General features: G+C 47.8%; 7 protein-coding genes across 7 annotated transcripts; 4 read left to right on the top strand and 3 right to left on the bottom strand.

Annotated features, from left to right (window-relative positions):
* Positions 1–71,043: 71,043 nt before the first annotated feature.
* On the bottom strand, positions 71,044–76,938 carry Mrpl15 (mitochondrial ribosomal protein L15). The gene is made up of 2 exons (XM_077708086.1): positions 76,412–76,938; positions 71,044–71,684 (listed from the first exon to the last, which is right to left on the bottom strand). The coding sequence occupies exons 1-2, from the start codon at positions 76,850–76,852 to the stop codon at positions 71,247–71,249; spliced, it is 879 nt and encodes a 292-aa protein (XP_077564212.1). The 5' UTR covers positions 76,853–76,938; the 3' UTR covers positions 71,044–71,246.
* Positions 76,939–89,072: 12,134 nt separating this feature from the next.
* On the top strand, positions 89,073–93,779 carry LOC144178080 (uncharacterized). The gene is made up of 2 exons (XM_077705607.1): positions 89,073–89,483; positions 92,820–93,779. The coding sequence occupies exons 1-2, from the start codon at positions 89,273–89,275 to the stop codon at positions 93,743–93,745; spliced, it is 1,137 nt and encodes a 378-aa protein (XP_077561733.1). The 5' UTR covers positions 89,073–89,272; the 3' UTR covers positions 93,746–93,779.
* Positions 93,780–103,190: 9,411 nt separating this feature from the next.
* On the bottom strand, positions 103,191–122,849 carry LOC144179648 (uncharacterized). Its single transcript, XM_077708085.1, has 4 exons — positions 122,623–122,849; positions 119,422–119,573; positions 115,533–115,734; positions 103,191–105,526 (listed from the first exon to the last, which is right to left on the bottom strand). Exons 1-3 carry the CDS (start codon positions 122,777–122,779, stop codon positions 115,573–115,575), a joined length of 471 nt encoding a protein of 156 aa, XP_077564211.1. The 5' UTR covers positions 122,780–122,849; the 3' UTR covers positions 103,191–105,526; positions 115,533–115,572.
* A 17,524-nt stretch (positions 122,850–140,373) lies between these two features.
* Positions 140,374–190,449, top strand: LOC144180227 (uncharacterized). The gene is made up of 11 exons (XM_077708607.1): positions 140,374–140,508; positions 155,439–155,657; positions 161,882–162,176; positions 167,357–167,448; positions 169,653–169,825; positions 171,289–171,441; positions 174,399–174,461; positions 179,241–179,311; positions 183,813–183,880; positions 185,763–185,994; positions 190,328–190,449. Exons 1-11 carry the CDS (start codon positions 140,374–140,376, stop codon positions 190,426–190,428), a joined length of 1,602 nt encoding a protein of 533 aa, XP_077564733.1. The 3' UTR covers positions 190,429–190,449.
* A 3,593-nt stretch (positions 190,450–194,042) lies between these two features.
* Positions 194,043–273,934, top strand: LOC144180226 (serine/threonine-protein kinase haspin homolog). Its single transcript, XM_077708606.1, has 7 exons — positions 194,043–194,191; positions 245,057–245,209; positions 252,165–252,235; positions 259,596–259,663; positions 261,793–262,024; positions 264,528–264,624; positions 273,718–273,934. The coding sequence occupies exons 1-7, from the start codon at positions 194,043–194,045 to the stop codon at positions 273,932–273,934; spliced, it is 987 nt and encodes a 328-aa protein (XP_077564732.1).
* A 13,594-nt stretch (positions 273,935–287,528) lies between these two features.
* On the top strand, positions 287,529–364,587 carry LOC144178079 (ATP-binding cassette subfamily G member 4-like). The gene is made up of 14 exons (XM_077705606.1): positions 287,529–287,858; positions 291,670–291,720; positions 292,898–293,074; positions 297,008–297,167; positions 302,066–302,255; positions 307,513–307,658; positions 311,023–311,146; positions 321,747–321,861; positions 328,746–329,011; positions 334,172–334,249; positions 336,169–336,337; positions 349,123–349,223; positions 354,310–354,465; positions 363,707–364,587. Exons 1-14 carry the CDS (start codon positions 287,840–287,842, stop codon positions 364,058–364,060), a joined length of 2,106 nt encoding a protein of 701 aa, XP_077561732.1. The 5' UTR covers positions 287,529–287,839; the 3' UTR covers positions 364,061–364,587.
* A 103,623-nt stretch (positions 364,588–468,210) lies between these two features.
* On the bottom strand, positions 468,211–550,766 carry LOC144179647 (ATP-binding cassette sub-family G member 1-like). The gene is made up of 13 exons (XM_077708084.1): positions 550,062–550,766; positions 520,673–520,939; positions 517,656–517,773; positions 515,096–515,282; positions 514,017–514,162; positions 506,254–506,377; positions 499,936–500,050; positions 496,378–496,523; positions 491,868–491,969; positions 489,401–489,569; positions 485,241–485,341; positions 482,738–482,893; positions 468,211–478,695 (listed from the first exon to the last, which is right to left on the bottom strand). Exons 1-13 carry the CDS (start codon positions 550,213–550,215, stop codon positions 478,348–478,350), a joined length of 2,133 nt encoding a protein of 710 aa, XP_077564210.1. The 5' UTR covers positions 550,216–550,766; the 3' UTR covers positions 468,211–478,347.
* Positions 550,767–554,733: the final 3,967 nt, after the last annotated feature.

Raw genomic sequence — 554,733 nt, 5'->3', positions numbered from 1 at the left:
GCAAAATACAACAGCTGAAATACGTGCGTGGATGCCGCCAGCGGCCAGCAAAAATCGGCGATTTTGAAACCGAAACCGGTGAGAGCGCGGCCATTGTAGTGACGTTGCAGCCGTCCAGCGAGTGGTCGGACGGTCACCAGCTCGGGAGAAAGTATGCGCACAAGCTCTAAGGGGCAGCACATGGGTGAAGCGTGCGCAGCAGAGCTCGTCTGGTTCTCAAGCTGCGTGGCTGGCCAGAGGAAGAAGCCCCCGTCGGCTGTAACGTCACAGGCGCGTCATGGCTATTTACGCGATCAGCCGGCACGTGCAGCGTGCTCTGCGGCGGAGCTTTTTTAAACGCTTCTGACTAATCAACGCGGCGTTTCACGGGGCTGCCACTCGTGTCCCAGCTGATTTGGGGGGTACTTACTGCACATTAAAAATAAATTTGGTCGAGGTGAAATTTGAGTGCAGTTGGCCTTTAAACCACAAAAGCTTATTTTTAAAGTTGTGATTATGAAAATTAAACGGCACATGTAGTTTTTTGTTCTGATTGTAGATTGAAATTTGTTTTTGTGTAAAACGACTATACTCAAATTTATGTGTATTTTTACATTCGATGTTTTGACTGCCTTTGTACAAGAACTGCTGGAGGGATGCAGCTGAACTAGGTACCAGTGAACTGTGCGCAAATCAAGGAGTGCAACAAGACTAGCATTATCATTCTATCTGCTCTGTGGCAGAAGTTATGACAGTTTGAAGTTTGGGCCTGGAAGGCAAAACTGGTTTTTGTGGTTTCCACCTTTCAAGCCCAAACTTTAAACGGTCGTAACTTCTGCCACAAAATGATAATGTTAGTCTTGTTGCATTCCTTGATTTATGCACTTCCATCGCTAAGTAATATGTGGACACTTTCCTGCATCTATAAGATTGCTGCGAGCTAAGCCAACTTTTCCAAGCACCTGAATTGTAGATTTTAGCTGGGTGAAGGGGTCATTGATTCAGCGCATTATATTCTTTGTGCAGTGGAGCAGTGGAACGGAAGATGGTAGGTGTAACGTTAAGGGACAAGAAGAGAGTGGGGTGGGTCAGGGAACAGATGCTTGTTAAGAACATATTAGTAGAATTTAAGAAGAAGAAATAGACGTGGGCAGGGCATGTAATGCAAAGGTAAGATAACTGTTGGTCATTAAGGGTAACAGAGGGGATGCCCAGAGAAGGCAAGCGTGGCAGGGGGCGGCAGAAAGTTAGATGAGCAGATGAGATCAAGAAGTTTGCAGGTATAAATTGGTCGCAGTTAGCACAGGACCGGGGTAGTTGGAGATCCATGGGAGAGGCCTTTGCCCTGCAGTGGGTGTTAAATAGGCTGATCATGGTGATGGTGGTGGTGGTGGTGGTGGTGGTGATGATGATCATGGTGATGGTGATTCTTTGTGCAAGTCTGGATGGTAATAAGTTTTTGCTGCTGTTACTTTGTAGAACTGCGGAAGAAACTCAATGCGGCTGTAAGAAATCTCCTCAAGACCAACGGCAACGAAAAAGAACAAGGACAGACAGCCAAGCTCCCCGAGAAAGCCGATACCCGAGACGCACCACGAAGCACCGGCGGGGTCAGACCCAGACCGAGAGCGAGAGCCTCACCCTTACCCGTGAAGAGAAGTCTTGGGTGGGACTCTGCATTGCGACTTCGACCAAAGAAGATGTGTTGTTTCTGTGCGAGTGAAATTAATACAGTTTCTCCATTATATTCAACCCCCTACTCTCGTGTCGACCTAATTGTTTATGTAATTCAGTTTTTTGAGAAACAGATAACATAATGGTGCCGAAACCCGGGAGTAAGGACTAAAGTTGAGGTAAACAAAGGTTGAGAGTAGGGATAAAGACAGTGGGCGATGGAGAAGCTGAAAGTAAAGTGATGCAATCGGCGGCGACAAAACGCCATCATTATCAACGAGGCGACATCGGCGCTGCAAGACGCAGGTGTGGAACAATTAAGTGCCCTTTTGCAGCGATTGGAGGTAAACAACGGTGAACTTCGGAAAATCAACGAACAGATTGAGAATGGCCTGCCGGAGGATGCCTTTGAGGGAGATTACGAGGAGACAGTCCAGTATGACGATCGGGCAAATCAAGCCATTGGCCTCCTCAAAGCGAAGGTCGCGGCACTGCAGGCGAGTACCATCACCGCAAACGGCGTCACAACACCACAGCCTCAGCTGCCTGCCCAGCCTCGACAACAAGGACTAAAGCTGCCCAAGCTGCGCTTGGAACCTTTCAGCGGTGAGCTGTCAGCATGGCAAGCTTTTTGGGAATGTTTCTAAAAGGCAGTGCACGACAACAAAGAGCTCTCAAAGGCAGAGAAGTTCCAGTATTTAAGATTGCTGCTTACGGGAACAGCTATGACAGCAGTAAGAGGGCTTCAGGCGACAGAGGCATGCTTTGAAGATGCTGTAGAGATACTGCAGCGAAGATTTGGCGACAAAGAAAGAATTGAACAAGAACATATGGCCAAATTGAGAACCCTTCCCAGCGTAGCTTCGTCCGAAGACGCACGCTGGCTGCGCCGATTGTATGACCATGTGCACACCCACATTCGTGGACTTAATTAAAGGACTCGGCTTGAGCATGTCTTCCTACTCGGCAATGCTTAGCGGCGTCATACTTTCGGAGCTCTCAAAAGAAATGGTCGTAGACTTCCCTAGGAAATTGAGCTGAGCCAACAGAGCCAAAACTCCCACCAATCAGTCGCCGCACGAGTCGGCCGCCTCTTCGGCATCGGGCTTCGACAGCAGGCTGTCGGACATACTTGAATTTCTTCTCGTCAAGATGGTAAGCAGGGAAAGATGCATTGAAGGCGCCCATGCCGCAAAGCCACCCAAAGTTCCACATGGCGGTGCGAAAAGTAAACAGCAACGCGCGCCAAGCGCCGGGGTACTTAATAGGCAGACCGAGCAGGCGAGGAGGTGTTTCCTCAGCGCCTCGATGAAACGCGAGACCCAGTCCTGCCCGTCTCCCTTCCCGCCAGAAGAAAAGATGAAGAAATTCGCCAAAGCAGGGTGCTGCTCTCGTTGTACATCGCGGGGGCACCAGTCAAAAAGGTGTAAAAGTAAAGTTACGTGTTTCCACTGCAGTAGACGCCATGCCTCTTCGGTGTGCAACCCCGACTGGGGGAAAGGGGAAAGGGACCTTCAGAAAGAAACTGCTCTGAAAGAAGTGTCCACAACCAACGTACATGCAGCTACTAAAAGAGAAACGAACGATGAAGTGGCTCTGCAGACGTTCTACACTTGGGCCGTCGGAGAAAACGAATGCGGCTACATCCGTGGTGTACTGGACGACGGAAGCCAAAAGACCTTCATTCGGGAAGATGTTTCTAAATCTCTTAACCTGCGGGTTTCAGGACGGAAGGACTTTCACCTAAACACACTTCGGATGACGGCTGCAAAGACTGAAAGTTTCCACATTGTAGAACTGCACTTAAGGAGCCAGTACAGCGACACCGAAACGATCCTAGAGGTCATGGAGGTACCATTCATTTGCAAAGACGTTGTACCGGTTCCTGTTGACCACGCGTTCGTGCAGGAAAGTAAGGTTAAGGGAGGACTTGTCGCCGATAAGCTAATCTACCCAGGAATGCCAGCTGTACAGGGAATTGCACTTCTGATTTTTTTTTTCTTTTTCTTTTTATCATGGAATGTATTTTGTCTTGTTTCCGTGTCACATGCAAACCGATTGTATACCGTTGTCTGGTGTACCGGTTCCTCGGGCTTTGTCAAGCTGCAAAAGTGGCTTTTACCCGAGGAACCATCGACTTGTGGAAAATAAACTGAAACTGAAACTGAACTGATTGGAGCCGGTCATCTTTGGAAATTTCTGTCAGGTCAAGTCCTGCGCTCCACAGAGAACAACGGCTTGACATCTATAGAGACGAAGTTTGGATGGACATTCCAAGGTCCCCTCAGCATTGACAGCTTTCTGACCATGGTGACAAACGTCTGCATTTCAAAGATTAGTTTGGAAAACGACATCAGACAACAAGCAATTTTGGAAAAGTTTTGGGAGCTGGACGCCATTGGAGTCACCAGTGAAGAGGGCATGAAACAAGAAGAGAGCTCATTCACCCTTGCAAGCATCGAAAGAAAGGGGGACCGCTATGAGGTGTCCCTTCCGTGGAAGGAACCCGCTACCGAACTGGCAGACAACGAAGAAATGGCTGTGAAACAGCTGAAGAGTCTTGCAAAGAGGTTGTGTTGCAGCAAAGAACTTGCGGAAAAATACGACACCGTTATCAGATCCCATATGACCGAAGGACATGGGGAAAGAGTGGAAAATGAAACAGCTTCTCAGCATGTGTACTACATGCCTCACCAGCCGGTCATTCGAACGCAGTCAAAAACAACGAAACTTCACAAAGTGTTCGACGCCTCTTCCCATGCACCGGAAGAGTCGTCATTAAATGAGCAGTAAGGACCACAGCTCATCAGCGACATGGTACACATTCTGCTGTGCTTTCGCTTGCACCCCGTCGCTCTCGTCGCGGACATCGAGAAAGCCGTCCTGCAGATTGGCGTGCGACCACAGGACAGGGATGCCCCAAGGTTTCTGTGGTACAGCAAAAGACCCCTTAACTAGGACACCCTTCCAAATATCAAAGAATGGAGAATGCAAAGAGTACCATTTGAAACTACAGGGACTCCGTACTTGCTAAACGGGGTCCTCCTTCGCCAGTTCGGAAACCGGGGCGTCGGACCTCAGAAAACTGCGGCTGTGCTCAGGGGCTCTTTCTACGTCGACGACTTGGTTGCGGGAGCTAGCACTGTGAACGGGGCTTTAAAGATAGCTGCGGAAGCGCATAACATAATGACTGATGCAGGAATGCGCCTGAGAAAATGGTCATCCAATTCAGAGAAAGTTAGGATGGCACCCAGCTGTCAAAGAAGTAGCGTTCCGGAAGAGCCGCAAAAAGTGCTGGGCCATTTGTGGACGCCGTCCACAGACAAGATGTCCATTTCAACAGCTGCCGTTCTAATCAGCGCATGCACAGGAGTCAGCACTAAACGCGCAGTGCTACAGGCTTAAGCGAGGATCTTTGACCCTTTGGGATTAGCGGCACCTTTTGTGGTATGAGCTTTTGTGGTAAGTGCTTTTTCAGCGCCTATGGGAGACAGGAGTTGGCTGGGATGAGCAACTGCCAGATGATATCGAAGCGGGATGGCAAAGCTGGTGCACAGATCTCACTAACCTCAAACAGCTCTGCTTCCCACGTTGCACACTGCCTAACGGCGAGGCAACTTGGCAGCTGCACATATTTTGTGATGCAAGCCCGAAATATTACGGCGCCTGTGCGTACCTACGGACGCAAGTTGACAATGAAGTGGCTATCGCCAACCTTATCTTCGCGAAGCCTCAGAGCAACTAAGAAACCAGTTGAAGACCTTGGCAGAGTAGTTGCAGAGCATAAGGATGAAATTGCGATTCTGGCAAAAGAATTCAAGGATTTGCAGGTTCAGAATTTTCACTTTGAAGACAGAGGTCGGGGACAAAACCTTTACTTTTACGCAGTAAAGCAGAAACATATGGGACCAATCAAAGGGTTGTATAAGAAAATAATGCTTGACAAGTTGTGAATAGAAGTTACATCATTACCAAGGACACGTACATGGAATTGGTGTTTTCCAAGAACAATGAAGGAGGCTGGTTAAAGAAAAACCAAAATATTGTCCAATGGAAAGAAATTTAGTAGCATTGCTCAGGATTGTGTGCCAGCTACTCGGGAAGGCTGAAAACGACTGTGGGGATATGGTAAAGTGCACAAAGGTGAAAAAAACTGAGGTAACACTGAATTTCGGCCCGATGCGCTACCACCGTACTATTTTTGCAAGTTGCCGGCAGTAGAATAAAATTTGGCTGACAATTGCGATACTCCCTAATGCGATATTTGTGCGCAGCAGCAGTGCGCTGAGGCTGCACTCACTTGTGGGTTCTCTCGACAGCAGCGATGACGAGCCTCTGCAGCGGCGGCGCGAAGTGCGTCTCAGAAAGGGTCCGCGACCCGCGTGTTAAATGAACGAACATCATAGTCATGCGCACGCCACCCTCATGTTTTCGCCAAGTGTCGCACAGACGAGTGCCTCATGCAGGCACAGCATACTGCCCCCTCTCCTCCCCCACCGCACAGTTTCGGAGAGCACGGCGAACCGCCCTCGCCTCTTAATTTCGCGACACTCTCCTCTTTGCTTTCTTTCATCATTCGTTTTTATATTTCACTCGTCGGTCTTCCCATCGTTCGCTCGGTCATGACGACGGCGACGCGGCTCAGCCCAGAGACGGTCGCTAAAGGGCTGCGCCCTAAAAGAGCAAAAGTTGTTATTCCTTTGCTTTGCAAACCCTTTCCACTACTCACACACCACTTCCATCATACACGGGAAAACCCAACCCAGACATGGATTCACCTTTTACCATGGTTGTAATTGAAGTGGCCAGTCCTTAACTAACCCGCAATACAGTGACAATTCCCCAACCAACCCACAATGATGACCTCACCTCACCGGCTGCACCGGCACCCAACAGTACGCACTCCAGGAAGCCATACACGTCACCCAAACACACCTCCAAGCTCGTGGACTACAAAGCGCCCCCGAAAAAGCTGCCCTCCTCACGCTCTGGGCCCGCACTTACAAAAAACGAACACACCCAGTCCCCGTTCGGGAGTTAACAATCAACAACCAACCAGTAACCAACGTCTTCCACCTCCACACACCCGGCCTCAGCATCCCCAAAAAATGAACGGGCTCTCAAACCCTACCTGCATTGCAACACATCCTCACACAATTCAAGCACCTCCTGCGATGCATCGCCGCTACAGCCTTCAGGATATTGATCAGTAATCTAAACTACGGCACACCATACCGGGCTCTCAAACCCACCGAAGAAAAAAAAAAACGTAATAAGTTCATCCACCAAGCCTACAAACTCGCCCTAGACCTACCCCCGTCAATATCCCCAAGCAAGTTGCTCCAACTAGGAGTGCACAACACCTTGAAAGAATCGCAATGAACTCGTCTTTGCTCCCAAACCACCCGCCTCAAGCTTACACTTACTGGACAACACACCCTTACACGCCTCGGATACCCAGTGCCACCCTAAGAAGACCAGCCACAATGTGTCCCCCTCCACATCCTCCAACGCATTCGTGTAGCTCCCAAACTGCGAAATATGTGCCCGCCTTACACCAAAGCATGCCGCAAAGCACGGGTTGATGCGGTTACTAAGAAGCACCCACGAAACCGTACGACGTGCTACATGGACACCGCACGCTACACCCGCAAACCTGCCCATGCAGTCACATTGATGGACAACCAGGGGACCCAGCTCACGGTCGCCACTATATGCCCCACCTCTATAAATGCTGCTGAGGATATTGGATATTGCCATCGCCCTAGCAACCACAACAAACAGTGTTATAGTCATCACCATCAGACAGTTAAGTCATCACAGACTCGCAAGTAGCATGCCATAGGTACCAGCTTGGCCGCATATCAATAATCTTTCCCTCAAGATTAAGACCTTCCCGCAGCTTCCTGACATGTATATTTATTTATTTATTCAGGTTACCCCTTAAGGCAACAAAAAAGCAGTACAACAAGATACAATACAACCTGACAACCACAACAAAACGCAAACCATGAATATACAATAGTTAAAAACGAGAAACAAAAAACAAAGCAACAAAAGAAAAAAAATTTAGTTAGTCACCATAGTGTGCATGAGCTCTAAAAACTTAGCTGAGTCTTTCTCAGTGGCAATGTGTGCGGGCAAACTGTTCCACTTAATAATAGTGCGCCGGATGAAGGACTGCGCGAAACGAAGTGAGCGAGATAGCGGGCGCTTAACTTTGTTAGGATGATCACGGCGTTGGAAAGATAGAACAGGGGGGTTCAAAAAAACTGTCATGGGTGATTAAAGTTTGTGGAAAAGTGATAAGCGCGCATATTTCCGATGGAGGGCCAAATTCTCTAGCTCAGCACGGTTTTTTTAAGTTAGTGATGCTGGAATAGGAAGAATAATCTGAGTAAATGAAACAAGCAGCACGGTTTTGCAAGGATTCGATATTTGATACGATGTAGGCTTGATGAGGGTCCCAAATGGCACTGGCGTGTTCTATTTTAGGGCGATTAAAGTGGTAAAAGCAAGCCTTTTACCACTTTCGAACTTTAAAAACAAGTCCTTAAACGGAAATGAGGCGGAACATGGCACTGCCCAAGTAAACACCCTCCGGCTGGGCTATCTCCGAAACGAGTCAAGACCAGGAGAAGACCCCCTACACACTCAATTGCCTGGCGGTTATCCTCTCACACTTCAGACATGAACAGCAGCAGTTCCTGTCACCCCACTCCCACGTTTTCCGGGCCGAAGCGACCACACTCTGCCAACTCCAGACCAACTTTTACCCCTGCCCAACCCTTTTACCCCTACCCAACCCTCCCCCACCATATGTACGCCAGTAACGCCACCCAGTATTACAGCAGCTGCAACTTTTGCCCCCAGCCCGGCACCCATATCTCATTTGGAAGTGCCAACAATCCCTGTCCCTGACACCAAATCCTCATCCCACAAACGAGCAGCCCAGCTCAGACCTCTCGACCCAGCGCATGCTGATAGAGATGGCACGAGCACCCAGCAAGGACCAGGACATCCCGGTTTAGTGGACGCCCCACACAGACAGGCCTGTGCTCTTACCATCTTGCACCATATCGAGCTCAAAATTAAAGATGTTTATTCTCTCTCCGTTGTTCCTTTCTTTCCGGCACATACTCACTTGCTAGATTCGCCAGGATTCAGGAGCTTTGAGGGGCTAATGTGCCCATTTCACAAAATTTTTAAGACTATCAACTGGAAACGTATAGACGTGTGTGCTGCGTGACACAACGTGATGCCACATGGGTAGAAGGATGAAGCCGGTCAAAGTGAATTGCGTGAAAAGGCAAAAAAAAAAAATATAGGCAAGAGAGAGAAATATGATTGCGATGATATTGGCATCATTGTTATCGGGACTAAGCAGTCTTTCTAATAAACCCAACTTGTATTTTCTCTTCATGGCTCCTTTAAAAGCACATATGCCCAGGGGAATTTTCCGTCAAATGAATGCTCATACGTTAAAAACAACCAAATCATTTCTGTCAAATGTTAACGAGCAGTGCCAATTGTGCAGGCTTCACAGCTGACATAAATGCATTAAATTAGAGGACGTGAATTAAATGTGCATGACAACTTCAAGGAACAACTTCAGCAGGTGTATGTACGTGAAATCATGAATCTCTTGGGGGGCTTTTGCAGGCAAATCACAAGTTTGGTTTATTTGAAAGATTGCTTCTTTAGAATCATATTAACAACACTTTTAACGTAAACTTCGCTCAAATAATCTGTATAATTAGGAAAAAAGGAATGGCCATACGACCCACTAGCTTATTTCCCGCCACAGAACCTATGATGTCATATGCCCCGCTGGTGCGATTGGCTGAGGCCGTCAAAAGCAAACGCAAGTTAGGGAGGGCTTATAAGCTTGCATTATGAGTTATTTGACTGTGAAAATTAGTGGACATTCTTATTATAACACTAAGAACGGTGGAGTAAGCAGTTGAAGTTCCGAACGAACACAAACATGCACGCAAATGCGTACGAAACTACCGCTGACCGATGCTGCACATCTCACCGGTGCGCAAACATGGGGGCCAACGAACCGCTCTGGATCGCGCAGCCGCGACCTTGCTTGGTGTTTTAACCCGTACCGTTGACAGGAAGAGGGAAGTAAAGAACGTCAGGCAGCGGCGAGATTGTGCTAATTGTGCCCCTCAGAAGTTGTCGCAGAAGTTGTCGTGTTAATTTGCTGCGGCCCTTACGAGCTCGTTTCGAGTTTGTTCGAGTGCTTCACAATGAAATTTCGTTGCAGCGTGCTGAAGTGTCCAAGTTTTAAGCACAGGTCGCCGACGGAGTCCGACATCCCCGCCAGTGAAGAGATCTCCTTTCACACGCTGCCCCATGACGAACCTCGGCGAAGCAAGTGGCTACGTTTTGTGGACTTTGCCAACGGAGGAGAAAGGGAGCAAAAGGTAGTGCGGGTGTGCTCGCTCCATTTCCGACGAAGCGATTATGGCAGGGACCCTTACGTTAGCTCCCTCCTGGGACATTCCGCCGCTCGTCGCCGACTTATGTACACCGCCGTCCCATCTGTGGTGCCCCCTGGTCAGCCCGAGTATTCGGAGCCAAGCGAGATTCACTCGGTAAGTATACTTGTCAAAACCGTTGTGATAGGGCAGGAGGTATCGTTCGTCCAGCTTGTGCCAATTATCGTTGGACAGTTGTCGAGATTTCGTGCATGCGTCATTTTCGATTTGTGCCTTTAGAACAGCTATTCGTTGATCGCGTTCATTCTAAACCGCCCGATTCCGAGTTCACGCAGTAGCGATTGAAAGTGCCACAAGCGGGAACAACGTAGCTCATGCCCGCGCACGTCGACTGGTACCGCCTCCGGTTCGCGGCGCTGGACGAAAACATTTGTCACGTCCATTACGACTCCTTTGCAGTCCTCTGAGGCCCCGACTACATTCTACGACCCCAAAGGCACTGAGCATGAGTTATAGTGGTTATAGACCGCACAATTCCCTGTGGCACGTATAGGTGGCGCTTCTTATTTTTTTTAAAGACGATTGTCTTTCTTGGACGACTTAAACACAGAAATTTTAGTCTGTGGAAAGAGAATATATTACAAACCACATATCAGGGCGCAGCGACTAATGGTAACAGCGCTGCCCTAAAAAACAGAAAAAAAAAGAACCCAGTCAGTTTCCAAGTGCTCCGGGCATTCAACAACTCTTTACAACAAATGTCTGTGGTGGTGAAACAAGCTGCTGCAAAATTAATCCACAGAAAGTTCACAGGTGTTCACAGAGAGAGTTCAGTAACTAGCTGAAACTCAATGCTCTACAATAGTTATGTTCAGGATGTTGGATCGACTGCTATGAAGCACATGAACCAGTGTAACAGAAAGGCTTCGGCTAGAGCTGCCAACTCAATTTTTAAGTGGGTCAGAATGATCGACCGTACACGCCACAGCAGTAAAAAGAGCCTGTTGCGGTCAGGCGCGAAGACACGCAGTAGCACGATTTCGCCACAATACAAAAGCACCAGCACACATCGGGAAGTTCACCAACACGTCGTTTGAACGTGTGCTCATTTGAAGTGTGAGAACAAACAACCTGCTTAACACAGTCCAAAACGTTGCTGCTACGCGACACTAGAACAAGGCATGTTCCAATTTCTCACTGCGCCCGCAGTGCGGGCACCGTGAGGAACGCACAACGCCGAATCTCGCTAGACGGTCACTTGTCGGGAGAACTTCTCAGCCATGCAACCATCCGAAATCCCGAACATCAGATGGAAGCTCCGCCGTAGTCCGCTGATGCCAACGGATGCTGCATGGTCTTGCTATCTGGTGATTGTATAACTGGTTTATTGCCAATTTTTCACACAATTTGCTTGCCGTACTTTCCCTAAAATTTAGGCTTGGCAAGGTAGACTGGACATTTTTCAGTGTTTTGACAACGTAGGCATAAAATGGTGGCGACTGCTCGGCAGACGGACCGGCAATGCGTTCGTCATAGTATAACATTGAGCGGGAAGTTCCCAGGAAGTATTGCAGCAGCACCCTCCCTGGGTACTCAGTTGAGCCTACAAGGTTGAACACTGCGCGTACAGCCAGCACGCTACACATGGCTTGCAAGCAAGGCAGACTGAAACACCGATTGTCTTGGGCAGTCTCAATGGCGCATGCGACACTGTTTCTGTCTTGCCGGCCCAAAAGAACGACCCAAACTTCGTGGCGAGCTGACGGGTGAAATGGCGCGGCAATTTCGCTGTGCGTGCCAATTAAAAAAGCGCCACTGAGATGGACGACTTAATTTTGTACCTTCGCTCTGTGAGGGAAAGTCTGAACTTTGCTGCAACCGCAAGACCCTGCTCCGCTGTCTCGAGGAGGTGCTTCCACGTACTACGCGCCACTTCATCCGAGGAATGGAAAACCACACCACGTACTCGAACACCCATAACCCATTCTGCGTCACCCGCCATGCCAGACGCAAATGTGCTGAAGCGTGCCACCACACTTTTGTCCCTGTTCAGTCGAGCTCCAGACAGCTGACCGTACTCATTAAACAGCCGCATAAATGCTTGATAGTTGCCCACGTCCCAAATGAACAGGGATACATCATCCACATACGCGGACACCTTGTCTTGGCCTATGCCTGGCAACGGGAAGCCGCGGATGGCAGTGTTTGCATCAATACGGCGGAGCAGCGGGTCGAGCAAATGACGAAGAGCAGAGGCGACAAGGGGCAGCCCTGCCTTACCCCACGGGTGACAGAGAACGTACTACTTAATAGTCCGTTGATGAGGAGTCTAACGCTCATGTTCAACTACAGCAGCTCGAGCACTGTTACAAAGTCTGGCAGAAAGCCGTATTGACGCAGAACACCTGCCAGGTATCTATGTTCCACTCTGTCGAAGGCTTTCGCTTGATCTAGGGAGATGAAGCATTTACAGGTGCCAATCTTTGTTGCATAGCTGAACAAATCCCCCGTCAATTCCAGGGACGAGAAAATCGTGTGACCTGGCACGCTGCACGTTTGTGCTTGGCTGATATAATCGGGCAAAACGGCACTAGTGCGTCTGGCCAAAATGGATGCTACGATCTTGTAGTCAGTGTTGAGGAGTGTGATCGGTCGATGCACCCGGGGCTGCATAGGATCCCCGTCTGGCTTCACAATCAAGATTATGCGACCCTCACGGAAGGATTGCGGCCTTACTCCGTGGAGAAGAAAGCCGTTCACCATGTCGAAGAGCGCACCCTGAATGGGTGGGAAAAACCTGTTGTTAAACCCAGCAGGAATCCCGCAAGGCCCAGGTGCCCATGCACCATTCAATTTTTCAGCACACACAGAGCTCGTCAGCATTCACCAGAGCACACAGCGAATCAACAAGGTTATCTGGCACACACGGCACCACCCCGCGAAACACGCTAAGCTTGTCCTCAAAATCCTCTGCATCCCATAACGTGTTCTTGGTCGAGAAAAGGGTGGCGAAATGTCCCACGAAGACCTCGGCTATATCTTCAGCCCTCGTGCTAACCGACCCGTCAGCGAGTGTAACCCCTGGAATAGTAGCTAACCCACCCTTGTCAAGCGAGCCAGCCCTTAATATGCCCAAGTACGGAGGGGTTCGAGACGGGCCTGCTCAAAGTTTGCGCATGGCTCACCGCTTGTGATGACTGCCGTAAGGGTGGGGTAAAGAGAATTTATTATAACCCACATATCGGGGTGCAGCGACTAGTGGTGACAGCGCTGCCCTAGGAACAGAAAATTATCCAATGAGTTTTCGTGTAACATGGCCATTCCACACACTGCACAGGAATTGTTTGGGGTGGGCAACAAGCTACTGCAAATCAAGTCGCACAAAGTTCACCAGTGTTCAAAGAAAGAGTTCATAAACAATACTGAACTTAGTACGGCACTAGAGAAACGCTCAGGATGTTGCTCCTGACCACGGTGTAAGATGTACTATTAGGTGAGGACACAGATTGCAAAACAAACGTGTACTCGTCGTTTTAATAAAGTCACCAAACTGACGCCGCTGAGACCATTGACGGCAGCGCCCTCAAGAGGCAGAGAAAAGAAGCTGCCCGAGCGCCGGCTACTCGGAGGTGTTTGGATCTTTTCGGCTCCTTGTCTGGCCTTCTTGGCAGCTTCCGTAACCGGTCGTCTGCTCGATGTCTACTCACCGCGGCTTGGCCGACTCCACCGGCCAGTGGTGCAGACGATAATTGGAAGAAAGCCGTGCGAAAGCCTCTGCGCTCTCGCCAGTGTTTCAACGTGTTCTAGGCATGTGTTTTAAGTCGGTAACAATCAAAAGAAGGTATAAAACACTAAACCGAACGGAATGTGTGCTGCGGTAGTCGTTGAGCACTCACACAACTGATATTTATTCTTGCGCAAGGAAAAACGGGTGTAAATGCTTTATTGAGTACGTACTAAAATGGCTGGCAAGAAAACGTGATATTATTTAACGTTCCCTGCGATCCTAAATGAATGAATGCGGGCTCTGCAGCTGTCCCCAGCAGAAAATTATATGCTACTTGCAGTCAGCATTTCTCCGAGAGTGCGGTTGCACGAAAGGGTACTTTTGGGAGCTTCGAGGGGAAGTACTACTGAATGTCGAAGAGGTGTGTGCTCACAAATGATGTAGTGCTACCGATTTTACCGTTGGCTACAGCCCCCAGCTACTCAGTACAAGCAGCGGGAAAAAGAAAGCATCCCATGCCGGAACAACGCCCAGACATACAAGGAAAGTAGCCCAGTTTCTGAAATGGATTAAACTAGCAGTGAGTACGCTGATGTTTCTTCGTCGTAAATGATGTTGCACAACTGGGGTAAGTTCAGGCACGAAACAGCGGAGATGAATGGATGTCAAACTCACTGCCGGTGTACAATGTTCAGAGGAGCGGTGCGCGCGTCAAAATGAACTTAGGAAGCCCAAACTCTCGCGGCTGTTTTAAACAATCGAATAAATTACGCGTTACGATCGCATTGTGTCAGCTGACACGGCGAGCTCACAAAAACAATGTTGTTTAACACGCATGCCGCTGGTGCCTGTAAATTACCTTGCTTCAGACAGTCGTTGGTCAAGTCACTTAAAGCTTAGGATGCTGCGAAGCTTAGGATGCTGCGAAGCTTAGTTAGGAGTTCTGCCACCAGATGTCCTTTCAGTCAAAGGTCTACGTGCGGCACCATGGTGCCACCAACTCTATTTGACACATTTTGAGGCTGCTGTGTCCACACCTAAAAGTGTATCTTACACCGTGCTCCTGACCACTATAAAGCGCATAGACTAGTGCAAAAGGATAGCTTCTTCGCCCAGAGCTGCCAACTCGTGCTCCAAATGACTCATCAGAATCGACCGGACACGCCATAGCAGTGTGAACATCGCCTATTGTGGCCGGGGCTCGAAGACATGCGGCACCGCGATTTCTCCACAAAAAAAAAAAAAAAAGCACCAGCACACATCAGAAAGTTCACCAACACATCATTTGAACGTGTGTTCATTTGAAGCGTGAGTCAGAACAGCCTGCTTAATACAGTCCAAAACGTTACTTGTACATGATTCAGCCACCCAGCTAAAGTGAAGCAGAAGCTGTTCAATATGTTTAAATACACACAGCCAAACGTAAACATCCAAGTCCGGTGTTAATGTTCATACTTGTCAACATCGTTGAACAAGAACAAGACATTACGCAAATATTAGACAGAAAATCAATACATGAGTGATATTTCCAGTGTTTCTGTATTAAAAAATTCACAGTTGCTCGGTTCTTGTGATAGCAAATAAAATACCACATCAACTGCAGAAAACCGTTGCCTGCTCTTGCCCGCACTACTATAGCTCCTGCCGGAATTTAAGAAATCAAACGGCTACTGTAACGAAAGGTTACACTAGATAGGTTCCACGTTCCGCTTGGAGTGCTCGTGGAGTAGGCCAACACGTTTCTATAAATGTTGGTGCCTCGATTCACGCGCGTCTTTGCCGTACGGCAGCGCTGGCATCAAGGCACCCGACCAGGAGCAGTGGAACGCGGTAAATTTAAATTGAATTGAGCAAGCCTGTAGAGCATTTATCGTGAGAGGAACAGCATGAGAGGTGAGCGGGAGAGAGAAGGGAGGCATTTACTTGGCAGGGGCGCCAGCCGACTATCGTCTTTTGTCGGCATTTGCAGCGAAAGGAGTGCATACGTGGCGATTTTTTTTTTAGGACCCCCGCCCTCCCCTACAAATGCGAATAACTTCAGTGCTGTGACAAAGTCCTACAAAAATGTCTTTGACATTCTAACAGGCACATTTTATTTTTTTTTAAAGAAAAACAAATATGACAAATTCAAATTGCTGCAATTCTTGACAGTGTCAAACAGAATTTTTTACCCTGTATTAGATAAACCACACATGATATGTAATTCAGTTCTCGTTTGCACTTGCAGGCTGCTTATACTGGCGTTCCAAGCCAGGAGCAACCTGACGGGCAAGGACGCTTCTGTGTGGGTACCCAAACGGGCCACGATGTGGGCAACAACAAAGGAGTCCAAGCTTTCATCCCTGGGAGAAACAAGCGTGAGTCCAAGAATCTGTGTGCAGACTTGCATACACATTACGGTTTTCCATTTTGTTTTTGCAATGTTTCTGTGTAACCAAGCTGGCACGACGGGCTTACGGAAATATTCACAAGATACAGTAAAGTCCGCTTATATCGAACACGGATATATTGAATTATTGCCTATATCAAACCCTTGCATAATTCTGGTAAAAATTACATGCATTTAAAACTTTCTATATCTAACGCGATTTTACTCACAATGGATATATCGAACTTTCCCGCGGGGGATTTTTCAATCTCCTTAGGCATGTGGCAGGCTTTCCCGCAATACATCGGCGCGCAGCGGTGGCGCGGGTGTCACTTGCGACTCCCGCGCGAGCTCGGGCACATCCAAGCCGGGCATGGCAGTGGACCAGCTCCACGCATGCATGCTGTTGGAGCCAAAAGCGCCACATTGGGCGCTGCGGGCTGCGGTGTCACCGAACTTCAAGTCCGCGCCACTCACTGCGCGCACTTGCTTGGTTTGCTGGGTTCGCCGTTATTCGCTTGTATCCATGCTTGTCTCCACTCTGTCGAAGACACTGAGGACTCTGTACCGCTTCCGAGCACGAGCGAAGCCATCGCTGCCGTGGCCCTGCTACGGCAATACTGCAGTGCCATTGAGGGCAGTGGTCTTGTGCTTGTCGACTGTTTAGATACCGTGGAGCAAGCAGTCACCAGCAACACGCTGTGCTCCAAGAAGCAGGCTACACTCACATAGTTCTTCTGCCCCAATAAATTAATGTTTTCTTTCCGAGAAAGTGTATCAATAGTGAACTGCAGGGTGGTAAGAGCTCAGCGTTAGCTCGTGACTCCATCGGCAAGATTGCTCTAATATAGGGTGTATTCACAGGGCCTTGGACCGCGTGGCAGCGCTACCTGTGCGGCGGCGGTGACGCCATATTTGAGGTTGCACTCCGCTGCGCGGGCAGTGCGTTTCCCGACGCAAAACGTTGTTTGCGGGGTGGTGCTGGCAAGAACGTTGGTGTGGACGGTGTTTTTCTCTGCGTGATTCGTGTGTTTGAGAATGCCTGGTCGTAACGAGTAGCCAGCATTGTTTTCACTGCGAAATTCCGGGTGCGTTGTTCCCGTCTCCTACAACCGCAGACCCGAAGCAGGCTGAACGATGAAAGCAAGGGCGCTGTTTTTTTTTGTTGTTGTTGTTGTTGTTTCGAAGCGAAGGCCAGGGCAGTGCTTGAAGTCGGTATGATTTCGTGCGACGAATGCAACTGTCCGATGGTTTGACAGGCGCTGCCAGCGGTGCGCATAACCCGCTCCGCTTTGGCGATTTCGCGCTATCTCAGCGTCATGCCCGTGCGCTGATTTCGTTAGTTCCTCTGTTGCTTGAAGCGACCGTGGCGCGAGTTGAGAAAATTTCTTCACCCAAGGCTGCGAGGATGTCTGATGTGGTGGTGGTGTGTGAGATGAGGAGCTGGTTTTATCGTGCCACCCAGGCATGTTGTGCGCTTCTTGAGGAGTATAGGAGACCGTGGGGTTCTCTGGCGACAGTGTTCTGTGTGTTGAACGCACGAAGGTCGTCCATTTGAGCTCCTAATGAAGCGGAACAATTACGCACAGGGTCTGGGTGGAAACCATCATGAGGTAAGTACGTGATAAAATTAGGTATGGTGGTGACGACAAAGATCCCACTGATGATTTTCAAGTCTTTTCCTTTCGGTAAATACGAAGTGGAAATTATAAGCAGAACAAGATTATGGAACACGTACGCTTTGGCTACTTCGAAAGCAGCGCAGAGACAAGTGACAAAGGCTGCTCTGTTTGTGCCTGCATACGTTACGTTTTAGTCTCTGCGCTGTTTTTGAAGTAGTCCAACTGTGTACCCAGCGTCAAGCTTTAGTGTCTGATCACGTAACACGCTTCGTAATTAGAGAACAGTCGAAGGCGACAAAGAAGAATTGGATCTACCAGTGTGGCAAACTGGGCAAGTTGGTGGATCTTCATGGTGAAAAACAGCGCATCCAAGAAGAAGACAGAGAAGCGCCGTGTTTGTGTTTTCCCTTCTCTGTCTTCGTCTTGGATGCGCTGTTTTTCACCATGAAGAATTGCATCAATTTGGATGCCCGCAATTACCTGGGAAGTGATATTGCATGTACGCGTGCGTTCACCTCAACACTCGAAGTAGCCAATGTTGAGGCTGGGAGGCCAGTATAGTTCGTCTCATCCATAAACTACGCTGGCTACCTTAATTTGTGAACATTTTAAGTGTGCGAATGTTCCAAACATGTGACGAGGTGCGAGGTGAAAGCTCCGACGCCCATCGTCCCGGGGCCCACCTGGATGAAACGGGTTCCAACAGATTCGATGCTGATTAGCCATATTATCGATAACTTCTTTGGGAATTCGTCGAATTAAGACAGACAGCCTTCAAGAACTGCCCTAACCGTCACTTCGAAACAGCGAAAGGAAAAAAAAAATACACGGCGCGCTTTTTTTATTTTGTTGTGCGGCCTGCTTCGAGTCTGCGGTTGTAGAAGACCAGCGCAGTCAGGATTTTCAAAGCGAGAACAATGCTAGCTACTCGGTAGGACGAGGCATTCACAAACCCACGAATCACGCAGAAAAAACATCGTCCACACAAACGTTCTTGCCAGCAGCACGCTGCAAACCACGTTTCGCGTAGGGAAATGTGCTGCCCGCGTGGCGCAGTGCAACCTCAAATATGGCGTCGTCGCCGCCCCACAGGGCTTTGGGGCACGACCCAAAGCCCTGTGAATACACCCTATAAGTTTTTTTTTTTTGCTTCACTTTCTATTTCGAATTTTTGCTATATTGAACTATTTTACAATCCTCGCGCTGTTCGATATAAGCGGGCTCTACTATATGAGCATATCAGCATAGTCAATAATTTTCCAACTTTTTTGTATACATAACGTGTACTATGACTGAATGGAAAAAATTGTGGGGAGGCACCAGTGTCCTTGATCAGTTTGTATACATACTTCAGCACCAACTGAATGTGTTTGTGAATCGGCATCTCCAAGATGCACAGCATACCACCAATTTTGCTACAACCCAAGGTGGGGAACACTAGCTGATTGGTGAAGGAGTTCCTAATCATAACCGATCATTGGGCTCTCAAACTGGTCTTCAGTCTGGTTTGTCAGTTTCCTTGCGACACCCATAGCTTTGTTGTTACGGACCCTGTTTTGAATTTCCGATTAATTTTCTCTCATTTACACTTGGCACGAAGTCATTACAATGCGTGGGGCCACCTTTGATTTCTTATCTATGAAAGAAGTAATCAAATGCTGCGGTTGGTTAAGTGAACTATTAAAGACCAAGGGATGCTGTGAGGCTGCTAGAGAAATGGATATGCACATGCATAGCTTCTGCATTGGTGCTATAAGTGAATCACTGTTCTTTCCTCAGCACCTTCACTCCTGTAGGCAGAAAACTTGTCTCGCTCTTTGCCGGATCTCAAGCCTAAATATATTCATTGTGGTTGAAAAATGCATATTGGCCAGAATTATGCAGATAAATTGTGAACACGTTTCGAGTAAACACCTGGAACTGATGCATCTTCTTTTGTTTCATATTTTTGTGGCAGGTGTCCAGACTTGCATCACGGTGAAGGAAGCCTGTGATAAAGCAGTGCGAGTTGAAAGGCGGGATGTTCGACCTGCTATATTAACATCAGTCAAACGTCGACACCCAGAAGCTCACCTACCATCCACTGGTGTCCAGACTTGCATCACGGTGAAGGAAGCCTGTGATAAAGCAGTGCGAGTTGAAAGGCGGGATGTTCGACCTGCTATATTAACATCAGTCAAACGTCGACACCCAGAAGCTCACCTACCATCCACTGGTGTCCAGACTTGCATCACGGTGAAGGAAGCCTGTGATAAAGCAGTGCGAGTTGAAAGGCGGGATGTTCGACCTGCTATATTAACATCAGTCAAACGTCGACACCCAGAAGCTCACCTACCATCCACTGGTGTCCAGACTTGCATCACGGTGAAGGAAGCCTGTGATAAAGCAGTGCGAGTTGAAAGGCGGGATGTTCGACCTGCTATATTAACATCAGTCAAACGTCGACACCCAGAAGCTCACCTACCATCCACTGGTGTCCAGACTAACATCACGATGAAGGAAGCTTGTGATAAAACAGTGCGAGTTGAAAGTCGGGATGTTCGACCTGCTAAATCAACATCAGTCCAGTGTCAATACCCAGAAGCTCACCTACCATCACCTGGTGTCCAGACTAACATCACAATGAAGGAAGCTTGTGATAAAACAGTGCGAGTTGAAAGTCAGGATGTTCGACCTGCTAAATCAACATCAGTCCAGTGTCAATACCCAGAAGCTCACCTACCACCACCTGATGTCTCGACAGCTAGGGCCAAAAACAATGCCTCTGGCACAGTGTATAAACGTTCCTTGTTTTATGGTTTTGTGGAAGGTGTCCAGGTTAGCATCATGGTCAAGGAAGCCTGTTATAAAGCAGTGCAAGGTGGAAGTCGGGATGTTCGACCTGCTAAATCAACACCAGTCAAACGTTGCCACCCAGAAGCTCATTTACCATCACCCGATGTCTTACCTCCACGGGGCAAAGACAATGACTCAGACACAGTCTCTGAACGAGGCAAAACGACACTGGCGTCGGAAAGCACTCTTGGCAAAGAGTAGGTGGAAATGCTTTCTCCCAAACATTTTATTTATTTCTAGGTCTCATGAATTTTGTTAGCCTTCCTTAAAAGGACATTATGGTAAAGACAAAACCTGTAGCATTGTTGTACCAAGGGGTAGAAACCAAAAAGACAAAAAGTGAGGAAGCGTTAGAGTGAAAAAGTCTTCGACAATGGCTTAACAAAAGGGAAATATGATTTTTAATGAGAGGAGGCGAAAATTTACTATCTGTTTAGACAAGCATGCACACCCACTGATTTCAGTTAAACGTTGGGTGCACCCCAAGATAGTTGCAGTCTCCAGGACTGTGACTCAACGATGTTGACAAACTATCCCTATGTGTAATTTTGTTTTCTGTATTGCTGACAGTGTGTGACAACTTTGATGGGTGTTCCTGACCTTGTTCCAGAAAGCAGAAAATTTAAAGTTGATTTGTTTGCTTTTTCTGATTTGTTTGCTTTTTCTTAGAAGTACCGTATTTTCGCACGTATAACCCACACCAGAAGTGTGAAAATTTCAGTGGCAAAGTAAGGGTGCAGAAATATGTGGGGTTTCTCTTTTAGTGCAGCTTCACAGCAATGTGCATTGTGCCATGAAGCTGCACTGCGTGTTGTGCCGTGAAGATGACCTTGTGTACAACTGTGAGGACTGCGGCTCAAGTGATAGCTCTCGCGAGAGCAGTGACACTGAGTGAATTTTGACTTTCGCCTTGCAGTCAGTGTATTCTACTTGCTAAAATATACGCTTCTTCTGTCTACATAGTATGTGGTGTGTTGCTCGAGCAGTAGCTTTGGTGCAGCCTCTCCTGTATCAAATGTGCGGGCAATACGCGAGGATTTTTTTCTTCTTATTTGGCGGGTTGAAAGTGGGGGTGCAGACTATATGCAGGGGTGTGTTATACGCGCATAAATATGGTAGTGCACTGCACCAAAAATGGCTGGGAGTTGAAGGGAGAAAACAAGTCGAAATTGAAAAAGGAAAACATCCCTCCTTGTTCTACTACCTGAATACAGATGTAATGATGAAATGCAGTCAAACCTCATGTCATGCTGAACTGCTGCAGGCAATCAGTTCAGTGAATAGGCACGCAGCTGTTACAAGTGAATTTCAACTGGCCATGAAGACAGAGTGCAAGTTTGTTGAGTATGAAAGAACTGGTTTTTGCTATCCCGCTCAGCTGTATTCCAGCCCGGAACGACATTTTAACAGTAAAGCTGTTTAGCAAATCGTAATTTTTCGTGTCCACAGTTAAAAATACCGAGAAATTCCCGCACATGCGCACATGACCGCGGGCCTCGCGGTGATCGCCCGGCAGTTAACAAAACCAAGAAAATGTCTATCGCTCGTGTGTGCGTGCCTAGTGATGACCGCCCAGCGTCCTCTACGCACGTTTGTCAAGCCAAGCATACCTACTTAGGGAAATTGACCAAGATTGGCAGAAAAAAAGAAAACTCCAGCGTTCGCCGTAATCGTGGCAACACTTGCTCGTGACGAGAAAGACACGTCATAGTGTATGCCCCTCCAAGGTGACGTCCAATAATTATCGTAGTGGTGAAACAGCGCGCAAAAAACAAGGACAGAAGGAAGAAGACAACAACGTGAGTGCTGACTAACAACTGAAATGTTTATTACACCATGAAAAGTGTATAAGAGCGTGTGTGATCATAACAATCTTGACGTATGTCTCACATGTGCACAGAACAGCCACTCTTCAACAACGGTCTAGATAGGGTACTTCGAAATCCAGTAGCGATATGGACAGGCAACTATGGACTGTGCACATGTGAGACATACGTCAAGATTGTTATGATCACACACGCTCTCATATACTTTTTCATGGTGTAATAAACATTTCAGTTGTTAGTCAGCGCTTGTGTTGTTGCCTTTTTCCTTCTGTCCTCGTTTTTTGCTCGCTGTTTCACCACTATGAATCTGTACCAACTGGCCCAGTTTGCGACAATTTTGAACAATGATTATCGCTTCCAAAAAATGAAAGAAGAAGCACACTTATAGCAACAGTGATGGAGTAAAGGTCATTCCAGCAGCGAAAAGGAATCAAATCGGCTGCAATCGTGGACCTAAACTGTCGTGATGGGCGGGGAATTAGTCTACAGCTTTGCTACCTTCAAGTCTTATGCGTTAGTGTGAGCTTCATTCATTTTGTTTTTTTTATTGAAAAAGGCATGCTGAATATCGATAAACTTTCTAATTTTGTGCTACAGTGGTGAAATATGGGCAGGACTCGGGAGTGACATAACAGGGGCCAGCCCAGCTCAAAAAACATTGTCATCAGAGTGTTGACTGCACCTAACTATTCAAGTGATGCCATCAAGCAGAACTAGGACCCTCACTGCAATTTCCCTGTCATGTTTCTTGGTGGCAGCTTAGGTCATCGGTGGCTGCCAATCTCACCGTGAAGATTTTGCGACATCGTACAGAAATCGCTGTTAGTGGGCTGGGGAGTCGCCACTGTTAACTTCTGCGTTCCTCGATAACTCCGTTGTGTGGTTTACATTTGCACTAAAATTGCGAGCATTGTTATCACGAAAAAGCAGTCTATTTAATACCTGTATTTTGTTTTCACGGTCCCTTCAATGAGGATGTTTTTACAGACACCGTTATGGGCGACTTGAACTCAAACATAATTCTGTGCCATTTTGGTAATGAAAACACCCTGAAACACCAGTACCGTATTTATTATAAGGCGGGGTATGACTTTGAGACTATGTACAGATTTTGGAAAGAAACCTTGCCTTATGTGCGAATGAATGCGGTAGTACCGAAGCGAGCAGTGTGTTGAGTGGATGTTTGAACAGCACAGAGCATTGATTGATGATTGATTGATTGTAGGGTTTTAACGCGCCGACGCAACGCAGGCGATGAGGCGCGCCGTAGTGGAGGGCTCTGGATTAATTTTGACCACCTGGGGATCTTTAACGTGCGCCGAAATCTCGTACACACGGGCGTTTTTGCTTTTCGCCTCCATCAGAAAAGCGGCCGCCGTGGCCGGGAATCGAACCCGCGACCTCGTGCTCAGCAGCACAACGCCTTAGCCACTGAGCCACCGCGGCGGGTGAACAGCACAGAGCATCCATGTGCTTGGTGTCAGCTTGTGTCTGCAGGTGTTGTGGCAACGATTTGCCGCGCACATTCTAAGGGCTAGATGCACTGCTTTCTGTTGTGGCATTTCTTGTTTGACACAGCCATTTTAGCGTGTCAGCCTCCTGACTCTGCATACAGGCTTGAATTTTCAAAGGTGCCTGTGCCGCCTGGGAAGCGCTTAGGGACAAAGCATGATTGGAGTTTTTCTGCTCTCTGACCAGGCCACAGGCCACAAACAGCTACCTAGACTGGGGGCAGAGGAGGAAAGCTCAGTGAGCATGCCGAGCTTTCTAAAGTGACGTGTGCAAGAATGTCGGCCTTTGCAGTGGTGAGTGTTCCCTTGGAATGACTACTTGAATATGTTATCCCAAAAGTGTAATCTTGAGTGGATCAGAACACTGGTTTCAAGAATTTCACTGTCTCTTATTAATCGATACTTTCACCTGGCACTGGATGTTTGACTGTTTTTGGGATGGGCCATAGATGTCTTTGTTTTCTTCAGAATGTCTCGATGAACATTTCTGTGTGGCAAATTGGATGCCACAGAAAATTCCGTAGCATGCAGATTGTCCTGGTTCACTAGCAAGAGAGAGAATAAACTTTAATTAAATCAAAGAAATGCTTCAGAAAGGTGTCCTTATTCCAGGATGCCTTGAGCTAGGGCCATGTCGACTGCCCTTTTGATCAAGCGCAGCTGATCTTTGAGGCCGGGGCTGGCCAAGGCTCTATCCCAAAGCTCCGTGCAGGGGTGATCCAGCTGCGCCATTTGCACCATTTTGCTACAATTGTACTCTCCTGCGCCCTGCTGCGCCCAGTGGTGTTTTACTTGCGCCAAATGCTCCGAACCGCTTGAACCCGGTCTTTCGGCCGAGAGTTGTCCCCTCAAACGAGCTGAAGCGAGAGACGATCATTCTCCCGCTAACCAGCACGATGGTTCCTAGGTTGGCAACTTAAAAGAAGCGGTGCGCTCGATTATTCGGTTGCCCCAGCCGAGTTTCGCTCATGGTGCAGCCACAATGTAGCAAAAGGGCAGCCACGGTGCCGCTTCGGAGCAGAGAAGTGGTGATTCGGCAATGTTTGGCAAGTCGGCATGCATACAGACCGATGGCGTGAACCGCAATGGAGTGGTTTTCCGCGCTGCTGCAAACAAGCATAATGGCATTACTTCATGTGTATCGCTTGTAGAAAACTAGCGATTGACGTTCGGCCACTCGTGACAAGATGCACAAACGAGAGTCTATTCTTTTCCGCGCTCGCGGCGAATCGTTTTATTACTGTGCGGCCTTATATTAAGGGCTAGTGCAGCGGAGTAGCGCTAGCCAAAACTGCATCAGCGTAAGTTTAAACAACTTGCCGTTTGGAATTTTCGCAGCAAGTTTCTCTTTTTTTTTTTCATTTCGCGTGACGGTATTGAAAATAAAGCCCCTTCATATTGCTCTTATCCGCCTGAGTGGTCGGGAATGTGGTGCTGATGTTGGCAATGAAAAGCGGCTCAGGTGGAATTTGGAAGAAAAGGGGATCTCATGCCGTGCACTGCTGAAAAGGGCTGAAGACATTATTTCATCAGAGTAGGCTTTATTAGCAGAAGGCAACTCTGCCTTGAGCCACACCCTCTCCGAGCTAAATGAACTTAATAAAAAGGCAAGCAATAATCAATAGTATGGTGTGATGTGTGTGAAGTGCAATATTTTCTGTCTAAATATTGTCGAGCCGGACCCTCCGAGCTGGATGAACTGAACGAAACGGCAAGTAAGGAGCAACAAATCAGTGCAATATGTTTGAGATAGTGAAATATTTTTATTGTAAATAAAGTGGGCACCCCTTCGGTATCAGTAAGTTTTTGTAATGATTACTGGGTGTTTATTTTAAATTAAAGAAACGCTTGTCATCTGCTTCACTTGCAGCGGTGTCTAAAGGCTGTGGGGGCACACATTTTTGGTGCTTTAGTTACCAGCTTCAGAGTCTACAACTGTGGGGAAGTAATTAGCGTTGCCTGAATGGTTGCCAGCCTTCTTTATCTCCAGATAAATGAAGATGCAACATAAGTTTTGTGCTGCTCCCAAGCTGCTCCAAAATCAAGCTTTGATACAATAGTGCTCCAAAATAACATTTTTTCCGCTCCAAAAATTGCTCCAATAGTTCGAATGGCTGGATCACCCCTGTCCGTGGAAAGGTGGATGTTGGGGGTGGGTCTAGAGGAGATTTGTCGCAGCTGCCCACTATGTGTCTGAGAGTCCCAGGCTCTTTACAGAAGCAGCAAAGTGGAGAAAAGTGTGTCCGGGCAAAAAGGTGAAGTCTGGTGGGATGTGGGAAGGTGTTGACCTGCAGAGCACGCAGTAATCTTTCCTGATCCCTCGGTAGCGATTTGTGTGGTGAAAGGTAGGTCTTACGGGACAGCCTATAGTGCTGCGTAATTTCCTGGTATGTGACAACAGGATGCACGCGCTCGGGCTTGGCGTGTCAAATCTCGAGCCACGACGTTGGCGATCTCGTTGCCAGGGATGCCGCTGTGAGCTGGTGCTCATACAATCCTGACTCGTCTCGTTGGTGATCTCTGACGGATTAGTCGAAGTGTTGTGACGTGCGGCACGCCTTCTGGGAGTCTGTGATTATAACTTTGGTGTCCCTTGGGCTAAGTGCAAGTGCGATCACCGCTTCCTTAGCTTGGAAAGGGCTGTGTCCGGGGATTGAGATGCTGCACCTGTGTTGCTTATTCAAGATGGTGGCTGCCATGGCTGCTCTTAAAGTAACAGGCTGCGCCTGTGTCGGCTGTAGATGATGCATCTCCGTACAATCTAGATATTGCCCGGGCTCGGGCTTCTCTGCGATCTTCATGATGCACAAGGTGCACATTGCATGGTAAGACGGGCACAATTAAGTGTTTTCTAATGGAGTGGGGTGCGTTTCCAGTAAGAAGAGCTGGGTGGCTGAGTGGGGCCGGCAGCGCCAGGCGTGAGAGGATGAACCTTAACCTCCCCGTTTCAGTCGCTCCTAACCTTAATCTTTGGCTGGACAGGTGTGCCTTTTTTAACTCCTCGTCATGCCCAGGATCTTCACGCTTGGAGATGGCGCAACGATATAGCCCTCTAGGCGTAGGGTGATAGTGGGTGAACCTGGAGGGTGTGTTTTGTGCGGTGAAACCAGGAGTAGCTCAGTCTTCTAGGGGGCGCAGCTTAGACCAGATGACTTGGCATAAGCAGCCACCACATCCGCTGCATTCTTGTAGGTGGCTCTCTAACTCTCCGATTGACCCTGTGGACAACCAGATTGTTATGTCGCCAGCATGTAGGCCGTGGCGGATCCCCGGGATATTGTCGGAGTGGCGGAAGGCCTAGCAGGGCAGTATTGAAAAGGATAGGAGACAGTACAGCCCCTTGTGGTGTTCCGCGCCCACCCAATAAGAAGGGGTCCGTAGCTTTTCCCGAACTTTTAAGGCAGCTTACCTTCCAGAGGGAAAATCTCTGATGTAGTTGTAGACCCTGGCTCCACATCCCAGTGTGTTCAACCTGTGCACAATTGCTGTGTGCTTGACGTTATCAAACACCCCTTTGAGGCCCAATGCGAGGATGGCAGTGGGGGAGGCACGAGTTGCAGGGTCCAGCCATCACTTCCTCTTTAAGTTGGAGTGGGATATCCGGCATTGACAGTTGCGGACGAAATCCCACCATCGTTGGCGGGATTTTACCAGAGTCTTCCAGGTACGGTTGCAGTCTGTTGAGAAGCACGTGCTCTAGGAGTTTTCCCACACACAAAATAAGAGAGGTAGGTCTCAAGTTTTCAAAGGCTGGTGGTTTGCCTGGTTTTGGTATGAGGCGGACCTCTGCTGTTTTCCAATCCTCGAGTAGGATGCCATCCTTCCAAATTTTGTTGAGGTGGGCGGTAAGTTCTAGCAGCGAAGGGTCGTCGAGATTGATGAGTGCTTTGTTAGTAATTTGGTCAATTCCTAAAGTTGTGTGGCACCTCAGACTTTGAATGGCCGCGGTAACTTTGTGAAGATGGATATCCTCGTCGAGAAGCTCGTTTGTGCTTCCGCTGTATGGGGGCAGTGGCTCCACTGACGGTTGCATGGGGAAGTACCGGGCTTTGAGGGCGAAAAGGAGATCCGCTTCACTGCCTGGGAATTGGTGAATGACTCTGGCCATGTTGCGGTGGAATTCCGTCATACTTCCTTTCGGACTGATCAAATACCGGAGCAGTCTCAAAGTTTTGGAGGTGCTTAGTGTGCCTCGAAGGCCATAACAAAGGATCAGCCAATTTTCCCTTGCTAACTTGTTTGCGTATTCTACCGCCTTGGCAGTGAGTAGAGCAATACGCTTCTTGAGCTTGCGGTTTATGCGCTGCTTTTTCCACCTGTACAGCAGGCTTCGTCGGGCTTCCCTTATGTGAAGGAGGCAGGTGTTGATGCAAGGAGTGGCAGTGCAAGTCTAATGTTTTCGTATGGGCCTTCACATCCCGGGATAATTGCGCGATCCATTCTTGGATGGTCAAGAAATTGTCTTTCTGCTTGTGTTTCTCTTAGCTTCGTCCAGTCCGAAAGACGAGCGAAGCCAGTACTGGCCTTGTATTCCAACCCACGTAGTTGCTGTGCCGCTGTTCGTAAGGCCAGGAAGACAAAATACAAGTTTGCTGTACTCGAAAGATTCGGTGTTTTATAGTACCCTCAATGCTTGCCCGGCAGCAAACGGCAGTTTATTCACTGAAAGATTAAACAATTTAAGCCAAACTTTAAATTCCCTCGCTAAATTGCCTGTTCCATGATGCCAAAAATGGCGTAGCCAGAGCACATTTATAAAACAAAAGTTAGTCTGGCGACTAAGGCTGCTGCCAACAGCAAAAACACGTTTTAAGAGCGAAGCTCTTCAGGAAATCGTAATTGGTTATGTCTGCAGTTAAAAATACCAAGAAATTGCTGAGCGCGCGCACATGAACACGGTCCTCATGATGATTGCCATGCAGTTAGTAACGAAACCAACAAAATGCCTAGCACTCGTGTCTGCATGCCTTGCGACTGCCGAGTGTTCCCTGCGCACGTTTGTCAAGCCCACTGTACCCACCTAGGGAGATGGGCCCAGATTGCGGCAACTGCCCAGCAGTCAACAAAACCAAGAAAATGCCTAGCGCACGTTTATCAAGCTAAGCGTACCCACTTAGGGTGATTGGCCAAAAAACTCCAGCGTTCGCCATAATCGGGGCAACACTTGCGCGGAACGAAACAGACTCTGCATAGTGTGCGCCCCTCCAATGTGATGTCCAATGATTATCACTTCCAAAAAAATGAAGGAAGCTCACACTTATAGCAACAATGATGGAGTAAAGGTTGTTGCTGCAGCGAAGAAGGAAATAAGCTGCTATCGTAGACTGAAACCGTCAGGATGGCCGTGAAGGTTGCGCACAGCTTCGCTGCCTTCAAGTCTGAGCTTCCTTATTCTTTTTTTCTTTTTTTTTTTTGTTAGCCAGGTTATTGTCTCCCTTCGTAAATGGCATAACAATGCCATCGAAGAACCACTGTCTTCACATGGTTTTTTTTTTTCTGACTGGGCTTGTACCTGGCATTTGTTACGCTTGATAGCAATCGTGTTGTGAAAGACTGTGTATGACTCTACAGGAAGGGTTACTCAAGTGGCAGTGTTGCTTATGCCAATTGGTCAGTGTCGTGTCAGGCAAGCCCAACACGCTCAATGGCTGTGCAGCGTTCGCTAGCATAGTGCGCGCTATAAGCTCTTGTGCTTCTATAATTGCGGGTTTGTTTACCAATTCTACTGCGTAGCCCAACATTCTTGCTGGTATAAAAAGAATGTGCAACAAATTTCGGCACAAATGGCTCGTTCTGCAAGCTCATAATCCCTGCTCAACCTGTTTAATTTGCATTGGGTTTTGCTGGCCTCTGCCAATCGCAACAAGCTGCCTGTAATACCTCCAAGTTTCAATGCGAAAAATAGCTTGGGTGTTGCATACACATTGCGTTTTCCTCATTGCGCAGCTTATTTAGTGGACTTTGTATTAAAAGGAATGCCAGATTCTGTCAAGGGAACCTTTCGAACAAACCAAACTTTCATTTTGTCTTCATGGCCCATGTAATGCCCACAAATTGCCTAGCAGTGCGAGCTTTTTTTTTTAAAATTTTTATTTCAGAGGAACATGCTCTAGAATTCATCAGAGTCGATGAAAATTTGGGCCACACTTATGGGGCGGTGGCTTATTCGCCCATTTAGGTGCAATTGCATTGGGTGCCGTCAATGTGCTCTTTCAAAAGGGGGAAAGAGCATGCCATAAAACCATCATGCTGCAAATTTCAAACTATGCCTTTTCTTTATTTATGTTACAAAAGTACGTTGGAAGGAGGGCCGAGCGAAAGCCCGATCTATTACCTTGTCTTCCACTCTTTCTTAATGGCGCTTCTGCAGGTCTGCTTGATATGCCTTTCTCGCTCCTGTGAAGTGCCATAAAAGGGACCCTGCAACACTCTTTGAGCAGGGCAAGTAAATCTGCACTACGTTTAGATTACACTGCCAGGAATATCCGAGCCAAATATTACACGTGCATGTGAAGTGGTGAGTGCGCAAACCGCTTTAAAAGACGCGGGAAAAACCAACCGTGCAATTTTTCTCGTTATACACCCCTGGCATAACCTAAACGATGTCATTGCGGCCATGGCTGTCCTATCGGCTCTCACTGGTTAACTTCACGGCTTAGTTTTCGCATTTCCTGTGACGATTCGTTGGTGCTGTGTGCCAACCTCTTCAATGCGTGAACCTGTACGCACAGTTTTGGTGTTTCTTTTGTGCTTTGAGTGTGTGCGGTCTTCAACGAGGCCACTCTACAACAAATGTTTATTGCTTCAAAAACACCCTACCAGCCTGAGCGTGCGCTTGCGAGCAGGCAGCCATGCCTGCATTTTTGTGGCACCTAACTGGGAATCGACCCCTCACGTTGCGGAGAAACGGAGAAAACTCCCTGGCCTGTGATATATTAAAGGCTACCGAAGAGAACGCTGCGAGCGACTCCCCTCAACGGAAGAGAGTGCGCAGCTTTCGCCATGTTGTCCGCAGTCGAGTTGAGAGGGAACAATTACGCGCGATTTCTCATCGTGCCTAGTTTCGGTGATTGTGAACGGATTTTCGTAATTCTTGCGGGAGGAGATTGCTGGGACAATTGGCTTTACCTCAAAATACACCGTGTAGTCGATGGTAAGTGCTGCAGGGTCCCTTAAAGTTTGAACGTTACCAGTGTTATGGCAACAACTGCATGTCGAAACAATGCGTGCTCCAAGCGGGAGCAGCAAGTTTGGACGAGCCAGCCGACAGTTGACCGGAAACCAAAGGGCAATGTTGATTTGGACGCTGCAATTCTTTTCACAGGTGCAAGTCCGGCCACAACATTGAAGCTGCTGAAAATGATGGAAGTGCACACGATTGCAGACCCTGCCTTTTATGAGTACAAAGCATTATACCTCCTCCCAACTGCCACAATGGCTGGTATACCCTTCTCTTCTTTGCGTGAACCATAACTGCATGCTTAGCACTCGTTAAAAAATGCTGTTTGCAATAATTATGCCGAAAATTAAAATTTTGCAGACGACAGGAGATGACTAGCACTTGCAGCAGTGGGTTTAAGGGGGCAGTTGGGTCTTTGGGGCCGAAAAACGGTCAAAAAAGGCGTTTCCTGAAAAATGGCATTTTCGGCCTCTACGGCCATTTTTCTATCAGTCTGTAAATTTCCTTATCAAAAGGCATGATATTTTGTTGTTATTATATTATAATAGCGTTTTAAAGTGCACTGTACAGCTCAGTTAGCACAGAATTCGATGGTGAAACAGCACTTTTCTTGCAATGCAAAGCTAGCATTTCGTCCTCAGATATCTCGGCACCCAGAGCAGGTACAACTGTAATTCTTTTTGCTTCTGATAGCGAAATGTGTGGAGAATACAATGTGGGAAACAAATTTTTGAAATGGAGGCTTTGGAAAATTATTATTGTGTTCAATTGGCACCACCTGCGAGCCATTTCTGGCAGAGTGCGGGAGAAGTGAAGTTCATTGTGTTGTAAAATGACCAAAAATAGCTGAATCAAAAAAGTTCTTCCTATGTTGTATTCTTTAGTCATTTGTCTGCCTAGCCACGTGGTAATTGCCATTCTGTATGGAGTGATTATTTAGTAACTGACCCAAAATAATGGCAATTAATCATTAACTCAAAATATAATTAACTTACAAAAAATCTAATGTCAGATTTGAAACCAGCACAAAAAACTCTATAATGCAGTGTAGTTTTACTAAAATTGGTTGGTAAATAAAAAAAATAGCTCTCAAGACCAGTCTGCCCCCTTAAGGGGGACACTGCTCTTCAAACAGCTTCCTTTAATTGTTAATAAACTCTGTGAAACTTTTCAGTCTTGCTGCTTTTTTCCACTGGTTTCCCAAGTGCAATTATGTTTTGAGTGAGTCAATTAGTTACCAAGATAATTAGATATAATTAGTCAGTTTTTGGAGGAACAATAGACAAAACAGTGTTAGTCATAAAACTGTAATCTTTATAGTTTCCAATACTATGAACCCGGGTGAGTGCATAAGAGAATTGGTTTTTTGGTGCACCGCTTGGAACTAATTTCACAGCTCATTACACCTTGGTGGCACCAATGGCAAGAAAACATTTTGAAGGCCCATTTTAAACACCAAAGTTTAATTTGCTGTAAAATTAGTTCCAAGCAGTGAATCAAAAAACAGATTCTTTTGTTGCACTCATTAGGGTTCACAGTTTTGGGAAATATAAAGATTAAAGTTTAATCACTAACACTGTTTTGTTGATTGTTCCTCCAAAAATGACTAATTATCTCTAATTATCTTGGTAACTAATTGACTCACTCAAAAAATAATGGCACATTTGAAGTCAGTGGAAAAAAAGGAGCAATACTGATAAGTTTCGCAGAATTTACTTAAAAATTAAAATGAGCTGTATTAAGAGCAGTGTCCTCCCTTAAATGGCATCACCTGCAGGGCCCTAAATGATTCACATTTTTTTTTGTGATTGGTAAATGTACTGCATTAGAGCTAATTGGTATCTCATTTACGTGGTAGTCAAAGTCTGGTTTGTGACAAGAGACAAACCATTTTCCAAAAACATTTTCTTTCACACTGGCCTGTGTAACACATGAAAGCTGTACCGGTAAAACTATTTCACTGCACTTGTTGTACAGAAAATGCTTCCGAAGATTTCATGCCTATGTGTACTATTTTGCAACCGATGCTAAACCACCGTGCAATGTAGCCATTGGAGGAATAATGAAATCTAAAATGACAAGTTAAATTTCTCAACCTTGCAGAGAGCAAATCCAAGTTGGCGAGGTAATTTCAAGGAAGGCATTATGTTCGACCAGCAAAAGAGTTACTCTTATTGCAGTTGAACCTCGTTATAAGAGACATGGATGTAAGAGACAAATGGGTATAAGAGACACTATTCACACACATGGTTGGCTGCCCTATCTTTCCCATTAAATTGACCTCTTTTATAACAGACACCGGATAAAGAAGACAGTTGGTTATAAGGGACAAGGCATCCGTGAACTTCAAACAATAATCTCGCTTGTAACAGACATTTTAACTTCAGATGGAGTGCCACCAGTCACTAATTGCAGTTGCTTCCATTGTGGAAACACAGGTGAACGACAGACACCTGCTGTCGCTCTTTATTATAACTTCAGCAAACACACAGTGGTTCAGTCAGCTATGAAATGACAATGAGAAGCCCTGCCAATGGAAATGCAACTTGCAGAAGTAGCTGAAGCTTACTGCCATCCATTGGAGCGCAACCGCACATGCAGGCTCTCCCACTCGAGTAGCTCCCAATCAAAAAGCATCGCAGATGTTGAGTCCTGCAAGCGTAATGAATAGCCTGAGCACGCAGCGGAAGAAGCCGTGCGCTCTGGCTATTCATCAAGCTTGTGAACTCAATATCTACGATTTATCTTCCACAAACAGTGAAAGGAAAAAAAGCTTGTAGAATCGGTTGTAAAAAACAGTGTAAATACAGTCATGAAGCAAACAAAGATTCACAACTGTTTCATAAATTCTGGGGGCCAAACATAAATTATAATGAATCTTTTGCAACATGCTGTAGCGTTCTTTTGAGCTTGCTTTAGTCATACGGTGCCCACATCGAATTAGGGTCTGATTAGTAAGTGAAAACATCGTGCCCTGCTTAGAAGAGACATCTCGTATAAGAGACAGAAACTGCTCCCTGGTACGTGTCTCTTATAAAGGGGTTCAACTGTAGTACCACAATTTTTGGCGTATTGTTTTACACGACGTCAACCTACGATTTACATCAAAGTTCATCATTGCCATCTCTGATCTGCTGTATATGGCATAAATATTACGCCACTATCTAACTACTGAATGTCTTTTTGTTTCTTTTTCAGAGTAAAGATTTCAAAGCCAGCTACAACATGAAAAAAAAAAAAGGCTTGATCAAAGGACTTCAGTTTCTCAATCTTCAGGCATCGCTGTCAAATCCCTCACCACTGACAGGCACTCGGGCATCACAAAACACATGAGAGAAAAAGAACCTGAAATCCTGCACTGCTTTGATGTCTGGCATGTAGCAAAAGGTACTGTAATGTTGATACAGCTATACCATTTTAAACTGACCTCTGTTTACCGTTTTATTGCTGCAAAGTTGAGAAAACTTAGATCTTGCTTCGAGAAGCCATGAAAACAAACTACAAGTTTGTTTCATTAGAAAGTGCTGCTTTGTTCTGATTTGAATGACGCTATTGCTAATAGAGAGGGAGAGAGAGAGAAAATACTAACGAAATCTGAAACGGTCAGCCCCACTAAGAGGGGGAGGGGGGCACGTTACACCAGATGGGTGGAAAAACACTGAAATGAAAGCAACGAAATAAAAAAAGGGGGGAGCGAAAGTAAAATATCCTGATAGTATATATATGGGATGACATATGGCAATATACGTGGTGATATGTCAATTTTAAATATGGCCAGACAAAACTGAAAACCAGTGAAGCAGTTTCTGCTGTTTTCTTTATGCCGCAGAATTTTGTTTGTCAAGAAGCATGACTGGGCTGTTGTGGTGGGGCCCAGAGTTCTAGCTGACAGTATCACTTGAATGTTTACGTGCTGTACAGTTAACACACATCGTTCATGGCCATATTGCATCACTGTAGCTCAAAATTTGAAAGTTTACCTGTTTTTCCGTGTTGGAAGAACACTCCTAGTCGCAGAAATAGAGCTGAGTGAGTTGCTAACGGTTAGGTCTTTGTAAAGTTGTATTTTGTCCTCATGGCCCCTTTCAGAACAGGGCGATTGACAGCGGATAGCATGAAGCGGAGACTGCCTACCAAACGAATTTTTTGTTCGTCACTACTCCATCTGTCGTCCCTGTTTATTCCGATGTTTTGCTCAAACTGTTCTCGCAGAGGACAATTCACCAACTGGCCCACATTTGGTGCCGGTTTAAGGGGGCACACTGGTCTTAAAACAAAAAAGTTAATTTTTATGGTTGTAATGACGAAAATTGGGGGACGCATGTAGTTTTTCAGTCGGATTGTAGATTAAAATTTGTTTTTATGTAAAATGACTACTACATTCATATTTATTCGGATTTTTATACTTAATTTCTTGACAGACTTTGTACAAAAACTGCTGGAGGGATGCAGCTGAACTAGGTACCAGTGAACTGCACACAAATCAAGGAGTGCAACAAGACTAACAATATCTGATCAAATATAAATCTTTATATAAATAAAATATAAAGAAATCAAATATAAAAATCCGAATGAATTTGAATGTAGTAATTTTACACAAAAAACAAATTTTAATCTACAATCAGAATGAAAACCTACATGCGTCCCCCAATTTTCATCATTACAACCATAAAAATAAACTTTTTCGGTTTAAGGCTGGCGGTGTGCCCCTTCAAGAGAACCAGGTATAAACTCACAATGAAAGAAATTTGCCTACAATCGATCGATGTTCCTTGTGTGGCAACAAACTTGCGATTCCCGCCTTTACAGTGCGTGGTCTCCCGCCTTTTTTGCCAACTGCATTTTGTCCCTACACATTCTCAGTAAAGAACCACAGGCTTCCAATAGCAGCAGTAAGTGAAAAAAAAAAAAAGACAGAGCATTCATAATTTGGCCAAGTGATGCCTTTTAGCAAAGCTCTGGAACCAAATAATGGTATTTGTTTTCTTTATTTTATATTATGCCTAAAAAACGGCACTATTTTTCCCTTCCCAACCCTCATCTTTTCTATAACCCTTTATGGGACAGTGGGACATTTACAACCCACTTTTTGACTGCAGTTTAAAAGCCGCGCCACACCAAAACCACCGCCGCTGTTTAGCTGAGACTGCTGTCGCCATCTGGTGAGTGTCTAACCTAACGTTTTTAAACATTATTTTCTACGAAACACTAGGGGGCAGCACAGTATAACGTTTCATTCGAAGCGTTCCGAATTCGTTTACCGCGCTCAGTTTCGCAGGTATTTTGAGTCGACGTGCACTAAATACACAATGACAAGTAAGTGTGAAAGTTTTATTTCTCGTGTGGGTTTCTATATAGAATCACTGTGTTATGTTTTCTGATTTTATTGTCGTACTGGCTACCCGGAAAGTTGTGCAACATGAGTGACGCAACTCAGAGCTGGCGAAATTTCCTAGGCCTAATTTTCGTCTCGCTTACGTCGGAAGTTTAGCGCGCTATTCCATTCTCTTTTCATTCCAGGGAGGTCGCTATCAGTTGAAGAAGCGGTTGAGCTTCTGTTCAGGCTTCCAGATGATCCTCGAGAAAGCGACATCGAGAGTGAACTTGCAGACAGTGAGAATGAAGTTGTGCCCGCGCTGGCTCCGGTCGAGGAAAGTGACTCAGGTGACAACGCGCTTGATCAGCCATCCACAAGCACAGGAAAAAGGAGGCGATCATCGTACGTCAGGAAGAAGCCCAAAAAAAGGAAAAGACGCCCGAGAAGTCCTGAGCCAGTCCAATCGGATAACTCTGACAGCCGAGATGTTGCCTCGGAAGGAACCGCTTTGTGGTCTACAGCTCTTCCGGTTCTCAACAATCGCTCTGTGAGTAGCCTGGAACCGCAGTATTCAAGCAAGTTGTCCTCATCTTGTACACCATCCGAGTCATTCAGCCTGTACTTCAATGATGATGTACTTGAAATGATCGTGCTTGAAACAAACCGCTATGCCAGGCAGGAGGCTCGAAGAGGGTGGCACGATCTAACAAAAGGTGAACTGAAAGCCTATTTGGGCATTCTTATTTTGATGAGCGTAAATCCTGCGCACCATCTGTACCTCTACTGGAGTAGCGACAGCTTTTTCAATGTGAAGGAGATATCCAGTGTGATGACATTCAAGAGGTTTCAGGCCATTATGAACTCACTGCACTTTTACGACAATGAGAAGATAAAAAGTAAAGGTGAAGAGGGTTTTGATAGACTGGCCAAAATACGACCTCTTGTGGACACCTTGAACAAAAAGTTTCTTCAAGAGTACAAGCCTTCTGGCCACCAGGCAATTGACGAAAGTATGGTGCGTTTCAAAGGACGATCGGCTTTGAAACAGTATGCCCCCATGAAACCAATCAAACGCGGGTACAAGGTATGGTGTAGAGCGGACTCTGTGACTGGCTACCTCTGCGAGTTTCAAATATATGAAGGGAAGTCTGCAGAAAGAGAGGCTGGACGTACACTTGGAGAACATGTCGTTCTTTCTCTTTGCAACAATGTTGACGAAGACAGTACGCTCTACTTTGATAACTTCTTCACTACGACCAAGCTCATGGAAGAGCTTTCAGAAAAACAAATTATGGCAGCAGGCACGGTTAGAACAAATAGGAAGGATTTACCTCATGAAATCAAAGTGGACCAGAAATTGAAGAGAGGGGACTATGTTTGGCGATCAAAGGGCCAATTGACGGCGTACCAGTGACGTGACAACCGAAATGTGACGATGCTGTCAAACTTCCATGATCCATCTGAGGTGGTTGAAGTGAACCGGACGCTTTCTAATGGAGCCAAGGTGGGCGTGACATGCCCCAAAGTAGTCTCTGACTACAATAAGTTCATGGGGGGGTGTCGACCGATTCGACCAAAAGCGTAACGCATATATGTGCGACCATAGGTCGAAAAAGGGTTGGTACAGACTCTTCTATTACCTCTTAGATGCAGCTGTAGTCAACGCTTTCATTCAGCATTGCCACTTCACACCAAACGAATACTTGTGGTTTCGTCTTGCCCTTGGAAGGGAGCTTATCAGCGGTCAGAGCTTCAGGAAAAAGACGGCCATTCCCGCTTTTCAGCACAAGAAGCGTGGACGTCAGTCTGGACAGAAGATGGTGGGCGTTCCTGGAGAAATCAGATTTCACAAAGGTGACCACCACCCTGTGAAGACAACCGGACGTAAACGGTGCAGGTGGTGTTCTACCAAGGCGAAGGAAATTAGGACGGCACTTGTATGCAAAATCTGCAACGTGCCGTTGTGTGCTACATGTTTCTTGCCTTTTCATAACGGAAAGTGAAGGTTTTCATACAGCCAGACGTTGCTGTTTGCAAGAGTGCAATTTTGAATAAATTTAGTACCCACATTTTTTTTATTGCCAACAGCCCTGTCGAATGTGGTTACTGGGACCATATTGTCCCACATTCTCTGGTTGTCTGAACAACCAGTGGGACATATGCGTCCCACTTTTTTTGAGTCCCCCTTTGCACTGACGAAACTAAAATTTCATATGTCACATAGTGATGTAGTAACCATCAGTTTTATACAGACAAAATGAATTGATCGTGTTTTTTCTCATTGTGTCCCAATTTGGCCAAGTGATGCCTTTTAGCAAAGCTCTGGAACCAAATAATGGTATTTGTTTTCTTTATTTTATATTATGCCTAAAAAACGGCACTATTTTTCCCTTCCCAACCCTCATCTTTTCTATAAAATAGGATTTCCTTTCACCTCCATCGCCAAGGAATATGTGGACAAACTTTCCTGCATCTATAAGATTGCTGCGAGCTAAGCCAACTTTTCCAAGCACCTGAATTGTAGATTTTAGCTGGGTGAAGGGGTCATTGATTCAGCGCATTGTATTCTTTGTGCAGTGGAGCAGTGGAACGGAAGATGGTAGGTGTAACGTTAAGGGACAAGACGAGAGTGGAGTGGGTCAGGGAACAAACGCGTGTTAAGAACATATTAGTAGAAATTAAGAAGAAGAAATGGACGTGGGCAGGGCATGTAATGCGAAGGCAAGATAACCGTTGATCATTAAGGGTAACAGAGAGGATCCCCAGAGAAGGCAAACGTGGCAGGGGGCGGCAGAAAATTAGATGGGCAGATGAGATCAAGAAGTTTGGGGGATAAATTGGTTACAGTTAGCACAGGACCGGGATAATTCGAGGTCCATGGGAGAGGGCTTTGCAGTGCCGTGGGTGTTAGATAGGCTGATCATGGTGATGGTGGTGGTGGTGGTGGTGATGATGAGGATTCTTTGTGCAAGTCAGGATGGTAATAAGTTTTTGCTGCTGTTACTTTGTAGAACTGCGGAAGAAACTCGACGCGGCTGTAAGAAATCACCTCAAGACCAACGGCAATGAAAATGAAAAAGAACAAGCTCCTCGAGACGCACCACGAAGCGCCGGCAGGGTCGGACCCAGACCGAGAGAGAGAGCCTCGCCCTCACCCGTGAAGAGAAGTTTTGGGTGGGACTCTGCATTGTGACTTCGACCAAAAAAGAAGACGTGTTGTTTCTGTGCGAGTGAAATTAACACAGTTTTTCCATTATATTTAACCCCCCTACTCTCATGTCGACCTCATTGTTTATGTAATTCAGTTTTTTGAGAAGCAGATAACATAATGGTGCTGAAACCTGGGAGTGTAAGGACTAAAGTTGAGGTAAACAAAGGTCGAGAGTAGGGATAAAGACAAAGGCGATGGAGAAGCTGAAAGGAAAGCGACGCACTCGACGAAGACAACACTGTCATCATCAACGAGGCGACAACGGCGCTGCAAGACGCAGGTGTGGAACAATTAAGTGCCCTTTTGCAGTGACTGGAGGTAAACAACGCTGAACTTGGGAAAATCAACGAACAGATCGAGGGTGGCCTGGCAGAGGACGCCTTCGAGGAAGATTACGAGGAGGCAATCCAGTACGACGATCAGGCAAATCAAGCGATCGGCCTCCTCAAAGCAAAGATCGTGGCACTGCATGCGAGTACCAACACCGCAAACAGCGTCACAACACCACAGCCTCAGCTGCCTGCCCAGCCTCGACAACAAGGACTAAAGCGGCCCAAGCTGCGCTTGGAACCTTTCAGCGGTGAGCTGTCAGCATGGCAAGCTTTTTGGGAATGTTTCTAAAAGGCAGTGCACGACAACAAAGAGCTCTCAAAGGCAGAGAAGTTCCAGTATTTAAGATTGCTGCTTACGGGAACAGCTATGACAGCAGTAAGAGGGCTTCAGGCGACAGAGGCATGCTATGAAGATGCTGTAGAGATACTGCAGCGAAGATTTGGCGACAAGGAAACAATTGAACAAGAACATATGGCCAAATTGAGAACCCTTCCCAGCGTAGCTTCGTCTGAAGACGTACGCTGGCTGCGCCGATTGTATGATCACGTGCAAGCCCACATTTGTGGACTTAAAGGACACGGCATGAGCATGTCTTCCTACTCGGTAATGCTTAGCGGTGTCATACTCTCGGAGCTTCCAAAAGAAATGGTTGTAGACTTCCAAAGGGAATTGAGCTGAGCCAGCAGAGCCAAAACTCCCACCAATCAGTCGCCGCATGAGTCGGCCGCCTCTTCGGCGTCGGGCGCAGACAGCAGGCTGTCGGACATACTTGAATTTTTTCTCGTCGAGATAGAAAGCAGGGAAAGATGCAAAGAAGGCGCCTGTGCCCCAAAGCCACCCAAAGTTCTACATGGTGGTGTGAAAAGTAAACAGCAATGCGCGCCGAGCGCCGCAGTACTTAACACGCAGACCAAGCAGGCGAAGAGGTGTTTCTTCTGCGTTTCAACGAAACACGAGACACAGTTCTGCCCGTCGCCCCTCCCGCCAGAAGAAAAGACGAAGAAATTGGCCAAAGCAGGGCGCTGCTTTCGTTGTACATCGTGGGGGCACCAGTCGAAAAGATGTAAAAGTAAAGTTAGGTGCCTTCACTGCAGTAGATGCCATGCCTCTTCGGTGTAGGGTAGGGACGTTCAGGAAAAAACTGCTCCGAAAGAAGTCGCCATAAGCAATGTACATGCAGCCACTAAAAGAGAAACGAATGATGAAGTGGCTCTGCAGGCGTTCCGCAGTTGGGCCGTCGCAGAAAACAAATGCGGCTACGTCCGTGGTGTACTAGACGGCGGAAGCCAAAAGACCTTCATTCGGGAATATGTTTCTAAAACTCTTAACTTGCGGGTTTTAGGATGGAAGGACTTTCACCTGAACACCTTTGGGATGACAGCTGCAAAGACTGAAAGTTTCTGCATTGTAGAACTGCGCTTAAGGAGCCAGTACAGCGACAACGAAACGATCATAGAGGCTGTGGAGGTACCATTCATTTGCAAAGACGTTGTACCGGTTCCTGTTGACCACGTGTTCGTGCAGGAAATTGAGGTTGAGGGAGGCCTTATCACCGATAAGCTAATCTGCCCAGGAATGCCAGCTGTTCAGAGAGTCACACTTCTGATTGGAGCCGATCATCTTTGGAAATTTCTGTCACGTCAAGTCCTGCGCTCCACAGAGAACAATGGCTTGGCAGCTGTAGAGAGAAAGTTTGGATGGACATTACATGGTCCCCTCAACATTGACAGCTCTCTGACCATGGCGACAAACGTCTGCATGTTAAAGATTGGTTTGGAAAGCGACATCAAACAGCAAGCAATTTTGGAAAAGTTTTGGGAGCTGGACGCCATTGACGTCGCCAATGAAGAGGGCATGAAACAAGAAGAGAGCTCATTCACGCTTGCAAGCATCGAAGGAAAGGGGGACCGCTATGAAGTGTCCCTGCCATGGAAGGAACCCGCTACCGAACTGGCAGACAACAAAGAAATGGCTGTGAAACGGCTAAAGAGTCTCACAAACAGGTTGTGCCGCAGCAAAGAACTTGCGGACGAACACGACACCGCCATCAGATCCCACACGAACGAAGGACATGCGGAAAGAGTGGAAAATGAAACAGCTTCTCAGCATGTGTACTACATGCCTCACCAGCTGGTCATTCAAACGCAGTCAAAAACAACGAAACTTAGCGTAGTGTTCGACGCCTCTTCCCATGCACCGGAACAGTCGTCGTTAAATGAGCACCTAGAGAAAGGACCAAAGCTTATCAGCGACATGGTATGCATTCTGCTGCGTTTTCGCTTGCACCTGTCGCTCTCGTCGCGGACATCGAGAAAGCCGTCCTGCATATCAGCGTGCAACCACAGGACAGGGATGCCCCAAGGTTTCTGTGGTACAGCAAAAGACCCCTTAACTAGGACGCCCTTCCAAATATCGAGGAAGGGAGAATGCAAAGAGTACCATTTGAAACTACAGGTACTCCGTACTTGCTAAACGGGGTCCTCCTTCGCCAGTTCGGAAACCAGGGCGTCGGGCTTTAGAAAACTGCGGCTGTGCTCAGGAGCTCTTTCTACGTTGACGACGTGGTCACGGGAGCTAGCACTGCGGACGAGGCTTTAAAGATAGCCTCGGAAGCGCAAAAGATAATTACTGATGCACGAATGCGCCTGAGAAAAAGGTCATCCAATTCAGAGAAAGTTAGGATGGCACCCAGCGGTCAAAGAAGTAGCGTTCCGGAAGAGCTGCAAAAAGTGCTGGGCCTTTTGTGGACGCCCTCCACCGACGAGGTGTCCATTTCAACAGCTGCCGTTCTAATCAGCGCATGCACAGGAGTCGGCACTAAACGTGCGGTGCTACAGGCTTCAGCGAGGATCTTTGACTCTTTGGAATTAGCGGCGCCTTTGTGGTACGAGCTAAAGTGCTTTTTCAGTGCCTATGGGAGAGAGGAGTTCGCTGGGATGAGCAACTGCGAGATGATCTCGAAGCGGAATGGCAAAGCTGGTGCTCAGTTCTCACTAACCTCAAACAGCTCTCTTTCCACATTGCACACTGCCTAACGGCGAGGCAACTTGGCAGCTGCGCATATTTTGTGATGCAAGTCCGAAAGCTTACGGCGCCTGTGCGTACCTACGGACGCAAGTTGACAACGAAGTGGGTAGCGCCAACCTTATCTCTGCGAAGTCCCGAGTAGCGCCATTGAAAGCGATGTCTCTGCCTCGATTAGTGCTGATGGCTGCCCCGATCGGAGCACGAATGGCTAAATACCTGCATGCTGCCCTGAATTAAACAATCACAGTGTATTTCTGGTCCGACTCCACAATCACCCTCTGTTGTGTCAAAAGCACGGCCAAGAAATGGAAGCCATTTGTTGCAAATAGGGGGACAGAGGTACAGAGCTTAATTAAGCAGCCCAGAAAGTTGGAGGCATTGCCCAGGCACCAATAACCCCGCTGACTGCCTGACGCGCGGGGTGACGGCTGAATCCCTCACAGCGAATGCACTTTGGTGGAAAGGCCCAAGTTGGCTGCAACAGAACTCTCAATTCTGGCCAGCAAAAGAAGGCAACAGTACGCGTCACAGCAACGAAGTAGACGACGAAAAGCGGAAGCGCACAACCCAGCTTCTTACGGGCACTACCGATACGACCCCTTTGGTACAAGCAAAAAAGTTTAGCAGTTACACACACGTTTGATAAGAGTGACTGTGTGGGTCTTGCGGTTTGTGAGAAACTGGCGCAAATGCAGCGAGGGTGCTCCAATGTATCTCACAGTCGATGAAATTCAAGAGGCCAGTAACACCTGGATTGGACATGCTCAATGCAACGACTACGAGCATGAGATTGGAGCAATTTCTCGGGGACAAAGCCTGCCGGTGGACTCGCCTATCGCACAGTTTCAGCCTTTTCTTGATGAGCAAGGATTGCTGCGTGTGAAAGGTCGTCTTCAGTTTTCAAAAGTATCCGAAGAGGTAAAGCACCCCATCCTTCTTCCGAAAGATCATGTGATAACCAGACTTATTGTAAGTGCTGCTCCTCTGCAAACCCTTCACGGAGGTGTTCTGAACACGACAGAACTGTGAGAAATTTTCTGGATTCCGTGCTGTCGGTAGCTGGTAAAGAAAGTAATCTCGCGATGCTCCGTGTATGCCAAGCACAGACTCAGACCAGCTGCTGCTCGAACGGCACCCCTTCTCAGTGAAAGAGTGAATCGCAGCGAGGCCTTTCAAGTTGTAGGCATCGACTTCACGGGCCCTCTCTTTATCAAGGTCAAAACTTCCAGTGAAAATAGCTACATCGCCCTATTCACGTGCGCAACGACCTAGAGCAGTTCACTTGGAGTTGGTTTCCAGCCTTACGACTGAATGTTTTCTGCTGGCCCTTCGACGCTTTGTGGCGCGCAGGGGTCTGCCGGAAACTATTTACACCGATAATGCCTTGACGTTCAAAAGGGCATCGAAGAACGTACGAAGTCTCTGGAAAATCTTTAGCAGCCGTGACGCTCAAGACTACTGCAGCTGTCAGTGCATCGCGTGGAAGTTCATCATAGAGAAGGCTGCCTGGTGGGGTGGCTCGTGGGAGTGAATGGTCGAGGCCATAAAAGTTTCCCTGCAGAAAGTTCTCGGACGTCAAAGCCTGTCCTTTGAGGAGCTAACCACGGTCCTTGCCGATGTCGAAGCAACGATCAACCCGCGCCTACTTACCTACGCTTTAGAGGAGCCAGGGGAGGTACCAGTGCTGGCACCATCCCATCTGTTGACGGGAAAAAGACTGATAGCATTACCTGCTTCCAGACAAACGTCGGTTCCTTCTTCTACAGCAGCGGACATCAACCGGCGCTGGAAATACCAAAGGTCACTTGTCAACGCCTCTTGGAACCGATGGCAGAAGGAATACCTGCTACAGTTGAGGTCGGCGCACCTGATACATACCCTCACGGGAGGATAACTTCCTTTCGGTGTACGACATTGTGATTGTGCACGATGACCATGCAAAGCCACACATGTGGAAAACAGGAAGAATCGTTGAAGTTTTCAAAGGACGTGACGGAGCAGTTTGGTCTTGTGCCGTAAAGTTGTCCACTGGGACCACTTTGCGACGCCCTGTGCAGCTTCTGTACCCTTTGGAAACAGAAGTAAAATGAGCGATGCTCATTTTGGGGGGGAGGATGTAAGAAATCACCTCAAGACCAACGGCTACGAAAAAGAACAAGAATGGACAGCCAAGCTCCCCGAGAAAGCCGATACCGAGAGACGCACCACGGAGCGCCGGCGGGGTCGGACCCAGACCGAGAGAGAGAGCTTCGCCCTCGCCCGTGAAGAGAAGTATTGAGTGGTACTCCGCATTGTGACTTCAACCAAAGAAGACGTGTTGTTTCTGTATAAGTGAAATTAATACAGTTTTTCCGTTATAATTAACCCCCTATTCTCGTGTCGACTTAATTGGTTATGTACAGTTTTTTGAGAAACAGATAACAGCGACAGAGCAGGCTGCATGATGCTAAGCAAGTGAACACAAGCCATCGTCAACCACATGTACTGATGCGCATCTTCTAGTAAAGGAAAAGGCGACGTGATTGTTACAGTGTACCAGAGCTTGCTGGACCACCTAATAGGCCTGCAATGCCTCTGAAAACATGCAAAGTGTAGTGAAAACGATGATAAAACTGTTTATAATTGTGGGTAGGTAACTACACATGCACAGCAGTGGAAAGCTAAATGAGGCTCATTTTGTTTTCCTACTTATTTCGCAGGATTTTTGCATCAACATTTTTCATCTGAAAATCATCCGTGATAAGAGCAGGTCAAGCTAGCCGCTAACAAAAAGCTTTCAACTTTCACTGCATCCCAAAAAGACATATTTTAATCATTTGAATCTTATACTAAAAGAATGGATTATTGTAAGCAATTCATGAAAGGTCTATCACAGGAGAAAACATTTGCGCTGCAGTCAAGCGAGTGAATTGACTAGCAGTTCGTAATAGTAGACGACCTGCATCAATATGCTCGTTAAGGGGGCAAGTTGGTCTTGATCAAAAAATGGTTATTTTTACTGTTATGATGATAAAACTTGGATGACATATGTAGTTTTTCATCCTGATTGTAGATATAAAATTTTTGTGTAAAACGACTACATTCAAATTTATTCAGATTTTTATATTTAATTTTTTGACAGCTTTTGTAAAGGAACTGCTGTAGTGATGCAGCTGAATCCTGAGACCAGAATGCCGTGGCATGCAGCAGCTGTCTCACTGTTTTTTCACATCTGCAAAAGGTAGCACTGGGTGCCGCCCTGTTTACTGCCTGGTAGCTGTGGTGCCTCCATTGCCTCTCCATTGCGTGAGGTGCAGCAATTTAATGAAAAATGTCGTGGCAGAATGTCAAATGTCCAAGCTTTCCTCCTCTTTTAGATATTCAATACCTGTAAAGGTTCCCGGAATGCACTGATGTTGTGGGGTTTTACCTTGAAAGGAAATGACAGATGCGAATTGTCTTGGGTTGCGGAATATAGGTTGAAAATACTATCAAATTGCTCTTTGATCTACCACCATGTCTCCTTTTCTTCCCTGCAATAATCTTGGCAGGCAGCTTTGCCAGAGTGTATGACTACGCCCTCCCGTGTGACTGCATGTGCCTACGCATAATGCACGTTGCTTTCTTCTCCTTCAGACTGTGGTGCTTACGAGCAAATTAAGGGCATTGCTAGTGCAGCACCACTCCTCACAAGAGATGTACCATATTTTCCTGTCTATAAATCGCGCTTTCGTCGCACTCCCCTCAAAGTCGCATTCTTTCCGAAAAAAAAAGTATACAAGTCGCACCAGTGTATAAGACGCACCAGTGTACAAAACGCGCTTGTTAATTAGGTGAACTCACAGAGGATCAGTTTGTTAGAAAGTGCGGCGAACGTACGTTGTTGCGGTGGATAGGACGCACCAATGAAAATTTCAGAAAAAAACCGCGACTTATACACCGGAAAGTACGGTGCGTCAACTGGCACCGAATGCTCAAACCTACACACTGGAATCTTTCCATAGTGAGCTAAATTGTTTTGCACCAAAATCGGCCGCTTTCACATACAAGGGCATGAAGGCGCGGTGAGTCGAACTCCCAAAAAATTTTATCAGCTGCTGCCTAGGTGTTTATTGTAGGTAGAGATAAACAAGGTAGTACCACATTTTTTTGTGGTGTGAAGTGGCGCACTGCAAATTTATTTTAAAAACACGAAACATGATAGAATTCCACTACATCACTGGTGGAAGAAGTATAAGCAGAAAATTGTGTTTGTGGCCAATAAATATTATTTCATACAAGTAACACTGGTTCCAATTTCATTTAAAGGGAACATAGAGACAACACACCATTGTACTAATCAAAAAGAGTGCTTCATAGAAATAACACAAACTTGTCAAATACAGTCGAGCCTCGTTACAGCAAAGTGGTATCAGGACAGTGATTTAGTTCGTGATATCTGATATTCATTTTAACAGTAGAGCTAAAAAACGGCTCAAACCAACTAGTAATCTGGCTCTCGCAAAAATCCTTGCTACAAAAACGCATTATTTTAATCTTCAAACCTACTATAAGCAAGGTAACCCTGATCTTCTCCTTGTGGTATTTCAAGCGCAATGAACCAGAACATGAAACAGGAAATTAACAGGAAATTGCAACAGAACAAAGTTAATTTGACAGAACAGGCCTGCGTTCTTATTTTTTTGAGGAAGTATGTGATCTTTGTCTGGTGGCTGCTCACAGCACGGAAGAGGATACAGTTTTCCACAGTGTCCACGAACAAAAAGACCTCTTCTACTTCTGCAGTTTTGGTCGCTGGGAGTTTTTCCAAGTAGTAGCTTCACGGCCTACTGCTCAAATATTTCTTCGTTATATTCGATAGTGCGCGCGCCTTCCAGCTTCTTTTTCGTTATAAAAAGAATAAGTGTAATTGCAATGAAGCATCACCGACCGAAGTTTGTATTCAGTTCGCTATAGCCGGTAATTCGCTATACTATCAGTGTTGGTTATAACGAGTTTCATCTGTACTGAAGAAAACAGAAAAAAGGGTGATGACCCGCCAGCTACTTTCCCGCACTTGGCTTAAGAATAGCAGTGTCTAACTAGTGTGACTGGCTGATGCCGACTAAACTAAATGCCTATTCAAATAGTTCTGCAGAAGTGCAGCTGGAACTTATAGTATCTTGAAGTCTTGAATTAAAAGAAAGAAATACTATCGTGTACCAATAAATCTAGTAACAAGTGGCCGCAGTAAAATAATGCAGAATAAATCAGTATGACCGTAGAAGTCTGGAGAACTACTAACAGATCATGCCATTTTTTGCTTACCTGGCCATGAAGGTTCAAACGAGCTCGAGTACAATTCCAGTGGCTTTCATTGCAAACAGCGTGGGGGTTATTGTACTGTGGAACGTCCTGCTACGTCTTACTATGCTAGGTCAAGTATTACAGAATTCTGGCATCATCACAGTGCATTGAGTCAATGTTCCAACTGCCTGTTCTTGGCTGCCGCAAGTACGTTGCCAGGGTTTTATTGTCACACCTAGGTAGCTTCTCCTGTCAGGTTGAAAACGACAGGAGTCAGATTGCAGCTAAAAAGCAGTGCAAACAGCTTTGGGGGGGCCAAGCCATTTTGTGAAAAGGATTTCATACCTCCTGTTCAGAGCACAGTGTTAGCGACAGCGGCTCAAAATGTGCCGCGTCTTTTGTATTTCGTTCCTTGACATTTTGCTTTTGCAATGGCAAACTTCCCAAATTTGACAAGGCAGTCAAACACACCTTCCAATGTGCTACACCTTTTGAGGTATATGCATTACGGTCAAAGTACAGCTTTCTTTTCATAGCAAGAGCAACATAATCAAATATCTACATCTCTAAAACACGTGTAGAACAAACAAAAGCACGTTTTCTGACGAGACGAAAAATGGAGACAATCCCGAGTGTGGGTTCATTTGTCAATCTCCACGGTGGCTTGAATAAATTGCTAGCTTGCCACTACAAACTTCCTCGTAGCCAAGGCTTATATTTGCAGCGTAACTCCTCGAGTTTAAATAATTAATCAGGGGTGAAATGCTTGAAACTAGGGAGAATTTGGTTAGATTGTGTGGCCTTAAAGGGGCCATGCAGACAAAATACAAGTTTGTTTTATTGGAAAGATTTCGTGTTTTATAGTCCCCCAGCCCTTGTTCAGCAGCAAACGATGCCGTGTTCACTGAGAAATTAATCAGTTTAGGTTAAAATTTATTCGACTCTGCAGCCTTGCTTGCCGTCAGTCCTCCCAGATGGCGCTACCAAACTCAGCCGTGAACCGTTGTCCACCGGTTCTTTGTTTTTGACTGTGTCTGCACCTGGCTTGTTTTGTTACAGTATAAAGTAATCGTTTCCTAAAATATGGGGTATGCTCGACAAACAGGGTCACGTAAGACCACGTCGCTTACGCCAATCGGCCAGTGTTGTGTAAGACAACTCCAAAATGGCGGGCTGCTGTGCAGCTAAAAAAAAGCATAGTGTTCTTAGTACCAACAGCAGTGTGCATCGGTACTTCTATGTTCACGTGTATTTTCGTAGCTTTCATTGTTTACCCCACCATTCTTACTGCTGTAAAAGGAATATGCATTACATTTAAGCGCGAATAGCCCCTTCGGCAAGCTTATAAGCCCTACCTAATTTGCGTTTGCCTTTGCCGGCCTCAGCCAATCACACCAGCGGGGCATATGACAACGTAGGCTCTGTGGTGAAAAATGAGCTAGTGGGTCGCATGGCCATTCCCTTTTTTCCCCATTATACCGCTTCTTTGAGCGAAGTGTGTGTTAAAAGTGGTGTCAGTATGGTTATAACGAGGCAATCTCTTGAATTAACCAAACTTGTGCTTTGTCTGCACGGTCTCTTTAAATATCTCGTGGTTTTAATATTACCAGTCGTGAAGTCGAATCTTTGGCTGGAACGGACCTATATCCACCAGACAGTCAGTTTTACGTTGAAATTCCTCAATTGCCAGTCTTCCCAGGGAAAAAAAAAAGAGAAAAGAAGAATGACGAGGAGGAGAGGGCTAATTTGTTTTTTCCTTTAAAACAACAGGGGAAGGGATGGAGAGTGTTGCATACGGGGGGGGGGGGGGGGGGGGGGCGTACCCGAGCCGAGCTCCGTCGCCTCCAACATGCGTGTGGTAGCGTGGTGAAGCGAGCGGCCAGCCAATGTTGCTGCCTTGAAGAGGACCAGAAGCCGAAGGCAAACCTAACTTGTTTACTTCATGGCAAGAGATGGGCTGAAGCCAAAGAACAATGCCCTGACGGGCAGGCTTACAGTACAGGACTCGAGCAGAGTGACAGCATTGATTCACTGCTCCAACAGGAATGAACTACAGTGCTTTGGGGGGTCTTATTTATACCCAAAGCGCTAACGATCAAACAAGCGTTCCCTCTAAATTGTGCACACGACACGAACGGCACTGACACTCACAACACTCTTTCCAGAGTTCGTGAGCGGTCGGTAGTAGCAGCGCACGCTGAGTCCGAGAGAAGGGAGAGAAGTTTCCGCAGTGGCTTCAGTGTCCTTCGGCCAAGTCTCTGCGTGGTACGTCGGCCTGCAACCAAAGTTTGAATCATGCCGATAGCGAGGCGCCAGCGATCCAGACATGTAGCAACGCGTTTGAATCCGTCGGCTGCAAGCGCGAGTCACCGACAGGGGGCCTGCTTAAAAGGCGCACGTGGTGGTGGCTTCGCCACGCAGTCTAGGAGTGTTGCACAAAGCACTGCGGCGGGCTGATTCGTAACACGAGCCATACCCCCCCCTGAAAAAATTTCTAGTTCCCAGATTGTTCCCAGATGAAAGTGAAAGGCGTCGCAAACTTACGAAGGAGTTACCTAAGCACTGCACGTATGGCATGGAAAATAATACACCACCATGGTCCACCGTATTTTTCTAGGACCCTTCCGAAAGCAAGCTGAGACAGCCAGTGGTGACCCGATGTGGCGCTTGAGAGCATCAAAGGCTGGGCCCGGGACAGTGACGCCTAGTGAATGGAAAACTCCTGCAACATTTGGTAGGTTCAATTTATTTGGCACACGCGATATCTCAGTTTTGTGGCAAACTTATAGCTGTTAACCTCGCAACAGCAATCTCAAAGGAGCCATGAAGACAAAATGCAAGTTTGGTTCGTTCAAAAGATTTTCTCGTGAGAATAACACCGGCGCACCACTTTTTAACTATTAACTTCGCTCATGTAAGTTGTAAAACTGGGAAACTAGAGAATGGTCATGTGACACCGTAGCTCATTCTCCCCACTAGAACCTGTGACATACTATGCACAGCTGTGCGATTGGCTGAGGCTGTCAAAAGCAAATGCAAGGTAGGGAGGAACGAGCTTAAATGTAAGCCATGTTCTTTTTATAGCTCCAAGAATAACGGGCTAAACAATGGAAGCCAAGTACACATAAAAACCAGTGCTTCGGACCAGTGCATACTGCGTGCACTATGCTTTTTTAAAGCTGCACAGCTGTCCAGCACTTTGAGGTTGTCTCACATGACACTGGCCAACTGGCGTAAGCAACGCGGCCTTACGTGACCCTGTTTGTCGAGCATACCCAGTGGTTTATGAAACAATTGCCATCAAAAAAAAAAAATACGCCATGCACAAATACGGGCAAAAACAAAGCGAGTGCGGACAGCACCATCTAGGAGTACTGATGGTAAGCAAGGTGTTTTCCCGTACGCTACAACCCTAGTCAGCCTACTAAGGTTCGCATAAGTACCTGCCCTGGATAAGTCATTGTTGAGATCACGAATCACATGATGCAGTGGGAGAATCAGCATCTTGTTTTAATTAAATTGTTTGATTTCTGAGCGGATAAAGCATCGTTTGCTGGTGGAAAAGTCCTGGGGGCACTATAAGACACCGACTCTTTTGAATTCAACAAACTTGAATAGTGTCTTCATGGCCCCTCTAATAAAACCTTCAAAAATCATGGGGAGGGGAAAAAAAGATTACTCGTCACCTCTCCCAATCTCATACCCATGGCCTGAACTGTGACACAAGAAAGGGACAAGATGCCATGCGATAGGAAGTTCCTGTTTCTAAGAAAGTTCACTCACTCAAGGGAGAGATTAGAGAATTTGCAGTCAGTCATTCCAATTCCAATGTATGTGTACTCTAGCCTTCTCTGGTCTACTGGCAAATGAACTGGTTCACTCAAACACCCCAGCTATCGGCAACCGAGCTGTGTTGCCAAAGACACCACCACTACCACCATCTCCACATCAGATAGCGCAGGAAGACCAAGAATGGGCACGCAGATTACTTGTTTGCACAAAAAAAGAGGCTAGTCATGTACAGATGTTACAGGTCGATATTAGGGACGACTGAAAATTCAGGGGCAGAAGTGGTTGGAAGTCTTTCAAAAGACGCCTTCACCCTGTAGAGGACACAATTAGGCTAATGATGATGATGACGGCGGCACATTAGCCAAGTGTAGAAATCCACAGGCCCACCACACCCTTACCACTTTGGCTACACTGCAAGATTTTAAGCAATTGCTTTAGTGGCAAACCTGAAATGCTTTAGCCAACTCTTTGCTCAGTACCTGCGATATGCACTAGGATTTGTCAGGAGTCTGATTGCACAGCAGCGTGACGGCAGGGAACTATTGTCGCCACATACCGTATTTTCGTACGTATAACCCGCCCCTGCATATAACCCCGCAGCCCCACTTTTTGTTGACGAATAAAAAAAGATATTTCCCCGCATATTGCCCGCATATTTTTTACATGAAAGGATGGATCAAATCTACTACTCCAGCAACATTACACATTTGTTTATGCAAAAGAACTTACCTAGCTGACTACATAACTAGACTTGCCGCATACATTTTTTTTTTCAGATTGGTATATTGATGAGCTGTGTGTGTGAAATAAGCACTTTCAATGGGATAACAGTGGCTTAGTCGCTATTACTGCTCTAGGGGCATCACGGCCCAATGCGCATTGTGGTGAAGCTGCACCAAAGGAAATACTTCGCATGTAATCCTCACCTCTACTTCACCCCTGAAATTTTCGCATTTTTGGTGCGGGTTATACACGCAAAAATACGGTAGTACACGCACGTGACATCCTGTCACGCGCAGGCACTTGAGGTGGGCAAAAGTGAAGGCCCTCCTGAAGCCAGTGATGCTGTGTAGAGGGTGAGCGTGCAGCAGGAGCGATTCCAAGGCTAGGGCTGCTGGGGGCGATGCATTCGGCGATCCTGGGGAGGCAAGGTGCAAAGCAGTTAACCCACTTTCTTGCTAGGTGCGGCTGTATGTAGCACACCAAATCCTTGGGAAGCATGAGAAAAACTCCTTAACACCTAGCTATTTCCACTCCTGGTACAGCAGTAACAAATGGAGCATAAAAATAAACAATTCCAAGGGGAAAAAAAAAGAGGAGGCTAACACTAAACCATAAGACTTTAAGGTAGCGAAGCTGTACAGAACTTTCACAACCATCACGAAGGGTTAAGTCCACGATTGCAGTTGATTTACTTCTTCTTCCCTGCCGCGATGACCTTACTCCATCATTGTTGCTATAACAGTGAGCTTCTTTCATTTTTTGGGGAGTGATAAACATTGGATATCACCCTGGAGAGGTGTACGCTATGACGTGTCTGTCTCGTTCCGAGCAAAAGTTCACACAACTACGGCGAACGCTGGACTCTTTCGTATTACAAGCAAGTGTTGCCACGATTACAGCAAACGGTGGAGTTTTTTTCTGCCGAATCTTGGCCAATCCCCCTAAGTGGGTGTGCTCGGTTTGCAAACGTGCGCAGGGGACGCCAGGTGGTCGTTGTGAGGCACGCAATCACGTGCGGGCGCTTGGCAATTTTTTGGTGTTTTTATTGCGGACATAAAAAATTACGATTTGCTAAACAGCTCCGCTGTTAAAAAATGAGCATTCCGAGGTGTCACTTCGCTTGCACCACCCTTTCTGCTGATTTGGTGGAGGCTGTCAGGGCACACCCACAAGTCTGTGGGGATAGGTTCAGTGAATTGCTAGCTTGTTTAACGGTACAGCTTGTGTGTAAAGAAACCAAACATAAATGTTACGGATCTGAGGTGGGAGTCAATATCAAAATTTTTAAAACTGACATCACATGAAGATACACTGGATACCAGTTTGACGTAAAAAAAAAGAAAAACGTCATTGCGGTAGTCGGCAAGGTGGCTGCAAATTGCGGAATTGCTGCCCGTCACCTACATAGGTGAGCCGGGCTAAATAATAAAATAATGGGTTGTATGAGCTGCCCTAAATAAAATTTAACTAACAAATTATTCAACATCACTGCCCTTAAAGGAGCACTGACAAAATTTTCGGCCTTAATATTCTTGCACAGTCCGCTTCCTTCACTCAACAGAATACCCTGGCTGAAATATGAGCGGCCTGCGACGCGAAGAACATAGTTCAATTGGATCTCATTTATCGTGCCGACGGAGCAGCGCGCGGAGCGGCACTCAGTAAATGGACATCAGCGTGACATCACTCCAGGAGAGGAAAAAAAAGTGACGTGACAGCACTCGTCGAAAACTCGTGACGTCACTTCACGCGCGCGGCCCCACGAGTGGCGAGCGGGCGCAGCACCCTCTCAAGCGGGCGCCGGTGACGTCCGCACAAGGCGGTGAGGCCAGGCCGGGATTCTGTCGTATGCGCCGTTCGGGATGAAAGCGCGGGAATTTGAAACAAACGATTTTCAGGCCGTTCAATGTAATTAACTATCACGCGCTGAAGTATTTGAAGTGCTGTTTCAGGTTCGCCAGACCATTAAGCAACGATAAAAGCAATAAAAGTGCAACATAAAATTTTCGTGTCAGTGCTCCTTTAAGCCACCAGATTTAAGTATAGTACAAATAAGAGTACAGCAAATTATTTGAATGTAATGATGGTAGGGCAAAACATTTTACAGGAATGGCTCATTATTTCAAAGATTTTACCTGGGGTACAACTTCCCAAAAGGTTCAGACCTTCACCCCATCGTGAAGCAGGCCAGAAATGCCGACATCTCTTTCCAAGACAGACTGGTTATTTTTCATTTGACTTCTTTTTTTCCAAGACAATGTTACCTTTAACACTCATAATTTTTTCAGGAAACGTTCGAAATTTGAGATAAAATTGCTATCATTGTTATTGGGACAAAGCAGTCTTTCTAATGAACAAAACTTGTATTTCCTCTTCATGGCCCCTTGAAAGAACATATGTGCTTCTCATTTCAGGTTACGTGCGGGAGCTTCATAACGCTGTCATGCAGCTCAATGCTCTTCAAGGCAAACATTTCAAGAAGCCAAAAAAAGCGTTCCAGCCAAAGCCCCACCTAGCTGCTTTCTCCGAGTCTGCCCAGAAAAAAAAAGCACAGCTCGCACAGCAGTAGAATGTAGAAAGCAGTTCAAGAAGCCAACATTGCATCCAGAGTGATGCAGCAACAGATTTCTCTTTAGGCTGCAAGATCCCTGTACTGTAGTGTCGTGGCCAATTCGCTGAGCAGATGGCAGAGTGCTTGCGGAAAAGAAAGAGGCCGCTTGGAAGACGAAGAGACAGAAGAAGCAGTTAGGAAGCGGTCGGCCAAGACGGCAGTGAGACGGTGCCCTCACGGTGTAGGCCAAAGGTCCGTCGCCGGCGCTGCCGTCCAAGTAACCAACCATCCGTCACAGTGTAGGCCCGACGACAGCCCTGGACGCCGCCGGGAGGAGCCGGTAGCGCGGGCAGCGAGGCCTTGTTTCGGGCCAAAGCTCTCTCCTCCCGCTGCTAGTCATCGACACCGCCATGTCCTTCGCGGTGGGACTATAACGCCGGTTTGGAGCTCCTCGGCACACACAGCTCGCCAGATCTGCGGACAGACTGTCACTTGCCCGCAACTCGCCAAAGTCACCAGCCCGTCGCCGCTCCATCCACCTTGCCAGCCCCAGCGGACTGAAGTATGCTAGTTCTTCACTAGTCCTCTCCCAGTCTTGTAAATATTGTTTTCCCGCTTTCCGTACCTGCCTGTGTGGATTGTCTTTTGAATAGAATGCGTGTGTTCGTTTAGAAACATTAGCCCGGCTCATGGCTCTCCGCGCGATCCTGCCCATTCCTTAATAACAATCCCTTCCCTCAGGTTTCCACATTATTCCTAGCGGCCAACTCCTCAATGTTTCAATATTTCAAGGTACATTTACTGCGCTTGTTTAAAGCCAGAGCTGGTGTTTTGTGAAGGTTGTTGATCATGATTCCACCTACTATTTTTTTATTTTCAAAACGCAGCACCAGGCTTCTGCTGTGAAAGTTTGCAACTTATTTGTGTTTCTGTTTATGAAGTTCTTTTTTGTGCATGTTTTTAAACCCCAGTATCACTGTTCTGCTCTCCAAGTTTGTTCTCCACTTAGGTACAAAAGTAACCGTTAATTTTTGAAACGTGTGGCATCACTTTTTCTGTCTTGGAAAAAAATGAATGCGCCTTTTTTTTTTTTGTTAAGTGCAGCATCACACATTTGTTGTGAAATGGTTATCCAGGCACAGTCCAATGATTACACGCTTTTGTGACCCTTTTTTTTTTCTGTGCTCAGCAACATTTCAGTCACAAATGTTTGCTATTAATCTAGTGCTCCGGAGAAACTGTTTTTTGTTTTTTGAGCGCCACATTACTCTTCTCTTTTTGAAGCTTGTCGTCTCCACAAGTGAATGCACATGTGATGGCTGAAAAATTGCAAGTTTCTGTGCTTCCTTGTTTTAGGGGTACCATCTTACTTCTGTATGAAAGTCTTTTGTTGTGATAATGGTCGTTGGCTTTTAGGTACCGTGGAGACCGAAATCAATTTCAGTGGGCTGCTTTCTCCCAGTAAAATGATGGCCGCTCTAACACACATCATCAGCCGCTTTCTCGTTGGTTTCTTATCAAGTCGCAGAGACTCGTTCATGCGACTGACTCAAGTCGCTGTCCAGAAACGAAACTGTGCAACTGCAGTGGTGCCTGTAGTTTTGTCTGGCCATACCACTTGAATGCTAATGTGGAGTTCACACAGTGATCACTGTTTTTCTATTTTCTCTTTTGCACGACTGCTGTCATTGTGTAGCCTGAAATTTGAAAGCTCTCCAATATTTGTCATCTGTTTTGTCTAAAGACATCTTTGGAGGCTGAAGTAGCCTTAATAAGTGGGCTGCCAAAGACTAGTTTTTTTTTCAATTTACACCAGATTGTGTTTTATAGTGCAGCATTACGCCTCTGCTGCAGAAGTTCTTTATCCGTCTAAGAGAGAATGTAGCTATGATGGCAAAAACATTACACGTTACTGCGACTTTTATTAGGGGCGTCATCTCTGCTGTTACGGAAGTTTGCTATTTATCTACTGTGTCTATGAAAATAGTCACTTTATTTTACGTGCAGCATTTCCACCTGTGAAGGTTCATACATTACCGAGTTTCTGTGATTATTTTTTAGGTGTGCCATGACTTTTTATGTTCTGATAGTTCATTTCATTCATCTGGTATGAATGAATGTAAGTGAAGGTTTCTATGTCTCACTGATGGCATATGTCACGTCAAAAAGGCACTGCAGGAAAGCCAGCTTTCTCTTACAACAGGGATGTTTGTGAGTGAAGTGACAGAAAAAAACGCCTCCCTTGTCCGGAATCGAATTTGGGTCCTTTGCGTTATGAAGTTGACATGTCATTTCGCAATCCTAACACAGGCAAAGCAGTTTGGATTTGGAGAAGGGTGCATGGGCGTGCACAATTATAAAGAAAAATCATCCACCCCTCCGCTCTGCGTAACGGCAACGATGGTTGAACAAGAAGCGTTCTTCGTGTGAAATCAAATGGCAATGGTTTGAGGTCAAAGCTCAACGAGTCACAGTCCCAACTCAGATGACAACCGATTACTCACAAGAAAGCTTAGCGTTCAACCATCGTCGTCAGACGGAGGGGTGCATGACTTTTTAAGCAAAGTTGAGACAGTGAGATGACGTTCAAAAAGAGCTCCCTGCAGCACCAGAAGCAGTGTTTGTGGACCACATCAAAACTTGCGGGTTATTCTTGAACGTCATTGATGGTGGGCAGCACGCAGCCGGTGGAGGGCTAACTGACTAGAAGATAAGAGAAAGCTTGAGTGAAATGCTTTACCATCAAAAACTTGTTTCTAAATACTCCGGGCAGAGTGAGGTGGAAGGGGGCGTAAAGCAAGGTGTATATGGCCATTGGAGCATAAATAAACCAATATTTTTGCTCCTTGGTTTCAAACAGCTGGAAATATAATGATTGGCCATAACACAAATGTTCTCCCTTTTTGCTTTCCCCGCATGAATCTCTTGATTCACTTTGAGTGTGTGGGCGATCAAAAAGAACCTGTGCAAAGAGGAATGCAAGCGCAGTTACTGACCTGCAGCGTGATTTTATTAAACCTATGTTTTGTGTGCCCTTATGTCGGCAAAGTTTTCATATCGTGGTATTAACAAAAATTACAGGCGCGCAAAAGAGGTTTGACACATAGTACCTGCCTCGATTTCTAACCCCGAGTTAACTCTGAAGTTGTAAAATCCACTGAAAATTTCGAGATACTAGTAGGAGTTTCAAGTTGTGCGAATTGCCGAAAATTTGTGGCCAGGTCACTGAAACTAGAGCTAGTGCTGGTAACAAAAGCTCCTTTGCACAGGGGCACTTTTGTAATAACGGCAAAATAATTTGCAGGAAGAACAATTTTTTACTAAGTAGTATTGTGGAAGAGCTGCATGATGCCCGCCTGTTTCGTGTTCGCATCTCGTCCCAAAAAAGCATTCTAGAGCTGCTCCATGCCGAATCGATTGTTGGTTGCCAACGCTATATTCTACCTTGCTGTGAAGCAGAAGCAGCATGTTTCTTGTTTCTGCCATTGTAGGCACTTCTTGAGCCTCCGCATGATCAGCTACGTCGTCCACAGCTATCTCAATGATGTAGGTGTCGGACAGCATTCCGGTAATGGGAGCACCGGCCTCACACAGCGAATACTCTGCATAAATTTGTCATTTGTGATGGTGTTCGGCGCGTAGTGGGAGCCAAGCGTTAAGGAGGCCTTATCAGCTGTCTGCAGTGGATGCTGCCTTGTGTCCTCTTTTTCAACATTTCAAGACGTCCGTGGTCCCACGAAAAACGTTCCGAGATAAAGGCTGGCAATTGCATAGCGTCTAAATATATGCACATGCGGCAAAAAAACGTTTCGACTTATTTGCTATTTCGAGATATCCGAGTCCGAGTTAAAGAGGGATCACTGTATCTGTTGACTAAAACCATTGCACACTTCGTATGGATGTGCACATGTAATTTTTTTTTATTCGCCACTTACATTTAACAGATTCCCAAATGACTGTGCGTAACTGAGGGGGTGCAAGGACATGCACGATTAACGGTGCGAACGGTCAGAAGGCACCGGTTCAAGCTCCAAAGAAATTTATTTACACACACATACAGGGGCAATGTGTTGGTAAATTCGCAAACAGAGAAAAGTCGGGACTGTGCCAAAGAGCCACACAAGGAAGCAAAGCGCCCACACACCACACACACGTTGACGTATCCATGGCAGTTACAATGGCCCGGTAACTGCGCGATATTCCCCTGTGCGATATTCCCCAGCTGGAAAAAGTGCTGTGCCGACAGTACTGTTCCCTCCCGAAGCCCCCGAGGTTGTGTCGAAACCTGTTGCTCGGAAGAGGAAAAAGCGCAGCGAAACGATTCCATACTTTTTATAAGGCTCGATCGATCGTTCATAATACCCGTACTCATATCACTTTATGCTTCCGGCAAAACTCTTCGTATTCGTAGGAACGCATTTACTTGGCAAATCTGGTTTGTCGACAAACAGAGAGGGTACGAAAACGGTCAGTTAAAATGGGCTGAACCCACCCAGAACTAGGGAGCGGTACACTGAGGCTCCGTACCCAGAACTACGAAGGCAGCGCGGCAGAGCGCTGTCCGGCCGAACGCGCTTTGATTGCTCGCACCACCGCCGCTGCATGCATCACAGAGAAGCCCCCTTTGTGGCCGGCGGACGGCAGACTAGCAAATCTTTCTCGGGACCATACCTGGGTGTTCTGCTGTTGTGGGTATCGTAAAATGATCGCTTTCCGGTCCATCCTCGTATCCCACAACTCCGGCCGCTCGTGCACTTAGCAGCATGGAGCGTTCAAGTGGGGTGAGGTTGTTAAATGAAAGCCCAAGCTCCTTAGTGAGAGCTCTGTTGTTTGGATCAGGTGATTCCATGACTAAGGGCTGTGGGTGTACTAGATTTTACTAGTATTTTTAAAATGGGCGCCGTCTCAGTTTTGGCATGAGTTCCAGTTCCTGTTTGATTGCCGCGTGTGGGTGCTATATTGAGTGGACATACTAATACTGTTTCGTGTACCGGTTCATACGACGCCATTGTTGACATCACAAAATATACAATTTAGCGAGAGATTTAAAAAATTGGCTTAAATTGCCTATTTTCTCAGCGAATAAAGCATCGTTGGCTTCCCAGGAAGTGCCAGGGGCACTATAAAACACCAAATCTCTCGAATAAAACGAACTTGTATGTTGTCTGTATGGCCCCTTTAAAGACTAGTGCAAGGTGACTTACTAGGCAACAAAATCACCCAGTAAGTTACAACAAAAACCCCTGGACAACAACTGCTAACACATGCAGTAATTACAAGTGCAGCTGTACTCTCTTGATGTGCACTCGCACAGAAAAAGAGCTGCCTGACCCAGTGGTGCCAATGATTGGGTTACCAAAAGGTTGTTTTTGAACGTCACTGGTGTGAAGGCTTGCAGGAATCACTGAGCAGTGGTAGAGCACTGCATGGGCCCAGGCTGACCCGAAAGCCTGGCCTGCTGAGCTTGACCCGGGCTCAATGTTAATGCCGTGAACCTGCACCGGGTTTGGGCTTGAAGCCTTGAGCCTTGGTCATTATTATCTCCGACGTAAGGTGTGGAAAAGATCATTAAAAGTATGCCCCGAATTTACTTCAACACGCTTGTTGACGTTAGTTTATAAATGCTTGCTTTTTGAAGACATTTTTGCTAGGTCTGATAGTCCCCGTACTCTTATGTTAATGGAATTTCATGTACTGCACCAAGATTTTATATTTTGAGGTGTCGCGTACCAAAGATACGATGACAAGGAACACCGTAGCGGGGAACGGATTAAGACAACCTGGGGCTCTGCACCTAGATCATGTACACGCGTTTTTGCATGTCGCACCCACCGAAATGCGGCTGCCATGGCAGGGTACCGAACTCGTGTGCTAGAAAAACAGCACCGCTGAGCAACCACTGCGGGTAAAACATTTCAATGCGCGTATAGAAACACGGTATGGAAACTGTCAGCATACCAACTTGTGCCCGAGACAACCACATGATGTCGCCAAGAATCCGGTCAACACTGGCGATGGTGGCTCTGATGTAGAATATGATCTATTATTACTCCGTGATGTGAACTGAAGACGGTGGAAGCTAATGCACGTGCACTACTTAACCCTAAATTTTCGCATTTCAATCCATGAGTACTGTACACACCAGACGCTTCATCTGATTGCCCGCAACAAAGGCGCTCAACCAAATATATAATAAACAAATTTCAATCGGCATCTATGCCCGTGTCTGTCTGGCCACGCACGCAGAGCAGAGCGCACCCCCTGGTCTTAGAAATTTTTATGTAATTATTTCACACACCCTCAAACACCAAGGCGTACAGGGGAGTGGGTAAAATATTACATTGTAGGTTGAAATGTAATGGCAAAAAAAACAAAAGCGAGGGTAGTTTCACACATTGTGCGGGACTACTCTCACTTTACCGGCTGTCGCCAACAAGCCTTCAAAAACGTAGGATTGTCAAGCCCATCAAGTCTTAATGATTAGCTTTACCCGGGTATTGTTTATTCAAGCAAAGAAGCAAAGAACGCTGTCTGCTCACCGCTCTACAGAACTTGCTCCAGACATCCGGCCTCCAATTTCCTTTAGTTTCATACCCCATCAGATCTATTAAACCCTTTCCCAATTCCTATAACCTACCCCCTCTCCCCTAGACACCGAAATTTGGTAAAGCGTAACACGTCGTCTTTGCATTCTTTGTAAACAACAACAACAAATAAACGTGTTATCACCACCACCGACCTTGATTAAAGTAATTTTTTACGAGCATAAAGACACCAGAAAGTTACAAAAAACATATCTTGCGGTTGTTCGCGCTTATGCTGTGGCAGGTATTTGACTTATAGTACTAAAGTGTAAAGCAATAACACACCTGGCTCGACGCTCACCTGTTTTTGGCGGAAAGATGCAGTGAGTGATCCGTGCTCCATTTCTGGCCAAAGAGTATCAACGGCTTCATTTCTGTTTACTAGGCAGCAGCACCCAAAACAGCTCTTTGCACCCTCTTCTGTGATTCCGTTTTGAGCATAGCCTCGACGTGTTCCTCTCGTGGGGAAAAAAGAGCATGCACGGCCTTTGGTTGTGGCAAAAACAACTCCTAAGGTGTTTCATTTCATTGCATCCCATCAAGTCACGATTGTAGCAAAAAGTGGTTGCATGCGCTTAGCCTTCTGAGCGAACTGTGTCGCGAAGAGTTTCCATTAACGGCTGAAAATGAAAGGACATGTCTTAGCACTCCATCTGCGGATCCTGCATTCCAGCTTACGGGCTGCCACATAGCTAGTCATTCCAACTTTATCCCAGCTGGGCTAAACTGGATCTTGCTTGTTCTCTCTTACGTGTTGGCATGTCCAGCACACTCGTGCATACAACACATTGGAAGGCGGCAGAGTATGCTTACAGATTTCGTGTGGTTGGCGGCCCTCCTAGTGCTTGCACACTCTAAAATCTTCCCAGCTCTATTATCCACCATGCCGGTTATGTGTAGGCTCTATCGATTGCAGCCATCCAGACTTGCAGGCCTTCGTGCTTCCCTGATGCTGGCCATCTTAGTAACACTGCGTCTGCCAATGATGGAGATGATTTCCTGCTCTACAGGAAGAACCAGGCCCGTAAGGTATCCTTGCTGCCTCTGAACGAGTTTCCGTTCAGGGGAGCTCCAGTCAAGGAAGGGCAATGGTACTGCGAGAAAATCCCGGGCCATCTCCACAAACATGAAACCTGGGGCAAAGCATGAAGTGTATGAGTGTATTCAAGGATTGCAAGTGTCTCTCTTGCCACATGGCGCATGCTGATTGGGCAATGGAGACGTGCCAGTGGGAGGAGCAATCGCGCACTTGCAGAGGCAGTGGCACCCTCTCTTGCGTTGAACCGGATTTAAAGGAGCACTGACACAAAAATTTTATGTTACACTTTTATTGCTTTTATCGATGCTTAAAGGGGTCCTGAAATACCTTCCGCCGATGCGTGGATGTACATGTAACCAAATAAAGCAATGTATTAGCAATCTCCTCCTGCAAGAATTTTGTTAAAGCGATGAGTATTAGCTGAGAAATCGTAAATCAAAAACCGCGCATTATCGCCGAGCCGCGTTTCCTCCTCGTTTCAACGTACTCTCCGCTGTTGACGGCGCGCGAGGCTTCCCTCCCATGATGCTGCGCTCCTCGGCGGTGACGTACTTCCGCTATTGCGCTGCTCACACTGCAAGCCGTCTGCTACGGGCAAGCTTTGTTGACACCATGAATCCCGCACTACGCTAAAGGCTGGAAAAGCGAACGAAAAATCTGGCCGCATGTGTGCGGCGGCCTGGCCTTGCCCTTTCGCGGTGTACGTTGCTGCAGAACTTTGCTATCGGCGGCACGTGACTTTTTATCGGCGGCGAACTCGCAGCCGCACGGGGGGATCGTGCGCTCGCTTCCTTGGATGCACAGCGCACTGTTTATCCAAAAAACGTCGTATCAGATGTGGCCCCGCTGGTGCCGGGTCTTATTTTGTGGCGGCGGTAATTCCTCACGGCGGCATGTGAAAAAGACATTTTAAACCGATACAGAACCCGTGCACAAAACGCCAGTTCAGCTTGGGGCGACGCGTGGTGGAGAGCGGCAACGTTGGCAAAACATGCTCTGCCGCGGCTCTGAGCTTTTTAGCGCTGGAGCGAGCGCCATTTCTTTGACACTATCAAACATCGGTTGCCCTGGCAACAAGGCACAAACCGCTCTAGAAGTCAGTTACGGTTGCGTGATCCCGGTTCAGCTTGGGGCACCACCTCGCGGCATATGGGCACTGCAGGCATACTACTCACTCTCATTTGGAAGTGCGAGATGCGTTTGGCATTACAGGAGGCGATGGTGTGTGTGTTGTGGACGCCTTTGTTTCGCGATGAAATGCGACGTTGTGCTTCTGCGGATGGATAGTGCTTCCCATGGTTTGGATTATCTTTCTCGAGCGGCGTACGACTCAACCTCGCATGGGGTATGTGCAGTGTGCTTGGCTAAAAGCCATCTCGGCTTGCGCGCCAGAGTTAAGTGACTTGCTGTTCGTCCCCGCAAACCGCGCGCGAGGTGAGTGCCGAATTTACGACGAGCAGGAGGAGGCAACCTATCGTCTGTCAATCGCGGTTCAGACTTGCAACGCATGTTGTGACGTTGTGTTCGTTCGAAACACATCTCTGGATTGTTTTGAAGTGGAATAAAATATATTCGTCAAACCCGGGCATTCGGCTCAGGGCGTTCTCTGCGATTGCACGAAAGAAGTGCCACGGGGCTTCAACGCTTTCTTTACGGAACGTACTCAGGTAAGAGAATATCCATGTCGTGTTATGGCCGTGTTGCATTCAATACGAACGGTTAAGCGTTTGTTCACACTTGTTTGTTTCGTTTGTCGTAAAATGCCCAAGCACTCAGACACTCCGCTGGCAGATCAGCCGGCGAGCCGACGCTGAGCAGACGACTCATCTCTTTGCCGGAAGTGCGTGAAAAAGCCGCCCAATAGCAGGATGTCTAGCTCATGACGAACTCATGACTGGGAATCGATGATGTAGACATGTGAAGATGGCGGCGTCCAAAAACACGAAGGAAAGGGTGAGAAAAAAGCGACAAACTTTGCAACGAAAGTGTGAGCTTTCCGCTGCGCGTAAAAGAGTAATACTTGGCCCAGATGACCTTGACGACCCAATCTAACGATTGCGCTACTTCATTTAGTGTGCTCAAAATGCCTTTCAGGGCCCCTTTAATGGTCTGGCCAACCTGAAACAGCACTTCAAATACCTCAGCTCGCGATAGTTAATTACATTGAATGGCCTGAAAATCGTTTGTTTCGAATTCCCGCGCTTCATCCTGAACGGCGCATACGACTGACTCCCTGGCTGACCTCACCGCTTTGTGTGGACGTCACCAGCGCCCGCTTGAGAAGGTGTTGCGCCCGCTCGCCGCTCGTGGGGCCGCGCGCGTGAAGTGACGTCGCGAGTTTTTGACGAGCGCTGGCGCGTCACTTTTTTTTCCTCTCCTGGAGTGATGTCACGCTGATGTCCATTTGCTGAGTGCCGCTCCGCGCGCTGCTCCGTCGGCGCGATAAATGAGATCCAGTTGAACTATGTCCTTCGCGTCGCAGGCCGCTCATAATTCAGCCAGCGTATTCTGTTGAGTGAAGGAAGTGAACTGTGCAATAATATTAACGCCGCAAATTGGTGTCAGTGCTCCTTTAAGCAATTAAATGAGAGACAGACTGGTGTTAAGTAGCGTCACTAAATAAAAGCTTTTAGAGTATCGGCACTCTCTTCTCTCATTGTTATGTGCCGCCAGGATTTTCATTGGTCGGTAGGCACCACATGATATTTGTTGACATATGGGCGCAGCCATTTTGTTTCTGGGCGCCTCTCCTCTCTCTTTCTGCTGCGTGGACGCTAGAGTGGCCGGTCGCACTCTGCCCATTACAACCGGCAGCGGTTTCGTTGCGAGAGATGGCAACACTGCAAGCCAGAAACAAAATGGCCCCCAGACGCTTCCGGGTGCACGAAGTGGCAGCACTTTTAAGCGTAGCTTATTCAGTGACGCTAGTGTTAAGTTGTCTTTGTGTCACACGCCGCAGCAAGCTACGAAATATGCTAAGAAGTAGTGCGAGGTGTTGGAAAACGGGTGCCCCGGGGTGTTCTTTTAGTATTGGTTCTTCCCACGGAGATAAAACGTTCTAGCACGGTGAGTTGTAAAATGAGTGTCCTGGTGTTTTAGTACCGTGACTACCACATGAGACGACGACGACATGAGACGCCGACAGCCCAAGCCCCTAGGGTGCTTCACCCCTAAAAACTGGGATAGCAGTAGATGTGCTTGGGTGATAGCGTTGAAACACCTCACACTGCAGCAGCAGCAGCACTTACTCGAGGTTGCCACTGGAGGGCACCGCACAGCAACTAACCTGCCCCACACAGGGCCCCGCTGAGAAACTACGACACAGTGTAGACCATTTACAACATAACTGCGTATAGTGAGGGACTGGATATAACGCGGGTTTTTGCGACTACCGGTTTGCCTCCTATAGAACTCAATGTATAAGCATACCGCTTAAAATGCGGTTGGTCGAAGCAGAATACCGTCTATGGTGCGGTTTTTCGGCGGGTCTGCTGATTGACCGGCACAGCTGGGGCATCGTTTCAGGGTAGAAAAAAAAAAAAAAAATACAGGATGAAATCGGTCATCTGACGCAGTGTGCACCCCTTGCTCTCCTGTAACTTCAACACACAAGAAAAATATAGGCAATCGATAACCTAAGCAAAACTCAGCCCAGCACCATCCTCGCTCTTGACGTCCAAGGGGCCTTTGATAACATCACGCATGAGGCCATCTTGCGAGGCCTTCAAACAGCGAACTGTGGAGCGGCTATTTATAACTTCGTCTGAGCCTTTCTGAGAGATTGGACAGCCACAATATGCCTGGGAACCATACAATCTGACCCTTTTCCCACGCCGGCAAAAGGCACACCTCAAGGATCTGTCATTGCCCCCTTACTTTTCAATATCGCCCTCCTCCAACCTCCGGTCAAACTCCACAATCCCCAACCTCCACCATGCATTCTACAACAATCTGGACCAACACCGGATCGGCGGGACAACAGCAAGACAATATACAGCAAGCCATCAACTACACACTTGAATATCTAGTGCTGAGGCTTCACCTGTGCACCCCAAAAATCTGCATTACTTGTTCTCCATGCACGCACACGCGGCCGTCCTCCACAACCAATCCCTGACCCATCCGTCACCATATCCTCCCTTCCCGTCCCGCAAGTGACCACTCTTCGAATTCTCGGCGTTCCCTTGCAAGCCGGTGGTTCGGGAGTCGCTCTTCTTCCGCAACTCCATCTAACCGTCACGCAGTTTACGCACCTCATCCGAATAGTCAGCACCCAGCACCACAGCCTCCGAGAAAAAGACACCTGCCAACTTATTCATGCAGTCCTGATAAGTTGCGCGGCTGGGATCCCGCGTGTTAAAAGATCCGCTGGATTTTCCTTCCCCGGACAATGTATCCATATGCACTTGTCCGTGAGGTGTTGAATTTCGGTGACTCTGTTGCATACGAACTGCTGCCAGCGGTCGGAATTTCCATGGATCCAGTGGAGCGCGATTGTTGAATCCGACCACAGGTAGATGTTGGAAGGCTGTTCCTAGAGGGTTTTCAAAATGTAGCGACACAATCGAGCGGCAAGCAGGCATGCCATTAGTTCAAGTCTCGCCAGTGTAATTTCTTTGACTGGCGCCACCCTTGACTTGCTTATCAGGATTGTCGAGCTTGTACCGTTTTCAACCTCGACGGTGAGGTAGGCGACCGCTCCGTATGCCAGCGGACTGGCATCGGCGAAAATGTGAAGGCAGTCTGTCCTCCCTCCGTTTGCTTGCGACCCGTAGTACCGTGGTACTTGAACCTCGGAAAGATGTTGGAGTCCGTCTAGCCACTCCGTCCAGGCCGCCGCGATGTCGTCAGGTAACGTGTCGTCCCAGTCTATGTTTCTCTGCCACAGCTGTTGGAATAGGATCTTGGCCCGCACGATGAAAGGAGAAAGCCACCCCAGTGGGTCATATATCCGCGCCATTTTTTGCAGCATGGACCGTTTTGTGGGTGGTTCTACGTCGCGAAGGCGATCCGTGCATGGAGAGAACGTTAACTGGTCAGCACAGGGGTCCCACATAAGTCCCAAAACCTTCAGTACTCCTGACAGATAGCCGAGATGAATGGCGGACCGGGAGTCACGCTGGAATTGCTGGCGTAGCATTTCGCTGTTAGACGACCATTTGTGCAAATTCATTTACGCCGCTTCAAACATTTCTGTCGCATCATTGTAGAGCGTTATTGTAGAGCGTTAATAGGATTCGCACCAGAGCTCTGGAAGCCTCTCCGCAACACCAAGCTGTCGCAGTTTGGAGCAAAACCGTCGGTTTGGTGAAGGTTCTGTGACAGCAGCCTCAAGAGCCACATGCGCATTTGCTATGGGGTTGCTCGCTTCTCCTGCATTCGCCCTAGCATACGTCGGATCGCACATAGAGCCAGCACGTCTCTTCTCACACTTGGTACAGCGAACGTTTGCCCTGCATGCGCGGGCCTGATGACTTTTCTTCGTGCACCTGAAGCACCTTCCCTCGGACAGCAAAAGCCTTTTCTTTTCTTCAATTGTTTTTGTACCTCCACAGTGTTGGGTCGTATGGCCGTTAGTTTTACAGAAGAAGCAATATTCTTGCGTTGCATTTTGGTGTAGCATTGCAGCTGATGAAGCATGCTTTTGTTGGTCTTTTGCGTGCGATTTGAAGCCTCCTTTGGCGTTGTGCCTCGTGGGCGGGTTCACGTCTATGCATTGCAGTGCAGCAAGGTTTTCGCGGCTTTCTACTTCAACTCCAAGGAATGATAAGAGCCTTGAAAACGTGCAAACGGTACCTTTCTTTTCTCCACCCGTCGTTGTTGGTGAACCGTCTGGGTTTGTCTGTGGTTCGGAAGTAGGGCTGCGCGTTTCCAGTACTCCCCTGCGGCTGAAGTCCAGCAAAATGTCTATCGGAATCGCTCTCTGCAAGACGGGAAGCAACATACAGTCGAAGGTGTCGAGTTTTCGGCCAAATATGCGCTGTCCCCTAATATGCACTGACACAGTGTCGTACAGACGACGAAGTCCACGCACATCGTCTGAGGCGCGCACAGGCTGTATGTCGATGAGCTTCTTCATGTGCTCCCGAATTAGGAGCTCTTAGTTGCCGAAGCGTTGTTTAGAAGCTGCGTCGCATCAGTGTAGCAACGGGACGTCGCCAGCAGACCAGTCAGCACGGCAGCTGCGTAACCTGTTAGGGATGCTTTCAGGTAGTGGAACTTATCCAGCGTGGAGAGATGTTCGTTTTTGTCCACCATCTGCTCGAACAGCTTCCAGAAGGACTGCCACTCATGCCGCCGTCTGCTGAACTTGCCCAGCTTGATTCTTGGTAATTTTGCGTTAATCCGTGGTGATGTCGTTGGTTGAGATCCGTCATCGTTCGTTGGTACGGTTGTTTGAGTTGTCGTTGCTTGATGTGGAGAGTCTTGCCTTGGATTGCCGTTAGTATGCTGCTCCAGCCGTGCCAAGCATTGGACGATGCGGTCCTTGCATTCCAATACTTGGCTGTATTCTTCCTCCAGGTCGTCCTCGGAAATGAGGGGCACGATCTCCTTGTTGACAGTGTCGAGCTCCCTTTGAATAGATGTCAAGCGTGCATGTAGCACTCTCGCCTCGTTCTGTGCGAGGCTACCTTGCAGGCCTTGCTGACATTCGTTGATGAGGCGTGTGGCCTGCGACTGGAGAACAGTGCGTTTCTTGCGCCCGCGTTCCATCTTCACCAAAAGAGCACCGCAGTTCCTTGATCAGCTCACCCGAAGCACATCACACGGTCGTTATAGAAACGTTAGGGCGTGGTTTCGTTGATGTAAAGTCCACAGCACGATCAGTCCCGGGTTTCGGCACCAGAGTGTTGTCCGTGACGATGAAGTTAAGAAAAAACACCAAAATATGCACTTTTGGTGAGCTAAACAACTTATTTAATTTAAGGAACGGAACATTGTACAGATGGTGCTTCTTCGTTGGGGCTTGGATGGCGACTGCTCGCCCGCCTCTCCCGCTGTCTCGCCGCTCACGCGGCCGGGGCAAAGTCCGTTTCGCGAGTCCGCCACGCGGCGAGCATCTTCCTGCCCGCATTCGGCGAAACGTAAACGCACCACGCGCTTGAGCGCCGGGGGCCACAGCCAAAGCATAAACACACCCCGCAGTTGGGAGAGCCGGGAGCCGTATATGTAGTTTCGTCTGGCGTTCCATGCGCGACACACGCTTTAGAACGTTCAGCGATAAACCCCCCGAAGCCCCCCCACTGTTTCCCTTTCTGAACATCTGCAGATAGCAAGCCGCACGAAGCCGAAGATCTCCACCATGTTACGTTGATAAGCAGCCACCTTCGGCCTCGTGAACACAAGGTGGGGTTTAAAAAAAAAAAAAAAACGCTGGCATTCTTATCACATTACTCCGCGGCCATTATAACATCAGCGCAGCCATGGTCCTTCAAAACGCAAACACACGGACGTTAAAGCCGTGCTCGCTGTTTGTAGGACCGAACTTGCAATGTGAGACCTTGCAGCAGCGGCTCATGTGAAAAAAAAAAAGAAAGACCGTGCCTTTGGTTTTAAGTGCTGTGCGTTTGAGTGAGGATAAATATAGGATGACTCAAGAGGTAGGTTACGATGTAGTTGGACTTGCGCATGTTTTGGTTATAGTGCAGCACTGCTATAGTGTGGATCTTTACGGCTCCTACGACACGTCATAAGCGGTCTACACTGTATTCGATAGGCATGGGTTGGAACCGTACCAGCAACTGTGCCCCTGCTCACACAGAAGCGCAACAGCGTAAAATTTGTTTCCAGAGCATAACTTTTTAATACACCGTGAGCCTATCAGCTGGCCAATGTAGCTCAAAGTGGCCAAACCACTTTTAGGCACATTACAGCGGCTTTGGTCATTTGGGCACCCACCACTGCCCTGCCACCATCTGTTTCATTTTGGTATGGCAAGTCGAAGGCACGGTGCCCAAAATGACGGCACTTTTGCAGTGCACAATCGACTGCCATGTTCAGTGAAGCACGAGTGAACAGCGATGACAAGTAACAGCGCTAACAAATTGTTTTTCTATTTCCAAAGGGCTTTGAAAGCTCCCATTCAGACACAAAAACTACGAATAGGCAGCACCTAAATGCCACTGTGGAATTGCCTACACTCATCTGGCCAGTCCCGACGTTTTGCTGGCAAAAAAGTTCGTCTGTCCTCGTCAGAGTCCACACGAGTGCTTGCGTGCTGCCCATCCATCATCAGCACTCGTAGTACTCCCTGTAGGCCGGGTCGGTCGGCCGGAGGATGACCTTGTCGCGGAGGTTGACCACCCAGCCGGGAGCCAGGCCGTAGAAGACCTGCCGGGGGTCCTTGCGCTCGCGCAGCATGGCCTCGTCGGGGTCCGCCTCCAGGTCGGGGAGCGTGTAGCCATACTTCTGGGCCAGCAGGTGCCGGTGCCGGGCCACCTCCCTGGGGTCGGCCAGGTACCCCCGGAAGGCCGGGTCGCTGTAGTACCGGATGGCGTCCTCGGGGGGCAGCCCCCGCTTGGGGATGGGCCGCCCCAGCCGGAAGAAGGCCTCGGGGTCCCGCAGGGCGCTCACGCTCGCCATGTCGAAGTAGGCCGTCGTGATGGTGCCGCCGTTGCGCTCGATGGCCGCAATCACGGGCTCCCGGGCGTGCTGCACCTCGATGTTCACCTGCGATTGCACGGTTGGGGTGAACCTTTTCAAGGGCAAAAGATACGACCACAAAACAACTCATTCACTCACTCAATTTGCAAAGTCACTGCACCCAGCAAGGGGATGCTCAAGAGCTCCGCCAAAAAAACAAATCAGCCTGCAACGCACGAAAACAAGACACAGCAGGATATGTCAACCTTCAAAGAAAACCACTCTCGTGCAGCACCACTGTGAGCACACTTCATTTTCTCATAATCTGCACATGAAACAAACCTTGTCAAAACCTTATCTCTTTCACAAGAGTACACGCCTCAATGACGAAACAGAACACCAGTTTCTGAAAGAGAGAAAACAGCACTCCGCCCATTCTTGTTTTGGCATACAACGACAAAAGAAACCAGTCTCAAAATTCTACAGTTGATGGAATATCAGTTGTGATTCAAGCTAGGGCAGCTGCTGCTCCAGCAGGTGAGCTAAGCTGAGGAGCCAACCATAGTGCGACAGCAAGGAAAATACCAACTGCCTTGGATGTTCAAATTTCTCGGGTTTTCACATGCCAAAGCTACCCCGGAGCTATGAAGAGTGCCATAGTGGAGGGCTGCACATTATTTCTGACCACCTGGGAATTTTCATCCCACAACACAGGCGTTTCATTTTCCCCGTCTGACAGAAAAACAATTGTCAAGGCTGGGATACAAGCCGCCCGGCTAAAACTTCATTTTTAGGTGAAACTTCACCAAGACATGTGCATGTACACACTAGGTACTGATCATTCTGTGGTAAAATCCCGGGCCATCTCCAGTAATGTACAACCTGGGGAGGGGCGAAGCATGCAGTGTACAAGTGTATTTTTGGCGCCTTGGCGTTTTTGCCCACGGAGATGAAACCGTTAGAGGGTAGATTCACGCAGCTTTGCTGTAAAAGTCTCTTGTCTTTGAAGCACGAGGCTTTCCAGCACAAGGTGTACACGAGTTTCCCGGTGTTTTACTACCGTGACTACATGAGACGACGATCACAACGACGACAACAGGAGACGCCAACAGCCCCAACCCTTAGGGGGCTTCGCCCCGAAAAGACGGGAACTGCGCTCGAGCCTAAACCGCCGTCCTCTGTGAGAGACACGTTGGTGAATATTTGGAGAAACTAGGTAGGCAAGCTGGATGAGCTGCTAATACTTGAGTGCAAACAGCATGCACAAATGGCACACAAAGAGGATGTCAGCACTGGGGGCATTTAAAAAGCAGTCAGCATAAGCTTACACCCAACGAAGCACGTCCGTCCAGGAAAAGCCATCTCCAGTAAGGCACAAAGGACGCCAAAATAAATTCATGTTCAATTTTCTTTGCAACCAAATCAGTAAGATTATCAGAAAATGATGACAGGTGACTATAAATATGATGACGGGGCCTGTTCAGTCTACACCTACTGATACCCTCTTCCGCATACTTAGAGTAAGAGCAAAAATTGCACTTTCTCTGAACACAAACGCAAAACTCAAGACTGATTTCATAGACTGGGATCATAGCACGAGCACGCGTGAACTAGCCGTTGAGATCTGAGTGTGAAAAGGAGTGGGCTTTTACACGTGGAAGCCTAAGTAGGCTCATTTTCACAATTCTGGCGCGGCCGCTAACTATGCCCGAAACTGCAATTTTGACATCTAACTGAAAAACTGGCTGCGTATTTGCTCACTTCATGGCAAACGTTTACGAAAAACTATAGTCGACTGGCGCCCCAGCCATGCAAATGCCCCCCTTCTCTTACCCGCTCACCTCTCATGCTGTTCCTCTCCAAACTCATTCCTCCCAAGATAAACACGCTAGCGGTTTTGCTCAAATAAATTTAAATTTACCACGTTCCACTACTCTATGCCGAATGCCTCGATGCCAGCGCTGCTGTACGGCGGAGGCGCGCTTTAATCGAGGCACCCTACTTACACCCCGTGCGTTCCATGCGAAACGTGGCAACTGTCAAGTGGAACTTTCGCTACTGTTGCCGTTTGATTTTCTTAAAATGCTGCTAGGGAAACCACTAGCAGGGGCTTTTGTGTTTTTCTGGTCGCATCTCTCATTAATTCAAGCATCTGTGTATTTTTAATAAAGAAAACACTGTGAATATCACCTATGTATTGATGTCTTGCCCCAGATATGCGTAATATATTGATTTGCCTCAACCATGTTGAGAAGTATGAGCCTTGCCACCGGACTTAGACGTTAGATTTGGCTGCGGGTATATAAACCTATTGTGCAGCATCTGTTTCACTTTGGCCTGGTGGCCGAATAGAGGGACAGACAGAGACAGACAGACCAAAATTTTCCCGTTCAAGTAGTGCAAGAAAGGCCATCGTCTTTAAAAAGATGTGGCAAGGACAGGAATCAAATTCAGAGGCACACGATAAAGGCAAGTGGCTCACCTGCCAGTCTGCACCAACAACATGCATAACCCTACCTTTCACGAGCTTTAATTACGAGTGAAAAGGTGCCAAGAGAAGAAATGAAACACAAAGGAAGAGAAGACATGAATGAATAAATGAATTCTTTATTTCCACTTAAGCACACACACATTTTATATATATATATATATATATATATATATATATATAAGGTTAGTAGAGACAGAGACACACGAGAAAGACGTAGAAAATAGAAATAAGTTTACTGACGTTTCAGGAAGAGGACTTCCTTTCTTCAGTACTCTGAAGACTTCCTTTCTTGGTACTCTGAAGAAATTTCTATTTTCTACTTCTTTCTCGTGTGTCTCTGTCTCTACTAACCTTATTTTTTCGCGCTCTGTGTGAGTTTTTATCTTTCAGACTAATATATATATATATATATATATATATATATATATAGATATATATATATATATATATATAGGGAGTAGTAGAACTTTGAAGATGGTAGAGAACACAAGAGAAGAAAAACTTCGAACAAGGTAAAAGCACGATTGTGGCCTACGTTTCAGCAAAGAGAACTTGCTTTCCTCAGGGCGCAAGTTCTCTTTGCTGAAACGTAGGCCACAATCGTGCTTTTACCTTGTTCGAAGTTTTTCTTCTCTTATATATATATATATATATATATATATATATATATATATACACACAGATATTTTCGTCTAAAGTGGCGGGGCCAAGGAAAAAAGCTGTACTAGACAGCTTGACTAGCCCTTGGCCCCATCAGGTACAAAGCAAAGACAAGGTGGTCTCTCTATGCCTCTGGTTTCAACCTGAGGCATAGAAACATGGCTCTGCACAAATGGGTAGGCACTGTTTACAGTTGTGCAGTGTTTCAATCATCACGGAATGCATGTGGCTTAAGGCCTGTCCAAACTTGCGACGAAGCGATTTCTGTCGCTGCGACAAAAATTGGTCGAGACCAAACGACAAAAGTGATCGCTGGGCGACGAAGGGATTTTTAAGTGCTCATGGGCCTTTAATGTAACACATGTTAGCTCACTGAGCAGCTGTTTGGCCCTTCTACTTTTATAACAATTTTTAAAACACAACTTCAAAGGGGCTATGGAAGTACAGCCTCTCCCCCTTGCGTTTCTTTTTCTCTCTGGTGCAACATTCCCAGGCGATCAAATTTTGGTCAATGAAACGTTCCCTGCAGAAGTTGCAGTGTACCTAATGACTGAAGTCCTTGCGGTCACGACCGCCTCAGATCTTCGCAACGTGATTTCTTACGGATCTTCTTGCATTGGCTGCTGACTTCCTTCGGTATGCAAAAGAACGTAGTTATGCCGGCATTCTCGTCTCCAGGTTTATATTTATATATATATCTATATATATATGTATGTATGTATGTATGTATGTATGTATGTATGGCCGTAGAAGCCGTAAACAACGCCGTTAACCATTTCCAACCGCGTCCTAGGCGACCGAGGCCGGCACCACAAACCGTGCAATCTTCGACCGTTCACAGAACACACACTTACCTCAGTAACGGTCTAATTAGTGTCGCATAATGGCGGCGATGGGAGCAGTCATAGTTGATTTTACCCAACCGGCCGAACTGCTTCCGCTCACTGACTAGCCAGAGTCACTGTAATTATTAATGACTCTGGCTAGTCAGTGAGCGGAAGCGGTTTGTCCGGTTGGGTAAAATCAAGACAGACTGATCCGTTTGCAGTTGCGAAACGACAGCAGCGAGGATTGCTGTACTGGATGGGAGCAGTCTGGCTTGATTTTTACCCAACCGGCCAAACCGCTTCCAATCACTGACTAGCCAGAGTCATTATTAAAAATTACAGCCACTCTGGCTAGTCAGTGAGCGGAAGCAGTTCGGCCGGTTGGGTAAAAATTAACTATACTCAGGAACAGGTTAAGAAGGGCAATAGCTCATGCCCGGTATCACCCCGCTTAAGCGACGGACCCGGGTGTCAACGGGCGCGCGCGTTTTGAAAGGACATTGCTATGAATGTATGATATCGTCTGCCTTTTCTCAAGTAGTTTGTTTGTCGTCACTGAAGTAGTTTATAAGCATATTAAGTCCTTAAAATCAAGGAAACAGCTCGTGCCATGTTCAAAATATTCCCAGTAACGCACTACTTGCACCGCGCGGAGTAACATCCGTCTGCGGTGATGAGGCAAAGCGGCAACTTTTGGTGCCGTTCTGAAGTTAACCGAGTATACGACTCCCATCGCCGCCATCATGCGACACTAATTAGAACCGTTGCCCTTACCTCCGCTTTGCAGACAACCCATCCGGCTTCGTGGACAAGTTGAAAGAGCGCGCGGTAAATACCTTTGCCCTGAAGAGGTCTATGCCGTCGGCGGTGAGGTGGACGCCGAAGTGTCGATCCATGGGCTCGAGGAAGTACAGCCGGGTGTTGCACAGCGCGGCCAGGTCGATGGGCCGCTTGGGGTCCAGGCGGCCGGTGTCGATCATGAGCTGCAGCTGGTGCAGGGAGAGCGGCGGGTACTGGCGGCGCGCGAAGTGCCGCTCGTTGTAGTTCTCCATGGGGATCTTGAGGTAGAAGGGCGTCTGGCCGCCCTCGTAACCCAGCCGGGGCCAGCCCATGTGCTGCTTGCGTCCGTCGCGCTTCCACATCACGCGCAGTCGGGGACCGCTGGTCAGCATGTCCTTGGTCACGTAGTTGCTGCCAGGCGTGTCGCGCAGGTTGGAGATCTTGACGCGCGGAAGGTGCCGCAGCACCTGCAGCGCCTTCTCTGTCGTCGACGACATGCTCTTCTTCTTCTTGGTCGGCACGCCGTTCACTCTAGCACGCTGCCATTTTTTCGCATGCTTACAATCTTGGCTAGGCTAGTCTTAGGCTTGGGTTCCTCTTGGATTGTGTTGACAGAAATAAAACCCTCAATAGGAGCATCAAAAAATGCTATTTCTTTGTACCGTATCTTATACGATATATTTTGTGGCGGTAAAAAGGCGTGATATTGCTTTAAAACTTACAAGTTTTACTTTATTTTGTGGTTTTACTTTTCTGCGCAGGTATTTCGAAGTAATTTTTTGAGCGCGTAGTTCAAACTGTCTTTGGTGCAGTGTGTTCGTTGCAGTGTGCTGTGTACATGAGAAAAAGCGGACGGAACACAAATCAGAAAAAGTTAAGAGCGGAGATAAACTATCTCTTGTGGCAACAGTTCCACCGATGGCCTGCTGCCACATACGCCTGTGCCCTCGAGCGCAACAATCACTTCAGCGATCTCGCGTGTTCGTTGGTCACTCTAGCGCTCTCCCATGTGACGGGCTAGCCCACCAAAAGGCATCGCATTTTGTGCCCTGGCTACATTTTACTGTTATGTCTTATGCGTCTAATCCTGTTATGCGTCCACCATAAGGTACATTCGTTTTTTTCTCATTGGTGAATTTTGAATGGTCTTAAGTCTAGCCACATATCAACGGAAGGGCGTTGGCCAATGCAGACGAAACGTGCCGTCATACCAACATTCCGATGATTCATAATCAGTGCAGCACTGGCACTTGCGGTGCAATGCAAAACTATTCAGTCGTGGCCGCACGCTTCTTTTTACGCTTAAACTGGCATAGGAAATATTAAGCCACCCATTATCTACGAAAAAAAAAATTGTTGATGTGATAGCTGAGAGCACTTCTAAAAATATTGAAAACTAGATAAAGAAGTATTCCACTGGGGATCAAACACAGAGCGCAAGCATTAGGTAGCCGGAAAGCAATCTCGTTTCAGCAGTTGATCAAGAAATTTGAGGCAGTGTTCAAAGCTGACGACTAGATTGCGCTGGGTGCAACGTTCGACCAGCCTCCACTGACTTGGTAATGCAATGTCGCGCCGTCATAAATCCACCGACAACTCACTGGGCTTCGGCTGGGAGGTCAAAACACCCTCCCGCAATTTCCGCATAACCACAATAGGGAATGAATGATCAGTGAAAATGGCCGCTGCTATGGGGCTACCGGCCAATTCGATCATTCTGGTTAACACATTTATTTCGCACTCAAATCAGGTAAGCAGACCTCAGTGGCCCCAGCGCACGACGACTGCTCAGACGCGTACCAGCACTCTTCTGTAAAAACTGAATTATCATTTGCCATTGCGAACGAACGTACGTCTTTGAGCAATTATAGCATCTAAGAGAGATCAGCGTGCATCACTAGGTTACTGATCACGAGATTCCCTTCCCTTGCTGGTTCAGCAAAATTGACGATAAAAACGTTTATTTACATAAACAGGCTATAAAAACCAGACGTGGAAGCCCGATAGGTAGTGACCCGCCGCGGTGGCTCTGTGGCTAAGGCGTCGCGCTGCTGAGCACGACGTCGCGGGTTCGATTCCCGGCCGCGGCGGCCGCTTTTCTGATGGAGGCGAAAAACAAGAACGGCCGTGTGTACGAGGTTTCGGCGCACGTCAAAGATCCCCAGGTGGTCGAAATCAATCCGGAGCCCTTCACTGCGGTACGCCTCATCGCCTGCGTTACGTTGACACGTTAAATCCTACAATCAAAATCAATAGGTACTGTTTTTTTTTTTTATTGAGCTGGAGGTTTAGGAGAACATTATCGCCTGCGATCGTGTGCGATCCAGACGGGCCAAGCTCAGTACCCACGAAGACACATTTTAATTCTTTCATTATTATTTTAAGAAAATAAATAATCATAACAGCCCGTAAATGTGTGCCTACGACAAACCATGCGCGCTGTGATAAACCACAAAAACGCAGTTCACTTTGAAGCGTTGGCCAGGATGGGATGACCGCAGTGGAGATGTTTTGTCGTGGCATACAACGTTTACGGACTGTTCACATAATTATTCTTTTAAAATACACAAATATCAAAGTCCCCATTTTAAGAGAAAGATGGTTAAAACGTGAAGATTTCTCCCATGCCAAATGAGTCAAAGTCCAATATCCAAACTGCTTCGACCGCGTAAGTAATGAGCAATCGGATATCCCTCGGCTTTATAACGGGAGGGACCGAGGTTCGAATTAGACCGCTCGAATGTTTTTTTTTTTTTTTTTTTCATGAGTGGCTTGATGTGCCTTCGCTTATTATCACCACCGTTTTGCGAAATTAACCCATTGTGTAAAGTTGGCTTGCCTGCAGCGCGTCCTTGCGCGACATCGAACGCCATCATTGAGGCATAGAAATCTTTGCTTTAGTAATAAAGCAATCAGATGTGTCTTCGTGGGGTATTGCGAAAGTTCGTGTAACAGCTAGCTCGGCCCGTCATAATCGGGGATAATCGCAGAAAATAATCTTCAACTAAACCTCCACAGACAAAAACAAACACAAAACAGGAAGAAAGTGCCCCTCATTTTCCACCTACGGCGTGTTTTAGGGGCGAGGCACCTTAGGACCCCGCTTTGTCCGTGGCTTGTCCCTTGGCGTCTGTGCACACAGGGCTGCGCATGCGTGAAGAACATTGGATTGAGTTCGATTTGGGTTGGATTGGAATGGATTGGATTGAATTAAATTGAATTCTGTCGGACTGGATTGGATTAGAATTGTATACACTTACACACGCGTTGTCACTCATTTACATGCGCGAGTGGGCAATGCCATGGGTGCTTTAAGATAAGAACGATCCCCAGTGCTTCACCCACTCGTCATGATTCACTTCGTGGAGATGCGTGAATTTTTCATTCGATTTATTGATTGTAGGGTTTAGCGCGCCGACGCAACGCAGGCGATGAGGCGTGCCGTAGTGGAGGGCTCCGGATTAATTTTGACCACCTGAGGATCTTTAACGTGCGCCGAAATCTCGTACACACGGGCGTTTTTGCTTTTCGCCTCCATCATAAAAGCGACCGCCTCGGCCGGGAATCGAGCCCGCGACCTCATGCTCAGCAGCACAACGCCTTAGCCACTGAACCACCGCGGCGGGTGAATTTTTCATTCGCGATGTATGTCAAACTACACTTTTACTGTTGATTTTAATGCACCTATCAGGTTCTCGCATTCGCTAAAACGTTACAAAGCCAAGCGGGAAGCTGTACTCTTCTCCTATTTGGAATGGTGACAGGCGGTTTCAGCGTTACTTCCCCCTATAGTGTAACCAACTCTACGGACCACACCCTTCGTCTTTCATGGGGATGCCGTTTTAGGTCGATGAACCTTTAAGTATTTTTTAAGGATCACAAGAACTTAATACATGGCGATATTTTCACCCTGGATAAACATTTCTCCTCTTCGTCTTTGCGATATTTTCTTTTAATAGACATTTTGAATTTAAATTCAACTGTAACTACGCTAAAAGTTTTCGTGCCAAAAAAAAAACTCTTTACAGTAAAATAATTGCCAATATCGAGCACGAACTTTGCTTTGTTATCGAGTGCTTTGTTACGAACAGAGTCACAAGGAAATGAAGAAGCCCAGAAATTGTTTAATGGTGCGCCACTTCGCAGTATGCACATTTATCATATTTTATGGATATTTTTTTTCGTCCAGCGGTCAAAAGCGAAGTGATATATTGTCGGTTGCGATATTGCAAAATTGGTTAGAAGCCTTGCATGAGCGAGATCATGCTCTCGAACTTTCAACGAAGAAGAAGAAGCTGTGGACTGAGAGAGGCTGCTGACATGGGCCCCAAAACTAAAGGTCGTCGACGTCGCAAGTCGAAGGATTTAAGCCAAGGCCCCGATCCGCAGCATGCTCCGCGGCCGCTCACGGTGCAGGAACGGGCAGACCTTCGCGCCCAGAATCTCACGCCAACCGAAATATACTGGGATCCGCGCTACAACAACTACTTCTACTCGGGTCTCATGCAGTCGGAAGGTGGCACAGTGGCTGATGTCATCGTGCCAGTTGTTGAAATTCCACCTTCACCGGAGGGCGCAGACCAGGCTGGACCTGGGAAACCCAAGAGGCGCCCCATCCTATTGCAAGGGTATTATTTTACATTGCATGGACGTCATTGCTGTGCGTTCAGTATCCATGGCATGTTTCTAGGAATGGGCCAAATTGTTCCAACTTGGCGAACGTACGGATCAATGATGAATATTCAAGGACACAAGAGCTGTGCACGAAATGTATTTGGAGGTGCTCATTTCCAGAGCTGGTTCCTTTAGTAGGAAGCGACGTGTCCAGCGCCAGGGCGCACCGGCTAGCTGAGCAACCCAAATTTACGAACAAAAAAAAAAGCGTAAACGCAGCTTACCAACTACTCTCGAACGAACCCGCCGCGGTGGCTCAGTGGCTAAGGCGTTGTGCAGCTGAGCACGAGGTCGCGGGTTCGATTCCCGGCCGCGGCGGCCGCTTTTATGATGGAGGCGAAAAGCAAAAACGTCCGTGTGTACGAGATTTCGGCGCACGTTAAAGATCCCCAGGTGGTCAAAATTAATCCGGAGCCCTCCACTACGGCGCGCCCCATCGCCTGCGTTGCGTCGGCGCGTTAAACCCTGCAATCAATCAATCAATCAATCAATCAACTCTCGAACGTGTTAGAGTTGACGACAAATTGACATGCTTAGCGTATTTTGAGGCAAATGGCCATGAGGCGTCATTAACATTAGAGAGATGTGGTCGATTGGACAAATTACGCACGGAGACGCACAGGCAGTATTTTATTCACTGACAAATCAAAATCTTGACAATACTTAATTTAAACCTTTTCGGATTTCTTTTTTTTTCTAAAGTAGAAAAGCACCCTCTTAACCGCTGTTTGCAGTGACAGGCGCAAGGAGTGTTTAAAGATATTACTTAAAATTTTTTGGCGGAACCACATGCTTTAGAAAACAATGGTTTCGGTTCCACAAAACTTGCTTTTAGGCCTCGAGTTGTGTTGGTGTGTCTGGTACTTGTAATGATGTTTTTTTTTGAACGGGCGGGGATCATTTCACGATAGTGAGTATCACTGTATTGTAGAGACTATATGCTACTGCGGCTATTGAACACCCCATTGAGTTGACTTGCGATTTCGAGCTGCAGTCACAGTTGCGTCCGTTTTTGACAGTGAAAAATGTGTGTCTCAGTGAACGAGGCAACGCCCTTTTCATGGTAGTCTATGTGACAATCCTTTGGGGAAGATAATAATAAAAAATCGGTGCCCTTCTACTCTGAAAAGGTTGACCAGCGAAGATTGCACGTGTGTACGAACGAGTGCACGAATTAAAACACGTTAGTTTGCAATTTGCGATTAAGCATACTTTGTAGCCAATTATCTGAATGAAACTTGGAGGAACTCAACCTTACTCCTAGCGGACAAACGCGGGGCTGTCTGTTTTTTCCGCATCGTAGGCATCTCACTGTCTGCGTAACACATGAAACCAAAGTGCTCCACCACGGAAGACGACAGCCAGGTTGCATTGGGCCGTGAGACGTTAACTTTTAAATCGCCCGCCAGAAGAAAGGGCATGTTATCGGTGAGGGCGGCGCATACTCTGCCCCCACCCTCGTGCACTCATAGACCGGCAACCGGTGATGTGCTCGTGTTTGGACGCGAAAGACACTGGGGAAAATTTCGCACCGCAAGGCCTTCAAGCCGAACAAGGATTAAAGGGGCACTGACACAAAATTTTGAAGGCGAGATAACTTCGGATATAGATTGGTGTGAACACATATACATCATCTGCAAAATATCAGCGGCGAATACAGGCTAGAACATATTTAAAATCAATTTTAAAGTGTGCGAAACGCAACCGAGCAGCCAGCAGAGGACCACGCGCAATCGACATCCCGAGGATATTGTGTAAATAAACAACATCCAAACACGTCACGAGTTTGTGTTTGCCGCTTCCGCACTGCCGGCGTCATGGAGGAAAGAAAAGCTTAGGAGAGGCCCTGACGTCACACCCAGCGCAGCCGGAAACGCCATTTCTGTAAGTCGAATGGCGGACCATTGGCCCTCCATGCCATTGGCGGACTCTTTTTGCCTCTCTCTCTCTCGGTGCACCTTCTCCGCCTCCTCCGTCCTGTATCGCCTCTCTTGTCGTCTGCATCTGCCAGCGCCGAGCCGGCGGAAATCAGCTGATAGGCAGGTAGAAGGCCGTTTTGCAGCGTGTGACCGTGAACCTAAACGCGCGGTTACACTGTTACACGTCTTCAGTGTGGCCGCAGCAGGTTTGCGAAGCGGCTCGCTCTAACAATGCCGCAATGCTCGGTGCCAGGCTGCAAGTCGCGATCGGTACCCAAGGAATTGGGCGTCACTTTCCACCGGTTAGTGCATCATTCCGCTGACAAGTATTGCTGTACATTGGTGTGCATTCATCCTTTGTTTGCAATCGCCGCCGTTTATAGGTGCCCAAGCGATGGAGAACGCCGCAAACAGTGGGCGAACGCCATGCGGCTACCGGACTGGAAAGTGCCCAAGTTTGCGTTGCAGTTTCACTGGCAATCCCAGAGATGACTAGTCAATTAAACGGCCGTTCTATATATATAGGTAAGCAGTACTTCATGCAGATTTCACGCTAAAAAATTGTGGAATGTTTTTACCGTTGTTCGCGTGCCTTCGATAGAATTTTTTGCGAAGGAGGAGGAGGAGGAGCAGGAGGAGGAGGCAAAACATTTTATTGAGTAAAAAAAAAATGAGAGGGTGGGTGGCGTCAATAAACTTTTTTTCGCCAAGTTTCAACTTGTCTCTGTGACAATAAATTCAAGGTGATATCAGTTGAAAACGTTCATACACTAACCTCGCAGTATGAAGCGTTGAAAATCGAAATCCAGAGCGAGACCACAAAAAGATCCAGATTCCAGATCCAGCACTCTTCCAGTCAACAGACGGACACCTACTAAGGTAATAGGACGATGGAATTATATCAACTGGGAATCTACCTTGTAACAGTTGCAAAAGCACTGCCGCGCATTGCCGGCCTAGCAAACTATATATTGCGGCGGCGATAACCAAAAAATTGAGTTGCGAATCGTTCGGTTGCAAGTCGCCTACGTACTGCACACGTGTATCACTTCCCGAAAATCTACCAGACGGGTGTCCGCGCGTACGACGGGACGGCGCGTTCACGATATCTGCACTTCAATAGGCGCGTCGTGATCGCGACCGGAGCAATAGCTTGACGCGGTACAAGGTGCACTTGCAAGTAGAAATTAAATGACATATTCCCATCGGCGCAGCTGTCGCAACTCGCAGCATCCTTTTCGAGTTCCGCAAGACCACAGCGCAGCAAAGCGAAGCAGCAATCTTCGCAATCGGACGACAAGGCAGGCGCTGCCTTTCCTCCATGACTGGCGAACGGCGGGCGGGCTGTTGCTAGGACGCCGTTGCTAACGCTACTTACAATGGCCGCCGAAAACACGTGACTTCCTCCACACTTTTGCCAATGCGCGGGGATAGCTGGGGGCCTCTCCTAAGCTTTTTTTTCCTCCATGGCCGGCGTTTTTCACCGGCTCGCCCTGCTCGCCGCTACAATCGGAGGGCCGGAGGGCGGAGCTTCTGCTCTCGAGAACTAACGACCCGATCGTTGGCGGCGGAGGCGCCGTGATTTCATCAGCTCATCGGGCAGCTGACCGCGACCAAAGTTCTACAGCGATTCCAGGCACTCTGTTTCTATTACTTTTTATTACCATTGGATGCGAAAACGCGCCGGAGCCACGAAAAGCCCACTGAGCTAGCCGCACGGTAGCTGTGCAGGCGGCGGCCACGGCCGCGAAGTGGCCCAGGCCGGCGCAGGTAGCTCGAGTGATAGCTTGTTACCGCTGCACAAAATTGTCCCCAAGACCCGACCATGGTGGCTTACATGAGAAAGGAGTTAATGATGTGATGGCGGGTTGTATTAAAATTGTCATCTGCACCGCTTGCGAGAGCGGCACTCGAATAGCCGCCGCAGTGCTAAGCCGAACACATCTGTAGGTTGACCTGTAAGCAGACCGGCCGGCTTCTCCGGCTGCTTTTAAAGACGATAGTCTTTCTTGGGCTCCTTAAACCCAGAAATTTTGGTCTGTCTGTATGTTTGTCCGTCTGTCTGTCTGTGACTCGATTCAGCCACCCGGCCAAAGCAAAGCAATGCCTGCCCATTAGTCTTATATAGTCACAGCTAAATCTACCCGTCTATGTCCGGTGTAAGGTTCATACTTGTCAACATTGTTGAAGAAGAACAAGCCATTACGCAAATATGAGACAGCAAATCAATACAGAAGTGATATTTGCAGTGTTCCTTTATAAAAAATCAAACATGCTTGCTTTTGCGAAATTAAATACTTCATCAACTGCAGAAAAAGAATTCACTTCGCCGTCGCCTACTGTCGCCCGCGCCACTATAGCTTCTTGCGCCATTTTAAGAAATCAACCGGCAACAGTTACGCAAGGTTCCACTAGATAGGTTCCACGTTCTGCTTGCAACGCACGTGGAGTAGGGAAACGCGGTTCTATAAACGTTGAAGTATATATAGGGCGCCTCGATTAACGCGCGTCTCCGCCGTACAGCAGCGTTCGCATCGAGACACCCGGTGTGGAGCAGTGGAACGCGGGAAATTTAAAATGATTTAAGCAAACCTTTGGCGTCTTTACCTTGGGAGGAGCGCGACGCAAGAGGAACAACATGAGAGGTGAGCGGCAAAGCGAAGGGAGGCATTTACTTCGAAATAGCCGATAAAGACTATCGTCTTTTGACGACATTTGCAACGAAAGGAGCAGATACGCGGCCAATTTTTTTAATTAAGGCCTCAGGAGATCAGTACATGGGGGCATTCGCAGAAACTGCCGTCGATGCGGATTCGACAGTGCTACGGCGGCTCTGCTCTGTAATATCCCTCCGACGGTCACGTGGTCAGCTTTGTTCACACAAAATCCATCGTTTCGCGGCACCCGCTGAAACCGAAACTGCTACTGGCCGCATTGAAAATGCCTCTAATTAAACAACCGTCGCACGCTGAAGCAAATGAGGTTTCTACAGGTTATAAGTAGGTCACTAGCTACTTATCGCAACAAAAAAACAAGATGCAAAATTTTTGTGTCAGTGCCCCTAAGGCTTACGTTGCCGTTCTAAGCTGGCAAGTTGGTCTTCTTCAGTGAGGGATTCGAAGCTACTCAACGAGTTGGAACCTGAGGCGGGAGCGGCGGCGGCTGCCCCTCTGCAGCAGCGGCTTTCCGTTGTTTCCGTGCTCGTACGCCGACGCTCCTTCGATTCCTGATCTTGTTCCTCTGAGCGAAGGACATGCGTCTGTACCATAGCAAGCTCGAAGATCAACTGCTGCTAACGGTGCTAGCACCGTTATTCTGCTATTGCGCAATTCCTGAAAGAGTCATCTGGAGTATCGAGGGGTATCAAAAGGGGTGAAAGGGGTGATGGCGTAGCGAGGATGAGCAAAGACGCGGTGCCGGCCAAAGCGCCTTCACCGGTATGAGTGTTTGGGCAGGGTTCCCAAATACAGCGTCAGTGTAAAATATGCAACTTATACGCCGCCCTTACAAAACTAAAGCATGGGAAGACAAACCAGAACAGGAATACAAAAAGAAAACGCACCAACCATGTAATGTCCTTCATATGAAGGAAATGCACGATTGCTAAAGTTACCACTGTCGTTTTAGCTTGTTTAATAGGTGGGTGCTCGTTTCGTGTCGTCGCTGGTTGAAGTTCTAGCTGTCCAACATTTTGGTCTGATGAAGGCGCTAGCGGCGTCAGCAGCAGTGGCACTTTTAACTCTCCATGGGACGGAGGCGTGTCGTTCGTCCGGAGAAATAGGAGCAGGAATTGAAAAAGCGTCGGCACACACCGGGGCATGAATGGGCGCGGAAACAACGGAAAGCCGCTGCAGCAGAATACCGTTGGCGCCTCCAAGTCCAACCGCTGAATAGCTCTGAATCAGTCGCGATGAAGAGAAACGTCTTCGCTTAGAACGCAGACGGGGCCAATAATTATTGTTGAGCTTAAAGGGCTTTCGGAGCGACATTTTTGCCGGTGTCTTTCTCGTCTAAGCACGCCCATCACCGGTTGCCGGTTTATGCGAGCATGGGTGGACTGAAGGGAGGGGGGCTTAAACGTGTGGGAAAATTAAACGTGGGCTTGTCACAGCCCGATTTCAGTAATCTGCTGTACCTCAGTGGATAAGGAGTTTTGACTGGTGTGTCACAAAAACAAGAAGATACCTATGACTTAGGAGGAAAACGAACGGCCCCATGTTTGTCCACTAAAATAAAGCTGGAGTCCTGTTAAGTCTTGACTCGCTGTGGGACGGGCGGTGGTCTGCCGCTCCGAGGAAGAATACCGGAAATTAAAGGAGCGCCGGCGCGAACAAAAGCGCGAATGGGTGCGAAAAGAACGGAAAGCCGTGCCGCAGAACGTGCAGCCACCGCTGTTGGCGCCTCATGTTCCAGCTCTTCGGGTGGCTGCGAATCCCTCCATGATGAAGAGCAACTTGTCCGCTTCGAGCGCTCGCGTGATCCAAAATTTTTTGTTCAGGTTGAAGGGGCTTTCGGATCGATATTTTCTCCAGTGTCTTTCTCGTCTACTAAGCCTGAGAACATCACCGGCTGCCGGTCTATGAAATGCACGAGCGGGTCCGGGGTTCGTGCCGCTAAGTTGCATGGCCCGTTTTGCTGGCGGGAGATTTAAACGCGGCAGTCTCCCGGCCCAATGCGGCCTGGCGGCTGTCCTCGGATGGTCGAGCGTATTGGTTTGGAATGTTACACATACGAGAAGGGAGGGAAACAGACAGTTCCATGTTTGTCTGCTAAAATTAAGTTCTAGTCCTTCTAAGTATCATTACGCTAATTGACTAGAAAGTACATCCAATAGCAAAATACAAACTACCGTGCTTTTTTCTCGTGCACTCCTTGGACAGCACTCAGCTTCGCTGGTGATTCTTCTTTACAGAGTGGAACGGCACTGAATTTTCTAGGTAGCTCGCAAAACGCACGGATAAAACAGATTTACAACTTTTGCCCTTGAAAGCGGCTGAGCTGGGGTACTGGCTGTTCCTGGTTCCACCGGATAAATCACTGGCATTCTCTTCCCTACCAGAGTCGCTCAGTTCAATGCAATTTCCAACGCGTAGCCGCCCGTGCGCTGTACAGCTCCGGTGGCGAGAGAAGGGCTTCGACTGCATTGATGATGGTGCCGACGCCGTTCCCGAGAGCACCTTACAATAAATACCGCCCATTTGTTCGTGAGCTGTTTCCACAACCGCCGGCTGCCCAAATATTTCAGGAACGTAGGGCCACGCAGGGTCGACGGCGGGCCGAGCCGCCTCGTGCGGCACATCTGATGATGGTAACCGCCATCGAGCCGCAGGGCTAAATATGTCAGAATTGTTGGAAATGAAGTATGTATAGGGCAAATCCGGTAGAAACTACAGGAAATTCGGCATACGGCATACATCACGCAAATAAACATGGTCATAAAAAAAACACCTATATATTTCAAGAAATAAGTACGTCGTGGCAGTCGTTCTCCTACCTTGAATGATAGACGTGAGCATTTTTTTGCGAATGTAAATAAAAACTCGGTGGCTTGGGGAATTAAAGGCTGTCTAAGCTGTTCGAACGAAGAGCAATGGAAAGAAAACATTTTACCTGTTGTCACGTGAGCACTACCAGCGCGGGAAAATTGAATCAAACGGAAACGACTATCGTTGTATCTATTAAGGCAAGAGGGAGGGGAAAAAGACCAGAATGAGGGAGAGAGGAGAGGGTGACACGAGGCAACAGAGCAGACTATTGTGCTTTGATGAGGTTTGCAGCGAAGCAAGCAAGTATGCATTTGTTATAATTTTTATGTATTCTCCACTGCTGTAAGAGTGGATTCTTTTTCATCCTCCTCTACTGTAATAGGTGGTTTATTCGATTCAGGTGCCGCCAAGCACAGAAAACCGAAGACTACGTCAAAAATATTTTCCAAAGATGAGATTAGCATACGATGATGATCAGATTTCTCCATAAATGGAGTTCAAAAGAAAAGAAATGTTAGCTCGTTTCTCCTTTGACCTCGCATGCCAATGTGTGGGCGTTGTAGTGCTGACATATTCCAAATTGGATTTTAAAGCCGCCTTGAGCTCTGTGCGTGTATTCTAACTTCGCAGTCCAGTGCAACGCCCTGCAGGCCGCAGCATCTCGTGGACTGAGGAACCACCACTCGTGAAAGTGTTCGGCCTCACGCATTGGACCTCACCAACGGCGAACACACCTGGTGCTGGCCCCGTCGTCTTGGCGGAACCCCATATTGTCAACGAAGAACCGGCCGGCCGGTCGAGTGGCCAGTCCCTCTGCGTGGCCGTCTGTCTTTCGTCCATGGTGTTGGTGCTAACCATACTACTAACGCTTTGGGTCTGGGTCTTCTTGAGCAAATACGACAACTCCACGCAAGAAGAGTCTGAAAGTGTCACGGACCCCGACCGGCGCGGTTGGTTACGCCAGGCCACGACCGAAAGAGTTCCCCTCCGGCGCCACCTCGGCGACCAGAAGCCGGTTTCCACAATTCCGGAAAACACGGAACCCAATGGTAGGACTCACAAAGAGGCCCACTTTCGGCATTTTAATTCTTTTCGCAGCACCGGTTTGCATGTCTGGATGGAACTGCTGTGTTTTTTTATGCATGGCGGTGGCCTACGTCGAGTTCTTGTAGGTTCCGCTTAAGTAGGTCCCAGTAGATTTATTCGCAGGCATGCAAAGCGTAGCAATACCATCAGGAAGTCACGAGTCAAGGTCGGATAAAGAAATATGTCAAAGGAAATGTTTGACAATAAGTATCAATCGACCGTTTTTTCCCTCAAAATAACCTTTATAAACAAACGCTACCAAGATAGTTTCACCTCGTAAAGAATATAGCACACCCTGCTGCTATCATTCATAAACATGCCAAGCATAGTTGCACATTAGCGCAGGAAGAAGACGGCAATCCTGGTAAAAGCAATGATTAAATGCTGTCGGTAAAATAACCCGACAAGGTCAATAGAACGACTAGAAGGAGGGGAACAGCGCAAATTTGACAGACACGAGAAGAAGGAGACGACACGCACAGCGCTGACTTACAACAGTTTATTCTTTACCGCTCGGGCACATATATACCACTACGGTTAAAAATACAAGGAAAAGCAAGACTAACACGATAGTGTCTCTTATCACCATTACTCGTCACACATCACCATTCGCTGTGCGCCACAAAAACACGTGCTGCACTAACCTGGGGTCAAAAAATCTAATTTTTTTTGGGAGAGGGTAAGAGAAGGCATGCTTACGCATTTATCTTTTAGGCGGGCGATTTCGGCAGCATCAATTATTTCTCTGGTGGTTTTATGCTTATTTTTTGCGATGACCTTTGTTTCAGAAATAAATAGGGCTGCATCCGCTAACGCTACAGTCCCTACAGTGGAGGCCCAGGTGGCCACTGATTGCCTTGGTTACTTTGTAGTGGTGCTCTTTCAGCGTTTCATTTAAGCACCTTCCTGTTTGCCCTATATATTGTTTACCACAGGAGAGCGGAACTGAGTATACCAGACCTTCTATGCAGTCTACAAACCGATTTTCATGCTTTGTTGAGCAAGACAGCATTGTTCTTGCTGTTTTGTTGACTCTTGAGCACATGGCTGGCAATTTATTGCGGGCGGAAAATACTACTTGCACGTTAGCGCGTTTGCCTATTTTTTTCAAGTTATGTGCAATTCGATGCAAGTAGGGAATCACAGTTATCTTTTTGCTTCTGTTTTGATCTGATACTGGTAGGCTGTCCTGCGTGTTTCTTTTTAATTTTTGTAGAAACGCTTCCGCTACGGTTGATAGCAACTGTTTTGGGTACCCCGCTATCTGAAGTCTCCCCATCTGCCTAATAAAACTGGCAGGCATACAGTGAATACATGATTTCTTTAAGGCGTTTTTTAAGCACGCGGTAACTATCGACCTTTTTACCAGCTTGGAATGGGATGACTGAAACGGAAGAAGTGGCTTGCTGGCGCGTGGATCATACGCCCAGCAGATGTGGTTTGGCGAAAACCGAAGCTTGAGGTCTAAAAACCTGATTGTTTTTTCCACTGGTAATTCAAAGGTTAAAACAAGAGGCTTAAAAATTCACGAAACTGGTGTAAAACCTGAAACATTAACGGTTCGAGACCCACCTCGTCAGTATTAAGAATGACTAAAAAATCATCTACATATCGGAAGGCGGAAAGCTATATGGCTTGTTCCTTTGATATTAAGGACCTGTATTACTCTCTGCCACATCGGGAACTTTTGATCTGTGTTGAGGATTGTATAGACAATTACGGTTCCGTTGCCTTTCAAAAATAACACAGGCTTGTCAGTTCAAGGTTTTTTAGAACTTTTAAAGATGTACCTAACCTCGACTTTTACGACATGGGATGATAAACTTTATATCCAAACTAATGGGATTTGCATTGGGTCTTGCATAGCACCAATTCTGAGCGATCTTTTCTTAGCCCACCTAGATAATCTGCTGCATGATCAACTACAGAGTTCAAGTGTAACCAGAATCTTCCGATATGTAGATGATTTTTTAGTAATTCTTAATACTGACGAGGTGGGTCTCGAACCGTTAATGTTTCAGGTTTTACACCAGTTTCGTGAATGTTTTACACGACTTTGGAGCTGGACTCGAAACTCTACTCCAATAGGGGAGCTATATCCGGGGACTGAAGTCCATTAGGTGCCGCTAATATTTTTTCTTGCCGTTGCAGCCACAAAGCTTCGGAGACTGTGTTAGTTTTCATTGTGAATTTGTATGGTTGCTCTCCGAGCCTGCCCCATTGGGGGTTGCCCACAATATATATATATACTTGCTCTGCGGCTTCCTAAAGGTTTAGAAATTCCGAATTGGTTATCACAGCCACGATACTAGACCCGCGCAAAGTACAGGAAATGTGCGGAGGATTTCACAGAGTTCGAAGTAAATTGCATTTCGCAGCACAGAATATACATCCCCGCCGCGGTGGCTGAGTGGCTAAGGCGTTGCGCTGCTGAGCACGAGGTCGCGGGCTCGATTCTCGGCCGCGGCGGCCGCTTTTCTGATGGAGGCGAAAAGCAAAAACACCCGTACGTACGAGATTTCGGCGCACGTTAAAGATCCCCAGGTGGTCAAAATTAATCCGGAGCCCTCCACTACGGCGTGCCTCATCGCCTGCTTTTTGTCGGCGCGTTAAACGCTACAATCAATCAACCAATCAGAATATACATCTACTCAAAATATTTTGTAGAGAATAGTGAAACGGCTGATAGCAGGTAATATTACCAGAGTAAAAAAAATGAATTGGAGAAGAAAATTGGGTGTAGTTAAAGCAAAACTACATTTACAATAAATTAGGAACAGGCAAGCGTTTGTGTGGAAATACGCAATGATGTATTTTGAATACAAGCGCAGCAATATGGTGACAGAAACGTACTGAAAAATTTGTAGAAAAATGTCACTCTATTCTTGTCTGCTCGCCAGGTTTCATTTGTCTGCGGATGTGTATTGGTAGCTTTTTATTCTAGCCGAATTATGAGTAAGTTACTGAATTTTACTAAATACATTGGTCCTGGACACCATCTACGCTGCGAGTTTAGACAAACGTTACCTTCAGCTGCGTGACCTCGTCTGGTTAGGTAAGTAGGTGGGGCCGCTTTAGTAGACAAGCGACAGCATACTGTGACCACATTTGAACAAGAAGGACACATTCGTGCTTATGTGCGGAACATAAGCATGGACATACTATCTTGTAAGATTGGTCTGCAAACTAGAGCAGCATATAATTTCATTACGCCGTGAATTACCTTAATCAGCGCTTTTGTCATTCAGACTTCATATATTCGTATTTGCTGACCAGCAGCATACGTTTTTCTGATGCAGACAATGACCCCGGCTCTGAGACAAACGCTACCGACCCTGACTTTGTGCCCTTTCCCACCGTACAAGATCCTCTGGGCAAGTCCCTACTTAGCAGCAGCCATCGTCCACAACTGAGCAACGTCTGCCTGCACACCCATCGCGGCGAAAAGGACACCAGCAATGCCACTGGCCCAAACCACGCTTCACCCGAACAGCGCCACGACAACGGCTGTGACATCTTAATTGAATGCTGCGCCTTCCTTGGTGATGACATGAGGCTGACCCTGGAAGGCACGCTGCTCCACAGCGACGACAAAACGATGCCGCTAGAACTCCTAAAGAAATGTAGCGCCTCAAAGTACCGCTCGAGCACATCGCTCCTGACGGTTCGTTCGAGGTACCTGACGTTCCGAAGACTTCTTGAACATGGCACCAGAACCAGGAGTGTATTCGTTCAGGATGCATTGCGCACTGTACGAGCCAACCACTACGCAGGCATCCGTTTCTGGTTCCACGATTTCGAGAGCGAGGTACTCTCCCGCTCTTTCATTAGCGGTGCTCGAAAACTTGCAGCAAGGTTACGGACAGAGAACTGTACTCTGGGATTCTTTCTCGCTAATGCAGAAGCGACGCGGTCGGAGTATATGAAGACGCTGCGGCTTCTAGAGCAAGTTTTGAGGGCTCCACAATCCCTACTCTTGTACCCGTCCGGTGATGTGTTCCGGAACAAGAACACTTTGCTGACACCGAAGCTCATTGCGTCCCTGGCGCGACCAGCGTTCAAGTCCGAGTCGGTTTGCTACCTGTTAAACGCGAGAACGGCCAAGAGGCTTCTCAGCCAAACCGGCTCTTTTTGTTTTGGAACTTTTCACAGCGCCCATAAACTTTCAAGGGCGTGTTATAAACTTGCATGGTTATTTCAAGGCTCGAAAAAGATTGTTCAATAAACTGTAGAAATGAATGGCTGGAAACAAAGCAGAGCTCCCCTAGCGTTCTACATACCTTATTACCGCTTATTTAGCGAGGAAAAGCTACTTTCTAGTTCTCTTAGCCGAAATAGTATATAGCGGTTCTCCTTCAAGAACAGTTGTTTTGATTATGTGTGTCAAATGTATCCTCGTCATTTCTCTGAAAAATGTTGACCTTTTTTAGGACAATGCTTACAGGGACCTATTTTAGACTACCTATAGATTTCTTTTTGTTACGGTAAAGTTTATCTCTGAGGATGCATTGTACGAATTGTTTACTGTCAATCATTACCTCCCATTTCGCTTCAGAATTATACATAAATCCGACAATACAGCTAATACAGTCTTGTGGTGGCAGTCATTTCTAATAGCTTGGTGATGATGTAGAGGCTTTTCACTTGTGATCTTTATAAGTTAGGCCCAAACATTTTTTCCAAATTATGAGATTCCCTCGCTCTAAACATTGTGTATGTGACCCATGTTAAAGCGAAAATATTTATTTTGGCAACTGTGTTTTGTGAAAAACTGTTAAAGATTATCTACGTAGAGGTGCTCACTATAGAAAATTCAGTACCAACGCTGATGCGACAATGACATCATCATCATCGTTTCCAATCATCACGCCGGCGGCTCGTCGGAGATGCTTCATCCTTCTCTTAGTTAAAGCTTGCGATCTACATGGTCGCCCTTCTCTACACGATGGTTTTTGTCCATGGAGCCTAGATTCCCACACAGATGAAATAATTTTATGGTTTCAGTGATTTTAGCTCGCTGGTGACGTTACAGCGGATCCAGTTGTCCCGTTTCAAAAGTTATTTCAATACTTCAGACGCTGGCTCCTGATAATGAAGGTCTGTAGACGTCTGCGTTTGGTATCTCAATACTTTTACACCGTTGTGATATCACAGAAACTCGAAAATAAATATTTCGACAACTTTGGGTTTTGTAAAAATCAGAGTTTGCCGGTATATATTCGCACACTAGAATGATATGTTCTAGAACGCGACGTAGTACCAAAAAAGTTGGCGCAGCTTGCACAGTGGTGCAAGGCTTGAGAAACAGCTGAGCTAGTGGCCTCTCCCTTTCCGTCGAACACCCGGCTGTTGCACCTCACATAGATTTCTGGAGTTGCCGCTGAAAGTTCTCTCTGACTGTTAGGCCCAGATCGTTTTGTCCGCAGGCTTTCACACCTCGGGCACAATCCCGACGACGCACCCTGAGGTGGCGGAAGAAGCGGCTGTTGCGCTTGCAATAGCTAGCACAGAAGCCAAAATTATTGTGTCTGACTCCAAGACGGCAATAAGAAACTTCCTGGCGGGATGAATATCCCTGCCAGCGGCCAAAATCCTTTCGACGTTTATTGGCGACAGATGCAGGCATGTCGCCTTGTATGGACACCAGCACACTCGTCCCTGCCGAGGAATGAACCGGCTCATGAGGCAGCCCGAGATTTCGGCAACCAGGCTGACCTCGACGGAGACATCGGGCCTACGTTCATGGGGAGCAGAGACAGGCTGGCCACGTACAGGGAGACTACGCACCACTACAGGTTGAGCCGCCTCAAGTACCCTGCACCACACTCTTCCCTCAACAGATGGCAGTCGGTTGTGTGGAGACGACTACACTCAAACAACTTCCCCAACCCAGTTCTTTACAATCGATATTACCCAGACACTTACTCCGACAGATGCAAGTGGTGTGCAGGCAAAGCCACACTAAAACACATCATATGGGCATGCCCACAGAAACCTTGTTCACCTAATCGAGCATTAAACATCACGACTCAAGAGCAATGGAAGGCTGCCTGACTCAGCTCTCACCCCGACTCACAACTACTCGTCCAGTTGGCGGAAGATGCCGCTAGGGCACAGGAGCTCATGGCCGCCATCAAACGGGGAAGGCCAGGTGACGTGCTCCCTGTCACCCCCTTCCTTTTACCAGTTTGGGCTAAAAAAAAGTCCCTTTTCTCTCTCTCTCTCTCTCTCTCTCTCTCTTTCTCTCTCTCTCGAAGTGGACCGTGTTAGCACGCGCTAGTACCGGCGGCAACCGGCTTTGCGAAGTCCTCGTCTGTAGCGCTAACTCGGCGGCTGTACTTCCCACCTCAGGCGCGAACACGCTACAGACTACGACTTCGCGAAGCCGGTCGCCGCCGGTACTAGCGCGGCTTAGAAGGACTCAGAGACAAACGGCAATTCAAAGAACCCTATCCCGGAATCCCAATTATCCGTATGCTCAAAAGCTCAAGGAGGGGTTGAGAAACTTGCTGGTTATGTTGCTGAGCATCCGGTTTTCTTTCGACAAAATATGTTTTATGGCGTGTGCCACATTTTGATGAATCGAAGCGGCAGAGTTATGCAGATTAACAAGTACGTGAACTGTTACATTGAATGCAAAGTCTGCGTTGTGTACAATATCAAAATTTTCGTGCAGCTGGTATTACATTAGACAAGCAGGACAGTGATTCAACAATGACCGTATAGAGAAAACGTGTTCTGCTTGAAACTTGGCAGTAGTACCTATTGTTGCTTTCCTAAAAAGGCAGCAATGGCTCGCCAACTTGTATCATAATTTTTATTGTCGGACTATGCCAAGGTGATGTGCACAAGAGATTCCTTAGGTTTTAGTCTTTCACCTAAGGGAAAAAATATGTACGGTTGCCATCGTTGCATTTATTGGAAATACACATTATGTATCTGAACCCACAATTCTTTGGGTTTGCATTGTATTTTCTTTTTTCCGGTTTTGTTCTTTGCTCGGAAATTGTTCTATCTAGGCTGAAGGCATTCATACCATATTTCCGCTATAAACTTTCGGTTCGCAGTCAGCATTTAATGCTGTCCTATTTTCTTTTTCTTCCCCTTTTGTTCCGTTTTCTATCTACGAAATCTGGTCTGGTTACATAAGGTCAATCAAGCCCTTTTGAAAACGGAAGATTGTGCGAGTTGGTATATCATTAAAGGGATAACCAGCGCAAAACTACGGCACACAGTTGAAAGTAACAAACAGCCAGTGCGGAACTTACAACTTAATCTTTCAGCTGAATGCACTGCCTTTTCATGGAACCCATCCAGTGAAAAGACAAGAAAACACTGGTCGTGGAGGGAGAGAGAGAGATGAAACGTTTATTATTAGGTGATTGCACACAATGTGAACAGCAGAATATAGGAACTGTGCCGGTCAAAGGACAACATAAATTTCCGAAGAGGGCAGCATGACCCACGCAAGCATTTTTTTGCCGCCTAAGATAACCTCTAACATTGATCTAGTAGCGGAAGTGCTTAAAAATGCGCAAGAATGCAACGCGGGAAATTGAAAGCTAGAGGAGCTAAGCTGGAAGAAACGCACTTCCTTTTTTGAAATGGAGAGCAATGGCCTTCTTACACAATCGTTGACAGGTGTAAATTTCTGCAGCCTCCAAGTCTTCTTGCACCAATTGGTCGCCATACCTGCTAATAACTGAACGCCTTTAAAAAGTGGAGTGCAGCTGCAACCATGTCAACGCATGGCCAGATTGCTGCACGCTGCCGTCGGCAAGTTTTTCTGGTACTCCTTGAGTCGAACGTTGAGGCATCTGCCGTTTACCCTACGCAGTGTTTCTGCAAGACAGCGGTGCGGAGTACAGCACTCCATGCGCACATGTCGCAAACGGGTGGCAATGCTCTGCGTAACATTCGGCAGCTTCTTTAGGGCAAAGGTTCATTACTATGCATAGCTTGGAAAGTATATCAGTGGCTGAGAAGACCAACTTGACATTGCAGCGGTGTGTGATGTTTTTGAGGTTGCGAAGTAGCCGATGCATATATGGCGCAACTACTTGTTATTTTTCTATTGGTAGGTGTCTGTTCGTTAACTTCTTTGGCAGCTGTTTACCTCGGAGCACACACTCCACCACGGCTGATTGCACGTGCGACAGGTACCCTGAAAAATCCAACCACTCTGTGTGGTCTTAATTTTCAAACTTGTGACAGTGCAATGAAAGCAGAACTTGTGCAGTGCATTTCTGAAGCATGCCCTCACCAAAGCCCTCTTTACAAGCTTTGAGGGCGCTGAGTCATACAGCAGCAACGTTTTTTCCGTGCGTGGTTCATATGACAGGCATACATGTCCCGGCACCAAGGTTAGCTTGAAATCTAGATACCAGATGCATGGTTCTTCTGGCACCTCACGAGTTACAACCAGGTGTACCAAACGTTCCTGAAAAAAATTGAGCCCCTCCGTGTGCACTACATCAACTATTGAGCAGTATATGGTTGTAATCCAAATACCCAAATATTCTGGCCACCTGGATATCTCGCAGCTGTGCAAAATATTACCCAGGATAGATAAGAACAAGTCACGGAGTACAGCGTCTACCGAGGACCCTATACATACACCAGTATTCTGCAAGAACCGGCTGCCTACTTTATTAGAAAAAGTAGACCTTAAGTAAAAGTCTAGCAACCCTAAAAAACCAGCAGTAGAAGCATCCGCGTCATTTTGAAAGGAAACGGCGCCATCGCCATCAATGCTATTCTCAATACAGCAGAGCAGTTGGTCACGAGGCGGGGAATATTAAAAAACCTTCATATCAAATGAACATGCCAGGTATCCTTTCTTGCTGTTTTCTTTCGAAAAGCCTCTAACCTGTACATTTTTTACTACAACAGGATAATCTACTTCCAAAAGATTTACCTTAACCTGCAAAAATTTTGATATCTTTTTCTGCCAAGTTGTGCTTTCATTTACAATCAGGTTCAGAGGTCTTCGCGCTGGAAAATGTTTCCAAGCTTAAGCCCTTCTTCGAATTTACTGACATGTAGCCAATCGAGGTTTAACTTTCTTCAGTTCTTTCGCTTTTGCTTTAACCTTTTTTAAAATTTATGTTCTTTACGCTTGAAGGTTAAACCCAAAGCATCGCTTGCTTTTTCTTTGTGTAACCGATTCAATAGCACCGAAAACCCCCCTCGTTTCCAGCCGGTTACAACGCCAGTTAATGGCTCTTAAGATAAGACACAGCTGCACTTACAGGAACTTTCTTGGCGGAACTTACAGGAACTTTCTACTAAGTCCCCAACACTTCTACTAAGGCCCAACAAGCCAACACAGCTGATTGTGTGGCTTGTGCATCTATTTTAAGCGGCTTGTGCATCCATTTGGAGAGTCCACTACACGTTCTCTGCGACTAAAAATGAACACTTCGTAGAACCCACGCGGCGAAGGACGCGGGGATTGGTGCTTTTCCCGCCATTCATTCCGACTTGTTTATCGCGCGTATTTCAACTTACCTTGTAATTTTACAAAGACTGGGCCGGACGTCGTCGCAGTGTAAACATGCCCATTTAATCACGAAGTGTAATCAAAGCTTAACTACGCATTCAGAAACACACCGTACCAAGGCCAAGTTAAACTACGTGCTCAAAAATGGTTTCTTAGCAATACTCTCACAGAAAAGTAAAACCACAAAAAATAAAGTGAACCTATAATTTATTAAACAATAAGGTGCCCTATTGCGGCCTCGCAAAACATCATATAAGGTAAGGTAGGAAAAAAAAATAATTTTTAGATGCAGCTGTTGAGGGTTTTGTTTCTGTCAACCCAGTCCAAGACTAACCTAAGCCTAAGACTAGCCTAGCCAAGAATGTAAACATGCAAAAAAATGGCGAGCCTAAAGGCCTGCTGACCAAGAAAAAAAAGGGCCCATCTCCCCGCGAGGGGGACTCGAGTAAATGCGTCGCATAGGGGGTGGGTGTATTGCGTTAACGTTTAGTGTTTGGGGAGTTGGTGGTAGTGAATGCGTTGTATCAGCGGCTTCTTGACGTAGTTTGAATGAGTCAAGGATATAAGGTGCGTTCGTAGCCTTTGATTCTGTGTCGGTTTTGTGGCGCAGTGGGAAGAGCACCATGTACCTCGCGTTCCGCCCGCAGGGTCGTGGGATCGAAACCAGGTGCCGGTAAGTATTATTTTTTTATATAGTGTAGGGGGAGGGGTGCGGACCTGTTGTTGAGAGCGAGGAGGGTAGCGTGATGCGGGAGGGGAGGAGTGGGGGAGAGGGCGTACCTGGAACGGCTGTTGCGGACGCCGAGGCACGCCGACAACGCCGGGTGACATCGTGAGTTAAAGAAATGCTCTGCATTGAAAAGAGTAGAACTCGCCACCGTGCCTGTATGTCAGCTTGCCGAAGGACATCTAGACGACAGGTACGAAGGCTGGCTACGGGTTTACACTGATGGTTTGGTAGGCCCAGTGCTGCGGATGGAGGCAGCAGCAGAAGTGACAGGCAGCGAGGAATAAAGTGCAGTACAACGCCTTCCGATTTATTCTTCTTCAATAACTGCTGAGCTGGCGGAACTCAGCCTCGGCATGGGTCTGCTTGAACGGCGCGCAGTTTACCCAGAGAGGGTCGTCTTCCTATGCAAGTCAAAGGCCGCACCGGGCCACCTGCGGAACCCAGATCGAGCACTCGGGCTCGCTAAGAGCTCAGTGGCAGGAGCAGGCCAACTACGGCGGCTAGGCTGGGACCTCGCATACCAATGGCTGCCCGCACACTGCAGCATATTGGGAAATGAAACGGTGGACAGAATGGCAGCTGCAGCTCTGGAAGACGCAGGCAGCCAAAACCCCACTGTGCTGCCCTTAGAAGACGAGCGCCTCCTGATCCGTGTGCAGTCGCCCTAAAACATCCCGAACAGGAAATAGGAGCCCTCCAGGTCCGGGTTCCGGACGGCATATCCAAGCAAGCCGCCGCCGTCCTGCACCGTCTCAGAACTGGCAGCGCCCGGACACCGCCAGCCCGAGCCCAACGGCAGCAAGGCAAGACCGGCAATTTCAGAAGTTGTAACGTTTCGGAAGACGCCGAGCACCTGCTGCTGCACTGTGCCGACTATAAAGAAGAACGAAGAACTCTACAAGAGAGCTACCCCCGTTTAAGCGGCGACTCTGGGGCATTGCAGCCGCTACTGCGCCCAGTGCTGCCGTGGTACTGTGCGGACAGGGCCCTGAGGGCACTGGCCTCGTTCGTAATCCATACGGGCCTGTGCGACAGCATATGAACATTTGCCCGAGAAACGACCGTGTACAGCCATCGTCTTCTTTAACTCTCCTCCTTCTCTCTCCACCATCTTTTCCACGCTTCCTCAACCCACATCATAACGGTGACTTGTGGGCCGACAGCCGCGCACCCTGTCGTTGTGCTTCCAAAATATATACAAAAAAACCTTCTCTCTTTCTCTCGCTCTCTTTCTTTTTTAAACGGCGGAGAAGGCACTGTATGTGTTGCGGCACCTTCCGCGAGTCAAGATCTCCAACCTGTGCGGACCCCTAAGACACCAACTACATGACCATGCACATGCTGACGAGCGGTCCGTGGCAGCGCGTGATGTGGAAGCGCGATGACCGCAAGCAGCACATAGGCTAGCCCCGGCTGGACTACGACGGCAGCCAGAGGTTGTTTCTACCTCAAATACCCATGGAGAACTACCACAAGAGGCACTTCGCGCGCCAAGGAGCTTCTGCATGCTGACAATATTTTATCCAGTTGTGTGTTTCGGACCCTTCCTTTAAAGCGTCGTGCGTACGAGATTCTCAAAATGAGATCGTGGCTATGCGCCTGCACTAGAAATAGTGACACATTGACAGCACCGGTGATGACATTGTTCAACATTCAAGGCTGTGCACTGTGATGTTCAACGGAATATCAAATGCCTTTACCCAATTTCTGAACCCGTTTCAGTTTCCCACCAAAGCAGCATAATGTCATACACTATCCCGCACAGCACAAACCGCACTGAATTAATGTGTCGATGCGAGCTAGTTGGTACTTCATCATGGGAATAGGCGCCCCTTTCCTTTCTGTTTTTCCTTCCTCCAGTAGTGCCTGGCGCTTAACCTGTTCCCATGACAAACCTCACAAAGTGGCGTTTCGCAATTGTCAAAATGAGAACTCGCGCAACACAGTCACGACGAAGTGCTCCAGTGCTTCATTTTGTATTGCAAAGCGGCGGCGCGAAGTAGGGACACCACAAGTGGCCAATGCACTCGGATTAGATTTATCCGATATTTTCTTGCGCTTTTCAACGATTGGTTACACTTCTGCATCGTTTTACATAACAAGACTGGTTTTAAAGGGACCCTGCAACACTTTTTTACACTTCTTTTGAAATCTTAAATGCTTGCAGAACGTAGTCCCTCAACACACCCAGTAGTTAGATTAGGGATTCGCAAAGTAACTCAGCCAAAATTACTGCTCTATACTTGTAAACTCGCTCAAAAGCTTTTGTTTCTTTTTCGGTCTGGACGTTCTTCGACGGCTCGAATTACGTCACTCAGGCCATGTAGCGGCTGGTGGCCGGTTTTTCTTAAGTTGCAGCAATAAACGCTTTTTGATGGCAACTTAAAAAAACCGTAAAAAACAAATCAGGAATGGAAGGCGTGTCTGGTGCGACAAGCAAATCACGCAGTGCCGCTCCGTGCTGGCGATAATTGTAGCTTTCGCAGTGGTTCCAGACGCGGAGAAAAGAGTAAAAGCACTTGTAGAAAGTGTTACAGGGTCCCTTTAAAGCTACCATTGAGTGGTGCTGCCTTTCTGATTGCACTACCTATTTGTGCTGTCCATGTTCAAAACAATGAGCTCGGTAGCATTTCCTGTGCTCTACAGATGTGTGCGAGCTCTGGATAGGATACCACATTGGTTGGAAATGTCGTCAGGATGAAGGAATAAGAGCAGGGAGCAGATGCAGGAAACAATAATTTATTAGCATATAATAGTAATAACAGTTCTCTACAAGTCACCTAAACAGCACAGCATCAAACGTTATCACATGAGAAAATTCAATAATACTATGCTGCCCAATAAGCGAGAGTGATGGGAAGTTCTAGGACAACACTAGACTGCGGGGCCTTACTCACTTACCACCTGTATTGCGGAAGAGAAATAACTACCTCGCTCTTTCAAATGCAAGCAACAACTTATAAAGTTACTCTACAATGCTAGCTGCAACAAGTGCGTAGAACTTCAAGGTACTATGAAATGGAAGATGATCGCGCCTCTGTTTAAGCTATAGAATCTTTTCTACTGGCATTGTGGCTTAGAACGAAGGTCACGCAGTTTTTATTTTCATTAAAACGGCTGAACCCAGGTGCAGTCGAGCAGCAGTGTATTGGAAAGAGAACTTGTTAGATTTCAAGTAAATTTACTGTCTTCGCTTTTGCTTTCAAAGTGGCTGGTTTCTCGGAACGTGGGAATCCTTATGCAAAATTAAATTCTCATTTACGGGAATTCAGCATTTAAGCAATGACATTCTTCATGTAACAAATAGCAATAGGTTCTGTACTGTGCCGATATCCCACCAGCTCTGATAACGTGAGGTGTGCAGGGTCTACCAACACTTCATGCACAGGATAGGCTGAACATAAAAATGAGTATTGCTACTGATATTGGTGTTCATGGGCAGATTCTGGATTTTAAGTTGTTTTCGTTGCTTTAACCAGAGTCCTTAAAAAGTATTAGGGACTGCTTTAACCTATGCTCTTGAAATTTTTGACTGAGTGCGATTTGAAGTTCGTAATTAGTTGCGCATAGCACACTGCCCACAATTTCCATCCTGTATGCTTTCAATTCCAACTTACATTACACTTCCTGGTGTATTGTAAGAACCAGAGAGTATAAATTCAGTTTGTCCTTGAATAAAATAAGACTGCATAAAATGGTAACATATGAAATGAAACATGGCTGCCATCCAAAGGTTCAATAAAAACAAATGCTTCGGCTTTTATATGGGAAGAAGCCTTGTTCACGGATGCCTTGTACCCCCCCCCCCCCCGATTTTTTACCCGACAAGGTGAGATTTTATCAAATCCTAGATTTTACGCCGAATCATAACAACTTAAATCTAAAACCAATCAATGAAGGTTCTTTGCAACAATTTCTCAAGCCTACTTAAACAAATCATTGTGAACAAGGCTGGAAGAAAAACATGAAGAACAAAATTTTTGGACTGGTCGGCATCTTGTTTTTACTTAAACCGAACTGTTGAACTAAAATGAAACGAAATGGAGTGAAATGTTGATTTATAGCGCGTTTTCTATGGCCCCTCAGCCGCACGACGGCGCTACCTACGCGGCGGCGCCGACTCCATTTGTGCTGTTACAAGCTGCCGCGCGGACGTTGCGTTTTACGACGCGAAATGTTTGGGGCATGGTTTCGGCAAAAACTCTTGTGCAAACGGTGTTTTCTTTGCTTGAATATTAAGTTTGCGAGTGCCTTGTCATAAAAAGTAGCCAGCATTGTCTGTTTTCGCTTCAGAATGCAGGACTGCGTTGTTCATACTTCCTGCAACTGCGGAACACCAACAGGACACAATGAAAGCAAGCGCGTCGGGCTTTTTGTTTCGAGGCAAATGGAAGGGCAGTGAGCGAAAACGATCTGTCTACATGCAACGATTTTATAGAGAAGTGTTGATGATGGAGCGAACCAGTACCGAGTCGGTGGCGCAGATTTTATTGTAGGTCAGGGCGATGCGTTACCAAATATTTCGTATCATGCCTCGTCACAGCCTTGAAACAATACGTAGGGCTTCAAACTTTCACTGTTGAGGCCATCAAGCATACTTTAGAAACCCGACTACACGCCTAACCTCAACCTGGGCTATTTCAAGTTTTTTGAAGTGAACGCGCTGCAGACAAGGTCAGTCGTCAGGTAATTGCGGGTTGTGAACTAGTCCTGCGACATCGACTGCTTTTACGTTTTGCGTACACTAAAAAATGAACACATCTGTAAACCATTGGTGGAGCCGTCATCGCCCAAAGTAAGCGGATCGTCGCCGCCACACCTAATTGTAAACACGTTCATACCTCGCGATACTTCCACCCACACAGTTTGCGTTGTCGCTCCGCTTTATTGAGAGCCCACGTTGATGATGTTCATGTGTTCAACCCATCAAAACATTTGCCGGAGCACCTCACAGGCTTTCAATTTCGCTTACCGATTTATCTCAAAAATGCCTGTTAGGAAGCACAGCAGCCTTTAAGCGAAAAAAATCGAGTGACTACTTTTTGGTGCAGCTGCCGATCCCGCAGTGTGTTGTCGCTATCATTGCCTTGTGTTTTTACGCTGGTAACTCCGTACAAGTTTTTCACATGCCAGAAGAAGCACGCAGCCGGAATGGGTGGCACGGTCACCAGTACCTCGTCTCATGCGCCATAAAACAAAATATAGTCGCAGGCTAGGGTGGAGAAAATTTTGTAACTTTGTAACTCCAGCAGCGGTCGTTTGAAGCAACGCAAGTAATAAGAAAATTAGCGCACAGGGATGACAACGTGCTAGCGCGAACCGTGTTATTCGCGCAGCTGTCCGCGCGCCTGTCCAACCGTACAAATGGAGTCTGCGCCACCGCGCAGGTAGCGCCATCGTGCGGTAGAGTGTCTAGTGCATGATGTTCCCTGTGAATGAACGGAAATTAAGCGCAATTGGACCAAGAATAACGTAGGTGCTTAGGGCGAACACGTGCACTTCTGGACACAACCTGCCAATGCGGTTGGCAGAGGCCCTTGCGTGGCCTCGGGTGACGTCACGTGGCCGCGCTCAGCAGCAGCAGGAAGCGCACCAGCGCAGCGTGGCGAGGAAGCAGCAGGCAGCGGTGGCAGTGCCTGATGGTGTCCACCAAGAAGCGCCAGCAGGCGGCAAGGAACGAGTCGTCCACGCTGCTGAGCTCCGCCCGGGCGCCTGCGGAAGCTCCGACGCCCGCCCTAGCTGCTGCGCTGTGATGCGTGGCGACGAGAATGGAGCTGCAAATGGAGAATTAGCGAGAGTAAGCTCCATGTGAGCGGGGAATGAGCAGCTCCAAGCTTCAGCGCCTGTCCTGCTATTGGAGCTGCCAACCACGCGCCTATACGCCTCGAGCTTCGCGATCGCTGCGCCGCCTGCCGCCGCTTCTCCGCGGCGTTGACGGGATGTGCGCTGCGTGGCTGATAGGGGCTCGTGCAGTGTTTTGGTTCTGTTTCGCTTCTTTTCGCCTTTCGGCGCCCTAAAAAAAACTTGCTATGGTGACGTCTATAAGCAAAGAGTACGTTTAGGTCACTTAAAAAGCAGCTGCGTCTTCGTAGAGAACGCGATCGCCTGCAAGAGCTACCCGGGGACGCGGTTCTGCGCACATGGTCGCCGCTCTTCAGGCCGTCGGCGACGGTAGCAGCATATCACCCCTGTCACCTCCAAATACATCAGGCACAAATGAATTTTACTGTCGCCTCGTTTAGAACTGATACTGGCACAGTGAGAGGTTGTCTTCATTTTGCAGCGTGGACAACGAATGCGGCTTCGTTTCGAATATATACGTCGCAGAAAAATGTGTTTCGGGGATGTGATTAGCCAATCCCGGACAATAACTTATGCATTTTATAAGAATATAAGCCATGCAAAAGTGTTAAGTATATTTCAAGCTTGTACGTCGTTAAATATGTGCCCACACATGCCTTATAGCAAAGAACCAAGGCAATCGCATATGAAACTACAGAAAAATACATGCTGTGCAAGTGCGGAAGAAACATAAGCTCTAACAGAAATGAAAAAAAAAATACAGTTCAGGTTCTGACATGCTACAGACGTTCGTCGAAACTTAAGCCAGGTAGGGCTCACCATAAACTAACTATACGAAATTCACCGCTATTTCGTGAGACATATAGGTGGGGGGTAGGGGAGGAGGACGCTGTGTACAAATGCGGAGCGGAATCAAGCAAAGAACGTTTTGGTAATCACACACGCAAATCTCGCGTTCACTGTCGTTTTGTTTTTCGACTTCAACGAACACCTGATCGTTCGGCGGACGCATTTTTGGAAGTATACAGGGTAGGCAGTTCACAAGCGATGAAAGAGTGTGGTATATGATAAGGCCATCTGATTTCAGTTTCTCCTTTATTCTGCAGGCTCCCTGTGCCATATGACGATATTTCGAAGAAGCGTTAAGTCGCGGACGCCGATTATATTCTAAGCCCGTCTGCGCGCTGCTCGCAGAGGAGATACGTAGCAGATAAATGTTTGCGGGCGCTCACCTCACGACAAGACGACTCTTTGTCGTGTGGTGATCCCCGAGTATAATCCTGCATTATCCGTCATATTTACGTTTTATATTCCCGAAATTAACACACACTGGCTTGTAAATGGTGGTGATCAATATATGAGGTATGATATTGGCAAACGTAACTGGCGTGCTGTCAGGTAGAGTGTTCCGCTGAATATGTAAGCTCACAAAACTGATTTACATCGTAGTGTACAACCGTAGTATGAACATCTGAGGAACAGGTTGTTACGGAGACGGTGGTAGTAAATTCAGGGTAGTGTATCTGCAATCAGGTCCATGCATACGCCGGTTCCGCGACGCTGGCCTGTGACACGCACCTGGCGCTTATAGAGACCGAATATACCACACTAAGATCGCGTCAGAAACATTTACACTCTCGTAAATACACCCCATTTGCGAACAGAGTGACTGCTCCACATAAACATGGATTTCCAACGCCCGCAAACGCTAAATTTCAGTCGTGAACATGCCGCAAAAGCAGCGGCGACATTGGGGAGCGGGACGGCGACTCCCGCGCCTGCTTTCGAAACGGGCCGCTAGGAGGATTTCAGTGGCGCCCCTACAGGCCGCGCTCGAGGCGTATAGCAATGCCCAACGGTTCTGATAAGGGAGGGGGTGCTAATCGCACGCGAATGCGTTCCCTCCTCAACACACGTTCACCAATTGCGACCGCGGAATATAGTTTGCACTTTCGACCTGAGTGTTGAGGATTCACGTTCCCCTTGTCAGCTTCAGTGCCGTAGTAGGCACGGATCTACTTTGGCAGGGGTTCGCCCACCCCAAGCGAACACCCCACAGGCCTCCTGCGCTGGAGGTTGCCGGACATGTAGCGCCCTCTCGTTCCCTGTCTTCCACAAGCTTAGCTCTAACATCAGATTTGACTTTAGCGGGAAATATCCAAAAACGTCCTACGAGAAACTGCTCAAAATAATGTGGAGGACTTCTAACTTTAAAGAAATACAGCAGTCGTGACTAAATTACCTTACACAAATGCAAGATGAGAGGATAAGTGGGTAGAGCATTGCTTTAGCTAAGGCCTATGACAACTGTACAAGAGCAGACCCCCACCTTGTTTGCACTGACTAGCAAACGGGAGGTGGAATCTTATTGATTTATAACGGAGCTTATATCACGGCAGTTGGCGTATCTGGTCAAACAACACCAAACAGATGCGGATTTTTCTCTCACCTGAACAGCGCAGCGAGGACACCGGAGCACGCCTCCCTCCCGGCACAGTTTACCGCCACCCCCAGCATTATTTTCCATGCGTTCTCGTCGAGGGTGGACGACTCGGGCATACTCCATTTCGTTCAACCCATTCCCTCTTCTTACACCAGAATTTGAAACCGATTCCATATATCTTCCAACTCAACTGTCTTCAAACAGTCACAACGCCGGCTTTAGGCGTAGGCCACAAGCGAGGACCTGCTTCTACACCAGCATTTATTGCCACATCTTTCCAAGCAAGCACCCCTTAAGTGCCCCTCTTGTGAAGCTCGCTGCACCCTTTACCGCGTGGTGTAGGAATGTCCGTACCACCAACTTCCTCCCTTCCCCATCCCTGAAAGCTGTGTGAGTGTCGGATGGCCAGCTCGCAGCCTGAAAGTCAAGAAAATTTGGCTGCACGAGCTCGAACAGCGATAGCTCACGGCTTACTGAATTGAGAAAATTCCGCCCGCCTTTCCTTTTTTGTTTAGTTTTCTCGGCTAAAACACGTACTTTTCTGACTCATCTAAGTGTACTGCCTCAAAATCAAGGATTCCGGCGTGATGACGATCCACAGATACCATCATGAAGAAAATATTTGGAAGATCTGACGAAAGACGGCCAAAACGGGACAGGTGTTTTGCCTTTCAACCAAGACCTTCATGAATTTGAGATGTGTCTGGAAAGGGCTCGCATTTAACTTTCTACCAAATTGTCAAAAATTAGAAGTCTGAAGGAAGTAGACATACCGCTTTATCAATCTCCAGAGAGCTGCTTCTTTATTTTTACGCAGACATAAAATCACATAAGCACATTATGACGACTGTATACTTGTAAGTGGAGTGCACAAGCATTCAAGAATTTTGAAACGGACGGCTTGAGAATACAAAATTCACAGGTACGCCGTGCTCCCTTGATTTCGCAAGTTCTCACCGGTAAAACCACATCTTTACCGAAAGGGCACGGTTGATCGTATTTTTCCTGCTAATGAACGGGAAGTTGGCGAAAAAAGGGAATGGCGAAATACATGTTGCCCGCGTTGTGGTGTTCATCTAGGAAAAAAAATATTAGTATTTTCCATGGCGAATACAGAATAAAGTAAGGTCCAGACCACAATGCCCCCAATAAAACAATTAATGCACTGCCTCTTTTTCAGATCGTTGTGAAGACGTCGCATGGTTTCTTGATCTTTGGTGATTTTGTCTGAGTTTGAGACAGGAACCTGCATTCCTAAAGCCACGAACGTATTCAGGGAATGACTTCAGTCCTGAATACTCGATGATCGAAAACACTCAAGCTGAAAGAAATGCTTTGAACAGGTGTTTGCCGGAAAGCAAAGTTGTGCTATGTGACATTCACAGGGATCAAACTTTGGGCCAATGGCTTGAGAGGATGGACAGATATGTGCCGTCGAAGGATGCTGTACTTAGATGGCTTAAAATATCGAAAATTTATATTATTCAGGTATTGGAATCGCATATATGACTCTAAATGATTGCAACGTACATTGGAGGAAAAGCAAGCCTAGGTCTTACATAGAATGCCAATAGCTGCCCGTCAAAGAAATGTGGGTGAAAGCATACAGGCCTGACTTCAATTTAGTCATTTCCACAAATAATGGTACAGAGTATCAAAGCAAAGTTTTGATTAACAAACACCTGAACAACCACCAAGAGAAACAAAAACCACTTACTTAGTTCTCTATTCTTATATAGGCATTTCTGCTAGGGAGGCAACAAGATTACAGCAGGAGTGTGATGCGATAATCATCACCTTCGAGAGCATATAGTGGCTATACGCCAGTCTACTCGCACGACAGGCCAGCTGCCTTAATTAAGCCCATGTTTCAGAGATCGAACACTGCACTGGAGTACAAGAAGGGCCAGAGGGATGCCACAGGTTGAGCTGGAAAGTACCAAGTGTGCGCACAATCATCTGGCTGCAATACGGTGGATATGTTGCAGCAAGAATGCCTGCGCATGGAATTCAAAGGAATGAAAATTCTCTGTAAACATTTTCTTTCAGTATTTAGGCTCAGTGACACCATTTCTACAGCTTCTTGCAAGTTACTTCAATGGGGCTGTAGCGCCCTCTGGTTGGCGCTCTTAGCCGGCGCCAAGGCGCCGGCTAGAAAAGACGAGAATAAAGAGACGAGCGGCGCGTGCTTGGTGCGCCAGCACGGCACGGGCAGTTCGATTCCGAAAGCCTGCCACGCTGGTACTTTCTCTCTTGCGCTGCGCTGCGACCCCGCAGTTCCCGACAGTGGTGACCCGGACTAAGACATGACCGACCCCAGCAACCTCGCGCCCTCGGGCCCTCTTTTGCCTGACGTTTCCTCGCGGCCGCCGGACGTCGCAGTCATACAGCTCCGTCTGCCCACCTTCGTGCGCAAGAACCCACACGTCTGGTTCGCCCAGGTCGAAGCCGTCTTCGATCTGCACCGCGTCACCTCGGAGACTACTCGTTTTCGCCACTTGCTTTGCAACCTGCCTCCGGAGGTGGCTGATGAAGTGGCAGACGTCATCGGTGCACCTTTTAACGATGCTCCGTACCAGCGGCTCAAGCAGAGTATTCTGGACCGAACCACGGCGTCTGAAAGCGCGCGCCTCCAGCACCTGCTCAACCACGAAGAGCTTGGAGATCGCCGCCCTTCCCAGCTGCTCAACCCCATGCGACAGCTTGTGGGCGCGAGCAACGTGGACTCCAACGGTGCACTTTTAAAAGAACTCTTTCTGCAGCGCTTGCCACAGTCCACTCGCATCGTTTTAGCTGCTACAGGGGACTTGACCCTCGACCGCGCCGCCGAGCTTGCTGATAAAGTTCACGACGCGACTTCTCCCTCAGTCACCCCCCTCGCTTCGACGGCAGAGTTATCGGCCGTTTCCCGCTTAGAGACTCGGATCGATCAACTCGCCGCTTCCATTGAAGCGCTTCGGACGTCCTCTGATCGCCGATGCGGCTCCTCCCCACGTCCTAGCCGCCGTTCGTCTTCCCCGGGTGGTTCTTGTTCGCGCAGCCCTCGAAGCTCGGCTATCTGCTGGTACCATCGCACTTTCCAGCACCGCGCCCGTCACTGCACTTCCCCATGCAGCTGGTCGGGAAACGCGCCGCGAGATCACTAATGGCGGCAAGTGGCCTCGCCTTACAACCTGGCCGCCTTTTCCTGGTCATGGATCGCATTTCTGGTTTGCGCTTCCTTGTAGACACGGGTGCTGAAGTCAGTGTACTACCAGCCACCAAGGATGAGCGTACTTCTAAGTCACCTGGACCTACACTGCGTGCAGCGAACTCTACCTCTATCGCCACGTATGGTCTGCGGTCCCTCACCCTCGACCTTGGTTTGCGACGCGCCTTCCGGTGGGTCTTCGTAGTAGCCGACGTCAATCAGCCCATCCTCGGCTCCGATTTCCTCACCCACTTTGACCTAGATGTCAGCATGCGTCACCATCGCCTGATTGACAGCAAGACGCGCCTTTCCATCCTGGGCATACTGTCTACTGTCGCTCCAACTGGCATCCGCACGCTGCTTCCCTCATGCCCGTACGCAAGAATCCTCGAAGACTTCCCTGAGGTCACGAGACCCTGCAACGTAAAGCAGCCGCCAAAGCATAGCGTTACCCACCACATCGTCACGCGTGGTCCACCAGTCGCAGCTCGGCCGCGCCGCCTCTTCGGTGAGCGTCTGGCGACTGCTAAACGTGAATTCGAGCACATGCTGGAACTCGGTATTATCCGCCCATCGTCCAGCAACCACGCGTCTCCACTGCATATGGTTCCTAAGAAAAGTGGAGACTGGCGTCCGTGCGGTGATTACCGAGCGCTCAACGCTCAGACTGTCCACGACAGCTATCCCCTACCCCACATCCAGGATTTCACAAGCCACTTGGAAGGGTGCACAATCTTTAGCAAAGTGGACCTTGTCAAAGCGTATCACCAAATCCCCGTCGAGCCTGCCGATATCCCGAAGACGGCCATCACTACACCCTTCGGCTTGTTTGAGTATGTGCGCATGCCCTTTGGGCTACGCAATGCAGCTCAAACATTTCAAAGGTTCATTGCCGAGGTGACGCGCGGCCTTCCGGCTGTATTTGCGTACATCGACGACATCCTAGTCGCGAGTCCTACTCCACAAGATCACGAGCGTCACCTCCGAGAACTCTTTGAACGCCTTCAACAATTTGGCCTGGTTGTCAACGCCCAGAAATGCGTCTTCGGGACGTCCGAGCTCGAGTTCCTGGGCCATCACATCTCGGCGCAGGGAATTCGTCCTTTACCCTCTCACGTTCAAGCCGTGAAGGACTTCCCCGAACCTACCAGCCTCCGCCAGCTTCGTGAGTTCCTGGGCCTGGTGAATTTCTCGCGACGCTTTATACCCCACTGCGCCGAGCTTCTGCATCCACTGACTGAGCTTCTTCGCACAACCAAGAGCTCCTCATCCGCGATTTCCTGGTCTCCCGAAGCTCAAGCCGCTTTCAACGCTGCTAAACAAGCCGTCGCCGACTCGGTGCTTCTCATCCACCCGAGAACCGACGTGCCCACTCGCATCATGGTAGATGCATCCAGCGTTGCAATAGGCGCTGTTCTCCAGCAGAGAATCGACTCCGAGTGGCACCCGCTGGGTTTCTTCTCTCGGAAGCTCCAACCTGCCGAGACGCGCTACAGCGTTTTTGGTCGTGAGCTGCTCGCCATTTACGCCACCATCCAGCACTTCCGGCACTTTTTGGAGGGCCAGTCCTTTCACGTTCTTACGGACCATAAACCTCTGGTGTACGTTTTCCGTACGAACTCCTCCAAGTACGTTGCACGGGAACTCCGTCAGCTCGCCTATATATCGGAATTCACGACGGACATTCGGCACATCAAAGGCACCGACAACGAGGCGGCTGACGCGCTTTCACGCATTACCTCCATCGGCAGTGCTGCATCTGCTGTGGACTGGGAACGCCTAGCTCAGGCGCAGATTCAAGACCCTGAGCTGCAAGCACTGCGGGACCACCCGGGTTCCCTTCGTCTACAACTTGTGCCTCATCCGTTCGTGCCTGGCTCACTGTGGTGTGACATGTCAGCGGCGGCGCCTCGACCCTTCGTTCCGGCTGCCTTTCGTCGTGCTGTGTTTCACTCGCTCCACGACATCTGCCACCCCAGCATCCGAGCCACGCAGCGCCTCATCACACAGCGGTACGTCTGGCCGAGCATCAACGCTGATGTCCGCCAGTGGGCCCGTTCGTGCCTCGCTTGTCAGACAGCCAAGGTGACCCGCCACACGAAGACCCCAACGCAGCCTTTTTTGCCACCTAGCTGTCGCTTTGACCACGTCCATCTTGATTTGGTCGGACCATTTCCTCCCTCCCGTGACTGCCGGTACATTCTCACAATGATTGACCGCTTCACCCGTTGGCCCGAAGCCGTACCAATTCCGGACATCACGGCAGAAACGGTCGCAAAAGCCTTCGTTTCGACATGGGTTTGCCGTTTCGGCTGCCCCGGCATTGTTACCACGGATCGAGGCAGGCAGTTTGAATGCACCCTGTTCACTTCCCTCAGCCGCTTGCTTGGCACTAAACACTGCCGCACCACAGCATACCATCCCTGTGCCAACGGCATCGTTGAGCGGCTCCATCGCCAGCTAAAAAGTGCTCTCACTGCGCGCTTGGATAGAGAGCACTGGGTTGATCACCTGCCTGTAGTGCTTCTTGGCCTGCGTGCCGTCCTTCGTCGCGACCTCGGCTGTTCAACTGCTGAACTTGTCTACGGCGCACCCCTGCGGCTTCCTGGCGATTTGTTCGTCCCTACGGCCTCCTCGCCCCAGCCGCTTGAGTACCTCCAATGCCTGCAGGACTGCATGCAGCACCTGCGACCGGTCCCACCTCGGTCTTCAGACCACCGCATCTTTGTGCATCCCGACCTGGCGTCTTCGACACACGTTTTCCTCAGGCGGGACGCCGTAAAGGCGCCTCTTACCCCCTCTTACGATGGGCCGTACCGTGTCCTTAACAAGACCCACAAGTCCGCCACCATCCTCTTGAATGGCCGCGAAGAAGTCGTCTCGTTGGACCGCCTCAAACCGGCCTACCTCGAGACGCCACCCAACGAACTCCGCGCAGACATCGCAGGCCTAAACACTCCACTGCTCGCCCCCAAAACCAACGCCCGCCAGCCTCGCCGTCGCGTCACGTTCGACATTCCGTCTGGGCGGGGGGCCCTGTAGCGCCCTCTGGTTGGCGCTCTTAGCCGGCGCCTTGGCGCCGGCTAGAAAAGACGAGAATAAAGAGACGAGCGGCGCGTGCTTGGTGCGCCAGCACGGCACGGGCAGTTCGATTCCGAAAGCCTGCCACGCTGGTACTTTATCTCTTGCGCTGCGCTGCGACCCCGCGGTTCCCGACAGGGCTTTTGTACCTGCGAGAGCCACGCCCAGCACTTAGTCCCGCGCATTGAGACTAAGCCACATTGAAGCACAACCAGACCTCACATAGTAACAACTACACTAGGGATACCTCATAGCTTTGATGGCCTCACGTGGAAATTTCTGCAAAATTTCAGCAATATTAATTTGTAACCAAAACAATGCTGACAGGCTTTGTGATTCAAAAATGCAGTATTATCTTAATGTTCTAGAAAATAAGTAAAAAAGTTTTGTTGCTGTCATTTAAATAAAAGTTGTCTAAAAATTACCAAACATCTGCAATTTTGCTCAGGTTCCCGGTGCTAAATAGGGTGGAAAAGCGCTTAGCTCGGCATCAGTTTTTATGGAAGCGTAGTCTGTAAACATACCTACTTACATGCTCACCCAAGCTATCGTGACAAGTAATGGATCCTTAGCAGAAAAATTCAAAAGGTATCACTTTTTATGTCTTTTGCAGATTTTAGAGGACACTGTAATGACGACCCCCCCCCCCCCCCCCCCACCAAAAAAAAATTACCGAGTACCACTTGTGACTCCACATTGCTAATATAAATTTTTGAAGCATATCCGCAATATTCATAACTGCCGGGTCTCCTTTGGCGTGGAATCACCCACATACTTCACCATCATGCCTCACAATGTTCAGGAGAGCTTCGTTGCTCAGTTTGCAGACGGTTGTCCGCCCTTTAGCGGTCTTGGCAGCGGTGGCCCAGTCGCTGTTTCGGAAGCTGGAGTGCAGTGTTGGCCGTACGAAATCTGCCCCTAGGCGCTTCCGTGGTTGTCACCTACGTGCACAGGGTGGCACACAATCTGATAAGGTGTAGCCAGCTGGCACGGTACGTGTTGCAGTAGTGCCACCCCAAGATCCCAACCAGACCAATCAAGACCCTCAAGCCTGCCGAAATAAGAAGTTTGTGGATTACGCAGCCGTACCTTGATTGCGCCCACACGCTGGAAGCTATACATTGACCACCTGGGACACGATTTCAAAAACAAAACATACTGTGATCATCATCTTTCACGGTAATTTCAAGTGTGCCGTTATGACAAACCTAGGTAAATACTCACCTCAGTGAGTGATCAGTTCAATCGTGCACACTCTACTGACCTGCAGTGGCGGTTGCCTGTGCAGCTTGGGACGGGGGGCGTCATGGCTTGCGCTTCTCTCCACAGGACGGGTTGCGGCGGCAGCAGTAGGTGCACTGCTCCCTGAGCATACCGAATCCCTTTTCGTAGCAATTCGGGGAACATTTGTCAGCACACCGCCGCGAGAACGACACCAGCACGCCGTTCAGCCGGCTCACCTCCACCTGAAGGGCACACGACCACGCCGACATCTTTCAAGGCAACTCTAGTGCCCAAGAGAATCGATGCACACATATTTTGAGAAATACACGTACGGAGCACGGGCTATCATTAAAAAACCTTACTTATGCATTGAACCAACGGCGTAAAAAAGAAGCTCAAGTTCCAAGTTCTTAAGCTCGCCGATTCGGTATGCATGATGGAGACAAACTCACGTGGCCATTAGAACATGGGCGTTGCATCCGTGTGATGAGCTGTTTTTCTTTTCTCCCTGCCTCTTAAGGGCTTGAAAAAGCAAAGCGAACAAGCTAGCCGTGTTCTTCAAACTGCGCGCCATTCTTGTCCCAGGCTGGCCTGCAGCGCACTACTGTACAACGGCGGAGGTGACTTTCAAGGGGACGAAGACATTGTTGTTGCCAGGGCAGAGATACCAGATAGACGAATTGTTGCGCTCCCAAATAATGACTAGCAGCACAAAACAGACTAAGTGGCCGGCACGGCTTGTTTTGCCGGTTGATTGCCAGGTGCGATTCATAATCGAATATCATTAGATTTTTCTGAGCGCTGGTTTAGAGTTTAAAACATCCCACAAACACGCGTATTATACCAAGAAAACAACCATTGACATTATTTTATTACATCGCTCGACGCGGGCTGTGTACCGGAAGACTGGAAATGCGCCTTTGTTAAATCCATATTCAAATCCAGCGAGAAGTCATGTTCCAATAACTACTGTCCTATCTCTCTAACCGGTATTTCTTGCAAGCTAGTACAGCAAAAACGGTTACCTACCCAAGCCCGCAACCTGCAGCTTGATAAGATAACCACCAAATAGATTCAGGAGTTCCTCTGTAACCTATTGCAGTCAGTCAAACTCAACCGCACAAATCCAAGTGCGTGGTAAAGTCCGGTGTCCCCCAGGGCTCGTAGCTCTGTTCGTTACTATTCTTGGTCTACATCAATGACATTGGATTCAATATAGTTTCTTCATGCGCCTATTTGCAGACGATTGCGTCATATATAAGGATATAGCCGAACCGACGCACATTACAACCGTAGTTAGATTTGGTAAAAGTGGTGAGATTTGTAGCAGATGGACATCAATGCCCTCAAAATCAAACACGTTAGATTTATTTCCATAACTAACAACAGCCCCGGAAGATATATAGTTAACAACACCGTAGCTGAGGCCGTTTCATTGGCAAAACACATCGGCGTTTTCTTTCTCCTAGAACAGTCATGTCGAGTATATCAGTAGCAAATCGTTGAAAAAGCTGTCTTTTGAAACGCCTCCTGAGGAGCGCTAACTCAGTTCGCGCATAAAAGGCTGTAATCAGGCATTCACTGGAGTGTGCGTCAACGATCTGGCATCCACACATTGCTATTATATCTGATGTTGCCAAATCTGTGCTAAATAAAGCAGTCTGGTATATATCCTCCTTTTATTATCGCAACAAAAGTGTATCGTTGCTTAAGCATAGTCTGAACGTAATTTAATCACTCGCCGCGTCTAGAAAGTTGTCCCACCTTTCTGTGTTCCAGAGCTTTTATCATAGCAACACAACATTTTCTGGAATGTTCGTTCACCCGGCTCCCTACGTGTCTGCTCGAGTTGACCATGCGCATAAGGTGGATGCAATACACGCACGCATCAAGAAATACCAATTTCTCCTACTTTTATAGTCAATAAACTAGCGGAACGCTCTACTCTCAAACATCGTCACCATTACAGATCCCTACCGTTTCCAATCCGCCTTACTAACTGATTTAGAAGTAGACAAGGATTTGTGGCCGCTGTTGGCATTTAAAGTGTATTATATGCATCGAGAATGTTCATTGCTATTTTTGTAAATATTTGCCCTGATGCCGCTGACTGTTTTTTGTGTTAATAGTCACTGCTTTATTGTTGCTTGTTATTGTTAAGTATTGTTGCTTGTGTTATTGTCCGCTTTGTTATTAGTATTGCTCCCTGCATGCTGCTTTACTGTTACTTTTGTAACCTAATATATATATCCCCGTTATACAGTCAAACCCGTTTATAGCGAACTGCAATATGCACTGCGATTAGTTCGATATATCCAATAGTTCGATATAGCCGAACCCGCTTATAACGAACCTATTGTTACGAGTTCGCAATCCGCGGGAGCCACTCCCCTTCCCAACTCCGCCATCCCCGCATGCAGAAACGAACACAGTAAATTAGCCATTACCAAACACAAAATCATCCATTTATTGCAAATAATAAAGCTACTTTCCGCTTTAACTGCCTATTTTGCAAAAAAGCGGTGATTTTTGTTTTCACCTTCGTTTTGGCGGCTGCAACTAGCATAGCATTCTCTACACGAAACAATGTTTGTACCAGTTCGAGTCCGTGACCTCCAAAATCTCAAAAAGCATTGGCAGAGCACATCGACTGCCGAAAGCGCTTCATTGTAAGCGTCGGACGGCTTTCACTCGCGACATCATCGGGGACGCTGGCGAGCTCTTCCCACAGTTCACCGATGCTGCTGTCTTGGTGCAGACTCGCGGAATTAGCGGGTTCCATCGTGAGTCCCGCGCGTTGGAAACAGTTACGGAAAGTGTCGGGCATCACGTCACTCCATGCGAGGTGCAATGTTTCAGTCGCGGCTCTTGCTCCGTGGTCGTGGCCAATCCAAATCTCAATCGCCGCTTCGAGACTATGCATTTCGGCAGCCATTCTAGGCGCGCAGAGTTCGATATATCGGATGTGAACTTCGTTATAAGGAATATTTTCCCCATGTATTTCTGTAACTGAAATATTTTTGTTTGATATATAGCATAATTCGCTCTATCCGGGTTCGCTATAGCCGGGGTTGACTGTATAACGTCCTCTGGACTCTGAGAGTATTAAATAGATAAATAAAAAGTAACATATGATTCACACAAGTCGAAAGCTCCAATTATAGAGTGAGCTGAAACGATCACTCAGTGATGACAATTAAAATTTTGCGTTGCTCTGGTCGCGCGCTGCTGCATTACATACGTTTCCTCGATACAGCACCGCTTAGGTCTCCCGCCGACGATGACGACTACGTGTTTGTCGTCAGTATCACCTGAAAAGTCAAAGGTCACCTAGATTTTGCTCTTGTACGAGCGACAGGATTACACATCTGCCAGGGAGCACCACGCGCTTTGGTGCTGTGACCAGGCACTCCTTGGCATTAGGTGAGATGGAAAGGAAATGCCGACGGCAGTGTTTCTGCTCATTTTTTTTTGCTTAATAAGTTCACGCATCAGCTTGCTTCTTCATCCGTATTCTGTACTCCAACACTCATTCAACAAGTTCCGCGGTGTGAGTGATATTTTGCTTTTCTTTTCGCATATGAGGCGTCAGCCCAGTGATGCTTGCGGCATTAACGGTGCCCATCCAGCAGTGCTCTCACGAAATACAAGCCGCAGTTACATGGCTACGCTAGCGGCACTCCGCAATGGATTAGCGCAGGGGCAACTAAGGGACCGCATCAAAGGCCTGCTGGTGTGGTGGCTTTGCTGCGCCCTCCCAGAAAATCCTGGTTCCTTTTACACGGCGTGGGCGCACTGGAAGCCTCCACGTACGCGTTGAATCTATCGAAGCGGGGCCATCAGTCGTTCCACAGTCCCCCTGAGTGAGCAAGTGATGCAGTGTATATATTTACACGGGGTCTACGCGAAGACAGAGAGAGAGCGGGCACCTTGCAGAAGTTGGAGTTGACGCTACAGTAGGCCACGTCCCTCTCCCGCTGGCCCACCAGGCAGGGGTGATCGACCGAGAACTTCTCGATGGTGAAGTCTGCGTCGCACGTGTGGCAGCGGACCCGGGTGCCGAAGTAGAAGTCCGTGTCTCCTGCGCATGCGCCCCAAAAGGCTCGTTGTCATCATGCTTACCCCTTGCACGCCACCGCTGTCGTTATCATCACCTTCAGTGTTGTTGTTGTGGAACTCCTCTCCTGTGCCGTCTAAATTCTGCTTTCCCAGAATTAGGGAGGTTGATGTTCACTGAGCCCTCAAGCGCCGGAAACTATCATTTTCTTGCAACTCTGACGGTATGCCTTCTGAAATAATGAAAGCTTACGGCCAGCTATTGAATGCTATATGAATCGCCACTAAACGAATGTTTTGATTTGCAATTACTCCAGTAATACTCATCGCTCACTGCTCCACGAGCGAGTTGGCCGGATGCGTGCAGACTGACACTAACGCGCTGGTGAGTTGTCGTTGGCGTGGGGGCATAAGCACCATCTGCTTGCGGGAATGGTGCCGAATCAGCCAATTCTCGGCCTGGTTCGAGCACGCCTCTTACGACACAGGGACCAGCCAAGAAAACTGTAAAGTTGGGGAGGAACGCCTCGCAGTTGGGAGACTTTGATGACACAAAACGCGTTCAGCCATTGCGAACGCCTCGGATACCGAACGTTACGATTCTAAGCAGTACTGGCACGCTTATCTGACGTACTTTCAGAGGAAGTACGTCAAATGAAGTACGTCAGCAGACAATAAGGCAGACGCTCGGTATGCCGATCCGAGATATTGAGAATGTCCAGCCAATGATAAGGGCGGATGCCAAGCGTGTTATTGCACAGAGCAAAAACCGAAAGTAGTTCTAATTCCAATTTCGGACATTGTCCAATCACATTGCATCCCCAATAAGCGTCACTGCTGTTAGGTGTTGCAGCCTCCGCAAATGTCGCATAATATATTTTCTTCTTTCAGGCTTTGACAATAAATACTGCTTTATCGACTGGATAAACGATGAAAACCGAGTTTATTTGAACCAGTCTGTATGCGATGCAAAAAAAAAACAGAAATTCTACAAGTTCACTTCAGTGTCCCTTTAGGACCTATAAAGCGGGTTCATGCCCGGCCGTGGTGGTTGCTTCTTTGGTGGAAGCGTAAAGCGAAAACTCCCGTGTGTCGAGGGTTCGGCGCACGTTAAGTTTTTCTAGGTGGTCAAAATAATCCGGCCGGAGCCCTCCACTGTGGCGCCCCTCATAGCGCAGGAGTCACTTCGGCACGTTAAACACCACGATCGATCAATCAATCAATCAATCAATCAATCAATCAATCAATCAATCAATCAATCAATCAATCAATCAATCAATCAATCAATCAATCAATCAATCAATCAATCAATCAATCAATCAATCAATCAATCAATCAATCAATCAATCAATCAATCAATCAATCAATCAATCAATCAATCAATCAATCAATCAGCCATTTTCAGCTTACTGAACCACTTACTGAACCATTAATTATTGCAGGGAAGCAATCGAACTGTGTGATGGTGAATCTCCACAACGCGCAGTGTCGCTGTTTCTCGTTCTATATTGCTACGCTTGCGCAAGTAAAACACTGGCTGATTTTGACATCCTAATAACCGACAGTCCTTTGATATACAGTAAATGCTATACAGTATACAGTATATGATATACAAAATGATATACAGTATACAGTATATACATCCTAATGCAGTAAATTCCCGTCTAAGCTATTGATCATTGATATTGCAAGGCCAAGAAGTTCACGTTCGGTTCCCTCAAATTAGAGTCGACGTGCGTTAAACATCGGCAGGCTTCAGCGAGAGAATATCGGCTAGTGTAAACGACAGTTCAGACTGGAACGAAACATCGAAAACAGTTTACAAATACCCATTTCACGTTAGGCGTGGTTACTTCTGCCGGCGCGGCTCACCCGGGCACGAAAGAATTGTTTACTGGGAGTTCGGCCATGCTTATTAGTCGTATCAGGGGTTAGGTATCGTTCGTTCAGTTCCGCGTGAATCTGTTCACGGCGACAATGTTGTTGCAGTAGGTGACCCTTTGCTAGCACGTTCTCCGCCTACGGGCTGTCCACAGGGTAAGGAGCTATGGTTGACTTCTTAACATGACGTCATTTCACGACTTGAGGTGGAAAGCCCCGGAAAAACAGTAACTGCATTATTTTTCCCATTTGCCGATACCGTGCAACAAAAATGGCTATGCATAGTATGCATGTCAAAGGTCCACAGTTATAAATATTCAAACAACATAATTTCTTTTAAAAATCTCACGACCCCTTGAATGATTCGCCCCTTTTGCCGCTTTGTAGAAATGCGGATCGGCGTTTTTTTTTACGAAAGTGAAAAGAAGCAGTAAATGGAAAGGATGGTTCGCTTTTCCAACTGCATGATTCAGTTGAGAAAAATCGACTCGCCCAATAAGAGCCGCCAGCAAGCTCTGCTCGAAAATGCTCCAAGCATAACGGGATATAGATCATCGATGCGAAGCTTACTTACCGTAAACTTTAGATTATAACAGCTAAGTCAGGTGGTAAGTCGGTTAGGCAGAAGTACGTCATTACTAGAGTTGAGAACTAAGTTAAGAATGCATCACCGGACGCTCAGAATAAGCAGGTACTCAAACAACATTCAGTTATAAATTGTGCAGTGCTCACTTCATTTGTACCCGCATTATCTTCTCGGTATTCGTATTGGGCGAACAATTAGGACGAAATCGTACAAATGCAAACAAAGGTCTTCAAGCACTCTGCGAATAGCGGATCAAACGTCCAGCCGTGCGAGCAAAAATCATTTACCATCTCCCTCTCACCTTAGGGTAGCAGTTGAATTCATGTTCGCTGACACTTGAGTTATTTTTAGAAGTCGCGAAAAACTTCCCGACATCGGAAGCTTATGTGAGCGAGTCCGACCCATCTACGTTAGTTCAGATTACGGCCAGTGTCGCGCATACCATAAGACTAGTGCAAAACCGCTTTAGCGAGAAACTACAGGAAATCGTTTTTTACGCGCATTTCTGACCCAATGAAAATAGCGGGAGATTCCTTTCCGGACGACTGAAAGCCCAGGTCCCAAGTAGTGGCGACGCAAGGAACAAGGCTGCCGGGCGTATACTCACTCTGCGCGCGGACGCCCAGCAGGAGGCAAGCGGAGACGAGGAGGCAGGCCCGCTCCATGTCCCAACACAAACTGGCTGGTGGGTGGCATGGGCAACGCTTTGCCTTTCTTATTTTCCACCAAAGGGCTGTAATTGCAGGCCTGCCAATCGCGGGCATACGTGATCAGCACAGCTAGGGCGAGGCAGCAGAGCCTCGGGGGACCTCGCAATGCGGGCAGCTGGGTGGAGTTCTTGGACGTGACCGCTGCTGCCTACTGTCAAGCGGGCGGCGGCAGCGCTTCGGACACACTGCCCCGGTGGCCGGACCAGTGGCCCGCCCCGCTCGATGGGACGTCACGGGGGCCGACAACGATCACTGCTTCTGTGCAGTGGGGGAAAGGCGCTCGCTCTCTGTTTACCGCAGCGGTGACCCAGTGGGTGACATGGAGTCAGTCACAGGTGAATTCCAGACAGCGGAGGAAAACGAAGTCGCCAACATTGCCAAATCTTTCGCCGTATTTCCGCACTCTTGTTTGCACCCTGCCTGCGCGGTGCACCGATATTAGTTGGACTCATTTCGAGGTTATCGATGCAAGGCTCGGTATTCACCTGCTCCCGCCTGTATTTCTGTCTTTGTCTTGCCCTAAACAACACTACGAAATGGAGCTACCCGCCCATACAGCGACAAACTCTAGTCCACATGTGCTGTTGACCCGTGACTTCATTCGAACTGATATTTGCACAAAACGCGTAAGCTAGAATGACACCTAATCTGTGCGAGGTGATACATAATCGGGTGAGAATCGGCTGGAATCCAGAACAACACCCACCCCCCCTCCGTAGAAAAACAAAACACGACACAAAAGGCGACACAGCTTTGTGTCGTGTATTTCCTGTCTTTAAGGTGTTCGTCTAAATCCAAGCTGATTCCCATCCGCATAATCTAAGTTCATTTCAAAGGATCGATCGGCAGATTTCCTGTTTTATTTGGCCCCTCTAGCGCATCAGTCGAGGGGATGAAAAGTTGTTTTGGTCGATACTTGCTAGTGCTCTGCCAATATGGCCCACGCTTCCGGCTACAAAGAAACAATGGACAACAAAAATTTTGACTTCTGTTCGATTGGCTCGCGGGGTTCAATTACCGCAATGAAGGGTGGTCATTGCACTAGGTGAATATACTGATTTTTTTTTTCTGTGAGAGGTCTCTATTGCTTTTCACGTTTTCATTGGTTCATGGTTGTTTGCATCAGCCTGAGCGCAATGTGCAAATCTGCTTTCTTGGTCACACCACTTCACTCGTCTATATCATCCGCCATGACTACTCCGCGTAAATCCCCCATTTCTTACATCTTCACCCCTGATATATAACCACTGATTTGGCGCTGTTTTCCCCAGTTGGCCTCGTGCCATAAAAATATAACCATCAACGTCATCATCAGGTCCCCAATTTCATGCACGCACTATTCCCCCGACAACTCTGTAGTGACTCCATAATCAGATTCCAGAATGCTTACTGCCCACGTGCTTTCGAAGCTCGATCAAACCATGCGATCACAGGAAGAGCTCAGCAAAGGAATTGAATACCTGCAAACACAACGAAACACGCAAACTCCTTCTATCAATCACAGTGAACTAAGTCAGCGCTTGCAACATGTACGGCCTGTGGAAGGGGAATTCATTATCATTGCAGTTCTAAAAGTGTGAGCATTCGGGGTGGTCGCCAACTGTTTATTTTTCCTTGAATGTAGAGAAAGCTAAGTACCGCATATGCCCTACACCGGCGCCACAACTATTGCTGTCTTAAGTGTGCCCGTTGTAAGGATTTATAATTCATTGGCTCGATTTTCACTCGGCCCGCCAGCTATTTCATTTTTTTGAAAATTAGAAATTAGGGTGAGAGAAAAACGCAAAATGGAGAAAAATCCTGGACGGAGAAAATGAGCCGTACCTCAAACATTTGTCCCCCCCCTTTCTCTCTCTCTCTCTCTCTCTCTCTCTCTCTCTCTCTCTCTCTCTCTCTCTCTCTATCGCTTGCTAGCTCGCTCTATTTCTCCTTCTATCGCTTGCTCGCTCGCTCGCTCTGTATCGCACTCTTTCTCTCTCTATCGCTTGCTCGCTCGCTCTCTTTCATTTTCTCTCTCTCTCTCTCTCTCTCTATCACTTGCTCGCTCGCTCTCTTTCGCCCCCTCTCTCTCTTCTCGCTCTCTCACTCTCTGCCGTTCAAACGAAGCATGGCCTAAGCACCCACCGTGGCTGTGTTCCCCTTCGTCGGCGCTGCAGATAACTACATGGAACGTGAGCGCCGTACTAGTTTGGCGATGGCTTTCGATAAGCGCACTCACGGTTGAAAGAGAAACACTGCGGGGGATTTCGCTCGCCAGTGTCACCACGGAGGCAGTGACGTGTCCACTTCGCGGGTCGATTCCGAGCCCGGCCTAGAAGAACGGCGCGCGTGCCAACCGCTCTCCCCTCCCGGACTTCAGCGACGAGCCGAATGAACTTTTCAACACGATGGGCAGCTGCTCTCGGCCAGTCAAGTTCCTTGTCCATCGGATCGCAGTATTGCTACACACGCCAAGTTTGTAGTGCCGTACCTCTTGCCAGGATCTTCATAATTTCCCAGTACAATTTCCGCACAAGTGTTACTACTATAAAACTATCACTGTCCCTCAACTCCCTGGATCTTAGACGGAAAATAGCACGCCTCTGCTTGTTTCACAAACTGTATTTCAATTTTGCTAACTTACATGGCTCTCGGCTTCTTCCACCAATTCGAACTTCGCGCCGTCTTTTAAATTCATTGAGTGTTCAAAATTCAAAATGTTCCATTAACGCCTTCAACAAACCTCTTCTTCCGTTAACGATTGAGGACCGGAATCGGCTTCCAAATGCAATAGTCAATGAGCGTAATCCTCTAGAGTCTGAAGCATTTCTCGAAACGCATTTGACAACCATACCGTCGTAATGTGTGTGTATTAGTTGTGTAACCAGTTGTTTCTTTATTTTACACTTTTATGCTACTTTGAATTGTGCTATTAGTTGTCTAAAGCGTTTTATTATTATTACTGCAGTGTAATATCAATTTTTCAATTGTATCCTGGTTTATGTTCTTGGTGCGCAATTGCCTTTCTGTATGCTTGTTTGACCGCCCCCCCCCCCCTTATGTAATACCCCATCAGGGACCTTTAAGGGTAAAAAAATAAATGACGATGATGATAATCACACTTCGCAGCATTTCCACCAGTGCCTTTGTGACCTCAGCTAACAAGCCCTTGTTCGAAGTTCGTTCTGGCATGCGGCCAATAAAGCATGTAGCCCTGAATTTCACGCGGAAACCGTATGGCGGACCGACAGCAAGCTTCTATAAGTGAATAATAAATGCCAGTAAACACGTCGCGCACACCAGAGATGACAAGTGATTCTGAGAACCGGGAATGCGTAGTTCAGCTGGGTTCGCGTATTAAATTCAATTTCTGTTAGTAGCGCCTTCGCGGAAGGCTACCAGTCTTTGACGTTTGTACAATCCCGACACACGGGCGTTTTCCGCGTCCATCTGAAATTATGTCGGAGCCGAACGCGCGTCGTCGTGCTCTGCACCGCCGTGGCCGGCGCAGTACACGACCGGTGACGTGCACATTGCGGTCACGTTAGCAACTATATTGCATGTTATTATAACAGTGCCATTATAACGGTGTGAATATACCATAAACGACAGTATTGCATAATGGCGGCAGCGATGAGATTACGATATTCATTATTAAAGCAGTCGACTCTCGATAATTCAAAGTCGCTTACTTGGAATTTCGTTTAATTGGAAGTGATGTGCTGGTCCCGACAATGTTACATGCGATTCAAGGGGAAAACTGTTCGATAATTAGAAGCTAAAGAACATTACATCGGTTAATTGGGAGTTATTTGCTAGAAAAAGCATCGAGGTGACCCTCCTTTCTCCATAAGATTCTAAACTTTCAAGCGTCAAAACAGCGCCGTGTTCTGTACTACTGTCGACGCCATTGCAACTGGTAGCGTAAATCAAGCGACAGGCCAGTTGAGAGTCGAGCCAGTGCATGCATCTGTCTCTCTATAAAGTTTTCAACTTTTAAAGACGATAGTCTTTCGTGGGCTACTTAAACCCAGAAATTTTGGTCTGTCTGCCCGTCTGTCTCTCTGTGACTCGATTCAGCCACCCGGCCAAAGTAAAATTGATATTGCGCAATAGCCTTATATACTCAGAGCCACATGTAGACGAGTAAGCCCGGTTTATATGTTCATACTTGTCAACTTTCTTGAACAAGAACAAGACATTTCGCAAATATAAGACAGGAAATTAGTACACAAGGGATATTTACAGTGTCCTTTTATTAAAAAAATTATGGATGCTTGGTTTTTCGATAGCAAATGATATTCTAAAACTACTGCAGAAAACCGCCGCCTCCTGGCGGCATGTGAAAAATCACGCGGCAAGAGCAACAAAAGGTTCCACTAGCTGGGTTCCACGTTCTGCTTGGAACGCACGTGAAGCACGGCCACGCGGCTCTACAAACCTTCTAGTCGGCCGCCTCCATTCACGCGCGTCTCCGGCGTACTGCAGCGCTGGCATCGAGGAACCCGGCCTGTAGCAGTTGAACGCGGTAAATTCAAATCGCCTTGCGCAAACGTTTAGTGTGTTTACCTTGCAATGAGCGCGACGGTACAGGAACAGTATGAGAGGTGAGCGGGAAAGCAAAGGGGGGCATTTCCTTGGCAAATGTCTGCAAAGGCTATCGTCTTTTGACGAGATTTGCAACGAAAGGAGCCGATACGTGGCCAATTTTTTGTTGGGGTGCCAGCGCCGTGTGAGCAGTTTGTGCCGGGGACACTTCAGACTTCGATTTGAGGGATAGACCTCGCGTATCATTCAACCCGTGTCGAACGCTCGACTTGATGGCGGAGGTCGAGATTATGAACGGAATCAAGAAGGGAGACGTGTTGGGGACTGATAACATCGCTGCTATTTTGACCTTTCTTTATTTGGAAGGACAGTTAATTCGAAGTTTTTGTGGTCCCCGTGAACTTCGTATTAACGGGAGTCCACTATAATACGTAACCGCCCCATGCATGCATCACTTGTACCCTTGAGCGCAGGGCAATAAGACGTCAAATCATCGACCTCTGGGTACATAATGACGCAGAAATGGTGATAGAATAATGGTGGACAGCCCAGCATCTTATCAACACCTATCATCACGAAACAAATATAATTATTTGAATCTTGCCCTCGTGATGCTGGGACTGTGGTCAAAAGCCAAAACCGACTTTCTCTTGGCCAGGAAGTTGCGAAAACGCACGAGGAGGTCTGGCAATGCGCCCGCACAAGAATAAGACGTGCACACGAAACAACGGCAGCGCGCGTGCGTAGCGCCTCACCCGGTTTCTGGATATCGAGAAAATGAAGTAGGCCTTCTGCGGAATTAATATGTGCAGCGCCACTACTAGGCAGATGTGGCAGGCCCAATACATCCAACCGATGATCTAACTGACCGTAATGTGAAAACAAAACCTCGACCTATCTTCATCTGTGCAATTTCCTTTTCTTCTCGAAGGTCGGCAGTTTTTGTTTCGCTTTCACTGCAGGATGGTTGGTGTGGATGGGGCCTGGAAGCGCGCCTTACTGCAACCAATCCGAGCTGGTCGATCACGGCCTCGACGAGCTGTACTTCGCCAGGCAGGGCACACACGCTCTGCTGAAATCACCTGCGAATGTTCCACGGGCTCCCAGAACGGGCCCTTTGACGAGCTCGGGGGCGTCATGTAAATAGCACAAAGCGCGTTCGCAACCGAAACTACATTCATCATTAGCGTGAGCAATCGAGTTAGTTGGTTTTGCATTATTGTAGACTGCGCTGAGTAGAGTGGATTACACGCTTTGGGTTTCGCAACAGGGGTGCAATGCTTTAGGCATGTCGACGACCCAGTGTGTTTATGCCAGCAGTGCAACGCTGCTGAAGTAGAGATGATACTAGAAATTTTCAGGAACGCGTACGAAGGCTTAGAATTCACATGCGAAATCTCTTACAAAAACACTCTGCAGTACTATACTTCAGCATACAGATATGGAAAAAAGCCATGCTTGTTACATGTGCCGAACCAGGGGAGAAAAGGGGCTTGTTTTCCACGATCCCGCGCACACAAACTTACTGAGGAAGGTTATCCCTAATGCGAGCATGGCGCAAGAAAACAGGCGGTCGTGTGCCTAAAAGTGTGAGGCATGCTTTAAACTACAGGTAGAATGTCTTCAAGCCAGGAGATACTCAGACAGCACGCTAGTCTTCAAAGCCGCGAAAACTTTGAACAACATGAAAGAAGCAACCACAACCTAGAGCACAACACGTCGTAGTCCTATACATGCATACTCACAGAAATTAAAGAAGACGGGAGCCCGGAATGATGTTAATGTTGTTTTCTGCTCCAGTAATACCGGAACGGATGTGCCAAAAAAGTGAAAGCTGAGCGGGAAGCCACGAAACATGACGGCAAGACAGGGCATGCAAATAATTACGTTAAATGTGAAGTAGGCGTCGTGTACCATGCTGCAAAGCATACTCCGGTCAGGCAGGAAGATGCCATAATGACAGGCTTGAAGAACAGCGCTACGCATGACAGCAGGCGTCCCTCTCAGGCAATATGGCGCTGCACTGAAAAAATTGTGAGCGCAGCCCAGTGATCAAAAATCCTTCAGTTTAGTCAAAAGCACAGAACGAAACCACATGCGGAATCAGGGAGCAACGCACATGTGTGAGCTTATGCCCAGTCATGCCCACCTCGCGTAATATAGACTTTATTAAAAGCAGATAATCGCAAGTCGGCAAAAAAAAAAAGTGTTACGCAATGAATACAGTGCTACTCAAAAAAGAAACAAAATCACGCAGCACTACAGGCTGTCCCGTAAAACCTACTTTTCACCCCATAAATCGCTACCGAGGGATCCAGAAAGATTATTGCGTGCCCTGTAGGTCAACACCTTCCCACATCCCACCAGACCATTTCTTTGACCGGACACACTTTTCTCCGCTTCGACGCTTCTGTGGAGAGCCTGGGACTCTCAGACACATAGTGGGTGGCTGCGATAAGTCTAGCCTAGACCCTAAATGTTTCACTGATTGCTTTATCCAATACGTTTTTGCTAATAAATTTTACTAATGCAAATACACAAAACTAATTTTAAGAATTTCGTCCTTCGACGCCTGTAAAATGGCCAGAATAATTTTTCTAAATGACCCGCCGGTGGAACTGAAAATGCCTAACAGGTGATATTAACTCCTAGCGACACTGCTCAATGAAAATGTTTTACATTTCATGAGCACATTCTGATTATAGGGTAGGAGCTGAATTTTGCTCAAAATTTAAAACACCCCAAAGAGAGAGTGAAGAGCACTAAAAAAGTTCTTCATATATTTATTTTTTTATCGCAGGCAATTTGAGTTATGGAACTGGTTTTTGTTGATATAGGTAACCTATACAGGTATCTAAGCACTGTTTAGAAGATTTTTCTGCAACATCCATCTAATATGGACAATGAGGATTTTGGGGAAATTACGTGTTTCAACAAATTACTCAGTAACTAAAAAGCCCATTGGTATATACAATTCGTTTTTGCTTGCAAATGCTGTCCATATAGTTCTCCAGAAACAAATTGCAGGATTTTGCCCTGACCGTTGTACAAAGATGCGAGCGGGATTTTAGATGCGACGCATCTCTTGCTCTCGGCCTTGTCCCTCCTGCGTCGTCGTCGCGGCGTCCGTCCGCATCCCTCCTCCGTTCTTCTCTCCCACTGCTGTGTGCAACACTCTCACTCTGGCTCATTAGCATACCACAGCTGGCGCGCTTGTTTGGCGCGCGCTTCGCTGCGTTAACAACTGCTCCGGTGCGCGCAAGTGCGCGCATGCGCGACTCTCCTCCGTTGTCTCCTCTCCTTCAATCGCTGTTGTCTCCTCTCCTTCAAAGCGGGTATCGCGCCGCGGCGGTTCAGTCAAGCGCTCGCTCTCGCACTGACGTGACCTTGCTTTGACTACTTCGTGCTTGACTTGATTCTTCCGATGAAGACGTGATTGAAGCGACGGTCCTTTCAGTGAGTGCTGTGACAGAACAATTACGCCCATTCTCCCACGTATAGGAACACCCGCATGTGATGGAAATGCATCATACGCGTTCACAACACGTTTCACGCGATTTAGAGAATCAACCCAACGGAAACACCAATTGAACACCCTGATGCGTCGCATCACACCAGGGTTCCCTAGCGGGAAGTTGGGCGTAATTTTTAACTGACACCTATCTGGGCCTAGAATTGAGTTCATTTTTCCCGCTTTCGCACAGCTCTCGCCATCTGTTCGGAGTTTCTGCAACCACGCGCCTCCCTGTACCAGCCCATGTTTTAAAGACGAAAATTTTTTTTAGGCTACTTAAACCCAGAAATTTTGGTCTGTCTGCCTGTCTGTCTGTCTGTCTTTGACTTGATTAAGCCACCCGGCCAACGTGAAACGAAGTCTGCGCAATAGTCTTATATACTCACAGCCAATTCTAAACGTTTAAGTACGGTTTATATGTTCATACTTGTCAACATTGTTGAACAAGGACAAGACATTATGCATATATAAGGCAGAAAATTTATACACAAGGGATATTTACAGTGTTACTTTATAAAAAAAATTCATAGATCCTTGATATTTGCGAAATGAAATACTACATCCACCGGTGAAAAAAAAATCACACTGTCGCCTGCTGTCGCCCGCGCCACTATTGCTTCTGGCGGCATCTTGAGAAATCAAGCGGCAACAGTTACAAAAGGTTCCACTAGATAGGTTCCACGTTCCGCTTGGAACATACGTGGACTAGGGAAACGCGGTTCTATAAATGTTGAAGTAGGGCGCCTCGATTCACGTTCATCTCCGCCGTACGGCAGCGCTGGCGTCGGGGCACCCGGCCTGGAGCAGTGTGGAACGCGGTAAATTTAAATTGACTTGAGCAAACCTTTATCGTGTTTACCTTGGGTAGAGTGCGACGCAAGAGGAACAGCATGAGAGGTGACCGGGAAAGCGAAGGGAAGCATTTACTTGGCAAATGTCGACAAAGACTATCGTCTTTTGTCGACATTTGCAACGACTAAGTGGCTAAGGCGTTGCGCTGCTGAGCACGAGGTCACGGGTTCGATTCCCGGCTGTGGCGGCCTCTTTTCTGATGGAGGCGAAAAGCAAAAACGCCCGTGTGTAGGAGATTTCGGCGCACGTTAAAGATCCCCAGGCGGTCAAAATTATTCCTTAGCCCTCCATTACGGCGTGCCTCATCTCCTGCGTTGCGTCGGCGCGTGAAGCCCTACAATCAATCAATCAAGACATTTGCAACGAAAGGGTCAGATACGCTTCTAAGCGAACTAAAGGTGCTTCATCACTGTAATTCTATAAATTTACATCATTCGCGAAATGAACAAACAAAAGCAATGAACAAAACTAAAAGCGATTAAAATATACGAACGCCTTCCGCTACACATACACATATTTGGCCCCGAAGAACTCACACTCTACACAAGTGGCATAGGAATAGTACGCATCAGTGGACAGTTCTGTCAATTTTTGCAGATTTTTTGCTGGCAATAATCAGTTTTGCATGAACTCAGTCGGTGTTCAACACTGAGCATTTGCTTTTGTTAATGTTCATGGGTTTCAAAAAAAAAAAAAAACATCACATAAACCGGGAATCGAACCCGGGAACAACGAGTGGCAGACGGTGACTGTATCCAGGACACTACGTCCCTACTAGTATTCGACGGCAGCGCCCTTGCGGATTTCCGGTTTTCTGGCTTCACTGCCTCCCATTGAAAATGCGCTTGCTTTTGCCACTAATACAACCCTGCAGTTCTGTTTCTACCGACTCTGCTGCGTTCCTTCATCCGGGTACAATTAAGGACGCCTACGCCGCGAATCCCGGGTAATGGCGCCCAGAGGGCTGCGCCCTAAAAGCTGGAGTGTACGATTTCAATGTACAGAAAAGCACCCATGAAGAAAAGCCGAGAAAAATGCGCAAGCCAGAGAACGATACTGTGTTTGATACAGCGTACAGTCGTTGTAGGCTGTACGCGTGGCCGGGGGCGCAATGGCCATTTTTCTTCAGCTCTAGGAAAAAAGAAGAAGACGTCGGCTTGAACAGCCAAGTCTGCGATGCTCTGCTAAAACCGACCTTCCAGAAGTGCGCTACTTCAATACTTCCTTGCGAAAGCATAAGGACGTTGTGCGTGAAGTCATCAGGACCCTGTGCATACCAAAGGTTTGCCCGTTAGCGCACCACTTCGTTTTTCATGGCCGGTTTTCTTTCTGAGGCGGCGGCGCCGCGCTGGGCCTAACGTTTGGCCTAGTACAAGTACGCACTCAGCGGCGATGGCGAGCTCGGCCATGGCCTCGACTGAACCTCTCAGCAAGCAGCACGACGATACCCAAGATGAAGACCACATGCAATGCTGTTCAAATGAAGAGGAGCCGATCGAAAGCAATCCAGACGAAGGCTGGATATTGAATGTAAGTAGGGCCCAAAGACGGAAAGCCAAGGTGAGCGACACTAAGAACCAGAACCTTACCCCTGCGCGGCCGATACTTCGACCGAGCATTCATAACGCGAAGCCTAAGCCCCCGCCGCTGCCGAAAGACGACTACAAGCTTGTCATCAGGCCGAAAGAAGGCCTAGCCCTCGCCAAGCTTAGCCCTGCCCAGCTCTCCGAAGCGCTTCTGCAAGAAGCAAAACTTGCGTGGCGTGAAGCCGACTTGCGCATTCGTGTGGATGAGACCCAGAATGTCTTGACTGTGAGCACGCCTCATCAGCAAGCTGCCAGGACTCTCAATCAAATCCGACAATTGAACATTGGTGGCCGAATCTACCCTATTAATCTCTACGGGCTCGCTCCCTCCGAGTCGGCAAAGGGTGTCATCCATGACGTTCCAAACCACTATACTATGGAGCAAATTCTAGACGACCTGTACTTGCCGGGGTATGAGTTTCTCTCGTGTCGACGCCTCGGCACTACAGGAACGGTTGTGATCACATTCCTTGGGCATAAAGTGCCGTTCTACGTGTATTACAAAGGGGTTGAAGTCAGGTGTTACATCTATACGAAAACTATGCCGTACTGCAGCAGCTGCAACACCACGGGTCACCGCTCTGATGTATGCCCAAACCCGAACGTGCGAACCTGCGAGCTCTGTGGACTGCGGAATCCTGAGTCGGGACACGACTGCAAGCCCTACTGTGCCCTGTGTAAGGGAAACCATCTGACGGCCAGCAAGGGATGTCCCAAGCGATTCTGCGAGCCCTACATCTTGCGGCGTAAGGCTCTGGATCGGGAGCGTGGAATCGAGCGGAAAGCTCCGGCGGCCCAGTCGAGATCTTCACGAAGCACGTCTCGGCGACGGTCCAGCAGCTCAAGGTCGACGGCTCCTATCCCGACAACTACCACATCGAGGAGCTCCCAGTCTACATCCAGATCCAGATCTCGGAGAAGGAAGAGCAGCTCCCATCCACAACCAGAGAATGAAAAGGTGAGCTGGGCTGAAGTTCTTTCTCTCACTGCTCACGCCCCCAACTCCGCGTGTACGAAATGTAACCAGATAAAAGCTGAAAATGATAGGATTAAAGCTGAGTGCTCTAAGCTGGAAGCCGAACTTCAGAACTTAAAAAAAGAATCTGTGCCCTTAAAGACTTCAGTAACCCAGTCTGCAGAAACTCAAAACCACTTGGGTGCGCCTGAGAAACGCCGCAAAGTGGATGAGAACAAAGGACACGTTCAAAACTCACCAGAAATTCAGCAGCTAAAATCAGACATGAGAGACGAAATTAAGCAATCCTCAGAGGCAATCACCAAAATGGTTGGCGAAATGATAAAAGAACAAGTAGCTAACCTCACAGCGGAGGTTTCGGCGCAGATAAGAGCACTGACACAACAGGTGGCCGCCCTAGCGGCTACCGCAGCCTAGCTTCAACAGTCAAACGCCGCTATAACCAGTCGCGTAGAAGCCTTAGAAAGCCCAGGTGTGCAGTCTTTGATCAGACATTCGCGTCGAGATAAACCGTACGCGCGACCATCACTGCAAGAAACTCAGGACAACTCCGACATCGCCAACCATGGCAAATGAACGCAAGAAGAGGGAGGAGCTAATACTATGGCAGTGGAACTGCAGGAGCATAAAACCCAAAATCGCTTCTCTAATGCAGTACATGGGGTCCGGCTGCGGAATGTCTGATGTCATTGCACTTCAAGAGACAAACGCGCCAGCAAAGCTACCGGGCTATGTTACACACGGGGACACCGAAAGACATAATTCAAGCACCCTCATACGGAAAAGCATAACTGCGATTCAACACTCCTTAATTCAGCAAGAGCAAGTAGGAATCTTGTCAGAACTGATACCGAGAAACGCGGGGAAGGCCAACAGTCTTTTCATACTAAACATGTACTGCAGACCAAAGCACAGGACGTCTGAAATCCATTCTAATATTAAACAGGCGGTCACCAAATCGGCAGGTAACCCGCTCATTGTGGTCGGGGACTTTAATGCCGCACACCCCCTGTGGGGTTATGGCTACACGAATGGCAGGGGTACAGAACTCAATCTCGCCATCGAAGAGGCGGATCTCACGCTAGTGACAGACCCGTCGGTACCTACGAGAACGGGCAACAGCGTGACCAGAGATACGTGCCCCGACCTCACGCTCATTCGAAACATTAACCAAGTTCGATGGTGTAACACTGGAGAGAACCTGGGCAGTGACCACGACATAATCTCCACCGTAATCCTTGCGGACAATTACAGTGCTTATGTCGGGGAAGCGAAACTCACAGACTGGAGCAAATTTCGAGAGCGTCGAGAGACTCAGTCTCCGAAAGAAATTGAAAGTATAGAGGAATGGGCCAGCGAAGTCAGGGCGGACATTAAAGCCACGACGAAGAAGGTTCACCTCACGACGCAAATACCGCACGTCGATCCCAGGCTACTCCACATGTGGGAGGCCCGGAGGAGTCTCATTCGTCGTTGGAAGCGACAGCGACATAACCGGAAGTTAAAGAGACGCATTGCCTTGCTTACTGAAGAAGCGGCCCGGTACGCAGAGCAGCTCAGTCGAGAAAATTGGCTCTCACTCTGTGACGAGTTAAGGAAGACTCTCAGTACCTCCAAGACATGGAGGTTGTTGAGGTACCTTATAGACCCGACAAAAAGCAAGGGTGAGTCCGCCAGAGTAATGGCCACTGTTATGCACTCGTTCCCCGGTACGCAGGACGACCTCCTTCAAGAACTTCAAACAAGATATACACCAAAATCTTCCACTCCACCCTTCCCGAACTACACAGGACAGCCCAACCCCAATTTGGACAACGACATTCAAATCTTCGAGGTCAAGGCAGCACTTGCAAAAATTCGCAGGAACACCACTCCCGGACCAGATCAAATAACAAACAAGGCATTGGCGAATCTTGATACGTCCTCGGTGATTGCGCTAACCGCATTTATGAATACTTGTTGGAGGGACGGTACGCTTCCCGCGGAGTGGAAGACGGCCGAGGTCCATTTAATTCCGAAAACGGGGAAAAAACCAGATATCGAAAACCTCCGCCCGATCTCCCTCACCTCTTGTGTGGGGAAGCTACTCGAGCATATCATCCTCGAAAGACTTCAATCCTACCTGGAAGAAACAAACAAGATGCCATCAACCATGTTTGGTTTCCGCCGTCACCTTTCAACCCAGGACATCCTCCTGCAGATAAAAGAAGATGTAATGGGCCAAGCCAACCGCCACACTCCGAAAGCCATCCTGGCCTTGGACCTGAAAGGGGCTTTCGATAACGTCACTCACCAAGCGATTCTGACCAACCTGAACAGCCTTGACTGCGGAACACGGACTTACAATTACGTCCGAGATTTCTTATCAAATAGAAAAGCCATCCTCAGGCTTGGTGACTTGTCCTCCGGTCCCATTGACGTGGGTAGCAGAGGCACACCACAAGGAACGGTTTTATCTCCCCTACTTTTTAACATAGCCCTTATAGGCCTACCTACCATCCTGGGGGCCTTCCCGGATCTGCACCACGGCTTATATGCCGATGATATTACAGTGTGGACAGGCGAGGGTTCGGTAGGCGAGATGCAGGACCGTCTCCAGCTGGCCGCTGATGCTGTGAGTGACTACGCAAGGACGTGCGGGCTTTCCTGCTCACCACACAAGACCGAACTTCTTATGGTCGGGAAGAGAAGAAGGAAAAAAGTCCAAGATCCCGGCATCCAGATCACCCTGGACGGCCATACCATCCTACCGTCACCTCACATCAAAGTCCTCGGAATGACTTTTCAAGAGGACTGCTCAAACACCATTCTTCTTAACCGGCTCAATCACACAACGGGACAAATTACCCACATGCTCCGAAGAATAACCACCAAAGCGAGGGGAATGAAGGAGGCGGACACCCTTCGTCTGGTAGAGGCCTTCGTCATCTCACGCATTACCTACGCCATTCCCTATGCTATATTAAGCAAGGGCGACTTGGCCAAGATTGACACCATGATCCGGATAGCCTATAAGCATGCTCTGAGGCTCCCTATTAGTACCTCGACCGACAGGCTTCTGAAATTGGGCCTACATAACACGGCCGCCGAACTAGTCGAGGCCCACCTCGCCAGCCAGCGTCTGCGACTAAGCACGACGCCATGCGGGAGGAGTCTCCTCACCAGACTGGGAATGGCGTCCCCCGAAGAAAGATCCCAGCAAGTACGCGACGTACCTCCAAAAATAAGAATAAACATTGACGTTGCACCTATACCCCGCAAAATGGACCCTACTCACCACGCCGGGAGAAGAGAATCAAGAGCGCGCACTCTCGACAAACGACACAGGGACCGAGACCGCACGGTTTACACCGACGCCGCCGACTACGCCAGAAGGGGAGCCATGACCGCCGTGGTTACTTCAACAGAGAACCACCTCACCAGCATCACCTTGCCCTTCACAACCACTACCCAGGCAGAGGAAGCGGCCATTGCTCTGGCCATCTCCCAGACAAATGCAGATACCGTTATTACGGACTCGCAACAGGCTTGCCGAAACTTCCTTCGTGGTAGAATTTCCAAAACGGCTCTGAACATCCTGCTGCAAAAGCCACCCGAAAGAAAAGTGAAGATTATTTGGACGCCAGCCCACTCAACTCTCAAGGGCAACACGACCGCCCATGACATCGCCCGAGATCTATCCCGCCAGGCGACACGAGGGTGTAGGTTAGAGACTGCGTGTCCTTTGGTTACGTATCAGGACATAACGGGGTACTATAAGTGCCAAAGAATGATATATCCCCCCGGTCATGCATCCCTAACCAAGGAGCAGGAACACTGCCTCCGGCTCCTCCAAACAAATACGTTTCCTCATCCGTCAAAAGTTCACTTGCTCCATCCCACTCAGTACTTCCAGCTGTGCAAATTTTGCGCTTCCCCGGGCACCCTGTACCATATGGTACGGGAGTGTTCGGCAAACCCCAAAATTCCAAGAATCGCGCACCCTTCCCGTGAGCAGTGGGAGAAGGAGCTGTCCAGCTCCGGTCTCGATTCCCAGCTTAGGCTGGTGGAAAGGGCCGTAGCGGCAGGGGTCTCCAATGGAGTCCTGGAATGAGGGCCCCACACCACATTACGATGCTCCCAATAAAGTTTATCCTCCTCCTCCTCCTCCTCTTCAGTTCTACTTCCATTTCTTACTTTCTCAAATAATGCCCAGGCTTCCGTACTTCGCCACACATGACAGCTTAGTCACTGTTACGGCTGCGTACCTCAGACTGGACGTGTCCGAATATTTGCAGGCGCATAACCAGTTAACCAGAGGCCGCTTCTAGTCTTTCTGTGTAGCCTGTGAAATGGAAACGGAGCACGGCAGCTACTGGCTTGCGAATTTCAACGATAACTCTGGTTAAGCGATTTTTCGTTTTAATCCACCTCAAGATAACTAGATAAGTGCACGCACATCACCTCCGATCGCAAACAGGTTTTTCGTCACTCTAGGCTATTTCATGCTATTTGCGAGCTTGCTGTTCTCCGGGTTATTGATAACGGAGATTGCATTGCATTTCCTGCTCCTGCAGGAGCGCAGTGTAGTGAACAGTTGTACATCATACCACGGCATGAATTCCACGCCTCTAGAAGTTTCGCTTGCCGTTCACAAATCGGGATATACACGTAAGACCTCAGCGTCCGTGAAGCTTCATCGTCACATTATATAGTCGCCGCCTCAGGAGGAGCACGGATGCATAGTACACGGGCTGCTGTTCACATTTTTTTGTAGTCTACAATGGCTCCGGTTCGGTCACATGAGCTGATTTATTTTCCTCGCAGCCTTTATTCGTTCCTGGCAACCTTCACGCAGTTGCTGCCTTTATTGGGCCACGTGTAGAAGAGGCTACCATGGTAATGTTCCGTCTTCCAGGTTCGCTTGTGGAATTCTGAAAAAAAAGTCATTGTACGGTAAACTTTGTTTTAAAAGTTAATGACAGCTTAGGCTCCGCACTACCCGACCAAGCGCGTTTTATAACAGAATTCAGCACACTTCCGGCAGCACCAATAAACGTTGGTAAATGCGTACTCGGCCGAATTCACCGTGTTACAGGGGAAAGCAGATAACTCCGGGGAAAATGATGGATTTATTTAGTCGTTATTCTCTCTTGCTAAAGAAAAAGCAAAAAAGAAAAGTCAGATCAGAAAAATATAAGCGCTCCGGCACCACGGATATGAAAACGTTGTGAATGAGAGCTAAGTGACCGTAAAAGCAACGCAGCAGCACTGTTTTTTAAAGAAAAAGATAGCCTTTGGAAGGTCTAAAGGGACCCTGCAATACTTTTTTCAACTTTTTTTGAAAACCTACATGGTTGCAGAACGTAGTCACCCAACACACCCAGTATTTCGATTAGGGGGTCGCAAAGTACCTCAGCTAAAAATTACTGCTCCATGCTCATGAGATAACTGAAAGCTCGCTGCTCAAAAGATTTTTCTCTCTTTCCCGGTCTTGACGTTCTTCGGCGGCCCGAATTACGTCACTGAGGCCATGTAGGGGCTGTTGGCCGGTTTTCCTTCAGTTGCAGCAATGAACGCTTTTCGATAGAAACATTAACAATAAAGCCACAAAAACAAAGCGGAAGGCGTATCTGGTGCTACGAGCAAACCACGCAGTGCCGCTCAGTGCTGGCGGTAATTGTAGCTTTCGCAGTGCTCGTCGACGCGAAGGAAAGAGTAAAAGCGCTTATCCGAAGTGTTGCAGGGTCCCTTTAAAGATTCCCACTGTGTCTGCTGGTACTATACTTGGTCAGTTTTTATAACGAAAAGTTGAACCACGCCTGACGTTGGCTTCTGAGTCCAAGGACGCCGGGTCGATACCGGCCGCGGCGGGTACTTTTCAGATGGAGGTGAATAGCGATTGCGCCCTTGTGTCCAGATTTCGGCGGACGTTGAAGATAACCAGGCGGCCATAATTAATTCGGAGCCCTCCGCTATGGCGTGCCTCATAGCTCGCGTGTCGCCTTTGTGCGCACGCCCCCTCGAAATTTTCTTCTCTGGTATGACGTGCAGACATTCAGTGGCGTACGTACCTTTGGACTTGCGGCTGGGCCGTGAGTAGAAGAGCCACTTAATTGTGGAAGAGGTTTTCTTCCCATTCTCCCTCGTCGAAGTCCGAACGCGGCCGCTGGCGCTGGAACGTGCCGCGACCTCAGGGACGCCGCTGCTCACGATGCGACCACGACCGGTGGCCTCGTCCAGCGCGTCGCCTGGATACGCTGCGCCCAACCGCTTGCCGAAGTCCGGCGTACATGGCCGTGGACGGTGTGACTTCATCGTCACCGTCCTCGCCGAAAGGCCTGCGCGAGTGAGACGGCATATTACCGCCAAAGAACACGACTGGGTGAGGTTAAATTAACTTGTTTCGGCTACCTTAAATTTGGTCGTCTAAGTCATCCCAGGAACAAAACTTCGAATTAAAAAAAATGTTTAACTTTTGGTACAATCTTCGATAGCTGTAAGCACGTAAAATTGGAACAAGAAAATATCTTATTGGTCTTCCCCCACGCCCGCGTCCGGCTGTCCATTAAACAAAACGATAGACTGCGCGGAAAAAGGGGCACACGGCACGAGTTGCGGGACAAGATAGGCTGATTTGAGTGACCGAAGCTGTTACATGTCTGGTACGCGCCAGTTAATCTGAGGAAAATAAAAAAAAAAATATATATAGGCATTCAGCCTTTCCCTATGGACGTTTCCGAGAAATTTCGGAAGTTATGGTATAGTTATTCCTCCAGGGTTATATGATTCCCAAACAATGCATATGTCACGTCTTCGGTAACGGCATCAGGCTCTGAAGGCGCAGCAGTTTCTAAAGGGCAGGTTCGGTATAGTGGGTACCTCTTGGAAGTGTCTTGCAGGCGGCGGAGTAGGGCTTCGCCCGTGGACGCACCGGACCAGTCAGCGAAGCCGAGCGCCCCACAGGCACAGCGGCGACGTCACCAGGGTGGCTGGTCGGAAAACAACCGGGAGTTGGTCCTGGGGGGCCGCGGTCCGCTTTCGGCCTGAGTAAGATGAAGTATCCAACGAGATGGAAGTTCCACTCGGCCGGCTGATTAGCCCGGAAGAATGTTCAAGGTGCCATTGAGCCTGAATAGCCCATGCCTGAATGCCAGAAATTCTTGTCCTACCAACTGAACTAGAAAAGCAGCAAGTATATATAACAAATGCGCTGTTCTCTCTCCGCTGCCTCTCCTCTCTATCGATCTGTTATCCCTTCCCCCACACGCAGGTGCTCCGGTTCCCGCCCCTATAGGAGTCAAATTACGCCTGCTGGTGTACTTTCCTTTCAATTCTCTTCACCATAAATTGCTTCATTCATTCATCATAACACAAACAAAATGTAGGACCAGCACAGGAAAGGGCATCTAAAAGTTACTTCTGTGGTTTTATTTTACCATTGTCCGTGCCATAGTAAATTAACCCTCTTAATGGTTACAAGATGAACTATGCGTCAGCTTGGGCTTTCCCGCTAGGAGCAAAACTGGAGTTTTAACTATTCGTGGTTAGAGCGCTCTCCGTAACACCGGCCCCATTGATGAAGTGCAATAAAGATGCACGAAGAAGCAATTATTGTTTGAAAATGATTTCGGAACGGTGAACTTCCAGTACAATAGTTCGCGCGGCGGTTTATGTGCATTCGCAACAGAAGTGGGGGTACAGGTGCCGTCAGAAGTAATTGGAACACGAGAGCTGTGGCCGAAGCGCATAGGAGCGCCGTGTAGGTGCACAGGCGATAAATGAAAGGAGCAGAACACGCATGCGCGCCTACCGACGATGAAAGCCTATCGAACTTCTCAACCCACTTGTTTTAACGCGGTTTCGAGCATTACTCGCAGCATACTGGTCTCAGCGATGGCGCTGATAGCAGAGGCCGTATCTGGCAGCGTCGCTCACACGTTTACAGCGCACGCGAGCTGCTGGAGAAGCGTCGCGATCGGAGGGATGTGAAGTGACAATTTTTTTTTCTAATATTTTTAGCTTGGTCTGCTATGAGCGCCATCGCCGAGACCAGTGTGCAGCGAACCCTCGAAGCCGCGTTAAAGTGGGTTAAATAGTAAACAGGGTCCATCGGCGTCGGCAGGCGGGCATGCGTGTTCTGCTCTTTACGTTTATTGATTGTAGGGTTTAACGCGCCGACGCAACGCTGGCGATGAGGCGCGCCGTATATAGTGGAGGGCTCCGGATTAATTTTGACCACCCGGGGATCTTTAACGTGCGCCGAAATCTCGAACACACGGGCGTTTTTGCTTTTCGCCTCCATCAGAAAAGCGACCGCCGCGGCCGGGAATCGAACCCGCGACCTCGTGCTCAGCAGCATAACGCCTTAGCCACTGAGCCACCGCGGCGGGTGCTCTTTACGTTTAACGCCGGTGCAGCTGCACGGCGCTCCTATGCGGTTCGGCCACAGCTCCCGTGCTCCAATTTCGTCTGACGGCACCTGTACATTTCAGGGCACGCTGACAATACTGGCCACGAGGAAATACTTTGGTGACCTGTGTCTTAAACGCCAGGATGCCAGGTAATGCCGTCGGCCAGCTCACGATATTCCCTCCGCTTGTGCGACCTTGTTCTCGGGGTTATGTCCTGGAGTGCTGCATGAGTGATTTTAATGCACACGACACAAGAGAGTAAGTAGCCTGCTAACCACGTCATTGTATTGTTACGTAGCCAACAGCGAGGGGAGCTTCTTGCAGTAGCCAAGTTTATTTTTAGCGATTTCGTGCTCCGCGATAAACTATAGACGAACAGTCTAAACGTCGAAGCAGCCAACTAAGTGACGTGCACAGTCGAGGGTCGGGGAATCGAATGCCGTAGCGTTTGCTGTGTATGCATTTATCTCAGAACGCTATTCTGTCCAAATATACCAGAACAGTGTCGATCAAATAGAAATACCGTATTTACCCGATTGTAACGCGCACTTTTTTTCCAGAAAAATAGGCCGAAAAATCACATGCGCGCTAGAATCGGATACGAAACCGAAACTGCCGAAACAGCGAAAATTTCGGCCCACCCATCGCCATCGCCATCTCAAGATGGCGCCAAAGCTCTTGGCAACGATTTTTCGGACGCAGGAAGCCTAGGCGATAAGGCTTTTCTATCGGCGTTCACAAAAATGGTCAAATCGTTTCACTTGCGTGCTTGATAACACCAATGACAGCAGCGGCTCCCACGCGTTCAAAACGAGCGGTCGGCTGAAGCGTGCACCTCCGGAGAAGCTCGCGGGATGGGCGTGCGAGGCGTGGGCCACGATCTCATCGACCATGATTGAACGTTCGTTCAGAAGTGTGGCATCGCGAACACACTTGTCGGCACCGAGGACGAGATGTGGTCAGCGGAGAGCGACGAGGAGTGAGATGAGTGAGATTATTTCGGGAAATAAGTTGCCCGTTTCTCTCGCATTCGTTTGTCTGGGTCACAAAGTCCCGTGCGCGTTACAATCAGAGGTGCAAGTGTTCCCGGTTTTTTTTGACAGCAAAATCGGGTGCGCGTTAGAATCGGGGGCGCGTTAGAATCGGGTAAATACGGTAGTCCAATTTAGTGACGGCGTGGTCACACCCTTTCCTTATGAAACCAGATTGCCTGGCACGGCATGTGGCACAGCAAACGCGCGCTCCGTTTGAAACACACGGTAAGAGTAACCACGAACGCGCGCACGCTGGTCACAGAACACAAAGAAAGAAGTCCCAAGGTCTCGGCAATATCTATCAGGCAAATAAGCAACGTCTGGGAGCCAACGACGACAGCACGGCGTCCGAGTTTCTACCTTGTGACTCGCAGTGGGCGATTAAACTGCTCTGGATAAAGGCACGCTGTTAACTCCGCTAACCTTGGAACTGTGTATCAAACTGGGCTCTTGTATGTAGCGCTCTGAACGGAGCACTTTTAAAGCAAGGATGGAAGTGGGCCATTTGATTCAAACTTCACGCACATGCATGTGGCAAACACGTGGAAGGAATGAGTGGAGTGCTTCTCAAGTGCACGAGCGGTATACGTGTAGTGTAGAAAGTAACAAACACATAAAACCGGTGAACGTACTGCATCTATGGCGTACCTCTAGTGCTATTATAATTGCAGAGCACTTTGTGGGCTTGAATTGCCGTCGTAGCTCGCTAAGAGTCGATGCGACTGCCGGAATCAGGCGGCGCAGCGAGATAACGGACCCAAGTGAAGCCTTCTGTACCTGCGTCAGAGAGTCACGCTGAGGCTTCGAAAAACCACGCGGTTTCGATAGTAACAACCGCTCGAACCTCGTGAACCGCTGGCGCTTGTCATACATCTCCTCGTTGTTTAGCGCAAAGAAAACTGCAGGTACATTTCAGGCAAAATCTGCGTTCATTTAGTTAGGAACGCTCGTTGTGTTGGTTTTTATGATAGCAAGCGAAAAAAGCGGCCACGCAAGAAAAAAATGGCGCGTCCGAAATGACGCAGAAAGAAAGGCTCCCGCCGCGCAAGAAAAAAAAAATTACGCGTTCGAAATGACACAAAACAGCTCCAGCATACGAAATTAAAGCAAGCATAAAAAGAACAGAACTCCCTCTGGCGCAGTTTCAGGCAGGGGGCGCGCGAGCACTGCGAAGGCGGGAAATTTGAAATGCATTGGGTGGCAACAGTGAGCGCATAACAGCGCTGAAGCCTATTATGGCGAATCACTGCTCTGCACTTCCGACAGCTTTCACATTGTATGGAACGGCTTTAATTTTTTTTAAAGATGCACTGACGCGGTTAGACGTTGATTTGAACAAATGTCGGTAACGTACGGGCAACGTTCGGTTTCAATGTCCTCGAGGTGCTTTTGACATGGTAAAATGCTTATGTTTCGTTGCGACGATGTCGTGCGCTACCCGACCCCGGATGTTCTTTTCTTCACTGTTTTTTGTTTGCACATATATTGTTCTTCTAGTGTTCGTCAAAGAAACATTTGAGAAAATATTTCCGGCAGCTGAATGTACGCTGTCCCTAACTAAAGCACCCTGGCTCAGCAAGCACCCAATTCCCGAACCCCCCCCCCCCCCCCAAAAAAAAAAAAAAAAAAAAAAAATCCCACAAGACAAATGTAGTCCTTTACCCGCAGTGATTATAGTGCTATCCTTGTCCCCAACACACAACCCGAACAGCTGCTCACAGTTTCAACAGCGCTTCCGGTGTTTCAGTCAGCCTGCGCTTTCACAATTCAATTAATTTATTGTTAAAAATGTTAGTTATTCCTAGAATTGCAGCGCCTGTATTTACCCTAGTCGCGACCAATGTCCATGCTACGCCCACCAAACAAATACCGCATGCACCGAGTATCCTTTAGGTTGTTCTGGTTGTACCCTGAAGTCCTGTAATAGCCACGGCACACCAACCCCTGCTAAGCCACTTTAGTATTCAGCACAGCGCGCGCCATTCAGCGATGGCAGAAAGGCGCAAACACCGACCCTACGCGTTCGACACGGTGCGTACCAAGGCGCAAATTTTACGAAACTGCGATTTCGTGACTGATGCAAAACTGCGAGGTAGCTGGGGTCCACAATCAGCACCACGTCCAGGCGCGGACGCAAAGCCACCAGAGCGTTGCCGGACCACAGTCTAGCTACTTCCACGGCGCAGAACGCATCATGTCCCACCTCGCGCGTTCTGGAGCCGGGGTGTGCCGACGTTGCCGTCGATGTCTGCGCGCCGAGGGGTCGGGATATGGAAGGCTGCACTTCCGCTTGCCCGGCGTCGCCGGGAAGCACGTCAAAGCTACGTCGGACAATAAACTCTCCTTCAGATGCCACCTAGTGCATGGATTCGTTAAGGTCACATCTGAATAAACTGAAGCAAAATGGAGAGACGAGCTAGTTGGTTCGCAATTTCCATGAGTGAAACCTAAGCGCAAAAATTTTTCACAGGGACGAGAAAGCCTAGCGCCTGTGTCGTTCCCTTTCTCGTCCCTGTGAAAAATTTTTGCGCTTAAGTTTCACACATCTGAATAATCGTTCATTTCCACAACGCCATCGAGCCTGGTGTCAAGCTGCCCGACATCCCGAGTTTCGGGTAGCGGCAAACGTAGCTAACACCTTCAGCGGGAGGCGAAGAAAAGGCCCACCTGGTTCTATCGCTGTCCACCGTAGGGGCGGAGCTCAATGGTATCACGATGCTGTCCGGCGAACTACCTATGATGCTGAGGATGATCCACAAAAGAACGCCTTATAGCTCGCGGGTGGTGGTGGTGGTGGTGGCCCGAAAAATGGCGCATACCCGCTTAGGGGGATTGGCCAAGAAGAGTTATGTTTTCATTACAAACAATCATGCGAGGCAAAATAATGGAGCAGAAGAAAGAATTTGGTCTAGGTTAATGAGAGAGAGGGAGGAAACACGGGGCTCGGCATAGCGTGACCATTTCCGCTTCGTCCTCTTCTATCGTGGCGTGCCGAACGCAGCTGGCAACGATGCTGATAAGTTTTTTGCGCAGACCAGAAATGCAGACGGGCTCGTTTTAGGCATAGGCCAGTTTGAATATCGAATTGAGTTGGCTCCATTCTGCCATTTCGAACTGCATGGACGTAAACATCCCTGATAAAGATGATTATTGTTATTATCAGGATGAAACACACCCACATAGGGTGACTGGCAAGGACTTATAATAGTAACAAATAAGACAAATAATTAGGAACGTAACTGCTTCGCCATCCAAAAAAAAAAAAAACTAGAGAGCCTCATACGACGATGTCTGGGAGAATACATTTCCCTTTATCACATCATCATACCTGATTACTTGCTCGTTGCACGTTCACTGGGCGTAGTTTATGGTGCCGCCATATTTTTTCCTCGCTAGCTCAAAGGGGCCCTGCAACGGTCCTAATATTGCAACACTTTTCGTGTCTGAAACCACTTTGAAAGCTGCTCTTTTCGCCTGCCCAGAGCGGCAACGCGTGATTTGCTGGACGCAGCCGACATTTTTAGTGCGCAAGCACTCCTTGCCTTCCAACCTTGGTTTTGCCCCTGTTTGTTTGTTACAGGAGGTGAACTTTCCCTAAGGAAAGGCTCGCGGACTCGCAGCACATACTAGACCGCTATCTATGGATTTTGTTTGGTTTTGTCCTTTACGCTTGTCCCTGTCTCTCGTCCAAATATGCAGCGCGCATTAGTATTGAATTCAATGGAGAATTTTGCCATCAGTCTGAGAATAGAGACGTCAACAGTAAGAGGGCATAATAGAGACGTATTCAGGACAACTTGAGTCATTTGACTATGCTATCTGCAAATGTTGCAATTTCGAAATTCTGTTTCCAAGTCACTGATGTTCGGGGACTTATTGCTACACCTAGCACCACCTAGTGATTATCTTAATTGTAACACTATTACAGTCTTCTCAATCAACTGCTAAAACGCGCATGCTGTTCGGCCCCTGTAGCCTTACGGGTAGCGTCGCGACTTTCAACGTTTATGTGCTGGGTTCGAGCCCCGGCATGTTCGAGCCCCGGAAATGCCCCGGCATTTCCGAAAAAATTCAAGCGAAGCTTGTATTAGCTGACATCCGCAGTCGGTGGTGGCATACACCGAAAAGCTTTGCGGCTAAGGCAACTCCACTCACGCGCTCTTCGGGCTGCAGCTCTTGCTCGCCGTTCGCAGCTGGCGCGCGCACACAAGTGTCGCTCGTCGCTGTCATCACGCCGCATAGCAGTTGCGGTCGCTCGCACTCGTCAGGAAGTTTACCTTCTAGTGCGCCATGGGTATGCCACACGTGGTTCGCTCTGCGGAAAAGGGAACAGCCATTGAAGGACGTACAAGTTCCCGATAGTCGAAGAATGATCTGCAATAACGTATACCAAACATTTGCAACCCGGTAAAGATCAGGGAAATGAAAGGGTTTCGTTTTAGTCGATCGATGGTTTTGCGATTTCATTGCGTTTCGGTTGTGGTCGTTCTCGTGGTTGAGCTTCGCCTTCACCCCTATTTCTGGAGGGAAGGGGTATCTTAATTTTTTTGTTAGTTATGCCAATTACGTCCGCCTCCCCGCACACAGCCTGGTGATCATTTTTTGAAACGTATATAGAACACACGCGAACCGACGCGCAGGGTACCATTACGGAGAAATCCCATTCAGGGCCAATAAGAAGTCTTCAAAGAGTGTGTATGCGAGGGACATAAGTTAAGCACCACAAAACGTCAAAGTACGATGCTTCTTGGCGTCAATAACCTCAGGGTACGGTGTGAGGGATGAGGTCGGTGGGGAATGACTAAATGCGCACGACTTACGGTGAGAAGAAATTTTCATTGGTGCAGTCATACAACTTCTGTGAAAGAAAGACTCCCCGATGCAATATTTTCTTTCCATTAAGAAGGGTGGGTGGGATCCCTTGCGAAACTGAATACGTTGCGCAGCTGTCATCCATTAAGCTGATACGGACCACGAAACGTCAAAACAGCAGTAAATTATAGTCTTCTGAAAGAGTTCATCTAAATTAGCGTCTTTCGTGAGGAAACAGTAAGCGGACTCTGGAAAACGGTGGGAATATCTTTGTTATGTTATGCGGTACAAAATGAACCGCAACCAGTTATACAAAAAAAAAAAAATTCCCGCATCTCCACGGAGTAAATAATAACGAGTGGGCGAAGCACTTGGGATCGTTCTTACCCTAAATCACCTGTGGCATTGCCCACTCGCGCATGTAAATAAGTTAGAACGCGTGTGTACATTATATACAATTCTAATGCAATCCAATACGATACAATTCAGTTTAATCCAATCCAGTCCAATCCGATCCATTTCAATCCAATCCAATCCAATCCAGATTCAATCCATTTCAATCCAATTCAATCCAATACAATGCTCTTCGCGCATGCGCAACACTGTGTACACGGACGTTAAGCCCCGGACAGAGCGAGGCCCCAAGGTGCTTCGCCCCGAAAACACGCTTCGTGCTTTAAGGACAGTACATTTCCAAAGGTCAGTGGGTCACCAACTCGTTATCGCTTCGTGCTTACGAGCGGCACACCTGACCACGTGCACTTCACGGAGGTGTGCCGCCTGATGTGCCACCCAGAGCCCCCCCCCCCCCCCCCAGGTCATCGAGCCATCATCTATGATGCGCTGGAATCTTGGGAGGATGCCTTCCAGCGCTTCCGCTGCATCAAGATGGAAAAGGACGACATGTACCGCGGGGCGTCCTCACTGAGGCACATATTTGGGAGAGAGATCTTGTATAGGCAAACCGAGGAACTCTATCGGCAGAGAGTGGGTCCTGCCACATAACCAGTGAGCGGCCGTTGCAAGCGTTCTCAACGCCTACGCGCGATGAGCTGTTCGGCGGTGGTGTGAATGGTGGATGGGGTTGTTGGGACCCGATAGCAGCAGTGGTGAACACAGTCGGCGGCGATCGCATCCCCTCGAGTGGTGCTACGGCGGGAACCAAGTTTACTGCCGTTAGGCACTGTCGATGAAAGGCGATCCTGGAAGGTCTTGCTCCGCCGCCGGTGCTACGCTTCCCTGCCTGGTGGCCAGTCTGCTTCTGGAGCACCCTGCTCTGCTAGAATGGCGAATGGGAAAGCCGAAACACGAAATTGGTCCAGGAAGTAGGCGCCGGCGTGTCCTGTAGTGACGGTGCTCCACCAGCCCCCGGTATGCAGCGAGGGTCTTCGGAGCCGACACCACCACCCCGACTCGGTTCACTCCGGAAACCGGCCCACTCACATATGTGGCCGTAGTCAGTGGCCGGAGCAAGCAGCCGGTCTAGGATCGCGTTACGCCGACCATGGGCGCTGGTCGTTTGGCGGTGACGTGTGTGGTGGTATTGAGCACGGGTAGTGTCGTACACGTTATAGTAAGGAAGCATAGTTGGCTGTTCTGGACAGTTGGTGCTGGCCCGGACTTTTGGGACCGCCAACTGCGTGGTAAAGCAAAGTCAAGAAGACGCCTGCAACATGCGTATGTGTTTTCGAGTCGCTGAGCACATCTGCCGTGTGAAAATGAAGGGAACCAAGGCAGGGTGTTCTGAGACTGCTTTCCCAGTCTGTCTCTGCCCAGATTCAATCATCGGCTTAAAGGGGCACTGACACAAAATTTTGAAGGCGAGATAACTTCGGAGATAGATTGGTGGGAACACATATACATCATCTGCAAAATATCAGCGGCGAATACAGCCTAGAACATATTTAAAATCAATTTTAAAGTGTGCGAAACGCAACCGAGCAGCAAGCAGAGGACCACGCGCAATCGACATCCCGAGGTTATTGTGTAAATAAACAACATCGAACACGTCACGAGTTTGTGTTTGCCGCTTCCGCACTGCCGGCGTTTTTCGTCGGCTTGCCCGGCTCGCCGCTCCAATCGGAGGGCCGGAGGGCGGAGCTTCTGCTCTCGAGAACGAACGACCCGATCGTTGGCGGCGGAGGCGCCGTGATTTCGTCAGCTAATCGGGCAGCTGGCCGCGACCAAAGTTCTACAGCGATTCCAGGCACTCTGTTTCTATTACTGCTTATTACCATTGGATGCGAAAACGCGCCGGAGCCATGAAAAGCCCACTGAGCTAGCCGCACGGTCGCTGTGCAGGCGGCGGCCACGGCCGCGAAGTGGCCCAGGCCGGCGCAGGTAGCTCGAGTGATAGCTTGTTACCGCTGCACGAAATTGTCCCCAAGTCCCGACCATGGTGGCTTACATGAGAAAGGAGTTAATGATGCGATGGCGGGTTGCATTAAAAATTGTCATCTGCACTGCTTACGAGAGCGGCACTCGAATATCCGCTGCAGTGCTAAGCCGAACACATCTGTAGGCGGACCTGTAGGCAGACCGGCCGGCTGCTCCCAGCGCGCGTCTTGCCACCCACCGTCTCGAGCGTCGCGCGTCGTTCTTTAGCCGTGGTAGCATTTGCACTCGCAGCGCCTGCGTCACATCCACGGTCGCTTTTTAATTAAGCGCCTCACGAGGTAAGTACGTGGGTGCATTCGCAGAAACTGCCGTCGATGCGGATTCGACAGTGCTACGGCGGCTCTGCTCTGTGATATCCCTCCGACGGTCACGTGCACCTTTGTTCACACAAAATCCACAAAATCCATCGTTTCGCGGCACTCGCTGAAACCGAAACTGCGACTGGCCGCATTGAAAATGCCTCTAATTAAACAACCGTCGCACGCTGAAGCAAATGAGGTTTCTACAGGTTATAAATAGGTCACTAGCTACTTATAGCAACAAGAAAAACAAGATACAAAATTTTTGTGTCAGTGCCCCTTTAAGTCGAAGTTCGTGATGCGGTAAGAATTTTCAGATAAATAATTCGAACAATTTATTTTTGCCATTCACTTATAAAGGCTTTCTAGTAAAACGTTTAAGAATCACAAATAAGCATTTCCCTCTTCCGACATTTCTTTCAACTCATAGCTGGTACGGCCGATTTTTTTAAGTACTGATTTTGCTTTCAATTTAATTAGCGTACGAATGCAAAGGATAAAATCCTCGGTGAACAAAAAGTTTCTGTCGATATTCCCACTTTTGTTATGATCCCTAAATTCTAGATTCCGGGAAGCGCACAGTAATAGAATTTGCATGATTCTCGACCTTTAGCTGAGATGCCAGCGCATACAAGAATCGACCAGACGGCACGGTGTTGTGAAGGAGTGGTTTTCAGATAGACCTATTCATATCTATGAGTGTGCCTGGGGCACAGGGTTCGGAGTACTTGTTCCAAGGCACGGTGCTTGTATTTAAAGCACAGGACGCGCATGCAATAAATCCGGTGTGTCATACCATTTGAAGACGGCGGAGCCGATCGAGATCGAAGGCGACACTACTGCCACTACTAAGACACGAAAGGCCCAGAAAAGTAACCGCCAGAAGTAATTCGCTGCTTGCAAAAGAAAGCATGAGAGTTCGTTTACGTCTCCAAGGCCAGCAGCCATCTAGTACATTTCGGACGCAAAATTTCGGTTATTAAGACCTGGCTCTCTAAGGCCTCTGACACCATTGCGACACTACAATCCACACGTAACAACAACATTGCTTTGTGTGCGACGTTACCTAGAATAAGGCACTCGGCCTTATCACACGCGTTTCCTGTGTTAGTTGCCAGTGGCCTCTTTCATAGTTACCTCGTGGACTGGCTCAGAAAGCGGTTATTTCGTTCAATTTTAATTATTAACATTTATAATATACAATCGCATGCTTACAATTTTACACCTGCATCTGCATGTTTATACGTCTGCACATAGTCTTAAGTCCTATGAACAGACACCTTTAAAACATGCTCTCAGTTGGTTGCTCGAACGGACAGCGTGCGATGACCAAATAACTTAATCTTAGTTCTGTTTTTCCAAAGTTTGTAAGCTGCATATCTGGAATGCGTAACAAATCGCTGTTGTGTAAGGGTTGCACTTTCATTCTGCAAAGGACATTGCGATTGAATATGTTGGGGCGACTTTGGGAATAGCGGTCTTGAGGCTGCTTGTGTACGTGGGGCGGCTTTAGGGAAGATGTCGTCGACAGGACGGTTCCATTGCTATGTTCGCCGACAAATTACTTATAATAACTTATATTTGCTTTACCCTTAAATGTCACTTTCGTTTCATTTACCTTTCCATTTATTTTTTATTTACCTTCTGGGTAGAGAACCGTTGCTTATCTTTTGCTTCGTAATTCACTAAACATTTTGGCAAGTCCGGGTAATATCAGTATCATAACCTCGTCTATCACCTTTAGGGAACTAAGCCCCAGCAAGTACGCCGAGGTATGCCAGAAGGCCCACGTTTTTATTGATTGAATCCAGCTGGAACAGTTCGTCCGCCCGCTCTGGGCATGCTGACTACGAATTTCCACTCAATATGGCAGGCGGACATGGGCCGCGTCCATTTTTAAAGTCTTTCTTAGGTACTTAAACGCAGAAAGTCTGGTCTGTCTGCCTATGACTCAATTCAGCCACCCTGCCAAAGTGAAACAGAAGCTGCGCAATAGTCTTATATACCCACTACTAAATCTAAACGTCTAGGGTTAAATTTCCGAAAACAGAGCGAACCCTGCACAATTATTCCTTCATACGGCAGAGCCCATAAAAATTTGTGTGTATTCGTCTTGAAAAAAAAAAAAAAAAAGCGCGTGCCGGCTATGTGATGTCAGAAGAGCGCCGTAGTCTGAATACGCGTGTGTGCTGAGCCACCATTGCCACGAAAAAAGCCTGGGCGGCCCAAGTTTCTTTCCCCTCCACTTCCTTTTTGCTTCAATGCAAGAACGAAGGCATGTTGGGAATGCCACAGAAAATGTAGGCAATCCCGAATGAAAGCTTGTCAGACGAGTACTTCTACGCATTTTCTCCCGAGCCCAACTTTGAGAAGTGGAAGCAATTTCTCTCCCAAATAGGCGCCTTTGGTAGGGGAAGAGAGGAATTGGCAATTGGGGAAAGCTTACAACCGTCATTTCTGCTTTATTCCTTGTTATACTCAGGGGTACTCAGCAAGGAATATTATTCCTTGCTGAGTACCCCGCTGCCAAGACCATGCAGCACCCTGCATATCCACAAAAATAGAGATGTGGCAAAAAACAAATAGCGTCAATCGTTACAATAGCGTAAATGTGGAGAATTGTTCGGACAGCATTTGTAAAAACAAAAAATAACGCAAATAAAAATAAAATTCTCACGAAAATATACTCAGAAAATCAAAAATATGCATCTTATACATCTTACCGAGCATCTTATACATCTTACCGAGTGCCCGGCCTTACCGAGCACATGCGCTAGCCGTGACGTCACAGCCGCCGTGTGACGTAACCAGGGAGAGGTCCATTCGGCGGAAACGTATAAAATGCTGAAAAGTTTGGTCGTGCTGGACACGCCTGCCGAAAAAAACATTTTCCAGGCTGAAACAGCTCTTTAACCCTTTTACCCCATATTTCTTTCTTCAAGTAAAAAAAATGTTTTCTCTGTGTTCTACTAAATTTTAAGACTGCCACAAGCCTACAGACAAAAAGACCTGCTAGTGCAAGTATTAACTGATTTGTTATTGAGGCAGTTAATTAGGACATTGGGCAATTAAACATGTTATGTTGAGCGGAAAAAGTTCTTAATTTTTTCGTAAATTTTATGAACACATAAGCCTACCGACGAATAATGAGCTCTGTAGCGTAGATATTTGTAGATGCAAAGACCTGGGAGAAACACAAAACCCTGCTATTTTTTTCCCTCAAAGTCGTTATATTGTATTCGCTCCAGCGTCCAGCTCCGCTAAAACGCAACAATGGTTATGTCGTACAGTTATGTAGGACAGTTCTCCAGAAGTCTGGTTGCGTTCTCTATGATCTGCAGTGACTTTTATGTGGTGGCGCCAACCGACACCACCAGGGCCGACAGTGTTAAGGGTGATTACAGTTCTTCAAGTTCAGTGGTAGCTCAACGGCGCAAATTAAACACGGGTGTTCAACATGAGCAAGAATGTGCCAAAGAACCAGCTTTTATTCTGCGCTGGACAACTTATATATATGAATGGGCGGTGCGACGTCACCAGCCGCCCAAGATAACAGCCTACGCGGCTACACACACAGGGAGGCAACAGCGGTCGGCACTAACACCGCTCGTCGGTTGGCTTTATCACGTTACCAACGTTACCACACTGGGGCCCGTTCATTTCACTAGATACGAAACCCGTCGGGCTATCGCTGTTGTATGAACGCCACGTTTCTTACCTTACCGTGGACAAAGCTACCAAAATTACTGATTATGAGTCAGCATCGCTGTTGGCTGTTGACGATTTTTTCACACTTGAATATCCACATTTCCCTTGAATCTTAAGGAACTAGACTGTTTTTCATCTTGCAGAAGTATATTCGGCTAAAGGATGAACCTTTCGTCAGTTTTGCTGTCATGCATGCTACAATCTATCAGGTCACGTTAAAGAAACCATAATTCCAATCGCCGATCTCAATTTACGCATGTCAAGAAAATTACAGGGGCGTAGTAGCCACCGTCACAAATAAGCCTCTCTTCTAGCCTCCTCATTCTACTTTTCTCCACTTTTCTTTAAGCCCAGCCCGAAATGGTAATCCGCTGTTTTTGTTTTCTAGCGAGCAGCTTTTTTCGCCCTCTTTTTTACGTATACTTTTTTTCGGCTTGATGATTTAAGCATTTTGACTCGGCAAACCCCTCAAGGAAGGTAGGTGCCCTTCCTCCTTAGCATCTATGCCACCATGCAGCCATTACGCATAATTAAAAGAAAAAGAAGAAGAATCAGTCAGAACATCGTCAGCTAGCTTGAGTAACATCCTTACCACAATTACTGTTACGGCTTCAGGCGTCGCTGCTGGAATTCCTGGCCTCTTCTTACGGCTACTGCGCTGCCATGCCAGTGCTCCTTCTAGCTGGCGTTGGAGTCGCACTTGTCGCCCTCGCCTTTGTGATGTACAAGTGGCCTAATTCTGTTCCCCTCGTCACGGGCAGGCTGATTCCCAAGATGCTCGACAGAAAAGAGCCCGAGACTCTCAGGCCCACGTCTCTCGTCCAACATTGCAAGGTAGGCGCCTGTAAATTTAAGCTGTACTAGATATGCATCTGTATATTGTAAGAGGCGTGTTGCACGGGATAATACGAGTGACATGACGTTCGCTTCGTTTTCCCGACTTTGGACGTCCCCCGAACTTCTACTTCCAAAGCTTCCCACAAACCCCTTTCCATTATAGCTGAGGAAACTCCAGTAATATCTCTGGTGGCTGACAATAACCAGATCACCTACCGGAGAGCAGTTCACCTACTGACCCTAGCAACCTCCGTAGGTGCCTTAGCACAGTGATCTAGGATAACATTAATCGCGAGACACATTTTATTGTCTTGTCGTCGCTGACCCTTTCGAAAAAACAAAGGGTCAGAGTCATTGTGTTGGTCTTTGTTGTCATAATGTTGACACGGAATCCTGCGCAGAGCCCTGGATCGCAAATTTTCAACTGTTTGTATCATGAGTCACCAGATTATTTTATGTGATTTATTTTGTTGACGCGTTTGTACTTCATTCTGTTTAGTTCAAATTATATTTGTTGCAGTTGTGTGTCCTCTGGTTGAAACTGTGGAGTAGTCACAACCAAATTGCAAGTACTCCCGATCGACCTGAAATAACCCAGTGCCGGAAACAAATTCCATACTCAGGCCTCAAAGAGGGAGCTAGGACACGTTCCTCCAAATCTTTGGATAATTTTTTTTCTGGAAGAGGATGTCTGCAGTTCTAAGATGCCAAGAACTGCAAATGTGTGAAGGGAGTTTTGGCCGAAAGTATTTCTGAAATACTTTTCGACCAGAAAAGCATTCTTAAATCTCACTTAAAGCAAATGTCCTCCGTACCGTTAAATCTAGGAGCAATTACCAAACAAGAGGTTTGCTTAAGCCTGCTAGCGTCCTCATAAAACAACGTCAGTCAGCTCCCCCAGTGGCCTGTGGGCATATTTTTAATGATAGCACCAATGCTTCGCCTAAAAAGTAAAACTGAATTTTTGTTCGGCGACATTTGTCTGTGTACTAAGATATTCTGTACTCTTCTCCGCTAGCAAAAAAAGCGTAGTTGAACACTACCGTAATTTTGTAAAAAAGGACAAAATTCGCCCGCACCTTCACCTTGGAAATTTTTCATAACCCTGCGCGCCCCCCAAAATGATACGCGAAAATGAAGGTTTTGAACATCATGTTCTCAAGGTTTTTAAGGCAACACAGACAATGAACTCATAACCGCTTGCAGATTTTGTCACAATTGAAAGTGGCCATGGCAATACCACATGCCGTTGCAGTTTCAGACCTGTACCCACGAACACAACACTCCCCTCCAGCCAAGGAATTGAAAAATGAAACAGTCCCTTACTGGCCTCGCTTGATGGTGATCTGCGTCTCTCCGCTACCTACATGCGCCAAAACTGCAAATTCCTGTGCTCGTTTATTATTCAGCGAAAGTTTTCTAATTTGGACTGAAGGCGTTCTGTTAAAAAACTTTTGCATTTTTGTTAGTACGATTGGTCGACCGAAAAGTTCTGATAAGATCTCCAAGAACATGGCGTGTGCGTGAAGCGGACTTCAAATTTGTTGAAATGGTTACTATAAAATCGCGAAAAAGGTACGGTTCCAGGTAACACAATACACGCATCAATCATAGAGGAGTGAAGTATAATGCCTTTATATAATAAAAACGTATCGGTATACATTTAGATCGTTCGTACATGCAGTTACATAACGCACAAAAAATGGTCGCCGGGTTTAATTGACGATTAGGGTATTTGAAGGTTCAGCGATCGATGGGGAACCTCCAGCGAAGGTTGGGCGCACTTTGTCTTTCGGGTTTCTCTCAACTTTCTTTAGGAAGCGATGATCATTTTCTTATTTAAAAGTGTGAACTTACAGGCGTAGCGTATGATGTATTGCGCTTTCAGCGTGATCCCGATTGCGGCTCTCAAAACGGGCGCGTTTTACTTCGTATCATGTGGCCGCAAAATTGCCGAACTCATTTAGGTGTACTGTCTAGATTGTCCCTTAGTATTCTGACCATTATTTCACAACCTTGAAACAGTAACCGGTTGGCCGTTTTCTGCCGTCGCCTCTGTACGGCGCACGTGCACCTGTTCTACTTGCACGCCACCACGTTCAGGTGTCACGTGCCACGCCCTATCCTCTAACCTTAACGTTTCAAATGTAAGGTATGGTGTATTCTGCAAAGCGGACACATTGCCAGCCACGGCTCCAGGTTTCTGGCCCATCACGCAAGTGCGTGTATTCCTCGAACACACAAGCAGCAACAACTCGTTTACGCTGCAACGTGGGGAGATTTCGCAGTTGGCGTTATTCAAAATAGATAGTAGATTTTCCCCCCAGTTAAACATTACATGATGTCAAGACGCCGATATTTAAAGCAAGTTGTACAATCGAAACAATTTTGGTGTGCATGGTTTTCAATGAAGAACTTCACAATTTTGGTGTGCATGGTTTTCAATGAAGAACTTCACGTCAGTGTCGAAGAAAATTATGTAAAACGACATTGCTGAAAGATGTTTTCCAGTTCCGTTATATGGACCCAGGCTTCGAATAGGCCCCGGACCGAACGTTTTGTAACGCGTCAAAGCAATGGCTGATTCCACTGGTGTTGACATATTTTTCTGTGAACTGCAGGCTGCAGTGCGACTACTTAAGACATAAATATTTGAGATGGGACTGTTCCTTCATTGAGGCATTGACTATTCTTTGTACAGCAGACCCGAGATGGTGAAACACGTTTTTTACACTGCTTGGATGGTGCATTCTTGTGGTAGTTTCTTCGGACAACGTTTAAAAGTGAGTTAGCGTTGCATCCTTATGGCATCCGATCTTTAGCGGTGGAAAAACATATTGAAGAGCCTTATGTCATTGGTGCCCTACGAAAAGTGGAGGTCTCGAATTTCGGCTAGTCATTTAGGAGTTCAGGATAGTCCTCCAAAACAGTATTTTTCTGAGAGGGAACGTGCTATTGTAGACCTGCGGAAGATTAAGCAATGTACTCCTCAATGGGGGCATGAATTTTAAAAGGCATTACCCATGACCCGTTTGTAGTAATGTTACGCTGGATTACGTAAAGGCAGCGTGTTTGTTAAAGATACCGGTACGTGTGGGGGATGTATAAAACCGGCAATAAAAATGGCGCGTTTGCTAGAGCACTGGGCTGCTACAGTGCGGGCCAGGGTTCAAATCCTATTGAATCACACAAGTTCTTTTAGTTAGTTATTCTCTACTGCGCTTCCGTTTTCTTGCCCGGTCTACTACAACAGCAACAGAGCTTTTCACCGAACCGGGCACTTACGTCTTTCAGTTTAAAACACGCCTCCACTGTGGTTACCGAGCCCATGCGTTTGGAATACATGTCGGGTGCCCTACCAATTCGTCTATCAGGGCGACCGTACTCTCCGTCATTTTCTGGGGTGCATACATTTAGTACAACTGTACCTAACGCCTGAGGGTAGTAGCCAGCGCCACTGCGAGAACGAAGGGAATTTCTTTATAACCCCCAGGCCATGTCTCGAGCGCCCACACACAGTCCAAAGCAGTCGACTAACAGGAAATTGTGTCGAATGAGATAGCAATACGAACAAAACACAGGCTAACATAGCCCGTTGATTTGCATTGCGCATTCAAGGTCTTGACATTTTTTATAACAAGGAACGTATATGACACGCCGGCAGTCAGACTCAATTGGCTACTGACAGGAAGGCACCTGCAAATTACAGAACCCAGAGCAGCTGTCAGCCATACACTCATGTGTACTCAATATAAGTAAAATATATTCATGTACCCAAACTTTTGACAACCTGAAACAATTGTTAGTCCTCATTAGAGGCACTGTTCCGTAGTATCACTCGATTTACTTAATTTTATATAGGAATTCAAACACGGCGCTTCTTACAAACAACAACAAAAAAACTTTATTCTATTGCATCTTAATTGGCGTCGTCATGGGGGGTTGTTGCCATTACTACACCAGGGTGGCCAAAACTGCTCTGGTGAGGGAGCGCGTTACCGGCAATAGTCGCCGGGATCAGGTCGCACCCCGAGCCTCCTTCTGCAATTCCATCAACACGCAAATATTTTTTCAATCTGGTGGGAATTCTGCAGCACTGGAATTCGAACCCCGGTTCTTCGGCACACGAGCCGAATGATGTACCGCTACGCCACCGCTAAGAGGCGTGTAAGTATAGGGAAAATTCAGATGTATGCACTTAAAAACAAGTAAGGCAATGTGGTCACAAATAGGGATAAGGCAAGGCGTTCTATAGAGATCTCTGCAATAGCCGTGACATCCAGAATAATACCGAAAGAGAATGTAGTTCAGAAGAGATAGACATCCCACCGGTAACGAAGTAAAGAAGGCATTGAATGAAATGCAAGAGGGCAAAGCACCTGGTGAGGATCATATAACACCAGACCTCATGAAGGATGACGGGCAAATTTCGCTAGATCAACTGGCAAACCTGCATGTCTAATGACTACAATGTCTAATGACTACGAGTGTACCGGAATCTTGGAAGAACGTCACCATCACACTAATCCATGAGAAAGGGGACATGAAGAACTTGGAAAATTACAGGCCGATCATCTTACTGTCAGTCGTATACAAGGTACTTACCAAGGTAATCGCAAAGAGAATATCTGCCAACATAGATTTTAGTCAGCGTAACGAACAAGCACAGTTTCGTAAAGGCTATGTAACCTTGGTCCGTATTCACACGACGAATCAGGTGATAGAGAGTGCGCAGAGTCTTCATCAACCGCCTTCATCGATTATGCCAAAGAATTCGACTCAGTCGAAACCTCAGCAGTCATTCAGGCATTGCGGAATCAGGGTGTATACAAGCATTACGTAAGAATACTAGAATACAATGTGTTTACAGCTACCATCGTACTCTATAAGAAGAGCAGTAAACTCCCTATAAGGAAGGGCGTCAGACAAGGGGACAGAATCTCTCCGATGTCATTCACAGCATGTGTACAAGAAGTATTCAGAACATTAGATTGGGAACAGGTGGGAGTAAGGGTTAATGGAGAATACCTCAGTAACCTAAGATTTGCTGATGACGTTGCCTTGCTAAGTAACTCGGAGGACGAATTGCAAAGCATGCTTACCTCACTGGACAAGCATAACAGAAACATGGGCCTGAAAATCAATATGGAGAAAACTAATGTAATGCTTAATAACCTCGGGGGAGCACATTGGTTTGTTATAGGTGGCGAGGCTGTGGAAGTGGCAAGGGACTATATTTACTTAAGCCAAGAAGTGACCCCGGACCCAACCATGACGCACAGATAATTAGAAGGATCAGAAGGTGGTTGAGTGCATTCTGCAGGCCTTCTCAGATAATGAATGGCAGCCTTCCAATGTCCCTGAAGCCGAAAGTGTATGACAGCTACATCTTACCGGTAGTTACCTACCGGACAGAAACTTGGAGACTCACTAAAAGGGTTCAAGTTAAATTGAGGACGACTCAACAAGCAATGGAACGGAAGGTGATATGTGTAACATTAAGTGATGTTGCGACGTTGTCATCCCACCGCTGACAAGCCGTTGCCGCATACGGGAAGGCGTACCCGAGCCGAGCGCTGTCGCCTCGGACATGCGTGTGGTATCGTGGTGAAGCGAGCGGCCAGCTAATGTTGCTGCCACGAAGAAGAACAGAAGCCGAAGGCAAATTTAACTTGTTTACTTGATGGCGAGAGATGGCCGAAGCCAGACAAGAACAATGCCCCGACGGCCGAGGTTACAGAACGTGGAGTGGGTCAGGTAATAAACGCGTGTTAAGGACAGGTCAGTAGAAATTAAGAAGTGGGTGTTTGCAGGGCATATACTGCGCAGGCAAGGTGACTGTTGGTCATTAAGGGTAACAGAGTGGATCCCTAGAGAAAGCAAGCGTGGGAGGGAGCGACAGAAAGTAATATGGGCAGAGGCAGATGAGAGCAAGAAGTTTGCCGAGATAAATTGGTCTCAGTTAAAATAGGACTCGGATAATTGCACGTCTATGGGAGAGGCCTTCGCCCTGCAGTGGGCGTAGATATGGTGATGATGATAGTGCCAGTGCAACGCAGGACGGCAGTATCCTCTGACACTTTTACTTCACAGTTATTTCGCCTTTCTTGCTTTTGCTTTCGGGTTTTGGTGACACGCAAGAGGCTTCATTTCTATTGGCCCGCTTATTCAATAGAGTGGGTCCTGCTAATTTCGGAAGTACAATGTGTTCGTTCTTTCAGGATTACGCTCATGAGATCCATCCGTCAGTGCCCATTATCTTATCTGCGGCCGTCATCGTGGTCACCGTATGCATCTGGTACCGACGTACGCTGCAAGGATATTTTTTCGGAAAGTGTAATGGCAGCAGCCCTCCAAGTCCCTGCGATGCGGGGAAAGCCAGAACGACTGCGCCGACTTTACAAGACATCTCCGAATCAACTCATCGCAGTGAGAGCACGAACGGAGCATCGAGAGCAGCTTCGACTTCCGGCTCCGAGGACGCACGCACTGCCCAGGAAGCGGAGACACTTTCAGGTAAGAAGTGAGGTGTCAGCAGCGAAGTTATATCGTTACGTAGGAATAAATTTGGGTTAACTTGCTTTGCGCTTGCGTCAAGTCAGGGTGTTTAGCCTTTTATGATACGAAAAAAATTCTGACCGTGAGGGATAATTTGGAGGCCATGGGGCAGCTTTTGTTTTTAAATTAGCAAAGTTGCAGGACTGGTCGACATCTTATAGGCTAAGTGTTTAGATCCTTCCACGGGTGACCCGTTACATGTGCGTAGCAAACGATAAAGCCACTGTCAAGGATTCTTTGTTTTCTCGTTTTCTATGTTAAACCATTGTATTTAGTACATCCCAAAATCATGACGGGATAATGTGCGAGACGACTTCTTTAAACTTCAGGCATTGAGCAATCTTGTTTCATGAAGTCAGCAAGAAAGTGGGTGATGTGCTCGAGCGTTACCACATAAGATGAAGCAAGGAAAAATCATCTTAACGAAACAAGACGGGTGTCTCAATTATCAGTTTGTAAGACATAACCTCGTTAGAGTCACAAGTTAACATTACAGTCGACTCTCGATAAACGGAACTTCAAGGGACCCAAAAAATTAGTTCCGTTTAACAGGAGTTCCGTTTACTGAGATATCTGTCTGAAAGTGCGAAATTTATTTGCGTACACAGTCTTGATACCATTTCATGGAACTTTAAGCACTAGAAGGTGAATGTAGCTGATAGTTGTTTCCAGAAAGCAAGAAGAATACAAGAGAATTGGGCACAGCACTCGCAAAGTTGATTTGGTAACAATGATACGCTGTGCTCTACAAAATGCATCAATTATTTTTGTTTGAGAACTTGCAACTGCGTATTCACGGAGGCTACAGGCGTCAACTTCGCGAGTGCTTACGAGAAACCGAATTTGGAAGACGGCAACGCGGTAATGAAGCGCGAATAGCACCAGGATGGCACGAACGAGGCGGCAGGAGCTGAGCCCTGTAACCTCGGTGTCTTGAATCGAGACCGAACGACTAAGAATTGCGATGTTGCATTCGTCGCGCTAATATCGCTGGCCAATCACGAGACGAGCCTTACGAGGCCAACGAGGCTAAAAAAAAAACAGGAAGAAGAAAAAGCAGAAACGAAAAAGCCGGAACCGTGAAAAACTTCACGTTCTGTTCCGTTCGGTTCCACGTTCTGTATGCAGCGCACATGGAGTAGGGAAACGCGGTTCTATAAACGTTGAAGTAGGGTGCCTCGATTCACGCGCGTCTTCGCCGTACGGCAGCGTTGGCATCGAGACACCCGGCCTGGAGCAGTGGAACGCGGTAAATTTGAAATGATTTAAGCAAACCTTTGGCGCCTTTACCTTGGGAGGAGCGCGACGCAAGAGGAACAACTTGAGAGGTGAGCGGGAAAGCGAAGGGAGGTATTTACTTGGTAAAAGTCGATAAAGACTATCGTCTTTTGTCGACATTTGCAACGAAAGGAGCAGATACACGGCCACCTTTTTGTGTTTGTTATCATTCTGCACGTGCCGGCGCCTTATTGCGCAGTTTGGAAAGCGTCGTTCTTGGCGGCTGCTTGTTTCGCTTACTATCGTAAAAATTAACGATATTGCCTATAAAATGTACCGGCAATAGTCTTGGCGCTAAACAACGGGGAGCGTATGACACGCACCAGCGGTACAGGAGTTTAGAATGGTTATGACTGTATAACCGCTTGTTTTTAGAATCCTCTGTTTGGGTTCGTTACGCGGTGACGCCGCGGGGCTCTACTTCGGTCCGGTATCTCGCTGCTGCGCCCGATTCCGGCAGTCGCTAGACATTGTGACAGCGAACGAGCTCCGACGACATGGCGAGCCCCGTAAGTGGAATGCGCTTTAAAAATAAACCTGGCGAGGACCCCGAGGAGCGCCTCGCTCTGCCTAGCAAGGAACACCCCATGGCTGGCACAACACCTGCTCCACAAACCCACGACGCGACTCCAGAGAAGCCTCGCAAGCGTCGTGCGCGCACGTGCCGTCGCTGCGCCCCAGCTGTCGTCACGCGCTACCGCGCATGTAAGGCTTGACATAAGGAACATGGCAATATCGATGCATATAACGATGCTACCACTAGCACACTGCAAAGCGACGATGGAACAAGTAAATTAACAATTTCAATTTTGTATAAATGGGTAGTGGTGTGTATTTCAGTGCTCACGCAGAAAGAAATCCTGCAGTTCGCTATTGTTCAAGCCTTGCGCAACTTAGTGCAAGTTTGGCCAGTTTTTTTCATGCGTAGCCCTACTTGGGCAAAACTGGGCGCCACATCACTCACACTCACACAGGAAAATATATTTTTACTCACGGACTCACTCATACTCATGCTCACCAAGTAGCCCTCACCACTCGCACACACCCGCACTCACGCTCCCTACGTTCACTCCATCACTCACACCCACTCGCGCTCACGCTCACCACTCGTCGTGACCACTCGCGCTCACTTGCACTCACGCTCACCGCTTGCCTTCACCACTCGCACTCCCTCGCGCTCAGGCTCACCACTCGCCGTCACCACTCGCACTCACCACTCGTCTTCCCTCGCGCGGGAGTGTGTGCAGGAGACCATCCATGAGTCATGAAACCGAAAAGTATTAGTGCATTACGGCGTCAGGAGGCCATTCAAATCACATTCCTAAATCAACACGCCACCACAGAGTTTATACTAGGGTGCCCCATAGCAGGAGCTCAGTGACGACATATTTCCGAAGCTGAAAGCAATCTCGCCATTAAAAACCACCACAGCGAGCGCCTCCTGCGACGAATGGCCAACAGCGAGTACAAGCGCAATAGTGGCGATCACAACGGTAAGCTCCGCAAATGGCGCGAGTAGCGCGAGTGCACTCGCGAGTGGTGACCGGGGTCTCTCCGCGAGCGGCGCTCGCACTCGCGACTGGTGAGCGGGGCTCACTGCGCATGGGTTCCGCACTCACTCGCACTCACACTCGCCAGTTCAAACCGATGGTGAGGCTCTCTCGCCACTGACTAAAGAGTGGTGCACTTGCGACTGAGCCTGCCTACCTATGTGCGTAGCATTCTCTGCAGGGTACCCCCACAGCGAAGACCGTGTTACGCCGTGGATTTCCACAAAAATGCAGATATCCCGGAAGTTGCACCTGTAATCGTATAGTACCGAAAATGGCGATAACTGGATGCACGAAATTAAAGAAAAAAAATCCCTCGCACTTCCCCGAGGGGGAGAGTGTGTAAGTGCGAATGCACGGTTGTTGATTGCGCGATTACGGTGGATATCGTGATCTTGGAGTGGAGAGGAGGCGCACAACACCCGCAGTCACTGAGCGGAGAGAGGAGGAGGAGAGTAGCGCCCGCCGTTACGGCGAGGGCTACACGAGCGCCCTCACGCGTCGGAATGCGGAGCGCCCGCTACGCGAGCGAGAGCTCTCCCGCCCGAAGTGGAGAGGAGGCGCCCAACACCCGCAGTCACTGAGCGGAGAGAGGAGGAGGAGAGTAGCGCGCGCCCATCTCCCCTCGTTGCTAGGGAAGACGAGGAGGAAGACGAGGAGCGCGCGCACCCGCAGCTGTTGCTATGCGGACGACGGCGGCGGACGATTCAGGCTCGCTTAAGAAGTGCATTCGCACTTAAAATAAAAAATACAAAAATACAAAAAATACGATAGAAGGCGCAACGGGTAATACCGTGCATTTCCACTATAGTGCATATTTCGTGAAAGTTCCCCCTGTAATCGTTATAATAGCGTAAATGGAGATAAATGGTGGAAATAAATTTTGAGAAATTATAAAAATAAGAAAAATAAAGAAATAAATAGTGAATCTGGCGAACCGTGTACGCCCTGCTTTTCCACAATAACACAGATTTCAGGAAAGTTCCCAATGTAAACAATATAACAACGTAAATGGAGAAGATAACTGGTAGTAGAAAATTTTGAAAAACTAAAAAATAAAAAAATATATTAAAAAAGCATGCAGAATAGCAAAACGTCTAACGCATGGCAGTTCCACAATAATTCAGATTTCGCGAAAGCTCCACCTGCAATCGTTACAATACCGTAAATAGAGATAGTTGGTGGAACAAAATTTTGAAAATTAAAAATAAGAAAACTATAAAATGATTACAGAAAATGGCGAACCGTGTAACTCTGTGCATCTCCACAATAATGCAGATTTCGCGAAAGTTCTAAATGAAATCGTTATGATCGAGTAAATCGAGATAACTGGACGGACGAAATATTGAAAAACTAAAAAGTAAAAACAATATAAAAAATACGGAAACGTATAACGCATGTAATTTCCACAATAATGCCGATTTCGCTAATGTTGCACTCCTAATCGTTATAATAGCGTAAAGTTTGAAGTACAGGATTTATATAATCCAAATACTCTGGCTTTAACAAAGCCACACTCAAGACAAGCGGCATAAGAATGCAACGCATTAGTCGATTATAATCTGAATTTCTGCAGATTTTTTTGCTGCGTTCCTGTGAATCAGGAACATTCTTAGTTTTGTGCACGCAAATGTGATTCCGTATCTGCGCACTCACGTACCGGTTCAGCTGGTGCTCTGTTCGAAGTGAGATTTTTCCTATCGCTGATCTAGAGAAAAACCGTTAGGACAAACAGAGCTCACCCACTTCAGAAAATTTTTAATAGGCTGTAATTGAGCTCCAATTTTTATTCTTCAAGCTATATTCTTCGCCTTTCGTCCTTTCATGAATAGTGCGGCAGAGAAGAAGTTATCATATATTGTAGAAAATGCCAGTCTTCTACAGAAGGCAGTGCTCTTTATAATTTTCTTTTCCTAGTTGGCCCACACCATAGCCAGATAAAAGTAAGATTATTGTGCCGCAAAACATAAAGCCGAAGGCATACTTGAGTCGTCTAACAAGGTGTTAGCACTGTAATGATGGTAACAAATACTCAACATACGTTAAGTACGTTTGATAAGCCTGGGATTTTATCCGAATGCAAGGAAGGCTATGTTCTAGACTTTGAAAGCGCAAAGGATCGCGGGAGACCCATTCAGCACCACAGAATTGTCGATGGCGTCCTGCTTGTAGAGACACTTATTCACGCGTTTTAGTATACTTCAAATGGATAAGCTAGACCTTTCCTAGAAGCCTGTGTCCTTTTAATAAAAACCATGAAGCCTGAACTGCACTATGCTTTGTGTTTACTTTATGTGTTTTTATCTCTAGGCGAGGAGCCTTTCCAGAAGGTCCAGGCAGCGGTTGGGGCCAGCCGGAGCTTGACACACAGCAAAAAAGAGCAGACGACGTCGGCGCCATCGGTGAGTCCAAAGGATCAGTGTTTTAAATAGTAGAAAAATTCAAATACTCAAAGCATCTAGACAAAAAGGCAAAAGTTTCAGTATACACGCAAGCGTTTATGGCCTAGAGGAACCGCAAGGAAGTTACGCTTTATTATTATAAGGCCCGGACAAATTCATTCTTCGAAGGTCTGAGTGGGGCACGGGTGTCATTGTCTGACGCTTGCTTTTAGACGGGATAGGGTGAAAAACATCGTTTCTACGTTTTTAAGAGAGATCGTATTTTTACACCGCATTTTCTATCGCGCATAGTTGCAACAAGGTATTGTAGGCATGACCGAATGGTGAGAAACCTCTCAGCCAAGGTACGTCCGCAAACAAGAGCGAATTAACTGTACGGGGTGGTTCCACAGTTAGTTGGACTATACGCAAACGTGACATCGTAAGAAACACACAGTGTAGTATTACGGGTTGGGCACATTTTCTCGGCCAGTTTCTGTGTGGGACAAGAGTTGGGCTGTCTTGCGTTTGCTTTTGTTGACCGTCGTGTGGAAGGGTTAGAAAAATTAACTTCGTTGTAATGTTTATGAAACGCTTATAATTTACTCTAGCAAAACGCCCCAGTTCTAAAGACGTCTACTGATTGATATCTATCAAACATGCACATGGAGCCTAGATAAATGGCCAAAAAAGCACTACGCACTACATATGTCACCTCGTCGAGGTGTTTGGCCAGAACGTCGCTTTGACATTCATGAAAGTAAACACATGGATAGGCGACCACCCGCAATCCTTGTCTTAGCTATCTTCCCGTAGCGATACTGTCGCCACATTGACACCGTTTTTCCCTTCTCTAGGGAGGGATCAGACCCCGATCATCATTCTACTATATGAAAGTCTTAAATCCTTCAAAAAGAGAATTATCGTAGTGCGAAACAAGAACAGTAATGCGTGACCCAAATTGTCAATCTGCTCGCCTACAGGTGAGAGCGACTAATCAGTGGTGCCATCGCGCCTCCGCATCTCGTCTCTTTCTAACATAGGGAGGAACAGGATTAACACGCCTGCGTCATCTCATCAAAGAGGTCAGCAACAGCTCAAAATTTGCATATTGACATGGATAAGAGCGCATCCACCCCGGTTACTGAAGATGACTTCGTGTAGGCTAACGCGATTTGTCTTGACGCCCGTCCGCATGTGTATATTTGGCCTTAGATGGGGGCATACGATATGATATTAGATGAAGTATCTCCAGCATCGGTGGTATTCTCAGTGGCATAAGAAAGGCTTACAAGGACTTTCTTGTATGCACCCACTTAGGTCCGTGAAACTGTAGTGAAGGATGCACAACACGTTCCAGGGTCTGTACTTACAAACTTGCTACATGTCGCAAAAAGAAAGAAATAGAAATAATTATACATTACATGCAGAGAAGCACTCACTCAAGGTATATAACACAGTACTATAACAATCCCAGACAATTTGACGGCTCCCGTTAACTTTAAAACACAGAAAACCGAAGCTGCATCTTTATGAAAAAAAAAAAACAACTTGTATGCAACCAATGCGTGCTTCCGAAAATGAAGTGCGAGAAGAAAATTGGTGGCCCATTGAATTACCCCGAAGAACACTCAGTTTGGCACAACAAGCGATGGAAAGAAAAATTTTAGAATAAACACTTCCTGCAAAAGACAGCTGTAAGAAGTAACAAAAACACGTGTATAAGACATTCTCACCCATAGTAAGGAAAAGAAGCAAGGCTGAGCAGGCGATATAATGCAGCGAGTGGCAATAGCACGAAAATCTGCCCGGCAGATCAACATAAAAACCGGGGGGCTGAGAACGAATTCGGAAAACTCCGTATAGAAAGAATTATATGTCCCTGGTAGGGGTCTTCACCCTGCAGGAAGGAACTATAGGCTGTTTTTAGTGTGTCGTTGATTGTAATTGTTAATGCATGATGATTAGGACGTAGGATGAAATTTTGGTAGCGCAACTTCATCACCTGTGTATGGAGAAGTTCACACACGATTATTCACTGCGAAACGTCGTCACTTCTGTTTAGAAACGTGTACAGATAGTTATTCACTTTAACCAGGCATAAATCACGTAACACTGTAAAGTGTTGTGTATAAACTAAGTTCAAGCACTTTATGCACATTTTTCGACATTTCCGCTCTTCAATAAACATGGATCACGATGATGTACGCATTTCTACTGCGCAGAAGCCTCGAAGCACAAGCCTGGAGCTCCTGCGTGCATCCAGTGGGTCCCGAATGGGAGTCCTCTTCAGATCTCCACATTCAACCTCTGCTGTTGAAGAATCCATGTTGGGTGGCCTACTCAATGCTTGCAACCAGCGCGAGCCAAGCACCTTCGCCGACATCTTCAAAGCCATGTACGACGAAGTTAGGACGCATTTCTTTGTACAATTAAGTAAACCTTTGGAAAAAGCCGCGTTCAGCGTGATGACGATCGTAAAAAAGGAGGAGAAGATTGCAATGCAGATACCGCAGACTTGACCGTCTGCGGTATCTTGTGGACGCCGTAATATGCTCTTCTCACTCAAAAAATAGCAAGGGCGATATTATGTTTAGGGTCCATTGGAAGCACCTACCCTGGCATACTAGGAGGAAAATGCCCAACCGCATGTAATAGAAACCTGAAAAAATAGATATAGGGTCGACACATTGCTTGGGTCTCTTTCTGAATGTCAGCCGGTTACCCTTTCACCAGAAATATAACACGTCATTTAGGACCCCAAGGCTGTCCACGGTGTCCTGTAAATTAAACTACTAACAATGTGAAACGCAACCTTATTTAAGCTGTTGAAAAGGAAAAGAAGAACCTTTGCCTGTTCTACATGTTATGAACATCTGCAAAATAAACATGAATACTTCACCTAGTCTCAATTCATCTCGCTTTCTAATCCTAGCACTCTCCAGCCGCTTTTCTGTAGCCTTCACCCAGCTCGAAGTTTGGATAAAGGCTGGAGCATTGTCGTGGGTGTACTGGAAGAGCTTTGTAAAAGTGAGATGCCCGCGGCAGGGGGAGCTTGCGTGCTCAAGACGGCCTAAGCAGTTTGAAAGGCTTAAAATACTATCAGATACAGATGAAAGTACAGGGTATTCCTGTTTAAAAATGCGTGCTGCGGTCTTCCTTACCTATCATCGGCATTCACATTTGTACCGGACCAATCAGGCGAGGTAGAAAAATCTGTGTTTGAAGAAACAAAGAGCAGTTACCACGTCGTTAACATGCTCGAAAAAAGCGGAAAAGTAGAGTCCAGTAGAACAACGGTGTTGATAGAGCTGCCCTCCTAACACTCTTACTACTCTTCATATTACTTATCCCTACTTGTCAGCCGTAAAAGGTTGTAGATTTCCATCCTCGGAGAATAGCACTGCGCACGGGAAACGCAAGAAATCAGACCCACGAGTTGCTTCCTTAACGGACACACCGCAGCTAAACTAAAAACTGTAATCATGAGTAGAGCGCCAGCAAGGTACAATGACGGCAAACAAAAGCGAGCACCGTGCCATTATCGATTTGTTCTCGGGTTTAACGCACCGCAGCTACGCTTGGGCTATGAGACATGCCAAAGTGAAGGTCCCTGAATTCATTTTGACTACCTGGGGTGACGTGCTCCGAAATCTGCACACATTGTCGTTCGGGCACTTCGCTTCAATTATGAAAAGCCGCCACGGCGGACGTGTTCGAACCCGCATTTCTTGGCTTAGCTGCACAACACCTTACCCCTCAGCCACGGCACCTGGACGTCTGCCAGGCTCCATGTGTGAAATGAAATTATATACAAATGACTTTGATTTTCTGCTCTCCGATCCTGGTGCTCCTTTTCAGGGACGCTGACAAGTTCACAATGATGTCTGAAAGCAGGCACGCGGAAGTGTACCGCGTTCACAGCTACAAGGGCGACAGTGTGCTCAAGCTTGTAAAGCTCGACCTCGCGCTCAAGTTGTGGAATCGACTCATCTCGGAGGTCCTGATAACCAAGTGAGTGCGTTAGCCAGTACCATCATATGTGTGCCGAAAGCTTAAAAAAATGTGGTTGTTCTCTCTTTCACAGGAACCGGTAAAACACGAAAGTGAAATGTGCCTTCACAGGAGCAGTTGAATGTTTATTGTGCATCGGTATGAACTTGCACATCGCTATTTATATTTCGTCGGTATGGCACCGTTATACTCATCAACATTAGACACTGGATTGCAAGCGCCGGAGCATTGCGTAATCCTATTGAAACCACGGGTACTCGCAAACCGTCCTTGGGAACGAAACCAAACGGGTTGTCAGCGAATCGGTTGGTGAACACATGGTCTGCTGCAGCGAATGGAGCAGCGGACCATGTCACGAGCTCGACATCCGCAAGTCGGCTTCTCCGCAGCTAACGCTGCGCGTTTCTCGTCGTACACGTAGGCCCTGGCATCGAGGCGCCAACTGTCGGCGCTCATTACCGTCATAATGCACTACTTCGCTTCGCCTCTCCTAGACAGCAGCACAATCTAAAAGGAAAGATATAAGGCGCGTTCGTCGTCCTATTCACGTGTCTGTGTATTGCGCAGTCGGGAGCACGTTTCGTACCCTCATAGCGGCGAAAGCGTTCATGGCTCGAATCCTGGCGCAGCCCCGTCAATCAAAGTTTTTGTGGTGATGACATTTCCCTGACGGATATGACGTCCGTTAGATCTTGGTGGACCCCGGCATGAAACACTTTCGTCTTAAAAAACCCAAACATAGAAACACGTTCTGTAGCCAAAGTATTCGAAACATCAAACATATTTAGACAGCCTTGCACGGCGAAATGACCTACCGTCACCCAAGAAATTTGCTCAAGTAGTCGTTGAACATTGTTCTGCAATACTCAATTTGTAGCCAAAGTTCATCAAGGAGATTGTTATTTGCCAAATACATTTACACGTTTAAGGAGTCGTTCTCGAGTTGTTAACACAAAAAATTCACTGACGATTACTCTACTTCCTAATGCGAAATTTATGCGCAGCGTGAAATGCAGTCCTCTCAGTCACGGCGCTTATCTGCTGCCGCTCAGGAAGTGCTCAATGATCAGCGAACGCATGGCGGAGCGCGGCACTCTACTGTTACCTTTCATCGCGTCGCCGCCGCCGGCGACCATTTTGTTGCAAATCGTTGTTGAACCTCCCGCGCAAATATAACGTGGTGTGAAACGTCTAGTGCACACTAGCAGCCACAGGCGAAAGTGAAGGGGGAGGCAGTGAGACAAATGACGCCATAGCAGCGTGTGCTGCCCTCCCCCTCACAGCGTCGCCATAGTTTTCTCCACCGTTTTCGTTTTGTCTTCGGTCGCTCGGTTACAACGTCGTCGCCATCGCCATCGCTGCCGCCAAACCACAGTAGCGCCCGAACTAAAAAGTGATGCGTCTGGAGGGTTTACGTTGTAAGAAATGAGACAGTATGTCAAAGATTTCAGCGGATGGTGGTGCAGCTACAAAAAATCAGCTATCCATGTGTCCAAAGGACAACGATGCAGAAACAGGAATCTTGCCGAAATCAACTCCAACACCAAACGAACGAACCCGGAAGCGAGCGGACCCTTATATTAGTATCGTGGTCGTCTTCGTTAGATGGATGGGTGCGTTTTAGAACATAGCAAGTCCATGCACCCTCCTCTGAATCCGAAATTCTTCGGCCGTCAGGATTGGCGCAATCGGATAGATGTAGGGTTTATAATGCGAGGGACCAGGGGTTCGATGCCGACCTCACGAGGCGTACTAATTTTTCTTTGCTTCCCCCATGTCACCCTCATCGTCACAGAAATTTGGATTTCCTGCAGTACGGTTTGGGTTAACTGCAGATGACATAAGTCAGACGCTGGAAGCTTGGCTTTAATACTAGCCCCTAGCCCCGCTCCTGATTGCCTAAGTAGAATGCACAACAGTATACCTTTTTTCAGCCGCCCCTAACACCTAAGTCCTCCTGCTGTCCCCTTTCTCACGCGCGTCCGCCCCTTTCACCACATCGCATATATATATATATATATATATATATATATATCTCTTATCCATTTCCGCTGTGACTCCTTCCTGCCTTCACAACTTCACAACGTCTGAATTGATCCCCCAGCCCCGTCCGCATCTCTTCGGCTCTCATTCCCTTCAATTCCCTCGTAAGCTTTCCCTCCTCTTCACTACTCCTATTCTAATACCCCTCCATCTATTTCTCACCTCTCAAACATCTCCTTCCCTATCTATATGGTAATTTATATCCCCCTTTTGATCCACCGTTATTCTTTTCCTTGTTAAAAAGAAAGCTTTAATTGTTTCATTGTCGCCTCGTTAAGTACCGCCGTTGTTCGTTTTGCAAGAAAAATGGGCACCGCTGTAAACAGTAAATGAAAAGTACATGTGTGATTCGATGGGATCCGAACCCCCGTCATCTAAGTAGCAGCTCGATGCGGTAATCGTGCATAATCTCCGCAAGCTTCACGTGGGAGAAAAAAAGTTGGTCGTGTTTCTATCTTCGTGGAGCATACCAACCAAAGCGTTTGTTTGGGCAGGGATCGGTATCTATCAGGGGGTGATGTGTCACACTCACAAAATGCTCAAAACTATGAATTATAAACGTAAGAGTCCTAGTATAGAGCGTGTAGCTTGACAGCTGATCGTTCCATTTGCTCTACCAAAGTGCACAACGCGACAACATAGGCTTGTAGGCGACTTAGCTCGAAGCATCCGTCGTGTGGGGCAGTGCGACAGAACTTCGCCCCCGCGGCGGCATTAGACATACATTGCGAAGGCCGGTTATCATTTGACGCTGCTTAGATCGACAGGCACACCCTAGACCTGTACATCCAGTAGGCGTGCCTACCCAGAATGATGTGGATTGTCGTTTTTGGCACGCCTTTGTTATGCTTCTTCCACTACGCTGTTTTGCTTACAATATCCTCTCTTATTGGGGACGCCACATGTTGGTGCAGGAAGCTTTGCGAGCTGAGGAAGTCATCGGAATTCTTTACGACTGGATTCATCGACGTGAGGAGGTAAGATGGCGTTGTTGTCGGGAAGAGGAACGTGAGGTTAGTTCCTTCGTTGATCGTGCAGCCGGTAACTACTGTTTCAGAAAAAAAAACGCTGCGTGTTTCTTTTAATTGCCCACAGTGAAGGAAACAATCATTTTGGGATACGATGAATGTAGTGTACTGCCGTTGCATATAACGCCCAAACCCAAAGAATAGGTTAGCGGAGTTTGGAAAATCGCCTAACACAATTGAAATAGCACAACTAGGTAGAAAACAGTGCCGAAACATCCACAGAACAGGCGCTGTCTTCGCGTACTCCTGTTTGGTTCACCGCTAAGTCGTGTGGTAACTATTACTTCCCAACGTATTAGTTTCGCTTCCTCTGTGTGCTTTGAGGTAGTTGCGTTTCGAGAACGCGCCGCAGCCCGCTGCTATTCTTTGCCCTTCCTAAGGGAGTGGTGATACACATAGCGAAATACGCCCGCTGCTACACTGAAATGCTTCGTCAAAGGAGTGAATAACTCAGTCTGAAATGCCTGCAATATGCAGAGGGTATTTCTTTAAGGCGATATCCTTAAGGACTTCTGCGAAAAATGTGTTTGAAACGGCCGCAACTGTATAGGGTAAAACCCTTTCTAAAAATGACGGAACATTTTACGCATATGTGTATGTGGGTTAATTTCGATAAATAATTTGTTTTTAAACATTAATTCGGGACATCAGAATTCAAATGTGAACCAACCCGGGTCTCTAAGGCAGGGACCAATGGCGTTACAATCACACTCATCACACGTTTCCAGCGGCGGAACAACCCTCAGCCTAGCGGGAGCGGCGCTAACATCAGATCGCGTGACAAGTGCAAGTGACTGCACGAGCATGTTACAACACCTCAGGAGAACTGCAGTGCAGCCATTGAGAACCCTGATTCTGGTAAAGTAATGCTTGCATTACAAAAAATTGGCCTCAATCCACGCTTTGAAAGTGGTTGGAAAGCAAAGCTTTAAACGACACCTACAATTGCCCATGCGACGTCACTTGAATTCACACACGTGGCTCTACAAAAAGTAAAACCAGAGATTCTGCCAGCCGTTACCTGGAATTCGCGGGGGCAGCGTCCCGGACGCAGCAGCAGCGTCGTCCATGGCCAGGCTAGAGCGGCGGACGACGCCGCCGCTGTAGGCCGGCAGTGAGACGGAAGTAAGCAAAACAGGAGAGGACGCTGGTGATACAGCGATACCTAGCCATCCTGATGTGCTAGCTTCGGGCTACACCACCGCGCGACACAAGCACGGACACCGAAACAATTGCGTATGGGAGCTTGTGATTCCCATTTATACCGATTTGAACTAGTTAGTTTAGTAGGTTTGAGAATGGCGAGAAAGCTGAGGGAACATTTATAATCGCCATTTATGAGGACCAGTTGCTACTTTCGCCTTTCTTAATACCTCATAAAAAATTCAACCGAAATGGTAATCACCAATTTAGCAAACGGACTTTGATTCGCGGCACGCAGTGCGCAAAAGGTGGCGTTTCTCTAGCGGCCAGATGTCTGTATGTGGTTTGTATATTTTCTTTTCCCACCCTTCAAACCAATCCTGGCGTACGACCACTTGATTCCTTCCGGTGCGGGTTACACTGGAAGTGCTGTCGAACAATTAAATCAAGCCGTGCGAAGGCAGCGTGCAGTGGACGCGAAGCTGCACCAAAACAGGCCCAAAACAACCGCGCTAAAGCAGACGACGCCATCGCCGTACCGCCGACGCCACCGCCGGCGAGCAGGCACGTCCGCGCAAGGAACGCTGGGTAATTCGCCGAGCCATCTCTAGTTTGCTCCGTGGCTGGTAGTGCTAGAAAGCTTTGCTTTAAAACAATCAACTTACTCTGGCCGTGTCAATATGCTTGAAGCGCACATGTTAGTGTGTGTAACGTAGATTATAGCATCTACTTCACCAAAACCCACGAAATGCTTTTGCGTTCTCAAATGTAGGCCATCTTAAGTATTTTCTGGTATTTTCTGAAGAAGCAACGCACGTCCAAGTCAGTACGCAGCCACTAAACGCAAAGGGAGCGCTAACGCCGCACCAGCTGCACAGCGTCCAAGCAAGAAACTGGCTATACGACCCTGGCCAATATTACAGACTGGCTAAATGAGCCTGAACATATCACAATCACAAACATCATCGATTCAAAGCAAGCTTGTGTATTCGTGGGGGAGAACAGCACCCATCCTAGCGCATTACTCCTTCTTTCTCAATGAACGCTCCACTCCCATAGCACTGCATCTAGGACACGCTGGTATGTATTAAAATAAAGAATAAAGAAACCTGGTCTTGCATAACCAATACATAGCGGGTGCGCGACGTCACTGAAAAAGTCCGCAAACACTGATAATTCTGCCTCACACAAAATGCCTATTTATGTGACGCCATCACATGACCCGAAGCTGACTCGGCAGGCACAAGAAATTCACCGACAAGCCCAGGTGAATATCGTGGTCACACAAGGTCAGCTTTCAATACAGGATAAATAAGGACAATCGTGCCACAAACAGTGCATTCTGTGCCGAACCGCTGGATCAATCACATGTCCTGGACGTCCGTACGCAACCCATTCCTGCAGAGCACAGAGCACTAGAGATTGTAGGAATACTGTATTACAGCTTCAGGAGGAGCGGCAGAGACGGCTCGCGAACTTAAACATAAATACCACCAGAAGCAGATGCTAATTGGTCCCCCCGTGCCACAGAATTTCCTTTTTCTTCCCTTTTCAATTGTAATAGAGTATTAAAGCAAAGCTTTCTAACTCTACCAGCCAACGGTTCTTTCGTGGCGTGCGGGACAATAACTCCCGTCGCGCCGGAGGCGGCGGCGAGGGGAGGGAGATGGCGGAAGGTGTCACTCACGGAGCAAAGTAGAGATGGCTCGGCGAATTACCCAGCGTTGCCTGCGCGGAAGTGCCTGCCCGCCGGCGGCGGCATCGGCGGTACGGCTTTGTCGTCTGCGTTAGCGCGGTTGGTTTGGGCTTGTTTTGGTGCAGCTTTGCGATTGCGCGCTTCCTTCGCACTGCTTGATTAACTTGTTCGACAGCACTTCCAGGATAACCCGCACCCGAAAGAATTAAGTGGTCGTACGGCAAACATACGTTAGGGATTGGTTTGCAGGTCGGGAAAAGAAAATGTACAAACCACATACAGACATCTGGCTGGTAGAGAAACGCCACCTCTTGCGCACTGCTGGCCACGAATGAAACTCCATTTCCTAAATCGGTGATTACCAATTCGGTTGGGCTTTGAGACGTATTACAAAAAGTGAAAGTAGTAACTGGTTCTGATAAATGGCGAATATAAAAGTTCCCTCCGCCTTCTCGCAATTCTCAAACTTACTATAACTACAGGTAAACCTGGATTTAGCGAAGTTGACAAAAATTCAAAAAATTGGCATTTTTTTGTTACATGCTTGTTTCGAGTTAAGGCGCACGTGAATGAAGCAGAAACAAAACCAAAATGCAAGACATCACTGACCGTGAAACCACCCTTGACATATTTATTTGACAGTGAAAAATGGCGTGCTTTCCGCCTGCTGCTTTCCCATGACGTTAGCCACATCACGGCCCTCCAAATAGTCACTATCGCTTACCCCCATATTAACAGCCGTAACTTAAGTACCACTTTGTCTTTTGACACGGTTCGTTGCGCTAACCCGTTTTCAGGACTAAACGTATGCCGAAAGGACACCTTTTCGTGAAGTTGACGCTTTTTTTCCGCACTTAAAATCGGTGAGAGCGTGCTAGCGGGGATAGTGTACCGGGCGGTGACGACAGAGACGGCATTTAAAATTGCCAGCTTTTCTTGAAGAGACAAATATGTTTTCATTTTCAGGCTGCAGAACTGATTACCCACGAACCCATATCACAGATAGCAGTGAGAGACGCGCGACTACACGCCGACGTGCAGACGCAGCACCTCACCGACACCGCAATCACCCGGAAGTTCGCCCGTAAGTTTGCGTGGCGGGCGAACTAAATAGGTTAATTTCTGGAGCCGATTTTTTCGGGAAAAGGGCAAAACCAATGACTTTTAGCATAGCGAATTTGTTACATCAAGGTTAACCGTCGCAACGCCTTCGTTTCATAGAGGTCGCAAACACATTGGCTTCAATGGGGGTGACAATGGGGAATTGAAAAACTTCGTTAAATCCAGGAATTACTTTCGTACAGGTTCGTTACATCCCGGTTTAACTTAGTTTCAATCGGTATAATTGGGAATCACTAAGCCCCCATGCCTTCGGTGCCTGCGCTTGTGTCGCGCGGTGGTGTAGCCCCAGGCTAGCACATCAGGATGGCTAGGTTCCGCTGTCTCACCCTTCGGAAGACGCTCCTCTCCGTTTTCTCTCACTTCCGACTCACGGCCGGCCTACAGCAGTGGCGTAGTGCGCCGCTCTAGCCCGGCCGTGGCCGACACTGCTGCTGCAATCGGGATGCCGCCCCCGCGAATTCCAGGTAACGGCTGGCAGAATCTCTGGTTTCACTCTTTGTAGAGCCACGGGTGTAAATTCAAGGAACATCGCATGGGCAATTGTTGTCGGTATCGTTTACAGCCTTACTGTGCAACCACCTACACAGCAGGGATTGGAGCCAGTTTTTTTTTTGTTCCCTCTTCCTACGCTGTCTACGGAGGGAACCAAGTCCTTTCGGCTGCTTTTTGAAAGTGGTTGCGCGGATTCTCAGGAGAGTCTGGAGATGTACTATAACGTGTTGTATGTAACAAAGCTACGAGTTAGTCTACCCTCACTTTTGTTGCAGCGTCACTTGTGTGCTCGACGACTACCCTGATGAACTCCAGATGCTAAAGAAAATTGCTGCCACGGACACAGGTTAGACATTGTGCCGTGTACTCGCGGTATATTCTTTCAAGTAAGGCATCCGTGCCTTCTAACAATAATAATCAAGGGTTCTTTTTTAAAACAACGTAAAACACGCGAATGCTGATGGTTAACGCGCAATGCACAACAACTGAGACGTAGCTTCATCGAATGCACATTACAAGTACATCTATGTTTAATGTTGCTTCCAATTATAAAACCTATATTTTTTATATTAATATTTATATTTCATTTGAATTATATTGAAATGTTTAACATTGCTTCGACACACGTGCCGTTCATTTTTTTTTCTTATTATCTTTTTTTCTATGTTTTTCTTATTATATTACGCGAGCAAACCCAAGCCTGTATAACTGCCTGCTCTTCCGCAAAACGAATCACCTGTGCCCAACCCATAGGCCTGTGAATCTGAATTCAGGTTGCCATCATCATCATCATCATCAAAGCTCGTTAATGTGCGCTTTACTCGGTGGCGTTTAGGATACATACATTGTACAATCAAGTTGGATAAATACCAGCGTACCCCTTTGGGTCTTACTGAATACACTGATACCTGATCTCCATCAGTGCTTCGTGCGCATGGCTGTGGTGGCCGTGAAGACCAGAGGAGTATTCCAGGTGCTTCCTTTGTTGTGGTACATCGGAATCGGACTGGCTATACGCTGGTCAGAAAGAGAAAAGGGAATGGCATAAACTGCGAGGTTGCGAGTATCCTTTCCGTGATTCAGTCTGTGGGGCAATTATCCTTACCACCCTACACGCCCTTTGGATCAGTCATCAAGTGAAACAAGCGCTTGTAGGAAGTTTTCGATGTGAGACATTTCAAACATTATACGCATGTTAGGTACTGAAAGCAGATAATGGCAAAAAAACAGTGCTCTAGCACTTGTTATTACGCTCCATATGTTATTACGCTCTATATTACGCTCCATACGCTCATGCGAAGATATAAAGCTGTTGATATAATCCTTTTAATAGCATGGCTAAGCTAACTCCTAAACAGATAATCAGAAATATGAAACTTCTGAAAATACTTAATGCTAAACCGCAAAGTTGCCGTAGGTGCCTGATCATGGCGCGTTTTATTGTTTCGAGGTAATTATATGCCCAAACACCGTGTAGCCCACAGCCGTTTGAAAGGCTACACGTTTTTAAGTGAAGCTCTTATTGGCTGACTGGTGTCACCACCGGTTTGCCGGCGCCGTACGCCAAAACACTCCCCCCCCCCCCCCCCCCCCCCCCCCCGCAGCTGGCGACCGCTCCCACAAGTGGCGCGCCGGATCACTCCATGCTTGCAGTTATCACAGGCGCTCTCTCCATCCTTAGAAGAAAAAGAAATGTTAGCTCGCTTCGCCCGCACCGTTTCTTGCCAGTTCAAGTCCGGCTGCGTAATGTGTAGGCCGCGCTTCAGCCGCACCCCCGGAGAGAAACCCAGGACAAAAATCATGCACCCATCCTATAACGACGACGATGGGTGAACGTGAATCGTTCTAATGATGAATTTTCTGGTTGGCTAATCCCACATTACGAGCATGTGCTATATTAGAGGTACAGGAGGGATTAAAAGGAATACGAACCACAGAGTGCGCAGCCTCCGACGCATACCGCACCATCTGGCTGCCCTGTCAGTAAAGTGCGCGCATGCGAAGTTCTGTCAGAGCGTTTGAGAGCGTGGCCTACTGTTAGGGGAAATACTGGATAAAGAAGCGACGCCGGTCATTTATTTTGAGACGTCTTTTTACACTCTGTCGCCACTGAGCATCTGTTAGTTACTAAATTTGGGAGCCAAGCGCGCAGCAGTCCGTTTGCAGCTAGCATTATTCCCTTTAACGATCATACACTGAGCAGCGTCCTCCGGCGTCGCCAGCGTCGCCACGGAACAGGTTGCTCAGTAGCGACGCAGCGTGAAAAGGCGCCTCGAAGTAAACGACCGATGTCGCTTCTCGATCAAGCATTTCCCACAAATGTAGGCAACACTCTCAAACTCTCTCGAAGAAGTGCGCGTGCGCGCCGTTTACCGATTTTTCAGCCAGATGGTGCAGCATGAGTCGGAGGCTGTGCGCTCCGTTGTTCGCATTTCTTTTTATCCCCCCTGTACGCACCAATTTTCTAGAATAAACTCTCGACTGTGCACTCGGTAGTCCTAACATTAGGTTTGGGGTGTGCGGCACGAATCGGTGCCTGCTGCTTTGTGTTCAGTGAGCAATTTTTTGAGTGGGCGCCGGCTTCTGGTTTTTAACCCTAAGATGTGACGTTAAGCTTAATGTCCTCAACTTCAAATGGGGAAGTTAGGCCAAAAGTCTTGTAGCTCACAGCCCCATGGCACGCAGAGCAACGCCATTCTTTTTGTGACAGATTCTTTGGTTGTCGTCTAAGTGTTCCAAACCGCTTCGACCATGTCGGAATTAGGAAATCGGATAGACACACGCTTCATGGCGCGAGGGACCAAGGTTCGATTCCAGCCAAAGAAAGCGTCTTTTTCTTTCAATTCACCCCCTTTCACTCGTCATCATCGTCAGAGAAAGATGGCTTTCCTGCAGGGCGTATTGGCGTACAACGGCGTCAATGAGAACAATACAGCTTCACTTTAATAACGCAAACTGAAACACAAACGCGGGTCACTTGCCGTCGGGTCTTGCTCAGAGGAAGAACAAAGGTTGGGTTGGGGTTGATCATGTGTTCGGATTTGGGTTGGGCTGTGGTTTGTCAAAAGCTACGCATTTGGCTTGACAGGGATTCCATAAAGGACGAGTTTACGGTTCTGGAGTTGGAAAAGCTGGGCGCGCACCCACGTTCTTGGAAGATGTGGGTTTGGCTAGTGTTTTTTTTTTATATTTCGGTCCGATATAAACAATGCCCTCCGACACTGACAAACAAAAATATTTAGGGATGAAACAAAATTTCGTTTTCCCGTAGGCTTAGCCACCTGGGCCTTGGGCATCATAATGATATTTTAGGCCCCAAACGCCGTACATAGTGTGTCCAGCGCTCTTTTGGATGCGCAAGCACATGCATAATAATTGTTATTTTTTCGACAATTTAATGTCGAAAATTTCGGGATTCAGTCCCTGCATGGGTACGGCCATCATGTGCGTCCCTGCTGTGCGCTGTTACGTTAATTAACGTGACCTGCCGCGGTGGCTCAGTGGCTAAGGCGTTGCACTACTGAGCACGAGGTCCGGGGTTCGATTCCCGTTGGCGGTGGAGGCCGCTTTTCTGATGGAGACGAAAAGCAAAAACGCCCATGTGTACGAGATTTCGGTGCACGTTAAAGATCCCCAGGTGTTCAAAATTAATCTAGAGCCCTCCACTACGGTGCGCCTGATTGCCTGCGTTGCGTCGGCGCGCTAAACCCTACAATCAATCAATCAAATCACATTATAATGGGACCAATTCAACATAAATATTCGATACTTGGCGTGGCTTCGCTTGCCTCCTTGTGTGGCCGTTATGAAAATGCCCGCGTTTTTTGCAGCGGATATGTATTTACAGGATGAATAATATTTCTAAATACACATAAGTCTTGAAGACATGGTCTTCTGTTTGTTTCTACACCTTCCCGCGATTTGTCTCGTATCAACAGGTACTGCAGTATTTGAGAGGCATTGGGGATAGCTACATTATATGTGTCATTTGGGGAAGCACATGATGTAACATAAAGGTACACTATATCAATCGTTAGGCGACAGAAAAGGTTAAGAAATATGCTTGGTGGGTCACCAGAAAATAACACGACAGGTCTTGTCATTACCTAATTTGGATATAACCTCACTTCAGCCCGCTGTCTATCTGCAGTTTTAATGTTAGCATTTATGGTGCTGGGAAATCTGAATGGTTCTCAAACTCTCTAAAACGATGGTTCAGAGACGAAATTATTTTCGGTTCACGCGCAACCTCAGGAGAACAGGCCATGCAACGCTTCGTGCACGAGGAGCTGCTGGTAGTTCATTTTAACAAATTTTTCCGCACACGGCGTTGTTTTTCTATTTCCTGTGAATTTTATTCAATGATATATCTCAGGTACAGAACATGTCTTCCCTGTTTTACCTCCAAAAGAAGAAAAAAATTTGTAACGCAAAATATCCACAGTTCAAACCACGGTGCGTAATTATCGCATACTTTACTCCGTGCACAGATGTTAAGAATTTATTGTAGCAACGCCATATTATTATACCTACAAAACATTTATTAAAAATAATCAATTATTTCACCTCCTTTATGGGTGCTTGCAGCTCTACCTTTACAGTAATAATTATATCGTACTTTCAGACTTAAATTTTCGTGCAACTTTACAGCTTTCCTGAAAAGCGCACTGCTATTCTATATATACTAGCACTCCAAAATAAATGCAAGGATAAAGATAGGACACAGTTGCAACATATAATCCTATCTTGAACACTCAGTCCCATGGGCTAGGATGAGTCAGCTAAATGTCGTCCACGCCGTGGCATCTTGTTACACTCACGACCAACTCTTGTTTGCTTTCTCACAGAGAACGTGAAAAGGGCGTACCTTGCATGGCACATGACCAACGCTGGTGTGCCCCTGGACAAGTTCAAGGTTTGTATCGTGCTCTAGCTTACGAAAGAAGTATCAATGAGGGATGTCAATTCTGACTGATTGCCACCGCTGAAGCTATTAACCATACCTACACAGAGATGTGGGCGTATCCACTGATAGAAGTCGTCCTCAGTTTGTACCTTCACGCGCGGAGGGTCAGTTATAAGTTCAAAATGCTTCTCAACATTGTATGGCATATGACCAACGCTGGTGTGCCCCTGGAAAAGTTCAATGTTTGTATGGTGCTCTAGCTTACGAAAGGAGCATCAATGAGAGATTTCAATTCTCACTGATTGCCACCGCTTAAGCTTAACCGTAGCTGCACAGAGATGTGGGCGTATCCATTCACAGACGTCGGCCTCAATTTGTGCCTTAAGGCACGGAGGCTCCGCTATAAATCCAAAAGGCTTCGCAATAAACAGGCAGATCTAATAGTGGCATTGATGCGATTCTCAATTTGACTAGGGAGAATTAGTGCTCAGTGTAGGAATAAAGCATTACTGTTTGCCAAACCAGAAACAAACGTTGTTAGGTCACGGGACTGAGTTTGGTAAAAATCAAAGCCAGTTTCTGAGGATTAACATTGTTAAAATGCGAAGCTTTCTTCTATGCGACACGATTAAAAATTAAAGCACAATATGCAAATTTCTCCAACCATGTTGGATTGGCGCACTCAAAAATACGCTGGCTTGATAACGTTAGGCCCAGTTCGATTCCGACCACGGGAAGAGTTCTTTTCTTCAGGCTCTGGATGTGCCTTCGCTTATCACCGACATAATTTTGTAAAACCTATTATGTAAAGTTAGCTGTCCCGCAGCGCGTTTGGTCGCAACATTGTACGCATCATTGAGGCATACAACGCTGTACCGTTTGCAGTTAAGGTGCACTGCAGGACAAGTTATTGCATTAAGCGTCGCGCATAATGTCACGGTGCTGTATCTCCTTATGTGTTTTCTGTGGTACTCAGCGGGCTACTGTCTCATGCAGTAACGACCAGGTGGACCTGGTTAACTACAAGCCACAAAATGTAATGTTACTACCAAGATCCGGTAATAAAAAAAATTTGGCATGCTAAAGCCTTCCTGCACATTATTCACAAAAGGAAATTGTATGCTACAAACACGAGTTGTTAATGTTTTCTCTAATATTTCTGTTACGACCGCTTAGTTAGATCCATCTTGTACTTTGAGTATTCTTATAATTGTGTAACGGTGGCCATTTTCCCTTTTAGGCAATCCACCTGGAAAGCACTCTTGCAGAAAATAGCCGTAATGGGTTTATTGACTTTTTCAACTGTGGCAAAATAGCTGCACACTCATACAGTTTACAGCTACGCCCAGACAGTCATACACTTTGGAGCTACATTTTCGGATTCTAGGCACTATCGCGTTTGTTTGTAGCTTATGTAATTGCTTTTTAAAACTACAAACCTCTGGAAGTACTGCTCAAAAAGAAGGAAAAGATCCAAGAGCCATGGAATTCTTCCGTGAAGCTAAATAATGCTAACAATTGTGCGATACCTATGGTAACAAAAAGTAAATTTCCTGTAAAAAGTTTTTGCCCCAGACATAAAGTATAGGACAGGGGCTCTGAGGACGCGACGGAAATGATATTTCGCCAGACTTTTGCATGTTGCACATTACGTAAAGTTTGGGAACGGCTAGAGTATAATTTTCGAATGGACTCCTCAGGACTTCCTACCTTTTTTGGCGTGGCATGGATTGCAAAGATGTGTGCGTGTGTACGATGCCTCAACTTCTATGTACTAACATAGAGAATGGTTATTTCTGGTGGAGGCTTCGCTAATAATAATCCCACTAAGGAGTGCACTAGCTGTCGCAAAGACGACTAGAATATATTCTTACCATCGTAACCCTTCCAGTTTACCGACGTGCTTCAACTGTGGAGCATCCTGCAGCAGATAGCGCTGACCCTGGCCGTAGCCGAAGAGGCCCTGCAGTTCGAGCACCGTGACCTGAGGCTTGACAGGGTGCTTGTTGGCGCGACACGCGAAAAGACGGCCAAGTTCATCATCCGCGGCCGAAACCTCGTTGTCAAAACGAGGGGTGTCGAGGCACGCATCACAGGATTCGCGTCGTCCCGACTCAATGATGGTGCGTCCGGTATTTCCATACTGTTCACAGGGTAGCTTTGACCCGAAACGCACGCCTTCCAGTTCTCAATCCAAGTGTTGGGAGCAAAGGAAAGGCGTTTGGAACTCACATGCCCAGATTTACAGCTTATGATGGCCCAACATCCCAACTTAAAATAGTAAAGTTTTATTGTTATGTATTTTATTACATGTGCTATTTTACATTCCATATCAACATTTTCCCAGTGTCGCTGCACGCTTTTCTCATGTCGGCCTTGCGCCATAAAATATTCAGTCATCATCATAACACAGGGTTTTTCTTTTTGGCTCAACGAATGGTGTATTTTTGAATCTTCTGAGGCAGAAACCACAGAAGTCTGTTTTTTCCTTAGTGATGCTTGCCGTCTAAAAACTTCATGTTCGTCATGACACTTTTTGATTGGCCGCCTGGCTGCTCCAAACTTTGAGTCATACTGAGCAGGATTGCCAAGACCGTATCCTCTTTTACCGTCGCTGTGCAGAGCGCCGTTATTGAGACATACATGGCCATTTAAACTGCATCTATACAACAATAATATGTCAATAAAGGCGTTGTAGCTTTGCGCACATTTACAAACTGTTCCATCCAACCCAGCAAGATGATCAGAGACATAAAGCATAACAGCGCAGCGCCTCAACAACTATGCCACCATTGCAGCTAACAGCGAGGAAAGAAGCAGGTTTCTTGCACCGAAAATCCACACAGATTTGTGCCATCTGTCACTGGTGTCTTAAAGCGGAGCTACTAATTTTTTTCTGTGACCTGTGCAGAAATTTTAAGAAAAACGCCCCCCATGGAACATAAGGGGAACCATATAAATTTTGACACGTAGCGCTAATGCGAGGTCAGAAAGACTACGGGCGTCTAAGGATATTCCCCTTGCTCTTCACATAGAAAAACATTGCATGCCATTCTTACGTGGTCCCAGAATGCTTGATAATCTTGAGAAATGGCACGCAGAACGTGAAGCTGCCGCAACGAACCCTGATTTTAAGCGCTACGCCCGGATGAGTAGCTAAACACCCACTCCGTGAAAAATTTGTGTTCATGATTGGATGGAGCGTTTAAGCTGAAAACTAGGTGCTAATACGTTTTTTCACAAATAGCTTATATGGCCTGGAAGTTAAAAATACAATGCAGAAATCAAGTACTGCAAAGAAATTTCGACGATCTTATTAGCCCCACGCCCACATTAGAACTCTGGCACACATCAGGTTCCAGTCTCAAGAAGAACGGAGTCTTTTTCGGTGCTTCTGGCACATCAGCAACCCATGGTTGCCAGTTCCGCGTCGAACAAAGTTTCAAAAGATAGAAAGCACCGCGAGAAATCGTACCAATTCAAGCGCCAACTGAGCCAGAAGATAATGACCACCACTTTATGTTCCCGGACGATCTTCATCCGAATTGGTATAGGGAAGCAGATCAGATCGCCTAAATTAGCTTTCCCACTGTGACGAATGGCCACGAGAGTGATTGGCCATGCGAGTGAGCCAGGCAGAACGACAATGACGATGACAAAGAAGAGGAGCCGCGCGTAAGTGATCGCGGAGGCTGGAACGGCAACGGCTGGAAGCGAAGCGGCGGAACAGGGCGCAGTCCGTGGGAACTACCCCGTGAGACGCCTGGGCCACCCCAGACGGGACCGCGCTACCCTCCGCCAAGACTCGAGAGCTCGTCTGGGCGCCGTCATCGAGGTGCTGGTGCGCCGACTGCTGACGCGCCATTCCGGCTGTTGGGCGCTGCCGTTCCTGCTGTTGGAGCGCCTAGAAACGCCTCATGATCAACTGAGAGTGAGCTGACTGGCCTATTAGGCATTGCTCTCGGACCTTGTGAACCCCGAGGTTACTTTATGTATCTTTGAACTGTAGACTGTTTGTACGTGTGACCGAAACCCATCTTCTCTGTTACATCCCGACCTCTACTATGCTCACGTCCTGTGCTTGTCCTCCGTCCTCTTTAATATATTCTTCGACGTGTTAAACAGTGTTCGTCTACTGCCTGCCTGCGTGGTCCTTGGCCCATTCATAACACCCACATTCCACTTCTACTGCTGAGTGCCATAATCCGACGGTAAACAAGCGACAAGTGACGAAATTTTATTTGTGCTTGTCGACGTGAGTGCGTCATGGTAGCTATCAGACATACTCAGCGCCCTTAAGGAAAAATTGCGTGATCCTTCACCGCCTCTGCGAAAAAACAAAAAAACACACATCGGTGTTGGAGGCTTTTCCTTTAGATGTCGGCGTGTTCCGTGCTCCTTCTGAGGGTTCCAGGCCCGCAAGAAGTGGGGATAGCAGGCAGGATTCTTTGAAGTCAATAGCGGGGACGAGGAGTGCAAGACAGACAAGGGGACAGCCACGTGGGGCTAATCCTCTTGGAGAGCGCCCTCGCTTCGCTGTAGGCCTTCACTTTTTTGTCAGCTCGTCCGGTGGCTGTCTCAACGTGTGGATCACGAATACATGGCTTGCAGATTCGTCGTCATCGTCTTCGGCGCGGCAGACCCATGGCGCGCGCAAGAAAATCAGAAAGTGGCGGTTTCCATTAACACCGTGGAAAGTGTTACTTGAATTCTCCATTACTTGCATTCTTCTCGAAATCAGGGTAGCGGAGACAGACTAAATATCCTCATCGTGTTACAACGTCCTGATGTTTACGTCACCTTCCCAAAGCTCCGTGTAAATTTTCTTTGCCATGCGCTCGCTTTTCCTCTCTCTTTATCTCTACTTCATTTACAGTCGTTACTGCCTCTTCCCATCCTCGCCGATGAACATGCACGTTACAGCTTGCCGGCAAACCTCTTTGTTTTCCTTTAATAAAGAGCCATCTCTCTTTGTTCCTCTCTCTCTCGCTTAATTTCTGCAGCTTTTCAGCGATATCCTAAATAGACAGGTGTAGAAGAGCTCCAAATGTCTGCTTAAGTACATTACGCAAGACCATCGACTAGTGTGGTCTAGGAGCAAAGACTTGAAAGAGTTAAAAAGCCCATTATGTCTTTAGAATTTGTTGTTTTGAAAAGAGCCACAGTTTTAAACTTTATTTAGGTGTGGCCATTCGCATTTACTCGCGAAGTTTTCTGATAGAAGAAGAAGATGAGCAAAGTACTTTATTTATTCGAAAAACACCACAAAAACATGTTGATGAGGAACCTGGACACATAGCCTGTACGGCTAGTATTGGATCCACTACAGAAATATTTTCAAAAACGCAATCCTGGGCAAAAATGGTTGATTGTCGCACACAAGTAAACATAATTGGCAGGAAGTTACACTGTTTATTAAGTTTTCACAGTAGTGATTCTTACATTCAAATTAACGGTTCTGGTTTATTGTACTTGAATTTTGAAGGACTGTTTTATAGCCCGCAACATATTTGGTATTGTTTTGATGAAGTTTGATGTGTTATTCCATATTTTTGCTTCAATAAAGTATAAGAGGCGCTGACCATAAACATTATGTACTATTGGCAGGTTAAGATTTTTGTGATCAGCGTGCCTTGTATCTCGCTTGGCTGTAATTAGCGTTGACGAGTAGTACGGGTTTTTTATGGTGAGTATTTTGTGGATAATTACAGCAGTATTACAGTCCCTAACTCTATCAAACGGCAATCTGTTAAATTCGGTGAAGAGCATAGCTGATGGCTGATTCCTCGCCGCTCCGGCCAATATTCAAATGGCTCTTTTTTTGGATTGCACAGAGTACCTGTACGTGACGCGTACGTGAACCCCGATGACCTAATGCAATAGGTCATGTGGCTGTGAAGCACGGCAAAGTAAATTAGGCGTAAAACATGCGGAGAAAAAATGTTCGCCTACGTTTGGCAGTGCGAAACAGCCAAATAATAATTTCTTTGTTAGTTGTTCTATATGAGGGGTCCAGTGCAAAAACTAATCTAAATTTATACCTAAGTATTTATGAATGGTAACCCATTCTATTGTGCTTTCTCTGAGGTTCAAGCTGCATAGGCTGGGCTGTACTTTTCGGTTCGACGCGAGAAGTACAGCCGGGTGCTTTAAGATGGTGTAGTGACCTCATCCTGCAGCCTGCCTATTTTAGTCGAAACCAATTTGCAGGCGAAGTGGTATAAAAATTACATGACTAGATCTTGTTTTATGCCACCAGTCGTTTATAATTTATTAAAACGCGATCAGTTATCTTATTGGTGTCCAACTATAATGAAAGGTAAACTACACGCATAGCACGGTTTTATAGAAAACATTTTGCTTACATCAGCACGCACGTATTTTAAACAATAAAGCATGCTTCTATGTACTCGCTCACTTTGCTTATACTTCACCGTGCTTTTTTGTTGTTTTCAGGGGACACCCCTATCTTCACTGAGCTTGACGACCTGTTTGAGCGCCCTACTAACCATGAGGTTCAGTTTGTGTATAAGCACATGACAAGTATTATAAGGTAGGCATACATCTGTTAAATATTTAGAAAGGGGAGGTACCAAACAGCTAGGTCGACCTAGAGCAACTAAAATATATTGTGGCGCTTCTTTTCCAAATAGTCGGGAGTAACTAAATATGTCACGTAAACAATACCCGTCAGAAAATTGCAGTTCCCAATGATACATCCTCTCTGACGTCTAAAAAACACGAATTAGGTTGCCCTTGTAGCCTGAGTCCACGCTATCAGTGAGTACTTTCATTTTGAAATCGCGGGGTTGAAATGGGAGACATTATGGTGTGTGTTCAAATCAGATTTAAACGGCTTAAATAACAGAAATAATGATGATAAACGGACTGCTTAAAATATGAAGAGGCAGGGACATTTATTTGCAAGATACTTCGGAGAAAAACTGAGAACATTTATGGAGGTGATTGCTTCTTTGTTATTTCCTTCTCCCCGCACAGCTTTCAGAGTTGCAAAGGAGTGTTCGGACATGATGTGCAAATGTTTAGGCAGAATCAATAAATTCGATAGCTGTGGGCGGGTATTCTGCACAAATGACGTGGAAATGTCACACCAAAACAAAAATAAACAAATTAAGATATTTTTTTATTTGACCGAAGAACGATACTGACATGGAAAAACCAAGGAGAACCTGTTTCACTGATGCGGTGCGAAGGACGAATAGGCATGGATAACGGAGAGCCGGCGAAGGCAGTGACGGTAAATGTGCCGGGCTACGACGAAGAGGTAGAAGACCCAGCGCTGGTCAGACGTTCGCCACATGGCAATCTTTTTGTGCGGGTAGGTTGATTCGCGAGAGTTCGTTGCTATAAATAAGTCATATATAAATACCAAACAATTACCAAGCAGCAGACCTTAAAAGGGACAAAACAAACTTCTTACCTTTTTTTGCGCAGGCTTTTGGCAGTATTCATGACACAACGACTCTATTTATCTAGCATCACGGCACAGGCGGACTTGTAACGAATGTTTGCTTTCGCTGACGGCTGTTGGGAACACAAAGTATTCATACTTTAGCCATTCATACCATCCAATACCAGAACTGGCCTCCTAGTTACACCTTGTATTATGTTTAGCATAAGTCAGGATACCCCTAAAGAACGCAGGTAGATCAAACATTATACAAGACCAATTGTGAGCGCTTCTTCGCACATTTTTCGCGCCGAAGTTCTCACTATACGTCCGGAATCCACCATAAAATGTTTTGCGATTTACCTCTCCTGGTGATCCTGATAATCTCAAATGTATCCGTTCTGCCCATGAGCTGCTTCAATCGTAAAATTTTACCAGCCGGGCTGTTTAAACTTGCGCTTGCTCCGTTGCCGTTCGCAATAAAAAATACCAAGAAAAAAGTCCTCCGGTGCGAGGCGCTCGGCGCTACCTTCGCCCATCCGCGTAGGCGGAGCCAAACCTCGCCTAGCCAGGACAACATCGGGCGTGCCGGCACCACTAGACCTGCGACAACACTCTGCCAACCGTTCCTAGCGTACTCTCTCGCGTGCTCTTCCCTTCGCCAGTTCACGTGCGTTCGCGCTGAAGTGGGACACACAGGACAGCACGCGCTACAGACGCCGACTTCGCGAAGCCATTTGCCCCCGGTCCTATCGCGTGCTAACGCGGTTCACTTTGGGAGAGATCTGAAAGCCTGCGGACAAAACGATAAAATGATCCAGGCCTGCCAGTCGTGAAGAACTTTCAAGGGCAAGTTAGGAAACCCATGTGATGTGCAACAGCCGCGTCTCCGAGAAAGGGAGAGTGGCCGAAAGCTCTGGTGTTTCGCCATCCTTGCCCCACTAGTACAAGCTGCGCCACCTTTTTAGGGCTGAGCCCTTTGGTTGCCGTCTTTGGTTGAGCCTGTAGGTAGTCGGGGTAACCGAGGGAACGATGGTCTGGACCGACGAGTAAAAGAAAAAGCGAACGACGAAAGAAAGCAAAGCAGGAGAGCGTCGCAAAATTGAGAGGGGAGGGCGGTTCGCCGTGGCCGCGCGAGCCAGCGCTCTCCAAAAGTATGCGGTGGTGAGGAGGGGGAGTGGGCTGTGCCCGCACGAGGCGCTCGACGGCGCAACGTTCGGGTGAAAACGTGAGGGGGGCGTGCCCGTACTATAATGTGCGTTCGCTTCCTAAGACGCAGTTCGCGGTGCCTTCATGGAACGCACTTCGCGCCGCCACCGCAGAGGCTCACCGTAGCTGCCGACGAGAGAACCCACGAGAGAGTGCTGCCTCAGTGCACTGCTGCTGCGCCCAAATATCGCAATAGGGAGTATCACATTCGCTAGTTCCTGTTTTATAAAAGATGCAAGTAAGTTTAGTAAACTTTTGGGGGGCACTGTGGTCGTGAGGCTATGTTGTGGGCGGACAAAAAATGACTGCCATTAGAGAATATAAGACGGTTTCCAGATAGATTTGGCGTAGCACAGAAAAGGAACTTTTTGCGAGGCCATGTTGTGGCCGCGCAAAAATGAATCTCGTTGTAGGATATTGGAAGGGCCGAAGATGGAACGGCGTAATGGAGAATTTGGCATGTAACGCTTGTGAGAGGCACAGGTCTGTAATGAAATGAGAACAGCTTGGTGCGTCATTAGTAGAGTATGACAGCCGCCAAGTTATTTAAACTGACAAGCAGTGTACGCGTATTAGGTTTCGATTGAAAGGCTATTATATTATGATGTAAGAGTTATACTAGCACACGTCGAAAGCTTAACGTGACTGTTGCAAGCACGTGTGACGGATCACTTCAATACTTTATTAAGTTTTTCGCTACATTGGGTTTTCTATCGGTCGGAATAATCGAAGGATTATTTAAATAATGGAATCCTGACTTCAACACGCGCACGGTTCTCAATATTATTTACAAAGAGGTTAAAAGCGGTGACCAAATGGTGAGAAGGTAAGCGAAACTAAGGAACACTAGACCCGAAATTGACAATCTACAGTGATTGTTAGAGAAGGTAACAAGAAACCGCAATAAAACTTGAGCTCCTGAAGCTTTTAATTTATTCCTAAATAAATATTCTACAGAGCAGCATGCTATTATGTCTGCGGTATTATTTGAAACATTTCAGAAATGTAGAGCTCTTGAGAGGCTGGTTTCAAATCTGAATGAAATGTATAGCAAAACGAAACTGCGCCTATGAGGTCTCAGTAGCCGCCGAAGTTAAGGAAACATTGGTGCAATACTTGTGTAGATATGAAAGAGTAAAACACGTAATTAAATCCCAAGAACAAACTCCATTTCTACTGGTTGCATCAAGTTACAAAATGCTGTGTGGGATGGCCCAGACAATAAATTTAGAAGGGTGCTTTTCACACATTGAGTAAAATTCCACAGAAATACAAAAAACGCCGGAAATAAAAAGGAGGGTGGCTTATTAGGCCTCCCTTATTCTTTAAAATCACAGAATGAAGCTTCACAGCCAGAACTCAAAGAAACATATTACGGTGCTTGATTTATGTTAAGTGATATAAACTTACCTTGGTTCGAACGATTGTTTAATTTCTCAGCGCCTTCTCTGGTTGTAATCAATTGTACTCTCCAATGCGTTTAACAGAAACGACTGGCCCCACTTCCACCCCCTGACAAACTTGCTATTCCTGCTTTACGTCACGAAGGAGATGTATCAGCGGCACAAGCCGCAGTTCCGTGATTTAAAGGACCGCCATCAGGCGCTGGTCTGGTCGGAGATCGCCTACCTGAGGAACACCCTGCTGGACCACCGGTCTGTTGGCCACTTCATCGAAGTCAATTTCAAGTCGGACGAAGTGTAGGAACATATTATCTCACCAAAAAATTGTAGAAAATAACACAGTGCAGGCTATGATGATAAACGATAAAAACAAAACACAATATATACATAAATATTGACTGACTATGGGTAATAGGGCCTGGTATGATATAAAAATTCACTCTGGGTGTTTCTAGTTTTTTTTATTTGCTGAATACGGACTTTATAAGGTTGTTTGGCGTAAAGTTTGTCTTACTGCGAGCACAGTCAGCAAAAGATAGTGCGTTAGGTATTTCGTGGACCACTTAACGGCTTGAGCTACGTGGTGATAGCGCTGAACTCGAGGAGTTTAGCTGGACAATTGGGGTGTTTCTACAACTGCCTAACAAAGCCAGCATGCGCTGCCAATTGGCTGTTTAGATACTGAGAGGGGATTTTGTGGCCAAACAATGTTACTTATTGCCTTCGCAGGATTAAACGTCATGCAAGAAGATTTGATCGAACAAGCCATCATCTTGCTATTGCCTTACAAGAAGTGAGGTACACTGTGGTTTTTACTGAATAAACAAGACATCTATATTGAGACATATGTACTATACGGGGCGACATATGTACTATACGGGGAATTGACAAAATGTAACCCTGTCCCCTAAAATATAATCTTTCAATAACAGGCTTGCTAAAACCACCAGTACAAAAAAGTCAGCTGCGGGCTCATTTTTGAATAAGTTGTGTCTTGCAGTGGTATGGCAGCTTATAGTCATCATGGTGCCAGCGACAGATGACAGTTTGAAGAGCTCATTTTGAGGCAAACGGTTACGCTATAAAACAGTCTCTGAAAAAGTGAATTAAAACTTAGTGTTATTGTACAGCGCATGCCCTAAACAAGTGTTATGTTTTCATGAAACGGGTTTTCTGAATCCATAATTTGGCTCACCTCAACGTTCGTGCAGTGAAGTCTCCTAATACACATGGGCCTGAGAACGAATGATATCAGCAAGTATCGGTGTCTTAGTTCACCTCCATTTAGGGAGCTTCTACCCGACGAGTTCGAAGGGGAAAAAATGACCTAGAGCATGACTACGAGGACGCTATTGCCAAAGCACGTGCTGAGCGACATGCAGCGCTTCGACTTCGTCTATCCGAAGAGGATTACTCCATCCCATCCGGTTATAACCGGTGGGCAACGGCCATACTTCGACGTATTCGGACGAACACTGCCGTAACGCCGCACACCATGCACGCTTTCGTCTAAACCTCGGCGGCGGTACCTGCAAACAGTGCGGATCACCTCAAAGTCGCTGATTTTATACCATCTGCTATGGAGCTGCCCTGCCTTGAAGGACCAGAGAACCCACGCACATGCTCTCATTCCTCTTCAAGTCAGGCCACAAACGCTGTGGGAGTGGACCCATCCCGAAGGGTCCACAGAACACAGGAAAATTTTCCTAGACTCTCTTCTCGTATAGGTTCGAGAAGCCGCAATACAGGACCACATTTACTCGGGGCACTCACTGACCCACAGATTCCCCAACTCCCTTCCCACATCTCCCTCTCCGGCGGTGACATAGGTCAAGACACGGAGTGTAAATAAGATTAAGAAATGGCAGCATCTCCACTCCGTGGATGATAGCGAGGGTGTGGAGTACGGGCACTAAAAATGACATCCAACTTGCGCCCCGAGTGACATCCGATTTGCGCCCCGACAGACATTCAATTTGAGCCGTGAGTTGACCTTTATTATTCCCTAAATAAAATTGCAGCTCACGGCTCAAAACGAATTTCGCTTGATTTTCGCTTGATGGTGGCGTGCGCACGGATGGACGCGGACGGAGATTGGGAGGTCCTAAGGTAATCCGCACCGTTACAGGCGAGGGAGTAAGCCGTTTGACTCTCGGGTTCTGAGTCACGGTTGTAGCCCAATGGCACAACGGGTGAAGACGTGCTAAGGAGGGTGAAAGAAATGCCAGTAATACCATCAGTTAAGTCGTTCTTTTTTAAGCTACACACGAACACACCAGCAGTAAAAACGTGGCTGCATAATAAAGGTCTGTTTGTACTATGGGACACTGATTGTCGTCTTTGCAAAACACCATGAAATTTTAGAGCATGTGTTTATTAATTGTTGGGACGCTCTGTTTCACTGGGATGATCTGAAAAGAACCCTCAAAAAAGAACTGCCGATCAGCTCACACGGTATGCGCTACTTGCCCGTTGTAAATGATGGAGGAATTCCGTACGACATGATAATGTTGTTGAGCCTGCACGCGTTGTGGAAAACTAGAAAATCTGTCGACAGTGCAGATTCGCATGCCCGCTCGGTAATGGAAAATTTCATTGAAAGTGTTTTCTACATACGCGATGTGTATCAAGCCCAGCATGACCCGCCGGAGTGGACAAGCGTGCTTGATATTCTGGCATGTTTAAAGAAATTCTAGGCACAGTACACAACAAATGAGTTGGTGAGGCGTCGTGTGTGTGTTTTGTTTTGTATAGTTAACAGGCAATAAAGGAAGAAACGGTTGTAGCCCAATGGGTACGACGACTGACACTAACTCTGTCTGGTCTACCAGACGCAGGCTCGAATCCTGCCGATGCCTGTGTGATTTTTTTGTGGTTGTAAATGCTATGCGCACGAACGCGGACCGACATTGTGTGGTAGTAAGGTACTCCGCACCTAATGAATACATATTACAACCGGAATGTTCTGGCTGAGGGCACAGACACTAAAGACGTCTTACACAGTAATACTCTAAGCAAAAGTCATTGTTAGTACTGTGGTGGTGCAAGGACGATAGCGCCACTTGTATTAAAGCGGCAACGCAGATATTGAGCGTTTCACAATAATTCCCGGCCACGAAATGGTGGTGATCAACTTAGGACCTTGGGTTTTGTAGAGTTCTCAAAGGGTGTGAAATTGGTGTTGGAAGTGCGGGGCGTGGAGGATAAAAAGTTGATGAACATGCTGACTTCGATATGGTTCTCTTGTTATACCTTGTAGCAAACCTAGTGCCAAAAAGTTTCATTTTTAACCAGCTTACCGCCTCCACATATCCTTTTCGTCGACTGGTTATGAAAGCGAAGGGACCAGCTACCCTCCTTTGCAACGAACAACGTACTTGTCGTCGGTGTTTACTTCTGAGTACTGAGTTGCGCTACTGGACATAATGGTGGTTGGGCCACACTCGGAAATTAAACATCGAAACCTCTTTCCGCACGCATCCTTTGTCGCAGAAACAATTTTAGGACACCTAAGAAGTACTCAATATAGTGAACGCTGAAGAGTTAGAGTTAAATTGTGGAGCGAATACGTCGCTATTGGGTTCGTCGCCATGCTTCACAGCGGCTGTTGATGCAGATGGTACAGAGCCCGTCACTGCATACACCAGATCAAAGAAATCTGTAGAACAAGGGCGTGGAAAGCACAGCGTTCATTTTATGCCCGCTAACGGCGTGGTTTCTATTGCTGCACGTGTCCATGGGTGCGCATATGCATTATCTCCTTAATTTTTTCTTGGTGTTGTTTTCTTGTTTCTGCTACTATCGCAGCCTTGTATTTATAGGACAGCCTGGCAAACAGCCTAGGAAGCGGTTTAATTAGGCGTCTAAGGCAACAAGAATTGGAATAGCACGGGAACACCACCGCGAAAAAAAAACATCGTACCAGACATACTAACGAACTCAAGCCGCAGTTTGGGAAAGGGCAAATCTAATATTGTAGAAGCATTACGTAATCTAAAAAAACATCTTCAGAGGAAGTAAACTGTGCGAAATGTTAAAATGAAAGAACAAGTTAGTTTTCCACAACATAATTACGCAAAGATGTGGCGCAGGCATCATTTTTCAGTTTATAAAGGAAGTTAGCCTGCATGGTTGTCGATTTTCTTCCCCCACTCGCAATTGGCGAGAGGTTTTGTCACTTCCATGTACACCTAGATAATGAGAGGAAGTAGCGCTACACTAGCATTTTTGTTCCATAATTGTGAGGTGAATTACATTTGCACTAATTTACGTGCACCGTAAATTGTTTTTTCAAAATGTATTATGGTTGGCTCCCCGGAATGAAGCCAAAATGTTCTAAAAAACACTTCACTTAGCTATTTATGTGCGCATCATTTTTTTCGTTTCCTTTTCTTTCTCGTGGCTGCTAGCGGGGGAAGCGTAAGCGTAACTTTTCCCGTTAAGGCACAGAGAAGAAAGAGGGAAGCAGTTCCATTGAGAATGTGGGACCGCAGGAGAGGAGGAGTAGAAGGAGGCGCAAGCCGAGTACCTAGGTCTCCGTCGTCAAAAGATCCTGGCTGTAGCGTGTTTAGAGAAAAGAGGCTTGTTTCGTGCTTGTCATGCTACAGTATTGCTACTTCTTGCCTGAAATGGGTATGAAGGAAAACAACCTGGTTAAATTTCAAAGGAGCTAGCTTTTGGCAGATCCCTCAGCTGTATTCCTGCCACTAAATGCGTTTTTGTTCGAAAGACCAAAAATAGCACAAACATTCGAAGTTCGCGCCCCAAGGCGCCAGCAGGAATGCGAATGACGCAGCAGTGATAGAATCAAAAAATAAAGTTCAAATATATTTCTCAGTGTTCTAACTGCACGTTATTATTCATCTGATACAATGAAACTACAGTAGTGGCTACACATACTGCTAATGCCACTTTGCATTCGTCGAAGGGGTGTCTTCCTAATACGAATAACGAAAGTGCAAAGAGGTAACCGTAGGATTTGATTTTGTTGCAATTTGGGCGTGCCGCGGCGCGCAGTACAGTGATCTACACCCCTAAGGTTGACCTTTGTCTATAAATAACACGCTTAACGCCTAGCAAAACACAATAAAAGTACCCTATTAAGATCGTTACAATGTTACAAATGACAAAAAAAAACCCATGCAAAAAGGGTGTTTTCTTGGACTTTACTAGGGTGTAAGCTTGTTATAGACAAAAATTAGTGTGAGGTTTTTTTAAAGAAACATCAACAAAATTGTTAGTTACAGGCAATGAAAATTACCCTTAAAGGTGTGGAACGTTTTGCAGTGAGCAGCAATCACGCACTCATGTTACCAGGCGATGTCATTGTTAGTGGCCACGAAACGCACAAACAAGATTTCCGGATGGAATAAAGACCTTGCTAGAGTGTGGTTATGGAGTCGCCTCTGCTTCATCTGTTCTCATAATTATATCCAGTATTGATTTTGTTCGCGAAAGAATTACATGCTTGTTATCCCTACCAAGAAATCTTTTCTTGAACAAAACTTGTGCATGACTTTATTGCGCTTTGGAGCATCAAGAGGCGAGCGCGCCATAAAGTGGTTGGGGCGCTACAAGATTGAGTGGCAGATACTTTAATACTCTATTTCAACCAACGAGAGACTCAGGATTACTGATGTAGGAAGTCTAGCGGGCCTGGCTAGCGGCCCTGCGTTGAAGCCATGGGTACTTTTGCAGATGCTCACGCTTGTTAAATTTAACAAATAAGCAGGTCGCGCAAAGTCCAGCGTGAAGAGTAATTGTGTTTTGGGAGGAGGTAAGCTTTCCTACCCGGTAAAGGAACTATGGAATGGACAACGGTATGGGCGTAACAAACGTGGTCATCAGCGTCCGTAACACCACCAATGAGTGGTTCTATTAGCGGAGTATTCTTGGTCTCACTAGTATCCCACGTTATACCATGGAAGGTAACTGATGATGATGTAGTTTATGATGATTATGATAATGATGATGTTAAATGAGAAAAAGAACGTTCTGTGGTCGGAATCGAAGCTGGGTACCTAGCGTTATGAAGCCGACGCTTTATAGCATCGCTTGTATCCGATCGCGCCGTCATTGTATTCTGGTCGCTCAGCATTTGCTTTGGGTTTCGCTTTAGAGTTTGGATGAGCTGAAGTGAACTTGTACGCGTAAAGTTTATAAAAAGAGCAGATAGTACTTGAAGGCAATAAAGTTGAGTTTATTTAATACCCATTGCCTCTTCATTCAAGCTGCGCCGTTCAAATTCAAACTACACCTTCATTCAAACTACACCTTTATCGCTTTCTCTTCAAAGAAATTTCAGATCCCACCGCCTAACAATGAAGATAGTTTAACTAAGACTCTGTGAGCTTGGTAATGAGCGCCTAGAGGCTAGAAGTGCGTTGGTCTTGCGCATCGAGGCGCGTTTGCTGGATCTCGACTAGCGATGTAAGGGCAACTACGCGTGACGTAAGCTCGGTAAGTCGTTGCTCGAGCTGGTCGATCTTACAAGAAGTGGGAGAACTTTGGGAGGTGAGTCTGGGTGGAATCGGCGGCCCTACCTGAATTCCAACATGCGGTGGCGTGAGCAGGTCTGGATTCACTGGCACAGTCTTCGTTTGTGCACTGAGTGCGGGTTGAGATGCAGGAGTTAATGATGAAGGGGGTAGATTAGGTCGCTGGCCTCCCCAGGTGGCAGTCGGCGGCAGAGGCATATTCGAAGTGGGTGGCTTGGACGATGCAGGAGGTGGTAGCTTCACTGGTGGTGGCGTGGTGTGAAGGCCCTTCTGTTGCTGTCTTAGCCGTAGGAGCTGCTTCTTTGCCTCTTTGGAACAGGCCTCATCCCGGGTCTTGTGGATATTGCATACTTCAGCGAAGGGTGCGTGGTGGCCTTCACAATGGAGACACCAGGGTGTGCAGGGATGCGGTTCGTTGGGCTGGGTAATGACGGTGGAGCAAATGGGGCACCGCTGCTGATTGCCGGGACACGCCAGCGTGCGGTGCCCATATTGCAGACAGGTTGTACAATGGTGGGCACGTGGCTTGTGTGGGCGGCACCGAAATTCGATTCGTTGGTAGTACACGTAAAAAGGGACGTGTGTGCCAGAGAACGTGAGAATGGCCGAGTTCGTACTACCCATGCGGCGGGCAGAGAGGATGTCAGACTGGTAGCAGTCCAAATCACGTATAATGTCGTCAGGCGTTGCATCGGGGGTGATTCCGTGTATTACTCCGCGGCACGAGTTCGTGGGGGCCATTAGGTAAGGGGCTACTTGATGGGTGCATCCGGCCAGCGTAACACTTTGGACGCGGAGGAGGCGGTTGACGACTTCGACGTGGTGCGTTTTAACAACTGCGAGGCGGTCGCGATGGCGTAAGTGAAGCGAAATATCGGCACCAGTATGCGCCAGTAGCTTCGCCGCTCGGATGAGGGCTGGAAGAATACCAAGCCGCTCCGCGGAAGCGCCGGATTGTATGGGTGGTAGATGTAGTCTGACGGCATGTAGGTCGAAGCTTGGGCGGGCGGTGAGTCTGGGCTTGCGGGGTTTTCCGGGGGTTATCCAGTCTCTTTCTTGGTCATCTGGCTCTACAGGGGAGTCCTGTTCGTGAATAGAGGTGGTAGCAGACCCTAGTGTGCGGAGTTGAAGCGAGTGTGGTTCGGGACGCTGCATGGTAGTGCCTGGCGAAATGGTCTGCGTCTGCAGTACCGGCGGCGCAGACGCTCCCGAAGAATGCATGGCCAGGTCGGTAGTCATGGCAACGGCGCCCGGTGATGTCATGCCACGTGCAGGTGGCTCGAGCAAACCCAGCGCCGGCGCCCGTCCGGCGCGAACGCGAAGGTAGGCTTAGCTTGCCACGTTGTGCGGTGGAAATTTCACACGGCTTGTTTGCGACTCCTGGCCACTGAACGCCGAAATCCGATGGTCAAGGGAGTCCTGGTAGGCTTGCTCACCAGGCGTGAGGTAGAGGCGGCAGCTGGACGCACAAAACCGAAGAAATCCGGCGAATTTGCGGGAGCTGACGTCGCCGTGTCTCTCTCATCCCCAAACCTGGTAAGCCCGCCACCCTCCCAAACCGTCGCCCCATCTCTCTGACTTCTTGTGTAGGGAAGACGATGGAGCGTATGGTTCTCGCGCGTCTCACAGACCTACTCGATAGTACCAACTTCCTTCCACACAATCAGATCGGTTTCCGCCCACATATATCCACTCAAGACCTCTTTCTCCTCCTTCAGCAAACTTTCCTTCAGCCCTCAGGGCACCAAGTTCATGGGCTCGTGACGGTGGACGTTCGCAAGGCTTTCGATACCCTCCTTCACGACGCTATCCTGTCCCCCCTCCAAGACACTAATTGTGGCTCCCATCTCTACTCTTACGTTCGTTCTTTCCTTCGCTCCCGAACGGCTCGATTCCGGCTGGGGAACACACTATCACCACCGATCAACCTCACTCGCGGCACTCCTCAAGGAGCTGTATTATCGCCTACACTCTTTAACCTCGGCCTTTCCCCTCTTGCCAGAGTATTGTCCTAGATCCCGAACCTTCACTCAATAATTCTCTACGCCGATGATATTACACTGTGGTGCACTCATGGGTCTCCTGGGGAGGTGGAACTCACTTTGCAATCAGGCCTTGACCTCATTTCTCGATTTTTTGCCCGCACAGGCCTGCAAGCAGCTCCAGAAAAGTCTGAGCTGCTCTTGCTTCCGGGCTCTAAATACCAACGATCTGTGAACCCGCTCTTGTCGCTTACCCTTGATGGTACCCCCGTCCCCCGTGCTTCCTCCTGCCGTGTTCTGGGCTTTCCCCTCCAAGACCATTCCTTCACCCATGTCATGAAATCCACGATCACCATGCCAACAAGTTACTCACTTGGTCCGACGGGTTGTCAAGCGGCGTGGTGGTCTCGATGAACGCAGAGCCAGTCAGCTGGTAACAGCCTTCGCCCTCAACAAAATCTTGCACTGTCTCCTATATTGCACATTAGCCCAGACACAATTGCGAAGGGTTCAATCTGCCCTTAACACACTTTACAAAGCTGCCCTGCATCTCCCAATGCACGCATCTACAGAGAAATTATACGCCACAGGTCTCTCCCTTCCTCTTCCCGATCTTTTGCGCCTCCACAGGGATCGACAGCTGGGCCGTCTGTCTGGTTCTAAGCAGGGCCATTGGCTGTTGCAGCAGGCGGGCATTCGGCCAATTGAGTTTCCTCTGCACAAGCCCCAACGGCCCCTTCCCGGTAACCTCCGCTGTGCCCCCATTCCGTCCAACATGACCCCACGCCCTCACGAGGGACGACGACAAGCTCGTGCCCACCACCACGAACCGTTCTCTCCAGACACTGTCACATGCTATGTTGACGCCGCATATAACCCTACTCGGGGCTCCACTGCTTGTGTCATTATGGCTAGCCCCGATGGCCCCCCAATCACCTCCACAGCAGGCCCTTTCTCCCATCCTACTTCACCCTTAGCCCTCGAACTGGCGGCGATCGTCCACGCAGCTAGAGAACTCACTTTGCAACCCCGTTCTCCCCGCTATCGCATTTGCTCTGACTCTTTGGCGGCGATTCGAGCTCTTCGCGACAACCGACTTCCCGAAGATCTCCATGATGACATACCTGAATCTCTTTCGCTCCCCTGCCTCGGTTGCTGTGGTGTGGGTGCCAGGCCATTCAGGGATCACCGGCAATCAGCTGGCTCACCAGCTGGCTCGCGAGATTACTAGCCGGGCGCTGGTGATCCCTTGGCCTTCCCCGCCCATAGCGGACGAGGCATATTTCTACAAGAAAACCCTCAAACAACACGACAAGCATCTCCGACACTCACTTCAGACCCTTCCGTCACCCCACACTTCCTTATCTACTGCACAAGTACACACCCTTCGGGCAATTTAGCTGAACATTCTAATCACTCCGGCACGCCTTTACCTCTATCGTCGTCGCTCAGACCCATCCTGTCCCAACTGCGCCTGTACGTACGCAAATGTTGAGCACATCATCTTCTCCGGTCCAGCCGCCCAGCAGTCCCCTCATTACCCTAACCCTCCTCTTCCCAACTGGCGGGTGTGGTTGGCGTTGGCGGCCCTCGACGACCAGCTCAGCATGGTTCTTCTGGCTGAAGAACACCAATAGGTCTTAGTCTGACCGGAAATAAAGTATTTTCTCTCTCTCTCTCTCTTAACTAAGACGAATGGGGGGGGGGGGGGGGAAGGGGGCAAGAGGGGGCACTCAGCTTTCGCCTGGAGAATTAGTTTTCGATTATCTGAGTTTGGACTTTATCGCTCAGGGGGCTTTCACTTTGATCGTTGTATCTTGGTCTATGATTGCAGCTTCTTTGACTTTGGCTCGTCGTCTTTTAATTTCACACGCACGAAAGCAGGCTTGACGCGGTACCTCACCCGCAGAGAGGTATTCTTAAAGGGACCCTGCAACACTCTTTGGGCAGTGGGAGTAAACCTGCGCGACGTTTAGATTAGACTTCCAGGAACAGCCGAACCAAATATTACACGTGCACGTGAAGCGGAAAGCGGGCAAATCGCCGTGAAAGACGCGGAAAAACCACCAACCGCGCTCTCTTGTTTATTATGCACCCCGGCATGTCCTCTGCGACGTCAATCGGGCCATGGCAGTCCTGGCTGTCCTGGCTGTCGTTGGTCAACTTCGCGGTTAAATTCTGGCATTTCCTGTGACGATCAGCCGTCGTCGACGCTGTGTATGAACCTCTTCTATGTCTGAACCTGTCCGCATGCTTTTGGTGTTTCTTTTGTTTTGAGTGCGCGCGGAGTTTGAGTGACGAACTAAATATCCCACTTTCGACGAGCCCACTCGACAATAAACGTTTACTGCTCCAAAAACGCCCTACCAGACTGAGCGCTTGCTTGCGAGCAGGCCACCATGCCTGCTTTTTTGTGGCACCAGACTTGAAATGGTCCCGTCCACGTTGCGGGAAAAAGGACGAAACTCCCCTGCCTGTGACATATCGAAGAACAGAGCGTCGCGAACAGAACAGAACGTCGCGCGCCGCTCCCCTCTCCGGGAGAGAGCGCGCATCTTTCGTCGCGTTGTCCGCGGTTGAGTTGAGAGGGAACATTTATGCGATATTTTTCATCGCGCGTAGTTTCGGTGATAGTGAACGGATTTTCATAATTCTTGCGGGAGGAGATTGCTGGGACAATAGACTTTACCCCCAAAATACATTCCGCGTAGTCGATGGTAAGTGTTGCAGGGTCCCTTTATGGGAGCGGTCCTCTCTCCAACATTATTTAACCTGTCCATGCGCTGTATCCACCGCGCTCTAGATTCTTTCCTCAAAGTTGAGCACTCTCGGTATGCCGGCAATAGTACTATTTGGATCAATCACGGCAGTCCGGGATTCACTCAAGACGCCCTTCAATCGTCCCTCAGAACTTTTGATCGAGCAGCTCACACTATCGGACTAGCTTTCTCGGCTTAGAAAGCTTCATTGCTCCTTGCGCACTCCCGTCAGTAGAACCCACCTCAAGTTGTCCATCATCACGACAATCCCATTCACCCACAAAAAACTTTGCAAGTTCTCGTCCTTCACATGCAATGTGATGGTGGAGGAGGTTCGGCCGTACAACACACCGTCAGGCCGAACCCATCCTTAATATGATGCGCCGTGTCACTACGTGCTCCAGGGGACTCAAAGAACAGGACATTCTTCAGCACCGCGATTGTCTTATCATCTCCCGCATTCGCTATCAAGCGCCGTACGTCTGCCTAACGCGCACCTTGGAAGGGAAGGTTGACGCTCTTATCCGAAAAGTGACAAAAATATCTCCCAGTCTTTCGGTCACCACTACCACAACTTACGTGCGCAACTTGATGTTATCCGGACGGTTTCTGATATAATTGACATTCATCGCAGCCACTAGCATCAACGGCTCTCCGAAACTGCAACAGGTCGTCATATATTACGCACATTAGGATACCCGTCCCGTCCCCTCCGACCTCAAACGACTCCTCTAGACGCCAAAATACACCAGAATATGACCGTTGCACCCATTCCCCGCCATATGGACAAGGAACGCAATTCCAAACGCCGTCTTATTTGTGCCGCTTACTACACCAAGAAAATAAACCGTGATACCGACAGGCGCCACGTATTCACAGATGCGGCGTTTGAACATAACCTCGATGCGGTCGGTCTCATCACTTCAGGGCGCACTCACTACTCCGTCACTTGATGCTGAACCTCCCGACAAGAAGCCGAACTTCTTTCCATCGCTTTTACCGCTGCTGACAACACATCCCCCGTCCACACGACCAACATCACCGATTCCAGGTCAGCATACTACCACCTGGCTCCGGGTCTCGCTTTCCCCTCCTCACTGTCCCTCTTCAACAACGTGAAACGGCCTTTTCACGTGCACTGGATCCCAGGTCACGCAGGCGTTGCAGGGAATGAACGCGCTCATCAGAGTGCCCGCGAAGCTCTCCTCTGGGCCCCAGTCGACGCCCGCGACACGAATCCTTGTCCTTCCCCTCAGCTCCCCATCTTATCAGACGTTCTAAGCATACGCCGCACGTTCCCTCCCCTCAACTCCGGTCTTATAACCCGTCGCGAGAAATTAGTCATTCGACAGGCGCAAACATATACACTGCACACAACCATTCGGCTCCATCTACCTATTCCAACGCACGCCAGACACCCCTGTCCCCCTCTGTCCCCACTGCCTTATTCCCCCTACGCAGGAACACATTCTGTGGAAGTGCCTATCAAACCCTACACAATTACACAATTACACTAGAGTGTGGCTGGCTGTTGCGGCGAGTCTCTAATGGCAACGGGAACTGGGGCCCACATCATTAGGGCCCTTAGCGGCTTTTTGGATTGAAGCGGCTGATTTATCCCCACCACCCCATGAACAATAAAGTTTCTATCTATCTATCTATCTATCTATCTATCTATCTATCTATCTATCTATCTATCTATCTATCTATCTATCTATCTATCTATCTATCTATCTATCTATCTATCTATCTATCTATCTATCTATCTGTCTGTCTGTCTGTCTGTCTGTCTGTCTGTCTGTCTGTCTGTAAGTCCGTCTGTCCGTCCATTCATATATCCCTCCAACGCACCATGCTTGGACAGTATACGTACGTGGCGGCCCATGGCGCAAGGGGGATCAAGTGCAATGTTGCGCTGACAAAACGGACTTTCTGCACTTTTATTACAGGGTTCCTTTAAACGGCTGGTTCCTTTTAAGGCTTCAGTGCGATGACTAGGATAATGGGTCAGCCGGAACGGACCTGCTTGATTGAGGGCGTCAAGCCCTTAATATCGTTCGATACTCAACTGTTCCTGTATTTACCCAAGGAAAACTTTCAGATAGGTTTCGCAAAACCATGTAGTCGTAACTTGTATTCATTGCGTGCAGAGAGGGTGCTGGTGGGACATTCCCTAGAGATTTATTACTCATCTTTTAATGGTAGTACCTTCCTTGGGGCCTTTATCATGTTCATCTAAACATTTTGGCCTTTCGTGATCTGTCTATACGTATGTTAACTTTGCACTTTCTTTTTACCTGCCTAAAAAAATTTAGTAGTCCTCACTCTGTGCCCCAGGGCTGAACTTTGTATCAGTCAAATTGATTACCGCATACTTAAACCATTATCCCACTTGTTAGTCCTGTATCCCGCTTGTGGTGATGCTTAATATACTCGGTGTGCTTTACGGAGAAAGCCTTAGGTGTCCCATTCTAGAAAAAGTGCCGTTGTTGTTATTGTTGCGGTTGTGCTGTCAAAAAATGACCGCTGGTGTGAGGAGCAAAGGAAAAGAAGTCATGCACCCCTCCGTCTAGCGACGACGATGGTTGAACGTGAAGCTTTCTGGTGATGGTATCTTTGGTATGCCAATACCCTACTGCGGGTATGTCTAACTCAGGAAACACGCACCATTTGTTTGGAATCAACACCCCTATTCTTCCTCATATATCCCCCACTACATACCCTTACAACTGCCCTACCTGCCATACTCCCAATACCAAGTACCATCTTGTATGGGCATGCGCCGACCACCCGAACCCACTCCCTTCCCCCGCCCCGGAGCAGTGGGAGTGCGGGCTGACCAGCTCTTAGCTCGGGACTCAGGAACACCTGATCTCCCGGGCTAGAGAAGCAGCAGTCGCTCGCGGCTTTCTGAACTGAGAAGAGCACAGCCACCTTTTTTTCTTTTCTTTTTTGTCGGATCAAATAAAAACGTTTTTCCACCACCACCAACCACCCCTAGCAGCTCTAGGGTGTGCACTCCGTAGGCCTAATGTTTCGGTTTGGGGTGTACAAGGCAAATCAGTACGTGGCGTTCGCTTCGGCCATGTCGAAATGGAGCAATCGGATACACGCCGGCTTCATAACGCGGGGACGCAGGGTCGATTCCGGCCACGGGAGGCATTTTTCTCTTTCGCATCACCCATGATCATTCATCATCATAGTCAGAAAAAGTTGGATTTCCTGCAAGGCGTTTTCGCGTTATGAACGCCATCAGTGAGCGCACTAAAGTTTCACTTAAAAACACACGTGTAGTCCGCTGTGATTTTAACATGGTTCTGAAGAGAAGCACGCCAGTGCTGTCGCAGCTGTTCCACATACGGACGTTTTCAGCATAGGAGAAAAGTAGTGAGAAACTCTATGGAGAAAAGTGTTCGTTGCCGTTCATTTCTTCGCGGTCTATACGCACTTGGGGCATTTGCCAGGAAAAGTGAGCTTTGAGGGGCAGTGTGCCCGCTTTGCAAAATTCGCAAGAACTATTGATTGGAACCACAATTTTTTAAAGTAGAGCGTGCCGAATGGTACCTGAACATGACGACACGTGATTAGAACAGATGCATGCCGGCCACGCAGAACCCTGATTCTAAGAAAGCTGTGGTATGCGGCACTATGTTTGTTAGCGTAATTCGTGCAGTAAAAAAATGAAGGAAGCTCACGCTAATGCGTAAGACTTGAAGGTAGCGAAGCTGTACGCAACAGCAGCGTTTTTCTTTTTTTTCGCCTCACGGCTTTTTTTAAGCCTCGCCGCTGTACGAGGGACCACAGCTTTTTTTTTCTTTTTTTTAATTGTGATAGTATTCCCTTTGGCATAAGGTCCTCCAGGTACAAGTTGACACCCGTTTCCTGGAGGAAGTCCAGAAGACAGCGGTGGTGGGGCCCACAGCCATCGCTGGAGATCGGGGGGTCTCCAGGGATGCAGGTTTGTGCGGCGAAGGTGTCGGGATCTCGCTTCACTCAGGGAAGGGCACGTCCAGAGCAGGTGGTTGGTGTCGGCGTCTTCGGCAGGAGCCGTGTAGAAGGGGCACCATGCCCCGTGGTAAACGGGGCATGGTATCGCGGTGGCCACGCCCGGGTTACCGCAGGAGAGAGGGCCACCCCAACTCGAATTCTACGGAGCAGAAACTCCTCGCAGCGAGCGAGCCCACTGGGAAGGTCTGTTCCACACGGTGGGATGAGAGCGCGTGTGGTGCGACGCAGATCTTCCTTGAGCTGGACTAATTGTTCATGTGGGTCCGTTGACAGCAAGCGCAGCGGTCGTGGAACACACGCAAGATGAGGGGAACTATCCGCCGCAATATGAGCGGTGATAGTATTACGCCGGATCCACGACAGTCGGAGAGGGCAGTGGTGCGTATCCAGTAGCTTATGAATGTTTCTTGAGACAGACGAGTTGGAGGCTACACGGCGGAAATCCCTTACGGCCGCCGTTGAGTCCGTGTACATCGGTGCAGTAAAACTTCCAGGGGCTTGAAGTGCAAACAGTAGCGCTAGCAGTCCGTCCCGGATGGCTGTGAGCTCCGGGAGCATAGAAGGCCAGGTGCGGAGTGTTTCATAAGCGCAGTTATGGTTCACTTCTGAATGAGATGGACATTCGATCGCCATAATTAAAACTCCGTCTTGGGCCCCATCGTCTACAAATGACTCTACAACCTGGGGCTGGTTCAGCTGGATGTTCGTCTTCCACTATCGCACATGGCTCTGCGCCGCACGTGGCCTCGTGGCCTTGCTTCGTGGCGCGCGCTTATCGCCGCGGCGGCGGCCCCCTCTCCTTCGCGGGCCACGTCCAGCGCACGTGTCTCGCGCACGTCTGCTTTCCCTCCTCGCGTATCTCTCTCCTGCGGCCTATCTCTCCCCGTTATCTCTCCCCTTCCACGCGCGGCGCGCTAATGGAAGGGGGTGTGCTTTGACCTCTAGTGCTCAATGGCAAAACGGGTCACCCCGTGAAGACTGCCCGAGGTGGCATTGTGTAGCTTTCGCTACAAAAACAAAAGCAGGGGCGGAGACCCTTACACGGTGTAGCATTCAAGAAGCCGGTAAAAATTGATTGATTGGGGGATTTAACGCGCCAAGTCTACTCGTTATCTGTGAGGAGTGCATTATTGGAGGGCTCCTCATTAATTTTAACTATCAGGGAATCCTTAACGTCTACCGAAAAATTGACACAACCGCATTTTAGATTTGCCTCCGTCAGAAAAGTAGCCGCACGGATGCGATCGTACCGTCGATCTTTTTTTCTCAGCAGCACAACGCATTAGCTTGTAAGCAACCCCGGCGGATGATGTCTATATAAATTATTCGCGCCAAAAAATGAACAAATTCAAGGGAAAAAAAGATATGCAAAGTACAGCACTAAACGTCGCAAACTTCGCCCGCATATCAGAGCCATTCACGCGCTTGACGAAGGATAGCACCCCTTTCAGCAGGGACCAATCCCAAGAAAAAGCAATCGGCACGTTGCAACAACGCCTGCAAAACCCGCCCGTGCTCGCTCATTTTGATGAAAACGCCGAAACAGAAATGCACATGAACGCCAGTGCCGTACGTGGCTTGTGTGCAGTCCTTGTCCAAGAACAAAGCGATTGCGAGAGAGTAATCGCCTGTGCCCGCGGTCGTCTGTCGAAGGAGGAGAAAAACTAAACTACTCAGCCTCTGAGAAGAGTGACTCACTATTATACGGGCCATTTCGAAATTTTGCCCATACGTGTATGGTAGACCATTCAAAGTTGTGAGAAACCACCATGCGCTGTGGTGGCTCGCCAGTTTGAAGGACCCCTCTGGATCTTTTGGGCGGAGGAGCTTGCGCCTGGAAGAGTTCGACATTACAATAGTCTATAAATCGGGCAGGAAACACTCCGACGACAACTGCCTGTACGCGCCACCGTCGCCCCACCACCACGACTCCAAAGAACACAGCGCGTTCTTCGGAGTCGTGACGGAGAGCGACCTAGCCGCCCAGCAGGGTGCCGACCCCGACGTATACGCGTCATGATCCACTACCTCCGACGACGCATCGTTGCCGTGCCCAGGGCCTTCAAATGCAACTTACCAGCATTTAGCACGAAAAACTCCGTCCTCGCGAAGAAGGCTTTCATCCCCGAAACGAGAATGAATTATCTTCTTGTAATCCCGGCATTTCTTCTTGATGAAATTTTTGAAGCGTGCCACGACGACCCATCTTCCGTACATCTCGGCACAGCTCGCACAATTGGAAAAATCAAGGCGAGGTACCACTGGCCCTGCCTTACATACGACGTCACTCACTACGTCTGGAGCTTCCGTGACTGCCAGCGATGAAAAATGCCGCCGACGAGAACCGCCGGACTTCTGCAGCCGATCGCCGTCCCATGGAGGGCCTTCCAGCTGATTGGAATGGACCTTCTGGGGCCGTTCCCTACTTCACGATACGAGAATAAGTGGATTGTCGTAGCAACAGACTACATGACACGCTACGCAAAGACCGCCGCTATTCCGGTGGGGCCTGCACATGAAGTCGCAAAGTTCTTCATAAGCCAAGTTGTGCTGCGACATGGAGCCCCTGAAATCCTAATCACAGACCGCGGAACGGCCTTTACTGTGAAGCTTATGCAAGTAATCTTACTCTACAGCAACACAGATCACCGCAGCACGACGGCGTACCAGCCCCAAACAAACGGGCTAACGTAAAGTCTGAACAAGACTATCGTGGATATGCTGTCTGTACGTCGAAGTTGAACATCAGACATGGGACGAAATCCTTCCATATATCACGTTTCTGTACAGCCCGGCTATCCAGGAAACTACGCAGACGACACCGTTCGAACTTGTCTACGGAAGACGGCGACTACGATGCTTGACGCCATGCTTCCGCACGTAGAAAACGACAACCTCAACGCCTACGTCCAAGGATACCTTCAGCGTGCGGAGGAGGCCCGCCAGCTGGCTCGAGTTCGTACAACGGACCAGCAGCTGGTGGATGCCGGCCGCTACAACCTCCGACACCGAGACGCCGAGTACCGCCCAGGGGATCGTGTGTGGGTTTGGACTACCATCCGACATTGTGAACCCAGTGAAAAGCTTCAGCGACGGCATTTCGGACCCTACCGGATTCTACAACGTCTTGCCCAACTTACCTACGAGGTGATCCCCGATGGTGATTCCGGAACATTACGACGACGCACGTGGAGCTCAGCCTTCCACGTGGTTCGCCTAAAGCCTTACTACGCCAGATGTGAAACTTTCTTTTTGTTTGTTCCGACTGTCGTTTTATTTAAGCATCGGGTCAATGCACTCCTAGAGGGGGGTAATGCTGCGAACTATGCGCTAGATTTGTTTATTTATGTTTTTGCTTTTATAGCCCGGCTGCACCGAGGCTGTGTTATCTGTGCCTCGAGTGAGGCGCATGTTCTATTCTTTTTTTCCCATGCTGCATTTCATTTGGTAGGGAAAACGTTGCGCCCTAACGCCACTGGCCTAGAATAGTCTTCCTTAATTTAGAGTGTTCTCGATGTAATTCGATGGTTCGAGAAAGGCCCGCTCCCGAAGATAAACGCCCGTTGAGCAGACGCCGCGGCATTCGCCTCGCCGACGCTCGCCTACGCAAGTCACTTTGTTGACCACTACTTCGCCGCCTGTTTATTCTTTGAATTGTTAAGGGAGCACAAGTTCGCTCCAGTAAATTTGTATTCCTTGAAGACAACTACGTCGTCCTTGGCTTCGTGACAATATGAGCGGTGTGACGTCACCAGCCGCAGCAGATAACAGCCTACGCGGCTACACACACAGGGAGCCAACAGCGGCCGGCACTATCACCGCTCGTCGGCTGGCTTTATAACGTTACCACACTTAGCCTCGTCCAGTCCCCTAGATAGAAAACTCGTAGGACTATCTCTCTTGTATGACCGCCATATTTCTCACCTGATCGTAGACAAACCTACCGAAATTACTGATTAGGAGTTAGCATCACTGTCGGCCGTTGACGATTTTTTCACACTTTAATGCCCAGATTTCTTTTCGACTAGTGTTGTGGCGTTCACTCGCGTGCTTAGTGAATTGTGATGCTGTCGTTGTTTAAATGTTACTTTGTTGTGTGCTCCCTTTTAGCTATTATGTATTGACAAAACAGTGACTGTGCTAGTGGCTTTATTGGCATTTGTACTTTGAAACCCACTTCCCTGCTAAAATGCCTGGGCGCTGAAGTGTGCTCTGTAAATAAATAAATAAATAAATTTCCCTTTAACCAACCTTCAGGAACGAGGCTGTTTCTCATCTGGCAGGGGTATATTGCGCTAAAGGATGCACCTTTGGTCAGTTTTGCGGTCGCGCATGCTACAATCCCTGAGGTCACGTTAAATAAGTCATAATATGTATCGTTGAACTCAATTTATGTGTGTCACGAAAATTACAGGGGCGTGGTAGACACACACACAAGTAAGCCTCTCTTCCTGCCTCCTCATTTTTCCTCTCCCCAATTTTTTCAAGCCCAGCCCGAAATGCTAATCCGCAGTTTTCGTTTTCAGCAGGCTGCTTTGTTCGCCCTTTTTGTATTTTTTCCAGCCTGAGGATTTCAGCGTTTTATACCGGCAAACCCCTCTAAGAGGTTGTGTTTATTCTCCTCAGCATATATGCCCTAAAACAGCCATTACGTATGAATAAAATAAGAAGACCCAGTCAGGAACATCGCTTTGTTTGTGCTCCCAATTTTCCCCGGACGTAATTTTGCTACAGGTAACCTGGCTTGGTAGCAACCAAGAATTTAGTCTTCATAATTACCACACCTTTAAACTAAACAGGCCAACGTGAGGTTGCGGTCTGTTAAGTTTGCACAGAACGCGAAAGGGTCCTTCCAACCTCAACGCCCACACTGTGAAATTTTAGTCCTGGAAATAAAGCTACGAGGTTGCCTCCCCTTCCCATAGGCCAACGTTTACATTCCTAGTGGTGTCCTTGATTTCGAACCACTTGATTTGGCTATTGCTTCGGCTGTACCTCCCATTATCTTTGTGGGAGACTAATTCCCACCACGTCACTTGGGACTTCCGCATGGATTCTTGCGGCGATCGCTTGTTGGATTGGATTACAGATAACAACTTAACATGCATAAATTCGGATTCTCCAACCTATCTAAGGGACAAACGCAATCGGTTCAGGATTTAACAATATCTTCTCGAGGTGTTTCGGTGCCTTCTTGGTCGACCGTTGATGGCGGGTCGAGTAGTAACCACATCCCAATAGTTTTTGACGTCGGGTGTCCCATCCGTTTAATTAAACGCCAGAGCCGATCTTTTGTTAACTACAAAAGGTTTCAAATCTCTCTGAAGGAGTCCCTGTCCTCTCTGGTCACACAAAACGAAGCTGAATGTGCGACAGGTCTTTGTTCCGCCATTTCCACTTCAGCTCAGTCGTCACTATTTGAAGTGATATCGAAGAAGTCAGTATCGCCTAGTCCCTGGTGGGACGAAGAATGTTCGCGCAGCTTTAGACGTAGAAAGGCGGCCTGAAAGAAACTTTGCCAGAACCTATCCCTGCTTAACTGGTGCAACTACAAATATTTTTCAGCGGTCTTCAAACGCACTGTTGCTAATGCTAAAGAGACTTATGACACAGATCGATCTTCGTGTCTCTCCAAGCCTAACAAGCGTGCGCTTTTTCGATTTCTTCGATCGCGGAAAGCAGTACCCTCTCCAGGTAATAGACTCATTGGTGCTTTCTTCGGGTGAACTCTTAGAGTCCCTAGAGTCGATTGCTGATGGGCTTCAAGCTCGTTTTCGATCTTCTTTAGCGATGCCCTTTACTTCGCCAGACTTGGTAGACGACTTTATAGAGGTAACGCTCTCAAAGCTCGCTGGCATCACGACTAAATTTACTACTGCAGCTCCTGGCCCAGATGGCATCAGTAATGAAATGCTGAAACTATTATTTGATGAGGCTCCTAATCGTTTACTTAAAATGATCAATTATTCTATTAGGCATGCATGTATATATGATGTCTGGCGTCCCGCCAAAATACTTCCTGTACTCAAAAGTGCTGGTCAAGGCCTCTTGATCGAAAATGTAAGGCCTATCGCGTTGACATCGAACGTGGTTAAATTAATCGAGCGGATCTTGCAGCAGCGCATAATGCAATTGGTGTCAAGTTCTAGAATCTTTAGACCGAGACAAATTGGCTTCCGCCCTGGGTGTTTGATTTGGAGTGCACATATCGACCTTGTAGGTCGGATTAAACTAGCCTGTCGCACTGACCAGTTTGTGGCTCTAGTTACCCTAGATGTAGCAAAAGCTTTTGATAGCGTAGAATACCCAGTGTTGTTGTCCCGGTTACAAGTCTTTAACTTCCCAAGGTACATTATGGCTGGGATTTGCGAATTTCTGAGAGACAGGCAGTTTAGTTCCGTAAAATTTAATGTTACTTCCTCACAGCGGCCACAGTCTAGGGGTGTACCGCAAGGGGCGGTCCTGTCCCTTGCTTTTTTAACATCCTTGTAAGCGCTAGGCAGGTGGTTTCTGGTGTCTCTACATATGTCTATGCGGACGATATTGCGTTTTTTGCATCAGCCCCTGACATTCAAGCACTCTACGCATTAATACAGTCATATCTGCACATTATTGCTTCCTGGTTGGAGAGTACTATTTGTCTTTGTATGAATGTCAACAAATGTTTCTTATTGGTTTTTCTGATCTCAATCCCTGTTAACATTACTCTCAGTTACCGACAGTGCATAGTAACTCAGATTCCTTCTTTAAAGTATCTTGGGATAATATACAGCATTGAGTTTCACTGTACCCCACATATAGCCCTCATAGAGGCCAGAGTTACACGGGCTGTTGGTATGTTGAGGTGACTCTGTGATAAAAAGAAGGGTATGCGCAGAGAGACCCTCTTTATAATATACAGAATGTACGTTCGCTCCATTTTAGAGTTCGGGTGTGTGCTATTTGCTGGGTCCACGGCGTATAAGCTACATCGTCTGGTTCTTCTGGAACGCCAGGCTCTTCGCTGCTGCTTAGGGTTACCTTAGAATGAAGCTCATGCAGTAGTTTACTTGGAAGCGCGCGTTCCTCCTCTGCTCAATAGGTTCCGGATACTCATTGCGGGAACTTTTCTGAGGGCTTATATATAGCTCTGGAGTGAACAGGGAGCAGTTTATCTTTATTGCTGAACCAGGTGTGTTTCTGGTGCACCAATGGCCCAGATCCTTATGTCCGCCAATCACTTTGGTACAGAGCTTCCTTTCTCCATTGAGCGGAGCAATAAATCAGGGTAATCCATATACTGACAGGAGTTCTCTTTCTGTCAATTTCCACAACATTTTCCCCAAAAATGCTAAACTTTTACCAGCCCGACTCCTCGATCGTCTTCTCGAAGATTCTTTGGTCTCCATGCAGCCACGTTCTGTTATACAGATGCCTCTCAGCGAGAAGAAAAATCCGGTATAGGTATATTTGCCTTTTCGTTAACTGGTCCTTTTCGGTTCGTCTGGTTGATTTTATCCCCATATTCTACGCGGAATTTCTGGCAATTGTCCTGGCACTACGAAAGCTGGATGCATCAATTACATCTCCAAATATAATTTCAGATTCTTCTTCTCTATATTTAGCCCTTTCTTCCCCTAAAGACACTCCCCTTCTGCGGACATTTCGATCACTCCTGCCACCTCGCCTCACTGAAATTAACCTTCTTTGGTTTCTTGGTCATGCGGGGATCACACTCAACGAGACCGCCGAATCTCTAGCAAGGGTCGCACTATCTGGGCCTGTTGTAGACGTCGCTGAGCTGACACCTTTAATAATCGCTGCTAGGCACCGTAGGATGCTGGAACTCCAAGAACAGCAAGAATCAGTTTTATTGTCGTTAAGCCATTTTCATCATCTGAAATTCTCATGAAAACCTGAATGGTGCCCTTCGCGCAACTTAGAGGTGAATATTACAGCCCTGCGTTGTCGAGTACCCCAGTTAAGTAGGTACTTACACAGGTCACGTCTGGTGCCAACAGCTCTGTGTAGCTATTGTAACGAAGACGAGTCTGTGGAACACTACCTCTTGACATGTCGACGTTTTTCACGTCTCAGACGTCAGACCCTGGAGGTGCCGCTTTGCAGTCGGAGGTTATCCCTAACAGTGCCGGCTTCACTATCATTCGGGGCATCCGAAATGGGGTTCTGCCGCCGGGATGTAAGCTCTGCCCTCCTGCGCTTCATTGGAAATTCCAATAGATTTCTTTATGATTGCGATTAGTCACCCTCGCCTTCATTTTCAAGTTTTTTCTGTCGTTTATGGAGCCAAAACTCATTCCAACCGGTCTACATTATCATATTTTAGCCTCTCGTAATTAGATAAGAATTCCATTTATTTTAACCGTCTCATGTTGATTGGCCGATCCCCTGACTGGGTATGTGCCATAACTACAGGCGTAACAACCACAACAACAACATCGTCAGCCTGAGTAACATCATCGCCGCCATTACAGTTATGGCTTCAGGTGGCCTTGGTAGAATTCTTGGCCCTCTCATTGGGGGTTTTTCACTGCCATGACCTGGTTATTGCTTCTTGCAGCAGGCGTTTTATTCGAACTTCTCGGCATCGCCCTAGATCTCAATAAGTGGCTTAAATATGTTGCCCTCAACAGATGCGACATATTTCCCGAGCTGCTTGACTGCGAGGAGCCCGAGACTCTCAGCCCTACGTTTCTCATCGAACATTGCAAGGTAGGCGCCTGTAAATTTAAGCTGTACGAGATATGCGTCTGTATATTGTAAGCGCGTGTTGCACTAGCTAATGACTGACTTTATACGCACGACGTCGTGGGGTCTGGCGGGAGCCATTATACGCACGACGCGACTGAGGCGCCAACGCGGCAGTTGCTCAAAGCGCCCTCGTCATACGGGTTGGCGGGTTCCCCAAGCCCCTAGGCGGCTTGGGGTACCCGCCCTGTTCTGTGCTTCGACGGAGGCGGCATGGCGTCCGTAGTTGGAGCACGATTTAGTTGCTTAGCACGATTTCGATCGCGCCTTTAGAGAATTTCAGCTCCAGAACAACGCAACGCCCTTTTCGTAGTTAAAGGTACAAAAACAGTGTACGTCGTCAATTCCCGGCTAAGTGTACGACTTGAACGACTGCAAAAGAAACTGAAGTACGCAAACGCGACAACAGAATCGGCCAATAGACTCGGACATCGCTGTGAGTGTTAATGAAAGCGCCCCATTATTTTCTGCACGATCGGTGCAGTTCGTTGTTGAGTGTCGCGGTTGCTCGCATGACTTACCGTTCACGCTGATGCTTCTACGCATGCCGTTGGTTTATTTTCGGGAATAAACTGGTTATTTCTGTTTATGGCCTGTCGCCGTCATTTCGTCGAGGGGGGTCAGGCTCGTGAACCCTTCGCACATGAAGGACGTTCCTTCACGACGTATGCATAAACCATGCTTCTTGGAACGTCCTGTGGACATTTGGTTTCTAACTTTTAAAAGTGTACGTGAATGGCTTATGCCCAAAGCAAACATGAAAGCTGTTATCATTGTTCAACACGTGTGGATGTGCTTGAAATTACATGTCGTGGGTATTCATTTAGAAATGGTGAAAATTGTCTTGCATGTGGCCACCGAAATACGTTTAAGAATAACCCGCCGCGGTGGCTTAGTGGCTAAGGCGTTGCGCTGCTGAGCACGAGGTCGCGGGTTCGATTACCGGCCGCGGTGGCCGCTTTTCTGATGGGGGCGAAAGGCATAAAACACCCGTGTGTACGATATTTCAGCGCACGTTAAAGGTCTCCAGGTGGTCAAAATTAATCCGGAGCCCTTCACTAGGCGCGCCTCATCGCCTGCATAGCGTCGGCGCGTTAAGCCCTACGATCAACCAACGTTTAAGAATAAAATGAAAGAGGGGTGCATCTCACTTGTTTTTTTTTTTTTAATTTGTTGCAACTGAACTTGAACCTGTAACTTAACACGCATGAGTAGAACAATTTGCCGCATTGTTTAGGCTATCGGTCAACGTAATCAACGTGTTTGACGAAAAGCCATTTCGAGGAGCGTTGTACGGCTTTCATTTGAACCATTGGCTTCGCGCACCGTGGTATGGTGGCTCATAGCCGTGGTGCGACGGAAAACGGCGATACAGCGGCTTGGGAAGTCGGCAAAACGCTCTGTCAGGGCGATTGGTACAGCCGGAGCAACGGCGCGGCACCGGTTGCTACGGCTGCAGCGTTCACGCGCCGTTCACGTCGTGCATATAGTGGCTTCCGCCAGACTTCACGACGTCGTGCGTATAAAGTCACTCCTAGCTAATACGAGTAACATGGCGTTCGCCTAGTTCTTCCCGATCCTGGACTTCCAACTAACTTCTACCTCCAAAGCTAGTCGCAACAAACCCCTTTCCATTGTAGCTAAGGAAACTCAAGTAATTTCTCTGGTGGATAACTAACCAGATCACCTTCCGGACAGGAGATCACCTACTGACCCTAGAAACCTCTGTAGGTGACTGGGTCCAGTCATCTAGGATAATAATTATTGCCAGACATATTTTTTTTTGTATTGTCCTTGCTGACCGATTCCAGAAAAAAGGTCATAGTTATTGTGATTTTCGTTTTCGTCATAATGCTGATACGAAGTTTGGGCAGAGCCCTGGATCGTGGATTTTGAAGTGTTTCTATCATGGGTAACTAGAATTCATTTTATGTTGAAGTTTTTTTTTGTTTTGAAGCGTTTTTACTTCATTCGATTCAGTCCGAATGATATTGTCACTTAGCCAAAGACGAAGCAGCTGTCTTGAATAAACAACAAGTTGATTGGAGCGAACTTGTGCTCCCCTAACAACTCAAAAGAATACAGAGGCGGCGAAGCAGCTGTCAACAAAGTGACTTGCGCGGGCGAGTGTCGTCGAATGCAGTGCCGCGGCGTCTCCTCTGCAGGCTTTTATCTTTTGGCGCGAGTGTTTCTGGAAACGTCGATTCACATCCAGAACATTGTAGATCACAGAAAATTATTCTGGGCTAACGACGTTAGGGCGAAATAGTCTGCTTATCTGAATGTGATAGCCCGTGCGGCATAAAAATAAAGAATGGAAGACGCGCTTTGATAAACGCAGATAACATAGCCGGGCATGGCCTGGCAGTAAAAACAAATAATAAATAAGTAAACCCATCCATGGTTCGCGGCATTACCCCCCCGCCCCCTCTAAGAGTGCATCGACCCGATGCTAAAATAAAAGACAGTCCGAAGAAACAACAAAACAAGTCCGTCATCTTGCACAGTAAGGTTTCAAGCGAATCACGTGGACGACTTCGGGCCGCGTGCGTCGTCGTGATGTTCCGGAATCACCATCGGGGTCACCTCGTAGGTACGTTGGCCGACACGTCGTAGAATCTGGTACGGTCGCAGAAGCTTCTCACTGAGTCCGCGTCGTCGGATGGGAGTCCAAGCCCAAACACGGTCCCCTGGATGGTACTCAACGTCTCAGCGTCGGAGGTTGTAGCGCCCGGCAACCACCGGCGGCTGGTCCGTTGTACGAACTCGAGCAAGCTGGCGGGCCTCTTTCGCACGCTGAAGGTATCCTTGGAATTCGGTGTTGAGGTCGTCGTCTTCTACATGCAGAAGCATGGCGTCAAGCATCGTAGTCGATATTCGTCCGTACACAAGCTCGAACAGCGTCATTTGCGTAGTTTCCTGGATAGCCGTGTTGTACGCAAGCGTGACATACGGGAGCACTTCGTCCCAAGTCTTATGTTCAATGTCGACGTACATTGACAGCGTATCCGCGATTGTCTTGTTCAGACGTTGTTAGTCCGTTCGTTTGGGGGTGGTACGCCGTCGTTCTTCGGTGATCCGTGTTGCTGTAGCGTAATATTCCTTGCATCAGCTCCGCAGTAAAGGCCGTTCCGCGGTCCGGGGCTCCATGTCGCAGCACAACTTGGCTTATGAAGAATTTAGCGACTTCTTGTGCAGTCCCCCTCGGAAGAGCGGCGGTCCCTGCGTAGCGTGTCATGTAGTCTGTCGCTATGACAATCGACTTGTTCTCGGATCGGGATGTAGGGAACGGGCCCAGAAGATCCATTCCAATCTGTTGGAAGGGCTTAGATGGGACGGCGATCGGCTGCAGAAGTCCGGCGGGTCTCGTCGGTGGCGTTTTTTGTCGCTGGCAGTCACGGCAGCTCCTGACGTAGTGGGTGACGTCGGATGCAAGGCGGGGCCAGTAGTACTTCATCTTGATTTTCCCAATTGTGCGAGCTGTGCCGAGATGTCCAGAAGACGGGTCGTCGTGGCACACTTCCAAAATTTCGTCACGAAGATCTGCCGGTATGACAAGAAGATAATTTGCTCTCGTTCCGGGTTTGAAATTCTTTTTCACGAGGGCGGCGTTTTTCAGGCTGAATGCAGGTAAGTTGCATTTGAAGGCCCTGGGAACGGCGACGTTGCATCCTTGGAGGTAGTAGATCATGACGCGGAGATCGGAGTCGGCACGCTGCTGGGCGTCCAGGTCGCTCTCAGTCACGACTCCGAAGAACGCGTAGTCTTCATCGGAGTCTTGTGGTGGTGGGTCGACGGGGGCGCGGGACAGGCAGTCGGCGTCGGAGTGTTTCCTCGCGGAGTTATAGACTACTGCAACGTCGAATTCTTGGAAGCGCAAGCTCCACCTACCAAGACGGCCAGAAGGGTCCTTGAAATTTGCGAGCCAACACAGTGCATGGCGGTCTGTCACAACCTTGAATGGTCTTCCATACACGTATGGGGGAAATTTCCAAATGGCCCTTATAATCGCGAGGCACTCTTTCTCAGAGGCTGAGTAGTTTCGTTCTTCCTTGGACAGACCCCGGCTGGCATAGGCGGTTACTTTTTCGCACCCGCTTTGCTTTTTTACGAGGACAACACCCAAGCCTATATCACTGGCGTCCGTGTGCATTTCCGTTTCGGCGTTTTCGTCGAAATGCGCGAGCACGGGCGGGCTTTGGAGGCGTTTTTGCAGCTCGCAGAATAATTTTTCCTGGTAGTTTTCCAACTAAAAGCGGTGATATCTTTCGTCAAGCGTGTGAGTGGCTCTGCAACGCGGGCGAAGTTTGCGACGAAGCACTGGTAGCATGCGCATAGTCCGAGCAAACTCCGTACGGCGTTCTTATCATTCGGTCTTGGGAAATTCGCTATGGCGGAAGGGGAGGTGGTAGTCAGGCCTGACTACCACGGCGTTGACGCCATGGCCCAAAAACTTCAGTTCCTCGTACGCGAAGCGGCACTTTTCAGACTTCAGCGTTAACCCCGACGTATGGACGGCCTCGAGTACAGACTGCAACCTTGCAAGGTGTTCGTCGAAAGTCCGGGAGAATACCACATCGTCGAGGTATACGAGGCAGGTGTGCCACTTCAGGCCAGCTAGCACCGTGTCCATGACTCGTTGAAACGTTGCTGGCACCGTGCACAACCCAAAACGGCATCACCTTGAACCCGTATAGGCCGTCCGGGGTTATAAATGCAGTCTTCTCTCGGTCTCTCTCGTCTACTTCAATTTGCCAGTAGCTGGTCTTAAGATCCATCGATGAGAAGTACTTCGCGTGACAGAGGTGGTCGAGGGCGTCGTCGATTCGAGGGAGGTGGTACACGTCCTTTTTGGTGATTTTGTTCCGTCGCAGGTAGTCAACGAAAAACCTTAATGTGCAGCTTTTTATCTTCACCAGAACGACCGGCGCAGCCCAGGGACTTTTCGATGGTTGTATAATGCCGTCACTGAGCATGTCATCGACTTGAGTCCGGTTGGCTTCCCGCTCGTGTGCAGAGACGCTGTACGGTGACTGTCGTGTAGGTCGGGCTTCATCTTCGGTTATTAGATGCAGAGCATCTGATTCACTCGCCTTGTCCCTCCGGCGTCGTCGTCGTCGTCGTCGTCGGCGTTGTCCGCCGCTCCCCCATTCTCCTCGCCGCGCCAGCTGCGCTCTCCGCCGCTCACCCCCTCTCCTCTCCGATAGCGAACACTCTCTCGCGAGGGGCATTGGATTGGATTCGATTGGATTGGCTTGGCTTGGATTGGATTTGGATTGTATTGGATTGTGTTGCGTCATAGCCGCGGCACGTTGCGTCATAGCCGTGGCCGACGCGCTGGGGCCGGCGCATGTGCAGTACTCTCTCTTCCGCGGTTTCCTCTCCTTCGGGCACGCTGCGCATATAACCGGTGTGCCGTTCTCCGGCGAAGCAACATCCACGCTTGGCTCAAACACCTAGAGTCCACGCCGCTTTACAGGTACGCCAACGTCGTCATCGACTGGGACCGGCTTACGCAGTCCCCTCAACGTTATGCGCGCTATAAAACGCGGTCCCTTCGCCGCTCCGCCTATGCGCCGGATCTACACAGGGGTTCCCGCGAGGGGAGGTGGAAGTTTTCATTCGGTGCTTGGCTAAAAGTGTCTGGCGTAGTTTTGAGTTCGACGAAAAAACCTCTGTAGCGACGCAGCAAATCCAACAATTTCTTCCGTTCTTCTTGCGGTAATGCCGGATTCACGTCGAAAGGATTCGGAAGCTTGAAGGCATCTTCGGGTGCGCGTTCCAAGTCGGCAACCGCGATCACGTCACTTGCTTCTTGCGTTTCTTTGAGGAACGCAATTGCAGCGCCCCTATTTAAATGCTGGTATTCCTCGCCGAAATTAGTGACGAAAACTTGGGATTGGCATTGCATAAAGCGCGCAATGCCTAATGCGACGGAGACACCGCGGTCGAGGAGCAACCTTTGGTCACTCTTTACGAGAGCGTCGACGTCAGGAACAGCATCTTCACGGTAGACGGTGATCAAGCTTGCGCGGGGTGGCAAGGTGACATGATCATCGGCGATCCTTAAAGGGGCACTGACACAAAATTTTGAAGGCGAGATAACTTCGGAGATAGATTGGTGGGAACACATATACATCATCTGCAAAATATCAGCGGTGAATACAGCCTAGAACATATTTAAAATCAATTTTGAAGTGTGCGAAACGCAACCGAGCGGCCAGCAGAGGACAACGCGCAAGTGTAAATAAACAACATCCAAACACGTCACGAGTTTGTGTTTGCCGCTTCCGCACTGCCGGCTCGCCGCTCCAATCGGAGGGCCGGAGGGCGGAGCTTCTGCTCTCGAGAACGAACGACCCGATCGTTGGTGGCGGAGGCGCCAGAGGCGCCGTGATTTCGTCAGCTCATCGGGCAGCTGGCCGCGACCAAAGTTCTACAGCCATTCCAGGCACTCTGTTTCTATTACTGTTTATTACCATTGGATGCGGAAACGCGCCGGAGGCACGAAAAGCCCACTGAGCAAGCCGCACGGTCGTTGTGCAGGCGGCGGCCACGGCCGCGATAGTGGCCCACGCCGGCGCAAGTAGCTCGAGTGATAGCTTGTTACCGCTGCACGAAATTGTCCCCAAGTCCTGACCATGGTGGCTTACATGAGAAAGGAGTTAATGATGCCATGGCGGGTTGCATTAAAAATTGTCATCAGCACCGCTTACGAGAGCGGCACTCGAATATCCGCCGCAGTGCTAAGCCGAACACATCTGTAGGCGGACCTGTAGGCAGACCGGCCGGCTGCTCCCAGCGCGCGTCTTGCCACCCACCTTCTCGATCGTCGCGCGTCGTTCGTTAGCCGCGAGCGGTAGCATTTGCACTCGCAGCGCCTGCGTCACATCCACACGGTCGCTTTTTAATTAGGCGCCTCACGAGATCAGTACGGGGGGGGGGGGGGGGGGGGGGGCATTCGCAGAAACTGCCGTCGATGCGGATTCGACAGTGCTACGGCGGCTCTGCTCTGTAACTGTGATATCCCTCCGACGGTCACGTGGTCAGCTTTGTTCACACAAAATCCACAAAATCCATCGTTTCGCGGCACTCGCTGAAACCGAAACTGCGACTGGCCGCATTGAAAATGCCTCTAATTAAACAACCGTCGCACGCTGAAGCAAATGAGGTTTCTACAGGTTATAAGTAGGTCACTAGCTACTTATCGCAACAAAAAAAACAAGATGCAAAATTTTTGTGTCAGTGCCCCTTTAAAGCAGCACCGAGTTCGGGGTTCGGTTCCGGCGTCATGGAGTGATCGGATGAAAAAGTTATGGACTTGGTCTGTAGATCAATAATTGCACCTTGTCCGACAAAAAGTTAATTCCAAGAATTACTTCGCGGGAGCAGTTAGGCAAAATGACGAACGCCGCAGGGTACGTTGTGCCGGCTATGGTGACGCGCGATGTGCAGGTTCGACTTGGCGTCACGAGGTGGCCTCCTTCTGTGCGTGTGTGCGGACCGTCCCATCTGGTCATAACTTTCTTCAGCTTAGACGCAAATGGCCTGCTCATGACGAGTAGTCGGCTCCCGTGTCTGTGAGGGCGACTACTTCGAAGCCGTCGACGGACAGCTGAACGGTGGACGCTGCCTTCTTCGAGTTCCGGGTGCGTCGTGGCGTCCTAGCTCGGTTTCTGCGTGTTGACGCTCGGGCACTGTGCGTCGCGGTCGCCGTCTTCTCAGTGACTTTCTCGGTCATGTCGGGTACGCGTCGCGCCGTGTCTGTGGTTGTCGTAGTGTTCAGGGGTCACGTCCGGGTTAGATCGGATCGTCGGGCTGAGGGCATGTCGGGTATCATCGTCTTCCGGGAATCGCTGCGTCGTTGGAGGGTTTTCATTTCTCCGCGGTCGTGCAACTTTACCTCCAGAAGTTACTGCCTTTAATTTACCCCGCGTGTGCTGGGGGACCTTCCACGTGAGAATTCAGCATTGCTACGGCGGTTGGACGACTGGTAGGGGTACGGCGACGGCGATCGGTTGAAACGGGCTGGTCCACGGCTTGTGTTGGACAGGTATTCTTCGATCTCCAATGGGCACTGGCCGGGTCGGGGGCAGAGTGCGTGGACGGAGAACCCTCGCAAACCGAGCTTCTTGTAGGGGCAGCGACGGTAGATGTGGTCGGCCTCTCCGCAGTCGTAGCACAGCGGACGATTATCAGGGGTTCGCCAGACGTCCATCTTCCTCGGGTTCTGGTTTTGGGCTGCAGGGGGTCGTGCGGGCGATAGTGGATGGTGGTACGGCGGGGCTTCTTGACGACTGGTTGGATCGTGGCCGGGTAGAGGAACAGCCGCGGAAGAGGTCATGGCTTGTGGTTTCCGGAGTGCTTCCGACGGCGTAGAAGTTCCCAGTGCGTTTTGGACTTCTTCTCGTATTACGTCGGTTAGGGAAGCCACTTGAGGGTGCAGCGTCGTTGGAAAAAGCTTCCGAAGCTCCTCCCTGACATACTGCTCGGATGGTCTCGCGCAATGTAGCGGAGCTTCCAGTTGCGGCACCACTGGTCTCAGAAAACAGCGCGTTGACAGGGCGATCGTACTGCCTCGTTCGATTTTCTAGCGTCTTCTCCATCGCGGCAGCTTCAAACGCGAATTGGGCCACCGTTTTAGGGGGGTTGCGGACAAGGCAAGCAAACAGTTTTTGCTTTACTCCTCGCATCAGAAACCTTAGTTTCTTTTCCTCCTTCATTTCGGGGTCCGCACGGCGAAGAAGTCGCTTCATCTCCTCGACGAAGATCATGACCCCTTCGTTTGGCCTGCTGCGTTCGAGTTTCAAGCAAAAGTGCTGCGCATTCTTTTCTGACCACGGTAGTAAAGGTCTTAAGGAACTCGCTTTTGAAGTGAGCCCAGTTGGTCAAGGAGCTCTCGTGATTCTCGAACCAAGTGCGAGCTGAATCTTCCAAGTAAAAGAAAACATGCCGGAACGTTTCTGCGTCGTCCCACCTGTTGAAGATCTGGACGCGCTCCAGTTTCTCCAACCATGCTTGTGGGTCTTCTGCGGAGGCTCCTCGGAATGATGGCGGTTCCCGTGGCTGCTGGAAGACGATTGGTGATGTTGCTTCTTGCACCATGGTGGTTGTCGCAGCGGTCGTTCTTTTGGGTCCGTCTGGCAGGAGACCAAACTCGGGCGGGAGGCCTTGCAGTCGGCGGCTGGCTCTAGTTGGACTGGTTTGGTGGCTTCCAGAGGTTGTTGGTAGCATAAAGGGTGCGTACCCCACACCTTCACCAGATGTCACATAGCCAAAGACGAAGCAGCGGCCTTGAAGAAACAACAAGTTTATTGGAGCGAAATTGTGCTCCCCTAAAAATTCAAAAGAATACAGAGGCGGCGAAGCAGCGGTCAACAAAGTGACTTGCGCAGGCGAGTGTCGTCGAATGGAATGCCGCGGCGTCTGCTCTACAGGGTTTTATCTTTCGGCGCGAGTGTTTCTGGAATCGTCTATTCACATCCAGAACGTTGTAGATCATCGAAGATTATTCTGGCCTAGCGACGTTAGGGCGAAACAGTCTGCTTATCTGAATGTGATAGCCCGTGCGGCATAAAAATAAAGAATAAGAGACGCGCTTTGCTTGGAACGCTGATAACACAGCCGGGCGTGGGCCGGCAGTAAAAACAAACAATAAATAAGCGAATATATCCATGGTTCGCGGCAATATTTGTTGCGGATGTGTGTCATCTGGTTAACACTGTGAAACAGTCACAACAACAATGCAAGTACTCCCGATTGACCTGAAATAACCCAGTGCCCGAAACAGTCATGGTTATCGCAACAATAAATGTAAGTACTCCCGACTGACTTGAAAGTACCCTGCGTCCGGAACAAAGTCCATACTGATGTCTGAAAGAGGGAGCTAGGACAAGTTCGTGCAAATTTTTACATTTTTTCTGGGTGATTATCTCTACGGCTTTAAGATCCCCAGAACTGCGCATGTGTGAAGGGAGGTTTGGCCGAAAGCATCCCTGAAACACTTTCCACCAGAAAAGCATTCCAAAATCGTAACTAGAGCAAAAACCCTCCGTACGGTCAACTTTGGGAGCAACCTCCAAACAAGATGTTTGTCTAAGCCTGCTAACGTCCTTATAAAACAACGTCAGTCAGCGCCCGCAGTGGCCTGCGGGCATATTTTTAATTGGTAGGCCACCAATGCTGCGCCTACCACGAAAAACAAGTTTTGCTCGACGGCATTTGTTTGAAGGACACTGAGTACTACCTGTGTACAAAGATATTTTGGACTTTGCGCTGCTAGCACGAAAAACATAGTTGAATGCTGTACCGTAATTTTGTAAAGAAGTACAAGCTTCGCCCACTCCTTAAGCTCGGGAATTTTTCAAAACCTGGAGTACCCCCGAATGGACTCGTGGAAATGAAGGGTTTGAACATATGTTACAGAGGCAATGAACTGATAACCACTTGGTGATTTTGTCACAACTGAAACTGGCAATGGCAATACCACATGCCGTTGCAGTTCCAGAGCTGTACCCACGAACACAACACTCTCCTCCAGCCAAGGGATTGAGGAATGAAACAGTCCCATACTGGCATCGCTTGATGGTGATCTGCGTCCCTTCGCCACCCACATATACCCAAACTGCAAATTCCTATGCTAGTTTGTTTTAAACGAAAATTTTCTAATTTGGGCTGAAGGCGTTCTGTTAACAGACTTCTCCATTTTTAAATGCAGAGCATTTCAGTTACTCACGATGTCACCCGCGTTGACGTCCGTAGTCCGCACCGCACCCCTCCCTACTACCGTAATTACCCGATTCTAACGCACCCCCGATTCTAACGCGCACCCGATTTTCCAGGCAAAGAAACCGAAAAAACTTGCACCTCCGTTTGTAACGCGCAAGGAACTTCGTGAGCAAGAAAAACGAATGCGAAAGTAATCTCACTCATTTCACTCCTCGTCGCTCTCTGCTGACCACAACATCTCGTCATTGGTGCCGTCAAGCGCGTTCGGGAATCGCGATGCCACACTTCTGAACGAACGTTCAACCATGTTCGATGGGATCGTGGCCCACGCCTCGCATGCCCATCCCGCGAGCTTCTCCAGAGGCATACGCTTCAGCCAACCGCTCGTTGTGAACGCGTGGGAGCCGCTCGTAAGCCGCGGAAGCGGCGCATCTTCGTTGCCGCTGCTGCCATTGCTGTTATCAAGCACGCAAGTGGAATAATTCGACGATTTGTGTGAACGCCGAAAAAAAAGCCTAGACGCCTAGATCTGAAAAATTGTTGATGGGGGGAACAAAATTTCAGCTGTTTCGGCAGTTTCGGTATCGTATCCGATTCTAACGTGCATGCAATTCTTCGGCCTATTTTTGCGGAAAAAAGGTGCGCGTTAGAATAGGGTAAGTACGGTATATAAAAAAAATACTATCGGGCGCCCGGTTTCGATCCTTCGACCCTGCGGGCGGAGCGAAATGTACATGGTGCTCTACCCACTGCGCCACAAAGCCGACACAGAATGGGACGCTACGAACGCGCCTTATATCGTTGACTCATTCAAATTACTGCTGACGAGCGCTCTCTCGTCAGCAGTTGCCACAAGTGCAACAACATTAACGTAACGCAAACTACTTAACGTCGTGCGCCCCCGGAAATTCTCTGCATTTGATCGTGCCCCTCGCGAGGGGGATGTTTCACTGCATCTTCTCTCGGTCGCGGGACCCGTGGCGCCATCTGGCAGAGGCGCGGCACAACTTGTAGCACTTTCTTTGAAAAAGCGCCTCGAAAGCGCGGCAAATATGAAATAGGGATGACGCGCTTTCGAGGCAATCTTTCAGTTAACCGCGCCAGGGGATTTATTGTTAGCCTGATTGGTCAACCGAAAAGCTCTGATAGAATTTTTTAACGAAACAGCGTGATGCACGGGACAAAGGGATGAAAAGGCGACACAAGCGCTGAATAACAACTGTTGACTAACGACGCTAACAAGTACTGACTAACAACAGTTGTTAGTCAGCGCTTGTGTCGTCTTTTGTTGCTTTGTCCCGTGCATCGCGCCGCTGCCCTAAATGATCTGCCAACTTGCCCAACTACAAACTCTGCTCTGATAAGATCTCTAAATACACGGCGCTTGCATTCAACAGGACGTCAATTTTGTCAGAACGGTTACTAAAAATCGCGAGAAAGGAATGGTTCTAGGTTACACAATACACGCATCACTCATGAAGTGGGAGTACTGTAGTATACCTTTGTATAATAAAAACGTATCGGTATACATTTAAGTCGTTTGTAGCGACGTTTACATAATGCGCGAGAAATCGTCACGTTGGTTTATTTTTCACTTGCGATTAGGGTATTTGAAAGTTTGACGTTGGATAGAACCAACCTCAAGCGAAGGTTGGACTCATTTCAGCTTTCGGGCTTCTCTCGACTTTCTTAAGGAAGCGATGCTAATTTTTTATAATTTAAAAACGCGGACTTACAGGTGGACCTTTAGATTTATTGCGCTTGCCGATCAACTTAATCATCATTGCGGCACGCAAAACGGGCTCGCTGTAACGCGTATCATGTTGCCGCGACACATGCAGAACTCATTTTGCCGAACTGTTGTCTAGATTGCCCCAAAGTGTTCTGACAATAATCTCACCACCGTGAAACAGCAATATTGCCTTTGTCTAACAACTGGTCTGCCGCTTTCTGCCGTATTCTCTGTGCGTCGCATGGGAATACGTTCTAGTCGCGTGCCATCACGTTCATGTGTCATGCGCCACACCCTTTTCTCTAACTTTTACTTTTCAAACATAAGGTGTTGAATATTTCTTAAAGCGGGCACATTGCCCCCGTGGATCCAGGTTCCTGGCCCACCCCCCAAGTGTTGCGTGTGTTCCTCAAACATAGAAGCAGCAACAACTCTTCTACGCCGGCAACGTGGAGAGTTATTGCAGTTGGTGTTATTCAAAATAGATTAATTATATGTTTGCACCAGTTAAACATCAAGTCATCTGAAATATGCAACGTATGGCACACGGATATATAAAGGAAGTTGTACAAACAACCAATTTTGGTGTGCACTGTTTTCAATAGAGTACTTCCGGTAAGTGTACAAGAAACGTTGTACAAGGACATTGCTTGAACAAGTTGCTCCGTTCCGTTACACCTAATCAGGTTACTAAATGGGCCTCTTACCGAACCTTTTTAAACTCGTTAAAGCAATGGCCTATCCCGCTGGTGTTAAAATATTCTTCTTCGAACTGAACGCTGTAGTGCGACAAGTTAAACCACGAATATTAGAGAAGGGTCTTTTCGTGAATTGGGGAGTGGACTGTTCTTTGTGCAGGGAACCCGAGATTGTGGAACTTGTTTTTTAAATTGTTGCGTTGTTCGTTTTTCTGGTAGTTTTTTCGGACAACGTTTAAAAAGGAGTTAGCGTTGGATCCTCATGGCATCCGATTTCTAGTGGTGCAAAACAGTAGAGCCTTATGATATTACTGAAAGTGGCGGTCTCGAATTTCGGCTAGTCACTCAGGCGTTCAGGAAAGGCTGGCAAGGCAGTAGTTCTCTCAGAGGGAACATGGCATTGTCGACATGTGGAAGATTGAGCAATGTACTCCCGAATGGGGACATGAATTTGAAAACGCATTACCCATGCCCCTTTTTTAGTAATGTTACGCTGGGTTAGGTGAAGCCAGCGTGTTTGCTAAAGATACCGACACCTCGGAATGATGCATAAAACCGGTAATAAAAATAGCGCATTTGCTAGACCTCTCGGCTGCTACGGTGAGGGCCTACTGAATCACACATCCTACTGAATCACACATGCTCTTTATTTAGTTATTCTCTACTGCAGTGCCATTTTCTTGCCCGGTCAACTACAACAGTAACAGAGCGTTTAACAGAATAAGGCACTTACATCTTTCACCTTAAAACACGTGTCCACTGTGGGTACCGAGCCCATGCGTTTTGAATACATGTAGGATGCCCTACCACTTTGTCTATCGGGGGGACCATGCTCCCCGCCATTTTCTGGGGTACTTACATATATTACAACTGTACATAACGCCGGAGGGGGGCAGCCAGAGCCACTGCGGGAACACTGAATGCAGGGAAGTTTAGTTTAAACCCCAGGCCATGTCTCGAGCGCCCACAGACCGTCAAAAGCGGTCGACCAACAAGAAATCATGGCAGGTCAGACACCGGGTACGGCATAAAAAAGGTGGGAGGACGGCACCTGCAAAAAACAGAACCCAGAGTGGCTGTAACCCATGCACGCATGTAAGCTCGATATAAGCAAGATATAGTTACGTACCTGTAATGAATGTTAGTGTTCAGAAGATTCAATGGAAGATACTACCCCTCATTTTATTTACCTTAAACTAGAAATTCAAACAGGGCGCTTCTTAAAAACAAACAAAAAAGTAAAACGTAGTGCCAGTGCAAGGCAGGGCGAATGTGTCATCTGACAATTTTAGTTCACAATTATTTCGCGTTTTTTCTCTTGCTTTAGGGTCTTGGTGACACGCGAGGGGCTTCATTTTTATCTTTCCGCTGATGCAATAGAGTGGGTCCTGCGAATTTTGGAGGTACAATGTGTTTGTTCTTACAGAATTGCGGGAATGAGATCCATCCGGCAGGCCCCATTCTCTTAGCTGCGACCATCCTCGTGGTCACCGTATGCATCTGGCGCCGACGTACCCTAGGAGGATTTCTTTTCGGAAAGCGCAATGGCACCAGCCCTCCCAGAACCTATTATGCGGGAGACGCCATCACAACTGCGCCGAATTCCCAAGACGTGCCCGAATCCTCTCGTCGGAATCCGAGCACGGACGGAGCATCGAGAGCGTCTTCAACGTCTGGCTACGAGGACGCACTAACTGCTCGGGAAGCGCCGACACCTTTCGGTAAGAACTGCGGTATCAGCGGCGACGTTATAGCGTTACGTAGGAAAAAATTTCTGTTAACTTGCTTTCAGCTTGCGTGAACAAAGTAAGGCTGTCTAGCCTTCTATGAGACGAATAAGATATGACCACCTGGTATAATTTGGAAGTCATGCGGAAGCTTTTGTTTTTAAATTCAGCAAATATACAGGGCTGGTAGGCATCTTATGGGCTACGTGTTAAGGCCTTTGCATGGGTAACCCGATACATGTGCGTGGCATATGATCATGGCACTGTCCAGGATTCTGTTTTCCCGTGTTCTATGTTAAACAATTGTATTTATTATATCCCACAATCGCGAGCGGATACTGTGCCAAACGGTTTCTTTAAACAACACGCATTGTCCAATCTTTTTTTCGTAAAGTAAGAGAAATAGTGAGTCGTGTGGTCGAGTGCTATTACAGAAGCTGAAGCAAAGAAAAATCCCCTTAATGAAACAAGACGGGCGTCTCAATTTTCTGTTTGGTAATACATAGCTTCGTGAGAGTTACAGGCTAGCTTTATTTTGTGGCTGACCTATCAGCGTCTGAACTGTAAATGCTGGTGCATCGGTGGTCCTCAGAGGAAAGAAACAAACTTTTGCCATTTTATGGGAAAGCCGAAGCAATAGCACATTTTAATTTAGCTGCTCATTATGAGCGCGTGGATTATTATTGATTCACAAACTTGCGCGGGTGGAGAACAGTTTTGTCCTAAAGAAATTGATGAGCAAACAGCATACCGTGACTAACGTACGTTACACAGGCTAGATTCTCCAACTATATTGCTCCAGCGCTTCTGCCTGTCTGTATTTGGTTTTGTATTTTTTTGTGGGCGAAAGAACGTCAGTTTTAAATACTAATACACCCAAATAAGTCCTTCTAATTTTACGTTTTACGCCACAAACGAGCAAGAACAGAAGCCAGGCTGCTTGTGCGCAATTAAAAATTTGTGCGTTGAATGAACTTTGCATCTCGTGCTGCTGAGATGAAATCAAAAGGCCCCTGGCGTTTGCGCCTTTTGTAGAGCGCTGAATCATTCAGCTTTAATTTACAGGTTTAACGCGCCGACGCTTTAACAGGTTTAACGACGCCGACGCTCCGAATTAATTTTGACCACCTTTGGATATTTAACGTGCGCCGAAATCTCGTGCACACGGGCGTTTTTGTTTTTCGCCTCCGTCAAAAAAGCGGCCGCCGCTTAAGTGAATCTAAACTGCGTTCTTAGGCTCAGCATCGGAATTCCATAGCCAGTGAACCACCGCGGCTGGTTTAAATCATTGAGCTCTTTTTTAAAGACGATAGTCTTTCTTGAGCTACCTAAATGCAGAAATTTTGGTTTGTATGTAGGTTTGTCTGTCTGTGTGTCTTTCTGTCTGCCTGTCTGGACCCTATTCAGCCACTCGGCCAAAGTGAAACAGGATCTGCACAACAGTCTTATCAACCCACAGCCAAACCTAAATGTCTAAGTCCGGTGGCAATCTCCATATTGGTACGCATTGTCGAACAAGAACAAAACATTACGCAAATGGGGAGGCAGAAAATCAACACATAAGTGACATGTGCAGAGTTTCTTTATTGAAAAGTTCATAGATTCTTGGTTTTTGCGATATCAAATTAATACTACATCAACTGCAGAAAATCGTCGCCAGCTTTTGCTCGCGCCACTACAGCTTCAGCCACAATGTTAAGAAACCAAACGGCCACAGTAACAAGAAGTTCCACTAGGCAGGTTCGACGTTCCGCTTGGAACGCCTGTGGTGTATGGCAACGATGTTCTATAAACATTGTAGTGGGGTGCCTCTAATCACGCGCGTCTGCACCATATGGCAGCGCTGTCATCGACGCACCCTGCCTGGAATAGTAGAGCGCGGTAAATTTAAATTGCGTTGAGCAATGCTTTACCTGATATCTTGGGAGGAACGAGGTGGGCTAGGAACAGCTAGAGGAACCCAACGGGCGTCCTTAACTAAATAGACGCGAGGGCTGCCGTTTATATACACAGATTTTGCCTCAAATGTACCTGCAGTAAGCAAGGCTAAAACAGGGGCTAGTTGGTTATACATCTTCTTGAACCGCGTTGTACGAAAACTTCGACAGACAAGGGAAGAGCAAACAAGAACGGGACGAAGGGCGAACTATCAACTGATTTATTTTCCACAGCACACACACATATATATAAATATACACTTGTGCTAATCAAGGTTATAAATTGATAACAAGAAAATGCCAACCCGTCAAAAACACCCCTCTCGCATCAGCGCTTACTGTGCGCATGTGTAAGCAATTCCACCTAGCTATCTGTGAGGGTGACTGATGGCGCGCTTATGCAAGCGTCTATTTTCATGATGACGAAGGCTTCTACAATCATCCTTTCTATCTTCTCTCTGCCTCGGCCGATAAACACTTGTCGTGGTGAAATCTTGAACGCTGGCGCACTGGCAGCAATGATGACAAGGATCGGCAAGCCTCCCTGGGTGAGTGAGCTGCTGGCAGTTGTTCCTATGCTCTCTGAGCCTGGTATTGGCGCAGCGGCCCAACTGTCCAACGTAGCACTTTCCCCATGATAATGGTAGATGATAAACAATATCTTTTTTTGCATTCTACAAACTTGTGCTCGTGCTTGGTGGAGCAGGCGTCGCGTCTCGGGGTTTCTGCGCACTGTTGACCTTTTTGCAAAGACCTATCAATTTTCTCGCGCTGTGAAAACAACTGGGAGGTCATGTCTTGCAGTCATATTTTTTTACCCCCTGCGCCACTTTATGGATATATGGTAGTTCGACTGACCGCGTTTTCTTCTTTGATTGTTCCCCTTCCACTGTCGTTTCCTTTTTCATTACTGTCTTTAGCGCTTTTTCAGCCACTGCCGCTAACACGCCAGGAAACCAGCTTGCCCTTAGCCTGTCTACTTGAACCCTGAGGCTCTGCTCCATCTTGTGCGCGCAAAACATCCTGAGACTCCGAATCATGGCAGAATACCCAACCCTTCCCCTCACCAGTTTCAATTGGCCCGAATCTTACCCATCAGGTCCTTGTCCTTTCTAGTCATGTATCCCCAGCACGTGACGCTAGCACCTTCCAGTATCTGGGAGTCAAAGGAGCTGACCATCGACTGTTCTGGTAATCCGAATGTAAATTCGACCCCCTGAAACACCTTTCTAAACTGTGAAACATTTTTTTCCTGTACCGACACTGGCCCCTTTGTGAAATGGAAAGCACTGGAGGAAATCGTCGACATAGCGGAAGGCAGCCAACACGCCTAGTTTTTCCAGCTGTGGTTCTAAGGAACAGATCCCCTGTGCCATAAAGAGATTGGAAAGGGCCGGCGCAAGGCATGATCCAATGCAAATCCCTTCGGTTTGGCTGTAAAATCTTCCCGCAAACTGAAAGTGCAGTAACTGCAGGTACAACCGCACCAATTCCAGAAAACCGCTGACACTCCTGCCGCATTCCTTCTGGAATCTAAAGCTTCCAAACCTATCAATGCTATCTTGTACTGTCGTCAAGGCTGCTTCCTGCGGAATATTGCGATACATGTCCTTCACGTCCACCGACACGCACTTACCGGTTAATTTTTCTTCAGGAATGCAATCACCTCTTCCCATCGTTGAATCGTGTACGGGTCTTGAATCGGTAATTTTGCAAGATGGAGCTGCAGGTATCGCGTCAACCTGTCGGGAAGCGTGCTACCAGACATGGTAAAGGCTACCCTCGACAGAGGCCCCAAGTTTGCAGTGTAACCTTCTTCAACACCCGTTCAGCTGCTCGGCATGGTCCACGCGGTAGCCGACCGAGTTCCTGACCAGCAGAAGGTGTCTTGCGTTTTGGAAGGAGTACAATGCGTTAGGCAATACTCAAAGGCAAAAGTGAAAGGCCACGATCCAGAGAATACGGTGGAATACTTTCTAGACCACGGCCTGACGTTGCAGACGTCCGACAAACAGGGAGGTTTGTTGTCATCGCGAAGGAAGAGCAAGAGAAGAAAGCGAAAGAAGCGCTTCAAAAGAGCTTCCACAAGATGTGCTATGATGACAAACGGCTGAAGTTGACAAAAAAAGAAAGCTGCGAACCTGTCCGGACGATTGGACTTTGGGAAGCTCGAGAAGAGCGTTAAACACAGTAAAGAATTATGCCTGACACATTTTTCTCTGTGAAGACGCATAAGCCTGAAATGCCGTTTAGAGTGATTATGGAAGACCAGGGCACACTGCAGAGGCATGTTGCGAAATACCTGCAGCTCCATCTTGCAAAATGAATGGTTTAAGACCCGTTGATGATTCAAGGATCAGAAGAGGTGATTGTGTTCCTGACGGAAACTTAATCGGTAACGTGCGTGTCGGTCGACGTGAAAGACAGGTATTGCAATATTCCGCAGGGAGCAGCCTTGTAGATAGTACAAGATAGCATTGATAGGTTCGGAATCATTAGGTTCCAGAACGAATGCGGCACGAGTGTCAGTGGTTTTTTGGAATTGGTGCGGTTCTACCGGCAGTCATTGTACGTTCAGTTCGCGGGAACATTGTACAGCCAGCGCGAAGGGATTTGCATTTGCTCATGCCTTGTGGCGGACCTTTACAATCTCTCTATGGCACAGGGGAACCGTTCATTAGCACCACAGCTGGAAAAACTAGGCGTGTTGGCTGCCTTCCGCTATGTAGACAATTTCCTCCAGTGCTTCCCATTTCAGAAAGGGGCCAGTGTCGATACAGGAAGAATTGTTTGAATATTCAGAAAGGCGTTTCAGGGGCTCCAATTTACATTATAATTGCCAGAACAGTCGATCATCAGCTTCTTGGACTTGCAGATACTGGAAGGTGCTAGCGACACGTGCTGGAGATACCTGACTAGAGGGGACAAGCAGCTGATGAGAAAGATTCGGGCCACTCGAAACTGGCGAGGAGAAACGTTGCGTATTCTGCCATGATTCGGAGTCTCAGGAAGTCTTGCGCGCACAAGATGGAGTAGAGCCTCAGGGTTCAAGTAGACAGGCTAAGGGCAAGCAGGTTTCTTGCCGGGTTAGCGGCAGTGGCTGAAAAAGCGCTAAAGACAGTAATGAAAAAGGAAACGACAGTGGAAGGGGAACAATCAAAGACGAAAACGCGGTCAGTCGAACTACCATGTATCCATAAAGTGGCGCATGGGCTAAAAAAGATTACTGCAAGACATGACCTCCTGGTTGTTTTCACAGTGCGAGATAATTGATAGGTCTTTGCAAAAACGTCACCAGTGCGCAGAAACCCCGAGACGCCTGCTCCACCAAGCACGAGCACAAGTTTGTAGAATGCAAAAAAAAAAGATATTGTTTATCATCTACCATTACCCTGCGGAAAGTGCTACGTTGGACAGTTGGGCCGCTGTGTCAATACGAGGCTCACAGAGCATAGGAACTACTGCCAGCAGATTACTCACCCGGGGAGGCTTGCTGATCATTGCCATTATTGCCGCCAACGCCCCAGCGTTCCAGATTTCACCACAACAAGTGTCTATCGGCCGATGCAGAGAGAAGATAGAAATGGGGATTCTAGAAGCCTTCGCCATCATGGAAACAGACGCTTGTATAAGAATGCCGTCAGTCACCCTCACAGATAGCGAGGTAGAATTGCTCACACATGCGCAGAAGGCACTGAGACGAGAGGGGTGTTTTTGACGGGTTGGCATTTTCTTGTTATCTATTCATTAGCTTGATTCGCACCAGTGTCTTTTTATGTGTGTCTGTGTGTGTTCGGGAAAATAAACCACTTGCTAGTTCATGCTTCGTCCCGTCTTTGTGTGCTCTTCCCTTGTCTGTTGAAGTTTTAATACAGCGCGGTTCAAGATGTACCTGCAGTAGTCTTCTCGCTAAACAACGGGGAGCGTATGACAAGCGCCAGCGGTTCAGGAGTTCAGAATGGTTATGACTACATACACCGCTTGTTTTTGAAGCTTCTGTGGGGTTCATGACGCCATAATGACGTGGGTCTCTACTTGTGTCCGTCATCTCGCTGCGCCGCCTGATTCTAGTCGTTGCTAGATATTCTGACAGTGAAAGAGCTACGACTAGTGTCGCTAAATAAGTTATAAGAGTACCGCCACTGAAGCACGCAAGTGAGCAACAAAGGCCATTTTGGTGTTTATGAGTGTTGCGCGATTACCGCCTCTACGGTCTCGCCGCTAAATTTGGCCGGGTTGTTTGTTAACAACACCGACAAATATACAGGAAAACGGCATCTTCGGGCACACTTCTGCTGCTGATACGCTGTTACAGGCGTTATCTTTGATTCGCGTTCCGATCAACGCCAGTCACGCGCAGCCATAGAGAAGTGAAGACAGGGTAAACCCGATTGATTGTCGGGCTTAACGCGCCGACGCAACGCAGGCGATGAGGTGCGCCGTAATGGAGGGCTCCAGATTAATTTTGACCATCTGGGGGGTCTTTAACGTGCGCCGAAATATCGTGCACACGGGCGTTGTTGCTTTTTGCCTCCATCAGAAAAGCGGCCGCCGCGGCTGGGAATCGAACCCACGACCCCGTGCTCAGCAGCGCAACGCCGTAGCCACTGAGCCACCGCGGCGGGTGACAAGGTAAATGTACCAGGGTTGACCGTCTAAACCGCATAGACAGCAAAATGCCGGAGTATATGAACCATCGCTGTGTAAACAAATGTCACGTGGTGCGAACTAATCAATGATCATGGCGGCGGCTGGGAACAATAGGAGAAAAGAGTGCCGATACTTTGGAACCCTATCTAGTGACACGACCTCCGACGACATGGCGAGCCCCTTAAGTGTTCTGCACTTATTTAAAACCTGGCGAAGATTCCGCATAGGGCGGCGGGTTGCCTAGCTACCAACAACGACACAGCTGGAACGAGACCTCGACGGGACTCCACGAGACCTCGACGGGACTCCTGAAACGCTACGCGTGCGTCGTGCACGTACGCGACGCCGCGGCACCCCAGCTGTCAAGCGCTACCTCGCATGTAATTGTTGGCATAGGGAACACGAAGATATCGATGCATATGACGATGCTACTACTACCACAGTGCAACGCGATGACAGAACGTCTAAATAAAGAATTGTAAACTTGTACAAAAAAGTGGTGATGAGCGTTTCAGTGTTCACGTAGAAAGAATTCCTGCAGATTCGCTATGATTAAAACCTTGCGCGATAGAGTGCGAACTCCGCCAGTTTTTCTTCTGTGCATTCCTGCGAACCAGGAACATTGTTGGTCTTATGCACGTAAATGTTATTCTGTATCGCCGCCCTCACTTACCGGCTTTTAGCAGATGCTCCGTTCAAAGTGAGCTCTTCGTAGCATTGATCTAGTGAAAAACCGTTGGGACAAACATAGCTCACCCACTGTAGCAAATTCTTTAAAGGCTGCAGCTGATCTCCAACTTTACTAGCTGTTTCGAATTTTCTTTTTCTAGTTCGTCTACGCCATAGACAGATGAATTTGAGATTCTTGTGCGGCAAAAAATGAAGCCGAAGCCATACTTGAGCCCTCGAACAAGGTTTTGGCAGTGCAATTATACTAAGAAATGCGCAACGTACGTTAGGTACGTTTGATAAGCTTAGGATTTGTCAGAATCCAAAGAAGCCTATGTTCTAGGCTTCGGAAACGCGAAGAATCGGGGGAGACTCATTCAGCACCGTAGAAGAATCGATGGTGTCCTGTTTGTAGAGACACTTATTCACGCGTTTTAGTATACTTCAAATTAATAAGCTAGACCTTTCCTAAGAGCCTGTTTTCTTTTAATAAAAACCGTGATGCCAGAGCGGCTCTACGCTCGGTCTTTACTTTGTTTGTTTTTATCTCTAGGCGAGGAACCTTTCCAGAAGGTCCAGACAGCGGTTGTGGCCAGCAGGAGCTCGACACACAGCAAAAAGGAGCAGACGACCCCGCCGTCGTCGGTGAGTCCAAATGAAAAAAATTTTAAATAGTGGAAAAAAACAAATGCTATAAACATCTCGACTAAAAGGCAAGGCAAACATTTGAGTATACATGCAAGCGTATTTGGCCTAGTGGAACCGCAAGAAAAATACACTTCATTATTATACGGCCGCGACAAATTCATTCTTGGAATATCTGCGTGGGACACGGGTTTCATTGTCTGACGCTTGCTTTTATTGAGAACCGTGTAGATTAGATTGGGCGAAAAACAGCATTTTTACGTTTTTAGGAGAGATCGTATTTTCACGCCGCATTGTATATCGCGCATAGTTACAACCAGGCGTGGTTGCTACGGCCGAAATGTGAGAAACATGAGCTAACGAACTGTACGGGGTTGTTCCTTATATAGTTGGATTATACGCAAACGTGACATCGTAAGAAATATACAGTTTAGTATTACGGCGTGGGCAAATTTGTTCGGCGATTTTCTGTGTGGGACAAAAGTTGGGCTGTCTCGCAAAACAAATGACGTTCGTTGTACTGTTTATAAAACGCTTATAATTTAATCTAGTAAAAGCTTCCATTTGTAAAGACATATACGCATTGATATCTATCAAACATGCTCATGGAGCCTCGTTAAATGGAAAAATAAGCACTGAGTATTACATATGTCACCTTGTCAAGGTGTTTGGCCCGAGCGAAGTCTTTACGTGCAAAGTGCAAAAAAATTCCGCCACCTTTCCACGAGGGGAACCCTAACCCTGGGGTGATGCAAGGCATCTCGCGGGGTTCAATTCGCGTTTCCGTTATGTTGGTTACCCAAATGTGGTTGAAGTGTAGTAAACCTTAAATGATGCTCAATCACACGTAGAGTTACAAGTACGTAACGACCGTCTTCATCGGAAGGTTCAACGGAGTCGTCGTCGTCAAGCGAAGCACGAGCAAAGTCAAGCGGAGTCGAGCAACTGTGTCGAGCGAAAGCGCGCGCTTGACTGAACGGGCGCCGAGCGCTCACCGCTTTATATGCGCGCTTGAAGGAGAGGAGACGGCGGAGGAAAGTTGCGCATGCGCACACATGCGCGCACAAGCGCGCCGGAGCACATGCGAACGTAGGCGAAGCGCGCCAGCTGTTGTTATGATAATGAGCCGGAGAGAGCGCATAACGCACAGCTGTCGGAGAGAAGAACGGAGACGAATTTGCGCATGAGTAATGAGGAGTGCGGACTACGCCGGTCAACGCGGGACAGGCCGAGTGTTAGAGATGGCATCTAAAACGCAAACACGTCTTCCTGTAGCGCTACTCTGGCTACAGTGACACCCTTTTACCCTTCTCTAAGGAGGGATAAGACCCCGACCATCAATCTAATACATGTAAGTTTGAAATGCTTCCAAAAGAAGAAATATCGTAATGCGCAAGAGGTACAGCAATGCGCAATTGAAATGGCCAGTCTGGGGAGCTACAGGTGAAAGCGCCTGATGAGTAGTGCCATTTTGCCGCCGCATCTCGTCTCTTTCTAATGTAGGGAGGAACAGGAGTACGACGCCTGCCTCATCACACCAAAGACGTTCGGAAAAGCTTAAAATTTGCACATTGACATCAATAAGAGCGCATCCTCCCCGGTTACTGAGGATGACTTCGTGTAGGCTAACAGGATTTGTCCTAACGCACATCCGAACGTGTATATTTGTCCTTAGATGTGTGCATACGATATGGTGTAAAATGAAGTACCTCCGGTATCGGAGGTATTCGCAGCGCCATCAGAAAGACTTACAAGGACTTTCTTGAATGCATCCACATGGTTACTTTAGAGTATAGTAAAGGCTGCATCACATGTTTCACTATCTGTACTTACAAACTTGCTACCTATTCTAAAAACAACGAAATAAATGTAAACAGTTACAAATGAACATGCAGAAAAGCACTCGTCCCATGTAGATAACACAGTACTGACACTAGGTTAATATAAGAATCCCCGAAACATCAGCCTAGGCTTTACTGCATGCCGTAAGCATTCTTAAATAATAAGCACAAAGCTGTGTCTCTCCAAGAAAAAAAAAACAATTTGTACACAACCAATGCGTAATTCCGATAATTATTTATAGAGAGAAAACTGATGGGCCATTTAATTACCCCGAAGAACACTCAGTTTCGCACAACAAGCGATGGAAAGGAAAATTCTAGACTAAACACTTCCTGGAAAGACAGCGTTAAGAAGTACGAAAGAACGCGTACAAGGCATTCCCGCTTATACTAAGGGAAATAAGCGGAGCTGAGCAGGCCATATAATGCAGCGAGGGATAATCAGACAATCTGAATGGCATATCAGTGTTAATGAACGTTTATTACACCGACACGGAGTCCTCCATAGAGAACTAAAATAAAAATCGGGGGGCTGAGAACGGATTCGGAGAACTCCGAATAGAAAGAGTTGTAAGTCCCTGGGAGGGGTCTTCGTCCTACAGGGGTGATATATAGGCTGTTTTTAGTGTGTCGTTGATTATATCTTCTAATAATGGTGATGATAACGTAGAATAAAATTACAGTACCGCAACTTCATCGCCTGTGTATGGACAGGTGCACAGATGATTATTAGCTGCGGAACTTGGTCACTTGTGTATAGACAAGTGTGCAGACGATTATTCCCTTTAACAATGCATAAATCACGTCACGCTGAAACATCGTGTATGACATCAATTCGAGCATTTTATGCACCTGTTTCGACTTTTCCAGGCTTGTTCTATGAACACAGATTACGATGCTGTACACATTTCTACTGCGCAGAGGCCTCAAAGCACAAGCCTCAAGCTCGTGCGTGCAGCCAGTGGGTGCCGAATGGGAGTCCTCTTCAGATCTCCGCATTCAACCTCTGCTGTGAAAGAATCCACGTTGGGCAGCCTACTCAAGGCTTGCAACCAGCGCGAGCCGAGCACGTTTTCCGACATGTTCAAAGCCATGTACGCACAAGTTAAGACTCAGTTCCTTGTACAATCAAGTGAACCTTTGGAAAAAGCCACGTTCAGGGTGATGTCAATCGTAAACGGGTAGAAGCAGATTGCAGAGCAGATACCGCAGACGGTAGAAGTAACCTTGTGGGCGCCGTAATGTGCTCTTCTCGCTCAAAAAAATAGCAAGGGAGATATAATGTTTAGGGTTCATTGAAACACTTACCCTGGCATACTAGGAGGAAAATGCCCAACCGTATGTAATACAAACCTGAACAAATAGATATAGGGTGCTCATCAGTGCCATCCACGTTATTGAGTTAGACAAATTGTTTAGATCAATTTCGGAATGTATGCCGCTTAGACTTTTAACAGAAATTACGCCCGTTATTCAGGACCCCACAGGCTGTCGAAGGCGACGTGTGAACCACACTACTAACCATGTCAAACATCCACCTATTGGGAAGCTAGTGAACAGGGAAAGGAAAACCTTTGCCCGTTCTACACGTTATGAACATCTGCAAAATAAACTTGAAGAATCCATCCAGTCTCAATCCACCTCGCTTTATAATCCTAGCACTCTCCAGCCGCGTTTCTGTAGCCCTCACCCAGCTCGAAGTTTGGATAAAGGAAGTAGAGTTGTCGTGGGTGTACTGGCAGAAATTTTCAAAAGTGAAATGCCCCCGGCAGGGAGGGCTCGCATGCCCAGGATGGTCGATGCAGTTCTAAAGGTTTAAAATGCTATCAGGTAGAGATGAAACTACAGGGTATTCCTGTTTAAAAACGTGTGTTGCGTCCTCCTTACCTATCACCCGCATTCACATTTCTACCTGACCAATCAGGTAAGGTAGAGAAGTCGGTATGTTTTAGAAAAAAACAAAGAGCAGTTACCACGTCGTTCACAACCTCGATAAAAGCGGAAAAGTAGAGTCCGGCAGAAAACCGGTGTTGCTAGAGCTGCCCTTCTATCACTCTTACTACTCTTCAGATTACTTACCCCTAATTGGCTGCCGTAAAATTACTAGATATCCTCGAACAATAGCGACCCCGCACGAGAAACGCAAGAAAGCAGCCTTACCACCTCCTTTCTCAACGGACACCCCGCAGCTTAAGAGACATTTTTAAGCACTATTAGAGCGCCACTAAGGTAAGATGATGGGAAACAAAAGCGGGCACCGTGCCATTTTCGATTTTGTCTCGGGTTTGACGCAACAACTTGGGCTGTGAGGCGTGCCACGGTGATGGGCCCTGAACACATTCAGACCATCCGGGATAAGGTGCGCCGAAATGTCGACACATTTTCAATCTGGCACGTCGCTTCTACCTGAAGAGCAGTCACTGCGGTCGGGATGGAACCCGCGTTTTTGGCTTAGTTGCACCATCCCTTACCACTGAGTCTGAATGCGTGGAATTCTATTGTGCCGTGATTTTATATTTCTTATTTTGTGCTCCTTTTCAGGGACGCTGACAAGTTCACAATGATGTCTGACAGCAGGTACGCGGAAGTGTACCGCGTCCAGAGCTACAAGGGCGACAGTGTGCTCAAGCTTGTCAAGCTCGACAATGTGCTGAAGTTCTGGAATCGTCTCATTTCGGAGGTCCTGATATCCAAGTGAGTGCGTCCGCCAGTACAATCAGGTGCGTGATGACAGCTACCGAAAAAAACAAAACATGTTCTGTAGCCAAAGTATTGGGAAATTCAAACATGTTTGAGGGAGCCTAGCACGCCGAAATGGTCTACCAGCACCCTAGACATTTGCGCAAGCAGTCGTTGAATCTTATGTAATATTCTTTTTGTAGCGAAAGTTCATCTAGAAGACTGTTATTTGTCAAAAACATTTAGATGTTTAGGGAGTCGTTCTTGAGTTGTTAAGAGGAAAAATGCACTCACGATTACTGTACTTCCTAATGCGAAATTTATGCGCAGCGCGAACTGCAGTCCTCTCGGTCACGGCGCATATCTGCTGCGTCTCAGGAAGTGGTCATGTGATCAGCCATCGCCTTCTGTATTTTTACAATGCCAAACGCATCAGCCCGGACCGGCCAACCAAGCCCTCTCCTTCTACTCCGGCCACTCTCCCTCAATCTATAGCCTTCCCAGCGCTTTAGTCACGCGACCGGGGGTCCTATTCTCGACTGCACAAATTGCCGGCATTTCGCCCATGTTTTTTTGCGTAAGCACGACGTAAGCAATCAGTGCGTGCTGCACCTATAGCTATGACGACATGCAGTGTAATTTGACGAGTCACTCATAACGATCGCTACTAAGGTATCAAATATTGTGCAAGAAAGATATAAAAACACTTGGCATGTACTATAAAAATTAAGACGGTAGCTGAGGCTGACAAGAAAAACACATTTCTGGAGGTCAGACTTGGCGCCAACACCACAAGGCGATCGAGTAACGTTGATCCAAAAGCGAGCGAAAGGCGGATGTCGAGCTAAAGAACATCGCACAATTTTTTTACCGTATCTATTTATTTCTTTCAATCGCTTTTATTAACATAGCTGGGCTCTCTGCTTCAATGCAAGCTTTGTTGCGTTATCACCTTCCCTGCCGCCACCGCCGCCACGCCATCGTCTGCTGCTATGTTACAAGTTTATGGCGTGATCACAGAAAAAGACGGCCGCGACTATCGCTTCTATGACACATAAGAGCAGCGAAGCGCTACGCCTGATAACCGCGGAGCACACCGATGTCACCGATTCACTCATTCGTCAAGCTCGACTGCAATCAGCGCTGTAATGAACTAAATAGTCACTTTTAGTTGTTATTTTTCTCTTGAGTTCGATCATGTGACCCAACAGCTTACTAGGACAAGTATGGACAAATGCCATGCATTGGGTTCTCTTTGTCATGGAGAGGCTTGTACTGCCCTCTTATGTTGCGGTTACGCCAAACAAATATTTTTTATTTCATTGCCAAACATAAAAGCAAAATACTACATGTTATTTGCATGTCGCATGATCGCTGACTTGGAAGCAGTTGAAACTATAATTTGTTTCGGTAGGAAACATGCTTTAAACAGCGCGCATGCGAAACTGCGCCTGCTGCAAATTGCCGCACATGTCGCGGCGCCGTAAGCCGGGGCAATATTGTGCCCTATTTTGCTTGTATTTTGCGACAAAAACAACCGCCATTTTCATGCTGTTACGTAGCATTACGTCACTTTTACGCAGGCTGAAGTTGCCAATGCATGACGTAATCGTTCCCGCCAACTGTTTAAATTACGTCACGCCTTCTTAGCCAATCACAGAGGGGGTGTATATTACAAGCAGTATTGTTGTTGAATAGCAAAGACAGGCTTACGTTGTCATGTCCGCCGCATTTTGTCTGGTTTTTCATTGCCGGCCAAGAATTATGCGCCTTTAGTAACGAGAAATAAGGCAAACTTTAGAACTGGTGTCCGTTGACGACATGAAACGTCAAAATGACGACACCACACACAACCGCTTTGTCAGCCGGAAGCACGTGACCAAAATTGAAAGCCAATCAGAAAAGACTTCCGGAAAATTGCCTAAATTGCCGGCAATTTGTGCAGTCGAGAATAGGGCCCCGGTTCATCCCTGCGCCACGCGTGGTGGAAAGCGGCAACGTTGGCAAAACGTGCTCCGCCGCGAGGCCGAGTGTTCTGACGCTGGCAGGAGCGCCCCCTCCTTTGGTGATCTCAAACATAGGTTGCCTTGGCAACCAGGCACAAGCCACTCTCGAAATTAGTTACGGTTGCCTGATACTGGTTCAGCTCGGGGCCCCACCTTGCGAAATCTAGGCACTGCAGGCGTACCAGTCAATCCCATTCGGAAGCGCGCGATACATTTGGCATTGTAAAAATACAGGAGGCGATGGATCAGCAAAAGCACGGTTGCGCTATCTACTGTACTGTTATCTCTCAGCGCGTCGCCGCTGCCGGAGAGCATTTTGTTGCAAATAGTTGCTGAACTTGCAGCGCAAATGTCACGTGGTTTGAAACTTCTAGTACACACTAGCAGTCGCTGGCGAAAGTGTGAGGGGGTGGCAGCGAGATAAATGACGCCATAGCAGCGTGTGATGCCCTCCCCCTCACAGTTCCGCCGTAGTTTCCTTGATTGATTGATTGATTGTGGGGTTTAACGCGCCGACGCAACGCAGGCGATGAGGTGCGCCGTAGTGGAGGGCTCCGGATTAATTTTGACCACCTGGGGATCTTTATCGTGCGCCGAAATCTCGTACACACGGGCGTTTTTGCTTTTCGCCTCCATCAGAAAAGCGGCCGCCGCGGCCGCCGTAGTTTCCTCCACTGTTTTGTTTCTGTCTTCGCTCTTTCGGTGGCACATTGTCGTCACCGTCACCATCGTCTTCGCCGCTGCCAAATCACAGTAGCGGCCAATAAAGAGCTTGCGTACAAGAAAAATTGTCGATATGGAGGGTTTACGCTCTAAGAAACGAGTTCTACTAAGATCTCAGCGGATGTTTGTGCAGCTACAACAACTCAGCCACCCCATGTCAAAACAACAATGATGCGGGTACACGAATCTTTCTGAAATCATCTCCAACACCAAACGAACCAAGCCGGTAGCGAGCGGACCTTATCTATGATTATTAGTACGGTAATCGTCTTCGTTAAAAGGGTGGGTTCGTTTGCTCATTTTGCAAGACCATGTGGCCCTCTCTGAATAAAGTATTCTTCGGCCGAGCAGAATTGACGCAATCGGATAGACGTTCGGTTCATAACGCAAGGGACCGAGGTAAGGTTGCGACCGGGGCGACAGTTTTTATTTTTGCCTTCAACCATCATCATCATCATCATCGTTAGAGAAAGTTTGCTTTCCTGCAATGCGTTTTGGGTGGACTACAGACGACATAAGTCACAGGCTGAAAGCGTCGCTTTAATACTGGCCCCGTTTCTGGTTGCTTACTTAGCAATGATTGCGAAACACTATAGCTTTTCAGCAGCCAATAACACCTAATCCCTTCTGCTTTCCCCTTTCTCACGCGCGTCATCCCCTTTCACCACCTCCTATAGATCTCCCTCTTTTCCGCCTTTCGTCTTGCCTGAATTGATCTCCCGCCTCGTCCTCATTTCTTCTCTCTCCTTCCCTCATATCCTCGCCTCCTAATCTTCCCCTCCTCTAGTCTACTGTATTCTAATTACCCTCCATCTTTTCTCCCCTCTCTCCTTTTCTGTCTTCTTTTTCTATATTTCCCTCCATTTTTTACCTATCCTGTCCAGTTTTCTTTCCGTAACAACATGAACCTTGATATCCTCCTTGATCCATCGTTTTGATTTTTCTTTTTAAGGGGAAAGCCTCGTCTCGTTCTTCTCGTTAAGTGTCCCGTTCTGCCGTCGTTAAGAATCGCCCTTCATTCTACAAAAATAAGGCCGCCGCTATAACCAGTAAGTGAAAAACACATGTGAGATCCGGTGGGACCCGAACCCGCGTCTCCTAAGTGTCTATAGCAGCCCGATGCGCTTTTCATGCATAATCTCTACAAGTTGCAAGCGGGAGAACAAAAGTTGTCGTTCATGTTCCTATCTTCGTGGAACATAGCAACCAAAGCGTTTCTTTGGACAGAGATCGGGATCTTCCAGAGGCTGATGTGTCAAATTTACAAAATGCTCAAAACTGAATTTTAAATCTAAGAGTCCTAGCGCGTGCGGAATGACACCTGAACGTGCCGTCCGCTTTGCCAAAGCACACAAGGCGACAACATAGCCTTATCCTTGATTTAGCTCAGAGCATTCGTCATGGACGAAGTCCCAAAGACGTCTTGCACGTGCGGCGGCATTAGACATACATTGCGATTGCAGGTTGTCACTTGTGGCTGCTGAGACGGACAGGCGCACCATAGACCTGCCCATCTAGTGGGTGTGGCTACTCAGTATGATGCGGATTGTCTTTTTTTGGAACGCTTTTGTTCTTTTTTACTTTAATGTGCTGTTTTGTTTATAATAACCTTTCTTGTTGGGGATGCACGTTTTGGTGCAGAAAGCTTGGCGAGTTGAGGAAGTCATCCGAATGCTTTACGACTGGATTCATCGACGTGCGGAGGTAAGACGGTGTTGTTGTCGGACTAAGGACTGTGAGGTTAGTTCTTTCGTGGATCCTAGCAGCACGTAATTACTGGTCTAGAAAAAATACGCTGCGTGTTTATTTCAAATGGCCACAGTGAAGGAGATAACTATTCTTGGATACGACGAGCCTCCTGTAATCCCTTGCATATTACGCCCCAGATCTAAAGTTATGAAGAATAGGTCGTGAAGGTTTGGACAATCGCCAAGCACAATTGCAAGAGATGACCGGGCAGAAAACAGCGCCGAAGTATCCACAGAACAGGAGCTTTCTTCGGGTACTTCTGTTTGGTTCTCCGTCTAGTCGTGTTGTCACTATTTAGTTTACGACACATTGTTGTGCTGCCACCATGTACTTGCAGGTAGTTGCGTTTCAGGAAAGCGCCATCGCACGGTGGTTATCTCTGCCTTTCCTAGAAGAGTGGCGACACTCCTTCGGAAATACGACCGCTGCCACACTAAAACGTTTCGCAAAGCAGGAAGTAACTTTGTCTGAACAAGCTGCAAAATACTGATGGCGTTTTTTTTAAGGCGAAATTCTTAAGTACCGCATTGTGCGAAAAAGGCGCTTTAAACGGCGGTGACTGTAAAAAGTAAAAATATCTCTAACAATGTCAAAATTCTTACATGTATACGTGTGTGGGTTAATTTCCAAAAAAATGTGTTTTTTAACACACATTTGGGTCATAAATGCTCCTATGTGTATCAAACCCAGGTCTCTAATGCACGAACCGAGGGCGTTACAACCAGGCTCATCAGCACGTTTCCAGCGGCAGAACAACACAGCCTAGTGGTAGTGGTGGTGACTTCATGCGACAAGTGCAAGCTATGGTAGAGCACGTTGTAACATGTCAGGAAAACAGCTGAACTAAAGCCATTCAGAACGCTTAATCTGCATTAAAAACAATCATAAACCCCTGCCCCATCAATCTGCTTCAAGCGCGCATGTGAGTTTTTGTTACGTACGTTACATTGTCTACTTCAGCAAAACCCCCGAAATGATTTCACGTTTCCAAATGTAAACAGCCCTAAGTATCTTATGGAATTTTTTCATTGAGGCTGTAACGAGAAGCAACACACTTAAAATTCCTCACACAGCCACTAAACGCAATAAGAGCACTAACCTTGCATTAGGCACACAGTGTGCAAGCCAGAAACTGGCTGTAGACCTCACGGATGCTTATGAACTTGAATATATCACAATCACAAACTTCATCATTTCAAAGCAAACTTGTATGTTCTTAGGCGGAAATAGCCCCCATCCAAGCGCATTACCCCTTTTTTCTCAATGAACGCTCCAGTTTCGTTGCACTGCATTTGGGACTCACTGGTATATCTTGAAATAAACAATAAAGAAACGCGGTCTTGCTTACCAAATCCGTAGCGGGTGCCTGACGTCACTGACGAAGTCCACAAACACTGATAAATTTACCCCACACAGAATGCCTATTTATGTGACAGCAGCTTCTGCCATCACTTGACCCGATACTGACTCGGCAGGAACAAGAAGTTCATCGACAAGCACACGGTCAATAGCCTGGTCACACCAGGTCGACATTTACACACAGGATTAAAATTGCCTTCATCTCCCCGCGAGGGAACCCTGGTGTGATGCGCGAAATGAGAGAGTACACGCGTTTTAGCGACCACCACCCAGCTCTTTATTACATTTAAGACTGATGACTTTATGGTCAGTAAAGTGCTCAGTGAGCGATTGCCGCAGCAGTGGTCGAATCTTGGTTTCATCGTCGATGTTCGAGAAAAACGAGAGCTAGCGCTGACTGAACCGCCGCGGAGCGATACCCGCTTTATATTCACAGCGCTTGAAGGAGAGGAGACCACGGGAGAGAATCGCGCATGCGCGCACATGCGCACCGGAGCACCTGTTAACGCAGCGTTAACGCAGCGAAGCGCGCGCCAACAAAGCGCGCCAGCTGTCGTTATGCTAATGCGCCGGAGTGAGAGTGTTGCGCACAGCTGTGGGAGAGACGAACAGAGGAGAGTCGCACATGCGCAGTTGGCGTACGGACGGACGCCGACGACGCAGGAGGGACATGCCTCAGAGCAAGAGATGCGCCGCATCTAATAATGACGATGCTACCGCAAACAGTGCATCTTCTGCCGATCCTCTGGATCAATCCGGCGTCCTGCAATACTGTACGCACACACATCCCTGTGTAGCACACAGCACTAGATATTGTAGGAATACTGTATCACAGCTTCAGGAGGAGTGGCAGAAACGGCTCGCGAACTTTATCGTCAAGACCACTGGAAGCCGATGGTAATTGGGCTCCCCTGCCACACTCTTTCCTTCATCCTTCTTCATTTGTAACACAGTATTTTTCGTACCCTTTCCTTACGCTGTCAACGCTGCGGTCTTCGCAGGGAACCAAGCCCAGTAGATTTTCCGCTGCTTTTTGCATTTGGTTGCGCGGATTCTCAAGACAATCTGGAAATGTATTACAACGTGTTGTATGTCACAAGGCTAGCAGTTGATTTATTCTCACTTTTTTGCAGCATCACGTGCGTGCTCGACAACGACCCTGATGAGCTCCGCAAGCCAAAGAATATTGCTGCCACTGACAAAGGTTAGACATTCTGCCGTCTACTCGCGACGTATTCTTTCAAGTAAGGCATCCGTGCCGTGTAACAATAATAGTCAAGCGCCCATTTTTTAAACAACAAAAAACACGCGAACATTGATGGTAAACGCGCGGTGCAGAACGACAACTGAGGCGTAGCTTCATCCAACTCACTTTACAAGTACATCTATGTTTAATGTTGCTTCTAATTATAAAACCAATATTTCTCAATTGATATTTATTATGTTCTTTTCTACTAATTTTATTTTACATATTAAAGTTGCTTCCTAGTACCTTTCTATATTCGTTTTTAGTTTTCATAATATTTTTATTATTTTACGCAAACAAATGCGTGCCTAAATATATCCGCCTGCTCTTCGGCTAAACGAATCACCCGTGGCTACCGATAGGCCCGCGAAAGTGAAATGAGGTTACCATCATCAACATCATCATCATCATCAAAGCTCCTTAACGTTCGCTTTACTGTATGGCGTTTATCATACACACATGGTACAATCAATTTGAATAAATACCTACGTACCACTTTCGGTCTTACTGATTACACTGATACCCGATGACTGTCTCTGCTTTGCATGCATGGCTGTGGTTGCCATGAAAACCAGTGGAGGATTCGGGGTGGTTCATTTGTTGTGGTACATCAGAATAGGGCTGGCTATACGCTGGTCAGGAAGAGAAAAGGGAAGGGCATAAACTGCGAGGTTGTGAGTGCGCTTATTCGTGATGCATCCTGTGGGGCAATTGCCCTTCCACCTTCTACGTCCTTTGGATCAGTCATTGAGTAAAACAAGTAGTTGCTGGAACTTTTCGATATGAGACATTTCAAACACTATATGCACATTGGTTGTGGAGAGCAGAAAATCGTACAATGTTGTAGCACTTGTTATTACGCTGCATAAAGACAGTAGCTCATGCCGTGATATATAAAGGGTGGCATATTTCTTTTTTATGACATGGCTAAGCGAACTCCTCAACAGAAAAGCAAAAATATGAAACTTTTGAAAATAATAATTCTCAACTACGAAGTTACTGTAGCTGCCTAATATGGCGCACTTTCTTTCGAGGTGATTATATAGCCGAAAACCGTGTAGCCACAGCCGTTCGAACGGCTACACGTTTTCAAGGGACGCTTTTATTGGCTGACTCGTGTCGTAATCGGTCTGCCGCTGCTGTACGCCAAAACCCTCCTCACCCGCAGCTGGCGACCGCTGCCACAGGTGGCGCGCCGGATCACGCCACACTCGCAGTTCATCACAGGCGCTTAGCTCGCTCTGCCTGCGCCGTTTCTCACCAGTTGAAATGCAGCTGCGCCATGGGTAGACCACGCTTCTTCCGCTCTCCGGGAGAGAAACCCAGGACATACAAAAAGGAAGCATGCCTCCGTCTAACGACGACGATGCTTTAACGCTCGGCTTTCGCATGATGGATCCCTTGGTTGGCTAATCCCACACTGCAAGTACGTGCTGCTGTGGAGATACGCACCACTTTTCTATAATAATAACATAAACTTTAAATTGGCCACTTCGTAGTCCGAACGTTTGGTATTTGGGTGTGCAGCGCGAATCGGTACCTGCTGCTTTTTTCTGAGTGTGCGCCGGTTTGAGGTGTTAAACCCCAAGTTGCGATCTTAGGCATATAAAGTCCTTAACCTCAAAATGGGACGTTAGGCCCAACATGGTGAGGGTAACAGCCTCACGGCAGGCAGAGCAACGCGGTTCTGCTTGTCTTAGGACGGATTTTATGGTTGTCGTCTGTTTTGAATAGCGATTAAGCCATGTCGAAATTTAGCATTTGGAGAGACGCCGGCTTCATAACGCCAGCGACCTAGGTTCGATTCCGGCCACGGGAAAGGATTTCTTCTTTCACTTCCCCCTGGATCGTTTACCGTCATCATCAGAGAAAGTTGGTGTTTCGTGCTTGGCGTACAACGGCATCAGTGAGGACAATAAAGCTTCGCAGTAAAGAAGCCATGCAGATAAAATAGAAGTTTGTTTTATTCGAAAGACTGCGTGTGTTATAGTGCCCCCGGCGCTTCTCCGGATGCAACCCATGCTTTTTTTAATAAAAAGTTAATCAATGTAAGTTAAAATGTTGATTTTCCCGCCAAATTGCATGTTTTTGTGACGTCTGCAATGACGTCACAATAACAGCTCTTCAAGCTAAGTTTAGTGTGGTACAGAGGCTTCTTCACCGTTAGTCAACCTAGATGGCGCCACCATACCGCGGCAGGCCATTTTCTGCCTTTGCTTTGTTTTTGACCGCAGTTTTACCTGGCTTCTTTTGTTAAAGTATAAAATAATCGTTTCGTGAAACATGGTGCTCGCTCGACAAATATGGTAACATAGTACACCACCGCTTACGCCATTCCGCCAGTGTCGTCTTAGACAACACGAAAGCGCCGCAATGCTGCGCACCTAAAACAAGCAAAGTGTGCGCAGTAGCAACAGGGGGGCCCATCGGTACTTCTATGTTTACGTGTACTGTCGTAGTTCCACTGTTTATTCCACCATTCTTACTGCTATAAAAAGAATGTGCCCTAAACTTAAGCGCCAATAGCTCGTTCAGGAAGCTTGGAAACCCTGCCTAATTTGCGTTTGCAAAAGCCGGCCCAAGTCAATCGCTGAGCTGGCACTTATGACACGATAGGTTCTGCTGCGGTAAATGAGATAGTGGGTCGTGTGAACAACCCCCTTTTTTTCCTAATTATATAGCTTTCGTAGCGGAGTTTACGTTAAAAGTGCTGTCACTATGAACATTCCAACAAGGCAATCTTTCGAATGAACAAAACTTGTGTTTAGTCTTCATGACCCCTTTAAAGCGCATACTGAAACACAACGGTAGGAACTTGCGCTCGGATGAAGCTCAGAGGAAGAACAAAGGTTGGGTTGGGATTAATCGACGGTTGTGTTGTGGCTGGTCAAAGGATACAGATTTGACTTGACATATATTCTATAATGAATGCGTTTACGGTTTGAAAGGGTTGGACAAGCTCCGTGAGCACCCATGTTCGCCGTAGAAGGGGGTTTGGCTAGTGTTTTTCTACATTTCGGGGCAACATAAAGAATGTCCTCCGACGAAGAGAGAAACAAAATTATCTTCGACAGAAACAAAATTTCATTTTTCTATAGGCTTAGCCAATCGGTCCCCATTGGCGTTATATTTATATTAGGCCCTGAACCCCGTATGTAGCGTGTCCAGCGCTACCTTGGATGCGCAAGCACACAAATAATTGCGTTATTTTGTAGACAATTTGATACCAAAATGGCCGTGGTTCATTCACAGCATGGGTGCGGCCATCACGGGCATCTATGCTGTGGGTTGTTGCGTTAATTTATCTGAACGAACCAAAAGAAATATTCGATACATGGCGGAGCTTCGCTCCCGTGCTTGTGCGGCCGTTATGAAAATAACCGAGGGCTTTGTAGGGGGTACAAGGTAAATATAACTGGTAGCGAAGCTTCCATAGAAGCCCATACGTTCAGAAAATGGCGGCTCTTAAGCTGCTCATGGGGCTTAGCGCCATCTGTGTGAGGAGGGAACACTTCCGGCGGGACAAAAAATAAACAGGATGTGACGCAAGATTCGGTCAGAAAGTGACGTCATGCTGGTGGCATTAGCGGGAAAATTTGACTTCAAAATAGCCTTAGCACGCCCCTGATCGCTGAGGGCTCATGTCATTGCCATCTGACGCAAGTTGGCGAGCCCTTGGCGTGTGTGCTTCAAGTCAACGCCAGCTTATACTCGGGACTAGAGAAACGCACTTTAGCATACTGTCGTTTGATTCGCCTCGGTGTTTATAAAAGCATCTTGCATCTTCCTTGAACCTTTATTCTGTATCCATGCCTTCCACTGCTGCATAAAAGCAATCAGTTGTTTATTTTGATTGCAGCGGGTGGCAAACGTACACCCCCCCCCCCCCCCCCCACACGACCGGAATTTTTTTTCTGCCTTCGGATACAGAGCCCAAAATGACACTTGACCACTCTCCCCGGCCCCCCTTTTATATAAAAAACGTGCCCACTCCTTATTCCGATACCAATTTCTACCAACGCCACTGCTAAGTTTAATTTCGTCGCACATACGCAGGTAGGTGTGCGTGCCTTACGTATAGATCAAGGTTATATAATGCTTGCTCAGTTTGTGTACTTCTGTTCTAAGAGAAGAAATAACGCAAAGTCATGCTATAATCAAGACATTTGAATTTTATTCCAGGATGAACATAAAACAAATTTACCACACTGCACAAAATGAGCACGTATACAATAAGTACAAAATGTTCGTGGGCACTACATGCATTATGATTTTCCTTACGCGCCGAAAAATTGACTTTACCCGTAACACATAGCATTATGAGCAATGAAAGCGTCAACAGCAGAACTACTTCCAACAAGAGAAAGAACTAGGCACTGCATCTATATGCAGAAAACCGGGCCGCAGGAATGCCGATTCACGAAAGTGCAGCGAGCACCCTGCAGCTGTCCCGGCGTCTTATCAAGTAGACAAGGGTTTCTACAGAAGTTCACTCAGCATTCACGCCTGCAATTTCCTGGTTGCATTATTAGGCAAGTGTCGCAACAGATAAGTAAAAAGAGGAAAAATGGATCAATGCAAACCAAAGCGACGGCAGTATGTAAAAGCACATAGCAGGAAAGATCTGGCAGCAGCGCAGCACGGAGCAGCACAACACAGTACTGCGATGGAAATAATGCTTGCGCATACAAGTGCCGGAAGCAAGGAGCACTACAAGCGTTGTAATGCCATAGAGAAGACACTGAGATAGACAATTAAAGCGACTCGTTTAAATTCGAGTGGTACTACGCTGAGAAGTCCTAGAGTAATTGACACAACTTGCTCTGAGCCAGCCTGCTCTGAGCCAGCCTGAATCAAGAGATAACTGTGACATAACAAAGCTTTACACCCATTTTTTTCGAAGCACCACCACGTCCCCTTACACAACCCCCGTGCACATATTAACAGTACAATAGTTTCGCGTTACCTGTGGAAATGAGAGGAAAATGGTGCAGAAAAACGCCAGGTGTACGGGAGTTGCTGTTGCAACTTGTACAGCACATCGTTTCTGTAGGTACCGACGAAAGCGCTCCGCTCCAACCGTTGGCAGCATCGTCCCGTAGTTCACCGTGCCTGCCGGGCACGGTACTAAACGTGTTCACCGATGATACAACGCACCTCGCAAGTCCACGCACAACAAAAATTAAGTTCACACCAAATTAACAAGGAAAAACGAATGCAAATGCGCACCAACAAAACACACGAGGGGCGTTTCCTAGCAGACAAACTTTAGGAGCGCCTTTCCGATCACTACAAGGACTGCATCACAAAGCAATGACATGTGCCATTCTTCAGAGGGCGCTACAAAAAAGGTTTTTGAGAATGAACGGCATTTTCATAAATTATTTATACACTGTGCCTAAATAAATGTGATTCGAAAATAAATATAGTTCGTAAAATATAATTGTTGTTTTATTGTTGAACAAAACTTGGTTTTTTGTTACTAGTGTTTGTTCCCTCCTCACCTAGTCGCGCTTCAATCGCCACTCCCATAAGCCCCCATGCTGATGTCGCTGGCAATAGGTTCTGAACCGCTTTTTGCCCGAACCTTCGCTACCATTTATATTTACCTTGGGGGGTATCTCAAAGCAGCATGAATAATATTTCTAAATGCACATAAATCTTCAAGACATTGTCATCTGTATTTTTTTTTTGCACCTTCCCGCAATATGTGTCATATGAACAGGTACTGCAGTATTTGAAAGGTTTTAGAGATAGCTAAGTTATATGTAGAACCCCGTAATCATCACAGATTCTCAAGCAGCCTGCAGAAGCTTTCTAGCCGGAAGGGTGGCCCACTCAACCTTAAAACTACTGTCTTTGCATCAACCCTGCCGGAAAGTCACCCTCGTTTGGACTCCTTGCCATTCCTCACTGACGGGCAATAACTTTGCTCACCAGCAAGCCTGCGCCCTGTCCCTCCAGGCTACTGAGGATACCGAACCGTCCGTCCCTCTACTGACTTTTCAGGACATCACTCAATATTACCGGTTCGAGCGACAGCACTTCCCTCCTCCGCATCCTAAACTCTCAAAAGAAGAAGAATCCCTACTTCGCCGACTGCAAAGCAATACCTTCCCTCACCCAGTCCGCCTCCATCGCATGTTTCCCACGCAATTCCCGGCCACATGCAAGTTCTGCTTACAACCCGGTACTCTTCCCCACATCATATTAGAGTGCAAGCACAACCCCAACCTCCCCCCTCTTCCATCCCCCCTTCCCACCCCTGAGCTGTGGGAGAACCTTGTGACCAGCAGCGATCTGGACGTCCAGACACGTTTGGCCTCCAGAGCGAAGGCTGCCGGCTCATCGCATGGCTTCCTGGAATAAGGAACCACTCCCACTTCACCGGCTCAATAAAATGTTTCTCTCTCTCTCTCTCTCTCTCTCATTTGGGGAAGTAAAAGTTGTAACATAGACGCACAGCAGACAAATCGTTAGCTAACACAAAATGCTAGAAAAGATGCTTGTTGCATTACTTGAAAATAAAACGACAAGCATTGGCATTAATAAATTTGGTGTATATAACTTTACTTCAGCCAGTTCTCAACCTTCAGTTTGAATAATAGCATTTCTGGGGCTGGGAAATGTGAAAGGTTCTCAAACTTTGTAACACGATGGTCCTGAAACGAAATTAATGTTTTTTGAAGCCTAACCTCAGAAGAACATTTCATGCAACGTTTCGTGGGCGTGGGGGTGCTGATAGCGCATTTTAACCGTTTTTTTCCGCACGCGGTGTTCTTTTTTCTATTCGCCGTGAGTTTAACGGTACAGGTCAGATACTAAACAAGCATTTGCTGCTTTATCTCCAAATGTAGGAAAATTTGTAACGCAAAATGTCCACCGTTTAAACGGCGGTGCGTATTTATCACATCGTTTAATCCGTGCACGGGTGTTCAGAATTTATTCTAGCAACACCATATTTGGATACCTGCAAAACATTTGTTAAAAATAATTATTATCGGAATTTATGGTTGCTTGTCGGGATAACTTTACAGTGATATTTATATCGTCCTTTTTGCCTTGATTGCTTGTCGGGATAACTATACAGTGATATTTATATCGTCTTTTTGCCTTGAAATATTGTGGAGCTTTACAGCTTTACTGAAAAGCGAACTGCTGCTCTATATATACTGGCACCCAAAGTTAAGCCGCAACAAATACCCCCATCCTGAACACTCAGTCCCATGGGCTAGGATGTGGCAGCAGTTAGCTAAATGTCGATCACACCGTAGGATCCTGTTACACTCACGACGAACTCTTAATTGCTTCCTCACAGAGCACGTGCAAAGGGCGTACCTTGCATGGCACATGACCAGCGCTGGTGTGCCCCTGGACAAGTTCAAGGTTTGTGTGGTGCTCTAGCTTCTACGTTACGGAAGAAGTATCAGTGACAGATTTCAATTGTCCCTGACCTGTTGTCGCGGAAAATATTAACAATACCGGCAGTTAGATTTAGGCTTATTGTTTGATAGAAATCGGCCTCACTTTCTATCTTAACACGCGGAGGCTCAGTTTTCAATTCAAAATGCTTCTCAGTGAAGATGTAGAACTAATATTGGCATTGATGCGGTCTTTTATTTGACAACGGAGAATTCAGGCTCAGCGGAGGAATAAAGCATTACTGTGGACCAAGGGAAAACGAACGTTGTTGGGTAAGGGGGCTGAATTTATTTGAAAAAAAAAAGCAAATCCATTTTTTGAAGATAAACATTGTTAAAACGCCAATATTTCTCCCACGCGACATGAGTCAAAGTAAAAGTCCAAAATCCAAATCCCTTCAGCCGTGTCAGATTGGCGCACTCGAAAATAAGGCCGCCTAATAAAGCGAGGGACCCCAATTCGATTCCCACCAGGGGAAGTGTTCTTTTCTTGAGTCGCTGGGCGGGCCTTCGCTTCTCACCGACATAATTTTGTAAAACCTATTATGTAAATGTGGCTTTCCTGCAGTGCATTCTGCAGCAACATTGTAAACATCAGTGAGGCACAGAAAGTTTCGCTTTAAAAATACATGCATAACATTTGCAGTTAAGGTGCACTGCAGGACAAGACTCCCATTACGAATCGCGTACTACGTTACGCTGCTGCATCTACTTATGTGTTTGCTATAGTAGTCAACGGACTACTGTATCATGCATTAACGACCAGGTGAACCCGATTAACTAAACGCCACAAAATTTAAAAAATTTAGAAATAAAAAAATTTGGTTCTATATAACGCCTTCCTCCAAATTAATCGTAGCAGAGAAATCTATACAAAGGAAGAAACAGCGCACATTTTAACGAAGGACAGACAGATTTACACACCACAAGCGCTGTTGTGTACAGCGCTTGGGGTGTGTAAATCTATCTATCCTTCGTTAACATGTGCGCTGTTCCTTTTTTGGTATCTGACCAACAACCAGCCCAACATGGTACCCATTAGGGAAATGAAATCTATGTTACACACACACGTTTGAATGCTTCCTCAAACACTTACTTCTGTTACAGCCGCTTAGTTAGATGCATCTCGTATTTTGAGTATTCTTATAATTGCTGAACAATTGTCATTTAATATTTTACGCAAGCCACCTATAAAGCACTCTCGCAGAAAAGAACTGTAATGTGTTTATAGACTTTTTCAACAATTGCAAAATACTGCACACTCGTACACTTTATAGCAACGCTGACAGTCATACCCTTAGGAGCTACGCTTTTGGATACTCAGCACTATCGCTTTTTCTGTAGCTTATGGAATCCGCTGAAAGTACTGCTCGAAACAGAAGAAAAACATCCCAGAGGTCTGAATCCTTCCGCATAGCTAAATATGGCTAACAATTGTGCAATACCTCCGGTAACAAAAAGTTAATAGCCTGTAAAAGTATTTGCTCCAAACATAAAGTATAGGACTGGGGATCCGAAGACGCGACGGAAATGCTATTTAGCCGGATCTTTCTTGTCATACATTGCGTAATGTTTGGTGACGGCAAGCGTATAATTTTCGAATGAACTTCTCAGCACTTCCTACTGTTGGCGTCATCTGTCGGCGCGAGAGGATGTTTGAACTTCCTCTTCTGCTCTGTAGGAAACGACGCTGCATCATCATCAGTTTCATGTGACAGCGAAGTGGTGGCACGCGCTCGCGCTGCATCCTCGCGCTGCACCCGCAGCAAGTTCGATTAAAGCCCTCATTCTTGCTAGACGTGTGCTTACCGCTCTTTCACGACGGTTTGTCAGCCGGAGGGCCTCGAGGTTCATTACACCTTTTTGGCGTACTGTGGCTTGCAAAGATGGTTCGGTGCGTACGATGCCTCAACTTCTACCTACTAAGATAAAGAATGTCTATTTCTGGTGGAGGCTTCGCTAACAATAAACCCACTAAGGAGGACAGTAGCGGTCGCGACAATGTCGTTTTGTGTTATTCTGATGCTGGCCTTTAGTTATTGCACTCTAAGAAACGTGGGCTAGCATATTTTCTCACCATCGTAACCCTTCCAGTTTACCAACGTGCTTCAACTGTGGAGCATCCTGCAGCAGATAGCGCTGACCCTGGCCGTAGCCGAGGAGGCCCTGCAGTTCGAGCACCGTGACCTGAGGCTTGACAGGGTGCTTGTTGGCGCGACACGCGAAGAGAAGGCCAAGTTCATTATCTTCGGCCGAAACCTCACTGTCAAAACGAGGGGCGTCGAGGCACGCATCACAGGATTTGCGTCGTCCCGCATCACTGATGGTGCGTCCGATCTTTTCGTGCAGTTAGCCGGGTAGCTTTGAACCGAAGCGCATGCCTTCCAGTTCTCCAGCCCAGTGTTTTAAGCAAACGAAAGGCGTTTTAAACTCACATGCCTAAACTGACTGCTTATGATCGCCGTACACCCCAAACTCAATGTTAATTATTATTTTTGTGCATTTTAGTGCAATATCCTTTTTACCATTCCATCTTAACATCTTCCCATTGTCGCTGCAAGCTTTTTCCTGGTAGGCCTAGCGCCATAAACCAGAGTCATCATCATAGCAATCGGTTTTTCACTCAACGAATGGTGTATTTTGGAATCCCAGGAGGAACAAACAGCCAAAGTGTGTTTTTTTATTTATTCTTGTCGTCTAAAAACTTCGTGTTCGTCATGACACTTTTTGATTGGCCGCCTGGCTGCGCCAAACTTTGAGTTATATTGAGCAGGATTGCCAATACCAAATCCTCCTTTACCGTCGCTGAGCAGAGCGCCGTGTTTGAGACATACCCATTCAAACTACATCCGTAGGGAAATCGTATGCAAACAAAGGCGTTGTAGCATTGCGCGCGTTTACGTTTCATAAGCTGCTAGATCCACCCAAGCAAGCTGATCAGAGACAAAGCATAACAGCGCACCGACTTAACAACTATGCCACCATTTCGGGTAACTGCGAGGAAAGTAGTAGGATTCTTACACCGACATTCCCCACAGATTTGGGCCGTCTTTTTCTGGTGTTTTAAAGCGGAGCTACTAAAGTGATTACTGAGAACTACGTAGAAATGTCAAGAAAAACTCCCTCACCTCCCCCCTGGCACATGAGGGGAGCCACATACAATTTGACACGTAGCCCTAATGCGAGTTCCGAGAGAGTACGGGCGTCTAAGAATATTCACTTTGCTCTTCCTGTAGAAAAACAGTGCTCGGCATTCTCACGTGTTCTCAAAATACCTGAGAGTCTTGAGAAATGGCCCGAAAACGTGAAGTTGCCCCAACAGACCCTGATTTAAACCGATACGTCCGGACGTTTAGCTAAACACCCACTGCTTGGAGAATTTGTGTTCAGGATACGCTCAAGCGTCTAGGCTGAAAACTAGATGGTAATATTTTTTTCACATATAGTTTATATGACCTGCGAGTTAAAATGCAAAACAGAAATCAAGTTATGAAAAAAGTTTGACCATATTCTTAGTAACACGCCCACATTAGAACCATGGTACACGTCACGTTCCACTGTCAAGGAGGACGGAGTCCGTTTCGGTGCTTCTGGAGCATCCCCAACCCATGATTGCCGATTCTGCGTCACACGAAGTTAAAAAAGATGGAAAACACCCCGAAAAATCGTGCCAACTCTAGCGCATACTGAGCCCAAGATAATTCTCACCTTTAACCACGATTTGATGTTCCAGGATAATCTTTGCCCAAATTGGTAAAAGTGCGCAGGTCAGAGGTCGTAAGCAGTTTTCCCACATTGGACTTCAACTGCTGACTGCGAAAATCCGCCGTGAAAACAAGCGACAAGTGAAGAAGTTATCTTGGCGCTTCTCAATATGAGCGCGGCATGGTATCTTTCATCCGTACCCACCGCCCTTCAGGAAATATTGTGGGATACCTCACGCTGGCAACGAAAAAAAAACGAACTCAACAGAATCAGAAAGTGCCCGTTCCCATCAACTCTATGGAAAGCGTTAAATGCATTACTTGAATTCTCTAAATCAGGGTAGCGGCGAGAGATTACATATCCTGATGCTATGACAAAACACGGACGTTTAGTTTACCAACTCAAAGCTGCCCGTCAATTTTCTTTGCACCTCTCCCCCTTTTCCTCTCCCTTTAACCCTACTTCATTTATGGTATTTATTCTCTCCTCCTATCACCGCAGATTAGCATGCAGTTGACAGCATGCCGGCAAACCTTTTGGCTTTCCGCCTTTAAAGAGGCCTCGTTCTCTCTCTCTTTCCTTCTCTTTCTCTCTCTTTCTGGAGCTTGTCAAAGGTCCCCTAATAAAAAGGGGTAGAAGAGCTTTACATTTCTGCTTCGATAGCATAGTCCTAGGAACAAGGTCTTGAAGGAGTTGAAAAGTTCGTTAATGTCTTTACAATTTTGTTGTTTTGTGAAGAGCCACTTGTGTAAAATTTGGTGTGGACATTCGCATTTATCCGGAGATGTTTCGCAGTACAAGGTGCAGTGACCTCATGCTGCGTCCTTCCTATTTTAGCTGAAGCCAATTTCCAGGCGAAGTGATACAAATATTACATGACGACATCTTGTTTTGTGCCATCAGTCGTTTAAAATTTAAACGCGACCAATTATCTTGTTTGTGTCCAACGATAATAAAAAATAATAAAAGGTAAATAAAGGCAACGATAATAGAACTACGTGCATATAAGAACTTTAGAGGAAACGTTTTGCTTACATCACTACGCATGGATTCCGAATAATAAAGCATGCTTTGGTGTATTCGCTCACGACTTATACTTCAACATGCTCTCTTGCTGCTTTCAGGGGACACCCCTATCTTCACTGAGCTCGACGACCTGTTTGAGCGCCCTACTGGCCACAAGGTTCAGTTTGCGTATAAGCACATGACAAGTATTATAAGGTAGGCATAAATCTGTTCAATATTTTTAAACTGGAGGTACCGAACAGCTAGGTCGCGCTAGAGTTACTAAAATATGGTGCGTTTTTTGCCAAGTATTCGGGTGCAACCAAATATTTCGCGTAAAGAACACCCGTCGGGAAAATAGAGTTCCCAGTGCTACATCGCCTGCAACGTTTAAGTAACAGAAATTACGTTGCCCATGTAGCCAGAGTGGACGATAGCAGTGCGTACTTTCATTTTAGATGCGACGCATCTCTTTCACTCGCCTTGTCCCTCCGGCGGCGTCCGGCGTAGTCCGCATCCCTCCCCCATTCTCCTCGCCGCGCCAGCTGCGCGCTAGCGCCGCTCTCACCACAGCGCCATCTGCGTGTTAGCGCTCGCCGGCGCTCGCTCCGTCGCCGTGCCAGCTGTGCGTGGGGGCGGGTTAGCGCGCAGCTTGCGCTCGGTTAACACATGCGCATGCGCTGCTACGCGCTGCTCTCTCTCATTCCGCTGCATATAAACGCGGTAACTGCGCCGCTACGCTCAGTCGTTCCGCCGCCGCTCCGCCGATGACATCCTCCGATGACCACCGATGATTTGAATGGAGACTAACAGGCCTGCTATCGCGATGGATGGCACAACCGTAACAAGCACCGGCCACTCTGATAAAATTTACACCATCTTCCCGCGAGGGGAACCATGGGGTAGATGCGACGCATCGGGGGTGAACATGCTGCGTAAAATATGGACACACAACAACAATGGACACGCTAACATAACGGAAACGCAACGGAAACCCCCGATGCGTCGCATCAACCCCATGGTTCCCCTCGCGGGAAGATGGTGTAAATTTTTTTTGGCCCTACGGGGTAGAAATGTGAGGCACTATGGTGTGTTCGAATCAGATTTAAACGTCTTAAATAACAAACAAATGTGATGGGTGGACTCCTTAAATATAAAGGGGTAAGAAGAGTTACTGGCAATATACGTCGCAGGAAAATTGAGAAAATTTAGGGACTTGTTTGCTTGTGTGGTATTTTTTGTCGCCGCACATCTTTCAAAGTTACACAGGAAGGCTTGTATGCTGTAATGCACTTCCAGGTCCTTCGGCTGCCGTCGTCAAAGAACGGAAAGTACACGTCAGGTTCGAATGAGGGCTTTAATCGAACTCGCTGCGCGTGCAGCGCGAGAGTGCAGCGTGAGCGCGTGCCACCACTCAGTCGGTGCTGATGAGACTGATGATAATAAGTGTCATCTGCTACAGCGCAGAAGAGAAAGAAGTTCCAACTCTCTCCCCCGCCGACAGATGACGTAAGTGGGTCAGAGTTGAACGGTCTTTGTAGAGTCGAGGCGCTTCTTGCACTAAGGGCAGTAAATCCTTGTCGGGTCTTTTTATTAACTACTTGCCGGGTGCGTGTCGTTCGAGACTTGCGGTTAGCATGGGCCAAGAAGTCTGGTACTCCTCCATGTCGAATCTGTTCGTGGGCGTGCTGGGTCGCAATTGTTGCAAATTCCGCGTTCTTCGCAATAGAAATGTGGGGAACAGTCATCCATATGTGTCGTTGCTGAAGGTCTTTCCCCGAACTCGCAATAAATCGTCGCCGTCGACAAAGAGTCACAACTTCTCGATTGGCGTATGCGAGAATAGATGCTTCTTACTAATACCAGAGTCCTTCAATGCTTTACTGGTCACGAAACTGCTCCGTAACTCAATGGGAGAGCTTCATATGCTGCGTTTGGCCGCCGCGTGGTGGCGCCACCCTCTCGCTGAGGTCACTCCGCGGGCGGCGTTGCGCTGGCTCGAACGGCGGAGCCGCGGCGAGTTCTGTTTGTTTTGTGCGGGAAAAAATTGTAACGTGCATATCGCGCTCTTGTGATGCGGCTTAAGTAGTCCAACGACGATGCCGAACATGTGTTGCGTCCCGGGATGTCGTTCCTTGTACAACGATACCACAGAAAATGTTTCCTTGTTCTGTTGACCGAGCGACGGGCGGCTGCGTGAGAATTGGAGGCGCGCCATTCCAAGGCAAGCAACGGGAGATTTAGGCTTCGATTATAAGTGTGCGACAGTGTGTGGAAATGCACGGTGTGTGAGAATGGAAAAAGCAATGTACCATTTTGAGAGCATCGTGGACCTAGAATTGTACAAGGCTATCAGTCAGGTTGTAGCCGTGCTTCATTACCTGTTTGCAAACTTGTATTACCTTGCGCTCAGGCTCGCTGTAAAAAAGCTTTGGGACGTCCTTGTGCATTTACGTTTCATATTTCCGCGATTATCCCTTAGGGTTCGTTTTGTTTGTTTTGCAACCGCGCGTGGCCGATTCCGGTTTCTTATCTGGCGTTTCAACCGGAGCGCCCATTTGCTCTGTTTGTCGTACGTCCCGTCAGGCAATATTGTTTGATATGGAAAGAGTGCCACCTTGTCGTTAACTTGATTTTTTGTTTCTTCGACAATGTTCTCGATCCTATTTCCATGGATCTGAAATTAATAACGTCCCGAGAGTAATTCATGCATAGCAAACGCCCCGCAACTTACTTTATCGATGTTCATCTGTGCACGTCGCACTGCGGACTGCTTCTTCGACGTTTGTGTTTCATTCTAGTCTTTTGTAGTGCAGGAGATCGCTAGCTCGCTGCGTTCAGAAAAGCTTTGCTTCGTTCTTGGCTACGTGGAAATATTCTGTTTTCTCCGTGTGCTGCACATCGCAGCGCGAAAAAATAAATTTTTGTACGCTGGACCCCGCTATTTTGTCTCCCTTCGTAACATTGGAATTTTTATTGCGTGTGATAAAATCAGTTTTATTGTTCTTTTTTCGCTTCCTGCTTTTTGAAGTATTGCAAAGCGTGGATGCAGAAAGACACATGGTGCAACATATATCTCTTCATCTTTTGATCCTTCGCGTTTCTGCAGCGTTTTTAGATGTTCTCAAGTATGTAACAACTCATCGAAACGACAATACTATTGGGATATCTCTTTTAGCGTTCTGTGCATTCCAGAGCAATCAACGGATTCATTAAGCGTAGTCTGAACGACGCGTACTTGGTTTCTTTCAGTTTTTTTATTGTATTATCGATAGGCCCGCAGCAGTCCGTGACTACCCAGCTACCGTATATGTGGTAATTACAACTTTGCTTTACGAAAAGAAGCAATATAGATTTAAAAAACACGACGGCGTAGCGCTTGTGCCAGAGCACACAGAAGCCGTTCGCGGCCGAAGTCAACGGTAATTTACTTCGAAAAATAAAACCCCATTGAAAGCAGGTGATATACACAATGACTTGACTATTCATCGCTAACTACTACGAAAAAAAACACTTAATCAGCGCGCAGACACCAAAAGCAGCAAGCGTTTGCACACCAAGAGCTGGCCAATACGCCGCACGCGCGGCAGCTGGATGACCTTCATGCGGCGGTGGCGCCTGTAGTGACGCGCGCGGTCCCTATATGAAACGAGCGCCGAAGTTTCGTGACCAGTAAAACATTGAAGGACTCTGCTAATACACTTCGCCTTGACGTCAAAGTGATCTTCTTCCACGCCAACTAGATAATGCTCTGCGCACTGTACTTCGGTGGTTCTTTCATCCAGATATGTTAGCATCGTTTCTTTATCATTCTTTGTGAGCTTGGTATCCTTGCTTCGATGATTTGTTAGGCTCTGGAGCCCCATCTTCGTAACGCCAAGGCGATCCACAAGGTAAACCCCTGCTTTCCGCAAGAGCTCAATCTCATGTCATTCGTGCATATTTGGGAGTTGTTGTTTTTTAAAACCATGTCAATGCCAGTTCGATGTCCGAGCTTTGTTTGTCTTTACAATTGACGCCTATGCCTTCAACTTACGACTAACGGTTCAGAAGTTTCAACACCTCGTTGGTTCCCACGCACGCAGGGATCACAATAACGTTAGCGCAGTGCGTGATATTGGCCATGTACAGTCCAGCCCAGCAATGTTTCAACTGTTTTGAGCGTCGCGGTCAGTGGTTTTTTTCATTGCCGGTTAATAGATCACAGTAGCGCACCAATCAGGATCGATATTTTGATTCACTGAATCGCTGTGCTTCGAGTGCACGTGTGTCCATTTGGATTTTTTTCTTTCATATGCTCGCTGCATAGTGTGTCAATTTCGAGCGCGCCAATCTGTACCGTCCTCTCTGTACTTTCGGCAGCAACGAACACGTGTACTTTTCGTAGGGTTCTCGTCTCCTTTTTACCTTCAAAGATACCAACAGTCAAGGTCTCGTCTTCTAACAATTGGGATCCTAATATCTTGGGCACATCTGCAGGGATAAAACTGAGTTGGCTTCCGCCGTCAAAAAATTCGGTAGCGTCCCGAGAATGCGGAGCCTCCGACTGTCGCGGTCAAAGTTTGAAGCAGTACCGTAGGGCCAGTTTGTCGGGAAAACAGGCTGCGGGGTGTCGCGGTCACAGTGTCGCAGATCTGGGCGTCTGACGTTACATAGTCGTTGCGTGATTTCATGCCCTCTTGTGGCACCGCAGTCCATCTCGGCATTCCTTCGCCAAATGACCTTGCTTGAGACATCTAAAAGATCGGCCTGCCCTGACTTCTTCCGTGTAGGGCTCCATTCTTCGCAGTCACAGGCCTCTGAACGATGCGTCGTGGTCTGGCAGAACAAGCACCGTTGAGGGGTGGTCACTGAGGTTTGCAGAGACGGCACAGTGTGTGTGTTCCGAGGTCGTTGTCTACGTTGCTCTTCTTGGTTGACAACGACGACCGGCGGTCTTGCTCCTGTATGTTGCTCCACTGCTTCTCGACACTGTACATGTTGGTCGATGAACTCGAGAAGCTTCTGAAGATCTTGTTTGGGCTCTGTCGTGTGGTGTTGTGGATCACCTACGCCTTGAGGTGAGATAGATAACATTGCCGAAGGCGGGGATTGGTATATGCTTTCGCGAAACGCCCTCACGATGTCGGGCGGCAGCACCCTGAACAGGATCTCCCGAAATATGGAACAATAACTGGTAGGATTAGTGCCACGTGCCTTCAGGCTTCGCACATGCACCTGGACCTCATCGTAAAGTCGTCAAATATGGTGTACACTTGAAGAAGACAAAACCTATTTCAAATTCAAAATGCTTCGGAGGGGATACTGAATTATAATTCTCTCGTCAACGAAGCGCTTCTTTAGGATGTCGATGGCGTCTCTGTAACACTCCTCGCTGGCCTGAAGTCCAGAGATGGCCGATGCGGCAGCTCCGGTCAGGAGGGTGTTCAGATAGTTAAATTTCTCTGCTATGCTGAAGTCGTCGTTGTTGTGTGCAGCCGACGCAAGCCGCATCCAGAAACGCTGCTAATTCTTACGTATTCTCTCAAACTTTATGAGGTAAAGCTGAGGCAACTTAGCCTTGCTGGTTGTCGGAGTCTGAAAACTCGGCGGTCGTGTAGGTCTGGATGCGAGCGCGTCTTGCAACCTGAAGCGCAGGGCCGGTGCCGTGTTCCCAACCTTGACCCCATGTTTGCCCGCGGGCGTCTGAGGTCTCACTGTCGACCAGGTCATCTGGCATCTGATTAAATATCTTGTCGTCAAGAGTCTTCATCTGTGGGTTATGCGCCTCGATTCTTTCAAGCAGGACGCTCACCTTGGACGCCGAATGTCCTGGTTGCCCTCGCAGTGCCCCTTCCTCTTCGATTATTATGCCGTCCAGTTGTGAGCGGAGGCTCTGGCGACGTCGGAGTAGCCATTACATGGCCGTCAGCTGGCGGCCGGGGATTCTGGGGCCATGGTCCCAGGTGTGGTGCCGGTTCACAGGCTTGCGCGGCTCCGCGCGCCGATAAGGTTGGCCTTGTCTTGATATCCCTGGTTTCGGCACGATGTAATAGACCTCGAGGTCCTTCGGCTGCCAAGCCATCCTGAAAGAACGAAAAGTAGACGTCAACTCAGGATGAGAGCTTTAATCGAACTCGTTGCGGGTGCAGCGCGAGTGTGCAGAGGGAGCGCGTGCCACCGCTTGGTCGGTGCTGATGAGACTGATGATGATGGTGTCATCTGCTGCAGCGCCGAAGAGAAAGATGTTCCAACAGATAAGTTGTACAAATGGTTAAGCAAAATCAAATAATTCGGTAGCTATGGGTGGGTATTATGAACAAATGACATGTGGCAATGTCACACCACGCAAAACAACACATTAGGAATATTTTTTTCATTTGATAGATGAACAATAGTTGCATAAAAAATCCAACGAGATCCTGTTTCGCCGATGTGATGTGAAGGACGGGTATAGCCGCATTCCTAAGAGCCGGGCAGTGACGGTAAACGTGGCCGGCTACTACAAAGAGGTGAAAGGCCGAGTGATGATCTAAAGTTCGCCACATGGCGTTACTTGTGCGCAGGTAGATTGATACACGAGGGTTGGTTGCTATAAATAGGTAATATAATGTATATAACACAACACAAGGTACTAACCACTATACGATCACGGTGTAGGGATCCCTAGAGAAAAGGTAAGCGCTGCAGGGGGTGGCAGAAAGTTAGATGGGCAGATGAGATCAAGATTTTTTGCGGGGATAACTTGGTTCCAGTTAACACAGGACCGGGGTAATTGAAGATCTATGGGAGAGGCCTTTGCCCTGCAGTGGGCGTAGATAGGGAGGTGGTGGTGGTGATAATGATGATGATGCTGGTGATATAAAACAAACAATAACCGACACTCACCTAAGCCTAAAGACTATAACAGGAGACCAAATAAGAAATAATAAACAATAACCGGCACTCACCTAAGCAAGGACAATAGCAGGAGGCCAAATTTTTATAGGTACATAAAAACAACACTCTATACTTTTTTGTTGGCACAGGCTGTTTGCACTAGTTATGTCACGGCGACTCTATTTATCTGGTATCGCTACACAGGCGGACTCGTAACCAACGTTACTTTCGTACTTTCGCTGACGGCTGTTGGGAACACAAAATATTGATGCTTTCAGTGGAGTCGTAATATTCACTTCATCCATCCAGGCCTGGACTCGCTCTCCTTGGTACACCATGTATTGTATTTATCATGACTCGGGCTACCCTTAGAGAACGCAGCGAGTTCAGAAATCATACAAAACAAATAGTGAGCATTTCATGGGGTATTTCTTGGCCCGAAGTTCTGACTATACGCTCAGAAGCCGCGATAGAAAATTGTTATAAACACACCTATCAGGTGATACCGATAACCTGAAGTGTATCCCTACTGCCCATGAGTCACTTCAACCGTAAAATTCGAACAGCAGGACGTTTTAAGCATGAACTTGGTGGTCCGTGGACGATCGCCAAAAAATAGCACGAAAAAAAACCCTCCGGGCAAGGCGTCCGGCCCGACCTCACCCAGCCGCGTAGGCGGAGCCAAGCCTCGCCTAGCTAGGACAACCTCTCGCGTGCCGGCACCGCTCGACCTTCGAGAACACTCTGCCCACCGTTGGCGGCGTAATCGCTCGCGTGCTCTTCTCCTAGCCTGTTCACGTGCGTGCCTAGCCTGTTCACGTGGAAGCACAGAACAGCACGCGCTACAGACGCCGACTTCGCCAGGCCATTTGCCACCGGATCTAGATCGCGCTAACGTGGTCTATTTTGGGAGAGATGTGAAAGCCCGCGGACAAAACGAAGAACGAATCGGGCCTGCCAGTTATGAAGAACTTTCAGTGGCAAGTTAGGAAACCCATGTGATGCGCAATGGCCAGGTCTGCGACGAAGGGAGAGGGGCCGCCAGCCATGCTGTTTATCCAACCTTGCTCCACTAGTGCAAGCCGCGACAACTTATTTGTGAAAGATGCAAGTAAACTTTACTAAACATTTATAACAGACTGTGGTCGTGAGGCTATGTTTTGGCCACGTGAAAAATGACCGCCATTGGAAAATATGGGAACGTTTCAAGATGGAATGGGCGTTATATAGAAAAGAGACTGTTTTTGCCAGGCCATGTTGTGGCCACGTAAAAATTACTCTAATTGTAGAATATGGGGATTGTTGATGGGAAGATAAAAGGCGCTAATATAGAATTTGGGGTGTAACACTTGTGAGAGGCACAAGTCTGTAGTGAAATGGGAACAGCTTGTGACGTCATAAGTAGGCTGGTACAGCCGCCAAGTTATTTAAATCGACAAGCAGTGTACACGTATTAGGTCTTTATTGAAAAACTATTATATTATGACTTAGGGTTATACTAGCGCACGTCCGAAACTTGACAAGACTATATTGCACGAAGGTGTGACAGGTCATTTCAATACTAAGCTGTTTACTCCATTTGGGTTTCCATTGGTCAGAATCATCAAAAGATGATTTAAGTCATGCAATTTTGACTTTCCCGCAGGCCTATTGTCTCAGTATTATCTAGAAAAATATTAAGAACGCCGACCAAATGGTGAGAAGGAAAGCGAAACTTAGAAACACTAGCACCGAAATTGAAAACCTACAGGGATTATTACAGAAGGTAACCGCTAATCACAAATTGTTTTTGAATAATATTCCCAGCACTGGTTCTAGATTGTCTAAGATTGCTCTCTGCTTTCGATAAATCAGAATAAACAGCAATAAAACTTTCGTTCCTCAAGTTTTTTATTTCTTCCTAAATAGATATACATTAGAGCGTGCTGTCCTCTCTGGGCGGTACTTTGAAACTTTCAAAAAATTTAGAGCGCTAGAACGGTGGTTTTAAGTCTGAATAAAATGTAGAGCCCAAAGCAACTGCGCCTGTGAGGTCTCAGTAGCCACCGAAGTTTGTAGGGAACACTGGTGTTACGCTTGTGTAAATATGAAACAGTAAAAAAGGCTAATTAACACCCAAAAACAAACTCCTTCATTTGTACTGGTTGTATCAAGTTCCAAAATGCTGTCTGGTATCGTCCAGATAATAATTTAAAAGGGTGCTTTTGACACAGTGAGTAAAATACCAAAGAAACACACGAAAAAAGGCGGAAATGTAAGGCAGGATGGCTTATTCGTTCTCCCTTATTCTTTAGAACCACAGAAGGAAGCCTTAGGGCCAGAACTTAATCAAGGATTTACTCTGCGTTATTTGTGCTAAGAGGTATAAACTTACCTTGGTTCGAACGATTGTTTAATTTCTTAGCGTCTTCTCTGGTTGTAATCAATTGTACTCTCCAATGCATTTAACAGAAACGAATGGCACCACTTCCACCCGCTGACCAACCTGCTGTTCCTGCTTTACATCACGAAGGAGATGTACCGGCGGTACACGCCCAACTTCCGTGATGTAAAAGACCGCTATCATGCGCTGGCCTGGTCCGAGATCGCCTGCATGCGGAACACCCTGCTGGACTATCGGTCTGTTGGCCACTTCATCGAAGTCGCTTTCAAGTCAGACTGGGAGTAGGAACATTCCAGCTCACCAAAAAATTCATAAAATAAAACATTGTTGGATCTGATAATAAACGAGAAAAGAAAACACTATATATGCATAAATACTGGCTGAATCACGTTTAATCGGACTTGGTGGCATATTAAAATCGACTTGTGCATTTCTGGTTACTTTCTTGATTTGCTGAGTGCGGAGTTTGTCAGGTACGGTGCCTATAATGTAGCGCACGCTTGGTGTAGAAACAGCTTGTCTTACTGCGAGCATGCTTAACACTACATAACGCTTTTGGTATTTGGAAGGCCACTTAACGGCTTGCACCACGTGACGAGGCGCGAAACTTGAGGAGTTCAGCTGGGCAACTGGGGTGTTCCTAGAACTGCCTAACAAAGCCAGTATGCGCTGCCAATTGGCAGTTTTCATACTGAAAGCGGAATTTCGTGGCCAAACAAAATTAGCTATTGGCGAAATCGCGCCTTCGCATGATTACATGCCCCGCAAGAATATTTGATTGAACAAGCTATCTTCTTGCTAATGGCCTACACGCAGTGATGTACACAGTGCTTTTTACTCAATAGACATGACACCTATATTGTTCTACACACAAGTTGCGAATGAGCGATGGTAGAATTTGAGGCATGCGTATTGTTTGGCGGAATTGGCAAAATGTAACCGAGTCCTCCCAAATATACTCTTACAACAATAGGAAAATCGCGCCCCAAGGCTCCAGCAAGGGGGAGGCGAATGAGAGAGCAGTGGCACAATAGACAAACACTAAAACACAGTTGTGAGTGTGCCACCTGCACGTTAGTATTCATCTGATGCAATGAAACTAATGTAGTGGCCACACATACTGCTAATTAGACTTGTCAGTCATCGAAGGGGTCTCTTCCTGACACGCATAACGAGAGTACTACAAGGTAACCGCAGGACATAGAGATGATGCAGTTTAGGCATGCCGTGGCACGCAGTACAGTGATCCGCACCTTTAAGGGTGACCCTTGTCTGTAATTAACACGCTTAGAGCCTAGCAAAACACAAGAAAATACCCTACAATGGGTCTTACAAACGACCGAAAACACCATGTAAAAGGGTGTTTTCTTGTGTTTTGCTAGGGTGTAAGGTTGGGTAGAAAAATTAGTGTGAGGTTTTGTTTTAAGGAAACCATATTGAAATTGTTAGTTACAGACAATTACAATTACCGTTAAGGGTGTCAAACATTTCACAGTGAGCTGCAATCGCGCACTTGTTACCTGGCGATGTCATTGTTGCGAACCACGAAACGCACAAACACGGTACTATTGGGATGTAATAAAGACCTCGCCCGAGAGTGGTCGGGCAGTCGCTGCTCCTACATCTATCCTCATTATTAGATCGCGTATTTATTTCGTTTGCGAAAAAATTACATGCTTGTTATTGGGAGAAAGCAGTCTTTTTATGAACAAAACTTGTGCATGTCTTTATCGCGCTTCAGAGCATCCAGAGGCACTTGCGCGATAAAGCGGTTGTGGCGCTACAAGATTGAGCGGCAGATACTTTACTTCTTTATTCCAGTGTCACGACTGCACTCTAGCGCAGCGCTAGAGGCATTGGAAAAGTGCCGTCGGACGACATTCGAACATTTAGAACTAAGGTAACACCGCCACAGGCGTCTGGCGTCCTTTTGTAAGCATTCCGCCATAACTTCTTGATGCCAGGGATGGTGGTTCCAGAGCGGCTCTTGCGTTGATAACTGTATTTCACATTTGACTTTAAATATAATTTTCATGGCTTAGGTTGAGTTTTGTGTTTGAAGTAATTGCTTTGATTTCGTTCGGTCATCTTATGTTGGTTTTAGGTTTGGGTACCTTACTTTATGTTAGAAATATCGATGTAGTGCCAGGCGCAGCAGTTTTTTTACAAAACGGTCGCGGACGTCGATATAGTAGAGCGTTTGTAGTACCGTCGTACAGCACTATAAGCACAGCCTACTTTACTTCAAGCAACGAAGGTCTCAGGATTATCGATGTCGGAAAGTCTAGTGGTCCTGGCTACTGGTCCTGGCTAGCTGCACTGGGTACTCTTAAAGATGTTCACCGCTCTTAACCTTAGTGATAAGCAGGTAGTGCGAAGTCCAGAGTGCAGAGTGATTGTTTTTCGGGAGCAGGTCAGCTCTCATTTCCGGTAAAGGAACTATGGAATGGAAAACGGTATGGGCGTAACAAACGTGGTCATCAGCGTCTGTAATACCACCAATGAGTGGTTTTACTAAAGCAAAGGTTTCTTGGTCTCACTGGTATCCAACTTTATACCATGGAAGGTACATGATTATGATGTTGTTTATGATGATTATTTTTATGTTACTGATGTTAAAAGAGAAACAACACGTTCCCTGCTGGGAACCGAACCTGGGTCCTTCGCTTTATGAAGCCGACGCTTCTATCTGATCGCGCCATCATGGTTGTCTGGTCCCTCAGCATTTGCTTTGAGTTCGTTGTGCGGTAGTCGGCTTTCAAGTTTAGCTGAGTAGAAGTGGGCGTGCACGCGTGACGTTTACAAGACCAAACAGTACATGAAAGCAATAAAATTCAGGTTATTTAATACCTATTGCCGCTTCATTCAAGCACTCTCTTGGAAGAAATTTGATATCCCTCCGCCTAGTAATGAATATGCTCTGACGACGACGATTGTGGGGTGCTAAGTTTCCTGTCTTCCGTGTTGGGACTTCATCTCTCAGCCCGTTTTCACTTTGATCGTCGCCTCTTTGTCTTTGATTGCAGCTGCTTTGACTTTGGCACTTCGTAGTTTGATTTCCACATGCACGAAAGTTTCGTGTTCCAACCGTTGTCGTAGTTAGACGCAGTAGATTTCGGGACGCAGCGGTCCGATGAAGTCATTTTCTTTGGTCTTCAGAGCCATGTCGCAAAGCCGAAGAAGAGGCAGCCACGAGAGGGTCAAGAGACAACCGTTTATCAACGCAAATCTCAAGACGTGTACAGTTTTCCAATAGAACGCACGTCGACTGCGCTCAAATCTCGCCGACTTTCCACAACTAGTTCGTACATATCAATTTCCGTTTATCGTAATAAACGAATCTCGCGTTGAAGATGACTTTAGCTTAAACAAATTACACCATCTTCCCGTAGGAGAACCCTGAGTAGCATGCGGAGCAGCCATGGGGTCGACTGAAGTTTCCATTAGTTTTCAGTTCGTCGTTTCCGGTGACGTTCAGCTTCGCGTGCCTTCGTTGTAACAGTAGCTTCTTGACGTAGTTTGAATGAGTGAAGGACATAAGGCGCGTTCGTGGCACGTGCTCCCGTCTCGGTTTGTAGCGCAGTTGGAAAAGCGCCACGTACCTCCCGTTGCGGCCAGAGAGTCGTGGGATCGAAAACGGGCGCCACCTAACTATTTCTTTTTATAGTGGACTGCTGACATCAGCCCAAACGCTGACGAGGCTGAAGAGACGCGCATGCGCAGTATAGTGCGGATGGCGGACAAGGGAGTGAGGGACACAGCCCCGAGTATGAGATGCCCCGCATCTAAAATGGCTTACCTCATTCCCCTTTCGATCACTATCAGGCTCGCCTAACGGCCAGACGCAAGCATCCACCAGTGTTCATGGTAAGTTTTCAGATTATTGTACGCGACGGGCACAGTATTGAATGTGTAAGCGCCCTTTGAAAAAACGAAACGGTACTATACGCCTCGAGCGCGGCCTGTAGGGGCGCCACTGAAATCCCCCTAGCGGCCCGTTTCGAAAGCAGGCGCGGGAGTCCCCGGCCCGTTCCGCCCTGTCGCCGTTGCTTTTTGGCTCGTTCAAGACAGCGATTTACCGTTTGTCCGCGTTCGAAATACCGAATAACGTGGAGCAGGCACTCTGTTTGCAAGCGTGGTGTGTTCACGAGAGTATAAACGTTTATGACGCGAACTTAGTGAGATCTATATGAGCGCCGGGCGTGTGCCTCAGGCCGGCGTACCGAAGCCAGCATTTGCATGCACCTGATTGCAATTCCGCTGCCCTGAAATTTAGTGGCAGTGTCTCCGTATGCGGCCGTATACACACTATGATGTAAATCGACTTTGTGCACTTACAAAATCCAGCGGAGCACTCATACCTGACAGCACGTAAGTTACGCCTGCCAATATCACATATCAGATATTGATCAGTACCATGAACAAGCCAATGCGGCATAAATTTCACAAACACAGTACCAAAGAAGTACGATGGATAATGCAAAATTACACCCCGGAGTCAGCACACGACGACAAATTTAATGATGGGTCGTCTTGCCCGGTGTGAGCGCTCGCAAAGATTCATCTGTTACATTTATCCTCCATGAGAAGCGCGAAGATGGGCTTATAGAGTAATCCGCGTCCGTGACCAAACTCTTCTTCGAAACATCGTCATATGACACAGGGAGACTGCAGAATCTAGCTTAAACCGAAATCAGAGACCCTTATCAGATACGACACTCTTCCAACGAGCCCGTGTGTACGAGATTTCGGCGCACGTTAACGATCTCCAGGTGGTCAAAATTAATCCGGAGCCCTCCACTACGGCGTGCTTCATCGCCTCCGTTGCGTCAGCGCGTTAAACCCTGCAATCAATCAATCAACTCTTCCAACGACACCTCGTATCGCTTGTGAACTGCCTACCATGTATTCTTCAAAAAATGCGTTCGCCGAGTGATCAGCCGTTCGTTAAAGGCAAAAAACAAACGAAAAGTGAACACGCAGCTTGTGTGTGTGATTACTAAAACGTTCAGTCGTTAATTTCGCTCCGCATTTGTAAACAAGGATAGTTGAGCGTCCTCCTCCTCCCCCCCCCCCCCCCCCCCCCCCCCCATGTCTAGCAAAATATTAGTGCATTTCGCATCTAGTTGGTCTGGTGAATACTACCTTGCTCAAACAAACGTCTTTAGCATTTCAGAAGCTGCACTCGGTTTTTTTTTTTTTTCATTCCCGTACGACTATTATATTTATTCCTGACTTGCCGACCATTCATTTTCCCGTGGTTTCATTAACATATACCGTACCTTGGTTCTTACTATAAGGCATGAGTGGGCACATATCTGACAATGCACAGCCTTTGAGTGTACTTAACATTTTCGCGTGGCTTATATTCCCATAAAAGGCACAAGTTTTTGTACGCTATTGGGTTATCACATCCCCGAAACATATTTTTCTACGACGTACATATTCGAAGCAAAGCCGCATTTGTTGTCTGCGCTGCAAAACGAACCAACCTCTTACAGTGCCAATATCAGGACTAAACGAGGCGACAATAAATAGAATTCACTTGTGCTCACGTGTTCGCAGGTGACAGCGGTGATATGCTGCTGCCGTCGCCGACGCCCGCAAGAGCGGCCAAGACGCGCGCAGAACCGCCTCCCCGGGTAGCTTTTGTTGGCGTTAGAGCGCTCTACCAAGACGCAGCTGTTTTTTTTTTAAGTGCCCTAAACATGCAGTTAGCTTACAGAGGTGACCATAACAAGTTGTTTAGTGCGCGGAAAGGCAAAGAGAAGCGAAAGAGAACCAAAACACTGCATGACCACCTATCAGCCACGCAGCGCTAATCCCGCTAACGCCGCGGAGAAGCGGCGGCAGGCGGCGCAGCGATCGCGAATCTCGAGGCGTATACCAAAAAATTGCTGCCTACATAGAGGCAGGCAGCGGCTCTGATGCCTCAAGGCTAGAAAATATTATCACCAGCACGGTCCCGCCTTAGCTTATCAGCGGCGACTTCAATGCGCTCCATGAGATCTGGGGTAGCACACATATAAGTTCCCGCGGAATGAAATTATCTGACCTAATGATAAAATACTATATCCAGCCCCTTAACAATGGGAGCATCATATACATAAAAAATATGGCAGTCAGAAGCTGTATAGACGTTTCTTTTGTATCAAGTCACAGCGCTCAAACGTTTTCATGGTGCACAGACCTGGAAACTAGTGGCAGTGATCACTACCCGATTCTACTATCTTACCTCGGTAAATATGCGCCCCTACTGGAATGTAAGGTGAAGGGCAATAATTGGTACACCTATAAAAACAGTGGAGGTAAGATTATTACTGCTGCAACTACAGATGATGACCTAATTCCAACCATAGTTCGCTGCCTCAAGGGATTATCTTGTGTGATGCGAAGGCGCTGAAACATCAAAACGAGTCAGGTATACTGGAGATTACGAGAGATCCGCAGGCGCACAGAGCGTAATGCGCGAGGCACCAGAGCTTTAAAACACCTGCAAGAAGCTCGCAAGGCACATAGACATTAGAGATGACATTTGAAAAAGTTACGCAGGCAGCGATGGCAAGCAAGACTTCTACTCAAATCTAGATGTGTATAAACCGTCGACGCACATCTCGCGCGTTGTGAAGGGCATGCGCAACAATACCTCTAAGCTACGCCAAATTAGCGCGCTATCGCTGCACGAAAACATTCCCCAGACGGAGGCAGCTGAACAGTACTGCAAGCTACTATCTCTAACTTCGTCTACGTAGATGCGCTTACACTCCAACGACATCGTTCCACCGCCATCTGCTGCACCCGCCTTGGACCTCCCATTCTCAATATAAGAATTTAACGCCACAATTTCGGACGTCAAAAGCGCTCCTCTCCTGGCTATGACGCAATACCTTACGACGCTATTTCTCAGCACTCTCGTCTATGTCTTCCAGAATATTATAATACAGCGTGGCTACAGGGTATCGTCCCCCCTGATTGCAAACTCGCAAAATTACCGGTCCCTTAAAACCTGGAAAAGCGGCGACACGTTACGACTGCTTTCATCCGATAGCCCTTCTTAGTAGCGGTGAGAAATTAATTAAAACATGGTTTTTAAAGGGGTCACTTGGTACATGGAAACCAAAAAACTCTATCCACCTCAAATGAATGAATTTCGGCAAAACCGATCGGGTATTGACATCATTGCCATTCTATCGTCCGTAGAAGAAGAAATACAATCTGGTGATGTACCAATTTTAGTGTCTGTCGACGTCAAATCAGCATTCGACCCAGTTTATCACGCTGCAATCCTAGCATCCATTATTGCACTGGGACTCGCATAAGATTGTACTCATGGATCTCAAACTATCTTAAAGGACAAAAACTCTTCATGTGCACGGCAGAAGGTTCAACATCATATTATAAAATAAAATGAGTGCCTCAAGGATGTGCATTAAGCCCTTTACTGTTTAATTTCACGCTCATGCACCTTAAGCGCATACTCCCCTCTAACGTCAAACCAATAATGTCGCATTGGGATGTGTTTGTAAGTGTTATGATCTGACCCCAATTTCTCGCGTTGCGGTTCAGGAAATAGGACCTATAGCCAGGTAATCTGAATACTTACTCTTCACTGCAATACCAAGTTTCGGTGATAAGAATTACGGCAAAGCGAAATTTGAAACCAGTAAAAAAGGCAATTAATTAATCTTCCTTGTTGCGGTCACATTGCGCGTTAATATGAAAACAAAAAAATGGTTTTTATTGCATACTAGGTAGTTTAAATCTCCAGGTGTTAACATCATCTTGTATGCCTTTTGACTAAAACGGCATACGCATTATATGTTTCACTACTTACACAATGGGTAGACATCGTTGGAAGGAAGTGCCTAAGTATTGGAATTGTTTTTTTTTCTCGATTGCAGGTTTTTATTCCACCGTTGTAATTTTTGACCACCAAGAAACATCTTGCAAACACCGTGTAATAAGGCGGAGTTCGGCACCGCAGACGTGCTCCCATTTCACCGTGTGCTTCCACTTTTCCTGAAGCCTTACCCGCGCTGACGAGGTTAGGCTTACGATGATTGAGGTGGAGCTGGCCTTAACTGTTTTCATGATCGGCGAATGTCCTCACTTCCTACATTCTTTTTCAAACCTCTGGTGCCAAGTTTGTCACACCTGAACTGCTTCGCCTTACGTCTGACGAAAACGCTCACCTCGCGCGATGGGCTTCCGCCAACGACGCATCCGCTTACCATGCATAAGTACAGGAGCGCCATCATCGTTCCTCATTTAGACCTTGTTAAGTTCGGGCCCCTCACTTAATAATTAAAACTGACCGGGAACTAGGTATATTTCGCTGGGGTTAGCTTGTTTACCTGTATTGTGTTTGTTTCGCCGCCAGCGGAGATAACTTGAGCGGGAGAGGCGTAAGGAGAAACTGAGGAGGCTTCTTTGTTACTCGCCGCGCTCTCGTGACCACCCGGCGAGCGGGCCCGGAGACAACGCATACAAACGTGTCGTTCACTCCATAATAGATGAAAGCGATGTAAGCTTTCGAAGAAGGATTTACTTGCGAGAAGCCGGCGGAGGGGGTACCATTAACATTTTAACGACCGCGATTACCGCCACGAGAATTCCCAAACTGGACGGGAGCTGAAGGTCGGTCAAGGGGTCAAACATTGGGTCAGACTTAGGAAGAAGTCACTAGACGTTCCGTCTACGATAGTCGCACTGCTCAAAGCTACTGAGCGAAGTTGCAGTTCGTCACGCGTTTGAGCCTGGTGACTCGGCGCCTGGATTACGTCCACGGAGCCGTGATTGCGTCTATAGGTAGGCGACCAAGCTTTGTAGGGCGCTCTACGTGTTAAGGGGACAGACAACCGATTTTTGTCGCGTATATGTTCTCTAGCTCATATGAAAGCGAGCGTTTTATATAGCCCGGTAGCCACAAGCAATTCCTAAACAAATTGGCGGAAAAAATTTTAATGTGGCAGCAAACTTCCTGAAATCTGAAGGGTGGCGGTTCGTAGTGTCGAAACTTGACACTACAATATGTGTCCCTGTCACGTGACCTGCAAACCTGGCAGCTACTGAAACTGCTGAAAAGTTTATTTACGTATTGAAAACCTTTTAACACAAGTTTTTAAACAAGTTTAAATTGTATATGTATTTCTAAACATTATTTTGAAAATTTTAAAGACACGCCACCCGCCGTCGCTGGGTTGCTCTCAGTGTGGCTAACTGAGCCTTCATGCCCACAATCAACGGCAGCGTTCAGTAAACAGACCCACTGAAGGAGCTTTGACGATTCTGCCTGAGCCAGGGGCGTTTGTTCTGGCAAAATATTTGATTTCAGTTTCCAAATGCGCCAACGGAAGCTTAAAAAAAACGTCGCGCCCGGGGAGAATAAAACTTCCCACCTCCGCAACGTGAAGCCAGATTCTACCTATCGTCTACCCCAACAGATGCCGCATTCGTGCAAAATAGAGACTAGAGTTCCTCAATATAGCTCCCTGCGGAAGCTATATAGAGGAATTCTAAAATAGACCGTTGCATTAAAAAAACATATAATGGAACAGGAAAGCCTGCGATTCAAACATTTTTAGCTGGGGACAAGTTTTTAAATATCGTTTTTCATTTCGCATACAGGCAAACGTATGTTGCCGAGCTACTCTATGTCATAGTTGCTAGCATTATTTTTCGGAGGGACACATACGGCTCGTAGATCTAAAAATTTCGATTTAAAAAGTTCTAGGGCATTATCAGCAAAACCGTTTCTCGTCAAGGTGCTTTAAGTGATGGTCTTTCATTTGGGATAGAGAATATATACTCGACAAAAATTGGTTTTCTCCCTTTAACACAGGTGCTTTAAGTGATGGTCTTTCATTTGGGATAGAGAATATATACTCGACAAAAATTGGTTGTCTCCCTTTAACACAGGAAAGGAATTTTGGCGGCGTGGGGCACAAACATAGGCGTGCATGGTTACGTCTGCTTTTCCTGTCGTAGGTCTACTTTTTTCAGTGGTTGGTTTTCATTTCTGATATATTTGTATTTTCCGGAATACCTTTGGGTTTCTGTATGAAAGTGACAGAGGTGGGTCACGTTACTATTTTGAACTCACCTAGCTTTGTTTGTCATGGTGGCCAATCAGTGGCCTAGTATGGGTTAATGAATGAGCCATCCTCACTCTCAAGTTGTGACGTCCCGTTTGTGGGTGGGGTTTTAGTGGTAAAAATGAGTAGTCAGATGTTTTGAGGACGAACAGAGACAGCGGAGAGCGCGGCGAGCCCCGCTCGACGCGGGCCTTGCCCGACCTCTTGTTTGCGATCACGAGCCATGAGAAGTTGTAAATACGTAGTGTAAACAAAGTGTACATACTGTGTATTTTGAGTTTGCTTGGAGTAGACCGTCGTTGGCTATGTGCCGTCGGCCAACGAGCCAGCAATCGTCGTTTCATCGGATCATCGCATCTTCGATGCTGGATCATCGACTTCGCCGACCGATCCACTTTGAAGTTTAACTGACCTCATTCATGAAGCGATCCTTTTGATGTTCATCTAATATCCTTGGCACATCACCATCTAATCATACTCCCTCATCTCTCCACTCAGGCGAATCAGCGGTGTAAAAAAGCTCAAAATGTTTTATATCCACATGTATATTGACTCACCCGGGCATCGCCGGTTACTACAACCGCTAGTGTTCAATAAACGCTCTTTCAATTCCTGCGCTCAAATTTTGTGTCTGTCTCCACGTCACGTCCCGTGGGGCAGTTGCAATCACAAACTGCAATACGCTGAGGTGAAAAGCTTCTGCCGCAATAGCTCGCTAGCTAGGCAACGATGAATGTGATTCGTGAGCACCAGCATTGAGGGATGTTAGAGCTTTGGTGCTAGATCGCTTAGGACAATAATGAGTCCAAAAAATCACAGGAAATGAGGGGCTAAGCGACAGTTGTACAAAGACTTATTCAAGATGGGTCCAGTCATCGCATGCAGCAGCGCAAAGTGACATTCACGGCGCCAAAAACGTGTACTAGATGAAAATAAGCAAGCGCTCTCTTAATAGGCGATAAATTTGTTCATACTGATAGTGCTAACAAAATTCTTGCTGAAAGAGGTTGCTGGAGCTGTAGGGGGCCAGGTTATCTGGAGTGCAAAGCACCAGCGGAGTGTGCTTGAGGACCCCTTCACTGAGTGCTGCCGACAATTACGCCCTCGCCCGCAGTATCTTCATTGCATAAATTTAATTTTCGGGCTCACCCATCTCAAGACGGTCTCTGTATTATTGGCTGTTACCAGGCAGCAGTAGCATAAGGGGAATGTATCGGATCATGCTCAATTAACGGTTGGGATTGGACGTGAGTTTTGGCTCGTTTTAAAAATTCGCAGAATTCAATCCAAATATTCGTGCCAAGTACTAATTGAACTTAACCTTTCTAATCGAGGTTCTACTAAACACAGACACACCCACACTGCGAACTATGTGGCAGTGAGATGATTATTTCAACCAGGAATGGGGAGCTTGACTATGCTGAATATAATCATGGGCGTGCTTGCGGTGCAACAACCTGTGTGACATACCCGGTTGTTAGGGTTGGTCGAGCCTGGGTGAACGAAATATTAAAAATCTGACTAAAAGAAACAACAAGTTTATGGTTAACGCAATTTGCAATTAACTCGAAAGAATACTGAGTATGCTATGGTTTATTCACATGCCAACAAACGCACATGGGCTGCACAGACGGCAGAAAAATGAGCTTGGTGTAAATTAAGGTTGCGTCTTCTGCGCAAATGGTCGAGAAATTCTTAATTTCGCCGCCGTCGGGTCGACTCTGACGTCAAATTGGGCTCACAGAGGATGTTTCTGATGTTTTCAAAGCTGCCGGGGCTGTATTGGAGTGAAGCACTAGCCGGAAGATTTCAGATCACGGTTTAGAATTTGGAATCATCGCTTTCATGGCGTTTTCAGGCACGATCTTCTAATTTCGAAAGTGCTTGCGGACTCAAAATAATAAACTGTTTTTGTTTACGAAAAAGCTACTGATAATTCATGTCGGACGGTACAATTCTCGGTCATAAATACAGCGAAAGGAACTATTTTTTAAAATTTCTTTGTTTTATCTACTGTGAAGCAAGCTCAAAATTAAGCATTTCGTACCTTTATTAAACCAAACGGCGCTTCAGTTCTAGGTTTTGCTACTTATTCCACCCGTCAGAGCGTAAAAAATGCACAAGAGCACCTAAATCTTCTCGTATGAGTACGGTGTGAAAATGAGTAGCCATCTCTTCTCCCTGACTTGTGTAGCGCTATTATGCTACTAACTTTGTGGCCCCTAGTTCAGCGTTGCTAATTGTATGAGGTCACAAAACTCTCAAGAAAAACCCTTTCGTTCAGTACCCTTTTCATTCTTATCTCTCTTCTTTGTGGGACGATGACTAGGACCGTTAGCCAATCGCCTTTGCCCATCTTGCCAGGCCTATATACGTGCTTAGGCTTAGAAAAACGTAAAGCTACGCAAAACGATGGGCCCAGCAACGTCAAGTCATTGTGTGTCATGCTGCGAGTACTGTTTCCCATATTTAGCCATTAACTAATGCTAAAATTTTTAGTAACGATGTGTTTGTTTCCCCAGAGTTCAGCGGTGATCAGGAACACCAATGACCGGGTTCCCGTTGGTTTGGCAGCAGTACCAGCTGGACAATGGAGAAGTTCTCAACAAATGGCTGTCGAATTTATGACTTTGGGACGTGGCAGAAAGTATGAGTCATGAAAACATTATACAAATATTCATATTAGGCTACATAACAAATGCATGAGCTACAAAAAAAAGTTAGCTCCAAGCGCGTACTAGTCACTTGATCGCCTTCTATCCCGTTTCATAAACCATGTTGAGCGTTATTGTCGGAGACACTGTTGCCTCCGCGGGTTCCGCCTTGTTGTCAGGTGCGCCATTGCTCCCTCACCATTCGACGGTCTAAAGCTTCAAAGGCCCACTTGTTCCTGGCAAGCATATAAAAAGGTATAGCACGGATTGACTGAAGATCAAAGTCACGAAGGAGGAACGGCGCTGATGGTAAGGACCTAAGAAGCCAAGCCCCTAGCAGCCGGCGCAGTGGCGATATTGTTTGATTGATTGTGAAGTTCAACGCGCCGACGCTACTCAGGCGATGAGGTGAGCCGTAGTGGAGGGCCCCAGATTAATTTTGACAACGTGGTGATTTTTAACGTGCGCCCAAATCTCGAACATGCGGGCATTTTCCATTTTGCCTCCATCAGAAAAGGGGCCGCGCGGCCGAGAATCGAACCCGCGTCCTTCGGCTCAGCAGCGCAGCTCCTTAGCCACTGAGCCACCGTGGCGTGTCCGATGCGGTGGCGCGTAGTTCGAATTCCACTTTTCTATTTTTTTCTCGTTCGAATTATTCGTGGCAGAGGCCCCTAATTGCGTTCGAAATAACGAGCTTTTCAATACATAGGCTTCTAGGGAAACTTGGCCGGACAGAATCGTACAGCTAGGATTATCCATAATATTCCAAATATTGAAGTTTTATTCGCCCTCATCCTGGCCTACGGGACCTGGCGGCCGTACATAAAATCATGGCGGCGGTTACGCGAACAAAGTTGTTACTACTTCATCGCCTTCTGCACAGCTCCGGCCGCACAAGCTGATGCGGACCATCTCATATGGGCGTGTCCTTCACTGGCCTCAGCCAGAAAGCGACACCTGAGAGGCACAGGCCTCCGTCCTGGAAGACCCCCCGAAGTTCAGCGGTGGCTCTGGGGAACCCACCACCACTCCCTTCTTGGCTCCCTTCGAGAGACGGGTGCCCATGTATATTTGTAAATAAGTTATTTTTATGCGAACGGGCATTCTATCGCAAAAAAAAAGATAGTTGTACTGATATGTAAAATTTATGGGGCAATTTCCTACATAAATCCCAACCCACTTCGTATGTTTGCAGCACGCGGCACTATGCACTTCTTCATTGTAGACGGGCCAGATTGAGTATTTAATAAACGGCCATTTATCTACAAAATGTCCTTTATGAATGGGCCAGAGCGCTTCCGAAGCAAACATACAATTTCGGTTTTCTCCTCATTGCTTTAAGCGCTGTCCAGGCTGGCCGGTAAAGAAGAAAGCGAAGAAGGGGCCGAGTATGCATGGTGCTCGCGTCGATCGGGCAAGACGCACAGTGACCAGGAACCAACATGACTTCCAACGCGACAGGTAGGTCCCCTACCAAGCACGTCGTCTGTACTGCGGAATGTTCGCTCTAAACCACCGCGAAAACATCGCTTATGCAGCTTTTTTCGTGACGCGGACGCAGAGCGTAAGAGCGCGGTTTTGGTGTGAAAAAAACATGCCCCTGTCGTTGCGTTATGGATGTGGATGTGTTGGCTGCAGCCGGCGCTTTTGCTTTTAGGGATATTTGCTAGAACTGCCTTCTGATCCGTTGTTCAAGCGTACTTCTTGTGACTGGTATGTCTGCCTCTGCAGGTAGCGTAGTCAGCCGTGGTTAGCGTTGCGCAGTGGCTGCGTCTCTGGTTTCTGATCACGAAGTCGGTGGTTCGATCACAACCTTTTCAATCTTTGTTTTGTTTATTTTTATGAACTTTGTTATTTGTTATTTTTGTCGCCCGATAGTCACTATGTTTATTTATAAATAAACCTTCAGGGGCTGGGTTACTTTGGGTTGGGTGAGGCTGTGTTGGAATGGGTTGGGTTGGAATAGGTTAGGTCAAGTTAGGTCAGTGTAGGTTATGTTAGGTTATGTTTGATGTCCGCTTTAAATACATACGAATAAAGCATTCACGATAAACAATGCAGCTGCTCGGGGGATAGTAAAATACCGACTGCAGCCAAAAAAAATGCCGGCATGATCACTACTAGCGCAGTGCCGGCAACTTTTCGCCCAGCCTATTTTGCCAGCCGGGGGCACATTAGACAGTTCCTTGTGTGATCCCATCTTGGATTTGGGGTATCTTTCTGTGGGCAAAATTATTTTTTAGTTGTTTCTGCACGGCACTTTTGTTGCCTCCAGTGGTGCCCGTTGCTTCGTTTCTTTTTATCTGCTGCATTGTTTAATGTAACGTCAGTTGAATAAGTGTCGTTAGTTAGCTGTTTCCCCCACAATAACCTACTCCATGGACGGCTAACCTTACCTATGAACGGTAATATCATAATCTATGTGTTTTAGACTCAAATTTGGCGGGAATAAAGTACACTTTAGTACAAAGCGGAGTACCACAGCTATGCGTCTTGTTTAGTAAAACCGCATTCTGTAGCCTTAAAGAAAAACATGTTTTAAAAAAACCTACTATCATATAAATATTCATCTAAATCAACGCATAACTAGCCGCGCAATTACGTAAAGTTATAAGGTTACTAGTCTTACGAACATTTCTTATAAACTGCAAAATAGAATCTGATGCTCAAATTGTGGCAAAAACATGCGGTGATTTTGCTTGTCTCCATTTTTTAAACTCTCCCCACGCTTGTGTTGCCCGATCTTCCTGTAAGATTTGGAAATATGTGTTACCACTGCCATGCCGTTTATAAGCACCTCATGCAACATCCACAAGCGTTGCGCGTGTTTTTTCTGCTTGCTTAGCGAGGTTATTCAAGTTCGGCGACTCGCCGAAACAGAGAATGCTACATGCACAAATCCTGCATCCTGACCTACTTCACCAGTAAATCCAAAGCTGTTTCTAGGCTCACGCTGTATCACCGACTCTCTTCTGTGGGCTGAATTATAATTTTTTTTATATAATGCTTTGTAATACGTATGATGACATTCGTTTTTTTTTTCTAAACCTCTTATCAGTGAAAATACTGCATAGACGGAAATATCACAAGAAATCATCACATTCTAGCCTTCTTTCCGCATAGAATTCATAATTGCAAAACATTTAACCTGTTAATTTCTAAACACTTACACATGAACGGCACTAAGCATACAACTCGCTTGAATTGGTTGTGACGGCGCAACAAAAACGTGCCTTGCTTCAGAGGGCGTCCCACATAAGATAAAGGAAAGGCCACACAATCAATGTTTACGGGTTATATTCGCTAACTTTAATTTAAAAGTACTCATAGACGTAAATATTTCTGCAGACTGCTTGGATTGTTTCCGCAGGCTGCAGGGAGCTTGAGTTAAAAGTCCAACTTGCCGAACTTAAGATCATTTTGTCTATTGCAATTGTGCATTGACTGCATCGACACTTTTACGATAACATTGCTTTATTTATGCTTTGCTACTCAAATGCAGCTTTGTTGTCATGCTTGCTCTAACACGCCTTTTCTCAATAATCAAATTCTCCTGGTCGGTAAAAAGTCATTTTCAGAGACATTGACGTGAAGGCCGCTTTAATATCATTAAAAAATTATTCAAGAACTTGCTCATTTGAGATGAACTTCCTCTTTACCTTCTAAAGAAATTTGATGTTTCCTCTTGCGCATTCATGCCTATCTCTTCGAAGACAACGGCTCCCACAAATGAAATAGTCTCAGCTTTGACAAGAGTTGCCCCCCATTCAAAATCGGAATTACATGAAGATTCTCGTCCTCCTTAAACATGTTCCTCTCAGTGTAAATTGGGACCTTCTGCGTCAATCTTTTCCTGGGCGGACTTGCGTATTTCATTTACTTCATTGCAAACTATAGGCTGCTGTAAATGATTAGATAATAACTGAATGGCATTTACTGCCCACTTGAAGCGAAAAAGCCCATCAGGTCAGTTAGATGGGAGTGCTTGTTGCATCGGCATCCTTAAAAGAAGAATCACATCTCAGCATTTGCCCTATACATACCGATATTTAAAATGAGACAAACGAGGAAATTTTTCCATGCTAATATAATACAAGCTTCAAACGTGAATCCTAACTTGAAGAGGCCAAGTATTTTTTTTCTGTTATTTGCATTCACTCCCGTGAATTACTACTACATCAACAAAAATATTTGCCCTCTCTGAAAAAAAATTCACGCGGGTGCTGAGGACCATCCGAAAATGTGAGGGCCTTCCGGAGACCCTCAGTTGAACTTTCGGCGTAACTGCGGCCTGACCCATAACTTATTTGACAAGCCCCATCGGCAGCACCCTTCGAAGCTCGTTCCGCTCGCTATCACTTTCCAGCCATTGGTAGACATCGGACGCGCCAGTACCATCACCTCTCAAGGTGCCTCGACTGCACGAGAAGCGCCGCGTCTTCCTTTGGCACCGTGTTTCCCTTTCCCAGCTCGCGCTGCGTCTCCATTTCCCCTCTCCAATTGCACTCCTCTGCGTCTACGTCCCTTTACTGGCGGGTGATCCCTGGCTCAGGATCGGCGGCTCGCGCTTCCAGGCTAACGCTGGTTGGCTCGCGCAACTTGAACCTTTTGGGGGCGCTTCTATGCATGTCACAATGAATTGGCGTATCTCACGCGTTCTATAAAATATTCAGACCTACGGATTTCGCCTTAATGAAGTTCCTATATTTCAGTCCGATCGCCTATTTTTTTTCTATCTTTTATTCTTTTTGTTGCCCTCCAATCAGCGTGAGAGTTGCTTCCCGGCTGAGAAGTGACAAGTTCGCCATTCATGCTGTCCTGATGTAACTGACGCTCCCGTCCGGCGTTAAATTTGCGTGTTTTGCTCCTAATTTAACCCTAACAAGCCAAGAGGGCGCAGGTGTTCAGTTTCGCGCAAAATAGTTCAAGCCTTCATCCTTGTATCATGGGTGTTGATGTTCCCGCTGTGGCCCCACTTCTTTCAATGTAAAAGCTTCTTAGAATCCACGGGAACATATCCATATATATATATATATATATATATATATATATATATATATATATATATATATATATATATATATATATATATATATATATATATATATATATATATATATATATATATATATTACCCGAAATTTTTGCACGTAGTGTTGCAGTGTAGTCGATCCTAAAATAGGAGTATAGTTCCGGATTTTTAGTTCAGCCCCGAGCATGAGCTGCTCCGCATCTAAAATGGCTTACCTCATTCCCCCTTCGATCACTGCAGAAAAATCAGGCTCGCCTAACGGCCAGACGCAAGCATCCGCCAGTGTTAATGGTAAGTTTTCATATTCTTGTACGCGACGGGCATAGTATTGAATGTATAAGCGCCCTTCAAAAATTTACACCATCTTCCCGCGAGGGGAACCATGAGGTAGATGCGACGCATCGGGGGTTGCCGTTGCTTTTCCGTTGTGTTAGCGTGTGGATTGCTGTTGTTGTGTGTCCTATTTACGCAGCATGTTCACCCCTGATGCGTCGCATCGACCCTATGGTTCCCCTCCCGGGAAGATGGTGTAAATTTTATGGTTGCGCCGACCATCGCGATATCAGGCCTGTTAGTCTCCATTTCAAATCATCGGTGGTCACCGGAGGATGCCATCGGGGTAGCGCCGGCGGAACGACTGAGCGGAGCGGCGCAGTTACCGTGTTTATATGTACGGTGAGGGGAATGAGAGAGAGCAGCGTAGAGCAGCGCATGCGCATGTGTTAACCCGCACCCGCGCACAGATGGCACGGTGACGGAGCGAGCGCAGTCGAGCGCTAACACGCAGATGGCGCTGCGGTGAGAGCGGCGCTAGCGCGCAGCTGGTGCGGCGAGGTGAATGGGGGAGAGATGCGGACGCCGCCGGACTACGCCGGAGGGACAAGGCGGGTGAAAGAGATGCGTTTCATCTAAAAAACGAAACGATAATATGCCAAAAATTTACTGCCTGGTTGTGTCACCCTGTACTGCACGCAAATAAGTCACCCTTTTTCACAATTTTCCGCGGCTGTACACCACCGCTATTCTCGTAACACGAAGATACAGCAGTCCTGGTGACCTCAGCGTTAAAATCCAGGACCATAATGGCAGCTGGCCGACACTATCGAGAGACGATTCAACATGCAGCTAACTTTGGATACCAGGCTTAGCGGGCTAAGGACGTATACAAACCCAAATTTGTACTATATCACAGCTTCAACGAGCGACTGATTTGTACGGAATATGCCTAATCTGTTCATGTGACCATAGAAACATACTAAGTGGTTAGCACTCTTCGTATTGAAGATTCCGCACCGGCCCACAGTTCAACTTTGTGGTTTCTTACGCAACTTTTTTGCGTTGTCACCAATGAAGTGCAGCACCTCACTTGACTGACGGTCAAGACCTCTTGCTTCCTTTCTTAGGCTTTGTTCAAATACTGCCTATAAAGGAAAGAGCAGACTTAAAATCTCATTCCATGATTCCGCAGCAGACAAAGGCACGGTCACCATGTTCTCGGACTCCGAGCTTCTCCGCAAGGTCCAGTTCCCCGAGGGGCAAAGTTTCGCTGCCGCTAAGGTTCCGGGGCCACCGAAACAACTCCCTGAGGAAAAGAGGCTCTCTGTACGGTGGAACAACGTCTCCTGCACCGTGCCCATCATCAAAGGTACGAGGACGCTGCACGCTGCGGCCTCATATAGGAGACCCTTCCATAACCGATACTTCCAGGCCTGAAAAAAGTCCATAAAAACAGCATAGACAGGCACGATCGTATTTCGTGTAGAATCATGAAACAAGATAAGAGATAAGACACGAAGGGAGAGCGCCCCCTGAGCTCAGTGACTGCTGTCTTTTTTCTGTTCGTGCCACGTCGTGTTTTTTGTTTATTCATTCTTCATTCATTGATTTAATTATTCAATATTTCAAAATTTCGTTTTTTGTACGAAGGTAAGCAATATCTACATTGAAAGGCCGAAGATAAATTAGTGCATTCAGAAAAAAAGGGTCGGTGCAGTAATGTGTCTTTCAAGGTGTCCAAAGGCTCTCGAAATTTGTTAGGCAGCACTTCCGACTCAAGGCCGATCGCCTTCTGCTTGGGGGAAGCACTTGTAATTTAAGACTGGCTCCTCCTGCTTTCGTTCATGGGTGGTAAATTGAATGGATTACCTGCACCAATCTATTACTAATACAATATATGTCGGAATATGTCGTTAAAGCGTTTCCAGTTGATGCGAAAGGCCACATTACTTTCACACGATCGTCATTATTTTATCACACTCTTTTGCACGGCTCGTACCGTATCCTTTAGACCGAACTTCCCGCAGCCGACCGGCGCTAACCAATAATCGCTGACATGTCTTGACATGATGCTTAGCCTAGCTCTCAAGTCGTCTCACTACACCCAGCAATTTCATTTCTTTGGATGATTGGTTATCGCTCCGTGGTGCGCCTTGTACACGCTGGGACAAGTCAGCCGTGATACATCGCCAACCATCATTCGGGCGCAAGAGAATTGAGGCTGTTATAAATAGCATTTCTGCTGCTTGCTTAAAATTAGTCTCACAGATGCCAGTCGATCAGTGTACCGGGATGTTGGAACACCGGTTGTTTGCCAGCCTGAACTTCCCCACGCCGTTATGTGCACAAATTCCATCTTTGTAAATGATACCACCGCTAGCTATGCCTTGTCAAAGGTGTACACTCTGATTGAATACATCAGAAAATGACGGTTCCGTGCCACGTTTATTCTGAAACGCGCACTTCGCGTTTAAGTTTTGTCCGCAGCATACCCATCAACAAAATCTAAAAGCAGCCACGTTAACAAAATCTAAGAGCAGCCACGTTTACGCACGTATGAGATAGTCTATCGGCTTTCGTGAAAGCGTGCAGTAGTTGAAAATGCAGGGCCACCCCCCGCTAAGCAAGCAGTTTTTCTGCATCGCTGCCGGTTCTGTGTGCGTATCCTGCTTCTTCACACAACGCCCTCTGACGTCGGCAAGTTGGCGGCCCTCGCACTGGGTTGCCAGACATGTGCTGACACTCATGGCGCGCTCTAGCCCAGACCGGGAAGTACAATCGCTTTGCTCCACTAGTGCGGTGTAACGATTCGACGATAGTCTATAATTGCCTATTTTTCTCTTTTTGTAAGGCGACAGCCCTATATAACCCATTGGGCGAAAAGGCTGGCGCGCGGCTTCCGCAACACAAACACGGCTTTTTCACCAAGCATTCTTTTGCACGAGACATTCCGGTGTCGCATTCTGCAGAGAAAAAAATGAGCGCCCCTACCCTGTGAACACGAAAGTCCAGCGAACCGGGCGCTCTGGTTGGGTTGTCTATGTGGGATAGGGACAGCGACCCGATCTCCTATGCCACAAAGGACAAACCATTGTTCGGCAGAGACACTAACGTTTCATTAAAGTGCGGCTTCGCCAATCACAACGCAGGCCGCAGTCATACGCCGCGTAGGTGGCCGCCGAATAGAGCGCGGCATTCCGCAAGGTCAGGAGGAGAGAGACAACGCGAGTAGCGAGGAGTATACACGACTCGGTAAAGAGTTGGCGGCGGTAAACAAGAGTGTAAAGTGGGGCTGTGACCATAGTCCCTAAGTAGATGACCTTCACTGTCCAACACATGATAACACAAAGCATAAGTGGAACGCGCTTCCCGTAAATGTAAATGCATGGCTGGGAGGACATTTTTCCAGGGGCAATATGTTCGGTCTTGTATCTAGAATCTAGATATAGAGGACCTAACTTTTTTTTTCATTTACTATGTATTTTCCCACACGCAGAATACAGGTTGCTGAGTAAATTGTTGCCGCCTCCGCGAGACCCTGGGACCCTAGCAATAAACAGCTTCGCTGTAAAAATATTAAAACGACTTCTTCGGATTTGTTTCATATCACGAGCCGCTCGCTTAAGCTCGGCAATAGCGAGATGTTGTCGTCCCCTCCAGTACACCACACATTAATGAAGCGGAAAAAGCAGCCGCGAAATTCACCATGGTCGCCAACTCTAAAATTACATGGCAGCACGACCGAGCAGCGGCACAACGCGTAAAAGGTAGATCAAAACATTGGAAAGCGTTCAGGTTACAAATACTTTCGATAACGCGAGGCAGAAACAGTGGCACCTGAAGTGTTCAACTGATAATTCGTGCTGTCGCCTTCACAAGATCTACGAAGTGCATATTCGCCATGGATATTTCATTTATTTTAAACTGATTAGACTGTAAAAATATGGTTGCATTTTAAAGCGGTGGGGTGTTTCCGTAGAGTAGCATTCAAGACTATTTTCAAATGTCCGCAGCTGCATCGAAAATCATGCCGGTGCGCCATGAAAAGAGGGTAATTAACACAATACATAAACAGTGCAAATGTAAGTGTTGAAAGCTTTAAATAAACCGTGAAAGAGCAGACTTTGCAACGCAGTAAAAGGACTTATATATTAATTTATGCGTCATTTCGCAGCGTTCATATTCGGATGTTCTTACGCGCTCTAGACGTCAAGGAGTCATAGAAAACACAACCTACTTGAGTATAAAGAAGGCACCAGAAATAAAAGGAATGACATCCAAAAATTTAGTTGTTTGCATCGCCGAGTTAATCTTTCTAGCAAGGTAATTTAATGAACCATGGCACGCGCAGCACCCCTCATGGTTTTGCATTGCCGTAGTTTGAATGGCCTTTCAATGTAAGCGAGCAACCTGTTTTTTTAAGCCGCATCACACCGGATTTGTACCCAATCGTTACATGTATTTTGTGAGCAGGCTGAGTCCAAGAAAGCCCTAACAGTTCCATTGCATATGTGTGGGCACTCTTGCTTGTGTGAGTTACTCTTCATTGCTGTAACTGCAGGCTGAATGGTGCAGCCGGCTCAAGCGTTCTTCCAGAGACTGGTTGTACTATACCAAATAAGTGATAATGATTCCCATCACGACATATTTTGTCTGCAGTAAAGGGCATAGTATTGTAGGGTGGTTGCATTTGTGCTGGAAGCATTACTGCGGCGTGAGCATCGTGTTTTTGTACTATAACGTCGAAACCACCGTGTTGTGGCTTCAGACTTAACAACGTGCATTGATGAGCTTGATGAGCTCCTCTAGAAATATATTGAACACTGCGTACAGGAATGACGCTGTGCATGGGGTCCATTTGTCGTTCAAAGCGCTCGCAACGCAGGGACGAAGAACCCAAGAAACACGGCACGGCGATATCCCTGTGTGCCTGTGTGTTCGTCCCTGTGTTGTGAGCGCTTTGAACCCCAAGATGAACAGGTACCAAGCAGCCGAAATATTCGTCCTCTTGTAGTATTGGATCAAGTCAGCTAAATTTCTCTGGCGCCTTCTAATTCATTAGGGCCGCGGCCCTAGGAATACAACTGCGCTAAAAATACAAATACACTGTAAATACACCTGCACTAGAAACACCGGCACCGTTGCTACAAAAGGCCCACCATGGCGTATTTTACCAGTAGCAGACACATTATACACTGCGCCAACCCATGACACCTGTCAACACTTCTCCCTCCTTTTCCCGCGCTCTATTCAAGGCGAGGGTTCTGACCTGATCCACTCTGGTCCCTTGTCCCCATCGCAGGCGTGTTTGAGAAGACCGTGGACTCCGTGAGCAAACATTCACGGAAGAAGACCGCAGTGCGCTCCATAAGTGGCAGTGCTGAACCCGGGGAGATCGTGGGAATCCTGGGGCCACCCAACAGCGGGAAGTCCACGCTGCTCAATATACTCTGCGGATACTGGTAAAGGTGCTGCGCGCCCACCCGGTTGAGAACAGGTGCGAGCTTAGTCTTGAGGCATCTGCGCAGGCGCACCTCGTATGCCAGGTGCTCAATGGGGGCATTAGTGCTGTTTTGCAGAGCCGCTGAACCTGCGGTGCATCTTCGTTCGTATGTGTGGAGGGTAAAAACAGCGCTTTAAAGAAGAGACCAGTGGAGGAATTGGGATTTTCAGTTCAGTTTCAAGCGTCCACTTCAAGCCAGCTCTGGTTGTCTGAGAAGCAGGTTAACGCCTCGCAAGTCCCGTTTAAAACGAATGAAAAATTGGCACTCTGGAATTTAACGCAGCTATTTGCCGGAAGCCTAACTATCTATCGTTGTTTAAAAGTGAAAGTCTGAAGCGCCCCATTCTGCTAAAAAGCCCCGCCGTTGCTGTCCTGTCAAGAAAATGGGCTCCGCTGTAGAGTAACTAAATGGTTTATTATGTGTGATCCGGTACGAGTTGAACCCGGGCTTCATTGTAGTAGCGCAATATTCTGCCCACTGCGATATCCCAGCACGGTGTGAGCGGTAAGAAAAGTTTCTGTCGATCTTCCTTTCTTCGTATTGTCGCGTAGCCAAAGACGACGCAGTTGTCTTGAAGGAAAAACAAGTTTATTGGGGCAAACTTGTGCTCCCCTAACAACTCAAAGAATACACAGGCGGCGAAGTAGAAGTCAACAAAGTGACGTGCGCAGGCTAGTGTCGGCGAAAGGAATGTCGCGGCGTCTGCTCTACGGGAATTTATCTTTGAGCGCGGGTGTTTCTCGAACCATCGATTTACATCCAGAACATTGCAGATCAAAGAAGATTATTCCAGGCTACTGGCGTTATAGTGAAACACTCTCCTTATCATAATGAGATAATTCGTGCGGCATACAAATAAAGAATGGAGGAGGAGGAGGAGGAGAGAGAGGAGAAAACTTTATTGAACACCGAGACCGAGCTTGTAAGTGGGCGGGGTCCTCAGTCCAGTGCGGCCTGCCGTCTTCGTCCTTTCAGCGAGCCAAAGCTGCTTACTTTTAGGTCCGAGCTGGCAAGTTCAGTCTCTCACTGCTCGTATGTAGGGCTGGGAATATAAGCAAGGTATAGGTTTGAAGGCATGCCCAAACCATATGGAAGAGCGTTGCTGGGCTGCCGCAGTGCCTGCACAGGGATTAGTATATTGTGGGGTGAATGGCGTGTAGCCGTGTGGGATGTGGAAATGCTTGTTTACTTGTTGTTACTTGTTACTTGTTGTTACTTGTTACTTGTTGTTCTTTTGTTATTTTTTCTGCCGGTGGCGGGAACGTGCGTCGTGTGAGCATGTAGTGTTGGGGGATGTCGTTGTATGTAATAAGTGAGTGTCTGGTCCTCTTATCGTTCTCTTGCGGTGCCAGGCGAGCAAGATCCCGGGCGTGAGCGTGAGCCGCTGCATTGCCGCGAAGGGATAAATGGGCAGGCATCCAAATGATTTTGACGGTTCTTTCAGGAGGGTTTTGAACTAGGATGCGTAAGGCTTTCGTGGAAATCCTTCCAGCTAGAACACGCGCGTCGCTTGGGACACAGATAACACAGCCGGGTGCGGCCGGTCAGTAAAAAACAAAACATAAAATAAACAAACCCAATGCATGGTTCGCGGCAGTATTTCTTGCCCACTTGAGGGATTGGGCCGGAATTCGAAGCTTTTATATTTCTTCGTGCTTTCCTTCAAAGAGTAAGTGAAAAACGTTCTGGTCAATTTAACCGCGCATCGCGATGCCTGCTAAAATTAAACGAGTCGCCTTTTCACAACAGGTGACACATCAATTTAAGGTGCTGCTTTGGCTGTATGCCGAACCTCAACCTGCAGGGATTTAGGACGTTCTAACCCAGAAAAGTGCACAAACTACAGTTTCCGCCCCAACTTCTTATTCCTTTTCATTTTGGTAGTCGCGTACACTAAGCAACCTGCTAAGGTAGCGTGTAGACCGCATTTTTCACTGTCATTGCCAACAGCGGGTGATACAGCCTACTTGAGATGGTTTTACACATGAATTTTGAAGACGATAGTCTTTCTTGGGATACTTGAACGCAGAAATTTTGGTCTGCCTGTATGTCTGTCTGCCTGTCTCTCTGTGACGCGATTCAGACCCCCGGCCAAATTGAAACAGAAGCCGCTCAATAGTCTTATATACCCACAGCCAAATCTAAACGCCTACGTCCGGTGGCAATGTTCGTACTTGTCAACATTGTTGAACAAGGACAAGACATTACGCAAACATGAGGCTGAAAATCAATATATAAATGATATTTGCAGTGTTCCTATATTAAAAAACTCGTGGATGTTTGGTTTTAGCGATAGAAAATGAAATACTAGAACTACACAAACCCATCTCCTGCTATTGCCCGCGCTACTATAGCTCCTGGCGACATTTAAGAAATCAAACGGCAACAGTAACGAAAGGTTTCACCAGATAGGTTCCACGTTCTACTTAGAACGCACGTGGATTGGGCAACGTGGTTCTATAAACCTCGTAGTATAATATGGTGCCTCAATTCACGCGCGTCTCCGCCGTACGGCAGCGCTGGCATCGAGCCACCCGGCCTGGAGCAGTGGAACGCGGTAAATTTGAGCCAACCTCTAGCGTGTTAACTTGGGAGCAACGAGACGGCAGAAGAACAGCATCAGAGGTGAGCGGGAACAGAAGGGAGGCATTTACTTGGCAGGGCGCCAGTCGACTATCGTCTTTCTTCGACATTTGCAACGACAGGAGCAGATACAAGGCCATTTTTTTTTGCAAACATTGCTTTTCATTTCCCGGGTTTTACGCATCAACTTTTATAGTAGCTTATGATTAATTTGCTTTTTTAGCACAACTCTGCCGAACGGATGAGGCCACTACAGAAGAGGAAGAAAATGTTTGGGCAACATCTACAGTAGCTGTGCGATTAAAATTTTTTCTTCAATCCAAATTCTTAACGTTAGAAGTAAAGTTGACTTTATTTCAGGTCACTATCCTTACAGTGAACTTCCCACTATTTTTTGCCCAACTTGGCCGCTTGCTTTAATTTGATCCACAGTTAATTTTTTTTTTTTTATGCGCGAGGTACCTTGGTTACAAGCAACGCTGCTTACAGTGATGAGGTTGGCTTCCGCGAGTAGTAAACAGGCAGCCTTATTATATGGCCTACAAACGCGAAAAGTGACTGTGAAAAGTGACAGTGGTTGTAGTCGGCGTCAACACGAATGGCACCTAAAGTCACGTGACCTCAGCGGCGGGACCTGCGCAGCGGAGGAGCGGGGTGTTGCTCTGGAGCCTTTGCTCGTGTGTAGCATTCACGTATGCAGTCTCACTTAGAGTGCAGTATTGTGCGAGTTGGTAATCCGTCTTAATAATACAGCGCAACAGGAACAAGGACTTAAACCGAGGCACAAAGGACGAGCGCTCAGACACACAGACGCAGTTCACGTCCTGCGTGCCTCAACCTAGACCCTTGTTTCTGTTGAGCTGGATTTTCCGACAGTATTAAGTGTCTCCGCTAAATTTTTGTCAAGGCTGACTCTCGAAACCTGATTAAGCTTGCCCGATTTACCAACACAGGTACATAAACCTAAACAATGTGGTGGGAGCTTTCTGTTTACAGCCGACGAGAAACAAGCGCTTCAACGACACGTCAGGATCTGATACGAAAAACGTACGCACTCTCACACTCCTATGCTTCCCCAATACCATCCGTCTGGTGTAGCCAGCTAGGTCTCTTTGCCAGGCCATCCGCACCACTATCATTAAGGACTATTCTCTGTCTGGACGTGTTCACATGAAGCGCTGCAAGCATCTGACTCAATCCTAACGCCTTACTCAGAGGACACTCTAACCTGTAAGAATTTTAAGACGAAAGTGTTTTATTACGGGATTCACGAAGATTTCACTTACGGAATTTCCGTCACGGAAATGACGCCAGTACAACGAAGCAAGCGGCCTGTAAAGGGTGCACCCGTGCACACAGGGTCTTCTTGAGGGGAAGCAACCTTTATTTACTAAAGAGCACGTTATACTTCGGGTTTTTCGTTTTCAGGTTTCATATTTTAATACCAAAGGGTTTTATGCCGGAATATACCAAGATTTCACTGCGTTATATCCGCCACAGAAATGACGCCAGTACACCTTTGCCGAAGCGACCCGCCAGCAGGACGTCGCTCGCCAAGCACACCCACAAGACAGCCGCCGACCCGCAAATCATGCTCAGCTGCAGATTTCGCTGCGCATTCCATTTTCGTGTTTTGCCGATTCCTATGACAGAGGAATCAACCACAGTTTTTTTATTGAGAATGGCGTGCTCTGGATATCGCAGGTCGATATTCGTAGTCGATATTCGTAGAAAAGCAAACGTCAGCGGAGAGTCTCGGCAGGCCGGCTCCGCCCCCCCCCCCTGTCCCCCCCCCCCCCTCCATGTTCAGGTTCCGCAAGTTGGTGCCTGCGCGGAAAACGGCATGGCAGTGGCAGGTCCCGCATACTCCATTCTTGGTTAGATATATTTCGCCATGCACTCGTGGCTACTGCTTACCCGAAGAGATTTCTTGCATACGACCGTAATCCACAGTTACCAACTCTCCGAACATCAAGTATTTATTGGTGGCAATAGGCTGCGAGTATTTGTTTACTCTTGAGGCCCTCATAAAGCAATCGTAAAAATTCAAATCTGGTATTATTTCCTGTTTTGTCAGTGATCTGCAGTTGGTACCTCTGCTCATCACTAAACGCGTAACTGTGCTCATCAAAGCCATTCATAACGGAATCGTTCTCCTTAAATCACGTTCCCCGCATACCAATAAAACGCACTCGAATAGGAGCGCCAGAGAAAAGGCGAGCAGGCGTGACTAATAGCGACGTCATCAGCTGCCGTCGGATTTTGCTTTACAGCCGAGAGGGCTACGGCGGGGAAGTGCTCATCAATGGCGCTCCGCTGGACCCGGACGAGATCAGCAGACGCAGCTGCCACATCCCCCAGTCGGACCTCCACCTGGACTGCTTCACGGTCAAGGAGACACTGTGGATCGCCGCCGAGCTGAAGTTCCCCACGTCCACCGAGCGCAGGAAGAAATTCCGGGCGGTACGTGCGCCTTCTCTATATTCGAAGAGGCACTGAATTGATCTGTCAAACTTCTGTTCTTGATTGCGTTGCATAGACTGGCTCAAATAAAGACACCTTTCATTTTTTATCCATGACAAGTATTAATTTCATAAATCATAACAGACAAAAAAATACCATCCGACATTTGAGGCGGCCGAAACAACTAACAGGGACGCGTATCCGAGATGCGATGTGATTGGTCGTTGTGCAGGATTGAATTCAAACCAGTTTCGGTTTCGGTTCTGGGAAATAACCACGACCGGCTTTATAGATAGCGACCTGCCCATCGCACCCGGCAACAATAGGAGCTGGCATGCCAAAATGATGCCGTGTAGGGATGGCGCGTCCGTAAGGTGAGGTTATGTGTAACCCCCAAACTCGCCAGCTTCGCTTTGCTCGAGTGGGGCCTGCGACTGCTGCAAAACAACTGGCGGCCGAACCTGTCAATGCAGATTGTACCGATCATTACCTATATTCCCGGCCCGCAACGACAATTCATGGTTAAGTATAGAACTGCTTCTTAGCAAAGGAATAGTGAACTGTACAAGTAAACCACACTGCTATTATATCCGCTTGCTCGACTGGCGTTGTTTAGTTTCGAGCAGTTTCGTTCAATAATAACACGCGGAAACTTTGTCGGCTTTAGCTTTAGGTTGAGGAGGTTTCTCTTGGTGTGAAGATCGTCTATGAACGTGCAAAAGTTTACAGGGAAAGCTGGAATCTGCATAAACACACCAACAGGGCCATTCTGTTCGTGGAAGCGTCGCCATTCTTGCGGGAAAACAAGTTTTTTTTTTTTTTTTCAAAGAAGCACTAATCGACGGCAACCTTTTCAGCTGCTGCGGCGGTTTTACTATAACTGGAGTGCCGTGTTTGTAGGAGTTCCTTATAGGTGGCTCACAGGCCCAACAAATTGGAAACATGGGTATGACAGCCATCCCAGTTCAATCCTTGCGTTGAGTGCCAAAGCTATCTTCGGAATACCTTTCTGAACCCCCGTCCCGTACCCGATCGGAGCCTGGTGAAAACAAAGTACCCTTACCTGGCGCTTGCTTGACTTCCTCAGCTATTCGCAACAAATACCATCGGGCAGCCACGATATGTTCACTGAAAGTGTGGTGCAAGAATATTGCGGGATCTTTCAGCATATTCTTTCACGAAAGCGTTTCTTTTGGCTAGGTTTGTCGGCTAGCCTCCTGCCTAAGTCGGCTATAACCCTGAACCTCGGCGTCAGACTTTTTCAAGAATGACTACTTTTTCAAGAATGACTATTCGTGAGCTGTTACACTGCCTCCACCCGCCGCGGTGGCTCAGTGGCTAAGGCGTTGCGCTGCTGAGCACGAGGTCGCGGGTTCGATTCCCGGCCGCGGCGGCCGCTTTTCTGATGGAGGCGAAAAGCAAAAACGCCCGTGTGTACGAGATTTCGGCGCACGTTAAAGATCCCAAGATGGTCAAAATTAATCCGGAGTCCTCCACTACGGCGCGCCTCATCGCCTGCGTTGCGTCGGCGCGTTAAACCCCCACAATCAATCAGTCAACACTGCCTCCACATAAGCTTAAGGCCAATCAGAACTGTGCGGGAAATTTCTTCCGCACGCGCTTTTTTTGTTATATTCGTGCTATGAGTCGCAAGCCAATTGGCATTGACTGCGCGCCGAGTATTTTTTCCTGTTTTTTTTTTATCTTTAGATGCACCATATGAAACACTGCGCGCAGAATGCTTCTTCTTGTTCATTTTTTCTGCTGAGTTTTTTTTTTATGTCAAAATGCGCTGAATAATTTTTGGGGTTTTATTCTTTCGAATGTACGCGCGCTATCGATAGCTTCGAACGCCATGGAACGCGTTAGCAAAGGTTTAGCAGCTGTGGACAATTTTTTGCGAAGGATATCTGGATGGGTGCGCGTTCGGTGGACGCCAGCCGGGTGAGTGCTCTCGCTGGCCTAGCCATGTAACAACTCCGTGTTAAATAACTCATATTTAGGCCCACCCTCGAGCCAAGAAAATGTATGCGCTTCCCCCAGCGTGAATCGGCAGACTGAGCAACACGGACCGAGTGAAAGACAAAATGACAATGGCAGGCCGAGCAAACGCCTATGCAGCGGAGAAGTGGGGATTAACTGTAGCGCTCTAATGGCGTAATTCGCTCTCATAGAACGGCAAGACTCACGAAAGAGAAAAAAATCTTTGATCAGGTTTCCAACTTGTCCGACGGGCATAGAGAAGTAAGTTTTGGCTGAGGTACTTGGAGAACCCCTATTCTAAGTACTCGATGTGTCTGTTGACTACGTTCTGGTATCATTTTAGCTGCAGCAAATAGTTTAAAAATGTGTTGAAGGGTCCCTTGAAGAGCCTGATTCTTGGCGGGTTTGTGAATAATAGATGCATTGGTTTAGGTACTAAAAAAAGTCGGGCGCATTGAAGGTGAGAGAAAAAGCACTACTAACAACTGCCTTATTGCACTAAGGTGCAACGACATATATACGATAGTAATGGCCAGCGGATCTGCGCGCAGAACTGTACGAGACCACTTATCGGGATACGGACGAGCTGTATCAAATCATCCTATATATGTTGTTTCACCTCAATGCAATAAACCATTTGCTAGTAGCGCTTGTCCTGTGGCCATTCAAACCTCGTCATCAAACCTTCTCTATACCTTACCATGTCTGATCAGAGTCTCCGCTTTGTTTAATCCCTTCAGTGCAAACAGTAGTGGATCTTCTGTGCTGTTACAACGAAAAGACAAGGCGAAGACAGGGGACTACAAAGCCAGTGCCTAAAACTTGTTCCTCTTAGGAGCGAAGTCATTACGATATGTTAATTCTGTGGACGGACAATACATACGTTTATCTCAGTGCGTGATAAACATAGAGCAGTCACGCAGAACCGATATAGACCTGTCGTCAAACTTTATTTAAAACCCACAATTTTTTCAATATTTTCATTGCTGTCCGACAAGAAAAACCGTAAAATGCGGTCCCCATTGCTATCTGGAGGTGTGATTACCGATGTCTTAGCTTACCGTACGCTATCGACAACATAATAAAACACAGACGTAAAGAAACCGGGTGACTACCATCGGGTGACTAAAGCGGGTGACTAAACACCGGTGACTACAATCAAAGCAATTTTTTTAATTGATTGATTGATTGATTTTAAGCAAAGCAAAGCAATTTTTGTTAATTGGTTGATTGTTAGGCCTAACGCGCCAGCGCTGCACAGCTGATGCGCGCCGTAGTGGAGGGCTTCGAATTAATTTTGACCTTCCTGGGGATCTTTGACGTGCCCGAAATCTCGAACACAGGGGCGTTCTTTCTTTTCGCCTCCATCAGAAAAGCGGCCGCCGCGGACGGGAATCGGACCCGTGTCCTGGGGCTCAGCAGCACAACGCCCTAGCCACTGAGCCCCCGCGGCCGGTCGAAGCAATGTTTATACACGGAACCACCTACAATTTCGTTTCCTGCTGCGCATTCTAGATATTGTGGCCTCCAACGAGTGGGGACCTAGTTTCACGTATCTTGTGACAGCACTGGTGCAGAACTTCAATGATAGCAAGAAAACAGATTTACGGAGAACCGGAATACTTTACACCCCGTTTATTTTGCTAAGTTGCGTTGAGATGGGCCACTAAGGAGCATATAGCCATGCTTTAAGCTGATTAAAAAAGTGGGCCCTCTCCACTAGCCTGAAACCTCTCTCCTGCGGGCTCATATTCGGTGGCATCTTTGTTCTCTCAGTTATCTTGTAGAGCGTCGCCGCCGGGCAGCGTCTCGTTCTGCCTCGGCATACCGCCCTCCCCCTCACACTTTCGCCTTACTTTCCTCTTCTGTTTTCCTTCCGTCTTCGAGCAGCGGCCACATAACTGCAGCGCACTAAAAAATCATCGCTTGAGACATCATAAAACCAATGAAATGTCATATATTTGCCTTGTCCGATTTCTCTGTTCGTACCACTTCCGGACAAAAGGAGCTTCTCCGTAAGAGCTTTGAATCACCGGCGCTTCCGGGCCTGGATCAGATGAAAAGATGGGATAATTGCTGCAGGTCCCGGGTTCCCACATCGGCTGCAGATAACCGCTTCCGGATGTGACTGCGTCGGCGTCAGAGACAATTTAGGACATTGTGATTTGCAAAAAGCAAAATGGGGAGACGAGCTGGTTGATAGTAAGCTCAGTTGGTAGTAAGCGCTGGTGTCGTTTCCCTTTCTCGTCCCTGTGTCTGTTTGTGCTTAAGTTTCACTCATGACTGTTATAAGCCTTTAAACTGGGACCGCTGCTAAGGATAGAATTTTGTACAGGACAGTGCCGCTGTTTGTACATAAAACCGGACTACACCCTCTCCCATTCCCTCATGTGCCCCTTACCTAGGCCTCCACACTTTTTTTTATTCACATTATGAAAAAAAAAACAGAAAAACTCGTGACACGGAATAATACTGACCTGATAGTTTGGAGTGCGACGTGAACTGTATCGCTTGGATAAAATTTCGTGACCCAAATGCGGGCAAACGCATACAGCAAGTATGTAGTCCAGGGTTCCACGCGAGTGCGTCTGGGCAGGTTGTAAGTTCACAGCACAGTGGGTATTACTGGCCCTATCAAATGCACAATTTTTGCAGTTTTGTTTGGCAACGTGCTGCAAGACAATTGTTAACAAGGATCCCGTATGTTATCCGCAATATCGATTGTGCATTTTACTGTGTTAGCGACCGTACCTTTGCTGTGAATAAAGTTTCAAGTATTGTATAGTTCGTTGGGAGCCCTCAATAAAGGCAGTGATTTTCAAATGCAAACGAGCGTTGACGCTGTAGTTTCGTTTCGGAGGAATCTCGCTTGAGCGTTATATGTTTAGCGACAGCCTACTCTACACAGATCATACACAACGTTTACCAATGCGGACACGTTAATCCAGAACAGTACAACCGCCAGTAAGTTGGCTGAAAACCGATGTCTTGCCCGTTAAGTAAACACGTTCACCTACAGTCGCCTTTCCTTATAGCTCCCTTGCGCCTACTCCGCAGCACTCGTAAGGCGAAGCCCAATGCATAACGTGCACCATTATTCACGCACTGTTGGGTCTTTCGAGGACAACGCTCTGTGCCCACCATTCGCGTCCTCGCATTTCTTTACGAATTGAGCTGGCCCCGCATTTTTTTTCATTGTGATTGGGGCCTAGCTGTAGCTCAGTGGCGGCACTCCTCAGGTAACCGTCTTGGCATTGCCCCTGTGCCGTTGCAGGTGGTCAACGCCATGGAGCGCTGGAACCTCTTGGACGTGCGGCGGATCCCGGTGTCGCACATAAGCAAGACACACCGGCGGCTCCTCACCTGCGCAGAGCAGCTCATCCGACCACAGCCGCTTATATTCGCCGACGACCCCACAAGGCAAGGTGGCGCCGTTACGACACATGGTGCTCTTTCCTCCACTTTTGTCTGAATGGGAACGGCCAGCCGTAATAGTGTGGAGAAATATTTGAGTGTGCCCTAACACGCATTTTTGCCGCACGCAGGAAATACTGGTCTCCCCAGTCTAGCCTCTAAATTTGGTAGTGAGAAGCTGTTTTACGTTCTTGTATTGCCGTTTTTTTTTACATTTTTCTAAAAGTAGGAAGCGTGTAGAACGTCCTGCTGTTCATGGATAGTGAAAAAACTAGCATATCATGTTTCATCCGCACGTTCCTTTCGTATAAGAAAAGCCATTTTCCTCCGTCTACGCAGTGTTTGTGAACTGCAGACTTCTATTAACGGTTCAGGCCATGCGCATGCAGAAAATGCATTGCTTGCTGCACCTGTTAAAGGAACCAAGGTTAACTATGGAGAACTCGAATATATATAATCTTATGCCTCGAAGCTGTATTTGTGCTATGAGGCACACTGTAATGCAAGATTGCGTATGAACACGTAAGCCACTGGGCGCTTTTTCAAAGCAAGCTGGCCTTTAATGCATCGCCTTCATCAGAATACAGACAATACAGCCTCCCTCCACTGCCAGAATCCAACCGTCGACGTCGTGTGCCTCAATGGCAATGTCAGAGTTGCCAAATAGCTCCGAATGACTGTCTCCGCAAAATACCGTTGGAATACGAGAGAAGCGCTCAGATAAAAATGCGTTTTTCGACCATTACTTTTTATGGTAGTTCTTGTCCTGGCGTGCAGGTCATTTGCAGAATATCGGTGCATAACTTTAGCTGAACTTTTTCAAGCAAGAAAGCGCCCTAAATTGAGTCAAGTTAATGCTAAAATTGGCAGTATACCGTCTGATACCATGTAAACAGGCCAAACAAGACAGTGCGAGACCATCAGTGTGGCACCATGACCCTATTACAAACTGAATAGACATTCCAAGGTTTTCAGAGTATATTTCGTTCATGGGCTTCACGCCTGCAACGGATATGCCTGTCCTAAAGTGGCGTTCTCTGACCATGGGCCGTATTCTGAGTCCCTCCTCTACTGCATCAGCTCCCTCCACTAAGTTGAAGGGAGGATTCCGCAATGCTTATGCATGGGGAAATCAATTTGAAGGATCTACTCCACTGGAGGCGAAGGACTGAGAATACCAGGGTATATATGAACCGGCACGGATTAAGCCAAATGCTCTTGGCGATTTTAAAAAATGGCTTCCAGTAACACTTTGTTCACACAAAGAGTAAAAAACTGGATCCAACCTTAGAACTTTTATGTTTCCGGATCCTCTGGCTTCATAAAGACGTGTTCTATCTACGCAAAAAAAAAATAAAATGATAAAAATACAATTTATCGACTTCGGCTCAGCCCCCAAATGATGTCACTTTGAATATGTACAACCGCTATAATTTTATTGTGCCATTTTTAAGCATTACCAACATTCGTTATAAGTGACACCATGCTGCCATCTGCGCAATCCGCTTCCCAGTAAAAGCGCGAATGTAAGGTTATGTACTCCTCGTACGGCCACTACCCTACTCATGAATACGCGAACGTTATTCAAGCTGCACAAAACGTATCTTCTTATCAGCCGATTTGACTTCCTTAGTGTGGCTTCCGTTATTACTATTAAAATGTGTTAGCCAGCCCGTTACCGTCGGAGGATCATTGGACACCCCCTTCCTCCGAGGACTCATAACTCCGCGGCTAGGACTTGAGCTGCAGAATAAAGTTTAATCTCTCTCTCTCTCTCTCTCTCTCTCTCTCTCTCTCTCTCTCTCTCTCTCTCTCTCTCTCTCTCTCTCTCTCTCTCTCTCTCTCTCTCTCTCTCTCTCTCCATGCGTCAAGAAAAGACAGGAGGAAATATATATCTTGCGCTGCTTCTGTTTGGGCTTTTCATGTACTGATCCAATCTCTTGTCCGAAATATATAGGTAACCTCGTTTGACTAGCTTGTTTATTTGATATAAATGCGTAAACGCTGAGCAGTACACTGTGCGTTACGTCGGCGTACGAAAACACTGGTGCCGTACTACTGCTATGACGCTAACAAGTACCGCCCTTCAAGTCTATAACTGTGTTCGTCCGTCCTAACAACGTTCCGACGTGTTGCTATGCTAGCCTGCGTTGTCATCGAGCCTTTTGTTCAGTGTGCTTTGTGCCTTCAACACTGTTACACAAGGCCCGTAACCTGTCGATGCTTCGGTTGGACATTGCACTATTGGTTGGAAAAACAGATCGAGAACTGAGAAGTACTAGAGAGAGAGAGAGAGAGAGAGAGAAAGGGAGAGAAATCCTTTATTAAGGCCTAAAGGAGCCATGAAGACAAAACACAAGTTGGGTTTATTAGAAAGACTGCTTAGTCCTGATAACAATGATACCAATATCATCGCAATCTTAGAACAAATAACGGAGATATTAAAGAAAACGTGTCAAACAGTCGCAACCCTCTGCTGAATTTCCCGCAACTTTTATATGACGTCACGGAACCTTGTTTGTGCGATTGGCGGCCGCCTAACTGACCTGTCGCGACAACACATGACTGAACATCTGTAATGGGGCTTCTAGTTCCATTTGACAACATCACTTGAATGCTAACGTGCAGTTAACGCTCTGAAAATTGTTTTATTGTTGGCCCGTATGACGTCATTCTTGCTCATAACACGTCACTGTGGCGCAAAATTTAAAAGTTTTTAAATAATTCTTGCTTTTTTTTTGCTAAAAAACATATTTTGTGGCTGTCATGGAGCTGAGTGAGATACTGAATCCTAGTTCTTTCAAATTAAACGAAGTTGTATTTTCTCTTTATGGCTCCTTTAAGCGAGTTTATGGGAGCGGTGTGGCCGTGACGTGCAGGGCAATCGCCGTCGGAGTCACCATGCCTGGTAGGTTTGGCAGTGAAGGGTAACATACTGCGCGAGACAACGTCGACGGCCACTGCAACCATTCTTCGTTTACGTAAAATTAATACAGAGGTTCCCCTACACGAAGTACAGTTTTGTCGTTATAGCAGGGCCCTATCGCAGGTATAGCGTAGTACAGGTGGCGCTTCACTCGCCAATCACTACCGCTACTGCCAATAGAAGAAATACCCCGAATAAATATTGCCGGCATAGATTGTCGCTTCAAAAATATCGAGACCGAATTAGGAATTGAGTCAGCGCAAACTGCATTTCTGAAATCAAATAGCCGGCCGTGTCTTTTCGATCGACGAATTCGCTCCATCCGGCACCACCGCTTGTCAGGCAGACTGGCCGTCGGGAAAGATAGCAGAGAACCATTCAAAATTATACTAGTGCAGGGAGTCGTTCTACTGTACACGTCTGGCATGTTCCGCTCTTTCGCAGAAATTTGGACGCGATGCAAGCGCATATTTGCCTGCGGACACTCAAGTACTTGACCCACAAGGGCCACACGGTTATTGCTGCCCTCTCGAACCCCAGCGCCCACATGCTCAAGTACACCACCAAGGTGAGCTACAGCTGCCCACCCTCGGCTCGGCCTTAGTGCTTACATTCACGTAAATACGTCGATGTCTAGTTCTGGACTAGCCCCGGTCTTCCCAATTCCGCCTTTCCATCGTTCCTCTGCATCGCCTACGGACCTCCACTTTAAACCACGATCCCTTGCTGTGTTTCGTACTCGCGGTAATATAGCAACGCCTGTTGCTCCACGTAGCCCAAACCATGATATTTTTAGGTCCTGCCTACCTTCGAGTCAAGCCAAGCTGCAATTGGGTAGGAAAGCTGCCTATGAAATTACGTGATGTGTGATTTGCCGTAAGTTAGGATGCACCGGGAAAAATCCTGCCTTGTCGGCATCGTAACCATGACGGAGCAGGTGAAACGGCCAACGTCAGATACAGAATAATTGTAAGTAAACTTAATTGAAAAGATTGGTCAGATTTGGGTCTCAATGGAAATCGAACGCCGGCACCAACAGCTCGATGTATCCAGTTGACTAATGGTGGACCTAGCGAAGGGTTCTGACCTACCACGTAGAAACGCGTGCCGCCTTTACGTGCCGGCCGCACGAAAGTAGCGACATCACGTGACATCCACTGAAGCCTGTGACCGTGCATTACTGCCCCAACAGATGCTGCACTAGCTGTGCGGACGCGGGTGTGCTCTGACCTCACGTATGGCTTGGGGTTACGATTTCAGCTCTACCGTCGTCAATCGGTACCAGCCGTTTTACGTATAATTAGTTTTACGCTGTCTGCAACATCGAAGAGCTCAGAGTTACTGCTACGTAACTTCAAGCCCACTGCTTTTCAACCATAATAACAGAGAGAGGATGAAAAATACGCAATCTAAAACAGTGATGCTGATGGTAACAAAGGGATATTTAGGGTAATTGGACGCTAATGCATCCATTTTAAGTAGATCGTAACGACTTCTTGAATTCCCCTGCATTCTTTAACCAGTTCTTCCTGTGGACTTTCACAATTACTGTCATCTACAATCACCATTACCAACGTTGTTGGGGGGAGGAATACAAGTCTACGACCGATTACCTTGTGCTGTCTAGAGATATAAAAACAAGCCGGTTCAAGTCTCTATAAAAACTGAGTTAGTTAGTTGCAGCTTTTACTTGACGTAAAGGCCTAAGCCAATGAGGGTGGGGTTGCGGTTGTGAGGCAAGAGGGATATATAGAGTAGGATCAATTTCAGCTTTTAGTTGCACTTCATAGTTCTACAGTCAGTGTGACAGACTAAGCGTCGCCCTTCCGAACAACTCTTAATTGCAAAGCTAGCAAGCTCCGAAAGCAGCTCACCGCAGCGTATGTTGTCTGATATTTCAGAGAAGGTATAAACGGGCTGCGACGTGACAGAAGCTGTGTTCGACGCTCCTGGAAGTACACGCATGACCAAATCTGGTGGTGTAAATAAGGTTTATTGGCCAGATTGCAATAAGGGCGATGTTCCCGTCCTTCAGGTCTGTGGGACCATTTATAAATTATATGGGGAGTACTATAGGCAGCGTCAGCACAAACCTTATTTACCAATACTTCAGGCGCCCTTGGTTGCGTGCCAACATTGAAGGGGTAACTCGTCGGAGTGGCCATTCGGTATTCCTGTTTCGCCTTCTCAAGTTGGATCAAAATAAAAGCCTTGGGTGTGGGAGGGGAGGACAACGAAGAGTTCGGTGGAGTGGAACGAGTGCTACTCTTCTGCGCTGCCTCGTGGGCAACCCTATTTCCTGTGTTCCTGTCCTCATGGTCCGGTGCCCATTCGATACGGCTTTGTGCACCCTGCACTCGGATGAGTTCAATTTGCAGCAAAATACTGTTTACTTTAGGGTTGGAGGATAAAGGCTTCCAGAATTCTTTCACATCCTCAAACGAATCCGTGATGACACGCACGTACCCAAGGGGCCGGGTGTCACGATCATAATATAGATGACCGAAGGCGCTATTTATAGCGCACTATTTATTTTCCAGGCTAGTGGCGTTATGTTAGTTGAGTGCAAAGCTGCCATTTCGAGATGTTTGTTCCGAGCATATCCATGCAGTACCAACTGTACTCAGTGTAAGGCTTGGACCTGTGAAAATGTCCACTTCGCCTTGGAGTTTGGTGTTCTGTAGGTGCTAAATTCGCCGTTTTCTTGAATTGCACTTGTTTTGTGGTATTGCTCCGGAAATGTGGCCTAGGGCAGGCATTGTCTGCGAATTTCCAGTGTGACAACGCAGTCGGTATAATAATATCCGGGGGAGGCTTCTGTGGGTCCCTTGTCATGATGTCAACTCCCTACCTTGTGAGGCTGCCTTTAGCGTCAGCCTGACATCACGTATTTTGCATAATAGTGTCTTACGGATGGATGGGGACAGCACGCTTGAGGGCGTCGAATTGGGTGCGTTTTGCAAGGCCGGTAATTGCTCTCGGGGTGGCTCTATGTAGAGCACGAAGAGTTTTAAGGTTTGTCTTATTGAGGTCGTAAATAGGGTCGCAATATGTCATTGTGCCAATTGCTACAGCTCGAGCCATGGAGAGGCATGCGCGTTGATTAGCTACACCGTACTTTTCAGACGAAGTGCGTGCATCTGCTTCCATTTTCGTCAGCTTTGTGCAACCGGGTCTTGGGACTGCCACTGCTACAGAGCGGGAGGCCAAAGCGGCGAACTGATCTTCTCGCTTGCCTCACTCTTCCGCCAATATGCCGAATGGAATCCTCTGTGAGCATGCTTTTTGTAGCTTGTTACAACCAGAAGCTCCATTGTTGCTGGGGCTATTCAAGTTCTAGATTGGGTAAAACATCTTCGAGTGTTTTCACGACACCTTGCAGTTGTGTTCTCATGTCCGGTTTTCCGTGGTATTCACAGCCTTCGGTCTATTTAGTAATATCGTCAGCGTACATCGCGAACCACTTCGACGTTTCCTTTTCCAATGCCCTTGCGAGCTGCGCAATAACTATGGTAAAAAGCACGCGGCCAAGTACAGGTCCCTGTGGGACTCATCTCTTATTGTATATCTTTGGTGCCCATCCGGTTAGTGAGCCAAAGAGCTGAACCGGACAGTTGTTGTGGAAGGTGCACGCACCGTGGGGAACGCCTGTGCACGAGTTTTCAGTATGACCGCCTGCTCAACTCTGTCAACGGCCTTGGGGATGTCGACACTAAAAACGTAGTCGGGAAGATCACGGCGGATGCCCTCGTCTGCTGATAACTCTTTTAAGCAGCCAGAGGAAGTCATGCCTACCAAGGTTTAGTCGGAATCCTGTTTGTTCTGGATGAAAACAAGCCTTAACATGTTCGAGGAATAATTGCATTCGGTTGTTCAATAGTAGTTCCATCAATGTACACAGCGTAGGGGCAAGAGAGAAATATATCGCAGGTTGGTTACTTCTGCGGGGTCTTTGCCAGGCTTTGGAATGAGATTGATCAAAGTATGATCGAGAATTGCAGCATTTTCCCCCTTGCCCGGAGTCGTTAATTAAATTGAGATGTTGAAGTTGGGTTCGTTTAGGTTGTGGATATACTCCCATGTTATGCCGCCATGGGCTGGTGCCAATTTCCTTTCTGTTTTACCGTATTGCAGCCAGGAGTTACGCAGGCGTGAAATGAGCATCCAGAGAAGGGTCAAGGTTATTATCACTAGGATGAGAAGTAGCTGATGGGAAGAAGGCTGTAATGATGTTTGTTAAACACGGTCCACAGGGGCATTAAACATTGCAGTGGCCAGAAACGGCGATCATTTCGTTCCCTTTCCAGCCATGTTTCTATGGATGCGCCAAATCCTAAAGAGGATACGCTCTTTCCTTATTTGGTAGCACAGTTCCTGTGCAGTTGTCATATGCAAGCTGCTTCTAATATTCCCGGGTAAATTTAACTTGCTTGCGAGGTCTTATCAGAGCGAAGTGTCTTTTACCAATTGGTCGGGATCCGCATGTGAGGACCTCAGCTCTTTTTGATAAATTGGCAAGGTGACCGTCAAGTGCCAGTGTGTCTTCAGAACAGGTGACCGCTTCCTGTGACATCTCTGCTGCAGACCGGACTGTCTAAACGAAGCAAGTGAAATCAGCCGATATCTACGATGATTCATTCAGTGTTGCACGGAAGCTGCTCAAGTTCGTAACTTGTAAAGTTTTATTTGGAATTTTCCGTTGCCCTTTGAGCGTAATCGCTACAGGGAAATGGTCGTTGCCGCACGTGGTATTCTATGTTTTCCAACCTGATGCTACTCAGCGAGAGGCGAAGGTGAGGTCAGGTGTCCTGTCTTACGGTGAGGGGTGTGCTCCAACTCGAGTAGCCACCGTGAGGTCGTTCAGGAGAGCGAGGTTGTTCATATCCCTAAATTCTTCACTTCACGACCCCGCTTGTTTGTGTCAGTGTACCCCCTAGCTCTGTTTCTAGAGTTTAAATCACATCCTATCTCGATAGAGATATGAGGATACAGATTTATAACATCCGTCAAGCACTGGAACGAAGGTTGGAATGTAGAACTATTAGCTGGTAGGTAGATGAATTGGTAGAAAATTGGTAGATGCCTTAATGATCGATTGAGACAGTACGATAACAACGTCAAAAAAGGGAATGATGGGTTTTTAGCCTTGCATTGAAAATTTGCGGGTGCGAACCTCAGTTTGACATGTGCAAGGTGATAGGAGAAAACGGAAACCAAGCTACGGGAGCAAGAATTGAAGCACACTAAATTAAAAACAGACTAGTAAATATGTCGTCCGGGTGTCAATCACCTTGTCCCAAAAAGAGATAGATTTCCCACCAATCACATGCTGTACATCGCGTATGACTTAACTTGGTGTCTGTGTCGATTGTGCCAAGTGCGTGAACGCAAGTCGATGTGGTGGTATACTATCAGAGATTATACGTCTGTCTGTTTTGTGTTATTGATGTAACTTTTTTCTTTTTTGTTTGTGTGTTAACATCAAGTGTGTGTATAAAAAGTGCGAGATTTCTCCTATCAAACTCAGTGTGAAGTCAGCGCTGTTTCCGTCGTGTTTCTGTGTTCTAGTTTTTATTCGCGCTATAGCTATTTTTAAAATTAATTTCCAACTCACCCAACAGTACACCTTCTTCTGCATTTTTATCACTTCGTGACACTTTGAGGTAAGACGAGTTAAGCAAATTTGCTTACAACCAATGTCACTTCTGACCAGTAATACTGAGTACTAAGGTAGTGAAGGTGTATGTTTACAGACGTCATCAAGGATTGTTTTACGGGCATTAGCAATGGTTGGGTAAAAAAATGTGAAGTAGCCCGTATAGTCGGAACACATCGCGTTTCTTATAAGAGTACGAAGAGGGGACGAATTTGGTGTACTTTTTGTATAACATATCCCAACATGCAACCTAGCTACGGCAATTTATTGTGGTATGTAGTGAACAGTGTCCATTGTGCCAGAGTATGATTGTTCCTTGGGGAAACTTTGCGTGCGGGTTCCTTTTTATCCTGAAGTCAATTATTCAAGCACTCGACCATGGCGAGACGCCTCTTTTATGATACCCTTCAAAAGAACGCCAACTTTTCCTATTTCGTTTTGTCGAACAGCTCGTTCCTTGTGAACGTCCGATCGTATTATGTTCAGAAAATTTATTATTTCTGGATCAATTCTGTGCCGCGACGTCAGTGTTAGTTTCTTCCTTTGGCTTGTGCTGCGACGTGCTTCTCTTCGGCTGCCCTGTATCTTGCGACGTCGATGCTGGAGGATTCTGTTCTGCTAGAGTCTTCTTTAGCTTATGGTTTTCTTTCCGCAGCTATTGTACTTCTTTACGAAGAGATCTCAGTTGAGCCATTACTTCTGAGTAATTCTCCTGTTGAAGGTTACTTTTTTGCGCATGTCGGAGTTCTGTGGCAGAAATGTTAGTGGAGGCGCCTCTCATGGAGCTGCACCCGGCGCTTTGTGCAATCCTCTTTGCCCACGATACTCCGCAAGCGCTATCGTTAACCGGTGGATTGGTCTTCGCTAGGAGAGGTCTAGCGACTCTCGAACAGACCGAGATGTGTCCGACGTCGTTACAAGCTACACAGTATATGGTAGGACCACATGCAGTACTGGCTGGATGGCTTCTGCCTCATGTTCGACATACCGTGGCGTGGGAGCAGTGTTTGGCCATGTGGCCGATTGGATGGGAATTGTAGCACACCATGCGTTTAGGGTGGTAAGCTGTGACTTTGACAATTGCCGTACAGCCTTGCGGAGGGTGGAGGAGTCGAATGTGATAACGGATCTGTGTACGTGGATCACCCGGGCTTGCTCACATCGGATCCAACGTTGTATATCCTCGTTAGATTCATCAGGTTCCCCTGCGATGACGCTCTGAGTGGTGTTGGGCGATGTTGCGACGCTTTGACTTCTACGGGGACAGAAACTACTTTGCCGTTATGGCGCATCTGCATCGACGTAGTCTGGAAAATTCGCCGTGCGAGCTCTTCGTCCTAGGCAGTGATGAGTGCGCATTTTCTTGCAAGGCCACACTTGTGTGATGTGATTGGGGGTATGAAGGCTTGTGCGAACTTGCGGGTCTCAAGTCTTGCGGGTCTCAAAGGCACATTTGGGAATGTCACGAGTGCTCAATTCTTGTGAGTGGCCTTAGCGCGAGGGTCAAGCGAGGGCCACTTACCCAGTCCGCTTTGGAGGTGGCAGGGGCTGCGTTGAGTGGTGCTCGTGGCCATGCCGGGTGAGGAAAGTGGTACTTTGCATTATCTGGCGATTGGTCGTGCTCCATAAGGTCATCTTGGTCTGCCGACTCGTCTTTTGGCATGGTGTAGCTTCGTTCAACGCTCTGAGGAAAACTGGTTTGTGCCAGGGTGAGGCGTTGCTGCGACATAGGGTTGTTGAGCGAGACGACGCATCAGCTGCATCAGGCTGCATCCATGGCTGCAAGCCCGCATTGCAGGCCCGTGTGACAAAGGAGATAGCGGCGGCGTGGCTTCGGTTGGGCTTAACCACACTGAGAATTTTGACACACGTACAAACATTCCGGGTGGTCCAATTGGACAATGGATGGCACTAATGCGCTCCCAATGACTCTAGGAACAATTCTATAAATACCTTTTTGTCTCAGGACACTTTGTCCACACTTAAAAGAGCACACAGGCGGGGTCGATGTGGGAGCCATCCACACCGAGCCACCCAGCGGTCGTTTTCCTAAGCATTGAGGGTCTACTAAAGCACCAGCTTATTTTCCCAGGCGCGATGTTTTAGCTACGTTATTGGTAGTGTACTGCTATCGCTTTGCTTGTTTTTGTGACTTGCAGCAGTGTTATCTTCTTTTGTACTTTTATAACGTGGCCGTTATCATTACCATCGTTTGGTTTGGTTTACAAATGAGCTGTGATTGAATAAGTATCGGTCTTCACAGCAAAACTATACTTCTTCAGCTTCCCTCTTTATTGTGCAACTTTCTTGTACGACGAATTCTAGCAGTGACAGAAGAGCTAATCGGTGTAAAATGAGTAAAGTCGAATAATATCTAACCAAGCATCCATGTCGACATTTCTATATAACGGCGGCTGCCCAAACTTGATGTCTCGGAGACGCAATTTTTGCACAGCATCATCAAGAGCCGCTGAGGAGCCCTTTGTAGAAGTCCATATTTGCATTCAAATTTACTTTGAAGAGCACTTAGTCGAGTTAATCTGTAATGCAAATGATATCCAGTTCGTGTATGCAACATTCATATTTCTGCCTTGAGAATTTTTCTCTTTGTCGTGGTTCTCGTTAGCACACGCTGATTTGTGTTGTCTCTAGACCAACGAAAACATTCGGCACACGTAGCACAAAATTAGACCAAGATGTGGCGATTAATAAATATTGTAATATCTCGTTTTCATGGTGCATGCCGCTTCCTAGTTTACGAAAATCAGCAAATATCGACTGTAGCATCCAGGTGCGCCCTTTACCCAAAAATATGCACACATGATAATCAGGAAATATCGACTGTAACATCCAGGTTCGCCCTTTACCCAAAAATATGCACCCTGACCTCCATCCTAGCCCGAAGCCAAGCACATGAGAATATTTATGGAAAAAGAACAGATGTCGCCTATACGGATGCTAGTGCCCTCCCTAATGGTCAACACAAAGTAGCCGCAGTCACCACAAAGGGCGCCCTCATTACCTGTGCATCAATCCAGATATCATCAACCTGGGTTCCCGAGGAGCTAGCTATCGTCTTAGCCCTCATACACACGAAGTACCCAATCATTATCCCGGATTCCCAAGCTGCCTGCCGAAGCTTCTTAGCCGGGAGGGTGGCCCCGTCTTCTTTAAAGCTACTTTTACCACATCAACTCCGCCGGAAAGTTAATATCATCTGGACACCTGGCCATCCCTCCCTGACGGGCAACAACTTTTCTCATCAGCAAGTTTGCGCCCTCTCCCTCCAGGCTTCCGAAGAGACCACATCGTCAATCCCGCTCGTAACGTATCAAGACAACACGCAATGTTACCGGTCTGGCAGACAAAACTTCCCTCCCTCTCACCCTGCACTATCCTAGGAAGAAGAATCGTTGCTGCGCAGACTACAAACCAATACCTTTCCTCACCCGGTTCGCCTGCATCGTATGTTTCCAACTCAGTACTCTGCTGTATGCTAGTTTTGTTCACAACCCGGAACTCTAGCTCATAGTATAATACAGTGTGTGTGCAATCCCAAACTTCAACCTCTCCGATCCCTTCTTCCCACCCCTGAGCTGTTGGAGAACCTGGTGACCAGCGACCATCTAGACGTCCAGCAGCTCCTGGCATCCAGAGCGAAGGCTCTCTGCTCACTTGATAGATTCCCGGGCTAGGGAACAACTCCCTCTTTAGAAAGCTTGAAAATAAACGTCTCTCTCTCTCTCTCTCTCTCTCTCTCTCTCTCTCTCTCTCTCTCTCTCTCTCTCTCTCTCTCTCTCTCTCTCTCTCTCTCTCTCTCTCTCTTTATCTCTCTCTCCTCTCTCTCTATCTCTCTCTTTCTCTCTCTCTCTCCTCTCTCTCTATCTCTCTCTTTCTCTCTCTCTCTCTCAAAAATATCCTCACAACATAAATAAACGCAAGAAAAGAAACAATTCAAAGTTTCTTTACGCACTCATCAATTGTATTTTCAATTAAGTAAACACCGTAACGCTATTACAAATCGTTCTGCACGGAACAATCTAAAGAATCAATAGAACAACTCGCTTAATTCTATTACATTGCAAAGCACGAAAATATGGAAATATGTTTCGTTACTGGTGATAAAGTTTGGTATAAACTTCCTTTAAAAGACTGCCTTCAAGGCACCTGCCTGCGTATCGACCACCTGCCATGATTTCCTTAACAGAGCCTCTGAAATGGCACCTTTTAGCGCACCAAAATTTGGTGGCTACTCCCTAACTTCGTTGCATAATACCGTACCACAGCCTATTAATGTTAACCTCCAGAAATAATGCAAGTACTCGTGACTTTAGGGTCGCTGGGCTTGCAATTTTCACCATGAGCATTTAATGCAAACTCAACGCCCATAAGCATATTCCAAGGCTGAATATCATAGAACATGTGCCAACTATTACTGCAGGGAAAGTTGAGCTTTTCTAGATTGCCGGCTCTATAGCTCCTCAGTGGCTCAGATGACCAGCAGCTCTAAAGAAAATTGAGGGTTCCATTCCCTAGTAATACGGCTGTATTTCTGCAAGGATCAAAGCGTGAAAGCGCCTCGCGCACAGGCTTCTTCTCAATGTGAACACATCTCTCCCTAACAATCCATGATGAACTACGCATTCTGGTTGACACGTGCTTCCCCAATGAGTTGCTCCCAAAATTTGATTAACGGTGCAATTCTCTTATCAAGGCGTGCGATTGTCCAAAAGCGTATCGTCCAGTTAGTTGCTTTAGAAGAGTGAAGGGTCAAGAAAATGTTTTCAGTATGTTCACGCAAAGGTGATGCGCCAGGTAAGCAGGCACCTTCACCTCAATAAACCGTACCGTCAGGATGCACACATTACGAGATAATCTGTTCAATGGCTTGGAGAGTGATTTCTTCGGTTAAGGGGAACTCGCCTAATTACATTCATGGGACTTATTAATTCACGACCCACAGGTTGAAGAACCATCGTGTACTAATACGAAAAGTTTTACAAATCCATCTAAATGTTCCCAACGGACCAGTTTGCTTCTTTTAGAAATATAACACATCTTTACTGAAATAAAAGTAAACAATAAATGCATTTTAGCTTATCTAGTTTTCATTAGATGGCGCTAGCGGTCTACCAAGCGAGAGTTTTCTGTTTTTATTTCAGTACAGAATGGACTTATATCTAAAACAAACTGGGTCGTTGTGCACAGTTGTATGTGCTTGCAAAAGTTGTCGTATCGGCACACGATGGTTTTTAAGCCCGTGGGTCATGAAATAGTAGTTCCCGTAGGAGCATTAACAGGTGGGTCCCTCGTAAGCCTTCAATCGTGGTGGTACGAGAATATTGTATTGGGTGTTGATGAGCTTATGCACCTTTAGCTTTTCAAGAGATTTAACTTGGTGCTTGGTGTCAACTTAGAGGCGCGTTAGCGTAGATATGAACGAGCCGGTGCTATCGCCCCAATTCTGGCTGTCTTAACCTTACACGTCACCGGCGCTCCTGCCCATAACCAGCTGTACGTGCTCGCTGACGGCCGGCTCATCTACAGCGGCATTCCCACGGAGCTCTACAACCACCTGTATGCCCACGGGTTCGACTGGCCGCCGGACCTGTCCTCAACTGAGTACCGTAAGTTGGCGCTTCGACAAAACTGTTACGCATCGAACCCTTAAGAGACTATTGGCCGTATTCTGAGTCTGTCCTCCCCTCCATGTGTTACTCCGACTCGGCTGAGGGGAGGACACCACAATAACCTTACATGCGAAAATCGCTTTCAACCATCTCCTGGACTCAGGCTTGAATGGAGGAGAGATCCAGAAAACCGGGTATGAGGGGCTACGCCACGTTGCGAAAATCAGAGCTCTTCGATGTAGGCAGTTGCGAAATCCCGCCTCAAAAAACGGCCGGCACCTGGGGCCCCCTGCTTTGGATCCTGCGTACGGCGGCGCTACTGCGGCCACCACACGCACTATCCAAAAAACAAACTAACTATTCAAACAGGCAATTTAGCGTTAAATCTTGTTTTAAAGGTGCATAATTCTTTATTTTTGCACTTTCCCAAGTTATTCATTGCTTCCTTAAATTTGTTTCGATTGTTTCTAAGTCTGCGCAACTGTCTCGACCGATTGACACTTGTGCGGGCACTCCGGCACAACACAGGTCCGACATCAAGTACTAAATTTCCAGTTGTCGCTCGGCCTACATCACTCTGTATGCCAAAACTAATCTAGTATCTGATGAAGTGGCTCTAAATAATCCTTTCAAGCTGGCGTCAAGCCTTCGAAGCGACTTTTTAGCTCTTTTTTTGAGGCCGGAAGACCGCCTATGATGCGCAGCAGACCACACTGCGCAGGCCACAGCGCATCTCACTGAATACACGGACGCATTTTAAAACACTTGCGTGGTTGGTCACCTTGGGCTTCTTCGGCAAAAAATATTTACGGAAGCACCCAAATACCATTTTTCGCCCAGCTCGTCGAGCGGCGTACCACGTTGTATAGTTTATTTTGTCATAACAGATGGCGCCACTGTATGGGAAAAATCCAGAACAGTGGACCAGTCGTGCGGCCACTTTTTGATGCATGGGGCCTATGGGAAGTTTCACAACTTCTATATTCAGTAACTCTGGCGAACATTTCCTGGGCTATTTGTACGTCTGGGCGTTGTAGCTTGCGTGCGCAAATGTGATTACATGTATGTGAGAATTCGCGCGTTCCTGTGCTTGTGTGCGAGTGCGTTAGCGTGCGCGCGTGCCTGTGGTTCTGCACGTTTGTGTCTGTGTGCGTGTGCTCTGCCTCGCTTTCTTGTCTCTTTGTGGGTAAGGGTGAATCAGCAACCGATTTATTGAAGGGTATGTTCCCTCTTCACTTTCTAGGGCGCACCTTTTTTAACACGAAAGTGTTTTATTCCCGGATGCACCAAGATTTCGCTGACGCCATATCCGCCTCGGAAGTGACGCCAGTACAACGAAGCAAGCGGCCTGTAAAGGGTGCACGCCTGCACACAGGGTCTTCTTGCGGGGAAGCAACCTTAAGAACTTGAGTGCGTTATACTTAGGGTTGTTCCTTTTCAGGTTTTATATTTTAACACGAAGGTGTTTTAAGCGGGGATACCCCAAGATTTCCCTGACGTCATATCCTTCCCGGAAATGACGTCATTAGAGCTTTGCCGAAGCGACCCGCCGGCAGGACGTCGCTCGCCAAGCACACCCACAAGACAGCCGCCGACCCGCAAATCGTGCTCAGCTGCATATTTCTAAGCACATTTCACTTTCGTGTTTTACTGAGTCCTATGACAGAGGAATCAACGGCAGTTTTTTTTTTTCTGCTTCTCACACAGACGAGAAGCTGCTATTTTTTCGGCAAACACTTTTCACCACATTTCCACACGCTCCGACAAAGCGTTCCATTTTAGTGAGAGCGGGGAGTGCCAGCGACCACTGGAGCAGCGCCGTGTCAAGCGACCGGCTTCCAGGAGATTCTGCGCCGGGTAGCACGCGCGAGTGTGCCGTGTGGCGTCCAGCGCACAGTTCGCAGACGCACGTGAGAGTACTCGACGAGCAGTGCGTTCGCAGTTCGGCAGAGCTCTCTCTCTCTCTCTCTCGACGCCGGCCTCCCTGTTCGCGTCCCTTCAGTTCGGTGGACAGAAGTTCGCCTAATTAAAAAGCTGTTTCGCTCTACTCTATCCATCTGTCGTCTTGTCATTCGTGACAATATCACATGCCAATTCACTTGAAAGTTGCACCGATGTCGCTGTAGTGGTCCAGGGAGTCGTATGACCTGATGCAATATTGGCGTGTTAAGTGCATTGCATACAATTGTAAGTGTAACTTGTTGTTGATGTAGCCTCTAGCCACGAAAGTACAACTCGTCCTTACCAAGAAAACTTTCCTGAAGTTTTCAGTCAGTTTACGAGGGTATTTATAATATTCGCATCGCGGAGAGCACTCGCTGATGTCATGTGTATGCCGGCATCAAGAATGTTATATTTTGTCATGCGGTGAAAAACGAAGCAACCTGGGAGCGCAACCCCCACGCGGTTAATGTGGCAACCAAAGCACAAGCGTAGTAAGCAAGCCTTTATTTGGGAAGTGGACAACTGGTTAGTACCTCCACGTTTTCCCCGTCCAGGTTAACCACACTGAGAGTCGAAAGTTGCATTTACACGTTTTGACCCGTTTATATAAAATAAAGAGCTACACACGGTCATCCCCCACACTACCACAAAAGTAGCGAAAGCATTGGAAGAAAGCCAAACGTTGGGTCATACAATACACCAAGCTTATCTATAACAATCGCAGTCATAAAACTGAACCTTCCTTGTGACACCAGATGCAACAACGAAGAAATCCTATCAGGGACATTTATATTTATACTTAGATACTGCCCGTATCTGCTTGGTGTGCTCGTATGTTTCTTTCTTCCCGTAGCCGTTCGGCAATGGTATCTTGTTATGACACGCTGCGCGGGGTGAGTTCGTTGGCTGATAACGTTTCGCAGGTAGGCCAGAGAACTTACCTATCCATTTTTCAGGTCGGTCCGCTGCCTTTCGTCGATTTCTTCTGCCGGCTTGTGTTTAGGTGGTGTACCAACTCTGTGGCATCCAACTTAACCTCAGCCCCTGTAACAGCACTGTGCAGAGCTAGTTAGTAGGTAAACTATCGTGCGACATATTTTTTAAGAACGAGAAGCAATGGATGGATGAATCGAATACTATATGCGCTGTATACATCCTTACACAGTCGAACCTTGTTAATTAGAACTCGCTTAATTCGAACATTTGGTTTATTCGAACTGACGCTGTGGTCCCTGGAAAGTTAATTGGAAATTCTTTTATTTCGAAAAAATTTTCGGGCCCCTTCGTGTTCGAATTTACGATGTTCGACTGTATAGGAAACGCTTCTGGTTCCTTGCCGCGTCATGTCCTTTCTTGCGCTGAAAACCATCATGAGCCACTCCACCCTGTGAAGGTGGATGACCGGTAAAGCTTAGGTAAGATGGAATTTCGAACTAGGTACGAACTCGAGGACGACGAAAGACTTTTTTCTTTCCTGCAACTAAAGTCGCAGTGGTGGAACGACCCCAGCCATTAGCGTTGCACAGGCGTCACACTGCTGTGAAAATGGGCTGTGACAACAAAGTATGTACACGAAGGGTGCGGCGCCGTTGTGGCGTGCTCGGCCGGCGAAGTTGAACTTGCTGCTCCGGCGGACGCCGTTTCGTGCCCGAGTGAATGCCTCCTTCACTAGCATGCGCCCACAAGCGAGCAAGCATGCCCACAAACACAGACGCATCGCGCTATGAACGCCTCTTGCTTAAAACACACGTGAAGCCTCATGATTGTGCTCCACCGGCCCCGGTACCGCTGCCTTGGGGAACCCTCAGGAGGCATGATTGCCCCCTAATGCTTAGGACAAACAGGAGGAAGTGTTTTTGTAAGGCAGAAATGTACCCAGGAGGAGCAGGAAAGGAGTATGTAATTAATAGCGCGGCCATCAGGCAGCGTCTCCCAACGTGCGCGCAGAACGGTTGGAAGGTCCCAGCGCGCTCGCCGGCGAAGGCCAGCCAGTACGCGGAACGGAAGCAGCGGACGCAGAAGGGCTGGAATTTCAGCGCGCTCACCCGTGAACGCCAGCGCCACCGAAGAGCGAATCCGTCCGTTCGCGCTAAGGAAACAGCAGCGAACACTGCGCACAAATGCTGCAAATCTTTAGCTGAACTGCAATGAGAAATGTGAAAGGAAATTAACGTAGCGCGGTGCGCGTGTGTGTTTGCCCAAGTGCGCCTGCAATGGATTAAGATATATATATATATATACAGTAAAAGCTCGGTTATTCGGATTTCTAAGGACCGGAAAAAATGTCCGAATTAACCGAATGTCCGTATTATCGAATGGTCGAAATAAACACAATAAATGCAAGTTTTTTTTTCTACATACCTTTATTTTACGAAGTAATCGCGTATGCTTGTCTGCTTTCGAGCAGAAATTCGTGCGGACACAATTTTTCTGAGCCCTTCAAGGTGCTCAGCAGCTCGCATGCTGCGTTTGAGCTTCACTTTTGTTCCGAATTGTTCTGTTTTCGTTTTTGAGCCTCGCCAGCGGCCTGAAAGTCGCCGAATTATCCGATTTGCGGTCAAATCTGTCCGAAATAACGAGCGCCCTGTCTCATAGAGTGATGCGTATATTTACAGGGGTCAGATGACGTGTCCGAATTAACCAATTTTCCGAATTAACGAGAGTCGAATTAACGCGCTTTTACTGTATATATATATATATATATATATATACTAGCGGTAGTACCCGGCGGTGCCCGGGTGGGCCATTATATTATGGACAGAAATTGGTATTTGTTAGTCGCCATATTAGGCTACTTCATTGGGAAGTGGTACACACTCGGAAGCACCTGCCTGCTGTCAGTATATCGGCTTCTACTTCAGGCGCGTCGTGGTAATGTGTTACGACTGGTGTTCGTGTTTTACTCCAACTCTCGCTAAACAAATTGCACCAAGATGGCGCGTTTGAGCGAATGAGTCAGTGAGTGAAAAAGATTTTATTGAGCCGGCGAAGTGGGAGTGGTTCCCTATTTCAGAAAGCCATGTGATGACTGGGCAGCCTTCACTCTGGAGGAAGTATTGTCAGGACATCCAGATCGCTGATTGTCACCAGGTTCTCCCACAGCTCAAGGTTTGGAAAAGTCGATGAAAGAAGGAGGAGCTTGGTTTGCTTTCGCTCTTAATATATGAGGAAGAGTGCCAGGTTGCAGCCACAACTTGAATTCGGCAGGAGATTGCGCTGGGAACACATGATGGAGGCCGGCTGGGTGAGGGGTATTCTTCCTCGTAGGAAGTGCTATCTCAGAAGATATGAACGATGCTCATCGGGACAGTTTTATCATAAGTAACATGGGCTTCCTGCGGGAGGCGCGAGCTTGCAGAAAGTCCCAGCAGATACCGAGGTCTAACCTTTGCACTTTTTACTGGTACATCTTCTCTTTTACATTTATGATATATGACACCTGCTCCTACTGGAGACGCGTAGTTGCCGAAGGTGTCGCCAGATGGCGACCGCTTAGCGAACGCGGGAAAACTCAACTGAATTTTACGTCCAAAAGGATGCAGATTAAAAAATCTCCCTGGCCTTCTAATCCGCATCTTAGGACAAAATCCTGAAAGTGGTTTTTGGGCAATCAAATGGGCAGCATTTTCAAGAAAAAACGAATGAGATATATTAACTGGCTGGGTGATTATTTGTGAAAGTGTAAAAACACAGTGTTTTCCCGAAATCCAGCTTGCCTCTATTGGGAGGGTGTCATTGAAAAATGTTGTATAACAGTGTTGAGATAAGTGAGTAAGTTGCCTATCTCAACAAAAACCTGTTCGATATCTCCGATGGCGGGCGGTAAAAAAATTAATATGTGAAAAAAAATTTTACCGCTTTAAACTCTCTCCATGGTGGAATTTTTAAAATTTTAAGAAATATTGACACCCAACACCGTAATCAGAACGTGCCCTTGCAATCTGTAGCCGTTTGAAAAAGCAGTTTGGCTAGACGTGTACATAACCTGTCGGGCCTTTTTGGCTCATCAGCCGTGCAATTTGTAAAAAACAATTTGACCCTTTTAGCGGCGTCGCAGAGCGAAATCCTTAAAAACGGTTCTGTGCAGTTGTATGAGTAACATATTCTAGCAAAAATCAGTTGGATTACTGAATCGGTGAAAGATTTATTCGAGAATCTTTAGGAACACCGTTTTAGATCCGGAATGCGGAATCACCTCGTTGGTGTAGGTTAGGGCGAAATCCAAAAACTACTTTTTAGGTATTCTTAAGGGCTACTTAAATCAGCAAAAAGCGCTTCGATATGTGGATGGGTGACCGAGAAAATCACGAATTCGCGAAACCACAATTTCGCCCTTTTATTCGGCTATGAGGGCAATTTCTGGAAACCCCGCCTTAGTGAGCATCTACTCAATGACGCAAATAAACTCGTGAAATTTCAAGTCTCTAGGTCTAACAGTTTTGGCTGGGCGTTGATGAGTCAGTCAGTCAGTCAGTCGGGCACTTCTCTTTATAGGTAGATATATATATATATATATATATATATATATATATATATATATATATATATATATATATATATATATGTGTGTGTGTGTGTGTGTGTGTGTGTGTGTGTGTGTGTGTGTGTGTGTGTGTGTGTGTGTGTGTGTGTGTGTGTGTGTGTGTGTGTGCGTGCGTGCGTGCGTGCGTGCGTGCGTGCGTGCGTGCGTGCGTGCGTGCGTGCGTGCGTGCGTGCGTGCGTGCGCGACACCATACCATTCCTTTGTGGGCACTGGTCTCAACTGAAATAAAATAAACCCTCCTCCACGTTTCATTTTGTAAAATTTTATAAAATAGTTCCGCTCCTTTGTCGTATTTAACCATGAGTCTAGCTGGCCTTTTTTGAGGGAGGGAGAACTGTTGACGCAAAACAAACTCGGAGAATACTAGCCATGCAGTCCGACGTTACCTCCCCAGTGCTCGAGGTGGCGTCCAAATTGTACGGAGGCCTGCGTGCGCTGGCCGAGACGGAGACCATCAAGGCCCAGCAGATGCAACGGGAGGAGGAGCAGTCGCAGGTGGCAACTCCCGGACCGGGTCCGAACGGCGCCGCAGCTAGAGACCAGCTGCAGGTCGTCGCGGTGGACTCTGGGAAGGCTGGCCAGAAAGCCGACGACAAAGGGGAGGAAAAACCGCCACCAGTCAACAAAGGGCGGCGCCAGAGCATGGCAGACATCTACCAGGTGGGTGCACACGTGCACTAGCGAGCCGGCCCATTATGGACAGCCTCTGGGGAAGAGCACGAGCTGCTTTAAAGGGACATTAAAGTGAGGAAACAGGCTGGCCTCTGTCGGCGCGTTGCGGTGCAATGAATGCATATTTGTGGCTCGAGGCGAGAGCAGCTGCTCGTTAACGGCGGAATTTTAAAACCCTTCAAAGGGCGCCGCCGCCGCGCAGACTTTCCTACAGTAATTCCATACGGTTTTGGTGGAGCTTGCCTAGCAGTGCCCAGAAACAAACATGGAAGCAGGTGTGTAGATAAATGTACAGGGGGCATAAACGAAATACGAGCAACGGATCACATAGCCGCCGACACATGCCGCACCTCTGGCTGCACTGTCAGTAAACTGCGCGTATGCGTAGTTCTTTCAGAACGTTTGAGAGGATGGCCTACTGTTACGGGAAAGGTTTCATGAAAAAGCGACGCCGGCCATTTATAGTGAGACGCCTTTTTATGCTCTGTCGCCACTGAGCATTTTGCTATCTATACTACATTCGGGAGCCAACCGCTCAGCAGGCTGACTGCAGCTAGCATGATGCCCTCCGACAATCATCCTGCTCAGTGGCGACGCGGCGTGAAAAGGCACCTCAAAATATGCGACCGGCGTCGCTTCTTTATCAAGCACTTCCCATAAATGTAGGCCACACTCTCAAGCGCTCGCGAAGACGTGCGCGTGCGCGCAGTTTACTGACTTTGCAGCCAGATGGTGCAGCATGTGTCGGAGGCAGTGCGCTCCGTTGTTCCCATTTCTTTGAATCCCCCCTGTATGTAGGCGCTCTCACTCGGCACATTTTTTCAGTAGAACACGAACTCAGCTATCAAACAAGAGCACGTTCTTTTAACTACTGCTCTTGAAATTTATTTCTGTTTTGCTTTAGGGAAAATTCTTTCGATAGTCGTAAGCCCCATAAAAAGACATATGCCAGTATTTTAGTTCTAGACCCTGCGTTTGATTGATTGATTGATTGATTGATTGATTGATTGATTGATTGATTGATTGATTGATTGATTGATTGATTGATTGATTGATTGATTGATTGATTGATTGATTGATTGATTGATTGATTGTAGGGTTTAACGCGCCGACGCAACGCAGGCGATGAGGCGCGGCGTAGTGGAGGGCTCTGGATAAAATTTGACCATCTGGGGATCTTTAACGTGCGCCGAAATCTCGTACACACTGGCATTTTTGCTTTTCGCCTCCATCATAAACGCGACCGCCGTGACCGGGAATCGAACCCACGACTTCGTGCTCATGACTCGTTAGAAGTGAAGTGAACTCCGAGGTATTTATATGAAGTTGCTTCAGAGACGGGAGAGCTGTTTAAAGAGTATGTGTACTGAGAATTGGCATGCTTGCGGCTGAAAGAGATAAGTTTACATTTATATTTGTTAAGATGCATTTGCCAGGTCTTGCACCAACTTGAAACAGTTAAGAGGTCATTTTGAAGAGCGATGTGGTCGTTAGTATGGGTAATGTTACGATATAGTATGCAATCGTCAGCAAAAAGATGAATTGAAGATGAAATGTTTGTAGGCAGATCATTGATGAATATTAAAAATAGCAAGGGCACTAAAACACTACCTTGCGGAACAACTGAAGTGACGTAGCAAGGGGGAGAAGATAAATTGTTTACAACTGTGAACTGTTGGCGAAGAGACAAAAAATTTCGCAGCCAGGAAAGGGTCAGTGAGTCTAGTCTGAGTGATGATAGCTTCGAGATTAGGCGACAATGAGGAACCCGGTCGAACGCTTTAGAGAAATCCAGAAAAATGCAGGTCGTTAGTAAATTCAAAAAGTTGTGAATCGCAAGAAAAACCCCTTCTGAAGCCATGTTGGTTAGTAAAAAAGAAAATTATTTGACTCGAGGTGGCTGTAGACATGTGAAGCAATGATGTGTTCCAGTAATTTGCAACAGATACAAGTTAACGAAATTGGACGTTAGTTACCAGGGGAATTTCTATCGCCGGCCTTAAATACAGGAACTATTTTTGCAATTTTCCAGTCAGAAGGAAGACGTCCGGATGATAGCGATTGACGGAATATGAGGAGCAGTATTTGGCTAGAAACAGAAACAGTGCTTTGTGGGGTCATTCCAGCGCAGATTATAAAAATAAACACAGCAGTCAGTATTGGTGACCTTACAAGATTCCGACAGCGGAAAATCCAATTTGGAATGGGTGTTACAGAAGTATTATGTCATTATAAAGCCCATTATCTTGAAGAATTCCCAATGTTACGCATTATTTTTCTTCACTGCAACCCACAAAGAGTAAAAATGTTCCCCTGCTGCGTAAATGAGGAAGGTCGTAATGTTTCAGAAAAACTTCTCCATAGCCACAACGTCCGACGACGTGCAATTATCCTGAAAGCCATACTGACCACATGCTAAGCATAATTATATTACGGCATATTGTGGCACATTTCTCTACTGAAATTTGTCCGCTTCTACCGTTGCTCAATGCTTATATTCTGAAAATGTTCAGAGAAGGATCATCATCATCACCACCACCAGCCTTTCAACGCCCACGCAGGGCAAAGGCCTCTCCCATTATTCTCCAATTACCTCGGTCCTGTGCCAGCTGTGACCAATTTATCCCCGCAAACTTCTTGATCTCATCTGCTCATCTAACTTCCTGCCGCCCCCTGCCAGACTTACCTTCTCTAAGGATCCACTCTTTTGCCCTTAGTGACCAACGGTTACCTTGCCTTCGCATTACATGCCCTGCCCACGTCCATTTCTTCTTCTTAATTTCAACTAATATGTCCTTAACACGCGTCTGTTCCCTGACCCAATCCGCTCTCTTCTTGACCATTAATGTTACATTTATCATCTTCAGTTCCATTGCTCGCTGAGTCGTCCTCAATTTAAGTTGAACCCTCTTAGTGAGCCTCTAAATTTCTGCCCTGTAGGTGAGTGCCGTTAAAATGCAGCTCTCATACACTTTCCTCTTCGGGGACAATGGTAGGCTGCCATTCATTATCTGAGAATGCCTGCGAGTGCACTCCACCGCATCCTTATCCTTCTAATTATCTCTGCCTCATGGTTGGGATTCGGGGTCACAACTTGGCCTAAGTAGACATATTTGCTTACCACTTCCACTGCCTCGCCACCTATCTCAATCCGCTGTGCTGTCCCGAGGTTATGGATCATTATTTTGGTTTTCTGCATATTATTTTCAGGCCCACGGTTCTACTATGTATGTCCAGAAGAGAAGGATAGAGGCCTCCAACCATGCATGTGAGCCTTGGAGGGATACTGAAGTGAATTTATTAAACTTATCTTTTTGTTTCAATTGCGTAGGCTGGCTCAAATAAACACCCTCTTCATCCTTTATCTGGTCGATAAAGAAGTATTTCAGGTATAATGCCTGAAAGAAATAAAAAATACCATGCGCTGTCTGCGGCGACCGCAACAACTACCAGCAGTGACGCGCATTCCAGATTCGATGTGATTGGACGATGTCCAAAACTGTATATCAAACTAGTTTCGTTTTCGGTTCTGTGAAACAACGTGCTTGGCATCCGACGTTATTGTTGGCTGAGAATTCTCGATACCTCTGTAATCGGCATGCCGCGCTTGCGCCATGTTGGCGGCTGTAAAATGCGTCAGATGAGCCTGCCAGCATGACTTAGAACCGTAGCAATCACTAGCCGAGGTGTACGCGGTGGCTGAACGTCCTCCGCGACACCGTAGACGCTCAAATGCGAGGCACTTTGCTGCCACTTTTGGAGCTTGCCTGGCTCGTGCCTGCGTCATAAGAGGCGGGTTCACAACAGGCTGAGAGTCGGTTGATTCGGCACTGTGCCCGCAAGCAGTAGGTGCTTATGTCTACACCTCGCCAACTAGAACTCGCCAGCGCGTCAGTGCCAGGCTGCACCCGTTCTACGAACTCGTTCGTGGAGCTATTAACGCTACAGCGCAAAATGGGTAACTCAGTGTAGAAAACGTTGCCCAAAAACAAAACAATCAAATTAAAAAGCCCATGCGCTACAGGGAATTCAAACTTGCAAATTGCAAAACAACGGACCTAATGCTCCAGGCCACTCGGCCATCACATGCTGCTGTTGGGAGGGAAATAGGAGGTATATATCGTAGGCCTGCTTATTTTTTTTTACTTTCATATTTGCCAGCAGCTGAGATGACTATTTCTTGAATAACGCTCGTTGAGTAAGCGTGCCACAAATTCCCACACATATTTTATCTCTAGCGACTGCATTCCTTAGGCAGGAAAGCGATCGCCAATGTGTGGTCGTTCTGCTGATCGCTGTGCTAGTTCACCCAGCGGAAAAAGCGCTTTATGCACCTTGGTCGTACGCTTTACAATTAACGCTTTGGTTAATTCCTTAGAACCTATATTAACTTCGCTGACTTTTCTCCAGCCTTTATTTCGCCTTAGATATCTCTACTATGGTACCAGTCAGCGAAGCGTCGCGTGTGCACTTTGGTGGAGTTACTTGGACTTCATAGACTTTACTAAGCTTGATACAGTCTACAAACTAACAACCTAAAGGCGCATTCTTCCAGGCACAAATCGTGTCGTGGCTTAGTTTCAACTGAGCGAAGGAATTGTGATGACCCTCCGGACGATGTTACTAGACTCGTTGCCGCCGGAGGCCAGCCGACTGACTCTGCCGGAGTCAATGTTTATTTTTGGTCGGAGAGTCGGCAAGCCTTGCAGTAGCGCAGTCAAGCCAGGCCATCTCGAATGACCGTCACACGAAACGTCATAGGAAGTCGGCAAGGAGGATGCTGAGAGGAGTACAGAGCTTTCTAATTGATTTTTCTAGAAAATAAGATCACGTGAACGCACCGCGAGTGGTCAAAACATGGCCCAGGGACTCCGGGCTACAGTTCGTGCAAGTAATCTCACAATGCTTACAAATTGGTCCACTGTCCGTCTAATGGATACACAATTTGTCTTATTTTCGAATTAGCTTACCTTGCCTCCTTATCAAGAAACAGCGGTAGTTGTCACCTTAAGAAGCATTAGTTGGAAGCGTCCGTGTTTCATTTACCCATTTCAGTGCGGTGATGTTTGGGGTATCAAATTGTTTCCCGAGGAACCGTAAAAGGCAGCTTCTCGCCGCCTCCTGCATTGCCCTGGTTTTGTCTTCCAGGGCGTTGCCACCGTCGACAGCAAGGACCAGTTTTCCTTGCTTTTCAACAGGTTCATATTTTACACCTTCCGTGGCGGAGTAAGTACCCAGCTTCATTTACTTAGTATATGCCCATGAGGGGAAGAGGGGAAGCAGGCTGGGAGCGCGAATAATGCCGTTTTGGAGCAGCTTTGGAGCACCAAAAGACGAATTTCGCAGCACTGCAAGTCGGTTTGCCAGCATTCTTTAGAGTCCAACATCGTGCATTCGCCATTTATTTATTACAAAAACAAAAAGTAAAACTACAAATGACTTGTACTCAGAATTCTATCAATACTAGACCGACCACTTTTCAGCAAGAGAAAAAAATATACGTTCCCAGTATTAAAGCATCACAGCGGACAGAGCAATAAGTTACAAAAAAACTAGATAAAAGCGATGTTTTGCATACCTACAGCTAATTAAACCTCAGACAAGCGAAAAATGCATGTTCCTGTAATTACAGTATCATTACAGCTATGAAAAACAAGCAAGAAAAGACCAGAGATAGGCGAAATGGTCTCTCTTCCACCTAAAATAAGAGGTTTACCTTCATTCTGCAGCTAAGGAGACTCGACACAAGCGAAGAAAAACAACTGAGAGGAAAAAAAATTAGAAAAAAACAAGAGATAATTTGAATTAAGCCCGACTAGACACCAAGAAAATAAACAAAAATTAATGTTCACGTCCACAAAACAAAACAGGAAAAATAACCTAGCGTACTCCCAGTGTTTAACAAGGAATGCACGCTGCTATCAAAGTAAAAAATACCATGAAACTGGGCTGTGTTCATCTGTATGACGAGCGTACCAGTGTTTATCAGCATTATGTTTCGAACAGAGACAGCGGGATTACCAGACGGAGCTTTAGTCCGGCTTTACCAGTTTATATTCTTTCCGTACCAGGAACATTCATGATTACCCTTGCACTCACTGTTGGCGTCGAGCATGTGAAGTGGGGCTGCCTGCTTAAGCCACGCATACCGCTAAGTGGAAATGCTCTGTGACGTTAAAATCTATTTTCAGAAGTCGTAGAACCGCTAATCCATTCGCGAATCAAAGGATGCCACTAAGGATTTCAATTTCACGACAGGCAACGGGGCTTCTATGATTCTACTTTGAGGAGCAAGTGAATCACACAAGCGAACCAAACATTCATGGGTCGATCCACCTACTTCTACACAGGGGAATAAGCACATACCCGGTCAGAATACTGGACAATCGTTTTATTTGCCAATGTGCTTCCCTGATTTTTTTTTTGCCAGTTGAAGCTGGAAGTCCGTTGCGGACAAGGGATTGCTGGCGAAGGTGGTTCAACGACTTTTTGTAGGCCGGCATTAACGTGTGTTGAATACTGTAACCCTGTCAGCCCTCAATTTTTTCTCTCTGTCGAAAAAAATTTTGCTGTGTGTTTTTTTTTTACCCTAAAACTTACACACCAAAAATTGAGCTTGTGATGTGAGCAATTAGCCATTTAAAAGCATGACATCTGATCAGGTCTTCACGCAAATAAGTATTTAAATGTATGGAAGGAATCTTTTCTTTGCTTGTTTTCCAAAATTTTGGGAAGCAGTGAGCCCACATACAAAAAACTATATAAGGCTGGTAGTGCAAGTGTTTTTGTATTTACAGCCATGTAATCAAACTAGGACTTTGGCCCTTGGGGCTACCCTGACGTCGTTTGACCTTCAGTGCAATGTCTTCCTCGTTCTAGCATTCAGCGCTCGCAAAAAAACGAGCAATGGTGATACCAATCGAAAAGGGCATCTTTGAAGAACAATTCCTCAGAAAACTAGCTGTTTTGCTTTTGTTCTCAAATTGTTCGAAAACTTTTGGTTCATGTCCTAAATTTAGGACGCCAGACCTAAGAAGGCTGAAGGTTTGTTTCTGCGGGTAGGGGAATCTGGGCTATTAGGCAGTGAAATAATTACTCAAACGACCGCTGCTTTACCTACCTTGACGTTCTGTTGTATGGGGCAGGTGTGGACGTCCTACCGGCAGTCTGTCAACATTTTCTTCATCATCCTCTTCGCCAACGTTTTCAACTCAGTGGGCGTGGAACACAAATACGCCGACATGAACGTGGCCTTTGTATTCCTTTATATGACGTGCCTCTCTGCTTTCTCGCTCGCCAGTGCCACTCTCAAAAGTAAGTATATAAGTGCCACCATATATAAACACAAAACTATATATATATATATATATATATATATATATATATATATATATATATATATATATATATATATATATATATATATATATATATATATATATATATATATATATATATATATATATATATATATATATATATATATATATATATATATATATATATATATATATATAATATATATATATATATATATATATATATATATATATATATATATATATATATATATATATTGTGAGCACAGTCTGTCTTATTGGATATCGTGTCCTGCAGTGGTCAATCTCACCACAACCTGCACCATCCAGGAACACTCCCATTACCATCATCATCTCGCCGACGGGCGCGTTCGTTTTGGGCTCCATCTTGGCTGGTCTCTCACCAAAGCCGGTTGCACCATTGCCTTGCAATAAACAATAAACGCTTCACCAGGACCCCTGGTCGACGTCTCTCAAGTGGTGGAGGTTGCCAACATCGATCTCTCGTACCTCTACCCCTTCCGGCACTTTCCTGGAGCTCCGTTCGGGTCGGCGACTTGCCACAATGACTACGGCTAACGCGACGACGGCTAGCACTCCAACCTCTTGCTGGACTGTCACATGCCGGCAGCGTGACCCCCCGTTTTTCACTGGACTCCCCGGAGACGACGTAGAAGACTGGCTTGACAGCTTCAACCGTGTGAGCGCCTTCAATCGATGGGACGACTCCTTCAAGCTCCAGAACGTGTTGTGGTCTCTGACCCAGGTGGCAGAAACTTGGTTTTACAACAACAAAGGAGATTTGACGGACTGGGATCGCTTTACATCTGAACTGCGTCGTATTTTCGGGACTGCCTCCTGACGTTCAGAAGCGGCCAAAAAGAAATTGCAAGACCGCATTCAACAACCAGGCGAGTCATATACGTCATACATTGAGGACGTTTTGGCCCTCTGTCGACGCGCCAACACAGACATGGCGGAGGAAGACCTTGTTCGCCACATCCTCAAAGGAATTAACGCATTTGCGTTCAACGCGCTCGCCGTGCAAAACCCCTCCAGTGTTCGTCAGATCATCACAACCTGCCAGCGCCTTGACGATCTACAGTCGTTGCGCTTGCAACAGACCAAGTTGGACACTACCTCCCACCATGACTCCGACCTACGGGCGCTTATACGGTCCATCATCCGTGAGGAACTTTACGGACAGCCGTCATCTGAGTATGCGGGTGTTCACCCTTAGTCATCCGTTCCTGGGTTGCGTGGGGTAATTCGCGAAGAGCTCGCCTCTGTCACGTGCGGCCTTCCCCCAAAGCGAGACATTGCCACAGCCCCGCCGCCTGCCGCCGTACCTCCGCCGCCGCCCAGTGCTCCTGCGGTTCCTCTTGCTCCATCCCTCCCGCAACCTTACCATCCACACGTGGCTCCATTGTCTGCAGCTCCTCCACAGTCCCTCTACTTCTCGGCCTGGCGTCAGCCTCGTCCCTCGTGTTATTACTGTGGCATTCGAGGCCATATATCTCGCTTTTGTCGGAGACGCCAGCAGGATGAACGCCGCGCCTACCTTGATTTTTCTCGCAACGACCGACGCCAATTTTACGACCCTTACCAGCAGTCTTTCCCGTATGCTCCACGTCGCTCCTTTTCCCCACCGCCGGACTCGTTGGACCAACAGCGCAACTCGACCTCCTTCAGACGCCGTTCGCCTTCCCCTCACCGTCGATCTGCATCGCCCCTTCGCCCGGCTTCTCGACTCCATGAAAACAACCCGGAAAACTAGAAGGAGCAGTTTTTGGAGGGGAAACTGCGTCACTTGGAAAAATTACAAATCCTCCTGCTCAACCATCGAACACGTTGACTGTATTTGTTGAAGGCATTCGAGTAGACGCCCTTGTAGATACTGGTGCCAGCATTTCGATTATCAACGCAGATTTGTGTTCTCGTCTCCGAAAAGTGCGCACTCCTTATGTCGGTCCACTCCTACGTGGGGCTAACGAAGCCATGATTAAGCCTTCTGGACATTGCACGGCACGTGTTCTCATCAGTGGAGTTCTTCATCATATTCAGTTCGCAGTGTTGTCGACTTGTGCTCATCAAATCATTTTGGGGTGGGACTTTCTCTCATCATCGTCTGCAGTGATTTCCTGCCGTCAACCCTTTATTCACCTTTCCGACACCGACCTTACCACTTTATCAGACGTCCCAGCCCCGCGGTTGGTCGCAACCGCCGATTGTGTTCTCTCTCCCGGACAAGAAACTGTCTTTTCTGTTACTTGTGCCAGTAATCCCGACGGAGATGTGATTGCTGTACCCGCTGGTACCTTCGCTTGCAAAGGGGTCATAATACCTCTATGTGTAATTCGCTTTTCAGGTGGATCAGCTCTCATTGCCGCCAGGAACACTAGTTCTCAGTCAATTCTGCTTCCTCGAGGCGCTACTGTTGCGTCTGTTTCCCAAGACGAAGTTGGTCCTTTTCCCCTTTGCTCTGTTGCGCCTGTTCAGCGCACCTGTGTTCCAGAACTCACGTCCTCGTGCCTCACGTCCACTATCAGCCCTGAACTCTCTGTTGAAAAGAAGGAACAACTCTTGGGCCTACTTAATAAGCACAAGACTTTATTCGACTCGCATTCCATTCAGCTTGGACGCACATCAGCGGCATCCCACCGCATAGACACTGATGGTTCGTGCATTATCCGCCGCCGCCCATATCGGGTTTCATCGTCGGAGCGCAAAATCATCCAAGAGAACGTTGACGACATGCTTCGGCGTGACATCGTTCGTCCTTCAGAAAGCTCTTGGTCATCGCCGGTTGTTTTGGTCCGCAAGAAAGACGGTTCAGTGCGCTTCTGCGTTGACTATCGGACTCTTAACAAAATAACAAGGAAAGATGTCTACCCTATGCCCCGAATCGATGACGCCCTCGACACGTTACATGGCGCAAAGTACTTTTCGAGTCTTGACCTTCGGTCGGGATATTGGCAGATACCCATGAACGAAGCCGATAAAGAAAAAACAGCTTTTGCCACACCGGACGGACTCTACGAGTTTAACGTGATGCCGTTCGGCTTATGCAACGCTCCAGCTACCTTTGAGCGCATGATTGATAGCGTCCTTCGTGGCTTGAAATGGAAGACCTGTCTTTGTTATCTTGATGACATTGTTATTTTTTCTGCCACTTTTACTGAACATCTTCAACGTTTGGACGAAGTGCTGACCTGTCTAGCCCAAGCCAATCTCCAGCTCAACACAAAAAAAATGTCACTTCGCCAGTACTTCCATCAAAGTCTTGGGCCATGTTGTGAGCAAGGACGGAATCCGTCCCGACCCTGATAAGATCAATGCAGTTCTTAATTTTTCCCGGCCTCTTAGTCAAAAAGAACTCCGCAGTTTTATCGGATTGGCTTCCTACTTTCGACGATTCATTCGTAATTTTGCAACAATAGCTTCTCCACTTAACAAGCTGCTCTCATCCGGGACCTCATTTCTCTGGACTGAAGACTGTGAAACAGCTTTCAAAACCCTAAAAGAAGCACTCACCTCTGGACCTGTACTATGTCATTTTGACGAGGCCGCCCCCACCATTCTTCATACCGACGCCAGTGGGCATGGTCTTGGTGCTGTCCTTCTCCAACGTACCGATGCTTCCTCGGAACGTGTTGTCGCCTACGCGAGCCGCACTTTGTCCCCTGCTGAAAATAACTATACCATAACAGAAAAAGAGTGCCTTGCCGTTGTCTGGGCTGTGCAAAAATTTCGACCCTACTTGTATGGGCGGCATTTCTCGGTCGTAACAGACCATCACGCCCTTTGCGGGTTATCGTCGCTTAAAAATGTATCGGGACGTCTTGGTCGCTGGATTCTGCGTTTGCAGGAGTACGACTTCTCTGCCACTTACAAGTCCGGCAGAACCCACAAGGATGCTGACGCTCTGTCCCGTTGTCCACAGTCATCCCCATCAGATACCTTAGCATCTTCCGATTCCGCAACAGCATTGCCAATGGCACCTCTGCACATCACCGGACAAACTCTCCCTTCTAACCTTGTATCTTTACAACGCGACGACACGTTCTGCCGACCACTCATCGACCAACTGCAAGGTTCAGAATCACCAACCAACGGACGTTCCCGCCGACGACTAAACAAATTTTGTCTTCTGAATGGTGGAGCTCTTTACCGCCTCAACTATCACCCCACCGGCGACAGATGGATTCCAGTAATCCCTCGCTGCCTTCGGAACCAGATCTTAGAAGTTTTCTATGACGACCCCACAGCTGGACATCTTGCTTTCCACAAGACTTACGACCGAATCAAAAGCCGGTTCTTTTGGCCGCGTCTTTCTGCCAGCGTCGCTAAATATGTTGCGTCATGCCCTTCGTGCCAGTTTCGTAAACGCCCAACCTCGGCCTCTGCAGGGATGCTACAACCTCTTCCTTGCCCTCCTGCTCCATTTGACAGTGTTGGCATCGACTTGTATGGACCTCTTCCTCTGACGCCGACTGGTCATCGGTGGATCGTGACCGCTGTAGACCATTTGACCAGGTATGCGGAAACTGCCCCACTCCGTACGGGTTGCGCTTCCGAGGTGGCAGATTTTTTCCTCCAAGCTATCTTTTTGCGCCATGGACCTCCTCGCACTCTTTTAAGTGATCGTGGCAGAACATTCCTTTCGGCAGTCCTTGAGGAAGTCCTTCGGTCGGCCGGTACTGCCCATAAAACAACTTCAAGCTATCACCCTCAGACGAATGGATTGACAGAACGATTCCACCGTACCCTCTCCGATATGATTTCCTGCTACATCAACCCCGACCACAAGAATCGGGACGTTATCCTTCCCTTCGTAACCTACGCCTACAATACCGCCGTTCAAGTTACCACCGGATTTTCACCGTTTTTTCTTGTTTATGGCCGCCACCCCCCTTCTGTTCTGGACTCCTCTTTCTTTTCCTGCCCGTTGTCTACAACAGACAACGCAGTGGATCATTTTGCTTCCCGGCTAGCGCATTGTCGAAACCTCGCCCGATTGAGCACTGAGTCCTGCCAGAACGACCGAAAATCTCGCTATGACGCAGCTCACCGAGATGTCTCCTTTCATACGGGAGATGAAGTGCTGCTTTCGACGCCTCTCCGTGCGCCAGGACTGTGCGAAAAGTTTATGCCCCGCTTTATTGGCCGCTACAAAGTTCTTCAGCGTACCTCTCCAGTCAACTATTTAGTAGCTCCTACTTGTGCTGTCACCGACCGCCGGTGCCACGGCGTGGAGATTGTGCACGTGTCACGTATGAAGCCGTTCGTCTACCGCTCTCCATCCCCTTGACTTTCGGCCAGGTGGCCGCCTCGCCGCCCGGGGGGAAATAGTGTGAGCACAGTCTGTCTTATTGGATATCGTGTCCTGCAGTGGTCAATCTCACCACAACCTGCACCATCCAGGAACACTCCCATTGCCATCATCATCTCGCCGACGGGCGCGTTCGTTTTGGGCTCCATCTTGGCTGGTCTCTCACCAAAGCCGGTTGCACCATTGCCTTGCAATAAACCCTTCACCAGGACCCCTGGTCGACGTCTCTCAATATATATATATATATATATATATATATATATATATATATATATATATATATATATATATATATATATATATATATATATATATATATATATATATATATATATATATATATATATATATATATATATATATATATATATATATATATCTATATATATATATCCTCCGTTGTTGATATTGCACAGTCAATGCAATTCAGGCCTTTTTTTCTTTCACGTACCATCAACTTCGTACCCGCTCTCGCACTTTACCCTCCAGACATTGAACATTCTCACCCTCTATGTAACAGGGCAAATGAATGAGCATCAATGTAGCAATGGTCTGTTGCTGCAAGAAGCGCAAGCGTAGTGCTAGCTGACCAAACGAAATGCCATTCTCGGCAGCTTGCAGGGGATATAAAACGACTTTGCCCTTCTTTAGCTCCGACATTATTGGAGCAATCAGGCTGCAGGAGTGCTCTTCTGCGAGACAGCGAAAGCCCATACCCTATGTGTGCAAACTTTTTGCATTTCATAATTTCTTTAAAAGGTCCGACACCTGCAAATTGTTAATACTTGACAAGTGTGGCCAAAGGAGCTGCTCAGTGGCTAAGCCGTTTGCTGCTGGCCGCGATCTCCCTTCCCCACGACCGTTTTTCTGAAGTAGATGTAAATCGAGAACGTCTGTTTATCGAGATTTTGATCCACGTTTAATATCACCAGCTGGTTAAAATAAGTGTGTCGGCTTGTAACATAAGCTGCGCCTCGGAGCAGAGATTTAGCACGGGCATCAAATGTGCCAGTTTTTTTAATGTGTTTACACGGAAAACAACAAAAAAGAAAAGGCAAATCACGTTGTTTTAAAATATTACGCAAAAAGTAAGTAAAACCAAATGATTAAAAAAAGCACCAAAACGTGTATATTGCTCTATACTTTTCTTTGCCCTGCCTTTCACAACCAAACGTGTCATCAATGCGGAGGCTGTGAGTTTCGTGGTCAGTTTTTGAGGACAGTACAGTGGACAAGCTCCGTTTTTTACAGGTACAAACAACAACAGATATGTCAGGGAAAACTGTTAAGGTCCGCACTGAATCCCTTGGCAAGAAACTGCAGCCGTCCGCCTTGTCTTGGAAGCAGAAAAATAAGTAATAAAGCAGATGACACGTGCCGAAAGACATGCCGGTCCTCACACTGTCCCATTCGCCCAGCGATCATCTTTTCTGCTTGTTCTGCAGTTTTGTCTCTTTCAGATCTGCTTTTTTCCGAAGGTACACTTCCACTGACTGCCCAACTCGCTACATTACTTCTGCTACATTACTCGTTCCGGAGGGGAGTACTGCTGTGGACGAATTAAAGACCATCTACCCAAAGAAGTCCTATCTCATGCTTCGCACATCAAATTTCCCATCCATTTTGTAACAGCATAATCTATTATAAGATTCCCCGATGTAGCACACGGAACGATGGCCGGGGGTCAGGCGGTGCAATGACATACTGATTGTAATGCACACATCCGGTATAACTATCGCAAAAGAAATTGCATTGGTCCCAGCAATAACGCAGTGACAGCGTTAACTAAAGCATACTTTTAACAAAAGTGTGGCTAACGCATTTGATAAGGTGACACCTAAAAAATTATTCAGGGGGTCCAAATAATCTAATTCATTGGTAGTATTTATGTGCCTGTTGTAGGATTTTTCTGTTTTGTTACAAATACAAAAAATGTGCGCCATTGGTAATAAGCGTTGGTATTTGATCGCGCCAAGACGCAGGCCTAAATTTAAGGTTTCAAGGTTAGCGTGATGGGCGATTCCATTACGACGATTGCGATTTCAACAAAAAAGGAAAGGTCAGAAAATATATACCATCGTCATATCTCCTGGCGGTGGCTTTATGAATAGTCGCTAGGACAACATAAAGTCTGGACGAGAAAATGGGTGGTAAATCGTCGCCACTTTATCTCTTTTTCTAATATCTCGTAATTGGTTAAATTTTGCTTTGCAATTATGCCACTGCCCTCGGGGAACAGCAGCATTTTGAATTTTTGTTTGTATTTTGATTCGACTGTCATTTTAAACAACTAAGTGTTTTTTTCTCTAATTTCAGTGATCACTATTCATGACAGTAAAAACGGACTCCACCAGCAATATCAATAACCCTTCCCAACTGCTTCGTCTTCCTCATATAATTGAGCTTATCCCGCTAAAAGAGAAATTTGGGCGTATATTGGTTTCATGCAATGTATGCGGGATGACGTGTTGGTATACAAGTCGCAGAAATTATCTTAGCCTAAAAAGGACTTTTGGGGGGTCCTGTACATCTCATTGAAAGGCAGTTTTAATGACATGATTCTACCGGACAAAGATGCGCTTGGAGGGTTACTGTGTCGATATACGGTAATGAAGGAAGTACGAATGTTCGATGAGATTTTTCGAGGAACATTTCACACATATCTTAAGGTAAGCAATTTGCATCACAGCATTTTACGATTTCTTTAGCTCCATCCGCCATAAATTACTCAGCTTAACCTTTAATCATGTTTCTGCAATGTCGTTACTTTCTCGTAACAATTCTGCTAATTAATACAGTTGCCTCGGCCGCCAAACTGCGCTCGCATCACAAGCATTTTTGTCTTTGGAGTTGCTATGTTGCTGTTCATGGCTGCTTCACATCCGCATAAACGTCCGCCCGGAAATGAGGGACAGCAAAAGGCTGAGTAACTTATCGTGTTAACGAAGAGATGAAGCGTTTCGTGGCTGTCCGGCTTCTGTTCGGCTCCCACGATGCCTGTTCATCTGAAATTTAAACAAACCAGCTCTGCTCCTCTCCAATTTTAGTGGCGTTATTCGGCGAGTCAAAAAACAGCTTGAAATGAGCCGAGGCCTGTAGTCGAGCGTGGCCACCTTTCTCAAGGCCTGTTTTGATTGGCCACACTTTTCCGCGAAATTCAAAACCCAGTGAGAAAAGATGGATGCCATCACGCCCTGAGAATGTGGATGTCCAGCACAGCCGTTGTAAACAACTACACATGCTGATTGGGGAGGGTATGAAATGTCCTCTGTTGTCTCGGCGGACTTGTCGCTTGCACTCGGCTTTTCTGGCACAAATGCTGGGTCCAGAGGCATGCGTTCCGCGTCTTGGACTAGAACTGCTGGCTCCTACCTGGGCCCGTTTGCCCGTACGCATAAGTTCTCGATTAAGTTCCCGCTCACGAAAAAGGCGCAAATAAGTCGAAGTCGGCCACGGCAAATAAGCCGGTTGCCAGGAAACCCGGCGGAAACGCTACCTTAACCGGGCGTTTGTATCAGTTTTGGGCAAACGACTTATTACCTAGACAGCGCGAAAATCGTAGTTGTAGTAGTAGTAGTAAAGCTTATATTTGCGAAAGGGAGGCCTAAAGCCACTTGGTGGGGAAAATGAGATATGAAGGAGGGAATTACACGGGTTGCTTCAGTTCCAAGCACTTTTTCTTCTATTCACTGACTGTTCGGAGGCTTCGCTGGGGTCGTCCTAGCCGTAGTTGAGAACTTATTCCCGCACTTATCGCGTTCGGGTAAACGGGCCCTGAGCTGACTCAGGCGCTAGCCCTCGAATGACGTCAACTGCCCCCCCCCCCTATTCAAGAGCAGCTGCAAGCCTAATCTTTACCAGAAGACGTGGTGGGGACGGGGGAGTCCTCATTGCTCCCCGGCGCCTTATCACCCATCATGCGGCTTCGATGATTCCTTGGAGGTTTTTTTCTACCCGAATACCGAGCTCTATGCTGCACGCCTGATTAGCCTCAAGCATGCGCTCGGCATCTTGGGCGAGGCCTGTTGTGTCCTGCCTGGGGTTTTTGCTTACGACAGGAAATTTTCCGACAAACGAGAGGGTAACAGCTTCGCTGTAAAAGGGCACTTTTGAAGTCATTTCGCTATGGACACCCACTGTCAATGCCATACTAGGGCCTCGCACAGCAAATATAGGACGGCTGCCAGGAAGGAGATGAATATACGCTTGCAAATACCCGTCAATGATTTCCCGGAATGCTCCATGCGGTACCTCTCAGGTTCTGGCGTAGGGCTTTCGAAATCGTATTAGCTACTGTACTCGCAGTCGGGTTTAAGCACTGTTGAGGAAAGAAGACGAGCTTGGGGCTATCACCATGAGTGGTGGGAGAAGAGGAAGGGGAATAAAAGCGTTCTGAGCGGTGCCATGGCCTGGGGCCCAGTTCCTCAACATTTGGTGCCGAAACCCGGGAGGAACGACCCAGTGGACTGACTGACGGCGCAGCGCGTCTCCGAGGCTCGCGAGGCCTGGGAAACTCCTGGTTGGGATACTTCGTGATTCCCTCATCTCGGAGGCCTTGCCCTTGGGAGGCGCCCGCCATGGCCGGCTGCTCGACGCTCCACACCACCCACACTGAGCCCGGAGACAACCCACGAGCAGACCTGACCTGATGCGGAGCAGTCTTCGAGGACGCTAGGCCTGGGGTCCCCTGGAAGCTACCCAATTCTGCGAGCCTCGTCATCGAACGCTGTCTGCCGCTCGGGCTCGTGTCTAGGACACCCGGTCGCCTGCGTTCACGCCTTCTTCCATGGAGGAGCTTCGCCGCCACCGTGACACTGTGAGGGAAGCCGTCACAAGGGGCGTAGCTGCCATTCAATTGCTACTTCAGGATCCCCTCTCATCGACCGGCCAGATCCGCTCGCACCTGCACGCCGTCGACAGCAGGTACGAGGAGTTGAAGTCCCTCGATAAGCGCATATATGAGGACACCATTGATTTGGACGACCTTGAGGCCGATTTATTCGATAGCTACGAGTACGACGAAAAGGTCGTCACGATCCGTACACTGGTGTGCTTCGCCAGACCCTCCGCTGTTCCTCCGCCAATTGCTGCTCGGAGCACCGGAGCGCCCAGCGATTACTCCGCCGTCATCAGGCACGGCAAGACCGCAGCGCCCTCCGGTGACAGCGGGATGACCGCGGAGGCTGACAAGGTGGCGAACGTTCCCGCGGCGTGTGAGCCGTGCGTTTCTGACCGTCGGAACGTCCTTACAGCTGCCGACGAGTCTGATCCTCCAGAGAAACCAGCGGAGAGCACGACCGATTCTATTGAGGCACAACTGGGTGCACCCGGCCGTCCGCCCAGCAGTGACTGCGTCATCGTCCAGGACGGCCACGGAACTGACCTCTCCGAGGACCCCATGACCACGGTGCACGGTGATGCGGACCCGTCCAGCGTGATGTTCTCCGACGCTTCGGACATCGCTGCCGCTCGTGGGGGTTCCTTGCTGAGAGAACACGTGGTCGTTAAGTGTCGGGAGCGGGCGCCGTTCCCACTAGTACGACGATGGCAGTGTTGCTCCCGGCGCTGGCTTCTCCGTTGCCGTCTCCGCTGGGGTCAGCGATACATGGTATCCCCGACTCGGATTAGCGCACCGTCCTTTCATTTTGGATCGTACGAACCGTCAGGTGACCCTGGTTGCGGAGGGCTCGTGGACGGCAACCGGGAAGCTTCAACTACCGCGCTTGGCGGCTACCTGGGAAGCTCCTGTATTCCACCCCATCAGCTGTCACGATCATCGTTCCTGAGGCATGGGGGCGCAGTTCGTGATCATGATGTGCACACACGACGAGTGGTCACATGTGAGCAGCTACCATCCCTGCCGCCCGGCACTGGCTACGTGCGTGCCTGCCGCGGGAACAGGACTGGGTTCGTCAGTCTGAGGCTACAGCCCGAGCAGGGTGAGTTCCCCTACGATCCTGGCGGCTACGGCGAACCGGGAGAACAGGACGGTTACCAACGGACCGTGGTCAGCAATGACCTGCTTGCTCACCAGCTCTTCCTCGCCATCAGCCACGCCACAATGTTCAATGAGTATGGCGAAGATGAGCTTGCAGCCGTAAAGGAAGCTTGCAGGGGCAAGCTAGACCAAGTGTTCAAAACTAATATGCACCCTTACCGACAAAAGGGGCGTCTGAATCACGAGGGATCCCAATCAATCCGGCATTGCAAACAACCTCGACCCAAGATCGCCCGCTATCTAGCTCCTACCCCGGAACCGAGGGTTGTTGGACTTTCCTTGCCAGGGATGAACAAAACCGGTACAAGGAAGCTACATCACTTCTCAAAGCACCGGTGGAAAAGGAAGCAACTCACGACCGGAGACCGATGGCTCAACGAATCACAACGATGAGGCTGAACTGGCTGTTATTTATATTTGTGATATTTCCTGCGTGGGACCTGTGCATGTGTGTGGTCACCAATCATTGTCGCGGGCGGGAGTGTGTTGAGGAAAGAAGAAGACGAGCTTGGGACTATCACCATGAGTGGTGGGAGAAGAGGAAGGGGAATAAAAGCGTTCTGAGCGGTGCCTATCGCCACGTCGTAGTTGGCCTCCGCGAGTCGGATCCCTTCAATTGCCGCCTTCGTCTTGCCCGTCAAGTACTATGTTAGATACTTGAATTTCTCGATGCGAGCCAAGGCAATGTTGCAACGAATCTAACACTTGTTGTGGCGAAACGAATATGATCCCAGCCACCGGGCCATATTGAGCGCACCTACAAATGGAGAATTACCGTTTTTGGACGACTCTAACGCGCACCCCTTCTTGCTAAAATTAGCCCTCGTATTCGTGTGCGCATTATGATCGGGCCCAAAGCAGAAATTGTCTTTAAAGCGACCAACAGCATTGCCATGTACACGAACTCTTCCCAAAATTCAATACGAAATCATCGTATTGAATTTTTTAAAATTTTCCTATAACTTACCTGCGCGTTACAATCGGGGGTGCGTTAGAATAGAGCAAATACGGTACAATAAAGAATGTTTCAGAAGCGGTACAGTTTATTTGTTAAAGACAGAGTCGTCCAAAGAAACGCAATTTTATTAACCATTTTTTTTTTTCAAATAGAAGCTTCAGAGAGGCCAGAGTGTCACAAAGTGCCTGACTCAAGCCTCAGAACTAATAAAGTAATACGTGATACCTTTAGAAAAGTATTGCAACAAAACCAGCCTAACAAAACGCAATATACAAGGCACAGCAAATGTTATGTGAACAAGAATTTTGGAGGTGTGTTTGCCTTACCAACTATCATCCTGGAAGGGAAATTAATGGTTCATTCTGCTGTATGATTTGTAAAACCGTTTGTTGCGAACCCAAAGCTCTCTGAATAAGTAGCAGTGTATATTTGTCGGATGCGAGGGAATAAAACGTTACCCGAGTGATGCCTTGAGGTTTTTCTTTGTCCCAGCGCCGTTGCTCGTGCAGCACGTGATCCGCGAGCAGCGTTACTCCCTGTACGGAAGGAGAGTCTACTTCCTCGCCCGGGTCACCTCCGACGCCATGTTCGAGGTGCGTATTTGCCCTTCTCCACCTAGCGAGTTGCTGAACGCGGTCAGCTTCCTCGAGACATACGCGTCCACTATACTTCGCAGAGTCTTCGGTGTGAGAAACGGATGTGATAGGCCGGGTGGTGTAGTTACAGCTGCAGAAAGGCGAGGTGGTTGTTGGTAGAGCAGCACGAGGCTCTCCGACATGGCACAAGCAAAGGGAAGACCTAAGACCTAGGATTCTGGGCCCGCAGCCGAGGTCAGACCAAGCAGTCTTGCTTTAGGGCGTCAGCATATACCAGTACCCAACCGCTAACGGACTTCTTTCGTACGTGTTCGCATTCTTAAAAGCAAAATAGTCGTCGTGGCAGCTGTGTCCACACAATACCAGGAACGTGCGCCGTGAAACAAAGCGTAAAAAAGATAAAGCCAGTTCCACGCCTGTGAAATCTCCGCTGACTTCAGCACGCTAGCGGCCACTTCCCGCAGGGGCGGGGCTTGCTGATAACGCCTCTCACCGTGTTGTGCACGGGCGTGGCGACAATCCTATACACCATTTTCCTTGCTAGAGGTGGGCGCCGCCATTTGCTTTTTCTGACCGGACCGCTAGCGCCGTCTATGAAGCGACCGCCGAAACCTCCGCGCTGGGCTGTTAAGTGCTCCGTTCTTTCCGTGCGTCTGCTCGGTACCCGTGCATTACCGAGTGAACCGTAGTGGTTTGGCGTTAAGTTAGCGGTTGCAGTGCTTGTGTGTGTGTGTGTTCTGTTTTGTTTTCAGCATCTGCGTACGGATTTTAGGTCCTAATGTGCTGCCAGAGTGGAAAATGCCGACTCCGGCTGTTGCAAGCAGTAGTAGCAGTGTGGTTGTGGTGCCGCTGGTGCTCCGCCGTTCCGCGATGCAAACGTTCCGGTATGGCACCGACTGACATTGAAATCGATATCGGGGAGTAAATACGTGTTTTCAATGCCACCGCGCTTGTTATGTTCACCGATTAGTCATGTTTACGGAAGCGCGGACGTCGAATGCGGAGCGCGCACAGCATATGTGGGTTACGGTGATCCGTGCTCGCGATGGACTTTCGACGAGGCGATTGCTACGCTGTTGACATTGCAATGCAATATAATCTTTCTTAACTAGACTTATGAAGGTTACTGACAAAACGAAATTACCTGGGCGGAAAAATAACACGACCGCACAACCAGTCAACTTACTATTCGAAGGTTGAGCAGAAGGGTCAAAGTTCGGGCGAGTTAATATTGGTTGATCATGATCGTGATCATGATTGACCTAACTTTGCGCAGCGCATGTGGCCTGTCTCTCGGAGCCCACCTTTGTAAAACCGCTGCTTGCACCACAAATGCTTTACGCGAGCAGCAGTAACTGTTTTGTAATTGTAATACTTTAGATGCCGTGCCAACGCAAAAGGAGTAGAAGCTTTTCCTCTGACCGCGTTGTGAACAGGTCGAGCTATTTTCCAAATGCAGCGTTCACGCGTATCTCGAGCTGCGTTTCCACATTGGGCTGCCTGCTTATCCTGCTATCGACCAGCAGTGTGCGATGGAGAAAGTTATCTTTTCATATCGTTTGGCAGTGTAATGCGTTGGCCTGAAAAAAACTAAATAAAACGCCGTGATTTTAAAGGTTAGATTAAATGAAAAGGGGATTGTTTAATGCCAATCGGCTGTAATGACAAACAATATATGGTATTTTAAATTGACTACAAGGAACCAGAAGTTATTGTAATGTTGTATTGTATCGGCGCTCGTGAAAGATCCCGAGGTAGTCAACATTAACCCGGAGCCCTCCACTGCGGCGCGCCTCATCACCCATGAAGCGTTGGGGCGTTAAACACCGTAATGAATCAATTAATCAATCAACCAATCAATCAATGCTGTATTGTAAAAGATAAAGTTGCTTCTAACATTTCAGGGGGTTCCGTTCTCTGTCGCAGCATTGCGTGTAATAAATGGATTTTGCTCCGTCTGCTTGCCGTCCAAGTGCACCCAACAAACCCCGGAGTTGGTCGTTGGTACAAAGTCGTTGCGATTTATCAACGGCATCCACCGATATCTCAACTCGGTGTGCGTTGGGAAGCGATGCAGCAAAAACATGCCGCGACCGCAGTGCATTTTCTCCAGGCAGTGTCGTGCACATGCGTGCTGTCAGTGACTGTTTCTCGCTTTCTCTTGTTGTTCAATAACCCACCACCGCGCAGTGCTGGCCAAGCGACGTTTGCGCCTGGAACTGCATCGCAGCATTGACTAAAACAGTTGAAAGTTCCGCAAAAACTGAGCACACGGTGCGAAATACTCCTGAACTACGCAGCGGAGCACACCGCGCCGGGCGATTTTAACAGCCCAGCGCGCACAGGCAACGCTGGTCGGCCGCCGAGAGAACTGGTTTGAGAGTATTTTCTCCCTTTCCCGGCTGCTTATGGAAAATGGTGTATAGAGTTTACGAAACTCTAAGCCACAGTATTCTTGACCTCGCGAGCGCGAGTCCTATTATCGACTGCATAACTTCACGGTGAATTCGCCATGTCTTTTGCGCAAGCAAAACGTAAACAATCAGTGACGTGATGCACGTATAGCTATGACGGGATGCAGTGTATATTGATGCTTAGTTTATAAAGATCACAAATAAGCTATCGCATATTCCACGAAAAAGATATAAGAGCCTTTGGTATGTATTATAAAACAGTTGCAGGTGACCTCTACGTTTAGGTCTTTAGGTGTATAACGTGATAGAATTACTTCTTCGTGGAGGGAGCGTTTTGGATTGGAGCCGTGAATTTACCATTTATGCTTTCCGAGAATCGCAGTTCAGGCACGATAGATAGACTAGCGGCAACGATTACTGCGGCACACGAAAGCAGGCGACATTTCCGCTTGTGCGACTTAAGATATCGCCCCGAAAGCATGCGGCTGCGCTGTGTTAGTCATTTTGAGCAAGAAGGTGACAGTTACAGTGTCGTGCCGTATTTGTTCTCTACCGTTGTGGCCTAACTGAATGTTTTCGTTTATTTATAACACACGTAGAGAGAGAGAGAGAGAGAGAGAGTGAACGAGATGGAGTCACAGCTTTCTTGAGTATGATTTAGTGGAAGTTGTTCGCCTCTGACCATATCCGTGCATATGACCACGACGAGTATGAGAGTGGGCATTTGCCTGTATTTAGCACAGTTAAAGGTTAATGTATGGCTCACGTAGTTTGCAGTTATTCGGCGCTTAGATCCTTGTATGGCACGGGGAAGGATGGTGTTCTTATGCGTAGGAATGCATGTCGTTACACGGTTCGCCATTTTCGCAGTTTTTTTTTTTTCCCTAATTCATTGGTTTTCAAAATTCTGTTGGACCACTTATCTCCATTTGTGCTATTATAACGATTATAAGTGTTACTTCTGCCAAATCGGCATTTTTGTTTAAATGCAGGCCGTTACACGGTTCGCCATTCTCGCTATTTCTATTTTTCTTATTTTTGTTGCTTTTTTTACAAAATTCTGTTCGACCAACTATCTCCACTTATGTTAGTATAAAGGTTATAAGTGTTATTTCGTTCAAATCTGCATTTTCGTGGGAATGCAGGCGGTTACACCGTTAGCCATTATCGCTATTTTTTGTGTGTGTATTTTTTTAAATTTGATTGCGACCAACTATCTCCGTTTACGCTGTCATAAAGATTATAGGTGTAAGTTCCGCGAAATCTGCATCTTTGTGGAAATTCAGGACGTTACACGGTTCGCCAACTTTGCCATTTTAATTTTTATTTTTCGAAATTCTGTTCGAATATTCAAAGTGTAAATCTCCATTTTTCTGGTAACGCAGGTCTTTGCACGATTCGCTATTTTCGCTATTTGTTTTTTCATTTTTCTTATTAACACAAAATGTTCTCACGTCATATCCGTCGCGGAAGTGACGTCGCCAGAAAAAGTGCAATTGACGCTGTGGCGCCCGGATTCGAACCCATGCCCTGTCGCCGCAACGGGAGTTTCGTGGCGCTGTACCGACTGCGCTATGATAAGAGACGTGAGCAGCTCTACAAATAGGCCTTATGTCACATCACATCACTTAATTACCTTAAAGAACCCCATGTAGGGGGTATTACAGAAGGGGTGGGTTACAGATAAATGTACAAAGGTCTTCAAATGGAAATGTGCGTGCTGACCTCTTTAAATGTTGATGAACACGTGATGGCCGGAACGTCACAGGGGAGGCCATTCCAGTCCACTGCTACACGGGGGGGAAATGAGGCAGAAAAAAAGGTAGTAGTGCGAGCATGTGGACGGGCAATTTGATACGGGTGGACAGTGCGGTGAGATATGCGCGTCGGAGGGACGATGTAGGGGGCTTGATTAAGAGGGCTGTAGAAAAACTTGTGTAGCAAACAAAGGCTGGTGATGCGGCGGCGCACTGCAAGATTTGAGAGACCGGTTTCGTGAAAGATATGAAAAACCTATGACTCATTACGATGGTGCTGCCGTCTAGGAAATGCAAAGCGAAGTAGCGCATCATGACGCTAATGAGCGCCGACAGTTGGCGTCTCGATGTCAGCGCCTGCGTGTACGGGGGACACGCGTGCATTGAGGCACGGCGTTGTTCGCATGACCCTTGTGTTTCAAGCTGCTGTTTCTGTGCATGTCATTTTTGGTTTTGTTGTCCCGAAGTAAAACTGATTTTGTGTTGTTGTTGTTTCTTGCGTGTCGGTGCCACTTCGTCTGTTGGGGTCAGGCTCGCGAACCCTTCGCACATGGAGGTTCCTTTAACATTAAACTGCTCCTGTGAAGGCACCTTTCACTTTCGTGTGTTACCGATTCCTATGAAAGAGGAATCAACCACATTTTTCTTTGGTTTTTCAAAATTCTGTTGGACCGATTATTTCCATACTCTATTATAACAATTGTAGGTGTTACTTCGGACAAATCTGCATTTTTGTGTGTGGAAGCACAGGGCGTTACACGTTCCTGGCTGTGCGGGTTCTCGGCAAAGAATGCTCCGCATTAATTTACCACCCGACACCAGTATGATCAATTTCATTGAAAAAGAACACTGTCTGCTTCTTAAACCCATGCTACTTAGACAACTTAAAGGGCTTGCAATATATCATCGCAGTTGATGTTCTCGGTGTCGTCGGGCATCTTCAACTACTATCTCACGCACCAGCCCAAAGAGGAGAGCCGCATCTTCTTCTTCCTCTGCTTCGGCCTCCAGGTGTCCGTGCTAGGACAAGCCCTGGGGACACTCATCGGGACCGTCTTCGAGCACGAGGCGAGTCGGCCTCACAGTGATCTGCCCCGGTTCTCCCGTCAAATAAGGCATTTGAGCAAAGTCTAGTAGGGAGGGTTCCCCGTGCACGCGTCATAAAATGTAGAGAGCCCGAAAAATCTATAATACCCCGAGCTGCGTTATTCTTGGAATCTTGTTCCAACTCTTTATCTGTAACTGTCACTACATTTGGGTATTTTTTTTCTGTGAAAAGGAACGGGTGGTTCCCGCGTGCGTACGAACAAACTTCCATCAATTCTGTTTCATTAGGTTCTTATTAGTAACGGTTTAAATTCGTAAATTTGCAAATTCCAAAACCTGACTAGATTACACCTAAAATCATCCAAATCGAAATTGAAATTCAAATTCTACGTAAAATAGGTGTTTGAATTTTGTCCCGATTACGCCTTTTTGCTCTTATGCACAGTACCCTTCTACACCCTGGGTATTTACCAGAACGCTCGCAAACAGTGCGGCGAAAGACAATTCAGAAAAGGTCACACACGTGAAAAACAATTACAGCAACCTTTGCTTACGTTTCGGCAATTGTACTTGCCTTCAACGGTGACTTCACTTGCCATGATCAGACCACACGCTCTAGCAGAGCGACGAAGTCGATATGGGTGACCTAAAAACGCTCTTTAAAGTAACCACTGCTCCAGAGATTTGCGAACCGGTCGACCACCTAATCGGGGGACCTCGACTCCATGTTCTAAAATTTGATGCTGCTGCCGCAGATGGACAACACTGAGGTGTGAAGGAGGGCATCCGAGATGCAGAGACAGTGATTCCAAGGGCCCTGTTCGACTTCCATTTTTGCCCAAATTAGGCGCCAGAAGGATGCACCGCAGTCAAATGGCGCCAGCAGAATAGTGCAAACAGAAATAACCATGCATTGCTACGTCTAACTCGTAGCCAAGAACCGACGCAATCTTGGCGGAGCGCTAAAATAACCAAAGCATAGAAAAATGAAGCATGGTTTATGAACGATACTACTTAGTATCTACTATTGATACTACTTAGTACCAAACTACCATATGCGTATTTAGAACTGTATTGTTTATAATAATTTGTTCATATTGAATTGTACAACCTCACACCGTATTTGTTGCCCCCCCTTATGTAATGCCCTCGGGCCTTTAAGGATGCAATAAATGAAATGAAACCTAACCTGTAACTAGCCTAAGGCTAAGGAACCAGACACTGCTGTTTCTATTTTGTACATGTGAAAGCTGCATAATTACAAACAACAACTTCAACTTCAACCAGTGCTGAAGCAGCTGATCTATTGGTCCCTTCGTAAAGTGGCTAGGGCAATTACATGAATTTCAACATGCGGCGTTCAGCTGCAAAAGGAAGAACTAGAGCAAGCGATAAGGCTCGGTTTAAGTCTTCATAAATAAGAAAAAAGGGGTCATTAGGACATAATACAACATTGTTCAGTGTGAAATAACCAGTGTTGGGTAACTAGCTCCGAATCAACGCAGACGGGAAATGGTTTTTAGCCAAAACAAGCAAGAAATATTATGAAGCTCTCAAATCTCTGGCTACGGAACATGGGCAGAAGAGAAATAGAGGCCAGGTCAGAAGACATAGTTATCCGTGTGCAAAGTGCGGGTTAACATCCAAGTCATACAATCAAACCGGACTACAGGCCCCACGGCCACAAGAATCGCCAATCATGTGTCATGGCGGTTCCCTATGTCGGCCATCACCAACTACGCCAAGAAGGTTGTGTAAGGTATTGGAGACGTGGATAGTGACCAGTGCATCCTCTGTTTTTTTTTTTATTATCTCGTATATATTTTAATTTCGGGATAAAATTGACATCTTTATTACGAGGATAACGTGGTCCTCTATTGAATAGAGAGAGAGAGAGAAAAGACCTTTATTCGGCCGAAGTTACAGGCCGAGCATGTCCACCGCCTGGCGAACAGTCCGCGCTATTCTTCTTCTCCTTCAGAGCCGAGCCAGTCGGTCCAGGTGGTGATGGAAAGGGATGGAGAGGGATAGGAGTCAGATAGCTGAGCCACTGGGCAGTAGAAGAGGCAATGAGGTAGATCAGCGTAGGCAGTGGGGCAGTTGGGACAAGAGGGGTCAGACCTATAGCGATAGAGGAAAAGGCGGGAGGGAGTGATCAGGGCATTCATTTGGATGTGCCGGAGGAGTCGAGCCTCCGTTACGGTGAGTGATGGGTGAGGAGGCGGGTAGAGGCGTTTGTCAAGACGGAGCTGAAGGTAGACCTCCTTGATGGTACGGCGAAGGGAGAGCCTCGCACCGTCCTCCGAGGGCCCGGGCCAGGGGATCAACGGTGCCCGGTGAAGAGTTTCGCCGGCGAGTTGATGCGCCAACTCATTGCCGTCAATCCCGGAATGTCCAGGGACCCAACGGAGGAAAACGATGGATGGCTGTAGAGCGGAGACCGCTCGTTCGACCTCCTGTTGAAGGATAGAAGGTAGTGAGCGATTTTGTATCTGTATAATAGCGGCGTGAGAGTCAGAAAAGACTGTGTATTCGGGGACGGGGGGGAGAGAAGCAAAGGACTGAAGGGCATGGGCAATGGCGAGAACCTCAAGAGACGTTGCTTCCGGAGGGTGAAGGTATGGGCCGCTAGTGTGGGTTTCTGCTTCAGCAAGGTGAGGGTGGTACAGAATGTAACCGCACGAGCCTCGAGGGCGCCACAAAGGAGGCATCTGTGTAAGCAATTCCCTGGGTCGCGAAAAGAGGAGAATGATGCTGCGCGGCCGCATGACGACGACCTGCATGAAGGACAGGGGACATGTTTGACGGGAGAGGGAGAATACGAAGGTTGGGCGCCGAAATTGCGTCAGGAGGGGTAATGGGGGAGACGGGAATCGGAGATATACCCGCCAGAACCAGTAACCATTGACCTTGACGGGTAAGGGAGAGCCGAGAAATCTGGGAATCTCGATGGAGATTGAGGAGAGAGCGAAGGGAATGAAAGAGGCCCGTGGCAAAAAGCTTATCTGTAGAAGTGGTGATAGGGAGGTTCAGTGCTGCTTTGTAGAGTCCCACCAAGGTGGTCTCAAGGGTATTGAGTTGAGTGTTGGTGAAGGAGATGTAAGGGATAAAGTATAAGAACTTGTTGAGCGCGAGGGCGTGAGCAACCCTGCAGGCATTAGCTTCGTGAAGACCCGCCCGTCTAGTGACCACACGACGTAGAAGGTGGGTTACCGAGTGGCAGGTCGCGACGGCGCTGTGTAGGGCTTGTATGTTCTTGGCTGCATGCAAAGGAAAATCAAGAACCTTGCATTTGGTGACAACAGGAATGGGAGAACCAGAAATATGGAGAGAGATGAGGGAATTGTGGGCACGCTGGTAAGAGGAACGGTTGAGAAGGAGAAGCTCGGACTTTTCTGGAGCAGGGGAAAGACCAACAGCGGTGAGAAAAGAGTCGATGAGATCCAAGCCACGTTGCAGGGTGCTCTGCACATGGCCCGGAGAGCCAGATGAACACCAAAGGGTGATGTCGTCGGCGTAAAAAATGTGATGAAGATCAGGGATTTCAGATAGTTGGGAAGCCAGAGGAGTCATAGCAATATTGAAAAGGGTGGGGGAAAGAACAGCACCCTGAGGAGTGCCTCGAGTGATGTGGTGGGGGTCGGACAGATGAGAGTCGACTTGAAAGCGAGCCACTCGGTGAGAGAGGAAGGAGCGGAGATAGGAGTACATGCGGGAGCCGCAGGACATTGTGGCAAGCTGTGCCAGGATATGGTCATGGCACACACCGTCAAAAGCTTTACGGACATCGACGGTCACCAGAGCGTGGATTTGGGTGGGGGTGGAAGAGAGGAAGGTGTGCTGGAGAAGCAAAAACATATCCTGAGCACCGACACGGCGACGGAATCCGATGAGAGTGTGAGGGAAGAAGTCCCTCTTTTCGAGAAATTCAGAGAGGCGAGTCAGAGCCATACGCTCAAGGGTCTTACCAACGCATGACGTTAAGGATATAGGCCGAAGGTTAGCGATGGAAGGAGGTTTTCCAGGTTTTGGAATCATGGTAATAAGAGAAGACGTCCAGGAGCTAGGTAGGCTGCCACTGTCCCAAGCTTGATTAAAAATCTGGAAGAGGAACTCTTTCGCATTGTCGGGGAGGTTGCGGAGAGCCGTGTATGTGATGGCGTCTTCTCCAGGAGCAGAACGCTTAGCATTTCCAACCAGGGCCGCCTCGAGCTCCCGCAGAGTGAAAGGGCGGTCCAGATCAGAATTAGGTTCACCTGAGTAGTCCATATAGCTAGGAGTAAGAGGGGGCGGGAGATAAAGAGAGGCTAGTTGGTTGAAGAGATCGGAGGCTGTTCCTTGAGCAAGAGCTTTAGCTAAAGTGGGAGCAAGCGTGGGCTTAGTGCCTAGGAGAGATTTAAAAAGAGACCATGTCGATCGTGAGTGCAAAGCAGAGTCGAGATTGTCGCAGAGAGCACTCCATCGAGAATGTTCGAGGGAAGCGCAGTGGGCAACAATCTCGTCTCGTAGAGCAGCGATTCTGGAAGCGAGCTGAGTATTTTGGGGTTGGGAGCGGAAGGAGCGCTGCAGTCGTTTACGCCGGCGCCATAAACGGAGAAAGTGAGGGTCAGGGTCTTGGATTGGATGACGGATGCGAGCACGACGACTGCTGCTCGAAAGCGCAGCGGCAATGCCCGACGTCCAGTTCTCATACGACTCAAAAGAGTGGGAGGCCAGAGCCGTGCGGAAGGCGTCCCAGTCAATGTGAGTGACGAGGCGACGTCTCGGCATGTGGGAAACGGATATGGAAAGATGAATCAGAAAATGGTCGCTGAGGAGGTTTTCCGCTGTGACCCGCCACTGAACTGAAAGGGGCCCCCGAGAGAAAGTAAGGTCGGGTGTCGTGGGCCGCTGTGAGGTAGTGCCGGCTCTGGTAGGGGAGCCCGGAGTATTAAGAAGGGTGAGGTGGCGTTCCTGTACAAGACAGTGGAGAAGGCGGCCAGGTTTGAGGGTCTGCGGGTAGCCCCAAAGAGTGTGAGGTGCATTGAAGTCACCCCCAAGGATTAGATTGGTGGTGGACGGAAGTGAGTGAAGGAACTTGCCTAGCGCACTGAATAAAGAGGACGTTACAGGCGGGTTGTAGAATGAGAGAAGGGCCAGTGAGATTTTAGAAGAAGGATCATAATAGACCACGCCGACTAAATATTTGAGAAGGGTACAGGGTATGTCCAGTGGTTCCACGAGCATGTCGCCACGCACATAAATGGATGCTAGTGGCGTGCTTGTAGCGGCATGATGGGCGCGGTAACCTGGGATGGCACTAGTGGCACGGGCCTCTTGTATCAAAAGAAAATGAGGGAGAAAATGGCGGTTGAGGAGGTACTGATGGAGAGGCGTCTTATTATTGCGTAAGTTTCGGCAGTTCCACTGCACCACCTCCAAACCCTCAGCACTGGACATCTAGATAGCGGTGGATGTAGAAGGACGGTCCTTTTTCATAGCCGGGGGGAGTGATTCTTGTAAAGAAATAGCAATGGAACCAAATGACTTAAGTTGCTCGGATTGGGCATTCAGCGCGGTAAGAACTTTGAGGATGGAGGTTTCGAGCTGAACCAATCGAGTGTGCTGGGCGGTGGACGTGCTTTCGACTAAGTCTGCCAAAGGCATGAGTTGGGTTGCAGAGGGAGCTGTGGTGAACGTGACAAGGTGCTGATTGAGCTGCGCAAGTTGGGAGGTAAGACAGGTGGTGGTTGCTTGGAGTGTTTCGGTGAGAGACTGAATCTGCTGTTGCAATTCCTGGGAAACGCGCTGCTGCTCACGCAGCTGGCGTTCGAGCATCGCGAGTCGGAGGTCGAAAGAGTGACGGTTTTCCTCATTCAAGGACGGTGAGGGTGGAGCATTGGAGGAAGCGGGCGGTGGCACCGACGGTCCTTTCAGTTTAGCAGCGTACGAGCCCGGTTGGGATGTGACCGGTGAGTCAGATGCAGGTTTAGAGGACGGAAGGCAAGGGGTGTCCTGCGTGACCCGGCGCAAAGCTATGCGGCGTTCAAACGCAGCTTTAGCACATGCGCGTTGCTTTTCGAGGAGGAAGGGGTAGGTAGGGTCAAGAGAGGGGTGAGTGTTCACCTTGCAATGAATGCACCAGGGCTGAGAGCATACGTGGGTGCTAGGGTCAGGTGGTAGAGGGGCAGCACAACGGCGGCACTTGGCCGGAGCACAATGCTGCGGGCACTGGTGAGCCCGGTGTCCCAGAGCGAGACAGCGGGTGCATGTGGGAGGTTTAGGCTTGTGGGGGCGACACCGAAAAGCAACACGTTTGAAATATACGAAGCGGGGGATTACGGTGCCACCAAAAGTAATGAGAACTGATTGGGTGCTACCCATCATGCGTGCAGCAAGAATATCGGTGGTATACGACTCTAGTTCCTGCATAATCTGAGGAGGAGTGAAATGGCCGCCGACGTTATGGATGACACCAAGGCAGGAGATGGGAGGGCTGCGAGCATAAGGTTTGATGCTGATGGTCTTACCATGAAGCCGAACGTGAGAGAGAGGGAGTAGGAGATGAGCGGTAAGGGGGGAGTGAGTTTTCAGAAACACAAGGCTCTGAGTGGGCTTCGCCTGGAGGGTGATTTCTTCACTTGTCTGGGAGGAAAGTTGTGCAGCGGAGGCAATAGCGGTGAGCAAGTCGTACAGAGGTAGCTTGGGAGTAAGGGTGCCTGGAGGAAGTTGGATGCCGACAGTGATCAGTTCGGTGCGGGATCGGGCGGTGGAAGCGGGTTTACGGGCGGAGCCAACAGTGGTCCAGGCGTTTTCCGAAGATTGCGTTGTAGCGTCATCTCCTGGCGGCTGAGTGAGATCCATTTCGGCCGACGCGTCTTCAGTCGGAGGCACGGCGGGCTTAATGGAATGTTCTTGTCTATCATAGGAGGAGGCAGCACTACGTAAGAACTGGGTAACGTAACACACGGTAGAAGGTGTAGCTATGAAAGGTCCAGTACCGGCGGCAGCGTTCAGCGGCGACGCGGTTGGTGGGGGAGCAGGGCTCCTGACTTGTTCCGCGGCCAAGGTCATCGTCGGAGAGGCTATGGCGGCGCATTCTGCGGTGAGGAACGCCGACGGCCGCAACGGGGCCGTCGGCCCTGCGCTGTCGGCGCCACTCACAGCGTTCGGAGCAGGCATCGCGGCGTTTGAAGAGACGACTTCAAGATTTTGGCTTGCGGGGTCGGCCATAGCACTGAGTGTGATGGGAGAAGGTGCAGCAGCATCGGAGGCAGGAGGTTGGAAGAACGGCGAAGCGTCGGTGGTGATCGGCTGTAGGGGCCTGGTGCTGTCTTGCATTCCCGGAGTGCCAGGGCGACGCTGTAGTCTTAGCGAGGCGACGCGGTGCTTCGGGCTTTTGAATGGGCCTGGGGGGCCACCCCGTCGTCGGACCGGGACCCCGATGGTGGCTGGATGATCCGGAAGGCTTTGTGGAACGAAGGGTAATAACTGCGCGGGCGGGCAAGGCCCTCAGCAAAAGCAGGGGCAAAGAAAAACGGAGCACGATATGCGGCTATGGAACCTGGACTGCGCCACCTAGCGGTCTCCTCCTATTGAATAGAACATATCTTTTGGATTTTTTGTCCCGTAAACTGGCGCCAGACGTAATCTAGAATCCAATAAAAATGAAAAAAAAAAAACTCTCCCGAGCAACTCTTCCCGTGGAATTCTTTGCACACGTTCGCTTTCGCAATCCTGCCACTTGTATCAAACCCAAAAACCGCTTGTTCAGTCTGACTGCCTTAAAGGAGCCATGAAGAGAAAACACAAGTTTGGTTCATTCGAAAGATTGCCTCGTTAGAACCATAGCGACACCACTTATAACGCAAACTTCGCTCAAATAAGCTACATAATTAGGAAAAAAGGAAATGACCATGCGACCCACCAGCTCATTTTCCGCAACAGAACCTATGCCGTCACATGGGCTAAGCTCTGCGATTGGCGGAGGCCGGCAAAAGCAAACGCATGTTAGGCAGGGCTTACAGCTTGCATAGCGAGCTAAATGCCCGTGAAACATACTGCACATTCTTTTTATGACAAAGAACGGTGGAGTAAACGGTTGAAGGTCCGAACGAACTCGCAAGCGTGTGCGCCAATGCGTACGAAACTAGCGCCGCGGCCGAGCTCGACATCTCGCCGTCGCGCAGACGAATTTTCGGGTTCGAGGCTCTTCGGGGCCAACGAACCGTTCCAGCACGCACAGCCGCGACCTTGCTTCGTATCGTAATCCCTTCACAGGAGGTTGGCCGTCATATCGCCAAACAGCAAAGGTAAAAATAGAAACGAGGGGAGTAAGGAACAGCAAGAAGCGACGAGATAGTGCCAGTCGTCGCGTAAGTTTCGAATGGTGTTGGCTTGCTGCTGTCGTTACGAGCTCGTTTCCAGTTTACAACCACTGAAAACTTCAGTTTGTTCAGTTACGGCAGGGACCCTTACGTTAGCTCACTCCTGGGACATGCTGGCGCTCGTCGCCGACTTCGTCAAATCGCTCTGACCTTGGGGAAAAAAATGCCGTAAACACCGCGCATTGACGTTCGTATCTTTCTGGTCGAAGCAGAGAGCTCGCGCGAACGGCTTTCCATACACGACACCGGCCAACTGGCATAAGTGATACTGCTACTGAAGTTGAACTATTATTAACCGTAATCAAAATACGGCACATACGTACCAGTCTATATTCGTCCGTCGCGACGGGGCTGACGAGGCAGCGGTGCCGACGGCTGGGCGTTCGTCTGTTGTGGCTATCGCGGAATGGTCGCTTTCCCGTCCACCGCGTATCCCACAACTCTTGCCGCTCGTGCACTTAGAAGCATTGAGCGTTTTTGTGGTGTGAGGTTGTTAAATGCAAGCCCGAGCTCCTCGGCGAGAGTTTTGTTCTCCGGATCAGGCGATTCCATGACTAGGAGTGCGGGTGCACTAGGTTTTACTAGTATTTTTAAAATGGCCGCCGTCTCGATCGACTCCCGCGTGTGGGTGCTATATGGAGTCGACATACTAAGTGTCTGTTTCATGGACCGGCTCTATGACGCCATTGTACACGTCACGGAATGTTCAATTTTAGCGGGAGATTTAAAATTTTGGCTTAAATTGCCTTATTTCTCAGTGAATAAAGCATCATTTGCTTCCGGGAAAGCGCTTGGGGTACTATGAAACACCTAATCTTTCGAATAAAACAAACTTTTGTTTTCTCTTCATGGCTCCTTTAAAGTCCCCCCAAATGCTCTCCTCTTTCCCCATGTAGATGGGCTGCATGGTGGCACTCACGGTGCTCGCCTACTCAATGGTGTTCAGCGGCTACTTCTTCCCCGGGAAGGGCCTGGCCTACCACGTGAAGTGGATGCCGTTCACGTCGTACCTGCGCTACGCCTTCAACGGCGCCCTCACTGCCGTGTACGGCTGGAAACGTGGAACCCTGTCCTGCCCCGCGGAGGCTAACAACACGTGCCCATACGTCAACTCCGCCGAAGTGCTGGCCGCGTACTCCGTCAGAGAGAGCGAGTTCTACTACGACCTGCTCGCCCTGTTCTCCGCGGTGATGGCCGTCTGGGTGATCGCGTTCCACATACTCTCCTTCAGGATCAAGTGGCGCTTCTGAGACGACTGCCGTCATCGCGCAGTCTGGATACACAAATACGCGGCTCCACCATCCGTGCAGCACGGATCCATGTATATAAACCTCTGGTTTTCTCTCGCGACCTGGAGTCCACGGATAAAATTAAACTATTATACTATTTCGCCAAGAGTCTCAGGCTTGTTGAAAAAAAGACCAATATTTGGTAGAACAAGAATATTTGCCAAAGTTACAATAAATCAGATGCGTTTTCTTTATGGTTACTTCCAAGACGCTTGTGCTGCTCTCAACTGTCTTAATCTTAACGTTACCCTGTATTTTGAGTCCACTATTATTTCCTGCCCTAAAAATTCGTTCCTGACTTGTTTTCGTAGTGCCGATGGTAGGGTCACCCCGCTTCTTCTGTCGGTGATAAACATCAACCTTGGATCGCTTAGCGGCCATATACTGCAGTTGCGTCGCCGACACAGCGTGGCATATAAAGAGAATATGCATAATTAGAAATACACTGCACACTTCCATGTTTTTACACTGTAAGATTCACTCCCGTCTTCTTCCTCTTGTGACTCAGCGGTCATCACACCTGGCGCCTACTGGGCCATACGTCCTGTGCTGTTATTAGGTGTCTCCAGTTTAAACAAGTTCTTATCCGGACTATGATATTGTTTATGCTATACGGAATGATGCTATCATTCCGGTAGCATAAAACCACATTCAGTGACACCTGCATTTTGAGAGTCCTCGTTGCTCTCAAGCTTCACAGAATTAACCTTCCTCCAAGAGCTCCACGTAGCCCACAATTCATTACCTGATGGTTACAGCTTTCATCTACAAAATATAAGACACGGAAGTAGACTGACTGCACTTCCTTTAAGGCAAATAGTTTGCAGGCATGGATTAGTTTTTCTTAGACTAGTACGCTCGCCTTAGAGCGTTATCTATACCGGCTTGCCAGATTGAGGGTCTGTCGCTTTCCCGCCTGACAGCCGGCCTTGTATGAATCTAAGCACGGCAAAACTGACCAGACCTAACACGTTCCTTGGTACACTCACATATGTCACAATAACACTAGCCGCACCAGCACTTGCAGTTGGGCACGCTCTTTTGTCTGCGCCGGAAGGGGTAGTATATTGGTGGAACATCGGGCACTCAGAGACAATGCTTCTGTGGAGCCGGTAGAACCAGAAGAGCGGCAGGTTTCCCCCGTCGAAGAATTCCAGGATGCAGTGTATGGAACCAGCCGCTCATGGTTTCATACGGTACCGTCGCTAAGCTCGTACGTGTCATCATGCTGGCGCCGGACAAGGGTGAAAGGGGGTGATTATGATGGGAACTCTTGGCACGTGACCCGAACTGCTTGTTCTGCTCTCAATGGAGAATGTTTGGCTGCTCGACGTGGATCCGCGTAGTGATTGCGTGCAAGCTGTTTCCGAGTTGCCCTTCGCTTGACGGCTTGAGGATCCACGCCTTCCATCTCGGGAATACTTCCAGTCGATCTTGCAGCCAGATCTTGCCTGGTTTTGTGTGATGGCCGTGAAGGAGAACGGCAAGCTTCTGGCTAGTAGTTGCATGCGGGGTGCAGCTGTAGATCCCTGTGTACTTCTTTATAGCCTCCTTAAGTGGGCGGTGTACCTGTATATAGTCCTTGAAACACGATTAAACCGCTCCAGTTGTCCATTCGGTTTCAATACCAGACTGAAGTGGTGAAACATCCTTTAACGTTGATCGTCGTGAAAAATCCCGAAATGTCGCCGATGTTGGCTGGGGCGGTGGTGGAGGCTTCAGTTTGCTGAACGTGCCAGCCTCATGAATTGAAACTGAAGAACCAGTGTCCATGAGAAAATCGACGGGCGTTCTTGTATGCGAGCTTGTAGGCAGAATCGACTTGCATGCGCTCTCCGGCACGTTGCAGTGCGCTGAAAGCTGTTGGATCGTGGTACTCAACTTCTTGAACAGCGAGGGACTTCTTTTCAAGCTTCTCGCTGCGACAGACTCTCTAGAAGTAGCCTACCTTGCCACAGTTGTTGCAAGTCTTGTTTCGTGCTTTGCAACTACTGGAATCGGCTTAGTGTTTCGCATAGCAGCATCGAAAGCAAGTCCTGCTATTGTTGCCTGAGCAGGCACGTTCACCTGGCCCTGGCGCCAGACGCTCATCCAGTTTTTGCACGTATCCTGCCTGCCTGCCAGATGATAACTCCTTGGAATACTGCGGGGTTTCTTCGATGCTTCTTGAAAGGGTGAGGGCCCTGCCCAACGTAAGCGAAAAGCCTTCCAAATGTAGTCGCTTTTGAAGTACGGTGTTGCTCGTCTTCGCCACGAGTTCTTCGCGTGTGATCTCATCGGCCCTGTCATTGAAGGTGAAGGTAAGTAAAAGTTTTCATAGCGCAGAAACGAACACGTTCGCAGTGTTGCCTAGCAACTGAACGCGTTGAAGAAAGCGCTGGCTTTCAATGACAACGCTTGTACTTGCTGCGTAGCAAGTGTCCAGCGTCTGTAGAGCGGTGTCGAATTCGTTGCCCGCCTCTGTAGGTTGCTTCTCTCGTAACCTGTAGTAGATTCATTGTACCTCGACCGCAGGCAATGTATAATCAGGCCTTGCGTACCCCTTGCCTTGAGGCGCGTACCAGGCCTTGCCACGCGTACCCTCCAGGAGGCCGTGCGGCCGGCTGGCAGGTACGCGTCGCCTACTTACGCTACAAGGCAATTCTCCAACAGCGGACGACACTACGACCACGGTGTGGCGGGCTTCCCCGATGTCGGCAGAAACGGCAGAAACGTCAGTGCCATTGAAAAAAGATTGCAGTATGCCGCCTCTGAACTTTAGTGCTCAAATGGCCTTCCGTCCGTGTAGAAACTTTCTAATCATCATCGGGGCACGTAATCTCTGGTGAGCAGCTGTTGCTCGAGCTGCTTCTTTCTCATTCCGCCATCTTGTTAATAGAACCACCACCGTATCACCGGGACGTCTCGGCCCTTGGTCTCTCGTCTCATTTTAAATGGTGCCGTTAAACCCGGGAAGAAGGCCCTTTTGAGATTCGGAGTCTTCCGAACTTCGGCCTTTTGTAGGAGGAGGACCCCCTGATACCGACGACGGACCGGTGTGATGGACTGAACCGGTGGTGGTACACGAAAGTGACCGAGGTGATGGGCGGACTAGACGACGACGGATCCTCACCTCCGACGATTCCCTCGATGGGCGGCGATTCCTTTAACGGTGAGGGGAATGCCACCGCTGATCGCGCAATGCAAGGCGCATTAACTTTGATGTGTGACCAGAGTATTCTTGAGAATACAATGCGCCTTAACGATCTTAAGACGAAACGAAAAAAGGAGCGGATAATAGCTCGAGCACTGTGCAAAGAAGCAAGAGCAACATTAGACCTCTCAATGACCAGCAGTGGTGTAAGTGATGTGATGGCAACTTTTCTGCACGAGTTACGAAAAAATGAAGTTAGGTTGAGATTGCTCAACGAAGAAATCGAACCGTTTGTCGACACTGAGCATATATACCAGGAATTGGCTACCAGCATCGAATACGAAGACGAAATATTTCACGTTATGTGCCGAATATATTACCAATTGAAAGACAGAAAATGTGACGTCCTGAAGCAAAGCCAAATCTTCGAGTCATTGAATTTATCAACAAGCTTCAGGGAATTTTTGACAACGACAGAACGATTCTATGATCCAGATGATTTGAAGAACTCCCAAGAAGACTCGATGACAGAAACTTCGTATGCGTCAGATTTCCAGCCGCAGCCACAGCATGACATTGAGGCAGCTTCGTTGGTCGCGCGTGACATTCGAACAGGAGATGCCTTGCTCTCGTATGCATTCGAAGAGTCTGTCGAGATGACCGCAAGTAGCAAAAGCTGCACAATGAGTCCAAAAGCAACAGTACAATCTCCCTGGGGCGAACGTCTCGAGCAGCAGATCATGCTTCTTTCACCTGAATTACTAAAAGCGCAAGATGAAACAGAAGTATTTGAACTGAACAACCAAGTGATCCAGAGCACCAAAGAAAGGGATCCGGACGGTTTTCCAACAGAGGTAAACATTGACGTTGCATTGACCGGACAACGCAATGTAAAGGGAACAATGCGCGAAAGTCACCGTTCCAAGTACAAGAAGGCCTCTGACAACGATGCTGGAATAATGAAAGTAAAGAGCTCGAAAAAGAAGCGCGAGCTTTCAAGACACAGTTCTCACGCCGCAGGGCAAAATCTTGAAGAACTCCTACCCGTGTACAAGACCGTCGAAGACAGGATACGGATTTCAGCGTGGCGACGTGGACTGCAGACACACACTGCGTGTATTCAAACGGTGGCCCCAGTGTCACTTTCACCTTCTGACTGCCTCATCGGATCGACAAGAGCGACCTAACTGTACCAGCTGAACGCGGAATGACCAGGACTTATTTGTGGCCGGGGAAGATGTAGAAACTTTCTAATCATCATCGCGGCACCGATGCGAATATCATCATCGGGGCCCGTAATCTCTGATGAGCAGCTGTTGCTCGAGCTGCTTCTTCTTTCTCATTCCGCCATCTTGTTAATAGAACCACCATCGCATCACCGGGACGTCTCGGCCCTTGGTCTCTCCTCTCATTTTAAAGTCCGCATTCAAAAGTGTTAGCTCGTCGCCATGCGTAGTATCCGACGCACGCCGAGTCACCGAAGAAAGACAGGGACGTAAACGCTACCTCGTACCCACGGAAAAAGAGCCTATTTTATTGTCACTAACCATGGAGGAAAGGCCATCTTTGGAGAACCCCTGACGTCACTTCTACTGAAGCCGCAAACGCAATTTTGGTGGGCGCCCTTTTTTAAGAGCGAAGCTGTTTAGCAAATGGTAATTTTTCGTCTCTGCTGTTAAAAATACCAAAAAATGCCGAGTGCGCGCACGTCAGCGCATGCCTCGCGGCGACCGCCCGAGAGTTGAAAAAACCAATAAAATTGATTTATTGTAGGGTTTAACGCGCCGACGCAACGCATGCGATGAGGCGCGCCGTAGTGAAGGGCTCCGATTTAATTTTGACCACCTGGGGATCTTTAACGTGCGCCGAAATCTCGTACACACGGGCGTTTTTGCTCTTCGCCTCCATCAGAAAAGCGGCCGCGGCGGCCGGGAATCGAACCCGCGACCTCGTGCTCAGCAGCGGAACGTCTTAGCCAGTGAGCCACCGCGGCGGGTAAAACCAATAAAATGTCGAGCGCTAGTGCGTGCGTGGCTCGCAGCGACCGCCCAGCGTCCAAGGCGCGCGTTTGTCAAGCCAAGCATGCCCAATTAGGGACCTTGGCCAAGATTGGCAAAAAAAACTCCAGCGTTCGCCGTAATCGTGGCAACACTTGCTCGGAATGAGAAAGACACGTGATAGCGTACGCCCCTCCAAGGTGATGTCCGGTGATTGTCTCATCCAAAAAATGACGGAAGCTCACACGTACAGCAACAATGATGGAATAAACTTCCTTGCGGCAGTGAAGAAGCAAATCGGCTGCACTCGTGGAATTAAACCACCCTGGTAGTTGCAAAGGTTGCGTACAGCTTCGCTAGCTTCAAGTCTTACGCGTGAGTGTGAGCTTCCTTGACTTTCCGTGTTAGGCTACTGGCTTGACCGTGCAGTGACGTAGGGCCTCGGTCCCCGCAGGGGGCACCTTGTGTACTCAAGGTGTTTTGGTGAGTAGCGCCACCACGGTCCTGAGCTCCGCAGGGGTGCCTACTGCCGTAGGCACTTGGTGACTTTCAGCACCACGGACCCGAGCACATGTGGGTTGGACCCACCCACGCCCCGGCTGTGCGTGGCTGAGCTGTGTCCGGGGAAAAGGGAATCCTGGTGGCTGAGCCAAAGCTGGGGTTGTCTTGGACCTTCATGGCTCCCCGGTAGAGGCAACACGCCACTTTGGCCCCTGCTTCTCGCAGACGGTGCCCCCGGTCTGACCCGCCCGGGGGGAACCAGCCAGTCGCCTTTTCCTGCCTCCCTCTCAGCTCTTTCACCTTCCTGTCTTCTTTTCTACCCCTATCCTGTCATCTCTTCTTTTCCTCATTTCCACACATTTCCAGGCGGCGAGGGTTAACCCTGGGTAAGGAATCAACCTTGAGGACTTAAACAGGGTTATAGGAGCTATGTATGGCTAACGTGCATCTAGCGCGTTCCCAGGTTGGGCTCGGTGGTGGGAGGCCAGCATAGCTGCTGAATTGATTTCACTTGTTATGGCAACAAGATTTTCTGCATCCCATGATCGTTCTCCAAAACGGGGACGCAACGAAGCAGTTCAGCAGTTTTTCACTCCTAAAAAGTCAGAAAATTTCCTAAAGTTCTTGGTCATGCACTGTGAAAAAGAAGGCTTGTCGATGAGACGTCTGTCACCATTCTTGGTAGCCAAAGTTCTAACGAATGAGCTAGGCGGCGGTTATAACGTAAGCAAGTTGGGAAGCGGTGACCTTCTCCTAGAAGTACAAGATGCCGCTCAGTGTGCCAAGTTGACGAAAATAACCACTGTTGGCGACAACCCTGTGAGCATCAGTCCCCACCGATCCATGAACACTACCAGAGGTGTTATCTCTGATGAAGACTTTCTGAACTTGTCTGAGCAAGAACTCCTGGAAGGGTTCGAGGGCCAGAATGTTGTGAATGTTCAACGAATCAAAATACGTAGAGATGGGAAGGAAATTTCGACCAAGCATGTAATCCTCACATTCTCGACCAGTGTACTGCCCGAGTCTGTCGAGGCAGGCTACGTTAAAATCCCTGTGCGTTTGTATATTCCAAACCCCCGACGCTGCTATAAATGCCAAAGATTTGGCCATGGTTCATTGAGCTGCCGAGGCAAGGCAGCATGTCCAAAGTGTAGCCTCCCCGACCACTCGTCTAACACCTGTGAAGCTCCACTCCACTGTGTAAACTGCATGCGAGAGCACGCCGCGTACTCGCGCTTGTGCCCGCAATGGAAGAAAGAAAAAGATATAATTGCTCTGAAGTATAAGGAAAACATTACCTTTAGGGAAGCACGACAGAGACTGTTCCTGACACACACTAGCTTTGCCGATGTAGCGCGACGGGGGACGGCGCTACACTCGGTTCGAGTTCCCCTTGGAACCCTCCCAGCGAGGCCCCAAGGGACACCCCAAGCCCCCTCAGTGCCGGTGGCTAAGGCCACTGCACATGCCACAAAAGAAGCGTCAAGGGCTGCCCCAGCACCCCTTGATGCCAACGCTAGGCCCCTTGCTGGCACTGCAGTGCCGGTCCCTGCCGAGAGGCAGGCTGCCGCAACCAGCCAGCCTAGCCCTGCTGTCGAGGCTTCGCAAGAAGCCATGGACACAACGCCAAGCTCTCCGTTGCGCAGTACGCCGATAGGGTGTGGCAAGTCGCTTGACTGTTCAAAGCAAAAGCCACCTAGGGTCACTACTCCTGGGAAGGTGTCTTGAGCCTGGGAGGGTGACAGCATGGCACTACCTTAATCCTTGTTCAGCATAAGCTGATGGTAGCTGATAATGTAGTCCAATGGAACTGCAGAGGCCTCCTGAAAAACTTGTACGATATCTATGAATTGCTGTCACAACACCAAATAAGTATTATGTGTCTCCAGGAGACACACTTGAGGACGAACCAAACAAACTTCTTAAAGAACTACTCGGTATTCAGGAAAGACAGGGATGGCTGCATGCATCCCTCTGGAGGAGTTGCGATTATCGTGCAAAAATCAGTGGCATGCCAGTTCTTACCGCTACAGACCAGTTTAGAGGCTGTAGCCATACGAGCCATTATCTTTAATAAACTGGTAACAGTATGCTCACTGTACATACCTCCAGACTACGGGCTCTCCAGTATGGAGTTTGAAACATTAGTTGATCAGCTGCCAGAGCCGTATCTGCTAGTTAGGGATTGTAATGCTCACCACCCACTCTGGGGTTCTGCACGCACGGATGTTAGAGGACGCCTCGTTGAAAAGTTCTTGCTATCATCTGGAGCGTGCATACTTAACAAGAAAGACCCAACATATTATAACACAACACATGCCACGTACTCCTGCGTAGATCTCGCCATAGCCTCTCCAGTTCTGTTTCCAGCACTCCAGTGGAAGGTCATTAATAACCTGTACGGAAGTGACCACTTTCCAGTAAGCCTGAAGCTTTTAGACAATAAACAAGACGACACTCCATGCCCACAAAAGTTCAAGGAAGAGGCCGCAGACTGGAAAAAATTCATAGAGCTCTCTGAGTGTCACTATACACTTATAGACAACCTTGGTATTGATGAAGCTGCTGAGACTCTGACCACCCATATAATTGAAGCTGCGCTGAAGTCCATCCCCCAGACTTCTTCTAGTAGGGTTGCTAAGCCAAAACGTTGGTGGAATGATGATTGGAGGCAGGCCCGTAAGGAACAGAATAAGGCATGGGGTGTCTTGCGTAGGTGCCCAACGACGGAAAACTTGGTACTTTTCAAGCGGGCAAAGGCCAATGGCAGACGGATTCGGCGTATTGCGAAAAGAGAAAGCTGGAATCGTTTTGTGTCATCAATCACATCATATACTGACACGCGGAAAGTATGGAGGAGAATTAAAGCACTCCGAGGAAGTAACACTCTTACGCACCCTTTGGTCAGCACAAGTGGAGACACTTTACAAGGCCAAGCGAATGCCCTAGGCAAGCATTTTGAGTATGTGTCAAGCTCAGCTCACTATTCAAATAACTTCCTGAGACACAAGAAGGCAGAGGAACGGAAGATTGTACGTGGGGTATAATTGCTCCTTCACTATGCAGGAGCTTAAAGTGGCGCTCACTACTTGTGGTAAATCATCACCAGGTCGAGACCGAATAACATACACCATGATTAAGCACCTGCACGACGACACGCTAGAAGCGCTCTTACTGTTGTTTAACAAGATCTGGCGTGCAGGGCAATTTCCAAAAGTGTGGAAAGAGGCTATTGTGGTGCCGATTCTAAAGGAGGGGAAAGATCCATCACTTGCAACTAGTTTCAGACCGGTCGCTTTAACCAGTTGCTTATGCAAGGTCTTCGAAAAAATGATTAACCGTCGCCTTATCTATTTTCTTGAGTACCATGGTATTATAGACAATCGCCAGGCGGGTTTTAGCTCTGGTAGATCTACAGCAGACCACCTAGTGGCTATTGAATCCTACATCAGGGACGCATTTGTTCATAAGCAGCATTGTTTATCAGTTTTCTTTGACCTCCAGAAAGCTTACGACACAGCCTGGCGTTACGGTATTCTTTGTGATCTGCGCCGCCTTGGAGTTTGTGGAAACATGTTGAGCAGTTTGAAAGATTACCTTTCGGAGCGCACCTTTCAGGTTAGGGTTGGAAATGTGCTCTCGAAGATGTTCGTCTAAGAAAATGGAGTGCCGCAGGGTGGTGTGCTCAGCTGCACCCTTTTTATTGTTAAAATGAATTCCTTAGGAACTGCCCTGCCTCGCTCCATATCCTACTCTGTATATGTTGATGATGTGCACATTGCGTTTAAATCATGTAATATGTCCATTTATGAGAGGCAAATCCAACTAGCTGCAAACAAACTTACAAAATGGGCAGATGAGAATGGCTTCTGTTTTAACCCAGAAAAAAGCACGTGTGTGGTCTTCTCTAGGCAGCGTGGTATCCGCCCAGATCCTGTTATTAAACTCAATGAAACACCCATAGCAGTAAAAAAGGAGCACAAGTTCCTTGGGGTTGTGCTTGATGACAAACTTTCATTCATTGCACACCTCAAAAGTCTTAGAGTTAAATGTTTGGATACAGTCAGGATCCTGAAAGTCCTCTCACATCAGTCTTGGGGTACTGACACAAAGTGCCTATTGGCCTTATTCAATAGTCTTGTGAGGTCCCGCATCGACTACGGGTGTCTTGTTTATCAATCTGCCGCGAGAACAGCACTAAAGATGTTAGACCCTGTCTACCATCTTGGCCTTCGTCTGGCTTCAGGCGCTTTCCGAACAAGCCCTGTTTTAAGCCTGTATGTGGAAGCCAATCAGTGGTCTCTCGAAACACAGCGGAAGTACACTGGGCTGAATTATGCTCTAAAAGTGACATCCTTGACCGGACACCCGAACAGCGCTCTAGGTAACCAGGCAATCAAGCTTTTTGAAAAGCGACCTGCCATGGCTGAGCCATTCCTTCTGCCGGTGAGGGCACTGGCCACAGGCCTGGGAATATCCTTCACTGACGCTCAGAAAACCAGCTTTGCCGACTTTGTCCCTCCATGGGATCTGTGCCCTATCTCTTATGATCTCTTTTTTATGAAGATTGACAAAAGAACCGCTCCAAAGGAATTAATTATGCAGCATTTTTTGTTTTTGCAGAACAAGTACAGAGCATCTGAGTTCTACACAGATGCTTCCAAGACAGCTGGTGCAGTATCATGTGCTGCACATGGTCCAAACAAGACTATGCCTGAAGCCACATCTATATTCACTGCTGAAACACGCGGCCTTGTATTGGCTGTAGAATATATTATTGAGAACAATGTCCAAAAGTCAGTGATATTCACTGATTCTCAAAGTGCTGTGCAGGCTTTAGCGTCCGGAAAGTTACAAAAAAATCCAGTCTTTAATCAATTGCTAAAACTACTGTGCTCAGCCCACAAACAAAAACTTGAAATCACAATCTGTTGGGTCCCAGGTCACTGCGGCATAGCCGGAAATGAGCAAGCAGACAGGAATGCTGTAACTGCAGCTCTTCGGAGTGACCTAGATATTCAAAGCGTCCTGTACGAGGATCTTAAAGCGTACGTACGTAAGAGGTTGCGCGACCAATGGCAGGAAGATTGGAATGGGCAAACAGCAAACAAATTGCACATGGTAAAACCCAAGTTAGGTAGATCGATCCGTGAGAAACGAGACAGGATCACAGAGGTTACTCTCTGTAGACTGCGTATAGGCCATACCCATGCTACACATGCGTAGCTATTGAAAGGAACAGAACAGCCACGCTGCTTGAGGTGTGGAGGGTCGCTATCAGTCATGCACGTACTGGTAGAATGCAAACTACTTGAACCGCAAAGAAAGCTTCATTTTCCAGAATTGTACACACGCATGATCCCTCAACACCCATTGCTATTTTTATCAGACGAGCCACTTTTCTCTGTTAACCGTGTTTTTAAGTACCTCTCAGACGTAGATTTTTTAAGGTATGTGTCATATCACCCGTGACCCGAGCCACCATCGCACGCTAGAACCCGGTAGGTCCACTCATTGCTACCGCAAAGACGGTGGCAAGGGGTGCACATAGAAAATGCCTGTCATAGTGACAAATGTTTTTACTTGGCCCTCTACACCAATTCTTCTTTTTTAACAGAAATTTGAGATACCTTTTATTATATATTCTGTACTTTATATTCTCACTTGAATAATCCTCACCATAGTACTGGCGCTCTTTGGCCTTGATGCCCTTGCGCCAAGAAAACCTAACATCATCATCATCAACGTAGGGCCTCGGTGGGCCGGCCTTCGACGCCGTTGCTAGGACGGGGTTGCCAGCGGCCTCAAATGGACATCAAAAAATTACGTCACTTCTTCCACACTTGTCCCAGTACGCCGGTGGCCAGCGGGGTCTCTCCTAAGCTTCCTTACCTCCATGACACAAACTTTTATCACCGAGATGCGGTTAATAATGATGATGGTGAAAACTCACCCACCTTAACGCTGTGCGCCACCTGTGGCACGAACATGAAATAAATTGAACATCACAACACATGTCACCATTACACGACGAGCAAAGTTATCCCTTTGCGTGCGGCCATAACATCCTGCACATTTTCGCCAGTCCTTACAGCACTTAAACCGCCCTTAATTAAAAAGCAAATGGTGCTCTTCGTGGGACGTTTAAAGCCATGAACACACATTTTTAGGAGCCTTCCCGTAAGATGTCGGTTGGTTTATTCGTAAGCAGTTAGCTTTGTTACTCATGCAAGAAATCGGCTAGCAGCAAGTAAACGTAAACAAGAAGCTCTTTGTACATGTACATTTCAATGCCTATGTATTTCGGAACGCTATTTGCGCACAAAAAGAGTATATTTGTACAGACGCGTATCATATTAGGTAAATAAACCGGGCAAACAAATATCGCGCATTTTCCGAAGGCGAAACTACAAGTAGATGGTGCGCTTTTACTAATAAATTATGAGCCAACACCAGCCTGTCCTGTCCTAGTTGGAGCATTTGTGAAATTTTTTATGCAGAAAAGGCGACAACACAAGTTCCACACCGTTAAGATTGTTGACGGTTTATTCTCTGCAGAGAACAGGGCGTAAACAGCGGTTGTGGCATTTAATCTATACCCCTCCTATTTTACTTTCAGTTGATTGTGTCATAAGCTCGAATCACCGCTTTACGGGCGGTGTCGTAAAAATATTACCAATTTATTACTTCCAATGTTAAGAATGACTGCATGGGTTGCCGCATACCAGCTCTTGAAGACGAATAAAGCGAAGGCCCGCTTATCACGACGCGAGCGAAGTGCGCGCCAAATGCATTCAAGCTTTTCTTTCGGCTTCGGGTAGATTTAATTGTTCGAGGGTACCAGTTAATGGGTAATTGTGGTTTTAATCAAACCGAAGTTTTTTACGGCCTTTGTCTTTCCGGAAATAAATTTGCATTTTGAGATCCTCATGAATTTTAACGAGTTAGCCCTGGCCAATCCCCCCTTCTGGGTACGTACGCCAAAACTTTGAGGGCATCATCATCATCATCATCATCATTATCGAATACGTCGTGCTCCTGGCGTTTGTGGCCGCCAACATTGCCGCGAAGCCCATTCGACCTGCCAGCGTCGACAAGTGGGGCTGATTGCTCCTCCCCACCACGGCTGCAAAGAAACCGTGCTACATCTGCTCGAACGGGAGTACACCTTGGGCGGTAGCAGCCATCGGTTTATCAGGAAGGGCCGACAGTTCGTGTCAGGAGTTACCGAAGCTCCAGACAACGCCAACCTCTTCGCTGAGCTCGCAAGCGAGGGCACTAAGGAGGCGCCGATCGGCTTCCTGAAATTCTAATCAAACCTCTCGAACTCGTTCAAAACAACAGCGCTGGGCGATTTATTACAGGCAATTACAGTAGAGCAACCGGTGTAACATTAATGAAAAATACTTCGCATTTGCCTCAGCTCGCCCAACGTCGTCAGTATTTTCGTCTTTGTTTATTTCATAGAATACACTATCACTATCCCTACTTGCAATTCATCTTTGTTCCTGCGCCTTCATATGTTACTGCCCGCGTTCATTACCGTCGTAGAGTTGCAATCATGTCATGTCGCAGAAAATCTTGTTATCAGTCTTTCCTTCCTCCCATAACATATAACTGGAACCACCTTCCCGGACCAATCCCCGCCATTGAAAACCATGACCAGTTTCGCATATCTTCAGCTAACATTGTTACTTTAGGAACCACGTAGGGCTGGTATACACCACATTTTTGCTGCATTGTAAGATCTGTTCTTTTTGTGTGTTTGTAACCCACTCCCCTCTGTAACGTCTCTGGCCTTGAGGGTAAAATAAATGAAATGAAATGAAAGAGCAGCAGTCATTGAACACATGTGCACTGAAGATCGTCGGTTACATGGTCCTGGGCTTTGTGCTCCTCAAACTTTCCTGCTGCTGCCGCTGGCCCCTTTTTTCTTGCAACGACCAGCGGCCAGGGCTGGTGTCATTACCTGGCTCATCTGCAAGGTCATTCTTTTCCATTCAGCCGCCTCCATTCAAATAATTCGCCTCCTGAGCATGTTCAGCACCTACTCTGCCATGGACGACTGTCTGGAGAGCAAGTCGCCGCAAGCGTTCGAGTGGGCTTTTGCGCTGCTGCTAAATTACACTGTGGAAGCCATGATCCAGCTGAAGAAGACGTCCCCGAATCGAATGGAAGCGCTCGACAAGCGCTAGGCAGCAACAAACAGCATAAACAACTGGCTCCGCGGAATCATCAGCGCCTGGGACAACAACTATGAGGGCTACGCTTGCCTCGCCCATATGGTAACCGGCCCGCCGACTTTGTGTCACATGGTCCTGCCCGGTATAGCCCTTGTGGTCGCGGTTTCCGCTGCCCTGTTCGCCTGTGGCACCTGGAAGCAACGCCAGAGGGCCCTGTCTAAGGGAGGCCGCAGCCCCGCCTTCGTGGCTCTCGTCAACATGGCAGGCGTCGTGATGCTCTTGAACTGCATGGCCGTGGCCCTGCCCTTGATTAGGCGCTGGCTTCCCCTGCGCATGCGTTCCTGCACGTACGTCTGCATCCCGCACTACGAAAGCAACTTCAAGATGCTCGACGACGGCGTTGCCAGGGCGTGGCCGGCGTCCCAGAGGCCAGTCCTATTTTGCAGCCTGGTGCCCAGCTAGGTAATTTACGGTTGCACCACGAAAACCATTACGGGCATCGAGGCACTGGCGGCACGTTCAACCACCCAAAAAAGGATCTTCTAATGTCCGGCAACTTTCAGACCTAGGAGCAGCATGCCCAACCATGCTATTCTCTGTAAGCAGCATGCTATTCTCTGTATTGCGTGGTCGACACTCACTTCCTTTCTGTCCGCTGTATTCATGACGTGCTCATGGGCCACTGGGGGCAATGGTTGTCGCCGCCACCGTATTCTGTCTGTTGAACGCCTTGACGGCAGCTCCTATTGCCGTCATATTGCTAGCTATAGGAGATAAGAAAACCCAGTTGTTCAAATGGAAGAGAGAGGTCGCAGAGGGTGCGTGAAGCCGAAAGGCAATAAGAACGCAAAAAGAAAAGAATCTCCTCCGAAACCTAAGCCGAAGACATCACCACCACCACTATCAGAATTTCTTCTGCGGCTCCGGGGGAACCAATGAACATCGATCTCCAATTGAACGCCTGCCTTCCCCGCTGTGTGTAATGATGGTGCCCCGGCGGCGGCGGTGACAACGACGATGACGGGTAGTTGTGGCTTCTTTAGGTCAACCGCCGGTGTTTCTGATGACGCCACCACCACCGTGTATTGTACACTCCCCGGCGTCTTGTATGCCGCTGGGGTTGTGGCACCCCCCATGCTGCCCCCGATGCCGGCTTTTATGGCGAGCACACGCGTGGCCCAGCTGAGCCCTTGTGGGGTCGGCGGAACTGCGATGGGGCTCTCGCCCACAATGTACTCCCGCCGCTCATCTGCGGCGCAACTCTGCCCTTACGGACTCGCTGGAAGTTCAATAGCATCAGCGCCGACCATTCACTCTCGGTGCCCGTCTACGGCCCAGCTGATCCCTTACGGATTCGCCGGAAGTGCAATTGCATACTCGTCGACTGTACACTCGCGGTCTTCCCGCACGCTGTCCAGGTCGCGGGCATAGCACCTGTCGAACATTTCATTGCCCATGGCAGTGAATGTGGTGCCCTTTCGCCGTGTCGCTTTCGCGACACCCTCAAGGAGCAGTGAACCGACTCTCGTCTACCCTCACACTCCGCCCCGGCCAGTCTGGCCAGCACCATTCCGATGTGCCGGGCTGTCGATATAAATAAAAGGGTTTGGCGAACACTGATTTCCGGTAGCGTGCACCTTCTGATCTTAACCACAAACATTTAGGAAAACGTACAACTCTGGAATATTTCTTAAGGGGGAGCATTATGTCCCAAGGTTGCAGTCGATAAGCAACAGAGAGAGTTCCCCTTTCTGAACCTCTGGTTAGAAGCAAATGCCCCAATGTCCCGTGACGGGTAGTTGACGAAAGAAGACATCCACGCTATCTTGTTCTAACCTGCGCCACAACTGCCCGTGTTGCATTTATTACGAGCCCTGTGACTCAGAACTTCAGTTTAGGTCGAAAAGCCAATCTGCGCAATTTATTTTTTGCGTTAGAACGTACGGCGAACTATACATCACTTGCAAAGGTACGGTATTGTAGGGCACGGTACGGTATGGTATGGTATGCAAAGGTCCAGCCCTACACATGCCCTAAGGCCATGGTCTGAGGTATTCGTCATCATCTGATATTCGCGTCTCGACGTACGATTAGTACAACCCTGCACAGCGCACCGTAAGGCTCAACCTCGAGGTTACCCATTGTAAGACCTAACATGGGATGTTAGGCTTAGCACCCCACTTTTAGGCCTAAGATCGCGAACCAGAAAGCATTGCACAATGTGCCCATAATATACTGCCCACCAAGTTACGGGTTCCGGTCTTCGTAGTAAGATGTCCAGTAAGGCTATGAAGAAATCACAGCCAAAGATTAGGCTTAGGCCAACGCATACCCCACTGCTGCTGGTGCTGTTTTTCTGGCTCGATGATGCACTTGCACAAAGGAACGCACACTGCACTTGGAATTAGCCGACACACTCCAAGAAAGCTGGGCCTGTGCTCTGAATCTGGTGCGCGTACTTTATAGCCAACCAGTGTGTTTATACACCCGTGGGGAGAAACGCGCACACTGGGGAGTGGAGCCTATGCTTTATATGCAAAAATATGATTCCTTCTCACTGTATTGTGCCCTTGGCGCCACAACGCCGGCTTTATTGTTTGTTTGTTTTTGGACGACCCATTCAAAACGCAGCAAAATATCCAGTCCAGCCAATTTCGCTTCCAGGCGTCGACTAGAGATGCCACGATGCAAAGGGTATCGGGAGTGAAATCCAGACGCTCAGCTGGTAGTAGGACTGGATTTTAGGCTTACGGTGGCTGTTCCCGAGAGAGTCCAGTAGTCGATTTCAGAAAAAAATATGGGCCGCTAGGCCGGAATTTAGTAATCACGATGTGCAAAGCTCAATCGCAGGCCTGTGCGATGAGTACGGCAGAATTCTGAGACGAGGTGAGTGAAAGTGTTTAATTGACACAAGAAGGGCCCAGGGGCCGGAAGGGAGAGATGGGGGGAAAGAGGAACGGATAGGTGTAAGGAGGTGACGTTCACTTGAAGATTTTGGAGAGGAATAATCAATTACTGAATGCACACATATGGGTGGTAGACACCGGCTAAACTACCTTTTCGAGGCTTCTCTCGAGAGCAAAGCACCCAAGGGTAGCGGGAATATCGGGGTCGCTGAGTGTTATGGGGGTTATCTCGCTTGGATTGGGTAGGCGTTCAGCAGGACGGAGCGGGAGGGTTGGTAAGCAGAGCAGTGCCAAATGAGGTGGATCAAATTTGTTCGCGTAGCTGTGTTGCAATAGGGGCAGTAGGGCGGAGGATCGTCCGTGGGGTGGGGTGGGAGGGGGGTTCAATGCAGCGTTCACGCGAACTTTGTTAATAGACAAGCACTGACTATTACTATATCCCCTAATGCAAAATTTGTGCGCCGCGCGAACTGCACTATTCTCGGTCACGGCGCATATCTGATCGAGTAATCAGCGAGTGCAAAGCGGCGCGCGCTACTCTGCCGTTATCTAACAGGGCGTCACCACCCCGAGCATGTTGTTGGAAATCGTGTTTGAATCTCCCGCTCAAATGTCACGTGGTTCGGATGAGCCACGAACGGAAGAGCAGCATCTTGCGAAAGTGTGAGGGGGAGGCAGTGAGAGATGTGCGTCATAGAAGCGCGTGCCGCTTTGCTCCTCACTTTCGTCAAGTGCACCAACGAGCACCTTGTGCGGGCTCACCATACTTCCCTCCCGCTCCCACTTTCGCCACACTTTTCTCCACCGTTTTCTTTGTCTTCGTTCGCTGGAATACAACGCCGTCGCCGTCGTCACCACATAGCACAGTAGTGGGCGCCAAAGTGCTGCGCCCAAAATCTTCGGCAGGACGAGTGATTGATGGGGTGTTATGCAGAAAACCTACAGGAGTGGCAGCGGCAAGGCGGTTGTGCCTAGCCTGACGAGCGTGATCCAGCTGTTGACTAGGGAGAGCGTGGAAGCAGGGCTGTCAACCAGTGGAGGAGTTACTTCAGGACTCTCCTGTGTGCCGAGAGTATCCACGTGCAGAGGTATGTGCCGAGGTATTCACGTGCCGAGGCCATGTGCCGAGGTATCCACGCAACATGTACAGAGCACAATAATCATATGTTCAATCAGACGAACCAGAGGGTGATCGGAGAACGGTTTCCGGAGCTAGCCCGGATCCGAATGCGGGGTGTTAATGAACGGACGTCTCGTAGGACAAGTGGTTGAGTGCTGCAAGGATGATTGATGGTAGCGTTTAAAGGGGTCCTGAAATACCTTCCGCCGATGCATGGATGTACATGTACCCAAATAAAGGAATGTATTTGCAATCTCCTCCCGCAAGAATTATGTTAAAGCGATGAGTATTAGCTGAGAAATCGTAAATCAAAAACCGCGCATTATCGTCGCTCCGCGTTTCCTCCTCCTTTCGACTTACTCTCCGCAGTTGACGGCGCGCGAGCCTTGCCTCCCATGATGCTGCGCTCCGCAGCGGTGACGTACTTCCGCTATTGTGCTGCTCAGACTGTCGTCTGCTACGGGCAAGCTTTGTTGACACCATGAATTCCGCACTCCGCTCAAGGCTGGAAAAGCGAACGAAAAACCTGGCCGCATGTATGCGGCGGCCTGGCCTTGCCCTTTCGCGGTGTACGTTGCTGGCGACACATGGCTTTTTATCGGCGGCGAACTCGCAGCCACACGGGGAAGGTCGTGCGCTCATTCCCTTGATGCACCGCGCACTGTTTATCCAAAAAGCGCCGTATCAGATGTGGCCCCACTGGTGCCGGGTCTTATTTTGCGGCGGTGGTAATTCCTGCCGGCGGCATGTGAAAAAGTCATATTAAACCGATACAGAACCCGTGCACAAAACGCTGCAATCATGTGACCAGTTCAGCTTGTGGCGACGCGTGGTGGAGAGCGGCAACGTTGGCAAAACATGCTCCGTCACGGCTCTGAGCTTTCTAGCGCTGGAGCGAGCGCCATTTCTTTGACAATCTGAAACATCGGTTGCCTTGGCAACAAGGCACAAACCGCTCCAGATGTCAGTTACGGTTGCGTGATCCCGGTTCAGCTTGGGGCCCCACTTCGCGACATGTGGGCACTGCAGGCGTACCACTCACTCCCATTGGGAAGTGCGAGATGCGTTTGGCATTACAGGAGGCGGTGGTGTGTGTGTTGTGGACGCCTTTGTTTCGCGATGAAATGCGACGTTGTGCTTCTGCGGGTGGATAGTGCTTCCCACGGTCTGGATTATCTTTCTCGAGCGACGTACGACTCAACCTCGCATGGGGTATGTGCAGTGTGCGTGGCTAAAAGCCACCGGCTTGTGCGCCAGAGTTAAGTGACTTGCTGTTCGTCCCCGCAAGCCGCGCGCGAGGTGAGTACCGAATTTACGACGGGCAAGAGGCAACCCATCCTCTGTCAATCGTGGTTCAGACTTTCAACGCATTTTGTGACGTTGTGTTTGTTAGAAACGCATCTCTGGATTGTTTCGAAGTTGAATAAAATGTATGTGTCAAACGCGGGCATTCGGCTGAGGGCGTTCTCTGCGATTGCACGAAAGAAGTGCCACGGGGCTTCAACGCTTTCTTTATGGAACGTACTCAGGTAACAGAATATCCATGTCGTGTTATGGCCGTGTTGCATTCAATACAAACGGTTAGGCGTTTGTTTTACACTTGTTTCGTTTGTCGTAAAATGCCCAAGCACTCCGGCACACCGCTGGCAGATCAGCCGGCGAGCCGACGCTGAGCAGACGACTCATCTCTTTTCCGGAAGTGCGTGAAAACGCCGCCCAATAGCAGGATGTCTAGCTCATGACGAACATCTGGGAATCGATGATGTAGACATGTGAAGATGGCGGCGTCCAAAAACGCGAAGGTGAGGGTGAGAAAAAAACGACAAACTTTGCAACAAAAGTGTGAGCTTTCCGCTGCGCGTAAAAGAGTAATACTTGGCACCGAGGACGTTGACGACCCAATCTAACGGTTGCGCTAGTTCATTTAGTGTGCTCAAAATGCCTTTCAGGGCCCCTTTAACGCGCCGACGCAACGCAGGCGATGAGGCGCGCCGTAGTGGAGGGCTCCGGATTAATTTTGTTCACCTGGGGATCTTTATCGTGCGCCAAATCTCGTACACACGGGAGTTTTTGCTTTTCGCCTCCATCAGACAAGCGAAACTCGGCTGCAAGGATGGTATGTAGCACAGCGGCCATTATAAAAGTAGTGGATGTTTGTCGAATGCGAGCTCTGTATAAACATTGGTAAACCTGAAAATCACCAAGCCGGTGCCATGGGGCTAGCAGGCGCGCTCGAAGAAACGGGGCTTTCAGCAGTTCCGACGGGCAACCAATGGAAGCGGGACCGCTAACAGAAATCTTCTTTCGGGTATCTCCGAAAGGCCGCAGGAATACCCTGCGAGATATTCTATGTAACACGGAAATGTATTATTAGGAGCAGCTTTGGTTCTAAAACAACCCCTCTGCTCGTAGCAGATCTCATCAGGTCATTGTGCTCGTCGCGCCAGTGGGGACCAAACAGAAGAGGAGGATAAGGCCCCGTTCTATATGTAGCCGCAATGCCGGAAACCTGCATTCTAGAGGCGAATGCTGTCGTCCCCTTTATGAGTGTAGGAATGAGATATGTTCTAAGTACTTTATATTCACTCGTCATAAAATTGGGCTCCCCCTGTTACTATTTCAAGCAATGTAGACCAGCAGCTGATAGTGATGATGAGGATGCCGATTCTATTTATTGACCAACACATCTGACTGCAGTCGGTACGGAATGAACTGCATTCGCACCTACGCTTTACTATTTCACTCTGCTGACAACACCATTATGCTACAAAAATCGTGCGACCAGCCTCGTCCTCTGAATGAGAACGGCACTGAACCGTGTGAGTTTGGAACATGAACTTTGCTGATCATTAACGATACAGCCTACTTTAAGCACACCCTGAAAGCTGGTAGGAACTTCTCGTACGAACGCTGTTTTATTGTCCCAGTCCCAGTAAATTCCCGACTTACAACCGCATGAAAATGACGCTATTTACATCAAAAATTATCTTTATGTATAACGAGATTCACAGAATAGGATAATGTCTCTTCTCCAGGAACGACTGTTTATGAAACCAACACTCCTGTAGTTTAGGTGCGCCATACGAGTGGTAATCTTTCCATTGAAACTGCATATCTGCATACAATATGCCAAAAACAAACCCTGCTAATGGACCCTTTGTGTCTCCTATTAAGGCAAACAGTTCTCGTATAAAAAATAGTCACTTAGTATAAGAGCGCCTGCGGTCGATACCGTGAGTCCGCCGCAATCCACACACACCATCAGCAGGGATATCCGGGCGGGCGATCTCTGCACTCGAATGCCTTGGAGAACTCGTGCGAGTGGCGCACGCCGTACAGGCAGGAGGACCTGGCCGCTTGCTTGTCCCCGCACTTGGTTTGGCAGAACCGCCGGAAGAATAGCTGTGCAGCGAGCCGGTCGGTCGGTGCTCTGGTTGTCCTGTCATTGGTGTGGATACCTTTGGTGATTTCCCGCCGCAGCCTGGCGGCGTCCAGCGCAGTGTCCAGGGCCCAGGGAAGAAACTCCACACCATCTGGTCTGGAGTCGTTCACGTTGCTTGCCTGTGTAGAGTGAACCTGTGAGAATGAGTTTCTGCCTAACCGGCAGCCATCGTTACACGTGCATGTGCCGATAAGACCCGTCAATTCGCACGCCTTATACGTACTCAACCATGTCTATCCCAAGTATGGGTCAAACCAGCAAAAAATATGACAGTTCTGTATACCGGGTTTTGGTCGCCAATTCATTGAATTTAACCGGTGTTTCCACAAGCTTGACGCGGTGCCTCACCCTCAGAGAGGCACTTCTCAGGGCGCGGTCCTCTCTCCTACATTATTCAACCTCGCCATGCGCCGCATCCACCGCGCTCTACAATCTTTCCCCGAAATTCAGTACTCTGTATGCTGACGATATTACTATCTGGATCAAACGCGGCAATCCGGAATTCATTCAAGACACCCTGCAAGCCGCCCTCAGAGCTGTTGATTAAGCAGCTCACACTATCGGTCCAGGTTGCTCGGCTGAGAAACCTTCATTGCTTCTTGTGCACTCCCGTCATTGGAACCCACCACAAGTTGTCCTTCATCATCCCGACAACACCATCCACCCACAAAAAACTTTGAAAGTTCTTGGCCTTCACATGCAATCTGGTGGAGGAAGAGGTTCGTCCGTGCAACACATTCTCCATCAGGCCGAACCCATCCTTAACATGACGCGCCGTGTCACTACACGCTCCAGGGGACTCAAAGAACAGGACCTTCTTCAACTCTACGATGCTCTTATCTCCCGCATTCGTTATCAAGCGCCATACGTCGTCCTAACGCGCACCTTGGAAGGGAAGCTTGACACTCTTATCCGTAAAGTGAGAAAAATATCTCTGGGTCTTCCGATTACCACTAGCACCACCCGACTTGCGCAACTTGGTGTACTCCCGACGGTTTCTGATATAATTAACATCTATCGCAGCCAACAACGTCAACGCTTCTTCTAAACTGCAACAGGTCTTCATATCTTACGCACATTAGGATACCCGTCCCGTCCTCCCCGACCTCAAACAACTCCTCTAGACAGCAAAATACTCCTGCATATTACCGTAGCACCTATTCCCCGCCACCTGGAAAAGGAACGCAATCCCAAACGCCGTCTTATTCGTGCCGCATACTACGCCAAGAAAGTAATCCGTGATACCGACAGCCGCCATGTATTCACAGATGCGGCATTTGAAGATAACCTCGGCGCGGTGGCCTTCATCACTTCAGGGGGTACTCACTACTCCATCTCTGGACGCTGCACCTCCCTAGAAGAAGCGGAACTTCTCGCCATCGCTTTTGCCGCTGCTGACAACACATCCCCCGCCCGCACGACCAATATCTACACCGATTCCAAGTCAGCATGCTACCACCTGGCTCAGGGTTTCGCCTTCTCCTCCTGACTGTCCTGTTCAACAACGTTAAAGGGCCTTTTCACGTGCACTAGATCCCAGGTCACGCAGGCGTTGCAGGGAACGAACGCGCTCATCAGAGTGCCCGCGAAGCTGTCCTCTGGGCCCTGTCGACGCCCGCGACACGAATCCTTGTCCTTCCCCTCCGCTCCCTAGCTTAGCAGACCTTCTAAGCATACGCCTCACGTTCCCTCCCCTCAACTCCGGTCTTATAACCCGTCGCGATAAAGTAGTCATTCGAAAGGCGTAAACATATACACTGCACACAACCATTCGGCGCCAGCTATTAAAACGCACGCCAGACACCCCTGTCCCCCTCTGTCCCCACTGCCTTATTCCCCCTACCCAGGACCTCAAGCGCACCAAAGCCATGGGAAGGCGCATTCGCCGTCAGGCCAAAAACAATAGCTGGAGGTCCTTCTTAACTTCAGTAAATTCTTTCACCGATACAAGAAAGGTTTGGAACAGGATAAGAAAACTAAATGGACAAAGCACACATGGCTTACCCCTTGCTAACACCACTGGTGGCACCCTAGAGGACCAGGCAAACGCGTTGGAACATGGACAAAGCACACATGGCTTACCCCTTGTTAACACCACTGGTGGCACTCTAGAGGACCAGGCAAACGCGTTGGCACAACACTTCGAATACGTCTCAAGCTCTTCACATTACACAAGCACATTTATACCCTACAAAACGTCAGCTGAGCGGAAGTCCATACGGGACCACAAGCAATCAAACGACTCCTATAACTCTCCATTCTCCCTTCACGAGCTCATGACTGCGTTGGCTGGTTGCAAGCCTTCGGCACCAGGTGCAAATAACATTACTTACGGCATGAACAAACACCTTCATACACACAATCAATACTCTCCTGTTTTTATTTAACAGAAGATGGCGTGCTAGGCACTTTCCTAAGGCATGGAAACAGGATATTGTTGTGCCACTGCTGAAAGAGGGAAAGGATGCATCCTGTGTTTCAAGTTATCGTCCCAATTGCCCTGACCAGCTGCTTGTGCAAGCTGTTCGAAAAAATTATCAACAGAAGGTTACTATACTTCCTGGAATAGAATGGTATTCTTGACAGCTGCCAGGCAGGTTTTCGGTCGGGCAGATCAACAACAGACCAACTTGTCGCTTTTGAATCCTATGTGAAAAATGCCTTTGTTAACAAACAGTTTTGTATGTCCATATTTTTTTATCTAGAAAAAGCATATGACACTGCCTGGCCCTACGGCATCCTGCGAGACCTGAAATCTTTTGGAATTTGTGGGAATATGCTTAATGCCCTTGAAAACTTTGTCTGAACGAACATTCAGAGTGAGGGTCGGGGCTGCAGTATCCGCGCTGTGTATGCAAGAAAATGGCGTTCCTCAGGGTGGAGTATTTAGTTGCACACTTTTTATAGCTAAGATGAACACACTTGGAAAAGCTCTGCCCCGTACCATTTTTTACTCCATTTACGTGGATGATGTTCATATCAATTTCCGGTCCTATAACATGTCTATCTGTTAACGGCAGTTACAACTTTCCACAAACAGGCTTGTAAAATGGGCCGAAGAAAATGGCTTTAAGCTAAATCCTCAAAAGAACACATGTGTCTTATTTTCCAAGAGGCGTGGTATTCACCCTGAGCCCACCATCCAGCTCAGTGGAGTAGCTGTGCCTGTGAAGAAGGAAAACAAGTTTTTAGGGATTGTGCTAGATAAAAAGCTGTCATTTATTCCACATATAAAGCTACTCAAAATAAAATGTATAAAGGCAATGAATATCCTAAAAGTCCTATCCCACCACTCCTACGGCGTAGATAAGATGTGCCTGCTGCGTCTCTACAACAGTTTAGTGAAGTCGCGGTTGGACTATGGGAGCGTAGTATACGGGTCAGCTTCGAAAACCGCTTTAAAAATGCTTGACCCTGTTCTGCACCTTGGGCTTCGCCTTTCGTCAGGAGCCTTCCGAACGAGTCCTGCACAAAGCCTATATGCGGAATGTGACCAGTGGTTCCTGGAAGACCAGCGCTTATATACAGATCTATTGTATGCCATGAAGGCAACATCCATAAAAAGTCACCCTTCTTCCTTTATTGTCAATGACACCTCTGCCATGCACTCGTTTCTCAGTCAGCCCTCTATATTGTAACGCGGAGGCATATGACACGAACCATGAGGCGATGAAGCGATGTATTTACACGACTATTTACAGGCAGCCATTCGAAGCCCGGGCTCACTGCGCCCCGCACCCATCTTCTTCCTTGTCGTCCTTAGTGGTGGACGATGCCGGCGCGGGTATTGTCCCGTTCCGTGACATCACCTCCCCGGTCGATGAAGAACGTCCCGGTCGACGCAGAGGCAAATTGGCGATTGAATGCGGATGAGATGAAAAATGCAGTGACGAATCACTTGCCGCCACGGATGAGGATGATGACGTTGATGATGCCTGGCCCAGCAAGAGCAATGGCGTCAGCTGTGACGAAGCACCGAAGGTCCTCGAGCCACGTCGGACGGAAGGGCGGGGGAACACATCGTCGGCGTGTCTGGGTCGGCTCGTCTCGGCTGGTCTTCGTTCGGGTCTTGCGGGCTGGGGACACGGGGCGGGGGACATCGTCTTGGTCTGGTCTCGTCTGGGCTGGGGTGGTCCGGCGCGGCTTCGTTGTCCTTGGCGGCTGCGTCCACGCCGATGCGATGCGATGCTGGGGCCAGGATGAGGATGACGAACCCGCACCTCCATCAAATGTAACGCGGCGGCATATGACACGAACCATGAGGCGATGAAGCGATGTATTTACACGACTATTTACAGGCAGCCATTCCAAGCCCGGGCTCGCTGCGCCCCGCACCCATCTTCTTCCTTGTCGTCCTTAGTGGTGGACGACGCCGGCGCGGGTATTGTCACTGTAATTGTCACTGTGTCACTGTAGTGACACACTGTAACAATATCTATGCCTTTTTCGTTGAGAGTGAAAGTGCACGCTGAAGAGCTTGGGATTTCTTTTAGCGAGACTTACAAAACTTCGATCACAGACCTTGTTGCTCCCTGGGAAATGTCCCCGATTTCTTGTGATTTATCTTTTAGAGCCATTAACAAAAGCACTGCACCAAGAGAACCCATCTTGCAGCACTTCCTACATCTACGACACAAATATCCCTACACAACGTTTTACACAGATGCCTCCAAGTCCGCCCATTCTGTGTCATGCGCTGCACATGGCCCAAACTTTGCTATCACAAAAGACAATGAACAAAAATACCAGTATTTTTACAGCTGAGGCACACGGCATTTTAACCACTGTGGAACCCATTACAGAAACCAGAAAACACAGTTCCATTATTTTTACAGACTCCCTAAGTGTAGTACTAGCTCTCCATTCAGGAAAACCAACGAGAAACATTATTTTAAACCGTCTTATCAAATCCATAATGTCTGCTTACGCTCTAAAATTGACTGTAGTAGTGTGCTGGGTACCTGGGCACAGCGGAATTTCGGGGAATGAAATTGCTGACCAGAATGCTGCTGTGGCGGCTCTCCACATGTACAGTGTTGTAGATATCCCACATGTGCCCTACCTAGACATGAAACCACTAGTTCCGAGTATGCTTCGGAGGCGCTGGCAGGTACAGTGGGACACACAAATCGAAAATAAACTGCACACTATAAAACCACACATAGGGAAATACAACACACAGAAACGGAACAGGTTCACAGAAATATCAATATGCAGATTAAGAATAGGTCCCACACACGCTACTCACTCATATCTTTTAACCGGAACCCACCACCATCTTGTGAGAAATGCGGACGAAGACTTGCAGTCCTCCATGTATTGATTGAATGCTTGGCATACCATGACGCAAGTAAACGACACTTCCCAGAACTATACACCTACACGATACCCGTACACCCATCCTTGTTTTTATCTGATCAACCCCCGATTAGAAGTGAACGCCTTTTAGCCTATCTCGCTGACATTGGATTTTTAGCACTCATCTCATACCATGTGTGCCATGAGGGCCACCCAATGCAAATAGTGAGGGTGGTTCTGAGCGTTTTTATAACGTGCCAGGGACGTCACCGCCATCCCTGTTATGTTATGGCGCTCCCAGCACACACATAAACATCGTCACTGTTACCTATCATCTTATTCATCTTCGCTTTTTAGAGTAAAGGCCCTTTACACACATATACTATTTTTATCAAGTACATCACAATCATCGCCATGGCATTTTAACAAATGTGACAAAACAAACATTGTCTTGCCGCTCTTTGGCCTCAGACGCCCTTGCGCCAATAAAATATACATAGTAGTAGCCCTACCCAGGATCACCTTCTGTGCGAGTGCCTATCAAACCCTACCCAACCACACAATTATACTAGAGTGTGGCTGGCTGTTGCGGCGAGTCTCTAATGGCAACGGGAACTGGCGGCCCACATCATCAGGGCCCTCAGCGGCTGCCTGGACCGAGGCGGCTTATAGCCCTCCTGCGCTGGAGTTTTGGTGAAATGCAGCGCCCCTAGTGGCCGACGCCTCCGGGTAGTACAAAAGCAGACGACCCTCACCGCCTTCAATGTGTTTTTAATGACAAGCCATAGCGAAAGTTGGTTGTACTTAATTTAATCACAATGTGGTGCGTTTAAGTGGCTGCATACAGAATAAAATGCCCTTAAAGTAGTTGCAGAGGCAAAACAAAATAACATCCCCTACAACGAGACGATTTATCGGCGTTTTTTTGAGCGAGCTGTCGTGATCGTCGCGGCGTGGGGCAGTATCGCCAGGTCGGGTGTTCTAACTTCTTGACGATAATTATCGTTCGTTCTTATTGCGTGAGGGCGACAAAGGAAAGTTCACAAGTAGCATAAACAGAACGTTGCTGAGCCTGATGATGAAACAACATTTATTGAGCCCAAAAGATTTGGTGGTGCCCACAGGCACCAGACGGGGGTGGTTCCCTATTCACGGGACCCATATGTCGCCAACAATTCCTGGCCCCTGGCCACCAGGGCTAGCTGGGTCGGCAGGGCGGGGCTGGACAGCAAGGTCTCCCATCGCTCAAGGAGTGGGGATGGGGAAGTGGAGGTAGGATAGGGGGGTGTAGGAGAGGGAGTGGGGGGAATTGGACTTTTGAGGAACGTGCATTCCGCCATGACGTGCGACAGGGTGCCTTCGGTCTGCTTGCAGAAAGGACAGGTGGCGTCGTGTAACTCGGGATACAATCGATGGAGCATGGTTGGGTGCGCGAGCCACCCCGCCTGCACTCTGCGCAGGATCGTTTGCTGTTGCATGGTTAGAGAGCGGTGCGGTTCGGGTAAGGTGCGCCGTTCTTCCCTCTACGCTCGAGTAATCTCTCTGTAGCTTGCCATTAGGCTCGGGGTGTCCGCATCATCGCGCGACTCGGTGGCTGCCCGGAGCGTCATTTCGAAGGCGTGGTAGTCGGCGATGGTGTTGCCTGCTACCTCCGAGTGAGCTGGGACCCACACGAGTTCAACGGCTCGTCCCGGTGTCACCTTCTTAAAAATCGCAAATGCCGCGGAGGAAACGCGTCCCCTTCGGTAGTTGCCGTACGCAGTCTTGGAGTCCATGACCACGGCCGCGACGTCCGGTTGAATGAGCGCCAGAGCCACAGTCACTTCTTCTACCGTCACGAGATCTCTCGTCCTCGTCGACGATGTGACGATCAGTCGGTTATGTGTCGTAACGACTGCCGCCACCCGGTCGCTGGCTTTCCTAAGCGAGGCGTCCGCGTATGGAACCCGGGGATTCTCCTCCAGCTGTCAGGCCAGGGCCTTGGCCCGCGCATCGCGCCTCCCGTCATCTTTACCCGGGGTCATGTTCCGTGGTAGGGGCTTGGTTTCGATTGCCTCCTTCCACCTCTCGGTTAGGGGCGCCGTCGTGGGTATCGGTTCTATCCGCCATCCCAGCTTGCGAAAGACGGCGCGTCCGTGTTCTGTGCTACTGAGACTGACGCGTTGATTAGAGAGGTGAGCTTCCACCAGCTCGTCCACCGTGTTGTGGACGCCCATGTCCTGCAGTCGTCGGGTCGACGAGTATATGGGAACGCCCAGAGCTTGCTTCGTTGCCTTGCGAATGAGCGGGTAGAGGGTGTTTCTCTGCGTCCTCGTCAGCTGGAGATACGGGACCGAGTAAGTGACCCTCGAAACGATAAACGCCCGCACCAAACGAATGGCGTCATCCTCTTTGAGGCCTCTGTTTCTGTTAGACACCCGGCGTAACATGCCGAGTACCTGTTCCGTGGTGGTTTTGATTTTAACGACGTCGGCGTCCGGTTTACCGTTGTTCTGCAGCAGCAGGCCCAGTATCCTACACTGCTGCGTCGGCTTAATCTCTATGCCGTCGATTCTGACCGTGATGGTCAGTTTGGGCGCCTTTTGGGTCTTCCCGGCTGTATGAGTAAAAGTTCCGATTTCTGCGGTGCGCAGCTGAACCCGCACGACTTCACGTACTCGTGCACGGTCGTGGCCGCACGCTGCAAGGAATCTTCGATCCACCCGCCGGAACCGGCCTTCGCCGTCCACACCGTGATGTCGTCGGCGTAAACGGCGTGGTCAATGCCGTCTATTTGTTCGAGTAAATGAGATAAGGGGAGGAGAGCCAGGTTGAAGAGCAGGGGAGATAGGACAGACCCCTGAGGGGTGCCCCGCTCGCCGAGCTCGATGGGATCCGACTTCCCTCCTCCTACTGTTTTGGTGGCTGTTCTATTGGTCAAAAAAATTACGCCCACCTTCCCTCGCGGGAACCCTGTTGTGATGCTACGCTGAGGGGGGTTCAAGCGCAAGCGGAGAGTAACCGTCGACCGAAAGGCCGCCGGAGAGCGGCACACCGGTTATATGCGCAGCGCGCCCGAAGGAAAGGAGACCGCGGAGAGAGATAGTACTGCACATGCGCAGCACCGCGCGCAGCGCCGCCCACCGGCGGAGTCAGAGCGCTCTGGGCCGCACACCCGCAGATGTTGAGAGAGTGTTCGCTCTCACCTGGGCACGCACCGGCGCCAGTGCGTCTGCCGCAGCTATGACGCAACACAATCCAACACAATCCACTTTAATCCAATCCAAGCCAAGCCAAGCCAAGCCAAGCCAATTCAATTCAATCCAATCCAATCCAATCCAATCCAAATCCAAGCCAAGCCAATCCAATTCAATCCAAGAGAGTGTTCGCTATCGGAGAGGAGAGGGGGTGCGGACGCTGACGACGACGACGACGACTGACGCACGCAGGAAGGACAGGGCCGCCGACAAGAGATGCTCTCAGCGTCGCATCTAAAAGTCCTTCCCGTAACCGAAGGTTCTCCGGCCGCACTTTGTCTTTTTCAAATTCGATAGCACGCTCGCGTGCGTCACGTTGTCGAAGGCACCTTTCAGGTCGAGAGCGAGAATCGCCCGCGGACCGTGCCTCGTGGCTTTTTTCACCATCAGCTAGTGAAGCTGCACCATGACGTCTTGGGTACTCAGATGTTTCCAGAAACTGAACATCGTCGCGGGCATTTGCCCGCGACGATGTCTTCGAGATGCCCCTGCAACCGACGTAGCACCATGCGCTCCATTACTTTTCCGACGCAGGACGTGGATATGGGACGCATGTTGTCAATCGAGGGGGCCTTTCCGGGCTTCGAGATGAATCGTACATCTGCTTACTTCCACTCGCGCGGCAACCGAGAGCTCTCCCAGGCTTCGTTGACGTGCCCAAGGAGCTCGCGCGCCGCCGTACCGCTCATGTTGGCGAGCAGCTTGTAAGTTATGGTGTCCTTGCCGGGTGCGCTTCTCTTGTTGCTCTCGTCTATAGCTGCCCACAGTTCCGCCATGGTAAACGGTCTGTCGAGGTCTTCGTTCTTCGGTCCTTCGTACTCCTCCGGGATCGGGTGGACGCCCTTCTCGGTCTGCAGGTATTTCTCCGCGAGGGCCTTGAAAAGCCTGCGGCCGTCGCCATTGTACGAGTTCAGCACCTTGGTGAGGGTGCGGTTGGTCGCCGTTTTGCTGATCGTAGGCTGCCCGTAGCTTCCACGTCTTTCCCACGGACAGCTGACCTTGCAGACCGTCGCACATCTCGAGCCAATTTTCCTTGCATAACTTAGCCGCGTATTCGGCGATCTGCTTGTTAAGCAAGGCGATGCGTCTGGCGATCTTTCTGTTGCGTCGCTGACGCTTCCACCTTCGAGTTAGCGAGTGACGGGCCGCCCACATATTGGACAGCCTGGCGTCGACGAACGGCGTCTGCGTCGTCGTCGCTATTTCCTGCGTGAACTTCTGAAGGGCCTGCTTCTGGTTACGTGCCCATTCCTCGTAAGACTGTCTTGTACTCTCGCCCGGCGTCTTCGCCCGTGGCGTCTTCGTCTTCCTGGGTGAACTTTCTCATCTTGTCCCATTCGGTGATCCGCGCCTTGCCCAGCTCTGCTCGGAAACGGGAACCGCGGACGGTGATGCTGATGATGCTGTGGTCCGACCCCATGTCAACCTCTTCGCATCTCCACGATGCGTCGAGCGACCCGGCCAGCCACGACAGGTCCGGCGTCGTGTCCCAGGCCACGCTGTTGCCTCTTCTCGTGGTGACTCCCGGTTCGTTAAGTAGGACGAGGTCTTGGTCTTCTATGGTTCGTACCAGGGCTTTTCCTACCTTGGACAAAAATTTGTAACCCCATAGCGTGTGTGAGGTAACTGTAAATGGTCGCTTCAGCAGGAGCATGCCAGCGGACGCGAGGCGCGCATCCGATTCAGGGGACGCTGCTGGCCTGGCAGCGCCTCGAAAACGAGTGGAAAGTTTGTTTTGTATTTTCGCCAACTAAATGACTCTTACTTAACATTTCACGCCACACTGTTTACGAACGGCGGGGTACACGTATACTAGCGAGTAGGTTAAACAAATTGAGCGCAATTAAAATGCGCGAATCAAGCACCGAATCGCAAGTACGTTGCCTGCTTAGATGTGTAACAGAACACAGCCGCATACACGGTGCACGTCCCTAATATTTAGATAAGATCGCCACTGGCTGTGTTGGTTATCTTCTAGTGCAGGGGTCGTCGCTAATATGAATGCGGACACGCCAGTTTTGTCCTCAAAAGGGATTGGAAGGCGAGACAATAACAGATCAGAATTCATCGCTTCCAGTTGCATTGTCCCCCATCTTCACACTTCGCCAGATAATTGTCAAATATTATTGGCAATTCGCTTATTTTTTTTTCTTTTTCCTTCAATGCCACCCCCCTCTCCCACCCGATTTGCCGCCCAGCCCTCCGCCGTGTCGACTTCATGCAACTCGGAACTACACCTCGAAACGTTGCCGATCCTTACTTTAGTCTATTAAGAGCGAACTTAGAATATATGATGCACGAGCGTAATTAAATACGATGAGAGCATCAAGAAAACGCAACGGCCACTCAGTTCGCCCGACCACGTTTTTTACGGTCACTACTTTCAGAATCACAAACATATTTGACGCTTATGACGGTCGTTGCATTTTGTGACTGAGCCACGGAAAAAACGGCAAGCTAGCGCTGCAATATGTATTCGTAACGATTACGCAATGCAGCAGTAATTATTGATAATGCACGCATAAGTGCGCAGGTGCGCGAAAGTACGGCTCACCCGAGCGGACGAGTCTGCGGTCCGCGAGACTCATTGGCTTTTACGCGCGATCATCGCCGATTGCACTACTCTTCTTGTTTGATCGGCTGTTGTTGAAAAGTCCTTGTCACTAAGCGGATTAGTATAAACAAGAAGCTTTCACTTCTAATTTCACTCCGTACGACCATCTATCGGTGAATTTGGGAGTGGCAGAGCGCCGTCACCGACCCAGCACTTTCGTCGACGCTGTAAACGTCTTTAGCGCTGCACAGCTTTTTTCCCTAATGCCAAGTTGATCGCTGGACAAGATCGGACGCGTCGGGAATGGGCTGGAGACCATGTAGCAAAACAATCGGCAGTATCGAGTTCATTTTGCTTCTGTCAATACGGGATCCTATGGGACCCCCGCAGCTTTGTACTACCCGGAAGTGCTGCCCGGAAGCCTGTTTTGCAGCATCCCCTGGCAGCGCAGGAGCCCTATTCGCCCCACCATTTTATGAACAATAAAGTTTCTATCTATCTATAGTGCCTGGAAGGGTTAGAAAACAGGAAAACCATAGTGATCGTTAGAAGGAAGGTCAATGCCGTAATGTGAACGCCGCAGCAATTACAGTAGTAATTTTAGAGCCTCTGTTCAGCTAAAAGTGTTGACCATACGTGGCTACAAACAAACGGCAAACGAAGTAAGCAGAGGACAAAGACTCCATATAAGGAATTTCGGTGGCATGGCTTTGACTCGAAAATCCCGCCACGGGAGTCGTTAACAATAACTAGGTGGGGCCCTTGGCCTGCTGAGAACACGAAAGAGCTGCGGATAATTATTATGGTGATGATGATGATGATTTACTGTCTCCGTTCTTTAAGTGGTGACGCAATTTCTTCATGGCTACATCTGAAAGGACGCCACTGAGAAAGTGCCGATGTTGGCTTTGTGGCGTCACATCGGCACACAAAGCATGGTTCCACTTCCAAGAATGCGAAAAAAGAAAACGATGTTTTCATCGAGTGAGTTTCACCTTTAACTTACGTGCGTACAACACTAACATTGGTCTTCATTGCTTTGTGGCTACGTCATAAAAGGATTGGGCGCTGTTATTCCTTGCGCTCTAAACTGTTTCGGTCGTTTAAAAGTTTCAGGAAAGTGCTTCTGAGATGTCAAAACGCAAGAGCCATCACTTCAATTTCCGAAAAAAATTACGCGCCCGTAAGCAATTCAAACCAAGCGGATCATTTTTGCACGAAATCAACCACCGTGGTGGTACACACGTCTCTAGCTTTCTAATAACTCGCGTAACGATAACCTGCAAGAAAACGCGAGAGTGGCGCAGCATGCTTTCGTATCTCAGGCCGACCACGAGTTTCGTACTAATATACACTAGTAGAGATGCGTCGCTCAGGAGTGATCCGGTTCTTTTGAGCCGCTCTTTTTGAAGAACGAGTGAGCCGTGGCTCAGTAAAAGTGAGCGGCGGTTCTTTTGGAGAGAGGGAGACCCTTCTCGCCCCCTCAGTGATCAGTGTCGAACGGGGCGAGCCACAGTACTGCAAACCATGGAGAAAGAGCCAACGGAGCCTAAAAGCCGGGTCAACGCTCTCTCGCGCCAGCTATACGCCTCGAGCGCGGCCTGTAGGGGCGCCACTGAAATCCCCCTAGCGGCCCGTTTCGAAAGCAGGCGCGGGAGTCCCCGGCCCGCTCCCCCCTGTCGCCGTTGCTTTTGGGGCTCGTTCAAGACAGCGATTTATCGTTTGTCCGCGTTCGAAATACCGAATAATGAGGAGCAGGCACTCTGTTTGCAAGCGTGGTGTGTTCACGAGAGTATAAACGTTTATGACGCGATCTTAGTGAGATGTATATGAGCGCCGAGCGTGTGTCACAGGCCGGCGTCCCGAAGCCAGCATTTGCATGCAGCTGATTGCAATTCCGCTGCCCTGAAATTTAGTGGCAGTGTCTCCGTAAGCAGTGTTTCCTCCGATGGTCATGTAGCGGCCATACACCCTATGATGTAAATCGACTTTGCGCACTTAAAAAATCCAGCGGAGCACTCATACCTGACAGCACGCAAGTTACGCCTGCCAATATCACATATCAGATATTGATCAGTACCATGAACAAGCCAATGCGGCATAGATTTCACAAACATTGTACTAAATAAGTACGATGGATAATGCAAAATTACACTCCGGAGTCAGCACACGAGGACAAATGTAATGCTGTGTCGTCTTGTCCCGAGGTGAGCGCTCGCAAAGATTAGTGGGTTACATTTATCCTCTACAGAAGCGCGAAGATGAGTTTATAGAGTAATCCGCGTCCGTGACCAAACTCTTCTTCAAAACATCGTCATATGACACAGGGAGACTGCAGAATCTAGCATAAACCGAAATCAGAGACTGTTATCAGATACGACACTCTTCCAACGAGCCCGTGAGTACGAGATTCCGGCGCACGTTAAAGATCTCCAGGTGGTCAAAATTAATCCGGAGCCCTCCACTACGGCGTGCCTCATCGTCTCCGTTTCGTCGGCGCGTTAAACCCTGCAATCAATCAATCAACTCTTCCAATGACACCTCGTATCGCTTGTGAACTGCCTACCCTGTATTCTTCAAAAAATGCGTCCGCCGAGTGATCAGCCGTTCGTTGAAGGCGAAAAACAAACGAAAAGTGAACACGCAGCTTGGGTGTCTGATTACTAAAACGTTCATTCGTTGATTTCGCTCCACATTTGGAAACAACGATAGTTGAGCGTCCTCCTCCTCACCCCCCCCCCCCCCCCCATGTCTAGCGAAATAGTGCATTTCGCATCTAGTTGGTCTGGTGAATACTGCCTTGCTCAAACAAACGTCTTAACGTCTTTGGCAGTTCAGAGGCTGCACTCGTTTTTTTGTTTTCATTCCCGTACGACTATTATATTTATTCCTGACTTGCAGACCATTCATTTTCCCGTGGTTTCATTTACATATACCTTGGTTCTTACTATAAGGCATGAGTGGGCATATATCTGACAATGCACAGCCTTTGAATGTACTTAACATTTTCGCGTGGCTTATACTCCCATAAAAGGCACAAGTTTTTGTCAGCTATTGGGTTATCACATCCCCGAAACATATTTTTCTACGACGTACATATTCGAAGCAAAGCCGCATTTGTTGTCTGCGCTGCAAAACGAACCAACCTCTTACAGTGCCAATATCAGGTCTAAACGAGGCGACAATAAATAGAATTCACTTGTTCTGAAGTGATCGAAGGTGACAGCGGTGATATGCTGCTGCCGTCGCCGACGCCCGCAAGAGCGGCCAAGAAGCGCGCAGAACCGCCTCCCCGGGCAGCTCTTGTTGGCGTTAGAGCGCTCTACCAAGACGCAGCTGTTTTTTTTTAAGTGCCTTAAACGTGCAGTTAACTTACAGACGTCTCCATAACAAGTTGTTTAGTGCGCGGAGAGGCAAAGAAAAGCGAAAGAGAACCAAAACACTGCATGACCACCTATCAGCAACGCAGCGCTAATCCCGCAAACGCCGCGGAGAAGCGGCGGCAGGCGGCGCAGCGATCGCGAATCTCGAGGCGTATTGCCGGCGCGAGAAAGCAACTCCACTGCCGGGCCAGCTGGGGCTAATTTTCCAAATTTCTCCAGCGCCCCCTGTCGTGGGAGCAGACAATTCAAGCCAGGAGAACCGGATGCAGTTTTGACCCGTTCATCGGCTCTTCCGGTGAGCGGATCCGCTCAGTTACTGAGCGAAAGAACCGAAGACCCGGGTCAAATGAGCCGTCGCTCTGCGCCATCTGTTATCGGCGCGGGAAAGCAACTGTACTGCCGGGCTGGCTGGGGCTAATTTTTCAAACTCCTCCAGCGCGCCTCCTGTCGTGGGAGCAGACAATTCGAGCCAGGAGAACCGGATGCAGTTTTGACCCGTTCATCGGCTCTTCCGGCTCTTTCCGCTCAGTTACTGAACCGAAGAACCGAAGAACGGCTCCCGCTCTTTTCGAGAGCCGCTCTTCGCGAAGCGGGTCTTCTGAGGCGCCATTTGGGAACCGCGATGACGGCGGCGGTGAGTGACAGATCGGGAGGCCGCAATGGCAGCAGTGAACGAACTGCGTCTGTATTTTCAAAGTAAGAGGAAAATAAACTCCTGTGACCATATAATTCACTAGAATAACTACAGTTACATTTGTGCGTGTAGCTGTTGTCCGAGTCAGGAACGAGCCGCATCTTCTTAACCGCTCAGTTCCGCGGCGATTATCGGCTCCCGGCGGTTCTTTGGCAGAGCGGCTCTTCTAAGAACCGATGTGCAGCGGCTGCTCGCTCGATTAGAGAATCGTGCTGAGCATGGCTCTGAAGGAGTCGTGTCGGCACGTTCCGGTAGAGTTATTAGAGGCGTATCGGCCGACCCAGCTGGGTCTTGTGTGCAACTTTCGCGTCATCTATTATCGCTGCCAGAAAGCGGACCCGTCGACCTCGCTTCGAATAAACTGAACAAAGTGTTGTTCACCACCACAATATTAAAATTAGTTTCTTGTATTATGTCCAGAATCATTTTTTCTGGCGTCACAGCTCACTAGTAGAGATCATATTTGTGAGGTTATAAAGTTGACAAAAAGTTGCATTTTCTTCTATATATATCGACCGAGAGTGATTCTGAAATACCACTGACACATAAAAACCTTTGTAATGATGGTGAGGCCAATTCTTTTCAGCACAAATACAGCGGATGTTGTTACAAAATAAATGACTAAATAACAATTGAGTACTAATTTAGATTATGGATGCTTAACACAGGTTACAAACCTAAATGAACCGCTGAACCGTTCAAATGAACCGGTTCACTTCAGTGAACTGAGCCGTTCTGAGCCGCTCACTGAAGTGAGCCGTTTTGCCCATCTCTATACACTAGAGGGAAATCTGTCGCTGCAGTCGCGGGCCGCCGCGAGCGGCGCCATTGCCGCCTGCGACGTTCCTCGCCTACTTGGCTTAGCTAGCCATATGGCTTCTTTTTTGTCTCGACGCAAATAATCAATAAAAAAAGGTAATATTTTTTTTCTTCTTCATCGTGCATGACGCTTCTACGTAATCACTGACAAATAAATATTTTAGGGGGTTCAATTTTATACTAACAAAACACATTTGAATTATCTTTTGAAGTAATACTGTTGCGTTTTTTGCAGCCAGAGGCAACTTTCCAGCCTGTTCATGAGCCATGCCAAGGACAGGTGGAACGTGCCTGCCCGCTACATGACATATAGTGCCAGTATATTCTAGGCACTATAACATGACGGAACGCTCGCTAAAGCGCGGCTCCCCTAGACAGTGGCGCCAAATTTCCCTGCAGTGTATATTAGTATGAAACTCTATGCCTTATACGCCAGCTGCGTAATTCCGATGGGTGGTGTGCATGGGCGTCGGCAGGACTTTGTCTTGAGGGGGGCAAACCCGTTGCATTACGAGGGGAGAGGGAGAGGGAGGGGGCAAGGGGGAATTTGTTTTGGTGTGGCTTGGGGGGGGGGAAGGGGTGCAGGTGCCCCTCTTGCACTTCCTTGCCGACGCCCATGGTGGTGTGTTTAGACTCGCAGCACCGCTTCGTTCCTAGGGTACATGTCTTAGGGTTAACCCACGCGCACGTGCTTGTGTACGAGTACGGTAACTTCCTTGTTTTAGGGGCGAAGCCCCTCAGGTGCTGGGGTTGTTGGTGTCTCCTGTCGTTGCCGTAATCGTCGTTTCATACAGTCACGGTGCTAAAACACCGAGAAACTCGTTTACGCTTAAGAACGTAAGAATGTAACGTTTAAGAACGTAACGCGTATACTCAAAAAACACGGAAACTCGTTTACGCCTCGTGCTGGAGCACTTCGTAACGCGTACTAAAAAACACCGGGACACTCGTTTACGCGTCGCGCTTTTACAGTAAAGCTGTATACCTCTACCCCCCAACGGTTTTATCTCCGCTGGCGAAAACGCCAAGGCACCAAGAGAACACTTATACACTGCATGCTTCGCCCCTCCCCTGGTATCAGGTTGGTGGAGATGGCCCGGGAGTTTTAGGGGTGCAATATTACACAGGTTGTCAGGAATTAACTCTAGGGCCCGATATAGAAGATGTAATCGACTTTGGCATCACCCCCAAAAGCAAGATACAAGATGTGACATAAGGAAGAAGTACGCCGTGGTTCCGTACATGCAAACTGTCAATTGCCTCGAGAATCTGGGCATGTTTCGGCCACAATGTGGCTTTTACGGTCCCGAACAAATTCATCAAATCTGTCCCATGGGGTCCAAAAATGAGACAATAAACCGCATATAGTGCGAAGTGGAGCAGCGTTTATAAAGGATCAACAGGGATATGCCTTGACAAGAGGTTGCGAGAGCATAAATGGTCTTTTTCAGCGCAGTGTGGTTCGTGTTTCTATAGTATTGTTTCGGGCGCCGTAAGAGTCACCACTGGGAGTCACCACTGGGAGTCACCACAGAGAGTCACCACTGCCTTTTTTATATCAGTGATCACTCGCCAAGCATTTTAAACAGGACTTCCTTATCGTCAAAATTCGCTCAGAATGCCTTTCTAGGGTACCGCCATGACATCGATGCGTATCGCGGCTTTCGTGTCATTAGGGGCACTTGCTTGACATGCGCACGCGTTTGTATTTAAATTTCCCGGTTTCATTACACACTTCAGGTGTTAGTTGAGCGATTCGTTTGAATGTCTTTTTTCGAGCCTCAGTGTGCGTTGTTTCTCATTCACTAAGAGTGCATGGAATGAGCGCATGAAAAGTCTGTTTTACTACACATCTCATGCGGCACCGAAACGCTGCGGTAAGGAGTGAACGCACGCCACTGCATCGACAATTAGTGCGCGTTAAAACTTACCCCGGGAAATTTAGGCAGGAAATTCGAAATACCATGCATTTCTCCCTTGGAAATACGTACGTTTGAAGGGAGTGCGCCACCCCCAGTGCTAGGGCTCTGGGGCGCACATTTGACGAACTGCTGTAAGGGCAATCCTAACCGCTGCACAAGTTCAAAGGTAGCGCCAGCCCATTCCACGAGCAAGGTAACGCCCAGCGTCGAGTAGTCCAGGCTGGGCGTGGCAGCTTCAGCGTGCATCAGGTCCGGTGTAAGCAGCACAGTCGGCAGTATCAGGGTCAAGACGCCGTCGTCTGGGTCCTGCACGTGCGCGGTGTGTCCGTCCAATTGCTGCTGCACGGTGAGCATGGGGAAGCGATCCGCCTCCGGGCAGAATCGCCCCACCGCCGCCTTGCGGGCCAATATGATGTTGCTCACGAAGTCGCCGACATAAGTCACTTCGGGCTGCTGGTTGGGCGCACTGGAGTTCGCGGCGCATCCACGTTTCACCGCACCTGAGACGGGAAGAGCGAAAGAGGTGCTATACGAACTGCTAAACTGCTCAGCCCAAGGAAGCGGGTTCGATTCCCGGCCGCGGCGGCCGCTTTTCTGATGGAGGCGAAAAGCGAAAACGCCCGACTCTTCGCGTTTCCGGCGAACGTTAAAGGTCCCCAGCTGGTCAAAATTAATCCGGAGCCCTCTACTGCGGCGCGCCTCGTCGCCTGAGTAGCATCGGCTCGTTAAACCTCATCATCACTCAATCAATCACAATCTGCTAAAACCCGACTAAATGGGCAGAAGTGATAATGATCTAACGCGCCGAAGCTACACCTAGGAATAAGCTGCGCCGTGGTGTGGCGGGGGGCGAATAATTTAAACAACCTGGATAGATTTAACTCGCCGCTCCCGGGAACCGAACGCATCCTCGCGCTCAGCAGCACACGTGGCCACTCAACAGCACCTGGCCACTGAGCCACTGCGATGGGTTATATTAAACACTTGCGAAAAATCGAAGGACCCGGACAATTATTTTCGTCTATTCTTCAGAAGATGAAGGTGGCAGAGAAAGACGGTAGTTTTGCGTGGTCTGCACAGAAACAAAATTGTTTGTCTGACTGTCTGTCCATCTGTCCGTACGTCCATCAATCTCTCTGTCTGTCTGTCTGTCTGTCTGTCTGTCTGTCTGTCTGTCTGTCTGTCTGTCTGTCTGTCTGTCTGTCTGTCTGTCTGTCTGCCTGCCTGTCTGCCTGTCTGCCTGTCTGTCTGCCTGCCTGTCTGTCTGTCTGTCTGTCTGTCTGTCTGCCACTTGCTTCAACCGGGCGCTACAAGTTAAGGAAGAATGCTTATACAAGAAGTATGTATGACCGAGACGGTTCCAAACTACGAGATCTGCTCGCCTGGATCAAGCAGGACAAAGGAGACCTAATGCATATTTGAGGCAAACGTAGCTGCATATGCAATAATATCAGCATTCCTTTTGTTACGGATGTACGGTGGGACAGTTCTTACGCTATCAAGCTAAAATTAAACAACGGGTTAAAAATAGCGGTGCTGATTGGCGAGCTGAATACACACGGGAAATGAAGAGTGCTCGAGCTCTCGCTGTGCAAAGCAGAACACAAAACACACGATAAAGGATGCTCTCTGTCCCAGCAGATGGCATGCGAGGAGTTCGAAGACGGTAAAAATCGAATTCAACGAACATTCTTCGCATTTATCATCGCAGCGGCGAAAGAGAAGGAGAAGAGCATTAATGGTACGAGGGGGAAAGCGGAAGACGAAGTACGTGGCCGGGGCGTCTGTCAACGAGAGTTCCACTGAAGCAAGCCGATAGGCAGCAAATTTTCTATTGCCGTTCACCAGTACTTCGTATCAGCTCCAACCAGTGTATCAGGTTAGTGCCCCTAGTATTGCGATATGTCGGGAAACCAGCAGCTAAGACAGCGCAATCAACACTACCAATAAATTTTTTCATGGTGCTGAATTCTAACCTTTCGATAAAGCGTGCTATTTGTATGTCTACCTGCTATGCAGATACGCTCCAAGATGACCACGACAAAATGGCCTGCAAGTTGCCCTTGGTGGGGCGAATTAACGTACGCAGAATGGTAACAGGACCCTCGTAAAAGGACAGCTTTCGAGGAGCTATCCACCGAGGATAGCTGACAGCAGTCCTGGCAGCAGTCAGAAACTGCTGCCAGGGCTACTGTCAGGACTGCTCTCAGGACTGCTGTCAGGACTGCAGTCGGTTTCTGACTGTCAGAAGCAGTCAGGACTGCTGCCAGGCAGCAGTCCTAGAAGCAACCCTGGCAGCTGTCCTGGCAGCCAGCAGAAATCCTGGCAGCAGTACTGTTCCGTAGAGTGCGAGGACGGAAGCACGTGGCGGATGTTGAAGGCCTGAATTATTTATTGCTATTTTCATGACTTCATCAGAACGCGCCGGGTTCCATGGAAGCAGAGCGTTCAAATATAGCACGACATTCCCTAGCCAAGTGACCAAAGAAGCACAAATCTGTTTTCTTCTTTTGTCTGTGACTTTGTCCGCGGCAGTTCCGGCACTATCAGCCACCCCAATCTGCCGCGACCATACGGTGCAGCTGGCGTGGCTTTACTCGCGGAAGGCGTTGACGAGTGTATAGAGGACACGTTCGAGATTAACGAAACGGTCAACCGCTTTTCGTGGAGTGTATGTCCTCCTCCTCATATAAAAGGCATCGTTTTATATAGGGGTAACCGCGAGGGATATCTATATGAATTGGCGGAAATAATTTTAAATTGGCAGTAAACTTTCTAAAATCTGCAATGCAAGGTGGCGCCATCTAGTGTCTAAACGTGACACTACCGTACGTGCACCAACAGATCCGTCGGTTTCAATTCGCGATTGAAAGCAGCAAAAAGTAATATGAACGACTGCCCTTTACTATTGTTTTAGCCGTGGAGAATTTTAAATCCCCTTCTTCATCTCACACACAGCTCAACTACGTTGCCTCGCGTTAGTTTTGGCAGCCTAGGCTGGTATAACTGAAAATTCCGCATTCAAACGTTCTAGGGCTTATTAAGAAAACATTTACTGCTCAAGGCCTTTTCAGTGATGCCGTTTTATTACGGATATAGAGCGTATACTCCATAAAAAGCGGATTCCCGTCTCTTTAAGCTATGACGCCGAAAATAAACTGACCCTTCCTGATCAAACCATCGTGCCTTGAAGCACCTTAAAGGATATATTATTTAGGCTCAAATGAGTTTGCTTTAGGGTCACTAAATCAAATATATTTTATTTAGTGACCCTAAAACTAGCTCATTAGTCGCGGCGGTGGCGAATATCAAGAACGTATTCGGTTTAGTCGTTTTCCTGAATCATTTAGCCCGTATGTATTGCCATGGGTAGCACATTGTTTAAAATGCGGAAGCCTTAATTAGGTTTTACAGCCAGCCCCAAAGAAAAGGCGTACAATTTTGAAGAGATCCTGGCGAAAGAAACTTACTGGCCCTCTGGAAGCGAAACATTTCCGAGCTTTCACTTGCATTCGGGAGGAACTGTTCAGCAATCCACGTGGTTTTCCTCATTGCCTGGTTCAGTGCGGTCACCATGGCGTTGAGGTAGGCCACTGCCGCGTCGTCCTCGAATGAGCGCGCCAGCCATGATAAGAACTGAACTTCCATGTGCTCACCAGTGGCCTGTTGGCGACAGGAGAAAAAAAGTTCGTAGCACCCACTGTAAAATATTAACGAGTTGTGTCGTGTATTCAGCGTAATTTGCCTTTTTGGGTTACAGTGTCGTCCAAAGGGAAAAGTATGTAGTTAAATCTTGAGAAACTTCTAATAAATTTCGTTTTGAGCCGTTTGTCACAAGATCGGCTGTGGGGGCCTTGACTTCATGTCATTCGCTTAAAAGTAGCGGCCGACTGAGCAAGGCAGCAGAAGTCCCTAAGGGATGATCTACCTTGACTAGTGACAGGTAGGAAAACGCTTACCGAGAAATGCTGCGGCATTTTGGTATACACAGCGATCAAAGTTAAGTCAACAGGATTTTTTTTAAATAAGGCGCTTAACTGTACGTGAAGGCCACCCCTACTGAAAGGTTATGCACCCAGGGGGACACGGAATAAGGTGGTAAATATTGATGTCGGTGGCTTAATTAACTAAAACTGCGTAATTAACTTTTTAGTGACTGCAGTAAACAGGCATGTTTGTATTGAAATTTAGGCACAATCGTGTTTGTACACAGTTTCATTTGGCAGAATTCTTCTACCGCATTTGCAATTCGAGATATCGAACTGCGAAGTTTCATTGCCGTTTGCGTGATTACGCGTGTACTGGGGGGAAAGCCGCCGCAAAGCTCCTCCCTTTGGTGACATGCCTACTGCGCGCGGCATTTAGTTAGACGACGGCGGGGAGGCACAAGCAAAAGTGAGAACCCGTTCAGCCTTCGCTTGCGTAATTGCGAGCTGCAGTACTCGGAACCGCTATCGAAACACGGAACTGAGCGGCATGTATTGATGCTAGCAAATGCGACAACGAGATAAGAGAGCCAGCGCTAAATCCAGGGGAGAGGGGAAGGTGGGGTGGAGGGGGGCTAAGCGCATGCGTGATGGTATTTAGATGAGCGGGCATTCTGCTAACCTGTGTTAGGCGAAATAAACTGAGTGTTCAATTCTCAACATTGCAATCTTCGATGAAATCAACAAATGAACGACCAATGCTAATGAATTTTTTGCTGTGGAATTGTTACAAGAGCGAAGAGGCAAGTACGCATTAAACGATTTACAAGATGTATTTACAGTAGCGGTCCAGCGCTACTCAGTTCAGCTCACAGCCCGAGTGAAAATTACTTCCTGTTCTTCGTCGGGCAACCTTGCTGGTCATCCAAGCGACCAGACAATAATGGTGTTATTTTAAAGTCGTTGTGCTCATGCACGACTGCTGCGTCTTAATGGAAACCTAATAAGATATCACTGCTTTAAAAGATTTTCGACGTGCTTTCCTTCCACAGCAACGCAAAACATAAACCGCTCTCGCACTGACTGGGTAACTCTGTGCAGTACTTCTGGTCGGGTGCTTGCGCAGCTAGATGTCATCCTGTTCTTCATATTAATAATGTCAGTTGGTTCCGTTGCGAACACCCGATCTTTCACGTAGCCCCAAAGAAAAAAGTCGAGCGGAGAAAAGTCAGGGGATCGTTTTGGCCAAAACATTGCACCTGTGCGCCCATTCCACTCTCCTGGAAAATGGCTGTCGAACCATATCCTTGCAGAGGTTGAGAAATACGGTGGGGTCCGTCATGCAAGAGCCATACTTTGCGCAAGTCATTTAAGGGGAGATCACGGGCAATGTTGTCGACGACAATACTAAGTATTTATTGTGTGTATTTCTTACTGTCGAGGTTGCCCCTCAAAAAAGTAGTGTCCAATAATGCTGTCTCCGAGTGTGCCACACCAAACATTCACACTCCAGCGAACTACGTGCTTGTGTTGTCGCAGCCAGTGTGGGTTCTCTTGTGACCAGTAATAATGGGCATTGTGAACATTAACGGGACCATTCCGGCAAAACCGAGCCTCATCTGTCCACATTACTTGTTGTATAGGACGTCATTGTCTTCATCAGTCTTGATGAGGTCCCAAATTGCGGAAGTTCAGCCGCCTTTTGTAGTCTGCCTCTTTGGGTCCTGGTGGAGGCGAACACGGTACCAATGAAACCCATGCTTTTTTAGCACTCTTGCGACTGTTCCGAAGCTGCGTCCTCAGTCGTTGGCAATCTGTCGGATGCCGATTTTCTGGCATCGATGTTACACACGCGAGAACGACGTCAATTTCGAAATCTTCATTGACGATTGTGTCTCTCTTCTGTCGCTGACGGTGGACAGAGCCCGTTGTGCAATATCACCGGGACGTGGTTATGAACGTTGAACTAAACGGAAGTGGACGGTGTGGGCGGCGAGCCGCGTATAGGCACGCCGCTAACAGGGCGCTTCCAGTCGTCCTGGCCATTGCAAGTAACACGTCAATTTTTGTTTCTGTTGAATACCTCATACCCAGCTTTCTCGCTCAAAATTCCGATCTACAGGAACCTAGGGAAACCACTTCAGGACAGTGATATTTGGCACAAAGCAAGAAGTCAACGTGGAGATGAAAACACTAGAAGAATTTTCAAGGATTCTAAATATTTTATGTGCAATTCTCTGTCAAATCTTGCTCCCCATACATTTCTATGGGATAGTTTCCATGGCTCAGGAACCTAGCCACAAAACGTGCAAGACTTTAAACTGTGCGCAAAGCAAGTAGTCACCCCCAATATTAGCAGCGCAAAATAACTTTCAGTTACGATAAATAACGGCAAAGTAATCACTGTTGAAAGGACTGCCATGAGCGGGAAAGCTGCACATGTGTGCCGGTGTGCCGGTGAAGCAGCCATTGCAGCCCAGTTGGTCTCGACGCTTTTCTTGATTGTCGTTCGAGGGGCAGCGCTATTGCAGCAGTAGTCTGTCAATGAAGTTAAAACGCCGACAAGATAGTTTCCCAGTGCGGTCTCAAATCGTGCTCAAAATGTGCGATAAAATTATGTTCCACTACCAGCTGTAACCCGGTAAAGTGCACTACGAACATCACACCACGCTGCTGTTCCTTGATTTCGAAAGCCAAGACTACAAGAGTGCCAGTTATCACTTTTGTTGCCTATGCCTCCACGCCGTCGTCAAACTAAACGCCGCACGCAGCAGACACGTCACAAACGGGAGGACCTTTGCCCCGTCTGCCACCGCCTTGCATGTGTGACCACGGAAACGGCAATTAAAGTTCGCGGTTCGATATCTCGAACTACAGATGCTCTGGGAGACTTCTTCCAAATGAAACTGTAGAAACATGATTGCTCGTAACTTTTCAATAAAAACATACCTATTTACTGCAGACACTAAAAAGTTAATTATGCAATTTTAGTTAATCAAGCCACCGACATCAATATTTACCACCTCATTCTGTATCCCCTTGGATGCGTGACCTTACAGCAGGGATGGTCTTCACGTACAGCTGAGCGGCTAATTTAAAAAAAAAACCTGCTTACTTAACTTTGCTCACCCTGTATATGCACACTGTATTTTCGTGTTGAGTGCCCAGGTGGGACAAATAAAGCACTATCTCGTCCTTTGAAATTTTTGTTAATTCCAACGCACAATTGTGTGTGAGGGGGAGATACATGACACCGCACCTGCAGGCAGAAGCGCTCGGCCTCGGCTTTGGTGGCCTTGCCGGAAATCGGGTAGAGGTACTTCATAACTTGCGCCAACAGCAGAAGCATTGAGTACAGGCCGGCAACCTCCAGGTCAACTGTAAACAGGTGGGCGATAGCGGAGTTCAACGAGTCCATGCCCCGGATTCTGACCGTAGTGCCAGGGTCGTGACCGGCATCCTTGGCCACTGACGACGCGAGTACCAGGGCGTCCTTCCAAATATCCAGGTCCTTCAAGCCATGAGGAGACGGGGCCTTTTGTTTAAAGAACCGTTGCAATAGTAGAGACTGTGATTTGAACATGGTGTATTTAGTCTACATCAACTGTTGTAATCAGTTTAGTTCTCCGCCTATCAACAGCAGAAACAGTAGAAACAGTAGCAAAAAATCACTAACATAGACTGGTTGGGTATATGGAATTTGTATTCGGTGATCGATGTGTTTTTGGCGAATGGGGAAGGCTGTTGCAAGGATAAAAGCGTCAGTGTGCTCTTAGCAGGACACTATCATATTTTTGGAGCAACTGTCCTTTCTTTCTTTAAATGACACTTGTTTCTTTCCCTCTCTCTCGCTCTCTCTCACACACACACACGCACACACACACGCATGCACGCACGCACACGCGCACACACACGCACACAAACACAAAAACACACACAAACACACACACAGGCCAAGCCCGGACACATGCACACACTCATACACGCACGGCGACTCACAAATACATACGCACACACACGCAAACGCGCACACGCACGTACGCACACGCCCACGCAAACACACCAGACACGCACACACACGCACGCGCGCAAACACGCCCACATGTACGAATGCTTGCACACGCAAACACGCACGCACGCCCACCAAAAGCACGCCCACACACGTGCACGCACAGACAGGCACACACGCACGCACGCGCACAAGAGCACACGCACACACAAACGCACACCCAGACACGCACGTTCACACAATTACGATGCCCGTCATCGATGGTTTTCAAAAAATGCTGAAGGATGTTTCAAGCGATGCCTAACTGGTTTCAAGGCGGAGGTTTGTTCGCCTTGCTGATGTCGACGTTGCCCCAAAACGAACTGCAGCAAAGCCAACTTTCACTAACATTGATGTTGATCGGGGGTGGAGTGAAAGATTGTTGAAACGCGAAGCTTTCTTTGGTCGAAAGCGAATGTCTTCAAAGTGCGAAGTAAAAGTCCAACATCCTAATATTTACCCTCAGAACGCACCGCACCAAATCCAACTTACACAATGAGTTTTAACAAAGGCACAACAAACGTCTAACGAAACAAACAAACAAAAAACTTCCCATGGTCAGAATCAAACCTGGGGCGCTCGCGTTATAACTTATAAAGCCGACATCTATCCGATTGCGCCATTCTGACACGGCCGAAGCCGTTTGGATGTTAGGCTTTGACTCGTGTTGCGTGGGAAAAGCTTCGAGTTTTTAGCCATCTTTCTTGATTTCTAGCAGCGTAGCTGTTTAAGTTCTGCCGTTGTGTGTTACAAGAAAATTCAGCCCAGCTGAGCGCGCATCGCCTCGTGTGGAGCGCCCGGCGTTGGCCAGCTCGACATTCAAGAACACTCTGCCCTGAGTACGTCACGTGATCTACCGCGTGCTGTTCTCCTCTCGCCAGTTCACGTGCGTTCGCGCCCTAAATGGGGAGCGTGGACGCCGAGTTCGCGCTACAGACGGAGCCGGCGAAGCCGTGTTGGCGAAGCCGGTTGCCGCGGGTTCTAGCGCGTGCTAACGCGGTCCACAATGGGAGAGATGTGAAACCGTGAGTACAAAACGTTCCGTGCCTGCCAAGTGAGGGAGAACTTTCAGTGACAAGTTCGTAAATCTATGTGAGGTACAACAGCTTGGTCTCCGACGAAGGGAGAGGGGCCGCCAGCTCTGCTGTTTCTCCAGCCTTCCGCCACAAGTGCAGGCATAGCCATTGTATAAGTCGCCATTTAAAGTACGAATCCTGCATTTCAAGCTGCTGTTGTTGCTATTGTTTCCTGTTTACTTTGCAAATAAACGCCTTTTTTGATACGGTAAGGCTCCTTTTAAAAGCACCGTATGCCTTTCAATCCACAATGCTGCTGTGTCACAATGCAGTGTGAAGGGCGATATTTAATTGCAACACGTGTAAACGTTTGCAACAGCAATTATCATTGATCACCAACGTCAGTCAAACACTGATATATTGTGTTGCAATTCAAGCGTGAGATTTTAAATGTAGAGCACCAGAACAAACATATCGAAGGGTAAACTTGAAATAACGTCGCGAACAAGTTAGACGTCTCCGCGGCAACTCATACCGGACAAGTGGTTTCTCGTTGTTTTCATGTTCCTTCACGACATACCTTCATGACATACATACCTTCGCACCTAGCGGATGCACCTACCAATATAAGTTGTAAACATATCTTTCTCGTTACAATACTTGAGTGCTCCCACCGAGTATCTACAGTGTATCTTCAGCGTATCTACTCGACACCAAATCGCGTGGCACTGCAGACGTAATAGAGCAACATGTCCTTGCTTTGTTTATGATCCTCTTGTTGTCATACTTTCTCGCCAGGCCGTTTTATTCGCTTTTCATATCTCCCTTGCTCATCGGACCTCTACCCGCAGCACTGCACACACATACAAACGATGCAATGACGGCGTTAGCTTTTCCCTCAACTCATCGCGGTAGTTTAACGAATAAAGCATTGCGTTTTCTGAGAACTATGGCGCAGGTTCGGTTTGGGGCCACTGCTGCCTTTTTGTGTGTGTGTGGAAGCAAAGGCGACTGGCAATATTCCATCTTCACAGCCCGTCAAACATCCCCGCAGGCGGATGCAAAAAATACCTGTGGCCGCACCTTTTTTAGGCTGAAGGTGCCGAAGGGCGAGGAGCTGTTGACCGAGCGTAGAGCCTCCCCAACAACGAGGTCCACGCCTTTGATGGCTGTGATCAGCGACCTGGCTTCGGGCAAGCCGAGCTCCTTCAACGTCAATCGGAGGAACGAGTCCGCCGAGCCACCGAGCGCCGCGTGCAGGCTCTCACCGACGTCGACCACGAGGTGGCGCGAGGCGCTTCTGCCGACCCGGACAAGGCCAGCAATGCCCGTGCGGAGGCTGGCGGCCACGAGGTTGCTGACGAGCTGCTGAAAGTTCCCGAACCTCATCCAGGCGGTCGCGTTAATATCCATGGTATTTAGAACGGCTGATGCGTTGATGCCGGGCCGCTTTTTAGCGTGAGTGCGGCAGCTGTCGTAGAAGCGCGCCATCTGAATGTCCTGTCGATCCTGCGGGCTGGCAATACATAGCAAATCGAACAACTCATCGAAACAAAGTAACACGTCAGCCCTTCAACAAACTTTAGTTCTTTTTTTGTGACTGGAAGTAGAAAACTGGCAGGGTGTTCGGTTACATGTGGTCCGCGAACCCCGCCACAAACCTGCGAATTGTAACCTGCAGAATCCCTCGGCAATGATGGACCTACGTGCCTAATTTCGCAGTACATTCGATGATATCGCCAGGCAGCCGTATACACTGCAGAAGTGGGATGACATTTTCAGCGCCACAGGATGAGTTCGTGTGTGCGTGTGGAGGGGGGGGGGGGGGGCGTGCACTTCAGTTTGAGCTGGAAAGCCAAGAATTACAACTCTTTCTTGGAAATCGCAACAAAACTGGCGCCAACGTACTTTCATCCCCTTCTACTGACCCTGTTAAAATCTTCCAAGCTCACTCTCTGCGTCTATCTTTGAACCTCAGTAACACAGTATTTTTAGACCTATTTAGGGGAGTCTTGTACACTGTACCTTCTTCTTATTTTACAAACTTCCGTGCGTGTTTCACGTCACCGGTATGTTCGCCGGCTTCATCATACCCGGGCCAATAAACGTTCCTGCATAGATGCCAGTTCATTAGGCGCCTAAAAGACGACTAGGATGTGTGTTCCAGCAGCCTGCTGTGAGAAATTGGAGGAACACTCCACTAGACGCTTTCGCTTTCTCTTTCGTTTCCCGCACTCCACCCTTGGGTCTTCACGGCAACCGTCACCCGTACTTCGACAGCTATCGATACAACAAATAGTCATGGTACTTCCTGCGTTTTAGTAGTTGCACTTGAATCCAAAATATCTCGTGCACGCTTTCAAGAGTCTTTGCCCCCCGTGACCTCACTATGACTCATTAATGGAAAAATATCTGGAACTTGTGACTGTCTTGAGGCGCCCTCAAAGGTGAAATCCATACCGAAGGAGCTCTTTGGCACTTTTCCAGTTCTCTCAGCCCGTCGTCCTGTGTAATGCTACCGATTTTGGTACACACCAGGAAAGTGTACGTGATTAAGATACCTATTTACACGCACGTTCGGGAGGGCCTCCTTTATAGCACCGCCTTTTCTGAGAAGAAATTGGTCAGATTACTCAACAGCTGTCCTCGAACTTAGGCAGATTCAGTCTTTCTCCAGACGCACCTCTTTTACAAGTTGAAGATACCTCTTTGTGTAGTACGCAGCCCTCAACCGGAGAGAGGGCACGCCGCCGCGAACGAGCGTGTGTGCCTTACGAATAAACAGACGCTTTGGGTCTCGACTTCGCTGCGTGTAGACGTCTCTTTCCTGCGCTCGGCTGGCCAAGCTGGCCTCCAGTGTATTCTATACCCGAAGAACATAACACTCTTGAGCAACCCCAGGAAAGCCCCCCCCCCCCCCCCCCCTCCCCACTCTATGGTTCTGCTTTCGGTCATGGATGTTACAGCGCCGAACTCGTCAATCGAAGAATGGACAGCTTTGAGAAGGCCTCCCCGCAGAACACAGCGCCCCCTGACATCATTTTCATGTATATCTCCTGCTTCGTAAAGGCGGTGACATTTTGTCACTTGATCTTGAGGGAAGAGTAAAAGTACAGCGTAGACTTCAAAGGCTCTCAGGTGTGTCGCTTTTTTACTGTACAATTGTGTTTTCTTCACGATTTTTCCTAATGTCGAGACACATATGGAACGAATGGTTTATGTCCAGTGTGTTGGTGTTTTTGGCCTGTTGAGCTAATTTAATATTTTGATATTTCTTGTAATTATATATTTTTCTATTTTTGTACTTTTTGTACTAAACTCTCTTCGAACAAATATCTCCATTTACGCAATCAAAGTGGTTAAGTGTGCTCACTTCGCCAATTGTGCAGTTTTTGTGTGAACGAAGGGCGTTACGTGGTTGCGGTAGAGTGGGGTATTAACCGGCAAAGATTTTTTACGCATTAAAAATTTGGAAACAACTCCGCAATATACGGGGACCCCATTAAGTTGCCTGCGTGTATTCACTAAAACAGGGGTCCGCTGGGTCCACGGCATAGTAGTTTTACCTCCTCGCTGAAGCCTTAGCTGAACTCCGGTTGGAGCCAGCTTTCCCCGACTTGCCCAGGAAAAAAACAAGAAGTGCATAGGCTTATAAAGCTGAAGTTGTCAACGAGTCCAATGGTCCCCTTCCGAGAGAATGTAGTGAGACGCTAAGACAAAGCTGAAATACATTGTTCAGCGTTGTAGAAAGCCGCAGAAAATCATATATGTGGTTTTCATGCATTACCAGTCTTTGACATGCATCCTCATCATCATCATCATCATCAGCCTACTCATGTCCATCGCAGGACGAAGGCCTCTCCCATTGACCTCCCACTGTTCCTGTCTTGCGCTGCACGAGTACACAGCTTACCCCCGAATTTCTTTATTTCATCAGTCCATCGGGTTAATGGCGTTCCCCTTTTCCTAGACCAATCTCTTCTTATCCACTCTGTTGCCCAATTGCCTACCGGTTGTCGGTTCATCTCACTAAATGACCAGCCCAAGTCCATTTCTTTTTCTTAATTTGAACTATGATATCTTCTGCTGTAGTTTGTTCTCTGATCCAGGTCGATTGACAATCATATGCAATGCATACATAACAACACGCTACAAGCGGCCCAACATGCACCAAGATAAAGCTGCTAGCCGTCGCTCCGGTTAGGCTTTTTCGTGTGATCATCACTTTAGTCAAGAGTGCTAAAAATTGACCCAAACGGGGAGTGGCTGTTGGGACCCTCAACGAACTGTGTAAAGCCCGTTCTACATGGGGCGAATTTCGCCTGCGAATTCGCAGTCGCGGCGCCGTCCGTGCGGCAAAACGATTTATTTTTCTATTTTCACTGCTGTGACATATTGCCAAATGCTAAGCGGCGTTCACAAGAGTAGTTCGACTCTTCCAGACATTTGGAAATTCGCCACAGCCACGAGAATAGATTGTTTTCGTGCACGAGCGGCGCCACAGCGGCGAATTCGCAAGCAAAATTCGCACCATGAAGAACGGGCTTAACACTGTTCCAAAAGAACTGCCATCCACGTCTCCGTGGAGCCGCTCCATGCGCGCCCGCCATTTCCTGTGGAGGCCCCGGGGCAATGTGAAGTCGTTAGGACTCCTTCGTTATTGTCTGTGCGTAGATACCGTATACCATGTGGGTTAAGTGAGAACTGTTTGTGTAATGCACGCTGCATGACATCCCAGAAGCGTACTGCCATTCAACAGTGTACAAAACATGTTTTTAGAACTCTTGGTCTTTACAATATGTACAGTCGGTGCCCCACGGTGTATCTAGCCTGTTTTTTTGTTTAACCAAGTATCCACGTTGAGTGCTCCCGGATAAAGTTTTACACTGAAAAAAACTGAAACTTAATTTAAAAGCAAAGACTTCGCCTCCGTTTTCCAGTCATACGCCAAACTGTTTTCAGTAGGTCCTCCCTTTGGCCTCCACATTACAGCTTCTATATGCCATTATGCTCAAAAGTGTATAGAACAGCGAGTTCGCAGAAACCTGATCGACAGGACAACCTCCTTAAAATAACCCAAACTCCGTCCCTGTAAGTGCAAACGGGATACAGCGAATTCCAGCAGCGCTTGAGACAGCCGCATTTGGAAAACCTTACATAGTCAGATTATCCCGTAAGCATGCCCTGAAGACCTAAAGGTCTGTATCTACAATGGTCTAAATTCTACGCCGCAGGATTCCACTACAGGTGGGCAGCCCAAGTACCCATTAGTGGCCAATTACGCTATTAACGCGAGCAAAAGTGACCACTGAGAACGTTAGACTAACGCAAACCACGGTTCGCACGGTGTATACGACGAATGCGCAAGAAACATCGTGTTGCGGATTTCACGAGCCGGATGAAAGCGTGTGCATCTCGCCGTGCCGCCAGTTGATAAAGGAGAGGGCCTAACTGCTCACTCAATTTTAATGGTCATCCAGTGGATCCCCAAACTTTTTTTTTCAGAAACGACGCATCGCGACACCATCTTTGCACTGTAAAAAGCCATATTTTTAAAACTTGCAAGATGTTATTAGCACTCACGTTCCAATGGCTCACAGCCGGGAGGTACCTTGACCAAGTTGTACCAGTGGCCGAAAAAGCAGGGAAGGCGGTCACGAACAACCGTGCAGCAAGTTCTCATTTACTCATGCAATTTGGCACCGCCTAAAGGAGGCTGCTGGTAGACACGACGTCCTCGTTGTCTTTTCTTCGGCTAACATGTCGAAGAGTCTTTGCAACAAAGTTATTGAGCCTTGGTGTGATAAAGCCATCGAACCCACCGGGTGGGTAAGGCACTAGAGGACTTTCGCGCAACATCAGTACGGCCTTGATACGCTTCTTCCGAAGAAATTAAGCACACTTGGACCTTCATACATACGTCAGGCAAATAGGCTGCGAATGGCGCCAAATGTGGAAGCTCGCCCAAGCGTGCAAAATACTTCTATGTAACCAAAGATAAAACATATGCGCCGGGGAATAATTTTGCGGGCTTTTAGCATGTCTCTGAAAATACGTTAGCGCCCCTTCTTACCTGTTCCAAGAATAAGATGCAATTATTTGCGCTTCGCATGACCTGAGCTGTGGATATCTACAGAACACCTTTCCTGTGCTTAAGCACGCACGTGCATCGTCTTTTCTTTGAGGTCTTGTGCGCCAACAAACAATTTGCCAAGCACACAAGCTAGTGGAAATCGATGTAAACCGAAGCTTTACTCTTGTGCTTATGCACTGAGATAAATTTCATGTGTTTATGGACTTAGATTTCCCTGTTGTCAGAAACGTCGCGCAGAAGGGTCGCAACCATGTGGTCTCGCTCGAGCGTCATTTGTTCATTCGGGATTTGTCCAGGCAAGACACTGCTACTGTCGAGAACGCTGCTTAAACGCCACCGGCCGAGGTGGCAGAGACATCATTTTAATTTCTCTTGAGGGGAGGGTAAAAGTACAGCGGAAGCTGAGATTGCTCTCAGGTGTATCGCTTTGTTACTTTACAATCGGGTTTTTTTCACGACTTCTCGAAATGCCGAGCCCCATAGCGAACGAATGGTTTCTGTAGAGTGTGTTGGTGCTTTTGTTCTGTTGAGCTTATTCATTATTTTGTTATTTCAATTTTTTGTAATTATATAATTTCCTATTTTTTTACCTTTTCGTTATTGGAATTTTCTTTGACCAAATATCTCCATTCCTGCAATTGAAGGGGTTAAGCGTGTTCAACATGGTGCGATTTTGCCTGCGAATTGCATGATGGGGATTTTCCGCCGCCCTACGGTTCTAGCTTCGCAGGCGCGGTACGCGGGGCCCTTCGTTATCTCGAATGTGAAACCCACCTGCGCGCTCTGCCAAAAGCACCAGCAAGAGTAGCAGCCCCAAATAAACAAGCGGACCTCCAAATAAATCTTCGATTCAGAACGTGTGTTTGGCGTGTGTCGTAAATAAATTGATGGTGGCGCTCGTTTTTTTCTGCTTTGTACCTTCACATTCGCATTTCCTCTCAAATAACACCCTTTCTACAATTGCTAGCTTCTTCATATCTCTGATGCCGGAGGCGTGATTCCAACGTGATCCAATCCGTGACACTGCGGTGCCGTTCGCAAAGCCTTACCTGCTGGAACTGCTGTGTAGTAGCTCCTGGAGGGCCCAGTTGGCGCGCGCGGTGAAGTTTCGCCGGTTCTCATCGGCGTAACTGCGACGCCCGATGTTGCCAGAGAACCACCGCCCGCAGCTGTGCCGGTAGAAGTCCATGCAAGGATCTGCGTCGGGATCCGTGTTCCCCGCTGCGAACGCCACCACGCGGAGGCACGTCTTGGTAGTGCAGACGCTTCTCTCGTCCTGCGCATGTGACCAAGAGAATCCGCAGCAACAATCTTGTTTTCCTTGGCACCGATGACACAAAAAAGGCATGGCAGGAGTCCGAAAGCCCTTCTAGAACTATTCTCTAACACTTTCAAGCTCTAGAAGAAACCCCCATACGAACCGTATGAACCATTTAAGCGAATATATAGCTGGAAAAACTGCACCCATTGTACGGTGCTAACGTGGCTGAACTGCGGACCCAACGAATGCAGGACACGAAACACGATCGGGTATAGGAAAGTATGCAAACGAGCGCAAGAGACACAGCATATATGCTTAAATATTGCCTGTACCATACTTTTCGGCTTGTCAGGGACTACAGTTTTATCCGTGCTTGTTTACATTTTGTAGACGTTCTGCTTACTTTCCACCAAATGTATTGCTATCCTAAGTACCCTCACATCCTATTGACAGATGCCTGTAAAAAGTCTATGTTGACATTGTGTTGCATTGACGGTTGTACATGGGCATTCGGCTTAATTTATGTTGATATTAGTTTATTGACCAGCTTCTGTAGGATAATCACTGAAAGTGTTTTGAGACGCTTCATCCCAAGCTAAATTTATTGCGGACATCCGATTCCTTCATTCTGGATTCGCGTTTGAATTAATTCCTATTCCTTGCTTCTAAATATCTGGAGAGGTTCCCACTTTCTGGTGGCAAACTATTTACTTCATGTTAACCAAATAATGTTCCCCTCATTTTGTTCGAATCAGGCTTTGAGCGTTTAAACCCACCCCCCACACCTGCTTGTATGTGTGTATGTATGTATGTATGTATGTATGTATGTATGTATGTATGTATGTATGTATGTATGTATGTATGTATGTATGTATGTATGTATGTATGTATGTATGTATGTATGTATGTATGTATGTACGTGTGTATGTATGTATATATTGTGAGCACCAGGGATGTGCATTGAGACTGTTCCCCGTGAACCTGGCATCATCATCCATTCTGGTCACCAAGGGGTATGCTCCTCAATCACTCACAGCTAGCCGCCCATCGTGATTATCATCTGCGGATAATCATCATCGTGGGTTCGGCCTCCTCGGAACGGTCGGAGTCAGCAGCTAATAAACGCGGCCTCAAGGAACAACCCGCCTCGGCTTCCGAAGAACCTCGGCTTCTCCGCAGGTCTAACTGCTCGATAGTGGTCCAATAAACCACGCTTCAGTTTTGGACACCTGTTAGAAAACCGGGACTTTGCGAGAAGTTCCTGCACCGGTACATTGGTCCGTACGTCGTCATCGACCAGACTTCTCCAGTCAATTATTGCGTGTCACCAGTTAACCCTTCTTCAGACCGTCGCTGTCGTGGGACAGAGATAGTGCATGTCTCCCGCTTGAAACCGTTCAACCGTCGCCAAACGTAACCTTCTGCGGGCAGGCGCCCGCTTTCAGCCGCGGGGGGAAAAGTGTGAGCACCAGGGATGTGCATTGAGACTGTTCCCCGTGAACCTGGCATCATCATTCATTCTGGTCACCAAGGGGTATGCTCCTCAATCACTCACAGCTAGCCGCCCATCGTGATTATCATCTGCGGATAATCATCATCGTGGGTTCGGCCTCCTCGGAACGGTCGGAGTCAGCAGCTAATAAACGCGGCCTCAAGGAACAACCCGTCTCTCTCAATATGTATGTATGTATGTATGTTTGTATGTATGTATGTATGTATGTATGTATGTATGTATGTATGTATGTATGTATGTATGTATGTATGTATGTATGTATGTATGTATGCATAATGATTGACTGATTCTCTGGGGTTTAACGCGCCGACGCAGCGCAGGCGATGAGGCGTGCCGTAGTGGAGGGCTCCAGATTAATTTCGACCACCTGGGGATCTTTAAGGTGCGGCGAAATCTCGTGCACACGGGTGTTTTTGCTTTCCGCCTTCATCAGAAAAGCGGCCGCCGCGGCCGGGAATCGAACCCGCGACATCGTGTTCAGCAGCGCAATGCCTTAGGCACTGAGCCACTTTGAATATCACTCCTTCATACCCCTACACATTACGACTAACTGATGTCACATGCAGTGGCTACTCTGCATGTGATGACCACTGCATGTGACTGTTGTTACTGGCCGTAAGTTCGCCGTCGCAGGAAAAAAGTAGCAAGAGCGCGAGACAACCTACTCACCTTTTGTTTCTGTTCTGCTTTCGCCTGGCCTGTCGTAGACGTCGTTTTTATCCCGGGTGTTGTTTTTATTTTCATGAGAACCAATTCTCTGCCAGCTTTTAACTAAAAAAAAAGCTCTGGTATTCTCAGTTCTCAGGTCTCATAATTCAATATAAGCAGTTCCAAACGGTAAATTTTATTTGCAGTGTTTCTTGCATTAAGCGAGATGACCATGAGTTCATCGAGGGGGGTGACGGTGTATGTATGTACGTATGTATGTATGTATGTATGTATGTATGTATGTATGTATGTATGTATGTATGTATGTATGTATGTATGTATGTATGTATGTATGTATAGGGAGCAATAAAACTTGGAATTGTTGCCAACCTTTCAGCAAAGAAACTTGTCTTCGTCAGGGCCTTTGTCAGGGCCCTGACGAAGAAGTCTCTTTGCGACAGAGAGAGCCGTGGTGATAATGACAGGGTCAAATGATGATGATCGCAGTTAGTCACGCAGATTGTCGACCTTATATCATGGGTCCTGTTCGCCAACAACGTAACCATGCCTGGTAGCAATATATATACCACCCCCAAGCGCAGAAAACAAAAATACCTTTACATATCCCAGAAAGTGGAGGGGAAACTAGCCCCGCTGGTAGCGTAGTTGTCATCGCACCAGACGCGTATTCTGGAGTTCGTGGGTTCGGATCCCACCCAGCGGGCATTTTTTTCTGCACTTTCTTTTTGTCTTTCTGTATTTTTATCTATATCATTGACCTACCACATTCTACTCTTTGCTTTCGAAGGTTTTCTTTACTGCCAACCCTTATTTCTGTCTTAATTCAACGAGCCCCTCCTTTCCTATTCCGATTCGCTATAATATATATATATATATATATATATATATATATATATGGCACCAAGATGGCGTATTTGGCGTATTTGAGTCAGTGAGTGAAAAAGGTTATTGAGCCGACGTTGTGGGAGTGGTTCCCAATGTCAGAAAGCCATGCGATGAGTGGGCATCCTTCACTCTGGAGGAAGTATTAGATCGCTGTTAGTCATCAGGTTCTCCCACAGCTCAAGGTTTGGAAAAGTGAATTGAAGAAGAAGGAGCTTGGTTTGCTTGCACTCTTAATATGATATGAGGAAGAGTGCCAGGTTGCAAACACAAATTGAATTCGGCCGGAGATTGCGCTGGGAAGACATGATGGATTCCAGCTGGGTGAGGGGTATTCTTCCTCGTAGGAAGTGCTATCTCAGAAGATATGAACGATACTCATCGGGACAGTTTTATCATAAGTAACATGGGCTTCCTACGGGAGGCGCGAGGTTGCAGGAATTCTCAGCCGATGCCGAGGGCTAACCTTTGCGCTTTTTACTGGTACATCTTCTCTTTTACATTTATGATATATGACACCTGCTCCTACGGGAGACGCGTAGTTGCCGAAGGTGTCAACAGATGGCGACCGCTAAGCGAACGCGGGAAAACTCAACTGAATTTTACGTCCAAAAGGATGCAGATTAAAAAATCTCGCTGGCCTTCTAATCCGCCTCTTAGGACAAAATCGTGAAAGTGTTTTTCGGGGAATTAAATGGGCAGCATTTTCAAGAAAAAACGAATGGGAGGTATCAACTGGCTGGGTGGTTATTTGCGAAAGTGTAAAAACACAGTGTTTTCCTGAAACCCCGCTTGGCTCTATTGGGAGGGTGTCATTGAAAAATGTTGTATAACAGTGTTGAGATAAGTGAGTAAGTTGCCTATCTCAAGGAAAATTAGTTCGATATCTCCGATGGCGGGCGGTAAAAAAATTATTACGTAAAAACAATTTTACCGCTTTTCACTCTCTCCATGGTAGAATTTTTAAAATTTTAAGAAATATTGACTTCCAACACCGTAATCAGAAGGTGCCCCTGCAATCTGTAGCCGTTTGAAAGAGCAATTTGGCTACACGTGTACATAACCTGTCGGGCCTTTTTGGCTCATCAGCTGTGTCATTTGTAAAATACAATTTGACCCTTTTAGCGGCGTCGCAGAGCTAAATCCTTAAAAACGGTTCTGTGCATTTGTATGAGTAACATATTCTATCAAAAATCAGTTGGATTACTGAATCGGTGAAAGATTTATTTGAGAATCATTAGGAACACTGTTTCAGTTCCGGAATGCGGACTCACCTCGCTGGTGTAGGTTAGGGCGAAATCCAAAAACTACTTTTTAGTTATTCTTAAGAACTACTTATATCAGCAAAAAGCGCTTCGATATCTGAATGCGTGACGGAGAAAATCACGAATTCGCGAAACCACAATTTCTCCCTTTTCTTCGGTTCGGAGGGCAATTTCTGGAAAACCCGCCTTAGTGAGCACCTACTCAATGACGCAAATAAACTCGTGAAATTTCAAGTCTCTGGGTCTAACAGTTTTAGCTGGGCGTTGATGAGTCAGTCAGTCAGTCAGTCGGGCACTTCTATATATATATATATATATATATATATGAGAGAGGAAAGCAGGGCAGCAGACCTAAGGCAGGGCGGCGTTTATTCCGGTGGTCTTTCCCAAGCAGGCAGCAGAACCAACGTACTCCGATGATGATTAGGATTGTGCGAGGCCAGGGCACGGGGCCAGGGATACGATGATGACACCAAACTGTGCGTGGGTGAGACGATGCTGATGATAGTGTGTTCGGACACAATAGACAGAATGACAACTCAACCAATCAGTGCAAAGACAGTGCTCACACTAGTTTCCCCGGCGGCTGAAGCGGCCATCCTGGCCGTCAAAGGGAGGATGATCTGCACCGAAAGGGCTTTAGGCGCGAAACATGAACAGTTTCGATGCCACGGCACCGTCTGTCAGCGGCTCCACAAGTGGGAGCAACGACGTAGTTGAGGGAAGATGTTCGCTGCAGTACGGTGTACGGACCAATGAAGCGCCGTATAAACTTTTAGTCCTGGCGCGCGGAGCGGCGTCGAAAGCAGCACCTCATCCCCAGGGTTGAATATAACTTCCCGGCGGTCTGCGTCATAGCGAAACTTGCGGTCAACTTGGCAGGACTCGGTGTTCAATCGTGCGAGGTTCCGGCAATGCGCTAGTCGAGAAACAAATTGTTCGGTGATGTTGGTTGTGGTATCCACGGGACAGGGAAAGAAAGATGCGTCTAGAATGGACGGTGGGTGGCAGCCGTAGACGACAAAGAACGGTGAAAATCCAGTGGTGCTTTGAACGGCGGTATTATAGGCGTATGTGACGAAGGGAAGTATGACGTTCCAGTTCCTGTGGTCGGGGTTGATATAGAGAGAAATCATATCCGAAAGTGTACGATGGAACCGTTCTGTTAGCCCATTTTGTTTGTGGATGGTAGCTCGACGTGGTTTTGTGGGCAGTACCAGCAGCTTGGAGAACTTCCTCGAGGACTGCTGAGAGAAAGGTTCGGCCCCGATCACCTAAAAGAGTACGAGGTGGTCCATTCCTTAAGAAGATGGCTTGCAGAAAGAAATCTGCGACCTCAGAAGCGCAGCTGGTACGTATAGGGGCAGTTTCGGCATACCGCGTCAAGTGATCGACAGCGGTCACAATCCATCGATGACCAGTCAAAGTGAAAGGCAAAGGTCCATACAAATCGATGCCCACAACTTCGAATGGGGCAGAAGGACAAGGCAGCGGCTGTATACCGGCAGGGGCTGAGGTCGAGCGTTTACGACGCTGGCATGAAGGGCAGGACGCAACATGTTTAGCGACGCTTGAGGAGAGGCCTGGCCAAAAGAATCTGCTTTTGATGCGGTGGTAGGTCTTGTGGAAAGCAAGATGGCCAGCTGTGGCGTCATCGTGGAAAACTTCCAAGATCTGGGCTCGAAGACAACGAGGGATGACTGGAACCCATCTGTCCCCGGTAGGGTGATAATTGTGGCGGTAAAGGGCTCCACCATGGAGAAGGCGAAATTTACTTATTTGGCGGTGCGTTCGGCCGTTAGGTGGGGATGTTGAACCGTCGAGAAGGTCCAGTAGTCGTCGGCAGTACGGGTCGGCTCGTTGGAGAGAAAGAAGGTTTGGTAGGATATCTTGACCGGCGGTTTGCAAAGGGGCCATGGGCAACGCGAGCGAAGTCATAGAAGGCGATGAGTTACTTTGGGACGATGGCTGTGGGCAGTGGTCGGTCGGCTGTAGGCAACGGGAAAGAGCGTCGGAATCGTTGTGCTTTCTCCCCGACTTGTAAGTCACAGTGAAGTCATATTCCTGTAGACGGAGTATCCAACGGCCAAGGCGCCCCGAGAGGTTTTTGAGGGAGGATAACCAACACAGGGCGTGATGGTCTGTTACCACTGAGAAATGGCGGCCATACAAATAAGGACAAAATTTTTGCACGGCCCAAACAACGGCGAGGCACTCTTTCTCAGTTATAATGTAGTTCTTCTCAGCGGGAGTCAAAGTGCGGCTTGCATAGGCAACTACGCGCTCCGACGAGGAATCCGTACGCTGAAGAAGGACAGCACCAAGACCGTGTCCACTGGCATTGGCGTGAAGAATAGTGGGTGCCGACTCATCGAAGCGGCAGAGCACTGGTCCAGAAGGTAAGGCTCGTTTCAGGGTTTGGAAAGCTTTTTCGCTGTCTTGGGTCCAGACGAATGGAGTTCCGGATGTGAGTAATTTGTGAAGGGGTGAGGCTATTGCTGCAAAATTTCGGATGAAGCGGCAAAATAGGAAGCCAAGCCCACGAAACTTCGTAGCTCTTTCTGACGAAGAGGCCGGGAAAAATTGAGGACCGCATTGATCTTGTCTGGATCGGGCGTATACCTTCCTTGCTTACAACGTGGCCCAAGACTTTGATTGAGGTACTGGCAAAGCGACATTTCTTGGTGTTCAGCTGTAAACCAGCATTGCCAAGACAGGTGAGGACTTCATCCACACGTTGAAGGTGTTCAGCGAAAGTGGACGAAAAAATGACGATATCATCTAGGTAGCATAGGCAAGTCTTCCACTTCAAGCCACTAAGTACAGCATCGATCCTGCGCTCAAAGGTGGCCGGAGCGTTGCAAAGTCCAAACGGCATCACGTTAAACTCGTAGAGGCCGTCTGGTGTGGCGAAGGCTGTTTTTTCTTTATCGGCTTCGGCCATGGCGATCTGCCAATATCCTGACCGAAGATCGAGACTCCAGAAGTATTCGGCGCCGTGTAACGTGTCGAGAGCGTCATCAATTAGGGGCATAGGATAGACATCTTTCCGGGTTATTTTGTTAAGCGCTCGGTAGTCCACGCAAAAGCGCACTGAGCCATCTTTGTTCCGGACCAGAACAACCGGCAAAGACCAGGAACTGTCCGAAGGGCTAACAATGTCCCGCTGAAGCATGTCGTCCACATTTTCTTGAATGATTTTGCGTTCTGCGGATGAAACGCGATAGGGACGACGGCGGACGATACAAGAACCATCGGTCTCTATGCGATGAGTCGCTGCTGATGTTCGTCCAAGAGTGAGGGAATGGCTGTCAAACAACGCCTTGTGCTTGTTAAGAAGGGCGAGTATTTTCCTCGCTTAGCTCAGTGCTGATGGTGGATGTAAGGCTCGAAGACTTAATCGCTTGCCCACAGGCATGCTGGGGTGATGCTATAGGGCAAAGCGCAAGACGGCCAACTTCCTCGTTTAGAATAGAAGCAACCGTCGTGCCTTTAGGAAGCAGAATCGGCTCAAAGGAAATGTTTAGTGCGGCGATGAAAGCTGATCTCCGTGAAAAGCGAACGACGCAGGGCGGTATTATAACTCGTTTGCAAGCGAAGTTCCCAGCTGGTATGGCAAACAAATCTCCATCGGCGATACTGTGACACGTTACGGAAAACAGCGTTTCTTGGCCGGGACACAAGACACAATCTTCGGCAGATACCACCCGCAGTACGGGATCATCTGACGCACAGGCCATTCTTGTCTCGGTGAGGTGAATCGCAGGCTGGCGGCAGCAAATTACCGCAGACGACGCTGATAAAAAGTCCCAGCCCAAAATAATTTCGTGAGAACAGAGAGTCAGCACCGCACTCTGAATGTAATGTAGGAGCCCGCCTATGCTAACCCGCACTGTGCAATATCCAGAAGGCCGAATCGCATCACCATTAGCCCCACACAAGGATGGCCGGCGTAAGGAGTTCTCACCTTCCTCAGACGTGAACATAACTGTTCACTAATAACTGACACACTGGCCCCAGTATCAACAAGCGCCTCAACACGCAAACCTTCCACTTCCACCAATAATAAGTTCCACGGACGTTCAGGAGGAGTTCTGGTGTCTTCGAGCAATGCCGTTTCCCCTCCAAAAACTGCAGGCGCTAGTTTTCCGAAGGGTGGTTATTGGGAAGTGAGGCAGGACGAAGAGGGGACACCGAGCGGCGGTAGGGCGAAGGTGATCTGCGTCGTGTTGGAGTATCACGCTGAGAAAATTCAGGAGAATCGCGAGGCGGGGACGAGCGGCGAATAGGAGGGACGAATGTGCTTCCACGAGTGCCATAAGCAAAGCGGGCGTTATCCCGCTCATCAGGAGCGTACCCTCGGCGTTCATCCTGCTGGCGTCTTCGGCAAAAACGGAAAATGTGGCCCCGAATTCCACAGTAGTAGCAAAATGGGCGGTCCCGAGGGAAGAGCTGGCGGTCGGGGCGCACGTGTGCGTAGTACGCCTGGGCACCCCGAGAGGGGGCAATGGCCGTCAAATGTCCGGGGGCAGTCGAAAACGGAGGCGATTCCACGAACAAGGGGTGTTTTGAAGCGGCCTCTGCGTATGCCGTCATGTAAGAGGCAGGAGGAGTCGAATTTGCCGGTGGATGCGCCGTCATGGATGCCAGTTCTTCCTTGATCAGATCCCGTAGCGGAGATGGGCTATGGTGCCAGGGATTGTGTGGGAAACACGATGAGTTCCGGTTGCTTAGCTCCTCACGAATGATTGCGCGTATCAGGTTACGCAGATCTGTGTTCCCATCCAGACGAGCCGGCTCTGGCTGAAGGCGAAGAGACTGCAACTGATCGAGGCGTTGGCAGGTCTCCCGCACATCGCTGACTGTCAGGGGATTCTGGATAGCGAGGGTGTTAAATGCAAATGAAGCAATGCCCTTCAAGATGTGCCGCACCTTATCGGCCTCTGGCATGCTTTCGTCAACCCGGTGGCAGAGGGCGAGGACGTCCTCGATGTAAGCCGCATATGTTTCGTCGGGACGTTGGACGTGAGAACCCAGATTTTTCTTCGCGCCATCGACGCAAGCTGACGGGGTGCCGAATGCTTTGTACAGACGCTCAGTAAAATCGGTCCAGTTCTCTATGGTTGCCTCGTTGTTGAAGTACCATGTTTTTGTGACTAGGTCTAGGTGGAATGGAACATCGCGCAGTTTAAAAGCATCATTCCACCGGTTAAATTGGCTGACGGATTATAGTGGTCCAGCCAATCTTCGACGTCTTGCCCCCGAAGACCAGCGAAGAAGGGAGGGTCGCGCTGGTGGCCTGTGATCACCCACGCCGACGGCGGTGGAGCGCTGTGTTCCGACGCGCTTTCTCGTTGCATCGTTGGCTCGCGTAGCGGGAGGCGTCGACCGGAACGGAGCTCAAGGGGTGTAGCTGGGAGCGGCAGAGGACGGGGCCGACAAGCAACTCCACCACTTGAGAGAGGAAAGCAGGGCAGCATACCTAAGGCAGGGCGGCGTTTATTTCGGTGGTCTTTCCCAAGCAGGCAGCAGAACCAATGTACTCCGATGATGATCAGGATTGCGCGAGGCCAGGGATAGGATGATGACAGACGATGCTGATGTTAGTGTGTCCGGACACAATAGAGAGAATGACCACTCAACCAATCTGAAAGACAGTGCTCACAATATATATATATATATATATATATATATATATATATATATATATATATATATATATATATATATATATATATATATATATATATATATATATATATATATAGCGAATCAGAATAGGAAATGAGGGGCTCGTTGAAATAAGACAGAAATAAGAATTGGCAGTCAAGAAAACTTCGGAAAGCAAAGGGGAGGATGTAGTAGCTCAAGATAAAGAATTTGGAAAATAAGAAAGTGGATAAAAAATGCCCGCCAGGTGGAATCCGAACCCAGGACCTCCAGAATACCGTGGGTTCGGATACCACCTGGCGGGCATTTTTTCTCCACTTTCTTATTTTCCAAATTTTTTATCTTGAGCTACTACATCCTCCCCTTTGCTTTCCGAGGTCTTCTTGACTGGCAATTCTTATTTCTGTCTTATTTTCAACGATCCCCTCATTTTCTATTCTGATTCGCTACATGCATAGCGAGGGCCTCTGTTCTGGCAGTCTTGGTGCCATAGGGAGCTTAAGAGGGTTCAACGATGGTCGACTACTCTCGACATGTCGTAGACGCTCAAGTCACGGCCCGGGGGTTAAAAAGAAGGTTCCCTTCACCCCGAGTAGTCCGAGTGGCGCTGGCTACCACCCCCAAGCGCAGGAAACAAACACCTGAACATAAATACCCCAGACAGTGGAGGCTAAAGTAGCCCCGCCGGTAGCGTAGTGGTTATCGCACCAGACCGGTATTCTGGAGGTCGTGGGCTCGGATCCCACCTGGCGGGCATTTTTTCTCCACTTTCTTAGTTTCCAAATTCTTTATCTTGAGCTACTACATCCTCCCCTTTGCTTTCGGAGGTCGTCTTGACTGCCAATTCTTATTTCTGTCTTATTTTCAATGAGCCCCTCACTTTCTATTCTGATTCGCTATATATATATATATATATATATATATATATATATATATATATATCAGGGTGTCGAACCGGAACCGAACGGAACCCGAACCCGAACCGATCTTTTCTGAGCACGCTGAACCCGAACAGGAACTGAACCGAAAAAAGAAATAACGGTTACCGGTTCATGCCGAAACGGTTCGACCCTCCGTTGTTGAAATTGAACCGTCAATACAATTCAGGCCTGTTTTTCGTTCACGTACCATATGCTCCGTACCCGCTCGCGCACTTTCCCCTCCAGACAATTGAACACTATCACGCCTCATGTAATAAAATGGGAAATGAATGAGCACCAATGTAGCAATGATCTGTTGCTTCTGGAAGCGCAAGCGTAGTGCAAGCTGACCAAACGAAATGTCATTCTCGGCAGCTTTCAGGAGAGATAAAACGACTTGGCCCTTATCTAGCTGCGACTTTATTGAAGCAATCAGGCTGCAGGAGTGTTCCACTGTGCAACAGCGAAATACCACGTCCAACACCTGCAAATTGTTAATACTTGACAAGTGTGACCGCAGGAGCTGCTCAGGGGCTAAGCCGTTTGCTGCTGACCACAACTGACCTCGATCTCCCTTCCCCATGACCGTTTTTCTGAAGTAGATGGAAATCGAGAACGTCCGTGTATCTAGATTTTAATCCACGTTTAATAGACACTTTTAGTACAGAGTTTTAGCTGTGGCGTTAAGTTTGCGCGCCGCAGTCGTAAACGGATAGCGCCTCATTACGCGACGGTTAGCGTGCCCGCTAACGCTATGGGCGTACTAAAGTGGTGCTGAAGCTAAAGTTAGCGTGGCATCAAATTTGCCAGTTTTTTTTAATTTGTTTAGATGGAAAACAACAAAAAAGAAAAGGCGAATAACGTTGTTTTAAAATATTACGCAAGAAGAAAGTAAAACCGAATAAGTAACAAAAGCACCAAAACGTGGATATTGCTCTGTACTTTTCTTTGCCCTGCCTTTCACAACCACACGTGTCATAAATGCCAAGGACGTCAGTTCCGTGGCCAGTTTTTGAGGACAGTACAGAGGACAAGTTCCATTTTTACAGATACAAATAACAACAGATATGTGCGCACAAAGGTGCGCACTTAATCCCTTGGCAAAAAACTGCAGCTCTCGACCTTGCTTGGAAGCAGAAACAGTAATAAAGCAGGTGACACGTGCAGAAAGGCAGATCGGTACCTCACACTGTCCCATTCACCCAGCGATCATCTTTTCTGCTTGTTCTGCAGAACAAGCTTTCTCTGTCCGTTTTCTTTGTCCTTTTCTTTGTCCGTTTCAGATCTGCTTTTTTTTTTCAAAGGTGCACTTGCCCAACTCGATACATTACTTCTACTGCTACTCGTTCCGGAGGGGAGTACTGCTGTGGACAAATTAAAGAGCGTCTACCCAAAAAATTGACCACATCTTTCCGCGGGGGGAAACCATGGGGTGATGCGACGCATCTGGGCGGTGCTTGTTACGGCTGCGCCGACCATTGCGGTAGCAGACCTGTTAGTCTCCATTCAAATCATCGGTGGTCATCGGATGTCATCGGAGCGGCGGCGGTGGAGCGACTGAGCGGAGCGGCGCAGTTATCGCGTTTATATGTACCGCGCGTTAGCGGTGAGGGGAATGAGAGAGAGTAGCGCATGCGCATGTGTTAACCGAGCGCTAATGCGCGCTGACGCATAGCTGGCATGGCGAGGGGAGCGAGCGCTAACGCAAGATGGCGCTGCGGTGAGAGCGGCGTTACCGCGCAGCTGGCGTGGCGAGGAGAATGGGGTAGAGGCGTGCGGATGGACGCCGGATGCATGCATAGAGGGACAAGGCGAGTTAAAGAGATGCGTCGCATCTAAAAGTCCCATCTCACGCTCCGTGCGTTAAATTTCCCTTCCATTTTGTAACAGCATAATCTGTCATAAGATTCCGCAAATTAGCACACGGAAAGATGGTCGGGGGTTACGATGACATACTGATTGTAATGCACATATCCGGTATAGCTATCGCATACGGAATTGCAGGGATCAGAGCAATAATACAGTTAGTGAGCGCTAACTAAAGCTCACTTTTAACAAAAGTGTGGCTAACACATTCCAGAAGGTGACAGCTAACAAATTATTCAGGGTGACTGTAAGGTCCACTTATGAGTTAGCGGCCAGGTGCCCGGGCTGCGCGTGAGAACGCTCCGCTCTGTCTGGCGACGTATACACTGCCGACACTGCGCTGCAACCACCGCTAATTCGTCGCGGCGTGCGCGGGAGACGGATTGTCTGGCCCTTCGCATTCCGCAAGGATAATCCCCCATTGAGAGGGCAGACGGCGGCGCCGGATTCCAGGAACGCCTGCCGGACCCGCTGGGATTACCGGCGTGTCTCTATTGTTGTCGCGTCCTGGTCAGCATGACGCACTGTCGCCGTCTTTCGTTTTCGCCCCGCGGGGTCGCTCGAACTTGCTCGTCTACGAGCGTGCCGTTGACCCGAAGGTGGCGGCGCCTCAATGAATATTCCGTGGCGTGCGGAGTGACAGCTGTCTACATGTATTTGGGCACGCCCATACGCGTGTACGAACGCTACAGGGGCGTTCCCGAGAGAGTGTGATCTCGAGGTTATATAAGACCCAACTTGGCCGTTGGAAATCGTTCTCGTCTGAGCGCTGAGCTGGCAGATCCCGGCGAGACAAGGAGTCTCGACCGTTAACGCTAGGTTGGGATTTAGGAGCCCCCTAGTCGAAGTTAAGATCGCGTCGGAGGTTCAGGGTGCAGCGCCGCACCGGGCAACTAGACGGATCTTGCGGCGAGACAGAGTCTCGGCCGTCGTTTCTCGAGCGGTTTGTGTACGCTCCGAGAATAGGAAGAGTTAGACGAAGTTGAGGAGCTCGAGTGATTTGTGCGCACTCGGAGCTAGCTTCTAGCTGAAGTTTGAAGTTTTTCTTTTCATTTCTCATGTACCCAGTTTTCATACTGTAAATAGCTGTACATAAACTCCCGTTTTACTTAATCGACTTCAACGCCTCGAGTTCGTCAATTAGACCGCCATCTCCAAGAACTTCAACACCATCACCCAGCCAGCCTCCTGCCAAATCAACCGGAGCCCGGGCGATTGGGTTCCTGATCGACACCGGACTTCGGGGAAACGATCTCCACTGGCGCAGTCGACAGGATTTGGCAGAAGAAATCACCCGGCCACAACCAGGGGCAGCAAGCGGACGCAAGCCCGCCTTCATCGGCAGCAGCCGAGCTCCGCGCGGAGTGGAGCGGCAGAGCCAAGCCAGCGCACGGAGCCAGCGACGCGGCAGCCGACCACCGAATGTGCGGGTGAGTGGGATTTCTTGCGCTTCGTTGTGGCGGTGTAGGCTGAGTCTGGGGTTGCATGGTAGTCACGCGGAGCATGCAGACGAACATGGCGGAAGGAGACGGAAATCGTCAAACACATGAGGCGCCACCTCAAGGGGGAACGGCGGCAGGAGGGGTGGTCCAAGTGGAGTCTGAAACAATAATCCTTAAACGAATGGAGTTGGAGTTTCAGGAAAGAGCGCGAGAGGCGGCGGAGCGAGAGAGAAGAGAGGCGCGAGAATCGGAAGAACGCATGCAAAAACTGAAGCTCGAATCCGATGAGCGGTTGCGAAGGTATGAGTTGGAGCTGGAGCGGAGAAGGCAGACGCCCTTGCGCTCGGACACCCGCGAGCAGAAACAATGGGGCACAGACCCAGCTAGCTGGGTAGCGACCGCGAGGTTGAATGGCTCCGGCCAGTGTTCGGAAGTTGAACATTGCGATGAGAAAGTAAGCAGCCGTGACACCCTACACGAGGCTAGCATTTCCGCCGATGTCGGACGCGCGGAGATGGACATTGGGATGAGGAGCGACGAGGTAGGCGCGGCCGGTGATACCGTAGAGCGGCGTAATGAAGTGATGCTCGAACATGACGAGCAGCCTCGCAGGCGAAGTTTGGGGATGGAGCTGCAGCGCATAGGGCAGAACCCGTCGAGCGGGCCCGGTAATGCACTGGCAGCAGAGTTGAATGAAGCCAGATCGTTTTTCAACTTGGAGCCGCGTGAGAACGAGAAAAGCGGCTTTGGCTGCGCACAGGAAGCGAGCGTCTCAGCTGGGAACAGCTGTTCCGAAAGGGAAGCGAGCACGCGGAGCATCCCAGCGAGCGCGTCCGGTATAGGAGCAGAGTCAAGGGGTAGCCCCGTTGTCGCGGGTGTAGAGCCGCCAGCCGCTTTCGCACCGGGCACTGCGTTAATGCATGCTGAACTTGCTGGCACGGGCAGTGCCCAAATTCTAGTCGGTGGAGCGGAGGAGATTGGAGTCGTGCAGGAAACTCTTGGGGCCCGCCGCGCTCCCAATTACGCTCGAGAGTTGCACGAGAAAGCGAACTCCGTGTCGGGCGTTCAGGAGCTCGCCCAAAAGAGAAAGGAGATAGAAGACGAGAAAGCATGTGACGAGACGGAGCGAAAAACAGATGGAGTTGACGATCAGGCTGAGGAAAAGCAGGAGTTAAAGCCGGATAAGGGAGCTGAGAAGGTAGACCGGGTTGAACATGTCAAAAATGGAAGGGAAAGAGAGGGAGAACACGAAAACGCAGGCGTAGAGACTGCGAAACCAAGAATGAGAGCTCCTGAGGAGGTTGTGAAGGAGAGGGAAAAACCGTGTGAGGAGGCAGCTACAGTTGAAAGAGAGGAACGAGACGCAATCGGCGATCTCGCGAAACCGGTGTCTGAGATAGAGCTTCGTAGCTTTAGCGTTGGTTGCGGCCATTACCATTACCGAGATTTAGTCGGGAGCCGCGCTGGATGGGTTGGCGCACTAAGTTCTGCGACCTGGCAGTGTGTCACAGGCCCTAGTTCTGAGTTGTGCCAGGATGAGTGCGTGCTGGGACAGCCGAAAAACTGTCTTTGTCAGGCCGCTGCTCAGAATGCACCTAGCGTGCACGAGCGGTTCTTGGTAGTGACAGGTACTTGTGAGGTTGTGGTTGTGGGGCAGTCAGCGCGCAAGGGAAAGAATGATCCCGAGAAGGTCGTCGCGTTCGCGGGCCGCCATTACGCTCCAGCATCAACCCTGCGCTCACGCGGCCAGCGCGCAGCATTGCCTTACGTTGGGGCATTGGAGAGGCATGGCCACTTGGCCTATGGGACAGGAAGCGAAGTCGCATTTTGTGATACCACTCCGTCTTCCCCGAAGTTGTGTTCGCCTCATGGGGCTAAATTGTCGAGACTTGCGTTGACATTGCAACGCTGCGCGGTCTGGATCATCTGCAGAGGGAAGTACGCGGATGCACTCCCCTGCTTTCAGATTGTTGCTTGGGGAGGCTAGTATTGAATTGCCTCCGAGTCTTAACACCGCCACGACGGACGTGAACGCTCCCGTTCACTCGTCCTTTTTCGTTGGTGGTGTGTGTGTGTGTGCGTGTGTGCCGCGGTTGTGCGCGACGAGATGCCTTGAGTGCTCGATCCGTGCACCGAATTGATCGATCCGCGCACCGAACTGAACTTTCTGCGCACCGCAAGTGAGCGAAAGCACAGCTGGACATGCTTGAAGGAACGTTATCATGCTACGCCGTCACGGAGAACATTTGCGCGCGTGCGCATAGTGGCAATGCAAACTTTCTTAACGTTTTATTTTGGTTGACTGCAAAGTTGTCCGTGTTCTTTACCAGTTCTTATTCCTTTTGTTCTTGTTGTCGAGTGCCGGAGTAATTGTGCGTGTTTGCAGTTATAGCGCGCATCAGTGTTTTAGGTTGAGTTGTCTCGTTGTTCGTGGCGTTTACGCGCTCCGGAGACACGACCCAATTTCTTTTACCCGCACTTAGTGTTTTTAGCATTTTTGGTGTGTTTCTGGTTTGCTAGAGTATTCCGTCCCTGTTGAACGGCTAGGGAATAGGTTGTGTTTGTAAGTTTAGGCGAGAGAGAGTTCGATGATGATGATGATGGTTGGTGTTTTATGGCGCAAGGCCAACGAGGGCAAAGAGCGCCAAAGAAGTTATTGAGTTTTCATAACACCGTAAGTACTAAAACATGTAACTAAAAGTAAAGGTGATGCAAAACAAAAGACAATGGAGATGGCTGGTGTATAGGGCCAGGGTGATTACACATGATATGACAAGAGCTGCAGGAAGTTTACCTCAGCTAAAAACTTAAAAACACGTTGACTAGAAAACATTGGTTCGTCGGCTAAAAAATATGATGGGTGCAAAGGAATGTGTCGTCTGTATAATTCAGGGAAATGTTTGTGTCGTGTTGTGTCAAGTGCTCTGCATGTGATTAGTATGTGGACTACGGATAGGCCCTTTCCACACCTGCTACACGTGGGTCCCGAAGTTCCAGTGAGCAGGTGGGAGTGCGTCGTATGTGTGTGGCCTATCCGCAGCCTAGCCAGGGCAACTTCAGTGTATCTGTTGTGTGAGTCAGTTATGTAGCGTCCCAGTTGTGGTTTTATTACGTGTAGTTTGTTGTCTGTCTGTTGACTCCAATGTAGTTGCCATGTGTTACGAAGCTGTCGTCTGATGTGTGTCTTTAGGTCGGTGTAAGGTACTGTTGTTATGTCAACTGTGGTCATGAGAGCAGCAGCACTAGCCATTTGATCAGCGGTCTCATTGCCAGGGATCCCACAGTGACCTGGTACCCAGCATATGGTTATTTCTAAATCTGAAGCATATGCAGTCATTATGACCTTTAAAAGAACATTGATTACATAGTTTTTTGACGACCTTCCTGATGACAATGCCTGCACAACGCTTAGAGAATCTGTGTAGACGATGGACTTTGGAATCTTATGTTCGAGGATGTGATTTGACACGAGTAAAATGCCATACGCTTCTGCCGTGTAAATACTGCTGTGAAAATTCATTGTTTTGATAACTCTAAAATTTGGTCCATGCGCTGCACAAGAGACAGTAGAATTAGTTTTGGACGCGTCGCTATAGAATTCTGCGCACCTGTACTTGTCCTGGAGGAACAGGAAGTGCTGCAGAATTGCATTCCTGGGTACCCTATTTTTTTCTACACGAATGAATGACAGGTCGCATGTTACAGGACGAAGATGCCATGGTGCGATAAAATTATGAATGGGTGTCTTGTGCGTGTCTGAAAGCGGGACATTGAGTGCAGAAGCACAAGCCTCCTCCCTAACTCTGAGAGAGAACGGTAAGGGAATAGATGGCCTGTTTAAAAAGAGTTGTAAATTTGATGTATCGTTCATGATGGGATTAAAAGGATGGTTGGTCAGTGACACGATCTTAGATGCATACAGCAGGTCAACATACTCCCGCTGATGCCCTAGGCACCATTTGTCGCACTCGACATAAAGACTTTCAACGGGGCTAGTGCGGAATGCGCCACATGAGAGGCGAAGGCCAAGATGCAGCACTGGGTCGAGCATTCTCAGTGCGGTCTTTGTCGCCGACCCATACACGACACTGCCGTAGTCGAGCCGAGACCCCACCAACGCTGTGTACAGGCGCAGCAGGAGTTGTTTGTCGGCCCCATAAGATTGATGTGAGAGGACCTTAAGAATATTCATTGTTTTTAAGCATTTGCATTTGAGCTGTCTGATATGTGGGATGAATGTAAGTTTTTCGTCGAATATAATACCTAAAAACTTGTGTTCCTTGCTCACAGGAATTGGCACATTCGCAAGAGTGATGTCTGGGTCCGGGGGGACGCCACGCCTCCTGGAGAATAGAACACAAGAGCTCTTCGCGGGATTAAGATTAAAGCCATTCTTGTCAGCCCAGCCGGCAAGCTTCTTGACGCCGAGCTGGACTTGACGTTCGCAGATGGACATATTACATGATTTAAAAGATATCTGCACGTCATCTACATACATGGAGTAAGAAATTGTAGGCGGCAGTGCCTTCCCAAGGGAGTTCATTTTTACTATGAAGAGAGTGCAGCTTAGAACCCCGCCTTGCGGCACGCCATTTTCTTGCACGTGTACCTTAGACAGTGCAGAACCAACTCTGACGCGAAAGGTTCTCTCCGACAAATAGCTAGCAAGGGTGTTAAACATACTACCAGAAACACCGAATGACTTCAGGTCAGTAAGGATCCCATAACGCCAAGCGGTGTCATAGGCCTTTTCTAGGTCAAAAAACACAGTTAAACAGAACTGTTTATGCACGAAGGCATCCTTAATATACGACTCTAGTGCCACAAGTTGATCATTCGTGGATCGCCCCGCCCTGAAGCCTGCCTGGCAGCTCTCGAGAAGGCCGTTATACTCCAAAAAGTACACGAGCCTCCGGTTTATCATCTTCTCGAGAAGCTTGCACAGGCAGCTGGTCAGGGCAATGGGTCGATAGCTAGCGGGAGAAGAAGGGTCCTTCCCTTCTTTCAAGAATGCTACAACTATGGCATCCCTCCAAGACTTTGGAATGTGCCCCGAAAGCCATATCTTGTTGAAAAGGTGAAGAAGTGTTACAAGAGTGTCTGTGTGTAAGTTCTGTATCATTGTATATGTAATGTTGTCTGGGCCTGGAGCTGAGGGTTTACACGTGCTCAGAGCAGCCCTCAGCTCATATAGTGAAAACAGGGAGTTGTACGAAGTCTGTGATTTGTTGTTGTCGTGTAGGGACTTCTTTTCACAAGAGGCTTTATGTTTCAGGAAAGTGTTCGTGTAGTGTGCTGAACTGGACACGTGTTGGAAGTGTTGTGCGAGTGTGTCAGCCTGGTCTTCCAGAGTGTCCCCTGTTGTACTGACCAGGGGCAGGCTGTGTGTCTGTTGTCCTTTGAGTTTGCGTATACGTGTCCATACTTTCCGTGTGTCTGTGAAGGAGTTTATTGATGTTATGAATGTACGCCAACTCTCTCGTTTTGCCTCACGGCGCACGCGTTTTCCTAAGGCCTTGGCCCGTTTGAACAAGAGGAGGTTTCCCGACGTGGGGTACCGACGAAGGATACCCCACGCCTTGTTCTGGGCCTCTCGCGCCCGCCTACAGTCCTCATTCCACCACGGCCTCCGCTGGTTGCGCGGGGCACCAGAGACGTGGGGAATGGACTTTTCGGCGGCGTCGACGATGTGCGCCGTGAGGAGTTGGGTAGCTTCTTCAACGTGTAGGTGTCCTAAGGATGTGTGGTGTAGTTTGGATGTCTCTGTAAATGTATTCCAGTTAGCTCGTGCTTCATTGAACCTATTATGGGAAGATGAACTGCTTGGGCCTTTACCTATATATGTAAGTGAGGTGGGGAAGTGGTCACTGCCATATGGGTCAGTTCCCACACCCCACTCGAGAAGAGGAAAGAGAACTGCGGAGCCAATCGCCAAGTCAAGACATGAGTATGTGTTGTGTCCTATGTTATGGTATGTAGGCTGTTTACTGTTGAAAAGGCATGCTCCAGAAGATGTAAGGAATTTTTCTATCAGGCGACCTCGGGCATCCGTTCTGGAAGAGCCCCAAAGAGAGTTGTGAGCATTAAGGTCGCCTGTAAGGATGTATGGTTCGGGCAGCTGGTCAACCAGCGCCTCGAAGTCAGAGCTTAAAAGTGAAACATCAGGAGGAATGTATATGGAGCATACCGTTATCAACCTATTAAATATTATTAAGCGTATTGCTACAGCCTCAAGGATAGTGTTCAAGGTGACAGGGTGGCATGCTAAGGATTTCCGGACGATTATGGCCACACCGCCAGAAGAGTGTGTGCACCCATCCCTGTCTTTCCTGTATACCAGGTAACTATTCAAGAAGTTTTTGTGTTTAGAATTCAAATGTGTTTCCTGAACACACATTACACTTGGCTGATTGGTATGCAGAATCTCATAAACGTCGTCAAGATTATTCAGAAGGCCTCTGCAGTTCCATTGAACAATATTTTCTCTTCCCATTATTTAGTGTGAGAGCTACTGGAGTGTGTATGTTTATGTGTCGTCTTTCGGGGCTATGACTCTTGGATTTGGCTTTTTGGGCGGCCTATATGAAGGCTTGGACGTCGGAGGCCGCTCCTTGCGCTGCGTTGCAGGCAAGAACGGCACGACGTCCATCTCGTCGTCCGATGTCCTGGGTGTGCCCGTCGAACCGGGCCCTCCGGACCTGGCCCCCCTTCGGGGGCCCTTTGTTTGAGCCGCCACCGCCGGTGGTGTTGAAGGCACCAGAAGTGGCACGGGCGGTGTGGTGGCGGTGGGAGCCGGTGCGGGGCTTGTGGTGTCCATGGCACCCTCCAACGCACTGGACGATGGGGAGGCACGGACGGGAGCGGCACCGGTCCCGACGGAAGAGGTTGCCACCACAACCGCTGCTGGCTCAGCGAGCGGTGCGGAGGCGGGTTGGGCTGCCAGAGGCAACCCAGGGGGGGGCGGGGGCGGGACCAAGTCCGACTCGCGGTACTGGGTCCCCGCCGAAACCAGACGCCGCTCCGCCCCCCGGCGAGCTGCGTCGGCGTACCTGCCCAGAGGGAAGGAGGCGAACCTCTTCCGCGCCTCTGAGAAGGTGATGTTTTCGGTTTCCTTGATGTTTATGATTTTCTTTTCAAGTTGGAATTTTTCACATTTCCTGGAGTAGGCCGCGTGTGGACCCTGGCAGTTTGTGCAAAGAGGTTGTTGCATGTTACAATTTTCGGACGTGTGGTCGTGCTGGGCGCATTTCGCGCAGGTAAGTCGGCCGCGACAGGAGTTCGTGCCGTGCCCGAACCGTTGGCACTTGAAACAGCGCCGCGGGTTCGGGATGTAAGGCCGGACTGGACATCGCACGAAACCTGCATTGATGTATTCCGGAAGGCTCGACCTGTCAAAGGTTAGGATGAGGTGCTTTGTTGGTATGTGTTTATCATCTCTTCGTATTGTTATTCGCCTGACCGCTGTTACGCCCTGGCCGCGAAGGCCCTCCAGCAAGTCGGCTTCAGTTTCATTCAGTAGGTCATAGTCAGAAATCACGCCCTGGGAGCTGTTTAGGCTGCGGTGGGGCGTGACTCGGATTGGCAGATCGGCGATGCTGGTTTGTGCAAGAAGTGTTTTGGCCTGATCCTGGCTACTGACCTCGACAAGAATTTCACCCGTTCGATGTTTTTTGGCCTTATACGACCCTCCAACAATACCGTCAAGAAACTTTGAAATGAGAAATACGGACTGTGAAGCAAGAGGTTTGGATTGGTCTACAGATTCCATCACGATGAAGCGAGGATAGTTGTTCGGTTTCGGAGGACTCAAGTCTGGAAGTGGTGGAAAGGAAACTTCGGTGCGGCCCCTTTTCGGGGGCCGATCACGTCTGGGGGGGGGGTTTGGAAAATGCCATATGATACATTGAAAAGCAGGGAGACGGGGGTACTTTCTCCTTTGACCTTACCCTGGTAGTCAAAGAGGTCCCGGAGCTCCCTGCCTGGTAGACAGGCAGGGAGCCCATCGGCCGGAGCTTGACCAAGGCTCCGACGGCCACCGTTTACGGCTTCTACCCTTCACCTTTAAACATCTCGCCACGGTTGGACACGGCTTATGTTGGGAGCTCGGGGTCCGCGGTGTCGCTGCTCACCGTCACCATGAATACTCAAGGTGCCCCGTGCGGGGGAGAGAGAGTTCGGTTCAGCTGCAGAAATGGGAGGGGGCTCATTTGTGGTTATACTATAGCTCCTTCCACGTGTTTTTGTTTGTTTGTTTATGCCGCTGTTATTGCGGAAGGAGAGATGAAACGAGTGGCCCTTTTAAATTCTCTTCGGATTGACTGAACCAAGAGGTCCAGTAACCCTCTTAAAGGGGGGAGTTGTAAGGTCCACTTATGAGTTAGCGGCCAGGTGCCCGGGCTGCGCGTGAGAACGCGCCGCTCTGTCTGGCGACGTATACACTGCCGACACTGCGCTGCAACCACCGCTAATTCGTCGCGGCGTGCGCGGGAGACGGATTGTCTGGCCCTTCGCATTCCGCAAGGATAATCCCCCATTGAGAGGGCAGACGGCGGCGCCGGATTCCAGGAACGCCTGCCGGACCCGCTGGGATTACCGGCGTGTCTCTATTGTTGTCGCGTCCTGGTCAGCATGACGCACTGTCGCCGTCTTTCGTTTTCGCCCCGCGGGGTCGCTCGAACTTGCTCGTCTACGAGCGTGCCGTTGACCCGAAGGTGGCGGCGCCTCAATGAATATTCCGTGGCGTGCGGAGTGACAGCTGTCTACATGTATTTGGGCACGCCCATACGCGTGTACGAACGCTACAGGGGCGTTCCCGAGAGAGTGTGATCTCGAGGTTATATAAGACCCAACTTGGCCGTTGGAAATCGTTCTCGTCTGAGCGCTGAGCTGGCAGATCCCGGCGAGACAAGGAGTCTCGACCGTTAACGCTAGGTTGGGATTTAGGAGCCCCCTAGTCGAAGTTAAGATCGCGTCGGAGGTTCAGGGTGCAGCGCCGCACCGGGCAACTAGACGGATCTTGCGGCGAGACAGAGTCTCGGCCGTCGTTTCTCGAGCGGTTTGTGTACGCTCCGAGAATAGGAAGAGTTAGACGAAGTTGAGGAGCTCGAGTGATTTGTGCGCACTCGGAGCTAGCTTCTAGCTGAAGTTTGAAGTTTTTCTTTTCATTTCTCATGTACCCAGTTTTCATACTGTAAATAGCTGTACATAAACTCCCGTTTTACTTAATCGACTTCAACGCCTCGAGTTCGTCAATTAGACCGCCATCTCCAAGAACTTCAACACCATCACCCAGCCAGCCTCCTGCCAAATCAACCGGAGCCCGGGCGATTGGGTTCCTGATCGACACCGGACTTCGGGGAAACGATCTTCACTGTGACCAAATAATCTATTTCATTGGTAGTATTTATGTGCCTGTTGTGAGATTTTTCTGTTTTGTTACAAATACAAAAAATGTGCGCCATTGGTATTAAGCGCTGGTATTTGAACGTGCCAGTACGCAGGTCTAAATTTAAGGCTTCAAGGTTAGCGTGATGGGCGATTCCATAGCGACGATTTCGATTTCAACAAGAAAGGAAAGGGCAGAAAATATATCCCACCGTCCTTTTGGCGGTGGCTTTATGAATAGTCGCTAGGACAACATAAAGTCTGGGCGAAAAGTAGATGGTAAATCGTCACCACTTCATTTGTTTTTCTAATATCTCTTAATTGTTCAAAGTTTTCTGTGCTATTGCACCACTGCCCTTAGGGAACAGCAGCATTTTTAATTTTGGTTTGTATTTTGATTTGACTCGTTTTGAACTACTAAATGTTTTTTTTTTAATTTCAGTGATAACTAAACTCTCTGAACCAGTTCGCGAACCGATACGGTACGTGATTTTGTCAACCGTAACCGAATCCGTATTTTTTTTTTCAGTTCAGATATATATATATATATATATATATATATATATATATATATATATATATATATATATATATATATATATATATATATATATATATATATATATATATATATATATATATATATATAACAGTCAAACTCCGCTACAACGAAATTCACGGGGATCGCGAAAAATTTCGTTGTAGCGAGAATTTCGTTGTCGCTGAAAAATCAGTAAATAAAGAAAACAGGGCAGGCGTCTAACTGGCGTCGTGAAATCTCCCACCTACCTTTTCGCCCCAATGTTGCCAACTTGCTTGGAGCTCGCTCCGCCAAAAATAGCACCCTTTTTATAGCACGGAGTTTATATCGTAATTTGCGGTCACAACGCGTCTCGCGGTGCTTAGACCAACGTTGTAATATGCGCGTCGTACTCGTGGAGATCCGCGCAAAAGCAGGCGTCGTGAAATCACAGCGCGGAGTTTATATTTTAATTTGCTGTCACGGATATGCACAGGATATGCACGACACTCTGGGAGCATTTTATTTCCAAAACTTGAAAAAAAATCGCTGATTTTTTACTGTTTGCGCTTTCGAACGAACGGGAGAATGCGCTGCTCACAGTCTGCGAGGAGCTGCATGGCGACATCATCGTCATGGGCGCCAAGGAAACTACGTAAAACGTCCAAGGAGTCCATGACCTGCGACGCGGTCACTGACGTCGGGACCGTCGGAACACACCATGCCCGACTTCTTCGTCGGCGGATGAATCGGCGGCGGCGGCGGAGGCGGCGCGAGCACTCTTGAGGATCTCGGCATCACTCAGCTCCTCGTAGACGATCACGTCCGCGTCGGCATTTACGTAGTCGCTCAATGCTACGTTCTCAGGAACAATGCCGGCTTCCTCGAGAGCTGCCCATGCTTCGGCCGTTTCCTCCTCCTCCGCCGCCGCCGCCGCCGCCGCCGCTTTTGAGCGCCGTCGGCGCCGGTAATCCGGACATCGAGAAGCGGCAGCTTTTCGATGTCCGGATGTTCGGAGAAAATGTTGCTACTAATAATTTACATTGTTAGAACTTATCAAAATTAGTTAGAGTGGTTCAGTCCGTTGCAGATCGAGTGACTTGTGTCCCGGGAAAATTTCGTTGAACCGGGAGAACAATAAAAAAAGTGGTTCGTTGTGGAGGGAGTTTTAATACATTGGGGCCTATGGGATGCGGGTGGGGAATCGAAAAACCTTCGTTGAAGTGGGAATTTCGTTGTAGCGGAGTTCGTTGTAGCGGAGTTTGACTGTATATATATATATATATATATATATATATATATATATATAAGGTTAGTAGAGACAGAGACAAACGAGAAAGACTTAGAAAATAAAAATAAGTTTACTGACGTTTCAGGGAGAGGACTCCCTTTCTTCAGAGTACTCTGAAGAAAGGGAGTCCTCTCCCTGAAACGTCAGTAAACTTATTTTTATTTTCCAAGTCTTTCTCGTTTGTCTCTGTCTCTACTAACCTTATTTTTTTCGCGCTCTGTGTGAGTTTTTATCTTTTCAGTCTATATATATATATATATATATATATATATATATATATATATATATATATATATATATATATATATATATATATATATATATATATATAGGAGTTTTTATTGCTAGTGCTATTCGGCTGATTTGTAATAAACCGGTATATCGGGCGAGAAGGTAAATATTCGTAGTAAGAGCGCAAACAAGACGAGACGAACAGAAGAGGGCGTCTCGTCTTGTTTGCGCTCTTACCACGAATGAGTATTGTAACTGTTTTTACAGTGCCAAATTAGGTATTATCATCATTTTTGTGATACCGTAATAAAGAAGGGAAAATAGAAGTTGAGAAAAAACCGCGGTTTTGCGAAAGCGGGAAACGAAGCCATATCATCCGCATAACGCGTGCGGTGCACTACCAATTGTTCTTTCCCGCGAATGCGCCTCTCCTAGCGCGAGGATGTATATTTACATTAGCTCAGAGGCCGGTCAACTTGTGCCGCCTCTCGACCACCGCCAGGGACGTAGAATCCAGCGGCCGCCGCGGTGGGCGTGGTTTGAAGTCGTTCATAGCTTATAATGGCATTTCCTGAATGATGTAGCCAGAACTGCAGTAATGCATGTTTTAAGACAGAAGCATACAGGACGAGGGATTCCAAAAGGACACGCATCAAAGTTTCCGTCCTCATTGTCTGTGCTATTCGGCTGTTTTGGAAGTATTTTTCATAGTCCCGAATAAGGTATGATTGTTATTTTTGTGAAAAAGGGGGGATGAAGAAGTGAAAATGGAAGTGGAGAAAAAATCCGCCATTCCCGCTTCCGGAAAGCGGTTGATTTGTTATCGACTTCCATTCTTGACTACCAATTAACACTTATTTCGCGCAGCTAAACACGAAGCAGCCGAAGCGTTCTTCAAAAGTACGTCCACAACCAAATATTTTCGCGAAGTATAATTGTACATTTGTAGATCCGTTAACGTGCAAACTACAGGTGAACATCTACTAAAGACTATTAAAGCAGCGTACGTGGTTGCTAGTATATAAAAAAACGCAGTGCGGCATCCGTTATTGTATTACTCAGGGCGTTGGGTGCAAGAGGGTGATCCATGCCTCAAAAGTCCAGCACGGGATGCGAATAAGAATAGTATAGTTTGTTTTAAACGAAGCTTATGTGGTTAGGGTTCTACGTGTTTTTCGTGTGCGTGAACAAAAACTCCCGAGGCTTATGTGTTCTTGAAGCGCTAGGCTGGAAAACGAGCTCCCAGGTATTCCTGCTATTGGCACCCCGTCCACACCAAAGTCGCACGCCATTTAAAAGATTATTCGGACCTCAAGCTCATAGGTGACATTACTAGGATGTGTATGTAACACAGATTAATTTATATTAGGCATCATTTTGTAAGCCGAAAAATACGTAGACCTTAAGCCTTTACGCCGCCTCATCTTCTAAATATGCATTGTGAGTAGATTAGTTTTCAACGGGAACCATTTTCAATACAAATAGTACACGTATGCATGTGTTGTCCACAAAGATGCCCGCCGTCAAAACTCAAGAAAAAAAACCCCGGCCATCTCTCCTAACGGGAATCCTGGGAGGAGCGAAGCCTGCAGTTTATTCTTGGCGCCTTGGCGTTTTTGCCAACGGAGATGAAACCGTTAAGAGGGTAGAGCTATACAGCTTTGCTGTAAACGTCTCTTGTCTTTGAAGCGCGGAACGTTTTAGCGCGAGGCGTAAAAAGAGTGTTCCGGTGTTTTTTGTACGCGTTACGAAGTGTTCCGGCGCGAGGCGTAAACGAGTGTCCCGGTGTTTTAGTACCGTGACTACATGAGACGACGATTACGACGACGACAGGAGACGCCAACTGCCCGAGCCCCTAAGGGGCGTCGCACCTACTTACCACACAAATTCTGTGTCATGTCCATGCCATGTGATAAAAATACTTCGGTCATCATGCACCTTCACAAAGTACAATGGCTCATTGTTTCTTTTACTGCACAGCACTTTTTCGGACGCTGCTGTGGTTTGGCGGCGGCGATGGCGTCGTAACCGAGCGAACGAAGGCAGAAAGAAAGCGGCGGGGGAACGTGGGGCAAAAGTGTGAGGGGTAGGGCAGTATGGTGAGCTCACACGAGACGCTCGTCATGGCAGCGACGCTTGGGGAAAGTGTGAGGGGGAGGCAGTGAGACATGCTCTTCGTTGCGTGGCTCATCTGAACCACCTGACATTTGCGCGGGAGGTCCAAACACGATTTCAAACAACATGCTCGGCGGCGGCGACGCGCTTCGAGATAACGGCAGAGTGGCGGCGCCGCCCTGTGTTTCCTGATTACGCGATCACTTCCTAAGACGCAGTAGCTATGCGCCGTGAGACTGCAGTTCGCGCTGCGAACAAATTTCGCACTAGGGAGTACACTAATCGTCAGCAATTCCTTCTGTCTTCATCGTCCCGTTAACCAAATCGTCGAGCACAAACACAAGATCCTACCGTCGGTAAGAATCTGTAAAACAACGCACAACTCTGATCCATTGGCAGGCCCTAATCGATTTAAGTGGAGCAAGAAAATTATTCGTGGCATTGGCGCCGCGATGCGCGGCATGCCTCTCAAACCGGGAGGTTCCCGTTTGAACCCATTCCCATTTCACCCTTCCCGCTTGTTCCGTCCCGTTTCAACCCGGCCCAAAACGACCTTCCCGTTTCGCCCTTTCCAACTTGGCCCGTTCCCGTTTGAACCCATTCCCATTTCAACCTTCCCGTTTGTTCCTTCCCATTTCAACCCGGGGCCAAAGAACCTCCCCGTTTCGTATTTTCCTATTTAGCCCGTTCCCGGAATAACGTACCCACTTTATGAAACGTTATAAAAAACATTTTCATATTTTTTTTCATTTATGTCCGTTTGTTCACAGCCGCTGCGATAGCATGCTCAGTACATCCAGAGTCCTTGACTGCTTTTCAAACCTGGGCTTCACTTTTTGAATCTAGAGACGACGACATTTGGTTACAATTCGTCATACCAATTAACAAATCTTTTAAATTAACAAAGCCTAACAAACAAATTCACAATTAACAAATTAATAAACAAATCTTTTAAATTATCAAACAAATCTTTTAAATTAACAAACCAAAAAATGATAAAATCAATAGGCCCAGAAAAGCGCACAGAAGCACAAATAAAAAATCGCAAAAACACCCTCACTGAAAGAAATCGTATTTGGCGGACTAACACATTTAATTGTTAAAATACCGCAAGTGTACATCAATGTCGAAAAGAAACAGATGAAAACTATAAAGGATAAAAAGATGTATAAAAATAAAATAACCCTATTTATCTGGATACATATGCCACATCTGGCTATGAAAAATCGCAGTCATGAGAACCGGCGAAAATTATAAAGTTAGCTTTGCGTTTTATTGATTCTGTTTATTCTCGTCACTCTAGCGTACTCAATATGCATAATAGGGCAAACCTTCAGAAACTTAAGCAGCGCGGGGTCGTCTCTAGCCTAAATTTTCTTTACTACAGAAACTTAAAATTGTCGCGGGAATACTACCCTAAGGGCCTTTCAGACGTTCAGCGAGAAGACATCATAGTAAGACTATTAGGCAGCCAATCAGCTGAATTACTATTCGAAAGCTCTCTTTGTTTCCTCGTGCAATTTCTTACTGGAATAAGTTAACTGAACGAACAGTGAACTCGGTATCGTTAGAAGAATTTTCCCCACGTATTGTGGATATGTGTTCTGGTTGAATCGTCGTATTTTAAAATTGGAATACATTACGAATGCATATCCTTGTTCGGACCCCTTTGCGTCTATTACATATTTATGTCTTTTACTTATTTGTGCTGGGCGTTTTCAAACGACGCCAATCAATACTGATGCGTTTTTATGTTCGCTCCTGCATGAGCCCGACCAGACCGTAAAGTATCGGTAAATAAATAAAAATATCTGCCCATTACTCACGTAGGAAAGGCATTAGTAGCCAATTATCAGATTTCTGCACATGTTTTTTGCCTTTTTTAAAGTCTCTCCTACGGACATCTTTGATCCATAAATCTCTCGAACCCGAAGACAAAGCTACGCTCCAAACAATGAGCATAAGAGCGGCTGATAAATAAATTTCAGCCGCACGTACGAACACCAACTGCAGAAAAATCCAATGCGTGCATTACTCAAGATATTGGGTATCTTTATAGTACACTTTCGCCGCTACAAATTTTGTGTCAAGAGGGCTGTATCGGCCTAAGGCACTCGGAAACTTTTATCGGTCGAAAATATCGGTCGATTCTGGAAAATTTGGTGCATACAAGATTTTAGTGCATGACCCGTTGCTTGTAAGCACATTTTGGGGAACAGTTTCGAAGACGGTAACGCATATTTTCAGAAATTCCAATGGGTTGCAATGATTCGGGTTCAAATGAGAAAGGCGCTTTGGGAGCGGGTTGTAACGGGAAGGGCGTTTTGGGAACGGGCTGAAACAGGAAGCGCCCAAACGAGAAGGTCGTTCCGCGAACGGGCGCACACGGCCCGGGTCAAGCGGGAAGGGCGTTTCCGGAATGGGTTCAAACGGGAAGGGGTCAAACGGGAATGGGTTCTTTCGGGCTACGCCCCTCAAACCAGACAACGCAGTGCATGGCGGTTATCACGCCCGATACGAGCGCCCCCCTTTTCCAGATGTGTGCCTCGATAGAATGCACTCTGTCCTTTCGGCTGACCTGAAGGTAGTCCGAAACGGACTCCTGTGAGAAGCGTTGCCTTCGGTAGAAGAGGACGCCGGCCAGGATGGCGATGAGCAGGATAATGGGCAGCACGCACCACAGACTGCGCCCACTGCACCCCTTGTCTGTGGACGCCACTCCTCCCGGGTAGTGCAGGTTCAGGCGTAGTCTGCGGAGCGTCACTGCGATGGAGAGAGATCTGGAGTTGTTTTACTAAGGTAAGTGCGAATGGTTAGCGGTCGAGCGAGGGTGGTACCACTTGGTTACTCTTGGTTTCACAGGCTTTGTTTGCTGGTGCTTTTATTTTACCTTAATTGTCTGTTTTTATTACCTTTGTTCATTCGGTGTCATAATTGAACGTTCAATGCGCAAACTACACGAAGACGAAGAAAGAGGATGAGACAATGCTCCTGGTGGTGTTTGCGCATTGAACGTTCAAGTACTGTATACCAGGGCCGTACCCAGAAATTTTTTTCGGGGGGGGGGGGGGGTTATGAATTTTGGGGAGGGGGTAGTTTTGCTGAAAGCAAGAGTAAGTATTGTTTACGTGCTGCCTGGAAAAGATTTCGGGAGGGGTTTGAACCCCCAAACCCCCCCTCTGGGTACGGCCCTGCTGTATACTAGCTCGCCCAGACCTATACCCTGTTAAGCTTCATTCCGAGTCGTTTACTCTGTTATTCAGGTTGACGACCGCTATGCTGGGCATTGATATTAGTCAACTACTTAACTGTTCATAATGTGATGCTATTGCGCGATCATAATGGTGATGGAGGCGACAGGCTGCACAAACACGAGGAGATAAGTCCGCTCCAGCCGGAACCTAGCCGTATATATGCACTAACCTCTTCCCCATACTGTCGTCCACTCTTCATCCTGTGCCGTTACCGCGCCCTCCGTTGGCACTTACAGAGCCCACCGTGCCTGCCGTGCGAAACACTTGTGGCAGCGCGTTGCCTAGCAACGCTTGTGCGGCTTTCTGTCGCTCTGATCGTGATGGACAGGCTTCAAATCCCGACAAAACGACAGACGCGATATTATAAGGTGTGGCACGCACTGCTTTCTCAGTGACACAGTAAGACGTTGCTCTGCTTCACCTTCTTAAAGAGACCAACCATGGAGACAAAACAAAAGTAGACCATCCAGAAGGTAGCCACGTCGCAATAACAGCCGTGCCAACTTTTACACAAACTTCAAAAAAGTAGGCTAGGTACTAATGAAACTGCTGGAAGAACGGCGACGCACCATCGAATTGCTGGTCTTCTCCTATGACGTCACATAAACAAGACTGTCTGACTGACAGTACCTTACACTAGTCATCACTAAGAAACAAGACTGGGTGAGTGTTGCGGTGGTTTTAGTTACGCTTGATCGCCCCTTTTCAATGCTATCATGAGGTAACACAGTAAAAACTTTGTTTTAGCATCCCCTCTATTACGCAAATGTTACCATTGAATAGCGCCAAAATTGAACGCTATCCGATGTTGCCTGTTTTTGGAAGCACAATGTATGGTCCGGCCGTACTGAAGTTGAGTGAATTATAGTAGGCAAGTTCATAAATAAAATATTCATTGTCCTTTTACGTGTTTATTTGCCTTTCCACAACCGCGGTAGTATTCAATGAAATTGTCCATTCTATGCACCTGTCTCATTACCAACTTGTCCACTTGTTGGTTCTCTTAAGAAATACACACGACCATCCTACAGTGCTTCACGCAGATGCATTGGCGCTAGCATCGATAAGTGCTGTCTACAAAGGTCGACTGTAAAACAGTCAGAATTTTATCGTGAATGCATGCAGTCCCCCGATGCAGACTACAAACTAAAGTCTGTACATAAGCAGGATCACTTCTATATTGCTTGTTGTGCATTCTTTTTTGTGAATCCTCGTAGCAGATTCACTGATCACAATCGTAATATTCTGCTCCTCAAGAGAAGACGCGAGCTCTCTAGGCTGCAATAGACGAGTCTTACCCGCCGCGGTGGCTCAGTGGCTAAGGCGTTGCGCTGCTGAGCACGAGGTCGCGGGTTCGATTCCCGGCCGCGGCGGCCGCTTTTCTGATGGAGGCGAAAAGCAAAAATGCCCGTGTGTACGAGATTTCGGCGCACGTTAAAGATCTCCAGGTGGTCAAAATTAATCCGGAGCCCTCCACTACGGCGCGCCTCATCGCCTGCGTTGCGTCGGCGCGTTAAACCCTACAATCAATCAAATCAATCAATAGACGAGTCTTTTTTAAGTGCCTCAAAGCTTTGCTCCACCAGTTTTTCTGTCGCCTGCGCATGCGCAAGAAAACCTGGTTGGAGATGAGTTAGAAGTAAGGGTATACAGATTGGTGAATGTATCGCAGCAGAGCGCGCCCGCAGCCGTCTACTGCTTGGAAAAAGTTCTATTGACTACGCTCAAGCATAAACGGCGGGCAGGCGACGGCGGTGTGGTCGGAGGAGCGTCAACGTGGCAATGGCAAACCCCGACCGCAGGTTACTGCGAAGTGGGTGGTGTTGTGCCAGAGCACCCGGCACAAATTCGCTTCGCCTGGCGACGCACCGACGCCTGGGCCGAATCGTGCCTCGGACGAACGGACCACGGCAGACGTGCACTCGCCTCTCCTTTCCCCGTCGCGGCGGCTCGGCTGACGCAATCGATTCGCCTCCATTCGTCGAATTCAAACTTCGGTCAGCAGGAGAGTCCTGATTAGAGGAATTTGAACTTCTAGCAGCGGCAACAGACTCCCGGGGGTATGAAAGCAGTCCGGAAGCGGCGGCCAGCGCGGCATTCAATGAAGGTATCGAGTTGAGACGCGCTATCGCCTTTGTGCGAGCCGTGTAACGCCCTTGTTACCCTTGTACATACTGTATATAAATGCTGCTTTAACTCACCGTCGCTCGACAACTTCGTCGCCCAGCTCGGCGCCGCGCTGCTGGCGGGCTGAGCAGGCAACGTCGCAGCAGTGGTGACAACGGAGTTATGGCAACTTCCCAATAGTAGGCCACGCGCCATGTGTGACATGCCGGCTGCATGTCAAACCTTCGCTGCTTAATCATCTGTACGTAGTGCATGGACGTGTTTTTTTTTCGCATCGTTTCTTTTGCTTGAAAAAACAATGCGTACTACGACATGAAAAAATTATAAACTCATTCCCCGATGCCGTTGCTGGCGTTTTGACTGCTCTTTTTTTTTTCCTTGTTCATTCAACTAGTCCCACCTCGCGCACACATTTTACACAACCCTGTTCTTCTAACCTTGCACTCCAGCAGAATAAAAAGAATTTCTCCCAAACTTTAGCTGATTAATGCAGAAAGAGGAAATGCACTGTTACTTGGTTAAATCAAATTCTCGAATGCTCCAGCCCCAGCGTATGGTAGTAATGTAGTACCACAACCGGAGCAGCTGATATTTGCTGAGAAAAAAAAATTGTAGTGACATAAATTACGAAAAGTGATGCGACATCACAGGGCTGATTTGATAAACTACAAGAGGCTCCTCATTCACAGCTGCTAGTGGTGAATATCCCACTTGGCATTAAAAGTGGCGTAACTTGGGCCCTTTCCAAGGTGTAAATCGCCTATTGCACCGGTGTTCAGTGGAGCGTCCTCGCCTTACGCCGCCTGCCTCGATGAAAAACACCTGGAGGTAGCGGCCCTTGTCAAGACACCACGTGTGTGAGGGCAGAAGCCAATGAGTAAGCGTATTTGAAATACATTATACGAGCGTCAGTACTGCAAAAGAGCGTAGCTTTGTCGCTTCTTACTCTGGTAGTCGGCAGTTCCAGAGTACCTCGACTTGGCTGGGCTCGGCGGTGGCACTCGTCCGATTTTGTCCGTGGCGGCCGGTGCACTGCTGTTCCTTCTGATAATGTTCACGATGCTGCCGTGCCACGGCAAGGATTTCTCGGGCGAGGATTCCAACGGCGCCTCCGGCACAATCGCGTCGCATTGGCGGTACCGCTTTCTGGCTAAAAGGACAGCAGTTACGCTCCGTGACGGTGAAGGTGTCGGTGACAACAAACTCCCCTGATCGCCCTCTAATTGAGGGGCTCTTTCACCAGCGATTCCGTGCGTTGTTGATGCTGGGGAGAGCTTCGGAATGCCTTCCGGTGGTCTGCTCGACTTCAATGGCACTGCGGGGGGTGGCAGTTTAGACGGATGCGTTGGCCTGGAGCTCGGCGAATGGTGGCTGTGGACATTTGTGCGTCCTCCCCTAGAAGAGCTTTTCTTTGGCTTGATTTCTCGCGTAGGCCCCGGGATGTTGGGGGTGGCCCTGATGGATGCGACGTTTCGGTGGGCGGAGTTGGCTTGTTGGTCCGGAGGAGCCGCCTCGTCCATCCTGTGACCCCACGCGTCCATGCTTCGAGGAGAGGCGGATAGCTCAGGTCTTGCCTTCAACAACTCGCTGGTCGGCTGCGTGAAGGCGGGACGCTTAGTGATCTCTTCCATCACCTGCTTGCCGCCAGTTCGTGAACCCCCTTTGTCAACGGCGTGAGACCTGCGGCTTGCGCCAGGCTCGTTGTGCGGGCGAGACTTTCCATCGGCAATCTTCCGCCGTCGGTCCTCGTCAGTGTGTCTGGCCTTAGCCTTTCCAGCCTTGTCGGGAACCGCTTTAGACGGCCGAGCAATTGGTTGCCGCACGGCGGCCTCGACCGGCGAGTTCTTTTTCACGTCGGGTGCGATCCCGCGGGCTTGGACGTTCTCTTCTACGCCGGCTAACTTAGCTCGTTCTTCGGGAGGCGACATATCTAGGGTTAGCGAGCAGCTCGGATGTTTTCCGTGAGGCACACGATAGCGATGATGATTATGATGATGGTGGTGGTGGTGTGATGATGATGATGACGACGGCTTCAGCGAGTTTGGTGCGTACCTATAAAAAAGAACAACCCGGGTTGAGACATTCAGCGTCCGCTTGTTTGAGCTAATAATAATCTAACTGATATAAGGGAAAATGAAATATAAAATAAGGTAACTGAGCTTGTAGTAGTAATGGTAGTAGAAGTAGGTGTAATGTTTGGAGCAATTGTCCTAAATCCCACTAAGCGCTGAAAACGCTTATTTGTTCCCCTTTTGTTTCTGTTATTTGTTTATAATGAGAGACCGGAGTCCGGCGCGATGTTAAATGTGCAACTCCAGAAGCCAGAATGACGAATACACCATGATAATGAGTATGTACAGGAATGAAGATGCTGAAGCAAAGGCGGAGCTACTGCTGATGATTCTGTACAGATGGAGGCGAAGCGCTAGCTCCGTCCAGGGTTCACTGGCAGTGCTCATGCGGATCACCACTTGAACTTTAATAAGCAACGTTGACAATATGTTAGCCGCATGGTGGTGAATCGTGCCTAAAAGTGGTAGTATGTGAGTGTATCTGGGACTTTATTTAGAACGTAGCCATAATGATTGATGAGGATGCGCCGGGTACCAAGAAAACATATATAAAAGCGCAGCTCTAAATGTATAACTAATGGCGTTTGCTCTCTCTCTCCCTCTCTTTCTATCTCTCTCTCTCTCTGTGTGTGTGTGTGTGTGTGTGTGTGTGTGTGTGTGTGTGTGTCTGTCTGCAGGAAAGATAACGCACGGCAGAAAAGCCCACTTGCTCTGACGATGATGATAATCGTGGATGATGTGAAGAAAAATTAAAACGCTTCCCGTGGTTGTAATCCAACCTAGCTCCCCCGCGTTATGAAGCCGACGTCTACCTGATTGCGCCTTTGCAGCCCTTTTTAAATGCGAATGCATTTATTAGCCGGGGGTTGTCTTGCTCCGTTGGCCGGCGTGCGCCTGCATTCCTCCAGCGCGAGCGCACGTGAGCGCGCGCCTCGTAGTTCTGCCTTCGTCGTCGTCGTCGTCGTCGTAAATGCGAATGCATTTCTTAGTCGCGGGTTGTCGTGCTCCGTCGGCGTGCGCCCGCAGGTGTTATCTCTCCGCGCTCCTCCTCGCCCCTAGCAACAGCTGTGGCGCGCCTAGCAACCGGAGCAGGTGGTAGCTCGGGCGGGAGTAGCGGAGGGCAAGGGGAGAGGAGGAGCGCGCTCGGGCTTGTGAGGGCGCTCGCATCGCGGAGCTCAGGCGGAGTAGCGGAGAGTGAGTGGAGAGGAGGAGCGCGCTCGGGCGTGTGAGGGCGCTCGCATCGCGGAGCTCGGCGGGAGAGAGAGCTCGCGCGCGGGGCGGGCGTGTTGCGCGGGTCTCTCTCTCCTCTCCGCGTACCCTCTCTCCGCTCGCTGCGCTCGGAAAATGTATACAAATGCAGTGGAGCGCACGCTTCTCTCCGTTACTGCTTGCCGCAGCGCACTCATCGGTGCACCCAATGCATTCGCATTTCCGCACGATCCCCTTCGGGGAGGGGGGGGGAGTTTTTTTGGTTGCCTTTTTACATTTCAAAGAAAGCATGCACAGATCTGTCTATTGATAAAAGCAGGTCAGTCTGGCTTAGGCTGACGGTGGTGCTTCAGTACTCTTTCAGTTTTAAAAGGTCTTCGAAAATAGGCATCCACTCAGGTTCAAGCTCTCGCACTTCATACACTTTAAAAACAGATGTATTGACTCCTTAAAATAATCTGGTATTATTCTTACATCAACATCACTCTATTTTATGGCCCATATATACTCCGTCATAAGCTGTGCAGTCCTATACAGCATGACGGTGTCTTACGAATACCGTTCTTGTTTTGCGCAGAGACGAACCTTGTAGGCTGGGAATCTAGCGGCAATCTTTTTTTTAATTGTTCGCTGCAAAATGTCCCAAAAGAACACAGCCACCCGACAGTCTAAAAAGACGTCTTGGGCAGTCTCTGATTTCTGATAAACAAAGCAGTCTCGTATCCAGGTGACAAACAGCTGTTTCCACTCCATCCATGTCTTAGTGTCTAGTGTGCCCGTGTGCATTTTCAAAAAGACATTTCTCGCGCAGGAAGGAACGAACATATTTTTACCCTTTTTAAAACTTCCCCCTCTGTCCCCACGGTGTACTCACTTCGTTACAATGGACAACACTGTATCCACAATATCTTTGTTCAGCTTCTTCCTCGTGCCTGTTCTCAAATAATCGAAAGAAAACCATTCACTGAGAAAACGAAAAGGCAAAACAACTTCCTTGAAATGGCCTCGTACTCCACCGCGCAACTTATCTGTGGTCACAACATACTCTGATTAAACACTTCCTAGCCTTGATTGACAGAACGAGCAAAGAAAAGCATCCGTAACATATCTGCAGGAAAAGTGGTCTATGAACAACTCCCCTCAAAAATAGGTGGGTTAATCCGAGACCGCCTTCGCGGACCCGCCGAAAAAGATTTGATCTGCTTGCCCTTTCCCAAGTTGAACCCCACACGAGCACTTCAAGTACCCGATGAATATTCTGCATGATTCCTCCCACACAATGCAACACTTGAAGCCCATACCAACGCTTTCTAACAGGAAATATATTAGTGTCACGTGCGAACACAGACAATACCTACCCTCTCCACTTGTCGACCTTCTCGCGAAGCATAGCAGCTTGCTCTTACAGCGGCATCCCCAAGTGTTGAACGGGGCTAGAGCCACTCCGACACGATCGAATCAGTTTGGATTTTTAGAGGTGTGCAAAATGACGTGTGCAGAAGACGTGCAAAATGAGACAAAAGAGCGTGGTTCGCGGGTCGGCAGCAGCCTTGTGGGTGTGCTTGGCCAACGACGTCCTGCTGGCGAGCGACGTTCTGCCGGCGGGTCGCTTCGGCAAAGGCGCGACCACATTGGTCCTGCCCCGTACAATGGCGTACAATGCTGTGCGCACGTAAAGCCCCTTGCGCACGGACAACTCCAGACATCGGCATGGACATTGCGAGGTCCTAAGGGGCTTTGCCCTTAAAATACCGAGCGCACGTGAGCGTGAGCCTCGTGAGGAGCGTCCGGCGTCGACCAAGCTTTCGCGTGGGCTTGCGCCACGTGAGGAGCTCGCAAAAAATAGCAAGAAAAAAATCCGCACGTGCTTACACCTCGCGAGGAGCGCCCGGTGTCGGCCAGCTCGACCACTACGCCAAGTAGTGGAGTAGGGGGGCCCAGGTCTCCACAAGGCCCGGGGAAGCCCATGTTAAGTCAGGGGTGGTGTCGGTATGATAGGGATGGAGGGCGATCCGAGTGAAATATATGTGGTATCATTGATGAGATGAACGTTAGCCACTTCGATAGAGTCGAGGAGGTATTTTGCCCTACCGGAGTTTGTGGAATAGCCCCAGGTAGTGTGGGGGGCGTTAAAATCACCTCCGATGAGAATGGGCGTGGAAGGTTATTCATTTCTGATATTTTGGAGCCATGAGAAAGCATCTGAGCATGTTTGATATCTGGGTCGGTAGCAGGCGGAGACGAGGATGAGCTTCTTGGCCCTGGGAGTATGGGCGATGATTGCGACAACTTCGTAGAGGGGGGAGGTAGAAAGCGGCAAAGGCAACTGAGTAGCTGGGATGGAGGAGTCAAGCAGGATAGCTGTATGGCCAAGAGCTTGGGAGTCTCAGTCTCAGCCAGACTGGAACCAATTAAATTCCTCGGAGTCTATGCATTGGAACCAGGAACAGCCCCACAATATGGCTTAATCGCCTAAAGCAGAAATGGAACTTCGTGCAGCACACCCTCCGACGGCTCTCAAACAAACATGAGGGAGCCAAACAAAAGGCTATCACCACCCTCGGCAGAGCAGTAGCGGTGGGCATTCTTTCCTACGGAGGGACAAATTATGACCTCAACTGAACCCAACGACGAACGCTACAAGTTCTTCACAATTCCACCCTGCACACCACCGCTGGCCTCCCACGTCATACAAAAATTGCGAACCTCCAACAAGCAGCGACCCTCCCACCAATCGACCGCATCATTCAGGAACAAACGGATCAATACAATTTTAAACGACAACTCACCCACCAAGGCGTGCTCCTCACCGCGTGGGATCAACGAAGTCATATTCCCCACCATGTTTGCAACTCTTTTTGCTGCCTCTTGAACAGGTAGCTGACAATTTCGGTAAATCCGCTTGGGAGTTAAAACGCCGGCGCTACAACTGGGTAGCGACCTTTTGGCTGTAAGGCTGCCCCACTTCACTCAATCCATCACCTCGCAACCCGTCACACCCAGGAAGCGCAAGCTTCGACAGCAGCGCTGCCGACACCTTGCCTAAACTAAACGACCGGGTGAAATTGACGTCTACACAGACGCTAGCCACATTAACCCACACGTCGGCACAGCATGGATCAGCCCGGACAATTTATCCATCATGGGAGCCCAATATCACCGTATTCCCAAAATTACTTCAACGGACGCGGAGCTCATCGCTATCCACGACTCTCTCGACTACTTCATGTACGATTACCATCTTCCCATTCCCCCCAACCTTCGCATCCTACCAGACTCATATGAAGCTATCCAAGATCTTTGTCATCCCAGGTCCACCCACCCTTCTGTCCACCACATTATTCATCAAATCACTGCGCTCCAAACATCAGGCTGCCAAGTCCGAATCGACTGGACCCCCGGTCATGAATCAGCCGCTCCTGAGAACCAAGCAGCTCACGTGGCTGCACAGGAGGCCCTTCTCACAATAGCCTCCGATGGACTCCCGGCGCCGCCCTTCTCGGACCACCCCTGGCCCAACTGCCCTGACGATGACCCCACTCTCGCTCCCGCAATCAGGCTCTGTAGATTCAGGCAACTGAAACAACAACGCCTCAAGGGACTCACCCCTTCAGGCCACCTCACCTCCTTTCCAACCCAGACCTGAGCACAAGAAATCTTCTTGAACAAGTACCTGACCAACACCTGTACGGCACCAGAGACCATTCGACAATGGTATTATCCCCAGCACGCCCCCCGATGTCCCTACTGCCACCACTCCATCGCAGCCGAACTCCACCACCTCATCTGGCACAAGAACAACCAGCTCGACCTTCGAGAACACTCTGCTCAACGTCCGTGGCGTTATCTCTCGCGTGCTGTTCCTCTTGCCAGTTCACGTGCGTTCACGCCGGAAGTGAGAAGCACAGACGCAGAGTTCACGAAGTCGGTTGCCGTAAGTTCTAGCGCATGCTACCGCGGTTCACTTTGGGAGAGATGTGAAACCCTGCGGACAAAACAATCAGGGCCTGCTAATCATGGAGTGCTTTCAGCGGCAAGTTCGTAAATCCATGTGACGCGCAACAGCCGGGTCTCCGAAGAAGAGAGAGGGGTTGCCAGCTCTGCTGTTTCTACAGCCTTGCACCTTTAGTGCAAACTGCGCCTTCTTTTTTTTTTTTTTTTTTTTTGTCTGTTGGAGCATAGGTGAAGAACTGTCGGTTGCTTGCATAGGCACGGTATTCATAGACGCGTATTTCGGACAGATGCAGGGGCTGGGGTGAAGGAATGAATAAACATTGAAGCCGAGAACTTCTATTGTCGCTGACGGGTGCGGTCCGCAGTCCGGGGCACGACTGAGACTGGCCTTCTTCTGGGCCTGGCTGATGGAAGTGGTCTTCCATGCTAAAGATATATGGCTGCCGACCATAGCTCAATTTCTTTCTCTGGTGTTGTGTCTGCGCGGCGATTCCTGTTGCCCTGCCACTTGATGAGGTACAGTGTGGAAATGTTACAGCAGGTTGGATCTGAGCGGGTGTGTTTCAATGTACATCAGGTTTTCTATATCTGTGGAGGTTTTGATAAGTGTTTGTATCTGTGTCCAGGAAGTGGCTTCCAATTTGTTCAGCGCGCTCTTTGTGAGATAGAGCTCGCCCCCTGGCTAATCTGAGAGTATATATATTTCCCCGTAGCTCTGCTCTGCCGAAAAAGTACGCCTACAGTACGATCAGTTGATAATTGACAGTGTTCGCTACGCATGGGACGATGTCACCAAGTCAGTTGTTGAAGCGTCTAGCACTCGTGTTCCCCCTAGCAATGAATGATTTTCCGGAAACCAGCGTAAATTAGTGCTTCTGAACGTTAATGCTCGCAGTTTGGTGAATAAAAATGTAGATTTTAATTGGCTCATCCAGACTTACGCCCCATCGCCAATTTGTGTCACTGAGACATGGCTGAATAATACTATTTCCGAGGCTGAATTTCTACCCCCGGGTTACTCGGTACTACGTAAAGACAGAGCGGACAGCCGTGGTGGCGGTGTCGCCGTCTTCTTAAAGAATATTATTAAGCTCTATCCCTTAGCCGACCTTCCCGATTGATTGATTGATTGTACGGTTTAACGCGCCGACGCAACGCAGGCGATGAGGCGCGCCGTAGTGGAGGGCTCCGGATTAATTTTGACCACCTGGGGATCTTTAACGTGCGCCGAAATCTCGTGCACACGGGCGTTTTTGCTTTTCGCCTCCATCAGAAAAGCGGCCGCCGCGGCCGGGAATCGAACCCGCGACCTTGTGCTCAGCAGCGCAACGCCTTAGACACTGAGCCACCGCGGCGGGTGACCTTCCCGATTCAGAATCTGAATGGTGCAAAATAAGCGTTGGGGGAAAAATAACCGTATTAGGTGTAATATACCGGCCTCCATGCATGCGCTTATCACATTGTTTTTTCCTGCTATTAGTGAATATATTTTAAAAACAGGCTTCACAAATTTAAACTGATTTTATGTGGTAATTTCAATGTACCGTATGTTGACTGGAATTGCCTCTTACCCACTGGTCGCAATAGGGCACTCAGTGAAGCTATGATTGATCTTGTTGTGTCCTTTGATCTTACCCAAGTAGTCGATGTTCCTACACGGGAAAATACCATTTTATACCTTGTATTCTTAAATAGGCTGTACAGCAGAATAGATTTGAATGTGAAGCCGTGGATGGTGTGTCTGACCACAAGGCAGTTCTTCTTAGCTTGAATGTTGCCTGTGAACCTAAACTTCCGACGTACAAAAAGGTTGTAGATTTTACCCACGTGGACAATTCAATCCTTGCAGTTATAGCAGCATCTTTTGACAATTTCTTGTTTAATAGCAACCAATGTCGTGTGGACTTGTTAGTCGATCAGTTTTATACGATTGTTGAACACTACATACACACATATGTCCCACAGAAGTGCCTAAAACGAAACCCTCGGCATCCTTGACTAAACAGAGAAATTATTCAGCTTACTCGGCGCATAAAGCGACTTCGAAGGCATCGTAAACTCTTGTAAACAACCCGAATTTACTGAACTCTCTAAAAACAGAGCTAAGAGAAAAAATGCATGCTGCCCGGAAATTTTGCTATGAAACTTCGTTAACGACCTTTATGAAAAACGACCCATCTAAATTCTGGAAAGCTCTTAACCCTGCAGGCCAGACATCTCCCTTACTTATTGTGAACGAACAGCCCTCTTCGGATTCCTTCGCTATCTCTGAAGCCTTCAATGGTTATTTCAAATCAGTGTTTAGTATATATAGATGATGGTACCAGTCCCGCTTTCGGTCTTTACAGTACATTGCCTGCCTTCCCGGAACTACAGATTAGTTACGCCTGAGTTATTGATCTGCTACTGAATATCGACACAAATAAAAGTGCTGGCGCTGATAACATCCCAAACACATTTTTAAAACGTTACACTGAATGGAATGCTAGGTATTTAACAGTCATTTTTCAGAGATCTCTTAAAACAGGAATTGTACCGAAGATTTCGAAAAATGCGAAATTGTTCCGATGTTTAAATCTGGGGACCTATTTCGTTAATCTGCACATGCTGTAAAATTCTACAGCACATTATTCACAAACATGAAGTCAGATATCTGAAAACAACCTACTCTCCCAAAATCAACATGGCTTTCACGCAGGATTTTCAAGTCACGCAGTTGCTACGTGGGTTTTACGCATGACATCGCTTCGACTTTAAACGATCGCGGTCAAGTAGACGCCATTTTTTATTGACTATTCGAAAGCTTTTGATACTGTTTGCCACAAAAAACTTCACCTCAAGCTAAAAGCCTTTCTGCACGGCACTCACGGCATTCGCTTGTTATCTCAGATTACCTAAATTTAAGGCAGCAGTCTGTCGCGTTTAACAATTCACATTCGTCATTCCTCCCTGTCACATCGGGTAGGCCGCAGGGCTCCGTCCTTGGGCCAGTCCTTTTTCTAATTTATCTGAACGATGCATTGAGATAATGAAAAACACACCAGTCAAACTCCGTCTGTACGCCGACGACTATGTCCTCTATTCTTGTATAAGTGCCTCCCGTGACCAAATACAGTTAAATAATATGCTTTTTCTTCTTTCTGTACCTGGAGCTCAACGTGGCAAATGGCACTTAACCTTAACAAAACGGTAAGCATGACATTCACAAACAAGAAGGAACCCCTACGTTTTTCCTATGGCCAGAACATGAAGCATGTTAATGAATTGAAGTACCTTGGCGTCACATTCTCACCGAACCTAAAATGGCATAAACATATAAACCTAGTCTGCTCGAAAGCGCTTCGGAAATTGGGCTTCTTGAAGCGAATGTTAAAAGATGCAACTCGTGAATGCAAACTAACAGCATACAAATCCCTGATACGGCCTGTACTTGAATACGCCTCCGTAATCTGGTCACCTCATTGCGCATGCGACATAGCCCAACTGGAAGGTGTTCAAAAAAAAGCAATAAGATTCATATATCACCGTTATGATCAGAATTTTTCGCCTTCGTCACGCGCTATTCGTCTATCATTCAAATCACTCGAACACAGACGTACTTGTGAGCGTATCGGCACTTTGCATAAAGTAGTGAACAAGATAATCACCACTGACATGCCCATTTCCTTTGTTAACTCTGGTGCAAACACTCGCAGGTCAAACCCCATTAACATCACGCCCTTCATGCCTTTCTAGATTGTTTTAAGTTCTCATTTTTGCCTTTCACAGTTGATTATGGAATAACCTTGATGTTTCTCTCCGGAAGTTGCCTACCGATAGTTTTTTTAATGAACTACCAAACCATGTGTTCTGTTGTGGACCCACTCCTGCCACGACCCAAAATATAGCCGGTCATGCTCCTGCAATGTCTTGAACTGTGAGACAGCAGTATTTGTAAATATAAATAAATAAATAAGTAAGTAAATGAATAAATAAATAAGCTGCATGTTGTCCCCCGTCCGGTTTGTCAACTCAGGGGCAGTCTGTGTTGAGCCACTTCGTTTACCGCAAGTCCCGCGTGGCCTTGACTTCCGGTCAATCTGTGTGCTCTATGGGGTCTTCCCTTGATTTTTGTTCATCACGTTTTTTGCCACTCGTGGTATTCGTTTAACAAGGTTGTAACATGTATTTGATATGGAGACCGCGTGATTACGTGTAGACAAACTCTCCTGCATGTCTCTCTTGGTGGGCCAAAGCTAGGGCCGGACTCCGCTTCCTTGGGATTCGTTTCCAATTGATAGTCAAACAATTTCTATTAGGTCATGGTTCGAATGTATGATGGTTGCCACTGCATTGCCGTTGTTTTCATGCATTGCTACGTCGGTGTATACTGTGTCAAGGTCTTTCGGGGTATGCTATTCTTGCTTTTCTTCTTTTTGCTGGGCTGTCGTCCATGTTTTTTGGTAGTATTGCCAATATACTTTTCTGCGTCTCTGCCAGAGTCAACTTTGCTTCTAATTTTGGTTTCATCAGAGCGCGTGCCTTTGTGTTTGCGCGAACAGTGTGGCTTCCTTCGTCTCTTCGAAGGTGTTTGTTGTGTCCAGTTTTTGTAGCTCACTCATTTCACTGGAGTAGGGTAGTCCGATTGCTCCTCTTATTATTGTTTCTGTTTGGTTATTCTTTAGTCGGTGATATGGTAGGCTGTACGCTAGTGCTGACAACTTGAACCAGACGGTGAGTGTCCTCTTCTGTCATTCCGGTTCTGCTTCTTGTTATCCTTCTTATTATCCGGGTTATTTTCCTTGTGGTCTTCTTGAGCATCTCTATAGTTGCTCTGTAGTTGCTATAGGTCTTCAGGTAGTTCTGTATCCACAGTCCGAGTAACCTGATTAGTGGGACTTCTTGTCCTCCCAACATGAAACTTAGGTGTCCCGGGCATTCATATCAGCTGATCCTGATTATTTCGGACTTCTCTGAAGCACAGTAGAGGCCGCTGTCTCTGACGAGGGTTTCTATTCCCGTCGCCACCTCTTGAAGTGCTTCTTCCTTTTGGGCCAACGAGCCTTTGGTATTTCCTGGAGTTTTTTTCCTTTGCTGTTTTTATCGCCATCTTGAAGAGTAGGGGTTAAAAAACAGATCCTTGAGAAGTACCTTCGACATTTTTAATCCCTCGGATCTCACTTCCCCTATTCCTATGGTTGCAGTTCTGTTTGATAGAAGAGCTTTCAAATTTACGCAACAAAATTCTCCCATCCCCATGGCGCTCAAGTTATTTTACAATCAAAGAAGACTGAAACACCATCAAAATACCCTTTTAAGAAAAATCGCTTGCACCAAGTTAAAAAAGGCCTTTTTAAGGTATGCCCAATATGGCCAGCAGAAGTAATGCGACAGTAACCATTTATATGTCTGCATGTCACAAAATAAATAAATGCCTTCCAGAACAGCAAAGCTTCTAATGGACCAATTCTTTGAGCGCAAAAGCGATGTTACATTACCTTTTCCAGTTTCACAAAAAATTCGTGCAGCCAGTTTTGTGACATCCGTTAATGAAACCGCTTTCGTGAAGCCTATACCCCATTCTCATATAGGAGCTTGCTTGCGCCTAGCACCATCTAGTTGCCCACAAAGATAAGAGAGGAATTAGAGAGCCGCTTAAAAGAAGCAGCGGATGTGGTGTCTTCTTAAGCCAAGTCGAGGTCCCAGCTGTGCCCTTCAGATGACTGAGCTACTCCTGCTATCATCAACACAGACAAAGCAAGAAAAATGTTAACTATATCGGAGCAGTGGGAGACAGTACTGCTACGCTCGGACTCCGACTCCCAGTCTTGCACTGTCCAATTGGTCGAAGCCTTGCCAAGGGTTGCTCCTGGCCGATAGCTGAAGGGGGAGGGAATAGACGTCCAGCCTAACCAACCCCCGACTTCTCTCTCTTACATCAGGGCTCCCACTCTAATAATCATCTAATCGTTAAGGTACTACTATGCTTGGCCATAGGACCGTGGTTGCAAGTTTAACGAGTTAATGTATAGCGGCATTACCAGGTTCCAATAGAAAAGTCAGGATTTTATTTGAGCTGTAAACACTCCGCCAATTCTGTTCACAGCAGCATGTCATGCCATATGCATGAGCCTCTTTCATAGCAAATTACCGAAAGTAAAGTGTTGAGACAAGAAGATATTGTTGAATGGCCCTAAGTGTGGGCTTATGCAGTTAATTAGTGCGGAAAGTTGGGCAAGTTGGTACTGGAATAACTGGGCATGTTTTCTAGCGCAAAAATGACGGGAACTCAGAGAAAAATGCGGATGGAACAAACGCTAGCGTTTGTCGTGTCCATATTTTTGAGTTCCCGTTTTTTTTTTGCGCTTGAAAACATGCCCTGCTTATGCAGTTGTTCAACAGCATGTTCTTTTGTTAACACTCCATAACTGCAGCTCAAAATAAACTGCAGTTACGTTTGTTTACACGTAAGCATAATGGTTTCTGCACAGTTCTGTACGAAAATCATTCATGAAGACATTCTTGAAGCTTCCACCAGTTCTCACTGGCAAAGGAGTTGGTGCATCTTACTTTGGACCCTGGGCTCCACTAATGGCCTCCAGCTTCATTTCCCAAGAAAAGGACAATTCTGACAGCCTTTTTTTAAAGCGAAATCATTATCAGTGGGAACGATGGCATCCTGTCAAAAAACTAATGCATTTCCTCATAGGCCGGTTGTTTGACCAGAAAGCTCTGATAAAATCTTTGGAACACGGCGTGCACGCCAAACCAGGCCTCCACTGTGTCAGGAAGGCTAATTGAAAGTCGTGAAAAAGAAATGGCTCTAGAGAAGGCCATCAATAATGAAGAAGGAGTAGATAAGCTATAAACCACATGTCTCATAAACCATGTATCGATCGTTCATAGATACATTTACTAAGTGCGTGAAAAATTGCCGCATGGGTTTATTCTTCGCTTGAAATTTCGGTTTTTGAAGGTCTGACGACTGATTGGACACATTTTCAGCGAAAATTGGATCCATGGTCTTCTAGTGAAGGTGCCGACACACTTTTGATGCAGTTTTGATGTTAGAAGGCCTTGACACTTCTCCCAACTTCCTTTAAAGGAGCCATGAAGACAAAATACAAGTTTGGTTTATTAGAAAGGCTGCTTTGTCCTGATAAAAATGATACCAATTTCATCGCAAACTTCCAAAAAATAACGGAGATATTGAAGAAGACGTGTGAAGCTGTGGCGACTCGCTAGCCTGCTTCCAGCTACTTTTCTATGACGTCACAGAATCTTCTTTGGGCGATTGACGGCGGCCGAACTAATTAATCGCCAGGACACATGACTGGTCGATTGTAGTGGGGCCGCTAGTTCAGTTTGATCGAATCACTCGAATGCTAACGTGCACCTAATCCACTGAAAATCATGTTTTTAGTGCTGGCCCATATGACGTCACTCGCGCCGATAACTCGTCACTGTGGCGCGAAATTTGAAACTTCTTACGTACTATTTCTTGCGTTTTTATCGGTTAAAAAACGTCTTTCGTGGCCGTAATGGAGCTGAGTGAGGTACTGAAGCCTAACCGTTTCAAGTTAAACAAAGTTATATTTTCTTTTCATGGACCCTTTAAGAAGGGGTGGTAATTTTTGGGCAATGTTTTGGCTCAGTAGTAGTGAAATGCACCGTGATATCGATTAAATTTCTTCAGACAAGGTGGACGCAACTTGCACAGCGATTAGCTAAATAACTACAAAATCTTTACATAAATGTGCGCACTTATTTGATTTGAATCAGGTGCATTTATCTCCGCAGCCTCACAGCCAAAAGGTCGCTACCCTGGTGTAGTGCCGGCGTTTTTAACTCCCTAGCGGAATTGCTGAAATTTCCAGCTACCTGTTCAAGAGGCAGCAAAGAGTTGAAAACGTTGCCTATTCACTAGGATTCAAAAGCGCCGACCACCTCACACCAACCATTTGTGGCAGCAGTGGCTGGAACGATAGGTAGGCAAGCTTGCATAGTGCCACCAAATGGACTGCCAGGATATTAAAAACTTTACATGTGAACCAAGAATCCAATCATATTCTTAACAGTGAGTACAGGGCTACGTGTGTTGAACCACACAATGCATTTGTGTTTCAAACAAGTTCGACAGACTCGCCGCAGAGCCCCTTTAAAAGTAAAATGGATAAAAACAGCGCAATAAATCTCACTCCAAACACACAGGTCTCATTGTGAAATGTGTTTAATGAAACACTTCACTAAATGTACTCATAAAAAAGCGCTACACGTGAATAAAACGCAGACCTAACCGTCCCCGCGGACATCATTCCACTCGCTTCACAATGCTTTCCCCATTCAGAAACACATTTTTCATCATAGCTAATCTTAAAGCATGGTTACAACCAGACTGTATAGCACAAAAAAGCAAAAAAGAGTAACAGGACTGATAAGACAGCCCTGAAAAACCAGTCATTCCTCTTTGGCCAAGGAGTAGGAAGGAGTGCTTGCTTTGTGGCAGCACTTGGCGCCAGCAATGAAGAAATGTGTTCGCTTCAGCCAAGGATGAGACAGGACAAAATAAGTGGTGGTGTTGGGACACTCGAGGAAGTTATCGGCTTTCGCACTTTGGTACATTCTGTGCCTCTAAGCGACGTGAATAGGAAACAGGTGGAAAGTCAACGCCTGCAAGGGCTGACAAGAAAAAAATAACTAGCTTAGGCATCTGGCACAACTTCTGTGCCAAAAATTTAATGTCAGTTGACACAACTCCCCAAGCAAACGTACCCCTGTAAAAGCCGATTGCCCTAACCAACCCATGAACGCCCCACCGATGTCTCTTTGATCTTCACAAATGTACCACTGAATATCTACTGTCTCGAGTCTAGTAGACATCGATTAGATATCTACTAATTTCCTGACTGCGTAGGTCGGCAAAACAACCGCTGCAACACAAATAAACTGGCACAAACACGGGCTTGACAACAGGGGTTCTTGTTTTGCTGACTTGCATGGAAAGATGCGCAAGGCCATCAACGTAAGGAACTACAGGCACCTAGGGATCACAGGGGCAATGGTACAACAGAAAAGCACTGTACACCTACGCAGCCCAACATCACTGGTTTTAACCGCAAAATACTGCATCAAAAGCACTAACCTGTTCACCACGGCCATTAGGAAGACACAGGTCAAAACCTGTGCACGTGGTTTCGATCACAACGATGGGCTGAGACTGACTGCCAGCCACACACATGCACAAAGAAGTTATTATTAAAAGCTTTCGCACCACTGTACATATCACAAATGCCCAACAAAAAGAGGTCTCGCGAGGGAGAACAATGTGAACCTAAATGTGGTCCACTAGGCCTCACAAGGAACGAAAACAAAAAAAGAACAACTGTTGTTTCAAGAGGTTGCACACACTTCGCTTAATGACCAAGACAGCCCAGCCATTGGCAAAAAAAACAAACCTGAAATAAGGTCACAGACAGTGGCGTCAAAAAGCCTGGGGCGATTTTAGTGCTGTCGATGTTTTTTCCTTCTATCCGCCTTGTCGACAGCCAGCAAAAGCTGAAAAGGACATTTTCAAAGCAGCATGGACCTTGCGAGCATCCGCTATGCCTGCCCCAACAGATTATTGCTTCTCAAGCATAAATCCACTGGTAACAATGCGTTGATTGCATGAATACAGATACAGATCCAATGCCCTTCAACAGATTTATCGTAGCGAGATTAACGAGACTTTTTTTTGTTTGTTTTTTGCACAGAATCAAAACTTTCTCCAGCACGAAAAGAAAAAATCGAAGTGAAGAACACGAAGTGCAAACAGTATTATGTAAATTTCAGCACTCCAACCGTTTCGTACAGATTCTAAAAGTCAGAAAGTTAATGGCATTACGACAATTGCCGTGCAGTTTGTTGTAGTGAGACAGTGTAACCTGTTATCTTCAGAAACACGTGATGACCGGCCTTTGAAAGCGCAAGAGCACATTATCTCCACTACGAAGGGTACATGGCAAAGTTCCAAACACAGTAAAAAATTCCATTCTGATGATTTAATTGAACAGCTCTAATTCGCAATGAAAAGGATCGTTTAAAGAGCCATGAAGAGAAAATACAACTTCGTGTAATTTGAAAGAACTAGGATTCAATATCTCACTCAGCTCCATTACAGCCACAAAAGATGTTTTTTAACGAAAAAAAAAAAGCGAGAAGTATTTAAAAACTCAAATTTTGCACCACAGTGATGTGTTATGAGCAAGAATGACGTCATACGGGCCAACAATAAAATATAATTTTCAGTGCGTTAACTGCACGTTAGCATTCAAGTGATGCGGTCAAATGGAACTAGAGGCCCCATTAAAGACGTCCGGTCACGTGTCGTCACGACAGGTCTTAGGCGGTCGCCAATCGCACAAACAAGGTTCCGTGACGTCATAGAAAAGTTGCGGGAAATTGGCTAGGGGTCGCGACTGCTTCCCACGTTTTCTTTAATATCTCCGCTATTTGTTCGAAGATTGCGATGATATTGGTATCATTGTTATCGGGACTAAGCAGTCTTTCTAATAAACCCAACTTGTATTTTGTCTTCGTGGCTCCTTTAATAAATTTTTTAGTTCCGACATGTCTGCTCTGCGTCGGTGTTCGTGTAATTACAGTGCCCAGCTACAAACATACATGACCAAAGTTGTGCACTGATTGCGACACTTGTGCGGCTTTACTCACTTGCAATTATGCGAATCTGTGGAGACGGTTATAAAAGTAAATTTCAGCAGCAGCAGCAGAAGGCCAATTCGCCAGAAAAAAGCAAAGTCCACAAATGCACACCCCACATAATGACTGTCCAGGCCAAAACTGCGCAAACGCTTGCAATTCTCTTTGAAGGGTTTGCTGGGTTGATTCGTAGGGTTGTTCGTTTTGGGTTTTATATTTTTTTTTTCAAAATTAGGGGATGAAAACCGGGTGTGCTGTTTTTTTAACTGATATTCGGGGAGAAATCGGGTGTTTTTATGAAACCATTAAGAAATTCATGTTTTTTTCCGGGTTAACTCGATAGATGTACTAAGTTTATTTTGCAGCGCATCACGAGCTTTTTAAGTGTAACACGTTAAATTGGTGTTTATTTCACACTCGCGAAAATGCTCTCCGGAATTTGGCATTTGTTCAGAAAAGACTCAATAATGAGATTAAATAGCGTTGATAAACTTTAACAACTGAAACATTGTATTCACGAAAAGCTGGTCACTGATTGTTCCCTCATCCTTGTTTACACACATTATTGTGATCCACTTGCACAACTTGTCGGTCCTCACTTTGAGGCCTGTCTGATTGCTGAACGTATCTCAACTGGGAGAAGGTTCTCTCCATAACACCGCTTCCATTAGCTAGGCCCAACAACGTCAGGGTAGCGTCTGCCAGACTGAGGTTGCGGGTGGTAGAGTCATTCCAATACTCAGTGAGTTCGGAAGGTGTGTTTGTGGGGCTTGCTTCCAGGAAGTACTGCTGGTTGAGAATGGCGGAAAGTCAGACCACAATTGTGCAGATTGCTCCTTTGAAAAGGTCCATTCGGGGAGAAATCTGGATTTAACCCGAATCTCCTGAAACATGCTCGGGGTGTAAGAATCGGGTACAATCGGGGTTTGACTCGAAAGCAAACCCTATTTATACGCTACGACAACCATATTTCATAAACTGCTTTATCTTTCAAAAAATTTGCCTAAATACTGTTTCAGGAAAGCGGTAAGAAAAAAAATCCACGGGGCACTCAATCTGCTCACCGTGTCTGCGTTGTGCTGCCGAGCTCAAGGACACAGGTTTGACCCTGGCTGCGGTGGCTACTTTTTTTGATGGAAGCGAAAAGTGAAAGTGCCTGTGCGTCGCAATTTCGGCGCATGTTGAAGATCCCCAGGTGTTCAAAATTAATCCGGAGCCCTCCAGTACGTAGCCCACAAAGAGCTTCAGCCCGTGAAATCCCACAATCAACAATCAATCTCTTTCTTCACTGCCCTTTCATCATTTTTTCGAACGAATAATTTCAACAGGCGGACTGGCCACACTTTTTGCGACAGCTACCTCAGAATCAACAATCTGCACAGCTAATGTGCATCTTTTCTACTCAGATGCCAACATGTTCACTTCTTATAAGGCGTTCACTGTTCTAACTTTTGGTCCACCACTGGTGAAGCACAAAAATGGAGTGGTGGAAGTGCACTCAGCATTTACTTCGCAGACTTTGGTTCAAATCACGTACAAACTGATACGTGTCTCTTATGTACTCCTTGCAGTGGCAGCAAGTTCCTATAGCAAACAATGACAGTTTTTTTTTTTTTTTTACAAAATGAAGCACTTAAGGGCTTTCGCCCTAATATACAAATAATTTCACAGCAACCAATATTGTGCCAAATCGTGCGTCTTTGGTTTCGTTACAAAAGCACAACTCCCACAGCTACTAAGCGTGGTTCAGTTTAGTTCACAAATTGATTACTTACAAATCAGCAATAATTGCAGACAGGTGTGACAGGTCAAATATACATGCAACGTTTTGTGGATTGTGAAAAAAACTGCGTGAGTAAGAGCATATGAGGAAACTGTTACGACAAAATCCCATGGCACACCCATACCCAGTCACCCCCAGTTGACACCCACTAGAGATAGACTACTAATAGCGTGACCCTGATTGGTATATATATATAATATCAAAGGTCTAAAATTGTCCTCACAACCACTTATCTACGCAACAGCGGAGATATTCACACGTGTGCATTACAACGTTTAGGCAAGGCTATACTGTGTGAACAAAGACTTGGTTAGTATTGCACAAAATGACGCGCAACGTCTTGTAACAGCCACAGCATCCAAATGGGTCACAAAAGGGAGGTACGGCGTTGTTATCTAAGCAACGCTAACTACTGGGTAAGCAAATAACGCTGCGCCGCTACTGCTCACGTCTGCTTCGATTATCTAGCACTATTACAAGCGCGCTCATTGTGTAAAAATAGTTTTTCGTTGCTTTGCGCACAAAGTTTGCTGTGATACGCCCAGGATGGCTTCACCGCAGGCAAGAGGAAAAGCTCGCAAGTGGCGTCACCGGTGCTTCAGTAATACAATGTTGTCTATGTACACAACACGTAACACTGCCGTTACACACTGGCTACAATATAGATACGAGAAGAAAATGTTGGGTTTGGAAAACTGGGTCCCGGGCTAGAAAAACAAATGTGTTAGGAGGGATAGTTTGACAAGCATGTAACTACACACAATCAAAAAGACTGAATGCTGATAGTTTTAAGTACGACCGATGCAACGATATGCGAATAACCCTAAATTTTACAAGGTCCCCATCTTTCTCACTGCTTTTAACTGCCAAAGAGACGTCTGAATGGAACGCTTGAATAAGAGAAGTTGTACAGGCATGGAAAAATGAAAAGCGAACGTGGAAATATGAACCAGACCACACAGAACCGAGGAAGTTGGTATACAGTGCAACCCCAGTATTACGACTTTCCGGGGACCGCGTTAAAGCGTCGTATGACCGGGGTGTCGCATTATCGGGAACAGGTAAATGCCGGCCTAGTAGACAGTCTCACACGACAGGTTAGCTATGAGCTTATTTAAATGACTATAGTTAGCACGTTCTCGCGTAATTTGCGTACCTTTCCCAAGTTTCTAAAAAAAAAAAGGAATCGCCTATTTTGTGCCTCCCCTCCCGTCCACAGTGCCACGTATGCGCTCGCCCACCAGCCCTGTGCCCCACATGCGCGACATAAGCTGGAAAGGCTGACGCGGCTGAACAAATTAAGAGAGGAAAGGCGAGAGAGTGAAACTTCCAAGGCCAAGTGAAACGAACGATAGTACAAGGCGGTGATGGAAAAAAGGCAGGAAAAAAGGAACGAGCAAAAGCGCGACTTTGAAAGACGCTGGTAAGCAGAGATGAGAGAGGGGGAGAGCGAGCGTCGTGAAAGGAAGAAAGGTGGATAGTGCGGGCAAGGAAAGCGGGTGTTGGGTCATCACCGTGGGGTTGCGTTGTATTTGTTTTCACATTCATCGGCTCGATAGGAGTTCCCAAATCACAGTCCGCCGGCCACCTAGACTTCGACTTCTCGCGCTTGGCGTGTTGGTGTTCTGGTACCACGTCGGGCCAACGAAGGTTAACTCCCACCCGCCAGTACACGCCTGCTCGCTTGCGTCTGTTCAGCAAGTGGCCTGGCTTACCTGCGGACCTTTGCACATCAAGCGTCTTTGTACGTCAAAGGGGGATAAGAATAGAGAAAGGTCGGGACGAGGTAGCGAAGCAATCTAAAAGATGGGAAAAACGGCAGTTTATCTCCACCAGGGTCCGTCGTATGAAGCGGACCGCTTGCACCCGAGCGTTGTGTAATCGGGGTTTATAATGCATTGTTTCTATGGGGAGTTTGCCAGGACCACGGTGATCCACCGTAAGAAGCGGATCGTCGTAAGATAAGGGGACGTACCATCGGGGGTACCATTGTATTTGGAAAGTTACATTTGCAAACTTTGTTGCTGTTACAGAGTTACGGAACTATTTGGTGTCCGTGGAAAGGAGCTGTGCTATTTGTATGTTGCCATCCTTATTTCCGCGTTCATATGTCATTTTTCCATGACTGTACATTTCGCTATGTTGAAATGACTAGGTTTAGTAAAAAACGGGTTTCGTGATTTCAGAGCACATTATGCAAATAACTAAGAGGAAGACATTTCCTATAGTTGCGGTCATGACTAGGGTGCAGCTATTGAACGTGACGATGTGCAGAGAAGATCATGTGAAGAAAAGAGTGGCCGAAAAGAAGAGAGAGGCATTTAAATTTGGCGCCAAGACACGGTCCAATTGAGGAGAACCCCACAGAAGAATTGGGAGCCGCAGCAAATAGCGCAAGGACCCATTGTGCTGAGGGAAGGGCACCCAATTAAAAAATGCCTTAATGGTCAGAAAAAATGGTTTACGCCTGGAAAGAGTGCTAGGCCAAGTGGCTACCAGTGAGTAGACACTAGGCCTTACGACTGATTCACATTGCAAAAGTTCGAAACTGCTGCCTTGAAGGCTCCGAAACTGATTACTCGAGAATTTCCGCAAAATACCACAGGCCTTGCTTACAGTTTATGAGTAAACCAGCAGCTTCTTAACAGCCGTAGGTTAAAAATTACCCATCATCGAGATTACAAGACTGCAGCATCAAGATTCCCTTTAAAGAAGTTAGCTGTCCAACTGTCTTTCGCACTGGTTTCACACAACTGGATGAAATTTCTTTACAGGGGCCATGCAGACAAAACGCGTTTATTTTATTTGAGAGATTTGGTGTTTTATAGTGCCCCCAGCACTTGTCCGGAAGCAAATGGTGCTTTATTCACTGAGAAATTAATCAATTCAAGTTAAAATTTTTATTCTCTCGCCAAATTGTGTGTTTTATGATGCCTGCAATGACGCAACAAGGAAAGGTCTTCAAGCGAATGTTAGTACGCTGTTTAGTCAGCAGCGGACTCCGGAACAACTTTTACCGTCAGTCCTCCTGGACGGTGCCACCATACTGCGCAAGACTACTGTGGACACCCTCGCTTTGTTTCTGGCCGTATTTGCACCTGCCTTGTTTTTGTTGTGGTTGGAAGTGATTAATTTGTGAAACATTGGGTATGCTCGACAAACAGGGTCACGTAAGACAATGTCGCATACACAAATCGGCCTGTGTCGTCTGAGAGAAACCCAAAGCACCAGACTGCTGTGCAGCTATACCAAGCATAGTGTGCGCAGTACCAACAACAGTACACAATGGTACCTCTATATTTGCGTGTACTTTTGTAACTTGCAATGTTTACCCCACCATTCTTACAGCTATGAAATGAATTCACACGACATTTAAGCGAAAATAGCTCGTTCTGCAAGCTTATAAGCACTGCCTAACTTGCGTTTGCTTTTGCCAGCCTCTGCAAATCGTACAGCTGCGCACATATGACATCACAGGTTCTGTTGCGGGAAACGAGCTAGTGGGTCGCATGGCCGTTGCCTTTTTCCTAATTAAATAGCTTATTTGAGCGAAGTGTGCGTTAAAAGTGGTGTCAGTATGATTCTAACGAAGCAATCTTTCGAATCAAACAAACTTGTGTTTTGTCTGCATGGCCCCTTTAAGCTTCGAAGAGGGGTAACTTTCTGGCATTAATGCGGCCTTTAAGCGAGCCACAATTCCCAACCAAGACACTGCAGTGGGGGAAGATATAGCTAATGGACGTGAGAAAAGTTTAGGTAACCTCAAAATGGCTGAAGCATATCTTTCCTGTTCAGCAATTTAAACAGCCCGGGAGAGAACACTGTTTCATGCCTACTATAACCAGCACGTGATTATGTGCAGTGCGCAACGCACTTGTCCTTAACAGCAAGTTCTATTCCAATAGCTACAAGTAAGAAGTGCTGATGCAAACATTTACCACAAATGTTGGCGACAGAAATAGTCGGTTCACACTTTAGAGTAGGGCTCTAATTCGATTTAAATTTCTTGGTGCAGTAAGAAGAATAGGGCACTAAACAGACGAGGATGAAGATAGAGACAAACAACATATACATACACCAACTTTGTGCCAATCAACTAGCTTGGCAGGTTCTCTTGGCTTGGTGCAAAAAGGAAAACAACCGACTTATGAAAAGACACGTTATAAACAAGCCTCTTGCCATCTGTACAGCTACAAGCCACAACAGACAAACATGCTACAGTGATATACACCGCTGAAGCAGCATAACCTGCCACAAACAAAAAATCTGAAGAGAGATAGGAAGATAGAGAATGTAAAGTGCTTACCCATGTATACCTAATTGAGCAAAGATTTCTGTCCCAAAATTTCGAGTTCTCAAATGGGACAGGTGAAACAAAATGATAAAAACTCTCACTACGAGTGTACTCAGCTGTCTCAGCAAAGAGGCATTATGAATCGTTAGAAAGGTAACAGCAGTCTAAAACAAAGATGGCTGCAGGGCACACAGTTTTCCGCGCCCTTCTCTAACAGGCGCTCAAAGACTGAGAATGGCAACACCACAGAAGAGCTAAGAAGTTAAAGTGCAGTTGCATGCTGGTCCGGACGCATTAGTGGCCCTAACAAAGTCGGCTCACTGTTACTTGCTGAAAATGTGGTATGCAGGTACAACAGCCGTCAACATGAGTTGTGCATGTATAAGCGAGATGACGCTGAAACGGTGTGCCTATCCATCAGCAGCTAAGCTAGGCCCAGCCTACAACTTGTCAATACCAAGGTATCCTAACTAGGCAAGCCCTGACAACTCCTCCCTTTACCCACACAACTTAGCAGGATGTCACAAATACACCACTTATCCCGACACCTAGTAAGAGCGCTCAATACTTTGTCGGAACCATCTAAACATAACTTATCAGATCACATTCATAACTCAATGAGGTCTCCAGAAAAGTAGACACCCTTAAACCTAACCTGCTCAATACAAGAGTAAACAATACTCGTATCAGTTGAGGTACCTCGGTGAATAACTGAAATGTACATAAATAACCTCTCCCGTTGCCTAGAAGGGGTGGGCAATAACTCATCGAGATATGCAGAAACGTAAACATGTTGAAGGGGCCATGAAGACCAAGTACAAGGTTTGTTCATAAAAAAGACTCCTTCGCCCCGATAACAATGACACCAATTTTACCAAAAACTTTGGAGAAACAATCGAGATATTAATGAAAACAAAAGTAGCAGCTGCGACTCCCCGGCCCCTTTCTGGCGATTTTCCTACTATGACGTCACAGAATCTTATATGGCCGGTTGACGGCCACCGGTCAAAGCCACTGCCAAGAAACATGATGCCGATTGTGGAGGGGACTCTGGTTCCGTTCGATCATACCCCTCGTATGCTATCACTAAGTCAACACGCTGATAACTACCGTATTTATTCGATTATAAGGCGGTCAAGATTATAAGGTGAGGGTACAGTTTGGAGAGCAAAAAAAAAATCACCACATATACCTTATATTTTAATAAATACGGTATGTTTCTCATGCTGGCCCATATTATCTCACTCATTACATCACTGTAGCGAGAAATTTGAGTTTTACGATATTTCTTGCATTTTTTTGGTCAGAAAATTGTCCTTCGTTGCTGGAATGCAGCTCAGTGAGTTACCAAAGCCTAGTTCTTTCAAATTAGACAAAGTTGCGTTCCGTCTTCATGGCCCCTTTAAAGCAAACAAGTTATCCAGGCAACCTGCTCAACCCAGGAGCAAACAATACTCGTCTCAGTAAAAGTGTCTCCGTGAGATGCGTATAAATAAGCTATCCGGCTACCTAGACAAGAAGAGCCCCCGGACAGCGCGGCGTCCGGATGAACGGAGTGGCGTCGAGTAGCGGCACTAGCGCTTCCGCCGGAGCCGCCACTTGAGGATGAAAAAGGCGGCGAGGCGGAAGAGCAAGTCCATGGCGAGCAGAATGAGGAACTCGTGCGAGATGTTCACCTCCTCGACGCCCAGATGGCGGAGCACCTCCTTGGGCTCGCTCAGGAAGCAGAGCTCGTCCTCCTCGCAGTCGAGCTCGGCCCGCCCGCGGCCGTAGAGGGCCTCGAGCAGGCCCTGCATGCCGTGGTACAGGTGCGACGTCTCCATGACCCACCGGAAGGCCGCCGGGATGTGTTGCCTCTGGACAAAGAAGCCCGAGAAGAGGAACGACGGCGACGCCACGGGAAGCACCACAAACACCGCCGTCTGCAGAACAGGAGAGACAGAGGGAAGGGCAATGAGGAACGGTCTTGAAGAGTCGTGGCTGCTGTGAGTTCAACCCCAAGTTCAACGGTAAGTTTAAGACAAAAACGGCTCATGGTTATCACAAGCGAAAGCATAGCACACTCAGCATGGATTTAGAAGAGGCTTTTCATATGACCCCCCGTTATTTGTATTCGCCACTAATCTTCACTTCAATATGGATAATAATCTACAAAATGACCGCATTTTTTTTAATCTTTATAAAGCCTTATACCATGCAGCTAACTCCCGTCTCATTTCAAAATCAACAGAGCTTCATTTAGATTCACTAAAGTTATCCTGGATTCCCAGCTTTTTATCTTTTCGATAACAGTTCACTGTGGTTAATAATGCTTCCTCCCACATTCTTATGTCACCTTCGGAGTCCCTCAGGGTAGCGTCCTGGGGCCACTGCTTTTTCTAATCTACATTAATGATCTCCCAAATAGTAAATCTTCCTCAATATGACTTTTTGCAGATGACTGCACTATATACTGATCTATAAGTAGTACTGATGATCACCTTGCCTTCCGAAGACCTTAATCTAATTAAAAACTGGTGCGGTGAATAAAAAATGACTTTAAATTTATCTAAATGCAAAGTAATATCCCTCAGCCATAAAAAAACAACTATTGCCTTTGATTACTTCATAACTCCAATGTATTAGGTCATCACCGTATAAATACCTCGGCCTTCATCTCTCTTCTAACCTCTGACGGGCGACATATGTAACATAAATATCTGTAAATGTGTCGAGAACACTCGGATACTTACGTCAAAACCTAGGAAACACCCCAAATAATGTCCGCAAACAGGCTTACTTGACGCTTGTTCACCCGCAGTTGGAATTCACATCACTCATATACTCTCCTTTCTGAGTCAACCTCAGTAACTTGCTAGGAGCTGCGCAAAAGCGAGTGTCACGGTTCATTTCAAGCATTTACGGCTGCTCCTCAAGTATCCCACAAATAAAACATGACCTTTCATTACAGCTTCTAGAAAGATCGTGCACAGCTGCCCTCCTGTCCTTGCTTCGTAAATATATTCATGCATGTAGGCCGCCACCCTTCTCCCTTACAGTGCCGTTGCATATGTCAAACTTCATTCATTTGTTTATTCATTCACTCATTCAAAATGACGACACAAGCAACGAAGCAGATCTTTGAAAAAAAAGAATTCGCTGGCGTTGCCTCGCTTCATTGCACTCTGAAATGATCTTCCGGCATCATTGCCAACCTAACTGACCGTGAAAGTTTCCGTGAACAACTACTGAAACATTTGTTATGCTAGTATTGTATAAAGCCTTTACATTTTTGTTTCTGCTGTTCTTGCTGGTTTTTCCTTGCTGCTGCCAAATTGCTCTTGCTGTTTGTGACCCCTCTCTCGCGTTTATGCAGTCCCAGTGTATTGCTCTGTAATGCGGCACTGATTTTGTTTATTGCTTGTGTATCCCCCCCTCACTCAATGCCACGTAACACAGCCTGCAAGGCATTCTTAAATAAATAAATAAATAGACAGTGTGTCATGAAAATTTGCCTGCAGATTTCGCAGCCTGCCATCCAGCTGTACCTAGTGGATGTCTGGATTCATGCTTTTTGTTGTGCTGAACGGCCCGCTCAAGACAGCCAAGCTGGTGTGCCTTCGATGGCAAGACTGAGACCAAGCGTCAGTGAAGCTTGTCTTGTTCACGCTTGTCCGGATGCAAACGATGTTTTATTCACTGAGAAATTAATCAATTTGAGTTAAAATGCTGATTTTCCCGCTAAACCGTGTGTTTTCGTGGTCTGCAATGACATCACAGGAACTGACCGCTCTGCAGCCGATTGCAAAGCCATGCTTACTGTTAGTGGACCTAGATGACGCCACCATACCGCGGAAAGCCGTTTCCTGCCTTTGCTTTGTTTTTGACCGTATTTAAACCTGGCTTGTCTTTGTTCAAGGAGAAAATGATCGTTTCGTGAAACAGTGCTCGCTCGACAAATATGGTCACGTAAGACACCGTTGGTTGCGTCAATCGGCCAATGTCGCCTGAGACAACCCCAAAGCCCCACAGTCCGGTGCAGCTAAACCAAGCGTAGTGCACGCAGTACCAACAGCAGTACGCATCGTAATTCTATGTTTACGTGTGGTTTCATAACTTCCACTGTTTGTTCTACCATTCTTACTGCTTTAAAAAGAATGTGCCCTAAAGTTAAGCGCAAATAGCTCGTTCGGCAAGCTTATAAGCTCCGCCTGCAAAGGAAAGTTTGACATCCACCTAAATGCAGCCATACGGCTACAAAGGAAAGCGATACAGCTTTCTCATAAACTTCGCAGTTGAAGAAAAATTCTTCCTGGTCCAGGATTTGCGTTTGCTTTGCCTAATTTGCATTTGCTTTTGCTGGCCTCCACCAATCACAGGGCTGGCTGGTATGGCATCATAGGTTCTGTTGTGGGAAATGAGCTAGTGGGTCTCATGGCCATTCCTTTTTTTCGTGATTATATAGCTTACTTGGGCGAGTTTACGTTAAAAGTGCTGTTAGTATTAATATTCCAATGAGGCAATCTTTTGAATGAACCAAACTTGTGTTTTGTCTTCATGGCCCCTTTAAAGCCACCTCATCACGAACATAAAGAGAACTGACGAGACAAGAAGGAAGCCGTCTAGCAGTTTCTGCTCCCCTGCTCCTGTGGTCGTCTAACTACGGTAACCACAAATGGAACCTGTTGCACTGCCACTCGACCTAGACTTCACTTCCTTCGCTGGTGCACGTGTTGCGACACTGGTGACAAGCTCCATACGCCACGCGAACAGAAAAGTACCCTTCAAACTATAATTGAGCCCAATTATAACAAACTTGCTCATCACGCTGAATTCCTTCGTTACATATCCAGCTCAAAATGAATAGGTGAAACTTCATTGGAGAGGGGGCTGGCCCAGCGGCCTACAGAGATGATAAGAAGGGAAAAAATGGGATCAAATTAACTCTGGCTCCCTGTTATGAAGTCAGGATCAATTTAAATTGAAATTGATCCTCAAATTCGCGGTCCACTGGCCACCCAGACTTCGACTTGTCGTGGTTGGTGCGTTGGCGTTCTGCTGCCACATGGAACTGTCAAAGCTGCCAGTACCTGCTTGTTTGCTTGCATCTCTTCAGCAAATGGTCTGGCCTGCTTGCAGACCTTTGAAGAAAGGTCGAGACGAGGCGGCGAAGCGGTGTAAAAGATAGGAAAAATGCCAGTTTATCACCGCCAGGGTCCGTCGCAAGAAGTGGACAGCGTGCGCCTGGGCGTTGTGTAATCGGGGTTGTTAAAGGCCAACTGCACTCAAATTTCACCTCGATCAAATCTATTTTTAATGTGTAGTAAGTACCCCCAAATCAGCTGTGACACAAGTGGCAGCCCCGTAAAACGCCTCGTTAATCAGCCGTAAGCGTTTAAAAAAGCTCCGCCGCAGACCACGCTGCACCTGCCGGCGGATCGCGTAAACAGCCATGACGCGCCTGTGACGTTCCAGCCGACGGGGGCTTTTTCCTCTGCTCAGCCACGCAGCCGGAGAACCGGTCGAGCTCGGCTGCGCACGTGCGCGCGTGAAGCTTGCGCGCAGACCTTCTCCCGAGCTGGTGACCGTCCAGCCGCTCGCTGGACGGCTGCAACGTCACTGCGATGGCCGCGCTCTGCTCGGTTTCGGTTTCAAAATCGCCGATTTTTGCTGGCCGCTTGCGGCGTCCACGCGCGTATTTCAGCTGTTGTATTTTGCATGTTGCTTTCTTTTTAAGCAGACTATACGAAAATAGGGTTTTCAAGAGGTCGAAATTTTGAGTGCAGTTGGCCTTTAATGCATTGTTTCTATAGAGAGTTTGCTGGGACTGCAGTGATCCGTCGTAAGAACCGGGTCATCGCAAGTCCGGGGGACGAGGGTCACACTGTATAATCAGCGCTTCACTGCCCAAATCCCTGCTAGAATAAACATTTGCACCGCTCCCTGGGCACGTGCGATCCCTTCGATCAGGCCGACGACCCTCACCTGTATGCTGCTGAGGGCGGAGACCACCAGTGCGAGCCCCTGGGAGACGGAGCCCACTTGGATGACAAACATGACCACCGTGGCCGCCCTCCACATCTCCTGCGGCTGGCCCGTCGTCCAGTACAGCACTGACATCATGGCCAGGGGCCCACAGATCTGCAGAAGCCAGCCATCGGGAATAAAAGAGAAAACAAACTGGTTTCACTGGGTAAGAAGCTGATGATTGCAACTGTGTTCCTTTCTTGCACAAGTTGTATGCACTGGCAGTAGTTCCACGAGAGCAATCAAAATGAGGCGCTCGACGAGCTGGATTTGATGTAATGGTGACGTAAAAGACCACTTTTTCAAGGAGCAATAGCTTGGATCACCGCCAGAAGACTCAAAGTAATAATGCAGCACTTGTGTGCGAATGGTTACAAGTAAAAATTTTGTTCAGCTGTGAAAGTAGCACTTTAAAACGATCAAATAGAAACTAACGTTTGCGTCAAGGGCCATTTGAACAAGAACTGCAACTCCCTTTCATTCCATTTTTTTTTAATTTCAAAGTAGCCCCAAAGCAGCTTCCACCAACACTTCGGAGTACCTTCAGTAATGAAGTGCATTATCCCAGAAATATGTGCTTTTGGGCACTTCGATTCTAAGTCAATAAACTTGCACGGTGTCTTTATTCATTTACACCGAATCATTAGCTTTGCCAATTTGTGACTTGAAATTAAAGCTTCGACTGCAGAAACTGGCGCTAACGCTTTAGAATCAAAGCCACTATGCTTTTACTAAAGAGCCGTTAAAGGGGCCGTGAAGACAAAATACGACTTCCTTCAGTTTGAAAGAACTAGGCTTTGGTAACTCACTCAGTTCCATGCCAGTCATGAAAGGTGTTGTTGTCCCCCCAACAATGTGATAAATACCGTATTTACTCGCATCTAACATGCACCTTTTTTTCCAGAAAAATAGGTCCCAAAGTCACATGTGCATTACAATCGAGTGCGACTCAAACTGCAGCGCTGTATGGCCGTATTGCCATTGAAGTTTCAAGATCGCTGCTTGACTACTGAACGTGTAGCCGGCACTTTGTAGTCGGCGAATGTTTGTCTTTGTTGTCTGTGTAGCCTTTCTTTGTGTTCCTCTGTTCTTTCTGTCTCCTCTGCTTTGATGCTGCGTTCAAGGAAGACGAAAGTAATCTTGTGCGCGGAAAGCGATGGGGATCAGGCCGCGTCACGTGCGTCCAGTGTGCCGGAGACTTGCGTGTGGGACTGGCGCAATGCTTGTTCCAAGAGAGAAAAGGTTGAATTTTTGTATTAAATAATCAAAGTCTAGTGCACGTTACAATTGAGGACGTCGCGGTTTTTTCTTCTTCGGACCGCGAAAAACGGGTGCGTTACAATCGAGGGCGTGTTAGCTTTGAGTAAATACGGTATTAAAAAAAACCTCAAATTTCGCATCACCGGGACATAATATGAACAGGAGTGACATAGTACGAGCTAGCACTAAGAACATCTTTACCAGTGTGTTAATGTATGTTAGCATTCGAGGGATATGGTAAGATGGAACTAGAAATCGCCCAGACATGTTTTCTGGCGGCGGCTCACTACGGCGGTCGCCAATCGCACAAACAAAATCCTGGGACGTCCTAGAAAAGTCACCAGAAAGCAGCTGGGTTGTCATTACTGCTTCGTAAGTTTTCTTCAATATCTTGATTATTTGTTTGAAGTGATGAAATCGTTTGTGATGAAATTGACATCATTGTTCTCAAGGCACAGTAGTCTCTCTAATAAACTTGTATTTTATCTTCACGGCCCCTTTAAAAAGCGTACTGCGTAGCACTGTTGCACATTTTGCCTGAAGACACAAGGATGAAAATTTTGAAGACTGCGCCAGAATAGACAGTGGTAGCTGCGAGCAGCACGCTTTTCTCGGGGACATGTAGTGTATGACAAAAGTGTCATGACCTATCGACTCGTAGCTGGCTAGTGGTACAGTAGCACCTAATAAGAAATTTTTGCGGCGAATACGAAAGTGACACTGCCACTAACTTCCTAAAAATACCTGTAATGGCTCACGGCCGTACCGTCAGACCTTCATTGATGCTGGCAGTGACAATAAAACCACTGGCGATGTTCTGAGCCCAGTTGACCCATTACCCCTGCTGTAGCATACATCAAACGATCAGAGGTCATCTTCCCATTCAACAGCGGTGCCCAATCCAAAAAACCGAACGCTGCAAAATAATGGGATTTTTGCTTCTCCGGAAGGAGTGGCGTAAGAGAAATACACTTCATCTCCAAATCTCAGAAGACTCACATTTGCATTGAAAAGTTATACTTCAATCCCAAAAACAAAACTTATTCTGAAAGAGAATTTCCTGACCTAACCACACAATATCTTTAATGCCTGAAATACAACCAAGCAAGGTGCTGTAATCATCAATCGAAGCGATCGATGTTAAATTGGTACAACAAAGAAAGCATTTGTTACGACACTGCAGTTCAGCTGCCCGACTTACCGTGAATGGAAGCTCCGTGATGATCCTGGCAATGTAGTACATGAACGGACTGTACCAACAGTTTCGATGTTCCCTCAGCAGCACACTCAACTCAGTTGGAACTATGGACAAAAAGAAAGAAGGAAAGAAAGTGAGTCTCTTTTTCTTCTCATTTTTCAAGTTAGCCCAACTATGGAGCATTTGAAATTGTTCAACCTATTGCAACTATGGAGCCTTTGACTTCATTTTTACACACATTACCAATAAAGCAAGCTCATGCAAAGCTTACACAAGCCTTCAGCAGTTTACATTTGTATTTTGACCAAAAACTGCTCCACTTCCCCAGCAAAAGATCTGGTAGAAATTCGAAGTAGTATTGGTTAAGGTGAGACGCTGGTTTTGACGATTAAAAATTTCCCAAGAAATTAACTTTCTGTGGTAATTTTATTTGCAGCTACAGGTAACAAAAAATGTACCTGCAAAACATCACAGCTGTCCCAAAAGTGTTTCCAAAGTTTACAAAAGTGTTTACAAAGCACGTCCACTTGGTTTCCTTCCTCTTTTGTTGCCTTTCGCACTTAATCACTCTTCGCATTCTCGTTGCCATGTGGCTGCCCCCATGCTAGCGTGCGAGTAGGTGTTGAAGGCCATTGAAGCGACACGACACGACGTTGAAGCCTCCTTCTCCTCAAACGCGGCAGTGCCCGCGAGAAGTCGATCATCATCATCATAACCAGCACCACATCAGGAGAAGCGCACTTGCAGGGGCACCTGTGGCGTGGCGTTGGGTATATCGAATGTGCCTGTGATTGGGAGTTCGCTACACACATACAACAGAGCGCTATACTTTTGAATGGGACTTACAAGGGGGTGTTTACATTGTTCGATATAGACAATAATTCGCTATGCCCAGGTTCGACTGTACTACAAGAACTTTGTGTCTGTGTTGATTATGTGACAACATTAGGTGGCCACAAGCTAATATCGCGTTACTTTTTGTATACCTTCCTAGGGTCACTTGGGCTAGCTCTTTCAAGTTCGTTTGTGTTACTCTTTTATTGGAACTTGTGCCAACAGAGCTAACAATGACTAGCCAGTTTCTACAACATCATCCCCCTCGCTGGAGACCCGTTTTGTCACCTCAAGGGGGGTCACTCCTCTTAAAAACTTGTTCTTTTAATTTGTAAGTAAACTCTGCGAAACTTGTCAGCCTTGCTGCTTTTCCCCCACTGATTTCAAATATGGCATTATTTTTTCAGTTGTTCAATTAGGTCCTGAGATAATTAGAGGTAATTAACCTTTTTGGAGGAACAGTAGACAGCAGTGTGTTTGTGAGAAAACTGTAATCTTTACATTTTCCAACACTATGAACCCTGGTGAGTGCAATAAGACAATCAGTATTTTGATGCATCGCTTGGAACTGATTTTACAGCTCATTAAACCTTGGTGGCACCAGTGGCAAGGAGCCATTTTGAGTGCCAACTTCAAACATTGAAGTTTAATGAGCTGTAAAATCAGTTCCAAGCGATGCATCAAAATACTGATTGTCTTATTGCACTCACCAGGGTTCATAGTGTTGGAAAATGTAAAGATTACAGTTTTCTCACAAACACACTGCTGTCTACTGTTCCTCCAAAAATGGTTAATTACCTCTAATTATCTCAGGACCTAATTGAACAACTGAAAAAATAATGCCATATTTGAAATCAGTGGGGGAAAAGCAGCAAGGCTGACAAGTTTCACAGGGTTTACCGTAATTACCCGATTCTAACGCGCACTTTTTTTCCGGAAAAATAGGTCGAAAAATCGCATGCGCGTTAGAATCGGATACGAAACCGAAACTGCCGAAACAACGGAAATTTCGTCCCACCCATCGCCATCGCCATCTTTAGATGGCGCCAAAGCTTTTGGCAACGATTTTTCGGACGCAGGAAGCATAGGCTCCTAGGCTTTTCTATCGGTGTTCACACAAACCGTCAAATCGTTCCACTTGCGCGCTCGATAACAGCAGTGGCAGCAGCGGCTCTCACGCGTTCAAAACGAGCGGTCGGCTGAAGCGTGCGCCTCTGGAGAAGCTCGCAGGATGGGCGTGAGAGGCGTGGGCCACGATCCCATCGACCATGGTTGAACGTCCGTTATGAAGTGTGGCATCGTGAACGCGCTTGACGCCACCAAGGACGAGATGTTGTGGTCAGCGGAAAGCGACGAGGAGTGAGATGGGTGAGATTCGGGAAATAAATCGTCCATTTCTCCCGCATTCGTTTGTCTGGGTCACAAAGTTCCGTGCGCGTTACAATCGGAGGTGCAAGTTTTTCGTTTTTTTTTGTCCGGAAAATCGGGTGCGCGTTAGAATCGGGTAATTACGGTACTTAAAAATTAAAAAAGTTCTTTTAAGAGCAGTGTCCTCCCTTAAAGGGGACACGAGGACAACACACAACTTTGTTCAGTTTCAAAGAACTAGCCTTGTGTCTTTTTAACTGAAAAAATGCAAGAAATGTTGAGAAACTTTGCCATTTTGCACTGCAGTGGCATAATATGGGCAGGAGTGACGTGATGTGAGCCAGTATTAAAGACATGGTTACCAGTGCAATAACTGCACGTTTTCATTCCAGTAACAGTGCAACGAAACCGAACTAGAGGCCCCACTGCAGTTGCCCAATCATGTTTCTTGGTGGCGGCATGCGCAGGTGGCCACCAAAAGCACAAACAATAGTCTGTGATGTCGAAGGGAAAACGCTGCAAAGTGGCCAGGAAGTCTGCTTTATGTGTCTTCCTTGATATCTCGAGTACTTGCCTGAAGTTTGCGATGAAGTTGGTATCCCTGTGATAGGACAAAGCAGTCTTTTGTTTATTTTTATTTTTACTTTTATTTATTCACTTTATTTTTACAGTTATGAGAACAAAAATTTGAGGACATACAGTTGAACCCCTTTATAAGAGACACGTACCGGGGAGCAGTTTCTGTCTCTTATACGAGATGTCTCTTATAAGCAGGGAACCATGTTTTCACTTACTAATCAGACCCTAGTTCAATGTGGGCACCGTATGACTAAAATTAAACTGAAAAGAATGCTACAGCATGTTTCAAAAGATTCATTCTAATTAATGTTTGGCCCCAGAATTTATGAAACTTTGTTTGCTTCATGACTGTATTTACACTGTTTTTTTACAACCGATTCTGCAAGCTTTTTTTACTTTCCTTTGTTTGTGGAAGATGAATCGTAAATGTTGAGTTCACAAGCCTGATGAATAGCCAGAGCGCACAGCTTCTTCCGCTGTGTGTTCAGGCTATTCATTACGCTTGCAGGACTCAACACCTGCAGTGCTTCTTGATTGGGAGCTACGCGAGTGGGAGAGCCCGCATGTGCGACCGCGCTGCATCCAATGGATGGCAGTAAGCTTCAACCACTACTGTCAGTTGCATTTCCATTGGCAGGGCTTCTCATCGTCATTTCATAGCTGACTGAACCACTTTGTGTTTGCTGAAATTATCATAAATAGCGACTGCAGGTGTCTGTCGTCCACCTGTGTTTCCACAATGGAAGCAACTGCAATTAGAGACTGGTGGCACTGCATCTGAAGTTAAAATGTCTGTTACAAGTGAGATTATTGATTAAACTTCAAGGATGACTTGTCCCTTATAACCAATCTTCTACATCCAATGTCTGTTATAAAAGAGGTCGATTTAATGAGAAAGATAGGGCAGCCAACCATGTGGGTGAATAGTGTCTCTTATAACCATTTGTCTCTTACATCAGTGTCTCTTATAACGAGGTTCACCTGTATGTAGTTTTTCATTCTTACTGTAGGTATAAAATTTGTTTTAGTGTAAAACGACTACATTCAAACTTATTCAGATTTCTATACTTGATTTTTTTTTTACAGCTTTTGAAAGAAACTGCTGGAGTGCTGCAGCTAAACACGGTACCAGTGAACTGCGCATAAATCGAGGAGTGCAATGAGACTAACAGTATCAATCTATCTGGTCTGTAGCAGAAGTTACGACCGTTCGAAGTTCTCGCTTGGAAGGCAAAACGGGTTTTTCTGTTTCCCACCTTCCATTTTGTCTCCATGGCCTCTTTAACAGGGATCCACCCAGAAGAGACGAATCCCTTACTCACAACCACCCCAACCAACCCTACCAGGAAAAAGATGCTCCGGTATCGTTGCGGTGCACTCACAGATGAGGACGGTGGGCATGGCGGACTGGAAGAGGGCGATGGTGAGGCAGAGCAGGAAGAGGCCTGCGTTGCTGATCACCCGGGTGGCGCTGTTGCCCACGTCATAGAACAGCACCGTCAGCATGACCGCAAACGAGATGTACGACAGCAGCCGCAGCACCGTCGCCACCTGGGCAGAAACAGAGCGGCACCACGGCTCAGATGACGAACACTCAAAGTGTCTCCCAGTCGTCGGCTATTCCTCGATCCCCCCATCCACCAAAGTTCTCTCAGAAACGTAACAATTTTTTGTAGTAACAATATTAATACAGGCACGGATGAGATATCATGGCCCCAGGAAAGATCATTGCCTCAAGCAGGAGAGATAATTGCTTCCAGTGCTGGTTTTTGTCCCATGTTCTCCTCTGGTGCTGTATTACAGTCAAATCTCGGGGCAACGAACACCACATTAACTAACTTTTCAGATTAACGAGCATTTAAGAAATCCCACGCCGACTGCTTATAGTTTTAATGTAAAATTTTTTCACTAATACGTACTTCAGAATAACGAACTTTTCAAAATAACGATCGTTTTATTCAGTTCAGTACCATGTTAACAAAGCCTCAGTAAAACGATCTCATATTTTCAATGCCGGAGATTGTTAGATTTCCAATAAGCAATCGCGGCAACTGGAGCCGTATGCTAGCAGACAACACGGCAAAGCGCAGTGCAGAAGAGGACGTCTTGCAACTTGCTCCGCGGTATGCGCGAGCCGATGCGAGAGAGAGAAAAAATAACGTGAGGAGAAGGAAAAAAATGAAGCATGGGTGGCCTCTTCCGTCCTCAAAGCCGCGGCCGCGCTATTCGCGCCCCACCTCGAGTTTTTCTACGTTCTGCCGCTGCTCGGGTTGCTTTCTGGATCCTCATAGGCATCAGCGGAGCTGGCCACAGAGGACAATGTTCAGAGCATGAGCGTTCAGGATGAAGAAGGCAGTGAGGTCGCATTAACGACTATGCCTTGGAGGGTACCGCTGCAGCACTCGATCGACTGCGACCTGCACGTGACGACTGCGGATGTGCTGGACAGCGTACTAAAATCGCACATTTCCGGGAATGACCGCGCGGCCAAGGAGTTAGTCCACAGGAATATGGAAGAGTTAGAGTCCTTCGTGCTAGGAAGCTTGGGCTGTACGCACCAGAAGAAAATTGCCAAGTACTTTAAATAAACGTACATTGTTTCATGATCACTTGTGCATTTTTTCTGAAAAATGACTTCAAGGATGCACAGCTCTACAGGTAGGTCTTTTAGGCATTGAAATGTTGTTTGTTGTCTTAAATTTTGCGATGTTCGCTACAACGACCTTTCAGAATAACGGGCAATTTTCCGCGGTCCCCCGAAGTTCGTTATATCGACATTTCACTGTACACAGGAGTCTTCATTCCCACTGCTTCATTTCCCTGGCTCTTCTTTTCCTTGCCATTCATGCACGTGCGAGCGAGCCAGCAAGTATAAAAGAGATGGGACATTCGGAAAATGCAACATTGGGGATCGACCTATCTCACGATACTAATGTCACTGCTTCCAGTAGTGTCGTTCAAAGATACAGCACCTTCTAAAATTGACGCTTTTTCCACTGACTCGCAAAAATACTTTGTCACTGCGGCCGACACTTAGCGACCCCTTTTTGACTGAGAGACCTTGAAAACTCAGAGTATGAAGCAAATAAACGAAAAATGTTACTTAAAAATCAACAAATTCCGTGCTTCCCCCGTATTTGTCAGCATGACCAAGGTGGCCCAACTCTGTTACGAAACATTACTTGCAGCGGTGAGCTAATATTCAAAATTTTGAACACGAATCGAATATTTTCCTTCTTTGACTGAATGCTGGGCTGACCACTTCTGCCGGAAGGTTGGCGAGCCGTGCAGTAGCGCAGTTAAGCCAAGCCTACGCGTTTCGATGTCGTACGAAACGTCACAGGAAATCGGCAAGGAGAATGCAGAGAGGGGGACAGCATTTTCAAACTGATTTTTTTTTTACTGAATAAAGTTGCGTAAATGCTCCAAGAGTGGTCGAAACATGGCCCAGAGACTCCAGACTGCAATTTGTGCTAGTACCGTAATCCAGCAGTGTTTACAAATAACTTCGGTGTCCCTTTAAAGGCACAAGGGTATTATTATGCCAGAGGGGGCTTGCACTAAATTATAACAAATTGTGTGGTGTCTAGGCTGCAACGTATACACACCCCGCATGACAGAACTAGGAAAAAGCGAAAGCACCCCCCACAGCAACCCAGTAAAACTCCATTCATTACAGTGGTTTTAGGAATGCAGTTCAAACTATACTCTGTTGTAACTGACATCTACATCCACGCGAATAAGCGTTGCTTCCTTGCCGGGAGAAAATCTTTAAAAGCCCTTTCGCGTCATCCCGAGGCTTAGCTCCAGTACCAGGAGAGACAAGCAGAGGCAGTCGCTGCGACTCACCTTGTTCCTGATGATGCAGGAGAAGCATCGCTTGACCAGTATGAGGAACTGGTGGAAGTAGTTCACCTGCATCTTGTGCAGCTCCATCTCCTCTGCCTTCTCCTGCACCAGGAAGAAGGAAGGAGGGGAGGGACGGGTTCAACATGGCCGCTGCGATGTGCAACCCAAAGACAAGCTTGGAAACATGTTCCAGCCATGCCGGGCGTCGCTCAAAACTCGACCCAACAAAGTGGAGGGGAGGAAAATGCTAGGCCAAGAAGTGGGAAGGAAAAAGGCAAGGAGGCAACGAGCCGCTGAGCAGGTGTGGGGAGTGCGCGCCTCATTTCAAATTAGTTTTCAAATGGCATAATTATTTTTTGAGTTATAAAGAAAATACTGGAGCCTCATTAGGTCATTTCTCACCGATCATTGAGGGGCTTTTTATTTAAATTTTCTTTAAAAACAAATGGGATGGGTGTGTAGCCTAAGACATGTGATGCGTGCTGATGCTTTTCATATTCGTGTGAAAATAGTTGATTCGATAAAATTACTACAATTATGCGAAGTACAGTTTTCAGAAAACTTAATGAGCTCATATTATTACTCATAACATTTATTTGAGGCATACTGAGCCAATTAAACTAGCGTCAGCATGCAGTTCATTTCATCTCGAATTCAACGGTATAATGTTTATAGAAATCTTTAAAGAAAACAACGTGAAAACGTCAGTAAGGCTAGGCACATATGGAAAAAAAGGGAAGCTGAGAAAATTGCAGTTCAAGTTTTACTATAAACGAATTTCACCTATTTAGCATGTGAAAAAAAAAAGAACCACTTTCGAATGTCGCTTTTCACTCAATACAAGCATATCAAGTTTGCCAAAATCAGTTGATAGGAAAATTATGAAACCCTGTGTATACACTTGGTGGCACTTGGCAGAAAAACTGAACAAAAGCAAGGCCAGAACGTTGCTTCAGTTTTTATGCTGTTGGCAGCGCGCCGTCACTCTTTGGCGATCAGGGCTGAGGTGCCGATCGTGCACTACAGTTGTAAACGTTGTGGGGACCAGGGTTCTTATGGCGACCTAGCTCGATTCTCGAGATTCGGCCGCAGGGCTAGCTCCGCTGAACACCGCCACGGATCGCCAACTTGGCGTAGCGGCAGCGAGCAGCAAGGAACACAGGACACAGAATTCGCCCACTCCGACGTTTATTGCAATGCAATAAGGGGACGTCGGGCGCGTCGCTCTACACCGCCAAGACCACCTTAGCCAGGACGGGAGAGACAGGCGCGAGGGCGGACAAAAGAAGGCCAAAAAGGAGCGAGTCGTACTTATGGCCGCTCCCGACGATGGTTCGTATCAAAAGAGGCTCTCCCTTTGTCCACGGCCCCGGACCAGGTCGCCGGAACTACCGGGCAAACCTGTCACGTGAGGGGTTTGGCCGCGCCCCCTCGCTCTCACGGGCATCCTCCCGGAGGAGGCAGAGTGCCACTGCGAAGAGAGAGGTACCACCCTTCTCGCCTCCGCGGCGGGCCGAGAGATAGGAAAGATGGCGGAGCTCCGCAATCCCCACAACGTTTATTTTGTTATGTTACTGCACCATTTGTTGCAATCAAATTGGCTCCAGGGTGATTTGCATCGTGCGAAATGAGTTGCAACGAAGGGGCTGGTTACGGAATGCACCACACCGTTCTGTGACGTGCATGCGCATGGCTATAGGCGGGATAGTCCCGTTTTTGATTTATTCTACCCGTCTATATGGTAACCTGCCGACGAGGAAGCGCGCGCTGGGATGCGAGCCGACCCGCCGCGGCATCGGGGATAACAGAATGAATACGGTTCCCTTGCCCCGCATGCAAGCGGCATCCGTCAATTTATCATTTCTTTTCTTTCTATTTGCTGCTGATCTAAAGAGGAGCCTGCAGGTGTAATCGTATCACTAACACTATAGTCGCGGCAGCCTGTGGATGCGCAAAGCCTACCTCCGTCTCGGCGCGATTCTCACATTAAGTTGCCGCCAGACATGCAGAAAAGCGTATTCCAGGCATTTTCTGATACTGCTCATTCTTCCTTTCGGTTATCAATAGACATATTTACTTTATCTTTATGCCGTGTGGGGCATAATAAACGGTATAATGTTTATAGAAATTTTTAAGGAAAACAACGTGAAAACGTCAGTAAGGCTAGGCACATATGGAAAAAAAGGGAAGCTGAGAAAATTGCAGTTCAAGTTTTACTGTAAACGAATTTCACCTATTTAGCATGTGAAAAAAAAGAAACGCTTTCGAATGTCGCTTTTCACTCAATACAAGCATATCAAGTTTGCCAAAATCAGTTGATAGGAAAATTATGAAACCCTCTGGTTTCATAATTATGCTGGTCCTCGCATGAACGAATACACGAGCCGTTGCACTGTGATGACAGTGCAGACAACGTACAACAATGAGCCAATCAGATTGCATCCTGCGGTCACATGCAGTCAGTAGCCAATTGGGTGGTGCGCTCCGTCATTTTTTTACCCCGGTTTTACTCGCAACCAATGAACGAAACGAAGCGGTTCTGGCGGGAAATTGAAAAAGAAAAGATGGACTTTCGAATGAGACCAAGATGGACACCATAGTGCGTGTGGAACCCGAGCGGCGAGTCGCCGAAAAAATGCTATTTTCGCGTCGAATCTTGGCCAATTTTTGCGGTCTTCGGTGGCATAAATTGATGTTATGACTCATATATTGTATTTACTCGCGTAATCCTCGCACTCGCGCAATCCTCGCACCCCTAATGTGAGCCACCAAAACTCTGATTTTTTGGTTCCTCGCATAATCCTCGCACCCCTAACTTTGCAGCGGCGAAAGTTGCCTGCTCGCGAAACCCGCATGGTGCACGTGCTCTCCAACGCGCGCCCTCCCCCGCCGCCTCTCCGTTCGGCGGAGAGCACTGTGTATCCAAGGCCATCCAGGCGCCCTAACAACCTGCATGGCTACTCCCTAACAGGCGCTCTAACACGCTACTCACACTGTCCTTGAGCCGGTTTCGCGCATGTTTCGCGTGCGCGCAACTAGACGGTGTTCGCGCAGCCCGCTGTCGTGTCGTCGTGTCGCCGTTGTGGTCCCGTCGTTGAGCGGCAGCAGTCAGTGAGTCACTCGAGTCAGTGGTGGATAGCTCGCTGCCATTTTGAGAACTTTTTTATCTCTTTGTTTTGTCCTTGGTGCCGCTTCGCCATGGGGAGGAACGCCAGCTACACTGCCGCTTTCAAATTGAAAGCGAAAGAGTACGCGATCGAACACGGCAACCGTGCGACCGTGCCGCACGCAGGCACTTCGGCGTCACCGAATTCAGCGTGCGTTACTGGAGTAGGCCGCGCACATACGACGACGAGATAGGGCGCGCGCCAGAAAGCAAAGGCGGCAATTTCATGATCGCTGATCGGCGGGAGACTGTTTACGTTGCAAATAATAAAATAAAAAGAAATAGCTGCTGTCGGCAACACTGAGCTCACATATACAAAAAACGACCGCTACATTTAGCGGGATTGGCATAAGGCAAATTGGCAACACTGTGCACCAGATTTTTTTTTTTTTCCCAGCATAATTCTCGCACCCCTAACTTTGCAATAACTTTTCCGAAAAAAAAGTGCGAGGATCATGCGAGTAAATACGGTACATACTCCTGGGTCTGGATAATTGGCTGACCGGAAGAAAAATAGCTCTGCTTTCTAAAAATGGCAAATTCGAAAAATCAAGTTTTGGCCAAATTTCCGGATTCTAGGACCTGTGTCCCGACTTAAGTAACGCATAGCGAACATGTGTCCACATGCCTACATCCAAGGCTTCCTATTTAATAGCATGAACATAACCCGCAGGACAATTTAAACACTCATTTCTAGCAAGAAAGAAAGAAAAAAAATGTAACAGCACATGTTAGAGTAGTGCGAACAGAAAAACCGAGTGAGCAGAAGTAGGGTAAAGTAAAAGGCCCAGGAGACATTCCAGGGGGGCTTCAATCTGCCCGCCACCGAGTGCCACTATACCTTCCCCCAAGTACCTAAGTTAGGTACACCAGCTTTGACATCACAACTGTCTTTTTCCAACCACAGTTCATGGCAGACAACTGCAACAACCCTTTCCCAGGTGCAAGATTCCATTTACAGATAGGGACAAGTCTGGCACTTGTTGTGGGCACCAGTGCCGTCTACTAGTTTGCTTCGAACACTCCTTCTATTCTTTTTTTCACAGCCGCTAGAAGAACTTCTCGGTTTGGCCCCAGTAGCTTAGGTGAAGAACGACATGTTTTTGTGCAAACCACCTGGGTTCGAGCTGCGGCAATGCTAAATTTTTCCGCCAAGACTCAAAATTTTTTTTACCGTAAAGTGTTCTTTTTGCTCAAATCTAAGCATTGTGTTAATACATAAGGGCGGTTTGTTATTTTCTCAGTCAGTTTAGGAGCAGTACGAAGCATACCACCACGTTTAATTAATGTTCAATCTGAGACCAGCATACCGCTTCCCAGGCAGCGAGGAAAAAAAGCACCCACCTTCTTGTTCATAATTTTGCCTCCGTACTCGGTGAGCACAGGGTGGTCCAGCCTTTTTTCGTTGATCTCCTCTGAGCTGTCCGGAGTGAAAGACTTTGCAAGCTGCTTGTTCAGGTCCCCGTACTCCCCCGATGCTATCTCCGTGACTGCAGACAAAGACAAAAAGAGAAGCGACAAAGATGGTTAAGGGGGAAAAGCAAGTTGTGCGAAACAGAACAAACACAAAACAAATTTTCACGTGACACGCTCTTTGTCCTGTCAGAGAAGAGTGCTAAAAACCTTTTGCTTTTTTTCCCAAACTATTGCGGCGAACCATGCCTAGTGTTTTGTTTGCTAGTGTGTTTTGTTGCCAGCATCTGGCTGCACCTGACTGTTTTACCAACGTTCGAAGCGAAGCGCGTGTTTCTCTCTCTTTCGTTTGCATGCCGCACAAGCTATCTTATTTGACAGGCAGAGTGTCACTTGACTAGAAGAATGCTCTTTGTTATCAATGTAACTCACCTGTTCCAGAAAGTAGAGCATCCAAAGTTGAATGCTCACAGAGCAAACACTACAGCATTTGATTCGTCGGAACTAACCTGCACACGTCACTTTCTTGACTGCTCCTTCACCGCTCGTGTATTCTTTGAGTTGGTAGCGGAGCACAAGTTCGCTTCAATAAACTTGGTTCCTTGAATAAACCTTCATCGTCCTTGCTTACGGGACAATGTAGTTTACCAGTTAAGCTGCATCTGCGTGTACTTTCCTTGCTTTGTGCTTATCGGATTGCATACAGTTTCGAGGGGGAAACAATGCCCATAACGCTCAGAGACATTTTTTGACACTGGCAGGTACACGTCTTCTATTAGTGTCCTCTGAGAACGGTGAAACAAAACCATGAGCTCCCACACACGCACGTGCATTGAATGAAGCTATTTCAGACATGACATTCACGCAGAAGTGCAAAAACAGTACATGGGCTGAGTGATCTGAGTGCGCAGACATGTAACACAGTCACGAGAACGTGAAACAGCGGAGAATTTTTCGAGATCTGCAACGTTTTGTTAATTTATGGCGCAGACGAAAGTGGGACGCCGAATGAGGGACACTTAATTTTTGCTCCATGCCGTGTGAAATATATATTAACGAACTAAAGACTGGGGAGTTTCCGTGGATTGACAACTGACAAGAAGTTGACACATAATGGCACTGTGGACTCCCATTTCACAGTACCAACACGGAGCAGTTCGTAAGTGAAAGGGCAAGCTGCTCCGAGCAAGCTTGTATACTTTTATGACAAAGGCGAAGCATTGTTTGGAATCGCTTTTTTAGTTAACGTTTAAAGGAGCCACGAAGACAAAATACAAGTTGGGTTCATTAGAAAGACCGCTTAGTCCCGATAACAATGATACCACTATCGTCGCAATCTTCAAACAAATAATAGAGATATTAAAGAAAACGTGTGAAGCAGTCGCGACCCCTTAGCCAATTTCCCGCAACTTTTCTATGACATCACGGAACCTTGTTTGTGCGATTGGCGGCCGCCTAACTGACCTGTCGTGACGACACATGACTGGACGTCTGTAATGGGGCCTCTAGTTCCATTTGACCGCATCACTTGAATGCTAACGTGCAGTTGACGCACTGAAAATTATGTTTCATTGTTGGCCCGTATGACGTCATTCTTGCTCATAACACGTCACTGTGGCGCAAAATTTGAAAGTTTTTAGATACCGTATTTACTCGCGTAATCCTCGCACTCGCGTAATCCTCGCACCCCTAATGTGAGCCACCAAAACTTGAATTTTTTGGTTCCTCGCATAATCCTCGCACCCCCAACTTTGCAGCGGCGAAAGTTACCTGCTCGCGAAACCCGCATGGTTGATTGATTGATTGTAGGGGTTTAACGCGCCAACGCAACGCAGGCGATGAGGTGCGCCATAGTGGAGGGCTCCGGATTAATTTCGACCGCCTGGGGATCTTTAACGTGCGCCGAAATCTCGTACACACGGGCGTTTTTGCTTTTCGCCTCCATCAGAAAAGCGGCCGCCGCGGCCGGGAATCGAACCCGCGACCTTGTGCTCAGCAGCGCAACGCCTTAGCCACTGAGCCACCGTGGCGGGTGAAACCCGCATGGTGCACGCGCTCTCCAACGCGCGCCCTCCCCCGCCGCCTCTCCGTTCGGCGGAGAGCGCTGTCTATCCAAGGCCATCCAGGCGCCCCAACAACCTGCATGGCTACTCCCTAACAGGCGCCCAAACACGCTACTCACACTGTCCTTGAGCCGGTTTCGCGTGTGCGCAACTAGACGGCGTTCGCGCAGCCCGCTGTCGTGTCGTCGTGTCGCCGTCGTTAACTCGCGTCAGTGGTGGATAGCTCGCTGCCATTTTGAGAACTTTTTGATCTCTTTGTTTTGTGCTTGGTGCCGCTTCGCCATGGGAAAGAATGCCAGCTACACTGCCACTTTCAAACAGAAAGCGATAGAGTACGCGATCGAACACAGCAACCGCGCCGCAGGCAGGCACTTCGGCGTCACCGATTTCAACGTGCGTTACTGGAGTAGGGCACGCACAAGACGACGACGAGATAGGGCGTGTGCCAGAAAGCAAAGGCGGCAATTTCTTGATCGCTGATCGACGGGAGACTGTTTACGTTGTAAATAATAAAATAAAAAGAAATAGCTGCTATTGGCAACACTGAGCTTACATATACAAAAAATGACCGCTACATTTAGCGGGATCGGCAGAAGGCAAATTGGCAACACTGTGCACCGGATTTTTTTTCCCCGCATAATTCTCGCACCCCTAACTTCGCATTGACTTTTCCGAAAAAAAAGTGCGAGGATTATGCGAGTAAATACGGTACTTCTTGCTTTTTTTTTTTTCGTTAAAAAAACATCTTTTGTGGCTGTAATGGAGCTGAGTGAGATACTGAATCCTAGTTCTTTCAAATTAAACGAAGTTGTATTTTCTCTTCACGGCTCCTTTAAAGCAGCCACAGTAAGTTTCTCAGCTAGCAACCTACTCACGTGCGATTTTGAGCTCCCACAAAAATATATCCCCGGAATTTTCCGCACGTAATTGCACTAACTTTGCACCGATTCTTTGGAAAAGAAAGTGCCATTATTGTGAAAGCACATGCAGTATTACAGCTATCCCAATAAGAAAAGCAAGAACGCCCGTGTGTACGAGATTTCGGCGCACGTTAAAGATCCCCAGGTGGTCAAAATTAATCCAGAGCCCTCCACTATGGCACGCCTCATCGCCTGTGCAGTGTCGGCGCATTAAATCCCACAATCAATCAATTATCCCAATGAGACTGAAAAATGTGAAACAGCTGCATTGTTACGCGACACACAATACAATGCTTTCGAACTCACTGTCATTTCTTTACACACACTACCTAGTAACAGCAGTGACTGGTTCCATAGACATACACTTCGCTGGAATTTAAACATTGTTAAGGTAAGTTCCACTCTGGCGGACCTCTTTTCGGTCAAAGCAACTTTGTCCTATTCACTTGGCTGGCAACCATAATAAGCCCAGACAAGCAGCCAGCAGTGATAGAGCCCCAACTCACTGAAATCGGCCGGGTTGTGGTAGATGGGGCAGTGCAGATTCTGGGTGGACAGGAAGTGCAGCAGCTTGTCCACAGGCCCATTGTAGATGCACATGCCCTCCGAGATCATGTACAGCTGCAGGCACGCAGGGATGGAGGGGAGTAGTGGAAAAGAAAAAGCGAGAACGCATGTCTCGGGTAACGAAATGCTGAAAGGACGCTAAAAGTGACGCTGAACTTGTTATTATTATTATTTCTTGTTATTATTATTATTATTATTATTATTATTATTATTATTATTATTTTTCACCTGTACCCAGGCTCCGCCTGTGCTGTATTTGTCATTTTCACTACTTCAATTTGTGTGTCTTGTCGCTTGTTTGTTTCTTGCTATATGTTTCTTGTATTTTGTTTTCATGAAACTACCCGTGCGCCAGCACTCAGGCCTCTGGCTGTTCCTGGGCACGTAAATAAACATGATTGATTGATTGATTAATTGATTGATTATTATTTTCATTAGATGCAACTCCAGTTGGGGTCTGTGAATATTTGAAGCTCGTGAATGCTGAAGCAGATAGTGAAAGATTTGGTACAGCTTAAAATTGAACAGCACTACGCAAAAACACACGGGACGTTGTTTAAATAAACCTGGACGCATGAAATAATGCCTCGTTGAAAAAAAGAAATTCCCCGTTTGGAGGTGTGCAAGTACGATATTGGGGACTACGAATCAAATAAATAGTAAGAACTCACTGCAAATCAAACATTCCAACATATGACATATCAGTCATGCAAATCACTGCAAATCAAACATTCTAACATATCAGTGCGAATGGAATTTTGCAAATACAAATAGTTTTGGTTTGGTGCGTACTGAGGTTTCAAAACATGGCTACAAAAAAGCTAGGCTTACACAATCAAGACTCAGTGCATCCGAGTGTTCCGGAACTAGTGTTTGATACGAAAGTGGTACAAAGGATATTGCATAAAAGATGAAGACAAGGTGGCAAAGCAGTCGAACAAAAATTTGGCATGCATTGCCATGAAGAAATACTGGTTCCTCAATGTGCTGTGAACACAGGAGTATATTGCACTGGCTGCAATCCGTCCAGTCATTGGAAAGAAGCCTGTGCTGAGCATGCTAGTGACTGGTATGACCAGTGGCTGGTGTGACCGGTGTTGCCAACAAGTAATAATGACCCTTCATTCCTTACTGATACCAGGGTATTGGCATGAAAGTTCTTTTCGGCATATAATTATTACAGGGGTAGCATTCAGCTGATATATGCCAGAGTTGACATACACTTGTTTTGTAGGGTTGCCACCTGTCCCCGAAAAAAAAAAAAAGAACCAACTTTCTGGGGGGGACATGGAATATAGCAGGTTGAATTTGTGTTGAAAGCAAAAGGCATTATGTTTTTTGACATGCAATGCCATTTATTGTAGGGTTATAGAGAAATCAATGTAGCATTTGTACTGAAAGTGACTGACATATTGGCTATTGCTTTGAATTTGGTTTGAAACGTAACTGCACATACTTCGTCCATTAAACGCTCTCCTTTGCATCTAAATCCACCAAATGAAAATTAAAAAGTATGCAATGTGTAGCCTGTCGCCATGTTTATTGTTATAGTTGCTGAATTGACGCTTATAAAATGAAAGAAAAAATGGATAATAATCGCGTTACGATGGCCAAAAAACCGGCCAATGACGGCCAGTTTGAAGTATGGACTGGCAGCCGGCACGCTGTCTCAAAAACCGGTTGGGCCGTTCAAAAACCGGGCAGGCGGCAACCCTACTGTTTCGTGTGAGTGTCAAGCATTCTTGCATAGCTTTGGATTCGTACAAAAAATTCAAGCGAAAAGGGCATGCCCTACACTGAAGCTTGAAAGTTTGGTCATGCGGTTGGCCAACTTTTATTGCTCTAATAGTACTTGTAAATTTCAAATACTTCGAACAGTAAAGCTGTCCTGCGAATAGGATTAAATGGCAAACACTATTTGTGAAGAATTTGTGAAGAATTGTGAAGAACTAAAATGCTTAGCACCCCCTGCTGCGTCACAGGTCTGACCGCCGCCGTGGTCAGTTGCTTCGCAGCCGCTGGGGACTGAGGGCCGAGGGTTATTTGGCGTATTCATGGGTTATTTGGCGTATTCATGCATAAAAAATATATTCTCTGCAGTGACTTGGAACTGCAGTAGTTGGGCACCAGATGTATCCCAATTTGAGCAAAAATCTGCCAGCTTTCTCCGGCAATGGTGATTGGCTTTCCTGCAATGCGCCGGTGACATGCGGCGAAAGGGTGAGAGGAAGGTGCTTTTGGGGCGTGCCTCTTATCTCCTCCGCACTGGGCCAACTGCATCCTCTTGCTTCTCTTTTCGCATCCTGATAACCTCGTCGCACTCAAGCTGCCTCGATCAAAGATAAGAAAGCCCAGCTGCCCACAGACATACTCCCCAGTTTCGCAATCAAATAACGCCCAAAGTTGCTCCATTTTTATCTGTAACAAGCATTCCTTTTCTATATACAATGTTAGAAAGGCGGCAACCTTGAAAAACTTCTGACCTCCAGATACAGCGATGAAGGTTTGTTAACAAAAAGTCGTTGCATCTAGCTACTGGTGAGGCTAGTTTGTAGACCTTGCATGTTCATTATCCCGCATTTGGATCACTCATTGAATGGCTGGTGTCAGGGTTGCAGTTGGCCCAGCCGTGTGGGACAGAAAAGTGTACATAAATTTCAAATCGCGCGCCATCAGCCGCAAAGGGCTCGCACAACATCCGACAGATGGCGACGAGTGCACTGGCCAGTAGGAAGCCGCAGTGAAACATGCCCCTCGCGAGGGGCACGATCAAATGCAGAGCATTTCCGGGGGCGCACGACGTTAAGTAGTTTGCGTTACGTTAATGTTGTTGCACCTGTGGCAACTGCTGACGAGAGAGCGCTCGTCAGCAGTAATTTGAATGAGTCAACGATATAAGGCGTCCGATTCTGTGTCGGCTTTGTGGCGCAGTGGTTACAGCACAATGTACATAGCGTTCCGCCCGCAGGGTCGAGGGATCGAAACCTGGCGTCGGATAGTATTTTCTTTTTATATAGTAGGGACAACGACGGTGCGGACTACGGACGCCAACACGGGTGACATCGTGAGTTACTGAAATGCTCTGCATTTAAAATGGCTCCTCGGGAAGCATTCCGTAGCACGAGGCGTTCCAAAGCACGAGCTTAAACTCGGCAGCAGAGAAAGGTGCCCATCCACGCCAATACACTGCAGCAGATGAACATAGGGCTAGCACGCAGGACACCACTGTCACCAACTATTCCTTTATGTGGGAGCAGGAATGAGCAATGGTGAAATGTGAAGGAGACAGATCAAAGCCATTCGAAAGCGGTACGGCAGATCCCAAAGCAAAGTGCCTCAAAGCACAGGGCTAGCTACTATAGCATGCTTGAGGAATCGTTCGAAACTACTAATTTGCGCGTATTCAGAGCAATTATTCGCTTCACGTTTGCTCCGAAACCGAAATTCACTATTCGCACACTGCCTGCCAATGAAGTCTCGCATCAGCGTCTAGGAGTGCACACCCAGACAAGTCTGACACTCTTCCTTACATTCTGTACAGGAAAACAGGACCATTAGAGGTTAAAAAAGAAAGAGAAACTTTGCGCTTCATTGCACAAAATAAACTGGCAGTATGCAGCTACGGGGGTATGTAGTGAGGCCTCCTTATCTAGGAACTGTTGACCAAAGCCAATTAGGCGGGGCTGCGTTATCAGGATGTAAAAAGAAGAGCACAGGAGCCGCAGTTTGACCAATGCCAAATAGATAAGAAGTGTTTCCAAAGCACCTTCCTTCTTCCCTCAAGCTACGAACAGCCAGTGCACAGAGGGCAGGCCTGTTGGTACCACCGAAGGAATCGGGCACATTCTGCTGGTGTTCGGAGGGCTCAAATGAGACACGTTCGGTACATAACTCACTCTAAGTCACTTAGAAGGACACATTCTGCATGTGCTCTTAGCGGGGCTATTTTTCTTCTTCAACACAGTATATAATTTTATGTTCCCCCACATGCACCATGACTATCGGAGAGACAGCCATCGCTACAGCAGCAACCACAGCTTCCTCCAACTACGTGGCAATCCTCACACACTCGCAACAGGCTTGCCGCAGCTACTGTATCGGCCACATCCCACCTTCAGCGCTCAAGGTTCTATCTTCAATTAACAATCCAGCCCTACACCCAGATAGTGTGGACCCCAGGCCAGTCTTCCCTCGAATGAAACAAGGCGGCACACGCAGCTGCCCGCACTCTTACACTACGAGCATTTTCGGCGACAGAAGAGGACCTCCCGAACCCTCCCCCGGTCCCTTCCTGATACCCTGCTACCTTACATCATTTTCACCAACTGTGGCTTCAATACGTGCCTCCACACTCATCCCTCAACACAAAGTAGTCGAAGCATTTGGCGTCAACTACAGACAACACACACTACAGTGGAACCCCGATAATATGAATTTCATGGGACAGCGAGAAAGCATCGTATGACCGGGGTGTCGTACGACCGGTGTGCGGGTAAACACCGGCCCAGTAGACGGTCCCATGCAACAGGTGGGCTAGAGCTTACTTAAACTACTATATATTATTCGTGCGTTCTCGCGCTATTTGCAAACCTTCAGCTGAAATCCCAAGTTAAAAAAAGCATCGCCTACGTTGTGCCTCCCTCCCCTTCATGGCATCCAGCTAGTCCAACAGCCAAGAGCCGCGCGCTATGCGATGTAAGGTCGACGTGGTCGAGCGAATTGAGAGAGGAAAAGGCGAGTGTGAAACTGCCAAGACCAAGCCAAACAACCGATAGTACAAGGCGGACATGAACAGAAAACAGCATTGCTGTACAAGGCGGAGATATCCTTTGAACGGTCCCGTGCCATCGCTATGGGGCCGTAGTGCCCAACACATACCTGTTTTCATTTTTTCACAAGACCTAGCAATGTGAAATAGATAATATAATTCAACCTTCGCGACTAAACCGCGTTGCGACGAAGATTATAGTGTGGTCTTGCTACTGTGACTTGCTGTGGCGGCCAGCGAGGGACCCAAAATGGCGGTGCCAAAGGGTATGGGTCTCCCCCCATCGCCTCCTGTATTTTGCTGCACACTTGCAACGGGTGCGCGTGAATCGAGGCACTCTAGCAAAGAAAAGAGCAGAATGACAAAGCGGATTTTGATAAGCAGAGAGCACAGATAAAAGGAGAAAGAGTGTCGTGAAACGAAGAAACTTGGATCGAGCGGGCGGGGAAAGCCGCTATCTAGTCATTGCCGTGGGGCTGCGTCGTATGTGTTTTGTGTTCGTCGGCGCCTCAACGGGAGCTTCGAATTCACGGTCCGCCTGCCGCCTAAACATCCACTTCTTGCCGTTGGCGTGTTGGCGTACTGCTGCCGCGTGGGGCTGTCGTAGGTTAACTCCCACTCACGAGTACCCGCTTGCTTGCTTACGTTTGTTCAGTAAGTAATCTGACCCGCCTGGGGACCTTTGCACATCAAGAATTAAGACTAAAGAAGGTCAAGACGGGGCGGCGAAGCGGTGTAAAATATGGGAAAAGCGCCAGTTTATCTGCGCCAGGGTCCGTCAAACAAAGCGAACCGCGGGCACCCGAGCGTCATATCATCGGGATTTTAATGCATTGTTTCCATGGGGAGTTTGCCGGGACCACGGTGATCCGTCATAAGACTCGGGTCGTCGTAAGTCCGGGGGACGCATCAGCGGGGCTCCACTGTACAACAGCTGGATATTGCACTACATCTCAATCAATCACTCAATCAATCAATCTCTATTTCGTTTCAAAAAATTTGGTATCCTCCACTTGCTCCTCCAACTGCTCCTCTTGCTCCCTTTTGAACACCTACCACATAGTCTGGGAATGCCCCTACACGCCAAGGCCCCTCCCTTCCTTTTCCCCTGGGCAGGGGGAGAGTGAGCTGGCCAACTGTTGAACCAGGTTTCAGTAAACGAGGGTACCACCTCCAGCATATTCAATTAGTTGTGAGTGCAGTGCCGATTAGTTTTAATTACTTTTAATTAAATAAATAAAATAATCAATTATAGGCCCCCTAGAGCCACTTAATTCAATGTGCATTGAAACCCCGTACAAAGAAACATTTCTGCTTTCCATATTAATCTGAAAGACATCTGCACTGGGAATGAAATTGTTGATCTCACACTGGTAGCAGATTGCCCAAGCCTCACCCCCTCCTTACGGCAGGTGTAGTTACTGCACTGGGAGCGCTCTTGTAGCGCCCCCAGAACGCCGACACGCAAGGGAGAGTGCGGGTTGCTCACCCGATCGAAGTGCGAGAAGAGCTTGGCGCTTGGGTTGTGTATGGAGCAGAGCACGGTGTGGCCCGCGACCGCCAGGGACTTCATCACCTTCACGCAGCGAAGGGCAGACATGCTGTCCAGGCCACTGGAACGCGGACGGACACACGCGCCCACAGATCAGTTCTTTCGCTCTTGACTTCAACTCCCGAGAAGTGCTCAGAGCAGATGCAGGAAGCTTGGTGCTTTAAAGCAATAGCTGACAAACTAGGCAAAACAAACGACCAGTGCAGCTGACCGAGCAAATTGCCTACACAGACTCTTAAGGGGGGAGGTGGGGATCGGAGCAAACTTTTTTATTTTTTGACATAGAGTAATGAAATTTGGTAGGCACATTGGAAAACACTCCAAATGGTGAATTTTGAAATTTAAGAATGATACCTTCAGTAGTTTTTGTGTTACAGAGGTGTACATGTTGTCCGCTCGTGGAAAGCCTAGCAAGGTATTGACATATGGTAGGAAGTTCAGAATACTTTTAAATTGTAGTCAAAAGAACACTACAGGGTATGACATTCTTCGAATTTTTTTTACACCCTTCATTTTTTTTACAGAAAACATTATTTTCACCTGTAACCAGTAGTATACAGCTGACTTGGCCGTAAATGTCACTTAAAAAAATATCTAGGCCCTAAAATGAAAATCCGAGAATGTCATACCCTGCAGAACTCTTCAAGGATTGAAATAAAACAAACAGTGTCGAAATCCGCCCAGTGGTTGCCATGCTATCCTTTCCACGAGCAACGAAGAACTCGTAAAACGCACTTTTGAGAAAACGGCTCTTGAAGTTTACGAAGACTTCACGATTTTTCGAACTGCACCAGCAGCATAGTCCTTGCTGTCCTTGCTTGGGGACAACCTCAAAGACCTTTGCCCTTTGATTTGGTGCATCTGGGAGGCCTTCCTGGCCAATTGAAGGTTTTCATGTGCAGGCCTTCAGATGGCAGAAGCACCAGTTTTACACCTAGTGTACCACAAAGTTTGCTATGGGCTACTAGGGTACCTAAACTTTACTTGATGTATGCCTAATGCATAACTGTCTCCAAAATGAAGAGTAAGGCATGGTTTCGTTTTATATTAGTAATATTCCAGCAGACTTTCAGCAGATTTCTGGGTTTCATAACATTGCCAAAGCTACAGCTTAGTACATGAGGCTGTTCGGTGTCAAAAAATTATATCTGGGCATCACAAGCATAAGATGAGCTATTTGAAAGCAGAGTATAGATTTTTTACACAATTACAACATTGATTATTATTAGCATACCATGCTCTTCACCTTCAGGAGAATCAATCATTGCAAGATAGACAACAGAATTGCAAACATTGCGAAAATAGAAAACCCAATAAAAATATCGAATTGTGAATGCTGCACCCTTACGGCGTCTTTTCTAATTTATTTAACACTCAAAATATTATTTTGTAATTCCAGACTTCGTTGTACGAACTAGTTTAGAGCCACGGCAAAAGTTTCTCAAATAAGCTAGGTGACGGTTCATTGCACCCCCCCCCTCCCCCCCGCCCTACAATCCCCTACGCGCGCGTTCCCCACGATCGTAATTTAGGTAACCTTGATATGGTTGATAACTTCGCTTTTCCCATTAAATTTCACTTCCCGTACATCAATTATTATTACTCGCGTGCAATAGCAACCGATCCCGCAATCGGCCGCTGCCCGAACACGTCGCGCCAATGCAGCGCGCGCCGCAACTTCTGGCGAGTCGGTCATTCCATTCCCGAAGCTCGCGAGCACGCTGTGCAACACAGCAATAACTCAGCCTTTTATAACATCGCAATGCTCACAATGCGTCCAAAAGTTCGCTTCACGAACCGCAATCGTAGGCGCACGCACCGCGCTTCCCACTCAAGGACAGACCACGGCGACGTCGCGGGCACGTTTTCGATGCGTCTTTCGAGCCGCGCACCTCCCTATCTGGCGCACGATCTCAACATTATCGCCGCGATAACAGTAATGTCACTGTTCAGTACCGCAACAGATAAAACGAGTAAACTGCTACCGAGTCGACCGGGAAACCTTGAAAACATCGGGAGCGCAGTGCGCGTAAAATGCGCAGCAGCCCGGCGGCCATGTTTTTGCTGGCATGGCGGCGCCCAATCAGGAGAGCCGTATCTAAAAACGCGGCCGGACAGCCAATCGCGTGTTACCATCTATCGGTTGCTTCGTTTCACTATCTTTCGCTTTCTGCCGTTTGTGCGTTTGTGAGCGAGCGATGACAAAAGGAGCGACCGGAAAACGAAAGTTAAAGAGTCGGCCGATCTAACGCGACCAAGATGGCGGCGCCCGGTAGCGTCGTTCCGGAGATACAGCGCTGCGAAAATTGCCGTGTTTTCGTCATTTTGAGGAAATATTTTGCCACCTCAGCCGATATAAATATTTTTCTTTGGCACTTCGCGATCGTTTGCGGCGGGGAAACTTTGTGAACGCATAGAATATAAAACGTGCAATCCGAAAATGTGAGTTCCGAAAAAACGATTTTTTGGTCACTTTCCGAAATCTGATCCCCGCGTCCCCCCTTAAAAGGGCGACGAAGACGAAATGCAACTTTGGTCAATTTGAAAGAAGCAGCTTTTGGGAACTGAAGGGGGGTCACGGTGTGTAAAACGACTGTTTTATTTATAGACCAAATTTAATCAATTTACAGCCGTTTATGTAACTAACCACTCTAACACCAAAACTGAAATCAATAAAAGGATATCTTCTATACTCCTTAAAAGTTACGAGACTAGTTGCCTGAAAGTTGCTTTCAGTATACTAATTAACTAACTAGGCAAGAAGACAAGATTTTTACGTCAGTGTGATCAGGAATGTCTATTCCGTGCAAGGAAGCTGTTAGATTTTTGCATTATATCCTTTATGCATAAGAAAAAGAACAAGAAAAGTTTCACCTTCCATTTCAAAATCAGGAACACTCTCATGTCAAAAAAAAAGTTAAACTTCGCCCTTTTTTGGGGGGAATAAAACTATAATCTATAAGGGAAATAAAACTATAATCTAATATAGCTTCCTTGCACAAAATAGACCTTCCTTATTACACTCCCAGACAAAAAATTTGAAGTGGTTTTAGAAATGGTCCCACTTCATTTAATAAAGTGATTCCACTTGCCCGCAATTGGGATATGAAGTGGTCCCACTTTCAATCGCACGACTGCTAGAGTACCGTACAAGGCGGAATATAGGTCGAAATACTTCACCGACAAGTCTCCCCTCGACCTATATAGTGGTCACTGGCATAATTCTAGTTGTCATCTGGCAACCGTTCGGCCCATCGAGCCCATCCAAACCGCAAAGGCACCATTGCCACCACCATCAATTGGATGCGCCGCCATCTTTGTTTCATCGCTTCTCTCATTGTCAGTGGATGTGTGCATGCTATTTTCTTGTTGCTCAGAATGAGTTTAGGCGTTGGTGCCAGTTCACGGCAGCATTTAAAAGAAGCAATAGGGGTTTTCCAAAGCCAATGTCACGTCTGCCTTGTGCCATTCAGTGTTACCAAAACCAAAAGAAGTGTACGAACTGGCGTTAGCTGAAGGGGCAGCTCTCGGTATGCGACACTCGTAAGGCCTCGTTTCATGGGCGCTGCTCTGTGCATCTTTGCTGCCGCACAAAGTGGCGACTTTTGTCTGCGAGGCGCGTCATGCGACGTCTCTACAAATAGATCCTCCAAAATGCCCGCTGACCGCCTGCACGGGCTGGCTCTCGCTACGGTCACCACACGAGTGTCCCATGCTTTGCGCTCGCTTCAGGGTGGCATGGTCTTGTGAGTGCTTAAGAAGTGCTGCACAAGCTATTCCCTGGACTGCACCAAAAACAACTTGCTGTGTGGGCGAAAGCAAGTGAGAAGCAGCCGTCCGATGACATTTCAGACAATCCTAACGAGTAATCGGAGACAAAACAAGTTATAGCGATGTTGTGAACCAAATTATTTTTTTGCATCTTTCGGCTATAAGGCAAGAAGGTTGACCTATATTTCGGCTCAACCTATATTCCGCATCATACGGTACCCCTTCACAACGACGTATACCAGACATTACACCTCTGCTTAAAGCAGGGGCCGCACAAACACGCAAAAAGGATCTTCCTTTCTTCATTTCTTGATCCTTCTCAGATCCAGAAACATCATCTGTAGCATTCACTTGCCCCTTTTACAGTACCATTCCACCCACCAGATGACAACCCAAAACACTGGACAAAGCACAGTTTTTGCCCAATAAATATCTTGCTTTCATAAAACGCTAACGTGACACCCCTTGAATGCCCGCCTTCCTGGCCATTTCTGTCATGCACTTGAAGGCCACAGAAGTAGGTGTGAATTTGCTGTGAGGAGACGGCTTGTTTTCTTCGGCTGATTTTTTTCGAAGCCGTGTGCTGACAGAGTGCATAGACTCAGTCACATCTTGCCCCTCTTATTTGTAAGCTTTTCAGCATACGCGTGAATGTGTCGTTAGCTGTTGATTAACAGCTATGTATGTTGTCAAACAATCACTAGTAACTAGAAAAAAAACCCTGCAATTATCAAAAAGAAATGAAACAGCATGTGAATGTGAAAGATCTGCAAGCGTACTGTTAGCGTGCCTGTAATACAGTCTACGCTCGTTGCAACAGATCCAGCAAAAACGAACGTCCAGTTACAACAGACCATTTCTGTTTGTTTGTTCAGTCCCCATGCATTTTAAATGGAATCCACTCCGCTCATAATGGACCCGACTATAACAGACTATTGGCTACAACAGACTAAAGTTTGGGCAGAAATTGTTTTGACTGATTGTTAACACAGTCAAACCCCGTGACAACGAAATCTCACGAGTACGAAATTCCCGCAGCAATGAAATATTTTCGGATCCCCGGCGAACGACCATAGCCGCCCACGTATTTCATATCTCTTGGCAACGAAATGTTTTTGGGAAGCAATCCCGCGTTAACGAAATTCGCTGCAAGTCCGGCCGGCATTTTACCTGCCCATTTGAGGATAACAGTGACCAAAAAGTGCTCACATTCCTTTTTTTCAGACTCAAAGTGCATAAACTCTTGCCAAAGCATGCTTGCATGGCCGCCGTCATGTTTGTTTACTAAAGGCCGTGCAGCAGGTGGTCGTGGAGGTAACCTCGCAGCAACACCACCAGAGGGCGACACATGGCGATTCATGGCGCGACCGCGCGGCTTTGGCTTGGGCTACGCTAGCTCGCTACCGCTGAGCAGCACGCGCGCGTTTGTTGTGTGCGCGGCGATCGGCGTCTTTGCTCTCAGTAAGATGCCTTCGCCAGCCCAAAAGCGGAAGTTTTCGTCGCTACAAGAGAAGGCCCAAGTCAGTGGCCCAAGTGGAGGAAGGTAGGATAGCGACGACGAGTTTAGAACTGCCGGAACCTAGCTGTACCATTTTGAAAAGCAAGGCTTCCACTTTTTGATGGCGCATGTGCGCAAAACAAAACATTGATGGCTGTGGCCTTTCTGGACGTCAACAAAGTGGTGCCCACTTAGTTCTGTGAACAGCATTGTAACAAGGTGGAAAAGTTCGTCTACAGAATAAGCCGGGCTTAGCCTGCAAGCTCGGACATGCGCGGTGCTGAGGGCCAAGGAGAAAAACACACAGAGAAGGCGAACCTGCGGGTTATTTTGGATGCATTTGACATGATCCGGTCGTTCTTAGGGGCGCACGACGACTAGCGATGAAGGACTTATTGTATTGTGAGAACTGGGCTGTGAAGTTGCTGAAGGTAAGGCTCGCAAAGTAATCATAACCGACTTTCGGAAATAAATTTTGGCTTGTGGCAGATTTTCCTGTCATTTATGTTTCATTCTCGCAGCAACGAAGTACCTGCAAAAGCGAATTTTTCGGCTTTCCCCGGCGGTTTCGTTATTGCGAGATTCGACTGTAGCGGACTTCCACAGTGCCGGCCCCCGATACGCTTTTTCTTTTTGTATTTCGAAGAAAAAACTATTTTGTCTGGCATAATTGTCAGCGTAGAACAGGCCATCGGTGCAACCAAGCCAAGCCAAAGGCGGTAGCCTTAGGATTTTTTTTTTTTTTTTGGTGAACAGTGTAGCTGGTTTCACTGTCCGATAAACTAAGCATAATTAACAGTGCCGAACATGGCGAAAAATTGGCCGCCATCGCCAGATGTATGGGCAGACGGTCCACTCGGTCGTCAAGAACAAGGACGCTGCCAAAAAACAAGTCTTCGGTGAGATTAAAGAACAGTGCTATTGAATACACTAAGTGGCGCACCCGGAGGCAGAGTCTTCCCTCGTCAGTTTTTTGATGTAATAAAGAACTCAGGTTCAGTGAATTTCGGCATTTATCATTTTCACGCATGCATCGTTCCCATTCCGTTTGAATAAAAAGGTAAGAAATGCGTCGAGCAGGGGGACGGTTCCCATCCATTGTGTGCAATCTGCCGCTGGCTGTGTGGAGCCCAACTGGTCTTTTAATTTCATTTTCGAAAACTTTCCGATTTCACAGCTGTTTTTCAGAAGGTTATTTCGTATCAGGTCTTTTGCTGACCACACTGAGATCATTAAAATGCAGAAGCTGTCTTGGGGGAATGTCAGGCCGCAATCCAAATTGTTTGATGAACTGTTTCAGGTACGCCAAACTTCATCATGAAGTGTTTGAAAAGTGTGCAGCTAATTGCGCTGGACATGAATGATTTTTATAGCTGGTTAGTAGTTGCTCCTAGTTACACTGTCACTTTATTTGCTCAGCTTAGCGTACGTCTCTACGCACTCCCACGCACGTGACCGCATGTGCTAGGCCTTTACAAGTGCCGGTGCTAAGCTTTGAAAACCGCATTCGGCGATTCTTCCCCCCCCCCCGAAGAACGCTGTGCAGAGATCTGCATACATCGGTTACTGCGGACATTTTTTTTCCTTATTAAGAGGGTCCGTTGTAATGGGCGTAGATTTTAACTCACTTTGAAAATTATAACTCGAAACTTTAGCGTGCAACCCAGCCAGTTTGACCTATGAAAACATGACACTATTTTAGCACAAACTAGCATAAATACAGAAAGAGTGTTTCGTAACTTGCCATGCTAAACAAAAGTGCAAAATACACGTCACCAGATCAACACTTTCCCGGGTCAGTAAAGCTTCTGGAGGCAATAAAAATTCTACGCATTTCAAACACTTGCGGAAGATACCAAGAAGAAAGCGCTGGCATGCTTATGCATACACAATGTTAAAGGGACCGTGAAGTCAAAATACAAGTTTGGTTATTTTGAAAAAAACTAGCCTTTTGTAATTTTCTGAGCTCCACTTCAGCCACGGAAATAACCGAAAAAGGCAGAGGTAAAAAAACAAGCAAAGTTCATGCCACACGACATCAGCAGTGATACAATAGAGGGAACGCTAAAAACATAGTGATCAGTGTGGCAAGAGTGTATTAGCATTCCAAGTGATACGATCAAACAGAACTGCAGGACAACTACGGTCGACAGAAATGTTTCTTAGCAGTAGCTTAGGCCGGAAAGCCACATGCACAAGAGGCTCTTAAGGTCCAGACAAGAAAATGGCTTGCGAGTCTCCAACGGTTCATCTGTTTTCCTTAATATCTAGCTTAATTGTTGGAATTCTGCGTTAAATTGACATCACTGCTATTGGGCCAGTGCACTGTTTTGAACGTAAATTGGTATATTGTATTTGTAGCCCCTTTCAAATTTTCAGTTTTTCGGTGTTCCTCAAGGTTGGGTACTTGCACCGCTCTTGTTCACCATACCTGGTGGGCTCATCGAGGAATATGACCGGTGGGTTGGAGATGAGCTCCTGGGAGATGGCCAGCCTCTTTCGCTGGCCACCCGACAGGGCACTTGTGCGCGTTCGCTGGCACACCTCCAGGCCCCAGCGCGACACTGCCTCGTCCACCTGGGCGGCCAGGGGTAAAAGAGTCAGCGGGCCCTGCACGCATTCGCCCCATGCACACTAATAATATACTCGAGGGAAAACTTTCACTCAAGTGCTGCGCTGCCATGGGGGCCATCGTAACTGCTGACAGTGTTCTGATCTTACTTGTCTTGGCTTGCAATGTGGCTTCTTGTCGCTCTTGATGACAAAACCAACAACACGGCCACCTCCCAACCATAATCATCATCATCCCATCCACACCCACTGCACGGCAAAGGCCTCTCCCATAGATCTCCAATTATCCCGGTCCTGCGCTAACTGCGACCAATTTATCCCCGTAAACTTCTTGATCTCATCTGCCCACCTAACCGTCTGCCGCCCCTTGCCACACTTGCCTTCTCTAAGGATCCACTCTGTTGCCCTTAGTGACCAACGGTTATCTTGCCTTCGCATTACATGCCCTGCCACTACCCGTTCCTCCTTCTTACTTTATACTCATATGTCCATAACGCGTATTTGTTCCCTGACCCACTCCGCTCTCTTCTTGTCGTTTAATGTTGCACCTATCATCTTCCGTTCCATTGCCCGCTGCGTCGCCCTCAATTTAAGTTGCACCCTCTTAGTGAGCCTCCAAGTTTCTGCCCCGTAGGTGAGTACTGGTAAGATGCAGCTGTCATACACTTTCTTCTCCAGGGACAATGGTGGGCTGCCATTCATTATCTGGGAATGCCTGCCGAATGCACTCCACCCCATTCCTATCCTTCCAATTATCTCTGCTTCATGGTTGGGATCCGGGGTCAATATCCCGCTCCTAAAGAACGACTGTTTTCCTTTACCAAGAGAAAAATGAACGCTACGTTTGCCTCTAGGGTGACTCTGAAGTTCGTAAACGATGGCAGCCCAAATCAAGGCATTGCATGGCAAGGAGCTCAGGTTCCCCCCTCCCCGTCGTACCAGCTGCTCCCTCTTGGAGCGGTTGAGGGAGGGCATGCGCAGCTGGACGCTCATGGTCAGGGCCTCGCGCACGCCCAGCTCGGGCAGCAGGCAGTCGTCCTGCATCACGTAGCAGCTCTGCTGGTTGAACAGCTCCGTGTCCCGCACCCAGCCGTTCACCTGCACCTCCCCCTGGTAGCCCTTGTCGCTGCGAGAAAACATCGGAGAAGCGCCGTTCCGTTCAATAGAACTGCGAAGGGGCAAGGGAAAGCGACTGCTGCCGCAGGCATCCTATCACAAACTACTTTATGTCCTGTTTTCACCATGCTGACTGAATAGGTCGCTGTGTTACATTCACACCAAAGATGGTTAGACGGGGTTAAAAATCCAATGATGAATGAGCCAGACTGAGGTTCCCAGCCTCCATTTCATCCAACCTGAGTCCATCGCTAGTGTGAGCTACTCTAAGTATCTTTTCCTTTATTTATTGATTTAGTGAAAGTTTATTTTCGAATATTTTTTTGTCTGTAGCTATTGTTTTTTTTTTTTCTTCTGGAGGGCTTTGAACTTCAACCCGACACCGAAATGCTCAATACTGCTGATGACTAAGCAAGCTATCGCAGTTGACACACTGGTGATGAGAGATTCACAATTTGGCCTCTTAATGCCTAGGGAACTGCCACGTTGTTATGCCCTTCAGTTTTTTTTCTTGCTTCTTTCTAAGGTGTAAAAATTCCAAGATTAAACCACTAGTTTAAATGAAGTTTATTTGATGGAAAAAACTATTTCAATGTTGTTTGAGTCTGCAAAAAACTGTCCTCAATTATTTTTTGACACAGCCAAGGCTTTCTTGCATAGCTTCAACACAACATCGAAAAGCAAACAAAACAAAGAGCAATATGTGGCAAAACCAGATGGCACATATCTAGACAACCAACCAACTCATTAATTATTTGTGATTTTTGAATATTCCAAGATTTATCTCGAAAGCAAAAGTGCACTGCAAATCAAATAAAATAGCCAATACAATCTTTAAAGTACTCCAAGCTTCAAATATTCACACATCCCTAGCCATTTTTTTCCCGACTTGAGCCACTGTTTTAAGATATCCCAGACAATTTTCTCATTTATTTTTTTGTTTGCTGAAATTTTTCTCGGCATTTTCCTGTTTTCGCGGTCCCTAGACATCGTGCCTACATAGCACACAATTATTTCACGTTAGGTTCCATAACTGTGCAAGCTAATGCCTTAGTGTTAACTTGTTATCTGGTCTCATTTCACCGTCTTGCACAATGAGAATAACTAATGAATATAGCTGCAAGCTCGGCTAATTGACGAAAGCCTCTGCACACAATCTTGGGGCCTGTATCGAAAGTAACTCGATCCAAAAGCTTCAATCAGCACAAAGCCATGCAGCAAGGTTCATTCGAACCATTTCTTCTCCCCGTATTCTGGTGTAATTAGAATGAGAAGTTCAAACCAACCTCTCAAGCTTTGTATCTAGGGATAACATATCTGGACTTTTCTATTTTTCTTCCATAAGTTTTCATTTGTTCCTATCTTTTTACCGCCCACACTTTGCCTATCACTCCAGCAAAATCATGTCACCACTACTCAATTGTTTTTTAAGGGGGCAGACTGGTTTTAGAGCTATTTTCTTTATTTACTAACCAATTTTAATGAAACTTCACAGCACTATGGAGACTTTTGTGCTGATTTCACATCTGCAATTAAATTTTTTGCAAGTTTATTTTTTTAGGAGAATTAATTATTAATTGTCATTATGTTGAGTCTCAATTACAAAACAACAACCACTCTATAAAGAATGGTGATTACGCCATGGCTAGGCAGACAAATGACTAATGAATACAATGCTGGAAGAATTTTCTTGATTTAGCTATTTTTGGCCATTTTGCAACACACTGATATTCCCTCCTCCCATGCTCTGCCAGCAATGACTCAGAGGTGATGTCAATTGAACCCAATAATAATTTTCCAAAACCTCCATTTAAACAATTTCTTTCCAACATTGTATTCTCTATAAATTTGGGTATCAAAAGCAAAAAAAAGTTAGTTGTACCTGTTCTGGCTGATGAGATATCTGAGGGCGAAATGCTAGCTGAGCGTTACAAGAAAAGCGCTGTTTCACCATCGAATTCTGCGTGAACCGAGTTGTAGAGTGCACTTTAAAATGTCATTTACAATAAAATACGGTGCCTCGTGATAAGAAAATTTGCAGACTGATGGAAAAATGGCTGTGGATGCCGCTAATGCCATTTTCCAGAACACGATTTTCTGATCGTTTTTCGGCCCCAAAGACCCCTTCAAGTCGCATCAATCACTAGGGCTCCATCGATATCTCAGGAGCTATTGCAACCTAACGTCCAAATCAATCCTTTGCAAAGACACTTGAATAATTATTCGCCAGCACTTTGCTCCCCCCCCCAAACATATGCCCATTTTAAGGGAATGAAAAAAGTTTATTGGACGAGACATTCCTGCAATAAAAGCAACACCCCCGGTGGCCCATAATCGCAAGTAAACTCCCCATTCAGCATAAAATTCGCAGCAGCCTACTCACTAGTGGCCGGAGAGGACGTTCATGAGAGTCGTCTTGCCGGCACCGGAAGGGCCCATGATGGCCGTGAGTGTGCCAGGCTCTGCCCTGCCGTACATTCGACTGATGAGAGCCCGCTTTTCTGCAAGCAGGATGTCGGAAAGGAAACAGGAGGAGTTAATCGCCAAGCCCCCAGTCCTCTAGGGTCACAATTAGCTCAAAATTCCCACATCTCTCGTCCAAAAATAAGTTTGGGCCTCGGTTGCCAAATCGGAGCAACGCTAGACGTCACCAAGTCCAAAATGCGCAGTTTTGTTTGAGTGCAAACTTGCAGCAGCCCCACCCCAAAAATTATTGCATAACAATTGAGTTCTACGAATATGTTCCATCTAAAAATCCTTCCATTGGTTCTGGGGCAAGGCGTTTTTTTTAACAAAAACCCCAAACGTCGCTTAATCCCTCAAAATTGTCAGGTACAATGTTTCTGCGAGTTGGGGACATTTGCTTCGCAAAAATGCCCGATAACCTCTCCATAAAAGTCTTCGATGATTCCAATTTGAACGACTACATGTCTGGTTCAAATAAAAAATTTTTGAGAAGCACAAAGTCAGACGTTCTCAAATATCCGAGTTACATTTGCCAGAAACAATGGCACATTTTTCAATTGGTTAGGCAATGAATGGAGAGAAACTTAGGTGTATTGCTGGCACATGAAATGCAGCCATTTTCTTGTCGTTTTGGGGGTAATATAAACCACCCAAGGTTCACTCATTGCACATTTTTAACTGAACATTTCTGCAGCTCTGGTGGGCATTTTTTCAGAACCTTACAATTTACTTGAGAATTACGCCAATCTTAGATGGTCCTAAGTTTACTTTTATAAAGTGTCAAATAATTTCTCTTCAATTCAGATTTCAAAATTGCGACACAGGTACCGTATTTCGTTGATTATAAACCCTCCCCAGCTTTAACAAAAAAAAATTTTCTAGAACAATGAAATTTCACTGTAAATGGGCTCCGAGTCGAGCCCTCCCCTTTCCAGCTTTGAGCATTGAAGATTTAAAATTTTGGACTTCAAGCAGAGAAGATACAGCGCATTTATATCTTTTCCTTGGCCCTCCGAGTTGAAATAAGAGATCCACAGGGTTTTTCCTTTGGCACAAATGAAATGACTATTTTTATGCCCTCAGTGGAACGACATCTACAGTGAATGTTGCTTGCATCTTGCCGGGAGCACAGAGCACTTTAACCATTCAATGCGGACAACATAGCGACCTGTCTACACTCTTGCTGAAACCTAGAAGGCACAAAACCACCCCAACTTCTAAAAATTACGCGAAAGAGGTGCGCAACGTAAAATTTCTGATTTAAAAATGTGCAAGTAAAAAAAAAAAACCAACAAGCAAAAACACTAATATAGCCAGGACTCAAATCAGGGTCATTAGCATGCAAGCTTAAAGGGACCCTGCAACACTCTTTGAGCAGTGCAAGTAAACCTGCGCAACGTTTAGATTACACTGCCAGGAATACCTGAGCCAAATATTACACGTGCACGTGAAGCGGTGAGCGCGCAAATCGATGTGAAAGACGCGGAAAAGCAAACCGCTCTCTCTTCAGTTGTCCTCATTATGCATGGCCTGAGGGACGTCACATAGGCCATGGCTGCCCGATCGGCGGTCACTGGTCAACTTCGCGGGTAGATTCTCCCATTTCCGTCATCGTCATCGCTGTGTACGAACCTCTTCTATGCCTGAACCTGTAGGCACAGTTTTGCCGTTTCTTTTGTGTTTGAAGTGCGCGCGGAGTTTGAGTGATGAGCTCAATACTTCCCTTTCAACGGGACCACTCGACTACAAACGTTTATTGCTTCAAAAACGCCCTACCAGCCCGAGCGCGCACTTGCGAGCAGGCACCCATGCCTGCTTTTTTGTGGCACCAGACCGGAAATAGGCCCCTCCGCGTTGCGGAGAAAAGGAGAAAACTACCCGGCATGTGATATATCGAAGGCCGCCGAAGAGAACGTCGCGAGCCGCCCCCCTCTCCGGGAGAGAGCGCGCAGCTTTCGTCGCGTTGCCCGCGGTCGAGTTCAGAGGGAACGATTATGCGCGATTTCTCATCGCGCGTAGTTTCGTTAATTGTGAACAAATTTTCATAATTCTTGCGGGAGGAGATTTCTGGAACAATAGACTTTATCGCAAAATACATTACTAGTAGTCGATGGCAAGTGTTGCAGGGTCCCTTTAATGCAGCTCCACACCCCAGATGCTGCTGGCCAGGTTGTTTTTGGTAGGTTTCTAAAAGTACTCCCCAAGCTCAAAGCTAGCTATTAGGCGGTAAGGTGGTAAGAGGTGTCATTGGTTTGCACCTCTAATTACGAGAAATATGCACCCCAAAGCGCATCGCATGCTTCCCCCCAGCGGAGGCAGCAGACGCAGGCACAAATGCGGATGTGCTCCAGTGGTTGTTCCGACACATCCGTTACCCCATTGGCCGATGTCGATGTGTCCGCTCCCCCCTATTGGCTGACACTCAGCATAGCTTTCTCAATGACACGCGAACAACCGTATTTTCGCGCGTATAACCCGCACCAAAAATGCGAAAATTTCAGGGGTGAGGTAGAGGTGCGGATTATGTGCGAGGTATTTCCTTTGGTCAAGCTTCACTACAATGCGCGCTCGGCCGTGATGCCCCTACAGCAGTAACAGCGACTAAGCCACTGTTATCCCATTGACAGGGCTTATTTCGCACACACAGCTCAACAATATACCAACCTGAAAAAAAAATGTATGCAGCAAGTCATCTAGTTACGCAGTCAGCCAGGTAAGTTCTTTTGCATAAGCAAATGTGTAATGTTGCTTCAGTAGTAGATTTCGTCCATCCTCTTATGTATAAAATATGCGGGCAATACGCAGGGATATTTTTTTTTATTCGTCGACGGAAAGTGGGGGCGCGGGTTATATGCAGGGGCGGGTTATACGCGCGAAAGTACGGTAACTAAAACAGGGCACAAGCACAGACCGCCCCATTGAAACTCCACCCACCTTTCTTCCTGGCCGGCACGGCGTAGGTGATGTTCTTCCAGTCGAGGTAGACGGCGTTGCAGCGCGACTGCCGGAAGACGTCGGTAGAGCGCGCTGCGCCGTTCTCGATGTCCACCACGGGGCTCCCGCCATTCTGGAAGGAGACCACAAACTGCTGCGGCGGCAAGTGCGACTCGTCCAAGAGGTCTCCGTCCAGAGAGGGGGCCGTCGGTCGCTTCTGCTCGGGGCTCTCTCCCGGGGGCTCGCTCGAGAGAGCCAGCTTGGAGCCTGCACAAGATTAGGGGACGGGGTGGGGCTGGTGAGTGCGGAGGTAACCCAAATACTCAAAACAACATACGAAAAAACAGCCCAAAAACAAGACAAAATAACACCAGTACAACGGACAGGCGCTGTGTTCTTTCGTCACGTTTTTTTGCGGTGTTTTTTATTAAGTACGTTACACCATCTCGCCCACCTCAAGATCCTACTCAAAGTAACTGCAAGGGCAATCACGTTCAACAATGTCCAACACTTTACAAGAGGGCTTGAGTGAAAAATTAAAGCCGTTCCGCTCAATGCGAAAGCTTTCGGAAGTGCAGAGCAGTGATTCGCCATGATGGGCTACAGCGCCGTTATCCGCTCACTGCTACCACCCAATGCAATACAAATTTCCCGCCTTCGCAGTGCTTGCGGGCCCCCTGCCTGAAACAATGCCAGTGGGAGCTCTGTTCTTTTTGTGCTTGCTTTTCCTCCCGCACGTGCCAGCATCGCACTGCCACTTTTTTTCGCTTACTGTCGTAAAAACCGATCCAACGAGCGCTCCTAACTAAATGAACGCAGGTGCTGCCGGTAATTAGTGTATTTCGCCTCAAATGTACTTGCGGTTTTCTTTGCACTAAACAACGGGGTTCACGAGTTTCAAACGGTTATGACTACAGTAGAGACTCGTTAAACTGTACCAGCATAAGTTGTAGTTTCTTTTTCTACGCAGTTAAGCTGAATCCCCGTCTCGGTTACCTTTTAAGCTAATGCATTCTGACAAGCCAGGTACGGTTTAACAAGGTTTCACTGTATTTAATCAACTTGGTTTTCAAAGCCTCTGTGGGACGCTTTACGACGGGTACACCAGGCTCTACTTGGGTCCATTATCTCGCTGCGCCGCCCGATTCTGGCAGTCACTTGACATCAAGCGTTACAGCAAGCTACGACGACAAGGTGAGCCCCTAAAGTGCTCTGCACTTAAAAGCCGGCATTGGTGTCAAGGTCCCTAACAGAGAAGCAGCTTCCAACCCATGTGTCTGGGAAGCATTCCATAGCACAAGCCCAAACTCAGCAGTAGCCAAAGGTGACTGTTTATACCAGTGCATTGAAGAAGTGACGGAGCAGAGAGAGAGACAAAACTTTATTAAACTGAGCTTGTCTTTAGCGTGAGAAGTTGGTGGTCGTTGTTATCAGCCCAACGACGACCGAGGCGGCCCTTGCGATCAGGGAGGTCTGTACCTCCCTGTCGTGGGATGCCAGTGCTTCTCTCCACTGCTCAGCTGTGGTGATTCGGGGATAGGGGTTTTGGAGGCAGGCCCACAGAATGTGGGGTAGGGTGGCTGGGGCTGTGCAGAGGGTGCAGTTCGGGGATGGGACTTGTGTTGGGTGGATTAGGTGCAGGCGGGTTGGGTGTGGGTATGTGTTTGTTTGTATGAGCCTCCAGTCTTGCTCTTGGGCTGTTGTGAGTTCCGGGTGCGGGGGTGCTAGCTGTGACGGAGCAGAAGAACACAGCCAAACGAGTGAACAGACATGCGGCGAAATCTGCCACCGTCGCCAACTCTTGTTACACAGCAGCAGGAACGAGCGGCGGCGCAACATGTACGACATAGAAAAAAGCCATTCAAAAGTGTAAAGCCACAACCATATTGGCAAACAAAGCGTCTCAAGCGGCACGGGGAGGAAGGAAGCCCTATAGGAATGCTGGGTGGAGTCATAACGTCTCAGGCATTCAATTGGACCTGAATGCTTTCACATTCAGAACCCTGAAAAAGTGCTTAGGTCTCCTCAGAGTTTTTGAAATGTAGAATATTGCCATGAAGCAGCTTTCATGTTTCGTTTGTGTGTCAGATGGCCCGAGGCTATTGTATCTTGTAGGAGGCTGATGTGCGCAACAGGTAATTGTGTACAGCTCGATGAAGTTACCTGGGTAAGGGCTTTTTTTTTAATGCAGAATGTTGCCCCAAAGGTCATTTCATTGTATCCCTTATGTTTAATTTGTTTTGGTTTGCCAGTCAGATGGCACGGAACAATGTAACTGCATCTGAGAATGACAAATTCATCGTTATCATGACCTCCGCTCACCCTCTATATGCGACAGAGCGGGAAAAATTGTGACAAGCTTAGTCTGCTACTTCATACACCCCTATCTTTGCAGAAACTGTTGGGACCGTGGGACAATGTACGTAACCAAACCAAAGACTTCCTTGCCTTTAAGAGAGTTCTTCCAAGTGACGAAGATGTGTGAACCATATTAAATGCAGGCACATTCCTCTGGATGGGTGTGGAAACACACTATAGTGATAGGTATATAGGTGAGAGTATCTGTCACGTCATGGCTGTCGGAGCTTGATGACATGGCCATTTTGTGTTATTTGTATACAGATGTATGTAGGTTGTTTGGGTAATCTTTCAACAGTTGCTCTTTTAACGCACTTATTCTAACCTTGTAGTTCATTAAAGTAACCATTGTACCTTTTAATTACTCCAATGTTTGGAGTAGGAAGCTCCTTTTTTTAGGTTGGAGCTAAACTCTCCAATGAATCATTATTTCTCTCTCTCTCTCTCTCTCCGCTCATCCAGGCAATGCTGGTTTGTTGAACGGTTTTGTGCTGTAATATGAATACTGACCAAACAGGCGCTGCGTAATTCAAACCACCAAACGTTAACTTCACATTTGGGTGGCTTTGTTCCTCACCGATTGTTTGGTAGATTATTTTGGAGCACAAGTTCACGTTACTGAACTCTGTTTAGTACTGAGATCTCGTGTCGTCACTGCCTTCATAACATTATGTTCAAAAGTTAGGGTGACCGCATGTCTTACATTCGCCATGGCAGTGTGGTTTCATTAGAAATCAGTGTCAAGCAGACCATCTTTCTACGTCAATAAACATTAATATCCTTTTAAAACAAAGCTTTATATGACTAGTCGAAAGGAAAATGCAGTGGTCCTGTGAACACAGAACTAGTCTGGTGCAAACCAATACGCATGCATGCGCGAGAGGCTGGAGGAGTCAGAAGTAAAGGGAGAGAGTGCAGCTGGGTTTATCTCTCTCACAGCAGAGCGCATGTCTGCAGCGAGATACTGTGTGAAGCACAGATAAAGCGACAATGGTGCGCAGGGGTGGCGGTGGTGCGGGTAGAGCAATGTCAATGTGGGAGTGGCAAGCACCAACCATACGTATCTTCAAAGGCAGCTTCCAATCAGCAATGCCGCGACCAACAATGGGAATGGAAGAAAATACCACAAGTGTAATGTGTAATAAAGAAGTCTTTACAAACTGCAAGGAGTAATACTACAGTAAACACTGGCCACATGTTACTGTTTTGCTGGTTAACAATCTGTACACAGAGCATGGGCACACTTTGTTTTCTTTTGGTCAGGAGAAATCAAAACTCTATTGACCATTTGGAGACAATTTTTATTTATATATTTATTTATTTATTCCGAAAGCAAAGTAAACATCCTGTGAATGCTGCTTTCTCTGAAAATTCAATTGGGAAACCTTTTTCAATATCACTGAATTTACATCTCCCTTACTCGGCATAGTAAAATGTGTTTTACGGGTAGAGGCCTTATGAAGTCTCTGCAGACTCTACGACAGGGTTAGTTGCACATCATACGTGCGCGCATGGTTCCATTCATTTTTTTTTTTTTTTTTTTTGAGGGAGAGAGAGTGCACTGACGTCATCCTCGCTCCCACCTGACGTAGCAAGTCTGGAAGCCTGCCAGGATTATTTCGTCAGTACGTACGTTCAACCGCCCCCTCTATTTACAAATATAGCAAGTTCAGTGTCACTACGCGGTGGTTGGCATCGTATCAATAACTCCAGCTTTGCGACGCAGCTTCCAGAGCAAAACGCCAGCTGGTGTCTCGTAAAGAGACCCTCTCTGAGTAAATACAGGGTCAACGAATTCCGCACCACAAACACACTCAGCTGACACGCGTCACGGTGCCGAAGACTGGAGGCGATCAGCCAGCGCGAACAGCTCCCGCAACAACAATCGGCGATAGATCACCGACTCCCAGGGCGCTTAATTGTTACAAACAACCATTCGACAGGCAGCGCTCGCCATCCTCCCGGGCCGCTTCACGGGATGACCAGCCAGTTTTTAGCGGGCGCATATCACCTCTGCCCCCGGCGGAGTCTCCCGCCGAAAACAAAACATTCAAAAACGCATTGCGAGCGTGCGCCAGCACTGCCGGAAAACCGTGCCAAGAGCAACCAAACAAAGCTAAACGCGATACCAAAGGCGCCCCGGGCCTCACATAGCAACAGACCCAGAGCTGGGACGCCGTGGCCCGTGGTTCAGGCGCTCAAGGGAAAGGCACGTGAGGAATAATCCAATACGTCACACCACGAACGCTAAACGCAACGGGTTCGTTGCTCTGAGCAAACTGTGCACGCGACGTTTAGCCCCGATTGCGCAAACGAATAAGCTGGGAAACGGGTAGCCTGCATACTTTGAGGGGGCATTCGTAGTCACGCGACATCAAACGGCCCGCTGATATTTTCGGGACAACCCGACCGATCGGCGTCCACTGGTCGCGAGCTTAGGAAGCCTCACGTCACCGTCCAAGGCAGCCCGATGAATGAAAAGTGGACGTAGGCTTCCCCGCTAAGCTTTTGCCCGAAAGGTCGGTAGGCGCTGGAGAGAAAAAACGGCGCTCTCAAAACAAAAACACTCATTCCGCAGAGCCTTCAAGATAAAACAACGGCTGCAGAAGCAATCGCGAAAACGAAATGACGACCTTGGAGAAAGAAAACAAAGAAACAGTAGTAATGCACGCGGAATTCATTGCAAGACAACCGACAGTGCATGGAGCGTGCAGCTGCGCGCGGAACTAGACGCGTCCGCGACGATCGCAAAAAGTCAACGCCGCAGGGAAAAGCCAGCAGCACAAACCTGATGGGGACCCGTCGCGAGGCACAGAAACGCGGCGATCTAGCACATCCAAGCACGACGGCCGCGCGGATCCAAGCGAGCCTCGAGAGAAGTCATGAAAATGCACGGCCGCAGCGGCCACGCAAAACACGAGCGCATAAAGAGAAAAGGAAGGAGAGAAAGGGCGGGCATCCGTCAGAGTCGCCGGAGCGCGGAAACAGCGAGCGCATTTGAGCCCAAGGCGCGCATGCGTTGAGCGTGGTGGCGCTGGGGCGAGCATTTCTTTTTTATATTTCTCCCGTGCGCCCACGTCCTCAAGCGCCGCTAGCGCCATCTGCAAAGCCCGTGTTAAAGCCCTGGCTTCTAGTTGTGAAGTGGCGCGAAGTCCGACCCCACAGATAACTGCCCGGTAGGAGCGCATACAGAGAAACCCTCTTGGTATAGAGCAATGAGGTGATGGAGGCAAGGATAGGCATCCCGCAAGGTCCGGTATGCCCTGTACAGTCAAACTCGTTTATAGCGAATTTCAATATGCACCGCGATTAGTTCGATATATCCAATAGTTCTATATAGCCGAACCCACCTATAACGAACTTATTGTTACAAGTTCGCAATCCGCGGGAGCCCCCACCCCCCTCCTGCTCCCCTACTCAACCATCCCCGCATGCAGAAACGAACACAGTAAAATAGCCGTTAGGACACCCAAAATAATTCATTTATTGCAAGTAATACAGCCACTTTCCGTCTGAACTGCCTACTTTGCAAAGAAAAAGCGGTGATTTTTCTTTTCACTTTCGTTTTGGCGCCTTCAACTAGCATAGCAGTCTCTACACGAAACATTGTTTGCACCAGTTCGAGTCCCCGTCCGGAGCATATCGACTGCCGAAAGCGCTTCATTGTAAGCGTCGGATGGCTTTCACTCGCCACATCATCGGGAACGTGGGGGAGCTCTTTCAACAGTTCACTGATGCTGCTCTCTTGGTGCAATGTCTCAGCCGCAACTCTTGCTCTGTGGTCGCGGCCAATCCACATCTCAATTGCCGCTCCGAGACCATGCATTTCGGCGGCCATTCTAGGAGCACCGAGTTCGATATATCGGATGTGAACTTCGTTATAAGGAATATGTTTCCCATGTATTTCCGTAACTGAATTATTTTTGTTCGATATAGAGCATAATTCGCTTTATCCGGGTTCGTTATAGCCGGGTTTGACTGTATTGTTCATTCGATGGTGCTCTTTCGAATTACTGTTAGGCAAATGTGATTGATTGATTGATTGATTGATTGATTGATTGATTGATTGATTGATTGATTGATTGATTGATTGATTGATTGATTGATTGATTGATTGATTGATTGTAGGGTTTATCGCGCCGACGCAATGCAGGTGATGAGGCGCGCCGTAGTGGAGGGCTCCGGATTAATTTTGACCACCTGGGGATCTTTAACGTGCGCCGATATCTCGTACACACGGGCGTTTTTGCCTTTCGCCTCCATCATAAAAGCGGCCGCCGCGGCCGGGAATCGAACCCGCGTCCTCGTGCTCAGCAGCGCAATGCCTTAGCCACTGAACCACCGCGGCGGGTACTGTTAGGCAAATATACCATTTTACAGGGCTAGCGGTTTAAAACCTGGAACTATATTACAAGAGGACACAGTGGCAAGAAAGGATGAAGAGGGGGCGGTGAAGGGGGGGGGGGGGGGGGGGGTCAGGTGAATTCCATTCATCACCACAAATTCGTCACAGAATCGGAATCCCGCTCCTAGACCCTGCGTCTATCAGAATGATCTCCCGTTATTTTGTGGTTTTCCTGCCTTGGATGTGATCTCTCCAGCGCGTAGGGTTGTTTCTTGACAGTGTCCCAGTACCACATTTAACGGCAGACTAGCTGCCCTGGTCTATCGAAAGCAAGAAAGGCCTACTGTTAAACACTGGCTGGTTTCGGCTTATATCAACCTTAAAAATAATTCGAATATGTATCCCCGAAACGCCCCCCCCCCCCCTCCCAACACAAAAAAACTGCCCATATATGTCTTTTTTTTTAGAAACCTGGCTAGTAATATATGCCCCGAAAAGAGTATAGGGTTTGTGTTAGGTATGAATACCACTTAAAAAGGTCCCTTTCACACTAGTTTGTCAAACTGGTTCCAGTTTTGTTTCTAATTTATATGCATAATGCCGGCGAGTGGGCTTAAATGTACCGGAGAAAGTTATAAGAACCAATTTGAAGAGGGTGCGGTGGTGCGGTTCAAAAGCCAGCGTTTATGGTCGGGTGGTCGACCTGGACATTCCACGCTTGCTAACAGTCGCTGTGGGGAGTGCAGGAGGCCATGTGAAGGCCACAAAAAACCCCAAGACACTTACGAACTCCGCATCACCAACTGAACGCCGCCGAGAGGTTGTTGCAATCATCGCGCTGCGGGTAGTCGCGAGTGTTGCGCCGCTGCGCCAGGTCAGCTGGGCACGTGTTCGATATGCCGCCGAATCTCACACTCCCACTGTATAGCATTTGCGACCCCGCTCCACTTGATCTCTCTACACGAACTGGCTGTGCAATCTCTACAAAAACTGTGGACTTGCCGAGTCGCAAATGAGTGAACAAGAAATACAGTGGAGTCTCGTTTAAGACAAACTCGGTTGAGACGAATTTCATGTTTAAGACTAACAACACTTTTCGTATCTTGTAACGCGCGCAATACCAAAAAAAGGAACGTGTGGTTAGGACGAATTTCTGATAATTCGAATAAATTTTCACGGTCCCTAATTCAAGTTCGTACTAACGGCCAGTCTACTGTTGATTTCAATCTTGCAGCGACGCGAGCACAGTTCTGCTCGGCAGCGTACACAGTATATATCAGTTCTGCTCGGCAGCGTATACAGTATATATCAACACAGTCACCTCGTTTCCTGCGAAATTAACATTGAAAGAAACTATACAACTACATGTGCGTCACTGCCTCGCCTCTCGCGATTTGAACGACGCAACAAAGAGAAAGAAAAGTACAGTGCTTTATTCTCCATGTTCACCACCTGTTCTTTCTTTTAATGCATGTTGCAGCAAGGACACTGAGCATACGTCATAGCACCATCAGCCCATCGGGATATGCGCGCACCATGGCATCACACATGTGGAGCAGTGCCACGAGATTGTTATTATGGAGGTATATGCGCGCACGCTGGTGTCAGCGGAGGAACACGCTCGGCAGAAGACGCCTGGGGCGTGAGACAGGCCAGCTGAACCACGGGCGCCGGATGAAAGGCGCGTGCGCTCTCATCCAGCGGCCGTGGCTGAACGCTCGCACCTACGCAGGTACACAGCTGTGCTGTAAAAGTCTCGTGTCTTGGAAGCACGAAGCTCTCTAGCGCGAGGCATAAACGAGTGTCCCGGTGTTTCAGTACCGTGACTACATGAGACGAACGACGATTACGGCGACGACGGCAGGAGACGCTAACATCCCCAGCCCGCTTTGCCCTTTAAAACTATGGGGTGAAATTTTTGGCCCCGCAACGCTTAAGATTGCTTGCCATCCAAAAGTGATTCCCCGATGAGAGGTAGCGGTAACCGTGGCACGGTCAGTCGGTCGCCCCTGTCGGTCGGTCGCCCAGTCGGTCGACGGTGGAGGAGGCGCGCGGAGGCGGCCGGATATGTGACATCAACAGCACGTGACCGGATTCACCGGCTTGGCGGCGCATCCACACGTGCGGAGAAGGGACCGGGCGGCCGTTGTATGGCACCACCGTCGTTTCAGCGAACAGCGCCGCCCGTGGCGAACCGCTCGTCAGTGGAATGCCGGTGGCGGTCAGCGCAGCGTTGTTGTGCATGGCTTTCTCTCGTTTTTCTGCGGTGCGGCTGGCAAAGCTAACGTAACCCCACGTGCATTTTTCAGATCGGTAAATCTTGAGTGTGGATGGGACGTTACGAGGCATGCCATGTGTGTTATTTACGCCCATACTCATTTACGCCCATACCAATAGCAGACGACGCTCAATGCGCCAAGCTGGAAGTCAAGCTGGAAGTGAAAGTTCGTTGCTCCATGCAATTTTTTCATGCCTGCATGCAGTTTCGCGAATCCAGGAGTATATTGCCGCTAAATGCTCCCACGAAGCCGGTGTGTGCAACCGATCTAGGAATGCTGCGGCGCTGGCCTTTGGCAGTTGATGACGAAACGGCGCCGACGTCGTGCACAAGCGAAAGACAAAGTTGGAGGGTGTCTTCGAAGATTTACCTCAAAACAGAAATTGTAACGGACGACGCTTCCGTATCTTCATTACCTACGGCTGAAACGTGTTTAATTTCACAGAAATGCTCTTACTACAGTAATCGCGAATCGTTGATAGAATAAATACCGCATGATAGTAGAATGTTATTGCTTGTCGTGGAGAAGCATTGCTTTACAAAAATTGCAATGGTTGCTGGCTAGTTGGTAAATGGTTTTTCAAAAACCAATTCCTGCGTGGCTGAATGACGCAAGACAGGAGGGTGCCCGAAACCTGTACTCAGCTTCACAACTGAATGCTGCGGTCGGTTTACAAGATGCCACCTACGCTTGAAAAATCATGCACACCTCCGTCTAACGACGATGATGGTTTATCGCAAAGCTCTATCGTATGGGTTTCCTTGGTTGCCTTCTGGATTTAAACTTGACTAGTTAAGCATCGAATTTGACCAGCGGGCAGTTTGGTCTTTTGATCGCAGCGTCTTTTTGACCATTTCCCATTCGATTTCGCACGAAAAAAGCTTTGTGTTCAACCATCATAATCACTAGACGGAGGGCTAGATGATTTTGCTGTTTAATTTTGAACTTCCATACCCCCTCTCCAAATCTAAACTTTTTCCAGCGTGTCGGAAATGTGCCTGTGGTGGAGGACTCGGGCTCATGCACCCATATTTGAGGCAACTAATCGCGCGTTTTTGGTGTCTTCACCAGGCATTACACGATTTTTTTAGGTACTCTGCAAAGAATACTTAAGCAATAAAAAACACCGGCTGATGTTAACACTGCCACATTTTTAACTATCGGTGCCAGCCTTTATTCTACGCAGAGGGTAAAACGGGAAGGGGAGGAGGGATGGTTTGTAGCTTGGGCTGTTGAGTTGGTGAATAACTTTGGCTCTTGATAAAATGGCCATCGCAAACGTGGGATTTCCACTTCGGCTTTCAGGCTCCCATGCTATCACAGTGTCGCTCACCAAAACCGAAGGTACAAAGCTCACGGTTACAGAAAGTGTAAACTACCGCAACATTGCTACGGCTACACGGTAATCCAATTCGTATGCAGGTGCCTTTCTATTTAAAGCACACGTATCGAGGTATCCCAGGCTAAAGCTGGCGTGGAAACCGTAGTCATTGAAACCAGTGAAGATAATTTAAAGTGGCAGAAATGAATTCTAATATTGCTAATAGTTTTATTCCTACTCAGATCGCGCGGAGCCAGGCGCAGAGCGCTGCAAAAAGCGCTCGTGTCAATGTAGCCCTTCCCCAACCTTACAAGCATCCAATAAGTTTGCGTAGCCGTGAGTGCCTTTAAGAAGAAAATAATACTAATAATAGTAGTTTTATTCGTACTCAGAACGGGTTGAGCCAAGCGCAGATCGCTGCAAAAAGCGCTCATGCCATTGCAGCCGATACCCAACTTTAGACGCGTCCGACAAGTTTACGTAGTCATTACTGCATCTAAGAACCCAACGCATCTGTTTAGACTTCGTTTCATCTCACATGTCTGCTAACAACGCCACCAAAACATACAATGCACCGATGCAAACACGACAAAAACAACGGGAGGCTGTGTAGTCCAATGCACCGGCTCATTCCACTGACGAGGGGAGAGCCGAGTGGTGGCGCCACCCATCCAGCTGCCCGGTCCCTATGCGGAGTCAACGTTACTAGAATAAACTAACGTTGTGCGGAGTGACTAGCAGACGACAGCGCGGAGGAAGCGAGGGGATTCTCGGCGAGCCTCGGAGGCACCCTGCGGGACCGGTTTTTATTATTATTTTTTTTTTTGCCTTGCTTTCGTTAACCCATTGCGCCCCCAAACGCTAAGGCGCTCTTCTCCCTGTTTTCCCGACAACAGCACCTGCAGTAATAGCGATATTCCAAGCAGTCCCCGCACCTGTCACTTCACCACGTGTCGACCACACCACGTTGAAAAAGCCGCCCTTCCACCCGCTTCGACATAAAACTACATGACCGCAATGACCACGCGCTGCCAGACTCAGTGCCGGCCTATGTCCGAAAAACAGGTTCCATTCCCTGCGGAGGCGATCCGCGGGCGATCCCCACCTAAGGGCAAAGCCTAAAACTGGTCCCGTGAGCGGGTCCCGCGGGCTAGAAAGAGAGGGTTTCTCCGTCGTGTGAATCCCGCTTAAAAGACTGCGTGAGCTTTCGCTGGCGCTGTTTCCCGCGTTAGCGACGAGTCACAGCCGGACAACTTTGCTGTAGCCGCTCACAGCGGTAGCGCAGCCACACCGCGTTGATACGACGTACGTATGTAACGACGTGGCATGGCATTTAGGGCGACATACGACCTGTTACGGGGGGAAGCTAATTTACGTCGCGTAGACGTCAGCCAGCGACAGCTGCGGTGCTCGACACAGTCCTCGACATAAATTCGCCTCAACCAGTGCAGCTGCGGGCTGGCGGGCCGCCGCATGGAGTGAGACTCCCGTACACTGATGCGTCTGACCGCAGCTTCAATCAATGCTTTCGTGAGCGGCAATTGAACCAATGGAGAGAAGGCATAGGAATGGGTCAGTGTCGCAGCTATATATACATTTATCGGCAAAGGATGAGCGGTGAAAGAATGTAACAACGACGTAGCAAATAAGCTTAGCGAGCCGCGGCGGCAGCTGCGTGACGGGAAATTTTTCATAGAACAGGGGTAAAGGGGTAACAGCCGTTTTCTGTGACCATACTCTTCCCATGCCCGTGTGTTGACAGACGACAGTAATTGACATTGTATTGACAGCGTATTTGACGATGTACTGACGGTGTATTGACTGTAGCCTTTACGACTTCAAGGTGAACGAAGTAGGTTTGAACGAGGTAGTAGTTCATCCAGCGGCCGTGGCTGAACGCTCGCACCTACGCTTGTCTCGGTTCCGCTCCTGCAAATAAACCCCGTCATCGAGATACCGGAGCGTCGACTACCCCAGTTACGGTACATTTTTCGCGCTGGGCACGTAACCACGTATGAGGTCAAAAAGGCCCGAGGAGGCCGAAGTACGCCCCCAACACCAATAAATAACCAGAATTTCCGCAGATAAACGGCGATTACAAGGCCGTATTCATAAACCTAGCCAGCACCACAGCGTACAGATCTGGAACCTTACCTGTGACAATAGGTCGGCGTACTCACTCGTGAGTACACTCATTTGTATACTCAAGCTCACGAGTGAATACGATGATGAGTGAGTACAGACCCAGACAAAAAAAAAAATGAGTACGATGATGAGTGAGCGAAAAATGTGAGTGCGGTGACGAGTGAGTACAGACGTAAGTACACGTGCTCGCGAGTAGTACTCATGAGTACCTTACTCGCGAGTAGTACTCACGAGTAGCAAACATGAGAACTGTACTCGCGAGTAGTACTCATGAGTAGTACTCACGAGTAGTACTCATGAGTACTGCACTCGCGATTACATGTGCTTGCGAGCAGTACTCACGAGTACTGTACTCATGAGTACAATACTCGCGAGTACAAACTTGCCAGTTTGATTACGTACTCAAATCGCGACGTGCGTGCATGAGCCTCACTGATTTTGCGCGTGAATGCGAGTGGTTTAGAGTGGTTTAGAGTGCTAGTTTAGCGCGTGAATGCGAGTGGTTCATTGCGAAAACAGATTAGTCGAAACATTTCTGTAGACGAGTAACTGTGAAGATTGAGTGCAGATTGAGTAAAAGTGAGTACAGATTGAGTACGTGTGCGAGTGGGAACAGATGAATTGAGTACGAGTGACTACAGATTGAGCACGAGTACTCGTGAGGACTAATGAGTTTAATTTCAGGTGAGTATGATTACAAATATGTGGTGAGTGAGTACGAGTGATTTTGAGTACAGACGAGCTTTTTGAGTCTGAGAGTGAGTGAGTACAGCGTGAAGGAAAAAAAAAAAAACATGGCCGCGTATCTGCTCCTCTCATTGCAAATGTCGCCGAAAGACGATAGTCGACTGGCGCCCTTGCCAAGTAAAGGCCTGCCTTCTCTTTTCCGCTCACCTATAATTCCTTTATTTTCCATCCTTGGAGATGGGGGAGGCAAGGAAAAAAAAAAAAGCTGCACAATCAGCTTGACTTGCTCCCCCCCCCCCCCCAACATGAAATACAATGTAACATGTTTAATTTTTCAGCAGTGTACCGCGTACAATAAACAGACCGACAAAAGAAAAGAGAAAACAAAAAGGAAAAAAAGTGAAACAAACAATCAGCCGTCTTTGCAATAACATAAAGCGCGCAACAATCCCTCTCTCAAAACCTCTCATGCTGTTCCTTTCCCGTGTCATTCCTCCACAGATAACACGCTAGAGGTTTGCACAAGTCAATTTAAATTTACCGCGTTCTACTGCTCCAATAGGGTGTCTCGATGCCAGCGCTGCCGTACGGCGGAGACGCGCGTGAATTCAGGCACCCTACTACAACATTTATAGAACCACGATGGCCTACTGCACGAGCGTTCGAAGCGGAATGTGAATCCCATCTAGTGGAACCTTCCGTTGCTATTGCCATTAGATTTCTTAAATGACGCCAGGAGGTGAAGCTGGCAACAGCAGGCGACAGTTTTTGCCATTGATGTAGTATTTCATTTGCTATCGCAAAAACCAAGCATCCATAATTTTTAAATAAAGGAACACTGCAACTATCACTTATGTATTAATTTTCTGCCTTATATTTGCGTAATGTCTTGTTCTTGTTCAACAATGTTGACAAGTACGAACACTGACACCGTACTTAGACTTTTAGATTTGGCTGTGGGTATATAAAACTATTGCGCATATACTGATCCATTTGGCCGGGTGGCTGAATCGAGTCACAGACAGATAGGCAGACAGACAGACCAAAATTTCTGCGTGTAAGTAGCCCAAGAAAGACTACCGCCTTTTTAAAAAAATGTGCTCGAGGTTGAGTGAGTTCTTTCTGTTCTGCCGACCTATGCATGTGACGGGCCAAGCGACCGCAGCGCCGGTCTCTGCCGTGGTGGTCCTCGCGGCGAATACTGCACATCATGTTCACACCCGATACGTGCCAACATCCGCTATCGAATATTGTAGTCCGTACCTGCTCTTTAATGTCCCGTAAGAGAGCACGTCAAATGAAGAATGGAATGTAACAGCTAGCCCAAATTGTCGCCCCTGTCCAAATAACAAAAAAAAAATCAATAACGTGCGGGGACTCGCTTTCTTTTGTTGGCCTCCATTAACGTCCCTAAATTTGGCTATAGTCTCCATCGACGTGGAGACGCTACGGAAGAGTATTACGATTACTTACCTGAGCGCCCTTTCAGGGCTAGTGTGGACAACAGAGCTGCTTTCGAAGTGTTGCCCGAATGCGTGAGATCTCCGTCGCACGCCTATTATCTCTCTATGTATCGCGCTCTCCCGTTGCTTTTGCGTCAGGAGGAACGTGGCAAGTCAGGGGCATGTTTTTCTTGCCGTCGCTGTAAATAAGCAACTCTATTTGCACTTTACTCCGCCCCATACACTCGACTTTTTCGCGCTTTCGTGTTATCTGTGGCTTGGCGGCGGGTCGGGCGAGCAATAGCCGTGAGCAACAGCCAATTTCACATTGTTCTCCTTTTTGTCTGCTTCCCGTATCTACGCGGGCAAGTGCGTGCGGTGGGATGATGCTAGGTCGACGTCTGCGGTCGCGGTCATTCCTCCCACTTTTGGACGTTCAATGTTGCGTTCAGTCTGGTGAAGTAATCATTCCGTGGGCTATGGCGCGCAGTGTCATTGCGAGGAAGTTTTTAGAGAAAGTGGGTCCAAAGGAGTTATAAAACGTATGTGGTGATGTGAAGTATGGTTCCGTAAAACGGCCGTGAAATACAGACTGAATACTTAATTTTTCGGACCTGCAGAGGGGAACGAAAAATAGTCCGAATAGAAGAGCAGGCCGAAAAATCCGCGAGTCACCAAAACGAACTTTATTTTATTTATATGGGACTGAATAAGTCACGCATGGTTCCTTGACTTAAATTCCTCCCTCCCTACCACTAGCAAAGGCAGATTCTTAGTGCCAAGCGCATTTGCTCCGACCATGACCGTCACCGTCCAACCAGCGAACGTAACCTGGCGCACAAGAAAAAAAAAAGTGCTGTTAAAAAAAAAACGGGTCCTGTATGACCAGTGTTCGGCTTTCGAGATTGCTTCCACCACAGACCACGCCTCCAAGATCAAAGTTTGTCACACCGGCGGGAATCAAGCCAATCCCCATCCAACCCGAAGCTATCAGCAGGTGGCTTCGATTCAAAATGGCGTCGTCCTTGAGTCGCGCCGTCGCTTTGTCGCGTAAAATTTTGACCGGTAAATAGAACTTTTGGCTATATTTTATTCGAAATATTCGTTTTATATATTACTCCTATGGAATAACTGGCGGTTCCTTGGATAAGTCCGGAATATCCAGCAAGTCCGAATAAAACGGTCGGCAACTTTCGGCAATTTTCTCAGACGTTATGCGGAATGGTACAGCCGGTATCTAGGACTGGCCTTCCGTAAGTCTGTATCTTCTTCAAAGCTTCCGGATGATTGGAAAAAAGCAAAGGTCGCACCGATACCTAAAACAGGCAATAGCGAAGACCCATCTGATTTCAGACCCACTCACTCGCTAGCACATCATGTAAATTACTTGAACACACCATTCTGAAGCACATAACACTATTCCTAGAGACAAAAGGCACCTTATCACTTTACCAACACGGATTAAGAAAAGGGCTATCCACAGCAACGCAACTAACTGAAGTTATACATGACCTCGCTTTTTCTATTAATAACCGCTCGCAGACAGACTTGACACTGCTAGATTTTTCAAAAGCATTTGATTCAGTATGCCATAAAAAATTAAACGCAAAAATCAAAAGTATACTCGGTACCGGAAACCTAACAAACTGGATAGAAGACTTTTTATACGGCCACTCGCAATTTGTAATCTTTGAAAATGTACATTCAGATATAGCATGCCCGTAGCATCCGGAGTCCCCCAGGGCTCAGTTCTTGGCCCTCTGCTCTTTCATATATTTATAAATGACATAACGACAAACATTTCTTGTAAAATCAAACTTTTTGGTGACGACTGCATTATGTACCAAGAAATCAACAGTTCCAAAGACCAGGCCGCTCTACAGGAATCTCTAAACTAACTTGATAACTGGTGTACAAGTGGCAAATGAAGATTAACCTCCGAAAAACAGTGTGTATGACCGTAACGAGAAATAAAGAACCCATGAATTACCCTTACAGCATTAACGGCACGCAACTGGTGAAAGTACATCAACACAAATATTTAGGCGTAATTTTAACATCCAACTTTAAATGGGACCTACACATCAATCACATTACATCCACTGCGTTGCGCAATTTTTTTATATTAGAAGATGTCTAAGGCTCGCACCAAAATCAACTAGTAAGCTTTTTAGCCTACACCTTTTACCGTATTTACCAGATTCTAACGCGCCTCCGATTCTAACGCGCACCCGATTTTCCTGGCAAAAAAAAAAAAAAAAAAAACGAAAAACTTGCACCTCGATTGTAACGCGCCCGGGACTTTGTGACCCAGACAAACGAATGCGAGAGAAACGGGCGATTTATTTCCCGAAGTAATCTCACTCATCTCACTCCTCGTCGCTCTCCGCTGACCACAACATCGCGGCCTCGGTGCCTTCAAGCGTGTTCCCGATGCCACACTTCTAAGGAACGTTCAACCATGGACTATGGGATCGTGGCCCACGCCTCGCACGCCCATCCCGAGAGCTTCTCCAGAGGTGCACGCTTCAGCCGACCGCTCGTTTTGAACGCGTGGGAGCCGCTGCTGCCATTGCTGTTATCAAGCGCGCAAGTGAAACGATTTGACCATTTGTCTGAACACCGACAGAAAAGCCTAGGCTCCTAGGATTGCTGCGTCCGAAAAATCGTTGCTAAAAGCTTTGACGCCATCTTGAGATGGCGATTGCGATGGGTGGGACAAAATTTCCGCTGTTTCGGCAGTTTCGGTTTTGTATCCGATTCTAACGCGCATGCGATTTTTCGGCCTATTTTTTCGGAAAAAAAGTGCGCGTTAGAATCGGGTAAATACAGTATGTCAGACCAGTATTAGAATACGCCAGCACCGTTTGGTTCCCTTGTACGCTCACTAACATAAAAAGACTAGAAAAGGTACAGAGGCAAGCTGTAAGATTTATCTGCAATAAATTTAAACGTACTGACTCACCAACTAATATGCTATACGACTGTGGACTTCATACACTTCAAGTTAGAGCTAAACAAGCCCGTCTGCAATTTCTCTTTCAACTATTGCACAATCATTATAAAATCAACGCATACAAGTTCATCCACCCTTCAGAATCCCGGCAAACAAGGCAAAAACACGCGCACACTTTGACTGAATATCATTGCAATAATGACGCCTTCAAATATTCTTTCTTCCCGCTTGCTATCCGAGAATGGAATCGCTTGGACCCATCGGTTACTAACACGGATTCACTTACTGATTTTTTGTCCAGAATCGCTAACATTACCAATTAACCGGAAAGTAAAACATGCAACTCTAATTTTTATGAAGTGTGGACTCGGATGTTATGTATTCTGTACACTTCACGGCGAGCACCCCTAAACTTGCGTCTACACAACGTACAGCATCATGTTCAATTACTGCGAATTTTGACTGTACTAACTTATCTGTAATGTATTTTCTGGGAATACAATATGTATGACTTGCCTCACAATGTTCCTTATATTTTATTTTCTTGCTTTGTAGTAAATACTATATACCCGCATGCGCAAACTTCCCGCAGTGTTTTTACTTGATGAATCATGGTTTTGAGACTGTTTTTTTTACGGTTCCGCTCGGAGCAGTATTGTTCGTTATTGTTTGCGCAACGTATGGTTAGTCTGTATACCAATCTCTTTTCTTCACGCAAGTTGCTTTTTTTTTTTGGCTTATTTCAGTGCACTTTCCTTGTTGGTATCCTTTACAAACTAAGGAACCTGAAATTATTATGCTTGTATTATGCGTTGCTCAACCCTTCTACACGTTTCACTTCCTTTGTATCCTTTAAAAATATGTGTATTCTAAAAATATGACGCTTACACCACAGTTACTTAACCCTTGTTCTTGTTTTGACATTTTGTTCTTATTACTGCTGTACTACCTACCGACTAAGTACTTTTGTATGTATATGAATACACCCTTGTATGCCCGCCTGCCTTGGTCTCAAAAAGAGGCAGTATTTCAAATAAATAAATAAATAAACTTACTAAAAAGCTGCCGTGGAAGCTTGGGAAAGTTGGTAATGCGTGGCGGAGACTATAAAAACACCGCGAAAGCTGTTTTGTATTCCCTTGTCCCTGCCGTTTGCGTTGTTTCTATATTCTGCTCCCATCTTATAAGAGCTCACATCAGCATCAGCTTCAATTAAGGACGACTCTGTGATTGTTCCATATAGTTTCCCGTATTTCTGATTAATAGCCAGCGTACGGCAGGTTTGTAAAATAAACATTTCTAAGTTCTCAAATTTGAAATTTTCACTGCACTAATCGATAAGAGGAAGACATACGAACGCGGTCTCCCAATTCAACTTTTATTTCCAGATCACTCTTGTTGGGCTAAATAAGTTTTCAATGGACGCTCAGTTGAGCGACTGCACCTGTCTTTGTCCTTGCTTGTCTCGGTGATTTCGGGCAGGCAGAATTTCGAACATTATAAATACAGAAATGGAGAGGCACAGAGATGGAGGAGGAGAGGGAAATATAACTCTGCTCGGAATGCACCCACCGAAAGCGGCTGATAGGCTCTAATCAACATTATAGAAAGCTCTTCGTGTAAAACGTTTTATCGCCATGGTATTTTGATAATCGCGCAGAGTTTCGTTCCATTAATTACTGCAGGCAGTTAGCAACCGCAGGTTTAAAACAAGGGCCGTGACACCAACGCTTTTTTTAGATTCCTCAACAGGACTGGGGCCATTTGCAAGCTCGCGGAACCTTTGCTTCCTGCTTTCGTATACTCATAGCACGGAGGACAGCAAAATGAGTGGTGTTATTCAGTGTCCGTTCAGCAAGTGTTTGGCGTTCGCACCGTATATTTCATTCATGCTATTGTCCGTACATACGCGAGTGGCCGAGGTGCTAAAGGTGGCTCTGGGCCTCTGTGCTTTATCTTGAATTAGAAGGAGCATTCCACCGCGCGCGCGCGCATGCAGACAGACAGACAGACAGACAGACAGACAGACAGATAGACAGACAGACAGACAGACAGACAGACAGACACAGACAGACAGACAGACAGACAGACAGACAGACGGACGGACAGACAGACAGACGGAAGACGTACAGACGCAAGAAATGAGAAATCGCCTGTCATTCACCCCAGTGTTTAATATTTGAGGCACATTGATAGCGACAATGTGAAGTAAAAGAAGTCGTCGTTCAGCCGTATCCGGCGTCGGAAAATTGGTGTGAAGAAAAAGAAAAATCCCGGGCCACCTCGTGAAACCTAATGAGGGGCGAAGCATGCCGTGTATAAGTATTTTTGGCGCCTTGGCGTTTTTTCCAACGTAGATAAAACCGTTGGGGGTACAGGTACACAGCTGTGCTGTAAAAGTCTTGTGTCTTCGAAGCACGAAGCTCTCTAGGGCGAGGCGTAAACGAGTGTCCCGGTGTTTCAGTACCGTGACTACATGAGACGAACGACGATTACGACGACGACGGCAGGAGACGCTAACATCCCCAGCCCCTAAGGGGCTTTGCCCTTTAAAACTATCGGGTGAAATTTTTGGCTCCGCAACACTTAACATTGATTGCCATCCAAAAGTGATTCCCCGATGAGAGGTAGCGGTAACCGTGGCACGGTCAGTCGGTCACCCCTAAAAGACTGCGTGAGCTTTCGCTGGCGCTGTTTCCCGCGTTAGCGACGAGTCACAGCCGGACAACTTTGCTGTAGCCGCTCACAGCGGTAGCGCAGCCACACCGCGTTGATACGACGTACGTATGTAACGACGTGGCATGGCATTTAGGGCGACAGACGACCTGTTACGGGGGGAAGCTAATTTACGTCGCGTAGACGTCAGGCCCTGCAGCCAGCGACAGCTGCGGTGCTCGACGCATTCGAGACATAAATTCGCCTCGATACCAGTGCAGCTGCGGGCTGGCGGGCCTCCGGATAGACAGAGACTCCCGTACACTGATGCGTCTGACCGCAGCTTCAATAAATGCTTTCGGGAGCGGCGATTGACCCAATGGAGAGAAGGAATAGAAATGAGTCAGTGTCGCAGTTATATATTTATCGGCTAACGGATGAGCGGTGACAGAATGTAACAACGACGTTGCAAATAAGCTTAGCGAGCCGCGGCGGCAGCTGCGTGACGGGAAAGTTTTCATAGTCGTTTTGTGTGGCCACACTCCTCCAGTAGATGCCCCTGTGTTGAAAGACGACAGCAATTGTCGTTGTATTGACAGTGTATTTGACGATGTACAGACGGTGTATTGACAGCTGACTGTAGCGTTTACAACGTACCTCACGGTGAACGAAGCAGTTATGGCAAGCGAATTAAACTCGGAGTAACCACAGTCGGCTTGGCTGAAAATTTCAGTGTAATTGCGTTTGGAAAAGTTTTGAACAAAAAGAGTGACAGCAGTAGAAGCAGTGTAGTAATTTATCAAATGGGATGGCGCAAGGCCTACCTGGGAAAGAGAGGGCAGTCTGAGCATTCCCGATAAAGTAGGCTTCGCCGCAAAGTTACTCATGCCATAAAAAATGCTCGGAACCTTAGCTGCATTCAGCTTCGTTGTAAAATGGTCCCCTGTGTCGGTATAACTAGGGAGGGCAGCCATGCGTATTTCAATGGGTGCTCGAGCGCATCCTCGCGCAAAGCAACCTTCCTGTTGCGCAAGTGCAGACATTCCTCGGAACCCTTTTTTCATCAAGCATTCTCCCTGACCACGCACGCGTAACCCATTAAGCAGGCGACCGTCCAGGCGCCGCCACCCACACATTAATGTATCCTTACCGCGCAAGCAACGCAATATATATAGGGTGATGAATGCCGAGGAGGAAGTCTGTAAGACGCACGTACGGGCGGCAACTGGCCTTGCCTGTTACGAAACGGGCAGCTTTGCGAGTTTCCGCGATTGCGAATTCCTCTCTGCAGCCGCAAATCTGATCCTGGGAACATTATACCGCGAGCTGAACGACTGTCGCGTGTTCCTCCAAGGCCTTCGAGATAACGAGAAGGCTTCCGCCTGGAGTAACCCTTCGTTTCTTCTTTGCAGCAGATGAGCGAAATGTCAGTGCAAGAAGCGTATACGGAAATTGACAATCGATTACCGAATGACATGATAGAAGGGAAGCGTATATATGCTTCCCTTATGTAGGGGGCATTGTTTTATTCCGGTCTAACGACGACGCGCCGTTCTTGAAGAAATGAAGTTGATTGGACTGAATTTGTGCCCCGCGATAAGCAAAACGTCGGAAGAAATAAACTAGAATAAAAATGCAAACGTTGAGGCTGCACTGAGCAAAGTGATGTGCACACACGACAGTCGGCGAATGCATGAATGCCGCGGCGTTTTGCTCTGCGTGCGTTTATCGCGGAGCGCTCTGCTTTGCAGAAACATCCAATTACATTGAGGACAACATTACATTGCCGATGAAAGAGGAACAGTCCGGGCGAGAGGGCACTTTTTCCATATAAAACAAGATTGCCCGGCGTGAAACAAAGGACAGATGGAGCGAACTGGCGCTCCGCTTTAACCTCAAGACAATTAAGATAACCCAGCTAGGCCGAGCGCTGGCAACGAAACAAACACAACAACTTCCAAGGAATAATTCGTTACAATATACTATGTGGCCATACTGGTCATACTTCTGCATCATTGCTTTTTATGTTACATATACCCAAAGCGTATCTGGATGATTCGCGCATGTTTTTCGCCGTGGCAATGCTGGAGCCGTTTCTTTTTTCAACTTTTTAAAAACCATATCCAGGTTTCAGGTATGAGTGTACAGTTTCGAAAAAAGGCTCGAGCTTTCCTCTTAACGTGAATAAATCGAAATGGCAGCACTGTTGGAAATTACAATCCAATGTATGTATATAGCCATGCGAGGTTTTACTAAACAATGCGTTCGATCTCACTGTAAACATGACGTTAATTTTTCGTTTCTGAGCGCTTAACCGGAACCGTAAGAGCATTGTTACGGAAAAGTTAAGTGCCGCTAATTTCAACACTTCTCCTTTAAAACAAACTGCAAGAAGTTCAGGCGCCTGAAATAATCTAAAACCACGTAAAGCACAATTACGAAGGTACGTAATAAATGTACACTCAGTCATCAGGCGACACAGGTATTTATTCCTCGACTCGGACGTATTACGCGTTCTTAATGTGGAGGAGGTACAGTTTGATAAGGCAAATCGCCTAACAAGGCAAATCGCGTCCCCCCTCCCTATTTTTTTTTTCGGCGTTCGTGTCATGATCGTACGTAGTGCACTATTCTAAGATTGCTATGGGCTCATACAGGGATTTCGTAAAAACTTCTATACACAGAGCAACTCATACACACGATGACGTATTGTTTCTCTTTGTTGGGATTCAGGAAAGAAAAAAAACGCACTTTTTGTATTCGATGTCGCCGATTTTTTTTTTCTTTTTTAGTTGCGTTACGCACTTGTGATGGAAGCGAAAAAAAAAAAACTCGTGACTGTGAGACTGCCGCGCACGTTGGAGAATCCAAGGCTCTCAAAATCTTTGCGCAGCCCTTCTCATAGATGGCCTCACAGGTCCAATGTAACACAATGAAGTGAATTTTATTATGTGCGTGAATTTGGAACTGAAATTTAAAACCTCTCTGAGTTATATTTTGTGCACTCAATTACGTGCATTTCCAGCCTGTGTTGTACTATGTGCTTCATTTCGGAATGTGTCCGCATCACGGCCGCTGAAGCCGCTCGATGAAGGTGAAAAGTGGAAACGCCCGTTTGTAGTGATTTCGGCCCACGTTGAAAATTTTGTTCCATAGCCATCCACTGCGGCGCGCTTTATTCCTGAGGTGCAGCTACGGAGCGTTAAACTTAAAAAAAAAAAAACTGTGGTTGATTCCTTCGTCATAGGAATCGGTAAAACACGAAAGTGAAATGTGCAGCGAAATCTGCTGCTGAGCATGATTTGCGGGTCGGCGGCTGTCTTGCGGGTGTGCTTGGTGAGCGACGTCCTGTTGGCGGGTCGCTTCGGCAAAGGTGTACTGGCGTCATTTCCGTGGCGGATATGACGTCAGTGAAATCTTGGTGTATCCCGGCGTAAAACACTTTCGTGTTAAAATATAAAACCCGAAAACGAACAACCCTAAGTATGACGCACTTTTTAGACCTAAAGGTTGCTTCCCCGCAAGAAGACCCTGTGTGCAGGAGTGCGCCCTTTACAGGCCGCTTGCTTCGTTGTACTGGCGTCATTTTCGTGACGGATATGACGCATGTGAAATCTTCGGGAATCCCGGAATAAAACACTTTTGTGTTAGAAAAATGAAGGAAGCTCACACTAACGCGTAAGACGAAGGTAGTGAGGCTGCACGCAAGAATGACCATCACGGCGGTTTAAGTCCGCGATTGCAGCCGATTTACTTCGCTGCTGCAACGACCTTACTCCATCGTTGTTGCTATAAGTGTGAGTATGTGAGTATGTGAGTATAAGTATGAATTTGGAAGGGCTAATCATTGGACATAACTTTGCAGGGGTGCACGCTATGACGTGTCTTTGCCGCTCCGAGCAAGTGTTGCCACGATTACGGCGAACGGTGGAGTTCTTTTTTTTGGGGGGGGCAACCTTGGCGAATCTTCCCAACTGGGTATTGTTGAAAATCAGCCATCCCATCGCTGCCACCACTGTTGGGACTGGACCCTCTCACCGCAGTCACTACTGTTGCGACTCGCCATGCGAGCGCAGTCACCTGTGCTGCGCGTTGCCTTGCTCCGTCCGCTATCGACGCGGCGCAGAGCAGAGCGATGAAGTTCTCGGGAAGGCGACGCCGTCGCCGTCTCAGTGGCGCCGTCCCTTAAGCCTGTAGCGGCATGTCTGCCGCGGGCCGTTCGTCCGAGACATGATTCGGCCCAGAGAGAGAGAGAGAGAGAGAGAGAGAGAGAGAGAGAGAGAGAGAGAGAGAGAGAGAGAGAGAGAAAACGTTTATTTGAGCTTTCTAAAGTGGGAGTGGTTCCCTAGTCCGGGAATCCATCAAGTGAGCAGAGAGCCTTCGCTCTGGATGCCAGGAGCTGCTGGACGTCCAGACGGTCGCTGGTCACCAGGTTCTCCCACAGCTCAGGGGTGGGAAGAGGGGATCGGAGAGGTGGAAGTTTGGAATTGCACACACACTGTATTATAATATGAGCTAGAGTTCCGGGTTGTGAACAAAACTGGCATACAGCAGAGCGTTGAGAAGGGAAAAGGAGAGGCGACTCTGCGGCGAATTCAGGTTCGCGCATGTCTGCCGCGGGCGGTTCGGTCGAGACGCGAATCGGCCCCGCTGTCGGCGCGTTGCCCCGTACAGCAAATTTGGGCTGGGTGCTCTGGCACAACAGTATGTTTGGCTTGACAAACGGGCGCAGGTAGCGCTGGGCGGTCATCACACGCGAGCCGAGCGCTAGACGTTTTCTTGGTTTTGTTAACAGCCGGGCGGTCGCCGCGAGGCTCGCGCTCACGTACGTGCATGATGCTGCAGTCGTCTATAACTATTCTTATGTTTCTCTTGTCTTCCTTTTTAAGTCTTGTCTGTATCACTAATAGCTCTGATTTTGCGGTCAGCAGAAGAGACCGCAGGTGCTTGCATATTTCTGGACTGTGTCCGCCGCCCTTTGAAGGGTTTCCTCCATCCACCCTTCTGAGCCCGCTTGCGCTGTCCAGATCGTAATTTCGTCCGCATAGAAGGCATGATCTATTCCTTCTATTTTCCCTAGTAATGCTGGTAAAGGTAGAGGAGCCAGGTTGAAAAGCAGCGGTGACAGAACAGACCCTTGCGGAGTTCCTCTGTCCCCTAGTGCTATAGGCTGTGACTTCTCCTCCCCAATCTTGATTATAGCAGTCCTGTTTCTGAGGAAGTCTTTGACGTAACTGTAGATTCTTTCCCCGCAGTCCGTGTTTTTCAGACTGCGAAGAATGCTCTCGTGCGTCACATTGTCAAAGGCTCCCTTGAGGTCCAGGGCTAGTATTGCCCTCGGGATCTGGTTCTTGGCCTTTTTGATGACTAATTCATCTAGTTGCAGGAGGACATCCTGGGTGCCCAGGTGTTCCCTGAAACCGTACATGGACGACGGTATCTGATCAGTGGCATCAAGGTGTCTCTGCAGCCTTCGTAGGATCATGCGCGACCACTTTTCCCACGCATGACGTCAGAGAGATTGGCCCCATGTTATCGACGTGTAGAGTCTTGCCTGGCTTCGGTATGAACCGTACAGGAGAATGGTAAAGCCCGAACCGCACTAAAGAAACAAAAAGCACATCCGAACAAATCATGAACATGATTAGAAGGATCACAAATAAGAGAAGAGGACTCAAACAAGAGGAATCCCTCAGGCTTGTCCAAGCCTTCGTGATTTCTAGAATCATCTACTCGGCTCCCTGCCTACAATTTTTGAAAAACGAAAGGGACCAACTGGACACTGTTATTAGAAAAGCTACGAAGCTCGCGCTGGGCATTCTCATACACTAATCCACGGAGAAGCTACTGGGGATTGCCAAGCATAATACGGTCTCCGAACTGATCGAAGCGCACCTGTCAAACCAAAGGGTGCGACTGAGCCAAACAAAAGCGGGAAGAGCCGTCCTAGCTAAAATAGTATGGCAAGAAGCTTATCGTCAAAACAAAGGCCCTATACCGCCTGCATGGGCCGAGACAGTAGATAGCAAACCCTTACCTCAAAACATGAAGCCGGACAGAAACGAAGGAAGACGACAGGCCAGAGCCAAGAACCTAAACGAGTCTCTAATTAAAGAAACAGGAGTGACGTACACAGACGCCTCACTTCCCAAGCACTCAATGAGAGCAACGATTGCAGTAACACGAGCTCATCACGTGGGCCTCAGTCATCACACCAAGCCCAGAGGAAGCTGAAGAAATAGCAATTGCTGTTGCGTTGACCCAACCAAAAGCGACGAAAATAGTCACGGACTCCCAAAAAGCGTATAGGAACTTCAGAAAAGGATGGGTTACTTATAAGGCAGTGAGAATCCTCAAAAAAAAAAAAAGTACCACCAAGTCACAAAATAGAGCTAATATGGGTGCCAGCCCACTCTTCGGTGGAGGGCAATGAATTTGCCCACCAACAGGCCCGAGAATATAATCAGCCGGGCAGAGGGGCAGGAACCGCAACCCATAACAAGCTACAAGGACATAGTCAGTCACTATAAAGACGGGAGGAAGCGATATCCTAAACCACACCATTCTCTAAGCAGAACGCAGCAAGTCATATATAGACAAGTTCAAGCCGGGTCGTTCCCCCACCCTTATCTCCTAAACAAGTTCTGCCCAGATAGATACGAGAAAGAATTAACTGCAGACAACTGGGCACACTCCAACACATAATAGGAGAGTGCAATTTTCCCAAGTTCAGCCCACCTCCCCTTCCCCCCTCCCCTAACACAAACCCTGAGCGATGGGAGACCTTGTTGTCCAGCGCATGCCCTGGAAGAACAGATTGCGCTGATCACCAGAGGCCAGGAGTACCTGGAAACATATGGGGCCCGAGAAGAGGGCACCACCACATCAAGCGCCTAAACGGCTCTAGAATGCTCAGTAAAGTTTGTTCTCTCTCTCTCTCTCTCTCTCTCTCTCTCTCTCTCTCTCTCTCTCTCTCTCTCTCTCTCTCTCTCTCTCTCTCTCTCTCTCACGCACGTGCACGCACTCGGCAATTTGTTGGTATTTGTAACTGCGGACACGAAAAATTACGATTTGCTAAACAGCTTCGCTGCTAAAAATTTGATTGTCATGTGTATGTCCCTTCTTTTTGTCGGATGGGTATACGGCTGTGCTGCATTGATTCTATCCCACATTTCCAAAGTGCTTAATTGACGAATGGGATGCAGATGAACCGTTGTCCGTATCGCCTTATCGCCTCATTTAAACATTGTATTGCCAAAACAAAAACAGTAAAACCAAATCCAAACCAAGAGAATGCTTTACGCTACTTGGATCTTCTGAAGCAGCGTTAAGTATAGTACGCGTCCTTGGTTTTTATTGCGCTGAAATTTCGGGCGTTTCTTTTTTCTTTTTAGTTTCGTCACAAATGAGATTCTCGCAATTTCCAGTGAAAATATTTTAAATTCATCCTCACCCATTTCTTTCTCAAAGATATTGTCGCGAAGCGGAGGTCCGCTGATGTTTCCTGGTTGTTTTGAGTCGCGATGCCCACAGCCAGCGCTCTTGCTTCAAAGTGTTGTATGTGAAAGCGCTTCGGACGCGGCTAGGCCCTGGCCCTTTATTCTGAGAAACGACTCCGGCGCGTGTGTCTGCCCGTCGGCCGACCAGGAGACGCCGGCCATTGAGGGGGCGACCCATCGCCTCGGCTTGTGTTACCGCGCGCACTGGCGTCTCCGACCCCCCGTTGCGCGCCTACGCGGGCCGCTATGTTCTCCGACCCTCGGTCTCGTTCAAACGGCCGCCTGTCTTTTCTCCTTTTCGAGTTTGTATACCTTTACTTTATTCTCACCAGTAATTCTTTTGCCAGAAACGGGCGCCTTCGAGTTTGAACTTTGTGTCTTCTGTGTGTGATTTTTTTCCTTTTCACTTTGGCGGGGACATGTCTGATTGGTGTTTACAAGCGTCTTCCTGATTGGCTGCGGGTGTTAGACTTGTTCCCAGGCTTAGACTTGTTCCCAGGCGTCCGCACACGCCAGGATGCGCTTTTTCCCCCAATACGTCCCCCACTGGACCGCTTGAAGCAAATATAACGCGGAATCTCTGGCTATTGAGGGCGGAGGGCGGCCTGTACAAAGGCTCAGATCAGAAACTCTGCCGCTCGTCGTCGTGCCCTCCCGCCGGGAGACCGAGATCCAGTCAGCCATGTCCCGCTAAGTACCCTCGACCTATTGACCGTCTTTCTCATCTATGTAATAAGTGTAATTGTTTCAAGTTCGTATGTGCTAAATGTCACTAATGTCATCAGTAAAGTAAACAAGTTAACCTTAAAACTTCTTCGACGCCTCGACTTCTTCATTCCCATCAGCATGCTACCGTAGCGGCAGTATGTAACCAAAATACGCCGTTACAATATATTATAGCAACACTGTGCCGTATCTTTATACGAAAACATGTTGCCGATTATAAGCACACGTACAAACTATTCCCGCACTGGCAATAAGTTTGTAAATGTTGGGCGGTAGTATCATACACCAGGCGGCATTCTCGCGGCAAGGTTAATCAGAGAGCTGCTGAAAGTGTCGACAACAATCGTCGCCGCCGTTAATAAAAAAAAAAAAAACAATGCAGGGGAAAGCGCGAAAGTGACATGACGGCCGCTTCGGCACCGCTGTCACTTTTGCGCCCGTCTGTCAGTTTTACGCCACTGCCCGTTTAATCTTGGATTTTTTTCAAAAAACATAAGGGGTCTCAAAACGGCTCACATCTTTATTGCGTGAAATCCTTCAATGCAACACTTAAAACACAAACGTAACTCTTGAAGCTGTGGGCGGTAAACATTCTTTATTTACCATTATTACTGCCCGCTTCAATCTCGGCAATCGCCAAAAAAAGGTTCGTTCGAATAGCAATTGTGTTTTGAATTGTGTCTTAAAATGTACTGTTTTTCGACTGCAGCTATTCAAACTACTGAAAACTACCGTAACCGCGTTTGTTTGAAACCGCCGGGCCCGGAAACCTTACGCAAAGAGGATGACGTAAGCAGCAAACAAGCAGCGCCTGCTGCCAGCCACTGAGATGTCATAATCGGTAAAAGCGCTGAAAACTACTGTAATCCATGTCGTAAATAAAGAGACACCCGTTGAAAACATCTGTAAATTCGGCAAAAGCCATTCAGAAAATGGCCAAACACTTTGACGAGCTTCAGGGTTGCTGTTCACTTACCGACGTATGGACTGCCGGCGTCGATGGCCCTCGCCGAAAGCCTTCGCACTGACGACAGTGACAACGGCGATGACCTGCTGCTCCTTGCCGAGCCGGGGTCGACCGGGGGTCCGTTGAGGGGAGCACGGTCATCGTGATGCCGGGATCCTGGCATAGCTGGTGACAGGAGGTCGCCCGACAGCACCGAGCACGGTTCACATGCACGGGATCACAAACGCGCTATTTTGAATCCCGAGTCTAGGAGACGATCAAGAAAGCCGGAGGACACCACGTCTTGTATCATGTGCGTTATTTCCCTGGTGGCATTGGGCGTAAGGGCGACGGCCGATATAAGTCGGTCTTACTTCGTTACAACGTTATTCGATTATGAAAAATATCCGACGACAGCAACGTACCGCGGCCTAGTAACGCCAGTGCGAGGCGAGAGAGGGTTAATTCGTCGCGCTTACTTCCTCCTCGCCGACATCAGCAGCGAACGCTTTTGGTGACAAGCGCAAACGGTGACGAATGCGTGAAGCATATCTCCGCCGTGTACCCCTCAGCGATCAGCTGCAGCGCTGTGACGCCGAGCAACGTCAACTTGAAGGTCGGATCGTGGAGACTACTAGTGCTTTCCGAAATGCCGCCGCACGCTCGCCGGGCTCGGCGCAGACGCTGCGACTCTCTCTCTCTGGGCACGGCGCCTACAGTGCGGCGTGAATGTCTAATAAGAAGCGGAAGTGCGAGGGGACAATACAATTCCAAATAGAAAGTAAAGCTGTGGGGAGAATCCAGCAACTCTCCTCCTCCTCCTCCTCCTCCTCCTCCTCCTCTCCGTCACGGGACGCGCGGGTGCAAGTGCACTCGGCGACGTTCCCGGTGCAAGTGTACCCGCCTGCCCGCCAACAGCTGTCAGTTTCATTGCGTTTGTATTTCTGTTCCTCGGTGCCCCAGCCTTCCCCGCTCGCGCGCTGCGCTCGGAGAAAAGCGGGGCGGCAAAGCCGTGTCTGCCGACTCGCACGCCAAGGTCAACGGCACGCGCTTGCCCGCTGTACCGCCGTTGCGCATCGCTTAGCTCTCCCGCCTCTCAAGACAACAACAAAAAAAAAAAAAAAAACACACAGTAAGACAGAGAGATAGAAAGAGACAGACAGAGAGAGAGAGAGAGAGAGAGAGAGAGAGAGAGAGAGAGAGAGAGACGACGACGAAACAAACACACACACACGAACGCAAGCAACGAACAAAGCATGTGAGTCAGAAACACGCATGGAAACATGCAGGGAAATGGAAACAGGTTCCCCGCCATTGCTGGCGGATCTCCTTGCGCTCGCCTGATACCAACTGCCGGACTACGAACTGTCGCCTTTGTGTTCGCGAAATGGAAGAATGAGACGGCTGACAGTCCGCAATCTGCGAAGTTCAAGCTTTCGCAACGCGCCGCCTTGCTTTTTGTCGTCACTTCTCCCAGCCCATGTGAACGCAGAAGATACTTAATTACATAACAGTACATGTCAACGCGGATAGGTTTATGGGTTCTCGTATTACGTAACGAGAGGTGTTTGAACGCGCGCGGACTGGCTGCCGCCGTTTCTTGGCCACCGTTTGAATCGCAATGCAGGGAAGCACGGGAGAACGGCCGCATACACGCCGTTTAATGCACGCAGTAGTGGCCGAACTCTAGGCAACGCAGTTTCAGTTATCGAAATTAACTTGCCCGCGGCCCGGACGGCCCAGTTTTCGCTATGGCTTCACAATGGTTGTATGAGATCACACGGCATCACCTACGAAAGTACATAAAGGTTCACCGACAGACAACGGCATGGACGTTCACGTGAATGTATAGAAAAGTCGGATACCCCTGCCGCCGAACTTTTTTCACGCAGTTTCGGGGGGGGGGGGGGGTTGCTTTCGTGACCGTGGAATTTATTCGTATGGTTGTTTGATGTATTACCCTGCGACGTCGGCCGCATCTCTGGATTTCGGAAAGAAGGTCATCAACTTTTGCTGTGTCCACTGTAGTAGCGAATATCTGTAGTTCCTTTCGGTCGCTGTCGTTAAATAAACACCACTACTCGTTCGAGTGCAAAGGAAAACAACAGGATTTCTTTATACAGAAGTACAGAAGGTTACACCGTTCCGTCTTACATGCTTTTCACGAACCCACTGGCCCCCCCGCTCCCCGCCGCCGCGGTCCCTTCTTTCGAGGGAGAGAGGGCCACGTTCCCTGGTAAACAAGAACCATATGTGGCGCGCGCGCGGACCCCGCCGGTGGTCCCAGTTGACAGCCCCCGGCGGCGGCGGCGCGCGCTTTGCTTCGTCCATTCTCCCGCTTCTGCGGGGTTTCTTTCGTCTTCGCGTTCTGCGACTGAATCCGTCGCAACACACTCCCCACCGAATGGGCTCAAGCACATTCCATCTCTAGCGGGTAAATGAGCTGTATTGGGCGCGTTAACAGGACGCCGCGTGGCACTCTTACTGTGCACGAGCGCACTTTACCATCCCGTCCATCAAAAACCTTTTCCATCCTTCCAAGCTTCCATAGCAAGCGCGGTGCCGGTTCCTTAATGAGCACCAGCTGGCCCACTCTGGGAGGTGGCGACTCCTTCCTGTCGGTAGCATAGGCGGATTTTAGCTCTCGCATGTACTCGGCTCCCCATGCCACCCAGAATTGGTTCAACAGGCGTTTTCGGCGCCTCCAGAACACGCGGAGTGCCTCGGGCGTCGAAGCAGGCTGCTGCGCGACTTCCGTCGGCAGTGTAGTTAGCCGCCTCCCAGTGAGAAAGCTGGCCGGTGTGAGGGGGGTGCCCTCTCCCACGTCACTGTATACATACGTGAGGGGACGGGAATTTATCACCGCCTCCACTTCTGTCAAAATGGTGGCCACTTCGTGCCAGCCCAAAACTTTCCTCCCGATCACTTTCTTCAGTGCCCCTTTCACTGAACGCACCAGCCTTTCGTAAAAGCCTCCCCACCATGGTGCCCGCTCGACAATGAATTTCCACTCTATCCCTGCGCTAGAAAAGTGGTCGATCACGTCTGGATGTCGCAACACGTTCCACAGTTCGAGCAGTTCTTTGGTGGCGCGCTTGAATGTCAAGGCATTGTCCGAGTACACGACGCGACACAGCCCTCTCCGGGACACAAATCTGCGGAAAGCTAACAAAAAACTAGCAGTTGTCATGTCATGTACCAGTTCTAAATGCACAGCTCGCGTAACCGCACAGGTGAATAGCACTATATAGGCCTTACGCGTGACACCATTGTCTCTAACATAAAGTGGGCCCGCAAAGTCAGTGCCGATCACTTCGAACGGATCGATATGCTCTGGTTGTCCGATCATCCGGCAGAGGTCCCGTTGGCGCGCACCCCGGTGTAGCACTGAAACGCTGACACGTCACACACGCACGCACCACCTTCTTCACGAGTTCTCTGCCTCGCAGAATCCAGTATTTCTCACGAATCTGGACGACGGTGTCTCTCACTCCTGCGTGCAGAACCTGTCGGTGGGCGTCGATCGCCAGCAGCGTTGAATATCTGTGCTGTTTGGGCAAGACGACGGGGCTTCGCTCGTCGTAAGTCATGTTTGCCGAGTGAAAGCGGCTCTTGTGGCGTAATACCTCGGCACGCTGATTTCCTTCAGGTTCGCAAGCTCATCGCACCAAGCGATCCATTCCTTCAGTAGCTGCTCTGGCAGCACGTCATCCCATCGAAGGTTGCGTTTCCAGATCTCCTGAAAGAGGATTTTGGCCCTCACGACAAATGGTGACAGGAGTCCGAGAGGGTCGTATAATCTCGCTGTCGTCTGGAGAACGAAACGTTTTGTGTCTCCTCCGCGCTGTGCGAACTCGACCACTTGGTCCGGAGAAAACGTCAGGCAGTCCTGCTTGGGTTTCCAAGTCATTCCCAGCACTTTCAGCACGTTCGCTACTTGGCCCAAGTTTCTTTCAACGCCGCCGTTCTCTTCAAACATTCCTGTTAGAGCTGCACTATTTGAGCCCCACTTGTGGAGTCTCATGCCTGCCAGCATGAATATTTCGTTCGCTTCGGCATACAGTCGCTTCGCCTCTGCCTCGCTGGCCGCCCCAGTCAACAAATCGTCAACGTACACCGATTTCCTTAGCGTCCGTGCAGTGCCTGGGTAGGCGCTCTCCATAGCTTGGAAATGGTGCTGAATGGTAGCGGCCAGCAAGAACGGACTTGCAGTCGTTCCAAAAGTCACCCTCGTCATTCGCCAAGTCTCGATTTCCGGAATTGGTTCATTTGGTCGCGGAGGGTCTTTGTACCAGAGGAATCGGAGCGCGTCACGATCCTCTTCCTTCACTCCGATTTGCAAGAAGGCCTTTTCCACATCCGCGACCAAAGCTATGGGATGTGTCCGGAAGTTCAGGAGCAAGGCGACCAGATCCGGATTAAGGTTCGGGCCGCTTTCCAAGCTGTCGTTCAGAGATTTTGAGTTTGCACAGTGGGATGAAGCGTCAAATACAATCCTGAGCTTTGTGCTGCTGCTGTTTTCTCGTACTACAGCCTGGTGGGGCATGTAGTACAGCACCTTCGCTGCTCCTTCATCGCTACCTTCGTCATCAACCCTTTCTGCTATTCCACTGTTCTGATAGAACCGAATTGCCTGATCGTACTCTTCGAGGAGACCTTTGTTTTTTGACAGTTTCTTCCTCACGTTCTCCATTCTGTTTAA

Source organism: Haemaphysalis longicornis, unplaced genomic scaffold (assembly GCF_048455015.1).
Source record: "Haemaphysalis longicornis isolate Haplotype H1 unplaced genomic scaffold, Haemaphysalis longicornis Haplotype H1 scaffold_4, whole genome shotgun sequence".
In the NCBI taxonomy this organism is placed as follows: domain Eukaryota; kingdom Metazoa; phylum Arthropoda; class Arachnida; order Ixodida; family Ixodidae; genus Haemaphysalis; species Haemaphysalis longicornis.
The sequence above is the reverse complement of the archived record's forward strand: the minus strand, read 5'-3'. Positions and strand labels throughout refer to the sequence as shown.

What these genes read in the sequence shown, in the direction of transcription:
- Mrpl15 (XM_077708086.1), bottom strand. Translation starts at nt 76,852, where the DNA reads ATGTCGTCGACGACAGAGAAGGCGCTGCAGGTGCTGCGGCACCTTCCG. An exon ending in TAGACCTCTTCAGGGCAAAG is followed by an intron (nt 71,685 to 76,411) that starts GTATTTACCGCG and finishes GTGCAATCGCAG; the next exon opens with GTGAACATCGAGGTGCAGCA.
- LOC144178080 (XM_077705607.1), top strand. Translation starts at nt 89,273, where the DNA reads ATGGTGTTGGTGCTAACCATACTACTAACGCTTTGGGTCTGGGTCTTC. An exon ending in GGAAAACACGGAACCCAATG is followed by an intron (nt 89,484 to 92,819) that starts GTAGGACTCACA and finishes TTTCTGATGCAG; the next exon opens with ACAATGACCCCGGCTCTGAG.
- LOC144179648 (XM_077708085.1), bottom strand. Translation starts at nt 122,779, where the DNA reads ATGCCCGCGATTGGCAGGCCTGCAATTACAGCCCTTTGGTGGAAAATA. An exon ending in GCTGGGCGTCCGCGCGCAGA is followed by an intron (nt 119,574 to 122,622) that starts GTGAGTATACGC and finishes GCGCATGCGCAG; the next exon opens with GAGACACGGACTTCTACTTC. An exon ending in TCAACTCCAACTTCTGCAAG is followed by an intron (nt 115,735 to 119,421) that starts GTGCCCGCTCTC and finishes TGTGCCCTTCAG; the next exon opens with GTGGAGGTGAGCCGGCTGAA.
- LOC144180227 (XM_077708607.1), top strand. Translation starts at nt 140,374, where the DNA reads ATGCGACCACGACCGGTGGCCTCGTCCAGCGCGTCGCCTGGATACGCT. An exon ending in GGATTCATCGACGTGAGGAG is followed by an intron (nt 174,462 to 179,240) that starts GTAAGATGGCGT and finishes CTTTTGTTGCAG; the next exon opens with CGTCACTTGTGTGCTCGACG. An exon ending in GTCGTCCCGACTCAATGATG is followed by an intron (nt 185,995 to 190,327) that starts GTGCGTCCGGTA and finishes TGTTGTTTTCAG; the next exon opens with GGGACACCCCTATCTTCACT.
- LOC144180226 (XM_077708606.1), top strand. Translation starts at nt 194,043, where the DNA reads ATGTATCAGCGGCACAAGCCGCAGTTCCGTGATTTAAAGGACCGCCAT. An exon ending in TATTGCTGCCACTGACAAAG is followed by an intron (nt 252,236 to 259,595) that starts GTTAGACATTCT and finishes GCTTCCTCACAG; the next exon opens with AGCACGTGCAAAGGGCGTAC. An exon ending in CACATGACAAGTATTATAAG is followed by an intron (nt 264,625 to 273,717) that starts GTAGGCATAAAT and finishes TGCATTTAACAG; the next exon opens with AAACGAATGGCACCACTTCC.
- LOC144178079 (XM_077705606.1), top strand. An exon ending in CACCGTGCCCATCATCAAAG is followed by an intron (nt 293,075 to 297,007) that starts GTACGAGGACGC and finishes TCCCCATCGCAG; the next exon opens with GCGTGTTTGAGAAGACCGTG. An exon ending in CGCCAGTGCCACTCTCAAAA is followed by an intron (nt 336,338 to 349,122) that starts GTAAGTATATAA and finishes TCTTTGTCCCAG; the next exon opens with CGCCGTTGCTCGTGCAGCAC.
- LOC144179647 (XM_077708084.1), bottom strand. Translation starts at nt 550,215, where the DNA reads ATGCCAGGATCCCGGCATCACGATGACCGTGCTCCCCTCAACGGACCC. An exon ending in CGTGCCGGCCAGGAAGAAAG is followed by an intron (nt 517,774 to 520,672) that starts GTGGGTGGAGTT and finishes TCCTGCTTGCAG; the next exon opens with AAAAGCGGGCTCTCATCAGT. An exon ending in TTCCTCGATGAGCCCACCAG is followed by an intron (nt 506,378 to 514,016) that starts GTATGGTGAACA and finishes TCCGCGTTCCAG; the next exon opens with TGGCCTGGACAGCATGTCTG.